Source organism: Leuresthes tenuis, unplaced genomic scaffold (assembly GCF_036924035.1).
Source record: "Leuresthes tenuis unplaced genomic scaffold, fLeuTen1.0.hap1 SCAF_22, whole genome shotgun sequence".
NCBI classification, from domain to species: Eukaryota; Metazoa; Chordata; class Actinopteri; order Atheriniformes; family Atherinopsidae; genus Leuresthes; species Leuresthes tenuis.
In genome coordinates this window covers 24,435,628-24,890,707 of record NW_027325376.1, presented here as the reverse complement: position 1 = coordinate 24,890,707, position 455,080 = coordinate 24,435,628, and the positions used below count along the sequence as shown (strand labels likewise).

The window sequence follows — 455,080 nt, the reverse complement described above, 5'->3', positions numbered from 1 at the left end:
GTCCTCCAAAAGGTGAAGGAGGCTGGACTGATGCTAAATGAAAACATGTGTCACTTCAGCAAGACCTCACTACGCTTCCTAGGACATACCATTACTGCAGATGGCATCCTTCCTGACCAAGAGCATACTAATGCCGTCCTGAAAGCCCCTTCCCCATCAGATGCTGTTTCCCTGAGATAATTTCTGGGCTTAGTATCCTGGTACTCAAAGTTTCTCCCTAACTTTGCAACGGTTATGGCTCCTATGCTTGTCTGCGCCAGTGACAAAGACAAATTCACATGGACTCCTGCAGCACAAAGCAGCTTTGAGGAAGTCAAGCAACTTCTTGTGAACAGTCCTGCACTTGTTATTTTTGACCCTTCGCTGCGACCTGTGATTTCCACAGATGCAAGTGACTACGGACTTGGAGCTGTCTTTGCACAGGTACAGCCTGATGGCACAGAAAAGCCAGTGGCTTTTGCTTCACAAACACTGACTGAAAGAGAGAGAAAATATTCGATTGTTGAAAAGGATGCACTTGCTTGTGTGTGGGCTACGGAAAAATGGAAAACATACCTGTTGGGACGCCGTTTTATTCTCAACACCGACCACCAGGCATTAACGACACTGCTCAGCACAAAAGGAATCGGTCGGGCTGGAATGGGAGTTGCCTGCTGGTCTGCGCGACTGCTCTTTTTTTTGTCTATGACATTATCTATCGACCAGGCTCCCACAACTACACGGCTGATCTCATCTCACGTCTCTCATGCCTTCCCTAGCCTGGGCTTTCTGACACTCTTCCAGATGTAGAACCTGAGATGGTGGCACAGATTTCTGCTACCCTGAGCTCCCTTCCAGTTGCCGACTTTGACTCTGCTTGTACCGAAATGTCAGCCCTGCGCTCACAAATTGTAAGTGGTTGGCCTCCTTCCATTAACTCAGTAAGTGATGTACTGGCCTCATACTACAGGATCAGAGATGAGCTCTCGGTCAAGGATAACTACATCCTTAGAGGCTCAAGACTCATGCACCACTCTCCTTACAACACACACTAATCACGCTTGGACATGAGAGTCAACAAGGGATCGGCCGCACAAAGCAACGCCTACGCGACCTCTACTGGTGGCCTAAGATGGACTCACAAATACAGTCTTGCATCGCTTCATGTGTACTCTGCCAGGCTAATGATAAAACAGCCTCTACTTGCCCTGCTTCTTTGAGCCTGATGAGCCATGGAAGAAACTTGGCCTTGACGTTATTGGACCCTTTGACACAGAAGTTTCTTCCTGCAGGTATGCTATCATGCTGACAGACTATTATTCCAAGTGGCCTGATCTGTCCTTTTCACATACTGCCACTACTGCGGATATTATTCACTTCCTGACATCTGTTTTCTCTTGTCATGGTAACCCAGAGAACATTGTTCCTCAGTTCATCACTTCTGCAGCATTTGCCTCATTTCTGCACACCGAGACATCTCCCATAGTAGAACATCAGTCTTCTATCCAGCTGCTAACGGAGCTATCGAGAGAGTCCATCGTGCCCTGAGAAGCTGCATTCAGACCGCCATTCAACAGGCACAACCATGGACTGAGACTGTTATGAACTGTATCGTGCAACGCCACATACTGCCACCTCGCCATATGAACTCCTTTACGGCAGGAAAATGCGCACCAAGTTGGATATTCTTTCCCTGCTGTCTGCCATGTCTCCACTGGATGTTTCTGCTCGTCATGCAGTTCAGAGACATCAGAATATAATGGAGCGTTACACTGATGCCAAACGTGGTGTGCGCATGCATTCTTTCTGGCCAGGAGAGACAGTGAGGATAAGGGATAAGGAAGCCTCATCACGTCCCTAAAGCTCACCCGAGATTCACTTCCCCTGTAACTGTGAGGAAGAGAATAGGTACTCTTTCTTACTGAGTGATGGGAAGACTTGGAATGCCTCCCATCTTGCTCCTCCTGTGGCTGGACAAGACTGTGACACATCTGGACTGTTATACACAGATGTTAGTCATTCCCCCGCTCCCAGATAGCCACGTGCTAGACAGAAACCCAAGTGGCATAAAGACTATGTCACGTCATAGGTTGACCTGAGATGATTGCAGTAACCGGATTATTAATAGACACTTAACAAGGTTCAGAGTATTACTGTTTATGCCCTAGAGACATTAGTGAAGTTAAGGGTAATTCTTTATTTACAATGATGTGCACTGTTATATGTTATATGCGCCTTACGTAAAGTTACCTTATTGCAGAAGGATTTACTTATTACAGTTTGTTTTCAATTCAATTCAGTTCAATTTTATTTATATAGCGCCAGATTACAACAACTGTCATCTCAAGGCACTTAAGTGATATAGTCCAATTCAAGCCAATTGGAATTCAATTAATTGAAATCATAATCCAATTAATTCATATAGAGCCAATTCAAAAATTAATATCCTAGCTAAGGAAACCAACAGATTGCACCGAAACTTGTCTTCAGTCCAATCTCCCGTCCTGAGCCTGAGGGACTGTGGAAAGGAACGACTCCTTTTAACAGGAAGAAACCTCTGGCAGAACCAGAACCAGGAAGAAACCTCTGGCAGAACCAGACTCAGGAAGGGTGGCCATCCGCCTCGACCAGCTGGGGTTTGAGAAGACAGAAAAGAGGGAAAAGAGGGGGGAAAAAACCATAACGCCATTCAAAGGATATCTGTTGGAATAGGGAAACACAAGTTAATAACCACAATAATGTCACATGTACATAAAATCAATTGAGAAATTAAACAAGGGGAAAAAGGAGAGCAAAGTGAGGAAAGGTGTGACAGATGAGGTCCCCCAGCAGTCTAAGCCTATAGCAGCTTAACTATGGGATGTTTCAGGATTACCTGAGCCATCCCTAACTATAAGCTTTATCAGAAAGGAAAGTTTTAAGCCTAATCTTAAAAGTGGAAAGGGTGTCTGCTTCCTGGACATTTACTGGCAGCTTATTCCACAAGAGAGGGGCCTGATAACTGAAGGCTCTGCCTCCCATTCTACTTTTAGAAACTCTGGGAACAACAAGTAAACCTGCAGTTTGGGAGCGAAGTGCTCTGTTAGGAAAATATCTTACAATGAGATATTTAAGATATGTTGGAGCTCGGTCATTAAGAGCTTTATATGTGAGGAGAAGAATCTTAAATTCTATTCTGAATTTAACAGGGAGCCAATGAAGAGAAGCTAAAACTGGAGAAACATGATCTCTCCTGTTAGTTCTCATCAGAACTCTGGCTGATGCATTTTGGATCAGCTGGAGGCTTTTCAGAGAATATGTGGGACAGCCCAATAATAAGGAATTACAGTAGTCCAGTCTTGAAGTAACAAATGCATGAACTAGTTTCTCTGCATCACCCTGAGACAGGATGTTCCTGATTTTAGCAATATTCCGAAGGTGAAAGAAGGCAGTCCTAGAAACCAGTTTTATATGTGCGTCAAATGATAAATTCTGGTCAAAAATAACTCCAAGGTTCATCACTGTAGAACTAGAAGCCAAGGAAATACCATCTAGAGTAACTATATAACTAGACAATTTATCCCTGAAGCGCTCAGGTCCAAAGAGAACAACTTCAGTTTTGTCTGAATTTAAAAGCAGACAGTTCTGAGTCATCCAGGTCTTTATGTCTTTAAGACAGGCTTGTAGTCTGACCAACCTATTGGTTTCATCTGGTTTCATAGATAAGTACAGCTGAGTATCATCAACATAACAATGGAAATTTATGCCATGCTGTCTGATAATGTTTCCTAATGGAAGCATGTATGAAGTAAAAAGAATAGGTCCATGCACAGAACCCTGAGGAACTCCATGACTTACTCTGGTGTGTGAGCAAGATTCTTCATTTACAAGAACAAAATGGAATCTATCCGATAAATATGACTTAAACCAGCCTAATGCAGTTCCTTTAATCCCAATAACATGTTCAAGTCTCTGTAACAGAATGCTGTGATCGATCGTATCAAATGCAGCACTGAGATCCAACAGGACAAGCACAGAAACAAGTCCGCTATCAGAAGCTAACAGGAGATCATTGGTAACTTTCACCAGTGCTGTTTATGTGCTATGATGCACTCTGAATCCTGACTGAAACTCTTCAAACAGATTATTTCTATGTAAATGATCACAAAGTTGAGCTGCAACTATTTTTTCAAGAAATTTAGACAAAAAAGGGAGATTGGATATAGGTCGATAATTAGCCAACACTTCTGAATCAAGAGTAGGTTTTTTAAGTAAAGGTTTAATTACAGCAACCTTAAAAGTCTGAGGTACATATCCTGTCAACAAAGACAGATTGATCAAATCCAATATGGAAGAGTCAATTAAGGGGAAAACCTCCTTGAACAGTCTGGTTGGGATTGGGTCTAACATACAAGTTGATGGTTTAGAAGAGACTATTGCTGTTGTTAGCTCAGAGAGTATAGTCAACCCACTACTAAATTACTAATTAGACAGACAAAAACTGTAGGTGCCTGGACAAACTGGTGAAAAAGGCCAGTTCTGTAATAGACAGAAGGTGGAGCAACTGTGGTGGAGCAACGGATGAGGAGGAATTTATATTCTGTTTTGGATAATAATAGACATCTGCTCCACAGCATCCTGGCAGGTCAGAGGAGCAGCTGCAGTGAGAGGCTCATCTCACTGCGCTGCAGGACTGAGAGGTTCAGGAGGTCCTTTGTCCCCATAGCCATAAGGCTTTTTAATAGTGTCTGCTGACATGTTCTTCAAAAATGTATTTTATTTATTTCGTCCTTGTTTATTATTATCATTGTTATTATTATTGTTGTTGTTGTTTAGTATGAAATCATTATTTCATTAACTATTTATAATTGTTTGAGCTACTCGACTAATTTGAATTTCCTCCACTAGGGGATGAATAAAGTACTTTTCTATTCTATTCTATTCTTATTGTCATCAAAAGTATGCAGAATGTTCTGTGGCCCCAGTTTTGACTGACAGTGACTGAATCACTTCCATAGTGCAGCAACTTAAAAGCTGATGATTTTCAAGCAAGAAGTCTTTGTTTTTGAGTTCATAACAGATTTATGAACATTAACTTGAAATTGTAAATAACTGCCCTATATGTTAAGTAAAAGCTGTATTTTACAGTTGTAATTGATTGAAATAAAGACCCATTACTAGAATTACTATCAAGCTATATCATCCATCCATTCTTTTTCTATGCCTGCTCTTTCTTGTTCATTGTTGCAGGGGTCAGGGAAAACTATACAGTAAAACTAGTTTGAATAATAATTATATTAAAAAAAAAGAAAATATGTTTGATTATGCTGTTGTGCTGACATTTGTTTTCACTACAATTCCACGTAGATTCGATAGTGTGGCTGTAGCTGAGGAGGAAGAGCACTCCTTTCCACTCCTGGCTTCCCTGGGCCACATGTCAAAGTGTTCTTGGGAAGGACACTGAACCACAAGTTGCCTACCGATGTGTCCATCGGTGTATGAATGTGCAGAAGAAAGAAAACATTGTGTAACCTTTGTTTGAACTTAGATGTGTTTTGTGAATGAATGGGTAAATGTGGCATGTAGTGTATAAAGTGCTTTGAATGGTCAGCTTGACTAAAAGAGCGCTATAAGAGTCCATTTACCATCTATAATTTAATTATTTCTCTCTTTTTGAAGGGGAGCATATCATAAAATGATTGATGCTACTGATCAAAATAAGCAGACTAATTTGGTTGGAGCTGTTACAGAGGCCTATTATGTGTTTTCTATTATATTAGTGTTAGTACAAAACTCAAGAATGCAGCACTACCAGTTTGTAGCTCTCCCTGGCAACACACACACCCACAAACTAAGCTTTGCATATGTATGAAGTCGACAGTCTTGTTCGGTCACTTCCTTGACATATTGAGAGCACATTGAAAATGTAGATCTAGAGTTTGATAGTAACTACACTGTAGTCTACACTAAATTAGCTCTTGGAGCAAATTTATTATTCGTACAGTCTATGTGATTATGTTACATAAACTCTCAATAAGACCAGGAAGTTAAAATATCAATAACAATAACTTCAACAACAAATAATAATAATAATAATGTCACAGTTAGCTCAAGCATGATTTAATTGTCAAGCAGTGGAGAAATTAGGTTTCCTTTGCTGAATTTAGAGATATCTGTTTTAATGGTCTGAATAAAAGAAAACTTTTTCAGATGAGTAATTACTGAATGCCCTCTTTGACCTTCAGTCAGAGGTTTATAGTACAGACAAGTTCATATTGTTGCTTTGAGACATTTAGGTCACTGATGTACATGACAACCATGTGTTGGCTGGTCATTAGACACATAAGCCTCCTCAGAGTTCATTCTAACACTGGGTCAAATATCACAACCAACTGCACTTCCCTATAAGGTCGCAGGATCAACACAAAGCTTGGCTCAAAGTACCAGAGAAAGTTTTAATTTGCAATATTTACTTTTATTAAATATTTATAAGCTTTTGTTAAATTTTTATAGTTGTAGTACTTGCAAACACCAAAAAGTACATTATACTTGTTGGTTTCAAAAAACAACAAAAACAGCTTTATCATTCAAAAACATCAAGTTGTATGCATTCTGCTCAGAGCTCATACATGTGACTGAATCCCAGACAGATGCACCATGACTGTTCTGTGACCGTAATCATATAGTGGTGTTTGTGCTTGGTTCCTGTCACCCTCTCTATGCTTTTGACAGACAGTTCACAGGTGTTTGTGTAAGCCAAGCTATATTTACAAAGGTCATAGATGGAAATGTGGAGTATGACACTGTCGGGATCTGATTACTCTAATCTGAAGTGCATGTTGCTCCATGGAAAGGCCCTGAGCAAAAAAGTTATGTGGTTGGATTACTTTGTTATACTTTCAGTATATTCTTAAACAAACAATCGACAGAAAAAAGAAGTTGTTTTTCAGCCACTCAAAACATGGACAGCTTTGTATAGAGCTTTCCTTTAGAAGTGGGCCATGGCCCAGCTTAGAACAAAGGACCTTTGATATTGATTAATATTTCATTATTGAGCATTGGTAGAGATTTGTATCTGTTTGTCTGAATTTATCTTAATCACTAAATTGTTATGGAATATGATAAAGAGTCCACCATCGACAGGATAGAGGCATGGAGACTGGATATTCAGGAAGACATGCAAAAGGCTGGTTGGGAAAAGGCATGTTTTAAAGCCCAAAAACAATCGATCAGTTCAAGAATGAAATTACTTCAAAATTACGACAAATTACCACAAATGGTTGATGAGAACATACATTACCCCGGTTAAGTTAACTCCCTGATGTGTCAGACACATGCATTAAGTGCTTGGAAGGAAAGGGTACTCTGTACCACTGTGTATGGGACTGCCCAAAAATAAAAACTATTGGAAAGAAATTGTTCTAACTTTAACTGAGATTGTTGGAGTAAAGGTACCTCATCAGGCAAAACTTTGTATACTTGGTATATATCCAGAAAACCTTATGGTCAATCCTAAAGAATCAATTTTAATTGATTTTGGACTCCTACAAACCAGGAGGAGGATTGCTCTGTTTTGGAAAAAAATGGATGTGTCCTTGATAAAAATGTGTATAAAGGAGATGGCATCTTGTATGGTGTTGGAAAGAATGACTTTTTATCAGGGGAAGAACTACAGAGTTTGAGAATGTGTGGAAACCTTAAATGGAATTTCTTAAACGTTAAAATGCACAATCAAACTTGAAACTGCTGTATTGACGTGCGTAGTTGAGTGTTTGTGTGTGCTGTTTGTTTTGAATGTGTGAAATATGTGAAATGTCTTGTGAAATTGTGACTGTTTATTTTATGGATGTCATTGTTTATCTGTATAAATGGAATATATATAAAAGTTCAATAAAAATGTTGTTAAAAAAAGAATTGTTATGGAGAGCTCATCTAGAGCAAGAATTTGTAAAAGTCTTTCCTTATAAGAGTCATTCCCTTAAAGTTAAATTAGTTGGAAATATAATGCAACTGAACTTAAAAAGTATGATACGTCAATGAATAAATAAATAAAACAACTTTACTGCAGACTGGTCTTGCCAAAAGAAACATCAAATACGGTAGTCATGAAACAGATAGCATTACATCTGTACTGCTTATTGTTTTTTTTTTTGTTTGATTATGGGTTTTTTTGTTAAAGAAACAAATTGCAACATAAAGATGATAAATTGGACTGATTATCTGTGTTCTGAGGCCAGTTGAATATGCAAGACTGAAATATTCTTTGAGCCTTTCCTGAGAACTGTTTTCAGAGCCCACTGCTTGTGGATTCAGGTTTTACCAGCATAATATCGTTGTTTAGATAGGCAATGTTACTCACTATACCTGTCAGTGTTCATTATGGCTTTTATGTGTATATCTTATCACTAAAACAATCTCTGTAGAATTTTTATTGGCAGAGATTGAGCAGATCTTCAACTCTAATATCTAGCAGACCGTCTCCAAAATTTCAAAGGAGGCTGGTGACTGAATTGACTGTATTTGAGGCCTCAATTGCTGAGGCAGCTGTACGGATCTGCTATCATAAGGCAGATTGTGAAAATCATAGTGGCAACCACTGAACCCGGTGGTGGACACCTGAGATAAATGAAGCTGTAAGGTTGAAGAGGGAGTACTGCAGAAATTGGTTAGCTTTGTGGGATGTCAGAGGCAGCTGCCCGGTACTGACAGGCCAAGCAGAGTTTAAGATTATGGATCGTGACTTTTGGTCAGCCTTAAATAAATTCTGACAAACTGTCAGATACCTCAGGTGGGGGAAGCTGTGCTTTTGTGCTACTGACCTCAACTAGGGATACTGTCTGGTGGTGGAAGGAATACCTTGAGGATCTTTTCTATTCAACTGATGCACCTTCCATGGAAGCAGAGGCTAGTGAGTTTGTAGCTAGATGAATAACATTTGTACATGGAAGTTTGTTGTCTAGTTGTTAGCTGTCTTGGTTGGCACATCTTTGCAAAATAGTATGGAGGTTAGGGACAGTGCCTCTGAAGGGGGACAAAAGGGTGTGTTCCAGCTACAGGAGGATTATTCCTCTCAGCTTATCAGGGAAAGTCTACTCAGGGGTACATGAGAGAAAAGTTCAGAATATAGTTGAACCTCCAATTCAGAAGGAGCAATTTGGTTTTCATCCTGGTCATGAATACTGGAATCTGGGGTAATTTGGGAGAGTTTGCCAAGCCCAGTGTGTCCTGCGGGAGATGCTTCTGTAGTATGGGGTCTCAGGCCCTTTGTTATGGCCATTCGATTCCTGTACAACCAGAGTGAGAGCTCAGGTTTTAAGTCAGACACACTGTCACAGATTATTTTCACAACCTTTATTGTACGGTTTTACTCGACTATCTACAGTAGTTGAATAACTCCAACCGTATAGGGTGTTTTATTCTGGTGAAACAGTGTCACACTCAAGCTCGAACATCGAGTACTGTCTTTCAGTTGCTTTATTTTTCTTAAATCATTCCTGTTCCACACATGCTTAGCTAACTTGCTAACAGTAAACGTGCCGTTAGCCAGGTAATCAACTGAAACGACACAAATACACAAAACCACAACATTAATGACACGAACATATTAACCACCGTATAATCCGCGTACACAAACATATTTCAAGTATTCAACATAACATAACATTTTATAACTCTGAACTCACCAGCTCAGCTTCACCAGTCAAACAAATGTATACTGTCCAGCAGGTGGAAGAGTTTAACACATCCGCCCCAAATAACCTACAGGGGCGGGGGGTGTGGTAGCAGAGGATGGTTGACTATGACACTACACAAAATGTGGGATAACTTCACATTTATGAACAGAATTTTTAGAGGCCAGAGGGTGGAGGGTTTCTAGTTTGGTCAGCCCCAGGACTCACTCGCTCAGGATCTGCAGGAAGTCGCTGGGTAGAGGGAAGTACGGGAATCTCTGCTCCCCTGTGAACCATTCCTTGATACACAGAAGATGGATGGATGGAGGGACATTGTTTGTGATTGTGATTCGTTTTATTCAAGGTAAAACGACAGAAACATGTGCTAAAAAAAATGGACCGGACTCAGTGAATAATTCCCTATAATCCCTGTATAGACCAGTGAACAGTGCTGACCAACATGTCATTGGGGTCATCAGACGGGAACTTCCTTTCATCAGTGTTTTGTCTACTTGGGCCCACAACACCTTCAGGAGGCTAGACAGTGACCACAGAGTCACTGTCTAGCCATCACTGCTCCTCACACCACAACAACCATCTTTTTTTTCAACCACAAGCGACACCAGCCTCTCACCAACTGCACACCAGTCATAGCGAATAGGGATACAAACCCTGGTTCGGGTAGGGGGTAATGAAAGTATAGAGGATGCCAGAGGTGGAGGCAGGACAAAACACACTCACAGATTTAGCAGACAAACTCACCTAAACAGTCCAACAATCACTAAAAATGCCAGCAAAAACAAGGCCATACAGGCTAAATCACCTAAAATGGCCGCCTGGTTTCAAAAGGTTCACTTGGGCCACACCCTCCACTTAAATATATCATGGATTTCTTCCTTGCTTCTTCCAAGAGTGTGTCCCCCCTGCTGAACCCACAGCCCACAGCTACTAGTGCTTCTTCTGATCCAAATCCACTGACTGGACTTTACAGCCTCATCTGACATTTCCTTCACTATTTTCCTCACACTCTGTCCAGTTACACTCAACTCCCTCAACAATGAGACAACAGACTTTGCAACAAATCCTCTACATCCTACTTCCACTGGACATATCCTAACTTTCCATCCTTGCTGCTCAGCTTCTGCCCACAACTCCACATACCTAAGTTTTTTCCTTATATTGAAGCTTTTTGCTTCTGCTCCTAATTCCTCCCAAGGGACAGTCAGCTCTATACAATAGACTGTAAAGATAATACAAAACCATGCGGTTGTTTATTATCCAAATTCTGACTTCTATTAACTGTCATTTTTCCCATATCTAAAATGGATACTTTCCATCACACAAGCCATACTTCTAATCCTGGATTTTGTCTATGTCTCAGGATTGGGAAAGACAAAAACAAACAGCAATGGCAATGGCAATTTAATGAAGTTCATGTTCATCAGATGGACATGAACTTCATTCAAAAATAATGTTAACGTTGTACTGTTTCTGTTAGATTTGAAAACTGGTGACTATTACAAACACACTTGCCATTTCACATCATCAATAAGACAAGTGTTGTGTTCACAATTTACTGTACTCCAGAGTGGTCAAAATATTAGCACTAGGGCGACTGTAGCTCAGGAGAAAGAACAGTCACCGATGCATCCATCGGTGTATGAATGTGTGTGAATGGGTGAATGTGGAATGTAGTGTTAGAAGTACTTTGACTGGTCAACTAAACTAGAAAAGCAGGATTCAAGTACAGTCAATTTACAAGCAGCTTTAATGATCCTCAAGCCAGCACTGAAACTATGGCAAGACTTATATGATTTACAAACATTATGATCTACTGTGAATTTCTTTATGCCTTTTTTATAGTAGATAGAAGCAGGACACACTTAGTGAACTTGCTACTTTTTGGATTTAATGAAGTAAGAAAACATAAAATGAAAAAAATGTTATTCAAATCAGGAAAGTTCAAGAACATTATGAACCCTGTATGAACATTTAAATACTAGCACTTTAGATGAGATTTTGTGAACAGGTTCTGTCTCTCTGTGTTCTCAGAAGCTACATTATATTCATAACTGCTTTGTGTGACAAGGAGAGATTATAAATAGACTCAGTGCTAAACTGGAAAAGTCCCTGATGGTCAGTCATACGGTATTTATGACAGGGGAAATGTTCCTTGACAGGCTCAGGAGTAATTTGTGTTTTTGCAGTCAGTCCTTGATAATACCCGTCAACACATCTTGAAGTAATCAACTGTTGTTTGGCTCTACTAAAGACTATTTGAGTGTAGCTCTACATCCTTCATATTACAGTCCTCCCTTTCTTTGACAATTCATAATAACAATCTGATTATAACAAAGGAAAATGGTTAATATTAATTATTCACAAATATGTAAATAATAATTATGTATGTGTACACAGTACAGATATCATTAAATGACTGTAATAATAATCTGAAGACAAACCAAACAGCCTACTAACCTGTGGTATCTACCTGTTTATATCTACCTGTTTAATGATCAATCATCATAAATTTAATATTTTCTTGAGTTTAACTTGAGCATCACCCTTTAAGAACAACCTATATTTTTTAAATTATCCTACAAATGGAAGGTGTGATTTGTAAAGCTTATCAAAACAAAATCAAGTCAGTCATAAAAAATTGTGATGACACAGGAAGTGTCCAAGTGAATTGCTGTGTTATTAATACATTGCTATTAATAGTAATAAATAATTAATATCAGACTATCTTCAATACAACAGACTATCATTCAGAGAAAATGTATTTTGGTCCAGGAAATCTAATATTTGGCTCTTTGTGCCTGTTTCTGGTTTTGATTAGAACTGGCAGTAGTGATGCTGTGAATTCATGGAGTAAGGTTGAAAAACAATACTTTCTTTGATGTAGCCATAATTAATGTGTTTCCCTAATTTAAAGCTGTAAATCTGTTGAAATTACTGTTGAAATTTCCTTTTTGAAACCTTTTGAAAGGTAATATTCACAGTGATGTGCTGTGCAAAAAAAAACCCTAAGTAACAGACCTTAATAGCTCAATATATGAACCCTGGTGTTTGCCCTGACATCTGCCTCTTTGGCAAACTGTATTCAAGTAGGACCTTATTTTGAAATTCATAGTCATACGTGTTCCAGTTCGTCCAAGTTAGCTTGTTGTTAGCTCTTACTTGTTTGAAGCGTGTGTTTGTTTTGTAGCTTGGAGTGGACACCGGTGAGGAGTTATCATCATTTCAACCTGATGAAGTGAAACAGTTGGACGTAGGAGCGAGGACCCACGTCGTCTTAGTTTTATGTCGTTTTTTGCAAAAACTATCAGATGAGCCATGACTTCGGTGTGGAAGCGGCTCCAGCGGATCGGCAAGAAAGCGTCTAAATTCCAATTTTCTGCTTCATTTCAAGAACTGACAATAGAATGCAGAAATAAATGGTAAGTGCATTTTATAACACATATCTATCGATACATTATTTATGGCGACATTGACACTCGCTAAGACTGGTTAAAGGTACTGACGGACGTATCTAGAAAAGGAATTCTATTTGGCAAATGTGCGTCAGAACACCGTGGCAACTGAGGGCTCAAATGTACCCTGTTCATTTTACAGCAATAAAGTTTATAAGAATATTTCAGTTTATACCAATCATATGTGAGTTTTAGAGCTTATAAATTCAGCGGTCATTCCATCATTCATCACGTTTTGTTCTAGATTTGAGTTAACGCTCCCAAATGTTAAAATGTTAAAAATGTGGACGATTTCGAAACCGTAACAGTTCTTATAGGTACTTAATTAGGGTTTGATACCTTTAGGCTACTTTCATGACTACTTGCGTGATTGCTTCTAACGCAGAATTATGCAGATCCTTACGATTTGTGGTTAGAAAGACGCATTTATTTTTAGTTGGCCCAGAGGTAATCGAAATATGTTGACGCTCCTTGACAAATACCATGATTCCTACAGAGAGAGCCCACCTATTACTGCCGCAAATGTTTTCTTAATATTGAGTCAATGTTGAGTGTAGCGTCAGCAGTTGCCATCTTCTTAACAAGATTACCCAGAAATACTCAAAAGCTGCTTGTGGGAACGACTGATTATTTTTGGGAGAACAATTGGTGTCTGATTTACATATTTACCTTTTAGTTTGGGTCTATGTTTTCTCCGAGTGCTGTTGTGACAAAGTCACAATTATTTGAAGTTTTTATGCATTTATTTATGTGCTTTAATTTTGATAGAAGTGCAGTTTCATTCTAATATCTTCATTCTAACTAACTCATAGCTAGGTCAAGGGAGCCCTTTGTTGATAAGAACCTATGTCAGTGGTAATGTAGATGTAGAAGAGTCAGGCTCTATTAATTTATTTAGCTTATTTAGGTTTTAAAAAACAACTACATATTAGTCAATCATTGTCATTCATTAGTTATAAAAGTAAATCCAATGTACAAGTAATGTACACTGCACCTACGTTGTGCTTTTCAGCCTTATCTAGATTCTATAAAGTGCTTTACAATGCAGTATACACACACACACACACACACACACACATTTCTATATATGTGTATATAGAAAAAAATACTCACTTGCCCTTGTTATGGGCAGAACCCTTCCTTCAAGCTCGGGTCCTGTACCAGAGGCCTGGGAGCTTGAGGGATCTTAGCTGATCCCAGAAATAAGCTCTTCTGGACAGAAATCTCTGATGTTGTTCCCAGGATCTGCTGGAGCCGACTGCCATTGGTACCACTACTGTCTTTAATTCCCACATCTTTTCAACTTCCTCCTTCAGCCCTTGGTATTTTTTCGAGCTTCTTGTGTTTCTCCTTCTTGATGTTGCGGTCACTTGGAATTGCTACATCTATCCCTACAGCCTTTGTCTGTAGTGTGTCGACCAGGTTGGTTTGTCATCACCTGCTTACCAGTCTGGATTTTGAAGTCCCACAGGATCTTAGCTCTGTCATTCTCCACTACCTTTGGAGGTGTCTCACATTTTGACTTTCGACTTCCAATCCATACTTGGCACAGATGTTCCAGTACACTGTTCCTGCCACTTGGTTATGGTGTTCCATGTGTGCCGTACTGGCCTGCATCTTACACCCCACTATGTGCGGGACTGTGTCAAAAGCCTCTTTGCACAGCCTATACCTGGAGTCCTGTCTGATGTGGTAGACTCTGGCCTCCAATGCTCTTGTGCGTAAGGGCTTGTTCTTGAGCTGCCATTATTAGTGCCTCTGTGCTGTCTGTGTGCAAGGCCTTATCTTTCCATGATAGTTTGTCCTCTTCCTCCTCGTCTCCCCTGGATTTCAGTAGCTTGAAACACTCACTCAGCAGTTCATCACTGCGGTTCACCATCTTCCTGATGTATTCCTGAATCTTTGTTTTTTCATCCTGGGTAGTGGCTCTGACTCTTACTAGTCCCCGGCCTCCTTCCTTTCTCTTAGTGTACAGTCTCAGGGTGCTGGACTTGGGGTGAAACTCTCCATGCATTATAAGGAATGTTCTTCTTGATATCAGTGCTTTCTATCTCCTTCTTTGGACAGGTTATTCTGCTAGCAGGGTGTCTGATGACTGGTAGGGTGTTGGTGTTGTTATAATATGGCCGCATTATAACAACACCCAATCCAGAAACGTTTCATTCAGGAAAGAAAACACGCCATCATAACTGTGGACAAACTCTATGTAGATGGGAAACTGTACTGTGATCAAAACATGACTACTTGACTTAACAAGGACCGCCTCCACTAAACATGACCCCCCCCCCCCGTGTATCTGTGTATTGTCAGTATGTATCTGTCTGTGTATACATCCAATATATTTTTGCCTATCTTTTGTATCACTTAGAATTGTGCTGGATATGTGTCGGCATAAGGCCTCACTGGAAGTACTTTTCAAAGTCAAGGAAAAATCCTTAACAGTTACATTTCTAGGATGTTATGTCATTAAATCTCGCCATATGACTGTTTAAAAAAATCAAGGATTCTTTCTTTGGGGAAATTTCAAGGGTCCTTCTGGCAAAATCTGGTTTGAGGCTAGCAAAAGGTGCATTTAAATGGTTTGTTTTCACCTCAATTGTTGTCATTGTAAAGTTGTTGGCATCATAATATGTTCCATTAAAAGACAATAGAGTATAATTGCCAGTATAAATTGCTGTTAGGACTATAAACTATTAGCACAGTTAATATAGCAATTTAACACTAATGTCAGTTTTTCAGCTGTTATGAGTGTAGGCTGTAAATGCTGGTGAGACATATGCCTTAATATATTTGAGGACTGTTTTTTCCAAATACAAGGTAGGAGTCTAACTTAACTAAAAATGGTGTGATTTGGAAGCACCTTGCATTATTGCCATTCAGTCATTGCGTTTCTATGTGAATTTCAAAAAAGGATTCTGGTTTATTGCAACTTGGAGTCTATATTTGTAGTTTTAACAGGTGCAAGTTATGATGTGATCCATTTAACTGCTGTGCATTTTTTTTTTGGTTTGTCAATGCAAAAAGGTGGACGATGCTGGAGGATACAGTAGATGGAGGAATTTGGCAATTTCTACAATAGAGAGCGCAGTCTCAGTCAATGTGGCATGGTTGAAGATTAGCACAAAGCTTGTTAGTGCATGTTTAGCAAAGTCTTTTTTTTTCTTACTATTGGTCAAAGTTCAAGCGTGCCCATGGTCATCTGTGATGAATAGACCCAGAAGCACAATATATAAATGGAAATAATTATTACCCAATCAGTTTTTCATGAATTATTTTTGCACATGGATCACATATATTCATGGACAATACATGCTTGAACTTCAGATTGATGCAGAGCCTGTGTTGTAGCTGCTTTGCATTCAGGAGATAACATAAAAAATGTTGCCTCTGTCAGCTCATGGGGAAGTCACATAGCGAGTCAAAAGCAATAGACATTCTCCTCCATTTCGCTTCTGCAGAAAATTTTTATCATTATGTTCTTTTGAACATACCAAACTTGTGTGGGGCAGGGGGGATGTTACCTTGACCAGATCTTCTGCTAAAATCTTTTGTGATAAATTACATGAATGCAAAATGTTTGATTAGAACAGCCAAATACCATACCTAAATCCACATTTAGGTATGGCATATGGCTAAATTGACTCAATTTAGAATCACCAATTAGAATGCACTTTTTTTGGACGGCACAGAGAGAACATGTCAACTCCTCACAGAAAGGCCTCATCCTTTCCAGCAGGAACCTTCTTGCTGTGTGGCAACAGTGCTAACAACCACACCATCATGCTGCCTGTTGCAGATCTAAAGAATGTTAAACAATGCTAAAAAAAACAACACCACTAGATTGGTATAAGAATATGATTTTACTCAAATTCTTAATACTCTTAATACACAATACAGGGAACAATCTAAGAGAAAAGTGAAATTTGACAAGATAAATAACTTTTCTCAAATAACTAATATATCAAAGCAAAATAAAGATACAATGTTTATTAAAAGAGACAAAAAGGAATAGGAGAAACTTGTCACCTTATAGTGAGAGGGTTCCTGGTTCTAAATCCGTTTGGGGCTTTTTTTGTGTGGAGTTTGCATGTTCTTCACGTGTATGCTTGGGTTCTCTCCAGGTACTCTGGACTGCATGCATGTTAGGTTGATTGGTTACTCTAAATTGACCCCAGGAGTGTGAACGTGCATGGTTGTTTATGTCGTTTGTCTCTATATGGCCCTGCGACTGGCTCCAGCTCCCCCTGCGGCCTATGTAGGTTAGAAAACAAAACAGATACGGTGCCCAGCACACAGTATCCACCAAGCATCCACAGTTACTGAAATACAACTACTTGGACATGGTTGACCACCATAGATGTGTCTTCAACCTGGACTTAAATATACAGTGATTCAGCTGATTTGAGGCTTTCTGGGAGTTTGTTCCAGTACATTACATTACAATAATTAAGCCTACTAAAGATGAGTGTCAGGACTGATGAAACAGTGATGTGCACAATCTGAAGAATAAATAAACAGCAGAGAACAATGAAGACCGGAGCGCTGCTGTTAGCATCCAGATTGCGTCTCATTTATTGATTACAACAGAACTGTTTCAGTGTACAACATTGATGCTTTACATGACCTTTCTTTTCCTCAAACGTAATAATTACGTTTACCACCTCCTTTTACTTTGCCATCCTTCACTTCAATAAAGGCAACTAAGTGTATTAAACAGGATTAATTAACTGTTCTGAGCTTTACTGCATTTAACTGCATATTGACTGGTCTAAACATCAACATGTACTCCATTTTTAACTTACTACCTATCAAAACTAGTATTACCAGACTTATAACTAATGTAGAATTTAGCATGGCATTCTTTCAACATTAACCTCAGAATTCCCACACTTAATGAACAGAGAATGGTTTCTCTCTTTACTTTCAGTGTCACTAAATAACATTCATTGACGATGATTTAAACAAAATCATTAGAAAACTCCCAAAACCGGAGTTGGTAAAATATCACGGTCTTTTAATCACCTAGCCCCGCGAGACTTCCCCGGCGCGGGCTAGCATCCTGCCAAGCTAACCCTCTGCTGATAAAACTTAAATATATTAGCAGAACGGCGCACATAAACCGTGTCAAAGTACCATCTACTACTAAAAGAATCTGTAACCATTTTACAAGATAGTTCTGGTGTGTTTTCACCGTGTACTGACCTGAAGAATAAATAAACAGCAGAGAACAATGAAGACCGGAGCGCTGCTGTTAGCATCCAGATTGCGTCCGACGTAAACAGGAAGTCCGCCCCGGAAACCAACCTGGAATCCACGCCCCCCGAACCCAGGTTCCACTGTACCACTACTGCTATTACATTAAGCTCAGGAAATCACTAAATACAGGCAGGTTACTATGCCGATATACAAACAGAATATTATTTATTATTATTTATTATTTATTATTCGTGTTTTTTTAAAACACGAACAAATTTTAAAACATTTCAAAATTACCATATAACCAAAAATATGTGGTGACCCCTTTTTTAGGTGCACCACAAATGCATGGATTAGTTTTTCCAGGTCCTGCTGAGACATCAGATCTTTTAACCTTGATATATTCTTAAGGTGGTAGTAGGCTGACTTTGTTATTGCTTTAATGTGTTTTTCCAAATTTAGGTCTGAGTCCATCACTACACCCAGATTTCTAGCCTGGTTGGTAGTTTTTAGGTGTATAGATTGAAGCTCTGTGGTGACCTGTAATCATTTTTCTTTGGCTCCAAAGACAGTTACCTCAGTTTTGGTTTTGTTTAGCTGGAGAAAATTGTGGCACATCCAGTCATTAATCTCCTCAATGCATTTACCAAAGGCCTGTACAGGGCCTGGTCTCTTGGTGACATTGTAATATATATCTGGGTATCATCTGCATTGCTATGGTGGTTTTTTAAATTTTTTTTTATAATCTGTGCCAGTGGGAGCATGTCGATGTTAAACAGTAGAGGTCCCAGGATGGAACCTTGGGGAACTCCACATGTGATTCTTGTCTACTCAGATGTAAAGTTACCTATTGACACAAAGTACTTCCTGTTCTCTAAGTATGTTTTGAACCAGTTTAGTACAGTTCCGGACAGATCCGGCCCAGTACTCCTGTCACTTGAGTAATATATTGTGGTCAACTGTATCAAAGGCAGCACTGAGATCCAGTAAAACTAAGACTGACATTTTTCCACTGTCTGTATTCAGACATATGTCATTAAACACTTTGGTTAGAGCAGTCTCAGTGCTGTGGAGCTGTCTAAAACCTGACTGGAAGCTATCATAGCAGTTATTTTGTGTTAAAAAGTAATTAAGCTGTTGAAAAAACGCTTTTTCAATGATCTTACTTAAAAATGGGAGATTTGAGATGAGCCTGTAGTTGTTAATTTGTGTTTTGTCAAGATTGTCCTTTTTCAGCAGAGGTTTAATTACAGCTGTTTTTAGTGGCTCTGGAAACACACCTGACATTAAGGACAAGTTCACGATCAGTAACAGGTCTGACTCCAAAGTCTTTGAGACCCCTTTGAAAAAACCTGTTGGTAGGATGTCTAAACAGCAAGAGGAGGACTTCAGGTGACGTAAGATGCCCTCCAGGTCTTTACTGTTAATGGGTTGAAACAGTGTCATGGTGTTTAAACCGGTTTTCGGTGGACACAGTACATATGCTGAACCTGCTGCTGATGTACCAACTGCTTGTCTAATATTTTGGACTTTGTCTATGAAGAATTTGGCAAAGTGATTGCAGGCCATGGTGGAATGGAGTTCATTTGCCACTGACACAGGAGGGTTTGTTAGCCTGTCAACTGTAGCAAATAAGACCGAGCATTATGACTGTTTTTGGTGATGATGTCAGAGAAGTAGGATTTCCTTGCATTCCTCAGGTGTAAATTATGATAGTGAAGTTTCTTTTTATAGATGTCATAATGAACCTGGAGATTTGTTTTTCTCCATCTGTGCTCAGCTTTCCAACACTCTTTTCCTATTTTCCACTGTGTGAAATTTCGGAGCAATAGTAACCATAACATTTAACATTTTAGTATTAAAGCTACTAATGAGCTCACTGACTGAACCCCCGGACAGGGCAGGTGTTAAAGAGAAGACCTGGTTAAAGATCTGACTACTGTTTTCAGTTATACACCGTTTTGAGATCACTGCTGTTGAGACATTTGTGTGCACTGAACTCGTTCTCTCAAAGAAAACACAGGAATGATCAGACAGGCCCACATCAGACACAGTAATCTTTGAAATGCTCAGACCCTTGGAGATCACTAAGTCTAGAGTGTGCCCCCTATTGTGCGTGGGCTCTGTTACATGCTGAGTCAGCCCAAAGTTGTCCAGAGTGTTAATTAGGTCTTTAGTCCCTTTGTGCTGAGGATTGTCCATATGGATGTTAAAATCATCAACAATAATTACATTTCTTTTTTTTTCTTTTGATTTTTTTTTTTTAGCACAAATTTTTTGTTTACCTTAAACACAGTCAAAATCAACACTGATCATAGACAGCAATATTTGGGGGGCCTGTAAACATTCAGAAACAGGACTCTGCATGATGCCTTCAGCTGTATAGCCATATATTCAAAGGACTGAAAACTTCCAGGAGATAACTGCTTACATTGAAATAATTCTTTAAAGGAGACATATTTTTCAAAAATCACTTTTCCAGCTCTTCTACACTAATATATTTGAATTCGGGGTGCGTACAAACCCACCCCAGTGTTAAAAACAACAACTGCGTCCATTTCGCGTGCACTGTTGCAGCCGTCTTGGCGACACATTCAGAATCTGAACTCCAGCAGTGGCCAACACCCAGTCTCCACCCACCATGTCCTACAGGTTATAAAACAGCAAAGCACAGGTGAGGCGCCAATATTTCATTCATCGCAGCGAAGAAAAACGGTAGGCAATATGGCGAATTTGAGTGCAGTGGCTGCAGCACAGCTCCATCTTACTCAGAGTAGTCATTCACGTTGTCAAAATCTGATAAATATCCTGCCATGTTGCACAAAACTAGCAGTAGCAAACTCTGTATGAAGTTAGCCGACTGTCACAGAGAAATGAGTGAATAAACTGTGCTCCAGGGGGGCGTGTGGATGAAGTGGTCCCAGCAGAGTGCCTGTGTAGAAATCCCTCCGTTAGCTCTCTTATAGCCGCAAGTAGCCACATAACAGCACCTATGAGCTAACAGAGCTATAGTATGCATTTGTTCATTCATTCGGCTGAAAGTATTGGTGAAATAAAGACACAATACCTTATTTAGAGGCTGTATTGTCTCTGCCCCGTTCTCTCCTGTCATATGGATACACACGGATCGCAAGTTATCTAAATAGCTTCCGAAGGATGCCGACTTTCGTCAAATTGTTCTCGGTGAGTAGCTAAACGTATTTCATGCCAGAAATAAGGTCTAGGTTTAAAAATACCGGAGTTCCCCTTTAAAAGAACTTGGATGTTGATGTAGGCTGAAGACACAACAAAATCAAAGCAGAGCCACAGATTGATTCATGCCTAAACTACATGAATTAAATAGATGGATGGATGAAATGTAAATGAACCGTACTTATATACAGCTTTTCTCGTCGAGCTGACCACTCAAAGCGCTTCTACCACTACATGCCACATTCACCCATTCAAACACATTCATACACTGATGGATGCATCAGTAGGCAACGTGGGGTTCAGTGTCTTGCCCAAGGACGCTTTGACATGTATCCTGGGGAAGCCGGAGTCAAACCACCAACCTTCCGATCGGTGGGCGATTGCTCTTCCTCCTGAGCTACAGCCACCCTTTCACAATATTTTTATTCTAAAAATAAAGACAAACAAATAGCTTCTACACTTCTTTCTTTCTATAAAGTACTGTCTGTGCACTGTGTCTTTGACCAATATCTTTTTTTCGAATGCAGACTAAAAGTAACTCTCCTTGTTCTCTGTGTCAATCCCTATGACAAGAGGAGTGTACCCATAATTATTGGACTCACTGTTCTTTTTCACTGATGTTAATACCAGCCAGTGAACAAACTGAGCTCTGTCTCTTTTCAGAGAGAGAAACTCAAGTGGCAAAACTCAAGATCATGCTAGCAATTTAACTTAACAGGGCTAGCAAGAGTTTTATTTGCCAAAACAGGGAGCGCCTTGTTGATCAATAATTAGGGACTCTGCTATTAATTAGCTGGAGTTAGCTAATTACTACTACCACCAAAAATCTCTTCAATCAAGGACTCATGGTGTTACTTGCAGGTGCAGCTCCAGTCAGAGTGAAAGATGAGAATGAAAACGTTTTTGAACGGAATGGATGTGGCTGCAGGGACTTGCAATGTGGAAGTTTGGATGCTAACACTGCGATCATTAAGTCCAATCGTGACATCAATAAATATATGATTTTTGTTTAAGGATATTTTATGGTAGGTCCAGTCCCCTTAAATTAGGCCTAACAACATCCATGCCTGCCAGCTACTACTTTAAATTAGCTTTACATCTGTAGTGCTGAGTTTGAAAACCTTGGGCAAGTTCAAAACATGACTTGTGTCAATATGATTGAACAGGTGCACATAAGAGAAATGTAAATATTTGAGAATAACACTTACAGTAATATATTTTTCTGTCATTAAGGCGGGTGGAAGTGTGAGCTTGGTTTACTGTTTGCACTTGTATTTGCTATATGTCTATGACATGCTTCAAGAGTTATTGACTGAAATTTGTATCCAGTTTGTATTCACATTGTAGCTAGAAGATGTTACACTGATCTAATTTAGGTAATTACTCTGCAGAAGAGAGAGTATAAGTGGAGCTTTCACTTCAGGCCCTAAAATTAATTGCAAGGGAAATAGCTGTAGTTAGTTTTAAAAGCAAGAGTTGTAATGAATCAGACGTCCATCCATGAGTCAGACTTATTTTGACCAAAACCTGTTACAGATGTTTTATTAAGACCTTAGGAAAGAATGTCAACTTGTTAAAAAAAAGGGCACATTATGCCTCCCTTAAGCTTACTTCAAGACAACACTTTTTTTGTCCTCCATTTTGACTGAATTTCTAAAGGTGCTTGTTATGAGGTGCGAATGGCGATCGCCCTCTTCATCACGGGCCCAGGTGTTTGCTGTCCGCCACTCCACCTCCCGGTGACCGGGTTCAGCGTCACCTGAATAACTCAGACTTTTCCTTGCTGGTTTCTTGGTGGAGCTATTTATTGTGCCCCCTTTGCTCCCCACATGTGTGTTCAGTCCCCAAATTACTACAGTCTGTACATATCTTTTTTACCAGTCAAGCCCACATGAGCTCCAGCTTTTACATCATTCCCAGCCATCTTTCGCTCCCTTCTCCACCCGTCTTTTCTCCATTTAAAGGGCTCCCTCTCTTAATTAAACTCCTCCCCCATAATCATCAACCTCCGGGTAACAGGTGCTCCTTATCACCTACAGCCGACATAGATTCCCCCAATACACAAAAATACTCATACACAACCACCAACATAACAGATTTTAGATTAGCACCCATCAGTGCCAGTGATGCCCCAGTCTCCATACTGATCCAACCCCAAACCCCCAGACTAGTAGGTGTGCACCCCTAATAGCCTGCAGACTACAGATCAGGTCCTGGGAAATGAGGGACGGGGTCACTCCATCACAGTGCTTCAGTAATAAAAAGACAATTAAAATATTCTTAATCTATACTTTGAATTAAAAATCTCAGAGATTAGTACAGCCTTAGGAAAAAATCCTTCAGCTAAACAGGACTTTATCTAATATAGAAAAACAAAAGAGTCCAGATATATTAACCCCTGCAATAAAATAAAACAACAGTTTGGTGTTTTTTCAATTGTCAACTCATTGCAAAACATTTATATAAGTATTTACATAAGTATAAATCACAATGAACCACACATGTTGTGTTCTTGCTGTTAATCAAATTCATTTAAACTCTGCTTCTGTGAGCAACTCTAATGTTGTCCATGAAACTGAGGAATGGCAAATGTTCCTTTACATTGTGGTATTGGATACCTCCTACTACACAAATGATTAATTTGGGCTTCTATTAACTTTATCAACAGAAGGTGGACAGAGAAAGGGACATAATATGCATCCAAGGGTAACTGGTTGAGATTCTAACCCAGACCAGCTACTACAACAACTTTCAGTCTCTGTACACAAGGTACCCATTTAACCAGTTGCGCTATCCAGTGCCCAGGGGAAGTATTGAATTCCATTGTCATTTGCTTTCTGTGCCTTCTGATTAGTAGATTCCTTATTTACAAATGCATATACAGATGCGCTGCTGTCCCTGGATAATTTGCCTCTCATGTTGATAGTTTTTAGAGTCAAGAAAACTTTTTACCCTGCAGGTGTCTCATTCAAGAGAGGTGACATTCACCACAGAACTATTTTCTTTTAGCGTTGCCATTGTGGCTTGTCATATTTCTTTGGTGCAAACTGATGTATTCCTTTGGTGCAAAATGTATGATCATCAGAGGATAAAGCATGCTAAAATTGGCACTCCCATGACTATAGCATTGTCTAATAGAGCAGCTTGTATCTCTGTTGGAAATCTGGAAACATTTTGAGTGTATGTTACATTTGTGCTTGGGCACCATTTGTAGTTGATGAAAATTGCTCCATTTAAATGAAATATTGGTTTAATTAAACAATAAAATGCTCTTGTTCTGTGTGCTCTTTTACTCAGGCAACCAGAGAAACTGAGAGTTGTATGGATCAGAAGAAACAGACATCACAGCACAAAGGTAATAATAGAAAAAACAAATGAAATTGCACTTGCTCAAATGTCAGTCACGAATATGCGATAATATATCACTCTCTTTTGTCATAGTCATAGTTTCAAGTCAGGTTTTAGTTTCAAGTTTTGTTTTGGTAGTTTAGATTTTTGTGTTCTGGCTCTTTTGTTAATTTGGATTGTGAAATAAATCTTGTTTTTTTTTGTTTTTTTGTTAATATCTGCATTCGGGTCCTTCTTCACCACCACGCCACACACCTCGTTGTAACACTGTTACAAAAATATTTAATTGGGGAATCATGGTTAAGCTGATAGAAAGTTCTGCAGAAAACTATTTTAGTTTTACATGTTAAATGTGCGCCCTGTGATGGACTGGCAACCTGTCCAGGGTGTTCCCTGCCTCTCGCCCAATGACAGCTGGGATTGGCACCAGCACCCCCCACCCCCGTGACCCTGTGTTGGATTAAGTGGGCATAAAAAACGGATGGATGTAAATTGTGCTTTGTATGAACTAAATACCGTCCATGGTAAGGCCATTTAGTAATGTTGAACCTGAGTCCCTTGCTTCTGTTCTCATTTCCCTCAGCTCCACAGCTGGCAGCCAGGGATTAAGAACCCCGACAGAGGGACGGTGCTTTGGCAGGTTCCAGAGAGCTTAAGCATCACTGTCACACTCTTCAAGGTATGAAGTTAAGTCTGTATGTGGCTGTGACTAGCGATTAAATTGGGCCAGGGCTTTCCAAGTATCAGTCATAGTCATGCAACACTCAAACTTGGTCACTTCTCCCAGATTGCAAGTGGACATGTTTAAGCTCTTCTAGTCTACAGGATTCACAGCACAAGTTGCAGAATAAAGTTGTAAAATTGAGAAATAAGATCTTATTTCCCTATCGATTCACAACAGTTACATTTTAAAGCACATAAAAACAAATCTACATCTCTGTATATCTCCACACACTCCCCTTTCTCCAGTAACTTGATTGATTGTAACTTGAATGATTCCAAAAACTTGTCATTTATAATACGAGAAAGACAGCTTGATAGCTGAGTGATAGCTTTTAGGAATAGGCAAACTGCTGATTATTATCTTTAGCAAATGTGTAGATGTTGTTATCATCTGTGCACACTGCCAGTTATATCTGGTTGATTATTTGAATTGCTTTAGGGAAATATATTTAATCTGGATGGACAAGATAGTATTGCTAAGGCATAATGCAGTTATTTGTTCACTAACAGGAACCCACTGTGGAAGAGTTTGAAGACAAGGACTGGACTTTTGTCATTGAAAATGTGAGTATGTTTTATTTTTGTTCTCCTTTGTTGTAGTTTAATTTGTTCAATTCACCATTGAGTGGAAACCTTAGATGGACAATATACTACTTTCAAATCATGGCGACCAAATGCCTGATATGCTACATGTCATTTGTCTGCTGGTAAAGCAACATCAACATACCAAGGCAAGGCCTGAACTCTGAAGGTACATTGTGCTAAAATGCTCTTTGAAGATTGTGTACTATCAAAGCCTTTTAATGGTTCCTTGTTGGTGTCCAATTCAACCCAAGTTAAGATTATTGAGATAAACTTTGGTTCAGTCCTAAAACAAGCCAACAGCATGTTACCTAGCGGTAATGATGATATGAGTAAATCTATCCCTAAGTTGAAAGAGAACCTAATTGGAAATGGAACTCCCACAGCAAGGATTATCAACAGTGTATATTATCTTATACATTTTGAAATGCATCGAGGAAATTATCCCATATGTTTTTAAATTTCACAGCAGAATGTTGAAGTGAGTGTCTTTATTTTTTTTCTAGTTTTAAACATGACATGAGGTCATATAACCACTATTTGTGAGTGGGAGGGGCAGCGTCCCTCTACTTGATTAGAATTGCCCGTCTCACCAGCAGGGAACAAAACTATAACGCCCATCTTTTAAAGGCTGGCAAAATCACTTCATCTCCATTGATGCCAAAGAGTAGGGGGTTAGATGCTAGGGTGACATTGAGAATATTGGACAGGGTGTAAAAAAAAATGTCCAGAATTGACCAAGAATCAGTGAGGCCTCAGCAGTTTTGCATTTGTCACAATATGGAATGATTTCAGAATAAATACGAGATAATTTGGATTTTAAGAAGTGGGCTCTATACACCACTTTAAACTGAATTAGACAGTGATGGGCATATAATGATGATGTGTTGACAAGTTTAAGTATAGAAGCATATGTTTCTTCTAAAATGGAGAAGTCTAAGTCCTACCATAAAGGTTTGAGTTTGGATGAAGAGATCTGTGTCAAGTTTAACATTTTATTGTAAAGCAGAGAAATCCGCCTTTTTATGGGTCAGATTCAGGAGTAGGATGTTTTCTAAAAGTGTAGACTCTGGTAAAAGAACTGAGCCTTGAAAATGGGATTGAATAAAATGTATGGCTTGTAAATATCTGAAAAAGTGTGATGGTGGTAGACTGTATTTATTATTAAGTTGTTCAAATGAGGCTTGTCTATTGCCTATGAAAAGGTCCTTAAAGCGAGTAAGTCCACTTCTGTGCCACTCCAGAAACACGCCACCCTGGATAGATGGATTAAAGACGTGATTCGATGCAATGGGGCTTGGGGGCGGAGTCATGGAGATAAAAGTATTTCCTAAACTGGGCTCATATTTTCAATGAGTGTTTCACTACAGGGTTTAAAATGGAGATAAATTAGGAGAATGAAAGTGGAGCACAAAGCACAGCTGGTATAGATATTATTGTATTATGGTATGGTAAAAATATGGTATGGTAATATGGTATGGTATGGTAAAAATATCAGAACACCAGACATCTTAGGTTAGCAGCCAAATAATAAAAAATTAAAATTGGGAAGTGCAAGGCCCCCCTCCATTTTTTTAAAATTTTTATCAAGCCTCGGGCGTTTACCTTGCCATATGTAAGATGAGAAAACAGAATCAAAAAATAAGTTGGGAATTAAAATGGGTAATGACTTGAAAAGGTATAAAATTTGCGTAATATAGTCATTTTAATTGAGTTAATTCATCCTACCAGAGACATAGAAAGTGGTGTCCACTGGGTGAGGGACTGCTTCACTTGGTTTAGCAACGTAATCAGATAGTCTTTGAATAAGTTTTTATGCTTTTTTGTCACTGTAATACCTAAATATGTGATTCTTTCAACTCTATAAAGGCAAATTAGTGAAATCTAACATACGAGCTTTACTACTCAAGGGGAAAAACTTACTTTTACCCGGAAAGCTGACCAAATTGACAAGGCAGACTCAGTACAAAAGGTAGCAAGGTTGATGGCTTGGAAATAAAAAGTAGGAAATCATCTGCATAAAGCATGTTGTTTCTCCAAATACTTATTTGATGTTAACATAATGGCAAGGGGCTCTATGGTTGGATCAAAAATCAAGGGGCTCAGAGTGCATCCTTGGCAAGTGCCTCTGTGTAGTTTAAATGGCACTGACATTTGAGAGTTAGTACGAATTGTAGCAGACGGCTGAGAGCACAATAATTTATTCCACGCAGTAAATTTTGCTCCAAAACCAAATCTGTCAAGGACTGCAAAAATGTATTCAAATTCAACTCGATCAAAGGCTTTTTCTGCATCAAGAAAGACAACACATCCAGTAGAGTCCACGGAACGGGAATAAACTATGTTAAGTAGCCTTGGAACATTTGAATTATGAATGTCAACCTTTAATGAAGCCTGTTTGAGCTTTTGAAAACTGTTGGGAGAACCATTTCTAGCATACTGGCAAGAATCTTGGCTAATGTTTAGGTATCTGTCTTCAAGACAGAAATAGGTCTATAAATGTTACATCAGATCCTTTCCCTTTTTTTGCAAGTGTGATACAAGGTTCGTAAAATGACTGAGGTTGAGATCCTTGTTTAGAGCAGTCAGTGAGGGTCATACTAAGTCGCCCAGAGAGTAAGGTAGAGAATTGTTTAAAAAAATCTGAAGGGAAACTGTCCGGACCTTGGCACTTACCAGATTGCATTGAAGCTACAGCTAAGGAGGCTTGCATGTGGAATTTGGATTTGTCATGCAGAAGCAAACATTCAGTTGAGTTGGTTGTCAGAAAGTCAAGCCTTCAGGACTCTGGTTAACAGTATGCTTTTCGTCAGTCTCCTTCATTTGTTGCATTATGTTATTTTGTTCACGAGAGGACAAAAAGTGGGGCGTGGTCTGAAATAACTATGCTAACCAACAAGTGAAATCACCTCCTTTCGGTTTAGTTCTTATTTCAGTGGCAGAACGTTTAGTGTCTTGGCAAATAACTATCAGTCGGAGTCTAAAACGCTTTCTTGTGGTGTTCCTCAGGGCTCAGTGCTGGGACCAATTTTGTTTTTATTATATTTGTTCCCCTTTGGAAGGCTTATATGCCACTTTGGAAATGTATCTTACCACTTTTATGCTGATGATATCCAGCTATACTGTTCCTTTCATGAGTCGGAGATTGGGGTGCTAGCTGATTTATTAAATTGTTTAGATTCCATCGAAAAATGGTTAACTAACAATTATCTTCAGCTAAATGCTTCCAAAACGGAATCCCTTGATCTTTGCCCCTGACAATAAGATTCCACTGATCAAGGAACACCTTGCGGCCCTGGGCTCCTCTGTCCAGTCGAGCATCAGGAACCCGGGGGTGTTGCTTGATTCATCTCTCTCTTTGGATAAACACTCAAGGGCTGTATCAAAAAATTGCTTTTATCATCTGAGGAACATTTCTAAACTTAAAAGAATTATTTCACGTGCCAATTTGGAGATGGTTTTACATGGTTTTATTTATTTTAGACTGGACTTTTCAAACTCTCCTTTTACCTGTTTTAACAATCGTTCTTGAAAGAGACTGCAGATTGTCCAGAATGTTCAATTCAATTCAATTCAATTCAATTTTATTTATATAGCGCCAGATTACAACAATTGTCATCTCAAGGCACTTAAGTAATATAGTCCAATTCAAGCCAATTGGAATTCAATTCATTGTAATCATGATCCAATTCATTCTTATAGAGCCAATTCAAAAAATTTATATCCTAGCTAAGGAAACCAACAGATTGCACCGAAACGTGTCTTCAGTCCAATCTCCCGTCCTGAGCGTGCCTGTGGCAACTGTGGAAAGGAACGACTCCCTTTTAACAGGAAGAAACCTCTGGCAGAACCAGACTCAGGAAGGGTGGCCATCCGCCTTGACCAGCTGGGGTTTGAGAAGACAGAAAAGAGGGAAAAGAGGGGGGAAAAACACCATAACGCCATTCAAAGGATATCTGTTGGAACAGGGAAACATAGGTTAATAATCACAATAATGTCACATGTACATAAAATCAATTGTGAAATTAATCAGGGGGAAAAAGAGAGCAAAGTGAGGAAAGGTGTGACAGATGAGGTCCCCCAGCAGTCTAAGCCTATAGCAGCTTAACTATGGGATGTTTCAGGATTACCTGAGCCATCCCTAACTATAAGCTTTATCGAAAAGAAAAGTTTTAAGCCTAATCTTAAAAGTGGAAAGGGTGTCTGCTTCCCGGACATTTACTGGCAGCTTATTCCACAAGAGAGGGGCCTGATAACTGAAGGCTCTACCTCCCATTCTACTTTTAGAAACTCTGGGAACAACAAGTAAACCTGCAGTTTGGGAGCGAAGTGCTCTGTTAGGAAAATACCTTACAATGAGATCTTTAAGATATGATGGAGCTCGGTCATTAAGAACTTTATAAGTGAGAAGAAGAATCTTAAATTCTATTCTGAATTTAACAGGGAGCCAATGAAGAGAAGCTAAAACTGGAGAAACATGATCTCTCCTGTTAGTTCTCATCAGAACTCTGGCTGCAGCATTTTGGATCAGCTGGAGGCTTTTCAGAGAATATGTGGGACAGCCCAATAATAAGGAATTACAGTAGTCCAATCTTGAAGTAACAAATGCATGGACTAGTTTCTCTGCATCACCCTGAGACAGGATGTTCCTGATTTTAGCAATATTACGAAGGTGAAAGAAGGCAGTCCTAGAAACCTGTTTTATATGTGCGTCAAATGATAAATTCTGGTCAAAAATAACTCCAAGGTTCCTCACTGTAGAACTAGAAGCCAAGGAAATACCATCTAGAGTAACTATATAACTAGACAATTTCTCCCTGAAGCGCTCAGGTCCAAAGAGAACAACTTCAGTTTTGTCTGAATTTAAAAGCAGACAGTTCTGAGTCATCCAGGTCTTTATGTCTTTAAGACAGGCTTGTAGTCTGACCAACCTGTAGGTTTCATCTGGTTTCATAGATAAGTACAGCTGAGTATCATCAGCATAACAATGGAAATTTATGCCATGCTGTCTGATAATGTTACCTAATGGAAGCATGTATAAAGTAAAAAGAATCGGTCCAAGCACAGAACCCTGAGGAACTCCATGACTTACTCCAACGTGTGAGGAAGATTCTTCATTTACAAGAACAAACTGGAATCTATCAGATAAATATGACTTAAACCAGCCTAATGCAGTTCCTTTAATCCCAATAACATGTTCAAGTCTCTGTAACAGAATGCTGTGATCGATCGTATCAAATGCAGCACTGAGATCCAACAGGACAAGCACAGAAACAAGTCCGCTATCAGAAGCTAACAGGAGATCATTGGTAACTTTCACCAGTGCCGTTTCTGTGCTATGATGCACTCTGAATCCTGACTGAAACTCTTCAAACAGATTATTTCTATGTAAATGATCACAAAGTTGAACTGCAACTATTTTTTCAAGAACTTTGGACAAAAAAGGGAGATTGGATATAGGTCGATAATTAGCCAACACTTCTGAATCAAGAGTAGGTTTTTTAAGTAAAGGTTTAATTACAGCAACCTTAAAAGTCTGAGGTACATATCCTGTCAACAAAGACCGATTGATCAAATCCAAAATGGAAGTGCCAATTAAGGGGAAAACCTCCTTGAACAGTCTGGTTGGGATTGGGTCTAACATACAAGTTGATGGTTTAGAAGAGACTATTGCTGTTGTTAGCTCAGAAAGATCAACTGGACAGAAGCTGTCTAAATACAATTCAGGTTCGAAAGATACTTCTAAAGCTGCTCTACTTGATGATACATCAGTGATAATAATGGGAAGGATTCCATTAATCTTCTCTCTGATAGAAACAATTTTATTGATGAAGAATCTCATGAAATCATCACTGCTGAGAGTTAAAGGAATACATGGCTCAACAGAGCTCGGACTCTTTGTCAGCCTGGCAACAGTGCTGAAAAGAAACCTGGGATTATTCTTATTCTCTTCTATCAATAATGAGTAATAAGCAGTTCTAGCTTTACGAAGTGCTTTCTTATACGTTATTAAACTATCTTTCCAGACTAATTGAGACTCTTCTAAATTAGAGGAACGCCACTGTCTTTCTAGCTTTCTTGTCGTCTGCTTTAACGCACGCAGCTGTGAATTATACCAAGGAGCCAACCTCTTCTGACTGATTACCTTCCTTTTCAGAGGGGCAACATTGTCCAGTGTTGTACGCATTGAAGCTATAGTGCTGTCAACAAGAGAGTCAAGTTCTACAGGAGTAAAATTTAGGTAGCCGTCCTCTGTCATATCTGCACATGGCAGTGAAGAAAAGGATGATGAAATCAACTCTTTAAATCTGGTTACAGCATTCTCTGACAGACACCTTCTATATGTAGAATTCTTCTCAGAAACCGTGTAGTCAAGTAATGTAAATTCAAAAGTTATTAAAAAATGGTCAGACAAGACAGGGTTATGAGGGAACACTGTTAACTGTTCACTCTCAATGCCATAAGTCAGCACAAGGTCAAGGGTATGATTAAGGCAGTGAGTAGGTCTGTGAACACTTTGAGAAAATCCAATAGAGTCTAATATAGAATTAAAGTTAATATTTAGGCTGTCATTTTCAACATCTACATGAATATTAAAGTCACCCACTACAATGACTTTATCTGTACTCAGCACTAACTGGGATAAAAACTCTGAGAATTCAGAGAGAAACTCAGAATAAGGGCCAGGTGGACGATACACAACAACAAACACAAGAGGTTTTTGTGATTTCCACTTTGGGTGGGAAAAACTGAGAATCAGAGATTCAAAAGAGCTAAAACTAATCTTGGGTCTAGGACTGATTAGTAACCCTGATCTGAAGATAGCTGCCACTCCTCCTCCTCTGCCTGTGGTTCTAGGAACATGAACATTTAAATAGTCAGAGGGAGTTGATTCATTAATGCTAACATGATCCTCCTGCTGCAGCCAGGTTTCTGTAAAACAAAATATATCAATATGATGATCACAAATCAAATCATTCACTAACAGAGACTTCAAAGGGAGAGATCTAATGTTGGTGCTCATAGATGGAATCACATCACCCCTATTTTATCTTCTTTACATTGGCTGCCAATAAAGCAACAAATTGATCTTAAAATTGTTGTGCTGACTTTTAGAGCTTTTTATGGCCAAGCCCCATAATATATCTGTGATCTTTTAACTATTTATGCCCCAGCTCGCTCACTCTTCTGATCTTCTGAATAAAACCTATTATCTGTCCCAAGAACCCGTTTTAAGACAAGAGGAGATCATGCTTTTCAGTCCATCGCCCCTCTCTCTATGCGCCTGATGCTGACTCTTTTAAAAGCCTACCGAAGACCCTTTTATTTGGACAAGCTTTTAGTTAACTGAATATTCCTTGACTTCGCCATTTTTAAACCCTGTTTTATTTGGTTCTTTTATTTCTTTTTTATGTTCTTAATCCCTGTTTGTTTTATACTTCCTCTTTTATCCTGCTCCGCTTTTTACTGTAATGCACTTTGTGATTTCTATCTGTGATAAGTGCTCTATGAATAAAGATGATTGATTGATCGAGTGACTTAAACCAAGTAGCGGATCGTTTCATGGGGATCATTGAGAACAAGTAGTTAACTTTTGGTAGTATCATCATTTTAATGATTGCAACTCTCCCCATTAGCAATATGGGTAAGGACTTCCAACGAGTGAGATCGTCCTTCACTGTCTTTAATAATTGCACATAATTTAGCTTTATTAGCTCTGAGTGCCTGGCGGAAATGTTTATGCCTAAATATCTAATATTTCTTGACTTTAAAGTGATATATTGTGGAACCTACAGTTAATGGGCAGAACTGTGGTCTTAGACCAGTTGATAGAGTAGTCAGAAAGTACTGAGAAGTTATTTTATGAGTGAGATCGTGTGAGTGAGAGACGTCTGTGAGTTCTTAAGGAAAAGTAATATATCATCAGCATAAAGACTTATTTTATGCTTAATATTTTGGAGTTGGATGCTTTAAATATTTCTATCTTGTCTGATAGAAGCTGCTAAAGATTCGATGAAAATATCACTCATCAAGGAACTGCTAACCAAGAAATAATCTATTCTTGAATATGAGTGGTGTACTGGTGAGAAGAAGGTGTATTCTCTAAGAATGGGGTGGTGGGAGCGCCAAGCATCACAAAGACCAAAATCATTCATATACTGTAAGAGCAGATTTATGTTAATTGTTATGTGTCATGGTCTGGTTGTACGCTGAACGCTGTTCAGCATCATGTTATGCTCTGTGCAGATGTGTGTTAATTGAATGATTTAAAGTATAGGATGTAAAATAAATGGACTTGTTTGCATCTTAACTGAAAAGCTGACTTCCTGAAGTACTAATTCTGTCTACTCCTGAGTCAGGTACCATGTTAAAGTCCCCTCCTATGATGAGTGTGTTATCTGAGTGATCAGAGAGTGAAGTGAAAAAGGAGTGAAAAAATGAGGGGTCATCCACATTTGGACCATATATATTTGCAATGCATAAATTCATATTTTGGATAGATAAATTAACTATTAGAAATCTACCTTCTGGTTCTATAACTGTGTTGTTTACGGTTAAATTTACTCTTCTACTTATCAGAATGACTACGCCTCTTTGTCTGGAGTTGTAACAGGTTGCGTACACATGAGGAAACTATGCTGTGGTGAGAACATCAGCTACAGTCTATGATAAATTAATCTCTTGTAGTAAAACAATGTCTGCCTGTAGGTCCTTCAATTTATTGGAGATTTTTAATGTCTTCTCCCTGGACCCAGCTCCATGCACATTCCATGAAATAAACCTTAGCGTGGACATGCTCAGACTAACGCAGTGAGTGCTGGATGCTTGCTAAAAGCATCCCGTGCGTGTGTGTGCATATATGCTTGCATGAACATTGTGTTTCTGTTCGTGTGTGGGCATCGCTTGCTACAATGTGTACACGTGCTGTCAATGTTGTGTAAGTGTGGTATTTGATTGCGTGTGCTGCTCAAATCTCTATGTGCATTACGTATTAAAGTGGAAACGCAGCGGGTTAGGGAAGAAAGACAGAATAGAAAAACTGTGCAAAAGAGTGGAAATGTGAGATAGAAAAAAGCCCAAAACAAACCCAAATAAACAAATGTGACCTGAATAACATTCTATGCTAGTGAGACTGGCAGTGAGCTATCTATTTTGCCTTGACAGATAACTGTGAATTGGGTAGACTATTTCAGAGTTACTTATATACCATCTACAGTGATATGATTTATATAAGTTAACGAATTCAGATCACCTGGGGTTTAGAAGAGCCAAGGTGTGGTGTCCTGGTCGCGGTACAGCTGCCCGTTGATGAATAACTTATCCACCTCGATGACAGCTCGGGAGCCTCCTTCCATGAACTTTCTCCGGATGGGGAAAAGGACCCTGCGTCTTTCCAGGATTTCTTTGGGAAACTGGTCATTGACACTGAAGTCCTTTCCTCTCAGCTCCCTGCCGTGGCCCGTCACCTGAACTTTCTGTTGGTTGTGTTCAAACTTGGCCACAGTCTCGGTCGGCGGGCATCAGGTCTCTTCCCTCCCAGGCGGTGCACTCTGTGAAAAGTGATGTTCTTCACTGCATCTCCCGGATGTTTCAAATGTGTTTGAAGAAAGTTTTTCACTGCGAGTTCAGGATCCTTGTCTGCCTGCTCCGGGATTCCAGAAAACACCAGGTTGTCCCTCATACTGCGAGCCTGGAGATCAATAATTGATTCTTTCATTCTCTTGTTTTTGTCAGAGATCCGGCTCTTTCCTTCGGTGAGTGATTTCACCGATCCTCTGAGGGCTGCGTTTTCTGCAGCCAGCGTCTGCACCTGTTGCTGGCTGAACTCCAACTACTCCCATAATGCCTGAAACTCTCTTTGTAGAATCTCTAACAGAGACATACGGGCGTTGAAACTGGATAATTTATTTTCAATCAATGTTAAAATGTCAGTCGAATCATTACCAGCTGGAGACTTCACACCGGGTGACTCTTCATTGCGACTTCTTTTGGATGTAGAAGCTGTTTCGCTGGCAGATAGGGTTTGGTTTGTTTTCCCCATGACGATCCTGTCAAAACACTTGATGTAATCCGTAAGGCTTTCCAGACTTTCTTCACTGTACTCCAGTGTTTTGTTTTTGTTTTACTCGTTAATATATTTATTCAAACAATAGTTATTATTAGTTATTGGTGTAATTATAATCTTACTACATTGTTTGCTCGATTCGATGTTTGAATCTGCCGATAGTCTCACAGAATCTCGCGACACTACAGCATCACACTTCTCTCACGAAGGCCACGGGTTCTATCCATTTGTACTATGTCCTTTTCAGTGTCTTTAACTGTTGTGAAACTGGTTGAGATTGAGCTGTTGGCATCACCACTGAGCTCTCCTACTGCTGCTGCATTTTCTTCATCGTTTCTTTTTTTCCCCTGATAAATCACTCACAGGGTGTCAGGAGAAATTAGGAACATGTCCGTGGCTCTTAGTTAATTCCTTCTCTGTGCCATGTGTTGACTGTACTCTGTGAAGAACAGTACAGAACAAGAACAGGGTCTTTCCATTATCTTGAATGTTTGTGTTATTATTAGTAGCATCTCTGGTTACTTGCAGTGTATATGGTCAGTCTTTGTACTGTAGAACACCGAAAATCAAAGTCTTTGGCCTATTACTGTTCTGATCTTACAGACCATAAATTCTATGTGCTTACTCAATAAGAGAGAGATAAATAGACAGAGAGCAAGATAATCCACTTAAGCATTCTATGAAGAAAGCAAACCGATGAATCTTTCTTCGCCCAGTGCTTTATGTAGCAGATGGACGTTTCTCCTGTTCTTCGAGAGATGCCACAGCTACATTTAACCACATGGTCTATTCTCTGCAACACTCTGAAGCAGGGGTGTCAAACTCATTTTTACCAAGGGCCACATCAGCATAATGGTTGCCCTCAAAGGGCCAGATGTAACTGTGAGACAGTATAAATGTAACCAAATGTCATGTAAAATAAATGTAACTACTCCTTAATGTTAAATAACTCTGAATTTATTACTTATTCAAGTTTCAAATATTACATATATTTGCATAGATAAAAATATGTTTGCTTGTTGCTCTGTTATTTTAACATAAATCCTTTTAATTTGCCAGGTTAAGAAACCCACATTACTCCATCACTTAACAATCAAACTATCCAAGTAAATAAAGAAAAATCTCAAACACAAGTGATGACATTAACTTTGTTCAAATCTTTATTTGTCACAGTTGCGAGTGAGAGGGACAGAATAACAGTACAACCAACAATTATGAGCTGCTAAGAACAGTAAGCGCATTCCCACTGGAGGACCCTTTTGCAGTTCCTATAACCTTTTCAGTAATAGGGCCGTTTCCGTTTTTTTGCGCATTCGGACATACAGGAACTAGGGACCGGCCCTCAGTTCCTATAACTATTTTAGCTCCTTCTCTGAGGCAGGGTCTTTTCTGGGTTCCATAGGAACACATATGACGTAGGTGTTTGGTAGCTACGCTCCTTGTCCGAAATGTTTACTCATACGACACGGACACAACTGGCGCATCTTTATAATAAGTTAAACTTAGACGTCGTCTCCTGTTGTCTGCGGCGCTCTGCTCTCCTTCTTTCCTTCATGAAAGGAAGAAGTATTGCCTGCCGCTCGATTCTTCATCTTCTGACTCTCGCTGTGTGCTCTTCCAGCCTGGATATAATCGTCCATGATTAATATTATGGTCATGCCGACCATGAACATGGTGGCCTCCTCACTTTCCATATTAGCTTCTTGGTGGTGTTGTTTTCTTCTCTCCTTACTTTTCGCGGGTTTTGGTTTTTTTGTCGAGTGTGGCGCTAAAGTAACACGTCCATTGCAGACGGTTGCGTCACATCAGTCCCTGTCAAGGTCCCTGACTCATGTGCGAAAGCAAAATGAAGTTCCCCTGGGGAAGCAAATTCGGGGTGGACAGTTCTTAGAACTGCGTTCTTAGAACGTCTCTGTTCGAATGCAGCTAGTGTGACAGATGTAGCATTTTACAAAAACAATCAGCTCCACACAGCCTTGCATGCATCCAACTAATGAGAGATGGTTAATTACAGTAAACGTTTGTCTGCATAAACACATCAACCTGTAAAACACTAAATACATTGATACACATATAAAGTAGTATATGTGTAACAAACTCAAAATAATAAAAAAGGGGTTGTCTCAGTTAACAACTATATTGGTCAACTTTAACAAACACAAACCAAAATGCAAGCACAATCATTAAATTGCACACCATTCAACTATTTGATAAACTGATCAAGAAGGCCAGCTCTGTCTTGGGTTGCCCCCTTGACTCAGTGCAGGTAGTGGGACAGAGGAGGATGATAACAAAACTATCATCAATGATGCCACCCCATGCAAGGCACCATCAGTGACAGACTCAGCAACAGACTCCTTCACCCTAAGTGTATGACGGAGAGATATCGTAGGTTCTTCCTTCCTGCTGCTGTCAGACTGTTTAACAATCACTCAAACACTGTGGAATACGATTAAATGTGCAATAACCACTATTCCACTGTGCAATTCACTAGCCCATGTACAACTGCTACTATCTGCTGTTGTGTGTTTCTATTGTTTTTCTTTATCTTTATCTTTCTCCTGGACTAAGGATCTTTCTTGCTGCTGTAACAATGTGAATTTCACATGAAATGCATTTTATTATATTTTAATTAGGTTTTTAAAAATGCTATGCAATAAAATCTATGTGTTTTCTAGTCAGATGTCTGATACTGTTTTTCCGTGGCCAGTCTGTCAGTGTTTGGTTTTAGGTTTTGCTATGAGGCAATTCGTAGAACACTGTGTAAGTTGTCATCAGTGATGTGTGACCTGTGCTAGTTGTAGTTTTAGTTTAGATTCATTATTGAAAACACCTGTTCGCACAGATAGATGCCCCCAAACATAGACAGAACATGGGCAGTATGAATTTGAAGCTGTGGCATCAAACCAGGGGGCAGTAAACGGTAAAAGTCCTGGATTGCAGCAACCTGGAACTTTGCTCACTGGCTACTATCGCTTTGAAACTCTATTAACTCCATCTGAAGGTGTCGGGGTGCAGAGCAGACATTGTTGGGGGAGGGATTGGTGAAGATGGCAAAGCCTGAGTGCTGTGCTCTAAAGTCAGAGAAGCCCCGATCAAAGTCATTCATTAACCGGCTCAGTTTGGTAGCCAACTGAGCACATGAAAACCTAAAGAGAAATGAGGCTGAGATGATCTGACAAACAGGAAAGTGGGCAAGATTGTCCTGTTTCACTTGGCACATCCATAGGTCATATCGAGGACTTTGCTCCGACTAAGCCACCTTACTTCTGTATGGTACGGCATGTCTCTGTACTCCAAGCCCATCTCCTGCAGGAACAGCTGGAATTGACAGTGATTGAGACCATGCACCCTAATGAAGTTCACTGTTTTCATGACCGTGGTCACGATATCCATCCCCAGCACCTTCTTCACACAGCTTCTTGATGGATAATGCAATGATACGTGATCAGAGGCATGTGACAGTTACTTTTTTGCTTTTTCTCCTTCATTAGTCCAACGAAGCCCGCTTTTTCTCCACACATTACTGGTGCATCGTCTGTTGTTAATCCAACCAATTTTTCCCAGGGTAAGGCATTTTTACTTATGGACTTCTCTACATTATCAAAAATGTCCCACCCCGTTGTGGTCCCATGCATGGCAGCTAAATGCAACAGCTCCTCAGTGACAGAGAGGTCTGTCTTCACGCCTCTAATAAAAATGGATAGCTGCGCTGTATCCATGTTTGTACTTTCATCAAGAGCTAATGAAAAAGCTATGTAGCTGCGTGTCTCTTCGGCCAGCTGTGTTGCTAGGTCTCCTGCCAGTTTCTTCACTCGGTCCGCAATGGTGTTAAACTGACATTTTTAAAAGTCTGAGACAAAAAGTCGGGACACACCTGCTCACAGACCTTCAACATGCACTGCTTCAAAAACGTGCCTTTTGAAAAAGACTTTGAAGCGCGTGCGATTTCTTCAGCCACAACAAAGCTTGCTTTCACTGCCGCTTTGATTTTGGTTGTGGCTTTCAAGAACACATTCTGCTGCGATCGCAGTTTGCCTTTTAATTCTTGGACACGTTTTTGTTTGTCTTGAAGGCTAAATTTGGCATACCTAGCTCTGTGAATGCCAACGTAGATTATACTCTTTGACAACCGACACCGCCTTATAGCACAAAAGACATACCGGTTCTTCTCCTTGAGGCACAAACATTTATTCGCCTTCCCCATCTTTCTTGAAACCGTCTTCCATCTGCATCAGTTTATCTCTTGCTGAACATTTTGGGATAATTGTTTCTCAATTCCACTTGTTGGGAAAATCGCTCTGTTGTGGAAATACTGCAAGCTAGTGGCGGGATGCCGTCACTTTACGGGTAAAATAATTGGCTTGCATTGTGGGAAATGTAGTTTATGGTCAATGCACGCTTTTGGTCAATTTTTTATTTATTTTAAGATAATCAGACCTGTAAGCTCTCGCAGGCCACATAAAATGATGTGGCGGGCCACATTTGGTTTTGAGTTTGACACGTGGACGTTGACACAATCATCCCACATATTTTTCCCAAAGTAACTTCTGCCACTACTTCTTGCTGTTTAACTAAGGCCCTTGTAATGGTATGTGTGTTGTCCTTTTTTTCTACACTACCTAGATGGTGTTGTAGGTGTTGTAGTTTTAAGCACTATTATCCATGTTTCTTACTTGTAAGCCTACATCTTTTTTTTTGTGGTTATGTTGTCATTGTTTTCACATATAAACTTTATTTAATATTAGAGTGGCAATTGTGTGTTAGCTCATCAGAGCTTCTCAAAGAAAGTTGGAAATTGTGTGTGCAAGTCTTATTTCTTTTTTCTTTTCTTTTTTTATACAGGAGACAAAAGGCCATAGGAAAGTGTTAGCATCAGCTGAAGTCAATATGAAAAAGTATGCCAGTGCCACGCCAGCCCAGTGTGAAGTAACACTGAAGCTCAAACCCCTGTCTGTGAAAGTGGTTGAAGCCACACTGAAACTGAACCTGTCTTGTGTCTTTCTTAAGGAAGGCAAAGCCACGTAAGTTTACTCTGCAGTGTCATAATTCCTCTAAACCGTAAAGTTGCATTATAGACCTAAAGCATGGCACTGATGGTGGTCCAGTGTGGAATTTTGATAAAATTGATATTCTTGAACAAGCAGTGATCTCTGAGGATTCTGTATCTTTTCTCACAGGGATGAGGACATGCAAAGTTTGGCCAGTTTAATGAGCATAAAACAGAGCGACGTCGGTAATCTGGATGATTTTAATGACAGTGAAGATGAAGTTGGCGAGGAGAGAAGGGCCAGCTTTGGAACTGGACAAGCTACTAATTTTACTGGTAACAATGGGCACACATTTGAGAATTGTTGTGGTTTAAACGGTGGTTTAACGTAGATTGAAGATCTGTACAATATTTCTGTTTGGTAGCCTGAGCGTTATATAAACTACAGTTATATCAAGTGAATCTATGAAGTTATATGACCAAAAATAAATAAATAAATAAGACAAATAAATGTTACAGATTTTTATTGAAATACCTCAGAAAATAAGGATAACCAAGATTTTTTACTTTTTGAATTTTTTTATCACAAAATATTCAATCCAACCCAGATAAAAAATTACAATTATTCCACAAATATTATTTTGTAATAACATCAGTTTATATTAGAAATTTTATGCAGGAAGTGCATCATTGCTGCAATACTGTAAAACTCTGGTTCTCTGAATTCTCTATCATCCTTGTTGCTATATTGTTTGGTCAAAAACTTCTTCAGCTAGACACCGCTTTGCCATTATCAGCTGGCTGGAAAACTTTACAGGGCAGATCCTTCTGTGACTCTGACTGTCCATTGGCTGGTTTCTGAGTTACATAAAAACCTAATGTGACTTTATTGTCCTCTGGTTAGTTTAAAAAAATGTAGACAGACACACACTTTAATAGAATAAATAAAATAAAAAAAATAAAAAATCCAGGGGCTCTAAATTAATGCTCAGCTATTAACAATCAATCTATTTGTGGCTTAATTTTACAGCGCAACATTTGTAAGCACTGTTACATTTGACCAGATTCTTGTTGAAAAGAATCAGAAATAAAATCTGTACAGATTTTGGAAAAGTAAGATCAACTTGACTGATAAATTAAAGCTAATGTGATTACTAAAAAAAGCAAATACAACCATTATTACAGTGAATACCATCAAGCAGGCAGACCTGCTCAGGGTGGCCAAAGCAAACACCATTCATTCCAAAAGTGCAAAAAGAAAAAGGAAACTTGTGAGCACAGCCAAGAAAGTGAAAAGGCACCAGCAAGAGATGTCAGAGGGAACTACATATGGTGCTGGAATGGAGAATTAGAAAGATGTGACATCTACTGTGTTTATACTGTTTATCAACTTTTGTTGGCAACTTCTTGCATGATACGCCAATGTTAGTTATTTGAGTTACAGCAGTTGTAGGCCTTACATGCCTGCTGTGTTATTAAATAATCAATTTATATGAGCTTGTATTCTATATTAATATTGTTCTATTGTTCTATATCATTATTACTAATGGCCTGAGCATTTATTCTGTTTTTGATAAATTGTTTCCAATACAAATGTTATAAATTCCCCTATTTAAATCTTTGCCGTTTTCTCAAAATCAGTTTTTTGTATTTTTCCAGAATCAATATCTAAGCCTATGTAGCACCAAACTTTCCAGTTATACACTTAGCAGTATTCTGAAGATATTTACAGAAGGAATTCTTAATAAATATTCCTGGCCTGATTTATGTGACATTATAATGAAAAAATATGGCGAAAATCAATTTTTTTAAGAGTATATTTTGATTTTCTAGGTAATGAAAGGAGATATCCTAAAATCCTTCAGTAATTTTCTTTTCATCTGGTGTGTAAACAAAATGAAAAAAGAATTTTGCACCTAGCTTTATCATATGTTTAGATCTATCTACTGGAAATATATGCAAATATGCGCATATTTAATGAGATAATTCCTAATTTGCATAATCAAACATACAAATTTCCAAAACTTGTAATAAATTTTTTTCCATACTTGTGTAAGTAATCAACTGAGGAAGTTTCATGGTGATATCTATTGTTTTAAAATGTTACCCTATTCACCTGTATGTGTCTCGCCTTAACGTGCTCCCTCCCTGTATAACCTGCAGAAATGGCTTTTCTGGATACTATGACCTCCTGTGAGGAGGTACTTTCATATAGTTTAACTCAGACAAACAAACCATACCTTAAAATGTAGGAACACTTGTCCTCTTTCAGCTGATGTAACTACTAAATAGCTCACATTTACAGAATTTCAGCATATTTAATTTCAGCGACACAAACCTTTCAATTTCTCTCACTAACTCCAATGAAAATTTGGTCTGACACCAGAGACAGGTTCTATTGTGTTCAACTCGCTGCGGTTTAAATATTTTTCACTCCATGGAAATGAAAAACTACATTGCCACGTTCCTCCAAGCCTTCTGGTTCTTACGGTCTTACGATTTTCCTCGCTCTTCCAGTTTTCTCACAGGAGGTCATAGTATCCAAAAAAGACATTTCTGCAGGTTATACAGGGAGAGAGCTCGTTAAGCCGCAGCTGCTTACAAACATTCCTGTCACTGTGATGACATCACTACTCCCCTGTTGCATATTACACTGAAGCCATTTTAACTATTCCTTGATTTCTGCTAAATTTTCACTAGATTCAGCCTTTTGAGCATGGTCAACTAATCCCATTCAGCTCATGAGCATTCACACTGCTGTTTCGCATGAACAGCTTTTTTCTAGTTTGGTTTACTGTTGCATATTTCTGTATTTTTTCCTCTTTCTTATTTATCTCCCTTTCTTCTTTTCTTTTTTCCCACACTCTGGACATACTCTGCGATTTTCTTGAGCCTGTTTCAGCTACACAAAGGGCTCATAGCTTCCCCAGTAACAGCTTTCCAGCTGAGGACTCGGAAGCCCAGGCTTTTTCTACTCTCATCCCTCCCAAAGCCCTTTCCATCTCTTCTCTCTCTTTGTCAACCTCTGAACCATCTCTCCATCCCCCTGTTTTCTCTGGTACCTTACAAACAGGTTTGTTCAGTTCAAAATTGGGATTGGTTTCTCACTGCCATTGTAATTCTTGGTGATGGAAAATGCACCACATAAGCGGCTGGCATTTTGCATTTAATTTTCAGCTAATACTGACAATCAGTTGTAAAGAGACATAAGCTCCCCCTATGAATCAATTAAAATATTACCAGGGAATTTAGTCATTTAATTTTCTTTTTTTTTTTTAAATCAGCATGGATGGAATAATGAAGACATTTCCTGCCAGGTGCTGTTGTCGCGTCCTCATTATTGAATTAAATTAAATTAAATTACATTACCTTGGGCACCATTTTCCTTAAAAGGAAAAAAAAATCTTCAAATTATCTTAAATCAGTCTCACTATGCTCCTTTATGAGCTCTTGTTTGAATGGACCGAAATTACATCAAGAAACATTCAACTACTGGTTAATTAGATATTGGTTATTGATTGAACATTAACCAGGTATGGTAAATATTATAATAGGAGATGATTCATGACTTTGGTAATGGCATAGAGAAATATCGGAAAACAGGGGTCCTAATTCTTGTCACCGTCTATGGCTAAGTATGGGTAGAGGTTAATTACTGTTAATAAATTAATTGTTATTTTAACTCGACATCTGTCTGGACACCAACCACACACACATTACCTCCAAGCCTGGCAGAGATGGGATCTTACTTTGAGTTGTGGGACTTCTCAGACACGGTCCACTCGCTCGTCGAGCAGCCTTTCTTTTCTCTTTCACCATTTGTCTTTAAGAACAATGTCCCCAAGCAGCCACTCTCAGGCCTCACTACTTTGGAGGGTTAGGTATCTGTTTGTTGGCTCAGCAGTAGGGACCCTCAGTGCGTCTAGTAAGATGGTTGAGTTCTTTCTCTCGCATCTCGTGGACAAGGATACAATGATAAGGTGATGTCAGAAAAATCCATCCGTCCATTCATCCATCCATTTTCTATACCTGCTTTATCCGTCGTTTGGGTTGCTGGGGGGCTGGAGCCTATTCCAGCAGTCATTGGGCGAGAGGTGGGGTGCACCCTGGACAGGACACCAGTCCATCACAGATGACAGAAAAAATGTTGCGTCAAAATAACAAAAATAAAACCGTAATTGCATTCAACTGGGGGGTTTGAGTTGGAGTTGGTTGATTCAGCCAAATATTAGAAACTCCAACAAGGTTAACTCCTCTTCAAATAAAAACTTAAAACTGATTAAAAAAAAACTATAAAACTATAAAAAAAACTGTAAAAAAAACTGTTTAAAAAACACTTAAAGGGTATTTTTAAACCTAGACCTTATTTCTGGCATGAAATTAGTTTTTTTACTCACCGAGATCCATATAACGGTGTGAACGGGGGCTTAGACGGTGCAGCCTCTAAATAAGGCATTATCTGTCTTTAGTTCACCAATACTTAAAGACAAATGAATTAATGAACACGTACTATTGCACTGTTATCTCATAGCTGCTGTGTTGTTGTTATTGGTAGCTATCGGGGGGCTTATAGAGGGCTTTCTACACGCTCGTCTACTGCGATGACGTCATCAACGCACACTGCTGCAGCACAGCTTATTTACTCCGTGCTCTGTGACAGTCGGCTAACTTCACACATAGTTTGCTACTGATAGATTTGTGCAACATGGCAGGATATTTATCAGATTTTGACGACGTGGACGACAACTTTGAGTACGATGTATGTCCTTACCCGAGTTAATCCTTTCTTCTTCTGAATCCTTTTTGTTTTTGGAAACTTTGCTGACTTTGTTATTGCGTGTTGCCTGTTTCATGCTCTTCCTTGCTGCGGTCTTGTTGCCTAATTAGCATACTTAATTGGTCGGGGCTGTGTTTTGACTCTTGGCTGTTGTGTGGTAGATGATATATGGATTTAGGACAACTTAACTATTAACTATACCATTTCTCTCTCTCTGTCTTTGTCTGTGTATTTCTATCTGTGGGGGAGTGTTGTTTTATTGAATATATATTCACACTGAAATTATGGCAATGATTTGAGCCCCACTGCTGTGTGGGTTATCCCCACCATATTTGAACCACAAAAAATACTCTTCATACAACAGCAAACCACAGTGACAAATATTTAAACATGAACCAAGAAGCTGATGAGACCGCTTTGGTTGGCTTAAATACCTATACATAAATTGGATGTGGATGGGACATTTAAAAAAAAAAAACAACAGACGAATGGGATGGTCAGTATAGAGGCTACAGTCGTCGCTGCAGTCGGCCCCAGTTCGAATCCCACATCGGACGGCCTTTTACTGCGTGTCATTCCCCCTCTCTCTGCTTTCTGACACCAGAAAAAAAAAATTATTAAAAAAAAAAAATGGATAGATGGATGGAATGGATGGATAAGAGCACGGTTGGTTAAGTTAAGTTGGTTAAGGACTCACAGATGTATGTTGACCCGAACATTGAGAGTAGCTTGAGTACAGCCTGTTTGACATTTGGGTATTTTTCCATAGGCACAGTTTTCCAAAACTCAGGGAGCCCTTTCCTCAGTACAGCTTTCAGTCTATCATTCTCAGATGATCATCTCCATCTCTGTCACAGCTTCATCACTGATAAGCGGGGCTTTTAAGCAGTCCGCATTAATTCAGTCAATGAGGAACATGATCTGTGGCCTTTTCTGATGTAGGTCCTCGAATCGGGCCGTAAAACTCACCTGAAGTTTTTCAAGCAGCGCTGCGTATCCAGCTGTTGCCATTTTCAGGGTGGCGACGGTGTCTGTGCTGCTTGATTTGCGCAGAGTGGGAAAATGCGCTAATTCTCTCTTTCAAAGATGCGTGTTGAAGAGCTTCGGTTTGTTGCTGAACACAAACACACTTTGCACCAGGTCAGGCAGCATTTTGAATTTCCCCTGCAGATCCAGGTTAAATTTGTCCAGATGTGACAGCATATCAACCAAAAGCCACTTGGGGTCTGATAGAGGTCTGAGGATAGTCCTTTTTTTTCTCCTCCATAAACATTTTCACAGCATCCAAAAGCTTGAAGAAGCAAGAAAGCACTTTACCTTTGGTTGGCACCGTGGATGGGACATTTAAAAACGGATGGGATGGTCAGTAGTGTAGTAGTGGGTTTTGCAAAAAAATTATAAAAAAAAAAAAAGTGGATAGATGGATGGAAGCGCCGATAAGAGCACGGTTGGTTAAGTACCAACTTGAAAAAAAAACAACGTTTTGTTGCTTACACTTTACGCATTCAGTCATTATTCAATGGTATACTAAAATCCATGTGAAAAAAATTGCTTCTCACTGTTTTCAGGTCAAATATTTGTATGCGATTACAAATGTGATTAATTTCGATTCATGAATTACAAAGACTCTAATTAATTAGATTGATTTTTTTAATCGAGTCCCGGCCCTGGTTTAAATACTTGAGAAATGGAAATAAGAAGAGTACGAGGTCTGGCCCTTATTCCTGAATCTAGTTTATTGCACTCCATCCAATGCCACACTGAAATATGAACATTTTTGAAGATCAGAGTGTAACTCTGATTCAGTTGCCGTATTTATGTCAGATATTCTGCGTTCAATGGTGTGGCGTGACAGTTGAAGGTCTTTGATTGAATATTTCAGTTTTTTATTTTCTGGAGCCAGAAGTGAATGAATCACAACGCTGGGTAAACGTTGGAAAACTTGTGCAGGTTGTCCCCCCACTTCCCCGCTCCTAAGCCGCGGGTTGGCCACCCCTGTAATATATGGTAAGATATCCGTACTACCTGTGACTTGGATTCGACCTCAAAAGACTTCAGACTTGACTTCGACTCGCAAACAACCTTTATTTCATGTTATTATTATTATTAATCTCATTATTTGTCTGTCATTCATCTTATTGTATAATCTCTCGCTCTGAGCTAGATTTAAACGCCAATGTCACGTCAACTGCATGCGCCATGTGTGAAGTGCACATCTTCAGTATCATACATTTGATGCATTACTTCAGTATCAGACAATGGCGAGTGCAAAAGGTTCACCAGGAGATACAATGCCTTCAGACAGACAGCCAACAAGCGGACAGCAGTGTGGAAAGGGTGCGGCAAAACAAAATCCAAGATTGTGGTTCAACTACTCAAAAACTTCATCCGGCATCTGAAAACCCACGCAAACCGGGGCTAATGTGAAAGATGTTAAAATTAGCATTTAGCTATCAAACTAGCCACAACTAACTGTGTGTGCTTATGCTGTGAACAGGCAGATTGCATATTTGCTTTTGGCATATGATGTGACAGACTTTGGGTTAACATTTCACTAGGTCTAGGATGTGTCAGAACATTAGTCTATGTCATACCAGCCAACAATTGAGTAGTAAAATCCGGGAGATTTTATGCTAATGAAATAGCTGCCAGCACTCCCGTTTTTCCCTGGTTCTCTCATATTTCGAACCCATCTCCCGCTGCCCTCTAAGTTTAGTCATTTCTCCTGTGATTGACAAGACCCAAATTTGTTTGTTAATAATAATAAGAAGAAGACGCACATAATAGCAAAGGTTTTATTTTGAAAGCTCAGACAGGACTCCGTTAGTTAATGCCACTAACTTAGTGGCTCAGCTATTGACACAAAGTTGAGCCAACTATGGTCATTTTACATATATATATATATTAGAATATCCCCACACATTTCCTGCTGTGCCTTGTGTTAATCAGCAGATAAAAGGCATCTTGGAGAAAAAAATAATGAACGTGTTTGTATCACATTGTTAAACTGCAGTGCAGTGTTTCTGTGATGTTCATGATTTGTAATAAAAAAGAAACACAAATAATATATATGAAATTCATATATATTATTCGTGTTTCTTTTTATGATAATAAAATTTATTCATACTCTGAATGAACAATGAATAAATGTTATTGTGAATTTATGTATAGGTATTTAAGTCTAATAATATGTAATAAATGTTTGTATACTTATTTGCATTACCAACCCCCCAGAATTTGAATTTGACTTGAGACTTGACTTGGACTCTTGACCAGAGACTTGAGACTTGACTTGAGCTTGCCCCTCAAAGACTTGAGACTTGACTTGTAAAAAATGACTTGTGAACACCTCTGCCACTCACACACGCACATAACAATAGCTTGCATATAAGGTGCTGAGTGCCATTTGTACAAATATGGGCTTCACTGTTTTGCCAAATGTTGCATAGGCATATGGGGGTTAAGGGATGAATGCATCAACAAAACATCCATCCATCCATCGATTTTATTTATTTATTTTTTTCCCGCTTAATCCTTTGATCGGGTCGCGGGCGGGCTGGAGCCTATCCCAGCAGTCATTGGCCAAGAGGTACCACAAACGAGACAAACAACCTGACATGTATGTTTTTGGAAGGTGGGAAGAAGCCGGAGTACCTGTATACACGGAGAGTACATGCAAACTCCACACAGAAAGGCCCCAGCCGGGAGTTGAACCTGGAACTCTCTCGCTAACCACCACACTGCACCATTATGCAACCCCATCAACAAAACAATTAACTGAAAGTTAACTAAAATATCTAAGGAATAGCTCCCTAACCATTATTTCCACTGTTGCTAATGTTAAACTGATGGGTAAAAATATTGCTTGGGGTTCTTGCTAATTTCATCCATTGATCTGTAAGTGTTGAAATTATGGGATTTGATTTGTAGCAGACAGAGCATTCAACAGGATAAAACAAAAGAGAAAACAAAACAAAATTAAGAAACTATCTTTTAATTCATATATGATAAATACTTTAGAACTTGCCTGTGAATTCTCACATTTTCTTTGTATGGTAGTACAGTTGTAGCTGTTTCTGAATATCTGGGTACATTGCAAATTAGTGACAGTGTTTGATATGCTTTGAATGTTGATAAGATGCAATAAAAGTCACTGTCCAATACAGATCATTTTAAAATCCCCACACATTCACTCCAAAATGTACAAGTAATCACATCTGTATGTAGCTTTGGAATGTTTTCTTCTGAATATTTATCAACCATCCAGCTTTTCATTTGTTTTAATTTTTCTACTTCAATCTGTTCAACTCCCTAAAAAAAAGCACATCCTTATCCTCTGTCTGCTCCTTATCCTCAGCTCTTCTCAGATCCTTCCCTCCTATATATCCCAAAAAGCCCAAAGCTCACCCCACATCTGTGGAGGGGTTTAGCCCTGATCTCACCAAACCAACCAGTCTCCCCTCTGCCACAGCGAGAGGTAAAGTTATGCACTTTAGACCAGGGACAAGTTTTTCATCCCATGTGATCTTTCATAAACCATTTCTACTGCTATGCCATAACTGGTGTTTCTTTTTACACTATCCTCCCACATTTTTCCTGCTCCTTTGTTTCCCAGCTTCCTGGCAGACTGAATGGAGGCCTCCCAAATCTCAGGCCCCCTTAGCACAGCCTACCCTCTCTCCTAAGTTTCTCCATCCCTCTGCCGATTATCCTGGACAACCTGCACTGCTATGGAAAAAAGAGAGAATCAAGATGACATGTAATGCTGCTCTACTTGCAACCAAACTCAGACTTAAAACCCTCTCCTGTTGATCAGAGTTGAGTCCCTGCTTGATTCTTTTTCCTGCAGCGCCCACATTTGTTCAGACAGATTATAGATAGTTCAGTGGTTCCTGGTGCTGGTGCCACAAGGCCATTAGGGTAAAAAAAACCTTTAAAAAAAAGGTGCATGGACATATTTAATTGAATTGAATACCTTTATTGTCACTATACACAAGAACAATGAGATTAAAAGCAACTCCTCATTCAGTGCAAACATGCAGGCAAAAAATATATGACAACATATACAAGTGGTGCAAAAATACAAAACTGCTAGTGCATAGAAATATGCAGTATATGCAATATGTTTTAATATGCAGTGTGAGGTATTACACGGTATACAGATATTGCACAGTAAATGGATTCACAGTATTTTATGTTATTAAATAATTAAATATTGTGCAGTAGGGTAGAAGAAGTCTGGGGGTTGAGGGGGTTAGGCTGAGAAATTAGTGCATGTGTGAGTCCAGAGTGGTTATGGCTTTTGGGAAGAAGCTGTTCTTGAGTTTGTTTGTCTTTGTTCTGATGCACCTATAGCGCCTCCCTGAGGGCAACAGCTCAAACAGGTCAAAGCCAGGGCGGGAGCTGTCTTTGCTCTGCTGAGGCAGTGGGAGGTGTAAATGTCCATCAGGGAGGGGAGAGGGCAGCCAATGATCCTGTCTTCACTACTCTCTGAAGCCTCTCCCTGTCTGCCTTGATGCAGCTGCCATACCATACTGTGATAAAGTATGTCAGCAAGCTCTCGATGGATGAGCGGTAGAAGGTCAGCAGCACGTCTGAGTCCAGATTGTGCTTTCTGAGGACTCTCACGAAGTGTAGCCGCTGCTGAGCCTTGTCGATGACCGCTGTGATGTTGTCTGTCCAGGAGATGTCAGCGGAGATGAGGAGAAACCGGAAGGTGTGGACCCTCTTCACACACTCGGCATTGATGTAGAGGAGGGCTAGGTCGGTGCTGTGCTTCCTGAAGTCTACGATGTAGGCTGCCTCGTCTGCCTTTGAGATGAGTCCGACCACTGTGGTGTCGTCAGCAAACTTGACCATTCGGTTGTTTTTGTAGGCCGGACTGCAGTCGTAGGTGTAGAGACAGCACAAGAGGGGGCTCAGCACACAGCCCTGAGGGGAGCGCAGCGTGCTAGTGGAGAAGAGATGGGGTCCAAGTCTGGGGCCGGTTGGTGAGAAAGTCCTTTATCCAGGCACACGTGAGAGGAGGGAGGCCGAGTGTGATGAGAATGTCCGGAATGATTGTATAGAAAGCTGAACTGTAATCCACAAAGAGCATCTGGACATAGCTCTGTTACTGCTCCAGGTGGCTTAGTGCAGAGTGGAGAGCTATGGCGATGGCATCCTCAGTGCCTCTGTTGGTGCGGTATGCAAACTGGTGGGGGGGGGGGGGGGGGGGGGGGGGGGGGGGTGGGAGATAGTCCTTGATGATATGAAGAACCAGTCTCTCGAAGCACTTCATGATTCGAGTGAGGGCCACGGGACGATAATCATTTAGGCTGGTGGTGGGAGTCTTCTTCAGCACTGGGATGACTGTGGCTGATTTTAGGCAGGGCGGGAGGAGTGCCTGGGCCAGGGAGAGGCTGAATATTCTGGTGAAGATGAGGGCGAGATGCTGGGTACAGTCTGTTTGATTGAAGCAGTCCTGTATTTTGGAGAGTGCATCAACCGGCCAGGTTATAACAGTCTTTGTGATGGGCCTGGCACTGCGTCTGGGGTGTAGGCTGGGGAGAGCAGAAGGGAGAGATGGTTTGACTGGCCGAGGTGGGGGACAGACATGGCTCTGTATGCGTGTTTAATGTTGGAGTACACATCATCCAGAGTCTTCTCTCCTCTACTAGAACACTTTACATGCTGATAAAACTTCGGGAGTACAGTCTTCAAGTTGGCCTTATTAAAGTCACCTGCAATTATGTGAACACCGTCGGGGTGGACCTGCTGCTGTTCGTTTATGGTGTTCAGCAGGAGAGAGAGCGCCGTGTTTTCATTGGCGTCAGGTGGAATATACACAGAGGTGATGATTACTACTGTTAGCTCTCTTGGTAGCAAAAATGGCCAGCATCTTATAGACGTGTACTCCAGCTTTGGGGAACAGTGTTTATCTATAATTATCCCGTTGTTACACCAGTTCTCGTGCACATAAATACATATACCCCCTCCTCTGCTCTTAGAGGGGGGGGTGACTAGTCCTCAGTCCTATCCCAAGGGAGCAGAGTTTGACCTACTAGCTGCATACTAGCATCGGGGATCCCCGAGTGAAGCCAGGTTTCAGTGATAATCAGAACACAGCGATTTCCAGTGAGTTGTAATTCCAAGTTGTCCGTTTTATCACAAGAGATCTGATGTTGGAGAGATACAGGCTTGGTAGAGGTGGTTTGTGTGGTTGTTTTCTTAGCCTTATCGTAACACCGGACCTGTTGCCCCGCTTCTACTTCCTCTCCCTCCTCCATCTGCGCCGCTTTCTAGACCTGACAACAATCCACAGAGAACCCGACGGTTTCGCTATGTCGTCTGTTATGCGTGTAATGAAAGTCACTCGAAACAGATATCTGGTGCTGTTTCCCGATGTCTAAAAGGTTCTGGTGGGTGTAATTGGATGTTCGCAAAACTGATGGTGCAAAAAGATAAGCAAAAACAACAAAAAAGAGTACTGAAAAGGAGAGCCGTGAGCCGCTTCAAACAAGCACGCCATCATATTGGATAATATAGTTGGACAGTGACACAATTTTTTCAAACAGTCACTTTTCAAAATTGGCTTAATATTTGAAAAAGCTGACCCATTGATAATAGCTGAATGTCTTGTGAGCCGTTTAAACTTTGAATGGTGTCTCTAGCTGAAAGTATGTAGTTGGGTTGATAAGAGGAGAAAGAAATTTGCCTAAAATTTGAATAAAATGTTTAATATTTTAAAAAGTGTAAAAGTTAGAAACACCAAAAGTGAAAGCCATAATCTCCTAAAAGATTTGAACGTTTTGATACCAAAATTGTAGTAATCGGTGAAAGTATGAAGGATTAGTTAGCAGACAAAAAATGTACGGAAGAACTAAGATGATGGAATAATAAAGAGAAACAGGAAAACAATAGTGAGAATGCTGGATCAGCATCACAGTTATGCAGATCATACACAACTTTATGTGTCTCTGTCACCAGATGACTGCAGCCCAGCAGACAAACTGTGTCAGTGTCTGGAGGAAATAAACACCTGAATGAGAGAGAATTTTCTTCAATTAAATGAAGACAAAACTGAGATCATTCTGTTTGGTAGCAAAGAGAAGAGGGTCAGCATTGGTAAATATCTTGAGACTCGGGCTCTTACAATCACTGACCAAGTTCATAACCTTGGAGTGTTGATAGACTCAGATCTGACTTTCAGCAGCCACATCAAAGCTGTCACCAAGGCAGCTTTTTACCAACTCAGAAACGTCAGCAGAATTAAAGGTTTTCTCTCCCAAAAAGACCAGGAGAAACTCATCCATGCATTCATCTCCAGTAGACTCCATTACTGTAATGGTATTTTAACTGGACTTCCCAAAAAGAGCATTAAACATCTGCATCTCATCCAGAACGCTGCTGCTGGAGTTTTAACCAGGACTAAGAGATCTGAACACATCACACCAGTTTTAAAATCTTTACACTGGCTTTCAGTCAGTCACAGAATAGAATTTAAAAGCCTACTGATGGTTTATAAATCCCAGAACGGTTTAGGCCCAAAATACATCTGTGATATGTTCAGAGAATATAAACCCAGCAGAGCTCTTAGATCCAAGGACTCAGGTCAGCTGGTCCAGTCCAGAGTCCAGACTAAACATGGAGAAGCAGCATTTAGCTGTTATGCTGCAAACAAGTGGAACAAACTGCTAGAGGAGATTAAACTGTCACCAAATGTAGACATTTTTAAATCCAGGTTAAAAAATTAATTTTCTCATGTCTCTATGCATGAAATCTGCACAGTATCTTTTAACTTATCTAGACTGTTGCTTGTTTTGATTAAATTTACTTATTTTATTTCTTTGTATTTATATTATTTTATATATGTTTAATGCTTTTTATTTTATGTAAAGCACTTTGAATTGTTTTGTAAATCAAGTGTGCTATACAAATAAATTTGACTTTGACAAGCAGAGAGCCCACTCATGCAAGGGAAGAACATGTAAACTCCACACAGTAAGGTCCAAGCTGAGATATAACATTTCTGTGGGGACAGCAGTACAGAGATAAATACAAAAAACATTCAATTTATAGTTATATAGGGAATATTAGCTTAAAGTTCAGTGTCTTAGTTTTACTTTTGTTGACATTCACATCCAAACTGGAGGAAGGTTATAACAGCTCTTTCATATTTTTGTTTCAAGTTAGGTTTATCACAGCCATGCGATACTGCTGACAACACTACTTAGCATATGCTCTCAAGTCATTCACATAATTCACTTCATACCAGATAGCAGAAATAAGTGTATTTTCTATGATGCAGCATGGAAAAAAACACACTACAGTACACACTGCTGAAAAGCTAAATTCAATTCAGTTTCCTTTTTTGTCATTGTACAGGATACAACAAGATTGCAATAGCTCACCACACATTATATACAACAATAAAAACAATAAGAATAAAAAACAGTGGAAAACAGTAAAACATGACTCGAAGACATACTTTTCATATAAATAAATGAATAACCTCATTTCGAGATATTGTAAACTGTATATTGCATAGAGGGGCTGTATTTTGCAGTACATTACATTTGTCACTGGTGTCTGTTTAAGATTTGGATGGCTTTTGGGAAGAAGCTATTAAACAGTTTCTGTTTGTCCTTGTTTTTACTGTCCTGTATCGCCTTCCTGAGGGCAGGAGGTCAAACAGATGATGCCCTGGATGGTGAGAGTCTTACAATGTTCCAGGCTCTGGACAGGTATCGTGAGTCTGCTATGTCCTCGAGGGAAGGGAGAGGGCTGCCAATGATTTTCTGAGCAGCCCGTATGACCCTCTGCAGGGCCTTCTTGTTGGCCACTGAACAGGCAGCGTACCACGCTGTGAGTCTGTATGTCAGGATACTTGCAATCACAGAGTGGTAAAAAGCAGCCATGACCTTGGTGCTGAGCTTATAGGGTCGAAGCAAACGGAGGGAGTGAAGGCGTTGGTGCACTTTTTTTAATTTAGCCGAGATGCGTTGTGTCCAAGTGGGTGTGCCAGTTATTTGAATGCCCAGGAATGTGAAAGTGCTGACTACTTCAACACATTTGCCATTTATGTAAAGTGGGAGATGTTGGTCAGTTCTGTTCTTCTGAAAGTCCAGAATGAGTCCTTTTGTTTTGCTTGTGTTCAGTGTCAGGTTGTTTGCAGAGCACCACAGTGTCAGCCTGTGGATCTCGTTTCAGTAGTTGGTCTCGTCCCCTCCTAGGATGAGGTCAAATCTATTTGTTGAGGCCAATTAGTAGATTTGGTCTTTCTACAAGATTTCCTTACTAAAACACAAGTTGATACAGTATGATGGTAAAAGTGGTTAAAAATGATACAGTAACATGGAGAGCCCAATACCAACATTTTTAATTTTTCTTTCATTCTTGTTTAGTTGCATAGCAGAAATTACAAACATTTAGCCTGTGAGCAAAAACTAGCTCGATTTAACATCTTGTCTGGCAGTTCTGAATTAGGCAACTACATTAGCTGTCCAGTTAAATATGATACAGTATGTCTGCCTATAGTTATTCCACACACTGCATTATCTGTTTCTCTATACACCTCTTACAGTCCTCCACAGCACTTACTACTTCAGACACTGACATATGATATAATGTTTTAGGTCACTGATATTAAATGTTCCATTTCCTCATCTCCTTCCTCTGTCTTCTCCTTATTTTTCTTCTCTGTCAGCTTCATCATCTCTGCCCACTGTTCAGTATCAGAAACCGCAGAGAGAGACTCAAGTCACCCTCACAGACGAAAACCCCTCAACTCGTCCTCATAGTCCCCATTCTGCCCCTCTTTATACTGGAGCTTCCCCTCAGTCGCACCCATCCCAAACTGTCATTGTCTGCCCTAGTAGACAGGATGCAGGTAAAGAAAACCAAACAACAAACAAAACTCCAACTGAAATTGCTTTCATCAAAGAAGTTGCTTCAACCAAAACAACTTTGTGCATAGTTTCACATGATAACAATAATACACAGTGGGTGCACTGTGGCAGTGTGGTAGCGAATGATCATTTTATAATTTTATTCAGTGTGTAAAAACCTTGTCTGGGCTTTTCTTCCCTATTAGAATTCAAGAGACAGCTGAGCACTCTTAGTGAAGAGGATGTTCAATGTAAAATACCTACAAGTAAGCAAGAATATAGTATTCAACACATTCATGCCCATATTTATAATTTTATGCCTGACTTTTGCACATTGTTCAGTGTTTGACCCCAGAGGCCCTGTCAGTCTAAGGCCAGAGATGTCCAGAACACCAGAGTCGACAAAGGATGCAACATTTAGAATTGAGGGGGTCAGTGTGTTAACAAGGTGAGTAATCCTTTTTCTTTTTCTTCTTCTTTTCCTTTTAATCTAATCAGATCTGACATTTCTAAATATTAGTTGTGTTTTGCATAATGATTAATCTTTACACTCTGACATTCCTACCGGTGATGCAATCAGTTTTCGATTTATATCTCATGATTGTACCTTTGTGTTTTTGGAATTAGCTTTCTTTTAGCAACTTAGGTCTTACCTAGGCTACTTAAGGGGATGGAGATTTATTTTCTTATTAGGAGCATCTTTGTGGTTGAAATGGCACAAAAAGCTTGTGAATAAGTAAAATGCATTTATAAAGAACATTTATATACAGTACACACTGACCAAAATGCTGTACAAAGGGCTGTGAAAAAATAAAATGTAAATAAAAAAGAAAAGGAAAAACATTAACACCACACATCAAAGCTAATATGCACTTGGGACAGACACAGGTATACAAAGATAGCAATAAGACATTAAGAGGCAGAGAAGACCAAGGAATAAAGTTTTTGTGTTTTGTTTTTTTCCATCTTAACTTTATTTTCCATGTCAAGAGCATTTACATCAATAGATGAGCTTTTTCTAAAAACTCAACCCTATCCCACTCCTCTCCCCACCAAGATGGGATCTGTATGAAACACTCAACCACTAAACCAGAACAAATATACAAATGGAAACCAAATGTACACAATGTAGTGGCACACGTAGCGTAATGTGATAAGATATAAGGATTTATCCGAAAGTTCTCACTATCTGAAAAAGCCTTCTTTTAACCTCGTTTTGGGCACCACCTTCAATCGAAGGAAAAAGACAGAATCTTACGATTCTGGTATGTTAAATTAAGCTTTGAATATGGATGATTATATAAGAAACACTTAGTGAATTGAAAAGAACTAAGGGGAGGGGATGGATGGATACCGGAATTATTCAAATAGTTGGGTTTGTTGCTATTTGAAGTTAGAGGCTAACAGCTTGGATTAATTTATCATTTTAACAGTGAATTCTCTCGACACCCACCTCATACCGTCTGAAATGTAAGAACAGGGCAGATCTTACTGTTAAGTCAGCTCCGAACCACAGGTAAACGCCAGCGGATCCAACTGGGTCTCTCCCGGTTACGCGTCTCGTGGCCTTCGTTGTGGGTGACTTTTGGGGACTTTAATTAAAGTGGCCTGGACCGGTCGCTCTCCGCAAATTCACCGCAAATAATGACAAAATTGTCCAAGGGTCAAGTTGGTTTTTGGTTGCTGATCAACTTTGATGAAGTGAACTTAAATTCACAAAAGATAGACGCTGGCTCTCTTGGTGAACCAACTAGGTGATGACGCATGCAGCAGCGGAGGTTAAAAACATGCAACCGTAACCAGGAGACAGGATAATGACGGACGAACAAAAACACAAAACATATCTTTCTACTACATTCTTCTTATCTTTCTGTCTTTATTCGGACGATTTTCTTCCATCTCATCTTCCTCTCCTGCCATCTTTCTGGTTACTTAATTTCTTAACTCTGCAAAATTCTTTTCTCCATTCCATTTTCAAAGACTTTCCGCAAGACTCTCGTCCATTATCTTTAACACTCTCTGTTCTTCATCTTCTGTTCTTCTTGAACCTTATTTAGAGGCTGCATCCTCTAAGCCCTGTTCACTCCGTTATACGGATCGCGAGTTATCTAAATATCTTCCGAAGGACGCCGACTTTCACCAAACTGTTCTCGGTGAGTAGATGAACGTATTTCATGTCAGAAATAAGGTCTAGGTTGAAAAATACCGGAGTTCCCCTTTAAGATATAAAGTTTAAAGACATAGCATAAACTTAAGATATAAGGACATCAAAAACAATGTAACATGATGATTATGAGTCTCAAAAGTCAGATGGATATATGTAAAGTTGTGAACGTATGAATAACGAACCAAACAATGTTATCTTCCTGTGTTAAACATGGAATACAAGAAGAAACAACAGGAAACATAGATTAACAGTTGCATTACTTCATCCATCCATCCATTATCTATACCTGCTTAATCTGTTGGTTGGGTCGCGGGGGGGCTGGGGCCTGTCCCAGTGGTCATTGGGCGAGAAGCGGGGTACACCGTGGATAGGTCACCAGTCCATCACACGGCCACACAGAGACAAACGAGAAACAACCATGCGCACTCACACTCACAATTTTAGAGTCACCAATTAACTCAACGTGCTTGTTTTTGGATGGTGGGAGGAAGCCGGAGTACCTGGAGAAAACCCACACATGCATGGAGAGAACGTGCAAACTCCACAGAGAAGGGTCCCAGGAGGGGATTGAACCTGGACCACCACACCACCATGCATTACTTAATATAAATGTCAAACGTTGTCAAAATAAACGTTGTTGGCTTCATTTTGGGTTAAACTATCCAATACTATCGACCACTAGGGGGCAATGTGGCTCCATAAGCCGATTAGTCAGCTCGTGATTTCACTGAGAACCTGAAAGAACTTGCACAAAGATATAAAGCACTTTTGATACAGTTTCAAGATTCTGCTGATCCATGCAGCGACTGTCTCTGGCTTGGATCAGAGTCAGGGCAAACTGTCACCATTGTTTACACTGACCCAGATAAGGTCGGAAGTGTCCTTCTCTGGTTTTCTCCAATATTCTCCTAAAGAGGGTTGTTTGTTGGTTCAGCTTAGTTAGCATTAAGCCATTAAAAGGCAGGCTCCTAATGTGACTTATGAACTGTGATCAGGTTTTGTCATATTTATCCTCTCTAACCCTCATATTGTATACCTAATTTTTCCTAATTCCAAACCCAGCGTTACACCTCTAATCCAATGAACATAGACGGGAGGGTTCTTTCCCTTCCAGTTCTGCAATATCAGAGACGTGCATGCAATGATGCATAAGCGATTGCATTTCTGGATGCAGGGCAACTGCAGCTCATCCCCAACTATACCGAAGATAGCTGTCAAAGGGTTGGGTTGTAGTGTTTTTCAAGGTATTGCTGAGAGTGAGTGAAAAATCAAAGACAGACTTGACCAAAACATGTGTCCCAAGGACACAGGAGAATATTGACATCTGGGACAGTCTGGTGTTGGAATATATTTTAGATAGCCTATCATTGGAATAATGCAACCTATGGACAACCTTAAATTGAATCAGCCCATGCCTGATACAAAGAGAGGATGTGTGTATACACTGTATTGCAACTTTCCAGGTGTCTTCTGATATAGTTACTCCGATTTCTCCTTCCCATACTGCTCTGGTTTTATCCCATGTATGAGAGCAGTTATACAAGATTAATACATATATTTTTAATATTGCTCCTTTATTATATGGATTTACACTAAGGACTGAATATAATAAGTCTTTATATGGTAGAGATGGATACCCTGGGAATTATTTAGAGGTAATCTTCCAAACCTGGAGGTAGCTGAAATAATGAGAATTTGGTAAATGATGATCTTTACACAGAAGTTCAAATGCGTAAAGCTATCATCGGTAAAGTGATCTTGAAAGTAAACCAGGCTGCTTCTATGCCAAAGTGCGAATGTCTTATCTATTTGAGATGGTGCACAAAGATGATTAAACACTATTAGTGAGTAGCTGCATATGTTTTACAAACTAAAATGTTTCCGGAATTGTCCCTAAATCTTAATGGAATTTAGACAGTAGTTTCTTTGACACTTTACATCGAGGCTACCATAATTTCCAGACTAAAATTCGTTCCGGAGTATAAGTAGCAGAAGTAAAAAAATGCGTCATGAAGAGGAAAAAAACATATAAGTCGATCAGGACTATAAGTCGCTCTTATTCAGAAATTTATTTCACATAATCCAATACCAATAATAGACGTCATCCATATTGATAAGGTGATGCGTTGTGTTCAGTTACCTGTTTTTCAATGAACTCACGGAAACTGTCGACCTTGGCTTGGAAGTCCGCAAAGTCATTTATTTTCATCTCCTTGGCAAGTAGTAGGGTGTGAAGACGTAACTGCACTGACTCGAACAGGGGCCAACTGCATCGAGGACTAGCCTCTGTATATGGGACGTCTGCTTAACCCACTAAGCCACCGACCACCCTTGTTAGCATATAGTTGTCACAAGCCTAGAGTGTCCTCCTGTGGCTGTCGATAGCAATGTTTACTCCTTGGTTCATGACAGTCAGTATGAATTTTACATTTAAAAAACTACATGTAAAATTATATATATTTCGATATAGAAGTCGCACCGGACTATAAGTTGCAGGACCAGCCAAGCTATGGAAAAAAGTGTGACTTATACTCTGCAAAATACGGTATGTTTTTTTTAAGCAGCGGCTGGACAACACATGCAGGGACAATACCAGAGGCAACACAAGACTTAACAATGACCTGAATGCTTGGGCTGATGGTATCAAAGGCATATTTTCTGATTTGAGAGGGGACAGCATCATTGGGATATGTTGAGGGTTTCATGTGCTTGACAATGTTCCTCACCTCATTAAAGAAAACGGGTAAAAAAGTGATCAAAGGTAGACCTAACAGCTGGGAAATACAGTTAAGTTTCAGATACAGCCTATTAATGCAAGAAGGTCTCACCACTCACAATGTAATATTAATACATGGCCCAACTATGGTGAGATTTTTTTTTTTTTGCTCAAAGGAGAGTTTCGGGATTGCTATTTAGAGACATGACTGAATAATTAGAGTCATCCATGAAAATAAAGTCACTGTTATTACCTGGAAAAAGTCTGTGGTTATCGCACATTTAGAAGATGCTAGTATGTTGTTTCTTGACTGATATGGTCAATATAGATCAATATTTCCCAAACAAAAAAGAATGTGTGGTAAAATAAACTGACTACTAAAGTAAATATAGAGAGTTTGCTATGTAGAATTCTAAAAGATGTAACTTTTTAGTTGTACATCCGTTCATCCATTGTCATCCACTTATCGAAGATTGACCAGTAAATTGAAAGCTTCCCCCTCCGGCTCAGCTCCCTTTCTTCCACAACGCACTAGAGCAGCACCCTCATTTCAGCTGATGAAGCACCAATCCATCTGTCCATCTCTCGCTCCAACCTACCATCACTCATGAACAAGATACCCGCCTGAGGCAAGGACTCATGTCCAGCCTGGAGAGAATATTCTACTTTTTTTCTGGTTGAGAACCATAGCCTCAGATTTGGAAAAGCTGACCATTATCTTAGCCACTTCACACTCAGCTACGAACCACTCCAGTGCATGTTGAAGGTTTGGCCTGAAGCAGCAACAGAACCACATCATCTGCAAAAAGCAGAGAGGCAACCCTGTGGTTCCCACACCCTCCTCTCCACAGCTGTGCCTTGATATCCTATCTATGAACATCACAGACAGGATTGATTACAAGGGGCAACCCTGGCAGAGTTCAACACACACTGTGTATGAGTTCGACTTAGTGCCAAGAATGCGGACTTAGCTCATTAAAGTGTCTCCGGTACCCCATACTCCCTCAGCACCCCCACAGAATCCCTTGGGGAACACGGTTGTAAGCCTTTTCCAAGTCCACTAAACACATGTAGACTGGATGGTCAAACTTCCGTGATCCCCTCAGTAACTCTGCAAGGGTAAAGATCTGGTCCATTGTTCCTTGACCTGGGCGAAAACCACACTACTCCTCCTGAATCTGAGGTTCGACAATCAGTCAGAGCCTCCTCTCCAACACCCTGGAGTAAACTTTCCTGGGCTGGTAGTGTCAATCCCTTTTTTTTTAGTTGGAACAGACTCTCCAATCTGCTTATGGGGTGGCTGTAGCTCAGGAGGAAGAGCAATCGCCCATCAATCGGCAGGTTGATGGTTTGACTCCGGCTACATGTCAAAGCGTCCTTGGGCAAGACACTGAACCCCACGTTGCCTACTGACGTATCCATCGGTCTATGAATGTGTGTATGAATGGTTAGAAAGCATGTAGTTATGTATAGATGTATAGACTTAAGACATGCTGTATGAGTGTGTGTGAATAGGTGAATGTGGCATGTAGTGTTAGAAGCGCTTTGACTGGTCAGCTAGACTAGAAAAGCGCTATACAAATACAGTCCATTTACCATTTCCTAAAAATGGGAACCATAAACCTGCTACTCCACAGGCGTTCATGCAACATTGAAGAGGCATGTCAACGAAGACAGCCCCACCATCTCCTTTAGCATTTCATAGCGAACATTTTCCACCCCTGGTTCTTTGCCGGCGTCAAGCTTTTTCACAACCTCAGCAACTTCCGCCAAGGTGATGGATTGGTCTTCCCCCAAGTCCCCAGACTCCGCCTCTTCAATGGAGGACATGTGAGCCTGATTGAAGAGATTCTCTTCTTTCAGTGGTCATCTAGACTAGAAACACACTATATAAGTACAGTCCATTTATCACTTACCAATTAACAGCAAATGTTACAGTCACAGATACTTTTTTTTTGCTCCAATACTAAGGAGAGAAATTAGTCTCACAAAGGTCACAAACATGTAGTACATACAAATGTGTACTTTCTGTGTGTTACCAGGGATACTTGTAAATGTAGTTTGTAATCCAATAACAAATTACCAAATAATTTGATCATTCATTAAATAGGTTTAAAAATTTGTATTGTAAACAAACCATATATTAATATTTGACAGATTTTTACAGATTGTAAACCTCAACCTTAGAGCAGAAGAACAAACCCAACAACTTTGTATTTGTGTATATATATCAACAATTGCACTTACATCTGTATTTAGATTTTTTAAACTAATAAAAGCAAATGTAGGGCTATAGTGTTGTAATCAAAGGGCAATGATGTTTGTCTACTCAGACAAATGTCTTTCCCACCTTGAAAAAAAACAAAGTGAGAAATACAAGTTAACCCAGTTTTACTCCAGTGTCTAATGCCGTATGCATTTGTGGATTGGTGGGGAACTGAGAGAGTGAGGAGCTTCTAAACTCCACATACACACACAAACTAATCAGTGCTCAAATGTAACCTGGTCTGTGTTCATCAAGCCTGCCAGCACATTAACAATTTGTATGCAGAGGAAGCTTTCCAAGTAAGAAAATGATCACTTTGTGAATTTGAGGTTTAAAATTATTCATTGATAAATATTGATATTTGTTTAGTTTACAGTGTTTACATGTTCATACTGCTTTGTATATGTCTGTGGACTGGAACATTTGAAAGTACCTAAAGTTCCAGATAAAATCCAATCTGATCTATTTATAAAGCACATTCAAAAACAACACAGTGGATCAAAATGCTATACAAAATAAAAATGAATACAGAATAGAAATATACGTAGAATACAATAGAGGTGTGCATCTGTACCTGCCTCACGATTCGATCCAATTATCTGCTTAACGATTCGATTTGATTCTGCAATGCATCACGATTCTTCTCCCGCAATTTTTCTTTGTCAATTATCACTTACTACAAGAAGTCAGATACATATTGTTTTGAACTTTAGATATCCCTGAATAAACTAAACATCAATCTTTCTACTGTAGTGAATTACAATGTTTAAAGTGTGCTGCCTATAATTGCTTAAATAATATAAAAAATAAAGTTTTCATTAGAAAACCATACTGTGTTAGGCGATTCTTTCACATGTAGTATACCAAAACAAATAGCATAGGCCGAGCCTACCTTTTTAATAGTGCAAATATTCAATTTTCAAAAGAAAACAATTCCTTGTTCTACTTTGCAAGTGTGCTGTATTAAACATTTTTAGCTGCTTGAAGACAAGGACACTTGAGAACCTGAGAATCATGGGTGGCAATCACATCATACAGCCACAACATACATGTAAACATAAATCTTAATAAACAAAGTCGTAAACCCAAAATAAATTGCATAGGCCTAGCCTACACCTGCAATCAGTTTCAGAGGAAATGTATCTTTTGACTAAACCGTACAATAACTGCTCACTCTTCAGCATTTTTGAATTTCAAGGTTCTTGTGTAAGAACACTAGGTGATCGACATGTTCTGGTTTGAGAGTGCTTCTTTTTGCAGTGACAACATCTCCTGCTGTGGAGAAGACTCTCTCTGCTGACACACTTGTCCCTGGGATACACAAGTATCTTATTGACAGCTTGGACAGAGATAGAAAAGGTGAACTCGTGGCCTCACCACCAGTTCAAGGGATTTGCAGTAGTTGTCCACTTCCTCCTCAGCCCTGGCATGGGTGGTTTTGTTTTGCACTGCAGCCTCATTGTCAGTGAATGTATGTCCAAGCAAACTCACAAACAGTGATGAGGAGGCCCTAATTGTTTGGCAGCAGATGGGCAGGAGGGAACATTGTCCTTACTGTGCGTGTTGTCCTCCACACACAGTGTCTCTTCTTCCTGGATTCCTGAACTTCTTGTTCCAGCAGGCACTTCATCTGCTTCTGTCCAGAGTGTTCCCTCGTTCTGTGAATAAAAACAGCAGGTAGCACAGTTCTTAAAACATTAGGCTTATGCCCAGCTCCACTACATCTTGAACTTAAACCAGCTCCTTTATTTCCTGTCTTGTCATTCAAACTGAGTAATCCATGTGTATCTGACCATTGTTGGGACTACTGAGGTCAGACACACCTGGATTAATCAGTTTGTCCAATAATGTAGTAAGACAGGAAATAAAGAAGCTTGTTTAAGTTCAGGAAGACTGTGGAGGGAAGTTAAAATCGGCTAAATGTGTTCATATCAGTGATATGCGTTTTACACGGTCCTGTCCAGCATCATGGCAAGCAGAATGATGGTCTGAATGCCGTGTTATGCCAAACACATTTGCTTTTCCAAGGGAGGCTTTATGGATTTCTTTTTATTTCTCTTTCTATTTCTATTTCTTTTTTTCATTTTTGTTGAAATTATATATTAATGCCAAACCTGATAGGGGGAACAAAGAAATGGGGGAGAGAAAAGAGAAAGGTGACAGATATACAAAAGATAGAAAACACTAACAAGAACAAAAATAAATCGATAAGAAAAGCAAGACAAAACTGGACAATCAGCTGCTTCATCTGTAGAGACTTAATAGAAAACATCCAAAACCTCTGTGTGGACACCAGACAGAGAACTATCAGGAGCACTGACAGGAAGACAAACAACAGCAAGAATATGAAAACATAATTCAGTTTCCTTTTTTTATTGTTATTGTACACAGGATACAACGACATTGCAATAGCTTCCCACACATTACACATAACAATAAAAACAATAATAATAAATGTTTGGATGGCTTTTGGGAAGAAGCTGTTCCATAGTCTGTTTTCTTCAACCTGTCTGTTACACCCAAGCCAGCAGTTGGGTCTGCAGTTGTTCGGGGAAGACTCATAAATGACAGAACAGGGACACAGTTTATGAAAATGATTAGGTTTGAGAACACCCTGTGTTCTAATGTTGATGATCTGTTGAATTCTTACACATCAAGTCTCTTAAATGTTTTGGATACCATTGCTCCTGTCAAGGTTAGAATGGTTAAAAGTAGGCAAAGGGCGTCATGGAGAAGAAAAGAGTCGGTCATGGCATAGAAAAGGGAGTGCCAAAGAGCCGAACGGAAATGGTGCAAGTCAAAGTGTGTTCAACCAGACTTTGTGTAGAATGAGGGAGAGTTATTTTTTTTCTGAAATCATCAAAAACTGCAGTAATAACTCTTGTGTCCTGTTTGCTAAAGTAAAACAATTAACACACCCTCCAGATTCATTAGAACTCATTTCTACATCTAAATGTAATGAGTTTGCAATGTTCTTTAATGACAAAGTTCAAGACATTAAAAATGCAATAATTTCCACAACACAAATAACTACTCTGCAGCCAGCTAGACACCTAGAGCTGACACATTTCACACCTGTCACTGACAAAACAGTGGAAGAGATCATCTGCAGTCTGAGTTCATTGACATGCTGCCTTGATGAGTTGCCCACTAGATTTCTAAAGTCTGTGTTGAACAGTTTGTTACCACACCTCACTCATCTAGTTAACATCTCACTCCAGACTGGAACTTCTCCAAAGGCCTTAAAAACTGCTGTCCTTAAGCCTCTTCTAAAGAAGAGCAATCTTGATGCCACACTACTGAACAACTACCAGCCCATATCAAACCTGTCGTTCTTAGGCAAAGTCCTACAAAAAGCTGTATACCAACAGCTTTCTGACTTTCTCCTAACAATGCTTTTGATACTTTCCAATCAGGCTTTAGGCCCCACCACAGCATTGAGACAGCTCTGATCAAGGTGACAAACGATTTCTGCCTGAACACAGACGCAGGCAAAATCTCAGTCTTAGTTCTGCTGGACCCGAGTTTTGCTTTTGACACAGTTGACCATGCAATCTTATTACAGAGGTTAGAAGACTGGGTGGGAATCTCTGGTAGTGCTTTAAACTGGTTCAAGTCCTATCTCGAGGACAGGAAATATTTTGTTGACATTGGTAACTGTGTCTCAGACCAAATGGCTATGACGTGTGGGGTTCCCCAGGGGTCCATCCTGGGACCCCTACTGTTCAATCTGTACATGCTCCCATTAGGCCAGCTAATACGCAGCTATAATGTGTCCTACCACGACTATGCAGATGATCTATGTGTCATTGACAGCAGGAGAACACGGGCCTGTAGATGCATTGTGTCACTGCATCGAACAGATCAGTGTGTGGATGCAAAACAATTTTCTCCAGCTAAACTCAGACAAAACTGAAATCATTGTGAGTGGCCAACAGAAACAAAGAGACAGTGTTATCAGTCACCTTGAGACTCTCTCTCTCTAAAATCTAATAATCAAGTTAGAAATCTAGATGTAATATTGGACTCAGACCTGAACTTTAACAGCCACATTAAATCAATAACATCAGCAGCTTTTTACCATCTAAAAACATTGCCAGAATCAAGGGAATAGTGTCTAAACTAGACTTAGAAAGACTAATTCATGCATTTGTCTCCAGCAGGTTAGACTACTTTAACAGCCTGCTCACTGAGCTCTCTAAGACAGCTGCAGTACATCCAGAATGCTACTCGAGTCCTGACTAAAACCAGGAAATATGACCATATTAGTCCCTGCACTGGCTTCCTGTCACTCAGAGAATAGACTTTAAAACAGCTCTGCTCGTGTACAAGTCTCTTCATGGTCTTGCGCCAAAGTACATCTCTGAGACGTTAGAGCCATATGAACCAACTCGGACTCTGCGAACCTCAGGGAGGGGTCTCCTGCTGGAGCCCAGAGTCAGGACTAAATAAGGTGAGGCTATGTTTCAGTTTTATGCTAAAATCTGGAGCAGTCTTCCAGAAAATGTGAGACAGGCCTCAACTCTGACAATGTTTAAATCCAGTTCTATTTTGCTGTGCATATGACAGCTGAAAGTATTTTATCTGCACTCTTCGCTTTTATTTTAATTTATTAATTAAACACATTAATTAATTTTTTTTATGTTTTTGGAATGATTTTATTTGTCTTCTTGTGATTTTTTTGAAGCTGTAAAGTACTTTGAATTGCCTTGTGTACGAATTGTGCTCTACAAATAAAACTGTCCTGTATCACCTGAGGGCAGGAGGTCAAACAGATGATGGCCTGGATGGTGAGAGTCTTACAATGTTCCAGGCTCTGGACAGGTATCGTGAGTCTGCTATGTCCTCGAGGGAAGGGAGAGGGCTGCCAATGATTTTCTGAGCAGCCCGTATGACCCTCTACAGGGCCTTCTTGTTGGCCACTGAACAGGCAACGTACCACGCTGTGAGTCTGTATGTCAGGATACTTTCAATCACAGAGTGGTAAAAAGCAGCTATGACCTTGGTGCTGAGCTTATTGGGTTGAAGCACACGGAGGAAGTGAAGGCGTTGGTGTGCCTTTTTTAATACCACAAAGATGTGTTGTGTCCAGATGAGTGTGTCATCCATCCATCCATCCATCCATCATCTGCCGCTTATCTGGGGGTCGGGTCGCGGGGGCAGCAGCTTTAACAGAGAAACCCAGACATCCCTGTCCCCGGCCACTTCCTCCAGCTCTTCCGGGGGGACCCCGAGGCGTTCCCAGGCCAGCCGAGAGACATAGTCTCTCCAACGTGTCCTGGGTCTTCCCCGGGGTCTCCTCCCAGTGGGACGTGCCCGGAACACCTCTCCAGGGGGCATCCTAACCAGATGCCCGAGCCACCTCATCTGACTCCTCTCAATGCGGAGGAGCAGCGGTTCTACTCCGAGCCCCTCCCGGATGACTGAGCTTCTCACCCTATCCCAGACACCCTGCGGAGGAAACCCATTTCGGCCGCTTGTATTCGCGATCTTGTTCTTTCAGTCTCTACCCACAACTCGTGACCATAGTTGAGGATGGGAACGTAGATTGACCAGTAAATAGAGAGCTTCGCCTTCTGGCTCAGCTCCTTCTTCATAACAACGGGTCGGTGCAGAGCCCGCAACACTGCAGACGCTGCACTGATCCGCCCGTCAATCTCACGCTCCATTCGTCCCTCACTCGTGAACAAGACCCCAAGATACTTGAACTCCTCCACTTGGGGAAGGATCTCATTCCCGACCCGGAGAGAGCATTCCACCCTTTTCCGGCTGAGAACCATAGTCTCGGATTTGGAGGCGCTGATTCTCATCCCAGTCGCTTCACACTCGGCTGCGAATCGCTCCAGTGAGAGCTGAAGGTCACGGCCTGAGGACGCTAACAGAACCACATCATCTGCAAAAAGCAGAGACCCGATTCTGAGGTCGCCAAATCGGACACCCTCAACGCCCTGGCTCCACCTAGAAATTCTGTCCATAAAAGTTAGGAACAGAATCGGTGACAAAGGGCAACCCTGATGTAGTCCAACTCTCACCGGAAACGTATCCGAATTACTGCCGGCAATGCAGACCAAACTCTGGAACCGGTCATACAGAGACTTAACGGCCCCTATCAAGGGGTCCGGCACTCCATATTCCCGGAGCACCCCCCACAGGACTCCACGAGGGACCCAGTACCCCCGAATAGACCTTACCAGGGAGGCTGAGGAGTGTGATACCCCTATAGTTGGAACACACCCTCCGGTCCCCCTTTTTAAAGAGGGGGACCACCACCCCGATCTGCCAGTCCAGAGGCACTGTCCCCGATGTCCACGTGATGCTGCAGAGGCGTGTCAGCCAAGACAGCCCTACAACATCCAGAGCCTTGAGAAACTCAGGACGGACCTCATCCAACCCCGGGGCCTTGCCACCAAGGAGCTTTTTGACCACCTCGGCAACCTCAGCCCCAGAAATGGGAGGCCCTGTCTTCGAGCTCTCCGACTCGAAGTATCCCCCCCCACCGACTCACAACATCCCGAGACGCCGGATGGTGGACCAGAATCTCTTCGAGGCTGTCCAGAAATCGTTCTACATGGTCTCACCGAACTCCTCCCAGGCCCGAGTTTTTGCCTCAGCAACCGCCGAAGCCACAGCCCGTCTGGCCTGCCGGTACCTATCAGCTGCTTCAAGGGTCCCACTGGCCAAAAAGGCCCAATAGGACTCCTTCTTCAGCTTGACGGCTTCCCTCACCACTGGTGTCCACCAGCAGGTTCGAGGGTTGCCGCCACGACAGGCACCGACCACCTTATGGCCACAACTTCAATCAGCCGCCTCGGCAATGGAGTCACAGAACATGGCCCATTCGGCCTCAATGTCCCCCACCTCCCCCGGGATATGGTTGAAGCTCGGCCGGAGGTGGGAGTTAAAACTCCTCCTGACGGGGGATTCTGACAAACGCTCCCAGCAGACCCTCACAATACGTTTGGGCCTGCCAGGTCTGATCGGCATCCTCCCCCACCAGCGGAGCCAACTCACCACCAGGTGGTGATCAGATGACAGCTCCGCCCCTCTCTTCACCTGAGTGTCCAGGACATACGGCCGCAAGTCCGATGATACAACCACAAAGTCGATCATCGAACTGCGGCCAAGGGTGTCCTGGTGCCAAGTGCACATATGGACACCCTTATGCTTGAACATGGTGTTCGTTATGGACAATCCATGACTGACACAGAAGTCCAACAACATAACACCACTCTGATTCAGATCGGGGGGGCCGTTCCTCCCAATCACACCCCTCCAGGTCTCACTGTCATTGCCCACGTGAGCATTGAAGCAGAACGAGGGAGTCTCCGGTAGGAGCATTCTCCAGTGCCTCCCCCAGAGACTCCAAAAAGGGTGGGTACTCTGAACTGCTGTTTGGCGCATAGGCACAAACAACAGTCAGGACCCGTCCCCCCACCCGAAGGCGGAGGGAGGCTACCGTTCACTGGGGTAAACCCCAATGTACTGGCACACAGCCGGGGGGCAATAAGTATGCTCACACCTGCTCTGCGCCTCTCACCACGGGCAACTCCAGAGTGGAAGAGAGTCCAACCCCTCTCAAGAGGACTGGTTCCAGAGCCAAAGCCGTGCGTCGAGGTGAGTCCGACTATATCTAGCCGGAACCGCTCAGCCTCGCGCACCAGCTCCGGCTCCTTCCCCAACAGAGAGTTGACATTCCACGTCCCAAGAGCTAGCTTCAGTAGCCAAGGATCAGACCGCCAAGGCCTCCGCCTTCGGCCACCAGGCGCTCGCTGCCGGGCCCCACCCCCGGGCCTGGCTCAGTGTCTTGCCCAAGGACGCTTCGACATGTATCCTGGGGAAGCCAGAGTCGAACCACCGACCTTCCGATTGGTGGGCGACTGCTCTTCCTCCTGAGCTACAGCCGCCCACTCCTCAGAGTGTGTGTGCGCATGTGCGTGGCATAAATCTTAAATTAATTGTGCTCGATAGTGAATGCAGTTGGCTGCCACCGTGCCCCACCTCCTTAGCAATGAGCCATAGGGAGGATATAAATCTACCCCAACAGCCCCGTCCACCAGATACCACTCAACACACCCGCCCCCAAAGCCTAGTGTGCTTGCGTGTGGTTTTAGTGTGTGATATGTAGCAATGTCTATGTTGTAATGAAAAGCGGATTGCCGCAGAGATCAGCAAAGTGGGCCACTTCTACGGCCCCAACTTCCACACCCCACAGAACGTGTACATCCCTCAAAACCCTGCCTGTATGGGTGTGTGTTGTGTAAAAGAGCTGGAGGAGAGAGGAGTATGGGAATGTATAGGACCCCCGGAAAGCCAGCTACTCAACTAGCTATAGTAGGCACCCCTGTTCCCCAGGACCTGCCGCAGGGCAGTAGGGCTCGAGTTCAGGGTTCAATAAGTCCGGGGCCCGCAGTGGCAGCATCTGAAGAGCCACTGCATCCTCAGGCAATCAGCTACCCCCCACCCTGAAAGGAAAAAATTGTTGATGGGCCTGCAAACCCACCATTTAATCACAGAATTAAATTCACATCCACAATATACTGTATCACACAATGGGACGTCCCTCGGCACAAACCCACAGTGTGGGGCATTGAGGAATATTACACTTGAGCCATGTTGAAAAGTTCTCACTTATCTCAAGCCAGAACTTCTGGATAGGTGCACAAATCATGCACATTATCATTGGTTGTATTATTATCTGTGCAATGTGAGCAGATGTTCGAGTAAGACAAACCTCAACATCCTTTGTCCTGAATAATGTGTTATGGGAAGAATTTTGCATTGTATAATTTGCAGAATTGGATTTCAAGTAATTCTGAAAGTGTTTAAACATATTTGCAACCAGAAGTTTTGATTTGAACTGATGGATAAGTCTTACTCACATTTCAAGGTCGGTTCAAGGAAATTGATTAATCTATCTTGGTCAGTAAGCTATGCATTTTTATAGTATTTTTGGGGTACAAAGATTTAGAATTCTTTTAATATGAAGTTGTAGGTCTAGTTGGCTGAGGATAACATTTTTACTTATTATGGACTTGAGTTGTTGATATTCTAAAAAAAATTATATAACGGTTCTACTTTGGATTATAAGTTCAAAATGCTTTATTCTTTGTTGTTCCATATAGTGAATTTTAGCAGTTTTTGGTATTGCAGGATATCAGGATTGTTCGAGATGGGTTTAAGCTGGGGTATATCTTATATATTTGTAAATCATGTAATACATGCTTGTTACCTTTATGAGAAAAATTCCTCCCCATAGAAAATACAGTCCAGACATAATTCATTATTAGGGGAGCAGAACACAAGCAGAACCCATCCAGCTTGAAGAAGTTGGAGCAGTTTTGCCTTGTGGAATGAGCAAAAATACTCGTGGCTAGATGACCTATATGACATCTCAAGAAACGTGCAGCTACACTTTCTGCAGAAAGGGGCCTCTGCCAAGTAATGCCTTTGGGAGGTTATTTCTTTCCTTGTTTGTTTTACAACTAAATCATTTTTAGCCACCCACACACACTTCCAGGATGTAAGGCAATAACATAGGAAAAACGTCTTTTTCTAGGAAGTGTGTGTAAAGTCATAATGGTTACACTGTACCACATAATTATGTGATTGAAAATATGTAGAGTTACAATGTTCATTGTGGTAATGCTTGAATATTGTATTTACAGAGTTTTATTTTACATTGTCCTGCAGTACATGGTGACTGTAATGTTGTATTTATCTTCTTTTTAGAGATAAGAACATGGTTTTACAACTGCCACCATGCCAGTATGTTACTGATGCAGCTGAGCTCCCATCTAAAACGCAAAGAAATATTGCAGAGCTACAGTTACAAAAGTATACAACAAAGAGAGCCATACAATGGGAGAAGCCAAAGAAAAGAAAAAAGAAAAAAGAAAACAGTCCTTCAAAGACAGTCATCTTATGGGAGGATATGTCAAGAGTTACAACAGAGGAAACCCAAATGTCACCAGAGAAGGATATTCAGTTATTTAAAGAAGTAATTGATACGGACCCATCATTTGGTGCTACAGTGATGTCAAACACTGATGATGACGGCAAAGACCTGTTGCCCATATACCAAGTGATCAGTGACACATCTGAGTTACCTATTACAGCTAAACAATCAATTGTATCCTCTCTGAACAGTGATTGTACTTTGAAAAAACAATCAGAGGTTAATGAAATTACAACCACTGAGTGGGGTCTTCTCCGAGAAGGATATGTAGAAGAAATGGAAGATAAAAATGTATCCTGTGCTTGTGTACAGTATATGTCTCACTATGTGAAGCCTGAATTTGACAACAGACAATTCACTTTCTTGGAAACCTGTTCTGACCTGACAAACATTGCTGGGATGTCATCCAAATTACCTTTGAATGAAGAAAAACACTGGCCAATACATCAACAGATAATCTGGAAGAAACATTTAAAGGTGAAGGAGATAGTACTACAGTGTGCATCACAGGAGGATGGAAAACTAAAAAAGGAAATGGTTTTACTGGAACCATCTTGTCCAAGGGAAGCTAGAAATCAATGGTTCCCATCTGTGCTGCCGAACAGTTTAATTTTTCATGGATTAAGAACAGACCACATTGGTCCATTTTTCTCAAATGTAGCCAAGATACCTGTTTCAGTATCTATAAATGATAACCGACCATGTTTATGTCATCAGGAATTACTTTTGGAAAATAAAATAAAAAATGAGCTTGGTACCATGGCTATGTCACCAAACCCTTACAAACCCTTCACGGTAACTAAGCCAAAAATGAAGGCAGTCATGACTGAAGATAGACCCCACAATGATGAAATGAAGACCATGACAGCTATAGCCCCAATTTATCAAAAACATGATTTTATCTCTGATTTCCCATCTGCTTTGGAACCTACAGTAAATTATAATGGCTGTAATATGATAAATCTCCTTCCATGTTGCCCAGCTGTCTCTAGAATTACGGGTTTTTCATCAGTCCAGAAAGCTGAGAGCGAAGACTGGAAAACGATTCATCAGCCATTATGGGAGATATTAATTAAATGGGAGACTGTATTACTACTGGAGAATAACATAGTATACAAAGACGTGAAAGGAAGTGTTTCTCTTACGCAAACTTGTCCAGAAGAATCACTCATCTCTGGCTTTCCCTCTTTAAAGGAATCCAGAGTGATTAATGTTGACCTGACAAGTATGGTGAGTCTTTCAAGTTCATGTTCAAAAGTGTCACAGATACCAGGATCTCCATCATTACATAGTACAAAAGAGTGGACAATAAGTAAAAAGCAATTTGAGTATTATAGGCCAAATGTTGTCACCCTCCTTCCTTTATGCCCTCTAATTTCTACTGTACCAGGATTTTCATCTGTAAAAGGGCACAAGAATGACGGATGGGCTTCTGACCTGTGCTCATTGATCTACAGGCCACATAAGACTATTGAGCCTAGCATTGACTTCTCACCAGATTACATAGACCAACAAAGGTACATGTTTCTTTTGGCACCCACTTGTCCTACAGCATCAATAATTCCAGGCTGCCCATCTGTTTCCCAATACAATATGCTAAGTCTTGTGCCTCTTTGCCCTAGAATATGTAGTTTTCCAGGATTTTCATCTTTTGAGAGGGTGTCAAAATTCCAATGGCTTTTTGACCATCTCCCTTTGTATGATATTCAGTCAAAGAAGACTGTTTTCGTGATACAAAGTCAAATTAAAAAAAGAAAAAAGTTGAAGAAAATTTTAGCTTTGGCGTCTTGCCCAAAGGCTTCCAGAATCAGTGGAGTCTCCACCTCACCTCAACCCAAATCCATGATGGAGCCCAATATAATGCATTTTGTACCTTGCTGCTCCAGTACTTCATGTATCAAAGGATTTGCATCCTTGACTGCAGTCCCATGCACTGAATGGCTACGTGAAACTAAACCCTTCCTTAAGAAACCACAGACGAGTCAAGAATTGATTATGTCACCTACTGGACAAGAGCAGCGATATTACTCCAACGGTAGAGATACGCTGAAGTTAGTGACATCCTGCCTAAAAGAGACCAGTGTATATTGGTTTCCTTCTGCACAAACTGCAACCAAACCACTAGACATAGTCAACTTATACACACCCACTTCCCAAGCCAAGTCCAAGATTGAACCCATTATGATACATTTTGTACCTTGTTGCTCCAATGCCTCACATATAGAAGGATTTGCATCGTTGACTCCAGTCCCAAGTACTGAATGGCTAAAAGAAACAAAACCCATTCTGATGAAACCTCAACAGAGGCAAGAATTGATTGTGGCACCCACTGGACAGGAGCAGCTACATCACTCCAACTGGAGAGATATGCTGAAGTTAGTGACATCCTGCCCAAAAGAGACAAAAAAAATTGGCTTTCCTTCTATGAACATAGTAAACAGACCACAAGACATGGTAGACTTACACACACCTGCTTCCCTACCAAAGTACAAGATGGAAGCCAATATGATACATTTTGTACCTTGCTGCTCCAATGCCTCATATATCAAAGGATTTGTATCGTTGACTGTGGTCCCAAGTACTGAATGGGTAAGTGAAACAAAACCCATTCTGATGAAACCTCAACAGAGGCAAGAATTGATTGTGGCACCCACTGGACAGGAGCAGCTACATCACTCCAACTGGAGAGATATGCTAAAGTTAGTGACATCCTGCCCAAAAGAGACAAAAAAAATTGGCTTTCCTTCTATGAACATAGTAAACAGACCACAAGACATGGTAGACTTACACACACCTGCTTCCCTACCAAAGTACAAGATGGAAGCCAATATGATACATTTTGTACCTTGCTGCTCCAATGCCTCATATATCAAAGGATTTGCATCGTTGACTGTGGTCCCAAGTACTGAATGGGTAAGTGAAACAAAACCCATTCTGATGAAACCTCAACAGAGGGAAGAACTAATTATGGCACCCACTGGACAGGAGCAGCTGCACCACTCCAACTCGAGAGATATGCTGAAGTTAGTGACATCCTGCCCAAAAGAGACAAAAAAAATTGGCTTTCCTTCTATGAACATAGTAAACAGACCACAAGACATGGTAGACTTACACACACCTACTTCCCAAGCCAAGTCCAAGATTGAACCCATTATGATACATTTTGTACCCTGTTGCTCCAATGCCTCACATATAGAAGGATTTGCATCGTTGACTCCAGTCCCAAGTACTGAATGGCTAAAAGAAACAAAACCCATTCTGATGAAACCTCAACAGAGGCAAGAATTGATTGTGGCACCCACTGGACAGGAGCAGCTACATCACTCCAACTGGAGAGATATGCTGAAGTTAGTGACATCCTGCCCAAAAGAGACAAAAAAAATTGGCTTTCCTTCTATGAACATAGTAAACAGACCACAAGACATGGTAGACTTATACACACCTGCTTCCCTACCAAAGTACAAGATGGAAGCCAATATGATACATTTTGTACCTTGCTGCTCCAATGCCTCATATATCAAAGGATTTGCATCGTTGACTGTGGTCCCAAGTACTGAATGGGTAAGTGAAACAAAACCCATTCTGATGAAACCTCAACAGAGGCAAGAATTGATTGTGGCACCCACTGGACAGGAGCAGCTACATCACTCCAACTGGAGAGATATGCTAAAGTTAGTGACATCCTGCCCAAAAGAGACAAAAAAAATTGGCTTTCCTTCTATGAACATAGTAAACAGACCACAAGACATGGTAGACTTACACACACCTGCTTCCCTACCAAAGTACAAGATGGAAGCCAATATGATACATTTTGTACCTTGCTGCCCCAATGCCTCATATATCAAAGGATTTGCATCGTTGACTGTGGTCCCAAGTACTGAATGGGTAAGTGAAACAAAACCCATTCTGATGAAACCTCAACAGAGGGAAGAACTGATTATGGCACCCACTGGACAGGAGCAGCTGCACCACTCCAACTCGAGAGATATGCTGAAGTTAGTGACATCCTGCCCAAAAGAGACAAAAAAAATTGGCTTTCCTTCTATGAACATAGTAAACAGACCACAAGACATGGTAGACTTACACACACCTGCTTCCCTACCAAAGTACAAGATGGAAGCCAATATGATACATTTTGTACCTTGCTGCTCCAATGCCTCATATATCAAAGGATTTGCATCGTTGACTGTGGTCCCAAGTACTGAATGGGTAAGTGAAACAAAACCCATTCTGATGAAACCTCAACAGAGGCAAGAATTGATTGTGGCACCCACTGGACAGGAGCAGCTACATCACTCCAACTGGAGAGATATGCTAAAGTTAGTGACATCCTGCCCAAAAGAGACAAAAAAAATTGGCTTTCCTTCTATGAACATAGTAAACAGACCACAAGACATGGTAGACTTACACACACCTGCTTCCCTACCAAAGTACAAGATGGAAGCCAATATGATACATTTTGTACCTTGCTGCTCCAATGCCTCATATATCAAAGGATTTGCATCGTTGACTGTGGTCCCAAGTACTGAATGGGTAAGTGAAACAAAACCCATTCTGATGAAACCTCAACAGAGGGAAGAACTGATTATGGCACCCACTGGACAGGAGCAGCTGCACCACTCCAACTCGAGAGATATGCTGAAGTTAGTGACATCCTGCCCAAAAGAGACAAAAAAAATTGGCTTTCCTTCTATGAACATAGTAAACAGACCACAAGACATGGTAGACTTACACACACCTGCTTCCCTACCAAAGTACAAGATGGAAGCCAATATGATACATTTTGTACCTTGCTGCTCCAATGCCTCATATATCAAAGGATTTGCATCGTTCACTGTGGTCCCAAGTACTGAATGGGTAAGTGAAACAAAACCCATTCTGATGAAACCTCAACAGAGGGAAGAACTGATTATGGCACCCACTGGACAGGAGCAGCTGCACCACTTCAACTCGAGGGATATGCTGAAGTTAGTGACATCCTGCCCAAAAGAGACAAAAAAAATTGGCTTTCCTTCTATGAACATAGTAAACAGACCACAAGACATGGTAGACTTACACACACCTGCTTCCCTACCAAAGTACAAGATGGAAGCCAATATGATACATTTTGTACCTTGCTGCTCCAATGCCTCATATATCAAAGGATTTGTATCGTTGACTGTGGTCCCAAGTACTGAATGGGTAAGTGAAACAAAACCCATTCTGATGAAACCTCAACAGAGGGAAGAACTGATTATGGCACCCACTGGACAGGAGCAGCTGCACCACTTCAACTCGAGGGATATGCTGAAGTTAGTGACATCCTGCCCAAAAGAGACAAAAAAAATTGGCTTTCCTTCTATGAACATAGTAAACAGACCACAAGACATGGTAGACTTACACACACCTGCTTCCCTACCAAAGTACAAGATGGAAGCCAATATGATACATTTTGTACCTTGCTGCTCCAATGCCTCATATATCAAAGGATTTGTATCGTTGACTGTGGTCCCAAGTACTGAATGGGTAAGTGAAACAAAACCCATTCTGATGAAACCTCAACAGAGGGAAGAACTGATTATGGCACCCACTGGACAGGAGCAGCTCCACCACTCCAACTCGAGAGATATGCTGAAGTTAGTGACATCCTGCCCAAAAGAGACCAAAGTATATGGTTTTCCATCTGCACAAATTGCAACCAAACCACTAGACATAGTCAACTTATACACACCTGCGCTCCTACCCAAGTCCAAGATGGAAGCCAATATGATACATTTTGTACCTTGCTGCTCCAATGCCTCATATATCAAAGGATTTGCATCGTTGACTGTGGTCCCAAGTACTGAATGGGTAAGTGAAACAAAACCCATTCTGATGAAACCTCAACAGAGGGAAGAACTAATTATGGCACCTACTGGACAAGAGCAGTTACATGTTTCCAACAGGAGAGATATGCTAAAGTTAGTGACATCCTGCCCAAATGGGACCACAGTATATGGTTTTCCTTCTGCACAAATTGAGACCAAACCACTAGATATGGTCAACGTATATTCACCTGCTCCTAAAGCCAAGTTGAACACAACAGAAGAGGTTACAATACTTATTCAAATGCCTTCCTCGACTGAAAAGTATGCATTACAAGAACTACCCCACACACAGCTGAATATCAAAGACACAAGAAATTGTGGAGTTCCCTCATCATACATTTGCAGTCCAAGCAAAGAAAATGCATATGGTGAGACATTTACTATGTCATGATTGAAACCTTTCACAAACCTTTCTTTGTCTTTCTTAATTTAATATATTTGCTTATGTTCACTTTTATGACAGAAGACAAAGATGCTGCAAATCTAAGTATAGATGTTTATCTGAATAATGGGTAAGTGGAAAAGCCCAGTGTTCTTTGCTGTGAAAGTGGTTTAGTGCTTGACTTACATAGCCTGTGTGGACAAATGAATAATAGCTTTACAGTGCATGGTAAATTCAAGCATGTTACTGAAGGAAGTCTTTCGTTCAATTTTTTGAATGCCACATGAGCTTTGTGGATCCCTGTTTTCAAAACCTTTATATTTGGTTTCTCAGCAAATCACAAATAGAGAGGATAGTACCAGAAGAAGCCCAGACAGTGAAGAGACCGTTGGACACATCAGAGACAGTGGGAGTCTTTGGTTGGGAAGTTTTGGAGGTAGAGGGAACAGTAACGGAAAAAGAAACAGAATACTCTTTATCAGCAAAGGAGGAAGAGACCTCTGGATTAGTAAAGACTATTGTTGAGGTTTTTCACAAAGGGTAAGTTTAAGACCAGTTTGAAACTACAACTTGTATCATATAACATACAATGGATTAATAATTGCTCTTACTAAATGGAGTTTGTGATATGTCACATTCCAATTTATCATATTTTAAACCCATTATATTTTTGAATGCAGAGTTTATTTTGAAGTGAAGTAAAACAAACTGGACGATATTTGCATTAAGATTTTATTTTATGATCTTTAAATGTATCACTTTCTGTTACTATATACATGTTCATGACTCAGTATCTATTCATTTCTCACAGTTATGAAACAGTAGCATCCATTCTTGGACCGTCTAGCTCTGCTTTAGCTGAAGTTGATCACTCTTCTGTCGACGTAAAAGACAGTACAATGACTCTTTCAGATGAGCATTTCCCACGTTTTACTGGTAGAACCACTCCTATACAGAAGGTGGAAGGGAAATTTAAGGACATTCATATCAAACCTAAGATTGATTATCCAACAAGTGTTGAGTCTTACATGTGGGACTTGATGGATGATCCGTCAGTGCAAATGAGGGAACAAGAGTCCTCTCTTGATCAACAGCTTACAAAGGAGAGATTGCTCAAAGGGCAAGATTTGGTTGAAACATCATTGCACTTCAAAACATTGCCAGCAAGACAGGTACAACAGAATGACGTTAGAATGGTGTTGTCTTCTCCCCAGCAAGGCAAAGGGTGAGTGTTGGTAGACTGTTTGTTTGCATGATGTGTACTTCATGTGTTTGGCATTTTGACAACATCCTTTTGATTGTGCTTTTTATAAATATGTATTACTCAGGATATTGTAATGGTCAAAGATATTAGAAAATAAGGTTATGTTTGTCTTTGTGCTTTAATGATGGTGTGCATGAAAGGCAGAATATTGAAAGCAGATTTTGACATCGCATTTTTTTCTTATCAATCAGAATATTAATTGCAAATAGGATGTATGGTACAAATGTATGATAGAACAGCCAATTCTGAAGTTTGTCCTCTCTTTTCCCTAAGCCGTGAACAAACAAGCTTGGAAGAAACATCTGCTACTTCCCTTCAGCCTGTATCAAATGAATCACTTACAGATGCCAGTAAATATAGAAAAGAACTACTGAATATACCCTTGGACAAATTCCCAGATGATCAAAAGAGTAGCCCAGAGGGACCACAAGCTGACTTTGCTGGCTCTCAGCAAGGCAAAAAGCCAAAGAAAAAAGTTAAAGCTTATCAGAAAGAGTGTGGTCAGGAAAAATACTTTGTTCCAATATCACCACACAGAAGAAACGATAGCTTAACACCAGAAAATGAACAAAAATTTGATGTTTTGTCTGTTAAGCCACTCCCCAAAATTATTTCAGTTCAGTACATAAAGCAGGAGGCTACATGTGAGATGATTTGTACACAACCGACCACTGACTTTGTCCAATCCTGCAGCATAAAGGGAGGAGACAGTCCAGTTACTCTTTGTCTACCGCAGAATTGTCATGATAAAGAAAAGGTTTGCAGTCAAGTAAAACCTGACACAGGAGACCATAAAAACAAAGGGGAAAGTGAATTGTTGCAAATATCTAAGACTGTCCATCCTCCATCACCTGTGAAAAGAAGAGATAAAGATTTACCACATGAAACTCAACAAAAAATACCCCCTTATAAGCAACTGATTTGCAACATTGCAGAAAAATCTGTTCCAATGACTAATGTCCACGAACATTTAAAAGCCCAAATAAATTCCACTTTGAAAACTGATGCTGTTTTTCCCAAACCTTTTGAAAGGAGTTCTGACTTCTCAGTTGAAAGAAATAAACAAACAGTTAATCCTGTCCCAAGGCCTCGTGTGAGGAAACATCTCAGTGACTCTCTCCCGTATGACTGTTCATTAACAGAGAGAGAATCTCAGGCTTGCCATGGGGAAGAGTCACGATTGACAGGGCACGGTGGTCTATTGTTCTTTCCCTCCACAGCAGAAGAATTGTTTTCAGTGGAACAGAATGAAGACCTTCCTCTTCCCCCAGCTGATCAATCTTCTACAAGTACAGAAGAAAGAAGTGGTGTAGAGTTGAGGAGAAATAGATTTATCACTGAAAAAAGTGCAGAGTATGGTGAGACTTCAGAAAAGACAGGGAGACCCTCCGTCCTGGCTGTACCTAAAGAAAGAATAAAGAAACATTTTCATGATTTTTTCCAAAATGACTTTGGCAGAAAAGCAGAGGCCCAGAAACTGAAGTCAGACACCATAGCTAATCCTGAAACAGTCCTAGAAAATATGCTGTCAAGCTATCCTGTTCCTTTGCCTCGTGCCAAAAAACATGTGAAAGCAAATGATCAAAACAGAACACTTCCTGTAGACAGTTTATTCCCTGAAGTAATGGAATTGTCTCTGACAAATGCAGATGATACAGCTGTCACATGCAAGAAAGCAAAAGAAGGGTCTGTATCACGAGATTCAAGAATGACCTCCAAAGGAAGTTTTGTTGCAATTCAAGATCTAGATGATGGACTGTTACAGTTGGAAAGAGAAGTGAGAACTGTTATGCAAGAAGTGTCTACTCAGTCACACAATGTTAAAGATACTGAATGGTCTCAGGATGAAATCACTCAAGGCTGGAACTTTACAGATGAACCCCTTCTTAAAAGTGACTCAGAGAAGGTTGGAAGGGCAGTGTCTGAGCAGGAAGATATGATAAAGGTCCTGGACACAATAGTTACTAGGTCATTGGCTATCACTGTTGGATCAACTCAAGATGACTGGCTGCATTTAGAGCATACAAAGAACAGTAACCTCATTGAAATAAATGCAAGGAGGGAAGTTGGGGATGAAGAGGTCGACTTTGGCTCTGTGTCTGTCATTGTACCTACTGGGTCAGAGTATCAGAGGTATCAAAGGTAAGATAAGAAGTATAAATATTGAAAGAGGGAGGGGGGGGGGGGTGCAGACATAGTTTAGACTTGAATGTCAGTGTATCTGGTTTAATTAGCATCATAGTGTTAAAAATCATAAACAATAGGTGCTTTGAGGAAATTGCTTTCAATTTGTGTGAATGTGTGTATGTGTTTATAGGCAATTAGAGGAAGGAGAAAAATGCTCCTGTCAGCCAGTACTTGTTCCACGTGGCAAGAAGCATTTGAGCAGTTCTTCATTTAGTGGCACAAAATCACAAGTTGAAGCCGTCCACCAAACCAATGAACCATCAACACCTCAGAAAAGACCAACAGATGGGGCTGCCTCTCCAGACGTGAGTAAAACCCCCACTTATCAGTATTTGTATATTACAGCTAATGAAACTGTCTTGTATAACACATACAAGACAGTTTTATTAGCTTGAAATGGAGAAACCCACCAATAGTAATTTGCAACTCAGTTGTTTTATTCATGACCTACAAATTGTTCTCATCTGCCTTATCCATACATGACAAAATCATAGCTGATTTAATCTATTTTTTAAAGTGACAACATTCTGTCATTAAAGCATAAGTCACTTTTACATTTATGTCATTGTTTCTTTATCCAGACATAACTGTAACAGTAGAGGCACAGAGCCATGGAATGAGGGTAATTTGCCATTCATGCAAGATTGGATATAACATTTTCTGACTACAACGTCACATCTGCCTTGTCAAGTCAATTAATATCAGACTAAAAGGAATGCTCATGTTGTGTAAAATGCTGACAAAAGAGCATATGTATGTAACACAACGTCAAAAAACACAATTCACCTAAAACTCGGTCATTTTTTTTTTTTATTTGATGATAGGACTTATTGAATTTTACTGAGAAGCAGAAAATGCATTATCCATAATAGAACATATTATGGATGATATACATGCATTCTAATAGGTCCAAATTAGATTGCTGTTGTGACCTTTGTGGAAACAGGTGCTCACTTTCGGTAATGAAGCTGAAACTCAGATGCTCTCAGATTAATAGAAAGCACATGTCTGAAAAGAGCTGCATGTATTATCCCTTCATTACTCTTCTGTCTCAATTATGACAAACAACAAAAACATCCAATGAAACTTTTATAACGGTCTGTCCTAACTTACAACCTCTGTATCTCTTGATAGTTTGAATTGATATCGTACATGTTCTAGAGCTTTTTGGCCAGCCCCATCTTAGTGACATCTTGTCAGTCTCTACTGGAGTGGTGTCAGGACATAACACAGGATTATAAGGGCGTGAAGATCATCAACTTCAGCACTTCCTGGCGGAATGGCCTGGCATTCTGTGCTATCTTACATCACTTCTATCCTGAAAAAATGTAAGATATAGTTGACATGCAGTATGACTTTAACAGCATTCAGTGTTTATGTGATTATTCACTTGTGTTTTTCAAATTTTTTTCCCCTAGAAATTATGAAATGCTGGACCCATTTGACATCAAGCACAACAACAAAACGGTTGTAAACAATTATTAGTAGAAGTATTATTGTTATATTATGTTATTAGATAAATAGATTTTAAATTAGACGTTTTTATGTGAGGACACTGTTGTTTCAATGATGCAGTGGCAGGGTCTGGTGTGTGTATAAAGAAGACAAAATTTAACATCTATCTCATCTTCACACCAATCAGTCATTCAGTGCATACATACATTACATACAGTACATACTGTTGGCAGTGCTAAAAGCTAATTGAAATAAAATCTTTCCATAGGTGCACTTTCTTGTGTATAAACTGCAACATTGGTGTTGTTACTAAAGGAGATAATAATGATATGAAGAAATATAACAGTTTTTAGTATAGTTACACTAAACTTGAGCTCACTGTTATTTGTTAGACTTTAATAAACTGCAGTCCCCATTTTTAATAAGTAAACGAATTACAAAATACACAAATGGCTTACACTTTTTTTGTAGCACAAGTTTCTTGTGTTTACTTTGAATTCAAATCAAGCCCAGTTAGTGACTGCTGTGAATAGGGCAGCTGACAACAAGGGATAGACCATGTGACTGATTGGAAAGACAGCTGACAGGAGGCAAAGACCCCAAAGGTGCTGCCATGGGCTAGCAATCCATGGTAGCGGTAGTGAGGCCTAGCAGCTTGGTTACAACCAACCTAAACTACAAGTAAACTAAGGAGAATACCCCTAGGGTTAGCAAGAGCAGGGACAGAAGGTGACTCACAGGCAGACTACATGGCAAATGACACTGGAACGAACATGACTATGACTTGGAGATGTGAAGGATAGGGGGCACAAACCTATTCTCTAGGGCTAGAGCTGAGCAGAATAATTCTCAGGGCAAAGAGATCATAGCTGGAGAAAATAAAAGTGGTAGAGTAAAGGGAAATAATCTCCAGGGTTGTCCTTGTGGTTGGCATCAAGTAACATCAGTTAGAGGCCTTAAAATGCATCAAGGAAGAAAGGTGTGTGGCAAAAGAAGGGCAGTGTGGCCGCATCGATCAGTCCTTTTACAATGTCAATCACGTAAGTCGGTTGAAGTCCAGCGGCACGTAGAAACCACAGTCCAAAGGATATCAATAACACAGCTACGGAGGTGGAGGAGGAGGTGCTAAGAAGGGATGCATACTGAGGTGAATGGGCCAGTTAGAGAGAGAAATATGGAGCAGAAAGCTAGAGTTAAGAGGCCTAGGGCAAATAGCAACAAAGAATGGGAGGCAGTCAATAAAGATTTGTCGATAATATTAAGTAGGTTAGGAGGAAATGCAAGTGATAAGCTAGAGAAGATGGGAGATATAATATATATATATGTATAATATATATATAATTTGATATAATTAAATTGGTTAAGGAAAGAAGAAATTTAAGAAAGCAGTGGAAAAGAGCTACAGAGGAAGAGGTGGAGGGAATTAATGTTTTGCAGGAAGAATTGAGAAGCAGGCTAGCAATACTCTAAAGGGCTGAATATCTTAGAAAAAAAGAGAAAGAAGAAAGAATATATAATGACTGCGTTTTACAGGGACCCGTTGTTTGTTAAAGGGTTGTTTAACCAGGAAAAGGGAGGGCAGCTTAAGGCAACAAAGTCAGAGGTGGAAGAGTATCTAAGAAATGCATATTCAGATCTTGAGCAGTGTAGAGTAGTAGGCCTTCCACCTGTCATGCCACCATTAGGAGAGATAGCTCATAAGATTCCACCTAGGTGGAAGGAGGTTGAGGAGGTAGTCAGGTGTGCAAAGGCTTTGTCGCCCCCAGGGCCAAATGGAGTCCCCTACCAGTTTTATAAAAGTGCACCTGATATCCTTACGTTTTTGTGGAGGCAATTAAGAGTAAGTTTGGGAGAAACAGTTTATTCTTGGAGCATAACGTAGGGCAGGAGGCATCCTTATTCCAAAGGAGAAAGAATCCTTCTACATGAGTCAGTTCCGGATGATCTCTCTCCTAAATGTAGAGGGGAAGATTTTCTTTAGTGTATAGAGATTAGCTAGTTATTTGGAAAGGAATAGCTTCATAGATGCTACTGTGCACAAGGCAGGAATATCAGGTTTTGCAGGGTGTTTAGAGCACACTAGCATGATTTGGCATCAGATTCAGACAGCCAAGATTAAGAAAAAATATTCTGAATTTAATGCATTTGGTTCAGTGCCACATAGCCTTATATGGAAAATATTTGATTATTTTAGAGTGCCTGTAGTTGTTGTTAACTTAGTGAGAGCATAATTACAGGATATTATACTGTGCCTAAGTACAGCAGGTTTCACAACAGGTTGGCAGAGGCTAGAAATAGGCATTATGGCAGGGTGTATGATTGCTCCATTAGCATTTACAACGGTGATGGAGATAATTATTAGAGCTTCCAAGTGGGTTGTAGGTGGAGAGATACGTCAGGATGGCATGCGCCTTACACCAATTAGGGCCTACATGGATGATATAACATTGGTGACTACAACAGTGCTATGTATAAAGAGAATACTTGAGAGACTTAATAAAATCTAAAGTGGGCTGGATGAAAATCAAACCTAGTAAGTCTAGAAGTATCTCAATAAGTAGAGGGAAATAAAGTGATAGAAAGTTTGTAATAGATGAAAAAAAAATCCAAAAATTAGAGAAAAGGCAGTAAAGAGTTTAGGTAGGTGGTACCAGGCAGACATGAATGATGGAGAGCAGGTAGTGCAGTTTCGGAAAGATGTTGCTGAGGGACTGGATAGAATAGATAGATCAGGGCTTCCAGGAAAGTTGAAGCTGTGGTGTCTGCAGTTTGGATTGTTTCCTCAGTTGATGTGGCCACTGTCAGTGTATGAAATTCCATTACCTGTTACAGAAAAAATGGAAATATTAGTTAGCTTTTACATTTGGAAGTGGCTAGGTGTTCCTAGATGTTTAAGTACTGTGGAACTATATGGGAAAGGCATACTCCAGCTCCCAGTATCTCGTCTAGTAGAGGAGTTTAAATGTAATAAAGTTAGGACAGAGCTCATGTTAGCTGGGAGTAAAGATGTGGTAGTTAGTAAGGTGGTTCCAAACCCAACCATGGGGAGGAAATGGAATCCAAGAATGTCAGCACAGGAGGCAGAAACAACTCTTAGACATACAGAGACTTTGGGTAATGTTCAGATAGGGAGGCTTGGCCCAGGCAAACGGTGTAATGTAGAGCAGGTACTAAGGAGAAGAGAAAGCTAGTTCTTGAGCATGATCATAGACAGGAGGAAATGTTAAGGGGTACAAAGGCAGTGGCTCAGGCTAAACAGGGACAGTGGCTGAATTGGGAAGGTGTAGAGAAGAAAAAGGTTAGTTGGAAAGAGCTGTGGATTATGGAGGAAAGGAGTATTAGATTTTTACGGGCAACACATAATGTATTGCCAACTCCCCAGAACCTAAAACTCTGGGTAAATGGAGACCCACTATGTTTGTTATGTTCAGGTATGCAACTCTAAGGCATACTTTGTCAGGCTGTAAGGTTAGTCTGTCGTAAGGCTGGTGTACGTGGCAACATAACCAAGTATTAAGAAGCTTAGCTGCAGGTATTGAAGATAAACAAAGGCAGGTAAATTTAGGAGGGTCGAAGGTGAAGAGAGTGGTAATTCAGGTTGTTTCGGAGGGAAATTGGACAATAAGGAAGCAAGGCAGTTTAGAGGATGCTTGTGATTGGGAAATGCAGACAGATTTAGAAAGAAAGCTTCTTGTTCCCCAGGAAATAGTCTCTACAAATCTAAGGCCTGATATAGTCTTGTGTAATAGTAGTAGAATGAGAGTCTATTTCATAGAGCTGACTGTTCCTTGGGAGGACTTAGTAGTAGAAGCATATGAAAGAAAAAAGCTTAGGTATGTGGAGTTGGGGGCAGAAGCAGAACAGGGAGGGGGTTGGGTGTAAGTGGACAGAGTGTGAGGTAAGTAGTGAAGGATATGTCAGATGAGGCAGTAAGGGCCAGTCAGTGGATTTGGATTAGAATAAGCAATAGTAGCTGGGGGCTCAGCAGGGGGTAAGGTAAATAGACTCTTGGGAGAAGCAAGGAAGAAATCCAGAATGTATTTAAGTGGAGGATGTGGCCCATGTGAGCCTTTTGAAACCAGGCAGCCATTTCAGGTGAGTTGGCGTGTATGGCATTGTATTTACTGGCATTTTTAGTGACTGTAGGACTATTTAGATGAGTTTTTGAGCTGAATCTGTGAGTGTCTCTTGTCCTGTCTCCACCTCTGGCACCCTCTATACTTTCATTACCCCCTACCTGAACCAGGGTTTGAATCCCATTCCTACTTATCTTTACCTCTTCTATTTCTACCCCCTACCCAAACCAGGGTTTGTATCCCAAACCCACTATGACTGGTGTGCAGTTGGTGAGAGGCTGGTGTAGCTTGCGGTTGTGGAAGAAAAGATGGTTGTTGTGGTATAAGGAGTGACTACGACGCCAGTGATCTAGCCTTCTGGAGGTGTCGTGGGCCCAACTAGATGAAACACTGATGAAAGGAAGTTCCCACCTGATGACCCCAATGACATGTTGGTCTGCACTGCTCACTGGTCTATATAGGGATTATAGGGATCAGGAAGTTCTTTATTAGGTACTGAACCAATATTAGAAGATTAAATGTTGAATTTAGGGAATTATTCACTGGGTCAATTTTCTTTTGTAGCACAAGTTTCTGGTGTTTACTTTGAACACACGTCTGACAAATATAATGTTTAATGTTTATGTATTTAGCAGACGCTTTTATCCAAAGGGACTTACAGGTAGGCAGATAGGGTAAGGGGGTCTTGCCTAAGGAAATATTTTAACAAATATACTTCATACAAAGTTTGCTTCACTCATTTCTACATGTAGTTCTGAGCCTTAAAATCAAAAGAAAATACATTTCTGAAACATACATTGTGGGAAAATGAGACTGCATAAAAAAAAGCTTAATTGTGATCAAGTTGCAAAGGTATGGAACTGGGGCCTCATGTACAAAGATTTGCGTGGATTTCCTACTGAAACATGGGGCATGCTCAAACCCAAATGCCCTCCCGCGCACAAAAATATCCGGATGTATGAATCTGTGTGTACGCATGAATCCAAGCACATCTCCTTTTTACCTCCCAATCAACGTGGAATTGAGCGCACATGTTGGAGTACCCGACTCCTCCCTGTCCACGCCCCTACTTAAATATGTAGCGGATGTGAAGCAGAGACTGACTGCCCACCGCTGAAGTGCGGCCAAAACAGGTGGGGAGGGGGGGTTGAACAGTGAGTCGGCACAGTTATGGGTGACACTGCTCTCCAAGGTGCTCTGATTATCTCAAAGGTAAATACCTATGTTTTTGTGTAACTCCCAACAAACGTGTTCATACAGCAATCTATAGTGCAGAAGTGCGCCGGGGAAAAGGTGAGGCTGATTAACTTTACGCACTGGGTTATTAACATTTGCACACAGAGACAATCAAGGGCTTGTTAGAAAGATCTTAAGGGGGAACGCCGGTATTTTTAAACCTAGACCTTATTTCTGGCATCGATCGCGAGTTATCTAAATAGCTCCCGAAGGATGTCGACTTTCGCCAAACTGTTCTCGGTGAGTAGATAAACGTATTTCATACCAGAAATAAGGTCTAGGTTTAAAAATACAGGAGTTCCCCTTTAAGCTGTAGTTTAACCAGCAAAAAAACAGCAATTTACTAACTTTAACCACCAACTAGTAATGATGTTGTGAAAACGGGATAGAAAATGGGGACAATAATATTAGGACATATACACGAATAAAGTTACTCACCAAGAAGCCACCTTGTAGTCTGTTCCCAACAATGCTGTTACTCAGAATGTATGAATCGTGCGTTGAACCAGGCCACCTCACCACAATGTTGGTTAATTGCATTTGCGCTTCACCTATGATCTGTGCATTGATCAAATGAAAATGTTACCTGTTGACATATACAAATGTATCATGTGATGGCGCTTTTATAGCAATGTGTGTGCAGTCGTTAGCTCCGACTACATTAGGAAAACCGGCTCTCGCTTCAAATTGCGGTTTAATGTTGGGCTATTCAACTGCATTGTATGGGAATTTGATTTACATGGCTGAGATAATTCGGATAATTCTGTCCCACTCCGCTGTCATGGCTTGGCTCAGGCTTGACTGACACAGTCTCAATCAGTTGGCCAGCTCCCTCTGGAATGCCCCAGTTGCTAGGAACCCCAGTGTGCACATCACCTGAGGGCACAAGCGGAGCATGGCTCCTCGCTGTGTTGCGCACCGGCCGCAGCTCTGCACACAGTTCCAGGAGGATTGCCCTCAAAACGGCTGATGAACCAGTTGTCATCATGTGCCAGCACATCCTCTCTGTCTCTGAGTACACGCTCTCTTCGAATTGCACCATTTGCAATGTCTTCTAATACCGCTAAAGCAGCCATTGTTTTTAATAGTATGCATTGCACCACTTTGCGCATGCTTTTATATCCATTCGTGTAATTGCACACATGGGTGTGTTAATTGTTCATTTGTCTTAAATGTGCACATCACTGTCTGAGGAGAAATTGTGTTCACATTTATTTATTATAGTTTCCCAACATCACCTCTAAATGTCGCCAAAGAATCATTAGCTGTAGAAAAGTACGCACACCAGCCCTGAACTTGGCGTGAGGCACCGCACATTTCCACGGTCATTTCGCTCTTGATACATCTGATCGTTGACGTAAAAAAAGTGCGTTCGCCACTTTTTTGTGAGTACACACGCTTTGTACATAAGGCCCCTGTTCTTTTGTGTTTTAGAATGTCATTGCTTACAATCATTAGGGAAATAAGGTCATTGCACATTGCTTGACAGTTCAATCATAACTGCACATTGCTCCCTTCTGCCCTTTGCCAATTTGGAGTGGTTGTGTTTACAAGTCACCATAAAAGATTGTGGCTTTGAATGCCTATAAGCCTGAGAAAATTGTTAACATATATATTGCAGAAAAATATGTAAAGTTAAACATCCCATTTATAAAAAACAAAAATAAAAAACATGTTAGGGCTTATCTCCGGAGAGCCCCAGCTCAATTGAACCCTTGATTATAATATAGTTTTGCTTGGTGGGTCCAAATAATAATGTATCTATTTTTGCACATATTACAGGCCTTTGATGGCTTTGCCGAACTTGGCATTTCCCGACTGATGGAGCCTTCAGACATGGTCACGATTGCAGTTCCTGACCGTCTCATTATTATGACTTACCTCAACCAGATCCGTACCTATTTCACAGGCCAGGAGCTCAATATTCTTAACATAGAGAAGGACAGCAGTGAGTCTAACTATGCCGTAACAGGGGGCAAAAAGGACCAAGAGGACCCAGAGGCAACCATTCGCTATTGCACCCAAAGACTCCAGGAGGAAGGTCTAAGTCTTGAGATAATTGGTAATGTAAGCAATGCAGAGAATGAAAGCAAAAGCAGTAAGGATGTGGTTCCACCGCCCAGAACCAAACGTTTGAAAGTTCCTGGGGCGGGAGCAACAAGTGCGGCTCAATATCCAGTTGCACCGCCAAGAACTAATTTCCTGTCCAAGTCGAGTTTCTCTCATATCAAAGATGCTGATCTTGTCAAGAAGCATAGGTCACAGCATAGAAGTGGATCAGTAGATGAAGGAGACATATCAATGGTATGATGCTTACAACCTTATTAATTCTGTATATTTGTCTTTCTTTTCTTTTACTCACCTGAGATATGTAAGAATTCTTGTCCATCTCCATAGGCCGTTGCAGGGCAAGACCGGAGGGAGCCAGAAGTTGGTTAGATTTGTTTTAGTTTTTCTGTTTTTTGTTGTCAACTGTAATTTTTAACACAAGTCTTTTTTTTGTTTTTTATTTATTACACATTTTTGTTTGGGTTTGTAGTTGTTGAAATGTTGTTTGTCCTTGTGTTTGCAGAGAGAGCAGAGGCTGTAGTTGAGGAGGAGATACCAAAAAGCCAGGTCAGTTTACTGGCACGTGTTTAATTGTCCTAAAATGCTACTGTTTGAAGCCAACTCCAAATTTGGGATGTCTGACGATTCCTGAAGAAACTTGTTTTTTTCTTATATTCTCATGGGTTTCATGCTCATCATCATGTACCTTTTTTTAATTTTCCCCACTGGAGGATGAATAAAGTATTTTTCTATTCTATTCTATTCTATTCTAATCCAAAATGGTGTGTGTGTGTGTGTGTGTGTGTGTGTGTGTGTGTGTGTGTGTGTGTGTATGTGTGTGCAATTGTGTGTACATCAATATATCTAGGACCCAAACCAATATGTGCTGAATCAGATGGAAGCCCTGGAAGCAGAACAAAATCACATTGATAACAGGGCATGTGTGGTGGAGAGGCAACTCAGAAAGTTACTGGAAACAGGTAGAGTACCTCATGGCTGCCAATGGATGAACAATAATTAAAATGTGGGTTTACAAATTAATATTATGTCAGGAAAAACTGTCAACGGTCAACCTCTGTACTTGCCATATCTGAGCCACCTGCGGCACCAATCCATGTTCCCGAGGGGGTCCCGGAGTAGATCGCTCCTTCATCAATTCTCAAGGGTGTCCTGGAGAGGGACGCTCCAATGTATGTTCCTGAGTGGGTCCCGGTGAGGGACGCTCCTCCATCTGTTTCTAAGAGGGTTCTGGAGAGGGACGCGCCAACCTCTACCCGAGTGAGCCCATGACTCTACGCCATCGGTTCCTGCTTCTGTGTCCGAGGGGGGCCAGAGTGGGGTCTTCTCAATCACTCTGAATACCTGGCTCCTTAAGGCTTCTGCTCTACTTGACGTCTGACCACCCGCCTGAGAAGCTCCTGCTCCACCTGATGTCCGTCTGGCTGCCTGGTCATTCTCTGTCCAACCTATCCTTCTGACCCTCTCCCTGATTCCCAAAAGGATCTAAGCCCACAAAATGACAATTTGGCTCAGCAGAAAAATTGCAAATTTTCTAAATTAATTTTTTCCCCTTATAATCTTGTATGTGGTATCAAAATTAAGATATGGATCACAATAAAAACCTAAAATTAAGTGTACAATGATATTTTGTACAATGATATATATAGTTTTAAGTAACACACCTGAAAGTGGTACATATCATAAAATCCTTCTTGGTATACATTTGGTGTGTGTGTTTGGGCGTGTGTGTGCGCATCCGTACATATGATCTGGCAGTTATCAGTTACCCTCTTGGTATACACACGTGGACAAAATTGTTGGTACCCCTGTAAATGGAAGAAAAACCCACAATGGTCACTAAAATAACTTTAAACAGACTGAAGTAATAATAAACATTTACTGAAAATTAAAGGGGAACTCCGGTATTTTTAAACCCAGACCTTATTTCTGGCATGAAATACGTTTATCTACTCACCGAGAACAGTTTGGGGAAAGTCGGCGTCCTTCAGAAGCTATTTAGATAACTTGCAATCCATATAACGATTGAACGGGGTATTTCACTAATACTTTAAGACGAATGAATGAAGGAACGCGTACTAGTGCTCTGTAAGCACAAACCTACTGTTATATGGCTACTTACAGCTATCGGAGAGCTAACGAAGGAAATTCTACACACTCCTCTACTGGGACGACCAAACAGCAGAGTAACTACTTTTGTCAGCTGCTGATATTAAGAAATCCTGTCAGTGGCTAGAAAGGATGGTCTGAAGACATCGCAGAGTACTAATTATGGCAGCATAAGGACAGGTGCTGTGTACAAAAATGATAGAGGCCAGGGTCTACCACACTAGACAGGACCCCTAGTGCAGGCTGTGAAAAGAGGTCTCCAATGTACTCCTGTACATATTAGGGTATAAGATGCACGCAGTCTTGCATACATGGATGGCCATAATCAAGTGGCTGAAGTGTACAAGAATGTCTACACCCATATTGGGTTGGAAGTTCCAAAGTCAAAGTGGGAGATACCTCCAAAGGTTGTTTAGAATGTCAAAGCTAAGACTGTTTGATACAACAAGATCCAGACTGATAAACTGGTTATGGCTAACATTGTGATGATTGGCAAACTATAGAAGAAGATAGTAGGGATAGATGTAGCAATACCAAGCGACAGCAACATCAGAAACAAGGAACATGTAAAAGAGGAAGTTGAAAAGAAATTGAATTGAAGACAAAAGTGGAACAGTGGAAATGGGAGCACTCAGGGATGTGATAGACCGGGAGAATGGTTCCAGTATGTCCCAGGAATATCAGAGATGTCTATCTAGATGAGCACAGTCCTGGGAACAGCTAACATACTGCATAGAAGCCCCAAGCTCCCAGATCTCTGGTGGAGGACTTGAGCTTGAAAGGACTACTGTCAACATGGGGGAAATGTACGGGGTAATGTAATACATGCAGGGATTTTTTTTACAATTGCATACCAATGGTGAGCATATCAGGGTCAGTATGGGGTTTGGTATCTTACCCAAAGACACTTTGAAAGGTGTCCACTTACCTTAGGATGATCACTCTGCCAAAGCTCTATAATAAAAAGAACAGACGGAGATCATACATGTTTTTTTTTTCCTGCAGGCAGTGACAAAGTGGAGGAGGAGAGGTTGATTCAGGAATGGTTTACACTCGTCAACAAGAAGAATGCTTTGATTCGGAGGCAGGACCATCTGCAGCTCCTGTAAGACACTGCTGGTTAATCAGAAAAAAATGCCCTATAAAGAATAGAATTTCTTCTTTTTTTATTGTGATAAAGTGTACTCTTACAAAAGACAGCCAACAAACAAACAGGTATATGTATGATTTTAAAAAAAAAGTATTTACACAGGGTGCACTGTCTCTCACCCAATGACAGCTGAGATAGGCTCCAGACCCTGTGGGTATTGAAAATGGATGGATGGATGTTTTAGACCACTCTTTTATAAACACTGTCTTGTATCATGTAATGTATTTTTGTTATTAATACCATTAACATTAACAGGCTGGAAGAACAAGATTTGGAAAGAAGATTTGAGCTGTTAAACAAAGAGCTGAGAGACATGATGGCAATTGAAGGTACACCTTTCTAGCTACACTTCCATAGAAACTATGCAGAAAACAGATATTCAAATTGTCCAGATTTATACTCGGACTATAGCCTTGCACATGTGTTGAATACAAAAATCTGCTTAATTTCTGGGAGTTATTTAAATTATGTTTGACTGCAGCTTTTAATGAGGGATAAGCACCTTAAAAATTGGAGATTCTCTAAAAACCTCTCTGCTTGAAAATTAAATAGATTTTAATTTGGCACTTAAAAATCCAGTAATGATAGTTATGTTGAAATGTTTGATTTTGCTCAATTACAATAATATGTGAGTTAAGCTCACAAGTCAGCTTCTGTTTTATAGCACTGACATATACCTGAATACTTAGATATCTTGCAGCATCCTGCATGTGGTAATACTTGTTTATTAATATCTGATGGTGGTCTAGGACCCCTGCTCTTGACAGCTCAGTTGTCAGGATCATTTAACTTCCACTATACTAAAATTTAAAATTTTCTGTCTTTCAATATAAAAATTCTCTTCTGCCTCAATTCTGTTTAAATGTTTTATCCTGTTGCTTTGTGCTGCAGAATGGCAGAAGACTCAGGCCCATAAACACAGAGAGCAGCTGTTGCTCCAGGAGCTAGTATCCCTGGTCAACCAGAGGGATGAACTGGTCCAAGATATGGATACTAAGGAGAGAGGGTACGACACACATGCAATGTGCGAAAACATGATAAACAGTTAAAAATATCTTGCAATTATCTTTAAGTGGAATGCTTTCAAATAGTGCTTTTAGTGCATTAGAATGTGTTGAGATATGTCTGACAAATATCCAATAGATAATCATCTATATAAATGTTTTGCCTTCATTTCAATAACAAGGTACATGTTCAAGTGAAAACAGCATGAGCATGATATACCTGGTGTTAATGTTGCGTCAGCTGAAGCCTTTTGAAGGTCTCAAGCCTAGTTTTTTCTTTGCTTTTTCTGGTCTTAATGGCTGTATACGCTGAAGAAGCTCGTCAAATTGTCCTGTTGACAATCGAAAGTATCGAAAGTGCATTTGTTCACCCACGTCCCTCAGGGGGTGTACCAGTGTTGTAAATTCACCTGTTCAGCCTCGACCGGTTTAGTGGTTGTACAGACCACCTCAGCAAACATTTGCAATATAAGCATTTGTTCTTCAATATTCATGAGCTCTAACTGCAAATACAGCTGCTCCACCTCAGTTGCCATTATTTACTGTTGTTAACTGTGACCGAAAGAAAAAGCAAGGATTCGGCTATAACCCCTGAAACCACACAAACACATAGCCACACCCCCTTAGTGGTATGGTGAATTGCAGAGCAATATGTTCCCTCGATGCAGAACTTTGAATGCTCAATGACCACGTCACGTCCTACGCCATCGACGTGACGCAGAAGCATAAACTCGGCTTTACTAATGTATGAGGCAGGCTTTGGTGGAAGAAAAGAGGTTGCTGCATATACACAGTCTTTCGCTAACACTTACTTTGATAGTTTATAGTCTATTGACTCTGCACTTCTGAGTCTGGGGGTAGATGTAAGATACATTTCCATGAGAAGCTGGCTTCATCAGTCAATAAGGATGGATGCAAGTGGGCAGCACCCAGTTTGAGACTTTGCATAGGAGGTGGAGTCATCTTAAGGAATGACGTACTTTTGAAATGAATTAAATGAGGACCTTTCAAACAAACCCTTATCCTCAGGACGGAGGACATAGCTGGGCCCTCCTGTAACTGTGCCACCCCACGAATGGTTCTGGGGTCCATTGTAAGGTCAGTTTTCCTCTGTTGCGAATGAAGACACTTTCACCTGGGAGCAGGGGTGCCATCTTGGCCTGCCGATTGTGACTGTCCTGATCCTGTTCTTGTAGTAGCTAAGCGTGTTTCTTGGCACTCTGATATGCATGGTTCTATGCATGGATAGGCTTTATACTGTCTCATCAAGCCTTTCAAGGTATAAGACTCCACTGCGGGGCTCAGACCTGTGGCCCAATTGATTAGGTTTCGGGCATGCCTTCCAAGCACAACGTAGTCCAAAGTCATCTTTGTGGGGCTTTGAATGGTAGGCCTGGAGGAGTGCTGGCAGTCTATCGGGCCATTGTGTCTGACAGCAGTGCAGCTGCTGTAGAAGCTCCTCAGAACTGAGCTTCCAAGTCCAGCTTTCCGCAGCTTTCTGAAGAAGTAGAGATGCTGGTGGACCTTCCTGACCAGGCGAGAAGTGTTAGCACTCCATGTGAGGTCATTGGATATATGCTAAGGAGGGGATGCTTGTCCCTTCTAAAATCCACCACCATCTCCTTGGTCATCTTCACATCGATGCAGAGGTTGTTTTCTCTGCACCACTGCACCAGGTGTTCCACCTCCTCTCTATATTTGGACTCATCATTGTTTGTGATGCGTCCGACTACTGCTGTCGTCTGTGAACTTCACTATATGACAGCTAGGGTGTCTCGCCAAGTCATACGTCAGCAGAGTGACGCAGAGTAGGAGCCCTGGGGCAAGCCAGTGCTGAGGGTGATGGAGGAGGAGACAGTGTTATGGATCCTGACAGTCTGGGGTCTGTTGGTCAGGAAGTCCAGGACCCAGTTCCACAGTGTGGGACAGTCCAAGAGAGGAGAGCTTCTGCACCAGGCTGCATTTCATGCCCTTCCACATGTCACCACACTTGGAGATGAAGCCAAGGACAGAAGAGGTGTATTCCTCCAGGTACAACTTTTCCCAGCTGTTTCTCTGAAGACCTGGCTGGGGTGTGTGGCCCTTGGGGCTGGGGAGGTTTCTCCAGTGAGCTGTGTCCTCACTTCCTCCAAGAGGTTGGCTGAGATGGCCTTCATCTGCTCCATGATCTCCTTCCCCACTTCTCCAATTACCTCTGTCTGAAGTTCAGCCTGTATCTGACTTTTCAGTTTCTCCACAGCTGGTGTGGCTATGCTCCTTGGAGTTGGGACTGTGACCCTCTGGGAGAAAATGGCTGCCTGGCCATCTTGTAGTTCCTGTTCCAGAGCCCGTGCATGTTTGCAGGTGTCTGAGAAGGTAATGCCTTTTTTGCGCAGCAACTGTCAGCTCAGTTCTTGTTTCACCGGTCCTGGTGGTAACCCGACCATTAGCTGGTCCACCAGGAGATCTTAGCTGTTCCCAGAACCACCTTCGTCCAACTCTCGCCATTTGGAAAAGAGTTCTTGCAGTCTTAAATGTACCAACACTTTCTTCAGGCGTCTGTTTGCAACTAAAAAACTATCTCGAAGCTGCGCTCTAGTGGCTAGCTTGGCATACAGTGTCTGTAAAGCCTCCATTACCTTCTGTCCAGTGTTGTTCCTCTTATTACTTTGACCAACAAGCTGCAGCTCACGCTTAGCCTCCCCTTCTAAGGCACTTAGGACAAAATCAGCGTGCTGCTGCTGGCTCAATCCTTGTGCCTTAACACGTGACAAAAATATACCTTCCTCAGGCGTTAAAATAATTTTTAAAACATTTTAAAAAGATTGCTTTCCAACGAGCTAAAATGGCAATAAATAGGATCAAGTGTAACTGAGAATAAGATTAAGAGTGACTGTAGGCATAGAGCTAAAAACACAGGCACTAACTGTGCCCTCTGTAAAAGAATAAAGTCCAAAGCTTGTCAAGCATTTAAAGAGTTACAGTCCTTCTGCACTTTTCGAAGGAGGTGGTCCGAACCGGTCATGGAGCTAGGTAAGTCGTTTTTCATGCGCCTTGCCACACCTTATACTGCCATACCTGGTGCACCGCTGGACAGACCTTAAGTGGTACAATTGTTTCACTAGAGGTAATTATCTGACACGCCCGCCACCGGAACAAGCTTTTCGACTTTCCTTCACTTAGCTTCTTGCAGGCGTTGTATCATGTTCCTCTCTTGTTTCCCGTCTGGTTCACACTGGCACTGTCTACCGTCCCCATTCGTGAGGTAATCTCTGCGGTACACTCCGACACTGTGCATGTAGCAGGGTTTTTGCTTCTCCCAGCACATCCGCTGCACTCCTCCTTCCTGTTCTCTTGTCAGTCCATAAAATGTAAAAAAGGACAAGAATTTTTTGCTTAAAAATGTCCCACCCTGACATAAAGGTGGAAAAAAGTTTTACACTTGCTAGTTACTTTAGGCACCCTAGTATATCTTCCCAAGAACAGAAAAGGGTGATTTTTCTATAATATGTTCCCTTTACAGATCCCAATTTGTTATTAAAAAGGTGTGGACATCCTCCCAGCCAATTTGACTTACATAGTGAGGTGAATACCAATATTGCAATATTGATGAGATATAGAGGAATCCTGTTTCATTTTAGTAAACTATTTAAAATGATTAACTCTGTTAAAAGCTTTAGATGCATCTAGAAAAAAACATGTATTTTGTAATAGTATTTTTTTACTCTTGCTTTCAGTGTATATACACAAATTCCAGCTGTGCTTATTTTTTAAACCAAACTGATTATCAGTGGTTATTATATACTTTTGAAGCCTATCCAGAGGAATCCTGTCAAACACTTTAAAAAATATAGTAGAAAAAGCTATTTCCCTGTAATTTTCCAACCTTTTGGGTAATTAGGTAATATGCAATGTTCCAGGAATGAAAAATGTGAAAAGTAACACACATAGTGCACTTCAGTAGAAATCAATTCAAAGTGGTTCACAGCCAACAAAATGTAGTCCTGGCAAGTTTTAATTTAAACTAGAAAATTTCTGAAGAAATTTTGATGGGTGCCAAGCTACTGCCCGTCCAGACAAAGAGGCTGTGCTCAGAGAGTGCATTTGTCTCGTGAGCGGCTGGCATGGACCTGTTATCACACATATGGCCCCGTTTGATGTGTTGAGAATAATGGGAATAGGGGAGTGAGTGCGCGCTATTGCGCGCATTTGTCTCATGAGTGGCTGCCATGGAGCTATTATAACAGTTTAACCATGTTAACTGAAGACAGTTATGTAATTTATATCAAGGTCCTGTGTAAAAAACAGGTTTTATGGCAGTTTGAACACAGCCCTCGCTATCAGTATAATAGAGAAAAGGAGGGCCTCTTTATAATGGTAATGTGTGATGTGATGTCTCAGAGACCGAGGCTGTCATGTTATTTTGTATTAGGAACAGAGATAACACAGGCTGGCATAAAGCTGTTACAATAGGCCAGCCATATTGGCTCTGCCCTCATCAGCTGTATTAGAACAGGGCAGCCATCTTGGGCCTGGACTCATCATTAGTTGCTGTGGGCAACAGCTGCATGCCAACTGACAAATCTGCACCTTACTTTGTCACCTTAAAATCGTGGGGTTTTAATTATGAAGCACAAGTCTGAAACAAACGGTCGCTGTTCGAAAAGTAGAAGTCTTATCCGAATAATTCTTGAACTGTGAGTGCCAGAAGGGACAAGGGAAGTTAGCGGTGCAATTTTTATTCTGCTCCGGTGTAAGGTTTGTTTTTTACGGCAGTTTTAAAATTAGTTTTTCACATTGATTTCATGGCTCGACCTGTTTATAATGGATAGGTATGGGAGCTGGAGTGCGCTTCTCTGTGCTCAGAGGTGATTTGTGAGAAATCTGTGAGGCCAAGCTCAATGAGAGTGACTTTAGGTGAAAGAGGACTAAAATACCTAAGTTTTAATGTAAAACTTGTCTAGATCAGGCAGATATTTTGGATATGAGAGGCATTTGTTTGAGAAATATTTTTTTTAATAATTTTACAGTAGGAGTTAGAGGGTGAGAGGCATGAGATGAGGTCCTCTGGCTACCTAAAACGTAAACTGCCATTGTGTCAAAGCTTTATAATCTATAAACAAGCCCTTTACCATAGTTAAAATTGAGTCTTTCCTGTCACATATAAACTTTGAATGATGTGTCTGTGATGTCGTATGGCTGAGTTAGGAGGCCTCCAAAAGGAGGCAGTTTTCCCATTGGAAATTTTCCCAGTTTTTCCCAATTTTCCGGAATTCCTTTCGAGTAGTGAGAGTGAAAAGTAATAGCACACCATTCCCGATCGACGCGCATGCAGCGATGTGTTTTTTATTCCGGTCAGACCATCGCTGCGGGAGGAGTCACAAACCGAAATTTGGGGTGGAAACGGGAGAATAAGAGTCCAACACAATAGTAATATGTGTGCCTTGCCTTTGGCATTGGCACCCATAACGACAAGGATGTTTTAAAGATTAATCTTTCACAAAAAAATATTACCACCTGTTGTTGTGTAAATTACATTTGCTCTATATTCATTCAGAACAGAATCTCTCCTATCCACCTCCACCATGGTATGTTTGATTTCTCTCTATTTCATAGATGTCTACCTCTCATACACCGAGAACTATTGTCTTTGGCTACTCTACTATACATTTTAGTAGAGCATTAGACTGAGGGACAATACTTAAACAACAATACTAATGCATTCACCAACATTCACCAACAGTACTTAGGAATAACTTCAGAAAGAATTTAATTCTCAAGAAGATATTGATAAGTGATGCCCATTATTATTAGAGTATCCTTAGTCATATTTGTAATTGCCCCATGCCTCTGGTGCTGTTTCTGAGTGAAATTTTCTCTGATAAAATAAACATTTTTTAAATTACATCGCTTTTTTTCCCCATGTGTCTAGATTTTTAACCTGAGTAGAGTAATTTTAATTCATAACCCTATTCAAGTCATGTTCTTTTCTTAAGCCAACCAGAAAGGGACATTTCATTATAAAGTGTTGCGCTTACCAAGACAAACAGCAAAATGGTCAAAATGATTGTGTCATGAAAAGTATTTGTTTTAGTGCGAGCCATGATGCTTTTTTAACTCTCAACATGTATTATTGTCAAATCCCAACCAGAAGGCAACAAAAGTATTTTAGTTAATTGTTGTTATGTTATTGAAGCGTACATTGGTCTTGATCTCACGTGACACAAGTTTCCCTGTTTGAAAGAACAGAGTCCACTCCAAGATTCCTAATAATGGCTGAGCGCCTCACCTGATTTTTCACTTTTTATGTACTTTCACCTTTGAGTAACATCAGAGGATCTTCTTCTTGGGACAGTCTGGTTGTATGAAGTTTGCCCAGGTTTTGCCAGTCTTTTCCTGGTTATTCAGTGTTTTCTTCAAAACTAAAGTCTATCCATCTCTTTGCACTGAAATGAAAGTTATATTGTCAAGGTTTCTTTTTTATATAATGGCTGACTGGGGTTCCATTTGGATGTGCACAGAAAATATGCTTAGATTCAAATGGAGTACCGTATTTTCCATTTCTGTACTTAACTCATACATAAGGCGCACCTGATTATAAGGCGTACGTATTACGTAATGTTCTCTGATTGGTTTATCGCTGCCAGCACATGTAGTGTATGTATTACACTGTCAGCGGGAAATGGTCCGATGATCAGGGACAACATCGTCGGTCATTTTTACACTTAAAACTTAAACTTATAAACTGAACATCGGGCTGCATCACCCATCTCAGACTGAAGCTCTTACCCTAATAACAAGCCACAGGTAACGCGGGAAGTCAAAGCTGTCCTCAACATGAAGAAGGCTGCCTTCAGGAGCAGAGACAGGGAGGCCATGAAGGCAGCACAGCAGGAGGTGAAACTGTGTGAGGGAAGCTAAGGGCAGCTACAGGAGAAAGGTGGAGCAGAAGTTGAAGGAGAATAACATGAGGGAGGTCTGGGAAGGTGTGAGAACCATCACAGGCCACAAAACAAAGACAAGTGCTGTCGGGGGGTGGGGGGTGGGGGGGGGGGGGGGGGCAGCAGTGGAAAGGGCAAATGAACTGAACAACTTCTTTAACAGGTTTTACAGGTTCAACCAGCCCATGCAACCACCTCACCTTCACTGCAGCCATCTCTCCTTCTTCCCACAACACACCTCCCCCCAGACACCACAGCACCCACCTCCACCCCCACCTCAACCCCCACCTCAACCCACTCTCCGCCCCACATCACCACAGACCAGGGGCCTCATGTACAAATGGTACGTACGCGTAAAAAAGTGGCATACACACTTTTCCACGTCAACGATCAGATGTATCAAGAGCGAAATGACCGTGGAAATGTGCGGTGCCTCACGCAAACTTCAGGCCTGTCGTACGTACTTTTCTACAGCTGTTGATTCTTTGGCGACACTTAGAGGTGATGTTGGGAAACTGTTATAATGAATAAATGTCAACACAATTTGTACTCAGAATGAGTGATGTACACATTTGAGACACATGAACAATTAACACTGATGAACAATTAACACACCCATGTGATTGTTTGGGAATGTGATCTCATTCCCGACCCGGAGAGAGCACTCCGCAAGGTGTCTGGGCTCTCTCTTAGAGATAGGGTGAGAAGCTCAGTCATCCGGGAGGGGCTCGGAGTAGAACCGCTGCTCCTCCGCATTGACAGGAGTCAGATGAGGTGGCTCGGGCATCTGGTTAGGATGCCCCCTGGACGCCTCCCTGGTGAGGTGTTCCGGGCACGTCCCACTGGGAGGAGACCCCGGGGAAGACCCAGGACATGTTGGAGAGACTATGTCTCTCGGCTGGCCTGGGAACGCCTCGGGGTCCCCCCGGAAGAGCTGGAGGAAGTGGTCGGGGACAGGGACGTCTGGGTTTCTCTGTTAAAGCTGCTGCCCCCGCGACCCGACCCCCGGATAAGCGGTAGATGATGGATGGATGGATGTGTTTTGCAATTACACGAGTAGATATAAAAGCATGCAAGTGGTGCAGTGCATACTATTAAAAAACAATGGCTGCTTTAGTGGTATTGGAAGACATTGTAAATGGTGCAATTGGAAGAAAGCATGTTTTAAGAGACAGAGAGGATTTTGCTGGCACATGATTACAACTGGCTCATCAGCCGTTTTGAGGGCAATCCTCCTAGAACTGTGCACAGAGCTGTGGCCGGCGCTGGAGCGCAACACAGCAAGGGGCCATGCACTGCTCGTGCCACAGGTGACGTGCACACTGGGGTTTACGCAATCGGGGCATTCCAGAGGGAGCTGGCCAACCGATTGGGACTGTGCCAGTGGGCCCTGAGCCGAGCCATGCCAGCCAAGTGGGACGGAATTATCTGCATCTCAGCAGGTATATCAAATTCCCACAATGCAGTTGAACAGGCCAACATTGAAGCTCAATTTGAAGCGAGAGCTGGTTTTCCTAATGTAATCGGAGCCATCGATATAAAAGCACCATCACATGCTGAATTTGTATATCAACAGGAAACATTTTCATTCCATCAATGTACAGATCGTATGTGATGCGCAAATGCTTTGTGGGGGTGGCCTGGTTTAACGCACGATTCATACATTTAGTAAAATAATTTCTATCCCGTCTTCACAGCATCATGGTTGGTGTTAGTTAGTAACTTGCTGTTTTTTGCTGGTTAAACAACAGCTTAAGATCAACAAGCCCCTGGTCGTCTCTGTGTGCAAATGTTAATAGCCCTGTGCGTAAAGTGTGAAATGTCTTAATCAGCCTCACCTTTTCCTCCGCACACTTCTGCACTAGCTTACTGTATGAACACGTTTGTTGTGAGTTACACAAATATAGGTATTTACCTTGGGGGTAATCAGAGTCACCCACACTCCCACACCCACCACCCCTGAGAGAGCAGTGTCACCCATAGTTGTACCGACTCTCTGTTCAAACAGCCTCCCCCACCTGTTTTTGCAACACTTCTGCGGTGGGCAGCCAGTCTCTGCATCACATCCACCTTAAAATCGGACCACTTCTTTTTCACCTCTGCTTGTGAGTGCTTCTCAGACCCCACAGGATTAAAGGCCTCGCTCATGCTCTCTCACACACTCCTGTTACGTTTGCTGCTTATATCGTAGGACAGCGTGCCAAAGAGGACATTTTTGCAGGCTTCCACTTTAGAAAGTATCATCTCCATCTCGCTTTCCATTAAGTTTATTCTTTTTCCGTCTTACTCATTCTTTTTTCTTTATTTTCTGATCTTACAGAGAGAGGAATCGCAGGTGCAGGGCTAATGTAAATAGGATTTACATATTTAAGTAAGGGGCGTGGACAGGAAGGAGTCTGGGATGTACAAAAGAAATGTGCTTGGATTCATGTGTGCGCACACATTGATACATCCGGATATTTTTGTACGTTGGACGGCATTTTGGTTTGAGCGTACGCCATGTTTCAGTAGGAAATGCATGAAAGTCTTTGTACATGAGGCCCCAGGTCAGAGGTCAGCTGAGGAAACTCCGACCCAGGAAAGCAGCAGGCCCAGACAAGGTGTGTCCAAGACTCCTGAAGACCTGCGCTGCAGAACTGGGGGAACCACTACAGCGGATCTTCAACCTTAGCCTGCAGCTAGGGAGAGTGCCTACCCTCTTGAAGACATCCTGCATCGTACCGGTTCCTAAAAAGAACCGACCCAGCGAGCTGAATGATTTCCGGCCAGTGGCACTCACTTCACATCTGATGAAGACGTTGGAGCGTCTCTTCCTCAGCCTCCTCAGACCCCAGGTGCAACACGCCCAGGACCTCCTGCAGTTCACCTACCAGCCAGGTGTCCACTCCCATCTGGATAAGGGAAGAGGCACAGCGAGGATTCTCTTCTTGGACTTCTCCAGTGCCTTTAATACCACTCAGCCCCCTATGCTTCAAGATAAATTGAACAGGATGGGAGTGGACCCCCACCTGGTGGCCTGGATCTCCAGCTACCTCACCGACAGGCCACAGTACGTCAGACTGAAGGACACCACGTCTGACGTACTGTGGTCAGCAGCACTGGAGCCCCCCAGGGCACTCTTCTCTTCACCCCGTACACCTCGGACTTCTGCTACAACTCAGAGCTGTGTCACATACAGAAGTACGCTGATGACACAGCCATAGTTGGATGCATCAGGGATGCCAGAGAGGAGGAATATAGCAGTCTGGTGGGGGACCTTGCTGTTTGGTGCCACGCAAACCACCTAGAGCTCAACACCTCTAAGACAAAGGAGCTGGTCATAGACTTTGGGAGACCCAGACCGAAGCCAAGACCAGTCCTAGTAGAGGGAGCTGAGGTGGAGAGTGTGGACTCCTACAAATACCTTGGGCTGTGGGTGGACAATAAACTGGACTGGTCAACACACACCAGCCACCTCTATGGGAAGACACAAGGCAGGATGTACTTACTAAGGAGACTGCGGTCTTTCAACATCTGCAGTAAACTGCTGTGCATTTTTTTGTATAAGCCGCTGGAGACTTGAATTTTCTTGAAGGAGTCATCCCAAGGGATAAATAACGTTGAGTCTAAGTCTAAGTCTAAGTCTGAAGAACAGGCACTCATTGGGACATGGGCAAAAGCATTAATGATGACACGATTCAATCGCTAAGTACGAGCTCGATACAATCTTCGCCCTATTCAGAGTGAATGCCTGGGATCCGCCTAACCCTGGATTTACACCGAACGCAAAGCATGCGACAGAAGTGGCCATTCATTTCCAATGTACAAGAGTGAAGAGGCGTGGCAAAAGTGAACGTGGCAAAAGTGAACGTGGCGGTGAGCGGCGCAAAGGGAGAGCGGTGAGTGATGCGAAGGGGGCTTAATGTCCCGATGAATGCTCAGCGCTCCCCGCGGTAAGTTCAAAATGGCAGTATCCGTGACAGATTTTGGAATCCAATGCACACATAAGGCACACTGGATTATATGGCGCATGGCCGAATTTTGTGAAAATTTAAGGCTTTTAGGTGCGCCTTATTTTTTTTTTATTTTTAGTGTAGCTATAATAGTCAGTTTTATACTGTTGAGAGATCATTGTAGTTACACTAGTTATACGAGAGACAGAAGACCCATTCTTACATAGACATTGATCCAAAGGCATATCCTTAAGGGGATCCAAGGGGATGCTTGGTGTGTTTAGATTGCTGGACTAACTAAAGTCTTAGTTGCATCCATTCCATCAGAAATGCAAGATGCACATCAGAAGCATTTGGTTGGCAACAATCTGTGATTTTTCTTGCCTGATTTTCAGAGCTTTGGAAGAGGATGACCGCCTGAAGCGCAGCCTTGAGCAGCGGAGGAGGAAGTATACTAAACAGCAGAGAGAGAAGTGTCTTATGCAGTGACTCCCACAACTTACAGCCATGAAATTCTGCACCGTTTCTTGGAAAGAAATTGGGTCAAGACCGAAACAAGAATAATACAGCCGCATCCAATCCTCTTGCATTTTATGCAAATTCCGTGACTTAAAGATGAGGGCATTTAGGAAAAAACAGTCAGCACAACTGAACCAAGCTTTGTAGCTGTGCAAAAGCTGCTGAAACATACTAAAATTGGATTAATTCACTTAATATCTGTCTGTATGTCCAGAACAAGAAATAAAAATATCAGCTACAACATGCTTAGACAGTGTTAGCTTTGATTCATATCCTTTTTGATCTCAACAAACTAAAGCATAGAATATCCAATATATTCAAAATATGGCAAATCTACATAGTCTATATGGTCAAGAATAAAGCACAAAAACTATACATTTTAGGGGAAACAAGACTATTTTAATCACTTGGTGATTTAATTTCATTGTGCAAATTAATTAGGGTAAGAAAGAAGCCACAGTCACGTAATAATTGCACATAGATTTCTCATTTAATTGTCAGAATACCCATAACTTAAAGACATAAACTGGAAGAAGCAGCAGCAGACTTGTTAAATCTTCAAAAACAAGCTTATCATCCTAATTATGCCACTATTTTCTTACATCTGTCTGAAAAGTAACATTCAAAAAATATTATGGTATATCTGAGAGCTGAGATATAAAACATGCCTCTGAGTGGGGAAATGTTCAAATGAGTTTTAACTATCGGTCCACCTCTCTTCTATTTTCCTATTGAAGTAACTGAAATATAACATCTTTCCTGAAATTAAATTAACATGTGAAAGTTTATGCATAAAAAGAGCTTAGTATTCATGAGCAAAAATGACCACTTTCATTGTTTCAGTCTGCAATTGTTCATTGTCTTTGCTCAGAAAAGTCTTCTTGAAGCGTTTCCTTTGGAAGGCAATGCTTTAACATGTTTGAAACTGAGAGTTTTGTTTCTTTGTGTGTGTTAAAGTATGTGATTCTCATATTGTTGGTTGACTACCATTTTGGTGGAATAAATTAAAAGATCTGAATTTTGAGTAGTGTTTTTACAAAGCAAAATCAAGTGTTAGATTTCAAATTTTTAAACTGAGACTCATATTTCAACTAATGCTTAGTCTAATTGAACAAGACAGTTATTCATCAAAAGGATTTTTTGCTGATGAGATTCTAGAAGGTTTATTTCACAAGATATTTAGCATTACTCAGCATGAGCCCCATCTATTGATGATTGCTGAGAAGACCCAACTACACTAATGTGCCACATTGCAAAATATGATGATTGTTATTGAAGACTGCTTTTAAGCATAATGGGATTTTTCATAATACTGTAGCTTGTTGGTGGTTAGATGAGGCTTCAAATACCATACTCATTAAATTACCCATTGCATAGATAACTTTTAAGAAAATGTTTTTTTGAATTCAGCATAGTTAAAACTTATAAATGATATGTGTAGAAGTATGTTTGTTGGCTTATCTTTTCAGACTCTCTTGGGTAAGTTATCCAACGTCTTTTTCTTCCAAAATGTTTTATTAAGTTTTTATGTTGGAATAAACAAACATAACATATATAAATCAATCCCTATAACCCCCAACCCAAACCATTAAAGCATTAAATTAAAGCAGTGTAGTTTTACAGGAGTAATATATGTTGGGTCAATGACAAAAAAGGCTTTTCGAAATGTATTTTATGTTGTTTTGAAGTTGGTTGAATACATTTTTAAGTTAGGAGTATGTGTTTAAACAAGTCACGAGTTACACAACATTCAAAAGGGTTTAAATAATTTTTTTTTTTACTGTATTTGCAACTTCACCACCCAAAAAAATGTCAGATGGTGCAACCAAAAATATATTTTAAAAAATGTACTTCCCTTGTTTTTATTCTATGTGAACTGTCTACAATCCTTCACACATTATTGTTTTGTAGATGAGCTGACTATTAACAATTACTTATGAATATTGGATTCTTGTTGCCTGTTATTTTGTTTTACCAACGTCCAACTTTGCATTTAAAGAGAGACAAAATACTATACAAATATGAAAATTAATACTGGCAAATGCAGTAGTTATGTACATTACAGTTTCAAACCATTTTTCCACTTTAATGTTTTTATTATTCGTTTGAATTAGAAATTTATCTGGTCGCACCACCTAATTTTATAGTTGCGCCAACCGGACAAGACTCAAAATGACTGGAAATTTGTTGAAAACTGTATTTGTTTCATATGTAACATACAGGATTATAACAACAATAAAGTTTGTAAGTTTGATTGGTAACATGTCAATTTAGTTTGATTAAAAACATGCTTATGCCAACTGAAATACAATGGCTAAAAAAGGGCTGATAGCTTATTTTTTCAGATGTGCCTACTAAAGCTGTCCCAGTCTGCACTGAGAAATAAGAGGCTCCAGCTCTGATATTACTTGGAGAACATTGGTCAATAAAATATCTCATCAGCTGGATGGAGCCATGTAAACACATTTTTGTTGACCAACTGCTGCATTGCGCTGACTTGAATTTTGTCACCAATCACCTGAAAAACATGCCCCATAAAGATGAATTTTCCAGTGAGGTCTTGGTCATGCTAGACACTGGCCTGGGTACTGCTTGTGTTCACGCTGACTGTACTGCTGTTACGGCACTTGCAGATATGTGGCCTGCTACCGAAACGAGAGTTCTCAATGCATATTTTTCCTGGTTCTGATGAGATTACCTGGTGTATTGACAGAGTTCCCTTTACAGAAGGCACAACATCTGGGACAGCTTCTTCAAACCTTCTGATATCCTCCTCACTCACCCAGAATAACTTTATTTCACTGGTCTCTCTGTTAAAAACCTCTAAAAATCCTCAGGGGTTTGGATGTCTGCCCCCCTGTTGACAATAGAGTCAGCAATTCATTTGAGAGCACCCCCATCCCCATCTGGGGCGCCTTTCCCATGGGACCTTTAAGAGAAGTTCCAGGTGACCTGAAAGTCAGAGGATGGTAATAAGTAAGTAAAAGTTTTTTTGTTTTCCGGTATCGAGTGACTGGTCTATCACTCAACATATGGAGAGTAGTAGGACATGAGGTCTGACTGTCCAACGTATCTCGGGTCACTGGTTCAAGGTGGGACCACACAGCTCTGTCATCATGCCGGCGGGATGCAAAGGTATTGGCATAAGACTGTACTCCAGCTGCTGTGCAGGCCACACATGCGTCAACACTTACCTGCTTTCTACTCCCTCCAAACTACAAAGCCTGTTTGCAGGCAAAGTTTTCTGAAAAATCAACATGGAGGACAACTTCATCTTCTTACAGAGAAGATGCCCTGCACTCTTTCGTCTGGTGAAGCCAATTGTAATGGTGTTTGGCAAGGCCATCAAGCTTTTGATTGAAAGTGTTCAGCAGGTCAGAGTATGTACCTGTTTGTGTGTCTTTTACAAAGTTCATGTATGCTTTCTGTGGTAATCAGGCCAATTTAATCTTGCTCCTAAAGATGAACCTTTTCTGTCCACTTACCTTTATTCTCTCATTCCAGCGACGTCCCCTCCGAGATCCTGTCAGCTTACCTGGTCGCCTCTATCAGCTCACCTCCATGTCCACTTACCACCTGCCTGCTTACCCGTCGTCTCTCCTGGTACACACCTTCAGCCAGTCAGACTCTGCCTCCCCCTTCAGCCTATTTCCACCGGCTCACATTATGCCTGCCATTTAGTCTCCAGCGCCTTCCAATTCTCTCCTTTCCTCCTACCCCGGACTCCACGTTGCCTCTGGCTGACAAGACAATAAAATCATTTTACGTAACTTTGAATCTTGCTGTTGTGTCCTTTACTTGTTTTGGCTCATTCTCCGTGACAATGTTGAGTTACTGAATTCATTTAGATATAACTATTCAATACTACAGACCTCTAGAGGGCAATGTAGCTCCATAGAAAAGTTATTAATTTTCCTAAATAATGATTTTTTTTCTTTATTATACCAAGTACGATTGTGAAAAGGGTATCTAAATGCAGCTTGTGATATCACTGAAAACTTTAGAGAACCTGTACAAAGGTATAAAACGCATCACAGTTTTAAGATTCAGCTGAAAGTGAATCTGAAGAAAGTAGTTGGTAGAAGTGAGAGAGGTCTGTTTCTCATCTTGCTGAGTCATAGAAGATAGGTGTCACCTTTGATTTACATTGCCTAGATAAGAAGGAAGCAACAGTTGGTCTGGCCTGTCCAATCGGGAGAGAGTCTTCCAAATCATCTCCAAAGGAGGTTGTGGTAAATAAGATGTCTGTCTTTTCTGTGGAAATCTCCATCTGTGTCTTTGCACAAACATTACCACACAGGAATGTTGCTGGGGCCTCCCAAAGGTTAAGTTTCATATTAAATCCACACTGGAGTTCGCTACATTAGACAAGCTTCTACTTGGACACCTATACAAACTTTTGACTTTGTTGGCAGGTTCATACATTTAATATAATCAAGAGTTTTATATTAAAATGAACTTTTTCTAGTTTTACATTGGTTGTATCACCTGAAATCTAAAATGTACAGGTCTGACTATGAACTATGACTATGAACGTGGGTAATGACAGTGAGACCTGGAAGGTTTGGGATTGGGAGGAACGGCCCCCCGATCTGAATCAGAGTGGTGTTGTTGGACTTCTGTGCTCGTCATGGACTCTCCATAAGGAACACCATGTTCATGTAACGGGTGGTGTATGGACCCAATTGCAGTACAGAGGAGTCAGAAGACAGTGGTAAAAGGTTCAAGGCTTTACTGAGACTCTGGCAGACAGACAAACGGTTTAGAAACCGGCAAACAGGAATCAGGAGAGGAGAGGCAAAGTTCTTGGTCAGGGACAGAAGGCTGGGTCGAATTACCAGGAGGCAGACGAAGCAGGGAATCAGGGACAGGTGAGGTCGGTACCGGTAAAGCTGGCAGGAGAACGCTGGAAAGACATGCATGGCAAAGAACAATCTGGCAAAGGATAGAGTGTGGAGCTGGTGACTATATGCTGGGCTGATTGCATGTGATGAGAGGCAGCTGTGTGCACAGGTGAGTGGAGTTAACTGATGAGGTGTGTGTGACTGACAGGCTGAGTGGGGCAGAAGCAGGATCAATGAAAAACCACTGATGGTTGGATGACCAAACTGTGACAGAACGCCCCCTTCAAGGGACGGCCCCTGACGTCCCCAAAACAAGTCCAAGGAACCAGGGTGAGAGGAGGGGAAACAGGAAGGCGGGCTAAAACTCGGGAGAACCCGAGAACTCCCAGGTTGTGAGTAAGGCGAGTTCGCCGGTGGGTCCACTGCCTTCCTCCGACAGGGAGTCCTCCCACTGGTCCGGGGCAGTGGAAGGGCTAGCAGCAGGCGTCCTATGGCGAGGGCCCCTGCCGATGTTGCTGGGGGAGGGCTGGTCCGGATGTTGCTGGTGGAAGACTTGGATGAGACCCCGGTCCAAAATGTGTTGAGCAGGAACCCCAGGATCTTTCCTCCGGACCGTAGCCCTCCCAGTCGACGAGGTACTGGCAGCCCCTTCCACGTCGGCGAGAGCGAATGATGCGGCGCACTTCATATTTGAGTCCCCCTTCAATGAGACGGGGGGGGGGGGGGGGGGGGGGTGGAGCAGCAGGCACCAGCGGGCTCTCGTTGACCGGCTTGACCTTGGACACATGGAATGTGTAGACCGAAGGAGTTTGAGCCGGACTGCCACAGGATTGATGACCTTCTCGATAGTGAAGGGCCCAACAAACTTGGGAGCCAGCTTGTTGGATTCCACACACAGAGGAAGGTCACGGGTGGAGAGCCAAACCTTCTGGCCCACCTGGTATTGTGGAGTTTGAGAGCGATGACGGTTGGCTGCTGAGGAGTACCGGTCTGCCGCTTTCAGGAGGGAGGCCCTAGCATGGCTCCAGGTCCGACGACAGCAACGGATGAAGGCTTGAACTGAAGGGCAAGAGGCCTCCCCTTCCAGGGCTGGGAAGAGAGGAGGCTGGTAACCGTAGGCACACTGGAAAGGAGACAAACCGGTGGCGGAGCTGGTAAGGGTGTTGTGGGCATATTCCACCCACAACAAATGCTGGGACCAAGAGGATGGGTTCTGTGACACCATACACCGGAGGGCCGTCTCCATTTCTTGGTTCTTCCTCTCCGTCTGGCCATTAGATTGCGGGTGGTACCCGGATGACAACCTGGCCGTGGCTCCCAAGAGGCTGCAGAACTCCCGCCAGAACACTGATGAAAACTGGGGCCCTCTGTCCGAGACCACATCAACAGGAATCCCATGAAGGCGGAAGACGTGGTTGAGGAGCAGCTGGGCTGTCTCTTTAGCTGACGGGATCTTAGGCAAGGACACAAAGTGTGCCATCTTAGAGAAGCGGTCCACAATGGTAAGAATAGCCGTCTTCTCATTCGATGGTGGCAGGCCTGTCACGAAGTCCACTGAAATGTGGGACCAGGGGCGATGTGGCACTGGGAGAGGCTGCAGGAGGCCGGATGGTGCTTGACGCGATGTTTTATTCCGATTGCAGATCTGGCAGGCTTTGACATACTCCCGGGTGTCCTCCTGTAACGTGGCCCACCAGAAACGTTGTAGAAGGACCTCCCGGGTTCTCTGGATCCCAGGATGGCAGGTCAACTTAGAACCATGGGCCCACTGGAGTACATCCGACCTCAGAGCTGCAGGCACGAATAAGCATCCAGTAGGGCAGGCACTAGGACCAGGCTGACCCTCTGTGGCAGCTCTTACTTTCTCCTCAATTTCCCAAGTCAGGGATGCCACAACACACGGGGACGGAAGGATGGTGTCAGGGGCACTGGTGCCATCATCCTCCCTCTGGAACTGACGTGACAGAGCGTCAGGTTTGACGTTGCGGGAGCCGGGTCTGTAGGAGAGGGTGAAATTGAACCTAGTGAAGAAGAGGGCCCATCGTGCCTGTCGAGAATTGAGTCTCTTTGTGGTTCGAATGTACTCCAGGTTCTTGTGGTCCGTCCACACTAGGAAGGGCTGCTTGGTTCCCTCCAGCCAGTGCCGCCACTCCTCCAGGGCCAGTTTAACAGCAAGGAGTTCCCGGTTACCAATGTCATAATTTCTCTCGGCTGGGGAAAGACGCCGAGAGAAAAAGGCACATGGGTGGATCTTCTGGTCACTGGCTGCTCGCTGGGACAGCACAGCCCCTACACCCATGTCAGATGCATCCACCTTTACGATGAACTGCCGTTCGGCATCAGGAACTTGGAGGATGGGTACAGAACTGAAGCGGTCCCTCAGGGTCTGAAAGGCTGTATCTGCAGAATGGGACCATCGGAAGGAAGTCTTGGAGGATGTCAGGGCTGTGAGAGGGGCAGCGATGGAGCTATAGTTCCGGATGAAGCGCCTGTAAAAATTGGCAAAGCCCAGGAACTGCTGCAGCTTCTTACGGGTTTCAGGGACTGGCCAGCACCTAACTGCGTCCACTTTGGCAGGATCCATCTCCAGGTGACCTTGAGTCACAATGTAACCCAGGAATGACACAGTCTGTGAGTGAAACTCACACTTTTCGGCCTTCACGAAAAGGGAGTTCTCCAGCAATCGTTGGAGGACCGTCTGGACATGGTGGATATGTTCTTCGCGGGACTTAGAAAAAATGAGGATGTCGTCCAAATAGACGAAAACATATTTGTCGATCATGTCTCTGAGGAGGTCGTTGACCAAGGCCTGGAATGATGAACAGGCGGAAGTCCGAAGCAGGGAATCAGGGACAGGCGAGGTCGGTACCGGTAAAGCTGGCAGGAGAACGCTGGAAAGACATGCATGGCAAAGAACAATCTGGCAAAGGATAGAGTGTGGAGCTGGTGACTATGTGCTGGGCTGATTGCATGTAATGAGAGGCAGCTGTGTGCACAGGTGAGTGGAGTTAGCTGATGAGGTGTGTGTGACTGACAGGCTGAGTGGGGCAGAAGCAGGATCAATGGAAAACCACTGATGGTTGGATGACCAAACTGTGACAGTTCAGGCATAAGAGTGTCCATATGTGCACTTGGCACCAGGGCACCCTAGGCCGCAGTTCGATGATCGACTTTGTGGTTGTATCGTCAGACATGTGGCTGTATGTCCTGGACACTCAAGTGAAGAGAGGGGCGGAGTTGTCAACTGATCACCACCTGGTGGTGAGTTGGCTTTGCTGGTGGGGGAGGATGCTGATCAGAACTGCCAGGCCCAAACGTATTGTGACGGTCTGCTGGGAACATTTGGCGGAATCCCCTGTTAGAAGGAGCTTTAACTCCCACCTCCGGCAGAGCTTCAACCATGTCCCAGGGGAGGTGGGGGACATTGAGTTCGAATGGGCCGTGTTCCGTGCTTTCATTGTTGAGGCGGCTGACCGGAGCTGTGGCCATAAGGTGGTCGGTGCCTGTCATGGCGGCAACCCCTGAACCCGCTGGTGGACACGGTGAGGCTGAGGAAGGAGTCCTATTGGGCCTTTTTGGCCAGTGGGACTCTGGAAGCAGCTGACCGACAGGCCAAGCGGAGCGCAGCTGATGCGGTTGCTGAGGCGAAAACTTGGGCCTGGGAGGAGTTGTCGGTAAGGCCATGGAGAACGACTTCCGGACGGCCTCGAAGAGATCTGGTCCACCATCCGGCATCTCGGGGGAAGAAGAGGCGCACCGTCAACACCGTGTATGGTGGGGACGGGGCTCTGCTGACCTCAACTAGGGACGATGTGAGTCGGTGGGGGGAATACTTCGAGGACCTCCTCAAGCCTACTGACACACCTTCAGAGGAAGCAGAGTCTGAGAGCTTGGAGATGGGGCCTCCCATTTCTAGGGCTGAGGTTGCAGAGGTGCTCAAAAAGCTCCTCGGTGGCAAGGCCCCAGGGGTGGATAAGGTCCGTCCTGGGTTTCTCAAGGCTCTGGATGTTGTAGGGCTGTCTTGGTTGACATGCCACTGTAGCATCGCATGGACATTGGTGACAGTGCCTCTGGACTGGCAGATCGGGGTGGTGGTCCCCCTCTTTAAGGGGGGACTGGAGCGTCTGTTCCAACTACAGGGGGATCACACTCCTCAGCCTCCCTGGTAAGGTCTTTTAGGGGGTACTGGAGAGGAGGATCCGTTGGATTGTTGAATATCGGATTCAGGAGGTGCAGTGTGGTTTTCATCTGTGGTTTATGTGTTTATGTCAACCCGTCATGTACTGCTAACAGCAAACTCTAGACTCGCTCTTTCCCCCCCTTATATCTGCTGAAACCTTTACAGAGCTGGTACACCGAGGTGTCCGGCAACACCACTGCAATAATAGGTCATTTAGTAAAACAGCGAAAAAGTCAGGAAATGTATTCAAAAAAAGGTAATTCAAATCAAACAAAAATAACAAACAAAACAGGTCTATCTTGTATGCAAGCAACTTTCCTGACCAAAAGAATGCCAACAAAAATACAATCATCTTACCTCCCTGTAGCAACATAAACAGGAGAAAACAGGGTTAACAAAAAATGGCAGTACACTCCTACTGCACAATTCCAAAATTCCAACAAAAGTTGCAACTTCAAAATTTATACACAAAGTCATCCGCCAGCCAGTGGCTGGTTTGGATCATGATCATAACCAAAACAATATACCAGTGGATACATGTCAATGTTATCATCCTCTGCTCACTACTCCTCTGTCTTTATCACTTATTTTATTCCTGAACATTATCAGCTGCTTTGTCTTTTTGCTGCTCAAGATCAGGTGATTCTCTGCCTGTTTCCTCACCAATGGTACCTGATGGCACCACATCCTTCTCCTCCAAGCCTGGTGGTTGGATAGGTTGTATCGTGGTCCACCCAAAAACATTAGTACTGTTTGAGGTAATGGTTGTTGTTGTCACAGTTCCCAGAGATGTTTTAATCGTAGAGGATTCTATGTGCACCCCCTCATTTGAAGTGATAACCTGTGTAGTACCTGCTGTTGGTGTATTAATTCCCTCAGTTGTTCCCCATCTGGATGCAGGGGTTTGTGGCGGAGATGATGTTGAGATGTTTAATGGTGGTATTTCTTCTTTGTATCAAAGCTGCCATTAATTACTACTAAAACCATCATTTCAACTTTGGTTTCAAGTCTGTTGCTTAACTCTAACCACCCAGGTTGGGGGTCATAATATATACACTTATAGAGACTATAAAGACTGCAGTCCCCTTTTCTTTTTTCACCTTGCTAACATCACTGAGTAGTATGTACTTGACTGGAGAGGAGATGTTTGAGAAATCTATCAGTCTTCCGTAGTTGTCTTTCCACTGCACTTGAAGAAGTCTGTCAAGATTCCATGCTGTGCACTGGCATGGGAGCTGAACTGACTTACCCAGGGTTGCTTCAACTCTGGTTCTCGTAACGCTTGGGCTTGGTCTTTTTATGGACTGACCTTGGCTCTCTTGTCTTTCTCGAAGTGTCGTTGTCGAGTCTTTGTTGGATCGCCTTCCGGAGGGGAGGCCACCGTTGTTCCTGGCACGTGTTGCAGATTGATGAACACTGAATCTTCTTCTCTGTTCATTGCTGGCATCATTCCCAGCATCGTAAGTGTTCGCGGCATTGTTAGCCTCTTCTTCTGGATCTTGATATCGAGCATCCTTTTGTATTTCTGGTTTGTCAGTCCTCTCTCTAAGTCCGCCGGAGTCTTCGTCTCTTTGTCCTTGAGTTTGGTATTTTTTTCTTCTTTTGATGCCTTGACAAAGTGTGACAGGTGATACCACGTGGGAGATTCTCTAACTTGGACTGCTGTCCTTGTGCTGCGAAATGGTTGTGCTGCTCAAACGGTCTCTCATTCATCATATACACAGTTATTTATACATCACCTTCCACCATAAAGCTTTGTCCCTTTTTGTTTCTCTCTTTGTTCTTAAAATGCTGTTATGCATGTCTAAACCAATCCATTAAATTAGATCATTTTGGCAGTTAAGCGATCTACACTTCTTTTCCCCTCTGTCTGATTATTTAATATTGTCTGGGTCCCGTTAAAACAATTATTTTCCCCATCTAATTCCTTGTTTGCTTTAAAACAAGTATTCCCCATTTTCTATCCCTTCAGTAGCCAACCAGTTTGTATGGAGTACACTGGAGCAACTTGTCTGATCAGTAAAACACTGAGACACTACTGAGTAACTACAACTCAACACAGTTTATACACATAACATTCATATACGCACAAACAAACAATTATTTATCGCAATTTTCTCATCTCTGTTTTAACGTACACCCAGGTAAATATTCCTGTAGTCTTCTCATACCGATTAATTTCACTGTTTTGCAAATCCTAATTGAATATTACACATTGACATTGAACTTTACTGGATAAGCAGGTCTTCATTGCATTCAGCAGCCTATATGTGAGCATCTATGTGTAAAATGTTCTTCTTTGCATTTATCAGCAGCAAGCAATTCTTTATTACACATGCATATGAAAATAGTAAAACAATTCTAATGCATTCTAATGCATATATCAGGAGTGTATATCATAATGCTGGGAACAGAACCTCTTTCCCAGAATAGTTCAACTTTCATTACTCAACTGATCATAACTCCGCAATGAGCACATTTCAAAGTATCATTCCTCTACATGTATTCAAAAATCTGTGTATGAATGTTTAATATTTCTTATATTTCTTGAGATCATTCTGTGTGCATGTGGCCTAAACCCAATCTCTGTGTGGCAATATTACTTTAAACTAGATGAACTCTGCCTCTAATCATTTAAACGAGGTGTGGTACAAATATCAACCTTTCTCAGGTAATTACTGATCCTACAAAACCAAACTTAAAAGATCCTTCAAGGTTGTCCCTGATTGGCTCAATCTTAACAAATCAAAGGTAGAAAATCTCTGAACTTGGTGTTAGTTATCACTGCTCAATAGCTTGTATCAGAACTGCAAAAATGAAAACATTAGGTCCACGCTTGGTATCCAGATGGAACCTGAAACATCTCCATGAGCAGGCTTTTTTTTTTTAACTGATCTGTTGAATAGTTATACTCATGACACCGTTAAAATCCCAGATGAAGATCTAGCTCTTGACCATTTTTGTAAATCTTCTAATTCCATAGTTGACAAACACGCCCCTTTTAAAAAGTATAGAACTTAGGACAGGTCTCGTCCCTGGCTTTCGGCAGAACTGTCTTCTTTACTTAAAAAATAAATAAACCTTGGATGCTAGCTGGGCATATGAGGGACCCGGGTCATTGTCTTGCTTTTAGGAAGCTTAGAAATGAATATACAGCAGAAATAAGAAAGGACAAGTCTGATCATTATCTAAATTTGATTCCCAGAGCTTACCCAAATTCCACAAAAGTCTGTCCCACTGCTCCTGTTTTTAATTAGACTTCTATGCCTTCGCAGTCGCAGATTTGTCACTCCTTTTAAGCTTATTGTATGTTCTAAATGTTGTTTTAATCGTGTCTTCAAAAAATGTTGTTTTTTCTGTCTCAGCTATATTGTAAATGAGGTTGTTTTCTCAATATATTTCCAAGTTTAAATAAATGTCATTACTTTTGTGGCACTTTCCATGTCAAGGGGACAGTGGTGGTACTCTGTCCTGCATCATCTTTATTTCTGCTAATCCATGCTTCATACCATAAAATTGGGAATACTATAATAAGAGTAATGATTAATAATACACAGCTGGTTCTTCTTAACCCACAAAATCCTGGTAATCTGAATGGATGCCACGGCCTTTGTCCATCCATTTTCCCTGTCTTATTTTAGTCACACCCTATGTTCTCATGTTAGCCGTTATTTTCTTCACTGAGGTTGAGACGAACCCCCTCCTGTTGAGAGAATTCCCCTTTGTAGTCAGACTTTTGCCTCAGAAAACAGTGGTGGGTAACTAATCTTTCCCTACTTCTGAAGGTCGTGGTACAATGTGATAAGTGAATCCAAGAAGTCCTTCAGCTGCTGTGGGTGATGTAAGTAGTACCTGAAATGGACCTTCCCCCTTTGGGCTGGACCAGTTCTTTTTCTTTATCACTTTGATGATGATCCAGTCCCCGGGCTTTACTGTCTTCAGAGATTCCTTCACCGGTTCACCTGGAACAGACTAAACAGAAGAGATCTCTCTACTTGTTAATATTTGTATTCTGCTAAGGTTTCTTCTCTTTTTCTTTTCTTCTCCATCATGTCAGTTGAATGGTTTTAACTGTGAGAGTACAAATTGTCTTCCATACCTTTTCTCAAATGGAGTTCATCTTGTGCTAGTTGGAGTAATATTCAGTTTCAGAATGGTAAACAGTAAACCCAATATTTCCCATTTCTTCCATAATTTTTTTTCAGTCTTGACTTAATTATTCCATTGTGTCTCTCCACGAAATCTGCTGATTGTGGATGATATGCACAGTGGTTTCTAAGGTCTATTTTAAGTTCTTTGCCATCAGTGAGAGGACAATTTCAAATCTAGAAATGATTTATTTTACCCGTGCTTTTGCTACTGAGAGTGCATCTGCTTGTGCACATGGAAATAGTTCAGTCCTTTTGGTAAAAACCTCTGTTGTCACTGAACAGAATTGTTTCCCTTAACATTAATTTAGTTCAATGAAATCTACACAATAATGAAATAATGAAATCCAAACAAATATGTTGAAAAAGGTACAATATATATATATGAATAAGTGGGTAGCTACTGACAAACAAGCATTAAGCATGTCTCCCTGCCTATTTTCCTACAGCTCACTATACACATAGCGCACACCTTTATTCACAAACTCTTCGACTTATACTCTTTTACCGAAGCTGCGACAGCTCCATTGGCCAAATACCCTTAGATCCTATTTCGGTGAATTTGACATCTGCCTTACATGTAACAGATTAGCGCCTTTTTCTTTACAACGCAGCACTATGACACTTCCCATAGAATCCAGGTCTCTGTCTCTTTAACTCACATTAGCGTCCGTCCACGCTCATAAACTTCAACAAGTCTTTGTTTCCTTAAAACTCTGCGTGCCACACTGCTACGCTTCAAAACTTCCAACTCTTTATTTCTGTACTTCATTAGAACTCAGCGAGCCACACTGCTACGCTTCAAAACGTCCAACTCTTTATTTCTGTACTTCATTAGAACTCAGCGAGCCACACTGCTACGCTTCAAAACTTCAACTCTTTATTTCTTTACTGCAGCGTGCACGTCTGCCATGCCCAGAAACTTAAACGCTGTATTGTACTAACACCCCGTAAACTCTATAACAGCAACTCACAGTTCTGTTAACTTATCTTTCCATGAACTTCAACTTAAACAGCACAAGATCTCTAGTAACGCAACACAAATTTAGACAGAGTTCCCCACTCATATCACACGGCAGGCAACCGTTCGAACAGGCCATTTTAGCATGCTCAGGTGCAAAACACAAAACACCAAAACCCTCCAGTACGGCCCCTGCTCTCATGAGAAGGTGGAAAAACTCACCGTTTTGTTTTGACCCCACTGGATTGTCATGTGAACGCCGAAATGCAGAGCAAAAAACCTCTCAGTTCATGACGCCAAGTTTGTGGTGTATAGGAGATGGTCGCCTTCAAACAGCCTGTGTGTGTGTAGATGATGCAGGAAGAACTCTGCTGACACAGACTTGGTCGACCACAGAAACCTTTGTCAACCAGGTCCGTATCAGAATTACAGAATGATGCATCAAGTCTGGAGAGATGTCTCAAGGCCGCATTCCCCAAAATCTCTACCTTACTGAGGGTTCGGTCTTCCTTAAGTATAATCTGCCTGTTCCTAGTGACCTTGAAGCTGTTGCATGTTCTCATCACTAAGCACAAAGCCCGGACATGGTGTGTGCGTAATTTTGACCCTATTCTTGGACAAATTTACTGGGCATTATGTTATTCTCAAAATGTTCTGGTTTATACCCATAACTTCCTTACACAGATGGCAATTAACAGGCTTATCAATTTGCACAGGTGGTAAACATCAGACACTACACCATGCTGTCTAATAATGTTACCTAATGGTAGCATGTATAAAGTAAAAAGAAGAAAAAAGAAGACATTAGCCATTCAGAGCTAAAGCAGTGTTGTCCAAACATCCAAACTATTTTTCATCTTGTTTGCTTTAGACTACTGAATGCACTAGTATTTGAAATAGCATCAAATATTGTTTCCAAAGTCATTTCTTAAGAAATACTCAAAACAACTTTCAAAAGGGAAATATGATTTTATTTCATTGTAACAATGTTTTTCATCTATACAATAAAAATGTTTAAGATGTGCTGCTACAGCACATACAATTAGTAGTTGTGAAAAATATGAACTATTACAGCATTGCGAAAAAAGTCCTGGAACCAGTGTTGCGCAATGGTATCGGAAATAAAAAATAATTCCCTCCTAGGGAATAGGATTATCGAAACGGTGCTTATACATATCAATCTTTAACTCGAGTTGTGAAACATGAGCTGTATCTGAAATTCTCTACAAATTAAACGAATCTATAACGTCATTAATAAACTCTTACATTTTTTACTTAATGAACGACTTTCTCTCAAGGCCTCAGACTCAGGGCACAGACGTAGAATCAGTTCAAAAGCAAAGATGTTTATTAAATCAAACACAGCAGATAAGGCAGGTTGAGGATCTCCAGGCAGAGCAAACAGAAAAGGCTGTGAAACACCTAAGCACTCTCCTCAGTAAATATGGCTGAGGACGAGTGCAGCTATGAAAGTTATAAAACAAATCTCTCCAACTATGAAACGATAACCAAATAAACTCACGCTCTCCTATTGAGGTGGATTCAAACAAAAGACGCTCTCTCGTAAGCCGAGGCACCTTGAAACTTTAACTGTAAACTTAAAACTCGCCTTTAACAGCGGCACAAAATCTTTCAAGAACAAAACATAAAACACTCCAAAACGGAGGAACAAAACTGGCTATGAAACTTAAACAATGAACCCCAATCTCCATTGACGGAGGTATCTATGAAAGGTACAAATCAAAATCACTCCAAACGGGAGGAACAAAGCAAGGCTATGAAACTTACCGTTGTTAAATAAATCAACTATGGCTTGGAATAAATTACAAAGCAAGATAGCTCTGCAGGAGGATCTCTTACTGCAGGCTCGTGGAAACTATGGCAGTGATCGCTGTGAAATCTATGGACAAGAGGCGAGTCATGAAGCTCAGAAACGGAGACAACATACTGGCACAAGATAAGGGAGACAGACTATCTGAGCACATGAGGGACCAAGGGGTACAGGTGCAAACACTTTGGGAATCAGGGGAGACAATCCGACACTTGACACGGGAGGATACCCGAAACGAGAGGGGAAAGTTAGTGCTTTTCAAAATAAAACCGGAAATGACGAGACAAGACATGAAGAAAACCTAAATCGTGACACTTTCTAAATTTTCTGTGAATGTCTTGTAAGACTTAGGCAAAGAGCAGTTCACTGAGTAGACTGAGTAGACATCATTAAACTCGGTGTATGTGTTCGTGTGTGCAATAAGAAAAGTTCTTGTACTTGTGCAGGCACTCACTGCAATGGTTTTCAAATCTAAAAATTTATTTAAAAATCTGCTCTCTCTGATGGAAGGCGGGGGTTGGGTCCTTGTCCAGTCAACCACTGCATGACTGTTGGAACAGAGTGTTTTGGTTTGATACTCCAACGTCCTTCTTGATCCTGATTTTGTAGTACTTCTTGGGTCCCTGGCCCACACCCATCTTGTCTGTCACAGAGCCTGTCCATGGATGCCAAGGTCTTTCAGCAGCCTGATGGTGGAAGAAACCACAAAACCTCTGCATTCCACTTCAACTGGATAGACTTTCGCTTTCCATCCTCGTTGTTGAGCATCTACTGCCAGTTCTGTGTAGCGCAGTTTATTTCGCTCATAGGCCTCTACTGTTGAATTCTCCCATGGGACTGTGAGCTCTGTGATGTAAACAGCCTTCAGCGAAGGGGACCAGAGTACCAAGTCTGACCTAAGGGTAGTGGCTGCAATCTCAGGTGGAAATATTAGTTGCTGGCCAATATCAACTAGCATCTTCCAGGCCCGGGCCATGGCTAATTGTCCAGCTTCAGTTTGTTGGGGGATGGTTGAGCTTTTCCTGTCCCTTTTGAATGAAGGTTGGGGCCGTGATGGAACTGGCTTCTCTCAGGGGCAAGGAGTTGGTGATATTCCTCTTGTTCTCAGGAGCTGCTGCCAGACTCTTGAGGACCTGGTTATGCTTCCAGGTGTAGCGGCCTTGTGTGAGGCTGGTCTTACAACCAGTCAAGATGTGTTTGAGAGTCGCTGGAGTTGGGCAGAGGGTACAGGTTGAATCCTCATCATACCACTGATGGAGGTTTTTGGAGATGGGAGCACATAATAGGTGGCTCTGATGATGAAGCTGATGTTGCTTGCTTCCATTTCTCAGAACTCCCTCCAGCAAAGCTTTCTCCTCTCCAGTCCTTCCCACCTCATCCATTGTCCCTGCTTGGCAAGAGAGACGGACTTTGCACTTCTTTTCGCCTCCTCCTGACGGTGCACCTCCTCCACCACTTACTTGCCGTAAGGCCAAATCCTCCTCTTCCCAACAGGAGGTGCCCTACGATATCACTGTGCCTCAGGCCCGACGTAGCATGCGGTACCGCGTCAGCTGGTGTCCATTTCCGTCCAGTTATTAGGGGTGGAGCAGTATTATCAGAGTCATCTGGAGTCTTACTTTAGAACACTCTTCGGTGAGGTTCATGATATGCAGTTCAAGGACCCCTTTGCCATAGAGGCTAATGTTAGTCAGATATCATGGAAGTCCAAGCCATTTCTTCATGTATGATATCATGGTTCGTTCCATCTTCTCCACAGCTGTTATTGAGAGTTCATAGATAGTGAGTGGCCACATTACCCGAGGGAGGAGTACAAATTGCAGGTACCAGAGCTTGAGCTTCCCTGGCAGTAGAGTCTTGTTGATATTTTCCAGACTGTTGGTGATGTACAAAGACTTGCTGCACTTGGTCTTTGTCCCTGAGGCTTGTGTTGTACCATCTGCCCAGGCTTTTGACAGGTTGCTCAGACGCCGTTGGTATTGAGTCATCTCCAATGCAGAACTTCATGTTTTTTTAGCTGTCCCTTGACTATTGAGATGCTTCGTGACTTGTTCGGCTTGATTTTCATCTGGGCCCACTTGATGTTCTCCTGCAGTTTTCCAAGTAGCCGCCTGGTACATGCTACAGTAGTGGTCATGTCATCCATGTACGCTCGGATTGGTGGAAGGTGGATCCCGTTCTTAGTTCGCTCACCCCCCACCATCCATCTTGAGGCCCTGATGATGACCTCCATGGCCATTGTGAAGGCCAGGGGTGAGATTGTACACCTACTTCTACACGCTGCCATGATGTTGTAAAGTCTGTTGTTGTGAAGCACACCTGCAGAAGTAAGCTTTTACTAGGCTATTGATGGATGATGGAACGTGGAAGAAGTTGAAGATTTCCCAGAGGAGGTTATGGGGAACTGATCCAAAGGCATTGGCTAGGTCAAGGAAGATGACATGGATGTCTCATTTGTCTTTCTTCGCCGCTTGGATCTGGTTCCAGGTCATACTAGTAGGCTCAAAGCAACCAGAAAATCCATGAATGCTGCCCTTCTGTATGGATGTATCAACGTACTTGTTCTTCTCCAGGTAGCTGGACAACCTCTATGCTATCACGCTGAAAAAGATTTTTCTCTGAACGTTGAGAAGACAGATTGGCCAAAACTGACTTATATTTGTTGCATCCTTCTCCTTGGGAATTAGCACCCCTCCAGCTCTTTGCCATGACTTGGGTATTATTCCCTTCTGCCACACTATTTTCATGAGCCTCCAAAGAAAGTGCAGAACATCTGGTGCGTTCTTGTAGAGCTTATACGGTACTCCATTCGGCCCAGGGGCTGATGCTGATCTTGCGCGTTGTACTGTACTCTCTACTTCCTTCCACTTTGGAGGGCCAGCCTCCAGGTTGAATTCAGGAGGTTAAATAGATGGGATGTCATGTGGGATAACTATCTGTTCGTGCCTTTTCGTGTCATGGTGGACCATTTCCAGATGTTCTTCCAGTTCCTGTTTTGGAATTTTCAGGGTTCCGCTTTTTTCCTTAGCGAAGAGGTCTTTGACGAACTCGAAGGGGTTTTTATAAAACCGAGTTCTTGTGTTTTCCTTCTTCTTGCAACATTTCCTCAAGTTCTCTGCTCTTTGCGAGGTTTCCAACTGACACTTGATGTCTCCCTGGAGTAGCATGAGACCCTCTCTCTCTGTATCAGAGGCCTTCTTCTACTGCTTTCTCAGCTGCCTTCTCGCTCTGACCAGCCTTTTGATCTCTTGCTGCCTCCTGGATTTGACTGGTGCTGGTATTACTTTGTCACTTCTCCTTGTGTTCACTCCAAAGTGCTCTTCTCCGTAGTGGTAGATGATGTCGCTCATCCTTTCCAGCTTTTTCTCTGCTGTGCCCGTTAGTTGCTCCAGGATCTTTGTCAGGTCGTTATTGACCCTCTTCAACAGCTTTATGCCACTTCACACTTGATCTGTGCCCTTTGATCTTTTTCTTCTTGGGAGGTCTCTTTGGTTGGATGGGTTCCTCCACCGGCAATTCTGTGCTTGTATTCTCCTCAGTGAAAGGGGTGCTGATGTTTTGCAAACTTTGTTTTTTGTCCTGTCGCTGTGCTTCAAATCGACTGATTGCTTTATAAGAAGTACTGATCAATGCGAGGCCCTTGTCTCTGCTCTCTCAAGCACCCTCTCTTTCCTTGGTGGGTCCTCAACCCCCTGAATGACACCAAGCCACAAGTGCACACCTGAAGTGAGTGTCCTGCTGCTGTGGTTGTCTCATGTGCTGTGTTCTTGCTCGTAGTCGCAGCTGTCCCTGGATCTGTAGCCATGTTGTCAGTGGTCGAGCCATCTTGCGCCCCCGCTCTCACAGGCTGTTGGGGTATGTTCCTTTGTTTACTTTCTGTAGCACTTGGTGGGTGTCTCCAACAAACTGAACCAGTGTTGGAGACTGCCGCCATGGGTAGCTAGCCCATGACAGCCTCAGTGGGGACTATTCCTTCCAGTCAGCTGTCTCTCCAAGCTGTCACACAGACTTTCCTATTGTAAAGGGTTTGGTTTGGACCCAATAGCAAAACAAAGACAGGCAAGTATAGTTGGTAACAAATTTTATTAGCACACGTCCAGGAAACAATAGCAGCAGGCAAAACAGTTTGTCTTCTGGCCGCTGGCCTTTAACAGTCTTTAGTGAGGATTGGAGTTTAGGCCCAGCCGACCCGGACCATGACACTGGTGAGTAAAGTCTGTGAAACTCAGTCTTGTACTCACTCAGTGAAGTAATAAGAGTCACAGGAACTGCAGGAAGCCACAGAGGAGACAGGACTAACACTCACTACTCTGTAGAGCTGAATCAGGTAATCACCAGATAGCCAAGGGAGCAGACAGGCCGAATCCAGAAAGGGACAGACGAGGATCGTGGTCGGGGACGGCAGGCTGAGGTTATTTTCAGGAGATTCGTGTGGCAGGGTAATCGGAGGCAAGCAAGGTCGAAACCAGGAGATCAGTGCAAGCATCAAGAACAATCTGGCAATGAGTAAGTGTGGAGCTGGGGCTTAAATACAGCCAGAGCAGCGCAGAGACCACAGGTGAATGGAGTTGGCTTGATGAGAAGGGTGTGTCTGATTGGCTGATTGAAGGAGGCAGGTGCAGAGTGGTGAGGCAGAGATGAACTGTGACACATATGTTGTCAGCTGTACTTTCACAGTGGTCACTGGATGAGTCCAGATACTCAGAATCATGAAACACTTTGCTATATTAATTCTAAATGCCTGTTACAACGTGACCCTTTCATTTCATCGGCTTTGCTTTGCTGTAAGACGTATTGCATCACTTCTTGTTGCTTTGCGTGTGCACTGTGACAGTTCTCGCTCCTCTTGAACTACTAATAATCACCTTATTTCTCCCCATAATTTACACATCTTGAATAGTTAACTCTATCCCATACTTGTTATACTCTAACGCTCACTCTTACAGATCTTAAGTCTTTATTTTTCACTTTTTAACGGTGTGTCTGGTTCTCTAGCGTAGCATGGCTACCAGTTCTCTTCCTCTATCTCCTGCTTTCACCTGCCCCGTGTGTCAGATGTTTAGTTACTCCTCTGCCTCCTTTAGTGGTAATGGTACATGTAACAAATGTAGTCTTTTTGTAGTTTTGGAGGCAAGGTTATCTGAATTGGAAGCTCGGCTCTGCACTGTTGAAAACCACCCGATAGCGAGCCAGGCCCCTTTAGTCAGTGCGGAGCCACCTAGCGTAGCTAACTCTGTTAGTCGTCCCCGAGCAGATCCCGAGCAGCCGGGACTTAAGAGTGGCTGGGTGACTGTCAGGAAGAGGAGTCATAGTCCTAAAGTCAAGCCCGTGGTTCACCATCAACCTGTCCACGTTTCAAATAGATTTTCCCCACTCAGCGACACACCCGCTGAGGACAAAACCCTGGTAATTGGCAGCTCTATAGTCAGAAACGTGGCATTAGCGACACCAGCGACCATAGTCAAATGCATTCCAGGGGCCAGAGCGGGCGACATAGAATCCTATTTAAAACTGCTGGCTAAGGATAAGCGTAAATACGGTAAAATAGTTATTCACATTGGCGGTAATGACACCCGGTTACGCCAATCGAAGGTCACTAAAATTAATGTTGCATCGGTGTGTAATTTTGCCAAAACAATGTCGGACTCTGTAGTTTTCTCTGGACCCCTGCCAAATCTGACCAGTGATGACATGTTTAGCCGCATGTCCTCATTCAATCGCTGGTTGTCTAGATGGTGTCCAGCAAACAACGTGGGCTACATAGATAATTGGCAATCTTTCTGGAGAAAACCTGGTCTGATGAGGAGAGATGGCATCCATCCCACTTTGGAAGGAGCTGTTCTCATTTCTAGAAATATGGACGAATTTATTAGTCATCCAAAAACATGACAACCCAGAGTTGAGACCAGGATGCAGAGTTGTAGTCTTACACACTTCTCTGCGGCTTCCCACCTGATGCTGCCCCCCCCTCAATCAAAAAACACAAAAGGAGCAAATCCTCTTGTGCAAAAAAAAATTAAAACAAAAACATCAAACTATTAAATGTGGTTTGCTGAATATTAGATCTCTCCCTTCGAAGTCTCTGTTAGTGAATGATTTGATCTGTGATCATCATATTGATATATTTTGTTTTACAGAAACCTGGCTGCAGCAGGAGGATCATGTTAGCATTAATGAATCAACTCCCTCTGACTATTTAAATGTTCATGTTCCTAGAACCACAGGCAGAGGAGGAGGAGTGGCAGCTATCTTCAGATCAGGGTTACTAATCAGTCCTAGACCCAAGATTAGTTTTAGCTCTTTTGAATCTCTGATTCTCAGTTTTTCCCAAAGTGGAAATCACAAAAACCTCTTGTGTTTGTTGTTGTGTATCGTCCACCTGGCCCTTATTCTGAGTTTCTGTCTGAATTCTCAGAGTTTTTATCCCAGTTAGTGCTGAGTACAGATAAAGTCATTGTAGTGGGTGACTTTAATATTCATGTAGATGTTGAAAATGACAGCCTAAATATTAACTTTAATTCTATATTAGACTCCATTGGATTTTCTCAAAGTGTTCACAGACCTACTCACTGCCTTAATCATACCCTTGACCTTGTGCTGACTTATGGCATTGAGAGTGAACAGTTAACAGTGTTCCCTCATAACCCTGTCTTGTCTGACCATTTTTTAATAACTTTTGAATTTACATTACTTGACTACACGGTTTCTGAGAAGAATTCCACATATAGAAGGTGTCTGTCAGAGAATGCTGTAACCAGATTTAAAGAGTTGATTTCATCATCCTTTTCTTCACTGCCATGTGCAGATATGACAGAGGACGGCTACCTAAATTTTACTCCTGTAGAACTTGACTCTCTTGTTGACAGCACTATAGCTTCAATGCATACAACACTGGACAATGTTGCCCCTCTGAAAAGGAAGGTAATCAGTCAGAAGAGGTTGGCTCCTTGGTATAATTCACAGCTGCGTGCGTTAAAGCAGACTGAAGAAAGCTGGAGAGACAGTGGCGTTCCTCTAATTTAGAAGAGTCTCAATTAGTCTGGAAAGATAGTTTAATAACGTATAAGAAAGCACTTCGTAAAGCTAGAAGTGCTTATTATTCATTATTGATAGAAGAGAATAAGAATAATCCCATGTTTCTTTTCAGCACTGTTGCCAGGCTGACAAAGAGTCCGAGCTCTGTTGAGCCATGTATTCCTTTAACTCTCAGCAGTGATGATTTCATGAGATTCTTCATCAATAAAATAGTTTCTATCAGAGAGAAGATTGATGGAATCCTTCCCACTATTATCACTGATGTATCATCAAGTGCAGCAGCTTTAGGAGTATCTTTAGAACCTGATTTGTATTTAGACAGCTTCTGCCCAGTTGATCTTTCTGAGCTAACAACAGCAATAGTCTCTTCTAAACCATCAACTTGTATGTTAGACCCAATCCCAACCAGACTGTTCAAGGAGGTTTTCCCCTTAATTGACACTTCCATTTTGGATTTGATCAATCTGTCTTTGTTGACAGGATATGTACCTCAGACTTTTAAGGTTGCTGTAATTAAACCTTTACTTAAAAAAACCTACTCTTGATTCAGAAGTGTTGGCTAATTATCGACCTATATCCAATCTCCCTTTTTTGTCTAAAGTTCTTGAAAAAATAGTTGCAGTTCAACTTTGTGATCATTTACATAGAAATAATCTGTTTGAAGAGTTTCAGTCAGGATTCAGAGTGCATCATAGCACAGAAACAGCACTGGTGAAGGTTACCAATGATCTCCTCTTAGCCTCTGATAGCGGACTTGTTTCTGTGCTTGTCCTGTTGGATCTCAGTGCTGCATTTGATACGATCGATCACAGCATTCTGTTACAGAGACTTGAACATGTTATTGGAATTAAAGGAACTGCATTAGGCTGGTTTAAGTCATATTTATCGGATAGATTCCAGTTTGTTCTTGTAAATGAAGAATCTTCCTCACACGTTGGAGTAAGTCATGGAGTTCCTCAGGGTTCTGTGCTTGGACCGATTCTTTTTACTTTATACATGCTTCCACTAGGTAACATTATCAGACAGCATGGCATAAAGTTCCATTGTTATGCTGATGATACTCAGCTGTACTTATCTATGAAACCAATAGGTTGGTCAGACTACAAGCCTGTCTTAATGACATAAAGACCTGGATGACTCAGAACTCTCTGCTTTTAAATTCAGACAAAACTGAAGTTGTTCTCTTTGGACCTGAGCGCTTCAGGGAGAAATTATCTAGTTATATAGTTACTCTAGATGGTATTTCCTTGGCTTCTAGTTCTACAGTGAGGAACCTTGGAGTTATTTTTGACCAGAATTTATCATTTGACGCACATATAAAACTGGTTTCTAGGACTGCCTTCTTTCATCTTCATAATATTGCTAAAATCAGGAACATCCTGTCTCAGGGTGATGCAGAGAAACTAGTCCATGCATTTGTTACTTCAAGATTGGACTACTGTAATTCCTTATTATTGGGCTGTCCCACATATTCTCTGAAAAGCCTCCAGCTGATCCAAAATGCTGCAGCCAGAGTTCTGATGAGAACTAACAGGAGAGATCATGTTTCTCCAGTTTTAGCTTCTCTTCATTGGCTCCCTGTTAAATTCAGAATAGAATTTAAGATTCTTCTTCTCACATATAAAGCTCTTAATGACGAACTCCATCATATCTTAAAGATCTAATTGTAAGGTATTTTCCTTACAAAGCACTTTGCTCCCAAACTCCAGGTTTAGTTGTTGTTCCCAGAGTTTCTAAAAGTAGAATGGGAGGTAGAGCCTTCAGTTATCAGGCCCCTCTCTTGTGGAATAAGCTGCCAGTAAATGTCCAGGAAGCAGACACCCTTTCCACTTTTAAGATTAGGCTTAAAACTTTCCTTTTTGATAAAGCTTATAGTTAGGGATGGCTCAGGTAATCCTGAAACATCCCATAGTTAAGCTGCTATAGGCTTAGACTGCTGGGGGACCTCATCTGTCACACCTTTCCTCACTTTGCTCTCTTTTTCCCCCTGTTTAATTTCACAATTGATTTTATGTCCATGTGACATTATTGTGGTTATTAACTTGTGTTTCCCTGTTCCAACAGATATCCTTTGAATGGTGTTATGGTGTTTTTCCCCCCTCTTTTCTCTCTTTTCTGGCTTCTCAAACCCCAGCTGGTTGAGGCGGATGGCCACCCTTCCAGGTTCTGGTTCTGCCAGAGGTTTCTTCCTGGTTCTGGTTCTGCCAGAGGTTTCTTCCTGGTTCTGGTTCTGCCAGAGGTTTCTTCCTGTTAAAAGGGAGTCATTCCTTTCCACAGTCCCTCAGGCTCAGGACGGGAGATTGGACTGAAGACAAGTTTCGGTGCAATCTGTTGGTTTCCTTAGCAAGGATATTAATTTTTGAATTGGCTCTATATGTATATGAATTAATTGGATTATGATTACAATGAATTTAATTCCAATTGGCTTGAATTGGACTATATTACTTAAGTGCCTTGAGATGACAATTGTTGTAATCTGGCGCTATATAAATAAATTGAATTGAATTTAATTGAATTTAGAGAGGAGCATTGTATGAAACATTTTAGAGCCCAAAAGCAAATATTCAGACAGCTTTCATTCCATCTGTGTTACTTATTTCAGAGTTCAATCACTAGTTTCACTTCAGTTGTGATCTAGATACAATACAAAAAAAACCCAGCAAACATTATACCTACACATGTAAGCATGTCAATAGATAAATGTACAATATGAGTTAAGAGTTTGTGTGGTGATTATGATTTTGTATTTATTTATTTATATATTTCTATTGTTTCCTGAGAGCTGGTTGGTTTTCTTTGTTTGTTTCAGGCTGGGCAGGGCGGCTTGGAGGAGCACTCTCTTACTATCCTAACCTGTGGCTGATCATCAATCTAGCACCGGTTGAAGCTTGCTTGCTTGAAGCCTGTGTTTCTGTGCCAGATGATTGTCTCTCTTCAGTGTGATATGTATGCCTGTTCTGGCGCCCAGCTGGATATCAGTGTTCTGCCCGGCCTTCCATTGAACCAGCCAGCAGCTGACCTCCGAGCCTCTCCTCATGAACCCTGCAACCTTTCCAAGCTTCCCATTTTTTACATCTACCTTACAATCTCCTGTTCACTTCTGGATCCAGTCTTCTCCTGCCCTAACTGTTTGGACACATCTTTCCATTAATTTTGAATGATTAGATGTGTCACATGTCATGTTTGACTGATAAGTTTCTCTATCCCAGATAGCCTTTGCAACTTCTAAAACAAACAAAAAAATTCCTTCATTGTAAACTTGTCTGTTGTCATTTATTGAGGCTAAATCTGTAATATAATGCAAAACTTGACTTTGTTACAGTCAAGCCTCTACAAGCTTCCTATAACTTTAAATATAATTTGTCACGTCTGTTAGTTTTATTATGTGTTATGCTCTTGGTTTAGTCATTAATTTTGCCATGTTTTCCTTTGGTTTCTCGTACCCTGCCATTAAGGTCACTCACTTTACCTGTGCTTTCCCCCTCAGCTGCACTCCATCATTAATCACCTCCCTATTTAAACTAATGGGGCAATCAAGGAAAGATCGAACACAGGTGTGTCAGAGACCAGGTGTCACAGCCACTGCTGTGACAGCTTGATTATTTTAATGCCCATGAGACGCAGAGACTGTGTCTGAGTATAAGCTTCTTGCTGCTTAACCGTTCTCCTTGATGCTGAGAGGTAGACAGAAACTGTTTGGCAGACCAAAGATACATTTCTACAAAGTTATCTTCTTCAATTGTGCCAAGTTTGGTCTTGTCCTTTTACTATTCTGTAATTGCAGTAAGGTTACATGTTAGACATATAGCTTATAAAATCCTGAACTAGTTCAGCAATGTGACAGCTAAGTGTAAAATGTGAAATATTTTTTAAACAAAGACAAGAAAGAAACATTGGATTTGTGGATAGGGACAAAAAAAATTTCAGCGGGTTTGTTTCAAAAACAAATTTGTGGTTTGCAGACAGAGCACAAGTCATCACCTGTCAATGCAGGAACAGGATATCTTGATGTAGGATGTTTTTATAGTGTTGTTTTTAACATAAAACATGTTTTCCTAATGTTAACTCCCAACTGAAAGCACAAGGAAATAGCAACTGAAACCAAAAGTCACACTCAAAGTAAAGTTACTTTAAAACATTGCCTTTTGAATGTGACAAATACTCCATTTGAATCTTTAAAAAGAGGTCTTCAAGATCAGATGGAGCTTGGAGAACTCTTCAAATATTTTGAAACAGTTTGGAATCTTCATATTTTTGGCAAAGTTCTTGAGACCTGCTACTAGTAAGGAATTACAAGTCCAGCTTTGAAGAAACGAATGCATCAACTAGTTTTCCTTACTGGCTGTGGGACATGATGCTCCAGATTTGGTTTTAGATTTCAGGAGGTTAAAGAAAGAGACTTCATTTATGTGAGTTAAAGGACAAAGCTCAGTGGAAAGAGAGGCTGTCTTCCATTTGGAAGGTTGCTTCGCTGGACCACATGTCGATATTTCTTTAGGTAAGACATTGAGTCCCACGTTGCCTTCGATACATTCAGTGTGTGAATAAGTGAACAGTATAGAGAAAAAAAGCATGGTGTTGGGGATGTGAAAGCAAATAACAAAATCTATACCAAAATAGAAGCGTGCAGAGCTGGATGTTCAAGTCCCAGTCTGGATGTCCAGTTCACATTAATGACGTACTTCCAATCCGAGTTTGTGACATATGTTAAGGTGCCAGGTTAAACAAAAGTAGGATAGTTAGTTCGCATTCAAGGTCACGGCTAACCTTAACTTGACTCAAATTAACCTTATTTCCTGAACAATATCACAACAAACCCTTAGAAAAAACAATACGATGCACTTTTAGAATAAACAATGTCCTATGCTTAGCCGTGTCGTACTGACGGTAATGCTAATGCCCAGTGTGTTCTGTTGTTAACACAGTCCTAATGTTCAGTTCTTAAAGAAAAGAGCTGGAAACGGACCTGTGTCAGTCAAGATCCAGTCTTTTGTATAAATCCCTTGTGCTGGAATCATTGTTGGGGAGGTCCCCAACAATGGGGGAGCCTCTAACACTATATAGATTAAGAAATGCTGTCTGAGTGTTTGCGGATGGGTGAATGTGGCCTTTGATGGTCTTTGAGTGGTCAACAAGATAGAAAAGTGTTATGTAAACTACCATTTATATATCTTAGTCAAAGTAACTCAAGTGTTCCCTGCAGAGGTCCTGGAGGCCAGGGTGATGCTATCCAGAGTTAATGTGCTGTGATTTAATGCACATTCTGTGTTTTGGAATAATTTAGGCCAAAAGCAAAAATGTCAGCTTTGTGTGAATTTACAATTATAAATTATCTAGGCCTTCGCATCTCTGACAAATGCTTAGAAAAGCAGCTTCAGTAGTTTATTTAATCTGATTCATTCACCATTGCTGTTTAAATGCACTATAAATCCTAAAATAAACTCTCTAAATCACTTTTGTGCTAATGTTAACATAGCTGGTTTAACAGCTCCTTCAAGGATTTTCGAATGGACAGGTTATGTGTCTATAACTGGCTAAATTCTATGATCAAGAATAGCAGAACATACTAGATTAACTATTGAGTATACACTTGAGTATGCAATGTGTAATGAACTCAAGTGTGGATTTAATGTGGAACCTAACCTTTGGTTATTCCCCCCAATATTCTTGGGGGGGGGGGGGGGGGGGGTGTTGATTCAAAGACACAGATGTGGGACTTCCACACCAAGAGACAGAAACCACCTCCATTTACAATAACCTTTGTCCTTTGGAGATGATTTGTGGGACTCACTCCCACCAGGCCTGTGTCATAACATATTTAGAGGGCATTTAAAAAACAGCTAGCAAAAGCTCTTAATGAATAAACAAAATAATTATTTCATGTGAAGATAGAGTCAGGAGCCTCAGACAGACCAAATCTTCCTTTGTCTACCTTGACATGTAAATCAAAAGAATGCCTCAATACATCTCCCCCTTTTATCGAACAAGACAAGAAATGGATCTCTCACACCTCTACCAACTATTTTCTTTAGATTCATTCTCAACCGGATTATTGGAACTGTGTTGAACAGGTTTTATACCTTTGTACAGATTCTTTAATTTTTTCATTGACATCTCAAGGTGCATTTTGATACCTTTTTCATGATCGTACTTGGTATAATAAGGAAGGAGTAATTATTTAGGTAAATTACAAACTTTTCTATGGAGCCACATTGCCATTGAGTGGTCTGTAGCGCAGCGAAGTTAAACCTAAATTAATGAAGTAATCAGACATTTATATGAAGTAACTCAACTGTTAATTGATGTTCGTCATTGTTTCTTTTTATACTTATACACTGGAAGATAACATTGTTAGGATCTTTATTCATATGTTGTAACTTTACAGATATCCATCTGAATTTGAGAGGTATGCAAGATCCACACCTTTAATCCATTTTTTTTAGTTCAGAGTATGTTATTTCATGTCTTTTTATTTCATAAGATTATAAAATACATATCTTAATAAGGTGTGGTGTTTTCAGAACCCTCTGAACAACTGTTTGTTAAGACAAAAAAATGGATACATTGAGTTTTCTTTGTTTCTTTGAGTTTTCAAAGTCTGAATTAAACAGCCAGGCAAACACCCTAACATTTTCAGGCATATTACTGGCCTGCGTCATGCCTCGCCTCCACTAATCAAACTCGGAAAACTGCCAGAAGAAATCGGAGGAAAGAGAGAAGATTAAGAGAAAAGAAAAAAGAATGAAATAATAGAAAGATGTGTTTTTTGTTTTCTGTTTGCCCGTTTATTTGGTGACCATGTCTTCTGTTTTTCGTTGCAGGTTTTAACCTCCGCTGCTGCATGAGTTAGTACACAGAGTAATATTTTTCTCTCTTTTCTCTCTCTCAAAAAGACAGCGCTATCTTATTAACATTTTGCTCATTTTAAATCATTTTTGTGAATTGAAGTTCAGCTTATTAGAGTTGGTTATTTGACCAAACAAGTGTTCTAACACTCAGGTGAACGCACCAACAATTGTGTTATTTTTGCTGAAGTCTTGACATCGAACCTCCATCTCTTTGGCAACGAGAAGCCCCCAGTGGAGAAGAGAGACTCACAGCTTGCAAGTCACCTTGAAAGTCCTTCGAAATTCATCCACAAACAGCTGAGTACTGAGAAAGGCCCAGAGACAGCCAACGGAGAGATTCCCACTTGGATACCGTTGGCCATCGACCTTGTGTGTATTCCTCTTTTTCGGCCGGTACAGTAGTGTCAAGAGAATTCACTGTTAAAAATGATAAATGACTTAAAAGTACCTTTAAAACTGTAAATGGTGTCTAAAATGAAGACGCAATTTTAGCAATTCCAGAACATTTCTCTTGCCCCCTTCTCAAACCAAGGTGTTCCCTATACTGCCATACATAATCCACTAACTTTTCATGTTTGTACTTTAAGGTTCATGTTTTTGGTTTATTTTTATCTTTCAATAAATAGTCTTTATATATTTAACAAGTCATTGTTGAATGCTTCTTTACGTAATTTCAGTGAATTCAAATGAGAACTCATGAAGTTGCACTGTGAGACTGATGAAGACAATGAAAGTTTTGTTATTGAGGTTTATTGAAAATTCTATTATCAAGGTTTATTTAATTCAATAGTGAGAATGCTAAAAATGTCGAGGCTGTACCTTGTCTTACAATGTCAGCTGGGAAAGGCTGCAAGTGACCAAGTACAGGGTAAAATGGATATACAAAATAAACAAGTCAACACCAACAAGTCATGAACAAATCCTGGCATTGCCATATTGGAATATGCCTGTGCCATTAGGAAAGAAAACAAATCTATTGACAAAACAACATGGTCATTCAGTATATTCAGGTAATCAGCAGACCAAATTTTTGGGCACACAACATTGCTCAACCTAGACCTGACCAACTGAAGCAACTCAAGATCATTTGCTTACTTAAATCTTTTTTCTTGGCCAGTCAGGAAGAGGTACTCATTCCTATCAACTGTGCTAGTACATTTCAAGGTCATGACTAATTTTCTATAATCTGAATGCTCAATTTAGGAGTATATAAAAGTCACAGATTGTACTAAATTGAGTTTTATTATGGGTGTTGAAAGAAAATATTTTACTGACTTACCAGGAAGGTCAATACAAACCCATATAAACCAAAGATGCTGTATTAGAGATATTAGAGTTTCAACAGAAAGCTAGCTATATGCCCCACTGAGAAAAATGGACTAAATTACAAATAATCCAGACACTTCTAGTATTTCAAAAAGTAATTTATGCTTCATGAAAGCCCTCTTTTTTATTTGAGTTTTTACATAACTATATGATGTTTCACTTTTTACAACAGAAGGGTCTTTAAAAAGATTTGAACACTGTTTGTGATTTGAAAAAATGTGAGCACATACAATCATCACGTAGAGAAGTCAAGTACTGCAAACCGAGTTATCTCCATGTTAACAGCTAGCCAGCTTCCCTCTCTGCTCTTATGACTGCTGCTGCTGCTCCAGCATAGCTTCACATGTCCGCCCCAGTTCTCCCAGTTTGACCTTTGCATACTCTGCTCTGTTCAGTGACATCTGACAGTCCTTCCTGGCTGAATAAGTGGAACCTTCGTGAGGTTGTCCAGTAGCTACCTGATGAAAAGACAAGACAGTTAGTTTCAATGCAAGTCCCAATACACTGCTCAGCCATAACATTGTGACTGCTTAACACTGAATTGGTCAAAGTAGCTCTGATCAGGGCTGTGTCTGGTACTGAGATGTCTGGGCTCTGTGGGTTCTGGGGTGTGAGGCTTTGTGGATCTGAGGGATGCATCTGTAGAGTTTGGGGGTCAGGTGAACACTTAACAATCTTTGTTGCATGTGGTCTTTGAGCATTTCCTTAGAAATAATTATTTATTTATTTATTAAATTTTGATTTAGCCAAAAATATTTTTTAATGCTAATTCTGTAATTTATTTAATCTATAGATGTACTTACATCTCTGTTATTTCCCATTTTTTTCCAACCATTTTTCTACTCCAGGCCACATGTTGAAGTTGAACATTTATCTGAAAGATTTCAGTTTGTTCTTGTAAATGAAGAATCTTCCTCACACACCAGAGTAAGTCATGGAGTTCCTCAGGGTTCTGTGCTTGGACTGATTCTTTTTACTCTAAACATGCTTCCATTCGGTAACATTATTAGACAGCATGACATAAATCTCCATTCCTTTGCTGATGATACTAAGCTGTACTTATATATAAAACCAGATTAACCCAATAGGTTGGTCAGACTACAAGCCTGTCTTAAAGACATAAAGACCCGGATGACTCAGAACTTTCTGCTTCTAAATTCAGACAAAACTGAAGTCGATATCTTTGAACCTGAACGCTTCAGGGAGAAATTGTCTAGCTACATAGTTACTCTAGATGGTATTTCCTTGGCTTCTAGTTCTACAGTGAGGAACCTTGGAGTTATTTTTTACCAGAATTTATCAATTGACGCACATATAAAACTGGTTTCTAGGACTGCCTTCTTTTACCTTCGTAATATTGCTAAAATCAGGAACATCCTGTCTCAGGGTGATGCAGAGAAACTAGTTCATGTATTTGTTACTTCAAGATTGGACTACTGTAATTCCTTATTATTGGGCTGTCCCACATATTCTCTGAAAAGCCTCCAGCTGATCCAAAATGCTGCAGCCAGAGTTCTGATGAGAACTAACAGGAGAGATCATGTTTCTCCAGTTTTAGCTTCTCTTCATTGGCTCCCTGTTAAATTCAGAATAGAATTTAAGATTCTTTCTCCACATATTAAGCTCTTAATGACCGAGCTCCATCATATCTTAAAGATCTCATTGTAAGATATTTTCCTAACAGAGCACTTTGCTCCCAAACTGCAGGTTTACTTGTTGTTCCCAGAGTTTCTAAAAGTAGAATGATGGCCACCCTTGCTGAGTCTGGTTCTGCCCGAGGTTTCTTCCTGTGAAAAGGGAATTGTTTCTCTCCACAGTCACCTCAAGAATGCTCAGGACAGGAGATTGGACTGAAGAGAAGTTTCGATGATTTGATTTCCGATTTCTGTTGATTTCCGTAGCTAGGAAATTGTTTTTGAATAGGCTCTCCATGAATGAGAAATTAATTAATTGGATTTCATTGCATTATGATTACAATGAATTGAACTCCAATTGGACTATATTATTTAAATGGACTTATATAGCGCTTTTCTAGTCTAACTGACCACTCACACACTCTTAAGATACATAACTACATGCTTTCTAATAATTCACACACATTCATACGACCAATGATACACTGGGGGGGGCAACATGGGGTTCAGTGTCTTGCTCAAGGACTCTTTGACATGTATCCTGGGGAAGCCAGAGTCGAACCACTGACCTTCCAATTGGTGGGCGACTGCTCTTCCTCCTGAGCTACAGCCGCCCCTAGAATCTGCCTTAAGATGACATTTGTTGTAATTTGGCGCAATAGAAATCAAACTGAATTGAATTGAAGTGTCCTTGGTCAAGACACTGACGTGTCTATTGGTGTGTGAATGATAAGAACAAAAAGCACTATGGAGTGTGCTGTGTGGTTGAATGCGATATGCACTTTCAGTGCCTTGAGTTGATTTAGAGACTTCAGTTTTTCAAATTACATATACAGTTGTTGCTGTGATATACAAATTAAATAATAATGTTGGCTGATCTTGGTTGTGTTCGTGCTGTTGTTGTTCCTTTAGTTTTGCTCTGCTGTGGAAAATATAGAGTGGACAAAGGTGTGTTTTGTAAAGTAAAATTAAATGTTAATATTATGAAGATTGTCCAATGCAACTCTTGTCCGAACTTTTCACCTGTACATCTTTACTATTTATGATTTTTTTGGATTTTGTCCTCTTTGTTGTGAAAATAGTTGTTGTTGGCCTCTTCCAGGTTTAGGTTATTGAATGACTGAACATCCATCTGTCTCTGCTGCAAAAATGGCAATCTGTAGAGGCTGAGAGGAATGCAGACGGATACCTCCATGAAGGTATGATACAGCCTGTAGCGTAAGTGTCAAAAGGCCTTTTCACATTTGTCTTTAAAGCCAGGACTTATGTGCCTTTCTTGGACACTGGTGTCTTCTGTGAATGTACAGAGGTGGCATGGGAGGTTGTAACACATCTGAGATGGTAAGTGGGGATAGTAAAAGAAGCAAAATGAGCTGTGTTAATAAGTGTAAGCCTGCGTCTCAAAACATGCCGCTCTAACCAATAACACTGTTGTCACATAGCTGATTCCACGACATCGACCTGTTGTGTAAGTACACCCTGATTCCTCTTTCTAGCATGTGTGAATTACCATGGAGGAACAACGGTGGGTTAATGGGATGTCCCCCACCTCCCATGTTATCTTTTAATTACCTGGCATAATCAACCCTAACAGAGAACAAGAGGTACAACAATGCTGGTTATCAACTCAGTGAGCAACCTAGGTTTTCGGACGTTTGATATGTGTGTGTTTATGTACAACGGGTGGAGTTGGCATGTCATAATTAATCATATTTCTAGCAGACTGTAAAGCACAGCGGCTGCAGCCAAAGCAGGAAGAAAAGAGAGCTTTTAGTAAAAGTTAATTTTCAATTAGTCTTTTAAAACTAATTCTATAGCTGTCGTATGCATAAACTAGAACTACAGTTTCTTTTTGACCTGTGTGAGGTAGCAGATCTGGGCATTCAGTTCACACTCCACTCGGTTGATTGAGTTCTGGAACTGGAGCAGCTGTCTGTCCAGGAAACTGGCATTGTGTTTGTCTTTGGAGAGTTCGAGAACAGTATTACCTGCCACAACAAGCAAATGTCAATGTCAGTATTCATCATGTCAGAAAAAAGATAAAAAAGAGTTTACAGTTAATCATAGATTGCACACAAACACAAGATTATCTTAAGAAAGATTATTATTAAGAATATTTCTGTTTGTTTGGCTACTACAGAGCAGTAAAAAAAAGTTCCAATTAAGTCTGGTATTTCATCCTCGTATGTCACTGGTGAATTTGCCAGTAACCTGTTGCCTTCTTCCTCATCCTCCTGTGATGGTGTTTCCTGACCTGGCTCCTTTATATTCAGCCACACGTTTCTCTTTATTTTATTTGTGTGCATATGTCTGTCCGTGTGTCTATGTGCGTGCCACAAAAGTGATAATTGTTGTAAAACATTAATGTTACTTCCGTTTTGAATGTGGCCGCAAGCAGCAATGGAATTGAACGATCTCATTTAATTTCATATAGAAGGTCCAATGTTTCCTTTGCTAAAGGGAAACGACTAATAATTAAATAATTTGAGCTCTTTCTATAAACGTTTAGAGAATTTGACTAACTGCTTTTTCTCATGTAAGACTCATGTTAAAGTCTTATAGCAATGCTGATAAAAGCTACTAAAAAACTGAGCAATCATCGACTAGATAGAACGCTGACATTTTGGGCTCGACTCTGGCAGATAATGAATCATAGATTACAGAAATACAGCAATACCAAAAATCACCAAGAATATAAACTATACAATGTCTCTTATTCCCTTACCGGCGCACTGCAGTACCATTGCTATTTCCTTCTCTACGTCCTCCAGAACTCGGAGCCGCTCATTAGCCATCTATAAGCAAGAAAACGCTACAACTCTCCGGGAACAAGATGGACTTCACAGTCCAGTGTGATCCAAAGCCACTTAGGTCCGTCTAAAAAGAAGAAAATCTGAAAAGCAAGTAGGCCAGAAAACAAAGTACCGGCCTTGACATCAAGCTATCGCCAGTTAAAAACTTAGTGCGCATCTACACTCCTTTGTACGGCCAAGCATGTAGGCGGTGAAAATGATTTCACGGTGCATTCAGGCACACATTATAGACGGAAATTTGCATACTCAATGGATAATGGACATTATAAACTTAGAATAATGTCCCAATATGTTTCACATAGACACATTTTGAAAATTATGATTAAAATAGGAAGTAACGTTCTTATCTGCAAACTTGACCATAGTCTTGTGCAGGTCCCAAAGAACACATGTAATCGTTTAAAAATTGTTTACACCTGTATTTTGGAATAACTGACTTGAAGCCATAATATTTTCTCATTCAGTTCTACATAAGTCAATTTTGAATATACCATGAAATAATGAAATCAGATTGATTTTCAGCAAACCATAGTATAACACAACAGTTCCCAAAATAGGCAACCTAGCTCATATCTAGACCATTTCAGTGATGTTGATGGATTTCCCATGATGGAGAGAAGTTGTTTGGTTCAGTGACTTCCTGTGTCTTGCTGTTTTTCCAAAAAGCTGCAAAAAATCATGTACAGAGTGCCTAAACTCATTTTATTTTGGTCATGCATTTACATGTAAGAGTGATTAGATCCCCTACCTGTGTGTGTTAGCCCAGTTCCGAGAAGCTTGATTTTGTACAGTTTCAGTTGGCCAAACATATGTATATTGTAGACATAAACCCATGCAGAAAAAGTCCACTTTTGGTCGTACAAACACAATTAGTTTTTTCTAGTTCTCAAGTAATTGTGACTCCAATGTTTCAAAGTTCTTTCCAGTGATTTAGCCAGTTTTATGATAGTGTTTATTAAACCAGTTAACATCTCTGGTACTGATGCGCTTCACCTTGCGGATCTTGACGGTACTGTTCATGACACAACAACAGACTGAACACATTCAGCATCCTACTGAAAACTATTAAGATTCTTAGCTTCCTCAGAAAATTGAGACTGCTCTTCCACTTCCTGTACACAGAATAGTTGGTCCTCCAGTCCAGGATGGAATTTAGCTGTACACCAAAGTACTGTGGTTTCTCCTAAAGGCTGTAAAGTCTGCAAAGCTCATTGGGCCAACAGAAAACACCGCCGCCACCTCTAACAGAGGCAGAGGAGCTGGCCCTAAACTAGAATATTGGAAGGCCAGGGGCTGAGGGAATCCCTGGAGGGAGCTCATCCTCTGAGTTCACCCCCTAAGACACAAGTGCCTTGTAATAAGCCCATAGATATCTTTTTAAAACCTATTCATACAAATATTTATTTGTCTTTTATGTCTTTTTTTCTTTTGTCCCAACAGATTCTGATGGTGCCGCTCAAAAAAATAATTGTCTGGAAATGCTAAAACATCTATGCGTGGTCTGATAACCTTCTCTCGACGAATATTTAATTCTCTCCCTCCATCCACGGGATTGTTGTCAAAGGGACATGCCATGTTCGTGAAAAAGTCACCTCCTATTGTGCCTAATGGACTTATAGAACTATAAGAACTAGGCAACACCAAAACTCGCCTGCTGACTGAAGAACTTAATGAGGAAATCAAATGGAGTCTGTGGCTGAAAGAGGGCGGAGACAGAGAGAAACTCGAGGTTTGTTGAGAAAAACCTAGTCCCGACCAGGTTAGGTTAATAGAGTCTGGTACTACGGTAACTGACCGTGAGCTTAAGTTACCTCTCTTTCTGAAACAGGCTAGAGTTACCCCTCTTTCTCTGGTTTCAGTTACCTCCCTTTGTGAAATGGAAAACTCCCTCAGAGTTCCCTCATTTCAGGGTTAATAAACTCAGAGTTTTCACTAAACCTGCTTTGTGAAACAGACCTCTGATATTCAACCTTCTCAGCCTATATTGTCATTTCCTGCTAAGGAATCCTACATACCCAACCCGGAGTACTTCAATTCAGTTTATTCAATACAGTTTTATTCATATAGTGCCAAATTACAACAAATGTCATCTCAAGACACTTCAATGATACAATTCAATTCAAACCAACTGGAGTTCAGTTCACTGTAATCATAATCCAATTAATTCAATTCTAAATTAGTTCAATTCACAGGTGGCCATCTGCCTCGACCTGCTGAGGTGTAAGAGGACAGAAAAGAGGGGACAACAAACACCATAAAATCATTCAAAGAATACCTGTTGGAACAGGGAAACGTTAATGACAACAATAATGCCAAATGTACATGATATCATTTGAGAAAATAATCGGGGGGGGGGGGGAGAGTAAAGTGAGGAAAGGTGTGACATAAGAGGCCCACCAGCAGGCTAGGCCTACAGCAGCTTAACTATGGGATGTTTCAGGATCACCTGAGCCACAATGGAAGGCTCTGCTTCCCATTCTGCTTTTAGAAACTCTGGGAACAACAAGTAAACCTGCAGTTTGGGAGCAAAGTGCTCTGTTAGGAAAATATCTTACAATGAGATCTTTAAGATATGATGGAGCTCGGTCATTAAGAGCTTAATATGTGAGGAGAAGAATTTTAAATTCTATTCTGAATTTAACAGGGAGCCAATGAAGAGAAGCTAAAACTGGAGAAACATGATCTCTCCTGTTAGTTCTCATCAGAACTCTGGCTGCAGCATTTTGGATCAGCTGAAGGTTTTTTCAGAGAATTTGTGGGACAGCCCAATAATAAGGAATTACAGTAGTCCAATCTTGAAGTAAGAAATGCATGGACTAGTTTCTCTGCATCACCCTGAGACAGGATGTTCCTGATTTTAGCAATATTACGAAGGTGAAAGAAGGCAGTCCTAGAAACCTGTTTTATATTTGTGTCAAATGATAAATTCTGGTCAAAAATAACTCCAAGGTTCCTCACTGTAGAACTAGAAGCCAGGGAAATACCATCTAGAGTAACTATATAACTAGACAATTTCTCCCTGAAGCGCTCAGGTCCAAAGAGAACAACTTCAGTTTTGTCTGAATTTAAAAGTAGACAGTTCTGAGTCATCCAGGTCTTTATGTCTTTAAGACAGGCTTGTAGTCTGACCAACCTGTTGGTTTCATCTGGTTTCATAGATAAGTACAGCTGAGTATCATCAGTATAGCAAGGGAAAATAACATGTTCAAGTCTCTGTAATAGACTGTGATCGACTGCAGTACTGAGATCCAACAGGACAAGCACAGTCACAAGTCCGTTGTCAGAGGCTAAGAGTAGATCATTGGTAACTTTCACCAGTGCTGTTTCTAGAATACTTGGCTCAACAGAGCTCAGACTCTTTGTCAGCCTGACTACAGTGCTGAAAAGAAACCTGGGATTATTCTTATTCTCTTCTATCAATGACGAATAATAAGCAGTTCTAGCTTTATTCTTAAACGTTATTAAACTATCTTTCCAGACTAATTGAGACTCTTCTAAATTAGAGGAACGCCACTGTCTCTCCAGCTTTCTTGCAGTCTGTTTTAACGCACACAGCTGTGAATTATACCAAGGAGCCAACCTCTTCTGACTGATTACCTTCCTTTTCAGAGGGGCAACATTGTCCAGTGTTGTACGCATTGAAGCTATAGTGCTGTCAACAAGAGAGTCAAGTTCTACTGGAGTAAAATTTAGGTAGCCGTCCTCTGTCATATCTGCACATCGCAGTGAAGAAAAGGATGATGAAATTAACTCTTTAAATCTGGTTACAGCATTCTCTGGTAGACACCTTCTATATGTAAATTTCTTCTCAGAAGCTGTGTAGTCAAGTAATGTAAATTAAAAAGTAATCAAAAAATGGTCAGACAAGACAGGGTTATGAGGGAACACTGTTAACTGTTCACTCTCAATGCCATAAGTCAGCACAAGGTCAAGGGTATGATTAAGGCAGTGAGTAGGTCTGTGAACACTTTGAGAAAATCCAATGGAGTGTAATATAGAATTAAACTAAATTCTTAGGCTGCCATTTTCAATATCTACCAATACTTTAAGACGAATAAATGAACAAACGTGTACTATAGCTCTGTTAGCTCATAGGTGCTGTTATATGGCTACTTGCGGCTATAGGAGAGGTAACGGAGGGATTTCTACACAGGCACTCTACTAGGACCAGTTCATCCACACGCACCCCTGGAACACAGTTTATTTACTCCTTGCTCTGTGACAGCAACGTGAACAACGACTTTAAGTAAGATGGACGTTCTTACCGAAGTGAATGAGCTGTGCTGCAGCCATGCGTGTCATTCCAGTAGAGGTGTGTGTAGAATTTCCTCCGTTAGCTCTCCTATAGATGTAAGTAGCCACATAACAGTAGCTATGAGCTAACAGAGCTATAGTACGCGTTCATTCATTCATTCTTCTTAAAGTATTGATGAAATAAAGACAGATAATGCCTTATTTAGAGGCTGCATCGTCTTTGCCCTGTTCACTCCATTATATAGCTTTATTATATTAAATAGCTTCTGAAGGACACCGACTTTCGCCAAACTGTTCTTGGTGAGTAGATAAATGTATTTCATGCCAAAAATAAGGTCTAGGTTTAAAAATACCGGAGTTCCCCTTTAATGCTAACATGATCCTCCTGCTGCAGCCAGGTTTCTGTAAGATAAAATACAGTGTATCAATATGATGATCTCAAAACAAGTCATTCACTAACAAAGACTTGGAAAAGAGAGATCTAATATTCAACAACCCACATTTAGCTGTTTGATGTTTTTGTTCGGTTAAACATTTTGTTTTGAATTATAATTTTTTTAGGTTTTCTGAATTTGCTTCTCTTGTGTTTATTGATTGGAGAGGCAGCAGCAGGGGGGAAGCCGCAGAGAAGGGTAGAATATTACAGCTCTGCTTCCTGGTCTCAACCCTGGGTTGTCATGTTTTTGGATGACTAACATATTTGTTCATATTTCTAGAAATGAGAGCCGCTCCTTCCAAAGTGGGATGGATGCCGTCTCTCCTAATCAGACGAGGTTTTATCCAGAAAGATTGCCAGTTATCTATGTAGCCCACGTTGTTTGCTGGACACCATCTAGACAACCAGCGATTGAATGAGGACATGCGGCTAAACATGTCATCACTGCCAGATTTGGCAGGGGTCCAGAGAAAACTACAGTGTCCGACATTGTTTTGGCGAAATTACACACCGATGCAACATTAATTTTAGTGACCTCCGATTGGCGTAACCGGGTGTCATTACCGCCAACGTGAATAATTATTTTACTGTATCCATCCATCCATTTTCTATACCCGCTTAATCCGTTGGTCGGGTCGCAGGGGGGCTGGAGCCTATCTCAGCAGTCATTGGGCGAGAGGCAGGGTACACCCTGGACAGGTCGCCAGTCCATCACAGGCCCACACAGAGACAAACGAGACAAACAAACATGCATGCTCACACTCACTCCTATGGACAATTTTAGAGTCACCAATTAACATGCATGTTTTTGGATGGTGGGAGGAAGCCAGAGTACCTGGAGAGAACCCACGCATACACGGGGAGAACATGCAAACTCACACAGAAAGGCCCCAGGTGGGGATCGAACCTGGAACTCTCTCGCTGTGATTAGTGTAATAGTTCTAAATAAAGATTTATTGTGTTGTTTGTGCTTACAGAATGTGTTCTTGTAAATGTTTCATGTTAGGTGTTGGGTGTTTCTTGGAAAAGTGATTTCTAATTTTCTAATAAAATACAATAGTCCGTTTCTGACCATGACATACTTTGATACTTTTTGGATCCTGTGTGGAAACATTACTCAGTCATCACAGACAGCCTCCATGCTTCCGCATGTCAACTTTTCAATGAAGAAATATGAATTAGCCATCTATACAGTGACACTTTCCTTTTACTATGAGCATCCAAATTTATGCTGCTGCTGTTATCAAATGTCTCTGATTCACTGTCTGAAAATGTTCAAAGCTGACTGAAGGAAACAATCTTGCAAAATATAACCTTGTTAAGATGGCTAGCTTTATTAAGACCAGATGTCTATTAAGTGTTTCTAACTTTAACAACTCCAGTAATCAAAGAAAAAGTTTTGTATGCCAACACATGCAAACAACTGCAAATCATTTAGGTAAATACTTGCCTACAGGCTCTGGCTGTGGTGACTACAAAAGTGTTTGCTTATGTTAGATAGAAACAGACAATTGTAACTACCGGTAACTTGTTTATTTTTCAAATAATACTAAAAATGGCCGCATAAATTGTCATATGACTTAATTCATAAGAGAGAGGTCAGCTAATCTCTTATACTCTAATTTTGTTAACTTACCCGTAACACTGGAACTGCTTTGGTATCATCAGCTTGACCAACATGACTTCCACATTATTTGGTTTCTATAGTATTTTGAAAGAGTGTGCTAATTCTCTCTTTAAATTACACTGATCATAACAGGGGAAGAGTTGTTTACAAATGGGAGCAGTTAATGAGTTTAACAAAAGACAAATAATGTCCAGATAAAGACCCCAAATCCCCAAAGTTGAAGAGAAATGTATCACGTCACATTTTGAGTTTTGTTTTGTCTTGTCTTGTTTTCAGGTTTTAGGTTAATTTCCGGTCATGTTTTTTCCCCTGTCACATTAGATTCACCCAAGTCACCTGTTTTTTGTTCACAGCTGCACTCCATCACCAATCACCTCCCTTGGTATTTAGTTTCCAGGTTTCCCCAGTCACATGTAGAATCCTTACCTCACCTTTTCCCATAGTTCACGGTCACGGTTTGTCAGGTCAGGTTTTGCCTCTTTTGTTTCCAAGTCATAGTCTAGTCTTGTTTATTTATTTCACAATCATAGGCTTGTCTTGTTTTGTTTGTTCACAATTTAGTATCTTTTTTTATATCCGGCTCTGTCCCGCCTTTTGTTCTCGTTTTTTAAAATAGAAATCAAGTTTTTGTTTAAGTCTGCATCTGGGTCCTCCCTTCCACACCACGTTCCTGACAAAACGGTTGTTGATATTGGGCAGGAGCAAGATGGTTAAAGAGCATGTTTAAACCATCTCTTCCCCTAAATTATAATGGGGAATGTGAAGTTTCTAGCAAACAAAATAGAAGAATTTGGATTGTTCATGAGGACACAGCAATATCATGAATTTATTATTATGCGTTTCACTGAGACATGAATGCAGGAGCAAATATTGAACTCTAAAGCCTGTCTGCCTGGGTTTCAGACTGTACAGTTAAAACACATTAAAAAGTATGTCAAAATTAAAAAATGAGCTCTTGCAGTGCTTATTAACAACGGATGGTATAATATCGGTTATGTCACTGAAGGAGAGGATGTGTGCTCAGAACACTGTGTCACAAGATGTTTAGGACCCAAGAAGCAGACCGTAAACGAAGGATAAATGGATTGTTGACAGTCGTTGAGGATTTCAACAACATAATGCTCTCTGCTACAGTTTTAATTTTCGAAAAAGTTTGTCAATTGTGCCACTAGACGAAATGAAAGATTGGAATTATTCTGTACAAATGTAAGAGATGCATACAACTCCTCTGTCCATTGACCGTTAAGAATTCTTTTTACACCAAATGAAGGATACATCACTGTGGCCTAACAAATACATTTTTGGCATTGTTCAATAGCATCTGTTTCTAACTTACACTGCTAAACAATACCCCTTTTGGATTCATAGAGTAACTACCTTCATGGTGTTTTGGTATGGCTGTGAGAATAGTTTTATTATGTTTGTGTTTACAGGATTAAATAGCACACCAGATGCCCAGGTTTTGATGACAGGTTGTGTACTTGACTCAACTGTGTAATGCAGACTATCTGCCATGACAAAGAATGTTGACACAAATAGGTAGTCTGTAGAGGGCTACTTTGTGGCAACAGCAACTAATACAGATGACAACTTAGACTCAAGTCACCTTAAACTTGAGCAAAAGCTTAAGACATAAGTGATGCCTAAATTAACTATTGTGATGCTTTTTTCCAAACAATTTGATGACAAATGATGACCTCTCTAAAAGGCGCCTTTTGCAGCCCATGTGCTTGGCCGTACAAAAAATGTAGACGCGCAACATGTATTTTATTTTAAATGGGGATAACGCGACGGTGTTAATCAGGACGGGGAACGTTGTGAGCGTGACATCACGTCGCGCAATAGTGACGTTTTCTTGGCTGAGAGGGACAATGGCTACATCGGCTTGGCTGCATGGCACATCTGCAATGAGACTTACAGAAGGTTTGGTGTTGGTTCTAAAAGAACAGCGTCCAGAGTATTTGCCTGATGTGTTGGCCAAATACAGAGAACATGGCGTATACCCGATACAGGTAGAATATTGCCCTGAGAAACACGTTGGCTTAAATGCTTCTATGTTAGCGCAAGCTACAGTCATTCTGCTGCATCCGTTCCAGTATTCGATGATTACCGACCTGATATTTTGACTTTCAGTAGTATTGTCTGTACCTGAGTCTGAGGTGCTGCCATATGCTGTTAATTGCAGTCTCCATATGCAGTTAATAGTTAATTAACGGAAGTATTTGTCTTCTCAGGGCGCTAGCGATGTCGCGGGTCTCGTGGGTTTCACCAATGCTAAATTAAGTTCGAGCAAAAGCAGGTAAGAAATTACTGTTCGTGTTTGCTGATATAGTTTTTCAGACGTAAAAAGTTTTTTACGTCTCGACTGTTTTTATGTAATTATTTCCTTATTTGTGGTTTTAAAAAAATCTTACAGTTGACGACGGAGGGTGTTTTTACACACAGTTACAGCACTGCTCACTGAACAACTTTCTATGGTTTTTTAAGTATAATTCTTTTTTTTGGGCCGTCACATACATGCGTGATTGGCAGATTGCAGATAGGACACATTTCGTTGTTGGTCGGATATGCTCATCATATGATAATGACATCTCATAGTAAAGAGATAACTGTTTTGTTAGATAATCAAAGTTTAGGTAATCTTCACATCGTAAATTTGGTGCTATTATGTAGAAATCTAAAATCTTTAAGTACAGCTTCTTTATATCTCACTTTGCTCAGATAAAACAGTTAAAAATCACAAAACTCTGACAACAGATGAGACCAAGAAGACACACCCGCTCTTTTCTTATTCCAGCTTGTTTGAATAATATTGAAAAAGAAATCAGATGGATCAATACATATAGACACAGGAATGGCATGTCATTGTCTTGGTGATTCAAACTATGTTTAAACTATGTTTAACATGCGACTTGGGCGTTCACAAGTGGACAGATATTAATGTGTCTATACTTTGAGTTTAATTATGTAATTTTTTATTTCTATTTAAATCCCAATTTTTTTGTCAAAATTTAAATATCTTCACATCTGATGCGATTGCTTGTTATTGATTTTAAATTACCTGCTCTCTATGGAAATAAATTTGTAGCTTACAGTACAAGTAACAAGTTTCCATACACTTAACCATAATTTTAGATAAATACTTTTAACCAATAAATTGGTTTGTTCAAACGCTGCTGCACATAACACCGTCTTATCATATTCTGTGGTGGGCAAGAAAAAGGACATTAGTAGTTAAGCCTTCTGATCTTTTTGTAAAAGTCAGAATTAAAAGTGACCTCAATGATATTATTGTAGACAGGATTTATATTTTGGATCTTTCTGAGTCACAGTGATTGTAGTATTTTGATAAAACTTCATTTTACTAGCTCCCTTCTTCTGACATTATTTATGAATTATTGTTTTAAGATTAAACTTTTATTCAGTGAAAATCCTTGAAGCATATATGTGTACTGGATTATTCACCAAGTGAACGTTTTTTAATTTAATTTATTTTTTTTACTCACATTGGGCTATAGATCAACTTAAACACTGTTATAATTTAAATATAAAGACACATTTTCACTTGTAGTAGGGTTGTTAGTATTACTACCATTTCTGACTTGATACCAATACCAACAAAACATTTTGATACACAGTAACATTTTCTATACCACAAAAGGAAAAATGACAACTTAAGGGGGAACTCCGGTATTTTTAAACCACGACCTTATTTCTGGCATGAAATACGTTTATCTACTCACCGAGAACAGTTTGGCAGGTCTAGAACAGGTCTAGGTTTAAAGATACCGGAGTTCTCCTTTAATGGTTTTGATAAACATCTCCAGATTAACTTTTTTCACTCCCAGCCCTGGTGCTCCCAACTGAAAATAGTTTAGCACAGCTAAAATCAACTTAATTGAAACATTTTCATATTTCCTTCTTTACTGCAATATTTATCAATAAATAAGTTGTTCAATACAGACAAATCATAAAAACTACCTGACTTCTGTTTAATTAGAAAATTAATAATAAAAAAAAGTGATTTTTAAAAAAATAAAAAACAATTTATTCAACTATTGAAAATGTAATAGTTTTTTTTTTTTTAAACGCAGAAGCCAATAAGATAAACTCCTTATTGGTAATCCCATCCTTTAAGATAGAGCACTTTTTATCTGTTGATTTAACAGACTATACATAAGCTGAAGTTATTTGGTTGAGACATTATTACCACTTCCAGGGAGTTGCACGCACATGGTGTAGTTTCTTAGAGCTCAGTTATTTTAATAATTATAATTAACTATATTGAATAGCAGCTCTTCCTTTGCACTCTTTGGATATACTGACTTTTATTATCATTTCAGTTTCCACATGTTATTGTCATTTATAACTGTCATGACTGTCATATCCCAGGAGGGTATGAATGCCAATAGTTCAAGGTGTTGAGTGAAGGAGAGGGCTGCAAGCCACTGCAAGGCTATGTGCTGAAAGCATGTGCCAACCAGCTTGCTTCAATCTTCACAAAACTTCACAGAACTTTAATCATTCATTATAACAAGCTGTAAAAAAAAAAAAAAAAACTGCCACCACCATTCCAGTGCCCAGAACGTCTGCTGTCACAACTCTGAATAATTATCAGCTTGTTGCTTTCATGCTGGTAATCAGGAAATGCATGGAGAGACTAATGATGACCCACATCATCATTCCTCCTGGTTTTGACCAATTCCACTTCGCATGGATGCCTCTCAGTCAACTTGAAAATCCTAGTATTTTAGGATGCTGCATATAAAGAAATCCTGACATTCTCCACATTGTACAGGAACAACGACCTGGACCTCAACGCAAAGAAATCCAAAGAAATAATCATTTGTTTAAAGGAAAACAAAGCAAACATCACAGTAGCCTGAGTATCAGTGGAGAAGTGGTGGAGTACTCAAGCCACCTCCTCAAACTGCCATCAGAAAGGACTCCTTATACCTCGGTCACACCTTATTCAAAACTCTTCCGTCTGGCAGGTTTAGGGTCCCGAAAGCAAGGGCAATTGACATACTGCTGAACCCCACTTTGAACAACCCCCGAGAGAGACATACACACACACACATTTACACAGGCCGAGGACTTTTGAGATGTCCAGTACTAAGAAATTGTGTAATATTGTGAACACTAATGCTGCACTTTAGTGTATGTATTATTATTATTACATATTTATCTTATCTGCTATGCTGCTCGTAATGGGAATGCCAAACAAAGTTTCGTTATACATAATTTTTATGTGCAATGACAAAGTATCTATTCATTAATCAATAGGGCAATAGTGTAGTTTATTACATAGTATATACATACAAATATATTAATATATTTTCCAAAATCTAAACAACACACAGTAAGTGATTTTTGAACAGATGCAGACACAAAACTATTAAAATTCTATAAAATAAAGTTGTCATTTAGTTTTACAAAATGTAAAAAAAACTAAAATGTATAAACCGTCTCCTTGTCGTTTTCTTCATGGCATAGGCGTATGGAAGTTTACAGCTGATCATTTTCACCAAATCTCATCATATACAGGTCTTTTTCAGCACAAGCTTGAAACTTTTTGATATGCTTTAATATGCAGCACATTATATTAATGTTTTTCTTTACCAACCTTCCTGGCTGCATTGAATGAAACAGCTACATTGCTTTCAGTCAGCTATAAATATGCAGTTGACCCTTTTTGTTATAAATTTTAAATATCAGATCCATCATTGTGGTTGGTCATCTGATGCAAACTCCCTGTTTTATGTCAGCATGCATATATGTGTAAAAACTGGGTTGATGTACTGTGTAGATAAATAGTTTCATAACACCACATAATTATTTGGTTTAGATTATTTTAAGATGTAGAATAAATATAATAGAACTTGCTTTGTGGTGCAGGCTCCCATGAATACAGTTAAATGTATTTATGTGTGAAGATAGGGTTATGGCCAAAGTGAGTATCAAGGAATGTCTTTCTCTGATGTGATGGATGCATATTTCTGTATTTGTAATTGTTTGTGTGCACATATCTTTGAGCAGGTTTGAAGGGCTCTGTATACTCTCTCTGCTGGTTAAGGACAGCTCAAGTGATCTGTTCCAGCAACACTGCCTTTCCTGGCTGCGTTCCCTTCAGCAGGTCATACAGGTATGATGCAAACACATATTGGTTGGCACATCAACATCCTAACTGATAGATTAAAAAAAATTAAAAAGACAAAAGAAAAAATTGTCTTGAAATGACAAAATTCAAAACTTTTTCAGGTAAAGGCCAGGGCTGGTTTGAGATTCTGACAGTATGATAATCTTAAGAAGAAATAGTTAGTTTATTAATGTTTCATGGTATGATGGTATTGGAATAAAAGGTTCATCATCAGAAAAAAGTTTTTCCACTTTGTGTCCAGTCACGTTCTAGACCTGTGGTTACAGCAGATGCCTTATCCTTTAGTATTGTCTTAATGTGTTCCATGTTGAGTCCTACAGCTGTACAATGGCTGCATTCGGACAGAGACGTTCTGAGAACGCAGTTCTAAGGACTATCCACCTCGAATTTCCTGATAAGAAATGCCCTTCCCCAGGGGAACTATTTCATTTTGTATTCGCACGAGTCAGGGACCTTGACAGCGACTGGTGTCATGCAAGAAAACAACACCACCAAGAAGCCTGATACTTACCTAAGAGCGAGGAGGCCACCGTGTTCATGGTCTGCATGACGGTAATATTAATCATGGACGATCACATCAGGCATCTAAGATCGAGGCTGGAAGAGCACACAAGCGAGAGAAGATCGAGAAGGAGAGCGGAGCGCCGCAGACAATGGAGACGATGTGTAATTTCAGACAAGGGGCGTAGCTACCAACCACCAAACACCTATGTCATATGTGTTTCTATGGAACCCAGAAAAGACCCTGCTTCGAAGAAGGCGCTGAAATGGTTATAGGAACTTGAGGGCCGTGGTCCCTAGTTCCTGTATGTCCGAAAGCGCGAAAAAATGACCCTATTCCTGAAAAGGTTATAGGAAAAGGTTCCTACAGTGGGAATGCGCCTAATGTTGGATGAGATAGTAGTGGAATTTTTCCATGATAAGTTCTTAAAACATTTCTCCTGAAATAATGCCAATGGGTAGCATATCTTTTCATACAAATCTTGATATCTTGTTGGTGATGGCATTTTTATGAGCCTCTGTCAAAGTGCTTACCATTATTCACTCAGTGCGGTTACATGTGGGCAATCGGATCAGATCGGATTAATGGCTAAACTACAATAAGATTGAGTTATTCAGCTCATGTAACAAGCTTAATCCGACAAGAAATCGGATCGGGTTACTTGCTATCAAATTAAGACCCCAGGATAACTCGATCCGATTGCCCACTTAACGTGGCTGGAGACGAAAGTGGTTAGGATCGAGCGATCGTCACCCAGAAGTCGAAGGAGGTGATATTACTGTTGTTGTCGCCGCCGTCAGAAAGAAACAAACAACGCGATGGAGAATGCGCCGTTGTGTATCACGTTTGTGCCATAACCAGATCATCACAAATGTAGAGGGACGCAGCTTCATCTTGCTCTGCGTTCGCCATCTTTCTCGAATGCCTTAGTTTTGTTGTTGGTGGTGGTGAAGACCCCAACAGGAAGTGGCTCTATTAGCGATAGTTGAAATGGGTACAGCGCCACTTATCTACTGTGGTATTGCATGCTTTGTGCCAGTGATTCGATTCATTCACCGCCATGTAACAAAGGATAATTACCCTCAGATGAGGAGCAGAACCCAACTATAGCTATAATCAAGTTAATCTCATCATGTAGACCCACTGACTGTGCAAACTGCTTTATGAAGGCAGTCGGTCGACACCTGATGTTAACTTGTTTAAATGTGTTGCCTCAACTGCCTCATTTGAGTGGCAAGCTATCAGGTGAGTCCTCCAACTTGTGGTATTGTATTGTAGAGTAAGATACCGTAATTTTGCAAAGTTCAATTCAAATGAAATTAAATCAAATTTTATTTATATGGCACCTTTCATACTTTAAAAGCAACACAAAGTGCCTCACATAGGCTAAAAACAATATAAAATATAACAATATATAACGATAGAACATACCAACCCACCCACCCCCATAAGTACCCAGAGAAACATGTAGACAAACACACGCACGCACACACATGCATGCACACACAAGCTCCAACCCACTGCACCTATCAGACAGAGACATGGCCGGGCACCCAGACCTAGGGTAAGGAAAAAGCCACCTTGGGGGGCCGACCACACTGAGAGGGCTCCTGGGCCATGACCACAAGGAGTGCCACCACAGAGAGAGTCCCAACCCGAGCAGACAAGAGGACCTACACCAAGGTGCAGAGTCCTCCAGCCACCCGGGCCAGAGCAGTCCACAGAACAGCACCCCCCTCAGTGGACCAAAAGCAGCTCCCAGTGTAGTAGGCCCCCATGAGGAAACACTGGAGCTAAAAACTGAAAAACTAAAACAGTAAAATAAGATAAAAAGGTGTAAAATTAACAAAATAGATAAAAAGCTTTTCAGCTCATATAGTTAAAATGTCTAACTAAAACATGGAGTTTAAAATGTATGATTAAAATAATATAGAAAAAAAATGAAATATGATAAAAAGTTTGATTTTAAAAATGAAATATAAAATCAAATCCAATAAAAGACTGATTTTAAAAGGTGAGTCTTGAGCCTCTTTTTAAAAACATCAACAGTCTGTGACCCTGAGCAGGCTGTTCCACAATCGGGGGCCATAATAACTAAAAGCCGTCTCCCCGTGTGTTTTCAATCAAACACGTGGTGTGGTTAAAAGGCCAGTTTACAAACTGCCTCATCTTTGTGTTCTTGCTATTTTGCAGCAACATAGCAAACATGACATTACCATATTTTTATTTAAACACTTTATTTGTAGTTTTTTCAATAATCATACCCAAAAAAAAAAATCATATTCTGTATTACAAATATGTACAGATACAGAAAAACAATTCCGACAGAGACGGAACAAATCCAAAATCAACGTGACAAAATTTGTCACAGGAGGAAAAAAAAAGATTCTGCATGACGTCCCTAATCCAGGGGTGACGTGATGGAGGAATAGCAGCCTTCCACTTGAATAAGATTAAGCGTCTAGCTAGTAAGGAGGAGAAGGCAATGACCGTCTGTAGAAGAACAGTAGGAACAGATACCATTGGATCAGAAAACCAACCAAAAACAGCAACCAAAGGAGACTGTGAGACGTTATAAGCATAAGTTTTAGAGATGACTTCAAAAAAGGATGACCAAAAAGGAAAAAGTTTCGGACAAGACCAGAACATATGATGGAAAGTTGCCGGGGTCTGTTTACATCGGTCACATTAATGGGTCTACATTTGGAAATATTCTTGCTAACTTAGCTTTTGAGAAATGTAATCTGTGCAACACTTTAAACTGTATTAAAGCATGTCTGGAACATATGGAAGAAGAGTGGATCCTAGTAAGAGCCTTATCCCATTTGTCATCAGACAGCTGGTCTCGAATTTGTGAAATGGTTGCAGCTATCCATAATATGGAAATGATTAAATAAATGATATTCTACTTTTATTCATCCTATTGACCTTTTAATAGGGCGTCTCTCCATGTCGCTTATGGTCTGAATCCCTTACAGTCTGTAAATACACACCCATGTTTAATGCTCATGTAAATGGTTAAATTATTATTGTAAATAAAAAAATTATTATAATCAGAATGATTTCAGTTTGATTGAAGAAATATTTCTACATGTAAACATAGCAACTGTTACTTGTGCAAGAATTCAGACTGGGCCTCTATTTCAGTCAGAATTTCTGTGCTGTTATACTATCTCATTATCTTTCATGTTTTTTGTAGTTCACAGATATTTATTGATCAGCTTCATCACAGGACTCTTATTCTTTTGTTTTTCCAAACTTGAAATGTTTTACTTAACTCAATTGAAATACATTGTAGTAAGACTTGGAAATTGGTCATCTTTTGTCTTTGGCTGATGTTTATAGAAGGTTTTTCCTGTGATTACACCTGGTTATGCATAACTGGGCACATCTGGGGGAAATTCAGGTCTTATAGTTTTATCTATTTATTTTTATCCTACTGTATAATCAGATGTGTGCATACCTCTGAGTTTTTTTATTTATCATAGGGGTGGGCGATATGGCAAAAGTATCGCATCACAATTTTTTAAAAATAAAATCCCGATTTCGATTTTTATCACAATCTTAAATTGAAAAATGCGCCATGAGCTCCTCCGTGTGATCTTCTGGGGAAGTAGGTTGTTTGCTGAGTCGGAGCTTCCAGTCATCAATATAATGAATGGTTCAAATAAGGCTCCAGTGCGGCTGGACCACAGATCGCTTATTGCAAAAAACTCAACTTTTGCATTCAATCTTTTCTCGGCATTCAGAGTAGAGACGTGGCATGGAGAAGTATTTTCGTCTTGGCAGCTCGTACTGCGAGTCAGCTACTTTAAGCAGGCGTTTGAACCTCGCGTTTTCTACCGTCTTGAACGGTACCATATATCTTTTGCAAGATAAGGTAAATGGTAACTGCTTCTGTTACCTCTTTCCATCGCTTGCTTGACTTGTCATATGGAGTGCCTTTGTCAAATGCCTGTGTTAATGTTGTCTGTTTTGGTCTTACGCTAGGTGCCGCCGGGCCCCTCGCAAATTTTCAGCATACTGTTTGGGATGCTTCCTCTTCAAGTGATTGAACAGGTTCATCGTGTTGCCGTGTGAACCGTTTCTGTGCAAACTTTGCAAATTACATTTGCTTGCGCTTGATCAGTTGCGGAAAATCCAAACCAATTCCATATAATGCAGGTGGAATTTTTTTTTAACCGACCAACTCCTCTGTTTGGCTTTCAGCCACGGCTCTCCATGCTGCTACACACACAAACAAGGAGGCGGGTAAGAAAGCGCGTCACTGCCCGTTATTTGCTATGATTGGTCGTCAGGTTGACGGATGTAATAGGTCTGGTGCGCATCAGCATAGAACTGCAATTTATAGAATGTGCCTTAGACGATCCCACGATCTCTGCAGTTTGATGGATTGTCTTCACGTTGTAATCCTTCACGATCTAATATCATATCGCCCAACCCTAATTTATTAGTTTTATTTGTTTCTGTTTTAAAGATTTACTTTGTTTGATTAGATTTTTTTCAATTGACCAACTCCATGACCAATTCATCAGCAATTTGTGTGTTCTTATTTTATTCCCATAATTTTTCAATTTTGTCTGCACCAAGTGAATGAACTTGACTTCATGCTGTCCCTCATTCTTTGTTGTTGTAGTCTCAGGCTCCAGTTCAGACCATCCAGCTAGCTGTAAACATTCTGAAAGACTTGTTGCAGTACTCACGCCAGCTAGCAGAGCTGTCCAGGGAGGTTGGCCTGAACTCCATCCTGGGCATCTTGACATCTTTGCTTGGCCTAAAAACTGAGGTAAGATAACAGGGGAATGGAAGGTTGTAAAAATTGGTAGTCTGGCTCCCATATATCTCAGGATTAACATTGTTCATGAAGAAATGCAATTCTTTCAGCCCGTCCAAAATGTTATTGAACTTTATTTTTTTGATTATTTGTTTACATTTAGCCCAAAAAAGATAATCCTTTGTGAGTTCAGCCTATGCCATTGGTTCTCCTCCATCTTCATGGTATTGAAAAAGCATCGGCTCAAAGGTTTGTCCTTTGTCCATTGATAATCCAGCAATCACTCCACAATTAATCCCTCTTGGTCATTTATACCTTTTGTCTTTCAACCTTTACTTTGGTCATGTCTCTTAGCACTTTCACAGCTTGTACATCTGGAATTTTGATAGTTGACTATTCGCAGTGAGGCATGGTTTTCACTTGGTTGTAGCTCAATAGCTTAGTTTATTTCAAGAGTGTTACATCTGTGTTTTATTTAATCTTTTTTTTGTTTTGCCCATTTTATCGGATGTATTGAATGTGCCCAATGAATATCTTCAATATCTTGATTATAGCTTGTCAATCCCTTTAGTCTATGACCCCGTCATGACACCACATCACTGGAAAATGATTAAACTAAACTAATGAAGTAACCAGCCTGATTGATTTATTGGTCAGGCCTTTGACAGATATGTCAATTATATGTGAAAACTTCTAAAGTTACAGGGATAGTTACAGAATAGGTTCGTAACCATTTGTTGAACAGATTGTACCCCATCTCCATGTCTCCAGCCTGTTTTCTGAGACTCTATGGTTCACTGTTGACCTGTGCTGAGAACAAATTATGTATCACTGCTCTGCAGACTTTGATGTGATTTCTAGCTATGATTTAATTGCAAGTTGTCCATTAATTTGTGTAATTAATTTCTTAAAATTATATTATTTTACAGTATTTTAGTAGGGCTGAACGATTTTGGGAAAATAATGTGCAATTTTTATTTATTTATTTAGATTTTTCACCCCCCCCCCCACAAATATTGCAATTGCGATTTAATATTTTTTAAATCTTTTTTAAATTTTTTGGGCCTATTTGTTAGAATTAAATTAAAAGACTTTAAGTAAATTACCTTTTAACTGCTCATTACAGAAACATCTGTGGCTTTGCCACTGTGCATTTAAGTAATTTAAACAAAGGCATGCACTTTGTAAACACTGGAAACATTTAAAATGATATGCTCCCAAGTCAGTAACGTTTCACACAACTGAAACATACAAGTACAAGTCCATTTACCATTACCAAAATATTTTGTAAAAAGTAAACAAAAAAAAGAGAAATGCACTTTTGAATTGGACAATAAAAAAAACTATTTGAATATAATAATATAGATCAACACTTATCTCAAGTACACAACAATAACACACCACACAGACCAAAGTTCACTGAGTATGGCACTGCCAGCCAAAATTATCCAACAGTTTTGTTCTCAGTGGCTCACAGATTTCTTTGCTAAGAAAACCAGGATATTGCCTTTGCTCCTGTGCTAAAAAGACGCTCTGAGGGAGCGCTTGTGCACTACTGTGGGTCGCTGATCTTGTGCACCCTCCACCAAGCCAAGGGATCATCTTCTCCATCAGTGGCAGGACTCACCAGGTAACGGTTCTCTGCCTCTGCGACATCTTCAAGTTTTACAAGCAAAGAAGGAGAGGCTGCACTGGTTTTGAAAAAACTGCCAAGAGACCTCTTTGCCTTTTTCCTCCCGAGGGCTGTGCACTTTGAGGAATTTGAACAGTTTCAGTACTAGACCTCTTCTCCTATTAGATGAAAAAAACAGCCATTAGTTTTCCAGTTGGATTTTACAGAAAATTTGTGTTTTTGTGAAATACATACATATTATTTACTTGATGATGTGTACGTTGTGCTAAGTCTACCATCTCTGTCTTCAGTCGGGTCTTGATAGCAGGGATGTTGTCAGTAGTGATCCAACATCCAAAAGCTCCTTGATGTTTGGGTCTTCATATGTTATTGAGGTATGCTAGCACTTCGGTTTTTATTGATTTAGTCAGGTCCGTGTCCTCAGTATCTTCAACCAGGACTGATGTGGCAAAAAGGTGAAGAACTGGCTTGAGGTAGGAGTTGCTCACATACTCCTCTCCAGAAAGAGCATCATTATTTTCCAGAAGTGGATGCAGTGCCTTGTGCCTGTGTACCACTACACTATCCAGTCCCAACTACCTCAGCAACCCTGTTTCCAGGGATAGGCAAGTACAGATTGGACAGGCCATTCCTCCAAATCACACCACTCTAGGTTTAACTGCCCACATGAGCACTGAAGTCTCCCAGCAGGACAATGGATCCTCAGGCAAGGCATTTTACAGGACTTCACCTGGACATTGCAAGAAGGATGTGCACCCAGAACTATTGTTAGGCACATAGGCACAAACAACATCAGAGCTCACTCCCCGACCTGAAGGTGCAGAGCACCCACCCTTTCGTCCACTGGGGAAACTCCATTTGTTCATCACAAAATTAGGCCACAAGTAAATTGTTACATGCAAGTCTGTCTAAGAAAAATATTAAACTGAGGGGTGGCTTGCATAGTACAGTATGTGTCATTTGTCTGTTTGCTATTCAAGTCAACAATGATTTGTCAGTACAATCATTAACAACTTAAAAGATAAGCATAACATGAGTTTTTGCTGCTTATCAGGTGTGTTATGTCAGAATGTTGATTCAGGTGTGTTACCTGCATGATAAAATACAGCAATAGTTATAAAGTCAATAACTATTAAAATGTATGTATTTCTGTCTAAATGTATTGATTTAAATTAATTGTTTACTCATTAGGTATAAAAATGAGCAAAGGAATTTGGAATGCTTGTTTGCCCAATAACTAGTCTTAATTTATTCATGACATAACAGTAGTTACACAAACATTTTTAATTTTGTTACACTGTAATATTTAAATTTTGAAATATTCACCTTAGAAAACAAGCAATCAAAAGCTGTTATCTTTGGTTCTAATAAATGTTATTAGATATTTACCCCTGTATTTGATAACTGAATTGTGATTAATGTGTTAATGTTTAAAACAATCCAATTAATTTAATCAGGAAAAACATTTTTAGTTCCAACTTGAATTTCAACCTTAATAAAAACTAAATATGATTTGTTGTTTCTGTTTTTGAAGTGTGAACTTGCGGCCATGGAGGGGATGACAGCCTGTATGGTCTACTACCCCAGAGCCTGTGGATCACTCAGGGTGAGATGCTTTCATGTAGAAATTAGAAGAGGCAAAATGAATTTCACTTCTTTTATTTAGTTCAATTTGAAGAGCTTTTAAAGTCTTTAGCAAATACATTAATTCACCTTTTTCCCTTATTAAGGACAAATTAGGAGCCTATTTTCTCTCCAAAATGGACAGCACAAACAAGAAAATACAAGAGGTCTGTCATTCTTGGTAATCAAAGGTGTAGTGGCACTAAACTCTGAATTTAAATTTCATGCTTTTCAGCTTATTTTCTTTTCTTTGGGATATTATTTTCTCAGATGGCCTGCCAGTGTTATAGTCATCTGCCCTGTCTGGGGGGTATGTTGGACAGACCCATGGGTGTTGGCAGAGCTACTGGCTGGACTAATCAGATTCACTGTCTACTTGCCTCAGCCAATGGTCTACTGGCTCAGATCTATCAAGGTTCAGAAACAGGTACACCTATCTCCAGTGTATATAGATATATGTATCTAGATCTATATAGATAGTTATTCATAGAGAGAGAGGATTTTTTTGCTTACTTATTGCAGAACCCCATTTGATAGCAGGATGTACTGCTCTTACATGATTTATTTGTATTGTCACAGGTGGAGCTGTGCAATATCAAGGTCCGGGTGTGGAGCTTGCTTTTGCTCGTCTCGATCAAACAGATCCACTACTGCTTCTTCAGCTCCAGCACAGATATACTGCTGTCTGTCAGACAATTAAACACACACTCAGGTAATATATATGTACATACTAAACTTTGAAAAAGAATCCACTGTGCAGAAAGTCACTAAACTAATATTTGAAAATAGTGTATTCAGTTGGAAATGTTGTTTATATTATTAGTTTCTATTCATGTTCAAATTTATATACGAATATGTAATGCGACGTTGAGCTAATACTGGTCTATATGTATATGTTGTTTGGATTGTTCTTTTTGTAACTACTGTTTACCAATCACTTTTTGTGGTAATTGTCTGAAATAAATTCATAAATTCAAACAACCAAACAATAAAATAAATAAATAAAATAAAAACTGTATGCACCATTATGTGGGCCACTGGGAGCACTAATTGATGCTCTCTAAGGTGCATGGGGACATAACACTTAACATACCTTCAAGTGTTTTATCTGTGATTGCATACATACTTCATTGTTCCTATTTGGAGGTGCTTGTTTATTTTGGTGCAGAACATGCTGGAAATGAACAGGATTTTTGAAGAGTTTTTATTCTTTTGATGAAACCAACATGATAGTTGTTTTGAAGATACAAAATATTTGTGATTGTAAACCAATGAAAAAAAAGATTTAAAAAAAAAAAAAGATGTGTAAACTCTAGTCTGCCCATTCTTTTTTTTTAAAATAATAGCTTTATAACTATATTCAGAGCTTTCAATTTTTTTTTTTAATTCTCAAAGTTTAATTTTTATTTGTTAACACGATGCCAGCTTGTCTAACATGTGTTGCAGTACCTTGTGCTGTGCATATTTACTGTATGAGTGACAATAAACCTCAATGAACTGAACCAAATGCATCCAAAATGGTATTTATATAAATAAAATTAAAATTACATTTTAAAATACTTTTTTTTCGTGTGACTACATCTTTTACAGCAACACTGGTAAAAATGATAAATTAGAGTAACGATGTACAAAAGCACTCCCTTGATTTAAATGATTAATTGTGTTTCTCTGTTTCTGTCCATCAGAGTTGATCCCACCTCAGCTGTTCATCTGCCAGTCAAACCAATTCTTAACCTGGTGTGCCGAGCTCTGGCTGTCAGCTCCAAAAGCATGGTGAGCGTGTATATGCACACACACTAAAGTTAATTATTGGACAAGCTGGTTTACTATATTGCTTACAGAGTTCTCCATTCAGTATGTATTTGGATATTAAAGTCCCCCTTTGGTATGATTTCTGTATGTATGTGTGGGGAGGTTGGGGTCCTGCCAGTGATAGTTTCAGAAAATTCTTTTCTATGATAAGTATGGTTGTTGGTCTGAAATCGGCGTCAACCGTACAGCATTAATTATTGCATGGACCGAATCTCTAGGTAGACGATCCTTAAATGTTTTACAGTGAGAAAAACAGCTTTCCGTCACAATCTGCTGATCGATACACTATGAAACAAAAATCTTGGTGGTTTAACAGAGAGAATGAATAAATGAATTTTCTTTTGCCATTATCCAAAACTTGCATGACTCTATTTCCTAATGTCTTGAAAGTTGTTGCTGTTGGGGAGGACTGACTCAATGGTATATAATGAATTGTTATTGAGTTTCCATTCATTTGTACAACCCCTACATGTGGTTTGCACCAGCATACCACTGACAACAATAACATCAGCTGAGCTTATTTGGCTAAAGCTTTAGCTAACCCATGTAACAATCTTGATGGAACTGGCTTTGGCCAACTTCCAGTCCATAATCTTCACACCGACAAATCCTCTGTAGTACTTCATGCATTACAGTGTAACATCTGTGTCATCATGTACCATCTCGAATGATAAAAAATGCATGCCAAACAAAAAGTATTGATCATAATCCTTTCATATTTTGCTCTCTTTATCAGAATTTATCAGCAGATGGAAGTTTGAAGTTGTTGGTCCTCCCCAGTATACACACCAACACTTTGGAGGTTCTGTCAGATCTCATCACAGTGTGAGTACTGACTGACACACACCACACAAAGGATTTGTGCAGCTTTTTGAAGTCTGAGATTGTTTTCAGGTGCTGGTGGGAATTATTGGCTCCCCAGAATAAAAAACAAGACAAAAAAACAACAACATTTGGCATATCTTTTGAAATAAGTTCCCATTTATGTAAACCTGCTGAATGACCTGGGACCTTTGATGCCAAATTAGTTTTCTGAAACAAACTCTTTTTAAGGAGGGAATCAATTTTCTGTGCTTCAGAGCATATATTTTCCGATGTGATAACCAACTCAAAAACCACCTTAGTACTGTCAATAAACATATTCATTAGTCATGCACACAATATGGGACCATGGGCACAAATGAGATTTGTGTGATTTAGTGTAACGTGTGTGCTGGACTTATAATCGACAAGGAAAAGTGTCTGTGCATGCCCTGTTGCAGAGGTGTTGTTTATGTACACAGGCAATTCTCTCTGACCAGTCAGCAGTCTATACAGTGATCTGTAAAAACTGTAGTTTCAGCCGATGCCAGTTTTAAGCATGTACAGAACACCCAGGCTTGTTTGAGTCTAGTTAGGAATATACTTGTTGGGCACAACAAACAAACTGCCGTTGTTTTTTAAAATTTGTATATTTATTTGTTTACTTTAAAAATGTAATGTAATGTAACTGATGATATAAACTACTTTAAAATAGTATGATTTATCAACATTAGCACAATGATTAGAAATCGGTTATACTTAATAAACGCCACCATCTCCGATTATATGTTGGAAGCTAAGAAGGTCGTCCTGATCGAATTAACGGTTCCTTGGGAAGATGGATGTACTGAGGCCTCAGAATGTAATATCACCAAATACCAGGACCTGGTCCAGGACTGCGGAGACAATGGGTGGCAAGCCTGGCTATTCTCGGTCGAGGTCAGCTGTAGGGGCTTTCCTGCACAGTCGGTCTGGAGGGCCCTTACAGTGCTGGGGATGGCAGGGAGGGAGAGGAAGATGGCTGCTCGCAGGTTGGGCAAGGCAGTGGAGAGAGCCTCTGGCTGGTTATGGTGTAGGAGGGAGGAGTTAAGCTGGAAGCCAGGAGAAGATGGGCAGTGACTGGCCATCAGTGCTGACCCGCCAACTGGAGGGAGTTGTAATTCAGGGTCGAAACGCCTGAGGAAAGTTGGACGCCACCTGACGACATCTTTGCCTGGCCGAGAGCTTCAGTCACTTCTCAAGTGACTGTAAGAGGTTGCAGTTGGTATAATTCATCGTGTTCTGACACACTTTGTACAAATATGCGTACTACATATAGTACAATGCACATAAAAACAGACAACTTGTAGTGTTACTTTTTGCATATATGAATGGGAGAAGAGGGAGGAAGAAAAACATAATAAAATAGTGGCTCTTCCTCTGTGCATGCATGTTGTAACAAAGATCCTACTTTCCCTTTATTTTTTATATTTCTGTCCTCACCTCTATCATTTCCTTTACCTCACTTCCTTTTGTTTTTTCTCCTTCTCACCAATTGACGCTTGTTTTCACTTTCTATCAGTCCCTTATTTACCTTATTTCCTTATTTAAAGAATGCACTCGCCTTCACTTCTCGTTTCCTCACCTTCGCATGGGGCAGCAGTGCTGTGCCGAATTTATTATTGAAATGTTTATTGCTAAATAAACCCCTGTTTGAGCACACAATTCTTTGACTCCTGTCTGCGAGCATTCTCACCGATGTCCCTATGATGATAGTGAACATTTAATTCTGAACCTCCTATTCAACACATGTTAAAGTTGTCTAGACCTCTGTGAACATGGTTACCACCTACTGTGTGCCTAGCTCTGGTTGAACGGCCAATTCAAATATTTTTAAAAATAATTTGATTTAAGGTGTCAGTTTAAACTAAAGAGGATAGTTAGTTTGCGTTCAAGATCACATAAACATGAACTAACATAAACTAGACTCAAGTTGACCTTAGGCCTGGAATATGCTTGTTTTAAATACAAATGCACTGCCTTGCACATCCTGCATTTATTTTCAGTATTATTTATGCATGTTCACAGAAATTAATGTTATGTGTTCGCAAGCTGCAGAATGTAGAAGCATTGTAGAGCCAAATTTAACCGCATAGAGTCAAAGTCAGAAGAGATAAAAAATGTTGGGAATCGTTGAAGACAAGCTTATTGTGAAAGTCCGCAATTACCTGCATCTTTACAATGTAACTTTGCCGCTGGACGGTGATAAATATACTTATCAAATTACCAGGCAAGAAATCATTCTTTTAAACATCTGCACAGAGGAAAATGTTTGAGAAACAGATTTGGTTTAAATGTCAATAAATATTGTCATAACATTTCCGCTTGTACAAGCATATAATTTATTCAAATGTTGCAGCTACAAATAAAGATTTAAATAAGATAAATTGATGATTTGAAGTAAGAAATAAAAAAATTTAACAGTTTGGAAAGATGGGTAATTATAGATGTGTGAAAATATGCAGCAACATTCCCACCGCTGACAGCAAAACAGAAACTGGAAAATACATGTGCATAGGTTTGTGATGAATGGCAAGATTGGTCTTAAAGTGATGATGAAACAAAGACTGATAATGCCTTATTTCGAGGCTGTATTGTCTATGCCCCATTCACTCCCGTTATTTGTATATACGTGGATCTCGAGTGATCTGATTAGCATCTGAAGGATGCCGGCTTTTGGATATATACCAAAATGTTATTGATGAGTAGATGAACATATTTTATGCCAAAAATAAGGTCCAGGTTAAAAAAAATAACTTCCCCTTTTAATGGCGTCATAGAAAAAGGGGGTGAGTACCACATTGCATGTGCCACATTTTATTTGTCAAATTTTTTATTTTTTTTGGTTCCATTTCACCAATATGGACTACTTTGTGTTGGTCCATTAGGTGAAATCCTCCAGAAACTACAGGTTGTAAAGCAACAAAATAGGGAAAATGCCAAGTGGGTGAATGCTTTTGCAAGCCATTGTATGTCACGTACAGTTGGTGGCTAATTCTGAGGATATTCAAAGTTCTGAGCTGTCAATTCAGTGGTGCCAATAATTCTGACCAGTTCTGTTTATCCTCAGTAAATAACCTTCCATATAGCCTTACTCTTGTTTTTAAAATCACAAACCTAAACACTCATTATCAGGAGGTGAACAGTTCTGATGATATGAGCATGTACAGTGTAATACTATTATCTGTGTGAGCTTAATTTTTTTGTGTTTCTTACTCTGTGCATTACAGAGTACGTAGCGGCATGGTTCAGTATGCTGCTGTAATACAGAAGCTGTTTTCTCAAACTCTGTCTGCCTGGACCCCTCTACCTGAAACCAGTGTGGGAAAACAGAAAGCTTACAGGTAACTGACAGGATTCTACATGTGAACCATTGACTGTGGATATTGTCTTTTCACCATCTTTTGAGAGAGAGAGTAAAGGGATGACAAAAAGTAATTTAATCAAGTATCAACATCACTCAAGAATTCTTAATACCTTGTCAATAAAACTAATTTATTTGACTAATTTCATCATGAAAACGACTTGAGCAATGGATGATCTAAATACTGACTTATTCATTGATCAGACTCAAATGATTTAAAATGTGAAATGACTTTAACCAATTTTTCACCATCTCTGTGACCCACTGAATGTTTTTTTTTTTTTTTTTTTTAAAGAGTCTATTAAATGATAAATTGCAACGAAAAAATCAGATAGTTAATTAATCTACCAATAACACTCCCACAGTCCTTTTTCAGCACTGTTGGAGGAATCATAGACTTTCAGCAGAACTTCAGTTATACACACTCAAATGCTTTTATGATATTATAATGCAACCAACAACAAGCTTGTATAAAAAAGAATCAACTATGTAAGGCAAACTGTATCAGGAGCTTTATAAAATAGCGCTCCAGCAGGTGACATAGAATCCTATTTAAGCTGGAGGCTAAGGATAAACGTAGATACAGTAAGTTTGCGGCTGTAGCTCAGGAGGAAGAGCAGTCGCCCACCAATCGGAAGGTCGGTGGTTCGACTCTGGCTTCCCCAGGATACATGTCGAAGCGTCCTTGGGCAAGACACTGAACCCCACGTTGCCCCCCCAGTGTATCATTGGGGGTATGAATGTGTGTGAATGCTTAGAAAGCACGTAGTTAAGAATCTTAAGACGTGCTGTATGAATGTGTGTGAGTGGGGTGAATGCAGCATGTAGTGAAGCGCTTTGAGTGGTCAGCTAGACTAGAAAAGCGCTGTACAAGTACAAGTCCATTTACCATTTACCATTTAATGTTAGCGGTATTGACACCCGGTTATGCCAATTGGAGGTCACTCCTACAAAATCAGACCAATGATGACATTTTTAATCGCATGTCATTATTCAACTACTGGCTGTCTAAGTGTGGTATCCATCCTTCTGGGCAAAACCTGGTCTGATTTGGACAGACATCATCCATACTAATTTGGACGGACAGTTCTTATTTCTGGAAATATGGCTGAATTTATTAGTCATCCAAAACCATGACAACTCAGAGTTGAGACCAGGATGAAGTGTTGTAGTCTGTACAGTTCTGTGCAGCTTCTCACCTGCTGCTACATCCCCACAAACCCTATAATAACTGTCTGCTCCCAGACCACCTATATTTATGCTGATGATACTCAGCTGTACTTATCTATGAAACCAGATGAAACCAACAGGTTGGTCAGACTACAAGCCTGTCTTAAAGACATAAAGACCTGGATGACTCAGAACTGTCTGCTTTTAAATTCAGACAAAACTGAAGTTGTTCTCTTTGGACCTGAGCGCTTCAGGGAGAAATTGTCTAGTTATATAGTTACTCTAGATGTTATTTCCTTGGCTTCTAGTTCTACAGTGAGGAACCTTGGAGTTATTTTTGACCAGAATTTATCATTTGACGCACATATAAAACTGGTTTCTAGGACTGCCTTCTTTCACCTTCGTAATATTGCTAAAATCAGGAACATCCTGTCTCAGGGTGATGCAGAGAAACTAGTTCATGCATTTGTTACTTCAAGATTGGACTACTGTAATTCCTTATTATTGGGCTGTCCCACATATTCTCTGAAAAGCCTCCAGCTGATCCAAAATGCTGCAGCCAGAGTTCTGATGACAACTAACAGGAGAGATCATGTTTCTCCAGTTTTAGCTTCTCTTCATTGGCTCCCTGTTAAATTCAGAATAGAATTTAAGATTCTTCTCCTCACATATAAAGCTCTTAATGACCGAGCTCCATCATATCTTAAAGATTTAATTGTAAGATATTTTCCTAACAGAGCACTTCGCTCCCAAACTGCAGGTTTACTTGTTGTTCCCAGAGTTTCTAAAAGTAGAATGGGAGGTAGAGCCTTCAGTTATCAGGCCCCTCTCTTGTGGAATAAGCTGCCAGTAAATATCCGGGAAGCAGACACCCTTTCCACTTTTAAGATTAGGCTTAAAACTTTCCTTTTTGATAAAGCTTATAGTTAGGGAAGGCTCAGGTAATCCTGAAACATCCCATAGTTAAGCTGCTATAGGCTTAGACTGCTGGGGGACCTCATCTGTCTCACCTTTCCTCACTTTGCTCTTTTTTCCCCCTGTTTAATTTCTCAACTGATTTTATGTACATGTGACATTATTGTGGTTATTAATGTATGTTTCCCTGTTCCAACAGATATCCTTTGAATGGCGTTATGGTGTTTTTCCCCCCTCTTTTCCCTCTTTTCTGTCTTCTCAAACCCCAGCTGGTCGAGGTGGATGGCCACCCTTCCTGAGTCTGGTTCTGCCAGAGGTTTCTTCCTGGTTCTGGTTCTGCCAGAGGTTTCTTCCTGGTTCTGGTTCTGCCAGAGGTTTCTTCCTGGTTCTGGTTCTGCCAGAGGTTTCTACCTGGTTCTGGTTCTGCCAGAGGTTTCTTCCTGAGTCTGGTTCTGCCAGAGGTTTCTTCCTGGTTCTTCCAGAGGTTTCTCCCTGGTTCTGGTTCTGCCAGAGGTTTCTCCCTGGTTCTGGTTCTGCCAGAGGTTTCTTCTTGGTTCTGGTTCTGCCAGAGGTTTCTTCCTGGTTCTGGTTCTTCCAGAGGTTTCTTCCTGGTTCTGGTTCTGCCAGAGGTTTCTCCCTGGTTCTGGTTCTGCCAGAGGTTTCTTCTTGGTTCTGGTTCTGCCAGAGGTTTCTTCCTGGTTCTGGTTCTTCCAGAGGTTTCTTCCTGGTTCTGGTTCTGCCAGAGGTTTCTCCCTGGTTCTGGTTCTGCCAGAGGTTTCTCCCTGGTTCTGGTTCTGCCAGAGGTTTCTTCTTGGTTCTGGTTCTGCCAGAGGTTTCTTCTTGGTTCTGGTTCTGCCAGAGGTTTCTTCCTGGTTCTTCCAGAGGTTTCTTCCTGGTTCTGGTTCTGCCAGAGGTTTCTTCCTGGTTCTGGTTCTGCCAGAGGTTTCTTCTTGGTTCTGGTTCTGCCAGAGGTTTCTTCTTGGTTCTGGTTCTGCCAGAGGTTCCTTCCTGGTTCTGGTTCTGCCAGAGGTTTCTTCCTGTTAAAGGGAGTCGTTCCTTTCCACAGTCCCTCAGGCTCAGGACGGGAGATTGGACTGAAGACACGTTTCGGTGCAATCTGTTTGTTTCCTTAGCTAGGATATTAATTTTTGAATTGGCTCTATATGTATATGAATTAATTGGATTATGATTACAATGAATTGAATTCCAATTGGCTTGAATTGGACTATATTACTTAAGTGCCTTGAGATGATATTTGTTGTAATCTGGCGCTATATAAATAAATTGAATTGAATTTAATAAAGCAATAAACACAAGAGGAGCAAATCCTGAATCCTAAAAAAATTAAGACAAAAAATTTAACTGAACAAAGACCTAAAACGGTCAAATGCGGTTTGCTGATCTCTGCTTTCCAAGTCTCTGTAGGTAAATGACTTGGTGATCATCATATTGACATATTCTGTCTAACAGAAACCTGGCTGCAGCAGGAGGATCATGTTATCATTTATTAATAAACTCCATCTAGCTATTTAAATTTTCACATTCTTTAGACCACAGGCCAAGGAAGAGTGGCACCTTCAAATCAGGCTTACTTGGCAGTCCTCGGGCCAAGATTAGTTTTAGCTCTTTTGAATGTCTGACACTGTTTTTCACACCCAAAGTGAAAATCACAAAAGCCTGTTGTTGTGTATCGTCCACCTAGCCTTTATTCTGAGTTTGTCTGAATTCTCAGATTTTTATGTCAGTTAGTACTGAGTACAGTTTGTGTTTTGTGAAATTACTCCCACAATTATTATAAATATAGCAATAAGAGTATCTTTTGAATCTGATTTGTATATAGACTGTTCACTCAAGTAGCTTAATCTATTCTGTCAATTTGTATTTTGGACCTAGTCCCAACCAGACTTTTTAAGGAGGTTTCCCCCTTAATCAACGCTTCTATATTGGATTTGACAGGCTATATACAACAGTCTCTTAGGGTTACTGTAACTAGATCTTTACATAAAAAAAACCTACTCTTGATCCAAGACTGTTAGTTATTTATAGTTGTTTCCAATCTCCCTTGTATTGTCAAAAGTTCCTGAAAAAATTGTTTCAGTTCAGCTTTGTAATAATAATAGTTGAAAAAGAAGATGAGAGAGAGGAGCAACATAGAAAAAAGCTGTGAAACAAAATTCAACATAAGTAGTGCAGTAGAATCTCACATAGCTGTTCCGCACAGACCTTCAGGACCCTGGGGTTGACAACATCTGGACCTGCAGCCTTGTTCAGATTCCATCTCTCCAGCTGTCTCTTTACCTGACTGCTGGAGACTGGCAGGCTGGAGGAGGTAGCAGAGGAAGTGTCATTCAGTGGGTCTACATGAGATTAATTCAATTATAGCTATAGATTATGCTCCTTATTTGGGCAAGGGCAATTATCCAAGTATATATGGCTGTGAGTAAATGGAATCACTGGCACAAAGCGTGTCATACCCCGATACGATAGGTGGTGCTGTACCCATTTCAGCTATAAACTCAGGCATTAGAGGAAGATGGTGAACGAAGAGCAAGATGAAGCTATGTCCATCTACATTTTGTTTGTGATGAGCGTGGTTATTGCACAAACGCGTTGTTTGTTTCTTTCTGACAGCAGCGACAACAACAGTAAAATCATTTCCTTTGACTTTCGGGTCATGATTAGAGCAACTATCAACCGAGTTATCTCGGGGTCTTAATCCGACTGCGAGGAACCCAATGCGGTCCAATTTTTTGTCAGACTAAGGTGTATACATGAACTTATTGTGATTTAGTCATTAATCCGATTCTTTACAGTGCCATGTAACCCCACTGAGTGTGTACTGATGTGGGGGAAGATGCTAATGAGGCTGTGTTTAGATCTATGACTTATGTGGTGGGTGACATTATGGAGGTGTAGATGGGGTGTGAGGTCTTTGTTGCTGGAGGCAGAGGAGGAGCATGCAGAGTGGTGACCTGAGTAGAACTTCTTGAAAAACATGTTCAGCACAATTGTTCTACTATATGAAAAATGCAAACATTGAGTTGCTCCAAGAAATGTAGGTCACTGAGCTGTAAATCGTGCATAGTTTGGTAATGAAGACGTGTTTTGGGAGACAGAGGACATTATGTAAGGATTCTTATTTTGTCACATGTTTTCCTCACTTTACTCTGCAGCTCAGTGAGGGTGTCTGTGTACAGAGCCTTAGAATGGTTAGTCCAGGTAGTTGGAGCCTCTACCAACATCCTTCAGGGAACCCACAGCCACACAGAACTCCTCTTCAGCCACCTGCTTGCTGACATCACACCAGGAGCTGAATCTGTAAAGGTAAAATTTTACTTATAGACTGAATGGTTCAAATATTTTTTTTTTTTTTTTTGGGGGGGGGGTCTATGGAACTGCCAGAATTTTTATTCACATTCTCCAGCTCCGGGCTGGTCTGTCACTTGATGTGGTTCCCGGAGGGAAGCCAGGCCCTCGGCGAACAAAGCAATTGGTCATAGCTGATGCAGTGGAGCAGTCATACCAAAGGAAAGGAGAACCTTTGTCCAATCATGATACATGCCTTTCAGCCCTCAGAGGTGAGGTGCTACGTCAATTTGAATATATGCCATCCTCATGTTATTTTGCTTTTTATTTATGTGCTAGCCTTCTATAAAACTGGACTGATATGAGATTTTTCTTTTTCTCAGCACTGAGACAGATCATACAGACCAGTGGTACACTGCTCAAGGATGATATACACAAGGTAAATGTCAAATGGAAATAAAAAATGTTTGATTAATTAAAAAAAAAAAAAGCAAATATTCACGCTTAAAATTTCAGTGTGTAACATGTTCTCATATCTTGAAAATAATTGTATTTGCATAATCTTGGAGCAAGCTAATTGTATTTAAACCCTGTAAGGCAGGGGTGGGCAATTAATTTATACAAGGGGCCTCATGAGAAACCTGAATTGTGTCAGAGGGCCACACTGACGATAACTTGAACTTAATTCTGCTCAACTTTACTCCATTGTAAAATGCACTAAAATACAGTATCTCAACAAGTTTATAGAAATACAGCAATACAACAAACAATAACTTGTAATGTTTTCCACCTCATTTAACTCTTCAGTGAGAATAATCCAGTCTGTTCTGGGCTTGAACAAGGGCATTGAAATCCGGCTGAATGTCTGAGGTGGCTATGCGAAGGACAGCTGAGAGGTGGTCATCTGTGATAGAGGATCTGTGTTTGGATTTGTTGAACTTCATCACTGAGAATGTCTGTTCACATACATAAGTAGATCCAAAGAGGACTAGAATCCTCTGAGCATGCCTCCTCAGGTGTGGAAAGTTCTCCTCTTTAAGGGAGGAGTAAAAGTCCAGCAGTGAGACTGACCTGAAGTGCTCTGCCAGAAGTGTGTCAGCCTGCAGGTCAATGAGTTCCATCTGAACATCACTTGGTGCATTATCCACACTGCAGTTGAAGGGAGAAGAAAGCATGTGCATTTCACTTTCAAGAGTTTTGAAATCGCCTCAAACTCTCCATGCAGTGCTTCTAACATGGATGAGTACTTGTGGAGGTGATCGGCTGATCTTGTGGCTTCCTTCAGTGTTGGCAGGTGGGTCAGAATGTTGTCCTTCACTTGGCTTGAGAGAAGCTGCAACTTTCTCATGAAAGCCTTCACTGCACTGTACATCTCATGTACAAAAAGGCCTTTGCACTGCAGTTTGACGTTGAGTTCATTCATGAGTGCAGTCACATCCACAGTGAATCCAAGGTCTGCCACCCAGTCTTCATCTGAAAGCTCTGGGATGTCGTGTCCTTTCTTCACACAGAACTCCTGAATCTGGTCTCTCAGGTCCCACACACTTTTCAGCACTTTTCCCAGGCTGAGCCACCTGACGGCGCAGTGATAGCTTATGTCACCACGTCCAATCTCATTTTCCTCCAAAAGTGCCTGTGATTTAATGCTCTGGCTCTGATGAAGTTAACTGTTTTAGTTACAGCATCAACAACATGTTTCATTTTTAACACTGTCTTGCACAACACTTCCTGATGTATAATACAATGCAAAAATGTCAATTTCTGCACAGGGTTCATTTCTGTCACGTTATCCTGCATTCTCTTTAAAAGTCCAACATTTTTCCCTGTCAGATTTGGACAACCGTCTGTTGTCACACTTGCCAGCTTGTCCCATTTCAGTCCTAACATGTCCAAACATGCATTTACCTCTGTGAATAAGTCATTAACAGTGGTTGTCCCTTTCATTGACTGCATGGCTGCCAGCTCCTCCGTGACTTGAAAGTCTGCAGTTATCCCACGTAAGAAGATGAGGAGCTGGGCTGTCGCGTACATCGCAGCTCTCATCCAAAGCCAGAGAAAAATAGTCAAAGTCGGCCGCTCTGTTCTTCATCTGAAGCTCCAAGTTCTCAGCGATGTCCTCAGCCCGCCTCGTTACCGTGCGTCGGGACAGTGACACGTTCTCAAACGCAGCCTTTTTCTCCGGCATGTCAGTGCAACAGAGTCCAATAAACACTCCTTAATGAACTCTCCGTCACAAAGCGCCTTACTTTTTCTGCCGATTTAGTGAGAAATTACACAGCTTGTCCTGACGGCTGCATCTCTGGGGGTGTGAAGTTTGGTAAAAAGCCCTTGCTGCGTTTGCAGTTTTGCTAGCAACGCATCAGACTCCCTTTCGCGCTCTTTGTCAGTCAGATTTCTGTATTTATCCTCATGCTTGGTGGTGTAGATTCTAATCTTTAAACACAGCGACCTGTGTTCCACAAATTAAGCACACAGCGTTACCTTTAATTTCTGTAAAGAAATACTTGGCAGTCCATGTCTTGTTGAAAACACGCCATTCGTTATCAACTTTTCTTTTCTTAGCGTGAGCTGACATCTTGGGCTAATCTGGCTAGCATCACTTGGCTGTTCACCTTCACTCACAGCTCACGCACGCGCATGCACATATGTCCACATGGAAGTAACACATATGTAGCGTTTTCAAAATAAAAGCAGCACAGTTGTATTGCATGCACGACACAGATATTTGTTTAATTTATGTTGTAATTTGTTGGCAGGCGGGCCGGACAGGGCGCACAAAGGGCCGGGTTGCCCACACTGCCCCTTCGCCATGTTGCACTGCCATTTTTTTTAAACGGTGGCTGAGCTGGGACAAACCCAACACTGGCAGTTTTATGGTCAGTGGGATATTTGCAATTTGAGCTGCATAAAAGCAATCACCTGCTATGGGGACTGATTAGATGACAAGCTTGCGCATATTATTTGCAGAACAATAATCTGCTTATTCAATTAATTTCTGATAAGTAATATTGTAGCTCAAGAGGAAAAGCAGTCGCCTGCCAATCAGAAGGTTGGTGGTTCGACTCCAAACTTCTCCGTGGAAGTGTGGACCGTGGACACTTCTGTGTCGAAGTGTCCTTGGGACCAAGACACTGAACCCAGCCTTGCCTACCGATGCGTCCATCGGTTTATGAATGTGTGTGAATGATTAGAACAAAAAGCACTGTGTAGCGTGCTGTGTGAGTGAATGCGACATATAATGTCAACATGCTTTGAGTGGTCAGATTGACTAGAAAAGCGATTGACTGAATTGATTCAGACTGACTAGAAAAAACAAATATTGTCCACTTACAAATCAAGGAGACAATCTTACCCCTACATGTTCCGCCGCAGCTTAGTTTTTTCAGATTCCTATAAAAACAAATTTAAGACATACTCAACCAATCCAGTTGTACTAAATTGATCACAACCAAAAAAAAAAAAAAACTCAGCTGCGGCTGGTCCTCTGTATGACCAGATATCAGGATAGACGAACCAATATAGTCATGGGTACAGCCTTCCTTGTGTATGGATCACAAAAAGGTACAAATTATGGCTGAACGATATATCGTATCTATATCCAGATATGAAAATTTGAGAGATTAATATTGAAAAAGCAATGATATAAATTAAATAGATTTCCCCCGTGCTCGCCCTGCATGTATAGCTCTGGCAGTCATAACAAACATAATTTTTACGATTGCGCTCGAATGCACCGATAAGGCCAGCCAACCACAAACCTTATTTCATGCTTACTGTGGATTGACAGCTGAAGCCAACCAATGACAAACATATGAGGGTGGGAGTGAGGGAGACAGAGACCGATGAACATAAACAGCGGGGAAATTAAAAAGAAAGAAAGAAAAGTGACATGAGTGCGGAAGATAATGCGGCCGGTAGCGGTGCAGAATCTGATTTGGTGGCAAAACATAAATCATCCTCCATTATTTGGAAGTACTTTGGATATAAAAATTCTTATAAATAAAACTGCAATTTCCACATTCTTTTGTATTATGTTATTATTTTTTCTGAAAAATGCTTGGTTTTATAAGTGGACATCTACTAGGTAAACCCTTCCTCTCAGTAAATCAAACAAATCATAAGTTCTCTTTTTTTTGTTGTTGCTTTTATTGTTTTATGAGGTAAGTTGGCATGTACCTAATAATCTTATAACATTTATATCCAACAGTCTCTTAACAGTAGAACAAATATTAGTTCACAAATAGAGAAGCTTCTGGTGTTTTTAGTTAGGTTAAGCATTTTGTATTCCAATGTGAAAGAGGTGTGGAAAAAAAATCCTATACTTTGCAAGTAATTCCGGGCCTCCGAGTTTCCTTCATGCCTTTTGTACTTTTGCCAGTATGGTTGTGAAATGGGTCCGAAATTGTATTCATTATGGTCTTTAAAAAGTCTTGAATTTGACTTGTTGAAACCTGCAGAGACCCTGTGCGTGCCTGTCCAGGCAGGTGAAAAGCCCTCAATGCGAGTTAATGTCCAATCACTGTTGTGCCTCCACCCATGTCCCCCTGTCAGTCACACTGTTGTAACTGGAGGCAGCTCGCACATGGAATCAAAAGAAAACAAAGAGGCATGGCCGGCACTAGCAGAGGAGTTGAGAGCAGTGGTGGACTAGCCATTTGGAACACCAGGACATTTCCCAGTGGCCTAGCTGCCGAACTGGCCCGCTCGGCGATTGCTGATGGTCAGTGGGCCGTCTAGTGGGGGCCGTCTGGTGCGTTCAAGTTGTACACAAATGTCGGAATTCCTGAGCTCTGAGTCAGAATTTTAATTTTACCATTTGAAAGTTGGGTTTAGTAACTGTTAACTTGAAAGAAAAGTGTTATATTATTCAGTACACCAGTGATACTGGTATGTTTACAGTTTTTGCTGACAAGCAAAATAAGGAGAGAATTTTAGGAGAAAAAAACGCACAAAATGGGTACCGAAACTGAATGGAAACCGTGGCCCAAAAACCGAGGTACGGACCATACCGTGGGTTACCTGTACCGTTGCACCCCTAGTGTTGAGTTCTATTACTCTTCAAAGTAATTACTGCTTGCGATTACTTTTTTTTTTTTTTTCTTAAAAAAACCCTTTGCCATTTCTTGTGTACTTTGGTAGTGAAGACTTTCACGATCGGACTGTCCAACCTTGGGTTAACCAGTCTGGGTAGGTCCCATCCATTAGCAGCTGTTTCATTTGTGCTGGTAGGCGTTCATGGAGTGCTGTTAGTTTTTTTTTTTTTTTTAGCCAACTCTTCATACTTGACTCTTTCCTGGATGTCTACCACCATAATGGTCACTGGTTCCTGTCCTGGGAGATTGCTATCAGTCAGCTCTCAGATCTCTAAGCCATGGAGCATATCTATGTTTCTCTCTCCCATATGCTCTTCCAGTGTTGTTCAGTCTTCTTAAGCCTGGATGGGTCTATTCTTATGACCCTGCCTTTGAGTGTGGATGGTTCAGTGGAAAACATCCTATTTATTCTCCTGGCTTTAGCTTCTTTAGTGTACCTTCTGAGGCGGGGAGCCAGAGCTGTCAGTTGTCGTTTGGAAGTCTCCAGTGTCTCAAGTATAGAATTTGCACCTCCATACATACATAAATACATACGTATGTATGTATGTATGTATATCTGTCTATATGTGTGTGTATGCGTGTATAAGTATGTGTACATATGTATATATCATCAAATTTATATTAATTATTTTATGGAGGAAGTCAAACTCTTTGACACTATTTTGGTTTTCTTTAAACATGCATGATGGCAGGATGTTTCAGTTCAGTTCAGAGATTTATTGTCCCTCCAGTGGAAATTTGATTTGCAGTGACAGTGCAACTAACAAAACAACAATGAATAGACAAACAGTGACATAGAACAATGTTGCAGAGTACAGCACAACCAAACTTGATTTGAACAATCCTAAAGGAAGTAAGAGTATAAGTATCAGAGAGTATAAAGTGTATAAAAGATGCCACAAGAGAGGTGCGATTAAGGATTTTGCAAATCGATTGCATGTGGAACAAAGAAAAAATTATACCTATTTGTTAGTACCCTAGGTAGCTTATGTCTACGTTCAGACGGTGGGGAAATGAATTCCTCCAACAATGGGTGATCAAGGCTAGACAGGATAGACTAAGCCTTCTGTAAGAATCGTCTAAGACTTTAGTCTGCACAGAAAGTATAATCTCTGCAGGCCCTTTTTGCAGATTTTGGAGGTATTTGGGTCATGTGTCAAGTTTTTATCAATTATTGCCCCCAAATATTTGTATGAATCCACCATCTCCACTGCTGTACCCTTAATAATGATTGGGTAAGCAGTATGTGGTGTTTTCCTAAAGTCAATGACCATGCCCTTAGTTGAACATTTACCTTGAGGAAACACCACTCCACAAAGTCAGTCGTAACTGGCCCATGGTCAACCTCAACCTTAATGAATAAATGAATGCACACACCTTAATGTTGAAGCACAGATCGTATTACTCCACAAGGCTCGTGACTACAGTGGCTGTAATGCTCAAACCATCAAGCAGTGCAGCTTCGTAGCTTACCAAGGCCGCGCTAAAACATTTTGACAGATTTTTGAGCGCCATGTACCTCATAAAATCGGTTCTAGGTCAGAAAGCACAACCAGAATTAATTCTTACATTAGGCGCACTGTCTATTTTTCAGAAAATTTAATGATTTTAAGTGTGCCTTATGGTCCAAAAAATACGATAGTTGATCTGCGCAGGCTTTCAAGAGTTGTCCAGTGATCATATCTGGCCCTGGACTCTTCTGGTATTGCATTTAAGGAGCACAGATCTTACATCAGACGCAATGATAGTAGGTGAAAAGGTTAGACTACATTCACCCCACCTATCACACAAGTTGCTATATGCAATTGAGAAGTCATATTCATCATCAAAACATGAATAAAAGTCATTTAATGCATTTGCAAGCTCTGAGTTCTCACTAAAACCGACAATATTAATTGGCCTATTTTGCCTCTTATTCTGGCCTGTCATGGCTTTCATTTTAGCTTCATGTTTACGTAGTGGGATGAATTGGATGCATTCATCATGTATAAAAGTCTAAAATCATAATTTTCCGCTTGCTAATTTGCAAAATTGTTCCCCATTATCTGTTAAAAAAAAAAATGTAAAAATTGATATGATAGTTTGTTTTTTTTGCTGCGTGTCTTGCAGCGACTCCATGAAGTGGTGTTGCCACTGTGTGTACGTCTGCAGCAACAGCAGTCCAGTAGCAACATTGCATATGAATCTGCAGGGGGCATCAGTGGGCAGTACAGCAGTGCCATCACCCGGAGAGAATTATACAGGTAAGACTTTAAATGACGCCATAGTTATGTAAAACATGACACAACTGTGGGGTGAACCTGCGCTTTGTCACACTTAATTGGTATTTATCAAATTCACACTATCAAAATTCTTACCTGGTTTTCTGTTAAGCTTTGAATTAAGAGTTTTTATGTCCATATCAGGTGAAACAGAAAGGAGTAGTTGTCTTAAGATTTAATGGCCACTCTAAGCCATCAATGATGATATCTTGTGTTAAAAGGGCTTTAAACTGTATTGTAACTCAATGGCATTCAGTCATTCACATTATAACTTTTCTCCTACTGTTCCTTTGCAAAGTGAAGAAAGGTGTGAAAGATGAAGCAGATGAGGCCCCCCAGCAGTCTAGGCCTATAGCAGCTTAACGATGGGATGTTTCAGGATTACCTGAGCCATCCCTAACTAGAAACTTTATCAAAAAGTTTTAAGCCTAATCGTAAAGGTGGAAAGGGTGTCTGCTTCCCGGACATTTACTGGCAGCTTATTCCACAAGAGAGGGGCCTGATAACTGAAGGCTCTGCCTCCCATTCTACTTTTAGAAACTCTGGGAACAACAAGTAAACCTGCAGTTTGGGAGCAAAGTGCTCTGTTAGGAAAATATCTCACAATGAGATCTTTAAGATATGATGGAGCTCGGTCATTAAGAGCTTTATATGTGAGGAGAAGAATCTTAAATTCTATTCTGAATTTAACAGGGAGCCAATGAAGAGAAGCTAAAACTGGAGAAACATGATTTCTCCTGTTAGTTCTCATCAGAACTCTGGCTGCAGCATTTTGGATCAGCTGGAGGCTTTTCAGAGAATATGTGGGACAGCCCAATAATAAGGAATTACAGTAGTCCAGTCTTGAAGTAACAAATGCATGAACTAGTTTCTCTGCATCACCCTGAGACAGGATGTTCCTGATTTTAGCAATATTACGAAGTTGAAAGAAGGCAGTCCTAGAAACCAGTTTTATATGTGCGTCAAATGATAAATTCTGGTCAAAAATAACTCCAAGGTTCCTCACTGTAGAAGTAGAAGCCAAGGAAATACCATCTAGAGTAACTATATAACTAGACAATTTCTCCCTGAAGCGCTCAGGTCCAAAGAGAACAACTTCAGTTTTGTCTGAATTTAGAAGCAGACAGTTCTGAGTCATCCAGGTCTTTATGTCTTTAAGACAGGCTTGTAGTCTGACCAACCTATTGGTTTCATCTGGTTTCATAGATAAGTACAGCTGAGTATCATCAGCATAACAATGGAAATTTATGCCATGCTGTCTGATAATGTTACCTAATGGAAGCATGTATAAAGTAAAAAGAATCGGTCCAAGCACAGAATCCTGAGGAACTCCATGACTTACTCCAATGTGTGAGGAAGATTCTTCATTTACAAGAACAAACTGGAATCTATCAGATAAATATGACTTAAACCAGCCTAATGCAGTTCATTTAATCCCAATAACATGTTCAAGTCTCTGTAACAGAATGCTGTGATCGATCGTATCAAATGCAGCACTGAGATCCAACAGGACAAGCACAGAAACAAGTCCGCTATCAGAGGCTAAGAGATCATTGGTAACTTTCACCAGTGCTGTTTCTGTGCTATGATGCACTCTGAATCCTGACTGAAACTCTTCAAACAGATTATTTCTATGTAAATGATCACAAAGTTGAACTGCAACTATTTTTTCAAGAAATTTAGACAAAAAAGGGAGATTGGATATAGGTCGATAATTAGCCAACACTTCTGAATCAAGAGTAGGTTTTTTTTTTTTAAGTAAAGGTTTAATTACAGAAACCTTAAAAGTCTGAGGTACATATCCTGTCAACAAAGACCGATTGATCAAATCCAATATGGAAGTGTCAATTAAGGGGAAAACCTCCTTGAACAATATGGTTGGGAATGGGTCTAAAATACAAGTTGATGGTTTAGAAGAGACTATTGCTGTTGTTAGATCAGAGAGATCAACTGGGCAGAAGCTGTCTAAATACAAATCAGGTTCTAAAGATACTTCTAAAGCTGCTCTACTTGATGATACATCAGTGATAATAGTGGGAAGGATTCCATCAATCTTCTCTCTGATAGAAACAATTTTATTGATTGAATCTCATGAAATCGTCACTGCTGAGAGTTAAAAGATCACATGGTTTAACAGAGCTCGGACTCTTTGTCAGCCTGGCAACAGTGCTGAAAAGAAACCTGGGATTATTCTTATTCTCTTCTATCAATGATGAATAATAAGCAGTTCTAGCTTTACGAAGGGCTTTTATGCCATGAGTTAGCACAAGATCAAGGGTATGATTAAGACGGTGAGTAGGTCTATGAACACTTTGAGAAAATTCAAAGAGTCTAATATAGTATATAATAATTAAACTTAATACTTGGGCTGTCATTTTCCACATCTACATGAATATTAAAGTCACCCACTACAATGACTTTGTCTGCACTAACTGGGATAAAAACTGAGAATTCAGACAGAAACTCAGAATAAGGGCAAGGTGGACAATGCACAACAACAAACACAAGAGGTTTTTGTGATTTCCACTTTGGGTGGGAAATTTTACAGAAACGACATTAAAATATGGAGAGAAAGTAGACTCAATATATCTGTGTGCGCGTATTACTTGATTTGTGCGTGCATACTAATTGATTTGTGCGTGTGTAAACCTATTTGTGCAGCTTTGTGTACTTGTATGTGTAAAATATGATTTGTAAACTGTGAAGAACATTTTTATGACTTGAAGAAGCAGCTTACACACACAAATCGTTGAATACACATGCACGAATCGCCTGATACACAAAGCTACATTTACCTATAGATCAGCATGGGGGGCGTTTGAGACTCTTTTCATGCCTCCGGAAGCCTCACAGATTCGTCCATACATAGTGCATTTAAGTCCTGTTGGAAAGCTGGGTCATCTGAATTTTCTTCCAAGTCAAATATTATTTCTGTCAATACTTAGTTCCCTAAACTTGTAACGAATTGTGAAAAATTGTGGATCTGTGTAAAAAAGAATATATCAGCACCCTATGGTTATAACACATTTACTTTGTGATATTCTAAGATTCCTTATATGGACAGATATGCATTTATGAGCCATACAAATGCAATTAGATGTTTTAAAGCATCGACCACTAGGTGAAGGACTTGTTCTTTGGCTGGGAAAAATTGACAGTCAAATCGGGAGGCAAGAAGACGGTAATGGAAGGACATCAACTCAGTCCACTGTTCACTCAAACTGGCTGCTGTCACCGCCATCCTAAAAAAACCTGGACTCAACCCTGAAATCACGTCGAACTTTCGGCCCATCTCCAATCGCCCCTTTCTTCCTTTCTGCCAATACTTGATCATTTTGTGCCCATCTCCCCGTTACAGTTAACTGAGCTGGTGAGTGGTATGAAGACCTCCTCCAGCCCATTAGATGTATTACCCACCTTATTACTGAAAAAAGTCTTAGAATCCACTGGTCCTGCTCTGCTCAATATTGTTAACTGCTCACTTTCTCTGGTTCTTTCCCCTCTTATTGTAAACAGGCCATTGTTAACCTGGATCCGTCTTCTCCACAAAACTTTAGGACCATTTCTAAATTGCTTTTTGTGCCAAAGATCCTGGAGAAAGCTGTGGCTAATCAGCTCATCTCTGCTCTGAATGAGAACAGGATCTTTGACAAATTCCAGTCCGGTTATTGTCAGAGGCATTCAATTGAAGCAGCTCTTCTTAGAGTATCTAACGACATCATGATGGTGTCTGACACCGGTAAATGTACTGTTCTTATGCTGCTCGACTTCAGTGCAGCATTTGACTCTGTGGATCATGGCATCCTTACTGACAGGCTTAGGGACCATGATGGTATCTCAGGCAGGGCCCTTGACTGGTTTGCCTCATACCTTTCTGGCAGAACCTTCTCAGTAGATGTTGGCCCGTTTATTTCTTCGTCCACTCCCCTATCACGTGGAGTGCCCCAGGGCTCGGTTTTAGGTCCTATTTTATTTGTTTTGTACATGTTGCCTCTTGGTGAAATCATAAGTCAGTTCCAGGGCATCTCTTATCACATGTACGCTGATGACATTCAGCTACAGTTTTCTTTTAACCCCAACAGAATCGATGAACGTCTGAATGTGCTGCATGATTGTTTGTCAGCTATTAAGGTCTGGCTGTCCAACAATTTCCTTCAGTTAAATACCAGAAAAACTGAGGCTCTCATTATTGGACCAGACAGTTGTATTTCTGCTGTGAAGGACTACGTTGGGTCTATATGCACCAATGTATGTTTCTCCCTGAGAAATTTGGGCATTATCTTTGACCAGCACATGACCTTTGACAAACACATTCATTCTTTGTCTCGCATTTGTTTCTTCCAACTCAGAAACATTGCCAAACTGAGAACCACGGTGTCGCAGGCCGAGCTAGAATTGATAATTCATGTGTTTGTGTCATCTCGGCTGGACTACTGCAACGCCACACTCACATATCTCAGCAAGGCAGCTATTAACCGTTTGCAGTTAGTGCAAAACGCTGCGGCCAGGCTGCTGACTAAATCTAGGCGGAGTTGGCATATAACGCCTGTCCTGGCCTCGCTGCACTGGCTTGTGGTTAGTTTTAGGATTCATTTTAAGTCTTGATTTTAACTTTTATAGCGCTTCGTGGTCAGGCACCAGATTACGTGTCTGAACTTCTTCGCCCTCATGTCCCCAGCAGGTCTCTCAGGTCTGCCAATCTGGGCCTTCTGGTTGTGCCTCAAACCAGGTGCATAACCAGAGGAGACAGAGCCCTCCAGTCTGTCGCACCCAGACTGTGGAATAGTCTGAGACTTAGCTACCGTGGACATTTTTAAAAAAACATCTTAAAACATACCTGTTCAGGCTGGCTTTTAAGGAGTCGTAGTGTTATTTTGACTGTTTCTGTCAGTTGGTTTTGTATTTTTATTTTATTTGTGTGTGTGTGCCTGTTTCATGATTTTAACTTGATACCTTGATACCGTGCTATGTGAAGCACTTTGAGTTTTTTTCCTCTGCGAAAAGTGCTATATAAATAAATTTTACTTACTTCTGTCCAAAATACTAGAGCGTACTGTCGCCACACAACTCAAAGCCCACCTCTGCTCAAATGACCTTTGAACCATTTAAATCCGGCTTCCGTTCTCAACACAGCACTGAAACAGCCCTCCAATGACACCCTCCTTTTCGCAGACTGGCCACCTCACCATCCTCGTCCTCCTGGACCTCACTGCAGCTTTCAACACCATCAAACACACCATCAAACACACCATTCTTCTCTCCCGCCTCAAGTCCTCCCTCAGCATCACTGGCTCAAATCATACCTGACAGACCAACAACAATTCATCCACATCAACAACTGCACCTCCTTCACTGTTCCTCTGTCCCAAGGTGTCCCCCAGGGTTTTGTACTTGGTAGTCTCCTCTTCATACTTGACCTGCTACCCCCTTGGCAACATCATTCACGACCATGGTCTCCATTTCCACTGTTATGCCCATGACGTCCAGCTTTACATCTCCACCAACTCCATCACTCCCGCCACACACTCCACTCTCTCCAACTGCCACATCAAATCCTGGGTGCAGACCAACTTCCTCAAACTCAAACTATGACTATGACAAATCCGACCTGATCATTATCGGCCCCAAATTCCTCACCAAAATCACAGACGGCTTCCGTCTCAACATCGACAACTCCACCCTGTTTCCATACCCCACAGTCGCAACCTTAGAGTTATCTTTGACAATAACCTCTCCTTTGACCATCATATAAGCCAAATCACCAGAACTGCCTTTTTTCATCTCAAGAATATTGCCCGACTCCGCCCATCAATCTCCTCTGCTGCTGAAACCCTCATTCATGCCTTCATCACTTCCAGAATTGACTACTGCAACAGCATCCTCTACGGAACACCATCCAAAACTTTAAATAAACTACAGTACATTCAAAAGTCTGCTGCACGTCTGCTCACCCACACCCGCACCCCGTGATCACATCACTCCTGTCCTCCACTGGCTCCCAGTTCCACAGCATATTAAGTTCAAAATCCTCCTCACACACAAACCCCTACATAACCAGGCCCCGTCATACCTCACTGACTTGCTCCATCGCCACAATCCATCCCACAGCCTCTGTTTGTCTGATGCCAACCTCCTGACTCCACCATTCAGAACCAAGCACCGAACCTAGCGACAGAGCCTTCTCTGCAGCTGCCCCCTCCCTCTGGAACTCTCTCCCCAAACAAATCTGTCTGTACTGACTTGCCCACCTTCAAATCTCACACACCTTTTTAAAATTGCTTTTAATGTTTAGCTCAGTCCAATGTGTTTTTAGTGTACTATTTTATATTGTTTTGCTGATTTGATGTTCTTTTTATGTAAAGTGTCTTTGAGTATCTAGAAAAGTGCTTTCAAATAAAATTTATTATTATTATTATGTTAACATGATACTCCTGTTGAAGCCAGGTTTCTGTAAGACAAAATATATCAATATGATGATCACAAATCAAGTTATTCACTTACAGAGACTTGGAAAGGAGTGATCGAATATTCAGCCAACCAGATTTAATAGTTTGATGTTTTTGTTCAGTTAAAGTTTTTGTTTTCAATTAAAAAAAAAATAAATAAATAAAAATTTTTAGACAATTGGCTGCAATTCCCTGCCAGTGGCAGTACCTTGCTGGCAGCTTTGTTCAGCCATCAATCTCATTAGAGAAATGGATAATAAATCATTTTGCCACTAGAGCCGTTGTTACCACTGGTGGTAGAGGTTAGGTCACAGTACGCTTGATATTTTCAAAACATTATGGTTGCTTTCATGGTGGATTCCATGGAAAATTATAATAATAAACCATAATTAATCCTATATTTCCTGCTGTCTGAGAATGGGAAAACACACAATTTCAGTAAACTTGTGCGCTGGGGAATATTCAAAGCATGGTAGTGTGCTGAAAGTGATGTTTTGGTTTTTTTTTTTTTGCAGAGGGGGTCTACTTCAAAGGAGATAGTGGTCAAGCCTAAATGGAGTCCAGTCTTTGCTTTTTATAACAGCAGTCCAATAGCAGTAATGTATATGTTAGTGATGTCACTGTTTTGCCTGTAATGGACTGAACAATTGTGTGTGTATGTGTCTGTGTTTTCAGATTACTGTTGGCTCTGGTCCTGGTCCCATCACCTTGTTGCCCTCCCCCTCTGACCTGTGCAGTGTCCATCTTCAGTAATGGACGCATTGACCATAGCATAAAGGTGACTGCTCTGTGGGAGAAGCTCAATGTATAATTGAAAATGTGACAGCTGCTTCAAATTCCTCATGTTTAGAATTTTTATCAGACATCAAAACAACGCAAAAGATTTAACACGACAATATTTTATCTAACTTGGCTAGCCTTTTTGCTGTTATTTTATTAAGATAGAAAGACATGAGGAACATGAACAGAGAGTTACAACCCCTGGCAAAAAATATGGAATCACCTGACTTGGATGGGATTTTGTTTTTGTTTTTTTTAGCTTTTTTATTCAATAAATTAGATTCCATGATTTTTTGCATGGGTTTGTAGATAAGATGACATGCATAAAGATCACTTGAAGTTGTTGTTTTCCTAACAATACCTCTAAAGTACTACATATACCAACCCTATGGTAAGTGACTGGCCTTTTTTAAGTCTTTCTTAAACAATAGTATTTTTTGCACTGTTGTCTGAGTGGACTCATTCAAATAAATGGTAACACGACTGTTACCCTACATCACCATGTTGTAACCTTCTGATCATGGCTGAAATTTTAAAGACCTTTATATTATATTGCAGCTGACAACTTGTAAAACCAATTTAAGTGTTACTGTAACAACAATTGTCTTTACATTTGCAGCAGCTATTTTGTCATCTTTATTTCACTTTTTAACAGTTCTTTTTGGATGCCCACACTCTTTTTTTTTTTTTCCCCTCTCCCAGGTCTCTTCATTCTGTGCCAAGGCATTGACCATCTGTAACTCAGTGCTCCATCCTCGTATTCCCTCCATTGGCCTTCCCTTGCCACCCCTAACCCTGAGGTCAAATGCCACTGCTTCAGTCCTTTCATCTCAGGGTCCTGCCCCCCGACTAACTTTGTCAACTCTCCTAGAAGGCCCTGTCCCTGGTCCTCCTTTCACCACACGCCATTCTCTGAGTCTGGGCCCCACTTCTTTGTTGGACTCTCTAGAGAACCACCTCTCCCTGGTTCCAGGACTGCCAGGCCAGGCCCCTCCTCCAGGAGACTTGATCTTGTCCCCACACTCACACCATCAGCCTGAAGTTGCTGGGCTGGGCCCTCCAGAGGGGCAGAGGCCTGTGTTTGTCCGCTATGACAAAGAAGAAGCAGAAGATGTTGAGATATCTCTGGCAAGTGACTCAGATGACAGTGTGGTCATTGTTCCCCCAGGGATGCTCAACATGGAGAACCAACAAGACGACCCATCAACAAATCCACAGAACATACTCCCTACTGCAACAGATGGTACTGGTGTCACATTACCAGGAGAATCTGTCACCATGGCCCCCACCACAACAGCAACAACCACAATAGATGTATCCTCACTTCCCAATAACCTGGCCTCTTCCTCCCCTCTCCTCACCACTTCAACCACCCCCATCAACACTTTACCTCCCTCTAGTGGGTCAGTGGTCTCTCTGGTTCCACCTTTGAATTCCAGCACCATCTCAAATCCATCTGGTGGTTTGGGGGACCCATTGCCTTGCAAATCCCAGCTCCCGCAGATGCTAATGCAGCCTCCCACAGCAGGCCAGCCCAACCCCCTGGGCCTACCACTCCAGATGCATCAGCTGCAGAATCAGCTGACTCAGCAGGGACGACACCTCAACCAGCACCCACCTGCACCCACCACCAATGAAGAAACCGCTGTCATTAACATCAACAGTACTGACGAGGAAGAAGATGAGGAGGAGGACATGGAAGATGATGAAGAATTGGAGGAGGAAGGGATTGATGAGGATGAAGAGGAAGAAGGGAGTGATGAGTTTTATGAAGGAGAAGAGTATGAAGACTTTGATGAAGAAGAGGCTGAGGAGCTAGAGGAAGAAGAGGATGACGGGGACCTGCTGCCACTGGAGGGGGCAGAGGACAAGTCAGGGGAAGAGGGTAAAGTGCTTCGAGCTGCAGTGGATGAAGGCGGGATGACTGGATACATTGTTGAGGGAGATGCAGAAGGAGGGATAGAAGAACTCCAGACCAGCAGAGCAATATTGGGAGAAGACAGGAAGAAAGTTCAGGAGGTAGAGAGCATTGGTGTCTTGGAGGATGAACAGGAGGGGGAAGGAGAGGAGGATGAAAGTGAAAAGATGGATGATCCCACCATGCCACAGATTCTGTGTGTAACTGGAGGAGCACTGGAGGAAAGGTTGGAGATCAATGAGGAGGGGGTAGGAGAAGCAGGAGGGCTTCAGGAGGAGATGAGTTTGTGGAACCAAGATTCCAAGGAGAATGAGCTGACAGTTGCCTCAGGAGAACGTACATGCAGTCAGAGTCAGCAGGTAGGCATTGCAGCTTCACAGTCTCACCTATAAACTACAGAGTTCACTAATGTGTAACTGGGCTGTATGGAGTGCGTAGCTAATTGAAGGACAGCACACCTTCAGGGGCTTTTTTACACTACAAAGTTTAATCACGAGTACAGTACTGGATATTGTAAACACTGGATGAAAACAACAACAAGAAGCTTGAAATCCCCTTAACATTGTCAGAAACGCACCGTGCCCTGGGGGAAGATAGGCACATATTCTGCTATATCTGCGACTGAACACTGTTCTTCTAGACCTCTTCTTGGTGCATTTTCAGTGGTGATTGGGGATTTCACATGTCTGAAAGCTGAAGTTTTTTTCTTGTGAAAGTAATTTTTTTTTAATGTAGCAATCTTTGGGTAAATAATACAACACAGAAATCATTACAGACATTTTGTGGCTGTAGCCCTGTAACCAAAAAGTAAAGTGATACAAAGCTGTATAGGTAAAGAGAATACAGAGAACAGAACAAACTGCGTTTCTCTGAGCTTACAGTGTTAACTTCCAGGTTGACTCTCTACCATTCCATTATTTTTACATTTGTTATTGATGTTAGAGAATCTCCCTCCTCTGGGATCAGCACTGCCAGTAAAGGAACCTTTACTGGCAGTGCTTTTTTGCAGCATAATTTGCTGTTATTAATTGGACAAGAGGGGCATATTATAGCACCTTACATAGTCATTAATGGGAGGAACAAAGGCAGGGTTACTGGCTCTTGCAGTGAATTTCACATTGGAAAAAGAGAAAGGTGTGCATGATCATCTGGATATGTCTTGGCATACACGTCTTGCAGACTTTGAGTGCTTTTGTACATAAGGTCTCCCTGTATCAACCCACAGGTAAAAAGTAAAAGTTAAGTTCAATGACCAGTAGCCCGTGGTCAAATCCAGTGTCATAAAAAAAACTAGCAGTGCCCAGGCTATCGAGGAGCTCGTTGACCCCTGGGCATAGGATAGGCATCAAATCGTGAAACATCGTTCACCTTGCAATAGTCGACACAGAACCGGATAGACCCATCTTTCTTAACTACAAGAACCATGGGGGCTACCCCAGGTGCTGTGGGACTCTTCTATTACACCCATCTCCAACATAGCTTTCAATTCTGCCTGAACCACTTTTCTCTTGTGCTCAGGTAACCAATAGGGTCATGAACACACCGTCACGTCCGGGTGAGTCTCAACATGGTGTTGAATAAGGCTTATACGTCCTGGCAGGGGGAGAACACATCAGCGTAAAGCTGCTGCAACTGGGTTATGTCTGCTCTCTGGGACGGTGAGAGGTGGCTTTCACAAAGGAGCAAGGCGGAATTGGTCGATTTTTGTTACCTCAGGCACTAACTCGTCTCTCTGCAATTCCCGTCACCAAGGAAACAGACTCCTCTCTCCACGCTTTAAGGAGGTTGAGGTGATAAATTTGTGTCGCACCTCCCCTGTCAGATCGCACAAGTTCATAATCAACGTCACCCGCTCGTCATGTGACCACAAAGGGACCTTGCCACTTGGCAAGTAATTTTGAGCTGGAAGATGGGAGCAATAAAGCACTTTATCTCCCAGTGAAAATTGTCTTAACCTAGACCCTCTGTTGTACAGCCGCTGCTGATGTTCATGGGCCCGGAGCAAATTCTCATGTGACAACTGCCCTAGTGTGTGGAGTTTTGCTCTCAGGTCCAGGATATACTTCATATTTTACTGGGGCCTGGACCTTCCTCCCAGCTTTCTTTAACCAGGTCCAAAACACCACGTGGTTTTCTGCCAAAAAGCAGTTCAAAGGGAGAAAATCGCACAGTGCAAACAACAGAGGATCAAGCCACCTATCCCACTTACTACTATCATCGTGCACAAACTTACGGATCATGAACTTCAAAGTCTTATTCAGCTGCTCAACGAGGTCATCAGTTTGAGGGTTGTAAACACTGGTTCGAATAGACTTGATGCCCAATAATCCGTACAGTTCTCAGTGTTAGTGACAAATTGGGTGCCTTGATCAGTCAGGATCTCTCTCTGGATCCTGTATTTTCTATCCATTCAGTAGCCACCCAGTTTGTGTGGAGTACACTCGAGCAACTGGTCCGATCAGCAGAACACTGCTTTTGTTGTCACCGCAAGGTTTCCCCCATCTGTTGTTTCACTGAGACACTACTGAGTAACTACAACTCAACACAGTTTATACACATAACATTCATATACATACTAACATACAAACAATTATTTATCGCATTTTTCTCATCTCTGTTTGAACGTACACCCAGGTAAATATTCCTGTAGTCTTCTCATACCGACTATGGACCCATTCATTGTTTAATTTCACTGTTTTGCAAATCCTAATTGAATATTACACATTGACATTGAACTTTACTGGATAAGCAGGTCTTCATTGCATTCAGCAGCCTATATGTGAGCATCTATGTGTAAAATGTTCTTCTTTGCATTTATCAGCAGCAAGCAATTCTTCATTGCACATGCATATGAAAATAGTAAAACAATTCCAATGCGTTAGCGAAACCTTCTATATCAGGAGTGTCCATCATGATGCTGGGAATAGAACCTCTTTCCCAGAATAGTTCAACCTTCATTACTCAACTGATCATAACTCCGCAATGAGCATTTACAAATTTCACTCCTTTACATGTATTCAAAAATCTGTGTATGAATGTTTAATATTTCTTATATTTCTTGAGATCGTTCTGTGTGCATGTGGCCTAAACCCAATCTCTGTGTGGCAATATTACTTTAAACTAGATGAACTCTGCCTCTAATCATTTAAACGAGGTGTGGTACAAATATCAACCTTTCTCAGGTAATTACTGATCCTACAAAACCAAACTTAAAAGATCCTTCAAGGTTGTCCCTGATTGGCTCAATCTTAACAAATCAAAGGTAGAAAATCTCTGAACTTGGTGTTAGTTATCACTGCTCAATAGCTTGTATCAGAACTGCAAAAATGAAAACATTAGGTCCACGCTTGGTATCCAGATGGAACCTGAAACATCTCCATGAGCAGGCTTTTTTTTTTTAACTGATCTGTTGAATAGTTATACTCATGACACCGTTAAAATCCCAGATGAAGATCTAGCTCTTTGACCATTTTTGTAAATCTTCTAATTCCATAGTTGACAAACACGCCCCTTTTAAAAAGTATAGAACTTAGGACAGGTCTAGTCCCTGGCTTTCGACAGAACTAACTTCTTTACTTAAAAAATAAATAAATCTTGGATGCTAGCTGGGCATATGAGGGACCCGGGTCATTGGCTTGCTTTTAGGCAGCTTAGAAATAAATTTAAAGCAGCAATAAGAAAGGCCAAGTCTGATCATTATCTAAATTTGATTCTCAAAGCTTACTCAAATTCAAATTCAAAAAGTCTGTCCTACTGCTCCTGTTTTTAATTAGACTTCTATGCTTTCTTTGTCACAATCTTTGTCACTCCTGTTAAGCTTATTGTATGTTCTAAATGTTGTTTTAATCGTGTCTTCAAAAATTTTAGTTTTTTCTGTCTCAGCTATATTGTAAATGAGGTTGTTTCCTCAACATATATGGTAAACATCACACTACAAGATAACTTGAAACAGTGTCTGTGCCACACTCTTTGCAGAGAGGGTGCGCAGCAGCACTGCCTCTGGATATCGCATTGCGTAATCCATCAGAACTAACACAAAGCGATATCCACGTGCGCTCCGGTGAAGTGGCCCGATGAGGTCCATCCTAATGCGCTCAAATGGGACCTCAATCAGCGGTAATGGGTGTAAAGGCGCTCTCGGGATGGCCGGTTGGTTAACCAGCTGGCATTCGGAGCAAGGACGCACACCAGCGGCGCACGTGTGCCCGAATGCCTGGCCAATAGAACCGAGCCATTACATGGTTCAGTGTTTTTTCATACCCCTTATGCCCCCCCATCAGGTTATGAGTCACCTGGAAAACACTTTCCCGACGGCTTTTCGGGACCAACAGCTGTGTTATTATTTCCTCTGTCTGAGTGTCACAACTCATTCTGTACAATCCGTCTCTGCACAATGAAAAGAGCGGATATGCTCAAGTTGAAAATCTTCCATGTAGTCAAACACAGGAACCTGCGGAGCCTCCTGTGAAGGCACTGCCAGCTCCCCCTCCCCGTCTGCAGTGTCAGACAACCTCGCGTCACCGCTGAGCACAGCGCACATATCCCAGATATACCATATAGAAAGGTATAAGAGGATGTCACAAACTGAGGTCATTGGGAACTTCCGTGCATGCTGAAATGTACATGTCTCTATGATGGTCTGTTCAATAAATTCCCCATAAGAGGCAGACCACGACAAGTCCGATGAGTCTTTTCTCCACAACATCGGGAGGACACCCCCACACACTGCCCCACTAATCTATCAAACCCGGGCCAATCGGTATCCAAAATCAGGGGGTGCGCCAGGCACAAATTTCAACTGAAACCACGGGGTATCTGTGAATATCCCCTAATATCCACCCATCCTGCCTCTATCAAAGCCCCAGGCTTAATCAGGTTCTGGTGTGAACTATGGACTGCGTGCAGCCCGAATCTACCATTGCCTGAAGTGTACCCCCCTGAATCCTTACTGGAACATTGTACGTCCCTCCTGGACCGGGGGAGGGTGCCGTAGGGCCAACAACCCAAATCACCTGTCCGACCTCAATAAGCGGGCACTCGTGGCGAAAATGACTGGGCTGCCTGCCCTGAAACCTCCTCTTATGCAACAAACGAGTATCTAAGGTCTTCATGATATGAGATGTCAAAGCCACCTGTGTCATTAGTCATTCAGCACCACTGGTTGCCCTAATTTGGGCAGTCACAATGATTGCAATATACATATATGGGAACTCTATATATGTATAAGATTAAAAAGATTATGCATTTTTTTCAGATGATTTTGTAGTTTTTTTTTTCTGTGCTTGTGTAAAGATATGTCCTTACTTTTTACCATGGTTGCATATTAAAGTCACCCCAAAAATAATGGAGATAATTATTGATATGTGACATAGATAATCATTTGGGGACAGAAAACTATTAACATGTCAGGTGAACATTTGTCATATCTTTTTAGAATTTTATTTTTTTTTTTTTTAATTTAATTTTTTTTTTTTTCCATTTGCTGTCATTTAATTTTTTTTCCCCACATGAACAGTCACACTGGGTTATAGGCATGGTAAGAATCAGAGCTGGCAGACAAATGCTATCTGCCTGTTTTGTTAATCTCTAAAAATTTGGCCAACGAGACAAAGGAATGTGTAGTTAGCTCATCCACAATACAAATTGGTAGCAATACAAATCAAGAGAAAGAAAACACATAGTTTTTACCAAACTACATATTGCCAAAAACATTACTAGCAAGTCGAGCAAAAACTTCTTCCAAGGCTTTGGCCACAAACAGTGGCTGTAAGCAACGCTGTGATCGTTTATGTTTATGCATTTAGCTTTTATCCAAAGCGACTTACAGGTAGGCATGTAGGGTAAGGGGGTCTTGCTTAAGGACCCCTACTGGAGGGAATACCTTTCATGCAGGGGATTTGAACCCAGGTCTCCCACATGGAAGGTGGCAATCATACCACTACGCTATCCAGTTGGTGCCAGTGCTACCTTCCATTGTCTCTGGTAATGTGTGACAGACTACAATCAGCATTACAGTTATAATAATATGAATTATAATATAAATACATATTGTTGAAGCTGAAACGGGAAAAAAATTCTCACTTTTGTCAGTACCAGTCAGTACTCAAGTTGCAGCATGTTGGATCAACTGAAAAATGTTGGTGTTTGGACAAACGGCTAAAATGGCAGTAGTCGAGGCTAAATGTGATTTTAAAAATGAGTAGAAGTTTTTCTGTGTTGCTTTCGGACAGGACCCTCTTGATTTTGGAAATATTCCGCAGATGGAGTCTGTTCAGAAAGTCCAGTTGCCTGCTATTTAAGCATTTAGGATTACCATAACCTGGATAATTGAAATCCAAAAATACAAACTCTCGAGGCCTGTTTTAAAGTGAATAAAACGACAAGTGCTGGTAAAAATTGTCTCCAAGGTTTCTCATAGTAGTACTGGAAGCCAAGGTAATAATACTATACTTCAATATATGACTGGATAGTGAATATTTCTTAGGGCCAAAAACAATAGCTTTGGTTTTTATTTCATTGAAATGTTGGCAATTTAAGTAAGACAATCCTGTGACTGATTTGTTTCCACGGGTTAAACAAAGCTGGGCGTCATTAAGATAAGCAGGGTTTCAGATCTTTTTTTTTCCCACAATAGGTCCCAGTGCTCTTCACAGAAAAGCGTATGTATTATTAGGTGTTGCATTCTAAATGTATTATTTTGAATGCAACACCTCGCTGCATATCTAAAGAAGCTTTGGTAAATTGACAATTTAATAAATGACAAAACGTTTTTTTTTTTTGTTTTTTTTTTTTTAAAAAAAAGGAAAATCCTTACAGTGTAGAGTACAACAGTGGTGTGATGATTAGCACTGTCGCCTCACAGCAAGAGGGTTTCAGGTTCAATTCCCAGCTTGTGGCCATTTTCTCCGTGTATGCGAGGGTTCTCTCTGGGTACTCCCACCGTCCAAAAATATGCATGTTAGGTTAATTGGTGATTCTAAATTGTCCCTAGGAGTGAGTGTGAGCACCTGGCCACTGGGGAACACAAGCCAATGTATTTCTAGTGCTGGTCCCAAGCGTGGATAAACGGTGAGGGTTGCGTCTGGGAAGGGCATCGGGTGTAAAAAATCAATGATGCAAGATCAACTTGCTGTGGCAACCCCTGAGAGAGGGAGAGGGAGAGGCTGATTGAAGAAGAAGATAGTAATGCACTGCTAAACCTACAGGGCTGGAGGTTTTATTATTATTATTTTAACTGGGAGCTTGAAAAAAATAAATTCTCTTAATGCTCTACTTAACTCTTGAGTTTATTACAAAAGCTTCCTCAGAAATCTAGTTGATATGGAAAAATATTAAACTATTTGTTTTGAAGTTGATTTAAGAGGTGGTCTTAAAATTTTCAGCTTGGGGCACCAGTGCTATTGGTGGAAAAAGATGAGGAGCAATGCCCCATGGCTTTTTTTTCAGTTTGTACAGTTCTTACAAAATGAGTTTCCTTACATGTTTCCTAGTTGTAGTTCATTATTAGCCCAACAAGCTTGCCATGGTTGTCCAGAATATACGAGTGGTGGATGGAATCAGTTGAAATTATAAATGATTAAGTGCTGCACGTAATATTCGTTGGGAAATCTATAAGGCACTATAATTATGATAGATCTCCTGTATGAGATTTCTGCAGAAAAAAACCCAGTATCTACCTAGTTAAAGCAACATTAGAGAAGTTTGTGAACCTTGAAACTATGTACCTTTGACTCGTTTTAAAGAACACCAATCTTTATTGTGCAAATTCTTAGGTCGGAATCTAAACACCAGGGCACTGAGATGCCATACTTCAGAACTTTGGTTTCCAGCAGCCCGAAACCACACCATTTGTTCAATGGTTGCTTCACATTTTTGTGGGAATCTGATTGTTGTTTAAGTGGCCTCTTAAATATGACAACAATTTAATGTACATGGCTGTACATGTGCTGGGCTGAGAGAGGTTTGTTTTCACGTTGGGTATAAATCCCATAACTATAGGAGAAGCCAAAGTGCAAAAAAAGCCAAATTCTCTCATGTTACTATAAGGCCCGCTGCTAATTTCTACGACTGTGTTGACATCACTGCAGGCAGTGCAGATCAGTCACATTGAAAGTTGTGAAAATCTGTTTCTTGGTGTGACCGACTCAAATTGTCACAGTGATTTTTATAGAAAAGTTCCAGCTTGTTCATTTAGACATGACACTGAAAGGATCGACTTCAGATAAAAATTTGTTGCAGTACATTTGAATAGATTCAAAGTGTTCTTCACTTGATCTACTATCCTAAATAAAACCCTCACAGTTGTGAGGCTTGCTGATGTGGTGTAAATGGTAAATGGACTTGTACTTGTATAGCGCTTTTCTAGTCTAGCTGACCACTCAAAGCGCTTCACTACATGCCGCATTCACCCCACTCACACACATTCATACAGCACGTCTTAAGATATAACTACGTGCTTTTTCTAATCATTCACACACATTCATACCCCCAATGATACACTGGGGGGGGCAACGTGGGGTTCAGTGTCTTACCCAAGGACACTTCGACATGTATCCTGGGGAAGCCAGAGTCAAACCACCGACCTTCCGATTGGTGGGCGACTGCTCTTCCTCCTGAGCTACAGCCGCCCCGTGGTGTGCTCATGGTCTCATTCAAATTGATACTCGGATGGATCAAATGTAGTATTCATTCCAAAAAATATTTGTCTAGATGAGTAATCTGGATGTACACTACCTAAATATGTTTTCTTTTTTAACACTGGTCTATTGGCATCAAACATCACAAGTACAGTCCTTGCATCTGACAAAATATTATTTCAAATTTAAGTATAAAATGAATTGCATTCTTTAAAGCTTTTTTTTTTTTTAACTCGACAGGAGCCTGTAGCTGAAAATGCACAGGAAGATGCTGTGAGAGACGGCAAACCATCCAGTCATCAGGAGGAACAGCTAGTACTTGGTCAAGAGGGCGACTCAGGAGTAGCTGATCATGAAAAGTCGACAGGGCGGAACATTAAAGAGCAAGAGAAGACTGATGCTGATCAAGGAGAGCTAAAGGAAGCAGAAAAGTCAAAGAAAGATGAACGGGAAGAACAACTGGATCAAGAAGGGAAGAGTGATGTAATAGATGGGAAAGTAATGAAGAGGAAAAGAGAGGATGGACACATAGAAGATGATGGGCCAAGCACTGAGAAGAAAAAGGTAAAAAGAAAAAAACTAATGGTGAAATAAAGAAATACATTACTTTACATTATTTGTGGCATGAGAGACAAATAAGACCCACTCACACTCCTTCCCAGGGTTAATTTAGAGACCCCAATTATAACCCATCATAGATGTTTTTGGATTATGCGAGTAAGCCAGAGTACCCACAGAGAACCCACCCATACACGTGGAGAACATGTTATACATTTTTAACTAACTAAACAACTTCTAACTCAGTGTTCTAACGTTTGGAAACAGAATCTGCAATCCCAACTAGAAATTGATACAACAAAGATGCTATGGGAAAGGAGGAGCAAGGACAACAGGTCGGGGGGATATATTGGGCTTTGAGAAGGAACTTGGCCATTTTTGCACTGGAAATATCTTTGAAATGTCAAGATCAAATTTATTTCTGGCCTTGGCTCGTTTGGGCTTAGTATCAACAATCAGGAAAACAATGCCATGTGGGGCGGAATTTCGAGGTCAGGTGCATTGTGAGTTGGGCGGCAGGGACCTAGGCATGCTGATCCCCAGAGTTGACTGCTGGACAGACCTGGTAAGCCCAAACAAGTACGGGGGGGGAACTGGGAGCATCTGGTGGAGGCCCCTGTCCGCAAATACTTACTTGGGGAAGAACAGGAATTTTTCCCCCCAAAAAACATGGAATTCCATGTTGGGGACATGGAATCTGAATGGACCATGTTTATCCATTATGGATGCTGCCTCCAAGAGCTGTGGCCTGAAGGTTTTCTGTGCCTGTCATTGCAGTAACCGGAGGACCTGCTGGTGGATGCCAGCCAGGGCCGCTGAAAGTCAGTTTGAGCAGGAGGTGCTGAAAAAAATTGAGCCGGTTGTTATGGAAAATTATGCTTCGCTAAGCCCCGCCCCCTTAGTTATTGTTGCTACGCCAGTCAAGCTTTCTCCCCTAGAGCGAGAAACATGGGGTTTTTACCGGTACCGTTAAGTCATATTCCTCAGGGATTATCTGAAATTTTCTGGCAAAATTTTTCAAAGGTGTCCAATATATGTTTGAAAGATACAATCACCAGATTAAATGTTGGTGAAGTTCAAATGAAGAGGAAATCAAAATAGAAGGAAAAGTACACCATTCTCAATATAAGTGCCAAGCGCCACATTTGTTGACACATTGAATAAAAAAAAACAGCACATACAAGAACAACAACATTCTTGTATAGCAGGGTAACTCGATATATTTTTTTAAATTAAATGTTATGTTGGCTTTCACTATCGTCCTGTTTGCCAGTTTCTTGCTAAAATAAACTATCTTGCATTTGTTTACAGTGCGCCAGAATATTGCTCACATATAGTGGGGCTGATATAGATATCAGTATGTCAGAACTTGTCTATCTGTTAGTATTTATTTTGTTTAACAGGTTAACAAGGTTTAACAGAGACGTCTTTCTTAACGTTATCGCACAAAGCTATGGTTAGCTAACGTCAGCTAGCAATTTACCTTAGAACCAAACGTAGGTGCTCTTATTGAGTTTGGAGGGATTCAGCTGTTCGTGTCGTCTTCCACTCTGCTTTATACACACCCGGCATCTTTCTTGTTGCGTTTTGGGCTTGGGGAAGGCAAAGAATTCAACACCACCCTCCAAACTTCTTGGATATCGACCGTCGGACTTTCAAGTCCTGTATTCAATTCAATTCAATTCAGTTTTATTTATATTGTGCCGAATTACAACAATTGTCATCTCAAGGCACTTAGATAATACAGTCCAATTCAAGCCAATTGGAATTCAATTAATTGTAATCATAATCCAATTAAATCGAATTAATTAATTTCAAAATAATCCAATTCATTCATATAGAGCCAATTCAGAAAACAATATCCTAGCTAAGGAAACAAACAGATTGCACCGAAACTTGTCTTCAGTCCAATCTCCCGTCCTGAGCCTGAGGGACTGTGGAAAGGAACGACTCCCTTTTAACAGGAAGAAACCTCTGGCAGAACCAGACTCAGGAAGGGTGGCCATCCGCCTCGACCAGCTGGGGTTTAAGACTGAAAAGAGGGAAAAGAGGGGGGAAAAACACCATAACAAGTTAATAACCACAATAATGTCACATGTACATAAAATCAATTGAGAAACTAAACAGGGGGAAAAAAGAGAGCAAAGTGAGGAAAGGTGTGACAGATGAGGTCCCCCAGCAGTCTAAGGCTATAGCAGCTTAACTATGGGATGTTTCAGGATTACCTGAGCCATCCCTAACTATAAGCTTTATCAAAAAGGAAAGTTTTAAGCCTAATCTTAAAAGTGGAAAGGGTGTCTGCTTCCCGGACATTTACTGGCAGCTTATTCCACAAGAGAGGGGCCTGATAACTGAAGGCTCTACCTCCCATTCTACTTTTAGAAACTCTGGGAACAACAAGTAAACCTGCAGTTTGGGAGCGAAGTGCTCTGTTAGGAAAATATCTTACAATTAAATCTTTAAGATATGATGGAGCTCGGTCATTAAGAACTTTATATGTCAGAAGAAGAATCTTAAATTCTATTCTGAATTTAACAGGGAGCCAATGAAGAGAAGCTAAAACTGGAGAAACATGATCTCTCCTGTTAGTTCTCATCAGAACTCTGGCTGCAGAATTTTGCCCGTTGTGAAGGGATAAGTCATTAGAATACCCTTAGAATACCCTTCCAGTACTCCCTCACATGCTTGTCTATAAAATACACCACAATATAAGTTGCTGGTCATGGATTTAAAAAAATCTACCTACCTTTTTATGAGATGAGCCGATTGAGACAGTTAAATGTTTGTGCACTGGAGAGCCTCCGACAGGACTTAAAGCTCCTCAAGCACATCCATCATTAGTCCTAGGTTTTTGACAAAAACACCTGAATTTAATTTCACTGCTAGTCCCTCATGCATTTCAGTCTAGTTTCTCTTGATAGCTGTACTTCCTGCTGTGAAATGCTGGTAGAGGGCAGCATACAGTGACCAAACAGCTTTTACTATTCAAACAGATTAAGCCACCCACTTTATCTCCCCTAAGACTCGACCAATCCTTCTCAAACACACTGCTACTTCAGAGCCTGTAGCATCAAACTGCTGCAAAGGTTCTCTGGTGACTGATTATACAGGCAGTATAACTTGTCAAGGAAAACTGTGAAGTGTTTGGTCTCTGTGCAGTGCTTGACTGCATCTGATACAGACAACTCTAACCTATGGTTTAGACAATGCCACCCTATGAGACCTGGGAACTTATTCTTCAGTTTTGAATACACTCAATTTTGTCCCCACCATTACAGCAGCTCCATCTGAGCAGAAACCCACCTAACACCCTTTCAGATAGGCTTCATTAAGGCCATGTTTTAGAAGGCAGCTTAATAGTCTTTTAGTAATTCCATCTGCAGTTGTGCTTTCTAATTCAATCAGATCCAAGAAGGTGGTCAGTAGCTCAGTCACAAACGGATGTTTTGAGGTATGCAATAAGACTGGCCTTCTTGCTTAATGAGATGCTTTCACCCAAAATAACTTGCGAGTTTTGGTTGGGTCTGTTGAATACTGGCTAGCAATGTCTGTCTTATCTCTCTAGATATAAGATTGCAAAATAGGTGCACATGTAACATTTATATGACGAACACTGCCGACGTCAACACCATTTAACATTTGTTGTTCAATTACTTCAGGATATAATCAGTGTAAGGTCGATTATGTTTTTGCGATGCGATAGGCTGTTCTAAAGACACTGAGTTGAAGCTAAAATTTCAACTTGTTTTTTGAGAAAACTTGACTCAAGAGCTGAATTACTTTCTTTTTTCAGGATTCTTTCTGCTATTTTGTGACTTTGTGAGACACTATGCTAATTTATTTTCTTTTTCAAAGATTTAATTTTCTTCTTGTTACTGCTACCACATGAACTTACTATGCAATTCTGCCATTCAGTAGAGAATGTGTAACTCAGTTTCCCCATTCTCACTGCTCCAAGTGACAATGCTGCCCTGCATGTTTAGCAGCCCAATTTCTTATTTTTACCACATGATTTCCTGAACTATTGAGTGGACCAAAGAGTCACATTCACAGAACATATATATATACACAGGACTATATATATATTACCAAAAGTATTCACTCACCCATCCAAATAATTAAATTCAGGTGTTCCAGTCATTTTCATGGCCACAGGTGTATAAATTCAAGCACCTAGGCATGCAGACTGCTTCTACAAACATCTGTGAAAGAATGGGTCGCTCTCTCAGGAGCTCAGTGAATTCCAGTGTGGTACCGTGACAGGATGCCACCTGTGCAACTGGTCCAGTCGTGAAATTTTCTTGCTTCTAAATATTCCAGTCAACTGTCAGTGGTAATATAACAAAGTGGAAGCGATTGGGAACGACAGCAACTCAGTCACGAAAAATGACAGAGCTGGGTCAGCGGATGTGGAGGCGCACAGTGCGCAGAGGTCGCCAACCTTCTGCTGATTGCTACAGACGTCCAAACTTCATGTAGTCTTCAGATTAGCTCAAGTGTGTAGAAAGCTTCATTGAATGGGTTTCCATGACCAAGCAACTGCATTCAAGCCATACATCAATGCAAAACGTTGGATGCAGTGGTGTAAAGCACGCAGGCACTGGACTCTAGAGCAGTTGAGGAGACGTGTTCTCTGGAGTGACGAATCACGCTTCTACATCTGGCAATGTGATTGATGAGTCTGGGTTTGGCGGTTGCCAGGAGAACAGTACTTGTGCCAACTGTAAAGTTTGGTGGAGGGGGGATTATGTTGTGGGGTTGTTTTTCAGGAGCTGGGCTTGGCCCCTTAGTTCCAGTGAAAGGAACTCTGAATGCTTCAGCATAGCAAGAGATTTTGGACAATTTCATGCTCCCAACTTTATGGAAACTGTTTGGGGATGGCCCCTTCCTGTTCCAACATAGCTGCGCACCAGTGCACAAAGCAAGGTCCATAAAGACATGGATGAGTGACTTTGTCGTGAAAGAACTTGACTGGCCTGCACAGAGTCCTGACTTAAACCCAATGGAACGCCTTTGGGATTTCTATCAGGCCTTCTCGTAGAACATCAGTGTCTGACCTGAGAAATGTGCTTCTGGTAGAATGGTCAAAAATTCCCACAAACACACTCCTAAACCTTGTGGAAAGCTTGCCCAGAAGACTTATAGCTGTTCTAGCTGGCCGACGTCTTATTAGACCCTATGCATTAAGAATGGGATGTCACTTAAGTTTTTATGCATGTAAAGGCAGATGAGCGAATACTTTTGGCAGTATAGTGTATAATAATATGATATATTTATAATATACATTTATATTATAAATATATTAATATTTATTAATTTGTATATTATTAATTATTATTAATACTTCATTAGATGCTGATGAAAGTTTTTTTTCATGATAAACATCTGTTGTTTTTTTCTGTTGTACAGCTGGATGATGAAGTCATGGCTTCCATGTTGGCAGATTTTGTCGCCTGTCCACCCGATGATGAAGATGTTGCCTCAGGATCGAACTGTTCATAACCAATTGTCTTCTTGAACTGATGAGATTGACGCTACCATGACAGATACTGTCTCTGTATTATTGTAACATGAGGTAACTTGGAAATGTTACTTGACAGTTTTAAGTTACCTCATAAAATGTTATTCTTTACATGACATGTAATCTTTACCCTAACGGTTAATTCTTTACATTGCTCAGAATGGTGCCTTTATTTCTTAATTGATTTTGATGTAATAGTAATATTTGTCATTACAGTTCCAACTGTCTGCACCACTATATCAAACATGGTAATATTAGAGGGGTGTCAGAGTTGTTTCTTGTATATGGCTTGTAACTGACAAGTAGTTTCGCAAAAAGTAAATGACGCTGCATTTTTTTTCCCAAGCTAAGCCCCCTGATCTCTGTTACTCAGAATGCTACATCATTGATATATACAGTACTCATTCAGTTTCAGTCTTTTATGCTTTTTGTTTTGTCATTACGGTGATATGTTCTTCCATAAAAAAGTAAATATTCAGTCATGAGTTACGTACACTACATTTCTTACTCTGAGAATCACTTTAAATAATTGCAGTTGTAAATATGATCAGTTTAGTCTACTTGGCAAAGCACGAGTCTACCTGCCTTTGACTGCTGTCTCAGACTTCTGAATTTTTCGATACACCAGGACGCCTAATCCAATCAGCAGATAGCCCGTTATCATGGTTCCGAATATGTAAAGATCCTTGATGTCCTCAACGGAAAGAATCGCCAGACACACGACCCTCCACTGTTCCCAAGAGTCCCTCATGTAACCAGCGGCGAAAGTTCCATCAGGACAGGTGGGTTCCCCTGGACCCGAATTTTTCGTCAAGAAAATTCTGTCAATTCTGTTGAGAGACCAGTTGACCATTTCCATGATTTTAATTTTGAGAGCAATACAGAGAGAGGCACCAAAGTTTGAGACAGGACAGGAAAAGACGTGAAGAAAAGCAGGGAAGATTGAGGAGAGAAGAGAAATGCGACCGCCTTCGTTGAGAGCCAGAAGAGAATGAGAAAGGTTCAGCTTGGCTCAACTTTGGATTGTCGTACACATCTCTGGATCTGAAATTAGGTAAAGGATAACTTAAGATGGTACATTATGTAACTTATTAAGACATTATTTGATAAAAACTAACCCAAAAGGTAGAAGCTACTCAGAGCTACAGCATATTGTTGATACCTGACATTGTAAGCCTTGGTTAACAAAGAAAGATAATTGTCATTGTACCTGTTTCTTACAGGAATTTTGGGTTTTGTTAAGCAGTAAGTAAGTAATTTATTTATATAGCACAGATAAGCACAGATATATATCACAGATAAAAGCACAAAGTGCTTTACAATAAATAAGAAAAGATAAACAACCCCATAAAAATGGAGCATAAAATAGCAAGATAAAACAAAATATCTATAAAAGAATAAGATCACAAGTAGTACACCCTTCAAGGATATATATTTTATGAGAAAGATGGGAGAAACACTATGGCAACGATAATGGTGTAAACCTATATGGAGAGTGAAGTAAACATAGTGAAGAGAGATGCACAGTGCAACATGGAGGTACCCCAGTAGCCAAGGCCTGTAGTGATATAATTTAAAGCATGGCTAAGGGTTACCCTAGATCAATCTCAAAGCTAGAGAGAGTCTTCCTCCTAAACCCATGTTCACAGCTGGTTTCACAAGAAATGGGCTTTATGATTGAATGAAGAAGACTGCCTTACTTTCTACTTCTGGAAACTCTATGAACAAGTATGCATGCAGTCTCAGAGTCAAGTGCGCTGTAGAGATAAGGAACTATGAAGTTTTTTAAGATACAATGGAGAGTGGTCGTTGGGAGCTTCATGTGAGGTTTCAAACTGTATTATGGATTTTACAGGTAACCAGTGAAGAGAAGCTATATTTGGAGTGAGTAACAGTGCTCATCATGTTTCAAATGCATTGATGTGGATGTTACTTTGACAGTTACCTTTTTCAGACTTATTACATACAAGTAGTAGTAGCGGGCTCCTCCCAGCAGGACAACACAATCTGAGGTATTCTCCTGGCCTTCAAACTACCCAGTTACCAATTTGATGGTATCTGATGGCACTGTGGCAAGCAAGCTCAATCTATAAAGACCCCACATCTCAAGGCCGCAAAGATCTATTGCTAACGTCTCAGTACCAGAAATCCAGGACACCCTCAGATGTTCTTTTTCCTTGGCTTGACTGAAAAGCAATCTTTTGGCAGCATTTGGGGTTCTTACTCAATATTAGGCCGTTGGTCATAATGTTATGGCTCATTGATATATACACTGCTCAAAAAAATAAGGGAACACTAAAATAACACTTCCTTGATCTCAATTAATTAAATATTCCAGTTGAAAATCATTATTCATTACATAGTGGAATGCGTTGAGAATAAAATAACATAAAAATGATCAATGTAAATCAACTATCCCATGGAGGTCTGGATTTGGAATCGTACTCAAAATAAGATGTTCTCCTGAGTGATCTCCTCCCACACCTGGATTAAAGCATCAGTCAACTCCTGGCCAGTCTGTGGTGCAACATGGCGTTGGTGGATGGAATGAGACCTGATGTTCCAGATGTGCTCAATTGGATTCAGGTCTGAGGAACGGGCCAGGCCATAGCATCAATGCCTTGATCAATCTGTGATCTCCTTTAAGCACCGCATCACTCGCACACAAAAACAATTAATTCACACACTTGTACCTCATCCAATCACACGCGTGCCTCAGCCTTGTACGCATTCAATATATCTCACACAGTCAGAAACAACAAAACATTTTTAACAATAGTGTAAAATAATAATGAATTGCTACAGCTGCAGAGTTACACCTACTATTAGTCCACCCAGCACTGTTTTTATGCAGACTGCTCGGAGCTGTAAAAGGTAATCTCAGCCCAGTTAATATCTCACAATGTCAATCTTTTGCTAAAACTGTATTCTATGACCTCAAAATTATCTCTGTCTCGTCAAATTGATGTTACATTAAACTAAACAACGATAAATTAGTAGGAAGCTTTACATTTATCACTTTTAAGTTTCAGGAGTATAGATTGCATGTATTTATTTTTTTTTTAATAATTGTATTAATTGGGTGATCAGGTTTTTTGAAGTGCTTCCTCTCCAGACACAATGTCTGTAAATGACAGAAGAAGGCACATTTTTGGAGAATCTGAGCTCTACAGCAGGAAGAATTTGTTTTGTTTAGTCTTTGAATTGTTCTCTGTGGAAAGTTATATATATTTTCATTTTGAAACGTGTCCCCATGGTTTGTAATTTTTTTGCGTTCTTCCTTGTGTATGTTATGAATATTCTTATTTCTAAACATGTAGCAGTTGTGTGTCACCATTGCGTGACATAAAGGCATGTTGTGTTTCCAATTAGTTAAGTTGGAAAAGAATAAAATAGTTAAAGTAAAATACACCTCAAAAGGCATTGTTGGTGTTGACTGACCCACCGCCAAACTGGTCATGCTGGAGGATGTTGCAGGCAGCAGAACATTCTCTATGGCATTTCTCAGTGTGAACCTGCTCTCATCCATGAAGAACACAGGATGCCAATGTTGAATCTGCCAATCTTGGGTTTCTCTGGCAAATGCCAATCGCCATGCACAGTGTTAGGCTGTCAGCACAAGCCCCACTTGTGGACGTCGGGCCCTCATACCACCCTGATGGAGTCTGTTTCTGACAGTTTGTGCAGAGAGATGCATATTAGTGACCTGCTGTGGAGGTAATTTTGCAGGGCTCTGGAAGGAGAAAGGAGGAACAAGAGGAGCACTGCCAGAGCCCTGCAAAATTGTACAAAGGAGGAACAGGAGCAGCACGTCTCCTGGTGTACTGGCCTGTCTCCTGGTATCTCCTCCATGTCCTGGACACTGTGCTGAGAGATACAGTAAACCTTGCCACAGCTCGCATTGATGTGCCATCCTGGATGAGCTGCACTACCTGAGCAACTTCTGTGGGTTGTAGACATCGCCTCATGCTACCTGTTGGGGTGAAACCACTGACAAAATGCAACACTGAACAAAACATCAGCCAGAAAGGATGAGAATTTGCACAACAGCAGGTGAAACTGATTCACAATCAGTGCTGCTTTCTAACTGGACAGGTTGATTTCACAGAAGTGTGATTGGTTTGGAGTTACATTATGTTGTTTAGGCATTCCTGTTATTATTTTTTTGAGCAGTGGATAAAGTAAAAGGTAGCACAGAAAACTGCTGACTTCAATGACTAACCCGGCTCTGTGAGGATTCATGCAAATGTCAAATCCAGCACAGAAAAGCAAGTGAAAACCAAACTCTTTTACGTACATATAAATAAAACTTATTTCTCTCTCTCTCTCTCTTTTATTTATATATATATATATATAAAAATAAATAAAAGAGATATACACGCACACCTTTCAGCGCGAAAGAAATGTGAGCGTGTCATTGAGCTGATATCCGGTAGAAATGGACGTGTCTCCAGTGTAACATAAAAGGAGGGGAGGCGGTGATGACACTCCTGATGCTCTCATCATCCTCTATCGCTCCAAATATTTTTATACATATTTATTCCAAAACAGTTGGGACTGATAGAGCCCGCGGTCACTTTTTCTTCCACCAAGGAATTTTGCAGATCCGAACCGGTACCGCAACTCCATTGGCAAGCATCAACGGGTACTGGTCTGTTTATCTTATTCCTCCGTTCACCTGTGTATTTTGTTTTGTTTTGTGTGTGTGTGTGTGTGTGTGTGTGTGTCCCCCCCACACACACACAAATTTAAAAAAAAATAATTATAATCTTACCTCACGATTTTTATTTGCACCGCATAAGAGCAGATAGCAGGGGACGTCGGATGGCTTTTAATCTGTTTACTACAATTCTGCCGGGGTGATGCAGACTGGCACCTCTTTATTTGTGAGCTGCGATGTGATGTGGTATATAAAAGGGATCGAGGAGGAGCAAATATTGTTTACAATGTATTTACGTCTGCATCATATTGCTGTTTCTATATGGCAGGTGTGTTTGTGGTGCACTCACTGGTTTACAACCCAAGCCTTCGTGCTTTAGAAAGCCTTAGTGTTTTAGAAATGGCTTAAAATATGCCCATCATATGGTTAATTGTATTTGTGTCGAAGACAGAGAAAAGGCAAGATTTTGTAAAAAGGAAAACAAAAAGCCTGGTTTACGCAATCGAAGCCTTTTTATAATCCCGTTCCGATACTACAACAACATGTATTTGCCAAGATATATAAATGTCTATCTATATAACATGGTCGTAGGAAAATACAAACCGCCACAATTCATATCGATGATCAAGAAAAAAATCAAGGAGTTGTTCGATTCAAGAGGCAGCACAAACCAAGCCTCACAAACCAAGGTATATCAGCGGCTAACGTAACAGTTCCCAGCTTCTAGATGGTTCCAGTGTATTGGGATGAAGACATGATTTGGTATGATAGTGCTGCAAAATGGCAGTATTAAAGATAACGGTGGCTTAATTTTATTCGGGAACAAACACTATACATTTCCCTTAATGATTCATTACGTCATTATGAGACCTAAATACCTGACAAAACCACCTTCTTGAATGCGAAAAAAAGGCCAGCGTGTCGCTTTTATCTGTCTCCTTTTTGTACCTTTGTAGAAGAGTTTTGGTTGGATAAAAAGTAACCACATCTTCTTCCAGACCAGGTCAAAATAAAGATTATTTGAGCAAAAAATAACATTTGTGCCAGAAATATCCTAACTTCTATTTTTTTTTAACAAACCTAGTTAGTATGGTAATTCTTGTTCTTTTAGAGGAGAAACTATTCTAACAGAAACAGCAGGATCTAGTGAAAGTGGAATGACTTTTTTTTGGTTTTTGACACCAGAAGGAACTGTTTTTGAAGCCATACATTTAGGTTATTATGGTTTTTATGATGGAATTAAATCATCAGGAGCATCCAATATTGCAGACTCTGTCTTGATAATATTAACAAAAGAGGATATTTTATAATATTTTATATTTATTTTGCTGTTTTTATTGAGTCATGATGCATTGCAAAAATATTTAATTGTTTAAATTACAACTAAAACCTGTGAAGCATTATTTAAAGACTATGTCGGGAGCCAATTGACTTTGACAAACAGATGTGCAGTCCTCTAAGAATCTAACAGGCCTTACCCTTTGGCGATTAATGTTCTGCACAGGTAAAATGCAGATTGACAGAGTTAGCCCAAGCCAAGAGGGGGCGGACAACAACAAAATTCCTAACAAAGAGGACAAAGCACTAAAGATTATAAATGACAAAGAAGGACAGATGAATTCCACAGACAAATTTGCACTGGACATTCTTTATTATCTGCACGCATAGTTTTACTCCATCACGAAACAGATTTATCTACTTTGACATCTGCTCAGTGATTCCCAGTTAGGAAAAACTATCACAAACTCATTTAAAAGGAACAAACTGTAAAAAGGAAGCTCAGCCTTCCATAAATATTGATAATTTCACTTTTCCCCCCAATTCATGGTGAACCCAGAGAATTCACCAAAAGTGGTAAGTAAAGCCAGTAGATGCGGAATGGATATTTGTGAATTTGATATATATATAAAACAATGTCATCATTGTATTGCGAGAGGTTGTTTTTTTTTTACATTCATCACAATTGAAGGGTTTTTGTTTAACTCTAACTGCCAATCGTTCAACAATAACTGATAACAAGATTGGAGAAAGGAGACAGCCTTGACGAGTTCCACTGTGTTTTACAAAAGGACGAGAAACATTTGTTAGAATAAGTTAGAATTGAAGAGGATTGACATAGATAGATAATTTTGATCCATTTTATGAAGAAGCCATAACAAAACATTTTTTGGGCCACTTCACTTAAGCAAATTCACTCTGTGCATCTAGAGAGTGAACCACAATTTTTTTCCTGTATATTGAGCATACATGCTCAAAGGTAGGCCGAATATCATGGCCTGTAACCTTAATATTAGAAAAGTAGGCAATCACCTTTTCCACTTCATCTTGTGCAATATCGATATCTAGGATTTTGCTCAAGGTCTCATTCAGCTTAGTTTGTTTGAGGTTTTCAAAAAAAAATAAAAATGATACATAGCATCATGATCTGTCACCCAATCTGTTACCCAATGACTGAAACTGTAGCACAAAAGTCTGCAAAACATTTGTTATTCTGTTCAGGGTTAGTCAATAATGTCACATCAGGTGCTTTGATAAAATGCTGTAGTTCCTGAGGCTTGGGTATGTCTTAGCTGATGGGCCAAAAAGCATTGAGGCCTCTCACCAAATTCAAAGTGTCTCTGCCTACCTTTTAAAAGTAACTATGAAATATTCTTCAAAACTATCAAGTGATATTCATAGATATTCATTCACACCTGCCCTCCCCTCAAACACATCTATTCCATGTCATTTAGTCACACTTCATCTTTCTATCTGCATGTGTGAGATACAGTGAATCAAATACTGGCTTAAAACTTCTAGTTATTGGCAACTTAGAATGTTTTTTTTAATAAACACATTCATACAAAGTACACTGTTTCTGATTGTAGGTAGAAACGATATCTTGTTCCAAAAAAATATTAATGATTTTGTACAATGCCTGTGATTGCTGTTTCTTAAGCACTTATCCAGGCACCGAATCTGGTTCAGCAGCTTCGTAGCTGTCAATGGCTTGCAGATTAGATTTGAAGTAGAATTCTTGTAGTTTTATAATTTGTCATCATGGTCAAAAAGGGTGATTGTTGAGATCTGTTGTTTGATTGTTTTGGTGATCAAAGCAAGTGGATAACTGTTTTAGGACATTAGTGCAGTTTTTTAAAGATTTAAATCTCTTTAAAGAAATATTTATGTCAAACGGAAAAATAAAGTATTTGGAGTAAAAACATTTTTTTAAAAAGGCAGTCAAAAATTCACTGGAGATGGTCAGAATTCCATACAGTTTATTTAGTTTATTCCATACACAGAAATAAACCTGAGTCCAATTAAAGAAAAAACTCAAAATTATGGTCTTTTTTTTAAACAACCCCACTAAACAAATCTAGTCTCGTGTACCCATTTTTTTTCAAAAGACAACGTAGGTCCTCTCTTTTTGATCCTCTGAATCACAAAGGCAGATGGCTGTCCTTCCTAAGTATGGCTCTACTAGAGGTTTCTTCCTCTTAAAAGAGTTTTCATCTCCACTGGGAGCTCATGTGCACCCGGGAGGGGATGATTTAGTCGAAGAGAAGTTTCAATGTGATTGGGATTATATGAATTGGGCTAATTTGGCTAATTTTGAACACGTTTGTTTTAATTGGATTAGAATTGAATTAGAATTGGTTTAAATCAGATTGCTTATTTAAAGTGCCTGTGAATAGTTGTGTATGTAACTTGTAGTTTAAAAGTACTTCATCAGTAATCAACTAGACTAGAAAAGCGCTAAATTAGTACAGCTCATTTACCATTTATTAATCCCCTTTACTATTTTTTAATGATGCACTACTTGTGTGTTTATCTGTCAACTTTCAAAAAGTTTGCAAACTGATTTTTATTTAACCCCTTAAAATTCCTGCAATTTTTGTCTGAAATGCCTAAAAAAAATAAATAAATACCCAAAGCTGTTCTTGAACCATTTGGAGAGGCATGGTTGTCTTTTTTTGAAAGAGAACGCTCTGAATTTTCACCCAATTTTCTCCTCTAAAGTTTTGTTTTGTTTCACTCTGCTTTTAGAGGAACGAGTACGTGGCGTAAATGATTCAGTTCTTTCACTCTACTTTTTTTCTTTTTTTTTTTTGAAGAGCACCACTCTTCTTCTGCTACTTCTTGTTAATGCGGACGCTAGACTTTCTGCTATCGTATTATCATAGTGACATGTGCACGTTGCTCCAGAGTTAGTAAAAACATGAGAACAAATTGATTACTTTAAAAAAATTACATATTTTGTGTTGAAACTTATGAAAGGTATTTTATTGTGGTTCGTTCCGTGTTTGTGTCATTTGTATGTGACATGCAAAGGCTGTCACTGAGGTGTGTGGAAGATATGTTGCTAGCAGACAGAGCTCAAACTTAGTGCCCTTGGAAGCAGGAGGTAGGAGGAGACAAATGGTGTATTCGTCAAAAACGAGTGATTCGTTTAATTCATTTTCAATAAGAGCCATAACTCATAGCAGCTTAAAAGGTTCATTTCATGTAAAACCATTACTTAAGTTACTAAAATTATTCATATTAAACTTAAAATGTAAACATGGGTTTATGCATTGTCTGTGAAATATCGTATTATGGTCTTTGTATTTTTGTGTCCATTTAATCGTTTTCACGATTTCAAAATGTCGGTGGAGAAAAGAGAGAATTAAAGTTGCACCAGTCGAAGTTTGGGACCCAGTCCTCAGAATTATCTTCAGACGTTCTATTGTGTAAAACAATGAATTGTATTTATAACACAAGAAAGGCTGAGCTGTGTATATAATTCAATTCAATTTTATTTATATAGCGCCAGATTACAACAATTGTCATCTCAAGGCACTTAAGTAATATAGTCCAATTCAAGCCAATTGGAATTCAATTCATTGTAATCATAATCCAATTAATTCATATAGAGCCAATTCAAAAATTAATATCCTAGCTAAGGAAACCAACAGATTGCACCGAAACTTGTCTTCAGTCCAATCTCCCGTCCTGAGCCTGAGGGACTGTGGAAAGGAACGACTCCCTTTAACAGGAAGAAACCTCTGGCAGAACCAGAACCAGGAAGAAACCTCTGGCAGAACCAGAACCAGGAAGGGTGGCCATCCGCCTCGACCAGCTGGGGTTTGAGAAGACAGAAAAGAGGGGAGAAAAACACCATAACACCATTCAAAGGATACCTGTTGGAACAGGGAAACACAAGTTAATAATCACAATAATGTCACATGTACATAAAATCAGTTGAGAAATTAAACAGGGGGAAAAAAGAGCAAAGTGAGGAAAGGTGTGACAGATGAGGTCCCCCAGCAGTCTAAGCCTATAGCAGCTTAACTATGGGATGTTTCAGGATTACCTGAGCCATCCCTAACTATAAGCTTTATCAAAAAGGAAAGTTTTAAGCCTAATCTTAAAAGTGCTTCCCGGACATTTACTGGCAGCTTATTCCACAAGAGAGGGGCCTGATAACTGAAGGCTCTGCCTCCCATTCTACTTTTAGAAACTCTGGGAACAACAAGTAAACCTGCAGCTTGGGAGCGAAGTGCTCTGTTAGGAAAATATCTTACAATGAGATCTTTAAGATATGATGGAGTTCGTCATTAAGAGCTTTATATGTGAGAAGAAGAATCTTAAATTCTATTCTGAATTTAACAGGAACCAATGAAGAGAAGCTAAAACTGGAGAAACATGATCTCTCCTGTTAGTTCTCATCAGAACTCTGGCTGCAGCATTTTGGATCAGCTGGAGGCTTTTCAGAGAATATGTGGGACAGCCCAATAATAAGGAATTACAGTAGTCCAATCTCGAAGTAACAAATGCATGGACTAGTTTCTCTGCATCACCCTGAGACAGGATGTTCCTGATTTTAGCAATATTACGAAGGTGAAAGAAGGCAGTCCTAGAAACCAGTTTTATATGTGCGTCAAATGATAAATTCTGGTCAAAAATAACTCCAAGGTTCCTCACTGTAGAACTAGAAGCCAAGGAAATACCATCTAGAGTAACTATATAACTAGACAATTTCTCCCTGAAGCGCTCGGGTCCAAAGAGAACAACTTCAGTTTTGCCTGAATTTAAAAGCAGACAGTTCTGAGTCATCCAGGTCTTTATGTCTTGAAGACAGGCTTGTAGTCTGACCAACCTATTGGTTTCATCTGGTTTCATAGATAAGTACAGCTGAGTATCATCAGCATAACAATGGAACTTTATGCCATGCTGTCTGATAATGTTTCCTAATGGAAGCATGTATAAAGTAAAAGGAATCGGTCCAAGCACAGAACCCTGAGGAACTCCATGACTTACTCCAATGTGTGAGGAAGATTCTTCATTTACAAGAACAAACTGGAATCTATCAGATAAATATGACTTAAACCAGCCTAATGCAGTTCCTTTAATCCCAATAACATGTTCAAGTCTCTGTAACAGAATGTTGTGATCGATCGATCGTATCAAATGCAGCACTGAGATCCAACAGGACAAGCACAGAAACAAGTCTGCTATGAGAAGCTAACAGGAGATCATTGGTAACCTTCACCAGTGCTGTTTCTGTGCTATGATGCACTCTGAATCCTGACTGAAACTCTTCAAACAGATTATTTCTATGTAAATGATCACAAAGTTGAACTGCAACTATTTTTTCAAGAACTTTAGACAAAAAAGGGAGATTGGATATAGGTCGATAATTAGCCAACACTTCTGAATCAAGAGTAGGTTTTTTAAGTAAAGGTTTAATTACAGCAACCTTAAAAGTCTGAGGTACATATCCTGTCAACAAACACCGATTGATCAAATCCAATATGGAAGTGTCAATTAAGGGGAAAACCTCCTTGGACAGTCTGGTTGGGATTGGGTCTAACATACAAGTTGATGGTTTAGAAGAGACTATTGCTGTTGCTAGCTCAGAAAGATCAACTGGGCAGAAGCCGTCTAAATACAAATCATGTTCTAAAGATACTTCTAAAGCTGCTCTACTTGATGATACATCAGTAATAATAATGGGAAGGATTCCATTAATCTTCTCTCTGATAGAAACAATTTTATTGATGAAGAATCTCATGAAATCATCACTGCTGAGAGTTAAAGGAATACATGGCTCAACAGAGCTCGGACTCTTTGTCAGCCTGGCAACAGTGCTGAAAAGAAACCTGGGATTATTCTTATTCTCTTCTATCAATGATGAATAATAAGCAGTTCTAGCTTTATGACGGGCTTTCTTATACGTTATTAAACTATCTTTCCAGACTAATTGAAACTCTTCTAAATTAGAGGAACGCCACTGTCTCTCCAGCTTTCTTGCAGTCTGCTTTAACGCACGCAGCTGTGAATTATACCAAGGAGCCAACCTCTTCTGACTGATTACCTTCCTTTTCAGAGGGGCAACATTGTCCAGTGTTGTACAATAATATAATATCTATAATAATTAACACTACTTTTTGTTCCTCTTGGATTTTTGCTTTATTGATGAGAATGCTCCTGAGTGATATCGCTGAGTCCACAATTTCCTTCAGAGACAAAAGTATCTTATCTACAAGTATAATAATATTAAGTAACATAATGAAATATCAATACTTCCTTGTCAAGAGCATTGTCTGAAGAGGGAAACCTCTTCAGACAATGCTTCTTCTCCAGAGTCTATTAAAGAAAAATCACTGTCCTCCTCTGACAAGAAAATCATCAGAAACATCACTGTCCTGTTGTAAACAAACCTCAAAGGCTTCCTCCATACTGTATTTTGTTTTTGAAGTCCATTTAGCCATATTGTAGACAAACTCATGAAGCGAGCGACTGCTTCTATGTGCCGCTCTTTATGCTCTGCTTTGGCTATATATGGAAGAAAACCGAACCACCAAGCAGCATATTGTTGTTTTCAGAATTTCATTAGCTATTCAATGCATCACTCAAAAGTAAAATCCGCTGCAACTGGTTCGAGCTTCATACATGGAATAAGTGCAGATACTTTTGACCTATCAGTGAATAATTGACTATTATTCCACAGCAGACAGAGTAAACAGTCATCTATTAGAGTAAGTCAGATGTCAAAGTTTAAAGCCCAGAGCTATTTTGGTATCACAATGTGGTGAATACAGGCATGCTAACTGAAGTAATGATCAAGAATATGTGAAAAATATATGCATCTGGCATCTGTCGACAAAATTTTGACAGTTTGTCGACAGACTATGTGTCTTTGTGGACGTAAGACTTGTAGACTTAACTGTTTTACAGGAGTGCATTATCTGGACCCTTGCCAATGTAACAGGACCATTTGTATGAGTTGTTTCTGTTCTTTGAATACTGTGATGCTTCAAGAGACTTGGACAATTTTTTGTATTTGCAACTGGTTTGCACATTAACACAAAACATTTATTTCTTGCAAGAAAAAGACATGTCCACACAACCTGTCAGGAAGCTGGCTCAGAGTTGTCTGACTCACAAAATGATACTATTGCTATTATGTTTGCTGGCCACACAATGTTATGGGAAAATGACATTCCTAGCCATTTAATGTTATGGGAAGATGAGTTCAGACAGTCAAAACAATTTTGCTTGCTACATAGTGTTATGAGAACCAAAAGACAGGAGGAGGCCTCCTCCCATCACAGAAACTCTTATTCTTGCAGCTTTTCTCATAGTATAACTATATAATTTTTCTAACATATGTAAACAAAATGATGTCAAGAAATAAACATAACCTAACTGAAAGTGTTGGTGCATGGGGTTACCGACTATATAGCTGTGCAGCTGTAGGTGCAGCCGTCACACACCTCCCTTCTTCAAAACTTAAGCTGGAACAACGAGAGAGGTAGTCAGCAGTTACATTCACTTTCCCAGGGATGTGTTGAACCATGAACTGGGATGGCTGCATGGCATCGAGTAATCCTTCCATTCGTGTCTTTCATCCGGTCTAGCCATTGCAATGCTTTGTAGTCAGTCTGCAAGATGAACTCCCTCCCCAGCAGGTAGTACTTGAACAAGTCCAGAGCCCACTTGATAACCAGAGCTTCCTTCTCCACAGTGGCATAATGCTCCTCTCTGGGAAATAGCTTGCAACTGATGTTGGCAACAGGATGCAGATCCCCCGATGACCCCTGCAGAAGCACAGCACCAACACCCCTCTCAGAAGCATCAGTTTGCAAGATAAAATCCTTGTTAAAATCTGGACTGTGCAAAACTGGATCCTTACTGGATATCTCGAAAAGCTGCCACTGCCACTACTGTTCACTCAACAAGGTGTGGGTGCCGTATGCCAGTCATATCCGTCAGGGTTGCAGCTCTTGCTGAGAAGTTTGGAATGAATCGATAGGTAAAAGCCAGCCATTCCAAGGAAAGATCTTAACTGTTTCTTTGTCTGTGGAAAATGACAGGATTAAATTGTTTTGACTTTGTCAACTTGTGGCTTAATAACCCCACCTCCAATGGTGAAACCAAGGTACTGTGTCTCTACTCTGGTCAGGGCACACTTTGCAGGATTGATTGTGAGGCAAGCACTCCAAATGGCCCAGGACCTCCATCAGATGTTCCACATGTGTCTCCCAGGAGTCACTGTAAATGACAATGTCATCAAGATATGCACATGCATAACCAGCAAGTCCATCCAGTACCTTCCATCAGTCCATCTGATGCATCAGTCTTTGGAAGGTGGCAGGGGCCCCATGCAAACCAAATGGCATTGGATTGTGCTCACTTTTGCCCCCCAGCTCTCACATGGCTCCCCTCAGCACCGATAGAAGAAAAGAAAATGGGTTTAACATATAAAACAAATTTAACAAAGTTGAAAATACAATTAGATTTAAATGTGCACGCTTACAAACAGAAATAATGCATTTCAACTTAGTTTAAACAAATATGTAAACAAAATGATGTCAAGAAATAAACATAACCAACAACATCTGAAAGTGTTGGTGCATGGGGTTACCGACTAGTTAGCTGTGCGGCTGAAGGTGCAGCCGTCACAGTGTCAGACCCATCCTCAACATCCTTTGTCTTGTATAACGTGCTCTGTGAAGAATTTTGTACTGTATGAGCTGCAAATTAGGATTTCGAGAGGATTCTGAAGGTGTTCAAACATTTGTGGCCGGAAGTTATGATTAGAACTGATGGATAGATCTGCCTCCCATTTTGAGGATGGTAGAGACATTGTGTCATCTATTTTAGACAATAATTTATATATTTTTGACAGCAGTCTTGGGGTGCAGATGCTTAGAAATTCTGCTACCCTAATGGGGAGTTGTAAGTCTGGTTGGTGGAGGATATATTCATGGTTATTATAGACTTAAGTTGTTGATATTCTAGGAATTTATTGTTGCCTATCCAATGTTGTGATAGGAATTCATTAAATTAAATAAAATTTCCAATTTGGATTATATGATCCAGGTGTTTGATTCCTTTGCTCTTCCATAGAGTTTAACATTTTTGTTTTGTAGGATGTCAGGATTGTTCGAGATGGATGTAAGCTTACACGGGAGAAGTGAAGACTGTAATTTTAAGAAATTCCCACCAGGCTGTCAGAGAGGTGCTGATTGTCAAGTACATCGGGACTCTGGGCACAGATGCAGGGTCTTTTCAGATGCAAAGAGTGTTTACTAATATAACACAGCACAGCACAGGCAAGGCAGGGCAACAGGCAACAATTTAACATAAGACACGCTCTCCTAACGAGGCGGATTTAAACAAAGGACGCACTCGAAAAACAGAGGCAATATGAAACATTAACTATAAACTTAAAGCTCTCCTTTAACGGAGGCCACTATGAAAGGTTGCAACGAAAAATTTCTCCTTGAAAACGGAGGAACAAACAAGGCTATGAAACTTACCGTATTAAATAAATAAACTAAGACTATGAACAAGAATAAATTACAAAACAAGATAGCGCTACAGGAGGATCACTACACTGAAGGCTCGTGGAAACTATGGATCAAGGAAAGGCTGGTAATGTAGCTCATGGGGAGATACAACATACTGGCACAAGACAAGGGAAACACAGACTATTTGAACACATGAGGGACCATGGGGAACAGGTGGAAACACTTGGGAATCAGGGAAGACAATCAGAGTGCTGAAAATTAGGTAAATCTAATCCACCACTGTCCTTGGTCTTCTGTAGAGTTTTTAAACTAATACGTGGTGGTTTGTTTTTTCCACAGAAATTTGGAGATACATGAATCTAGTGACTTAAACTAAGTAGCAGATGGTTTTATGGGGATCATTGAGAACAAATAATTAACTTTTGGTAGTATCATCATTTTAATGGTTGCAACTCTCCCCATAAGTGATTATGGGTAATGACTTCCAGAGAGTGAGATTGTCCTCTATTGTCTTTAGTAATTGCACGTAATTTAGCTTTGTTAGCTCTGAGAGCCTGGAGGAAATGTTTATGCCTAAATATCTAATATTTCCTGACTGTAAAGTGATCGCAGGTATATTCTGAAACCAACAGTTAATGGGCAGAACTGTGGTCTTAGACCAGTTGATAGAGTAGTCAGAAAGTGCTGAGAATTTATTTATGAGTGTGATCGTGTGAGTGAGAGACGTCTGTGAGTTCTGAAGGAAAAGTAATACATCGTCAGCATAAAGACTTATTTTATGCTCAAAATTTTGGGGTTGGATGCCTTTATTATTTATATCTTGTCTGATAGCAGCTGCTAAAGGTTTGAAGAAAATAGCAAAAAGTGAGGGGTAAAGTGAGCAACCCTGTCTTGTACCTCTCTGCAGGCTGAAGTTTGGAGAAGTTTGTCCTGACACTTTCATTTGGGGAGCTATATAATATCCTTATCCAGTTGATGAAGTATAACCCAAACCTGAATTTCTTTAATGCTGCGAATAAAAAATTCCAATTAACTCTAAGCTTTTTCTGCATCTAGAGAGACGATTGCGGTTTCGAAGTTGTTGATGGTAGAATAGTCTATGAGATTAATTAGCCTGCATGTGTTAGTGGATGAGTGTCTATCCTTTGTAAAACCTGTCTGGTCAGGATGTATTATAAGGGGAGTAATTTTCTTATTCTTTTGGCGAGGGCTTTACAAATAATTTTGAGGTCAACATTTATTAGTGATATTGGGTGGTAACTGGATGGAAGGATGGCGTCTTTTCCTGGTTTCTATAGCAGGATAATGTTATCAGAGTTTATGTTTGGGGATAATCTGCCATTCTCCTTAACTTGTAATGCCATTTTGTGAAATGTAGGTGCCAAAATGGTCCAAAATTCTTTGTAGAACTCTGCTGGAAAACCATCTGGTCCTGGGGCTTTGTTACTAGGCATATGTTGAAGGACTTCATGGAGTTCTCCTATTGAACTATAGAACTTGACTCTCTTGTTGACAGCACTACAGCTTCAATGCGTACAACACTGGACAATGTTGCCCCTCTGAAAAGGAAGGTAATCAGTCAGAAGAGGTTGGCTCCTTGGTATAATTCACAGCTGCGTGCGTTAAAGCAGACTGCAAGAAAGCTGGAGAGACAGTGGCGTTCCTCTAATTTAGAAGAGTCTCAATTAGTCTGGAAAGATAGTTTAATAACGTATAAGAAAGCACTTCGTAAAGCTAGAACTGCGTATTATTCATTATTGATAGAAGAGAATAAGAATAATCCCAGGTTTCTTTTCAGCACTGTTGCCAGGCTGACAAAGAGTCCGAGCTCTGTTGAGCCATGTATTCCTTTAACTCTCAGCAGTGATGATTTCATGAGATTCTTCATCAATAAAATTGTTTCTATCAGAGAGAAGATTAATGGAATCCTTCCCATTATTATCACTGATGTTTCATCAAGTAGAGCAGCTTTAGAAGTATCTTTCGAACCTGAATTGTATTTAGACAGTTTCTGTCCAGTTGATCTTTCTGAGCTAACAACAGCAATAGTCTCTTCTAAACCATCAACTTGTATGTTAGACCCAATCCCAACCAGACTGTTCAAGGAGGTTTTCCCCTTAATTGACACTTCCATATTGGATTTGATCAATCGGTCTTTGTTGATAGGATATGTACCTCAGACTTTTAAGGTTGCTGTAATTAAACCTTTACTTAAAAAACCTACTCTTGATTCAGAAGTGTTGGCTAATTATCGACCTATATCCAATCTCCCTTTTTTGTCCAAAGTTCTTGAAAAAATAGTTGCAGCTCAACTTTGTGATCATTTACATAGAAATAATCTGTTTGAAGAGTTTCAGTCAGGATTCAGAGTGCATCATAGCACAGAAACGGCACTGGTGAAAGTTACCAATGATCTCCTGTTAGCCTCTGATAGCGGACTTGTTTCTGTGCTTGTCCTGTTGGATCTCAGTGCTGCATTTGATACGATCGATCACAGCATTCTGTTACAGAGACTTGAACATGTTATTGGGATTAAAGGAACTGCATTAGGCTGGTTTAAGTCATATTTATCTGATAGATTCCAGTTTGTTCTTGTAAATGAGGAATCTTCCTCACACGTTGGAGTAAGTCATGGAGTTCCTCAGGGTTCTGTGCTTGGACCGATTCTTTTTACTTTATACATGCTTCCATTAGGTAACATTATCAGACAGCATGGCATAAATTTCCATTGTTATGCTGATGATACTCAGCTGTACTTATCTATGAAACCAGATGAAACCTACAGGTTGGTCAGGCTACAAGCCTGTCTTAAAGACATAAAGACCTGGATGACTCAGAACTGTCTGCTTTTAAATTCAGACAAAACTGAAGTTGTTCTCTTTGGACCTGAGCGCTTCAGGGAGAAATTGTCTAGTTATATAGTTACTCTAGATGGTATTTCCTTGGCTTCTAGTTCTACAGTGAGGAACCTTGGAGTTATTTTTGACCAGAATTTATCATTTGACGCACATATAAAACTGGTTTCTAGGACTGCCTTCTTTCACCTTCGTAATATTGCCAAAATCAGGAACATCCTGTCTCAAGGTGATGCAGAGAAACTAGTTCATGCATTTGTTACTTCAAGATTGGACTACTGTAATTCCTTATTATTGGGCTGTCCCACATATTCTCTGAAAAGCCTCCAGCTGATCCAAAATGCTGCAGCCAGAGTTCTGATGAGAACTAACAGGAGAGATCATGTTTCTCCAGTTTTAGCTTCTCTTCATTGGCTCCCTGTTAAATTCAGAATAGAATTTAAGATTCTTCTTCTCACATATAAAGTTCTTAATGACCGAGCTCCATCATATCTTAAAGATTTAATTGTAAGATATTTTCCTAACAGAGCACTTCGCTCCCAAACTGCAGGTTTACTTGTTGTTCCCAGAGTTTCTAAAAGTAGAATGGGAGGTAGAGCCTTCAGTTATCAGGCCCCTCTCTTGTGGAATAAGCTGCCAGTAAATGTCCGGGAAGCAGACACCCTTTCCACTTTTAAGATTAGGCTTAAAACTTTTCTTTTCGATAAAGCTTATAGTTAGGGATGGCTCAGGTAATCCTGAAACATCCCATAGTTAAGCTGCTATAGGCTTAGACTGCTGGGGGACCTCATCTGTCACACCTTTCCTCACTTTGCTCTCTTTTTCCCCCTGTTTAATTTCAAAATTGATTTTATGTACATGTGACATTATTGTGGTTATTAACCTATGTTTCCCTGTTCCAACAGATATCCTTTGAATGGCGTTATGGTGTTTTTCCCCCCTCTTTTCCCTCTTTTCTGTCTTCTCAAACCCCAGCTGGTCGAGGCGGATGGCCACCCTTCCTGAGTCTGGTTCTGCCAGAGGTTTCTTCCTGTTAAAAGGGAGTCGTTCCTTTCCACAGTTGCCACAGGCACGCTCAGGACGGGAGATTGGACTGAAAACACATTTCGGTGCAATCTGTTGGTTTCCTTAGCTAGGATATTAAATTTTTTTAATTAGCTCTATATGAATTAATTGGATTATGATTACAATGAATTGAATTCCAATTGGCTTGAATTGGACTATATTACTTAAGTGCCTTGAGATGACAATTGTTGTAATCTGGCGCTATATAAATAAAATTGAATTGAATTGAATTGAATTGAGAGAGGTGAATCCAGAGCCATTGCCTGTTCGGTTTGTAATTTTGGAAGGTTGATGTTATTAAGAAACTGATCTATGTTACTGACTGATGGATCATTTTGTGATGAATATAAGGCTTTATAGAAGTCCCTAAAAGCATTGTTGATTACATCAGGGTCATGGGTGACGTTTCCTTTTGAGTCTTTAACAGAAGTGATTGTTGTTTTCTCTTTGTTTATCTTTAGTTGATTGGCAAGGAACCTTCCAGATTTATTGCCATGCTCAAAGTTCTCCAAGCGAAGTCTTTGTATCAGAAACTGTGTTTGTTTATCAATAATTTTGTTTAATTCAAGTTTAGCTTTTCTTAATTCATTCAGTATGTGTTCCTCTTTAGAGGCACTGTAGGCAACTTCTAATGTTGGTGAATGGTGTTATGGTGTTTTTCCCCCCTCTTTTCCGTCTTCTCAAACCCCAGCTGGTCGAGGCAGATGGCCACCCTTCCTGAGTCTGGTTCTGCCAGAGGTTTCTTCCTGTTAAAAGGGAGTCGTTCCTTTCCACAGTCGCCACAGGCACGCTCAGGACGGGAGATTGGACTGGAAATTTCGGTGCAATCTGTTGGTTTCCTTAGCTAGGATATATTTTTTTAATTGGCTCTATATGAATGAATTGGATTATTTTGAAACTAATAAATTGGTTTTCATTGGATTATGATTACAATGAATTGAATTCCAATAGGCTTGAATTGGACTATATTATTTAAGTGCCTTGAGATGACAATTGTTGTAATTTCCCTCTTTTTCTTAATTGATGAAAAAGAGATTATTTTGCCTCTCATAACTGCTTTTCCAGCTTCCCAGAGAATACAAGCTGACATTCCTGGAAGGTGTGATGGTAAATTTTATGTCTCAGGACTGACAGACTCTCCAATCCACATCAACCATTTGTATCACCCAGACACGCTAAACTATCTACCTCTTAATTAACACTCAGACAAGATAATTGTTTTAACCTCCTGTTTCTTAATCATCAAAACTTAGCCGGCCGGCAGAAAAAGTAAGTTTCTCTATTTCATTGCTCATCAGAGGTATTAGGAAGGAAGCGATTGAAAACTTCCATAACAAAGGTCATTATTTTCTAAATATACAGACCATTCCTTTTTTAAATAATTAATAAAATCAGGGTCTTTTAGTAATGATGTATTCAATCTCCAATTCCTAGCTGGTGGTGTAACTCTGTTATTCTCCAGTGTGATAGAAACTGGAGCGTGATCACTGATAGTGATGGGGTGGATTCTGGTGTCGGAAATATCACTCATCAAGGAACTGCTAACTAAGAAATAATCTATTCTTGAATATGAGTGGTGTATCGGTGAGAAGAAGGTGTATTCTCTAAGAATGGGGTGGTGGGAGCGCCAAGCATCACAAAGACCAAAATAATTCATACACTGTTCAACAATATTTGTGGACAGCTAGTTCTGCTGACTTCCTGAAGTACTGACTCCTGAGTCAGAAACCATTTTAAAGTCCCCTCCTATGATGAGTGTGTTATCTGAGTGATCAGAGAGTGAAGTGAAAAAGGAGTGAAAAAACGATGGGTCATCAATGTTTGGATTACATATATTTGCAATGCACAAATTAATTTTTTTGGATAAATAAATTAACTATTAGAAATCTACCTTCTGGTTCTATAACTGTGTTGTTTACGGTGTAATTTACAGGCTGAGTACACATGAGGAAACTGTGCTGTGGTGAGAACATCAGCTGCAGTCTATGATAAATTAATCTCTTGTAGTAAAACAATGTCTGCCTGTAGGTCCTTCAATTTATTGGAGATTTTTAATGTCTTCTCCCTGGACCGAGCTCCATGCACATTCCATGAAATAAACCTTAGCGTGGACATGCTCAGACTAACGCAGTGAGTGCTGGATGCTTGCTAAAAGCATCCCGTGCGTGTGTGTGTTTCTGTTCGTGAGTGTGGGCGCCGCTTGCTATAATGTGTACGTGCGCTGTCAATGCTGTGTAAGTGTGGTATCTGATTGCGTGTGCTGTTCAAATCTCTATGTGCACCGTGCATGTTAGCATTAAGTATTAAGGTGGAAACACAGCAGGTTAGGGAAGAAAGAAAGAATAGAAACACAGTGCGAAAGAGTGGAGTGCAAAAAAGTGTGAGATATAAAAAAGCCCAAAACAAACCCAAATAAACAAATGTGACCTGCAAATGTGACTAACATTCTATGCTGATGAGACTGGCAGTAGGCTATCTATTTTGCCTTGACAGATAACTGTGAATTGGGGAGTCTATTTCAGAGTTACTTATATACCATCTACAGTGATATGATTTATACAAGTTAACAAATTCAGATCACCTGGAGTTCAGCAGAGCCAAGGTGTGGTGTCCTGGTCCCCTCACCTGAACTTTCTGTTGGTTGTGTTCAAACTTGGCCACAATCGGTCTTGGTAGGCGGGCATCAGGTCTCTTCCTTCCCAGGCGGTGGACTTGGTGAAAAGTGATGTTCATCCAGTAAACACCATCATACTGCGAACCTGGAGATCAATATTTGATTCTTTCATTCTTTTGGTTTCATCAGAGATCTGGCTCTGATTTTACCGATCCTCTGAGGGCCACGTTTTCTGCAGCCAACGTCTGCACCTGTTGCTCCAACGACGCCAGTAATGCCTGAAACTCTCTATGTAAAATCTCTAACAGAGTCATACAGGCGTCGAAACAAGATGTTTCTTAAAATAATTTCTTATCAATCGATGTTAAAATGTCAGTCAGCTCTCCAGACTTTCTTCACTGTACTCCAGTGTTTTGTTTTAGTTTTACCCGAAAATATATATATTCAAACAATAGTTATTGGCATAATAATAATCTTACTATATTGTTTTCTCGATCAGAGGGTGCCATGTTTGAATCTACCGATAGTCTCACATAATCTTGCGACACTACAGCATCACACTCCTCTCTCCTTACTCTGCTTCGTGGATGACACCCAGCTCTATCTGTCCAGTCCACCTGACTCCACTCTCACTCCTCCCTCACCCACTGCCTCTCTGAGATTAAATCCACCCTATCTGTTATAATTGGCTTTGTTCTTAGACATTATGTATTCATATTCTGTATTTTACTAAATAACCTATACTCCTAGTTTGTACTTTTCCACTCTGCTCATACTACACAATAGATGACCTGAAATGGTCCAAGACATAACTAGACTAAATAACTGGGTCAGATGAAGCTTCTCTGTCTTGTCAGACTGACTAATACACGCCTAAAACAGCACTCACACACACACATTGTTTATCACATCCAAAGAACACGACAAGGACAGTGATTGGCCTGCTCATGCTACTAAAAACTGGCCAATTATACTCTGTTGAGTGTGAGTACAACCTCTGTGAGATAAAGCTGAATAGAAATATGAAATTTTTCCGGATATGGGGGCTCGGCCTGATGGATTTCCTGCGAGAGCTCTGTCACTCCGAGTCCAGCGCAGCCATATACTTTACACGTGACCATTAATAAATACTTTGTTTAACTTAAGATTTCTCTAGCTTGTTCTTGGGCTTCCATTGAAAAAAATGGTCTAACAATTTGGTGCTGTGAACCGGATTAGCTAACTCTGAGACTGTGTCCGATCTAGGACTGCAAGAGCTGATTGAAGGGGACCCTTTTTCAGACAATTCAAGGTGGCTAAAGCACAAGGTGAGCAGAAAACCTCTTGTATAACCATATGTGAAATTGCAGCAAATTGGTCATGCTAAATTCAATTGTCTGAATAAAGATGTCCTCTGATCACTAAATCAAAGGACAAAATTACTGTCTGCTGTTTCTTCAAAAATTGGATAGGATCTAGGACATGACTGTAAGTAATCCGCAATCGGTGGTTAGTCTGTAATTTGTCTGCAAATGGCGGTTAGAATGTAATATTAGTCCGCAATCGGCGATGGCTCTGTAAAATGTCCGCAAGAGGCAGTTAGACTGTAATGAATCCCCCACTCGGGCATTGCACCATTCACCCACTCTGACTAACACGTATAAATCATCTGAACGTGTCACAAAAAAATTGTTGATGAGTGGAAAACATGTAAACCTGGCTCAATGGGGTCGGTATTATTTTACACCTTTACTAGATGGCAGAAAAAAGCAGAAATACGTCTGGCAAATTGTCAGTGTTTTTTAGAAGTTAAATTCTCTAATTAGACACAGGCCTTTGCACAACTACCACATCAAATGCCAGTCAAGACGTTGTCTTCTCCAGGGACACATCCTACTACACTAGAAGATAAGACACATCTTCCCACCATCACACATGCTCAATAACAGAGGCATGCCATTAAGCAAAAGTAAAAAGTGACCATTTATACAGATTCAGCATACACAGTTTATGCTGTACATGTGGACATGTGTAATTGGAAAAGAAAAGGTTAGATATCCTTAGCTTTGTCATAAATGCTCTTACCCTAAGATTATCTCAGTGAGGACAGTCCAAACAAAACGTTTATTTACAGATTCTGTGTGAGCATTGGCCTGTACTTAAAGAGTACCAGAGTTACAGAGTTATTTGGTAAATGAGGTTACAATGTTAATAGAAGTTAAGTTTTTACAAGAGCAATTGTTATTAATTTGTTTATTCATTCTAAAATGCATTTGATTGGGAGAAATTTTATTTCAGTATTACAGTGAAGTGATAAGAAGCAATAAAATGTCCAAAATAAATCCAGGAAGAAAAGAATGTTTAAAACTAGACATTAGTAGAAGTTTGTTGTTGAATTAAGATTTAAGAGCTCTCTTGAAGAGTTAAAGTCAGATAAACAAACTAAAACAAAACAAACAAAATTTTTGATCCTTGAATTGAAAAACTGTCTGAATAAAATATTTTCTACAAATTGAGACTTCATGATTTCCACCTGAAGCAGATCTGAGATCAGACAGTCAGACCATATGACATGTGGAAAAAACATGATTTAACAGCAAGGCCAGACAGTCAGATGTCAGACAGTTTCTTATCATCTTAAAGCAATTAGTCTTTATTGTTTTAGAGATCATATTAACATGACTTTTAAAATTTAGCTGATCTAAATACTTCTCCTCTGCTTCTTTTCACCAATTCTGAATTTATCGTCAGTATTTATATTTGATCTCATTAAACCGTTAAACTACTTAACTGCAGCAGGTTAACTCTTCTGGCTCTCAACAAAGGCGGTCGCATTTCTCCTCTCTCCTATATCTGCCCTCTCCCTTATCTTTCCTGCTTCTCTCTTGTCTTGTCTTGTCCTGTCTCAAACTTCGGTGCCTCTCTCTGCATTGCTCTCCAAACTAAAATCACTGAATTGATCAACTGGTCTCTCAACGCAATTGACAAAATCTTTGCCACGAAAAGCTCGGGCCCAGGGGAACCCGCCTGTCCTGATGAAACATTCGCCACTGGGTACATGAGAGACTCCTGGGAGCAGTGGAGAGTCGTGTGCCTGGCGATCCTTTCCATTGAGGACATTGAAGATCTTTACATATTCGGAACCATGATAACGGGCTCTCTGCTGATTGGATTAGGCATTTCCCTGCTGTATCACAAAATCCGGAAGTCAGAGACACCGGTCAAAGGCCCCAAGCTGCCCGACATGATTGAAGCAATGGGCAGAGCTATTGGCCCTCAGACTGTGGTCATTAACCGCAATATAGATAACATCGTGGAGAAGCTGGTGGCTTTGCAAAGGCGTATGCGTCGTTTTTGTGACCAGAATGGGCAAACGGAGTAAGTCATGTCCATTGAAATACGACTACTCGCCCTAACCAACTATCATAATCTAATCTGCATTCCTGCTCTCCTGGCAACGGCCTTGGCTGCTGTTGAAACAACGCTCCGTGAGATTGCTGCTGCAAGACACTCTGAACTACTTTTCACCCTCCCCTTCTTTGGACACCTGGGGCCTCATGTACAAAGGGTATATACGCACAAAAAAAGTGGCATACACACTTTCTCACATTAACGATCAGATGTATCAAGAGCGAAATGACCGTGGAAATGTGCGGTGCCTCACGCCAACTTCAGGGCTGTCGTCACACTTTTCTACAGCTGTTGATTCTTTGGTGACACTTAGAGGTGATGTTGGGAAACTGTTATAATAAATAAATGTGAACACAATTTGTCCTCAGAATGAGTGATGTGCACATTTGAGACATATGGACAATTAACGCTGATGAACAATTAACACACCCATGTGTCTGCAATTACATGAGTGGATATAAAAGCATGTGCAAAGTGTTGCAATGCATACTATTAAAAAATGGCTGCTTTAGCGATGTTGGAAGGCATTGTAAATGGTGCAATTGGAAGAAAACACGAATGAGGGCAATCCTCCTGTAACTGTGCGCAGAGCTGCGGCCGGCATTGGAGCGCAACACAGCGAGGAGCCATGCGCTGCTTGTGCCACAGGTGATGAGCACACAGGGGTTTTAAGCAACCAGGGCATTCTAGAGGGAGCTGGCCAACCGATTGGGACTGTGCCAGTCGACCCTGAGCCGAGCTATGCCAGCTGACTGGGACGGAATTATCTGCATCTCAGCAGGTATATCAAATTCCCACAATGCAGTTGAACAGACCAACATTGAAGCGCAATTTGAAGCGAGAGCTGGTTTTCCTAATGTAATCGGAGCCATCGATATAAAAGCACCATCACATGATGAATTTGTATATCAACAGGAAACATTTTCATTCCATCAATGTACAGATCGTATGTGATGCGCAAATGCTTTGTGGGGGTGGCCTGGTTCAACGCACGATTCATACATTCAGTAACAGAATTATTGGGAACAGACTACAAGCTGGCACTGTGGGTGGCTTCTTGGTGAGTAACTTTATTCATTGTAATTGTCCTAATATTATTCCCCGTGACATGCATTGAGCATGTGTGCCCCCAATTTCTATCCCGTCTTTACAGCATCATAGATGGTGGTTAAAGTTAGTAACTTGCTGTTTTTGCTGGTTAAAACACAGCTTAAGATCTTTCTGACAAGCCCCTGATCATCTCTGTGTGCAAATGTTAACCCCGTGCTTGTGAAATGTCTTAATCAGCCTCACCTTTTCCCCGGCACACTTCTGCTCTAGGTTACTGTATGAACACGTTTGTTGTGAGTTACACAAATATAGGTATTTCCATTTACCATTACCATCTGACTTTCCATTAAGTTATTCTTTTTTCCGTCTTATGCATTCTTTATTCTTTATTTTCTGATGTGCAGAGTGGGGAATCGCAGGTGCAGGGTTCATTTAAATATGATTTGCATATTTAAGTAGGGGAGTGGACAGGGAGGAGTCGGGTACTCTGACATGTGCACTCAATTCCACGTTGATTGGGATGTACAAGCGAAATGTGCTTGGATTCATGTGTGCGCACACATTGATACATCGGATATTTTTGTACGTTGGAGGGCATTTTGGTTTGAGCGTACGCCATGTTTCAGTAGGAAATCCACGCAAATCTTTGTACATGAGGCCCCTTGTGATTGTTGACTCCGACTGGGACCCAATCAAGGACTTCTCCATGGCAACCTGCTGTGGTATCACGATGACATCCAGTGAACTGAAATATTGGTTGAGAGCCAGACATAGAAACTCTCTGGGCTCTCTGGGACAACTCTCCCACGGCTTCGAGTTGTCTTGCGTTTTTATGTGTGAAGCAAGCAAATGTTTGTTTATATTTTGAGTTCTATGTTGGATGGTTAGCTTATGTTTACTATTGTGATGTTGCTGAGGTTTTTTTTTCCCGGCCTCCGCATTGTACTCCCCATGGAGTATAGTCTGGTATAGTCCCTGGTATAGTCCCCCCCCCCCATTGCAACTTTTTAAAAAGGGCGCATGTGTGTGAAGCCGAATCTTTAATTCTCTTAACAAAGCAGCAAAGTGCTTTATAGAAAGGTTTAAAGTGAGTTAGATTATTAGGATATAAACAAAAACACAACAATAAAAGGCGCAACGGGGGTCATATATCACCAATGGCTTAACGACAGCTGCAGTGAGTCGGAATCATAACAAGTCAAGCCAAGGTTAGTTTTCATGGCACATTTAAAAACAGCCACAGTTACCAGAGAACTGCACAGCTGAACAATATATCAATACTATTAGTAGATTCTAACCCTGCAGATAAATATTAATTCATTAATTAGATGACACGCAACCAGATTAACAAAATTTTGAAAATTTTAAAGGTTTGAGCTCCTCTGATTAAGGTAAATTAATCCATTTATAAGAAACGTTTTGGTGACCTCAGCCAGCCCCCCCATTAAACACCTAAATCATCTCAAGAAGAAGCTGCTCCATCTGAAAAACAAGCAGCGTAAAAGAAAGGAGCCACAAGAGAAGATTAGATCAGTGAAATTGGAAAATAAGTCATTGTATGGCTTACAAGAGAAATTATTCTAAGATTTGGGGTATCACAAGTGATAAGATCAGACAATAGTACTCACTTCTCTAATGAAGAACTAAGAGAAGTGGAAAAGATGTTTAGAATTAGACATAGGATTGGTGCAGTCTATCACCCAGCTTCACAAGGACTGGTGGAAAGAGCAAATGGAACCATCAAAAAGGCCGAACAGAAGTCTGTACAGACACACAGTTAACCTGGGCTGAAGCTCTCCGTATTGTGTTAACCTAAGATTTACTCCAAAAGCCACCATGAATGTTGTCATGTTGACCCACATGAGGTCATGACAGGGAGAAAAATGCCCTGTCCATTTACAACTGCACCAACAGACTCACCCCTGTTGTAATACAGTATGCAAAACTTGTGTGAATATGTGAAATAACTGAATAACACGGTGATGAGTATATCTCAACAGCTTACAGAAATACTCACCAAGGAACAGGACCACGATACTTAACTTGTTGAAGTAGGAAAATGGGTCTTAATTAAAGTCAACAAACTTAACTGGTCCTCTCCTCTGTGGACGGGACCATACAAGGTCGCAGAAGCTACTTCACATTGTGTAAAGGTATGGTTGACAGAGGACAGACTGAGTAACTGGATCCACAAGACTCACTGTACTCATGCTCAAGACCCTACCTAAAGAACACTGACTGAGGTCCAGACTGACTTAGGAACCTCACCTACTGACAAAGACTAGATCACGAGGACTAAAACTCTATCAGAGATTGAACAGACCACTGAAGATGAAACCAGTAAGAAAAACGCCACTGTGGACACTAGACTGTAACATCGCAATAGCAGTAACAAGAATGTTTACAATAATTCTGCTCATTTTCACACCTCTCCTGTGTTGTGGGAGTTAGACATTAAAAGCTCAAGTGACAAAGAACTACAACAGTAATCTGGACACTGTTATGGAAGTTTTCAATCAATTGACAGGAGGTTAAAACAATTATCTTGTCTGACTGTTAACTAAGAGGTAAATAGCTTAAAATAATTAGTGTATCCTGAAGAATAGAGAACCAAGCATGACTGGAACGAGGTGGCAATACAAGTGTGGAGCAAACAGAAATGCAGATGTTGATTGTTTGATTATTGCTGGTGTTCCAGAGGTTTCTGGCTGTGTACAAATTAAGTTCTGCTTCAGGCATACTCAGATCTTTGTTGGTTTGGTGTTGAGAAGTTAGAAAAAAATATTTAGGAAAAATACTTTTAAGAAAGGTGGAAACAGACTAAGATAAGTAGCACCACAAGCACAAAGCCATACCTACCATACTACAGGTCTACCATCTTGCCTTCTAGGCCTATAAGGATCTAGGACAATTTGGACAATTTTCGTTCCTAAAGAAATAGAAATGGGTCAATTTAGTTTGTACATGAATTAAGCCAGTTTGTCATCCTATCAGAATTTTTCCAGAACTGTGTCACTAGGAAGACAATGGAATGTGTTAAGCTTGATGGAATTGGGATCCCTCAGTAGAATTACAGAGAATAACAAGGGATCTATTTGAAATGGATGGTGGTGGGCAGCAGTGCAGTGGATTCCCAACTACGAACGTAAAACACATTTTCATTCCCTAAATCTAGTAAAGTGAGGTACAGTCCTTCGACTTGCTGTTTCCATAACCAGAGCTAAAAGCTTTGTTGGGAAAGTCTATGGATTCTAAGAACAATGGTCTGGAAGAACAAGACACATTGACTGAGAGGACTCGGATGCGTCAGGAATGTTTGTAAGCAGAAGAGAGACATGCCGGCTGGTTTGCTAAGGTAAAGGCCTACAACAGACCAGATCTTTGGCTGGACCCCCTCCAGAGCAGGAACAGGTAGAGGTGGGCCCGGCCGGACTACCTCTGGAGCAGATGCAGGAAGAGGCGAGCATGCCTGGGCTGGAGACTGAGGAGGCTGTGGCACTGAAGACTGTGATGACTGTGACGACTGTGGCGATCTGGCGGCTGGCCAGACCATGAGGGTGCAGGTGTCGGAGACGGTCTGGTGGAAGCCCAGAACTCCAGCGACGTGGGGCCTGGAGCGGGGAACGTTCTGGCACACGGCCAGAACTCCGGCGATGAGGGACTTGGAAGTTGCGATGGCCTAGCGGATGGCTGGACTACGTGGGGCCTGGAGCTGCTGAGAGTCTGGCGGGCAGCCAGACATCCGGAGACGTGGGAGCTGGAGTCGGTTTGACAGAGCAGCTTGCATTGTTTTACAGATTAATCTTGAAAAACAAATATCTGATTTCAATGCATTTTTGGCATGATTTCCTTTTGTATAAATTTAATGTAATTTGTCCTAGAAAATGTAATTTCATCTGCTTTTATATGTTTTTGAGGACTGAGGCTTTGCCCGTTTTGGAGAAAGTGATTCTGTTTTTAAACAGCGAGATTTTATTTTGAAGATCACTACTTCATACTTCCTTCCTGTGTTGTATTGCAGGTAAAAACAAAGCCGCTGTAGAATGAAAGAGCCAAAAGTAAAGGTAAGTTTAAGGTAAAACAAAGGAAAATAAACCAGAAACGGCAACTTAATGATAAAACATCGAAGGTTTAGTGTATTTTGGCAACCCCCAGAAGAGGGACAAAGTTAATGTGCGTTGTGCTTATGCAGGAACAGGGCTCAGCCCTCCCTACATTATTCAATAAAAATGAGAATATAATATATAAATAATTCAATAAAAACTTTAAACAAATTCTTTTTTAATTTTTGATCAGAGGCGGAGCTAAATCTGAACTGAAACCCATGAAATCAGTGAAAACGGGCTAATTATCTACAGCCCAAGCAAAGCAACTGAGTTACACTTGACTTTTCTTCAACATTTGAGTGACAGGTTGCAAGTACCGCCCCCTCCATTTGCGACTTTTTTGGGCTAAATCTGTATGGCCCAAAACCAGCAGATTTGGGCCAATCACAGACGACTCTACTTGATTGCGTGTGTAGGGCAAAACTTTGACAATGGCAGGCATCGGCGTTAACGAAGTGGATTATTTACTTTCGAATCTGTTTTCGTCAATGTCCTTAGGTGGACAAAGGATATCCAAATTACACAGAAAGAAAAGCGCCGAAATCGTAGCTATTGTGTAACTTGGTTTGAGAGAAAGGACTGGCTAACGGCTAGCCACAGATGGCCCATTTTGTGGCGTATTTCTTTTAAGGCTCTCTTAACATCTTTCTGGAGTGTTTTTCTGGAGTTACTATTTTAGTTTTGTGCTGATGTTTGGATTATTGTGTTCCAAAGCAAATTGCAATAGGCTATAAGTCTGGGTTGACCTTTTTTAAAACCTTTTATGGTGTGAAAGTATTTGTATTTACAGAGAGATAGTTAGATGGTATATTTTCCATCAGTGCATTCTTCTAAATAGTGTTTTGGTGGTTTGTTGAAAAGGCCCATGCTGTTGTGATAGTTTAAACTTACATTCTAACAGGACACCTTTTATGTTGAAATACAACTACTTGGCTACATGCCGTCACTGTGCTTATGGTCAATTGTGTCAGAAAACTATGCTAACTCTTTTACGCGCCAGTTTCGTAAATTGGCGGCACATTGCTTGGTATAATGCTGAGTTGTCTGAGAAAGATCTGTGATTATTTACCAGTTATTATAGAAAGAAGTGGAAACAGAAATGTGATTGCTTTGTATTCTTTGTTTTGTCAGTTCTCACATTGGTTTATGGAGCTGATTTTGTGGAACAGCAATAAACATTAAAACCATCAGTCGAGTCTCTTTCGGAGGGTATGCTACAAGCTGACTTTGAATTGATACATATGCATTTATATACTGTTTTTTTTTTGTCAGTAGTCATTCAAATTCCCATTGACTTGACCAATCAAAATATTTTAATCAACAAAATATCCCCATGTAATAAGTTAAGAAATAAAATGAATTCATTTCTTTATATTATATAGTTTTTCCCCAGAGCCATGGTCTGGAAGTTATGGTTAGCTACTGCTGGTTGTCAACAACAAAGCCTATAAAGAGGACATGCTATCTTGTTTTAGATACTACCCATCTCTGGGCTGTTACAGTTTGCCAGTGTCATAAAGGGTTATTCATGGCAAGTAATATAAGGGGGCAATGCATGTATCATAAAGCATTAGCAGGGTTTACGGATACAATAAGAATCACCCACATTCATAGACCAATGTAGGCCGAATATCTAGTTTTGTATTGCACATATGTGTCGTCTCACGATGGTGGAATGACCTACCGAGCGCTACCAGAACAGGGGCGTCCATGTCTATCTTCAAGAAGCTCCTGAAACCCAGCTCTTCAGAGAGCATCTCCTATCCTAGCACTTACCTTGTACTTACCTACCCCCTCTATCTCTGCACTTTATCTTTCTGTACTTTCCTCTATGCCTGCACCCTATCTCTACTCTGTCACCTCTAACAGAGTCGGACCTTCTATGTAGTTTATTGTTAGCTTTTTATATAGCTTGTTATATCTTCATTTGTAAGTCGCTTTGGATAAAAGCGTCTGCTAAATACATAAACATAAACATATTTGATGATCATCAAATATGTCCAATACAAAATCATCAAATATGTTCATTACTAAACTAAATATTCAGTCTACATTGCTGTTTTGGGGCACTCCTGAGAGGTTGAAGGCATGCTGAGGTTGGCCTGATAAACAGCTGCCTGGCCTGTTGTAGTAGGTCTGCCACGATTAAAAAGGCAGCGAACTTCTTCATCACAAGAACGGTATTGGGCAGGGGTATCGGGAGGATTTTGACCTGTACACGCATTAGCCAGTGTGCTAATGATGCCCTCATTCTTTAATATTCCTCCTACAAGATTCCGAGTCAGTCCTCATTTTTTGGTTTTGGCAAAAATCAAGTCCAGGAACAGTGGTTGTGTCAACCACTGCATCCACAAGGGCAAGGCTAAAAGGCAAAGATAAGAACAGAAAAAACACAAGAAAATAGCTAACACCATGGACATAAACAGTTTGGCAAGGGGATACTAATACCAAGAGAATATAAATACACAATGTGGAAATTACTGCATAGAAAGTTCTGATTATAAACAAATGTGTATTTGTGGAAGGTAACAAAAATCAGAAGTACTTTGCTTTGTGTATTTTGTAGATGACATTAACTACAATACATAATAGGATTCAAAGAGTCCTACAATTTGGACAATGGATACAGCTAAGAATCAGTGTGGGATGCAAATGATCTTTTGGCTCTCAGGTGGCACTGCATTAAGAATGGCAATGATTCATAGAAATCACTACAATAGGCTCAGGGACACCTCCAGAAATCATTATCTATGAAGAGAGCTCGTTGTCTAATGGACGGAAGGACAAACAGGCAACACAATAGCAACACCTATACAAGGTGGTCTGAGCATGATCTCTGTCTCGTGTCGAAGGTATAGTCAGCAAAGTGTTACACTGACAATTGTAAGAGGAGACATACCTTGCTAACTAACTGCCATCATTTGGGTGCCTGCCCTGCTTCTTCTGATTAAAATATATGCATGAGTAGCTTTGTTGTAGGTGCTATTACCAGCCACACTAGTTAACAACAACTCTCATCTGACTGATGTGTGCTTTTGTTAGTTGCTAGGAATGACTTCAATACAGGCCCCGAGATCTAATCTGGCTTTAAAATAAGAGAAACACCTAAGTGACTCATCCATCAAGTTTTTCATCACTATCTTTCTCACACTGAACCTCTTACACCAGCATTTTGACAATTTAGGTATTTGTTACTGTGATTAACACAATATTTTAACATGACTTAAAATCATGTCAGTTACACAGCAGTATTGTTACAATCATTATCGTAACATTATTGATAATATGGTGGCAGCCGTGGCTCTGTGGTTAGAGTGTGTCGTCCAATAAGATTGCTGGTTCGATTCCCACTCAAAAAGATTGGTGAAACTGACAGGGGTGTCAGCCGAGGTGCCCTTGAGCAAGGCACTGTACCCCCATGCTCCCTGGGCGCTGTGAATGGCTGCCCAATGCTCCAGTGTATGGCATCTGTCTCTATGAGTGCATGACCCTCTGCATGTGCCTGTCAACAGGTGCCAACCTGGATGGGTTAAAAGTGGATGACAAATTTCGTGTGTATGCATGACAATAAATCTGATCTTAGTCTTAATCATGTATGAGTGACTATACTTATCATAACAGCTCTGTGCCTGCACTGGGTTTGATGTCAAGTCCTATGATTCATGAATAGAGAGCTCAGTAGTGGTGTGCACTAGGTATCTGTCCTGGGGACCCAGCAGATGACACCCAACTCTACCTCTCCTCCAAGCCCACCCCCACACTTCCTCCCTGTTCTCTCCTTGACAGCTTAGAAGATATTCAAACTTGGTTTCCATCAGTTTTCTTAAGCACAGTGGAATTATAACAGATTAGCTTCTCATTGGTACCACATCTGCACTCTCCAAATTTGACAGTTTTTCATTACCTATTGATATCTTTATTGCCCATCCCTCTCCTAAGGTCAAGAGTTTGGGTGTTAACCTTGACAGCACCCATTTTTTTCCACACACATAAAAAATAACATAATCCGTTCTGCTTATTTCCACCTCCATAACATCCACCGCTTCTGGTCATGACACCCCCTCAACAGCACTCTTGTCACATCTTGTCTTGATTACTGTAATGTTCTTTTATATGATTTACCTGACAAATTCCTCCATAAACTCCAATTGGTACAGAAGTCTGCTGCCCACATCATCTCCAGAACCCCCTGCACACTACCTCTGTCCTTAAACAACTTCATTGGCTCCCAGTCCACTTCCATATTGATTTTAAAATCCTGCTCCTAACACTTAAATCATTACCATGGGTGCCAATGCCAAAGGCTTCAAAGCACACATATTACTCTTGTATCGGATTATTGTGAGAATGCTGTTAAACAATCAAAATAATGAAATAATTTTGCCTTCAACTTCAAATTCCCTCAACCAAAACAGTAGCCTTATTTCTTCTCCTAAAATTGATTTTATTTTCGCTTTTTTAGCATGGTCAGCTATTCCCATTCAGCTCATCAGCATTCTCACTGCTGTTTTGTAAGAACAGTGTTTTCTAGTTGTGAGAATACTGTCAAGCATACTTTCAGCGATTTCAACAATTTTTGTCTCAAAACGTTCAGCTTGTTCAGGAGATGGGTGCTATGACTTTTGATATTTCTAACTTTTACACTTTTTAAGATATTAACCTTTTATTCAAAATTTCCCATCATTGAAATGAATGGAAAGTGCTTTCAACTCTTCCTCCTCTTTTCAACCTTAACTGCTTCAAACTTGTGCAAACTTTCAGCTAGAGACACCATTCAAAATTCCCGTGTTTTTGCTCCCGTTGCCACGTCTTTCACTCCACTGAAATCAAAACTACATTAGTGCGTTTTTCTGACCCTTCTGGCACTCACGGCGTTAAAATGATTTTCATTGCTCTTATAGTTTTCTCTCAGGAGGGCATAGTATCAAGGGTGCTTACAGCACTCTTCATCTTCTCTTCAGCCATCTTCTCCTCCTTGTCCCTCTTTTGTCTGTGTGTGAGCTGGTTAAGCTGCAGCTGTTTACAAACATTCCTATCATTGTTAAGACATCTTCCTTCCACTTCCGCCATTTTAACAATTACTCACTTGACCTTTGACCTTCTTCATAGAATACTCTGCTACTTAAGAATTCAGCAACTTTTTTTTTAACTTAAATTGAACTTTTCTCTTTTGCTACTTTGGCATCTTCAGGTGTCTTCATTACTTCAACCTTCAAGTAAAATGTGAGCTCATTTCATTCCAGCCCATTGTTCAAATCAGCTGCTTTGAATTTAACCATTTTATTCTTACTTCTCTGTGTTTCCCTGTTTCTCATTTAAGATCAATGGGCCTCATGTAAGAACCGTTTGTATGAATAGATTTGTGCTTACAAGTTATTTAAGAGAATTTGCGCATTCACCAATGTTTTCATATTTTAAGTTTTCTTTCAGGTACGGAATTTATGAGTGATCCAGACCTGTCGTAGGAGTTTTGCAAAATGTTATTTGAATCAAATTTGCTTGACTAATGGATTGTATATATAATTACTTTAAATATATCATAAGTAAGTATAAACATTATACCCCATAACTATGCTGACATTATTCTGTTTTACTTAAATTATGCACTAATCGAAGGTTCATTTATAGTACATCCTTGTGGGTCCCCTCCACGGGGATGTTTTTTTCTGCGAAAGACTCCTACTGAACTCTGTGGATATGAGTATTAAATTAACCAGGGCCAGTGAAGCCTTCTGTCTCATGGGAGCCAGAGACTCAACTTTTAGATTGATGATATTGGGTGCCTCTCTTTTTATCAAAAAAGTTTCCGTCTCCCCTGCTGTTCGTTTAGGTCATACATCGGCCTTAATGAAAGGAAATGCTCTCTACCCACTGGAATATAAAAACATACTCCATTCCTGAAAAGTCCAGGATATGTAATCAGGACAATCTTTTTTTGGATGCCTACATATATTGTTTTAGGCATGGTGCATCATGAGGCATTCGCAGGAAGAAGGGACCTGTCGCCCTTCAACTTTAAGCATATGACTATAGAATATATAGCCCTCTGTCAAGATGGTAAACAAGTTCCTGCCAAAGCATTCCAACCCCACTTGAACCAAAGCATTTCAGTCAGAGAATTTTACAGCATGTTCACCGCTATGAGTAAAGTATCACTCAATTTAACAATGGTTACTCACTGTTTGTCTTTAATCTTAATCCGGGTGAGGATACTGATGCCCTGTCACCTGTTTCCAATGACAATTTAAGATTGGAGATAAGGTTTAGAGTGTCATGTTACGCTTTGAGTTTTGTTTTTGTCTTGTTTTCAAGTTTTAGGTTTATTTCTTGTCATGTTTTTCCCCTGTCACGTTAGGTTCACTCAAGTCACCTGCTTTTGTTTCACAGCTGCACCCCATCACCAGTCACCTCCCCACAGTATTTAGTTCCAGGTTTCCCTCAGCTCAAGGCATAATCCTCACCTTTCTCCATGATTCAAGCTCACATTTGTTCAAGTTTTGTCAGGTCAGGTTTTTGCCTTTTTGTTCCACAGTCAGTCTTGTCTTGTTTTGTTTTGTTCACAGTTTAGTGTTTTGATATCCTGCCGGATCAGCCGCACTTTTTGTTCTCATTTTAAAAATAAATCTAGTTTTTCTTTGAACTCTGCATCTGGGTCCTCCCTCCATACCACGTTCCCTGACATAGAGTACCGCTACTTCATACCACTACTCTCATCGTCTATGCGTGTTACGACTCCATTCTGGAGATCAACACAAAAAGACAAGTGTTGGTGGACTACTATTAAAAGAGTTGGCATGAATAACCATAAACTGGAGAGCCTGCTGCATCATCTGCTGGGAAACCTGTTTTGTGGCGTGTGGGCTTGTGACCAGCTCCCCTTACTCACACAAACGTTTACTAAACCAGCCTACTTTATTGTGAACACGCATCCTTCTCACATGTTTGGGGAACACTGGTTAGCTCTGACTTTGGAAGAGAATGGCCAAGCCACCTTAATCGACTCTTGTGGATTACCGCCAGATTTTTCTCACTACCCCTCAGACATTGTGTTATTTCTGAAAGACCGATCCCTGGAAATATTTTACCATAATCGCCAACTTCAGAACACCCTGTCCGTCGTGTGCGGTCAACAGTGCGTTTATTACCTCTGCCAGCAAGCCTGTGGTCTATCTCTGCAGCAAGTATTATCTTGCCATGATGACGATGTTTATAAAAATGATGTGATGGTATGTAACTTTGTGAAAAAATTTCAGAGATGCATCAAAAAGCATAGTGGTACCTCTTTCCACCACGGAGCTTGCTCTTTACAGATGTTCAAATACTGTTACAAATTGTGTATGCATGAAAGTGATCATTCTCTATCTTTTGTATTTTTTTTTAAGACAGAAAGAAAAAGACTGTACACTGAAAAATTGGGATCAATAAATGATTTATTGAGAACAGAAAATGGTGTCTTTTGATTAATTTCTTACAAAGATTTATGAGGAAAAGGTGAACCATCGTGGAGGTTTTGTCCTTCTACGTTAACTTTGTTCCTCTACAGCCTCATCTCGCTCACCCTGCTCCGGTCTTAAAAAATGCGGGGAGAGAGTTATTTTCTTCTTTAGATTAACAGAAGGCGTTTTCTCCAGACCAGTCGGTACCGTTTAGCTTTAGGAAGTTCCTGCTCATCCAGCTCCGGATGTCATCAAGGCAGGTGATGAGGCAGGAAGGAGGCATGGTAGTGGTCGGTTTAGAGGAGATGTAGACCTGTGTGTCGTCGGCGTAGCAATGAATCTTTTGCACTGTCTTGACAGACATTGTTCCTATCTTCTGATTATTCCACCCACTAGATCATCGATTACAGGTGCAAGAGCTGTTAGGATGGGAAGAATAAATCTGCCTCTTTAACTTTTGAGAGCCAGCTGTTTACGTTTTAAACCGCTTCTTTTATCAGCCAGCAGCCTGATAACTTTCTTTTGCTTTTTCAATTTCCGATATTGAGAAGGGGTCAGTTTAATGTTACCCTTTAAAATATTCAGAGCAATCTCACACAAAGCTTGAAGAAAGTCTGGCGAGCAGTGATTGAGGATGTCTTCACGTTTTTGAGGTGTGGCACAGAGCTCTGAGTAAGGGAGCCTTTTTATAGACGCAGACATGATGACTAACTTACTTTGGAGACGTAGACAACTGGTCAGTGATTAGGAAGTAGACCTAATTATTCTGAGTCTGTACTGTTCTGGGCAAGAGTGAGTGAGATCAATGCTTAAGTACCTATGCGGGTCTCTGGTGGCAACTTCAAAACTCTCCAGGAAGAGAGCCTTATCTGAGGGGAAGATTTGATGGGCTAGTATATTCACCTGCAATCTGTCTCTGGGATTCTTAAACAGCACCAGATAATTACTGTTCATACTAATGGTGCGATCCAAAATAACCAAGTGATTTCGATCAGGACGAAACAGATTTTCATCTTCAAAAGAATGAGGCAGTCTTTCCACAAACTTAATATTTGTATTAATTTTCTGCAGTTCAGCATACAAGGGTTGGAAGGAAGTGTAAATCCATACAATATTATCAGGTACGACATTCATCACATGGTTACAATTCTGTAAAACGCTCTTAACAAAAAAAGATTTCCCACATCCACTGGGCCCCACAATCAGACATGAAAAAGGAGTCTTTAGTCTGGAGTCAAAATCAATCTCTTTCACATCAGTGAAGCACGACATTTTATTTTTTACTTCTTCCTCTTAATCACCCTAATGCCTTAATAACCAAAAGGCAGAGTTGGTCCGTCAGGAAAAAGGCGTCTCTTGTCATACACCACCTGGAACTTTTTCATGAATGTTGCATTTTTTAACAGAAACTTCTTTTTATCTCTTCTGATGGTACGCTGAGGGGTCTCGATCACAGCTTCTCTGGAGTCACCCAAGTCCGCTAACTCTCTGATGTTGTCAAAGTTGACCTTCTCATTACATTCATGCATCTGAGTGTTGCCTTCGCATCGATGCTTTTTTCTAGTTTTTGGTCTGTTAGGCATGACTCTTGGGTCCTGCTGCAACAAATTCCTGAATTGTGTCACCCACCAGCTTATCGGTGAAATCCCCAAGATAGTTTCCCAGTTTCAGGGGAGTCTCACCCTTTTTCACCACATAGCTCAGACTGTCTGTGTTTATGTAGAGAATTTTGTTTTGCATTACTTCCAGACAGCTGTACAGCTTTAAACGTGGATAAGCGGTGGTAAATGATGCAATGAATACGTTGTTTACCTTGTTGGGTGGAGAAATACATTTGTTGTAACTCCTGCACCATGCATGCGTCAAGATTGAGGAAGTGGAAGTAGTTGATCATGTATTTACCCGAGAACATGAGATTAAAAAATTCATTCGGGTCAGTAACAATGGTGGTCTGAGCCAGATCATTCCAAATCCCCCCCCAAAAACTGTTCAGACACAGTTTAGCCACCTGTCTTTTGGCAGGGTTCACCTCTATTTTGTTGACATCCAGCAGCCTTGACAGAGTTTGTAGTCTCTGACATACCTTAACTTGCTCTCCTCATCACCAGTCTCAGTGGGGTAACCTGACACCTCCTGTTTACCCTTAAGAAAAGTGTGTATGTATCCTACAAAGATGGAGCTACTGCTTCTGCCAAAGTGCTACACCTCTGTGATTTTAGCAATGCGATAACCAAGTTTTAACGCCTTGCTAAACTCCACACTCACCCACACACCCATTAGTGCTCTCTCCTCATCACTGTGGCTGCAGGGACCTGCCTGATTATTAATTTCTGCACAGGTGCGACAGAGAGGGAACACTAGTTTACCTCGAGATGACTTGTAAGGTAGAACAGCAAAAGAGAGACCTCATGGTGGATAAATGACAGCCTTAAAAAAGCCAAAGTATTTGTCAGGGTCATCAAAATCTTTGCAGATAATCTCAGGGTAACCAAGTTGGAGTTCACACAGGGGTACAGAGATGTAAAGTCTGCATAGTGCACAGTTTCATCTACCCCTGCAGTGTACCCTACCTGTACTCTCAGCCTGAGTGCAGCCTGAGTGCACAGGTCCGACCGTACAGAGCCTGCAAGGGCGAGAGAGGCTCAGGGGCATTAAATTTCTCAAGAAATTTGATCACCCCCGGATGAGATTTTTTCATCGCCCAGTCGTACTCCCACATGACCTGCACACGCAGACTGTACACAGACTGCAGCACCCGCTCTCTCTCACTCAAGAGTCACTGCATAGATCCGCTCAAATGATACCTTCCTCAACGGACATGTGTCCTGAGGCAGATAGCAGGTGGGACACCCGTGAAAGAGGCAGCCGTAAAACTCATAAGCCTGCCTCATGCCATCAGTTTCTGTGTAACCATCAACGTGATACGGTCCGATTTTCTTTTCCCCCATGTTTAGTGCATGGCAGATGTTTCTGCTACACGCTAACCACTTCAGCCACTGTATGGATGCATTTGAGAATGTTTTAGACTGATGCCTGTAGTTGATGGGTGAATGTATAGCCAGGGTTTTAGGCTGTAGAAAGTTGGTTACAAAAACCTTCATACAGGCTGATGCAATTGTCATGCATGTGAGGGGGTCCACGTGCGTCTCATTAAAGAACTGGTCCCTGAATTTAAGGCACCCTCTGGAAAGTATGTCAACATAATTTTTATAGTAAAGAAGACTCCATTCCTGTACCATCTGTAGAACTATTCCTTCATGAGTTCTACAGAGTAGTAGCTCGGTGAAGGAAAGGGTCCCACGTATTTCAAATTCTGTTCTGATGAGAATCTATGAGGGAAGAAACCCTTGGCGTGATCAGTGAAACCCAATGCTTTTGGCATCATACTTAGTTTCATAGCCAGGAATGACAAACTATCGATGAATTTCAAACCGTAATCGCAGTCTCTAAAACATAGAATTTTGCTTCCTTGCATGATGAGCCAGGGTTTAATACCTAGTGTAATAGGTAAGAAAATGCTATATTTAGTTTTTATGTAAACTGGCACACCCTTTATTTTTTTTGTAAATAATTGAATTATTCATACATGTATTTGCAATTGACATTTAATACACTTCACATACATTGAAGTAGTATATAGTTACACCATAGGTGGTGCTCTAGTGCTGCTGTGGATTTCACAAGGGAGAATAGCTACCTAGCTCCGCTCATGCGCAGCTCAGAAATAAACTAGCATGAGCAACGCTAACTCTTGTCCTCTCCTTGTTAATTCACAGGTACGGTAAAATTGAATGTTTCGGTATTCAGCATAATTCCATAACTAAGGTGAATGTTTCCTCAATTACTCTGTAAGGTTACAAGATCATTTTGAGTCGAATTGTGTTTTAAGTTTAGTTTTGAGTTAATTGTCCCGACGTATGTTGGTGAGGTGAGTTGTTTTCATCTACTTAGTTTCACTGAGTGTTGGTGGTAAGAGTTTAAGCAACAGTAGCGATCTGTAACATGAGAAATGTGTGAAACTATCGTTAAAAGTGATCTGTCAGCGCCGTCGAAGCTGTAATCCGAAACGCCAGGTTCAAACGACACTCGCGGGTTATGGCGCCATATCGCCATTTTGTTAAGTGTCGTCCATACATGTGTGTGAAAGAGAGAGATGGTAATTGTATTGTACAAATGTTTATATGATGTTAGTGTAGGATAAGTGTAAGTAGGATTGTATGTGTATGATGTGAGTTGATTAATTCAGAAGGAAAAGAGAATATGTATTGTGTTGAGGCATATTACAAGTTAAACCAATTTCTTTTATGAAATATGTTGAGTTTATATTTTGCATTGTATCAGAAATAAACAAGCATGAGCAACGCTAACTCTCGTCCTCTCCTTGTTAATTCACAGAGTTAGTACACGTATACCTTGGCTACGCAGTGCTCTCTAGCCTGTGTAACCCTTGCTGCTGGTCCAGATTTCCCCTAGGTCTGGTACCGGTAACACTAGCTGGACTTTAACGTTGAGGATCAGGTAGCTATCGTATCCTCGTCTGTTGTGTGCAATAAATGTGTACCCTCTGTAACGCGGCCTCCTGAAATGGAGGAGAAATTGTTGGACACAGTCCAAACCATAGGCAAACCACTCCGCACCTTTCAGCATTTTTGCACAGACCAGAAAGGTGATGTGTACGTCGTTCACATTGACAAAGCATTAAAAATCATAGAAGATGAGTTTTTCATAGAGTTGATCATCAGCAACGCAAGGTTGAATGTAGCACAGATGTTCACCGAGAGCATCAGCATCGGGAGGTAATTTCTCACCAGAGATTGTACATTTTAGCCCTTCACACACAAGTTTTTTCTTTAGTCATTGCAACATGATGAAATCTCTTACACGTTGGACACCTTCGATCGATCTCTGAAATCAGTCTAAAATTTACACAGAGCTCGGTCATCTGAGGCTCTGTGAAACACCACAATTTTTCTCTTTAGGATGTTTTCAAATTTTCCAACATCACTGAATGATACAGGTGTCTGCTCAGTAAGGTCAGCAAGACGCTGCCACTCTCTCCCTTGTACTAAGGCCTGGTTATCAGTGAGGTAAGGGTCAGAGACATGAGCGAGACTGATGGCAAAGCAGAGCTGATTGTTACAGTTGTATCGTATCTGTAACAATCTGTAACGTACAAGTGACGCTTTTTCCTCTGAAGCCTCTCACAGTCTAAGGTTTTTGCAGCCTTGCATTTTGAACCCCCTGTGGGTTTTTTTTTACTACCTGAAGGATTAACTCCATGTTAGTATCTGAAGGCATCTCAGCGTTAAATTGAAATAACTGATCTGAAAAGTCTAGAAATGCACTCAGAATTACATTTTCCTCGTCAGTGAAGGGAACTGTGATGTGTCGAGAGATATCTTCACTCACAAATTCTAGCTGCATGATATCATTAATTCTAGCCAGTGATCCCGCTGATTCTGCCAGTTCAGTAAGATTTCTCGTGACTGCATCGTAGAATTCATAAAAATTCAGGCACAGTACCGGGGCATGGACACGGAACTGTGAAAGAACGCCTTATTTCAAAATTGTTGAAGCGTTCACGTTCATCGGTGGAGGTGAATCTCTCTGATTATGAGCAGGGTTGTCTACAATCTTCTGATTCAAATTCCCCCCATGCTGTTGAGTTTGTTCTGATACTGCTGATGAGGGTATAGTAGCATGATTTATTGAGACAGTTTCTGAAGATTCGTTTTGTAGGCTGTGGGTGGGAGACAGGTTAATTTAAGTTCAGGATTGCTTGATCTTGCTTGCTTGATTCGTGTAAGAAATCGACTCAGTCATTTTCAGCTATTTCATCCTCTTCACTATTAGACGTAGGTATTGGATCATTTATACGTCGGAGGGCATTCTCAAGCCCACCAAAGAAGTCTGAATCACGGCCTGCTATAGGTAGGCTCTCGGCTATCGCAGGTTCTCTACAGCGGATTCTAATTAATCTGGAACAACCCCAGCTGCCTGATTATCCATGTTTACACAGGATTAAGAATGATTAAGAGGGGGAAAAACAAACAAAAAAACCTGACACATTCAGTTTACTTAAGAATTACCTACAAGTCATGGGACATTTTCTGTAACAAAATGTAGCTTGTTTGCATGAGGGCTCTTGACTTTTCACTTTGGATGGTAAAAGTTCTGTTTATCCTCTGCTGTGGGTCTGCTAGGAATCTGGGACGTATCCGATCTACTGACAGAGCAGCTTCTGTGGTGAAAGGAAAATAAAAATAAAAAACTATTTTAAATATTCAGGTACGAGGTTGTGAACATTAGAAAGTAAAAGTAAAGAAAAGCAAGCACACCTCTGATTAATCCTTGTGCGAATTTCTGGAGCGCACTCTGCTGCTCCGTTGATTTGATACCACAGACCTGATAAACCTCACAGGAGTTAAATTCTAAAATTCTGTGAAATAGAGCAACATACTAATAACAGACTACAAACAAACAAACAAACAAAAAAACAACATGCTAAAGTGCACACTGTGAAATATGCATATAGGTTATGAACTCATTGAAAGCCACACTGGATATTGGATTATTACTATAGCGCAGTGTTTCTCAATTCCGGTCCTCATGACCCACTGCCCTGCATGTTTTCAACGTTTCCCTCCTCCACCACACCTGATTCAAATGAATGTCTCCTTATCAGAACACTGTAGAGCTTGATGACGAGCTGATCATTTGAATCAGGTGTGGTGGAGGAGGGAAACATCGAAAACATGCAGGGCAGTGGGTCATGAGGACCGGAATTGAGAAACACTGCTATAGCGGCAGACTTATTTTACAGACTGTCACACAGCGCAGAGTTCAATTGAGTTCACATGAAAGGTGGCAATCTTACCACTACACTATCCAGTCTCAACACTACACTACACTATATATGACGTCACATGACACACATAACTCCTTCCCCTGGTAACGGAACCCTCAAGCGGTATGGTAGCTGTTGGAGGAACCGCTGGAAATGGATTATTCTGACTGGAGGTTATGCGTCTTCTGATCCTGGTTTTCTTCAATGGAAAAAGTTTACCATCCGGCACGGTTGAAGGAAGATCTCCTTCAAGCACTGTCGGATCCCTCCTGGAAACCCCTTGCTCCGAGTTGTTTCTTAAATCTGTAAATAGTTAGTTGTTGTTATTTTATTGAATTATTTGATTTGTCAAAAGCTTTCGATATTTACATAAACAGTACCATAGTCTGACTGGATTAAGACAAAGTCTTCCAGGTCATCTGCATCAGGTTCTGAAAAATAACAGTTAGAAATGTGTCATGATGGTATATAAGTATACATACATACATGTATATTCATTATTAAGATATTTTAGTTACTGCTGAACACTTCTGAGAAACCGTCCAGTTCGCTAAATCTATGGATTTCAACTCTGATACTCTTTCCTTAAAAAATAAAAAAAATGTATTGAAACTTTTCTTTCCTTTCTTAAATTAATTGTATTATTTTCACTGTAAGAAGTTTAAAGGAAACTTTTGTGTCCCAGAAGCCATGGTCACGATCTTCTCTTGAGGAATACTGAGAGTAAATGGTTGAAGCATAATTTTTATACAATCATATAACCCTCCTACAGAAATACAGGATTGATTCAGCTTTCGCGACAAAGTAATTCCTTATCATCTGATCGATTGTCTCTTCCTCTTTACCCTGTCCTAAAATAGTTAAAGACCATTCATACAAGGTGTTCCTGGAGTAAGACAATGGGGGGATTCTCAAGTTTTGAGACCCTCAGTCCTCCCCCCTCACAACATGAATTGGTCACTTTGTCTTTCCATAAGCCAGTCTCATCAGAGATCAGACTTTTTTACCAGATGAGTAACACCCATGTCACCTTATGTTGTCAGATTATTTCCTAAAACAACCTATTCTGAAATTAAGCATTCTTTAATTTATTCCTAAATTAACCATTCTTTCATTTATACAGTCAACAGATATGATTTACCCGACTAACCTAGCTGTAATCCTCTAACCACCCCCCAAAAAAACCTGGAGACTTTTACAACCATTACTCACGTCGCCCTAACAATATATGAATGGAATGCCTTGTTTACCCACATGGCTATGTCTTCAGAGGAGCACTACACTTATCACTGAAGCTACTAAAATAAGGATTTTTCTCCAACCCTAACCCGATTCATACATTACTGAAATGTTGGCAGCTTCTTTCCTAAAAACAACCTATTCTGTATTTAAGAAGTCTTTCATTTATTCTGAAATCAACCATTATTTCATTTATACACTTAGCAAATACATTTTTTTCCAACTAACCTAGCTGTAACCACTCCCCCAACCCCCTCCCGAGGCTTTTATAACCATTATCGACTTCCCCCTAACAATATATGAATGGGATGCTTTGTTTACCCATGTGGCTATCTCTTAAGAGGAGCATCACACTTATCACTGAAGCAGCCAGAATAAGGATTTTTCTCCAACCCTAACCCAGATTCATACAAGACTGAAATGTTCGTAGCTTCTCTCCTAAAATCAACCTATTCTGCGTTTTGCACAATGTTGCTATGAATGAGGATCTCCCACTACCTGAATCACCCCAGGTAGACAAAAGACCCCCTTCATGGACCACTCCATCTAAGTGCCATCATGATGAGGCAACAACTGATTGCACGGCTTTAGTTGCAGTCATCGAGTGCCTACCCGTGGCGAGAATTTTTTTTAAGCCATTTTTATATCAAACCATTTCAACTTTATTTCGGTGATATTACGAACTACAGGTGACACGGAATTAACAGCACTCGTAATTGGTTCCCATTTCTTTGCTTTAGCAGGTAATTCCACTGTTGACACTGCTAAAAATGACAGATTTTCCTTTTTGGATCTCTGAAAGCAGAACTTCAATCTCAAAACCCATAAAGTTGTTATTTTTGGGCCTTGATGCCATTCTCATGATTCTCATGAGAGGAAGCATAGCCTTATATGGTATTATTTTGGGCGTGGAGTATGCAAATTTACTATCCTCATGCATGTGCACTTAAATCCACACAGGTGGCGTTCATCATTTACGCAGATTGTTTACACACTTTTTCCGAAGTAAAGAACATTTGTTGAATCTAACTTGGAGTGTTCGTATGAGACGTTCTTACGAAAAATGTGAGAGAAATTTTTAATAAAAATACGGAAATGTTCTTGCATGCAGCCCATTGTTCTGGTGATCCATTTAATCTTTGACCTTTTTCATGAGAACTGTTCATCTCTGTGTTGAAATGATCTTTAGCTTTCAGTTTTGCACATCTACAATTTAATTCAAGGTTCAAATTAAGCTGGCATATACATTCCATTTAACTCTTTTAGAATGACTTGGCAAAAATTTCAAGACTTTTCACTTATTTTCATTCTCCTTTAAATCCTACTATTATTCAACTAAGTCGTAGTTTATGCTTCAATGTGATGTCGACGATGTCGGTCAACGTTGACCCCTCCGCCGTAGCCTGACGTGCACCTCCCAAAAATTCTAACTACATGTCGCCTCGACGATGTAAAGGCTGTAAAAGACTGTAAAGGCTGTAAAAGCTGGGATTGGTCCACTCAGAACGTAATTTCCGGCAGTTGCCTTTTCTGGTCTTTCTTAGATTTTTTTCTTTATACACCGCACAGACCACCTCCGCAAACGTCTTCTCTGTCGCCTGCGCCTCAACATTTGCAATATAAGCATTTGTTGTTCAATATTGATGAGCTCCAACTGCAAATACAGCTGCTCCATCTCGGTTGCCATTGTTTACTGCCGTTAACTGTGACCGCAAGACAAAGCAAGGATTTGGCTATAACCCCTACAACCACACAAACTATAAATCTAGTTTTAGACGTCTGCAATTTTTTCCAACAGGTTTAAATTATTCCACTATTTTAGGTTCACCTTCAATCTGCTTCATCCAGGTCTTCAGCAACAGGCTTTCTGCTAAACTTTCACTAATCTTAGCTTTAGAGATGTGTACATAAATGTGTTCTTTCCCTTTCACACTGATGGACACTGCTTTGAACGGTTTCCTACCACTTAAGCCATGTCACACCGAGGGACACAGTGTCAAAGTAGCTGCTTTGAATTAAACCATTTCTTTCTTTCTTCTCTATGCGTTTCTCTTTTTTCCCCATTTAAGATCAGTGTTCTGGTGATCCATTTAATTTTTTACCTTTTTTCATGTGAACTGTTCATCTCTGTGATGAAATGATCTTTAGTTTTAAGTTTTGCACGTTTACAATTCAATTTAAGATCCCAATTAAGCTGGCATATCCATTCCATTTCACCCTGTTAGAATGATTTAGCAAGATTTCAAGACTTTTCACTTTTTTCATTCTGCTTGAAATCCTTTTGTTGTTTTTAACCCTTCAGCTTTTCTTTGCTGACATTTTTACATCATTTTTCACTATTTTCAGCTTTTATAACATGGTCAGCTATCCCATTCAACTTAATCAGCATTCTCAATGCGGTTTTGCAGGAAGAACCTTTTTTCTAGTTGTGAGAATGCTGATTAAGTTCTCTCACTAACTCCAATGGAAAGTTTGGTATGACACCAGAGACAGGTTCAACTCACTGCCGTTTAAAAATCTCTCACTCCATTGAAATAAACACTACATTACCGCGTTCCTCTAACCCTTCTGGTTCTTACGCTCTTATAGTTTTCTCACAGGAGGTCATAGTATCCATTCAACCATTTCTGTTGGTTCGACTGGGAGGGAGATCGTTAAGCTGTTTACAAACATTCCTTTCACTGTGGTGGCGTCTGTCTTCCACTCCCCTGCTACATATTACACTGCAACAATTCTAACTGTTACTCACTTGACTTTTCACCTTCTTCATAGAATATTGTGCTAATTAAGAATCCAGAAAATGCTTTTCTAGTAAAATTTAACTGCTACATTTTCACATATTTCTGCATTGTTTCTCTTCTTTCTGCTAAATTTTCACTGTTGGTTTTGCATTTTCCTCATTTTCTTCTTTTTCTCGTTTTTAAGCCTTCACCTTTTACTGCTGAGACTTCTGCATATTTTAAAACCTTTTTAAAATACCAGTCCTTTTTTGCATTTTCTTTTCTTTTCTGTTCGTTTCTGCCTTTCATCCAGCTCCTTTCAAAAATACCTTTCACAGCCGTACCTTCCAACTGTCAGTCCTTTTTGCATTTTTCTTCTCACTCCAGGACCTTTAAAAAAAACAAAAAACATTTCAGGCCTCTTGAAAGTTCAGCAAATGACTTTCTTCTAAATTTTCAATTGTTTTTCATCTTTCTGAATTATTTCACTTTTAGTTTTGCATTTTCTTGGGTTTTTTTTTCTGTAATTTTCATCCAGTTCCAGTTCCTTTCAAAAATACACGGTCAAGATCAAGCTTTCTTTATGTGTCTCCATTGGGGAAATTTGTCTTGGATAAAAGAGCAGTGTTGCAGTGCAATACAAAAAAGAAAGCCCTAAAAAAACACGTATAGACAAACACTCAAGAACTCATAATAAATACACTTAAAACAATCTGACACGATGTGCAAATTACATTCAGAAAAATACACCCATTACCTCAGCCTCATTTGCCTCTTGCTTTCCTTTTCTTCCTCCCCTAGCTGCACGTTAATGAGCTTAATTGATAGGGGGATAAATGAGTATTGTGTATGTGTATGCGTACACCAAGATATTTAAATGATGTGACCTGGTTGATGGCGTTGCCATGTATTCTCACAGGACTCCGATCACCAACTGATTTGGGGTCCAGCAATATCTTCTTCTTCTCCTTCTGTTTTTAACCAAGTCTTCAACCAAGACTTCTGCAACTATTTATTCTGCTAAAATTTAACTATGTTCAGCTTTTTTAGCATGGTCAGCTATCCCCATTCAGCTCATTAGCATTTTCACTGCTGTTTCGCAGGAACAGCTTTTTCTAGTTGTGAGAATGCTGTAAAGCAGCATATTGTTTACCTGTTTTTCTTTATTGTTGTGAGAATGCTGTAAAGCATAAAAATATTGTTTTCCTGTTTCTCTTTATTATTCTCCGAACATCTTAGTTGGTACATGTTTTACGTACATGTTTTGTCCTTTAACTACTCCTGCATACTTTCACCAATTTGAAAAATTTTGATATTAAAACGTTCAGCTCCTTCAGGAAATTTATGTTACGACTTTTGGTGTTTATAACTTTTATACTTTTTAAAAATATTCAACTTTTCCCGTCATTCAATTCTTCCTCCTGCATAACTTCAGATAGAGACACCATTCAAACTTTAAATGCGTCACAAGACATTCAGCTATTACCAACTTCTTCAAATATTAAAACAATTTTGAAATATGACAGTTTCAAAAACATGAACATTTTTGCTCCTTCTTGATTTTTATGAATGAGCAGCCAGCAGAGTATTCAAACAAATTCCTCTAACTTTCATACAGTTTAACTTAAAGAAACAAATTATTCCGTAACTAGTCCTGTACGGTTGGTCCAACCGAGATAAAAAGTATATCCCTGCATGTCCCTTAATCGGGAATAGTGTGCTTGTGTTTGTCTTTCTCATTACTTGAATGGTTTTCCAGAAAATTGGGAAAAAACAGGAATTAAGGCCCATAGAAAATGCATTGAAATTCATATATAATGGGACAAAAATAGCCCAATTTGGAGCCCTAATAACTCGGCCATACTTCATCATAGAGACCTCATTTAAAGTCAAAACCGATCAGGAAATACTCAATACCAACTAAATTAAAGGGTTTGTTGATATCTTTTATAGTTTTAACACAATGGCAGTTTACGTTTTAGGAAAATTTATGCTCTGACAGGACTCTTCTCACTCTGCTGTCCTAAGGGTCTCCTGTTATGTTTTCACAGCCTCCAGATTAATCTGAAAATAACTCAAAGAAACTTCTCTGACGTTCACAATGTCTGCTGCATCTAGACAAATTAAACTTCAAAACATAGGTATTTTTGTCCTCTTTCACCCAATTTGACCGTCATTGTGCTGGGCCAGAGAGCGACCACTCGGGCTCCTATTAACGGCCATTATACCCAGGTCTCCTGAACTCCTTCTAAAATCAAAGTGAAGGCTGTTTCTAAACTGCCATTCAAAATATACTGTACATAGGAGTAGCATAAAACCTGCTGTCCCTTGTGGCACTCATGGTTCAAGAATTTTTCCGATATGACTTACAGTTTTTGAACAGTGACTGTTCAAGGCCATGTTTTTCATAACACACTTGCACATGGAGCCTACCTACATACAAACACAAGAAGGAAATGCATAGAAATAGATACATTTGATAAAGCAAACATATCCACACAGACGAACATTGTGAGGACATCCTCACTCTGACTTAAAGTAAAAACTGCCAGGATTTAGGTTTTGTTTCATGTATTGTCTTGTCACTTCTGAAATATTGACTTCTCCTCTCGTTTCAGATAACTTGCCCTTCCTCCCGTGTCCAGTGTCTGGTTGTCTTCCCTCATTCCCTAAGTGTTTCCACCTGTTCCCCTGGGATCCTCATGTGTTAAATAGTCTTCGTCTCCCTTTGTCCCGTGCGAGTGTGTTGTGTCTCTGTCTTGAGCCTCTCATTAGCCTCTGAAACCTGTGTTCCATGTTCCCAGTTGTCCCGAGTTTTTCCCTCGAGCTTGCATTCGAGTGTTTCTCCTGCAGAGCCGTTTTTGTTGTAATTTACTGCCAGTCTAGATTATTTATTATAACGGTAAGTTTTGTAGCTTTGTTTTTGGTCCTCCTGTTTGGAGAGTTTTGAGTTTTTAAACGTTCATAGCCACCTCCGATTAGCGGAGCGTTTTTGTGTTTTGATTTATTGGATATATTTCGTGCCACCGTTAAAGGCGAGCCTTAAGTTTACAGTTGACTTTCATAGTACTTGGTTTAAATCCGCCTCATTGTGCATGACCTTATTTTGTAATTGTTCATAGCCTTTTGTTTTCCTCCCTGTGTGGAGTGAATTTATGTTTGTTAAATTCTACAGCCGCGCTCGCCTTTGGCCATAGTTACTGAGGAGAGCGCTTAGGTTTTCACAGCCACTTATTTTGCTCTGCTTGGGGATCCTACCCTGCCTTGCTGTGCTCTGTGTTTATTTAAATAAACATCATTGAATTCACATTGACCCTGCATTTGTGTCCTGAGTCCCCGAGGTTTCTGATAAAAGCCTACATTACTGATAGGAACATACCAACAAGGAGACCACTTTAGACAGATAGATGCACATATTACTTTCAGGAATGTAAAGAGAAGAAGACCTATTTAGTCAGATTTTCACTGTAAAACTCTCTGTTATCTCCAGTAACATGCTAACAATAAGGCTTACTCAATCTAATTTTAAAATAAAGAGCCCAGTTAAACAAACAGGACATAAAAACTACATCAGTGGCTTATACCATCCCATCTGGCGCTCACGGTTCAAGAATCAGATTTGTTTATCACATATAACTTATAGTTTTCGAACAGCGACTTTTTGTTTGAGGCAAAATTTTCAGGATTGAACAGCAAGTCCTCTCTGTCTGTTGAAGCAATAGTGTGTGGGGACAGCCGAGATGGCTGACCTCTTGGAGATGGCCACTGTGTTATGTCTGCTCCCGATACAATATGACAATGACATGACAGCCTCTGAGGATTTAACCTCTGATAGTATAATAACGTATACTATACTATCTGCTTTTCTCCCACTACTTATTTATGCCATTGAGTCAAGCAGCTGCTGTGTTGTTGTGATGATCATAATTGGCTATGATTGTTCTCTGTGTAATAATGGTAAACACACTCACGCATGAAGCCTACATGCAGACACATGGAGGAAATGCCTACATTTAAATAAGCCAACACGTATCCTCACAGACAAACATTGTGAGGACATCCTCAGTCTGACTTAAAGTAAAAACCTACATTACTGACAGGAACATGCCAACTGAAGACAACTTTAGATATGTTTTATAAATAGGTGCACATATTACTTTCAGGAATATACAAAGACCAAGGCCTATTTAGTCTGATTTCCACAGTAAAATCCTCTGTTACCTATAGTAACATACCAACAGGAAGGCTTATTCACTCATCTTAAAATAAAGAGCCCAGTTGAACAAACCAGGAGTTTTCCCAGCTATGTTGTACATGTCACACTGTCACAAATAAATGATTTCACAGGTTTACCTCAAGGGGGAATTTTTGTTCTGAGTCTGTCTGCCTCTTTCTGACTAAAACAAACTGCATCACCATAGCAGCCTGTGATTCCACTGGACCTCATTTTTTCCCGATGAAGAAACCTAATACACAAACACACACCCAACATCACAACCTGTCTCTCTATCTCCCTATGTCTACTTGAGAGGTACCTTGCCAACCCATAGCATCAGGTCTCTTGGCGGGCAGTAGCTGCATTGGCACCCATCAAAATGTCTTTAGAAATGTTCTAGTTAACAATGTTACTCATCATGTAAGGTGACCTTGAGAGCTTTGAAAGACACCTATAGATAAAAAGTATGATCAGTGTTATAAAAGTAATTTTGATGCCAAACAGCCAGCCATCACAGGTATTTTGGAAGTTGTCTTCATTAGTAATACTGCATTCTACTCCTTGTTTCTGTTATCCCCTGTTTTCCCCTCTCAAGCAGTGAGCCCCAGTTGTGGCCAGTGGGCATGGTTTTGGAGGGTAGCTCAGAGGCACTGTGTCCCCCCCCATCTCTGGAGCTGCGTGCATCCTGCAACAAGAGCCAGCCCTTGCCTCCCCTGGGCTCAAGCTCACAAACCCAGGAAGGAGTCTTTCCTGAGGACAAGGAGCCCATCAAATATGGCGAGCTCATTGTCTTAGGGTGAGATATTGTAGTGCCATTTCTTATTAATACTGTCTTCGTATAGCTTGTGTGCTTTTTTTTTTTAACTGGTGAGTATGATCCTCATGTACTGTAAGTTTGTGTGTCATAAGATGTCTTCTCTCTTGATTTATACTTATTCAGATAAATAAATGCTTTAAGCTAATCCAAGTAATTGACCAATCTCATTAACTGTACAAGCAGTATGATAATGTAAAATGTCTCAGGGTTAAACAAATATCAAACAAATTAACTCTTGATATCTTCTTGAATTAAATATTTTACATTATACAAAATAACATTTTACAGTGCAGAAATTTCTACAAATACAACCAGAATTCCAAAAACATTCAGTCACTGAGTAAAATAGAAACAAAGGAAATGCAAATGTATGCAAATATCATAAACCAATATTTTATTCACAACAGAGCATTAGAAAAATATATCAAATGTTGACAAATACAATTTCACAAAAATCTAAGTTGATCTTGAGTTTGATTTCAGTGACTTGTCTCAAAAAAGGCCACGCTGTGAAACCTGTATATACATATCAGCACTGATTGCACCTTGCCAGATGTGCAAGTTGCTAGTTCCATGGGCAATAATGCACCACAATACCATCAGAGATGTAGGGTTTGAACTGTGCACTAATCACAAGCTGGATGGTCTCTTCTTTAGTCTGGAGGACTTCCAATAAAGGATTTAAAATTAATTTTGTCTGATCACAGAATCGTTTTCCTCATTGCCTCAGTCCATCTAAATGAAACTTCAACATGTCTGGATCTTGTTAGCTAGAGATCCACAGATATATCAGGTTAACATCGTTGTTGACTGATATTCAGCTTGATGACCGCAATCGGCCTATCATCAAAAATTTTAACAAAAACCATTGACAGTAGCTGATGTTTCGGAAATTAAATAAAAAAATACTTTATTTATCCCAAAAGTAAATTATATAATATATTTATATTTACATCTATCTGATGTGGCATGGACTTTGCTCATAAACGGACAGGATTAGCCAACAGCTGCAGATTCAGAAAATAGACAGCAGCTTAATTCCATAAGCAAGCAATTTTTTTTACTTAAGAACATTTTGTTTGGCCAAACAAAATGAAATGTTGAGTAGGTGATAGTTTAACAGGCTAAAAGGGCTTATGAAACTGTTATTTTTCACAAAAAGGGTTTTTATCATTTTATCAAAGTTGGTTAATACATTTGTATGTAAGAATCTCAAAGATAATGTGATGAAGGGCTGAAATACTGTTCTGTTTTTTAAAAGAAAATGCATATTCTTTTGTTTCACTGATATTACAAGAAGAAAACAATGCCTAAAACAAATGGTATTGGCTATTGGTTATCGGCTAAATTATTATTTCTATCAGTATCAACCCACAATTTCACAATTAGTGCAACCCTAATGATGAAATATGTCTTCTTCTTTGTGCTAGGGTTTTAAACTGTATTTCATGGCTGTTACAGCCCGGCTCAAGGACTGTAACCAAGAACGGGAGAGGAGACGAGGTTGCAACAAAAGTAATACATTTATTAATAAATAGAAGACAAAAGATCAGTATCAGTAGTCAGTAGTCAGGCCCAGGTGTAACACATTCATTTCCGATGGTCCCGCCTCCTACCGCCTAGAAGACACACAGAGACCAGCCAACAACCAGCCGGAAACACCCGGACATAGAGGGCGGGGCCGTCACAATGGCAAACTGAGTTCACAGACAATACGTACTGCGTTGTCGCTATGTCCTTTGCATGCAGAGATACATCTGGATTCTCAAAAATCTTTAGATATGTTATGTACTGTAGTTGATGTAATATTAAAAGTGATTGCAATTTTACATTGAAGCACATTATTCTGAAAGTGCTCCACAATTTGTAAACACAGTTGTTTGTAGATTGCTGAACCTCTGGTCAGCTTTACTTCTGAGGGACTCTGCCTCTCTATAGTGCACTTTTTATATCCATAGATGTCCTGTTGTCAACTGTTGTCCTAAATAATTGAAACATATTGCTTCAGCTGTTTCTTTTTAGCACCACACACTTTTCCAGGCTTTTACTGACCTCTGAACTTTTTAGATATGTGCTGCTGCCATCAAATATTTTTCATGAAACTGGTAAATGTCTCCCTTTCACATTTTCTATATTCTTTTATATTGGCTTTTGAAATTTGCATTCTGATTTTATTTAAATTTTACACAGTATCCCAGTTTCTTTGGAATTAGGTTTGTACATATCCCTAAACAAATTCTCTAATTGATTTAGTAGCCCATGCTCAGAGTGATAATGAAAATGTCTTGTTTTGCCTGCACAATGGCGTGGTTAGCATTGTTGCTTCACAGCAAGATGGTTCCTGATTGGAGTCTTAGCTGGGGTTTTTTATATTGAGTTTGAATGTTTTCTCTGTGCATGTGTGGGCTCTAACTGGGTACTCCCAAAACTTGCATGTTAGGGTAATAGTTGATTGGTGCTGCAATCACTGTGAGATTACAGCAGAGGAGCTGCAATAACCATTTGGCTTGCAAACCATTTTTTATTTTTTTAATTCTGCATTGTTTATATAGGGGAGGCAATGAATTAGAGGCTACTGTGATAACATTGGCTTAAATATGATATTCATTGTATTTAGTGGACCAAATTTTAAAGCCCTTGCTAGATTGAGACCATGTCACATCTGATGGAACCCTTATAGTTTATCATTTCTCGTATGAATTGATCTGTAATTATTCATGATATTCTTCCATGTGAATATGATTCTTTATTGTTGAGTGTAAGTTTGAAATTACAATGGTTTTAAATTCAATGCTTCTCTTTTTTACAACAGAGAGATTGTTGTCTCTTCTGTCAACAGAATCAAAATAAAAAAAAAGTAGGGATATTCACAAAAAAAGTTGAAAATTAGCATTAGTTGCACCCTTAGGTTCTCCTCAAAAGAATTAAAGATCATATATTGTAGGTTGTAGAAAAATAATGTTATTATGTTTGATGACCTATTTGAATATCATTTCAGACTTGATTAACAGACAATGAAATATCCTCTTTATTATTTACAGTTTTTAGAAACAAAGTAAAACCTTTTGTTTTACCTTCCAGGAGTTCAACTTTAAGCATTTTTATTCCACCACCGTTCAGTGTTATGTGAAATGCCACATCCACATTAATACATTTGCATTTTATTGATGATGTATGAGTGCATTTTGTTCTTATGCTTTCTTATACAGGCACAATGGGTCTCTGGCCAATGGGGACAAAGGTCGCAGAAGAAGTAGGCTGGCCCTTTACAAGAGACCTAAAGCCAATGGGGTCAGACCGGATGTCATCCACAATGTCTCAACACCACTGGTGTCAAAGGTAAGAAGTTTCCAACCTTGTTGCAACTGAGATTTTACTTCTGCTGGAGTGAATGTTTAATGGAAGGGGACATTATATTAATTACATGTTCACTAATGGGGAACAACTATGAAATTATCAGAACCAAACCTTCAGAGGGTTTCCTAATAGAATGTAAACTTTCTTTTGTTTTTAAGTACACTTGTAAAAATTACATTTAATACCATATTCAAAATATCAAAATCAGACTGAAACTTTAATATTGAACAAGATTCCATAGTTAATGGAATTATCTATATAAATCTATGCATCATCTCCAATTATGAAAAACTTGCATGCTGAAAAATAGGTATACAATAATACTGTCACTGGGGGCACGGGATAGGTAGTGGTGCGACACGTTCGAATAAAGCAAGTGCATTCGTGTGTGTATATATATATATATGGTTAAAAGAGAAGCAAAGTGTTCTATGACAGTGGTCCAGTGTGAATGTGTGTCTGTATTTGTGCTATGGAGGTGTAAATGCAACTATGATGTATGGAGAGCTTTATGGTGATTTAATTTTATGGAGATTTAACTTAATGGAGATTTAGATGTAAATTTGAGGGAAGGGGAAGGTGGAAAAGCAGTGTGTTGTCCTGATTTCATGATTTATAGAGGAGAAAAAGAAAAAAACTGGCTCTAATTTCTAAATGAAATAGTGAAAAAAAAAAGAAAGGAAAAAAAAATAAGAGGCATGACACATGGTGCCAAAATGTAACTACTGTTATACACTGTATAACTGTATACATAATATAAGAACAGGGTGTAATAAAAAGCTATTCACAGATGTAAGATAAAGTGATGTCTCATTATTGGAGATGTACTGAGAAGTGATAGACCAAAAGGTTTGGGAAAACTCAAAAATGCATCCTTTGTGCATGGATTGCATCTGAGATATCTAAAAAAAAATGTTCACCGATCAGCCACAACATTAAGACCGTAATGACTGACAGGTAATGTAAGCAATACTTCTCAAGATGTCCAAGATGGTGGCGCGTGCGGAAGTAGTGGCCCCTCTCTGTCCCGACAATGTGGTGTATACATGTTTGTCTTTGTCGGTGTGTTCGAGTGATTTTATGTTTTCGTCGCGTTTGTCTGTCCCAAGGCGCACATACGGCAGGGGCTCTTTTTGAGTCAAACTCGGCACACACTGAGGAGCTACACAATCTCGGTCTACTGCGGCGGCCCACTTCGACATCGAACCCCACCACTGGAGCACACCCAAAGAGGAAGCACCACAGGCGGTGTGCGAGGAGGCAGAAGCGGGGCAAGTACGGGGGTATCCGGATCAGGCCAGCGGCTAATCCACACAAGCACACAATACCGCCCATCATACTCGCTAATGTACGCTCCCTGGACAACAAACTGGATTACACCTTCTGAGATCGACCCAGCAGACTGTGAGAGAGTGCTGTGTTTTTGTGTTTACCGAAACATGGCTCAACAACAACATCCAGCTCAACCGACTAATATGCTACTAAGCAGACAGATCCCTCATTGAAGGAGGTAAGACTCGCGATGGCGGCCTTTCTATCTACCGAGGGAGTTTTCTGCCATCCTATATTCTACATTGTTGCAGTCTACATCCCTCTCTTAATGTGGAGAAGACGGAGGAGATTGTTTTTGACTTCCGGAGAGCCTCCACCCATCACCCTCCACTGACCATAAACAGTGATGCTGTGGAGAGAGTGAGCAGTACCAAATTCCTGGGTGTGCACCTCACTGAGGACCTCTCTTGGAGCAGTAACATCGCATCGCTGGTCAGGAAACCTCAGCACCAGTCCCCATCATGTACACCTTCTACCGTGGAACCACTGAGAGCATCCTGACTAGGTGCATCACTGTGTGGTACAGCGGCTGCACTACATCCTGCAGGAAGACCCTGCAGTGCATAGGTAGAGCAGCTGAGAGGATCATCGGCACCCCTCTCCCCTCCCTCCAAGACGGGTGAAATTTGTGCTTCCCCTCAAAACTCATTGTCCACACACCTACTAGTGGGCCAAAGATTTTTATCATTTGAGGGTAGTGTTCAATGAAATTATGTTTTGGACGAAGTTTATAGTTTGAAAAAGATTCCTGCAGCAATTCTCTGTGTTCTGAGATTTTGCACTCCAGGAAGTGGAATTAACTCATCTGTGTAGTGTATTGACATAACCAACTCCAGGATATCTTTAAGAAGCATCAGAATCTCCCATGCTTGGTCACTTTTAGCGATATTGTGGCCTATCATGAATGGAAGCAGCCTCAGGAGAGACCAATTTTCATGGCCATTTCTCCCAGTAGTTCCCTAAGAGATGAAGGTCTTTGGAATGATCTGTGGTTGGTCAGCTTCATCTGAAAATGTATAAGGAAACTGCTTAATAGCCTTATTCAAAGAGTCTAAAGAAACATACTTCTTGGTAATCAAATCCTTTAGACATAGTGACAGTTCTGCTGGTATTATACCCTCCAAAAAGTGGTGCAGAATGTCATTCTTTTAACACCATAATGTATGGTCGTAGTAGGGTCACGTATAACCTCTTGCACATGTGAATCATGGTTCTCTCATGTTCTTGGCTGGTGTAGACCTGATCGGACCTCCGTATCCTGTATGTCATCTCACTTACACAGACAAAACCGACGAAACTAATGTGCTGCAAAACTCTTGTGGAATCCTGCCAGAGAGTGAGCCCCCAAGTTGTCTGCTACTACATACAATACAGTGCCTCTTGACACTTTTGGCTTGTTGTTCAATATAGAGAGTGCAGACGTGTCTCCGCTTCCTCCTGCTGCTTACTGCTTAATTTGCTTTTAAATCATTCTATTTCTTTCCACAAGTCTTGGATATAATTCTTTTCTTTTTCTTTTAAGTGAACCAAGACTTTTAAAATAATTTTTAATAATTTTTTATTCTTTTTACAACTTATCTGACGAGCCAGCAACTCCGTGTGCGTGGCCTACACACAGCTGAAGCCTGATTTACAGTGTCCGGGCACCTAGCACTCAGCTAAAGCTAAATAGCCTGGAAAGGTGCTAACCGTTAGGCTAACTAGCAACAAGATGCCTCCCTTCTCCACAGATGACTACTACAGCCTCCTGCAGAAGATTGCAGTACTGGAGACGAAAATTCATCGCTTAGAAGTAAATGTGGAGGTAAATGGATTATGTGGAAATGAAACAACCTTGCCATTGATTCAAAACAGCGGAGATGAGCAAGCTAACGCACAGCTAAGGAGCACAGATAATACAACCAAGAAAGTAGACTCTGTGCATTATAATAAATCAGCTAATAATAATCCTCCCTGGAACTGTCTCGGTGCAAAACCAAAGAGTAAATCATGTCTCCTGAAAGTGGGAGGACGAGAAACCGACTGGCCTTCACTCCCTACGAGGCAGAGGAGCTCTTCTACCCCTGTACATGGGAGGAAACAGGACTGGACATCTGTGAATGGGAAGGTTAACAACAAACCTCCTAAACAACCGAGTGTGAAACTGCAGAACAGATTTGCTCCACTATCGAAGGACTCTGGATCTCTATTGGATGACCATCCATCCCAAAGCAGCAAGGCAAGGACTGAAAACCAGTTGGAAAGTAAAAGGCCACAGGGAAAGCTAAAGGCTGGGCCTTAAACTCTGATTGTGGGTGACTCTGCCGTAAATGATGTTCAAAGGATGTGCGGTAAGAACACTAAAGTCCTCTGCTTTCCTCGGGATATGGTTAACGATCTAAAGGAGAGAATTCTTGGAATTGCACATGAATATCCAACTGTGACAAACATCGTTCTGCATACAGGGTCAAACGATGTGTCCAAGCAACAATCCGAGGTTCTGAAACGGGACTTCATTGGATTATTAAACACAGTGAGCTCGCTGAATGCAGCTGTATTCATCAGTGGACCTGTACCACCAGTCCGAGGAGGAGAGGAAAGATTCAGCAGGTTGCTGGCACTGAATAAATGGCTTTTATTGGCATGTGCTGACCACTCAGTGCATTTTATTAATAATTTTAACATTTTTTGGGAACGCAGGCATCTTTTTAAGGCAAATGGATTTAATTTTAACAAGTCAGGGGTGAAACTGTTCACCTCCAACATATTTTATTTCCTACGTCATCCATCTGTGCTCGGGGCCAAGGCTGAGATAAACAAGGAGTTATCTCATAGAGAGGAACAAACAAATCCCAGCAGAAACCTTGAGGAGGAACTCCATCTGCCCCCACCCAAGAGGAACTTTGGAATGGAGAGACATCAGAGGCAAGAAGAGAGGTCTTTATTTGCCCCAAACCCTCTCAACAGCACTAATGACCAGGACCAGGGAGCAGGACCAGGGACCAGGGACCAGGACCAGGGACCAGGACCTTCCCCAGCCCCCCAAACCCCTGACAGGTCATTGTGCTCCTCACCCTCCCTTTCTCCCTCCTCCTCCCCTCACCTGAAATTCACTGAGGAGATGATGGAGCGGGTCAATGCTGGGCTTAGATCTACCCCCCAGCCCAATCCCTTTTCATCCCCCATAAACCCCCCACCAAAGCGGCCAAAGGTTCCCCGCCGAGCCCCGCCCCTACTAGAGCAGCCGAAGCGACGGAGCCCAGCCCCACCCCCTCCTGTCCCTTCACGCTGCCACCATGTTCTGTCTCCGCAGTCTGATGTGTGATGTGTGAGGGGTCCAGGCTGTGTGGATTCTGACAGTCGTGACTTTTCCCAGGACAAGCTGGGACCCTGTTTATTAGAAGATTTTAAAATTTCTGTACTTTTAGGTGACAGAAGGAGAAATGTGACCCAGTCAAAACACAGAGAGTTGCACTCAAAAAGATCTTTAAATAAAGTAAACATACCTTGTGTGCCACAGACTGCTCCCAAACACAAGGGGGCAAATAATACCTCTAAAACACTTTATTAAATGTTAGGTCTTTAGCTGGGAAAACATTCTTAATTAATGATTTTATCACTGAGCACACACTGGATTTTATGTTTTTAACTGAAACTTGGTTGGAACAAAATAACAGTGCTGCTGTTCTTATTGAGTCAACCCCTCCTGGTTACAGTTTTATCAGCGAGGCCAGAGTGAGCAGGAGAGGAGGAGGGGTCGCAGTCTTATTCAATGAATCATTTCAATGTAAGCAGTTATCTCCTGGAAGTTTTCAGTCCTTTGAATATATGGCTATACAGCTGAAGGCCCCACCCAGAGTCCTATTTCTGAATATTTACAGGCCTCCGAAATACTGTGCAGATTTTTCTGAAGACCTCAGTGAACTGCTGTCTCTGATCTGTGTTGATTTTGACTGTATAATTATTGTTGGTGATTTTAACATCCATATGGACAATCCTCAGGACAGAGGGACTAAAGACCTGAGTAACACTCTGGACAACTTTAGGCTGACTCAGCATATAACAGAGCCCACGCACAATAGGGGGCACACTCTAGACTTAGTGATCTCCAAGGGTCTGAGCATTTCAAATATTACTGTGTCTGATGTGGGCCTGTCTGATCATTCCTGTGTTTTCTTTGAGAGTACGATTTCAGTGCACACAAATGTCTCAACAGCAGTGATCTCAAAACGGTGTATAACTGAAAACAGTAGTCAGATCTTTAACCAGGTCTTCTCTTTAACACCTGCCCTGTCCGGGCGTTCAGTCAGTGAGCTCGTCAGTAGCTTTAATACTAAAATCTTAAATGTTATGGATACTATTGCTCCCATTAAGGTGAAGGTTATCTCTGGAAGGAAGAAGTCTCCATGGCGAAATTCCACACTGGTGAAAAATGGGAAAAGAGAATGTCAGAAAGCTGAGCGAAGATGGAGAAAAACAAATCTCCAGGTTCATTATGACATCTATAAAGAGAAACTTCACTCTTATAATTTACAACTGAGGAATGCAAGGAAATCCTACTTCTCTGACATCTTCACCAAAAACAGTCATAATGCTCGGTCTTATTTGCTACAGTTGACAGGCTAACAAACCCTCCTGTGTCAGTGGCAAATGAACTCCATTCCACCATGGCCTGCAATGACTTTGCCAAATTCTTCATAGACAAAGTCCAAAATATTAGACAAGCAGTTGGTACATCAGCAGCAGGTTCAGCATATGTACCGTGTCCACCGAAAACTGGTTTAAACACCATGACACTATTTCAACCCATTAACAGTAAAGACCTGGAGGGCATCTTATGTCACCTGAAGTCCTCCTCTTGCTGTTTAGACATCCTACCAACAGGTTTTTTCAAAGGGGTCTCAAAGACTTTGGAGTCAGACCTGTTACTGATCGTGAACTTGTCCTTAACGTCAGGTGTGTTTCCAGAGCCACTAAAAACAGCTGTAATTAAACCTCTGCTGAAAAAGGACAATCTTGACAAGACGCAAATGAACAACTACAGGCCCATCTCAAATCTCCCATTTATAAGTAAGATCATTGAAGAAGCAGTTTTTCAACAGCTTAATTACTTTTTAACACAAAATAACTGCTATGATACCTTCCAGTCAGGCTTTAGACAGCACCACAGCACTGAGACTGCTCTGACCAAAGTGTTTAATGACATATGTCTGAATACAGACAGTGGAAAAATGTCAGTCTTAGTTTTACTGGATCTCAGTGCTGCCTTTGATACAGTTGACCACAATATATTACTCAAACGACTGGAGAACTGGGCTGGTCTTTCCGGAACTGTACTAAACTGGTTCAAAACATACTTAGAGAACAGGAAGTACTTTGTGTCAATAGGTAACTTTACATCTGAGCAGACAAGAATCACATGTGGAGTTCCCCAAGGTTCCATCCTGGGACCTCTTCTGTTTAACATCTACATGCTCCCACTGGCACAGATTATAAAAAACAACCAAATAAACTACCATAGCTATGCAGATGACACACAGATATATATTATAATGTCACCAGGAGACCGAGGGCCTGTACAGGCATTGAGGAGATTAATGACTGGATGTGCCACAACTTCCTCCAGCTAAACAAAAACAAAACTGAGGTAATTGTCTTTGGAGCCAAAGATAAACGATTGAAAGTCACCACAGAGCTTCAATCTATAAATCTAAAAACGACCAACCAGGCCAGAAATCTGGGTGTAGTGATGGACTCAGACCTAAATTTGGACAAACACATTAAGGCAATAACAAAGTCAGCCCACTATCACCTTAAGAATATATCAAGGCTAAAAGATCTGATGTCTCAGCAGGACCTGGAAAAACTAGTCCATGCATTCATCTTTAGTAGGCTTGATTATTGTAACAGCATCTTTACAGATCTGCCTAAAAAGTCAGTTAGACAACTGCAGCTCATCCAGAACTCAGCTGCTCGAGTCCTCACTAAGACCAAAAAAGTGGAGCACATCAGTCCAGCTCTGAAGTCTTTACACTGGCTGCCTGTCCATCAGAGGATAGACTTTAAAGTTCTGATGCTGGTCTATAAAGCTCTGAATGGTCAAGGACCAAAAATACATCAGTGACCTCCTGACCCACTATGAACCTTCCAGACCCCTCAGGTCATCTGGATCCGTTTTTTTATCAGTTCCCAGAGTCAAAACCAGACATGGAGAAGCTACATTCAGCTTCTATGCTCCACATGTCTGGAACAAACTCCCAGAAAGCCTCAGATCAGCTGAAACACTCAGTGTATTTAAGTCCAGGTTGAAGAAACATCTATTTTCAGCTGCATTTGAATAAGCTTGAGTTTCAAAACGGAATCATGTTTTAACTATTGATTTTATCTTTCATATATATATTTTTTTCTGATTTTATCTATTGTTCTTATTTCCTTCTTTTGTTTAAATTTTAAATCATGCTTTTTATTTCTTCTGTTTTAATGTCTCTGTGAAGCACTTTGAATCACCTTGTTGTTGAATTGTGCTATACAAATAAACTTGCCTTGCCTATAAACACCATGTAGCAAGATCCTGAAGGAGTGGACGAAGAACCTTTGCACAGACGGATTTAGCCTGTAAACATATATGAAATACCACCTTTTGTACATACATTTAGATGCCACTGGCTCTGGACATGTGGATAATGGCTCAGGAGAAGTTTGAAGGATTTTGAAGCTTTTTTGGGGGTACTTTTATTTGTTTTTTCCCATGGTTAACATCCATTGTTTGTAAAAATACAGGAAGCTGTTTCCCCGTGGAGCTCCTATACTGCTTAGAGGACTAAAAAACTACACCTGACATTTTATCAATAAGGAAGGAGTCAACGATGACTGTATTTTAATTCTTAGGTGAACTATTCCTTTAAATGTCCTCCAGAATAAATACTACTGGCATCTCACCTCCAGTGCTCTGGGCCCGCGTTGACGAAGCAGCTCTTCAGTAGCTCTGAGCACTTGTTCTGAAAAAGACAAAGAATTTTGTAGTTAAAAATAAGTTCTACTGATATCGTGATTTGTAGATTACTGACACATTCCTAAATATGTGCATGCTTCACATAGGTATTACAGGAATGTTTTGAATAACAAAGTACAATTTCAGGCAAATTCAACAGGGGTTATAGTTCTCATAATATTTTTGGTCAAAAGAATTCATTGTTTTTTTTTAATTGCTCCTATTATGCAGTAGTTGTCATATTGGCACAGCAGCTTAGAATGTGAGCAGATGTAAAAATATGAAAATCTAACTGTAAATGTCATTCAGGCTAAAAATAGAATAGAATAGAAAGAACAGGAAAATACTTTATTCATCCCCCAGTGGGGGAAATTCAAATACATATGTCTCAAGATATATTATATTTTTTAGAATATCAGAGGTTTAGTTCATGATTTAAAATACTTATGACAGTAAAATTGCACCTTGAAAAACAACTTAGACCCCAAAAAGTGACCAAATTCTGACTGTTTCAAGTACTTGAGGATACTGCAAAAAACTGATATTAACAATTAACTGTCATGGCACATGAGACTCTGAACATTAACACAGTTTCCTAAACTCCATGTGTGTCAAATGTTAGGATAAATGTTTGTATTTGAGTCACCTTCAAATCATGTCATCTTCAAATTAAGAGAAGTTACAACATGAACAAGGGAACCCATAGGATTCAAGATTTGGATAGCAAGCCTTTCCCAGCTTGTTGGCTCTTGTCATGCTTCCTGAGCAATTAACACAAGTCAAACAAGTTACCAACATCTGACACTGAAACAAATGTTTGATCATACAGTAAACCTCCTGGAGATTAAAAGGGGATTTCCCCTTTTTTCTTCCTTGCAAAATAAAGATAAAGAATAAAACAGATTTCTCACTCACTGTTGGTCACAGGCTGCTAAACGTGACCTACAGTTTATCATAGCGGGAGAGGGACAAGGAGAGGACTCATCCCCGCACTCTGTGGGGCTACAAACCGTTGCGCAACTCCAGCTTCTCTGCAGACTCCCGACTGGGTCAAATGAAGACAGAGCAAACGACTCTCCTAGTTCATTTAAAATTAACTATGGCTGTGTGTTGGATTACGTCAGCCTTAACATTTAATGTACATGCCACAACCCTTGCTTTCACTCACATGACAAATTTTACCTTTATTTATGTTTATGTATTTAGCAGACGCTTTTATCCAAAGCGACTTACTTATCCTGTATTAAAAGTAAAATAGCTATAGCCTCTTGCCAGCGTTCACAATTTCTCCAAGGAAAGACAGAACCAATGCATTATAAACCTCATTTATCCTCGTCTCTGCATCAAACATATTCATGCTGCGTTCACTGAAAACCTTAATTTCCACATTGCAAATTTGAAAGTCTGGCCAAAATGCCTTCACTGTCAGCTTGGGGAAAACGGAAAACTGATGCTCCAACATTTCAAATGTGGGACTTTCAAAGTAAGGCTTTGGAACTGTTAAAAGGTTTTAAGCTAATCACAGGACTATGGAGGTAAACCACCCAAACTCGCCTTTACCATGGCCTAAACAGAGTAACGTTATGTTTGTTAGCTTGCTAACTAATGCTAACATTAGCTCACAAATGCTAACAGTTTTAGCAGTAATTAAAACTGTAATCAAAGTAATTAAAGTAAGTATTTAAAAGACATAAACAGACAACTTACCTCATTCTTCTTCAGACGAAGAATAAAAAAGAAAGCAAAAGTACACTACCGTCAGTTCCAAGCCTGTGTGCCGGAATGCGTTGCTGAGCGGGAGAGACTGAGGCCGTTTCTCAATACCAAGTACGCTTAGAATGTACTTGTGTACTTACTGGTATAGACTTGTCGGAAGTACAAACTTCTGAGGACGCAAGTACTCTCATTATGCATTTGGAATAGAAGCGTACTTGATTACATCAAAGACATTGGTGTTGCTGCCAAATATAAAAACATTTGTATAAAAAAAGATTAAAAATGGACAAGCTGTGCTTGCAGTTGCAGTTGGTATGCTTTATGTAACATTTCCAAAAATAATTTACAGCTATGTGCTTTCTCTTTCGCTATCTTTGTTTGTGCTGCACTGCTTTCTGGGATAGCAAGCTGTCTGAAGTCCACACAAGTCACCTCAAAAGCATCCTTGATAAAATGGGCGGAGTAAGTACACATCCGGGAATGTGGAGCATACTTGTCTGGATGTGTTCTTTAAACTGGAGCTGTACTTCGTCCTTAAGTGATGACGTTTCAGAAGTACACAAGAAGACAAGTACTTACATTGAGAAACAGCCTGAATGTTGCTCCTGCGCATGCACACGTCTATCTTCTTTGAATGTGCAGTGGGAGTCGGACTGTGTTGACTACGTATTGCAAGTGAGCTTAATACTAAATAAAGTAATCTTCACTCTAAACACTAAGTATTTTGTGTTTTTCACCATGCAAGTAACTGTTACTTCATAGATACCAGTCATAAGTCATAAGTCCTTCTTCTTCTGGCTCTCAACGAAGGCGGTCGCATTTCTCTTCTCTCCTCTATCTTCCCTCTCCCTTATCTTCCCTGCTTTTCTTCACATTGCTCTCAAAATTAAAATCATGGAATTGGTCAACTGGTCTCTCAACGCAATTGACAGAATTTTCTTGACGAGAAATTTGGGTCCCCCCCCCTCCGAGATTGCTGCTGTGAGACACTCTGACCTCCTTTCCACCCTCCCTTTCTTCTTCACAGACACCTGGGACCTCATGTGCAAAGGGTACTGTTAGAAAGTTTCTCTTAAAATTAGGCTCAGAGTCGCTGGATACGATTAACACAAAACATTTATTTCTTGCAAGAAAGAGACAAGTCCGCACAAATCCACACAACCTGTCGGGAAGTTCGCTCAGAGTTGTCTCCCTGACCAAATGGTGCTCCAGCTATTTATGTTGTTTATGCTTGCTGATCACACAATGTTATGAGAAAAGGCGCTTTTCTCACCATTCATTATTATGGGAAGGAACATTCAATGTTATGGGAAAAGGTGCTTCTCTCCCCATTCCTTGTTATGGGAAGGAACATTCAATGTTATGGGAAAAAGGCATTTCTCACCAGTTAATATTATGGGAAAGACTAGTACCAGAGTCAAAACACTTTTGCTTGAATCATAGAAGAGGAAAAGATGGAGGGACTCTTCTGTCATAGTATAACTATATAATTTTTCCAACAGGTACGTACGCACAAAAAAAGTGCCGTATACACTTTTTCACGTCAACGATCAGATGTATCAAGAGCAAAATGACCGTGGAAATGTGCGGTGCCTCACGCCAACTTCAGGGCTGTCGTACGCACTTTTCTACAGCTGTTGATTCTTTGGCGACACTTAGAGGTGATGTTGGGAAACTGTTATAATAAATAAATTTGAACACAATTTGACTGAGTGATGTGCACATTTGAGACAAATTAACAACTAACACACCCATGTGTCTGCAATTACACGAGTGGATATAAAAGCATGTGCAAAGTGTTGCAATGCATACCATTAAAAACAATGGCTGCTTTAGCGGTGTTGGAAGACACTATAAATGGTGCAATTGGAAGAAAACGTGTGTTTAGGGACTGAGAGGATTTGCTGGCACATGATGACAACTGGCTCATCAGCCGTTTTGAGGGCAATCCTCCTGTAACTGTGCGCAGAGCTGGAGCGCAACACAGCGAGGAGCCATGCGCCGCTTGTGCCACAGGTGATGTGCACACTGGGGTTCCTAGCAACATTCCAGAGAGAGCTGGCCAACCGATTGGGACTGTGCCAGTCGACCCTGAGCCGAGCTATGCCAGCTGACTGGGACGGAATTATCTGCATCTCAGCAGGTATATCAAATTCCCACAATGCAGTTGAACAGACCAACATTGAAGCACAATTTGAAGCGAGAGCCGGTTTTCCTAATGTAATCAGAGCTATCGACTGCACACACAGTGCTATAAAAGCGCCATCACATGATGAATTTGTATATCAACAGGAAACATTTTCATTCCATCAATGTACAGATCGTATGTGATGCGCAAATGCTTTGTGGGGGTGGCCTGGTTCAACGCACATTTGTACATTCAGTGACAAAATTGTTGGGAACAGTCTACAAGCTGGCACTGTGCGAGATGGGTGGCTTCTTGGTGAGTAACTTTATTCGTGTAATTGTCCTAATATTTTTCCCCATGAAGTGCATTGAGCATGTGCGCCCCCAATTTCTATCCCGTCTTCACAGCATCATAGTTGGTGGTTAAAGTTAGTAACTTGCTGGTTTTTTTTGCTGGTTAAACAACAGGTTAAGATCTTTCTGACAAGCCTCTGATCGTCTCTGTGTGCAAATGTTAACCCCGTGCTTGTGAAATGTCTTAATCAGCCTCACCTTTTCCCCGGCGCACTTCTGCTCTAGGTTACTGTATTAACATGTTTGTTGTGAGTTACACAAATATAGGTATTTACCTAGAGTCACCCACACTCAAACACCCCTGAGAGAGCAGTGTCACCCATAGTTGTGCCAACTCTCTGTTCAACCCCACAGCATTAAAGGCCTCGCGCACGCTCTCCCACCCACTCCTCTTACGTTTGCTGCTTATATCTTAGGACAGCGTGCCAAAGAGCACATTTTTGCATGCCTCCACTTCAGAAAGTAGCACCTCCATCTCACTTTCCGTTAAGTTATTATTTTTCTGTCTTACGCACTCTTTATTCTTTATTTTCTGATCGTGCAGAGAGTGGAATCGCAGGACGCAGGTCTCATTTAAATATGATTTGCATATTTAAGTAGGGGTGCGAACGGGGAGGATTCGGGTACTCCGACATGAGCGCTCAATTCGTTGATTGGGATGTACAAAGGAAATGTGCTTGGATTCATGCGTGCGCACACATTGATACATCCGAATATTTTTGTACGTTGGAGGGCATTTTGGTTTGAGCATATGCCATGTTTCAGTAAGAAATCCATGCAAGTCTTTGTACATGAGGTGATTGTTGACTCTGTCTGGGACCCAATCAAGGACTTCTCCATGGCAACCTGCTGTGGTATTACGATGACATCCTGTGAAATGAGACACTGGCTGAGAGCCAGATGTAGCAAATCTCTGGGCTTACCCCCATCCCACGCCTTCAAGTTGTTTTTACGTTTTTATGTGTGAAGTGAGCAAATGTTTTCTTATGTTTTGAGTTATATGTTGGATGGTGAGCTTATATATTTTTTCCCGGCCCCACATTGTACTCCCCAAGGAACATGGTCTCTCCTCTCCTCTTGACCCCCCCCCCTCTTTCCCTCTAATTGTGTACAATTAGCTGCAAGCTGTCTGTTGCAAAATGAATTTCTCCCTCAGGGGATTAATAAAGTATTCTGATTCTGATAAGTGCATATTGTTGATAACCTAGTACAGTTAACAGTACAGTTAAGTTATGTAAGTCAGGGCAGCTATTAGATTTTAAAGTGCAGTTTTTTTTACGACACTTGCCGTGTTTTTACTGGAAGTAATATGAAGAAATTGTTGAAAGAGAATAGTTTATTTTCATTGTTGTATTTTTGCTAGAAACCAATACAGATCACTCAGTCTATGAATAACTCCTCTCTCCCCTCTCACACACAAACCCCAAACTCACAAGACAGCCTATAAAAAGCACTAACTCTTGACCTTCACTCACTTACATCAGCTTGCTTTACTAATAGCTCTCTTTTCATTTCGTTCCAAACTATATATATCAAGGTCATACATAATAGTGATTTTTATCTGAGTGTGTATGTATTTGCATGGGTGTGTGTCCTGCAAATCAAAATCACAAGGCAACACAGAGGAACAGCAAAGTTTTACAAATTGTCACATAGATAAATTGACCCAAATACAATCCAAAAGGAATGTCACCTCGCTGGAAAGATCCTAAGTTGGCGTATGAGGTGAAGTGGTACCAATAAGATATAGTTGCACACAGCGGCTTTGGAACTAAACTCCTGGACAGTGGCTGGATTCACTCATACTCTGAAGTTTCCAATGGGGAGAGGCTTTGGGCAGGTGTGGGGATAATCACAAGATTGCAGCTGAGTGCCTCCGTGTTTGAGTTCTCCCCAGTGATCGAGAGGGTGGCCTCTCTGCGGCTGCGAGTCAAAGAGATGTTCTGACTGTTGTTTGTGAGTGTTCACCAAACAGCAGTTCATATTACTCAGTGATCTTGGAGTCTCTGTGTGGTGTCCTGGATTGGGTTTTCTGTTGTTCTTCTGGGGGACTGCCGGACAGACCTGGTAAGCCCAAAAGAGTAGTGAGGAAGTAGTGAACTGGGAATGTCTGGTGGAGGCCCCTGTCTGCGAGGGCTTTGACTTGCACTCGGAAGAATTTTTCTTGCTGAATGGACAGTGTTCAAGGCCTTCATTGTGGATGCTGCCTCCAAGAGTTGAGGCCTGAAGGTTGTCAGTGCCTGTTGCAGCCGTAACCGGAGGACCACCTGGTGGTTGTCAGTGGTAAGGGAAGCCGTCAAGCTGATGAAGGAGGGCTTAATTTTCACCTGAAACAATTGACAGGTAACGAGCGGTACCAACTGGTGGTTGCTGAAGCTACACCTCGGCTGTGGGAGGAATTTGAGAGACTATGGAGGAGGACTTTCAATTGGCCTCAAGGGTTTCTGGCAAACCATTTGACAACTCAGAAAGGGAAAGCAGGGACCTTCCCTAGTGCTTGACCTGGGTGGAGAACTGCTGACCCGAACTGAGGATATTGTTGATCGATGGAAGGAGCACTTTGAGGATCTCCTCAATCCAGCTGAGGAGGCAGAGTCTGAGGACTTGGGGGAATACTCGTCCATCACCTTGGTGGAAGTCATTGAGGTCATTCAAAAAGGCACCCCCAGTGGCCAAGCACCGGGGGTGGTCAAGATTTGCTCTAAGATGCTAAAGGTTCTGGACATGGTGGGTCTGTCTTGGCTGATACGCCTCCTAAATGTTGCATGGAGGTCTGAGTCAACGCCTATGGAGTGGCAGACCGGTTCCCATTGTTAAGAAAGGGGACTGGAGTATGAGTTCCAACTACAGGGGGCTTACACTATTCAGCTTCCCTGGGAAAGTTTACTCCACGGTATTGGAGAAGAGGCTCCGACTGATTCTCAAACTTCGATTCAGGAAAAGCAGTGTGGCTTTTGCTCAGGTCATGGAACAGGACTAGATCTTTATCCTTGCAGAGTTACTGAGGGGATCGTGGGAGTTTGACCATACAGTCTACATCAATTTTGGGGACTTGGAAAAGGTTTACAGACGGGGTATTCAGGGTTGCTGAGGGAGTATGGGGTACCGGAGAGGCTTTTACGAGCTAGCCAGTCCCTGTATAGCCAAAGCAAGAGCTGTGTCCACATTCTTGGCACAAAGTCGAACTTGTTTAAAATGTGTGTTGGACTCCACCAATACTGCCCCCGATCATGTTTGTTAGTTTCATGGACATTATATCAAGCTGTAGTCATGGAGAGGAGGGCGTTTGGTTTGGGATCACAATCTCTGCTTTTTGCAAATTATGTGGTTCTATTGAGCGTGCACTGGAGTGGTTCACTGCTCAGTGTGAAGGGGCTGGGATGAAGGCCAGCTCTTCCAAATCCGAGGCCATGGTTCCAAACCCGAAAAAGATGGAATGCTCTGTCTGTGTTTGGGATGAGCCCTCGCCTCAGCTGGAGTAGTTTAAGTATCTGGGTATCTTATTTACCAGTGATGGCAGGTTGGAGCGAGAGATGGACGGACAGATTAGGGTTTTGTCAGCGGTAATGAGGACACTGCTCCAATCTGTTACGGTGAAGAAGGAGCTGAGTCAGAAGGTGAAGTTTTCAATTCACTGGTCCATCTTTGTTGCAACCCTCACCTATGGTCACGAAGCCTGGCTAGTGACCGAAAGTACAAGATCGCAGATACAAGCGGCTAAAATGGGTATAAAGGTAAAGGTGTAATGTAAAGGTTATAATGCATTTTAGGTTCGTCCTGAAATTTCACCTGAAAAACCGAATATCCCTGTTAATATCCCTCTGAATATAACTTTTTGTGAGTAGTGTATATTAATACACGTCCCTATAGAACTGGAATACATTTTCAGAGTTAGGGTTATCATCCTCCTGTGCATGAAAGGTTGGCTTTTGGCACCAGGACATCACCATGAGTGGATGATTTACATCCTATGACTACTCGCTAAAAAACCGTATTCATGATTCCAGTTCCCAAGCTATTCATCTTAATTCACATAATACGACCTGCCAAGGCCAAGCGAATAGTCCTTCATTCACAATATAGAGTGCACTCACATCATCCCACATAACAGCATGGCTGGCTTCCTTCACAGCAACCTGCTTCACAATCACATCTAATAGGCTACTGTTAGCCCAATTATTTTCCAAATTCAAACTCTTGGGTAGAAGAAAACATACCTGCCAGTCTGCTTTCATGACTGATCTCAGCTGCCGGGGCACAGAGGACTCTCTCAGTGGGGTTCCAGAAGACAAATTCATGTCGCCGGGACTACCATTATGTTGTGGACAAAAGACCAGAGGTGAGTTGGACTCACATTTGCAGCATCTTATGGGGAATTTATTAACCGTAATACAAGGAATTCCCAAGGAAATTAGATTGTTGTATTCTCTTATACTTTCTGATAATTATCTGTGTGTACAGTGGCCAAAACACAATGTCTGTCTGATGCCACTGTGTCTTAGATTTCCACAGACATCTTCTGCTGTTGACTTTACTAGAAAACACCCTGACCCTAAATAATATGCGGCATGAGCAGTAGTCCGGCACTGCTCCCACATAACAAATACATGGACCAGTTCTCCATTCTGAGACAGAATGTTCCACCCGAAGCAATTATAGTACTTTACATGTCAGAACCTTGAATCAACCCTGCAAATTGATGAGGTGCCCATTTCTGGTTCATTTGATGGTAATACCACAGCAAGATTAAGATTACTTTGTCATTGTATGTTGTATATAACAAAATTCAGGAGCACTACCTGAAACCAGTGTTCAAGATAATAACAATAATAATAATAATAATAGGAAATTTAAAATAAAATTAAAGCTGCAAGCAGCGATGATCGGGCCTGAGCATGTGCGCATGTCCTGGCCAAGTTTGAAGGCGTTACTGTGACATCTGTTGGAGGTGTTTGATCATATGTGAGGTGTGGAAACCAAGTGAAGTTTCCAACCACCAGGAGATGGCGCTATAGGTGACTGTGAGTATGAGTATTAGTATGAGTATATGTACTCATACTCACAGGGCAGAGTCACGGGCAAACCAAAGAATTTTGGTGAAGATTGGACAATGTATGCACAAGTTGTAAGAAATGTTCCCTCTATGCTGTGCGCCTGCGCAATTGCACACTGCTCGCACATTCTCAGCGCACAAGAAAATCTATGCAGTGCATAAAATAAAATTCACCATAAATGTATTAATTAATATCTAATATTAGTCCAAATCTAATCTATTTAATTAGACCAATAATGTGTTTTTCTGTACCATTTTTCAATGTAAAGCAGTGAGTGTTCAGCCAGTGATATGGTTTAATTACGCTATGCAGCCAATCATAGCATTGATAGTTCTACGTGCAGGTTAGCTTGCTAACAACAGTGCGGCGGAGTTAAGAAACGCAACCCATTATGGCAAAACGAACGGGCAGCGCCAGCGACACATCCACTCACCAAGCCAAAGTAAAAAAGAAATGCGGTTCTTTTAAGATGGAATGGCTGTCTGAGTATGTGCAAATAGAAGAACAAGCGGTGAAGCTGGGTGAGATTTTTTCTTTTTCGAGTGAGAAAGGTCTACTCTGCAAAACATGCAGCAAAGCTAAAGTACCAAGTGAGCTTTCAGCGGGAAAAATGTGGACTGAATGGAAGTTGGACTACCTCAAGCGTCACATTCAGCAGAAAAGTCATTTGAAAGCTGTTGGAATTGTACGAAGACTCAAGGTGGGACCGGGGATTGGTACATTATTGCGGGAGAGCGCAAAAGACCAAGAGCAAAGAAACGAACTGTCACACAAAACAAAATCTGACCCCAAGCAAGTTAAAATTCTCATTGACAATATTTTACTTGCCATCAAAATGAATACATCAATGCTGTCAGTTCAACAAATCCACAATCACATGGCAAAGTATGTGAGTATACCAGAAAGCTGGCGAAGCAAAAACTATGCCTTTGAATTTGTGAACTCAATCAATGAGATAGTGCAGAATGAGACTACATGCAGTGTTAAAAATGCACCCTGGCATACCCTGATAGTAGATGAGAGCACAGTCATATCAGTACACAAAATGCTAGTCATGTATATCAAATACAGGGAGGAAAATTATGTTAACTATAAAACTGTGTTTGGTGGGATCATCCAGCTGACAGCATGCACTGCTCAGGATATTGTGCAGGCAATAACTAATTTTTACTCCAAACATGGACTGGACATGCAGAGAATGGTGATGCTGACCTCTGATGGTGCCTCAGTTATGCTTGGAAAACACAACGGAGTTGCGGCTTTGTTAAAGCGCCAAATACCACACCTAACTGAACAACATTGTGTGGCCCATAGAGAGGACTTGGGCATTGATGATGCCTGAAAAAATGCACCTTTGATGCGAGATGTGGAAACTCTTCTTAGAACTGTGTATTCCACTTTCTCTCGGTCCACTGTGAAGCGAGGCAAAATGGAGGACCTAGCAAAGATTCTTGATGAAGATACACTATCATTCAGGCCCCTGAACGAAGTGCGATGGCTGTCGCGGCACCAAGCTGTCAATGCTGTTCTGAGGAACTACACTGTGCTTAAAGAATTCTGCAAAAGAGAATTCACCGATCACAGAGATCCAGTGGCAAAGTACTGCTACAAAAAGCTGAGTGATTCAAAGTTCAAGGTTACTGTCACTGCTTTGGGAGATGTTTTGGGTGAGCTAGTACAACTCTGCCTCACTTTACAAAGATGCAACCTGACTGTGATGGAAGGACTCTGCTTTGCTAGAGCAAGGATTGAGAAGTTGCGTTCCCAATACTTGAAGGAGAAAGATGTACAGTGAAGTGACCGTGTCAAAGAGGCAATAGGGACCTCATCGGCTGATGGCAGAAATACTGGTGAGATTACTCTTTTCATTAGTAAGCTCTGTGATCACATGGATGCTCGTTTTCCAGAGGATGAATTAAAGGAGTGGTCTGCATTTGACATTGAAGCATTGAGTTCAGACATCAGTTTTGACTATGGATCAGCAGACATTGCCACACTGGCAAAGAAGTATGAGGCCATTCTCCACAACCCACAGTCTATGGAGGCCATTAACACTCAATATGCTGAATTCAAGTACATAATGAAGCAAAAACTTAAACAGAGGTCAATCAGCACATTCACCGATATGGTTGCTGCAGCACTTAGATGTGAGGAGCTAAAGGAGATCTCACAGCTTGTGGATATTTGTGCTACATTTCAAGCTTCCAGTGCAGATTGTGAAAGAGGATTTAGTTTAATGAATCATATCAAAACAGCATCCAGAAATCGTCTTGAAGTGGCACATTTAGACCAGCTGATGCGCATAAAGTCGAAGCAAGAAGCAGACGAAGCCATCAACCTGGACAAAGTGTACAGCCATTGGAAAAGTGAGAAGGACAGACGTGAAAAATAAGGTGAAATTAAAGTCAAATTTGTGTATATTCTAGTGACATTTATTAAGATTTTTTATTAAAAAAAAAAAAGTAATTAGATATTTTGCAGATAAAGTTACAGGAATTTACATTGTATTACAAGCTATATCACATGTCATTGAGCAAAATGTGAATGTTTTAATGTGAACAAAATGTTTTGTCTGAAAGGTGTATCTGCCTAATTTCTTCCAGAACAGGACCCTCAGCTAGGCCACAACTGGACCACACCCAGGCCAAAGCATGACTCTTCCCATGGCCAAAGCATGACTCTCACATAACATATAACATACTACACATCTCATGAACACCAACAATTTTATTTTAAGTGAGCCAAATCGCTTATATTAAAAGTAAACTAATGAAAATTGCTGCTGTGATTTGATTCTTTTAATAAGCCCTGTAACTTGCTATGATCCAAGGTTTTGAACAGGTTTGATGTGTGTGTGGTCACAGCGTGCACATCTGATGTTGCTCACAGTGGTCCTCAGTGTGCTCAGGGAGCTTTTGTGTATGCCCAGACACATGAAAAATTAGAGGGAACATTGGTTGTAAGTGAATTTGTCTTTTGTGGCGAGCAATAGCGAGTCATCAAAGTTTGAGGGTCTGCCATAGCCACACCCTTCAGACTTTAGAAAAGATTCTCCTAACATTTAATCCCCCATGGCTCAAGAGCAACCTGAGCAAGTTTGAAACCGTTACCATTAAATCTGTAGAAGAAGTTTTGGTGCACGGAAAAGTACTGAAAAGTGCGAAAAGAATATTAATAAAAATAACACTAATAACGCCAAGGAATACAATAGGGCCTTTGCTGCTTGCACCTCGGGCCCTAATAAAAACACGCACTGAACATTCACTATGCATACACGTCACACACAAATTTCACACTCTGTGCATGATATAATGAGATAAAAAGGCTACAGAAATGCAATGTGAAGTGTCATAGTGCTGAAGCTGACGGCTTTGCTTTGCGGTAAGACGTATTGCATCATTTCCTGTTGCTTTGTGTGTGCACTGTGACAGTTCTCGCTCCTCTTGAACTACTAATAATCACCTTATTTCTCCCTATAATTTCCACATCTTGCATAGTTAACTCTATCCCATACTTGTTATATTCTAACGCTCACTCTTACAGATCTTTATTTTTTATTTTTCACTTTTTAGCGGTTTGTCTGGTTCTCTAGCTTAGCATGGCTACCAGTTCTCTTCCTCCATCTCCTGCTTTCACCTGCTCCGTGTGTCAGATGTTTAGTTACTCCTCTGCCTCCTTTAGTGGTAATGGTACATGTAACAAATGTAGTCTTTTTGTAGTTTTGGAGGCAAGGTTATCTGAATTGGAAGCTCGGCTCTGCACTGTTGAAAACCACCCGATAGCGAGCCAGGCCCCTTTAGTCAGTGCGGCGCCACCTAGCCTAGTTAGCTCTGTTAGTCGTCCCCGAGCACCCGGGACTTAAGAGTGGCTGGGTGACTGTCAGGAAGAGGAGTCATAGTCCTAAAGTCAAGCCCGTGGTTCACCATCAACCTGTTCCACATTTCAAATAGATTTTCCCCACTCAGCGACACACCGGCTGAGGACAAAACCCTGGTAATTGGCAGCTCTATAGTCAGAAACGTGGCATTAGCGACACCAGCGACCATAGTCAAATGTATTCCAGGGGCCAGAGCGGGCGACATAGAATCCTATTTAAAACTGCTGGCTAAGGATAAACGTAAATACGGTAAAATAGTTATTCACATCGGAGGTAATGACACCCGGTTACGCCAATCGGAGGTCACTAAAATTAATGTTGCATCAGTGTGTAATTTTGCCAAAACAATGTCGGACTCCGTAGTTTTCTCTGGACCCCTGCCAAATCTGACCAGTGATGACATGTTTAGCCGCATGTCCTCATTCAATCGCTGGTTGTCTAGATGGTGTCCAGCAAACAACGTGGGCTACATAGATAATTGGCAATCTTTCTGGAGAAAACCTGGTCTGATGAGAAGAGACGGCATCCATCCCACTTTGGAAGGAGCTCTTCTCATTTCTAGAAATATGGACGGATTTATTAGTCATCCAAAAACATGACAACCCAGGGTTGAGACCAGGATGCAGAGTTGTAGTCTTACACACTTCTCTGCGGCTTCCCACCTGATGCTGCCCCCCCCTCAATCAAAAAACACAAAAGGAGCAAATCCTCTTGTGCAAAAAAAATTTTAAGCAAAAACTTTAACTGAACAAAAACATCAAACTATTAAATGTGGTTTGCTGAATATTAGATATCTCCCTTCAAAGTCTCTGTTAGTGAATGATTTGATTTGTGATCATCATATTGATATATTTTGTCTCACAGAAACCTGGCTGCAGCAGGAGGATCATGTTAGCATTAATGAATCAACTCCCTCTGACTATTTAAATGTTCACGTTCCTCGAACCACAGGCAGAGGAGGAGGAGTGGCAGCTATCTTCAGATCAGGGTTACTAATCAGTCCTAGACCCAAGATTAGTTTTAGCTCTTTTGAATCTCTAATTCTCAGTTTTTCCCACCCAAAGTGGAAATCACAAAAACCTCTTGTGTTTGTTGTTGTGTATCGTCCACCTGGCCCTTATTCTGAGTTTCTCTCTGAATTCTCAGAGTTTTTATCCCAGTTAGTGCTGAGTACAGATAAAGTCATTGTAGTGGGTGACTTTAATATTCATGTAGATGTTGAAAATGACAGCCTAAATATTAACTTTAATTCTATATTAGACTCTATTGGATTTTCTCAAAGTGTTCACAGACCTACTCGCAGCCTTAATCACACCCTTGACCTTGTGCTGACTTATGGCATTGAGAGTGAACAGTTAACAGTGTTCCCTCATAACCCTGTCTTGTCTGACCATTTTTTAATAACTTTTGAATTTACATTACTTGACTACACAGTTTCTGAGAAGAATTCCACATATAGAAGGTGTCTATCAGGGAATGCAGTAACCAGATTTAAAGAGTTGATTTCATCATCCTTTTCTTCACTGCCATGTGCAGTTATGACAGAGGACGGCTACCTAAATTTTACTCCAGTAGAACTTGACTCTCTTGTTGACAGCACTATAGCTTCAGTGCATACAACACTGGACAATGTTGCCCCTCTGAAAAGGAAGGTAATCAGTCAGAAGAGCTGCGTGCGTTAAAGCAGACTGCAAGAAAGCTGGAGAGACAGTGGCGTTCCTCTAATTTAGAAGAGTCTCAATTAGTCTGGAAAGATAGTTTAATAACGTATAAGAAAGCACTTCGTAAAGCTAGAACTACTTATTATTCATCATTGATAGAAGAGAATAAGAATAATCCCATGTTTCTTTTCAGCACTGTTGCCAGGCTGACAAAGAGTCCGAGCTCTGTTGAGCCATGTATTCCTTTAACTCTCAGCAGTGATGATTTCATGAGATTCTTCATCAATAAAATTGTTTCTATCAGAGAGAAGATTAATGGAATCCTTCCCACTATTATCACTGATGTATCATCAAGTAGAGCAGCTTTAGAAGTATCTTTCTAACCTGATTTGTATTTAGACGGCTTCTGCCCAGTTGATCTATCTGAGCTAACAACAGCAATGGTCTCTTCTAAACCATCAACTTGTATTTTAGACCCAATCCCAACCAGACTGTTCAAGGAGGTTTTCCCCTTAATTGACACTTCCATATTGGATTTGATCAATCAGTCTTTGTTGACAGGATATGTACCTCAGACTTTTAAGGTTGCTGTAATTAAACCTTTACTTAAAAAACCTACTCTTGATTCAGAAGTGTTGGCTAATTATCGACCTATATCCAATCTCCCTTTTTTGTCCAAAGTTCTTGAAAAAATAGTTGCAGTTCAACTTTGTGATCATTTACATAGAAATAATCTGTTTGAAGAGTTTCAGTCAGGATTCAGAGTGCATCATAGCACAGAAACAGCACTGGTGAAGATTACCAATGATCTCCTGTTAGCTTCTGATAGCGGACTTGTTTCTGTACTTGTCCTGTTGGATCTCAGTGCTGCATTTGATACGATCGATCACAGCATTCTGTTACAGAGACTTGAACATGTTATTGGGATTAAAGGAACTGCATTAGGCTGGTTTAAGTCATATTTATCTGATAGATTCCAGTTTGTTCTTGTAAATGAAGACTCTTCCTCATACATTGGAGTATGTCATGGAGTTCCTCAGGGTTCTGTGCTTGGACCGATTCCTTTTACTTTATACATGCTTCCATTAGGTAACATTATCAGACAGCATGGCATAAATTTCCATTGTTATGCTGATGATACTCAGCTGTACTTATCTATGAAACCAGATGAAACCAATAGGTTGGTCAGACTACAAGCCTGTCTTAAAGACATAAAGACCTGGATGACTCAGAACTGTCTGCTTTTAAATTCAGACAAAACTGAAGTTGTTCTCTTTGGACCTGAGCGCTTCAGGGAGAAATTGTCTAGTTATATAGTTACTCTAGATGGTATTTCCTTGGCTTCTAGTTCTACAGTGAGGAACCTAGGAGTTATTTTTGACCAGAATTTATCATTTGACGCACATATAAAACTGGTTTCTAGGACTGCCTTCTTTCAACTTCGTAATATTGCTAAAATCAGGAACATCCTGTCTCAGGGTGATGCAGAGAAACTAGTTCATGCATTTGTTACTTCAAGATTGGACTACTGTAATTCCTTATTATTGGGCTGTCCCACATATTCTCTGAAAAGCCTCCAGCTGATCCAAAATGCTGCAGCCAGAGTTCTGATGAGAACTAACAGGAGAGATCATGTTTCTCCAGTTTTAGCTTCTCTTCATTGGCTCCCTGTTAAATTCAGAATAGAATTTAAGATTCTTCTTCTCACATATAAAGCTCTTAATGACCGAGCTCCATCATATCTTAAAGATCTCATTGTAAGATATTTTCCTAACAGAGCACTTCGCTCCCAAACTGCAGGTTTACTTGTTGTTCCCAGAGTTTCTAAAAGTAGAATGGGAGGCAGAGCCTTCAGTTATCAGGCCCCTCTCTTGTGGAATAAGCTGCCAGTAAATGTCCGGGAAGCAGACACCCTTTCCACTTTTAAGATTAGGCTTAAAACTTTCCTTTTTGATAAAGCTTATAGTTAGGGATGGCTCAGGTAATCCTGAAACATCCCATAGTTAAGCTGCTATAGGCTTAGACTGCTGGGAGACCTCATCTGTCACACCTTTCCTCACTTTGCTCTTTGCTCTCTTTTTCCACCTGTTTAATTTCTCAATTGATTTTATGTACATGTGACATTATTGTGATTATTAACTTGTGTTTCCCTGTTCCAACAGATATCCTTTGAATGGCGTTATGGTGTTTTTCCCCCCTCTTTTCCCTCTTTTCTGTCTTCTCAAACCCCAGCTGGTCGAGGCGGATGGCCACCCTTCCTGAGTCTGGTTCTGCCAGAGGTTTCTTCCTGTTAAAAGGGAGTCGTTCCTTTCCACAGTCGCCACAGGCACGCTCAGGACGGGAGATTGGACTGAAGACAAGTTTCGGTGCAATCTGTTGGTTTCCTTAGCTAGGATATTAATTTTTGAATTCGCTCTATATGAATTAATTGGATTATAATTACAATGAATTGAATTCCAATTGGCTTGAATTGGACTCTATTACTTAAGTGCCTTGATATGACAATTGTTGTAATCTGGCGCTATATAAATAAAATTTAATTGAATTTAATTGAATTGACGCAACATTTTGTAGTGCACATTGTGCATGAGCAGCATGAATTGCACTAATTAGTAATAATTTGTAAAAAAACAAAGTTGCACAGTTATGTCTGTAAGATGCATATTTTCAGTGCAGAGTTCAATGTAATAATGGCTTGGGGATAGAAACTGTTAATCAGTCTTGTGTTGCGCGCTCTGATGGATCTCTAGCTCTTCCCTGGGGGTAAAAGTTCAAAAATTTGTTTGCTCGATGATGCTAGTCCTTTAGGATGTTTGCTGTTTTCCACAGGCATTGGGAGGTATGGATGTGCTTTTTCTCTTGCTTTAGTCATCGCCATATCACACCACACCACACCACAGCAGAATTTCATGTGTCAGGACATGAGAGTTCTGTTCTGTGATATAGCTTGTTATATCTTCATTTGTAAGTCGCTTTGGATAAAAGTGTCTGCTAAATACATAAACATAAACATAAAGGGACACTAGGAGCTTTTAGGATAGATTGTGCCTCCTGAGGAAATAAAATTGCAGTTGTGTTTTTTTTTTTACCAGTGAGTTTGTCCTGGTTGTCCATGTTTGGTCCTCTGAAATGTACCTTTCAGACAAAACAGACCCTTGTTGTGTATGTAAAGTGGTCCTTCCTCCTCCTCCTCCTCCTCCTGTAAACACCTGTTGTTGGTGTTTTGTTGGTGTTTTAAACTGGGGTTCAGTCATATGTGCACAGAGAGTAGAGGAAGAGGCTGAGCACACAGCCTTAAGGGGCTCTTGCGCACAAGGACACAGTGGAGGAGCAGTAAAGGCCCATCCTGTCTGACTGTAGCTGGTTGGTTAAGAAGTCCTGTATCCAAAAGCAGATGTTGTTTTGTATCTCCAGGTCAAACATCTTGGTGAGCAGTCTGCTGGGTGTGATGTTATTAAATGCTGATCTATAATCAAACACACAATAGTCTTGCGTATGTTCTTTGCTGTTCTTGGTGAAGAAAAACAGTATGGAGGGTGATGGTAACATCTGTAGACCTGTTGGATCTGTATGTGCATTGATGGGGATCAAGCGTGAGTGGGAGAGTAGCCATGATATGCTTGAGGACCAGTCTCTCCAGAACTTCATGATAGTATTAAAAGTCAGACCTGCCACTTTTCTGGCGTTGATCCTGTAGAAGGTTTGAATGACTCAATTAATAGTGTGCATGGCTGTTGCTAACTCGGGCTGGGAAAGTGGTTTTGAGTGTCGCTGGTGAATCTGGGCTGCAAAGTGATGACGTACCAGTAAAATAACATTAAAGCAAAGCTGCTGAGGGTCAATCATCTGCATGCAGCAGGTCTTCTCATTAATTATACACACAGTATGTGATATGCGAGCACAAATGAGATATTGAAGTGTGTCGTCTGTACACTGCTTCAGAAGTGTAGTGGTTTATGCACACGAGTGATTATTCTCTTTGACAACCACAATCAATAACAACCCAATAGAATATGTGTGACTAGTTCAGGCCAGTTCATTAGAAATCATATGGAAGGGGACTCTCTGAGATGAAATGAGTGCACTTATATGGAGGCATTGAGATCAGTGTTATATCTAGCACTCTACTGGCTTTGATTTTTGATAGCGTGGCTTCACGACAATATAAAAAAAAAAGCTCTCTTAATTACAGTAATATATCCCCATAAACACTTTCCTATCCTCTTTTAAGAAAATTAGACCACACTCTGATACTCTTCACCTCCACAAATACATAAATTGCTCAGTGACAATCTTGTCACCAGAAGGACTTACAGAAGATTGACTATGTAGGTCCCCAAAAGTTAAAACTACAATTGTGATGTGTGATCTTCTGTTGGCACCAGTTAAAGGTCTTGCCACAGCATTCTGCACAGTCTGAAAGTGATCCAAAGCTGATTTGTTAAAGTAAATAAAAAGACCATTACAATAATCCAAACAAGAAGAGATTAAATCATGAATAATAATTTGAAGTTCAGCCTTTTGAAATATTCCTTAAATTATAAAAACAGCTCAGAACCAGATGTTTGGAGTGATGCTCAAGGGAAGCTGAACTGTCAAAAATTATACCCAAATTTCTGAGACTCAAATGAACAGAAGAGCCTAAAAAGCTGATATGCCGCCTAATTTCGGTAATCACATTGTAAGGAGCAATAATCAAAGTTTCTGTTGTATTAGTATTTAACTGAGGGAAGTTGTTATTTTGCCATTGCTTGATTTCTGTGAATTACTGAAACAAGACAATAAATAAAACTCAGGGACTCTGAATAAACAATATAACTGAATGTCATCAGCATAGATATGTTAAGAGATATTATTGTAATGTCTAATAATTTGGCCTAGAAGGAATATGTAAAGCAAAAAGACAATCGGACTTGAGGTACCCCACAAGGGAGAACTGCTGTTTTAGACATCACTTGATTTATACAAACCCTAAAAAATCTCTGAGAGACAGACATGACATGACATGAACCATTTTAGAACAATAAGATTAATCCCAAACAAGTCCTTAAAACTGTTTATTTCCAGGCCTTCTATTTTCTCAAAGTTTACATGGACCTACTCACTCTCTTAATTAAGTGTGCACAATTAACAACATTTTCTCATAACCCTGTCTTATTAGACAATTATTTTAACCTTTGAGTTTACATTACTTGATTGTACAACATCTCAGAGGAAAATTATTATAGTAGGTGTCTATCAGAGTGGCTGTAAACAAATTGAATGGATCAGTTCCATTATCATTTTCTTTACTGCCATGTGCTAGTACAACAGAGGACAGCTACCTAAACTTTACATCCACACAGCTTGATTGTCTTGTTGACAGCTCCACAGCTTCAATGTGTACAGCACTGGATAACACTGCCCCTCTGAAAAAGAAGACAATCGGTCAGAAGAGGCTGGCTCCTTGATTTAATTCACAGCTAATTTCACCATGCTTTAAAGCAGACTACAGAAATTAGAATACCACTAATTTAGAGGAGCCTTACATAGTCTGTAAATATAGTCTCATAACATATAACAAAGACCCTTATAAAGCCAGGATTGCTTATTATTTGTCACTGAAAAGAAGAGAATATGTTACGTCTCCTCAAGAGGCTGAAGCCATAAGGAGGAGACGAAAAAAAAAAAGGTTTATTCCAATGGAGAAAAGTAAATTCAAGCTCTGCTTGGGAAAAATGTAAACTGAAAACACCCAGCCAACGGCTGGGGAGATCCAACACTCTGCGGACTGCAAAAAAAGGAAGGCAAAGTATTATAATTTTAGCAACAAGAAAGATCGTACACAAGAATCTTTGCAAGACTCAATGGCTCAGACCGAACATGCAGAATTATCTGGCAGCGTAGTCGAGTCCCCCGCAGCCTTTTATAGAGACGTCTCATTGTCCGCAGGTGTGTCAGCATGGAGCCCCTCAACCACCTCCAGGTCAAAATAAAATACTGAGAGAGAGACAGAGACAAAAGAAAATGCACAGACACAACAAAAACACAACACAACAGACACAACAAAAAACCTCAAGCACAACAGAATAAGAACAATCCCAGGTTTCTTTTCAGCACTGTAGCCAGTTTGACCCATAGTTCCAGCAATGTTGAACATTGTATTCCTTTGACTGTCAGTAGTGATGACTTCATGAGCTTCACCAATAAAATTGTTTCTATTAGGCAGAAGATTCATAGAATTGTCACAGATGTATCATCAAGTACAGCAGCAAGAGAGGTATCTTTAGAATCTGATTTGTGTTTAGGCTGTTTCTGCCCAGTTAAGTTCTCTGAGTTAACAACAACAGCTTAATTAACTGTTTTAGTTCCAATCACAACCAGATTGTTCAAGGAGGTTTTTCCCTTAATCCACATTTCCAACTTGGATTTGATTAATCTATCTTTGTTGACAAGCTATGTGCCACATACCTTTTAAGGTTGGTGTAATTAAAAAAAATTAAAAAACTATTCTAGATTAAAAAATGTTAGCTAATTATCAACCTATATCTTATCTCCCTTCTTTGCCTAAAGTTCTTGAAAAAAATCAATTTTGTGATCATTTACACAGAAATAAGAGAATGAAGAGTTTCAGTCAGGATTCAGAGTGCATCATAGCACAGAAACAGCACTGGTGAAAGTTACCAATGATCTCCTCTTAGCCTCTGATAGCGGACTTGTGTCTGTGCTTTTCCTGTTGCTGCATTTAATTCGTTCGATCACAGCATTCTATTACAGAGACTTGAACATATTGGGATTAAAGGAATTGCATCAGGCTGGGTTAAGTCATATTAATCTGATACATTTCAGTTTGTTCTTGTAAATGAAGACTCTTTTTTGCGCACCACGGATTCTTTTCACTTTATACATGCTTCCATTAGGTAACATTATTAGACAGCATGGCATAAATTTATATTGCGATGCTTATGTTGCACACTTGGACACCAAAAAGGGACCTCCAGTTATACATAAGTTCAAAATAAAACGTTTACTTGGGTTCTTTTCTCTGCATGTACACACAAGCAGATTAGCAGGATGCTGCACACTGTTTTAATTTTCACCCAACATGCATGGTCTTTTTGTGTTATCTCTTGGACCCATGTGTTGTCCACAGTGCCTTTGACAACTCCATTCATAGACACCACAAATTTGCCTGATCAAAAACTAGCTGCTAATGTGAAAGGACATAATTCCCAATAACATGTTCAAGTCTCTGTAATAAAATACTGTGATCAACTATCAAATGCAGCACTGAGATCCAACAGGACAAGCACAGAAACAAGTCCGCTATCAGAGGCGAAGAGGAGATTATTGGAAACTTTCACCAGTGCTGTTTCTGTGCTATGATGTACTCTGAATCCTGACTGAAACTCTTCAAACAGATTATTTCTATGTAAATGATCACAAAGTTGAACTGCAACTATTTTTTCTGGAACTTTAGACAAAAAAGGGAGATTTGAGCTCTTGAAAACCCAGCTCTTCAGAGAGCATCTCCTATCCTAGCACTTACCTTGTACTTACCTACCTCCTCTATCTTTGGCACTTTATCTTTCTGCACTTCCTTCTATGTCTGCACCCTATCTCTACTCTGTCACCTCTGACAGAGTCGGACTAGTGGGTTTTTCTATGTAGTTTATTGTTAGCTTTCTATATAGCTTGTTATATCTTGATTTGTAAGTCGCTTTGGATAAAAGCGTCTGCTAAATACATAAACATAAACATATCAGTCGATAATAAGTTAACACTTCTGAATTGAGAGTAGGTTTTTTAAGTAAACGTTTAATTACAGCAACCTTAAAAAACTGAGGTCCATATCCTGTCAACAAAGACCGATTGATCAAATCCAATATGGAAGTATCAGTTAAGGGGAAAACCTCCTTGAACAGTCTGGTTGGGATTGGGTCTAACATACAAGTTGATGGTTTAGAAGAGACTGTTGCTGTTGTTAGCTCAGAGAGATCAACTGGGCAGAAGCCATCTAAATACAAATCAGGTTCTAAAGACACTTCTAAAGCTGCTGTACTTGATGATACATCAGTGATAATAGTGGAATAAAGATTCCATTAATCTTCTCTCTGATAGAAACAATTTTATTGATAAAGAATCTCATGAAATCTCATCACTGCTGAGAGTTAAAGGAATACCTGGCTCAACAGAGCTCGGACTCTTTTTCAGCCTGGCCACAGTGCTAAAAAGAAACCTGGGATTTTTCTTATTCTCTTCTAGTTTATTCTCTTCTAGCAGTTCTAGTTTTAGCTTTAAAGTAGGCAGCTGTGAAGTATACCAAGGATCCTGTAGTGGTTATGATTTTGAATTTATTGATTTATACATTTCTATTGGTCCTGGGTGCTGGTTGGTTTTCTTTGTTTGTTTTCAGACTGGGCTGGATGGCTTGGAGGAGCACTCTCTCACCATTCTCACCTGTGGCTGATTATCAATCTAGCACCGGTTAAAGCCTGTTCTCTCCTGTTCCAGATTCCACACTTCTCTTCAGTGTGATACGTATGCCTGCTCTAGCACCCAGCCTGATATCAGTGTTCCGCCCAGCTTTCCACCGAACCAGCCAGCAGCCCACAAGCCCCTGCACAGAATCCCCTGGACACGAAACCCACTCCCCTCGGATCACGCACCCGGACACGGATACTCGTACACCTTCCCCGCTGACCCGGACCCTGGATCCTTTCCACACTTACTGGTATCCTACCCCCACCCCCCCCACCCCCCCTCCCTCCCTAAAATTCACTCACAGACAACGACATGAAACCAAGAAATCCCTCAGAGGCCTCAGTATTTTACTTGCAAGGGGAGAACAACACACAAACCTTCTCTCTGCACCTTCGCAAGAGTTCTCCAACGAGTGGTTGCCTCCCTTGCAGTTTTATTTGGTGACACACACACATACATACAATCCTCTATGTGCTTTCATGTGCCCAGGTCTGGTATATCTCCTGAGTTTGGGGGCATCTCCTTATTTGGGGAGCTATAAAGATAACAATCATTGGGGAGACATCATTCCTTCACTCTCCTTGAGAAGGTTTGAAATGAAATGGCCTCTCTGTCCGTGACATTATTTAGGTACTGTGTTATTAGGTATCAGAAAACAACAAGACATTAGAACACTCTCCTCCTTTTTCAGCCAGGAAAGAAGTACACAGACAGTTGAAAAGTCATAGATTCTCCTGATGACACACATTTAATTTAGTTCCGAAGGTTTACACCTTCCCTGCTTCACAACTTCCTTTGCTGCTTAACAGGGCCCTGATGGACCTGTTTTGTTTTTTTTCAATCTCTCGTAGGTCTCCCAACCTAAAATAGGCAGAACCACAAAGAGACTTATGACCAGTCCTGCTGCCAACAACCACTTTTAACCTTTGAAATAATTTTTAATTGCCCTGCTAAGTGCCAGAGAGATGTCCCGACTTCATCAGCGTTGAGTTTACCAGGATCTATACACCTGGTCCACTTTCTAGCTGGACTTCCCTCTCTAGCAGCCAGGGGAAGGCAAAGAGTACCTCTTACAATGGCTATTGTGTATCCAAGTATCACGTCTCTTGACCTTGACAGCGGTTGAGGTGGTTATCAGGATCTGGAAAGGGCCTTCCCAGCTCGGTTTGTTGAACATGAAAAATCCAACCTGTAATGGCAAAGTCTCATTCGGAACATTATTATATTGACTTATTTCTTTTGTTTCAAACATCCTTTTCATAGAACTTGCTAGAGTGTTGTTGGGGAAATTTAGTAATGCACAGAGTCAGTTATTTTCTTCTGAGGAGATAAGAGGCTTTAATAATAATATCTTGCAAGAGAGAACAACACAGCACAGAATACAGAGTTGCTCTGACCACTGAGGCAAAAACACACAGTTATATTGTCCTCTTATCACGCTATCTCTCTTTGGGTATAGTTGATTGTTCTTCTATCTTTCCTCCCCAACCATCAGTTGAGGTTACCAAGACACAGTTGTAATACCAGCCTAACCCTGTCCCCCTTAAAGTGCAGCTATCTCATTATAACAAGCCCACCATTGTAAAGAGGAATTTAAGAAAAACAGGGCAGGGTGGTACCTTGCAGCTTGGTTATTTGCAGGTCATGCACAGTAACACTCAATACAATGCATATAAGAATTAATTTTCCATTACAGTGTCGTCATCCTCATACTGGTGGCATGCAGTTTTAGCTAGGTCTGGAATAGAATATGGTCTTCCATACATTATTTCGAGTATAAGATTGACCTTGTGTGGGAGTTATCCTCATGCTTTGCTGAACTAAGTCTATGCAATCAGTCTATTTCTCCCTGTTTCTTCCATTGTTTTCCTCAGTTTCAGCTTAATTGTTCCATTAGTTCTTCCCACTAGTCCTGCGCTCTGGGGGTGATAACCACAATGTTTTTTCAAGTTTCAAGCAGAAGTGGTCTCCTATCTTTTGGATCACTTCATTCACAAAATGACTTCCATTATCACTCTTGATAATCTGTGGAATCCCAAAAGTAGGTATTATTCTTTTGCATAAGGCTTTTGCTACTGTCAGGGCATCTGCTGAATGATATGGAAATATCTCTACCCATTTAGAAAATGTATCAGTTATTACGAAACAGTACTTCTGGTTGTTACTTTTGTTTAGTTCGATAAAATCCACGTGTATTTCTTCTAAAGGATACTCTGGTTTAGGAAACTGACCTCTGGATTATGTTTTATGCAAATCTGACATTATGCACAATTTTTTTTTATTAAGTAGTAAAATATGTATAAAATATATATATATAATGTTCTATTTTACTGTTAATCCCTCCTGTTGACACATGGCAAGGCCCATGTGCCACAATTGCTGCCCATTTATACATGGATTTTAGCAAGAATGGTTTTTCAAGCGGTCAGGTGAAGATGTCATCTTTCAAAATTGCTCCTTTATTGCACCACAGAGTTCTTTCGCTATATATAGTTATAGATATAGTTCTTGCATATCTTTTAAAACATAGTTTTCCATAGTCATAGTTAAAACATTGCAGCTTCTTTTGCAGATTTATCTACAAAATCATTTCCTTTGCGTACAAAGTCTGTTCCTTTTGTGTGTGTTGCACATTTGCAGACCGCAGTAGCTTTTGGTAATAATATTGCGTCCAGCAAATCTTGCAGTAGTTCTTTGTGAGTTACCGGCTTTCCAGTGGATATTTGGTAGCCTCTATTTTTCCTTTGCTAATAATATCGGTGTACTGTAGCAAAAGCATATTAACTATCTGTATATATTGTGACATCTGTTCCTTTATACAGCTTACATGCCTCAGTTAGTGTTATCAGTTCAGCTGCTTGTGCTGAAAGGTGTTCAGGGAGTGGCCCAGCTTTTACTACTTTTGAGTCTGTGGTTACTGCATAACCCACACAATTCTTTTTCCTTTTTTTTATCAATTTTAGCTGACCCATCTACAAACAAAACTTATCCTCCTTTTAAAGCCACATCTGGTCAGGTCTAGGTTTGTAAACCTTTTCTGCCTCTGCTACTGCTTGTACACAGTGGGGTGTGGCCGCTGCCACAGAATCCAGTCTTTTGGAGAAATAAGCTTCCGGCTTACTTTTAGTACCATATTTTTGTTTCCTGTGTCTGCTACACAATGTAGCAGCGCTATGGTGTCTTGCTTGCATTTCTGTTGTGACTTTCCTGCCACTAGGTTGTCATCTACATATGACAGTATCTGGCTACCTTAGGACGTGACGAATTCGGCTAAGCAATTTGCTACAGCTTTTGCAAAAATAGTTGGACTGTCTGCATACCCCTGGGGCAGCCTGGTAAAAGTGTATCTTTTTCCTTCAAAAGTGAATGCAAACCAATACTGAGAGTCTTGATGAACTGGGATGAAAAAGAAAGCATTACTCAACTCTATAACAGAGAAATGAGTTGACTCTGGTCACAACTTGTTTAACAGTGTGTGTAGGTCTGGAACATTTAGGGATCTGACTAGCACAGACTGATTTTGTTCTGCAGTGAGGGTCATAGTTCATGCAGACCCGTTCCTCCAAATGTGTTTGTGGGGAACATGTTACTACCCAGTTTAACAGTTTCCTATAATACTGTGTTGAGGGGCTGAATGCCAGCCTTTCTGCTCATCAGGTCTCCAGTCAGTGACGTCTTTGACATATAATGCCGATTGGTTCAAATGTTTCCAGTCTGTCCAGCCATTTATGGCCATGGACACATGTGATGTCTTCTCATATTGCATCAATTTGTTAATTTCTGGGGTAAGAGTACATAAACAAAAACAGTTTCTTGCCAATAACATGTGGTAAGAACAACTCTTTGTGGGCCTAATCGACAAAAGGCCTTGTCAAATACATAGTCTGGCCCAGTGGTTTTCTTAAACCTCACTGTAACATGATAACCACCTGGGGGAGAGGTGCTTTTTGGGCAACGAGTGACTTCAGCTGTCAGATCAGCCAGCTGCTTTGCAGTGCCTGCTACATCGTCAGTTGGTAAGTCTAAGGACCAGTGATAGTGTGGTTTCCCAGAGCCTTGTATAACATAGGCCTCTGCATATTTACGTGCCACCATGCCCCCATTTTCTGCTGGGTATATGGCAATTTTAATTTTTTCCATACAGTCTCATCCTAGAAGATTAAAAGGGGCAAGCTGGGGAGAGAACCACTTGTCCCCAGGAACTTCCACCTTGTTCTGGAAATTCTATCTTTATTTTGGTGGACATCCAACATTTCATCTACCACTTGTGGTTCTTCCTCTCCATTTTCTGTACTTGGCTGCTCTCTGTCTAGTCATTGCTGTTTCCCTTTTTCAGGACAGTTTCTGCTAAAATGTCCTAACTTGCCACACAACCAACATTCTATATCTGAAAGTTTTCCCCTTCCTCTGGGGAAGCCTCTACCTCTACCTCTGGAGAAACTTCGACCTCTTCCTCTTCCTCGTCCTCTGTCCCAGCTCGGACCTTCCATATAAAACACATCTGCATCTCCTCCCCCATAATCATCCCAGCTGTCTGCCACAAACACATCAGCTTTCTTTTCTCTATTCTTCTTTTTTTCTGTGTCACTTTTTCTGCATGTATGACCTGATCCATAAATTGAGGAAGAGTGGATGTGGGGAGGTATCACAGGAGTCAGTGACTCCCCTCCCCCTGCTCCCTCCACAGAGAGTATGGCAGGGCCTTTTTTCCCCCCTTTCTCCCTTTCTCCTGATTTCCTCTTGTGAGCTTCAGCCAACCACACTTTTGCAGTAGTGGTAATAATAATAAATCAAAACCGTTTGGCATGGCGATATCTGGCTGCATAAATGGGTTCTTCCGCAGAATCATCTGGCTCAAATTTGGACCCACGAACAACAACCCTGAAGTTATAAAAAACAAATTAATTGACTGCATTAGACTAGGATTTGCGACCTACCCACTCATATTACTCACTGATTCAAATGCATGTTTGTCTAATGGACATACCGGCATGTTATTTCATGGTGTGGACAAAGACAAGCTGAATTATTCTTCATGGACCACCTCCTCCCAGAACTTATCTGCCGCTGCAAAGACCCTGACCTGGCTGAAGAGATCAAATGTCTGTACTGCAAAAAGCCAAGCTTTGGCAAAATTATGTAGTTCAGAAACTGCTGCCAACACTTTTATTATGTATGCGTGAGCATTAGCAGATACTCAAAAAAATGAATGAATGAAAATGTAGATGCAAACAGATACTGGAATACTAGATGAATACTGGATGCTAGACAACAGCACGTAAGGAAAAACTGATATGATGAGCAAAGAATAATGGGTACACCTGACAAAATCTAACTGACTTCATTCATGTTAAAACAACAACAAACAACACATCTGACTCTTCAACTGTTCATTTATTTTTTTCTTAATGTACATTTACGTAAAATCACAAACAGCACTGATATATTGTTCATCCCCAGAAAGAAGTGCAGTTTGCAGACAATGGTAACACTCAGAATTCATGAGCAAGAAAAAAAATTATTTCCAAGTGGAAATGTTTGATGAGTTCATATAGTATTAATTATTTACACTTGTCATTGTTGAAAACATGAGTTAGATATGCAAATTTCATTTTGATTCTATTATGTTGCCTTCAATATATTGCATTTAAAACATTGGCAGTGCATGTTAATAATTAGCGTGTCAGCTTTTCAAACAGTTTTTCCTAAATGGTCACTTAACTTTGGTCCTAAAATGGCCAATATTATAAATAGAATAGCTGTGTTTTGGTTCTCAACCTTTTTGCACTCTCAAAGATCCTGTCTGATTAAAAATTAATGATCCATATCCTGTTATTGATTTTACAGCAGGCTATACAGAGAGAGTGGTGAGTAAGTGAGAGAGAGACAGAGAGAAACTAATGAGTGATCAATGCCCTCATTGGCCCTCATCCTGACAATAATGCAATAACAAAATAAAAAAGCCAATACAAATAGATCAGATAGTTAACAAACTATCCTGGAAGTAGAAAATTATAAATACATGACATGACACTGACCTTGCCATCTTTCCTGATGTATCTCTGGTGCTGCTGTGTGAGGCAGTGCTCTGATAAGAGAAGGAAATAAGATTAGCTCTACTTTGTTTATTTTAACATTTTGCTTAACCTATTTGCTACTTTACGAGCTAAGCCATAATGAGCAACAATAGCACAAGCATTAACGTTACTTCAGAGTTAAAGAAAATTGTACACTACATGTAACATTAGCTGTTTGAAGACAATTTCCCGTATGATTTTCAGCCTGAACCATGAAACCTAAACCAGCTATTAGTACTTAACAACAAAAGCTAAACTTACCGTTACAACAGAGACCCAACGTTAAACTTTACAATGTTAAGTAGAAGACAGACAAATTTGTTGGCCAGTTAGTTTGGCTATGACCAATCACACGCAGTCCTAACTTACTGACTCTTGCCGCCTTTAGGGCCTTCGTTCTACCCTTTCAATGGCCTGAAGCCATTATCTTTTTCTATTTTGGTAAATGGATGAGATCCCCTTGGGATATTATACAATTTCCATCCATTCTTTTGCCGGTTTATGCAGTTCAAAGCACAACAACTCCTTGTCATTTTCTTTTGCTGCTTGACTCCACTTGTAAACAGTGAGAAATGTAACGCTTTCTGACCCCTGGCTAAGCGTGCATATCTGCAATGACATTGCACAGAAACCCGACACAGGAAATGACATGTCGCCAGACTTGGGTTCGTCTAATCACAAACAAGAAGTGTTGTCCCCATGGTCCCTACCATTCCGTAATCTGAAATGTTGTGTTTTCTGAAATGTGTTCATGTTTTCTGAAATGTGTTCATGTTTTCTGAAATGTTTTTGTGTTTTCTGAAATGTTGTTGTGTTTTGACCCTAAGGGCCACCGTAAAGTAATGTAAATTCGAAAGTTATCAAAAAATGGTCAGACAGGACAGGGTTATGAGGGAATACTGTTTACTGTTCACTCTCAATGCCATAAGTCAGCACAAGATCAAGGGTATGATTAAGTAGGTCTGTGAACACTGAGAAAATCCAATGGAGTGTAAATTAGAATTAAACTTAATACATAGGCTGTCATTTTCAACATCTACATAAAAATTAAAGTCCCCCACTACAATGACTTTATCTGTACACAGCACTAACTGGGATAAAAACTCTGAGAACTCTGAGAACAGAAACTCCGAATACAAACTCTGTGACATATACTCCCACATTAAGACATTCCAGGTAAAACTACAACTGCTTCTACGGCAGGTGCCAGAGGGAAATTTCACTCATCTTGTTACAACTTAAACTCTAGCCACTCAGGGCCCACCAGTACCATTCCCAGTCTCAAGGTTTTTGGAAGCACTTGAAACGCTCAACACTGAGTTTGAGATTCCATATGTTGCATGCCAACGCGAAAGATATTAGTCTCTTTCAAAAACCATTTGCAGCAGACAGCTATGAGGCCCACCGCACCTCACACTAGGTTGCTGCCAGCATTTGTGCTAGCTGTAAGTCTGTATCTCTGTAACAATATCTATCACAAAGTACTGCACAGTACTGCAAATCTCAAGGGAAATAATATTTTTGTCTTGAGATGGCTTCTTTTTATTTTGCAAATATTTCATTAAAAACATACATTGCAAAATGTTTGGATGCATTGTGTTGTTAAATAAGCTGAGTAATAGTAAATTAGACTCATTATTTGCTATATAAGTTTTGCAATATGTAGGCCTGTTGATTTACTGATTAACAATGTGAAAGAAGTTCTGTAATAGGCGATTTATGGATAAACAATTCTAAGCTATGGTTTTATATGGCATTAAAATGTTCTTAATTGTTGTTCACTCTTGAAATATTTTATGCCAAATAGAATTGTGAGTTCACAAATGCTGGAATAAAATATAATTTTAAAAAATGCTTAAACAGGCTTTTATCTAACATTATTAATGTTATTATTCTCATTTTGTGATTTAAGCTATTTCCAGACTACACTATACACTTTTAACATGATAGTAGCCTAACATAAATAATAACAATAGCCTACATTGAATTCATTCAGCTGATGGTTCTTAATGGTTCTGCTGGCAGTGTGATGATGAATCTCCAGTTACTCCCATTCTACTGTCAGGATTTCTTTTTTTCTGCTTCTGTCGCCTTCTGCTCCTCTTCTCTGTGTTTGGCTTGTTCCTTTTCTTTTCCTTTTTCGCCTGCTCATCCACTTCCTCCATGGGCAGGAAGTCACAGGGCAGAAACAGGTTCCTGTGCAGGACTCTGGTCTTTCCTGGGCCCTTCTCTGGTCGTACTGCATCGACAGGATGTTTCCTCTAAGTTACGACATATACTTGCTCCTCCCAGTAAGATCTGAGCTTCCCAGGTCCCCCTCTATCTCTGAAGCTCCGCACTAATACATGACATCCTGGGTGTATTTCCACACCATAAGTTTTGTGTTCATAATGCTTTTTTGCTCTGATTTGCTTCTTCTGAGCTGTCTTTGATGCCAGCCTGTAATTCAATTCAATTCAATTCAATTCAATTTTATTTATATAGCGCCAGATTACAACAATTGTCATCTCAAGGCACTTAAGTAATATAGTCCAATTCAAGCCAATTGGAATTCAATTAATTGTAATCATAATCCAATTAATTCATATAGAGCCAATTCAAAAATTAATATCCTAGCTAAGGAAACCAACAGATTGCACTAAAACCTGTCTTCAGTCCAATCTCCCGTCCTGAGCGTGCCTGGGGCGACTGTGGAAAGGAACGACTCCCTTTTAACAGGAAGAAACCTCTGGCAGAACCAGACTCAGGAAGGGTGGCCATCCGCCTCGACCAGCTGGGGTTTGAGAAGACAGAAAAGAGGGAAAAGAGGGGGGAAAAACACCATAACGCCATTCAAAGGATATCTGTTGGAACAGGGAAACATACGTTAATAACCACAATAATGTCACATGTACATAAAATCAATTGTGAAATTAAACAGGGGGAAAAAGAGAGCAAAGTGAGGAAAGGTGTGACAGATGAGGACCCCCAGCAGTCTAAGCCTATAGCAGCTTAACTATGGGATGTTTCAGGATTACCTGAGCCATCCCTAACTATAAGCTTTATCGAAAAGGAAAGTTTTAAGCCTAATCTTAAAAGTGGAAAGGGTGTCTGCTTCCCGGACATTTACTGGCAGCTTATTCCACAAGAGAGGGGCCTGATAACTGAAGGCTCTACCTCCCATTCTACTTTTAGAAACTCTGGGAACAACAAGTAAACCTGCAGTTTGGGAGCGAAGTGCTCTGTTAGGAAAATACCTTACAATTAAATCTTTAAGATATGATGGAGCTCGGTCATTAAGAACTTTATATGTGAGAAGAAGAATCTTAAATTCTATTCTGAATTTAACAGGGAGCCAATGAAGAGAAGCTAAAACTGGAGAAACATGATCTCTCCTGTTAGTTCTCATCAGAACTCTGGCTGCAGCATTTTGGATCAGCTGGAGGCTTTTCAGAGAATATGTGGGACAGCCCAATAATAAGGAATTACAGTAGTCCAATCTTGAAGTAACAAATGCATGAACTAGTTTCTCTGCATCACCCTGAGACAGGATGTTCCTGATTTTAGCAATATTACGAAGGTGAAAGAAGGCAGTCCTAGAAACCAGTTTTATATGTGCGTCAAATGATAAATTCTGGTCAAAAATAACTCCTAGGTTCCTCACTGTAGAACTAGAAGCCAAGGAAATACCATCTAGAGTAACTATATAACTAGACAATTTCTCCCTGAAGCGCTCAGGTCCAAAGAGAACAACTTCAGTTTTGTCTGAATTTAAAAGCAGACAGTTCTGAGTCATCCAGGTCTTTATGTCTTGAAGACAGGCTTGTAGTCTGACCAACCTGTTGGTTTCATCTGGTTTCATAGATAAGTACAGCTGAGTATCATCAGCATAACAATGGAAATTTATGCCATGCTGTCTGATAATGTTACCTAATGGAAGCATGTATAAAGTAAAAAGAAATCGGTCCAAGCACAGAACCCTGAGGAACTCCATGACTTACTTAAACGTGTGAGGAAGATTCTTCATTTACAAGAACAAACTGGAATCTATCAGATAAATATGACTTAAACCAGCCGAATGCAGTTCCTTTAATCCCAATAACATGTTCAAGTCTCTGTAACAGAATGCTGTGATCGATCGTATCAAATGCAGCACTGAGATCCAACAGGACAAGCACAGAAACAAGTCCGCTATCAGAAGCTAACAGGAGATCATTGGTAACTTTCACCAGTGCTGTTTCTGTGCTATGATGCACTCTGAATCCTGACTGAAACTCTTCAAACAGATTATTTCTATGTAAATGATCACAAAGTTGAACTGCAACTATTTTTTCAAGAACTTTAGACAAAAAAGGGAGATTGGATATAGGTCGATAATTAGCCAACACTTCTGAATCAAGAGTAGGTTTTTTAAGTAAAGGTTTAATTACAGAAACCTTAAAAGTCTGAGGTACATATCCTATCAACAAAGACCGATATTCCAATATGGAAGTGTCAATTAAGGGGGAAAACCTCCTTGAAGAGTCTGGTTGGGATTGGGTCTAACATACAAGTTGATGGTTTAGAAGAGACTATTGCTGTTGCTAGCTCAGAAAGATCAACTGGACAGAAGCTGTCTAAATACAATTCAGGTTCTAAAGATACTTCTAAAGCTGCTCTACTTGATGATACATCAGTCATAATAATGGGAAGGATTCCATTAATCTTCTCTCTGATAGAAACAATTTTATTGATGAAGAATCTCATGAAATCATCACTGCTGAGAGTTAAAGGAATACATGGCTCAACAGAGCTTGGACTCTTTGTCAGCCTGGCAACAGTGCTGAAAAGAAACCTGGGATTATTCTTATTCTCTTCTATCAATAATGAATAATAAGCAGTTCTAGCTTTACGAAGTGCTTTCTTATACGTTATTAAACTATCTTTCCAGACTAATTGAGACTCTTCTAAATTAGAGGAACACCACTGTCTCTCCATCTTTCTTGCAGTCTGCTTTAACGCACGCAGCTGTGAATTATACCAAGGAGCCAACCTCTTCTGACTGATTACCTTCCTTTTCAGAGGGGCAACATTGTCCAGTGTTGTACGCATTGAAGCTATAGTGCTGTCAACAAGAGAGTCAAGTTCTACTGGAGTAAAATTTAGGTAGCCGTCCTCTGTCATATCTGCACATGGCAGTGAAGAAAAGGATGATGAAATCAACTCTTTAAATCTGGTTACAGCATTCTCTGACAGACACCTTCTATATGTAGAATTCTTCTCAGAAACCGTGTAGTCAAGTAATGTAAATTCAAAAGTAATCAAAAAATGGTCAGACAAGACAGGGTTATGAGGGAACACTGTTAACTGTTCACTCTCAATGCCATAAGTCAGCACAAGGTCAAGGGTATGATTAAGGCAGTGAGTAGGTCTGTGAACACTTAGACTCCAATAGAGTCTAATATAGAATTAAAGTTAATATTTAGGCTGTCATTTTCAACATCTACATGAATATTAAAGTCACCCACTACAATGACTTTATCTGTACTCAGCACTAACTGGGATAAAAACTCTGAGAATTCAGACAGAAACTCAGAATAAGGGCCAGGTGGACGATACACAACAACAAACACAAGAGGTTTTTGTGATTTCCACTTTGGGAAAAACTGAGAATCAGAGATTCAAAAGAGCTAAAACTAATCTTGGGTCTAGGACTGATTAGTAACCCTGATCTGAAGATAGCTGCCACTCCTCCTCCTCTACCTGTGGTTCGAGGAACGTGAACATTTAAATAGTCAGAGGGAGTTGATTCATTAATGCTAACATGATCCTCCTGCTGCAGCCAGGTTTCTGTAAGACAAAATATATCAATATGATGATCACAAATCAAATCATTCACTAACAGAGACTTCAAAGGGAGACATCTAATATTCAGCAAACCACATTTAATAGTTTGATGTTTTTGTTCAGTTAAAGTTTTTGTTTTAAATTTTTTTTGCACAAGAGGATTTGCTCCTTTTGTGTTTTTTGATTGAGGGGGGGGGCAGCATCAGGTGGGAAGCCGCAGAGAAGTGTGTAAGACTACAACTCTGCATCCTGGTCTAGATGCACTAGATGGAGCAGAACGTTCTCCATGATAAGAGGTTTATTGGGACAGAAGACAGCCCTTGCAGCATTCTTTTCTGAACCCATACCAGTGGAGTTTAATTGAAAACATGCTCACTAATCTTGACCCCTGAGAACGGCTGACAAAAGACATTAGCTCAGCTACAGCCACAGCAGCTGATGTCATCCCCTCCATTGAAGCCTTGAAACGTCTATTAAAAAAGACTGTTGCAACAGATCATGAAGTTAAAACTTCAAAGAGCACCCTACTGCAAGCCATAGAGCAGTGTTTCAATCACAACTACACAGAGTCCCTGTTTTTTCTTGCTACAATCTTGGATCCTTGATATAAGGACTGCTATTTTGACCAAGCAACAAAAAGGGAAGCAACAGAATTGTTACAGGCCCAGGTGAGATGTGCAACATCAGTAGAAAATGTTGAAGAGCCAAAGGAGAAGAAACCAAGGCAGATGACAACGTTTCCCTGCTGGTAATGTATGAAGAAATCTTTCAAGAAAACCACACAAAAGGGCTGACCCAAAGTCAAACAGATCAGTCGGTAATTAATTTATAGTTTAAATAAAGCTCTAATAAAATAGACCAAAACATAGTAATGTTGAATATATAATTATTTTTTTGTTTTTTGCTATTGTTCTACTACTTTGGATTTAAGACTATCTCTCAGAGCCCACAAGGACACCAACATAGACAGTGAACTTTTGTTTTCTGCTGCTGCAAATGTTATTGATGAAAAAAGAAACTGAATTGGATGTGAGAAGGCAGAGATGCTTATTTTTGTTAGGAAAAATCGTCCACTGATGTCTGAAGCTAGCAAATAGAAAAGACAATGTAGACATTAGACAGTGACAACTGAAAAGATAGTTTGGGGGGAGGTTAAGAAATATTGAGTAGAAAGTGGAAATCATTTGAAGTTTTTTTATTTTGAACTAATCCAGTTAAAGTATTCATAATTCTGTAAACTTTTTGGTTGATGATTCACTTTATTTCTGAGGATGCACTTTGTTTTATTTATTTGATTAGATTTTTTGTAGTTGAGATTGAGACATGCCAATGCATATAATTTTGTATTTGAAAAACATTTGACTTAACTCCACCAATACCTACCTCATCCTCATGCACTTCAGGCTGAATAGATGCATTTCTTATGCAAAAATAATTTAATATGAATTTTGTTATTTGCAGATAAACCAGTCATAGTTCTTTTAAACAATGTTTGACTGGTGCACTTTTTTGTATAATGATTTGATTTATCAGTGCATTTGATTTATTCATTTCATATGGTAAATGTTTGGCCTATGAGTGTCATTTGCTGTCGTTATTGTTATTTACAGCAAATGACCACAAATATTTGTGACATTTGAAGAGTCAAAACTTTTGTTTGCTGTTATAGATAGGCCAGAGCTACTAAAATATCAGTTACTGCAAACTTTAGATTATATGAAGATTATATTAAATTAAATTATTTAAAATATTAATTTATCGGTTATCGGTATCAGACACGAGAAGCAGGAAATTATTGGTTATCGTTTGAAATTTTTCATATTGTGCATCACTAATAATGTCCACTGGTTGGTGGGGCTTTCTCCTGTAGAGGAGATAGTACGGGGCATATCCTGTTGCTTCGCTGCGTGTACAATTATATGCGTGTACAAACAGCTCTTCCAATCTGACTTGGCTTCCTCTGTCAAGTTTCTGAGCATGGAAAGGAGTGTTCGATTGAATCTCTCAGCTTGACCATTTCCAGCTGCGTGGAAAAGTGTCATGCGTGAGCCTTGCATGCCACAGCATTCCTTCAGCTTAGAAAACAGCTTGTTCTCAAACTCCTTTCTCTGCTCATGATGCAACTTTGCAGGAAATCCAAATTTGAGTACAAACTTCACCAGCGAGGCTCTAGTTGGCTTGTTTGGACTTTAGTTGGCTTGTTTGGTCACTTCTGTTTCAGGCAGCTGCACACCTTGGTCACATAATGGTTGACATCTCTCTGCATGTGAGGCCAATAGAATTAGTCACGGATTAAGCTAAGTGTCTACTCCACTCCGAGGTGTCCCATTTCCTCATGTAGTTCTGTGTGGATCAGTTGATGGAATGTTGTAGGCAGGACCAGTTGAGCTCGACCATCTGACTTTCAATATAGGATGGCATCTTCATTGATATACAACTTGTTTCTCTGTCTCATCCGAATACCGATGTCATGACGCTGGTCTCTCTCTCTCAGATGAAGACTCTGTCCTGTGATGACATATTCTTGCTCTTTGCCAAAGACTGGGTCATCCTTTTTTGCTTTCTTTTTTTGCTTTCTTCTCTGTACAGAGTTCTGCCACTGTGGATGTTATACTTTCCTGTTCAACATCAGTACACTGTATTGATGGTGGCTGGGCACATCCAGGGCTGACGTTCATGGGATTCAAGTTGAAGTGCCTGTGTGACAGTTGTGATTACCTCTGGCTCATTCATCCATATCCAGTGGCACACGTGACGAGCCATCAGCATCACCAATTGCTTTTCCAGGCCAATATAGGATGGCATCTTCATTGGCTTCATTGAGAAGTCTGCTAGCTAAGCAATCCAGTGGTGTGTTGCAGCATTTAGTTTCACTGTGGTCAAAACATAGGTTAAAGGATTGTTGTCGGTGTAGATGGTGAATAAGGGTGCATAATACAAATATTCCCTAAATCTTTCACAGATGGCTTACTTCATCTTCAACTCTAGCTTTCCAGAATGGAGGTGGTAGTTTCTGGAGCAGTTAGTGTTCTGGACCCATAACCGATGACAACCAGCTTGCCTTGCTATCTCTGGTACTGTACTGCACTGAGCCCTTCCTGAGAGGCATCACAATGCAGCACAAATGACTTCTCAAAGTCTGGATAATCTAGAAGTGGTGGACTCTGCAGGTACTCTATAAGCTGGCAGTGTACTTTATGGTCTTCTTCTGTTGAGGTGATTGGCTGGCTCGAGTGTAGCTGGTCTTGCATTTCCCTTCACTCTTATTTGCACTTGTTCATTTAACTTTATTACCTGGAGTCTTCTCAGTAGACAGTAGATTGTACAGTGACTTGGCAATGCATGAGAAGTTTGCAATGCACTGGCAGTAGTAGCATAGGAACCCGAGCATCTTTCTCAGGTCTCCCACAGTCTCAAGTTTGTGGTCTATGAGTGCTTGGACTGGCGCTAACTCAGCAGGATCGATACAGTAAGCATCCTTGGACACAATCTTTCCCAGGAACTTCACTTTGTCTTTGAACACTTCACACTTTTTAGCTGTCAGCTTTACTCCATGTGCTTGATAACTATGTAGCACGTCTCTCATATCACACAGATGGTCCTCAAAAGACTTGCTGTGGATAAGATTGTCATCCAGATATGGCTGTGATGATTCATCTTTTAAACCTGTAAGACATTCCCCCATACTGCGCTGCAACTCTCCTAGAGGAAACCCTGATGGTATGCCTTGCCCTTGTCCAGCACTAAGGCTGTTCAGCATGTCTTGCACTCTAGGAATGGGATGGCGGTCAGGAATGGATTTCTGGTTCAACTCTCGATAATTGACGCACAGACGTAAGCTCCCATCCTTCTTTCTGACGCAGACTATTGGTGAGGAATACGGGGACCTTGATTTTTGAATCCATCCTCTGTTCAGTAGGTCCTCCAAATACTCCTTCACCTCCTTGTGAGCGGTTTGGGTACTGAATTGTAGGTGTGCCTTACTGGAGTTGTGTCATGCAGTCTGATTTTTAACTGCAGAGATGGAATACAACCCACATCATTCTTGTCTTTTGTAATTGCAGCACATTCTTGCCATGTCTCGCCTTTTTCTGCTGTTCTGAAGTCAGGTGGTCTACTGACACTGGAGGGTCCCGTGATTCATGTTTGCATGTTTCCAGCTGTTTATGTTCTTCTTTTTGATTTTCAAATGTGTTGTCTGTACTGACATTGTTTCCACTAGCACTGGATGTGCTCTCACTGGAACTGGCTACTGGTCTTAATTCACTGGGTAAATAGCCTTGACCTGCTGTAGCTGTCCCAGCACTATTCGAGGGGTCAGAGTAATGTTGTGGTTGCTGTCATTGGTGATAGGCAGGGGTTAATTTGAGCCGGATCCTGCCAGAACAAGATCCGGCACCTCCTAATTTTAGCCTCCCTGTGTTCCGGTACTTATTTGGGCATACCTGGCACCTCTCACTAAAACATAAATAAAATAAAAACATTTTTTAAATGTTTAAAATAAAATAGTAATATGCATATATTAATTTAAAGAACAAATCCCAAGAAATTAATGTTGTTGATTAAGATTTATCGTCATTTAAAAGAGTTGGAGATCTGTTGACGCACAAAGCCGGGCCAACAAACCACGCCCTGACACAGAGAAAAAAACTTTTTAAATTTGTCAAGGAGCAACCAGAGAGGAAAAACAGTTACAATTTCAATTAAAAAATGTAAAAAAGACAGTTAAATGTACTGTCTTTTTTTCCCAAAAGAAGGAGTTGCATGATACTCAGCATGATAAAAAAAGTCAGAAAGGCCTCCACAAGCGGCAATGAGGGAGCCAGCTATAGCTATAGTCACTTTAATCATTAAAACCGGCTGTAGCAGGAGGCTAGAGCCGCAACATCCAGGCGGGTTCACCGACAGCTAGCCCAGCCTGGGCAGGAGGCTGGCGCCGTGGCAGCAGCTAGCCAGGTTCATCACCAGCCATAGCAGGAGCCAGCTATAGCGCTGGAGCAAGAGGCGGGAACCTCGACATCAGCTGACTGCCGCTTCCAGCAGGAAGACTCAGAAGGGGAAGATGGCGCATTGAGCAGAGAGAAGTTTGGGACGTCCAGCGACAGGTCAGGGATGGGATGCACAGCTGTTTGGACAGCAGATCAATTCAAACTGAAGCAGACTTCCCCTGGCGTCTTATGAAAAATTCAGGTTTTGGCTGCATAACGTGTAAGGCGGTGGGGACTTTGGGGGCAGAGAAGACAGGGGGAATAAACTCGCAAAAGAGTGGGTTTCATGCACAGTCATCTGCTCCAGATATTAAAAAATGGCAACGCGCACTCAGAAAAAAAGTATTTAAACACGCCCATACAAAGGGTCACCTAGCATCAGTAAGCATTCTTGAGAAGGCAAAAGTGGACACTCTAGGACAGTCTATAATTAATAGTCAGTCTGAACAGATGGCCACTACAGCTTGCATATTTCACACGGCGTACAAGGAGGCTAAACGCCACCGTCCCGCACATGGTTTCAAACATGAGATTGATTGCCAAGATTTAAATGGACTCGATATGGGTAGGATTTTACATTCTAATGTAGCGTGTGTGGCGCGCCTGTTGCCACTGCGGGTTCTCTCAGCGAAACTCAGAGACAGAGGATGGTTCAACATGTGGTTTATTTGACACTTTACACGAATCGGTGGAGTCGTTCGCAGGCCTTCCCTCCCGGTTCGTGCTGCCGACTCCACTTCGATCTCATCTCAGCTCCAGCCCCCCGTCCAGCACGCTACTGAGTTTTTAAAAGAGGAGAGTGATTAGACAAGTGACTGCCGGTGTACTAATCACTCACCTAGTAGTGCTCCCCAGAGCTCTCTCCACACCTCTCTCCTAACCCCCCCCCCCCCCCCCCCCCCCCGTCTCCCTCTCGGATAGTTTCCGGCTGATGTAAAGCACTGGGCGGTCAACGCCCCGCACCTGCTGGGACAGAAAAGCCCCCAACCCCCTTAGGTTAGAAGTTAGGTGTGTAGAGAAGAGGCTCCCCACAGAGGGTCTGCTTTACCCTCTTAAGTGACACCTGGCACTGCTCCGTCCACCGGACTGGATCAGAGGCACCTTTTCGGGTAAGGTTGGTCAAGGGGCTGGTCAGCTCCGTGAAGTTGGGAATAAATCGCGGGTAATGTCTGGCCATCCCTAAAACCCGCCTCACCTCTTTGTTTGGTCTTAGGTTTTGGGCAGGTTGCAATCGCTGTTGTTTTGTCTACCTGTGGACGCACCTGCCCGCCGCCCAAGTGGTACCCCAGATACCGTACCTCCCTCCGTCCAACTGCACACTTCTTCGGGTTGGCCGTGAGCCCCGCTTGCCTCAGTGACTCCAGCACTGCCGCCACCTGCTGCACATGCTCCGCCCAGCTGTTGCTATGGATGATAACGTCATCCAGGTAAGCGGCAGCATATGCAGCATGCGGCCGCAGCACCCGATCCATAAGGCGTTGAAATGTGGCTGGGGCCCCGAACAACCCAAACGGAAGTGTGACAAATTGGTACAACCCGTATGGAGTGGAGAAGGCCGTTTTTTTCCTTAGACTCTGGAGCCAAGGGAATCTGCCAGTAGCCCTTGGTCAAATTCAGTGTTGTAAAAATACGAGCAGTGCCCAGGCGATCCAGGAGCTCGTCGACCCGGGGCATAGGATAGGCATCAAATCGTGACACATCATTCACCTTGCGATAGTCCACACAGAACCGGATAGACCCATCCTTCTTGACTACAAGAAGGATGGGACTACCCCAGGCGCTGTTAGACTCCTCAATTACACCCATCTCCAGCATAGCTTCCAATTCTGCCTGAACCACTTTTCTCTTGTGCTCAGGTAACCGATAGGGTCGTGAACGCACCGTCACGACCCCTGTGTCTCAACATGGTGTTGAATCAGGCTTGTGTATCCTGGCAGTGGGGAGAACACATCAGCGTAATGCTGCTGCAACTGGGCTATGTCTGCTCTCTGTGACGATGAGAGGTGGTTTTCACAAAGGAGCGAGGCGGGATTGGTCGATTTTGGGACCTCAGGCCCTAACTCATCCCTCTCTGCAATTGCCTTCACCAAGGAAATCGACTCCGCCTCTCTCCACGCTTTAAGGAGGTTGAGGTGATAAATCTGTGTCGACCCTCCCCTGTCAGATCGTACAAGCTCATAGTCGACGTCACCCACCCGTCGTGTGACCACAAAGGGACCTTTCCAATTGGCGAGTAATTTTGAGCTAGAAGATGGGAGCAATAAAAGCACTTTATCTCCTTGTGAAAACTGTCTTAACCTAGATCCTCCGTTGTACAGCCGCTGCTGATGTTCCTGGGCCTGGAGCAAATTCTCCCGTGACAACTGCCCTAGTGTGTGGAGCTTTGATCTCAGGTCCAGGACATACTGAACTTCATTTTTACTGGGGCTTGGACCTTCCTCTCAGCTTTCCTTAACCAGATCCAAAACCCCACGTGGTTTTCTGCCAAAAAGCAGTTCAAAGGGAGAATATCCCGTGGAGGCCTGGGGTACCTCGTGCACAAACTTATGGATCATGGACTTCAAGCAAAAAGAGCTGCTTGATAATATACCTTAGGGCTCAGTTGCCTGATATGGACAAGCCTACAAGCCTACTGAACTCATAGAGCTGGATGATCTAACTGCTCAAGGTATTGTCCACAAACTGCTGTCTGCTCTGGAGCACCTGCATTTGACTCAGGACTTTCTTTCTAAAACCCTCATTGGAGTAACTTGTGATGGTGCTTCTGTTATGTTAGGGCGTAAAAACGGAGTGGTGAGTCTGCTTCAGGCCATTTTTCCCAACATTACTGTGTGGCACTGCTCAGCCCACAGACTTGAGCTTGCAGTCGCAGATGTAGTGAAAGAGATGGATGCCATAAATCACTTTAAGATATTGATGAACAAGTTATATGCACTGTATAGCACATCTAACAAAAACCGAATGAAGCTGAGAGAGTCTACTGAGAGCCTGGATGTCCAGCTATGCAAAATAGGTCGTATTTTAGACACTAGATGGGTGGCATCAAATTTTAGAACCGTTGAGGCAGTGTGGAAGAACTATCCAGCACTTTACAAGCATTTCAAAACTGCATCAGAAGATCTCTCCTGTGATAGTGTCACAAAGCAAACCTACAGTGGGCCTATGCGCATATCTTCGCATGCGTTTGTGAACAACTTAGGCATAATGTGAGATACATTGCAAGAATTATCCGAGCTATCAGTCAAGCTTCAAAAAACAAGACATTACCATCATTTCAGCACACAAGACAATTTGTCTGGAAATCAGGGTACTTGAGGCCATGTCGGATCGGCCAGGGTGAAAACTCTTTCGATGGAATCACACTGAATGGAGGAAAATCAAGCGACAAAAAACTCGTCCCCAAGCAGTTTTTTTAACTGTGGCCAAGAACTTGGAGGACCCTATGTTATCTCAAGGAGACCGGATGCCAGATAAAACTGGATATAAGAAGTTAGTATGTGTGGTGATTATTACCTTTGTTGCCTGCTTTTAGTTATGTTTGTACCTGGGTGCTGGCTGGTTGTCTTCTGTTGTTTTTCAGGCTGGGAGGAGCGCTCTCCCCTTTCCCACCTGTGTTACCAATTACCAATCTGGCACCAGTTAAAGCCTGCTCTCTCCTGGCCTGCGGTGTCGGATTATTGCTTCACAACGCATGACAGTTGGATACACCAGTCGGAGATCGATACTCAGCCCAGCCTGCCACCGAGCCAGCCCGCAGCCCGTATCCGAGCTTGACTTCACGAATACACACACAAGATCTTCGGAACACGGGAACCATTCATCTCCCGAGCCTTGCGCGGAGTCACCAGGACACGGAGCCTCCTTCCACCTCACTGAATAAATCCCTTTTGACCTCTACCTTCTGTCTCCTGTTCGCTTTTGGATCCAGTCCTCTCCAGCACCTCACAGTTTGCGCTGTATGGAGAGACTGCGGTTGAGTCACTGTGTCAGTGCTTCAACATTGCCAAACCGCGCGCAGTCATACGGGCCTTCAGAAAGTACAGAGATTCAGATAGAAAAGACACCCCCGATGAGCTGATCCAGTTACTTGTTGCCGTCAACAGCCTTCCTATTGCAAGTGCTGAATGTGAATGCGGATTTTCTCAAATGAACTTAATTTGCTCTCCCAACCGTGCCTCTTTGCTCACATCCACCATATCATCTTTACACTTCCTAAATCTTGTTGGACCACCCCGGCTAAATTCAATCCAGTTCTGTACGTGAGGCCGTGGATGGCCAAAGGATACAGAACTGCCACAGACACGCAGTAAAACTCGAAAAAAAGAGAAGGAGAATCCGGATAATCCGGACATGCTCGTGATGTGGGGTGTTTTGGACAACTAAATATGGTTAGTATACCGTCTATTAATAGTTCAAATCTTTGCGTATTAATAATGGTAGATTTGAGTGATTTATTAAAAGCTCTTTTTTAAAATTTTTCATTCATTGATTTTTTTAAAAACACGTTAGACCTGTTGAGACTTAATTCCTGACTGTATACTGTAAGTCCCACTTGTGGAGATGTGGGCCTGTGCTGAGTATAGCCTAAAATAATTGTAAATTATCGTCATCACATTTATACCATGGATACTATTTGAAATTGAGGCTTGTAAGTCCCAGAGGGTCTTCTTGTGTCATCTCTAGGACACCTGTGTTGTCCACAGTGCCTGTGTCAACTTCATTCATATACACCACAAATTTACCTGATCCAAAACTAGCTGCTAATGTGAAAGGATATATTACTGAATATTACTGTATTAATGAAAAAAAATAATAAAATAAAATCAGAAAACAAGTGAACTGAATTCAGTGAATACAATTGTATATTAAATGCATTATATTGGGGGTGTACTCTGTTCAATGTCCATTAACATGACCAACATAACTATGGGTCCCACACTGATGATACTCGACTGTACTTATCTATAAAACCAGATGAAACCAATAGGTTTATAAGACAACAAGCAAGTCTTAAATACATAAAGACTTGTGGCCGTATTCACAAAGGATCTTAGGGCTCGAAGTAGCTCCTAACTATTTAGGAGAAACTCCTGGAAATAATGGGCATGTCAGTCTCAAATTTAGGACTCCTAATTTTATCACTAAGAGCAATTCACAAAGGACTTTAGACCTAAAAGTAGCACCTAACTCTAGGAGAGCTTAAAAGTCCTCGAGAGGACTCTTAACTCAGTAAGACCTATTCACAATAAGAAAATGGTAGCAGCGAGACAGAATTACGTCCCTCACTAACATAAATAGTGAGATCAGTCCGAAGACAAAATGTTTGGCAACACTATGATTTTTAGCAGCAGGAAAAATGGAAAAGGAAAAACTTTTCTATGCTGACAATTTAGGAATATCGCAACCGTCAGTCAGCTGATCCATAAACCAAACCATCGCTGCGCTCTCTAGACCACATATCATACAACAGTTTATCCGGTTTCCTTTGGACAGTCAGCAACTAGGCAGGATCAAAGCCAACTTTATGGCAATTGCAGGCATGCCTGGTGTGGTCGTTGTCATTGACGGGACACATGTCAAAATAATTGCGCCATCAATAGACGAGGACGTGTTTGTCAATCCAAAGAAAGTCCACTCCATCAAGGCACAGGCTGTTTTTGATGCAGCTTTTTGAGAGGCGCCATGTACCAGTTGGATGTCACTTGCTTGGGTATCCCTGCAAGACGTGGCTCTTGACACCAGAGAAAATAAAGACATCCTTCGATCAAACTAATTTGACAGGTGATCTTTGACCTCATATCTATCGATCAAACTATTTTTGACAGGTGACCTTTGACCTACATCCGGTTGTTGACATCTGGTCATGTGACCTTTGCCATAGATCTTGTTGGTCACATCTGGTCATGTGGCCTTTGACATCTAAGGAAGGGGGAGTTTATGGGTAGGGTTAAGATTGATTACAGCTAAGGTCAGGAGGTTGTGAGAAATATATTTGTTGAATGTTTAAATAAGAGAAAGGGTTAGGGTTAATAGGAAAGGTTAAGTTGTAAAAGCTGTCAACATTTTAAGTCTCGTATGAGTATGGCTCAGGGTGCCGGAAAGTCCTTTTTTTGACAGCTTCAAAGAACGGTCCCTGTAAGGTAAAGATGAGAAAATAATTAGATGTGAGGGGGGTATTGTGCGACCTGAGGTTTGAGGGCCAATGGGTGGACAGGGGAGGGGTTTCGAGTAAAGGATAAAACCCTGAGACAGTCCGTGTGTGGAGAACGACTTTGGCGTGAAAGATAGTTGATTCAAGATGGCCAGGACAAGAAGCAGAGTGAGAGTAGAGGAGAAATTTACGCAGGCACCGGAGAGGATGTGTACTCTGCGGTCTCTCATTTGTGAGACTCCAGTATTGATATATCAAGATCAGCCCTTGATACCAAATGCTCCCAAGAAAAGGATGGTGTTTCTGTGCAGAACACAGCAACCGCCGCCCGAGTCTCTACAGGAAGAATGGTCATTGGAGCCTTATGGACTGCGGGGAAGATGGGGCTATGTGTTCAAGTATGAAACAGGTGACCTCTGTCTGTATCAGCTTGAAGAGGATGGTGAGAAGCTGGGACCTCTGACCACTGTGGGTATGCTAACTTCCAACGACTGGGGAGTGTTGAAACTAGCGATACCGCGTCATATAGGAGGAGGTAAGGGCTCAGCTGAGGAGGTGTTAACAGTGAAAGAAGAACCCGAAGAAATCCCAGCAGCGTCTGCAGCCAAACGTCCGAGACTGGAGAGTCCTCTGGATGATGCTGAGCTGGCCAAAACAAGGATGGTTTTCACTGCTGTGTGGCAATCGAAAACAGGCGTTACAGGCCGTTGGTTCTTCCGTGCAAGCCACCGGAAATCTAATGAGAATGAAGAGGGGGATCTTTTTGTTCTTGAGTGCTATAACTCTGACTGTGGTGTGTTTAGGACGCTGTTAGCAATACCTCATGCAGCCTGGGTGGAGAAGATGAATGATATGGCGGATCGAGTTTCCATGCTCTTCCGCAGCTGCCAGAACTGGGGTGAGATTCTAGCAGTCAAGAAAACCCTGGCCGTGTGGACCTCCCTCCACTGAGCACCCTCCTCCTCAACCTCCACCCCCCAGGCGATAACCACACCCCCTACAGGTTTATAAGGACACACTCCAGCACAGGTCCTACACTGATCAACACGAGGAGCAAGATGGGAACTAGCGTCCAGAAGATGTCGTGCGAGGAGATCACTGACTGCGATCTGGAGAATGCTTCTCCGTCGCTATTGATGCATACACGGAACCCTTCTGCGTCATCCACGTCGCCGCAGTTTGGATCACAAGACAGCGACAGATACTACCGGAAGCTGTATCACCCTCCTTCACCAACGACTTCGCCTGAGTGTTTCTTCTCCTCCTCCTCTTCTTCTCTCGAGATTGAGTTCTTACCTTCAGCGCCTGATGACTGCTGCTTAACACTCTACCGGATAGGATCCGACGTGGCTGTAACAAAGGAGGAAGCTGAGTCAAACGAAATGGAGGACTCACAGCTTCCACCAGGCCAGGGGCCCCCTGCAGACACTCAGGATGGCGGAGGAGAGGAGGACGAGGATGCCGGAGGAGAGGGTGAGGACGAATTTGATGGATGGGTCCCCTCAGGTTTTATCAAAGTTGTGAAAACTGCAGTGATACACCTCTTGAATGAGACCATCAAAAAATTTATGATTGAATGTTGCTACGGGTGTAGTGTTGACCACCCCAGTTTAAGGCAACATCAGTGCAAGGATGTGCTCGAGGATGACTTTTTTCATGACCATTACTACACTCTGATGCGGAAACTTTATAATCAATGATTCATTGCTTCTATTCAACATCTTCTAACTGCGCGTAACATTTGTGAGGATGATGCCAGAGTCAGGGCTGTGGCAGAAGCTTACTTGTACGAACTAACTCTGGTGAAACAAATCAACACTTATGTATATATGTACGAGCAGTTGATTGGAGAAGATGTAAAGAAATTGCAGCAGCTTCAAACCATGACAAAGTTTTGGGAGGGTTAAAAGAAGGGTGTAACATTCCTTCTTTCCATCAGCTGGATGTGTTTAGACTAATATTGTAATCATGTGATGTTGTTTTAACATTTAACTTTTCTTAAATCCTATATTACTAGCATTCCTGCTTTTCGTGATCATGTGTATGTGTATGTATAATAATACATTAGAGAAAAAATAAAAGGTTGAAATATACTTGCGTTTTGTGTTTTCTGTCATTACAAGCCAGAGTTTGTATAAGGTAAGATGGCTGAAACGAGGTTAATGAAAAAGGTATTCTATGATCCTATCCACCCTGGTAGTTTTGGGGAAGTAGAGAGGTTGCGTAAAGCTGTACAGGACGAAACAGGTAAGAAAGTCACGTGCGAAAAAGTGCAAGACTTCTTATCAGAGCAAGATGCATATACTCTACATAAACCTGCAAGAATACATTTTCCGAGAAACAGAGTTTTTGTCACCAGCCCCTTAAAACAATTCCAAGCAGATCTCTGTGACATGCAAGCCCTGGCTGAGTACAATGACGGGTATAATTATCTATTAACCGTCATTGACGTGTTTTCAAAAAAGGCTTACGTTCGCACTATGAAGACGAAAAACAGAGGTGGTAAAGGCTTTTGAATCTGTTTTTAGAGAAAGCGAGACCCCTAAAAAACTTCAAACTGATGCAGGGAAAGAATTTTTTAACAAAAAAATTTAAGGCATTATTCGAGAACCACGGAGTTGTGCATTTTGCTACGCCGAGCGAGGTAAAGGCATCTGTGATTGAGAGGTTTAACCACACGTTAAAAACCAGGATGTGGAGATATTTTACTGCTAATAACACACGTCGATACCTCGACGTCCTGCAGGATCTCGTGGAAAGTTACAACCACAGTTACCACACGAGCGTCAAAATGAAGCCTGTAGAGGTGACTCTAGAAAACACCTTTAAAGTTTTTCAGAACCTGTACGGCTGTGCACGCAGTCGACGCTGCAAGGACTCAAGGATAAAGTTTAAAAAAGGAGATCTTATAAGAATATCTAAACTGCGTGGCGTGTTTGACAAGAAATATGAACAAAGTTTTACAGATGAAGTGTTTACAGTGACCGAGCAGCTCGCACGATCTCCCCCTGTGTACAAACTCAAAGATTTTGATGGAGAAGCTATTGAAGGTTCCTTTTACGCGGAGGAACTTCAAAAAGTTAAACTGAATAAAGACAAGATGTATCAAGTGGAGAAGATATTAAAACGACGCAGCATCAGGGGTGTAAAACAGGTTATTGTCCGTTGGAAAAACTGGCCTGAGAAATTCAAGAGCTGGGTCAGACCCAGTGACCTTCACGGGGTATAAAAGAACCTTCACTACTCCTAGCCCGCTACATTACACCATGAACCGAACGGTAGAGGATGAGGGGTTTTATATCACCCTGCCCTCCAACGCTAGTCTCAACGTCTTTAAGAATAATACCAGTTCCAGTTTCCGTGTGGATTTAGCCCAGCATATCGATTTGGAAGGTTAATGGCAGGTTGCCTTGACTGAGATTTCTTATCCGTACACATGGCATAATGCCCCTAGGGACCAGGCTTTTTTTGAATGGAGGAAAGCGGGGCTGGAAAAGTTCTACCGCCAGAATATAGGATGCAGACATTTCAAGGATTTGAATCAGCTCAAAGCCGAGATTGATGGTCACCTTAGAAAAATAGGTTCTGATATTTATTTAGTCGTGGACACGGTGGAAAATAGACTTGTGTATCAGTCAGGGGCCCAGTACCACCTGTGTTTTTATCCACCACTGAGTTACATGCTAAGGTGTGGAGCCTGGCAAATGGATCGTATTTGATAAAAGGAGTGCCCCTTACCCGATGGATTTAAAAGCAGGTTTCTACCAGCTTTACTGTTACAGCGATGTGGTTGCTCCTCAGATAGTCGGTGATGCTTATGCTCCGCTCTTGCGAACAGTTAGAGTAGAGGGTAAGTTTGGCGATATAATTACGCATACTTTTAACCCGGTCAACTATCTACCTGTAGCAAAGAGGCATATTGAAAACATCCACATAGAGATTAAAACGGAAAACACTCCGGTAAATTTTACTTATGGGAAAACCGTTGTGAGACTACACTTCCGACCCATGATATCACATAATGATATCATGGGTCGCGTAATGAAATGATGGTCATTCACTCTGATATCACGGAGAGAGTAAGAGGGAATTGAGGGAATCTCCTGATAAGCTTTGATCAGAAGTAAATATATATATATATATATATATATATATATATATAAACGGGTTGATCACAGGCTCATTAGTCACTATCAAGCAAACGTTCAGTCAGAGGTCACCTCAGTGTCTTTGTCTGTGTCAGGAGGAGGATAACAAAACAAAGCAACATGGTTCAGATAAACATGAGGGATGACCCTCATCGCTTCGTAAACTATTACCAAAACCAGGTCGGAGGTACCCTGCCTGGTTTTTATGGAGTACCTGTAATGTACGGTCGCGGAATAAGCTCTATATTTTCAAAATTATTTTGCTTTGTAGCCCCCCTAGTTAAAAAAGGTTTTGCTATAGCTAAGCCTCATCTGAAAACAGCAGGTACAAACATTGCCTCAGATGTCATAGGCAAAACCATGAGAAGGATCTCTGGTCCTGCAGAGACGGGAGGACAAGAAGGATCGGGTATTATGGTTCTGTCACGAAGACCAAGAAAGCGGCCGCCTGGTGAACATGTGAGGGGGTCACAAATAGTGAGGTCGCTCAAAAGAAAAAAGTCAGTTGGAAGGATCAAGCCTAAAGGGAGGAAGTCTGCACGGAGCAGGGATATATTTCACTGAATCATAAATAGAGAGAGAAAGAGAGTAAAACATGGCTCCTTTGCATCACAAATCCCCTGAGTGCACCCTGGCAGAACTGGACTTATTTTCAGTCCCTATGACCCAGCTTTCTATCGAGGATAAGATCTACACGGAAATTATGCCTCTATCCGCTATTACTGAGAATGGTCCGATTGAGTTTTTTATACCGGGAGATGGTGAAAAGTATCTGGATCTCAACGATACCTTGTTACAGCTACACGTCAAGATCACCAATGCAGACGGCACAAACTTGGCGAACGACGCACCTGTGGGTCTCATCAATTATCCTCTCAATACACTATTCAGTCAATGCGATGTTACTCTGGGTGATAGATTAATTTCACAGTCTAGTGCCACCCACCCATATAGAGCTATGATCGAGACTCACTAAACTTTTCTGAAGACACGTTAAAGAGTCACTTCAGCGCTGGTCTTTATTATAAAGATACAGCCGGTGCCATAAACTCTATAGTAACCAATAATGGGCCAAACAGAGGGCTAAACCAGAGGGCTCTCTGTACAGCTAATTCCAGAGAAGTACACCTAATGGGCCCCCTCCATGGGGATATTTTTTCTGCGAAAGGCTCCTGCTGAACTATGTGAGGCCAGTGAGGCTTTCTATCTCATGGGAACCAGAGACTCGACTTTCCGATTAATGATATTAGGCGCCTCTCTTTTTATCAAAAAAGTTTCCGTCTCCCCCGCTGTTCGTTTAGGCCACACATCGGCCTTAATGAGAGGAAACGCTCTCTACCCACTGTCACGTGTGAATGTAAAAACATACTCCATCCCTGAAAATTCGAGGATATGTAATCAGGAGAATCTCTTTTTGGGAGCGATGCCTAAATATATTGTTTTAGGTATGGTGCACCACGAGGCATTCACAGGAAGAAGGGACTTGTCACCCTTCAACTTTAAACATATGGATATGGAGTATCTAGCTCTTTGTCAGGATGGTAAACAAGTTCCCGCCAAGGCATTCCAGCCTCAGTTCAACCAAGGCATTTCAGTCCGGGAATTTTACAATTTGTTTACAACTACCGGTCGTCATTTAAAAGATCTCCCTCTGAGTATCACACGTGAAGAATTTAACAACGGTTACTCGCTGTTTGTCTTTAATCTCAATCCTGGTGAGGATACAGACACCTTGTCACCTGTTTCTAATGGGAATTTAAGATTGGAGATGAGGTTTAGAGTACCGCTACCTCATACCACTACCCTCATTGTCTACGCATGTTATGATTCCATTTTGGAGATCAACTCGAGAAGACAGGTGCTGGTGGACTATTATTAAAAGAGTAAGCATGAATAACCACCAACTGGAGAGCCTGTTGCACCATCTACTGGGAGACCTATTTTGTGGCGTGTGGGCTAGTGACCAACTCCCCTTACTCACACAAACGTTTACAAAGCCGGCTTACTTTATTGTGAACACACATCCTTCTCACATGCCTGGGGAGCACTGGCTAGCTCTGACTCTGGAGGAGAATGGTCAAGCCACCTTTTTCGACTCTTACGGGCTACCGCCAGATTTTTCTCACTACCCCTCAAACATTGTGTCATTTCTGAAAGACCGATCCCTGAAGATAACGTACTCATAATCGCCAACTTCAAAACACCTTGTCCACCGTGTGCGGTCAGCAGTGCGTTTATTACCTCTGCCACCAGGTGTGCGGAATGTCTCTGCAACAAGTGTTATCCTCCTACAGTGACGGTGTTCTTAAAAATGATGTGATGGTATCTAACTTTGTGAAAAAATATCAGAGATGCATCAGAAAGCACAGCGCTACCTCATTTCAACACGGAGCCTGTTCTTTACAGATGTTCAAAGAGTGCTACAAATTGTGAATGCATGAAAGTGATGACTCTGTAGACTCTGAAAATTGGGATCAATAAAATTTTTTATTGAGAACAAATGACGGTATCATTTTATTAATTTCTTACAGAAATTTATGGTGAAAAGGTGACCCATCGTGGAGGTTTTATCTTTTTATGCAAACTTTGTTCATCTGCAGCCTCGTCTCGCTCACCATGTCCAGATCTTAAAAAATTCTTATTGGGTTTTACAGATGGTATTTTCTCCATTCCGCTCGGTTCTGTTTTGAGACGACGGTATTGTTCATGGGCTTGCGGGTTATTCACAGAGGATAAAGGTATGTTCAGTTCACTCAGGACATTGAGAAAACTTGTCCAGCCTGTTGGTTGCATGGTTTGGGCTTTTCTTTTAAAAGGGAGCAGAAGGCTTTTAAGTAAATCAACCAAATGTGATCCTCTCACAACCTGCCCCTGGTAAACAAATTCTCCTCTGGTGGTCCAGCCATTTCTCTCAGATAATTTCCTCAAGATGTATTCACCATTTCTGCGATCGTGCTTTGGAAGGATTTTTAATACCTCACTCGCCGTTGCATCCAATTCTAACTGATTGGGTTCGTGAACACGATCCATCTCATGGGAATCTGATTCAGGTCTTGGATCGTTAAGACTGTTTTGCTGAAGAGTCACAGTCATCCGTGGCTCCTCCATCTGACCTTGCTTGATTAGGGTGAGGTATCTTTGCAGCAGGGCGTCGTATTTCTTAATTTTTTCATAAGAGGTCATTCCTGACTCGTCGAGTATCGCTCTCATTTTATTATCCAAATCATCCTCCGCCGTCTGTCTGATAGAAGTCTCTGGCTGACTCAAGTGTTTGAACTGATGAGGTGAGATGAGAAATATCTTTTGTGCTGTCCTGAGCGACATGGTTCTTATCTTCTAACGATTCCGGCCACTAGATTCCCAATTATGGGTGCAAGAGCCGTTAGGATGGGGAGAATAAACCCACCTCCTTGACTTTTGAGAGCCAACTGCTTACGTTTTAAACCGGTTCTCTTATCAGCCAGCAGTCTGATAACTTTCTTTTGCTTTTTCAAACTCCGATACTGGAGAGGGGATAGCTTAATGTTACCCTTTAAAATATTCAGAGCAATCTCACACAAAGCTTTAAGAAAGTCGGGTGAACAAGTCAACATCATGACACTCATATTTCTGTGACGTCTGTACTGTGTGAAAATTTTTACCACTTCAGGATGGTCTGAAGCCTGAAAAATAACATTGTCCAGAATAACCAAGTGCTTACAATCAGGAGGGAACAGATTGCCTCATTCATCTTCAAAAGAATGAGGCAATCCTTCCACAAATTTGATGTTTTTATTCAGCCGCTGTAGTTCAGTGTACAATGGTTGGAAAGAGGTATAAATCCAAACAATATTATCAGGTACATCATCCATCACATGGTTACACTTTTTTAAAACACTTTTAACAAAAAATGATTTCCCACATCCGCTGGGCCCCACAATCAGACATGAAAAAGGAGTCTTTAGTCTGGGGTCAAAATGAATCTCCTTCACATCAGAAAATTGTGACATTTTTTTTTTTTTCCCCCTCTTAATCACCTTAATACCTTAATAACCGAAAGGCAGAGTTGTACCGTCAGGAAAAATGCGTCTCTTGTCATACACCACCTGGAACTTTTTCAGGAATGCCGCATTTTTTAACAGAAACCCCTTTTTATCTCTTCTGATGGTACGCTGAGGGGTCTCGATCACCATTTCTCTGGAGTCAGCCAAGTATCCCTCCAACTCTTTGACGCTGTCAAAGTTGACCTTCTCGCTGCATTCATGCGTCTGAGTGATGCCTTTAACGCGCATCAATACTTTTTTCTGATTTCTGGTCTGGTAGGCGTAACTCTTGGGTCCTGCTGCAACAAATTCCTGAATTGTGTCACCCCCCAGCTCATCGGTCAAATCCCCCAGATAGTTTTCCAGTTTCAGAGGAGTCTCACCCTTTTTCATCACATAGATCAGACTGTCTGTGTCTATGTAGAGAATTTTGTCCTGCATTACTTCCAGACAGCTATACAGTTTTAAACGTGCATATGCGGTGGTAAATGCTGCAATGAATACATTGTTTACCTTGTTGGGAGGACAGATGCATCGTTTGTTGTAAGTCCACTGCAACATGCACATGTCGGGGTTTAGAAAGTGGAGCTAGATGATCTTGTATTTACCCGAGAACATGAAATTAAAAAATTAATTCGGGTCTGTGATGATGGTGGTCTGATGGAGGTCGTTCCTCTGCGCGAATTTCCCCCAGAAACTGTTCAGACACAGTTTAGCCACCTGTCTTTTAACGGGGTTCACCTCTATTTTGCTGGTATCCAACTGAATACCTTGATGGAGCTTGTAATCTCTGACGTACCTCAACTTACTCTCCTCATCAAGTGCATCTGCGGGATATCCTGAAGCCTCTTGTTTACCCTTAAGAAATGTGTGTATGTAGTCTACAAAGATTGAGCTACTGCTTTTGTCGAAGTGCCACACCTCTGTGATTTTAGCAAGATGATAACCAAGCTTTAACGCCTTGCTAAACTCCACACTCACCCACACACCTGTTAGTGCTCTCTCCTCATCGCTGTGGTTGCATGCACCTGCCTGGTTATTCATTTCAGCACAGGTGCGACAGAGAGTGAATACAAGTTTTCCGTGAGATGACTTGTAAGGTAAAACTGGGAAAAACAGCCCGGTCATCAAAATCACCTCCGGGTGGGACTTTTTCATCTCAGTCCACTCGTGCTCCCACATGACCTGCAGGCGAAAACCATACACAGACTGAAGCACTCTCTCTCTCTCACGGGTCTCTGCATAGAACTGTTCAAATGGCTCCTTCCTCAGCGGACATGTGTCCTGAGGCAGATAGCAGATGGGGCAACCGTGAAAGAAACAGCCGTAAAACTCAAAAGCTACCCTCACACCATCAATTTCCGCATACCCATCTACGTGATAAGGGCCGATTCCCTTTTCCCCTGTGTTTAACGCGTGGCTAATCTCAATCCCTCTGCTAAATGCTAACCACTAACCATCTGCTAACCATGCTAACCAGTGGATGGATGCGTTTGAGAAGGTCTTACTGTAATCAACGGGTGAAGGTATAGCCAGGGTTTTAGGCTGCAGAAAGTTGGCGGTAAAAACCTTCATACAGACCGATGCGATCGTGATGCATTTCAGGGGGTCCACGCGCGTCTCGTTAAAGAATTGCTTGCGGAATTTCACACACCCCCTGAAGAGTATGTCAACATCATTTTTACAGTAAAGCATGCTCTGTTCACGAAAGTTAAAGGTACCTTTACACACTCCTCCGTACCATCTGTAGAACTCTCCCTGCTCACTGGGGCTCATGAGTTCTACAGAGTAGTAACTCGGTGAAGGAAAAGGCCCCACATATTTCAAATTCTGTTCTGAAGAGAATCTGTGGCGAAAGAAACCTTTGGTATGATCACTGAAACCTAATGCTTTCGGCATCATATTCAGTTTCATAGCCAGGAATGACAGACTATCGATGAATCTCAAACCATAATCACAGTCTGTAAAACAGAGAATTTTACTCCCCTGTGTGATGAGAGAGGGCTTCATACCTAGTTGCACCATAATGTTAAGGATAAGATAACTATCATATCCTCGTCCGTTGTGAGCAATAAACGTGTATCCTCGGTAGCATGGTCTCCTGAAATGGAGGAGGAATTTCCTGACACAATCCAATCCATAGGCAGACCACTCGACACCTTTCAGCGTTTTTGCACAGACCAGAAAGGGGACATGCACATCATTCTGACCGACTAAGGATTCAAAATCATAAAAGATCAGTTTTTCATCAAGCCGTTCGTCAACAATGCTAGGTTGAATGTAGCACTGGTGTCCACTGAGAGTTGCTGTAGAACCGGGGGTCAGTTTCTCACCACAGATTGTACATTTTAAACCTTCACACACTTGGGGGGTTTTTACCTTAGTCATCGCAATGCGATAAAATCTCTTACACGTTGGACACCTTTTAATCAGATCACAATCACTCACTTGCATTCTGGCTTGGGGTCTCTCACAACGTTCTTTGTGTCTGTTGAAGCACAACGAGTTACGACAGCTTCTGTTGCAATCACCACAAAATACAGGGCTGAACTCTTGAGTTGTACAGGAAGAGTTGTAGCACACAGAGCAGTAACCGGGACAGTAGTGTGAGTGGGGCTCATTGTAACTGGTGTAGCAGTGTTCACAAATGTATCTCGACCCTATAAAACCTTTGAGGTTTTTTATTCCATAGTAATGGTTTTGGAGTAATAACAAAAAGAGAGGGCTTGATCGATCTCTGAAATCAGTCTCAAATTTACATAGAGCTCGGTCATCCTTGGTTCTGTGAAACACCACAATTTTTCTGTTTAGGATTTTTTCAAATTTTCCAACATCACTGAAAGATACAGGCGTCTGATCAGTCAGGCCTGCCAGACGCTGCCACTCTCTCCCCTGTACCAAGGCCTGACTATCGGTAAATTTAGAGTCGGAGACGTGCGCGAGACTGATGGCGAAGCAGAGCTAATTGTCACAATTATCTGTAATGTACAAGTAACGTTTTCTCTTAAGGATTAATTCGCATTCGAAGGTTTTTGAAGCCTTCTGTTTGGCGCCCCCTGTGGGGTTTCTTACTACCTGGAGGATTAACTCCAGGTTAGTATCAGAGGCAATCTCTACGTTCGATTGAGTTAACTCGTCTAAAAAGTCCAGAAAGGCTTTCAGGATTACATCAGACTCGTCTGTGACAGAAACGGTAATGTGTTGAGAAATACTCTCACCTACTAATTCTAGCTGGACGACATCATTACATCTGGCGAGTGATCGCGCTGTTTCTGCCACTTCAATAAGATTGCTCATAACAGCTGAAGTGAACTCAGCAACGTTGGGCATTATATCACGGCACGGACACGGTATTGTGACGGAATGTCTTATTTCAAGACAGTTGAAACGTTTGCGCTCAATCGGTGGAGGTGTATCTCTCTGATTCTGTTCAGCTACATTCTCCTGATTCAAGCCCCTACCATGCTGCCGAGTTTGTTCTGCTGCAGCTGGAGAAGGTATAGAAATAAGATTTCGTGAGACAGTATCTGATGCTAAAGCTTGAGAAGCACTATTTGCTGAGGCTGTATTTAGTGATATGGCACGAGGAGCTGGATTTGGTGAGACAGTATCTGATGCTAAAGCTTGACAAGCACTATTTGCTGAGGCTGTATCAAATGATACGGTACGAGGAGCTGGATTTGGTGAGACAATATTCGGTGACTCATTTTGCCCGTTTAAATTCTGGATTGGTGGTTCTAATTCGTGTAACACGCCAATTTCATCATTTTCATCTTCTTCAATATCCGTAGGAGATGACTGATAATCTACATTAAGGAGCGCATACTCCAGCGGTGTAAAGTAATTCCACACATGAACCGGTATGGGAATATGCAAGTTTTCCACAGCCTCAGATAATTCACAACTAATTACAACTCCACCTGCTTGATTATCCATCTTTACACAGAATTGAGAATGGTTAAGAGGGGAAAATATATTTTTGTATATATATATATATGTACACATTTACTTTACTTGGAAGTCACCTTCAAGTCACGGTTAATTTTCTGTATAAGAATCTCACTACTTCTCATGAATGCCCGAGCTCTTGATTTTTCACGTTGGATGGTGGCATTTCTTTTCCTCCATAGGCGAGGATCTGGCCGGATTGTAGGACTTATCTGTTCTATTGACAGGTCAGCCTCTGTGGATGAAGGAGAAATAACCATAAAAGTATTTTAAATATACCTGGTTCCGTGATTGTGAATGTTTAAAAAAAAAAATAATAATAATAAATTTTTTTTTAAAAAGTAGAGAAAGAAATTGCACCTCTGATTAATCCTCGGACGAGTGACAGCCTTGAGCACACTCTAATGCTTCGTTGATTCTTTACCACGGACCTTTACCACGGACCTCACAGAAACACAGTTTAATAGCATACAAATAGATAAATAAATTAAAAAATTTAAAAAATTAAAAACCTTGCTTAAGTATACACTATGTGAAATATGCATAGATGTTACCACATAATGCTCCCGTTGAAAGCAGCACGGAAAAGTGAACAGAGCAGTAATAATATATCAACTGTCTTATTTTACAGAGGATTGCACATTGCACTTCACATGAGTTCTACTGAAAACGCTGCACTCTTTTAACCACTACCCCTCCCACCCTCAATCTCCCTATGCGTCACATCCATGTTGATGATGTATGACGCTTACGTGCACACGTCGGAAGTCCACACGTTTTTTACATTAAAATGTTTATCACCGTGGTTGGTGGCTTATGCAGTGAGAAAAGAGACGTGAGAAAACAACAACAAAGAATGATGAGTTTTTTAACTTACGCGGGGTAAGTCCAGGCTGTTTATCGAGGGGTTCGGGGCTGTCCAAGTTTATTTCAAATACTTTATCCTCCTCTTCTCCATGAACAGAGCCCGGCGCCCCGAATAGTTACGCCGATATGCAGCCTAGTACACCGACAGCCTGTGTCCCTTCAGCCGCTGCCGCCTCAGGGTCGAAGCCAGTCGGGCCGCGGTATTCGAGGGGAGAAACGTATGCTCGGTGGTGTGTGTAACACCGATGATTCCAACTGCCCGTCCTCTGTAGTAGCAGCCGGAGAACCCGCTGAAAACTGATTGTTCCGAACAGGGAGCAGTCTTCGTCGTAGCCGAGATTTATTCAGGGAAAGTCCGTTTTCCCCACTTGACACGATGGAAGTCCAGTCTCCCTCAAACACAGCTGGGTTCTTCTTTCTGTGAAACCCTTGCTCCGCGCTGTTTAATAAATCTGTAAACAGTTACATATGATGTTATTTCATTGAAACATTTCACTTGTTTGTGAAAATGTTTGTGAACATTTCACAGTTTGAACAAACAGTACCATAATCGGCTTGTGTCAATATGAAATCGCCCAGGTCGTCGGCATCCGGCTCTGGAAAATAACACTCTGTCATGATGGGTGATATAAGTATAAGTATACAGTTTATCATCAGATCTTTTTACTCACTGTTGAATAGTCCAAAGAGACCCAACGAACCGCCGGGTGGTTGTGAATGGATGTCAACTCTTGTTTTCCGTCCTAAAAAAAGTTGTTTTTAGAGATTTAAAGATTTAAAGGAGACTTTTGCGTACCAGAGTCCATGATTCCAGTCCTGTCGTGGTTGAGTCCTCGAAGTAAATGCCTGAACCATTCTATATAGTCTTACATCCCCCTCCATAGAAATAAGGGAGTGTTTTAAAAATTTCTGTGGTAATTTCAATTCATTAGTTCTCCACACTTACCTTAGCTCCATCCTACAATTAGTTACAGATTATTGGATCAGATCAAGATACACACCTTCTCCTGAGCATGAAAAGAGACTGCCATTGTATGGTGTATTCCTGTGACCCTTGAGGCAGTGTGATACAACCATATGAAAACCATATGGGCAGTCTGATCTGTCTGTGAACAGGTAACACTACAATACAAATCCAAGATTGCCAAGACAGTATCACCCTATACTAATCTGTTTCTGACACTATACTGCATTCACAGGGCCCGAGGCTTCTCATCACAGCATGCTCTTACTTATCTGTTTCACCCCCGCCATTACTCTCAATATGCATTCATAGGGCCTCGGGCTTCTCATTCACTCCTCATTCAGTCTGATATAGCCAGATGTAAACTTTATGGGCAACCTGGTCTATTAGTGAATTCTCTGTAGATCAACCCTTGATACCAAATCCATCATGAGTGCAAACTAAGTGGGAAACTTTTTTGTGTAATTTAAACCTACCCCTATTTGCTATAAATACCCCATCCTCCGTTCAGTGTCACAGTATGGTGCATTCTGGCATGAACCCTGGCAGTTCACCCACACGGTATGAGTTGGTCAGTCAGAGAGAGCCAGATGTAAACTCTAACAGAATACCCTGTCTCTTACTGAAACAGTAACAAAGCAGGATTGGTGACGCTCTTATATTGGTAAATGGACTTGGTAAATGGACTTGTACTTGTTTAGCGCTTTTCTAGTCTAACTGACCACTCAAAGCGCTTCACTACATGCCACATTCACCCCACTTCACACACATTCATACGGCACGTCTTAACTACTTAACTACGTGCTTTTTTCTAATCATTCATACACATTCATACCCCAGTGATACACTGGGAGGCAACGTGGGGTTTAGTGTCTTGCCCAAGGACTCTTCGAACCACTGACCTTCCGATTGGTGGGCGACTGCTCTTCCTCCTGAGCTACAGCCGCCCATATTCATTATTAACTGTCTGCTCTCCCCCATCCCTCACAGTTTACCACATTCATGCGGCCCCTGGCCGTTTACCTTCACAGTATAAGTTGGCCAGTCAGAGAGAGCCAGATGTAAACTCCTACAGATTGCCCTGTCTCTTACTGAAAGAGACCCCCCCACACATCTAATTACTTTCACATCTTTACCTTACAGGGACCGGTCAAAAAAAGGAGGACTTTCCGGCACCCTGAGCCATACTCAGACGAGACTTAGAATGTTGACAGCTTCTACAACTTAACCTTTCCTATTAACCCTAACCCTTTCTCTTATTTAAACATTCAACAAATATATTTTATATATATAACTTCCTGGACTTAGCTGTAATCAATCTTAACCCTACCCATAAACTCCCCCTTCCTTAGATGTCAAAGGCCACATGACCAGATGTGACCAACCAGATCTATGGCAAAGGTGACATGACCAGATGTCAACAACCGGATGTAGGTCAAAGGTCACCTGTCAAAAATAGTTTGATCGATCATATGAGGTCATAGGTCACCTGTCAAATTAGTTTGATCGATCATATGAGGTCATAGGTCACCTGTCAAATTAGTTAGATCGAAGGATGTCTTTATTTTCTCTGACACCCTATCTCAATCGACAACCTGGAGCGCAGTTAAAGTATAACATGTAAGTGATTACGCAGATTACGCAAAACATCGGATTGACTTGTTGTCGGCTTTTATTTTATTTGAATCCATATTTATCATTGTTTACTATTTATCCAGAGCCAAATTTCCCCTTAATAATCCCTCTCCTCTACAGCACAAACTGGGCCAGCAGTAATAATTGGTGGTGGAACCAATTGGGCTTTCGCTTGCATTTGACAGTGTCTTGTTTCACTCATCATGAAGGAGGACTTGAATGGCTGATATTTAAAGGGTTTAAATGCTGGAAATACGCTCATTGGATAATTGATCATTTGCAGGGTCCAAATTAATTACCTCGTTGATTTAATGTATTTGTATTGTTTACTTTCTATCTCGCTCTTTAATGTGCACAATGTCATTATCGTAGTCTGCACAAACTCATCATGCATGTATTCTGCTAACTGCACTGTCCATAACTATTTGATAGGAGTTCATTTGTAGCCTAGGCTATTTCCTCATTTTTCGTTGATTTAGTGGACTTGTTTGTGGGATGTTGCGGAACAGTTTCGCCGAGACCGAATGCACTGCCAATCACCATATCCAACCAATCACCATACTGAGCGCTTCTAAAGTCGTGCATGAGAATCGACATAATCCATAGCAACGGTGCATAACTCTTAGTGAACTTTTAGTGATTTATCCTTAGTATGAATAAGTCTCAGTGGCCTCGTGAATTACTTTTCAGGAAAAACCTCCTTTAAAATGTTTTAGCACGAGTTAGGAGCACTCCTAGCGGTTAGATGAAAAGCTTTGTGAATACAGCCACTGGATAACTCAGAACTGTCCGCTTCTAAATTCATACAAAACTGAAGTCTTTGGGCCTCATGCAAGAACCACTCGTATGAACAGATTTGTTTTTAAATTGTGTTTTTAACTTGTTTTTAACTTTTGCATTCACCAATTTTTCACCAATTTTTTCGTATTTTGAGTTTTCTTTCAGGTACAAACAGAATTATGAATGACACAGACCTGTCATAGGAGTCACGTAAAATAGTCTGCTGTTATTCAAATCAAGTTTGCTTGACTAATGGCTTGTATATTTAATTACTTTGAAGATATAAATAAATGCATACATTATAGCCCGTAATTATGCTGACATCATTCTGTTTGACTTAAATTATGCACTAATTGAAAGTTAATTTAACTCTGGATATAACAAAGTCAAAGTGTAACCAGAGGCTGACTTCCTACTTTTGGATGCCTTAGCACGTCAGGCTCTTGGAAGAGAGTGTGTGTTCCAAGACTGTGTAGATATCCTTGCGGAGACAGATGAATGGCTGACATCGCGATTCAGATTGCCAAGGACTGTGCTGCTGCAAATACGCAGCTTGCTAGAGCCACAACTCCAGAGAGAAACTGGCCGATCACACCAAATTCCACCACATGTCCAGGTCCTCCCCACCCTTGGATCTTTGGCCACGGGAACCTTTCAGAGGAAGATTGGAGAGAGATCGGGTGTGTTCCAGTCCTCTGTGAGTCATGCGCTCCCCTTGGTCATCAAAACTCTGTTTATCACCCATAAATTCCCATACACCGCTGTCGAACAAGTACAAATTAAGATGGACTTTCATGCCATGGCGGGACTGCCAAACGTAATCGGAGCAATAGACTGGACACATATACGCATCAAAGCATCCGTGCCATTGTGGAGCACACCATTGGTGTGTATCGATACAGCGGGGGGCAAAATGGTCTGTAGCTCAGAGAAGGCTGCGTTTTGCACAATATTGCCATGAATGAGGGTTTCCCACTACTTGAACCAGCCCAGGAAGACAGCATGCCAGAAGACCCCCTCATGGACCGCCCCAAGTTGACCGCCCCAAGACCGCCCTCAAAGTGCCATCATGACGAGGCAACAACTGATTGCACGGCTTTAGTCGCAGTCATCGAGCGCCTGGCCATGCCGTTTTAAAAAAAAATCCATTTTCATATCAAACTATTTCTTCTTTATTTCGGTGACATTACAAAATACAGGTGACACAGAATTAACAGCACTCATGATTGCTTCCCATTTCTTTTCTTTAGCAGGTCCCGTAATTCCACTGCTGACACTGCTAAAAATGACAGATTTTACTTTTTGGATCTCTGAAAGCAGAACTTCAATCTCAGAACCCATAAAGTTGTTCTTTTTACGCCTTAATCTCATGATTCAACATTTCCTGACACAGGAGATAGGAAGCATAGCCTTATATGGTATTATTTTGGGCGTGGAGTATGCAAATTTACTATCCTCATGCACGTGCACTTAACACAGGTCGTTTACACACATTTTCGAAGTTAAGAGTATTTGCACAATCTGACGTGACATGTTCATACGAGACCTACATACGAAAAAGTGAGAGAAATTTAGAATAAGAATATGAAAATGTTGCATGAGATCCACTATCTTTGGACCTGAGTGCTTCAGGGAGAAATTGTCTAGCTATATATTTACTCTACATGGTATTTCCTTGGCTTATAGTACTACAGTGAGGAACCTTGGAGTTCTTTTTGACTAGAATTTATCATTTGATGCACATATAAAACTGGTTTCTAGGACTGCCTTCTTTCACCTTCGTAATATTGCCAAAATCAGAAACATCCTGTCTCAGAGTGATGCAGAAAAACTAGTCCATGCATTTTTTACTTCAAGACTGGACTACTGTAATTCTTTATTATTGTTATCATTATTATTTTGACTACAAATTCTCTGAAATTTCTCCAAAATGCTGCAGCCAGAGTTCTGAGGAAATCTAACAGGAGAGATCATATTTCTCGAGTTTTAGCTTCTCTTCATTGGCTCCCTGTTAAATTCAGAATAGAATTTAAGATTCTTGACCTCACATATAAAGCTCTTAATGACCAAGCTAAATCATATCTTAAATATCCCATTTTTAGAATGCTGATTAAGCATTCTCACTATTGCTTAATAGTGAGAATGCTATTGTTTAAAAGTTATACTGTATGAACTAACTGTAACTATTGTTTTCCTGTTTACCTTTATTATTATTCCAGCATCTTAATTCTTCCGTACGTTTTTGGGACTTTAACTACTCCTGCATAATTTCACCTATTTCAACAATTTTGGTATCAAAACGTCCAGCTCGTTCAGGGGATTTATGCAATATATTTTGGTCTTTCTAACCTTTATACTTTTTAAAATATTAAATTTTTATTCAAATTTTTCCATCCATCAAATGAAAGGAAAGTACTCTTTTTAACCTAACTACTTCTGCTTACTTTTAGCTAGATACACCATTCAAACTAAACGGGCCACAAAACATTAAGCTAATACCAATTTGAAATATGACAGTTTCAAAAACATGAATATTTTTGCTCCTTCTTGATTTTTATGAATGAAGAGCCAGCAGAGTAACACACTGATCATTTTCATCTTTTTCTGATATTCAAAGAAATTCTCTAACTTTTATACAGTTTAACTTACAGAAACAAATTATTCTTTAAAATGTAGGAAAGGTTATCCTCTTTCATCCAATGTAACTATTAAAGAGCTCACATCTATAAAATTTCAGCTATGAGCTTTGCAGCGAGAGAAACCTTTCAAATTTTCTCACTAACTCCAATGGAAAGTTTGGTATGACAGGTTCAACTGTGTTCAACTCACTGCCGTTTAAAAATCTTTCACTCCCTTGAAATAAAAACTACAATACCGCATTCCTCTAACCCTTCTGGTTCTTACGGTCTTCAAATTATTTTCCTCGCTCTTACAGTTTTTTCACAGGAGGTCATCGTATCCATTCAGCTCCCAGAGTTTATAAAAGTAGAGTGGGAGGCAGCACCTTCAGTTATTAGGCCCCTCTCTCGTGGAAGAAGCTGCCAGTATATGTCCGGGAAGCAGATACTCTCTCGACCTTTAAGACTAGGCTTAAAACTTTCCTTTTTGATAAAGCTTAAAGGGATGGCTCAAGCGATCCTGAAACATCCCATAGTTATGCTGCCATAGGCTTAGACTGCTCGGGGGCCTCTTATGTTACACTTTTCCTCACTTTTTTCTTTTTCCCCTGTTTCATGTCTGAAATGATATTTTTTACATTTGCCATTATTGTTGTCATTAACTTATGTTTCCCTGTTCCAACAGCATCCTTTGAATTGTGTTATGGTATTTGTTGTCCCCTCTTTTCTGTCTTGTCAAACCCCAGCTGGTCGAGGCGGATGGCCACCCTTCCTGAGTCTGGTTCTGCCAGAGGTTTCTTCCTGTTAAAAGGGAGTCTCCCCTCTCCACAGGCATGCTCAAGACGCGAGATTGGGCCGAAAAGAAGTTTCAGTGCAATCTGTTGTTTTCCTTAGCTAAGAAATTCTTTTTGAATTGTCTCTGTATGAATGAATTGGATTAATTTTTTATTTAATTCACTGGATTTTATTGTATTATATTTACAATGAATTGAACTCCAATTGACTTGAATTGGACAATATTATTGGCTTGCCGTGACATTTGTTGTAATTTGGCGCTATATAAATAAAACTGAATTGAATTACTTTTTGTAATTCATTTTATTTATAGATTACTTCCCTTTTGTATTCCTCCTTTCCATTTTCTCCTCTGTTTATTTCACAAAGCCCATTTATTTCCATGTTTTATTTTTAAATTTCCCTGTCTCCTTTTTTACATTCCTGCATTCATATCTCCTTGAATATGCAAATGAAAGGGGTGGTCTTTCAGATTATGTAACGGGAGACATGTTTCACAACACAGATCCAAATACCGGAAGTGGGGAAGGGTATCAACGTTAGTGACTAGTTTAACTTGCAGTCAGAACAACGTCGTACAGCCTACATTTTTGTTTACACTTTATAAACAACTATTATATTTGATGCAGACCAATCAGTGACCAAGAGAGCTCAAACTATCTCACTTTGTTGAATTAACAAGGCATCTGTATGGTAGCTTCAGCACCAGAAGGAACATTTTTTCCACTCTCGGTTTCAGGTTCTTCTGAAACACGATCTATGTAGCCCGATTATCAATCAACAGGTGAAAAGCACAACCAATGACGTCCCCCCATTTCAGTTGATCTGAATTTAAGCAATAGAAATACATGTTAAGCTTTAAGCTAAGCTTTGTCCAAGCTTCCATCAGTCTGATCTTCTTTCATCTTAAAGCCTATGATCTCATGTTGTTTTGCTGGAGCTCTCTTTCTAGACTTTTTTTTGTTGTCCTGTATAAGTCTTTGCTCCCTTACTTTCTGTTTCAATTTGTTTTTGGGCAGTCCTCAATATTTCCTTGTCTCCTAGCCTAAAAACCTTTTTCACGTGCAGCAGTTCTTTTTCAGGTCCATAGTGTTCTGGGGTTTGTTATTTGGGCAGGATTTCACTCTCTTTGTTGGAATAATACTCACCACATAGAAGTTAATATAGTCTGTTACACAAAGGAGCTGTAAGCATCTTTTCCATTTGTACAGAATAAATCCATCTTTTTTTTTTTTCTCAAGTGGAGCAGTTGATAAAGCGGGGAATGTAGCAGATGGAGACTTGGTTGGAATCTCTATAGATAGCCATGGATGCATCTGGATGTTATGTTTGAAGCCTGGCAGCAACTCCATCTTTCTCCAAGTTTACTATTTTTATTTCTATACCTACTTAATCCAATTCATGGGTCAGGAGCCCATCTCAGCTGTTCTTTGGCGGGAGGACAGGTTGCCACTCCATCACAGGGCCACACAAAGACAAACGAGAAACACAACCACGCATGCTCACACTCACACTCACTCCTCAGGACAATTTAGAGACACCAGTTAACCCAGTGGTTCCCAAACTGGGGGGCGCAGAGCAATTCCAGGTGGGGCACACAGGTGGAATGCATGAATGAATCAATTAATAAATGACACTGCTAGTACAACATGAACAAGTTTTGATGGGGCTCCCACGTAAACGCAAAGCAGAGGATGAAGCATTGCCAAATGTGCTTCCAAAGCAATTTCCTTACATGGTAAAGAAAAGATATGATAACACATATCTTGCTTCTGGCTTCACCTGTACAACAGTGGGTAACGAGGAGAAACCACAGTGTGTTGTCTGTCTTAAAGTGCTAGCTTGTGACAGCTTGAAGCCGAACAAGCTAAGACGCCACTTGTAGACAACACATCCAGAGCACAAAGACAAGCCAGTTGAGATTTTCAGACAAAAACTGAAGCTGCATCTGTGCAGAAAATTTTCTTATGTATCAAAGGGGGTCCTAGCAGAGAAAGTTTGGGAACCACTAAGTTAACCCAACAGTGGGAGTACCCAGGGAGAACCTAGGCATACACAGCCAGGATTCAAACCAGGAACCTTCATGCTGTGAGGCAACGGTGCTAACTAATTTCTAAATTGTATGCGTAAATTTACCTGAAATGGGTTTATTGTAAATGTATTAGTGTATTAATCACTAGCATTTTAGTTAACAATAAATGTTCTCTCTCCACTTTAACAATGAGTGAGGTAAAATTTTAGCAGCTTGAGTTCCAGTTCAGTTATCCATCTAAATCCCTTCATGTACTCTGTGTAGATTTTCCTGGCTAGCTTCAGCTCTTCTTGACATGTGACCTTAATAATACAATTGTCATTGGCAGACACTCGGCAACAAAAGTCAGCACAGCATCTCTTATACATTGTCACGGAGCCACTCTGTCATTGTGGAGTACACTAATGACATCAACACAGACATGTTTCAGGTAAGTGTCCACCCACACACATATCCACACATGTAACTCAATATTTTTTTGTGTGACCTAATTTAGAAATGCAGGACAGTGTGAGGCAAAAACAAACAGAACAGGAAATAATGAAAAAAAGTTAGCGAAACACATATTTAAACATCTCTCTTATCAATTTTTACAATAATTCTGAAGATTTATCATCTTCAAATTAGCACAAGCTGTGTTATGTTTCATGTTTTGTAATCGTATTCAAACTTGACCTTCTTTGCTAAGATGTTTTTATGATGAATTGTTATTAAGCTGATTCAGAGTTAAACACATTAGACATTGTAGAAAATACACCTGGGAGTGTTTACACTGCCTTATATCTCTGGTCTGTATGCTATACACTGTGTGCACAATTATTAGGCAAGTGAGTATGTTGACCATATCATATTTTTTATGCATATTTCTAACTCCAAGCTGTATAAATTTTTTGTTGTTGTTGCTATGCTCCGGCTTTATCAGCAGCATGTATGTATTCTATGTAATAGAATATAAAATATATATAATGTATGTAATGTAGTTTTAATCTATATCACGTATCTCTATAGAAATAGAATAGAAAACTAATTTATTCATCCCCTAGTGGGGGAAATTCAAATTAGTAGAGTAGCTCAAAAAATTATAAATATTTACAATGATTGCATACTAGACAACAACAATAATAATAAAAACAAACAATGACGACAAAATAAATAAATAAATTTGAGAACAACATGTCAGCAGTCACTATTAAAAAGCCTTATTGCTGTGGGGACAAAGGACCTTCTGAGCCTCTCAGTCCTACAGCGCAGTAAGATGAGCCTCTCTCTGCAGCTGCTCCTCTGTCCTGCCAGGATGCTGTGGAGAGGATGTTTATCATTCTCCAAAACAGAATACAGTTTCCTCCTCATCCGTTGCTCCACCACAGCACTGAGAGGGTCTAGTCTTCTACCTACAACAGAATTGGCCTTTTTTGCCAGTTTGTCCAGGCGCTTACAGTTTTTTCCTGTAGTGCAACTCCCCCGGCAGATAACAGCATAGAACAGTGCACTCTCAATGATATTGTGACAAGACATGCATATCATATCACTACAAACATTGAAGGACCTGAGCGTCTCAGGAAGAAGAGACGGCTCTGGCCCCTCCTGTACACTGTTTGTTGGCAGACCACTCCAGTTTATTATCCAGCACCACCCCCAGGTATTTGCAGGTCTGAACAGTCTCTATCTCCCCTCCCTCAATGCAGACTAACTGGTATGGAGTTTTAGATCTCCTGAAGTCCACCACCAGCTCTTTAGTTTTGGTAGTATTCAGGAGCAAAAAGTTATTTTTGGTCCAGTCATAGAAGGACTCCACAAGGACTTGTACTCCTTCTCCTGTCCACTGCGGACACATGCCACAACAGTTGTATCATCAGAATATTTCTGTATGTGGTGGGACTCTGAGTTGTACCTGAAGTCTGATGTGTACAGGTTGAAAAGAAAAGGAGCCAAAACGGTACCCTGCAGAACCCCCGTACTGCATTCCAGTGTTCCAGAAACACATCTCCCCATCCTGATGTAGTGGGCCTAAGGGTTGTATAATGCAACCCAGGTGGCCACCTCTTTGGCACCTCCCTTAGCTCCTCCCCATGTTGTGTGGGGTGACTATATAAAGGCTCAAAATGGCTCCATTCAGCCTCTGGCTGAGCTGGTGTGGTTACCTGATTAAGGTGGTTTACTTGCTGCTGTGCTGTTTTGTTAGTTTGTTTTGTACAGTTCTGTTATACAGTTTTTGGCTTGTTTCCCTTTGTTCTGTTTTGTGTATTTCTTTGTTTATCCAGTTTGGTTAGTTCAAGTGTTTTTGTCCCATTTACATTTGTAATATTGTTTTATGGATTAAGTTGCTGGTTTTGTTAACCCTCTTTGTTTGTTCTTTTGAGTTTCAGTGTGGCCTGATTGTCATCAGGTGGGAGGCTATGCACCGTAGTGAGGGCCTCACTTCCTATTTTGCATGCAAGTAGACACAGGGGCACTTCTAGTGTGGTTGTAGTGGTTTCTTTTTGTAGTGTTGCATCCCAGGTTAAGAAGGAGGGACACACTCACCCAGTAGTATGCCTCCCACTGAGGCTCCAGCCCACTGATTTTAGTTTTTTGTTGTTTGGATTTTAGCATTGTTATAGTCTGCCTTTTAGCTTCCTTTTTGTTAATAAAAATCATTTTACAAAGGTATCTTGTGTTTCACCCTTTTCTTTTTCTACAGGAGCAGTTTTGCTTTATTCATCAGCATTTTCAATAAATAGATTTGTTTTAATTACGTTCCTGTCTCTGCCTCCTCAGTCACGACCCTGTGTCCGTATACGTATTTGTATTCCAGTTGTTATATCTTGGGGTGCAAGTCCCCAGGTGGCGTTGTTGACCCATACAATTCCTTATTTTACCCCGCTCCTTGCCACACTGACATACTGTGGTCTGGCAGTCAAATAGTTTATAATCCACGATGTCAGGGAGGGGGGCCACACCCATACCTAGAAGCCCACCCAGTACAAGAAAAAGGTAGAGAGACACCTGGAGAACTATAACACAAAGGAGGTGTGGAGGGGGCATGAGGACCATCACTGGATACAGACTAAAAAACTCTCAGTCTGTGGAAGGGTGATATAGACAGAGCCAAAGCTTTCAACCAATATTACAACAGGTTTGATAGTGTGACTTTTTACACCTCTGCTGCTGCTCCCTCCACCCCCACCACTTCAGCTGCCTCCATACTGCTTCCACTACCCAGCTGTGCTTCCACCTCAATGGCAACTTGCATTATTAAGCCTCCTCCTCCACCTAGCTGTGCCTCCACCTCTGCAGCAGTTCTCACCAACAGGCTTCCTCCATCCAGCTGTACCTCCACCTCCAAGTCAGCTTCCACCGACAGGCCTCCTGAGCATAAAAAAAACATGAGTGGAAAACACCATTCTGTACATGCTGCATCGGGCATATGCTTATCTGTATGTGCCTGCTTCATATGTGAAAAAGGCCAGTTCTGTAGTCGGCAGAAGGCTAGATCCTCTCAGCGAAGCAACGGATGAGGAGGAAATTATATTCTGTTTTGGATAATAAACATAAACATCCCCTCACAGCATCCTGGCAGGACAGAGGAGATGTTCACAGCCATAAGGCTTTTTAACAGTCACTGCTGACATGTTTTTCTCTATTATTATTATTATTATTATTGCTGTTATTGTCCTAATATACAATCATTGTAAATATTTTTTTTAAAAGTGAGCTACTTGACTAATTTGAGTTTATTCTATTCTATTCTATTCAATAACCTGGAATGCTTAATGAATTTAACCATACCAGGTGATGTGGATCTGTATAATGAGGGAGGGTGTGGCCTACGCAGGTCAGCAAGGTGTGCATGTTAAGGTGTGGATGAATATTAGGCAGCTTCTTTTCCTCAGGCAAAATGGGCCAAAAAAGTGATCTTTCTGACTGTCAATTACAAAAAGTCTCTCAGAGGAATGCGCACTCTTGAAATGGCCAAGATATTGGGGCGTGATCACAGAACCATCACATGTTTTGTTGCCAATAGTCAACAGAAATGTATTGAGAAAAAAAGACCTAACTTAACTGCCAAATATTTGAGAAGAATCAAGCATGAAGCTATAACTGCAGTCTACCTGGAGAACCCAGAAGTACAAGATGTTCAGTGCTCAGGGACATGGCTAAGGTAAGGAAGGCTGAAATCCGACCACCACTGAACAAGACACATAAGCTGAAGCATCAAGACTGGGTCAAGAAACATCTGAAGACAGATTTTTCAAAGTTTTATGGATTGATAGAATGAGAGTGACTCTTGACGGACCAGATGGATGGGCCCATGGCTGGATCAGTAATGGGCACAGAGCTCCACTTCACGTCAAATGCCAGCAAGGTGGAGGTGGGGTACTGGTATGGGCTGGTCTTATTAAAGATGAGCTGGTTGGACCTTTTTCGGTTGAAGGTGGACTCAAAATCAACTACTAAACCTATTGCCAGTTTTTAGAAGACACTTTCTTCAAGCAGTGGTAGAGGAAGAAGTCTGCATATTTAAAAAAGACAATGATTTTTATGCAGGACAATGCTCCATCACATGCATCCAAGTACTCCACTGCGTGGCTAGCCAGTAAAGGCCTTAAAGATGAAAAAAATATGACATGGCCGCCTTTTTCTTCACCTGACCTGAACCCAATTTAGAACCCAATTTAGTGGGCAGTTCTTAAATGGGAGATTTACAATGAAGGAAAACAGTACACCTCTCTGAACAGTATCTGGGAGACTGTAGTTGCTGCTGCACAAAAAGGTGATCGTCAACAGATCAAGAAACTGATTCCATGAATGGATGGCTTATCACTGTTATTGAAAAGAAGGGTGGCTATATTGTTCACAATTTTTTTTAAATGTCAGAAATGTCTATTTAAACATTTTAAATGGTTTGTTTAGAATTTTCACTTAAACGGATGAAAAAAAGAAAGTGAGATGGGAAAATGTGTTTTTAATTTAGTTTCGCAATAATTATGCACATAGGGATATTCTCTTAAGAAAGCCAAAACCTCACTTTTACTTTCTTGAATATTCTACAAACAGCAACTAGTTACCTTAACATTAACACCAAAACAATCTGTAAAGTACAAGTAGGATCTAATTTCCTCAGTCCCAAGTTTTCTTCTGACAATAATGTGGTAAATAAACTGCACACAGTTCCTTTCCAAACTAGTGTAGTTTGATGCTACCCAACATAGACTCCTAGTGTTGTTGCTCTTTTTTATAAAAATCGTAAAGAATATCTTCTAAATGTGTCAGCTTGAGATTTTCTCAATAGTGTTGAGTGTTTTTCAAGCTATGGTCCCACATGTGAAATATTTATGAGAAGTGTTCTAAGAAGTTAGGAACGTTAACATTAACCTTAAATGGAAACTACACTGGCACACTGGATTGTACACCTTTGTCTTCAACATAAGTGATGTCACAAAGATAGTATCAGAACTTTAACAGTCAGGGGCTCTATTAAAGCAATGGTATTGGATGACAATTTTGTTTTCTATTGTTACATGAGCTCAAGGTATAAATGCAGCACTATACATTACATCTTGGTAAGAAGGCGGTTATACAAAGGTAAGGTAATAAAATTGGAATAAATTGTTATATAATAAATAACCAGGTAATAGCCTATCAGTGTGGGTAATAACTGTCCAAAATTGAAGTTACAGGACAATCGTGCCCAAAAACCAAAAGTAATAGTGGTGAAACACATTTAAAGGTAAAATAGACGCAAGAATAATTGGTAATAGTACACTAAGAATTTAGTAATAACATGAAAACTTGCTAATGATAAAATAGTATTATCAGTTCAACATCTTAATTTAAAAAGAACATGAATATTGTAATAACCTGATAATAGTTATGTAATAGAGGATGTTTTCAAAACATTTTGGATAATCAGCTAACCTGCTGTCGAAGAAGTTAAAAATGTTATTACCACATTATAGTACTGAAAGTAAGCCCAAACGGCAAAACATTTTCTTTTAAATTAATTCTAGAGAAATCTGATGTTTTTGGTTGCAACTTGTTACCTGGAAACACCTATGGTGATTTATCTGGAAAACTATCAATCAGGCATGGTAACCGACCAATTACCTGTTTCCATTTAATATCTTAGTAATGTTAGATTACATAGAGGCATAATGCTTACCTGAAAACATGTGTGGTAGTTTCTATGTAATACCCATAAATCAGGCTTGCGAACAGACCTACTTTCATTTTATTTCTTGGTAAACATTACATTAAACTAAACATCCAGGGGCATAATCTGTATCTGAAAACATACTTTTGTGAAATAACCATGAAGAAAAGTCGCAAACTAACCAATTATCTGTTTCTAATTCAATTTAATTTAAATTATACATTAACTCAAACAATGAGGCATGGAATAACACATTTGTAGTGTATTACTTGAATACAGCTTGAATTTAAAAGATAAATTAAATAAATCACTTCCTGTTAGTCCAACCATGACTTTCAGTTAGGAAGACCAGGAAATGTAGCAATGTGCTGGATTGGATCCAGCACATGGATCCAATCGCATCAACACCAAGATTGTTGATTTCAAGTTAAGATAGTGGCACACATAAACGCAGCAGTTCAGAGCTCTCCCTTTTGGTGCTTTGTTTGTATTTTTATTTATTTATTTTATTTTGTGTAGCTACGCCTTTTCTTAAACATTCTGACAACTTTTTGCTGGGCAAATAGCATTTATATCTGTCATGAAAACCGATAAATAGGATTACTTAGCAAGTGGGCTGCTGCAGCTGAGTTTCTCGACTCCTACAACTTCTCAGTGGATATTGCTAGGCGACCAAGATTTCCATTGCAGGCTATGAAGGATGCACAGGGCAAGGAGATGAAAAGCAGGGTGCAGGGCTGGTTCTCTGGTGAGATTATGGAAGCAGCCACACAAACCTCGTATTTTCCCAGTATTTTTCTCGGGTGGCAACACCCATTCTGAAATCCCGCCATTCCGACATCCCACCATTCCGACAAGGCTTTCCGTATAAGGAAATGTGCGTTACTCAACTGGTGAGTCCCTTCTTTCTGTTCATGCAATTTATATGTTTAACACATGTTTACAGATAAGCGTTATTAAAAACACAAAGTCTCGGCAACTGGAGGAGGAGAAGCAAACCGCGGTGGTTTTCAATACACACACTCCAATGCCACTTGTTTCAACTTCCGAAAATTTAATCCAGGAAAAAAAGGCTTACAAACATGGACGGCTCCATGACGCACAAGAATCCAAAAGAAACGAAAGTTAACTAAAAGAAAGCAAATAAACAGCATGAAGTGGTCAAAATTGGTTTTACGCATGCCTATGTGCGTCTGGCACATGCGTCTTCGGGCTCTCCCACGTTGGTTTGTGGATGAAAGCTATATGTTCAGCTGTAATGTCATGTAAAAACAATCTCTACATGACATTTACTCCCAGGTGTCAACAGGCTGTATAAAGCCTTGCGCAACGGCTGTGTGTTTGTGCCAAATGCGCAAAGCCCATCCGCGCTTCCCATAATTGGAGCGAGTACTCATAAATCACATGAATAACATGAATAAACGTTTTTACTGCATTTTGTAGTGTTTTATACGTTCTATGCTGTCATTTCTCTCTTCTCCTATTGGCAAAGCAAGGCAGAGTGCTCACAACTGTGTCCTGTGCAGTAGCCGTGATATCTGTAATTGCAATTATTACTTTTGCATATGATGACAGCGTCCAAAAGACGCATGGGCTCTGTGGAGAGCTCCGCTCCAGCTGGCTGCTGTGACAGCTCACTGACACTCTATTTCTGCTTAATCAGTTTCAGTCTCGCCAGAGTTAAATTAATATCTGTATTTTTATATTTGAAATTTTAGGGGATTTTGATAATAGATTATTAAAGTTTGTTTGCGAGGCCTCTGTGGCCTCTGCATGTGCAGAGTTTGTGCACCAAACTTTAGGGTGTATTTGCGCCGGCATATCATTAGTGCAAAATGTTTTGGGTAAAACATAGGCTATTAAGAGGAACTGTCGGAATGGCGGTATGTTAAAAAAAAAAAACATACCGCCATTCCAACCATAGGAGGAAAAAAGTGTCGGAATGACGGGACGTTTGATAAAAAATTAAGTGTCGCCATTCCGACAAGTGGAGACCCATGTCGGAATGGCGAGATGTCGGAATGGCAGCATTTAACCATTTTTCTCACCAACGCAAGATTGCTCGCTAGCAAGATGGATAAATTGAAGCTATACATTGCAACAAAAATATTGTGAAGAACAGTTGTATTATTGTCATCACGGAGACTTGGCTTAATTCAGTATTTCAGGACTCAGCTATAGAGCTAGCAGGCTGCACTGCACACTGTCATGGCAGAACCAGAGACACTAGTTTCTTGCTAACGGTATGTTTTCGACAGGATACTGTTCTATTCTATAAATCAGTGCTGTAACTATTTTTGTAAGATTCTTTATCAACACTTATTTGCCCAAAAAGTGGAAAAGAAAGTTAGGGTTAAAATTTTTTTTAAAGAGCTAGTTATAAGTGCTATTTTGCCGTTCTGATGCAAATATCAATGTAATTCCACTGCATTTGTTTTCTGTATTTTATTTCTTTTCCTCAGTTTTCACTCTATGAAATGTGAAGGGGTTGAGAGGAGTTTAGCTTGATGTATGTTTTATGGTTATTACACCCATACACAAACTACAAATACATTGTAAAGTAAAATATGTACGAAATATGTAGTAATAACTAGGTATTAAGCAAAAGTGTTAATATGGCTTTCAGTCCTGATGATAACTCGCTTGTAAAATTGCATCTGTAATTATTGTGCCTCAATGCTTATTACAATGATGGTCTTGTGTTATCAATCTGTATGCCCTGCCGGGCATTGTTAATTTTCTTTTTATATTTATGTTAATTTTTTTTTTTTTTATCAATTTCTCTGGTGTAATTTTTAGTTTAACTTATGTCTAAGGATGATCAAATAAACTTAGAAAGTTCAATAAATGTATTGTGTTTTCAATTTAATTTTCATGCATCAATATTTGATTTGATGTAATACTATCATCAGAGTAAAAAGAAACAGACTTAATCACTCAGCATTCTTGATTCATGGTTGCTATATAGAATGCACCAAGAGTGTTTCCAGTTAATTAAATAGTGTTTGAATGTTTGTTAAAAAGTAATATTGCCATGAAATAATATGGGAACATTTATTTTCTCAGTCTCCAGCCCTAATTCATAGTGATTTCATAGATACTACAACACATTTTTTTCAGGTAACCATTATAACAGTGACAGTTTAGCTATATGCTTATGTAAATAATATTGCCACAAAATTAAATGGAATCAGATAATTAGTCAATTTTACAGCTCTGGTTCATGATTATTAAATGGAAACCACCATATCTGTTTCTCTGTAAGCATTACGTTTGGTTTTGATCTAATAATATAAATAAGTTGAGTTAAAAAAACAGGTTACTCATTAGTTTTCAGTCATCAGTTTTCCATGTTAAAGCTATATTACATAATAATTATTATGTTTTTACTGCATTCATCTGACCATGTTATATCTAAATATTGAACTGGTGTTACCATTTAATCATTACAAGTTTTCCTCCATTCATCCTTTACCCACTTAATCTAATTTTTGGGTTCCGGGGGTCTATCTCAGCTGTCATTGGGTGAGAGGCAGGATACACCCTGGACAGTCCTGAGAGAGACAAACGAGACACACGGCCATGCATGCTCATTCTCACACCTAGGAACAATTTAGAGTCACCAATCAACCTAAAATGCATGTTTTTGGAAGGTGGGAGGAAGCTAGAGAACCCGGAGACAATGCATGTATACACAGGGAGAACATGCAAACTCCACACAGAAAGGCTCCAGCTGGAAATCGAACCTGGATCCCTCTTGCTGTGAGGCAACGGTGCTAAGCACCACACCACCATGCAATCCAAAAATTTTTTTTGTTCTTTTTAAAATCTTTAAACTTGTTTCCATGGTTTTTGGCATCTGATTACAGATAACTTGAGTTTTTCATTGTCACTGCCCTCGTATTCCCAGTTTTATATGACAGTCTATAATCTCACAATTACTTTGGTAATGACATGATAATTACCTAATAATTACATCTTTATTGTCTGGCTATTACTCCATTATTACCATGCTTTCTCTCTTCTGATTTCTTTCTGTTTTTCTTCTAAATGCCCATTTCTGTTAAAATGGATATAGTTCCAATTGTGACCAAATGCTAGCTCTGAGTCTACTATCTGTATATGAAGTGTCCTAAAATGATTTTTCTTTTGTTATAATTTTTTTTTTAAATGATAGAAACGGAATGTTATGATTAGAAAGTAATTTGTTTAAAATATAACAGAATATGGCTCAAAGACATATTGAATGTTGAAACTGATCAGATATTCAATTTCTTTTAAAGAATCTAATATTACTAGATTTTAAAGATAGAACTCTTTTGAGAACAGTAATGTACAGATGGGGGGATAACCAATTTTAAACAGAGCTCACCCCAGCACTTGCAATGCAGCCTGGACTGTCCTTTCAAGGGGATTTCACAGCTATTCACACCTTGTATTTTGCGACCAATGTGTTGGAAAACATCTCAAAAGTGACAGTTACCTGAATGACACCCAAAATGGGGAGGTGGGTCAGTGATTTACATATGACCCCAACGGCTCTTGTAAGATCTTACAGTTTTCTCGTAATGTCCCAGTAACAGCTTATAAATCTAAATCTCTCCACTAGCTGTTTAGATCGAAATAAGCCTTTCAGGAGATTAAATGTTTTCAAGAACCAAGAAGCAAAGTCAAGTTCTATATGGTGAATTTTAATAACCATGTGTTGCTTTTTCTACAGGAATGTGAAATAATATGTCAAGTTCTCATGACAAATACTGTACTACTGGATAGGGTATACACTGGTGTGCTGTAATAAGACAAGCAGATGGGGCTACCACTATAATAAGCACCACAGTCAGAAAGTGACTGAGGGAGGAGTTTTTTCAAATGTGAATATTTGCAGCCTCTAAAAATAGTTAAAATGTTCTTCAATAAAAAACAAAACTACCAGCATGACGCAATCACGTCACGCAATCCTTCCTGCACAGTAGGATTCTAGAATGCATGGTTAATTTTGTACATAGCTGACTGGTGACAGTAATCTCTTTCTCTTGGTTCTCTCAGATTGGGAGATCCACAGAGAGCATGATTGACTTTGTGGTCTCAGATACAGTGGGAAGCGGCAGTGGTCAGAAGGTGAATGCAGCTGGGGACAGTGGATGTCAGTCAGCTCAAAGCACCATCTCACGATACGCTTGCCGCATCATGTGTGAGCGCAGTGCTCCCTACAGAGCTCGCATTTATGCTGCTGGCTTTGACTCCTCCAAAAACATCTTCCTTGGGGTAAGTAATATTTCCCCCTTGAATTGATCATTTCTCTATATTACAGTATAGAGACTGGCGGACTGGCGGAAACATGTAGACTTAAATTATTCGGTTGAATATGTTCACTGAGTTAGCGGTCTCACACTGTACTTCACTCCAGTCAGTGAATCTAAGTTGAATATTGCAATAAATAAGTGGTAAAACACACTGGTGTTCGATATGTGGCTGATATTATATGCACATGCTATGATGATCATCATCATATCATTATCTTTATTACTATTAGTAGTAGTGGTCAACCACACTGACTCAAGTGAACCAGATCACTTTGAGTGACTCAGGGCAACCCGTGTTCATAAAATAAACCAAGTTATCCACCACTACACGGAATATTTAGCATGACTGATATTTGCAGCTGGCGGTGGGGAGTTGGGAGTGAGCTGTCAGCAAGGAGCCTCAGCCAATGAGAGTGCAAGAGATGGGGTCAGGTGACAAAAGGTCAGACTAAACACGGAAATGGAAAACAAACAAACAATTTTTCAGAATTTGGTTAAATGTTAGTGAGAGCTTCAATGCAACAGACTGAAGAGAGAAGCCATGGAAAGAAACTGACACTGTCTTCTTCACAACAAGATGAGAGAAACAGACTAAGTCACAAGAAGCCGATTGTATTGTGTTTTTGTAATGTGAGACACTTGTACGGTGTACATTTTAGGACATCCTCAGGATCAGGCTTCAGCGTCAAACCTCAGATGAAAAGGTATAAGGTCTCAGGAAAACCTCTGTCACACTCGCACCAAAAGGCTTCATAAAAAAACTTTTCACAATGAACGGCCTCAGAAAAGAATTCTCAACGGCGGGGTGAAACCGTTGAAACCGTTTTAAATGACAACTTTTGAGCTGAAGCCGTTTAGTGTGAACGTTTGAGCTGAAGCCGTTTTAAATGACAACTTTTGAGCTGATACCGTTTTAAATGACAACTTTTGAGCTGATACCGTTTTAAATGACAACTTTTGAGCTGATACCGTTTTAAATGACAACTTTTGAGCTGAAGCCGTTTTATGTGACAGCTTTTGAGCTGAAGCCGTTTTATATGACAACTTTTTAGCTGAAGCCGTTTAGTGTGACAACTTTTGAGCTGATGCGGTTGAGTCTGACATTTTTTTTCTGAGGCCGTTCATTGTGAAAAGTTTTTTTATGAAGCCTTTTGGTGCGAGTGTGACAGAGGTTTTCCTGAGACCTTATACCTTTTCATCTGAGGTCTGACGCTGAAGCCTGATCCTGAGGATGTCCTAAAATGTATACCATAGAGTAGTCTTGTCTTCATGACAGCTGTTTGATAGAGATCAGTCGACAAATTGAAGGTTCAGTCTAGCAAACAACCAATGTTTCAGATACATACATATGTATAGTCAAATCTGAAATTATTCATACCCCTGGCAAATTTTCACTTAGTTACTTTTATTCAACCAGCAAGTTTTTTTTGGGGTTTTTTTTTATTGGAAAGACACAGGCGTCTCCCAGAAGATAATAAGACAGTGTACAAGAGGCATCATTGTGGAAAATAATATTTCTTCGCTCTTATTTACATTTTAACAAAAAGTATCATGTCCAAAATTATTCATACGATTCTCAATAATCAATAGAAAAGCCTTTATTGGCTATTACAGTAATCAAACACTTCCTGTAATTGCTGACCAGCTTTTTGCATGTCTCCACTGGTATTTTTGCCCATTCATCTTTAGCGATGAGCTCCAACTCTTTCAGGTTGGAGGCACTCCTTGCCATCAACCTGATCTTTAGCTCCCTCCACAGATTCTCAGTTGGAGTCAAATCAGGAGTCTGGATGGGCCAGTCCAAAACGTTAATGTTTTTGTACGCTAACCACCACTTCACCTCTTTTGCTGTGTATTTTGGGTCGTTTTATTCCAAATGAGCATTTACAAAGACCAAGCAGCTTTTTTGTGCTTTATCTTGGGAAGCAGTGTCCTCCTTGGTCTGCATCCGTGGAAACCAGCAGTGTACAGTGTCCATTGGACTGTCTGTGTAGCGTGGTACAAAGTGAAGTTGTCCTCCACTACACATTTAATTTGAAAGTCTTTTATTTTTGTTCTGCAAAAAGCCAAAAATATATATTATTTATCGCGTTACGCCACACACATCTTCACACTCAGGTGTGTGTTCCCGTTCTCACAGCGTATTCACATAACACAGAAAAATGATGAACATCTACACAAAACATCCAAACAATAATCATGACCGTTACATTGCTATTCCAGACCAGTTGTCTTATCTTGTACATTCAATATCAATTTGTTTCTCCAATACACAATCAGCCATTCATATCTACCAAAATGATCACATTAACGAAATCAATTATGTATCTATTGTAGCATACTCGTGATGACCAGTAAAAGGGGGGAGACCCAAAGGAACCCTTTTGCTTTGATCTGTTAGGAGTGGTTTCAAAATAACAAACCCCTTCATTTACAATCATGAGAAACGGAGTGAAAACAACATTCTAAACAAGGACCTTCCACCTTTGAAAGATTCTGGAGTTAGATTAACATCTGCTCGGCCGGCCAGAGCTGAGTTGGATAAACACAGCCTCACCTTTTGGTACCAGATGGGTCAGTAGGGTGCATACCAACAGAGAACATTATCATCCTTATCTAAAGAGTTGTAAATTAAGATGTGACAACCACCATCTGGACAACAGACAGACTCTTGTTGGAAATAAAGGAAAAACTTCAGAGCCAGTTTCAGATGGATTAATGAATCTGTTACCACTATGCCTCATAATTACCTACTGACTGTGGAATACGAAAAAGGAAAAGCTCAAGCATCATTTTAAGACTTTCCACGACGCTGTACGCTGCATTTAAAACACCAGGAAAGTTAATATTACGCCGTAGGACCCGACCGTCGTGCTGTGGAACCACAGCGCCATCTACAGATCGTGACAGCGAATCTTGGGATTAAAATCATTCTGTATTTTATTCTCCTGTTTATAATATGGTGATTACTGCATTAGTGCCAATTAAATGTGTGTGTGTTACAATGAACTGGAGGTCCAACCGACGGAATAACTGTCAGTCAATGAACCATGTGAATAATACATTTTCAGTTTTATTGGTCACTCACTATAACCCATCGTCATCTCTTGTTTGAACATGTCTACTGATTCATGTTTACATTGCTTATATTTAATGCCTGTGTGATAAGTATGGTATTAATGTATTCTTTGAATGTGCTTTGAGATGCCGAGATAAGAGAGATTAACTTTTCTTTTATAAAAGTTAATTTAAGAATCAAAGCCCCTCTGTGACGCCCAAAGGCAAACCCGCCATTTCATTGGATGTAAACCAGTGACGAAACTCTGCCCGCGCAAGTGAAATCGAGGCGCACTGCCGTTTGAGTTAGCTTTTAGTTTTCTTTTCACTAGTCTTTGGTTTCTTTTTTTGAGTCTTTAGTTTTCTTTTCAAGAGTTTTAGTTTTCTTTTCAGTCTAGTAGTTTATTTTACACTTTCAGACTCTAGACTCCTTTTCCCTTTTTGTCACTTATTTACCCTCTACTTAGACTATTTCACTTCGCTCATTTTTGTTACTTTTTTTAGACGCTCATTTCCTAAGCAATATCCACAGGGCAGACTCAACCAATAATCCCCCTTTCTGACCAAGTTTACTTGAAACCCCAATTTTTGTTGGAGTTATTTTGACTCGACCCCGCTCAAAAGCCACTCAGCCACCTGGCCGCACCCGTCGGCAAGAAGGGGAGACAAGAGACCGCATCAGGTGCCTTCAAGCCAGAACCAGAGACTGGACCGCACGCTCCAAGGATCCTGAGCTGCACCAACGGCCACCACTCCATCGGAAAAAGAAAATCTACCAGCTTCCGCTCGTGGACTCGCTTATCCGATGATCCAAACTCCTGGGAAGGCGGTGGCCAAATTCTCTGGATTCTGCTCAAAGTAAGGTCCACCCTTGTCTACCTCTCAAGGAGCATCGGCTGTGGTTTGGTAATAAATAGGGCCAAATAAATAAATATAAATAACAAATAAATAAAAAATAAATACAAATAAAATAAATAGAGTTAAAATAACCAAGTTTTCATTCACGCAGTAAACTCATCCCTATAATTAGCCAGAGACCGCTATAGAAATATTAAGTCCCATGTCTCTCTTATCCTTGGGCTCTTGAATTGAATCTTTGGTGTTATGTCCTCATTACCATACGTACTGCCTTACCCCCATGTTAAATAAATGACCATATATATGTAATCGATCCGTGTTTCATGTTTCTTAAGTAATTCCGGTCAATTCGGAGAGAATTCTAACCTTCAGTAACGACTCTTAATATAAATATTTTCATACGTTCCTGCCAGCGTAAATGGTAGGTGGTGCCCTATTTCTAAACGAGGTCTTAAGAATTAATGTCTTAGCTAGAACGCTACACTATCTTAACTTATTTATTTATCTGTTAACAATACGCGAACAGTCCGGGCTCTTTACACCGACTCATAGCTTTCTCCAGCCTTACCTTGCTCGCGGTTGCTAGGCAACGAGTACTATCAACTGATAGCCTATTTCTGGACCGTTAGGTTTTATAAACCAGTAAAGTTTATGAACAATATCATATAAAATCCAACAGAGACCATAAACTCACACTTAACACATTCACCCATCAAGCACACAATTACCACTCTCCTCTCTTACCTGCAAAAAGCCAAAAATATATATTATTTATCGCGTTACACCACACACATCTTCACACTCAGGTGTGTTCCCGTTCTCACAGCGTATTCTCGCGAGATTCCCCACGTCCCTATTCATAGTGTAGCGAACCTCTGCTGGTGAGACTTAGACACTGCATCACCACATTTGTCAAACAATAAACAAACCTTTCCTGATCAGACAACACACAGACAATTTTCAACACACTCATGACCTTATCTTAATGCAAGTAATATTAAACATATAAATAATAACAATGTTGGTATATCACTGATGGCTCTGTATACCACATCTGCCTTGAGCCGTTGCCACCAGTAGAGCCCAGATTCACCAGGATTGCCTTGGTGGTGATCCTTGGATTCTTTTCACCACTCTCACTATCCTCCTGGCCAGCACAGGTGTCACTTTTGGCTTCCGACCACATCCTCTGAGATTTTCTACTGTGCGGAACGTCTTGTATTTTTTAGTAATACTTTGCCTCTGGAACTTGAAAACATTTAGCCTTCTAGCCCTTTCCTGACTTGTGAGCAGCCATAATGTGCAGCTGCAGGTTCTCGGTGAGCTCCTTTGTCTTAGACATGACTGTACACAAACCAACTGCAGAGAGCTGTGGTTTTCCACCTGTTGAGTTGATTAAAACAGCTGTTCCCAATGAACTAGATTTTCCCATAGACTGTGACAGTTTGCAAAGGGAATCAATAATTTTGGACATGCCACTTTTTGTTAAAATGTAAATTAAAGCTGAAAAATATTTTTGCCCACATTGATGCCTATTGAACATTGTCTCATTATTTTTTGGGAGACGCCTGTGTCATTTCTAATCAATAAAATACTTGCTGGTTGAATAAAAGTAACTTTAAGTGAAAATTTGCCAGGGTTAGGAATAATTTCTGACTTGACTGTGTATACTGTATATACAGCCATCTGAAGAAAAATTATTGAAAAATAAATGCTCAGGGCTTACTGCACTGGCTCATCCTTTAAGAAGGAAAAGGGGATTATCTTGTCCTGCATTCACCTTGCAAGTAAAATTATCAAAGAAACGCTCCAACAATTTGATTTGTGTAAATAAATATGAGGACAGAAGGTGAGTCTGAGCATACTGTGACAACTATGTACTGTATTTCATCTAAATTCAACAATATACCATATTTTATCTTGTGGCTTTATCTTTCCTTTTTTTAATTATCAACCTTGGTAATGGAATAGCATATTGTATTATTTTTTGCATGCTATTATGATATACATAATTTAGTATCTGTGAAACAACACCGGCAAAGTACTGATTTTTGATCAACTGTAGAGAAAAGAGTAGTCAGACTCAAATTTGCAGCCTCTTATTGGGGATTTATTAACAGGACGTGGCCAAAATCAAATCTCAGACTGGCACCACTGTGTCTGAGATTGCCGCAACATCTGCCGTTACCACCTTGACAAAGAACATTCTGACCCTGAATAATATGTGTTATGAGCTGTGGCAAGGCCCTGCTCCCTCCCACATATCCTCTCTGAAATCCCTTTTTGTGATTTAAAAACCTAGACTACATCTTTTTTTTTTTTAAATAAAGAACTTAAAGCTAACTGAAAACATGACAATGCTAAACAAGTAAAACTCAACTAACAAAAAGAAAACAAAATAAAACACTACCTATCCAGCTCGTACTGTTTGCAACTCATAACTTTATTGACGGGAAAATTCTTCTATGGGCCCATCCCCCAGATGGCGACGTTACTCTGAACTGAAGATCCTGCTACAAACTGTTGACTTTTCCCAATGGCAAAGAATAGCCTAGTTGAAAAACTGCAAGTAGTACTAACACAAATAGAAAAAACATCAAATGAAAGATGAACCAAATATTGAAACAAAAAGCATTTTGGAAAATAAAAACGTAAATAATAGACAATAACAATAAACAATACTCAAAACATTGACCGAACAACAAAAGTGCAAGTATTGAGGTTACTGACTGATGCTGACAGATTGGTCAGATTTGAGATTGGTGGTCAGATTGTTAGTGGGTTTGTTTTCAGATCGAATTCAGTATGGTGATGACTTTGGGGTAATCGATGATCAACTCTTTTTTTTTTTTGTTCTCTGTGCACCACTCTGTCGGCATTTGTACCTCCTCTCTGTAGGCAGACTAATCACCTTTGGTGATCAGTCCCACTACAGTTGTGTCATCTGTAAACTTCACTATGTTGTTGGTATTTTGAAATGGAGGGCAGTTGAAAAAAAAGGGGTCAGCACGCTGTCCTGTGGGACAACTGTGCTGAGTGTCAGAATGGGGGAGAGATGCGGGTCCATTCTGTGGCCTTAATCCAAAGGCTGATGTTGAGCTGTATTTCCAGTTGGGACATCTTGGAGAACAGTCTGCTGGTGAGGCTGGTATTAAATGCAGAGATGTAGTCTACAAACAGTAGCCATGCACAGGTCCCCTGCAGCTCCCGGTGGGGCAGGACGGTGGAGTCTACAAACAGTAATTCAATTCAATTCAATTCAATTTTATTTATATAGCGCCAGATTACAACAATTGTCATCTCAAGGCACTTAAGTAATATAGTCCAATTCAAGCCAATTGGAATTCAATTCATTGTAATCATAATCCAATTAATTCATATGTCTTCAGTCCAATCTCCCGTCCTGAGCGTGCCTGTGGCGACTGTGGAAAGGAACGACTCCCTTTTAACAGGAAGAAACCTCTGGCAGAACCAGACTCAGGAAGGGTGGCCATTCGCCTCGACCAGCTGGGGTTTGAGAAGACAGAAAAGAGGGAAAAGAGGGGGGAAAAACACCATAACGCCATTCAAAGGATATCTGTTGGAACAGGGAAACATACATTAATAACCACAATAATGTCACATGTACATAAAATCAATTGTGAAATTAAAAGAGAGGGAAAGTGAGGAAAGGTGTGATAGATGAGGACCCCCAGCAGTCTAAGCCTATAGCAGCTTAACTATGAGATGTTTCAGGATTACCTGAGCCATCCCTAACTATAAGCTTTATCGAAAAGGAAAGTTTTAAGCCTAATCTTAAAAGTGGAAAGGGTGTCTGCTTCCCGGACATTTACTGGCAGCTTATTCCACAAGAGAGGGGCCTGATAACTGAAGGCTCTACCTCTCATTCTACTTTTAGAAACTGTGGGAACAACAAGTAAACCTGCAGTTTGGGAGCGAAGTGCTCTGTTAGGAAAATACCTTAAAATTAAATCTTTAAGATATGATGGAGCTCGGTCATTAAGAACTTTATATGTGAGAAGAAGAATCTTAAATTCTATTCTGAATTTAACAGGGAGCCAATGAAGAGAAGCTAAAACTGGAGAAACATGATCTCTCCTGTTAGTTCTCATCAGAACTCTGGATGCAGCATTTTGGATCAGCTGGAGGCTTTTCAGAGAATATGTGGGACAGCCCAATAATAAGGAATTACAGTAGTCCAATCTTGAAGTAACAAATGCATGAACTAGTTTCTCTGCATCACCCTGAGACAGGATGTTCCTGATTTTAGCAATATTCCGAAGGTGAAAGAAGGCAGTCCTAGAAACCAGTTTTATATGTGCGTCAAATGATAAATTCTGGTAAAAAATAACTCCAAGGTTCCTCACTGTAGAACTAGAAGCCAAGGAAATACCATCTAGAGTAACTATATAACTAGATTTCTCCCTGAAGCGCTCAGGTCCAAAGAGAAACAACTTCAGTTTTGTCTGAATTTAAAAGCAGACAGTTCTGAGTCATCCAGGTCTTTATGTCTTTAAGACAGGCTTGTAGTCTGACCAACCTATTGGTTTCATCTGGTTTTATAGATCAGTACAGCTTAGTATCATCAGCATAGCAGTGGAAATTTATACCATGCTGTCTAATAATGTTACCTAATGGAAGCATGTATAAAGTAAAAAGAATCGGTCCAAGCACAGAACCCTGAGGAACTCCATGACATACTCCAACGTGTGAAGAAGATTCTTCATTTACAAGAACAAACTGGAATCTATCAGATAAATATGACTTAAACCAGCCTAATGCAGTTCCTTTAATAACATGTTCAAGTCTCTGTAACAGAATGCTGTGATCGATCGTATCAAATGCAGCACTGAGATCCAACAGGACAAGCACAGAAACAAGTCCACTATCAGAGGCTAAGAGGAGATCATTGGTAACTTTCACCAGTGCTGCTTCTGTGCTTTGATGCACTCTGAATCCTGACTGAAACTCTTCAAACAGATTATTTCTATGTAAATGATCACAAAGTTGAACTGCAACTATTTTTTCAAGAACTTTAGACAAAAAAGGGAGATTGGATATAGGTCGATAATTAGCCAACACTTCTGAATCAAGAGTAGGTTTTTTAAGTAAAGGTTTAATTACAGCAACCTTAAAAGTCTGAGGTACATATCCTATCAACAAAGACCGATTGATCAAATCCAATATGGAAGTGTCAATTAAGGGGAAAACCTCCTTGAACAGTCTGGTTGGGATTGGGTCTAAAATACAAGTTGATGGTTTAGAAGAGACTGTTGCTGTTGTTAGCTCAGAAAGATCAACTGGACAGAAGCTGTCTAAATACAATTCAGGTTAGAAAGATACTCCTAAAGCTGCTGCACTTGATGATACATCAGTGATAATAGTGGGAAGGATTCCATTAATCTTCTCTCTGATAGAAACAATTTTATTGATGAAGAATCTCATGAAATCATCACTGCTGAGAGTTAAAGGAATACATGGCTCAACAGAGCTCGGACTCTTTGTCAGCCTGGCAACAGTGCTGAAAAGAAACCTGGGATTATTCTTATTCTCTTCTATCAATAATGAATAATAAGCAGTTCTAGCTTTACGAAGTGCTTTCTTATACGTTATTAAAGTATCTTTCCAGACTAATTGAGACTCTTCTAAATTAGAGGAACGCCACTGTCTCTCCAGTTTTCTTGCAGTCTGCTTTAACGCAACGCAGCTGTGAATTATACCAAGGAGCCAACCTCTTCTGACTGATTACCTTCCTTTTCAGAGTAGCCAAACAGTAGCCATGCACAGGTCCCCTGCAGCTCCCGGTGGGGCAGGGTGGTGTGTAGGGTCATGGAGATGGCGTTGTCAGACACCTGATACCTTTTGGCCTGGTATGCAAACTGGTGGGGGTCGAGGGTAGGTGGCAGGTGTAGTGTAATGTGATAAAATATAAAGATTTACCTAAAGGATCTATCTAAATAAACCTCGAATGTATGGGCACCATCTTCAAAGAAGGATAAAACACAGAATCTTACAATTCTGGTATGTTAAAATAAATGTTTTCAGTCTCATAGCGCTACTTTGTGAATTTGCGTTTGGTTGAACCGACAAATGCGTAAAGAAAACAATATATATATTGTATATATATATAAATATATATATATGAACTGTTTATCAACACGATATAACCAAAAACATGAACCTTAAGACAAAGAGGGGAAATGCTTTGAATATGGTTGATTATATAGGAAACATTTAGTGAATTGAAAAGAAACTAAGGGAGAAATGGAGGGATACCGGAAGGATTCAAATAGTCTAGGTTTGTTACTATTTGAATTTAAAGGCTAACAGGTTAGATTAATTTATCATTTTAACAGCAGGTCGCTGCTTCTATACCAGAACTTTTCGATGCAAGGAGACGGAACTGGCTGGTAGAGAGGAATTCAACGCAAAGAATGACACAATGTCCAGTCAGAAACTGGCAGGACACAGATGTAGGGTTTTCACAACAAGTCAGTTTATTTATATATAAACCACTTATGAATCTCCAGGACAGAGAAATCAAGAGGCTGGGAAATACTAACACACTAACCTCAATAACTAGAATGAGACTAGTGTGACTATAAAACTTTATCAAAACAAAACTCACTCCACTCCAGGAGGAAAACTGAAAGAGCTATAAAAGATTATAAAATATCTAAACGCACTCTTCTAAAGAGGCGGTACAAAATCAAAGACGCTCTCTCTGTAACGGAGGCACGAAGAATAATACAAAACTCAAAATCACTCCACTAATGGAGGCACTGTGAAAACACTACAAGATACTATAATCTCTCCTATAACGGAGGCACTATGAAACTTTACAAGAACTTAAACGCAATTGTTCCTTTACCGGAGGTGCTATGAAACTTTAACAAACAAAAGATCACTCCTAATGGAGGAAACCAAACAGGCTGTGAAAACTTAACGAGGCTAAACTATGGCTATGGTTCAAAAGCGTACAAACAAAAACCACTCTGTTGGAGGGAACGCTTTCTCGCTTGGTCATGAAATTCAAGGCTGTTTAATACAAGGTAGGGCTAGGATGAAGAACTCTCACATGGATTGTTACAACACACTGGCACGGGACAGTGGGAGACATAGACTATATGTACGCACATGAAGGGAAATGGGGAACAGGTGTAAACACTCTGGGGTCAGGGAAGACAATCAGACAGGTGACACATGAGGAAGGGCAAGTGACCTGAAACGAAAGGGAATAATGAATAACAAACCAAACAATGTTATTTTCCTGTGCTAAACATGGAATACAAACAGAAATATCAGGAAACATTAGTTAACAGTTGCATTACTTCATATAAATGTCCAGTTATTGACTAAATTTGGGTTAAACTATTAAATACTACAGACCACAAGCGAGCAATGTGGCTCCATAGGCAGGTTAATCATTTTCCAAAATATTGATTTCTTCGTTATTCTTCTAAGTATGATTGTGAAAAATGTCTTAAAATGGAAGCTCGTGATTTCACTGAGAATCTGAAAGAACTTGTAAAAAGATAAAACATTTAATACAGTTTCAAGATTCGACTGAAAATGAAGCTGAGTAAAATAATCCAGTTCCATGAAACATGAGTCAGGGTAGACGTCACCTTTGGTTTACTTTGTCCAGATAAGGTAGGGAGTGTCATAGTCTGTTTTTCTCCAATATTCTCCTAAAAAGGGTTCATTGTTTGTTCAGCTTAGTTATCACTAAGTCGTTAATGTATCCACCTAAGTTCATGGGGCAGGTCTACGGAAGGTCTACGGAGGGACTGAGAAAACTTCCCCAAAATGCTTTCATAGGGCAAAGGAATGTTGGAGTCTTCCAAAGGTTTAAGTTTGTATTAAATTCCACTCTTGAGTTTACTACATAGGGCAGTTTTGATGTGTTGTAGAACCAGTCTTTCAAGACACTTCCTGATTAGGGGAGAGTGGGCTAAGCAGTGCCCATTTTTACTTAAAGTACCCTTAAAGCAAGGGAATAACAGTAATGGCTCCAACTAAGATATCTACATAGAGTTTTGGATGTTGTGCATCCCTGGGAATAATTACTTTGGATCTTAAACAAACTGTTTGAGAAATATAGCTTTTGGAAAAAAGTGGCCTTGTGGCACAACTTGCCCCCAGTACGGAGTAAGTTGTGCCATTAGAGTCTTGAGCCTTTGCCACCAGTAGACTGTAAGTAATAAAAAATTTATTTATATAGCACTTTTCACAGAGGAAAAAACTCAAAGTGGTTCACATAGCACCTTCAAGGTATCAAGTTAAACAACAAGGCTATGGAAAACAGGACTATGAGGCAAAACCAGACTTATCTCTGTGGCAAGGCATGAAGGGTTAGTGAGGATTCTGCCATGACTGAAAGGAAACCAGGAGGCTAAATACTGTGGAGGGAGTGATCAGTGAATGAGGTGCAGCTGTGAACAATGAGCCAGGTGACGTGAGTGAACCGAGGTGGCAGGGGAAAAACATCACTGGAACATAACTTGACATGATTAAACATAAACTGTGAAAGGGCATAAACTGTGACAGAGCCCCCCCCTCAAGGATGGCTCCCAGACATCCAACGAGGGTGGATGTCTGGGATGTATGGTGGGAGGGAGGGGCTCTGAAGGACCTAAAGCCAGGTCCCGTCTGGCGGACGGCCCGATCTCCGGCGACCCAGCCGCCCCTTCAGGGCAACGAGCCGAGGTGGAGTCTGCCGCGGGGCAACCAGGGTCCCCACTGGCAACAAGCGGCGGTGAGGCCGCCCGGGCTCCGGCGTGAGGTTACCCGAGCCTCCATGGGCCCAGACGGCGATGAGTCCATCCGGGCTTCCATAGGCAGAAAGGTCAAGGCTTTGCCCACCCTGCCCACCCCCAGCAACGCCCATAGCGGGGCGAGGGCGAGGCAACAGGCTCGGTCGTGGGCGAGGCACCCGGCAGGACGGCTGGCGTAGACGTGGAGGAGCCCAGCAGGACGGCCGGCTCAGGTGTGGCGAAGATCGGCTCGATGTCAGCGGGCTGTGCCGAGAAGGCGATGTCAGCGGGCTGTGCCAAGAAGGCGATGTCAGCGGGCTGTGCCAAGAAGGCGATGTCAGGAGACGGAGCTGGGGAGGCAAAGGGAGACATGAGAGTCCCGCGGAGAGCGTGCGACACTTGAGCCAAATCCGCGCCGAACACATCCACGAGTGCCTCGTGGTGGATGGCTCTCACGCCCTCCCAGGCAGCCTGGATTGCGGGTGTCCCCGGACTGAGTCCCCACCGGAACACCTCCAGGACCTGATCCGACAGCCACCACCGGTTGAACATGTCGCCGCCCTCTGTGAAGCATTTCTGCAGGGCGGCGAGTCGGCTCTGAAGCTCCTCCAGAACTGCTGGGTCCATACTGGCAGAATCCTTCTGTCACGGTTCGGTGGAGAGGTAGAACCCAAATGCAGCTCTTTAACTTCAAAAACAGGTTTATTTCCAAAAAAAGACAAGGAGCAAGAACTAAAAGCGTGGCTGAGCAGGATTATAAAAAAAAAAAACTTAACAATGAAGAAACAAGACAAGACTATGGATAGACAAGACTATGGATAAACAAGGCTATGGATAAACAAGACTATGAGGCAAAACCATACTTATCTCTGTGGCAAGGCATGAAGGGTTAGTGAGGATTCTGCCATGACTGAAAGGAAACCAGGAGGCTAAATACTGTGGAGGGAGTGATCAGTGAATGAGGTGCAGCTGTGAACAATGAGCCAGGTGACGTGAGGGAACCGAGGTGGCAGGGGAAAAACATGACTATAACATAACTTGAAAACATGATTAAACATAAACTGTGACACACACAAATAAAATAAAAATGCAAAGACAAAACCAACAGACAGAAACAGTCAAAATAACACTACGACTCCTTAAAAGCCAGCCTGAACAGGTATGTTTTAAGATGTTTTTAAAAATGTCCACGGTAGCTAAGTCTCTCAGGTCCTGAGGAAGACTATTCCACAGCCTGGGTGCGACAGACTGGAAGGCTCTGTCTCCTCTGGTTATGCACCTGGTTCGAGGCACATCCAGAAGACCCAGGTTGGCAGACCTGAGAGACCTGCTGGGGACATGAGGGCGAAGAAGTTCAGACACGTAATCTGGTGCCTGACCACGAAGCGCTCTAAAAGTTAAAATCAAGACTTTAAAATGAATCCTAAAACTAACCACAAGCCAGTGCAGCGAGGCCAGGACAGGCGTTATATGGCAACTCCGCCTAGATTTAGTCAGCAGCCTGGCCACAGCGTTCTGCACTAACTGCAAACGGTTAATAGCTGCCATGCTGAGATATGTGAATATGGAGTTACAGTAGTCCAGCCGAGATGACACAAACACATGAATTATCAATTCTAGCTCGGCCTGCGACACCGTGGTTCTCAGTTTGGCAATGTTTCTGAGTTGGAAGAAACAAATGCGAGACAAAGAATGAATGTGTTTGTCAAAGGTCATGTGCTGGTCAAAGATAATGCCCAAATTTCTCAGGGAGGAACATACATTGGTGCATATAAACCCAACGTAGTCTTTCACAGCAGAAATACAACTGTCTGGCCCAATAATGAGAGCCTCAGTTTTTCTGGTATTTAACAGAAGGAAATTGTTGGACAGCCAGACCTTTATAGCTGACAAACAATCATTCAGCACATTCAGACCATCGATTCTGTTGGGGTTGTAGCTGAATGTCATCAGCGTACAAGTGAGAAGAGATGCCCTGGAACTGACTTATGATTTCACCAAGAGGCAACATGTACAAAACAAATAAAATAGGACCTAAAACCGAACCCTGGGGCACTCCACATGATAGGGGAGCGGACGAAGAGATAAACGGGCCAACAGCTACTGAAAAGGTTCTGCCAGAGAGGTATGAGGCAAACCAGTCAAGGGCCCTGCCTGAGATACCATCATGGTCCCTAAGCCTGTCAGTAAGGATGCCATGATCCACAGTGTCAAATGCTGCACTGAGGTCGAGCAGCATAAGAACAGTACATTTACCGGTGTCAGACGCCATCATGATGTCGTTAGATACTCTAAGAAGTGCTGTTTCAGTTGAATGCTTCTGACGATAACTGGACTGGAATTTGTCAAAGATCCTGTTCTCATTCAGAGCAGAGATGAGCTGATTAGCCACAGCTTTCTCCAGGATGTTTGGCACAAAAGGCAACTTAGAAATGTTTGGCCTGTTTACAATAAGAGGGGAAACAACCAGAGACCAGTGAGCAGTTAACAATATTGAACAGAGCAGGACCAATGGATTCTAAGACTTTTTTCAGTAATGATGTGGGTAATACATCTATCTTCATACCACTCACCAGCTCAGTTAACTGTAACGGGGAGATGGGCACAAAATTATCAAGTATTGGCTGCCGCTTATATGGGGTGGGGAGAAGGGCAGTAGAAGGGCTGATGCGTGCCCTGATGCTGGCGACTTTGTGAACAAAAAAATTACAAAAAGTTATTACAGTCGTCATCAGAGAACACAGGAGCAACAGGCAACTGGGAGGAGACAAGGTTGTGGATAGTGTCAAAGACAACTTTAGGATTTCTCTTATTGGAGGAAGGTCTCTAAAATAAGAAGCCCTGGCAGCCTTAATCCTTGAGTTAAATTCAGTTAAAAATTCTTTAAAATAAATTCAGTGGACTAGGAGACCCTTGGATTTCCACAGGTGCTCTGCACGCCGACAACTACGTTTCAAACAACGGATGTCCTCGTTCATCCAAGGATTCGGGTTTACGGTGGCGACAGAGCGAGATTTTACAGGAGCAATATAATCTAAAATAGATGAACAGTGCAGGTTGAAAGTGTCAACTAATGAATTGACATCAGAATCATCAAGAGACGGCTGCACTGCCCAGTTGATAAAATAAGAAAATTTGTCAGCAGAGGTAATTTAACATTCGTGAATGCTTGACACGCTTGTTGGCTGGGCAGTCATTAAAACAAATACAATTATGATCAGTGACAGGCAGCTCCTCAGAAATCACAATGTCAATCATGAGACCGAGTGTAAAAACATATTACAGTATTTCCCCTTACATGTGTGGGTCCACTAACACGCTGACTAAAGTTAAAAGATTCAGTTACCTCCAGACAATTAGCAGCAATGCGGCTAGTAAAGTCATTTATAGCCATGTTAAAAATCTCCAAGGAGGAGGATTTTCTCAAATTGAATAATGGAGGCTAGAAAGTCACTGAATTCTGACAACTGCCCATTGGAGGAGGGCGGTAGATTAAAACACAATAAAATGGATTTGATCGTCCAATTTTCATCACCAACAGTCCAAAAGAAATAAAAGATCCGCAACACACCCTTCGGCAGGAGAAACTGTCCTTGTGAAACACAGCGAGTCCCCCTCCACGGCCAGTAGTCCTAGGAGCGCAGGTGAAAGAGCACCCAGGTGGACACATTCATTAAAACATACTCATCACTCTTTTGCTATGAAATCCAGATTTCTGGTTGTAATTAGATCCTTTAAAATTAACGATTTGTTGGCGACAGAGTGGGCGTTCAATAATGCCATTTTAACGCGCCACTGAGGTGGCGAGGAGTTCCCGTGCAAGCGTTCGTAAGTTGCGGCCGTCAACTCCGAACCGCCCTTGCAGAGCGTTTTGCGGGAGCGAAGGCGGTCAGCTGATGTGCCGATCCAGGGAAGACGGGCCTGAGACATGACAGCCTCACATCAGGAGCTGCAGACAGCCAAGGAAACGGAGACATCGGGCCCTCCGAAGAAGCAGGAAATGCAGAGGAACAGCGGTTCCAAAGACGAAGAAGCCTTCTCCGCCTTGCCGCGACTCCAGCGCGTCTCCCTCGTCTCCTGGTTCGCTACCTCCGTGAGCCGCGGAGGGAGGCTTTCATTTCAAATAACTTCAGGCGATCATAGATGATAATTGACTGTACACTATCCAAACAAAGTAGTAACAAAAACCACAGGAAAGATGACGCGTGAAGATGACAAAAAGCTGGAAACAGACATCAGCATCTGATCACTGTCAGTCACAGCAGCAGTTCTAAGTTTGATATTTCAGTGCCACTGGTAATTAAAATAAAACAGATCATTTTAATCTCAAACGATAATGATATATAAAAGCAAGACAAATTCAATACAAATGACTTATTTAACGTTTATTTAAAGTTTTAACAACATCAAAGGCCTATACCATCACTTGAACACCTAATTAACTCTTCAGCATACTATTGAAATGGAATCATCAGGAGTACATACACAGATGTGGCAGTGATTGCTGTTAGTGTACAGGACAATTTACCCTGCAGCCTATTTTTTTTTTTTTCCCACACCGGTGTATCAAACAAGACCTGCATCACTGACAATAGAAAAGTGTCAGTTGCTCTTGGACCAAGAGTTTGTGAAGCTCTGATTGGCATTCATACCTTCTCAGGATGTGATTCCACAAGTGCATTCCACAAGTGGAAAACGCAAGAGAAAGACATTTTTTCTAGCATGTGAGAATCAGGAGTACCTTAAGGCTTTTCAAGAGCTAGGTTCCACGTTTGACTTTGACACCAAAACGTTTAAATGTCTCTGCCAATTTGTTTGTGATCTGTATGATCAGCCATCTGCAGCATATGTGTCATGGCCTCAGGACACAGATGCACGGTCTTTTCACAGTCAAGAATGTTTATTTATAATAAACAGGAGGAACAGAGCAAATAAAGAGGTTGTGAAACTCCTGAAGCACTCTCCTCAATAACTATGGAGAAGGAGAGTGCCGCTATGAAAATTATCCAACAAAACCTCTCCACTCTGGGAGGAAAACAAAGGGCTATGAAACGATAACAAATAAAACTCAAGCTCTCTCACTGAGGCGGACTTAAACAAAAGAAGCTCTCTCAAAAACAGGCACTATGAAAAGGTTACAAATAAAAAAAAACTGAAGAACAAAACCAGGCTGTGAAACTTACCGTGGTCCAAACTAAAGCTATGGCTTTTTAAGAATGCATTTCTGCAAATGCATTTTAATTTGAATTATGGTTAAGATTCGCTTCCACAGTTTATCGCTGCCAGCACACGTAGTGTATGTATTTTGTCCCTGTGTCAGCGGGAAATGGTCCGGCGGTCAAGGACAACAGCTTCAGATTTTGGAATCCGGTGCGATCTTAATCCGGTGCACAGTTGTTTTTTTTGAAAATTTAAGGCTTTTAGGTGTGCCTTATGGTGCGGAAAATAGAGTAAATTAATTCTATGTATATTAGGCTGCATCATTACATTGCAATGCTTTTTATTCACCCGTCCTTAGACATGTTTTTTTTTGTAACTTCTCCCTGACTCTGCTTATTTTATTTTTGCTACCTTTTGGGATTTCCGAAGCAAAATCCACGGGGCAGACTCAACCAACCCAAACAAATAAACAAATACATAAAGTTTATTTTAAACCCTATTTTGGTTATGCAACCAAAAGGGAAGACGGGACTGGCCGCATCAAGTGCCTTCTAATTGAGCCAGAACCAGAGACACACCGCGGGTGGCCTCAGACTGATCCATCCTCAACCACTGTGAAGGGACTCCACAAGTGCCAGCTCGGGGATTCGTTTACCAGGCGACCGGAGAACTCCTGGAAGACAGGGGCGAATACCTCTGTGATTTGGCTCAAAGTAAGATCAACCCATGTCTAACTTCCTAAGAACCTCGGGCTGTGGTTTGGTAATAAATAGGGCCGAGTTAAAATAACCAAGTTTTCATTCATGCAACAAGCTATCCCTATATTTAGACAGAGACCTCTATAGGAATATTAATCCCTGGGCTATTTAACGGAAACTGTGGTATTAAGTCATTATTACCATATGTCCTGAGCGAACCTTAGGATTGCTGTTTTTGTCAATGTTAAATAAATAACCATATATAATCACTAGCCGTGTTTCATGTTTTAAGTAATTCCTGTCAATTCAGAGAAAACTCTATCCTTCAGTAACGACTCTTAGTTGAGAAATTTTGATACGTACCTCCCAATGTGAATGGGGGCTGGTGGCCTGAAGTTAAAATGCTCTTGAATGCTACAACCGGCTTTCTCTGGCTGGTGATGACAGTGTGCAGAGGGTGGCTGACATTGTCCAGTATAGCCAGGAGTTTGTGCATTGTTCTCCTCTCTGCCATTGTCGCCAGAGGGTCCAGCTTCATGCCAACCACAGAGCCGGCCCGCCTGATCAGCAGGGTGAAGAAGTCTCCGTTTGAGGTCCTCCCTCCCCAGCACACCACAGTGTAGAACAGGACGCTGGCGACCACAGACTGGTCGAAAATCCCTAAGAGCTTCTTGCAGATGTGGAAAAGATCTCAACCTCTTCAGGAAGTACATCCATCTCTGGGCCTTCTCATACAGCTGCTTCGTGTTGCTCATCCTGTCCAGCTTGTTGTCTAGCCACAGCCCAAGATATTTATAGGTTTTCACAACCTCCACCTCCTCCTCCTCCGTTCCTAACAGAACTGGTCTGGGACTGGGTCTGTCCTTCCCAAAATCGATGACCAGTTCCTTTGTCTTTGAGGGGTTGAGCTGCAGATTGTTCATGTGGCACCAAACAACAAAGTTCCTCACCAAACTCCTGTACTCCTCCTCTTTGTCATCTCTGATACACCCCATGATGGCTGTGTCATCTGCAAACTTCTGGATGTGACATGATCCAGAGTTGTAGCAGAAGTCTGCGGTGTACAGAGTGAAGAGGAGGGGGGACAGTGCAGTGCCCTGTGGAGCTCCAGTGCTTCTGACCACGTAACAGTCTTTTGCCTACTTCAGGCAGCGTTTCACCTCCCTCTGTGCTGCTTTAATCTTCTCCTTTTTCTTGGTCCCTAAGGCCTTCTTCTTCTGGTTGAGGACAGCCTTGACTCCCTGTGTTACCCATGGTTTGTTATTTGGGTAGCACCGAACAGTCTTGGTGGGGGCAACCACATCTGCACAGAAGTTGAGATAGTCTGTGAGACAGTGTGTCATCTCCTCTATGTTCTCACCATGTGCGCCAAGCAGTACATCCCAATCTGTGGTGTCATAGCAGTCTCTCAGGGCCTCGTCTGCTTGTGGGGTCCATCTTTCAATGGAGCGTGTGGAGACAGCCTGTCTTTGGACCAGGGGAGTGTACTGGGGCTGTATGTACACCAGGAAGTGGTCTGACTTGTCCAGTGGGGTCAGGGCTGTGACTCCGTATGCCTCCTTAACATTGGCATACAGTAAGTCAATTGTCCTGTTCTTCCTGGTGGGGCAGATGGTGGAAAAGCAGCCAGGGTGGAGTCCAAGGTGACATGACTGAAGTCTCCAGATATTATCATGAAGGCTTCAGGATGTTGCATTTGCAGCCGTGCTGTGACACTGTGTATCCTGTCACAGGCAGCGGCTGCTTCCGCCCTCAGAGGGATGTAAACACAGAGGAACATCACGTGACTAAACTCCCTGAGAAGATAATATGGCCGCAGGCTAACAGCTAGCAGCTCCAGATTAGGACAACACAACACAACCTTGACTGTGACATGGCTGGGTTACACCCGCAGTTGTTGACGTAGATGATGTCCCTCATCTTTGCTTTTCCCACATGCCTTTGTGTCTCTGTCGGCTCTTACCGTTGTAAATTCCCGCAGGTCCACGTTAGCGTCTGGTATATTATCGGTTAGCCATGTCTCGGTCAGGATGAACAAGATGCACTTGCGGTAAATCCGTTGGTTTTCCAGAGCGGACAGCTCTACTTAGCATCCCAGAGTCCATGGAACATGATCAGCTGACTGGAGGTCTTTCAGTCAGCAGAGTCTGGAGACCTTTCCCATTGATAAGAGCACCTAAAGGAGCTTCGAGAGAACAGTAGTTAGGAATGAAGTTCCTGTAGTAAAATGTTATGCCAGAAAATGACATGAGCTGTTTTTTAGTAACTGCTTAAGGAATGTTCTGAACTGCAGCAATGCGTTTAGGAGAAAGTGAGCGCCATCCTTGGAAATCCCATGGCTTTGTTGCCTCAAGAATGAAAATGTTTCAGCAGAGTCACTGTCTTTTTCACACTGTTGTTTAGATGGACTGCATAAAAGTATGTCATCCACGTACTGTACATCCACGTAGTGGGACTGGATAGTGTATGGTATGATTGCCACCTTCCGTGTGGGAGACCTGGAGACCCCCTGCATGAAAGGTACTACCTCCAGTAGGGGTCCTTAGGCAAGACTCCCTTACCCTATCTGCCTACCTGTAAGTCATAAATGTAACCTATAAACCTGTAAATGCATAGACATTAAAACGTTAAACGTACTGCAAAAGCAGAGTCTGGGGTTAGTTGCCAAAAGTTACCTGAGATACTTGCAGGGTCTTGGCTATCACTCTCAGAACATCATTGGGGTCTTTGATGGCTATAGCAGATCGCCAAAAGATCATGACCACATCAGACGTACCAAGAAGTCACGCTGTGATCCAGATCTGATACACTGGACAAAGTTCTTGGACAACACTCAAAACAAGAGTGAGCTCATCCACCTCATCTCTTCAACATTTCGAACTTCACATCACTGTCAAGCAGTGTGACAATGATGCTGACAGTTCGAATGTGAGAGAGGCATTGGCTGCTGCTAGAGATGGCTCTGTTGAGGTCAGTAACATTTGTGTATATATTTTACTTTCATCACCTATGATTACTTTGAAAAGAAGAGTATTCACATTGTATAATAACTTGACAATGGTTATCTGTTTTTGCATAGTTCAACACACTTGCAAATCTATGTTCAGGTGCAGGCAGAAGACGCAGATGTGCATCTCAGGTATAAATGTTTCAGCTTTCCTTTGTCCTGGGTCTTTCCATACCATAACCGCTGAATGGTGTGGACTGATCTTTTCCTTGCAACGAAATATAAAAATTAGCCGGCCGGCAGAAAAAGAAAAGTTCTCTATTTCATTTCTCATCAGAGATATTAGGAAGGAAGCGTGAAAACTTCCATAACACCACATCTAAGGGCTCCTATGATGTCAGGAGGATCCGAGAAGCTCTCTTTGAAAGACGCTACCTGTTCTTTTGTCATCCCTTCACTGGTTGTGATACGGTTTCTGCAATCGCTGGCCATGGGAGAAAAGCTCTATTTGACAGGTTATAATAATAATGATAATAATAATAATACTTAAAACATAAATAAAATTTGAAACAAATCTCAAAGTGCATTTTTTGCAGGTTTTGTGCAGGGGATATTGATGAACACATGGACATCTTCCTTGACACACAGGCTTCTAAGGCTGCAGTGATTCAAGCCAGCATGTTCTCACAGAAAGTGGCAGTTGGGGTGATCAAAGCAGAGACTGTCTCCAACAGAGGGTGCAGCTGCACAGCACTCTCTCCGGGCATATATACAACCCGGGACTGGATCCTCCTTAATAGCATGTCTTTGGATCCTAGTGAATATGGGTCCAACCTTCGTCACCTTTTCACTGGCAAGGTTCTGAGCAGCAGTTCATCTTCCAGATACTGCAGCATCATCATTGTTGAAAGTGCTACTCTTCCTGCTCTTGACAGGGGCATTGTTTTCTTCTCCACTTTCATTGTTGTAGAGTAGTTAGCGGTAACCTTCACGTAGCAGCAACACCTCTGTTCAGGAGAAGACTGTGGGGGTCAGCCATGTCTCAGTGAAGCACAAGTAATTCTGGTTCTTAGGTCATCCAGCTTGTTTTCCAGACTTGGCAGTGGTGTTTGATGAGCTTGCTGTCTCAACCTGGTGCGGGCGCCACCAAGTTTCCAAATATGCTTCTTTGTTCTTCTCTGCCGGCCAGCTTTCTGTCCATGTTGTCATCTGAGCCCATAATATCTCAGCCATATAGGCCTGATTCAAACTACAAAAATATTTAGTTTGCCTTCTTTGTGGACCACACTCACACTAACACTTTTGTTAATTTAGTAATCCGAAACTGCAGCAAAGAATAACAAAGTCTTAAAGCACAAGAAAACAGAAAACAAAAGACAGCTGGAAAAAACAAATAGGCGGCAACACAGTGAAGATCAGAAAAATGGAAATATATACAATTATACCTTTTTCTAACTGTGTTCCTGTCACGATTTACGTTCTGTTTCATGTCTTGTCTCATTACATCCTGTTTTATTTTGAAAAAGCACTAACTTTCCCCTCTCGTTTCAGGTATCTTGACCTTCCTCCCGTGTCAAGCGTATCATTGTCTTCCCTGATTCCCAAGTGTTTCCACCTGTTCCCCTTGGTCCCTCATGTGTTCAAATAGTCTGTGTTTCCCTTGTCTTCTTGCCAGTATGTTGTCTCCTTTCATGAGCTACATTACCAGCCTTACCTTGAGCCATAGTTTGTCACAGTCATAGTTCCACGAGCCTGCAGTGAGCGATCCTCATGCAGAGCTACCTTGTTTGGTAATTTATTCTTGTTCATAGTCTTAGTTTATTTATTCAGTAAGGTAAGTTTCATAGCCTTGTTTGTTCCTCCGTTTTCAAGGAGAGATTTTTCGTTGCAACTGTTCATAGTCGCCTCTGTTAAAAGAGAGCTTGAAGTTTATAGTTCAAGTTTCATAGTGCCTCGGTTTTTCGAGTGCGTCTTTTGTTTAATTCCGCCTCGATAGGAGAGCGTGTCTTTGTTTTGTTAAATTGTTCATAGTGTTTCTGTTTCCCTCCTGAGTTGGAGCGGTTTATGTTTTGTAAATTTCATAGCTGCGCTCATCCTCCACCATAGTTACTGAGGAGAGCGCTTAGGTTTTCACAGCCTGTTATTTTTGCTCTGCTTGGAGATCCTATCCTGCCTCGCTGTGCTCTGTTTGTAATATTAATAAACACTCTTTGAACCCAAAAAGACCCTTTTCGTTTTCCTTTTCGTGTGTCGTTTTCACAGTGTGGATGAAAATTAATTCAATTCAAATTACAACAAATGTCATCTCAAGACACTTAAATAATATAGCCCAATTCAATCTAATTGGAGTTAAGTTCATTGTATTCATAGTCCATTCAAATCCAATTAATTCATAATTATTTAATAATTAATTCATATGGAGCCAATTTAATAAAAAAAACAAATTCCCAGCTAAGGAAACCAAAACTTCTCTTCAGTCCAATTTCCAATCCATAGCACGCTTGAGGCGACTGTGGAGAGAAACAATTCTCTTTTAACAGGAAAAAAACTCTGGCAGAACCAGACTCAGGAAGGGTGGCCATCAGCCTCGACCAGCTGGGGTTTGAGAGGACAGAAAAGAGGGGACAACTAACACCATTCAAAGGACACCTGTTGGAACAGGGAAACACAAGTTAATGACACAATAATGTCACATGTAAATATCATTAGAAAAAAAAAGGGGGGGGGTGCTCTTTTAGGAAAATATCTTACAATGATATCTTTAACATATGACAGAGCTTGATCATTAAGAGCTTTATATGTGATATTCTATTCTGAATTTAACAGGGAGCCAATGAAGAGAAGCTAAAACTGGAAAAATATGATCTCTCCTGTTAGATCTCATCAGAACTCTGGCTGCAGCATTTTGGATCAGCTGGAGGCAGCCCAATAACAAAAAATAGTAGTCCAATCTTGAAGTAACAAATGCATGGACTAGTTTTTCTGTATCACTCTGAGACAGGATAGACAATTTCTCCCTGAAGCGCTCAGGTCCAAAGATAATGACTTCAGTTTTGTCTGAATTTAGAAGCAGACAGTTCTGACTTATCCAGGTCTTTGTCTTTAAGACATGCTTGTAGTCTGCCCAACTGACTGGTTTCATAGATAAGTACAGCTGAGTATCATCAGCATAGCAATGGAAATGTATGCCATGCTGTTTAATACTGTTACCTAATGGAAGCATGTATTCGATGACTTACTCTGGTGTGTGAGGAAGATTCTTCATTTACAAGAACAAACTTTTGACTGACAAGAAATCTTTCAGATAAATATGACTTAAACCAGCCAAATTCAGTTCCTTTTATCCCAATTACAAGTTTCTGTAATAGAATACTGTGATTGACCGTATGAAATGCAGCACTGAGATCCAACAGGACAAGCACAGACACAAGTCTGCTATCAGAGGCTAAGAGGAGATCATTTGTAACTTTCACCAGTGCTATTTCTGTGCTATGATGCACTCTGAATCATTACTGAAACACTTCAAAAAGATTATTACTGTGTAACAAAGTTACACAAAGTTGAGCTGCAACTATTTTTTTCAAAAACTTTAGACAAAAAAGGAAGATTGTATATAGATTGATAATTAGCTAACATTCTAAATAGAGTAGATTTAAAAAAAAATAAAGTTTAATTACAGCAACCTTACAAGTCTGAGGCCAACAAAAACAGATTGATCCAAAATGGAAGTGTCAATTAAAGGAAAAACGTAATTGAACAGTCTGGTGGGATTGGGTCTAAAATACAAATTGATGTTCTAGAAGAGACTATTGCTGTTGTTAGCTCAGAAAGATCAACTGGACAGAAGCTGTCTAAATACAAATTAGGTTTTAAAGCTGCTGTACTTGATACATCAGTGATAACAGTGGGAAGGATTCCATTAATCTTCTCTCTGATAGAAACATTTTTATTGATAAAGAATCTCATGAAATCATCCCTACTGAGAGTTGAAGGAATACATGTCTCAGAGCTCTGACTCTTTGTCAGCCTGGCTACAGTGCTGAAAAGAAACCTGAGATTATTCTTATTCTCTTCTATCAATGATGAACAATAAGCAGTTCTAGCTTCACAAAGAGCTTTCTTACATGTTATTAAACTATCTTTCCAAACTAATTGAGACTCTTCTTAATTAGAGGAACACCACTGTCTCTCTAGTTTTCTTGCAGCCTGCTTTAAAGCATGCAGCTATGAAATATACCAAGGAACCAACCTATTTGACTGATTACCTTCCTTTTCAGAGGGGCAACATTGTCCAGTGTTGTACGCATTGAGACCATAGTGCTGTCAGCAAGTGAGTCAAGTATTGCTGGAGTCAAATTTAGGTAGCTGTCCTCTGTCATATTTGCATATGGCAGTAAGGGAAATAATGATGGAAATAAATCTGGTTACAGCATTCTCTCATAGACACCTTCCACATGTAAATTTCTTCTCAGCAGCTGTATAGTCAAGTAATGTAAACTCGAAAGTAATCAAAAAATAGTCATATAAATGTCAGAACGGGGTGGTTAGCTGTGGTGTGGCTTGGCGTGGAAGTAGGACCCGGATGCAGATATCTCAGAAAAACAAAAACTTGATTTATTTCCAAGAACACAAGTATAACACAAAGCACAACTGAGCCGGAAAACCAAAAACACTTAACAAAACCTGACGTGCACTACGACTATGGCTAAAATTGTAATTATAACTATGACTGTGACTGTGACTGTGACAAACCTGATTTGACCAAACCTGACGTGACATGACATGCGCAACGGACGCATTCATGACGGTGAGGATCTGGCAGAGTGCATGGGGAATTTGGAAACTAAATACTGAAGGAAGTGATCAGTGATGGAGTGCAGCTGAGGGGGAAAGCACAGGTGAAGTGAGTGAAGCTAAATGGCAGGGCAAGAGAAATTAAAGAAACTATGGCAAAACTAATTACTTAAACAAGGAACTAAACAGATAACAAAACTAACAGACGTGACAAAAGGAAACTATGTCAAAACTAGTGACATGACAGAAACCTTAAACATGAAAACAAAAACTATAAGCACTTAGTGAAAAATTATTTTCTTCAGAGCATTAAATGCCTTCAAGAAATGTTATCGAATGTCAAGAAACATCAACTCTCAGGGTTTTTTTTGTGTGTGCTTTGGCCTGTTAAGTTTTTTCAGTGACCTTCACAAGAAATATGCAGTTTCTGTCAATGAGAGCTTATTTGTGTGCCACCTCATCAACATCCTAACTTTTGTATCTGTATGCTCTCTGTGTGTTTCCAACGTGTTTTTGGGTGTGGGGCGGGACTGTCTCAGGAACGAGCTGCCAAATGGAGGACTTCAGACGGCTTGATGGACGGCCTTACCACCAATGGGGTACTGGTGATGCACCCGACTGGAGAGTTTGTGTCTGACCCAGGTCCTGGTGTCTGGAGGGAAATCTCAGTCTGTGGCAATGTCTTTGCTCTGAGGGAGACCCGGTCAGCCCAACAGAGGGGTAAACTGGTAGGTACCTACCTACAAGTGATTCTTGAAATACTCACCAACTTTTCAAATGGAGAAAAATACTTTCAGATCAGAGACCATTTTATAGTAAGTGAAGCATTTTTAAGCATGCCACCTTCAAACCTTTGAACGTGAGACCATTATTTACATTTTATTTCTCTTAGTGAGCCATATGCTCATTTAGTTAGCTCATTAACTAAACAAACACTTCTGTGCAGCACAATATTTAGTCACCTCCAAAAAAGCGTGTCCTCTAAAACATGTCTTTAACCAGCAAGCCAATGTTTCAACAAAATAAAGTGAGGCAAGTCTGAGACAGCTAAAGATGTAAGGTTTCCTCAGTCTGGCCAAAAAAAATGTTTCTATGATCTATACGCACCACATGCCATAATCCCATGCAGACATAGAATAAGATATTTCTATATTTCTCTCTCTCAGTCTATATATATATTATGGTGTGCCGTTCAGGAAATTAATATTTGAATATATGGAGTGAAACTTTGAATATATGGAGTGAAACTTGAATATATGGTGTGCATCTTGAATATATGGAATGAAACTTTGAATATATGGAATGAAGCTTTGAATATACTGAATGAAACTTGACTGACGTCGAACTTCTTGGCAGTGCCTGCGGCCATCTTGTGTAACGTGCGGATACTACAGTAAAAAGTGAATGACTGATGAGTCAGTCTGCATGGAATCTCATAGCAGAAGTATTAAACAATGAGGACATCATTAACACACTACGAATGTGTGTATGGGCTAAAATCCACCCAATACCTGTTCCCAATACCGTTCTTCTTTCTTTCTTTCTTTTTTTTTAAACTTTGTTTATTGGGTTTTGCAGATGTATACAATTGTATTAAAACATTTACAAAGAGTTAAGTATACATTATTTATTTTTAGACAACAAAGTGGTCATTGAAATATTATGTCATACCCAAACAACTTATAATAACAATAATAAAATAAATACATTTTTAGAAACAATAAATTACTTTTTAGGACTAGGACAGAACCAGACAATTGAAAAAGAATATAGACAAAAAAAAGGACAAGCACATCATCAGTTAGGTAACAATAAACAGCAATAGACATTGCAACAGACATTCCAAGTCAGAGTAATGGCATCTCTCTTAGTTGCCTCAGTCGTGCCAGTCAGTCAGGAGTGAGTGAACCTCAAACAGTGCACTCAGAGAATTTGCTTTTATTTTTTTCCCAACTACCTCTGAAAGGGTAATAAAAATCTTAAACCTATAATTATGCAGAGATGGACAATGCCAGAACATGTGTATAAGGTTTTCAGGAGATTGCTGATTGTCACACCATCGTAAATTTTAGCCAGTAGAGCCTTAGTGTAATAGGTACGGCGAACAACTTTACACTGAATAACACTGTGTCTCGCGCAAATAGAAGATTTATGTACCCGTCTCAAAATCTCTGTCCAGACTTCCTCTGATATCGCCACTCCCAGGTCCCCCTCTCAGAGTGACTGTATTAAGCCTAGGGGCCCTGAACATAAAAGATTAATTTGATTATAGATATGCAATTCAATTAAATTTTATTTATATAGCGCCAGATTACAACAATTGTCATCTCAAGGCACTTAAGTAATATAGTCGAATTCAAACCAATTGGAAATCAATTCATTGTAATCATAATCCAATTAATTCATATAGAGCCAATTCAAAAAATTAATATCCTAGCTAAGGAAACCAACAGATTGCACCGAAGCGTGTCTTCAGTCCAATCTCCCGTCCTGAGCGTGCCTGTGGCGACTGTGGAAAGGAACGACTCCCTTTTAACAGGAAGAAACCTCTGGCAGAACCAGACTCAGGAAGGGTGGCCATCCGCCTCGACCAGCTGGGGTTCGAGAAGACAGAAAAGAGGGAAAAGAGGGGGGAAAAACACCATAACGTCATTCAAAGGATATCTGTTGGAACAGGGAAACATACGTTAATAATCACAATAATGTCACATGTACATAAAATCAATTTTGAAATTAAACAGGGGGAAAAAGAGAGCAAAGTGAGGAAAGGTGTGATAGATGAGGTCCCCCAGCAGTCTAAGCCTATAGCAGCTTAACTATGGGATGTTTCAGGATTACCTGAGCCTTCCCTAACTATAAGCTTTATCGAAAAGGAAAGTTTTAAGCCTAATCTTAAAAGTGGAAAGGGTGTCTGCTTCCCGGACATTTACTGGCAGCTTATTCCACAAGAGAGGGGCCTGATAACTGAAGGCTCTACCTCCCATTCTACTTTTAGAAACTCTGGGAACAACAAGTAAACCTGCAGTTTGGGAGCGAAGTGCTCTGTTAGGAAAATATCTTACAATTAAATCTTTAAGATATGATGGAGCTCGGTCATTAAGAACTTTATATGTGAGAAGAAGAATCTTAAATTCTATTCTGAATTTAACAGGGAGCCAATGAAGAGAAGCTAAAACTGGAGAAACATGATCTCTCCTGTTAGTTCTCATCAGAACTCTGGCTGCAGCATTTTGGATCAGCTGGAGGCTTTTCAGAGAATATGTGGGACAGCCCAATAATAAGGAATTACAGTAGTCCAATCTTGAAGTAACAAATGCATGGACTAGTTTCTCTGCATCACCCTGAGACAGGATGTTCCTGATTTTAGCAATATTACGAAGGTGAAAGAAGGCAGTCCTAGAAACCAGTTTTATATGTGCGTCAAATGATAAATTCTGGTCAAAAATAACTCCAAGGTTCCTCACTGTAGAACTAGAAGCCAAGAAAATACCATCTAGAGTAACTATATAACTAGACAATTTCTCCCTGAAGCGCTCAGGTCCAAAGAGAACAACTTCAGTTTTGTCTGAATTTAAAAGCAGACAGTTCTGAGTCATCCAGGTCTTTATGTCTTTAAGACAGGCTTGTCGTCTGACCAACCTATTGGTTTCATCTGGTTTCATAGATCAGTACAGCTGAGTATCATCAGCATAACAATGGAAATTTATGCCATGCTGTCTGATAATGTTACCTAATGGAAGCATGTATAAAGTAAAAAGAATCGGTCCAAGCACAGAACCCTGAGGAACTCCATGACTTACTCCAACGTGTGAGGAAGATTCTTCATTTACAAGAACAAACTGGAATCTATCAGATAAATATGACTTAAACCAGCCTAATGCAGTTCCTTTAATCCCAATAACATGTTCAAGTCTCTGTAACAGAATGCTGTGATCGATCGTATCAAATGCAGCACTGAGATCCAACAGGACAAGCACAGAAACAAGTCCGCTATCAGAAGCTAACAGGAGATCATTGGTAACTTTCACCAGTGCTGTTTCTGTGCTATGATGCACTCTGAATCCTGACTGAAACTCTTCAAACAGATTATTTCTATGTAAATGATCACAAAGTTGAACTGCAACTATTTTTTCAAGAACTTTGGACAAAAAAGGGAGATTGGATATAGGTCGATAATTAGCCAACACTTCTGAATCAAGAGTAGGTTTTTTAAGTAAATGTTTAATTACAGCAACCTTAAAAGTCTGAGGTACATATCCTATCAACAAAGACGGATTGATCAAATCCAATATGGAAGTGTCAATTAAGGGGAAAACCTCCTTGAACAGTCTGGTTGGGATTGGGTCTAACATGCAAGTTGATGGTTTAGAAGAGACTATTGCTGTTGTTAGCTCAGAAAGATCAACTGGACAGAAGCTATCTAAATACAATTCAGGTTCGAAAGATACTTCTAAAGCTGCTCTACTTGATGATACATCAGTGATAATAATGGGAAGGATTCCATTAATCTTCTCTCTGATAGAAACAATTTTATTGATGAAGAATCTCATGAAATCATCACTGCTGAGAGTTAAAGGAATACATGGCTCAACAGAGCTCGGACTCTTTGTCAGCCTGGCAACAGTGCTGAAAAGATATATGAGATAGAGCCTTTAAGAGTAGGAATTGACACCAGGGAGCCATCCAAAGCAGAGGGTAAATTAGGAAAGCTAGGGAATGTGACCTGAACAAAACTGCGGAAATATCTAAAGAAGTTTTGCCTAGGAAGTGAGAATTTAACTAAAAGTTGCTGAAAAGAAGCAAAAACATTATCAATATACAGGTCTTTGAAGTTATGAATACCACAATTCTTCCACCTTAAGAAAACACTGTATGAGGGAAGGAGGAAAAGCATGGTTAGACGCTAGTAGTGCATAAATAGAGTATGTCTGTAGGCCAAAGTGGTGCTTAAACTGGACCCAAATCCTTGGTGAGGTCTTGACAATCACATTCTTGGTATAGGGAAAAGTGGAGAAGTGGATAGGGGAGTGCATTAGGGCTTTCAAGGTCACTGGTTTTGCTGAACCCACCTCCATAACCAGCCATGCTGGGTGAGGATCAAAAGCCTCATATTGAGGCCAGTACTTAAGAATCCTGATATTGATGACCCAACAATAGAACCTAAAATTTGGCAGGGCCAGCTTTCCCAGTGGCCTCAGTCTTTGCAAATATTGTTTGCGCAGCCTAGGAAAAGATCAGGCCATCTGAAAAAAGAGGGAGGAAGAGTGGTATGCACTGAAACAGGTAGGAGAGTCTTGGGAGAATTTTCATTTTAACAGAATTGACACATGCAATCAAAAACAGAGACCATCGTTCAAAGTCATTCTGGATTTGGGTGAATAGGGGGGCAAAGTTAGCTTTGAAGAGGTCTTCAAATTTGTGCGTAACATGAATACCAAGATATAAAAAACTATACTGAGCAACTTTAAAGGAAAAGTTTAAAGGAAATATCTCACTTTTGTTTACATTTAATTTATATCCAGATATTTGACCAAATGAATGAAGAGTGGCAAGAGCAGGTTGGAAACATATAAAAGTAGGTCATCTGCATAAAGGGAAACTCTCAGCTGAATATAATTTCTAAATCTGCCAGTAATGAGGTGGTTGGACCAAAGGGCTATCGAAAGAGGTTCAATAGCGATTGCGAATAATAAAGGACTCAAAGGGCAACCCTGTCTAGTGGAGCGATAGAGGCGAAAATATTCTGATGGGATATTATTCGTCCTGATTGAGGCTGAATAAAGCAACTTAATTCATGAAATTAAACAATTCTTAAAACCAAATTTCTCCAAGACATAGAAGATGTAATCCCACTCAACTCTACCAAATGCCAACTCTGTCTAATCATATCACAGCTTCGTGGGTGTCAGAAGCGGAGACATTGTAAAGTACATTTACAAACGTCTAAGGTTAGAGAAAGAGTGCCTATTGCGAATGAACCCCGTTTTGTCCAAATAAACGATGGAAGGGAGGATGGATTCCAGATGTAGTGCTAATAGTTTGGATAACAATCTGAAATCAACATTCAATAAACCTACGAGACGATAAGAGTTGCAGGCTAACGGGTCCTTGTGCCAAAACTATTTGAAAAATTCGGAGGGAAAACCATCCGGCTCAGAGCCTTTCCCATTTTGCAGAGATGATGCAGCTGTATTAAGTTCAGCGATAGTAATTGGCCTCTCTAACGCAGCTGGCTGATCGAGGGATCAGTGAGGGAATGTAAAAAATTTTCAAAGAAACTGTCAAAATCTGGAGTGGTATCTTGATCAGATGAATAGAGAGACATAAAATTCCTTAAAAACATTTATTCATTTCCATGGGTTCAGTGGTGATACACGAATTAGTGGGATATTAGTGGGAATTTGTGGGATATGCTGAGATGTAGATGCCTGGTGTAATTGGTGTGCTAACAATTTACTGGCCTTATCTCCATGCTCATAGAACTGGGACCTAATTTGTAGAAGTTCAGTGGTACAGTGTTTCGTCAGGGCATCGTATTCTGACTGTAGACAGGTGCTCTTTATATAGCTCTGGAGTTTTGTAAGTAGCGTACAACCTGTCAGGTTCAGATATGCATTGTGCCAGTTTAGTTAATTTCTCCCTCCTGAGTTCCTTCTCATATCCTACGTAGGAGATTATCACCCCCTGATGTATGCTTTTAAGGCCTCCCAAAGTACTGAGGCAGACAGGTGTGGGTGTTTTGTTCAAGCTCACAAAGAAGTCAATTTGTTGTGAGACAAAGTTAACAAAATCGTCATTTGAAAGAAGACGTGTATTAAGACGCCATGGTGCACGCGTAGAATTACAGCTCTTAAGCCAAATATCCATAGAAATAGGGGCATGATTGGAAATAACAATAGCATCATATTTACAATTAGATACCGATGAGAGAAATCTATTATCAACCAAAAAATAGTCAGTGCAGGTGAAAGTGTGACGGACATGAGAGAAAAATGAATATTCCCCCTTAGAAGGGTTATAAGAGCGCCAGACGTCGGTGACAGCAAATTCCTCAATAAAGGACTGGATTACCTTAGCCGATTTCGATGGATCTCAAGCTCTGGGGGAAGAACGGTCAAGCTGAGAGTCAAGCAAGCAATTAAAGTCTCCACCTAGTATTAAGTGGTATGATGACAAATCAAGGAGAGTCAGAAAAAGGCATTTAAAGGAAGCATCATCATCAAAATTGGGAGCATAAATATTAGCCAAGACCAATATTGTTATGAATCTGGCCAGCAACTAAACCAAATCTACCGTTAGGGTCAGAGATAGTACTTGAATGCACAAAGGGAACATATTTATGTAACAAGATAGCTGCACCCCTAGATTTGCCTTGAAATGAGGAATGATAATTTAGGGTCTGTCCGCTGGGCAGAGTCATGCGTAGCATTGCCGGGTATAGAAGACCAAACCTTGACATTCGGGCTGAAGTGGAGCTCCTTCTTTACTGCAGCAAAGGTGGCCCGCTGATAGCCAGGACAGGTGATAGATGGATCTGCTTTAGTAGCCTCGCCTCTCCCATGGTTTGCCATCATAGAGTGCCCACAAGCGAAAAAAGTTTACATAAAGTGATAGGCTGCAATGATAAAGCTTAATGCCGGCAAAACAAATAAAAAATGTACTATAAAAGTGTAAAAAAAACACTCAACACGTTCCTTCTATCCCCAATACCGTTGTTCTGACAAAGAAGTTCGCTCCCTTTTTAATCATGACAGACCTACTACAACATGTTGTATATGTACATATATGAAGAGCTTCTCTTTCAGTTCACAAAATCCCTGTAGCCCCAGCAGCTTCTCCAGTGCCAGAGAAGTGCCACTCATCATAGCTGCACTAAGAAATAGAATATAATCTATATTTTTATATGCACTATAAGAGCCCTCATCTAGTTTAAATAAAGCCTAGCTATTCATACAGCTTGTGTCTTGGACCCTTACTTGTTTACACACAGGGGCTGTTTGGGGGCACTCCTGAGAGGTTGAAGGCATGCTGAGGTTGGCCTGAAAAACAGCTGCTTGGCCTGTTGTAGGTCTGCCACGATTAAAAAGGGAACGAAATTCTTCGTCAGAAGAACAGTATTGGGCAGGGGTATTGGGAGGATTTTGGCCCGTACACGCATTCACCATTGTGTTAATGATGTCCTCATTCTTTAATATTCCTCCTACGAAATTCCGAGCGGACTGACTCATTGCCATTCGCTGCAGTATCCACACGTTAGACAAGATGGCCACAGGCACTTCTGTGAAGTCTGACGTCTGTCAAGTTTCATTCAACATATTCAATGTTCAATTCAGTATATTCAAAGTGTCATTCAATATATTCAAAGTTTCATTCAATATGTTCAAAGTTTCATTCAATATATTCAAAGTTTCATTCAATATATTCAAATTTCATTCAATATATTCAGGATTCGGTTAGCACCGTCACCTCACAGCAAGAGGGTTCCAGGTTCGATTCCCAGCTGGGGCCTTTCTGTGTGGAGTTTGCATGTTCTCCCCGTATATGCGTGGGTTCTCTCCTGGTACTCCGGCTTCCTCCCACCATCCAAAAACATGAATGTCAGGTTAATTGGTGACTCTAGATTGTCCGTAGGAGTGAGTGTGAGCGTGCATGGTTGTTTGTCTCGTTTGTCTCTATGTGGCCCTGTGATGGACCTGTCCAGGGTGTACCCCGCCTTTCGCCCGATGACTGCTGGGATAGGCTCCAGCCCACCCGCTACCCGATTAACGGACTGTCGGTATAGAAAATGGATGGATATTCAGGATTCATTCCATATATTCAGTCCACATACACAAACTACTTCTGATGTTTGTCAACTGTCGAAACAAATACTACATTGTATGAAATTTGCTTTACAAATAAACTTACTTTAAAAATTTAAATACATTGAAGTGCAATACAGAGCATACCAGTTTCTTGCAGTTTAACAAAATCCACCTGTATGTCCCATAACCAGTTGATACTCGCACAGATACTGCCTGGATGGGTTATAGAGGAGGAAAGCAGAGATCAGCATGTTCCCATGTAATAATGATCTTTTTTTCCCTCATTGTCTTTTCTGCTACTTTTTCTCTATTACTCTCTTTTTAAGGTTGAAAATGAGTCAAACACCCTTCAGGATGGTTCTCTCATTGATCTGTGTGGAGCTACCCTGCTGTGGAGGACACCAGCTGGATTGCACCATATTCCCACCCTCAAACAACTGGAGTCCCTTCGGCAGGAACTCAATGCTGCTCGGCCTCAGTGCCCTGTGGGCTTCAACACCCTAGCTTTCCCCAGCTTGGCCCAACGAGAGATTGTTGACAAGAAGCAACCCTGGGTCTATGTAAATTGTGGCCACGTACATGGTTACCACAACTGGGGCTACCGCAAGGAGAAAGGGCTCACTAGCCCAGGTGGCACAGCACCAGCTAGTACTGGTGAGAGAGAGTGTCCTATGTGCAGGAGAGTGGGCCCCTATGTGCCGCTTTGGTTAGGTTGTGAGGGTGGATTGTACTTAGATGCTGGGCCACCTACTCATGCGTTCTGCCCCTGTGGCCATGTATGCTCAGAAAAGACAGTGGTGGGGTGGAGCCAGATCCCTTTGCCTCATGGCACCCATGCCTTTCATGCTGCCTGCCCCTTCTGTGGTACCTGGCTGGCAGGTGAGCAGGGATACATAAAACTCATCTTTCAAGGGCCTGTCGACTAAAACACAAACATGGCTCGAGGAAGTTCAATGTAAGTGCTGGTTAACTGAACTTAACAAGTAAAGACTGTGTTCTAGAACAGAAATATGAATGTACAAGAAAGTGACTGTTAACATGATAAAACCAACCGCTATAGTAGATGCCAGGACTTCAAATGGAAGACGCGTCTAGAGACTATATTAATAAATAGTGTTGAAATTAAACATGTCTTTAGGTATCATTTGTTCTGCTTGAAGTACCTGATATGATGGACTGCTTTACATGTTTTTATTTATTCAATTCAATTCAATTCAATTTTATTTATATAGTGCCAGATTACAACAATTGTCATCTCAAGGCACTTAAGTAATATAGTCCAATTCAAGCCAATTGGAATTCAATTCATTGTAATCATAATCCAATTAATTCATATAGAGCCAATTCAAAAAATAATATCCTAGCTAAGGAAACCAACAGATTGCACCGAAACTTGTCTTCAGTCCAATCTCCCGTCCTGAGCGTGCCTGTGGCGACTGTGGAAAGGAACGACTCCCTTTTAACAGGAAGAAACCTCTGGCAGAACCAGACTCAGGAAGGGTTCATCTCCATGAACAAAAGACCTCAAAAATAATATGACTGACTATCTTGTGTTGACTGAATGTTATTATTGGCCCAGAGTCACAGCTACTGTTCAGGCTAAATTAAATGTCTGATTTGTATTTTCATTTTTCCCTATAAAAGGAAATCCTGACTTTCATACACTGTGATCCACAAGTAAAAAGATTGTAGAAAAAACTACTTTATATACATAATTCAAACACGGCAGATTAGCCAAAAACACATGGGGAAGTATGCTGTGGATCCTTTAAAGCATAATGCAGTTAGTTGTACTTCCTCATGTAGAGCCTGGCAATGACTGAAAATAGCTCAATCTAAATGTCTCACAGTGAAGTGAGCTATTTCTTTCTTCTCATGATATTGTTGGGTTGCCCTGTCATTTCACTCTCCAGCACGCACTTACTTGGACTCAATAATACACTCATTAGATTTTTGTATTGTGGAAGATGAAGGATGGTGGGACTTCATGTCCTTGTAATATATCATCATCACCTGCCAATAATTTGTTACATCTGGAACAAATAAACCCAAGAATTAACTGATTAATGGTTGATCGTCAGGTCAATCAGGGTTTTAAATTGTAGTATGCTACTTTGGACTAAAATTTTACACAAATGTCAAACAGGCCAAAATGATGAAGAGACTAAGTCCCAACATTTAAACGTGAAATCTCAAAACACCTGGATGTATGCTGCACAAGAGTAGAGGGCCTTAAAGAAGACTTTTCACAAGCTGACATATTTTCTTTTTGATTAAATAGTAGAAACTGTACAGCAGCTTCCTTTTTTTCATTAATTGCTCTACTCAAGCGGATGATTTAGGGCAGTGTTTCTCAATTCCGGTCCTCATGACCCACTGCCCTGCATGTTTTCAACGTTTCCCTCCTCCACCACACCTGATTCAAATGAATGTCTCCTTATCAGAACACTGTAGAGCTTGATGACGAGCTGATCATTTGAATCAGGTGTGGTGGAGGAGGGAAACATCGAAAACATGCAGGGCAGTGGGTCATGAGGACCGGAATTGAGAAACACTGATTTAGGGTAATGTCTCTTCCTCAGGGTCTGCCTCTATTTAGATCTGTATTACTTGACTGAGAGCATGTTATTACTTGTCTGAGATCTCAGGCTGCCCAGTGAGCGAATAGAATAATACTGTTCAAATAGTTAAAAACAAGGTGGATGTAAAGTGCTCCGTTTCCCCGGCATGTCTCACTTTAATGTCACATTTACATATATGGAGTTTTTGACTTGGTAGCAACTTCAAAAACCCAAACATGAGCACCCAAGCACAGAAAACGAGAGATTTTTCCATTAAAAAATTATGTTAACTAATTTCTGTTCACCAGTGCTGTACTAAAGGAGGAGGTAAAAACCTCAAAACACAAACTGATTTATTGAAATGACCGTTTTAAGTTTTGTAAAATGTTAGATCATCTCAGGAACTTCCTACTATGAGCACAGATAAGCTTTAAAATTGACATAGCTCAAGATAATGTTCCTAATATTCCAGACTCAAGCGCAGTGAGGAGAAAAACACACCAGCTCCTGTATTGATAGCTCTCATAATTTTATTACATTTTATATTTTTATTTAATAAAAGAATGACGGGCCTGAAACAAACATACATTATTTCCACATTTCTACTCCTACTTTTGGTAAGGACTCATTTGTGATCTAAATTTAAGAGAATAATGCTTTAAATAAAACATGTTAGAATTTTACTAGAAGTAGAAATATTTTTTATTTTGAAGTCGAAATGTTTTAGCATGCTAGCCAACAGCCCACATGCTGCATCAATACTGCATGACATTTTTCATTGTAATGACATAAAGCATGATAAGCATGTGAAGTTTACATTTTTGTAGGCAGAATATCCTATTATGCTGTTAAATAGATAATACATGTGTATATTTATCTTTATTTATTTTTTAATTAACATTTTTACCAAGTGGTCTTAAAGGGGACAGTAGCAAAAAAAATACACCATTTAGGGAGGATGTAAATGAGTATAGCTAATGACGTAAATGCATGATCAACTGATACTTTTCATGTTAGTACAGCATATATCAATTCATGTCATGTAGTTGTTTTTTAATGTGTGTAGAATAAAATATCCTGACTTTTAACGAGAAATTCACTGATGTTCCCTTTAAGCCCACCTGCTCCCATTAGGCCCACTTGGCTGTGTTTCAATGGAAATTGTCTCCCTTTTGACTTTTGAACCATTTCCCTGCCTAACTTTGACCTCACCTAATCAATCAGCTTCATAATTCAGATAATTAAATACCCAAATTTAAATATCAGTGAGGTTGCATAGGTAAATTCATTCTGGATTGACCTACATTATATCCTACCATAATTTTCAACCCTTTACTTTTCAGATGAGATGACTAAAACAGGGGAAAAAAGTACAGCTCATGTCTACGCATGGCAGAAGCATGCTGCCTTTACAGGGAGGGAACAATGACAAATCTTTCAGTTCTGGCTAGAAGGTTATAGTGACTTAAAGACAACATGAAAGAGTGAAAAATGAAAAAGTGATTATTTCTAATCTAGTGGTGTGTGTGTGTCCAGGCACTAATGATGCCCCAGCCATCAACAACTGCAACCTCAAGCCCTCCACCCTCATCAAGCATCAAAGATTATTTCCTGCAACACATCATGACAACAAAGAAGAGCAATGTAGCCAAAAGACAGCAACTCAACACTTTAAAATATGGAGAGTCTCTAACATATGAAGAAGCCTTGTTGCGTCTTGAGGAAAGTGAAATGAAGAAAGCAGCAAAAAAGAAACAATCAAAGGTTGGAAAGACCAAGAGCAAGAAGGCTTCTCTGGAGAAGACAAACGCATCAGAGGCAGTGAGAAAAGAGGCAAATTAAATCTGTGCCACAAGCTTCACAGTGGAGAAAGATGTGTACAATACTGTCATGTTCACAAAACCAGCAGCTTATTACATCGAACGATCACCCAACGAGTCAGTACCACCAGAGGGTGAACGATATGGGATAAAGTTCTTAGACAGAGGGCCAAACAATACATACTCCTTCCCACCCAAGGACAAGATTGAAGATGAAGAGATCAAGTTCATCTTCTGCAAAGCAGACATGGACGGACCTGGATCATTCTATTTGTGTAATCATGAGGACATTGAAAATCTGTACAAAAAAAGGATGAAAGTCATCAAAGACTTAGACACAGTTAGAGTAAGGCTGGCAAGCAAAGACAACCACAATGCGAGGTGTGGAAACAGAGTGACGTTTCCAACTACCATTAGGTGGCGTTGTAGGTGAGTGTCAGTATGCGCATATGTACGCAGTCAGGTCAGAGTCCTGGGTAAGCCTATGAAGTTTGGTGAAGATCGGACAATGTATGGAAAAGTTATGAGTGATTTTGTTTTTTTGTGGCGAGCAGTGGCAAGTCGTCAAATTTGAGGCATTGCCACAGCCACATTCTTTAAGGTTCGAGAAAGTTTTGCAAGATTTTTTATCCCCGATGGCTTAAGAGTAACCTGGGCAAGTTTGAAGCCTTTAGCATTTAGTGTGTAGGAGGAGTTCGATCATATGCGAGTTGTGGAAACGGCAAGCCCCCAAAACTGCCCTCCAAGCCCAACACACAGTCCCCCCCAGCAATGATCAACCCAGTCCCCACGACCCAAGAGACCACTAGACGGCCGAAGCCACACAGCCCCCCCAGCACACACCCAACCGACCAGAGCGACGGGACAGCAACCCACCACCACCACTATGTGATAAAGCTAATCAGAGGGGACCAGAGAGAATGAAATTCAGTCAGTTGATGTTTTGAGGAGGCAGACATTGTTTCCATGCTAATATAATCTAAAAGAAAATGTCTAAACTGGTTAATACACAGATTGTTCTTCGCTTTCCAGTTCATGAGAATACATAACACTGTGAGAACCATGTGTGCTGAGTTAATTTCCATGTTGATGTTGTCAAAGTCACCCAGTATGCACAGTGTGGGGCATGCAGGGATGCTACACTTTAGCCATGTTGATAGGTCCTCACAGACTTCAAGCCAGAACTTCTGGACAGGCGCACAGAACCACAAAGCGTGTGCATAATCATCAGGTGTGTTATCTGTGCAATTTGAGCAGATGTTTGAGTGTGTCAGACCCATCCTGAACTTTGTCCTGTATAATTTGTTCAGTGAAGAATTTTGTATGAGCTGTAAATTAGGATTTCGAGTCATTCTGAAGGTATTCAAACATATTTATGGCCAGATGTTATGACTAGAACTGATGGATAGATTTGCCTCCCATTTTGAGGATGGTAGAGACATTGTGTCATCTATCTTAGACAATAATTTATGTATTTTTGACAGCGGTTTTGGGGTGCAGATGCTTAAAAATTCTGCTACCCTTATGAAGAGTTGTAAGTCTGGTTGGTGGAGGATATATTTCTTGGTTATTATAGACTTAAGTTGTTGATATTCTAGGAATTTATTGCTGCCTATCCCATGTTGAGATATGAGCTCATCAAATTAAATACAATTTCCATTTTGGATAATATGTTCCAGATGTTTGATTCCTTTGTTCTTCCATAGAGTAAAGTTTAGCATTTTTTTTTTTTGTAGGATGTCAGGATTGTTCCAGATGGGTGTAAGCTAACACCGGACAAGTGAAGGCTTTGTAATTTTGAGAAATTCCCACCAGGCTGTCAGAGAGGTGCTGATGTTAATGCTTTTGAAACATTTGTGATGTTTTACGTTTTTACTAATAAGTGGCAAGTCGGCGATTTCCAGATTATCACACAGTGTTTGTTCTATATTTATCCATGGTTCATCTAGTGGGCTAGGTTTAAACCATTTTGATATATATTGTAACCTATTGGCTAAGAAATAGTGCTGAAAATTAGGTAAATCTAATCCACCACAGTCCTTGGTCTTCTGTAGAGTTTTTAAACTAATACGTGGTGGTTTGGTTTTCCACAGAAATTTGGAGATACGTGAATCTAGTGACTTAAACCAAGTAGCGCTTGGTTTTATGGGGATCATTAAGAACAAGTAGTTAACTTTTGGTAGTATCATCATTTTAATGGTTGCAACTCTCCCCATAAGGATTTTGGTGTCTGAAATATGGGTAATGACTTCCAACAAGTGAGATCGTCCTCTACTGTCTTTAATAATTGCACATAATTTTGCTTTGTTATCCATGATAGCCTGGCGGAAATGTTTATGCCTAAATATCTAATATATCTTGACTGTAAAGTGATCACAGGTATATTCTGGAACCTACAGTTAATGGGCAGAACTGTGGTCTTAGACCAGTTGATAGGGTAGTCAGAAAGTGCTGAGAATTTATTTGAGTGTGATCGCTTGAGTGAGTCGTCTGTGAGTTCTGAAGGAAAAGTAATACATCGTCAGCATAAAGACTTATTTTATGCTCAAAATTGTGGGGTTGGGTGCCTTTAGTATTTCTATCTTGTCTGATAGCAGCTGCTAAAGGTTTAGATGAAAATAGCAAAAAGTGAGGGGGAAAGTGGGCAACCCTGTCAACCCTACCTCTCTGCAGACTGAAACTTGAAGAAGTTTGATTTGTCCTGACATATGCCTTTGGGGAACTATATAATATCCTCATCCAGTTGATGAAGTATGACCCAAACCCGAATTTGTTTAATGCGGCGAATAAAAAATTCCAGTTAACTCGATCAAATACTTTTTCTACATTGAGAGAGACGATTGTGGTTTCCAAGTTGTTGATGGTAGAATAGTCTATGAGATTAATTAGCCTGCGTGTGTTAGTGGATGAGTGTGGGGTTGGGCTACTCTTTATAAAACCTCAGGATGTCTGGTCAGGATGTATTATAATTGGAGTTATTTTTTCTATTATTTTGGCAAGGGTTTTAAAAATTATTTTGATGTCTACATTTATTAGAGATATTGGGTGGTAGCTGGATGGACGTACAGGGTATTTTCCTGGTTTCTGTAACAGGATAATGTTATCAGAGTTCATGTTTGGGGATAATCTGCCATTCTCCTTAACTTGTAATACCATTTTGTGAAATGTAGGTGCCAAAACAGTCCAAAATTCTTTGTAGAACTCTGCTGGAAAACCATCTGGTCCTGGGGCTTTGTTACTAGGCATATGTTGAAGAGCTTCATGAAGTTTGAATCCAGAGCCATTGCCTGTTCGGTTTGTAATTTTGGAAGGTTGATGTTACTAAGAAACTGATCTATGTTACTGTCTTATGGATCATTTTGTGATGAATATAAAGTTTTATAGAAGTCCCTAAAAGCGTTGTTGATTACACCAGGGTCATGGTTGATATTTCCTTCTCAATCCTTAACAGAAGTAATTGTTGTTTTCTCTTCGTTTCTCTTTAGTTGGTTAGCTAGGAACCTTCCTGACATATTGCCATGCACAAAATTCTCCAAGCAAAGTCTTTGTATCAGAAACTGTGTTTGTTATCAATAATTTTGTTTAGTTCAAGTTTAGCTTTTCTTAGTTCATTCAGTGTGTGTTCCTCTTTAGAGGCACTGTAGACAACTTCTAATGATTTCATAATGAGTTCTAATTCTGATATTCTTGAACTTTCCCCTGTTTTTCTTATTTAATGAAAAAGAGATTATTTTGCCTCTCATAACTGCTTTTCCCGCTTCCTAGAGAACACAAGATGACATTACTGGCAAGTCATTATTTTCTAAATACAAAGACCATTTCCTTTGTCAGAAAAATTCTCTCAGAATTAGGCTCAGAGTCGCTGGATACAATTATCACAAAACATTTATGTCTTGCAAGAAAGAGACAAGTCCGCACAACCTCTCAGGAAGCTGGCTTAGAGTTGTCCGACTCACAAAATGGTGCTATTGCTATTTATATTATTTATATTTACTAGCCATTCAATGTTATGGGAAAACGAGTTCAGTCAAAAACAATTTTGTTTGCTACACAGTGTTACGAGAACCAAAAGGTGGGAGGAAGCCTCCCCCCTTCACAAAAACCTTTATTCTTGCAGCTTTTCTCATAGTATAACTCCATAATTTTTAACACCCTTTCGAAATAATTAATAAAATCAGGGTCTTTTAGTAATAATGTATTAAATCTCCAATTTCTAGCTCCAATCTCCAATTTCCTTTACTTATTTTAAAATGCATTTGATTGGGAGAGATAAAAGTACATGGATAATATGAAAAAAAGCTTTTCAATGCAAGTATCAAAGTGAAGAGATAAGAAGCAATAAAATGTCCAAAATAAATCTAGTTAAGAACACAATTGTTAGAAAAACCATGAAGTTATACTATGAGAACAAGCTTCCTCCTGTCTTTTAGTTCTCATAACATTGTGTGGCTCGTAAACATAAACAATAGAATAGCAATGGTATCATTTTTTGAACACAGACAACTCTGGGCCAGCTTCCTGATAGGTTGTGCGGACTTGGCTCCTTGCTGCAAGAATAAATTTGTTAATTGTCTCCAGTGACTCTGAGCCTAATTTTGAGATTTTTTTCTGACATTAAAACAAACATTAGTACAAGTTTGTTGTTTAATTAAGACCCAACAGCTCTCTTAAAGAGTTAAAGTTCAGAAGATTTCAGATAAACAGGCAGAGCTCTTCAAATCACAGAAAAACTGTCTGAACAAAAGATGTTTTACAAACTGAGACTTTATAATTTCCACCTTAAGCAGGTCTGAGACCAGACAGTCAAAGCATGTGATATATGTGAAAATATAAGAATTTAACAGCAAGGTCAGACGGTCAGATGTCAAACAGTTTCTTATCATCTTAAAGCAGTAAAGGATAGCGTTTATTGTTTTAGAGATAATGTTAATGAATTTTAAAGTTTATTTGATGTAAATACTTCTCCTCTGCTTCTTGCTCAGTGAGATCACCTTTCATTCTAACATTCAGGTGCAGATGTTTTTTTTGTTAGTTTTTATTTTAAACTAAGCTGATATTTATTTTTATTTTTTTGTTAGCTCTTCTGCAACATCACACGCTTTACCAGAAACATGAGCAGAAAATGTAGAATCCAATTTGTTGATGGCTTTCATTACTTCTGAATGATTAATTGCCCTAATCTTAAAGAAACTGATATCATATTCATCAGAGATTATATCATTTATATTAGTTATATAATAAGCCAGATCTTTAACAGCTTAAATAAAGAAGTCATTAAATCTGTTGACAACCTGTAAAAAGACAGAGAGGATGTTTTCACCAATTCTGAGTTAATATTTCTCATCAGTATTTATATTTGATCTCATTAAACCAAAGAACTATTTAACTGCTGCAGATTATTTTAACAGAGCCTCAAAGTGCTTTACAGAAAAGTTTAAAGTGAGTTAGATTATTAGGATATTAACAAAAACACAGCAATAAAAGGTGCTATGGGAGTGAAATAACACTAATGGGTTTCTTAATGAGGAAAACTCTTTTTTAAAAAATTAAAAGGCAGCTGCAGTGAATCTGAGTCATAACAAGTCAAGTCAAGGTTTATTTTTATGGTGCATTTAAAACAGCCACAGTGACCAGAGAGCTGTACAAGATGAACAATATATTAATTCTATTAGCAATTTCTAAGCCTGCAGATAAATATTAATTGAATTAAACAGTGAAACATTTGATTAAATGAGTGAAATAGAAATAAAAACAGTGTTTACAGTTAAAGCGATGCCACTCAACCAGATTAACAAATTAAAAAATAGTGAATTTTAGAACATTTAAAATAATTTGAGGTCTGAGCTGTTCTGATTGGAAAAGGTAGATTAATCCATCAGTAACAGGTTCAACATTTAACTTAAACTGGTGAATCAAATTTTACAAGTTTATTTCAACTACAACAACAAGTAGTAAAGTAAAATACTGATTTTATACTGAGAAATATACTCTCTGCCAGATATAACATTTCAGGCCTACATTTTAATTTTAACTTTATGTGACTTTATGTGCTGTAGCAGACGCTCAACCTTACAGAGCTGCTAATTATCAATGAGAGAGCAGAACAAGCTTCTTAAGAGGAAAGTGGACAAATTGTTGATTCTGAGTGACACTGAAGCATTGTGTACAGTGTTGGAGATTCACACCACAAAGGACATTTTGAACATTGATCCAGCAGTGATTGGATGTTGAACCACAGAACATTTGGATCTGAATTTAATACTTTTTAATACATTGCAAGCAGAACAAAGGCCTCAGAGGGAGAGCCAGAGACTGTGAATCCAACCATAAGCATCACACAAAGAATGAAGGAAGTGAAAACAAGTGACCTCAGAGGGGTGACATCTATATCAGCCTTGACGGGCCTAAGAGAACCACACCAGGTGTGCAAAGACCCACAGGAGCATGCTGGACCTGTGATGAGCTTGGTCATGATACAAACACCTGCCAAAGAGTACAAGGAAACTCTGATCCTCGGCGTGACCAAGGCCAGCCTCTGCAGGGTGGAGCGAGAGGCCCGGTGGATACCTGGGCAGGGCCAGACCTCCAATTTATCAGGGAGAGACGTTTATCATAAAATAAAATTAGAAATAAAGATCTGGTGTCCTGCCCAGGATGTATATTATGATAAACTATTAAAACAGAGCTTCCAATATTCAAAAGTTTCCCGTTGAAAGACATAATCCATACAAACTGCTTCAGAAGTTAAATTGTTTATCCAGTGTTTTTAATTAGAAGATGCAACAATGATTAGAATCCTGTGTGATGCATCAATGGTAACAAAACCACAGATAGAGGCTTTATAGCACAGCAAAGAGCTCACCATAGATCAGATAAAATCAGGTTAAAAAAAAGTAAATCAATGTGTTGAAGGAGAAGCTAACACACCAAATAATTTATGTTCAAAATCAAACTGCTTATCAAGAGAGAAAAGAGTTCCAAATTACTCACAAATTTGAGATGACATTTGTTGTGAGTTGGAGCTCTATAAATAAAATACAAGAAAAGTTATTGTTTATGACACACAGTAATCCAAATATAGATCAGAGCTTAATTTGAGAATATTAAATGTTGCAGGTACAGACTGTGGGGATGGCAAACCCTCACGCTCTCCTGACCAAGGTGCCACCAGATGTTCATGTTTTACAGTGTGTTCCATCTGCCTTTCGAATGTTCTACTTATTCAGTGTTTTTCAGAGATTCCCTGGTGGAGGACTCTCAGTGTTTGTTAGCATTCATACAGAGGTAAGCAGATGTTCATTTAGCACAAAGTCAAGTCATGGCTGAGAGAATTAATGGAACCTGTCGAGCCAACATTGATATGATCTATGAACTGTTCCAAGCATTGTTTCTTACATTAAAGTGTTAATGCTGACATTCTCATGTTAGCACCATAGTTGAGGGGAATCCTTTAAACTACCCCTACTCTGGTGTTTGCCGATTATTTTGTTTTTAGATGTACACAGTATATACACAGTGTGTCAAGGGGTAAGGAATAGAAAGGACAAAACAGCTGATTACTTCATGATGACTGATTTTTAAAACATATATATTTTTAACTCTTACATCAGTTTTCAAACCCATGCACAAAACACAACACCAACTAGACATACTGATCCATACATATTCTTATTGGCGGAAAGAAGAATGAGTGAGATGTGTTGAATGTGGAAGGATGTTAATGGGATGAATGAGATGTTCTGAGAACAGTTTTAATCATGTGTTTGGTTTCATTAGATAAGGTACCCAAAAAATAAATAGATAAATGATGAATTGAGATAAACAAACATTAAACCTTTGTTTTTAATTCTAATCTGTATGAAAAGCTGTTGTTGCATCACGTGATGCTTTAAGCAGCTCTGATTTCACACTGTTGGTACCACATGAAGTGTTTCTGGTTCAACTGGAGCAGAAAAACTTAATGCTAATTCTGAACTATCTGTGGATGGTTCAGCATCACCAAACACAGCCACTGGTAAGAATGAAGGAGAATTTAGTATTACGAAACAAGTGAGAATTAAGCAGATTATGCTGGAATTTGATCTAAACTCTCTGAGCTGAATTAGGAGAGGAGAGGACAGACGATATTCATCCTAAACAGGTTAATCAGTTACTCACTGAGAAGACATTGCTGCTTTCTTGATGCTGTGCTGCTCCCAAAATAAAATCTAACCACAAACATTTCTATCCTACAGCAGAGAGCAACACAGGAGGAGAAACAGCAGTGGAATAGTTTGGCAGAATTAATTTACAGACAAGACTAAGTCTCATCAGAGAGGTGGATGATACTACTATTAACCATGGTTTAGTAAAACTTCTTCCCAAAAATGCTCTGTGAAAGCATTTTCTCTTCTTTTGTCTTATCTCAAAATAAGTTGATGTTACTGCATTTCTAATTAATGCTTTACAGCAGGTTGGTGAGTATTTTAGTCCTAAAACATGGTGTATATCAACTGGCCAGTTGTTTTAGTTTTGGGTTCATATGAAATCTTGATTGTTCGACCAATGAAGAGGGATTAGACCTGTTAAAAGGTCATTCCTGAATGTAGAACACTATGAAGATAACATGTTGAATTGTTGTGCTGATTGTTTCTTTTGTGCTAACATTCATCCACAGGTTAAATTACCTGCATCAGCAGCAGAACCACTACAGGACTCAGCCAGGTGACTGACCAGGTGTCCATCATGCTAAGATGACGGTGGAACAATCACATATCGTCATCCAAATGTGCACAATGAGGGTCCAAAAGGGTGGATGTTGAAGCTAAGCTCTCCACCCCAACAGATTGAAAAGCTGATTGGAAGAATTAATTCCACCAACTGGCCATCAAACTTTAGACAATCTACAGCCTTCAACCACTGTCAAGAAATATGTCTGAATTCTCTCCTGAACGGTCCTAAGAGAAGATTAGTTAGGGACAGGGGGTAAAGACCCCTTCCTAGAAGTGAATAGCTCGTAACTTCTCCTTCAGCGTTAGCTCCGGATCAGACTGCTGAACTGATGTTCAGCCAGAAGGAGAAGAGCGCACCAAGCAGTGACAGGATTGGTCCAGAAGAGACTGAGCTGCCGGCCCTAGAAGTCAATATTTTAGACAACAAAACTTGATCCACAACTCTGACACAAACAGGGATTTGAAATCACGGGCTGCTGTTTTCATCAAATTGTGTGCATGTCATTTTTTTGCAAACAATGTGGGAAGAAATATGTGGGAGAGATTGGGAGAACCATACACCTCCGCTTTCAGGGTAACAAATGGAACATTTTAAAACAATTATCACTCACCTACACATGGTCCGCCATTTGATCTCCCACAGCTGAGATGCAGTGCAAGTTCTGGAGTGGAACCCACACTGCATGCCGGCCCAAATAAAGAGCCGAGAGGGACTGGATAAATAAATAAGGAACAACTTACCTGCAAGGCATGAATTAATGGTCCTTCGCTTCTCATCCTGACCTCATACAGAACCCAACTATAATCTGGTCCTAAATTATAACCTTATAATTTAGCCCTAATCCCAATTATATTCATACCTGGCAATAAGAATATTATAATTTGGTTTTATTGTAACCGTTTACCATATCCTGGTCTTAAACTCAACCTCAGTGAAATGTGGAGGTAGTCCTATTCCGGACATCGAGCTGGCCTCGGTGGGACCTGGCCCAGGTCACAAGCACATCCTCGGCAGGAATGGAGGGATGTTCCTTTTTTTCTTTTGTGTGTACAGCGTGGCAGGGCTCCATTCTGGATTGCAGGGTCCAAAACCTTGATCTTCTAATCCCCAAACTCTTTTAAATCCAGCTGATTTTAAATACTAATATTTTGGATTATGGATATGGAGTTGTGTGCGTGTGTGTTAGGTGGGCTGGATGGAGTGTGCACAGGAGACTCCTCTGAGAGAGGAGTCTCCTGTGCACACTTGGGATTTTCCTAACCTTTACCAATTTAACCTTCCTCCAACCACTGCCTTAACTACTCTCTAATCGAAAGAAATACTGTAATAAAACTCTTTAGACTTCCTGCTGAATTAGGAAAAAAAAAAGTCTTTACTTGCCAGAAAGAATTCACCATAAACCTGTAAAATGACGACTAGTTAATTGAATACATACTTTTTCATATCTTGAGGCCACACACCAACACGTGCAGGTCCATGCAATGCTGTTGGCTCCCCATTCAACTGTGTCAGTCATTGGACTGATTCAGGAGGTGTCATCGTGTTTCACTCCAATTCCTGACCGTACAGCAGTAAACCATTGCATAATTACAAAAGGTGCCCATGCATTTACAATAAGGGAAGATGAAGATCAAACAGGTATATACAGTAACTATACCTGCAAACCGAAGGCTAACCAAAGGGCTCAGACTTCTGTACAAATGGAATAAATGTAGCCGTCACAGTCTAGGACCTGGAAGTGATGAACCGTGGATTTTTAGGAACCAACAGACTGCAATTCATCTTTCAAACACCAACAACGTTTGAGTAGAACTATTAATCCTCGGTGTACCACTGTAAGCCTAAAAATTTGACTAACATTCACACAAACGTCTAAATGCCATCGCTTCAGACTGAGGAAACACACCTTGCGTCTGAAATGGAAAAGGAGATTTTTACTTTTACAGTTGTGCACTTAAACTCCAGAGATAACCGAATTTGGATGAAAGAGCTTCCATGCTAGTCAATGTGGAGGCCAGTTTACTGTTAAAAGGAGAAAACTTCTTTATTTTCAAGACCATTAAAATAAATACTTTACAGAATCCAATGTAGAAAACTTGATACACCGTCTCAAAAAGTTTAACAATTCAAAAATTTGGAGAGGCAGGGCAGGGTGGAGGAAAAACAAAACACCACCACATACACCCCATGATGACCAGCATTTTAATGAGAACTGAAGCATTTTGCGACATTTAAAGTTTTCATTTCTGTATACTCAACTAGTTGTTTGGTCCTTAAATCTAATGAGTTACCACACCCCACCTCCCAAAAGACAAAACAAAGTAGCATGAAAGGCTTTTAGATTTAACTTACGTCTGGGCAAGACTCAACTGAAGACGGTAAACCAGACATTCATGATGGATTTAATTATACAAGTCTTTATTGAATATGCCCTGTGAACTCTCAGAACTGCAGTTTTTAAAATTGATCATGAATGAGGGCTGAAAGCTGTGGAATTACACCAAGGTTTTTGAAATACTGGTCTGGTCAAATAAAACGCCTCCATTTCATTTACAACATTGTTCTGTTGGGTACAAAGTAAACTGCAGTCCAGAGCACTCAGTTTATAAGCACCACATGACGATCTCTGCATTAGCATCACCACCTCAGAATTATGAAGTTACAGATTTAATAGCAATCTTTTGCTAATAGAGCTAGAATCAGCTTACTTTTAAAATGTGCTTTTACAAAGGTAGTTATGGTTTGGAGAACCAAATTTAGCTGCTGGTATTAAAACAGATCTATAGCAGAGAGATGATGCAGTTCAGAAAGTTATCCATCCAAGACAAGGAAAAAAAAAAGAAAAAAGAAGCAATTTACAAATGTTTGGATACAGAGGGGAAAGTTGTGGTGGTATTTAGAAAAAAAAAAAAAAAAAAGGTTTTTAGAATTCAGATTATACAGTCAACAAGATTTAGCTTCTAAAATAACTGGCTTGGGGTGGATGATGGGCAAGTCAATGTTCTATATGAGATCAGCCACATTCATGGGCATCTCCTCAACAGTGGTGTTGTAGAATGTCTCAATGTCTCTCAGGGTTCGTTTGTCATCCTCAGTCACCATGTTAATGGCTACTCCCTTTCTGCCAAAACGACCACCGCGGCCAATCCTGAATGTATATATATAAAAAACAAAATTATTAAAGACACAAAACAGCAAACTAAGTGTGACAAGCTGGAAAACAGAGCTGTTCCATGTTATAAATACACAATATGCAGCTTTAAATTAACAAAGAACATGGTCATGTCAGCAACTCTGCCAACAGAGCCAAGAAAAGATAATGAGGCTGCAGGAGAAAGCTCAAACCTTATAGGCATGAACACAGTCTTTGCAATGATTAAGCAAACAGTGTATTGGTTATTATTGGCCAGTATCGGCCTTATGCAGTGCATTACCTGTGGATATAGTTTTCTCTGTTGGTTGGCAGGTCATAGTTGATGACAAGTGAAACCTGCTGAACATCAATACCTCTGGCCTGAAGGAAAACAGAAAGATGGTTACAACACACCAAGCCACTGATCCAGACGTCACCGAGGTCTATTGTCAGGTTCACATGTACATTTTCAGAATTGGATTTCAGCACTTCAATAACAGTTTACCTACATTTAACTATGAATGAACCAACGTTACTGTGTAAAAGAATGGAAGACCCTGTTAGTGCAAGCTGTGCTGAGAAAATGTGAGAATTTATTTTGGATTCTGTACTGTCCAAACAGGCACCAGTGGAAAATGGCACAGTGAAATGACAAAATGTTATCCGCCAACTGGTCATTACAAATGTTTTTAAAAAAACCAAACCAGGCTTCAAAAGGTAATTCTGCCTCCAGGCATTTAGAATTCCACAACGTGACATGGACTTTAGGCTTCTCCACATCCTGCAGTTGTATTTTTAAAAGATATGAAAGTGTTGGGGCAGAGCCTCTACTTTTTAGGCTCCCTTCTGGTGTCTTTTAAAATGAAGCCAAACCTATCTCTTTGAAAGAGGCTTCATTCAATTCATCGGTCTCCCTGTGAGCCACTCGTTTTAATGCACCTTGTTTGTCATTTGCATACTTGAACACTGCAATAACAGCAAGCAGTCTAAATTAAAATCAGGATGTGGAAGCCGAATCAATTTCAATACAGGAGAATCACCAACAATACACCATCTAAAAATGCACTCCACCACCTCTACTCAGGATAAATGAGCAAAGAGGGGGGCACTTTGCTTAAGTTGCACACAGTGTGGCTATTGAATCTTTAAATATAACCAATTACAAAAGAATTGTGGGGTGAGAGAAAAAAAAAAAGCTGATCTTGCCTCACCCTACAGTAAACTACAACCATTTACTGTAAAAGTGTACTATCCTACAAAAAGCATTTAGTATCAAGTTGGATCATAGGAGTACTGATTTGTAACCTGCTGTTTAGTTGTGGGTCATGGACTAAAACCAAGCCACAGTGGAGGGCAGGTAGGTTTGTCTTCCAAGGAACTTTCAATCCTTTACCAACACTGCAGATGGAAGGAGAGGGATCCTTGGACTGCTCACAGTAAGCTTTCTAACAAACCTGCATGGTGCTCTGCCACAGGTTATCTGGATAGCATCAAAGTCTGATCTCAAATGACCATTATACTCCTGGATATGGTCCCAGTGTCATGTGTTAAAGTAATACACTTTAGCTGAACATACCAACAGGTCAGTGGTAATAAGGACTCGACTGGAACCAGAGCGGAACTCCCTCATGATCAAGTCTCTCTCTTTCTGGTCCATGTCACCATGCTGAAAGACAAGAGTGATATAACAATTAGAAGTATGGCCAAAGTAAAATGACAAAGCTGCCACCAACATGTTTAATGTTGAACTGTGTTCACAAGTTAACTGCAAATCAAGCATGAGCTTTTTTTCTTTTAGTTTCAATGTTTCCATTAGCAGTTTTGTTTAAAAAAAAAAAACATGTACTTCATGTTATGAAGTACCCTAACTGGTCAGTACCCTGACTGGTCAAACTGTCCTTTGATGTTCAGTTTGAATTAATCAACTTTAGATTATAAACACTGATCAAACTTTGTCAGCTTCTGCTGGCGCAATGATCAGAGTATTTACGGCATAGCTCCAACTTCAATGAATGTCTTACAGTGTGAAATTCAAATCATTTAAGTCTAACTATAGCAGTTTCAGTGCCACCTCACTCCTGCATTCAGATTTTATGAAGACGACCACAGTGCAGATACAGACCAGTGTTTGTCTCATTCTCACAGCAAATGGATGCGTTTATAGCAACAGTCCTTATATTCCAACTGTACTTATTAAGGGCACATTCAACTGGTGTTTCCAAAAGCTTGTCAGTAATTATGACAGTAGGACAAACATGATTTACAGGTTTATGTAGCTGCAATCAGTTCACTGACTGAATGCTGCGTTGTGGATGGATGTCTGTCAAACAAACTGGGTTGAGCACGCTTCTGTGTGATGTTGCACAGATTGAACATTTTTCTAAACTTGTAGAGGATCACAGCCCTTTTCCCCCCAAACAGAAGATTGTGGATCCAGGCCAGTAAAAGAAGAGCGAGGTCACAGCAAGGTCTGCCGTGCCCACTGTGAAAATGCTGAAATTAATTCTGACCCTGTACCATTAAACTGCTACAACTGCTACAAAAAAGGATTCACCTGTATGCCGACTTTTTTTTTTTTGTAAAAAGAAAAAAAAGTCATCCCTCTCAGTGATGGATATCAGATTATAAAATTACTCAAAATGGAAATGTGACAACAGCCCTGTCTGGAACTGATTACTTTGTTAGCTTGGACTCAGTTCTCATGACTAAAGCAGTCATGGACTCCCGTCACGTCACACAGTACAGACAAACTTAAAAGATAATCCAGAACCAAATGTGTTGCAAATGTGTGATCCTGACAATGATGCTTTGAGGAGTCATCTGTTAAATAAGGTAGAAGACAAGTTGAACTAGTCATGGACATCATTACATGGCGAGCCCAGTGAAACATTCCTGCCATGCTGCCAAATGAGGTGTAGAAAAACACAAAACAGTGACATCATCTTTGCATGGAAACTTAAGGAATGCAATCTGTTGTATTTATTAGCCAAGCATGATAATACCCTTTAGTTTTGCAAGTTATATAATTTACTTGGATTTAAATTGTATTTTTTTTTTTTTTTTTTTTTTTTTTTAAGTGATTTGCAGTGATATGGAACTACATAACAGTGAAATGAACAGATGTTAAGACAGACTCTTACCAGAGCGGAGACAGTGAAGTCTCTGGCATGCATCTTCTCAGTGAGCCAGTCTACTTTCCTCCTAGTGTTGATGAAGATGACGGCTTGTGTGATTGTCAGGGTTTCATACAAATCACACAACGTGTCCAGCTTCCACTCCTATAAACACCACCAGGTCACAGTTAGCTCAGTTTCTTTATACCTTCAAAAATGACACATTACACACTGTTGCAGGTATGAATTGAAGTGCTTGTATGGTGTAACTAATTCTTCAGTCTCATGTTTGTTCATCGTCGCAGTTAATGCAGAGGGGATCACCGAGTCCTAACCCGTTTCCCCATTTTTTGTCCATAAAAATAGCCTCGACAGCAATCACACGCAGACGTGTGCAGTCACACTTTAATTGAAAACCCAGCAGCCACCTTGAACTTTCACCCATGTGGAGGTGGGACGATAGTTACAGACTTGCAAACATCTGTTTTCATAGAAGTACTGAAGGCCATCTCTGACAAGTACATCATGTCAAATATGAGAATTAAACTGAAGCACTATGTTTGTTTAGGTTCAGCAGCAGGTTCTTTGACAACTGAAAACATTTTGTATACATTTTGCTTGAAATATTAGAATCTGAATAAGGCCCAGGGTAGGCTAAAGTGGTCCTCATCCTCTCAGCTGGAAATGTGGAGGCCAAAATCTCACTAAATATGCATGTACAACGCCACCATAACATTTCATCACCCTTTGATATTAGACCTTTGTTCAACAGCATCATTGATGTTTGACTCAAGACTCTGCATCCATTTGTTGGCCTGACTGTAGTGTGTAATGCATCCGAGTTATGAAGTTCAATTGTCTTTGGGTTTTTATTTATTTATTCATATCTATAAATGAATCAGCTATAGTTTGTACCTAGTAGAAGTTTGTCATATATATATATATTCAAATGAGACATCTATGAAACACCTACTCCACCTTCTGTGGCTCTCTATGAGATGGGGGAGAAGGAAAAAAAAAATTCACCTCTTTTTCCACATCGATGTAGAACTGACGAATGCCCTCAAGGGTCAGCTCCTCCTTCTTTACAAGGATTCGAACAGGTTCTCGCATAAACTTCTTTGTGACCTCCAACACATCAGCTGGCATGGTGGCAGACAGTAGGACAACCTTAAAGGGGAAAAATGTGAATTTGGTTTTGAAGCTCAAATTAAAAGTACCCGTTACCTTTGGCAGACAATATCTCTGTGACAGTTGGAAACAGCATGTTAAGAGACCTCTGCAACGCTGTGATTTTTGGGTTCATTTTTAAAGTCAAATTAAAGTTGCTACATCCTGTGATGCACCGTACCCACAATCATAGGTGCCTGAGAATCAGTTGTGAGGTTGGAACATTGATCTTCAGACCTCAACCCTTCCCAGACGCTGTGCAAAAAAAAGTTGAATCACATTTGTCATGCAAATGTGCCAACTGCTAACAGGCTCCATTTGTCTGCTCACTGCATCTAAAACGCCGCTTTATTTTAGTCAGGCTCCTCAGCCTGTTAACTGTGTAAAATTAACTGTGTCTAAAATGCTGCCCTCAGGTGTGACGGTACAGTGCTGCTACAGCCATCACACAGACAGTACAGGTTCTGGCATACTTTATGCATTGATTTCATTGCAAAATGTTGACTAATTTCATGTGAGATAGTTTTATTAGCATATTGTCCAGCTTAAGTGATTAAGAGCTGTTATTTTGTCCCATTCTTCCTGCAAACACATCTTAAGATGTGCAACAGTACAGGGTGGTGGTTGTTTCAAAGTTGTCCAACATTCTCCATTGGGCACAGGTCAGGGCTGCAGGCAGACAAGTCCAGAACCCGTACCCTCTTCTTCCTCAGCCAGGCCTTTGGAACGTGTGCAGAATGTGGCATTTCATCATAAAATCTACCGTTACTGTAAAATCTCTGAACGTTTGGGCAGAGTTTGAAGGCTTAGCCTCAGAAGGGCCCAGCTGTGGCAGTATTACCAGTAGCTTCAAGTTTAATTTCATAAAGAGTCTTCTCCTGAAAACAGCTTAAGAGTGGGTGGATGCAGCTCACCGTTGTTCTTTACGTGTTCCTTCTTAAAATAAATCCCACCTTACTGTAGGACCTCCTGACCCAACACTGTAGAGGAGGAATCTTACAATCTTTCTTTCAGGAACACTTTCAAATAGAGCAATGATTTTTGTCCCATGTTGAGCAAATTGAGAACCTTTGCTCCTGGAAGACAATCACGGAGCCATAGTGGCCCCCCTGTTACTTCAAATGTACATGCACATAACATGGCTATATCAGACTTGCCAGAGTTCAGCAACCTCCTTTTTCAGATATTTTTAGCCTGGAGGCAAAATGTTCAGGCATGTCTATACACCCTCTGATGGTTTTAGACCAGTACTGCAGACGTGTTTGTTCCACGCATACAAAACTGAAATATGAACCAAACACTAGGCCCTGCGTGCTAAAGGGACTGAGAATTGTGCCTATGCCATTCCTTTCTCCAGTTTCTGTGTTCCATGACTTCCTAATTTACACATGAACAAAAATACACACAAAAGAATAAAGCCAATTAATCCTTATGTCCCTGAAAATTTGCTCACTGATCTTCTGAGAAGCATTCTACTTTACCTGTGTGCTGCTTGCCAGTTTCTGGAAGATCTCATAGATCTGGTCCTTGAAGCCCCGACTCAGCATCTCATCAGCCTCATCAAGCACAAACATTTTGATGTACTTGGAAGCTGCAAAATAATCAACACATTAGGTTGTCTTGTAGTTTATGCATCTTTTGAGGGGGTGGGGCAGACCCTAAACTAGGATTTTAAGTTTAGTTCCAACCACAAACACCTGTTTTAGTAATTATTGCACACAAGTATATAAACAGAAAACTAAAACAGAACTTCATACCTCTTCATGAATTGTTCCAAACCCATCTCAAAATCTTAAGTCTTACTGTGCTCGAGCTTGAGACCACCACACACACAAAAAAAAAACTACTATTGAGTCGGAGGTTTTTTTTTTTTTTTAAATTCCCAGTCTTACCTTTGGAGGGGATGGATTTTCATTTTTCTCCCTTTAGGCCTTTTCAGTTAGCTAATCAAATGCATTTAAAGGTACAGCTGTAATGATCGACAGTGACCCTTCTTTTCCCTCAACTGCCACCTACGGTCTCGTGCACACTTCAGGCAGGAGATTACAAACAGCTGAAGAATCTGTGTCATCAGTTGCTTTTAATTTTACATTTGGCAGCTACAATGTTACATTGAAATTAATTAACTTCGCTTTTCCTGCAATGTGGCTTTAATATTCTCTGTAATGATGTCTCAGTGCATGAAGATTAGGTGCTGTACTCAGAACCATGGATGTATGATCATGTCTCTGGATCCCTGTTGTTCTGAAAACTCAGGCCAGTAGTACACTTACCAGAGTAACAGTACACCAGGGGTTCACAGAGTCAGCTGACACGCATGGGTTTCATCATTATACAACCGTCACTTCTACCTGCAGCCAAGAACTGCAAGTGACTGCAGTACGAAAGACTGATCGTGTCCTCTACACTGGCCACTATCAAAACTGAAGAAGAGCTGCTGGGCAACCTTGATTCTTGCATTACTGTAGCTCTTTAGTTTATCACATTTTAAGGGCGGCTGGTGTTCAAATAACAAGTGCTCAACCCTGCAACCAAAAGGATTAATGTCCAAGATTCATTTCATTGGACATGGATAGAAATCTCTTGACAACTCAGCATTAGACACCAGTGGAGAACTTACAGAGGTTTTTACGAGTCAACATGTCAAAGACTCGACCTGGGGTTCCCACCACTATGTGAGGGGCTTCAGCCTGCAGCTTCTGGACCTCACTGCGGATGTTGGTACCTCCAATACAGGCATAGCAACTTGCTCCCATGTAGTCACCAAGGGCCAGTACCACTTTCTGGATCTGAAGTGATGACAGAAATTCAGCAGTCTTACTTGCTTTGTGTATGAATTCAATAACCCTCCGAGGTCTATGATCAGGCTGGCGTGATCAGATCGCATTCTGTCAACTTTACTCAAAAGTGCCATTTTGAAACTCTAGTTTTATTCGACTTTGATACACCACATAAAACTAGAGATGATAGTTTCAATTTAGTTTTAAAATATATTTATCCGATCGTAAAAGGGGGTGGGATGGGAGAGGCTGCATTTTCTCTCTCTCTCCATATCTTCTTAATTTTTTTGTGATTTTACAAAATCGGAAAAAAGCGGTCGAATCTGCTAATACTACTCTACGTGATCAATGTATCAGAGACGTCGATCACGGGAGATGTGAAAAAAAAATAAATAAAAGATGCAGTGGTTTACAAGGAAGAAAGAAGACAGAAACAAGAACCATAAACCAAAAACACCTTTTATGGTAAATATTTCTATAAAGTATGACTTCATCTCAATTTTACATTTATATTTGCAACTTCTGTTTACCTTTAAGTTCCAAAACAGTTTATTATGCATGCGCAAATTGGCTCATTTTACCAAATGAAAACTGACATACAAAATGCATGTTAAACCAATTTAAAAAAAAAAAAAAACAAACCACATGACCCAGTGCTTAAATTGTGTGTCATTGCCTTAGAGTTACTCACACAAGCAGGTACTGAGCATAGTTATCAAACTGAGAAGTCCTGCTGTAGTCTTCAATGTGGGGGTTCATTGTACTACCCACTTTGACTTTTAGGGTCCAATTCTGGCGCCAACACATAGCATTTTGTCTATATGCAACTTCCTAGCCAAGTAACTGGAGTAGTGCACATTCACCATTATCACCGTCACTTTAGCAAACCTCAAGGATATCCACCAATCAGAAGACACTAACAATCCCCTCGTCAGAGGATTTCAACCCAACCCATTCATGTCTTGTTGCAGTGAGGATCCTACCTGCTGCGCCAACTCCCTGGTGGGAGCCAGGACCAGTGCCTGAGTGCCTTTCAGCTCCACATCAATCTGCTGAAGAATAGAAATGGCAAAGGTGGCGGTCTTCCCAGTGCCAGACTGGGCCTGGGCAATCACATCATAACCTTAAAATGGGACAAGAAGAGAAAATTAACAATCAGAACACAAATATGATCTAAACTTAGTGGAAACTGCCTGAGTAGATGTGAGGTCTTACCCAGACAACCTCTGCTGTAATGTATCAAAGTGTAATATTCTGATATTAACATTACTCCAAATAAGAAACTGCAATCCAAAGAGCAGTTTCAGATCACCTTAAGCCGAGTATGGTCATATTTGGAGGAAGCAATAAGGCCATCATGGGTGACCACTATGTAGATGTAGACAAGAATGTACTTTCAAGTTTATGTGTCAGAAGTGCACACCATTAACACAACCCCCCCCCCCCCCCCCCCCCCCCATAAAATATGGAGGTGGCCAGTTGATGCAGTATAGTGGAGATTTCCAGTGTGCCCCTAGTGGACTCTTTCAGTAACAGGATATTATACAAGCATGGGTGTTGAGCAATAATGCTGACAGGCAGTTGCCTACGTGAATACAAGGCTAAAAAGATACCACTGCAGCTCAGGGTACAGGTGATCACAAATCTCATTCTTATAGGCATAACCTGTCAGATACAATGTTTTTGGCCACCAGCAGGTGGCGCTATAAGCATGTGTACATTTGGGCATATTTATGCGTTCTGGGTGGAGCCCAAGTGCAGCCTATTAAGTTTTAAGGCTTCGCCGCAGCCACACCCTTTAAGGTTTGAGAAAGATTTGTGTAACTTTTAGTCGCCCATGACTGAAGCGTGACAGTCAAATTTAAAACCTGTAGCATGAAATCTGTATGAGTTTGATCATATGCAAGGTTTGGAAACGGTGAAACGCATCTTCCACTCAAACTGGCAAACTTCCTGTGGACCTGGCACCATGGCGTCTAGAGGCTTTTTTGTGTGTCTGGGCATGACGAAGGCATGTACTGAGTTTCGTCAGGGTACGCCAAAATAACCCCAATGTGGAGGCTTTTTTGCAATGTTCTAGGGGGCGCCGTTTCATCCCACAACTGGCTTCCCTGGCGAGTTTGAGCAACTTGTGCAATGGATAATAACTCCTTGGCCGTTTCACAGCTCAGGCCCTAATAAGAACTCCTTCAGATACAATAGGGCCTTCGCTGTTTCACATGGATGAGAAAAATGCTGCTGTTATCCTCACACCCTCATGTTCTTCCTGACCTTCTGCACTTCAGTTCCAGCAGTTTGTGTAGAACAAGGCTGCAGTAATAAACCCTCCTGAGGGCTGAGGGAGAAGCCTGAAATGTGGTTGTGGATATAATGAAGACGCAACTACTAACAAGTACATATGTCATTCCTTTTTTGGCCACTGGTAGGCTTTGACACCATTTCACAGCCTTTTTCAGAGACGGATTCTGGCCTGTGACTTCAGCCATTTCCATTTTAGACTATGCTATATCATTTTAATATGATAGTAGCCTACCATAAACAACAATAGCCTACATTGAATGTGCTAAAATTCAGGCAAGATAGATCTGTTGTATACAGTAGGCATATTTACTGTAATATGCAAAATTACAAAAAATCTCCGGGCCTCTTAAAGAGCCACGCAGAGTAAGCCGCCCCTCTCTAGAAAAAGCTTGGAGACTACTGCTTTAGATGAATGCATTACTGCACAATGCTGTGGTGGCTAGCTCCGTCTCCACACTGCAGGAAGGTTCTGGTTCCGACCTTAGCTGGGTTCTGTATGGAATTTGCTTGTTCTTACCGGGTATGTAAGGGTTCTGTCTGGATACGCCTACTTTCTACCAGTGTCTTTGATCACGTTTCTGATTTTAGCGATTTCACTTACCCTTGATACAAGGCATAATGGCCCTTTGCTGGATAGCAGATGGCTTCTCAAATCCATAGGCATAAATTCCCCTGAGCAGAGTCTCACGCAAGTTCATCTCATCAAAACTGTCCACGATCTGTTCCCAGTTGCTCTAAAGGGGTAAGAGACAACAGGCCAACAGTAATTCAGATGCCACAATATAGTGATCATACAGTACAACTGACATGCTAATGACACTAGCCTTTTCGCTCTTTAGACAATATGACCAATACTTATGAACAGTCAACATTCCAGTTGACTGTTCATAAAAACAAAGTTCCATAAGAACTCAATTTCTTAACTTTGATATGACAAAGGGTGGATTAGAATCTTTCTGTTTCCATAAGCACCTCCCTTTGATAACAGCCTGCTGCTGATGTTATACAGCTAAACAAACCTGATGTGCAGTTCCATGAAGCTGGGCTGGCACAATGTTAGAACTCCATACACATACCAAGTCTACCATTTATTGATACCAAAGACAAACTGACAAGTTTTAAAAGGTATAAAATGTTTTAAATGAATAGCTTCAAACTATCAGATCTGTACTACAATCAGCACATCTGTTTCATGGCAGAAGGAGATCTGTCTGCTGTTGGTTTAAGACCAGCTCACAGCAGTAATGCATGAATAACACAAGGTGGCAGTAATGTCCCAAGCATTGTTCAAAAGTATGCTGATTATTTATTTATTTATCTTTATAAACCAGAAATTAAAGTCGTCATAGTTTATTAATTGGAAAAAGTAATAAACAGAGACTTTCACCAAGCATCATAATAATGACAAAATGTACAGTTTACAATGTTTACACCCCCCCCCCCCCCCCCCCCAAAATAATCCTGGTATTCTTGCATGTGACAAGTGATCTCCCTTCAAGTTTTCTAAAATTCAGACATTCAAACCTTATACAGGAGACAAAAGCTTAAATGACAAAGGGTACTCACCTCAATGATGCCATCTGGCTCCATGCCCTCTGGGCCATTGTCTCTGACAAAGACAATGCAGTCATTATTATTCTGTTAGCCACAGTGGTCTATGCCACATCAGCAAACCAGCGGGCATTCCAGGACCAGGCAATTCAAAAACCAATTTACCAAGTCAAACAGATTTCAGTGCAATGCGACGTTCGCTGCCCATAGCGAAATGCCAAGAAGGCACGTTAAATGCTATTCATAGCTATACTGTTTAGCCATTTATGTTAGTGAAGTTTACTAGTCCGCCATTTCTCTTGCGTATTGTACATTTGGAGGTGGCCGTTTCTACAGGGCTGGAAAACAACGGAACATGGACGAAGTATGATTTAACAGATTGCAAATGAAGACTTTTCTTGGACTCTACACAGACAAGCCGATGGTGGATTATGACGTCGTCTGATGCATCACTGGGGTGGCGAGAATAAAGAGAAAATTTGCTGCTGGTAGCCGCGGCCTGCTACTGCGTAGCTTGTACGGAACAGGCCTAGTTGGCCTTTACGGTGCCTTTCCTAAGAAAAGGCAAGTCAGAAACCGTTCAACTACGGTTCAAACATATGAAGCAGACAGTATCAAATTCACCCATTTCCACCAGCGGTAAAGGAAGCGGAGAGAGAGCGAGAAAAAAAAAAAGAAAGACTTGAAATAGCTTTGAGCGGCCGCCGCTAGCACTGGAGACTACGACCATGTGCCCAAGAGAACGAGAGGAAAAACAGACAGTTTCAGGTTTTCACCACCAATTACGACATGTCTAACGCGTGAGACGAGACCTTCAATCTCGAACCCTCAATATACTTTTCTTTTCCTACAAGACGGACACCGACAGATAACTGAAATTGGAGATCCGTTGAAGGCCGTGCTCCTTCACGTGCTATTCAAGGAGCCGGCTGCTAGTTAATTTCATTCAGTAATGCCAAGCAGTCGCCATCATTCATGCCACCTGAAATAAACAGAGCCTCATTTAAGAAGCGCATATAAATTTTTAACTGAGAAGATCAAATCTGAAATTAAAGTTCACAAGTGATTCATGAAGGGCGAGAAGCAGACGGGCCTAAACGTTAAGCGAAGCCAGAACCAACAAGACGAACTGCTAAATGTCCACTTCCTCAAAATGGTAGTCAGTAAAAAAAAAAAAAAATCAAATTCTACCTTAAATATATTACATTAGCTCCGAATTCGCGTTATTAAACCAATCCTTAAGATTTCACCTACCTGTTAACATATTCAGCCGACATTATTCCAAAGAAAGAAACTGCGGCAGAAATGTGTTATATATATGTTGAAAGTACATAGAGGCATTCTCATTGCAACAAATCGCTGTCATTCAACTGTTGTCCCGCCTCCAAACGCTTGCAATTGGGTAATTTCTACATTGGGTTGTTTTGTTTTTTTTAAAGTAGGCGGACTTAACTATTTTTTTGGTGACAATGATTTGCTATTTGAAAGACAGAAGGGCGGAGTTTTATTTCTGAAAAAAAGAGATTGAGAATGGATGAAAGCCATCGTAGGTTTGCAGAAAAGTCAAAGGTTTGAATAAATTATGAAAAAGAAAGAATAAACTAAATGATAATACATGCTAAATCTTTTGTTAATTTTAAGGTAACTCCTCCAGTGGATGGATTTTTACTTAAACGGATGCAGAACCTCACCTCACTTTACATTTACTAGCATTTCGATTTTCTGTATGTAACAGATGACTCCAGGCATTCAAAATTTTATTCTAGAAATCAACATTTTCAATTCAGTTTGTTTTATTGTACTACTAAATCCCAATAAATGTCATCTCAAGGCACTTTAAAGATAAAGTCCAATTCAAGCCAATTAGATTGTAATGCACACAATTCAATCCAATCGAATGAATTAGTTAAATAATTAAGCCAATTCAAATCATCTTCAATCCAGCCTCCTGTCCTGAGCGTGCACGAGGCGATGGAGAAAAGAGAAAAACTTGATTTTAACAGGAAGGTGGCCATCTGCCTCGATCAGGAACTGAAGAAAATAAATAATTGGTGGTAACTGAAGTAGGAGTGAAACAAACAGCAAACACAGCAGAGCATCACTGAGTATTTTCAGCCTGACTGATCTCAGTAATCATGGCATTACAGTGGACAGAAAAGGTCAAACCATTAAGTGTCAGTGGATTCAATGTCAGTTTTACAAACTGTCCAAACACAATTAATGGAAAAGAGATCTTATATAAGAAAAAATGTTGTAAAGAATTCAAAATCTGGTACCAGGTTATGTGGGGATTCCTGGAAATTAACACCTCTCACATGAGTAAGGTCAGTAAGGTCGGCGCACTGCAGGATGGGCCTGGGCACTATCTTTATTCACTGCTAACCATGCTAATCTGTGTAGCGGGATAAAGTTAGTTATTAACTTTTTAAACTCTATTTTTATTTAGATGGTGAGGTCTCTACTTAGCAGGAAAACGTCCATCCATCCATTTTCTATACCCTTAATCCAACTCATGCTCACCAGGGGTGGGGTGAGGGTGGGGGTGGAACCCATCACAGCTGTCAGTGAGCCAGAGGCAGGGTACACCCTGGACAGGTTGCCAGTCCATCACAGGGCCACACAGAGACAAACAAGACACACAACCATCCACGTTCACATGCACTCCTAGAGTCAATTTAGAGTCACCAGTTAACCTACCTTAACCTACCATACATGTTTTAGGCAGTGGGAGGAAGCCACAAAAACATAAGAACATGCAAACTCCACACAGAAAGAACCAGCTGGGATAAGATCCCTGGAACCTTCTTACTGTAAGGCAATGGTGCTACCCACCAGCAACAAAATATGAAACATGACATTTAAACACTATTGATAATCTTACATTTGCTGATTATTCCTTCTTTTTTTTTTTTTTTTTTTTTTACTCAAAATCTATTTTATTGGAACGTAAAATACATTTTGATAAATGCAAATATAACCCAAAGGTAGTAATTTAAGTAAGACAAATGTTGGGAAAGTATACAAATTGCTTCAATGCAGGCACTAAGTATCAGTTATCCGTGATCTTCCATCTCAGGTCTTCTGCCCTATTCACAGCAATGGCCATTTCATTGGCTTAGTCCCCCACAGCCGCTCTATTGTCAGGGATGCAGCATTATAAAGCAAAGACACACAAGTCCACGTTTCAAGCAGTCATGTGGAAGACATTCAGGCACTCAAACTCACTATGAAATTGAAGTGATCATCAGAAAATTTTACATTTTGCAAAGAAAGTGGTTAATGATCTTTGTAGAAAATACAACTGGACAGGGTAAGTGGTCAAATTTCTACTTTGTCTAATGATTCTAAAAATGGCTGTTCAAGCTTTAATGAAATACACAATCACCTGCTTGCTATGTTTTTATTTTGAGCAACCATAATGCATTGTTGAAGATATAGAAAACAACCTCTGTCGTATCCATTCAAAAATGCAAAAACTGAAACACAAATATCCAGATTTTTTTTAATTATAAAAAAGAAGAGAGCACAGTAACTCCATTGTAGACATTACTGTGCCTGTTGTGTAGCTGTTGTGGTCCTTACCAAAATGGCTTTTCAAAGAAATACTAAACAAAACATCTTCTGTACTTATTCCAAAATAACACAAAATCATTGTCCTTTTAACACCATTTGTTTAAAGCAATAAGCATATTACCACATTTACTGACAGCAATTAAACACATTAAAACGATAAATGCAATGTAAAGATAACCCTTTGTGAGACATCACTCTTCATTGCTTGGGCTGCTATCAACAGATGCAAATCCAATTTCTCAAAAGTATCCGCTGCATTTATTTTACTAGAATAGGCAGGACAATTCTAACACATGGGCCAATATATGGTGCACTCCATGAATGTAGAAATTCTGATGTCCATCTGGAAAATCCGCTAGAAAACTGTTCACTCCCAACTTCAATGTCCTCCATCAGTTAAAATCCAGTTAAACCGACTGAAGGAAAGGTCTGAAAATGAACTCTTGAAGTGTCATATTGTACTACACTGAAAAATGACTATAGAGTTTTATTTTGGAAGGCAACATTGTTGGTTTTGTTAAAATGTCACCTGAAGAAGGTGGACTAGATGTAAAACTCACAGGTACTGTTAATCCACAAGCTTACATATCAAATCATTTTATCATCTACATGTGCTGTTACATGGAAACAGGAAATGTAATGGTGGTACAACCATTCATTTTCACTTGGATTCTTTCCAAATCTTAACATTGCTCTTATGCCCATTCAGAGTGAAAAATAAGTGGACTACAATAGGATAAACAATTAGCACATTCCTAAAATGGAAGCTAGTCTTGACCTCTGTCAACCACAGTAAATAACTGACAAAAAAAAAGTTTTCAAAAGGTGGATGGGGAAAGCAAAGACTAGCTAATCAAAAGGGAAACGTTGACATCAAATATGGTAGAAGTAGTTTCTCTGGGTGTTTGCGGAAAAAGTTTTTTGAAAAAGATTTTCTTTTTCCATCCAATTGTTTGCTCCCCTTGTCATCCTTTTATCATTGTCCCTCCATATGGTTAGAGTCAGGGTGGGGTATCGGTACTAGGTCACAGGACGAGCTTGCAGTGACACAGTTCTTTGTACATTTGCCTCCTGAGTCGGGGCATATCCTGTTGCCCAAAACAGAATGGCTGCTCAAGTGCCAAACACTTGCAGTACTGCAGGATGATGAAAGGAAAAAATAGAATTAGAAAGGAAGGCTATTTATTAAACTGCAGGAACAAAAGACACAATAACATATTTATGGTAGTACATCGACACCTGGAAAAGCTAACTAAACTGCACCAAGTCTGTGCATTCCTGCGGTGCTGTATGACAGTTGAAAGGGACTGTGAGGCTGTAGTTTCTAGTCATTCACTGGAGCAGTCTTACCAAGAAAAACAAAACATAACCATGGCAGCCATTTGGACATGGACAGTCTACTTTCACTGAAAGGTTAAACAGGATTGGCAGTAATGTAAGTGGTCATAATCTGAAAGCTAAAGCTTCTGACGGAAAGAGAAAAACCTAAAATAAATAGTAAGCTTTTTCTTTTTTTTTTTAAGACAATGGGGTGTTATGTAGCCTTTTCAGTTGGAAAAAGTTCTGCAGTGTTACAAGAGGCAAAACAGCTCTTTCTGCTGCAAAACTAGTTTAAACAAAACTTGTACACCCAAGTAATGTCTTGTAGTCAAGACATTATTTAGAGACTCCCCTCCCACTTTGCCTTTGACAAATAAACTGACTAATCAGAGCTGTCTGGGTCTTTCAGAGGATTGTTTCAGACAGGAGCTGCAGCAGCAGTGCACAGTAGGAGGAAACAAAACCTCTAAAATAATTTGGAAACGAGCATAAAAGGGCAGCAGTTCTACAATGTTTGGACATGTTTGTACAGTTGGTCAATGACACATGGGATCATATAGACATCCAAATTAAGACCAATATGAACAGTGCATAACTAATACAACACTGAACAGTTCACTTTTGCTGACATGAGGGTATTGATGACGATTTCAAAAACTCACCTGGAGTACAAAAGCCCCACAGTCACTGTCATTGTTCTGGCGACCCACATTCTGAAACGCATAAACATCTACATTAGACATGTACATTACAACTGTATGGAATGTAATTATGAATCCTTCATCTAATTCTTTACAAGGTTTTGTGATTTGTATTACGAACAGCAAGTATTTACCATTTTAAAAAAGCCTTTCCACCCCATCAAGAACTCTTGTTGGTCTTTTTTGATGGCTTCGGCTTGCAGATACTTGAAAATATGCTGGAATAAAAAACAAATAAATTAATAACAATGTAAGTAAGTGAAGACACTTTCAGTGGAGCCACTGTAGAGGTTGGAAAGGGGTTCGATGGAAAGGCATGTCCTCTTTAGTTGAGGACATGGAGTCATTGTTGATCCTTTTTAGCTATGCCTTTGGTGTTAACGGAGGTCAGGTCATCGACGAGGTACATATCCACATAACTCTTCCAAACTGGACACTGATGACCCAGGATCACCCAGGATGCATGTTAGCATTAAATGTGAGCAGATAAAAGTCGCGTCACACTCGCTATGAAGATGCAATGTAATCAGATCTTAGCTGCTCTGTATGCAATGAAAGATGTGTGCGACATGGCAGCTTCTGCTGGAATCTGACAAGTCATAAAATTCATGAATGCTTTCTGAAACTGAACTAAATCATTATTTACATGTTAACATGTTTCAGATTAAATTTATTCGCACTTGGGTTATTGTAATAAACATTTAAACTCTATTATTGCAAACAAAACCAACTATAAAATTAAAGCTGCATGAAGAGATACTGGGCCCTCGCACCTCCAGTCACATCTTCAGGCTGGCTACTTATTATATCTGCAAGGTTTTGTTGACTATTGGATTTTATATGCGAGTTATAACATGGTCAGAAATCTGCATTCACCAGGGTGAGTTTTTCTTTGTTGTTGTTCTAAAACATGAATTACTCCTGAGACCAAGGTTTGATTCCGTACCATACTGTTAACAGGTATGCACAATGCTGTCAACACCGTCTCTTTGTCATTGTCTCATGGTCTCACGGACCTCCCATGATGCACCTCTCCTCCCTCTGCTGTCTTTATTCTCCATGTACATATGACATTATTGTTGTCTTTAACTTGTGTTTCCCCGTTCCAACAGGTATCCTTTGAATGGTGTTATGGTGTTTGTTGTCTCCTCTTTTCTGTCTTCTCAAACCCCAGCTGGTCGAGACGGATGGCCACCCTTCCCGAGTCTGGTTCTGTTTATGTTTATGCATTTAGCAGACGCTTTTATCCAAAGCGACTTACACTGCCAGAGGTTTCTTCCTGTTAAAAGGGAGTCGTTCCTTTCCACAGTCGCCTCAGACACGCTCAGGACGGGAGATTGGACTGAAGACAAGTTTCGGTGCAATCTGTTGGTTTCCTCAGCTCGGCTACTTTTTTGAATTGGCTCTGTATTTATGATTTGGACTAATTTGAAATTGAATTAATTGAATTTGATTGGATTATGATTACAATGAATTGGATTCTAATTGGCTTGAATTGGACTGTATTATTGAAGTGCCTTGAGATGACGTTTGCTGTGATTTGGTGCTGTGTAAAAAAAAATTAATTGAATTGTCATGGAAAATGAAGCAGTGAATAACTGTGCTAGAATGGCTTTTTTTTTATATCTTCCTGCCTATATCATACTACAACAGCAACTTGATAGAACATCTGGAAATTGGTTTACATCTACAATTATGTGCCAGTAGGCCTGAGTGGTGCAGCTGTCTGTCATACCTTTGGGCAGCGCCTGTTGAGGGTCCGCTGCGAGTCAAAATAAGTGATAGCTCGACGTGGGATATCAACACTGATGAGTGACCAGTGAACCTCCAGATGGATGGGAATCAACAATAGATCCTTCTGAAAGATGTCAACCTGAAAGAAGAAAAATTAAATATAGAACACACGTGTTATAGTTTCATATCCATCTATATAGATGGATATAGATTATAGAGATAGAGATGAAGAGATATACAAACGCAAACACAAGTTTCTGATATTCACTTACATTTTTTGTCCACCGTTTAACTCCCTCATATCCTTTTGTTCTTAGCTTATCATAAAAGAAGCTGTTGAAAAAGTGGACCTGGAGATGAGAACAAGCAACAACAGGAGAGGAAGTTCAGGCATGGGCTTAGTTTCTCACAAAGCTTCCATATTCCCCGTGAATTCAACTTTTTTGCATTTTCCACAACAGAACAAAAACAACATGACCTTAAAATCACGGGCTGATGAATTAGGCCATGCAAATTTTATACTACATCCATGTGCTCAGTTTGGTCTTCACTCACTCTGGGTGCTGCCTTATTTTAAATAAAAATAAACTTTCACATAGAATTACAGTTATCTTTCAGTCATCAAAGTGAATTTGAACTTTTAGTCGGTATTTGTACACACAACCAATATTTTGTTTGTTACATGCCTTGCTCACTGGACTATAAACTTTATTTAATCGCATATTATCAAGATGTTTTGTCATTTCACACAAGAGCATTCAAACAAATCACATCCCGAGCTCTTTTATACATTATTATCCCAAAAAAAAAAAAAAAAAACAAGTCACACACAAATGACCACCTTTAAGCAAAACCATGATGTTGAGCTACATCTAGGTTCTTTTAGGTAGGTCATTTTTGACCATTCTTCCAGAAGCACATTTGTGATGTTGGACAGATGGCCTGGCTCACTGTCTACGCTCTAATTCATCCCAAAGGTGTTCTATCAGGTTGAGGTCAGGACTCTGTACAGGCCAGTCAGGTTCTTCCACATCAAACTGGCCCATCCATGTCTTTATGGACCTTGCTTTGTGCACTGGTGCACAGTCATGTTGGAACAGGAAGGAGCCATCCCCAAACAGTTTACACAGAGTTGGAAACATGAAATGGTCCAAAATCTCTTGCTATGCTGAAGCATTCAGAGTTCCTTTCACTGGAACTAAGGGGCCAAGCCCAGCTCCTGAAGAACAACCCCACACCATAATCCCCCCTCCATGAAACATTACACTTGGCACAATGCAGTCAGACAAGCACCATACTCCTGGCAACCGCCAAACCCAGACTCTTCCATCAGATTGCCAGATGGAGAAGCGTGATTGGTTACTCCAGAGAACGTGTCTCCACTGCTCTAGAGTGTAGTGCCGGCATGCTTTACACCACTGCATCCAACGCTTTGCATTGCACTTGGTGATACTTGGCTTGGATGCAGTTACCATGGAAACCCATTCCATGACACTCTCTACGCACTGTTCTTGAGCTAGTCTGAAGGCCACATGAAGTTTGGAGGACTGTAGTGACTGAACCTGCAGAAAGTTGGTGACTTCTGCGCACTATGCGCCTCAGCATCTGCTGACCCCGCGCTGTCATTTTATGTGGCCTATCACTTTGTGGCTGAGTTGCTAAACTGGTCGAGGCGGATGGCCACCCTTCCCGAGTCTGGTTCTGCCAGAGGTTTCTTCCTGTTAAAAGGGAGTTGTTCCTTTCCACAGTCGCCACAGGCACGCTCAGGACGGGAGATTGGACTGAAGACAAGTTTCCGTGCAATCTGTTGGTTTCCTTAGCTAGGATATTAATTTTTGAATTGGCTCCATATGAATTAATTGGATTATGATTACAATGAAGTGAAATCCAATTGGCTTGAATTAGACTATATTATTTAAGTGCCTTGAGATGATATTTGTTGTAATTTGGCACTATATAAATAAAACTGAATTGAATGAATAAATATTAATATGATGAGAGGAATGTTGACTTAAGTGATTACACATCCGTTACTTCCAATGAGACACACATACTGTGTTATTTCTGAGAGTCAGATATTTAAATGAAATGAGTGGCCGCTCTTCTTTTACATGGGCAGATGTAATGAATTTGATTGGCATCATAGTCTCACATGCAGACTGATTAGTTGATTCCTGCCTTCTTCTGCAGACAGACCAGCTGCTGATCATCTGGCTCTGCAGAATTTGTGTGTCACGCTGTTTTTGGCTTTACTGGGTGTCTCAAGTTTAAAGTTTAAAATCACTAGCAAACTAGCGCAAACACAGATAGGGGTGGGATTGGCTTTTGTTCACCTAAAATCAGGGATTCACTATGTTGTGGATCCCTCATTTTAAACTTAATACGCAGATATATTCTTTTAAAATGCAAAAGACCCCCCCCCATAAACATTGTTTTTTATTTTCTTACCTTCTCAGGAACAGAGTCCATGACCAGGTCACCGTACATGTTCATTACCTGTTTAAAGCAAACATGTAATGTGTAAGGTTAGGAAAAAGGATATAATAACCTGATCTGAACTTGAACTGATAAGTAATATATGCTGTTATAGGATTTGCCCTCTTTTTCCAAATTAATTTCACAGGGTAATTTCAGGACATTTTCAACAAAAACATACACTGCCTGGTCAAAATAAATAAAATAATTCCCCATCTAGTTTTAAATAGGTAAAGAGCTATAAACTATAATTGGGAAAGCACTGCAAATATTAATGTTTCAACAACACAGTTATTTAAAGAATTTTTTTCATTCCTCAAATGACCATGTTGAAAACACATTCTGAGGAAAAATGTTATTCTGTTTCAGAAGCTTCAAATCACTTGTCTGACTCAAGCAAACTAAACAACTAAAGAGGTTGCTCAAACAACTGAAGCATAGTTAAGAATTGTCCCACATAATATTAAAACCTGGGGGGACTGTGGTGAACTATCCTCTTTGAGGAAGAAATGTTGTTTGAAGAAACTAGGAAGATCAAGATCAGATATAATTTAGATCAGTGGTTCCCAACTGGTGGGTCGTGACCCAAAAGTGGGCCGTGGACCTGTTTTCAATGGGTTGCAAGACTGACTGGAAAAAAAAAGTTGAAAAATGACCATGCTTTAATTTTGAAGGGCTCAGAATGCATGCTATTCACACTCCTAAACAGTAGGTGGCGACGATACCCTGTAATGCTAATCGACTCCCACCATTTAACAGATACAAGAAAAGCTATGGTTTGTTTTCATATAAGAGTGACCATGGCTAAACGTAGGTACGACATTGCCTACATAAAATATGTTTTTTCTTATATTGATGACAAAAGGGGGGAACAACCTCAGTGTGTTTTGTGCAGCATGAAGCCTTTAAAACTTGTGAGACATTTGGAAACAAAACACCCTTCTCACAAAGACAAACTTGTTGAGTACTTTCAAAGAAGCCTTAAAGACCTGAGGGCTTCTTACCAGGCAGCACATCGTATTGCTAAGTTAAAGAAGCCCCACACCATTGCAGAGGAGCTTATCTTACCTGCAACTATGGATATGGTGAGAGAAGTTTTTGATCAATCCACAGCGGATAGAACTATACCTCTGTCAAATAACACTATAAGTCGGCAAATTGAAGATACGTCAGATGACATCAAACATCAAACAAAAGACCACAGCCCGCATTAAAGCAAGTGGTCATTTTGCATTACAGATGGATGAATCTACAGACATAACAAACAACGCTGTTTTGCTCGTGTACGTACAACGTGTGGGATGGGGACTTACGGGAACAATTTCTCTGCACACAAGATCTCCGTACTACAACAACTGCAGGAGACATCTTCAGCTCTGTGGATCTGTATTTGAGTTCCGTGGGCCTAAGCTGGGACATGTGCGTTGGTATCACAATCGATGGTGCTGCCTCCATGACGGGAAAAATCTTGGGGGTCATGAGGAGAATACTCGAGAAAGCTCCAAATGCAACTTGGAACCTTTTTTTTTTTTTGGCGCATCAGGAGGCTCTGGCAGCAAAGGATATGGTACCAGTGCTTCATGGAACATTGCAAGATGTCATCCAAGTCGTAAACTTCATTATACAAAGCGCAAAGAGCACTCAATGTTTTCAAAAACTGTGCCAAGATCTTGGTAGTGAGCATGTACAGGTGTTGTATCATGCTATCATGCAGGTACGCTGGCTTTTGAGGGGAAAAGTACTGTCCCGCTTTTACGAACTACGAGCTGAAATCGCTGTCTTCCTTGCTCAGAACAATTTGCCTCTTGCACAGCCGTTTAGCAGCGGTGTGTGGCTCGCACACGTTGCTTACCTTGCTGATGTGTTTGAACAATTAAACACATTACATGTGTCTATGCAGGGGAAGGGGCACAACATTTTTGAGCACTATGACAAAATTAATGCTTTCAAAAAAAGGATCTCCAAGTGGGCAAGTCATGTTTCTAAAAACGGACTCGACATGTTCCCAAACACCTGTCCTGAGGGACAGCAGCTGGACACGGCAGGAAAAAGTGAACTCAAGAAAACAATCATGGCACATCTGAATAAACTTCTGGAACGGTTTAATGACTACTTTCCTGAGAAATAGAGGGATAATGACTGGAAAGTGTCATTAACGTGGAAAGCGTCACGTTGCCCAGGAATGAGGAGAGTCAGCTGGTGGAGCTGTCATGTGACCACACGCTGCAGACAAAATTTATGGAGGTGAGCCTCTCCCTATTCTGGTGCAGCGCTGTGATGAGTGAATATCCTTCTCTTGCCACTTGAGCAGTAAAGAGCCTCCAACCCTTCACCACTACACATTTATGCGAGTGTGGCCTCTCAGCTCTTGTTCAGCTGAAGACCAAAAACAGAAACAGGCTGGACATCGAGCATGAGTTGCCTTGTCAACTATTATGCCAGATTTTGAGACTCTTATCAGGAGCAGAAAACATCCCCAGCTCTCACATTAATTCTGCTAAACTGGTAGAGGTTCGGTGTTGTTTAGTATTGATCTACCGATAAGGGAATTAAATTAATATAGTTATTTTTCTATACTTGCATTTTGCATAATTGAATGACACCTTGATTAATATACTTCGAGTTGGTGTATCAAAAATTGCTGCACTTTAATTTCTTATTTGTGCATGAAGCGCTTTTGATTTTTAAAATGTTACTAAGTAACATTGTGTTAAGTTTCTATGTTATGTACATTGCTGTGTCCCCAAGATGCACTTTTTGATTTTGAATTAAAATGCAGCCACTTGAGTGTTATAGGGAATTTTTCCTCTCTACCGTCACTTTTTTGTTTATTGTTAAAGTTGAATTTTGTATCTATTGACACACTGTGATATTTCATTGTATGTCAGGTTCAAACCTCAACATGTTTTCAGTAAAGAAATTTGAGATGTTAAAAATTTTCCTGGGTCGCAGCTCGTCTATAACAAATGATGGTGGGTCCAGAAGCCAGACCAGTTGGGAACCAGTTATTTCGACATTTGTTAAAGAAAATCAAGTTAAGAGCAGCAGTGGATTAAGTGCTGCAGCCATTATGCCTGGTTTCTACAGTACAAGCCCGTGGGGTCAGCATTATCATCTGGGGTTATTTCAGTTGGTCAGGTCTAGGTTCAACAGCATTGTGTCCAAAAAAATGTCTGTTTCAGGGTATCTGGGAAGCAGACACCCTTTCTACCTTTGAGATTAGTTTTAAAACCTTCCTTTTTGATAAAGCTTATAGTTAGTGATGACTCAAGTGACCCCAAAACATCCAATAGTTAAGCTGCTAGAGGCCCAGACTGCTGGGGGACCTCCCATGATGCATCTCTCCTCCCTCTGCTCTCTGTACTCTCCTTGTACATATGACATTATTGTCATTAACTTGTGTTTTCCTTTGAAAGGTGTTATGGTGTTTGTTGTCCCCTCTTTTCTGTCCTCTGTTCGAGGCAGATGGCCACCCTTCCTGAGTCTGGTTCTGATGGAGGTTCCTGTCAAAAGGGAGTAATTTCTCTCCATAGTCTCCTCATGCATGCTCAGGACGGGGGATTGGATCAAAGAGATGTTTCGGTAAAATCTGTATGTTTCTTTAACTCAGCAGGGTTTTTTTTTTTTTTTTATAAATGGTTTTGTATTAATTGGATTCATTTTTGGATTAATTGGTGTCATTAAATGGATTATGATTATTTAAAATGACTTGGAATGTAATTGGCTTTAATAGGACTGCATCTTTGAAGTGCCTTGATATGACTTGTTGTGATTTGGCGCTTTATAAATAAAACTGAATTGAACTGAATTCCACTCTATTAAACGAAAACTTAATGGTGGTGGTGGGTGTAATCAATCAGCTGGGACAACTTGCCAATAGGGATGGAGTGATTTTCGATCAGATCGTCTATCGGCGATCGAAGGGAGGATTGTGATATTTTTTCTCAAATGGTGATCTTTAAGGCGATCTTGAATTAATTTAATGCCATAAGATGTTAAAGAAAAATCTCTAGAACCTGCGCGTTACTGTGTACTTAAAAATGTTTCTCATTGAGCAACATGTCTGCATACAGAGCCCGTTGATCTGTGCAACTGAGGAGTGAATATTAAATATTACTTACATATTATATATTACTCTTTATAACTCTCCTTCGCCAGACATCTTGCCACAGCTGTTGTACATTGGGACCATCTTTTGCTGCCTTGCTTGTATTTGGTTGATTTTGCAAAAGCTGCCGATATTGTGGGCTGCCGAGACTCATTTGTGCTTAATCCAGCCGCAACACCTGATCTTGCTTTTGGGGGTATTTTTGCGGCCTCGGAGGGGTAATGAACTCGTATGTGTCCAAATTAATTTGTCGTCTGCTTATCGTTAACAGGCAAACATTTTTTGCATATTGTGCAAATAGGTTGCGTTAAGTCTTCAGGCTCCCCGTTGAAATCTGGGAAAAACCTGAAATATGCCCAAATAGCCAATTTAGCATTCCTTTTTGGCACTAAATTGCTGTCGGTCATGTCAGCGCCAGGAAAGTTTTTTTTTTAGTTTGTTTGTTTTAGCTAATGTAACTGCGCCCTCAGGTGATTGGATAGCCTATTGGCGATTGACAGCGGCTACGATCGAATGATCTGAAGAAAGGGCCGATTTCACATCCCTACTTGCCAACATATTTGAACGTGCAAAATATCTATTATTGAGAAGTAACAGAAAAATAAACAAATAATAGATAGATAGATATATAACCCTAACCCATCAATATGTCTATCTAGACATATCTATATCTCTATAGATTTATACAGTATATCTATATAAATATAGATATGGGATATAGGCATAATTTAAAGGTTGTTGTACAATATAAGAACCCATCCAACTTGAAGGAGCTGGAGCAGCTTTGCTTAGAAGAATTATGCCTATAGATCTATAGATATATAGATCTATATATGTAAGGAAACTTCATCTACCCACTGAAATTTTTTGTATTCTTCTAAGCAAAGCTGCTCCGGCTCCATCAAGTTGGATGTGTTCTGCTGTTGTACAACAATCTTTAAATTATGCCCCAGATTCTCAATTGAGCTGAGGTCTTATGGTCTGGGCTTTGACTTGGTCATTCAAACACATTCAAATGTCTCCCTTAAGCAATTTAGTGTGTCTTTAGATGTTTTTTTCTTCTGCTTAGGGTCACTGTCCTGCTGGAAAGTCAACCTCCGTATCACGTTTTAAGTCTGCAATACTGTACCTGGTCATTGAGCCAGTTCTGTCCATAGAGCGTGCCCAGGTCATCCATGGTCAATACATGCCGCTTGTAGTTGACTCTGAATGTTTTTGCCACGGCTGATCCTGATGAACGCTGGAAGGATTGAATGAGATGTTGGACCATTGCTTTCCTAAGAGAAAATGCCCCAAAAAAAACATATCAGTAACTATTTAAAATCAGTGTTTACTGATGTTGTTCACTGATCCCCATCATTTAAAGAAGAACTCTGGTATTGTTAAACCTAGACCTTATTTCTGGCATGAAATACGTTTATCTACTCACCGAGAACAGTTTGGCGAAAGTGGGGGTCCTTCGGAAGCTATTTAGATAACTCGCGATCGGCGTATATCCATATAACGGAGTGAATGGGGTTAGACGATGCAGCCACTAAATAAGGCATTATCTGTCTTTATTTCACCAATACTTTAAGAAGAATGAATGAACGAACACGTACTATTGCTCTGTTAGCACATAGCTACTGTTATGTGGCTACTTGCACCTATAGGAGAGCTTCATCAACACACATGGCTACAGCACAGCTCATTTACTCCGGTAAATTAGCTCATTTACTTACTCAAAGTCGTCGTTCACATTGTCAAAATTTGATAAATATCCTGCCATGTTGCACAAAACTAGCAGTAAGAAACTCTGTGTGAAGTTAGTCGACTGTCACAGAGAAAGGAGTAAATAAACTGTGCTCCAGGGGGGCGTGTGGATGAAGTGGTCCCAGTAGAGGTGTGTGTAGAATCCCCCCGTCAGCTCTCCTATAGCTGCAAGTAGCCACATAACAGCACCTATGAGCTAACAGAGCTATAGTACATGTTCGTTCAGTCACTCGTCTTAAAGTATTGGTGAAATAAAGACTTATTTAGATAATGCCTTATTTAGAGGCTGCATCGTTTTTGCCCTGTTCACTCCATTATATGGATCGCGAGTTATCTAAATAGCTTCCGAAGGACGCCCACTTTCGCTAAACTGTTCTCTGTGAGTAGATGAACGTATTTCATGCCAGAAATAAGGTCTAGGTTTAAAAATACCGGAGTTCCCCTTTAATATGGAGTGCCTGCTGGCACAGAGATTCAGTCCTATACTTGCATTTTCCAACAGCACACAGTGACAAAGAACACACCACAAGAACATGAATGAATATGCTGGAAATCCCAACATAACTGAGTATGTAGTTACAAAACAGCTGATGTATGGAAAACGGATAGATTTCCGTGCACAACCATTTAAGATCACGTTATTGTCATGTATACATGAAGAACATGAATGAATATGCTGGACATCCCAATATAACTGTTGAACACACATACCAGCTGTGGCGAGGAGGAAATCTAATTTGAGTGGCGAGAGTGAGAATTGAACTGCCAACCTTCTGGTTAATGGACGATCCACTAACCATTGAGCCACAGCTGCCCCTGTGCTAGCCCCTATATCATCCATTGTTTTTTCATATTTCTTGTATTATCACACACGCTGATTATCTTTTGAAAGCAATGCCAATGAAAAAGCATCAGAATGTCAGATAATACATTGTAAGAGGGGTGTTGGGGGTCTTTTTTGTGATGGACACATAGTCACAAGTACTAGTTTTGTATGAATTGTGCTAACTTGGAATTTAAGGAATTGGAATTGGTTGGATTATGATTGGATTGAGATGACATTTGTTGGGATGTTTTGCTTTATAAATTAACTGTACTTTAATTGAAGTGACTCCAAAACCAGTGTGGGCTGGCCATCCACAACAATTAATGTAATCACCTTTTCTGTAATTCTTTATGTTGATGGGGGAGGGGGGCATTGCAATTTCTAGTGAGTAGCTATTACTTACAAGCACATGCTTGAATGGGATTATCTGTGCAGTGTATCTCCTATCATGTGTGCATGGGGCGACTGTGGAAAGAAACGACTCCCTTTTAACAGGAAGAAACCTCTGGAAAATGTGTCTCCGTTATTTAACCAGGGAGTCCCATTGAGATTAGAAATCTCTTTTACAAGGGAGACCTGGCCAAGGTAGCAGCCATACAAAATCAAAACTACATAAAACACGTACATGAAAGACAGCTATTCATACATAGTGACCTTAAAAAAAAAAAAATGACATTCCTCCTTAGCTGCATGCTTTGACACTCTAAAAGTCATTAATGGATATGGGTGCTTTTAGTTTAGGACATTTTTGGAGAATATTCCATGAGCATGGTAGGAAAATGTATTCTGGGAATTTCCCCAGCAGAGCTTTATAGATGAACCAGTGTTGTGGGCTACAAATGGTTAATGATGTCTAGCCAACTGAATCAGAGAATGTAGTGTTGAGTGAGAGATTTTGCATTTGAAATTAAATGTACATGCGTCTTACATTGAATTGAGGCTCTTTTAAGTAGAAGAGGCTGTGTGCTTGTACAGTATATTGTCATAATCATTCAGATACAAAGGTGGCTTACAGAATTTTTTTTGACAGACATGATTAATTTCTAAAATAAAAGTTATCCTCAATTCCATAGCTAGATTAAAAAATATATGTACATTAAATGAAATTAAATTAAATCAAATGTACTTATAGAATGACACCCTTTTCAATCAACGCACCATAAGATGTAAAAAATCTTAGATTGTCATAGTTTTGCAAGCAAGCTTTTGATAAAATCATAAACTTTGTTTTCTGGGCATTTAAAACCAATTTTAGATCCGTCAAAGTTCTTTGTAATAACTGAAAGTTAGACAGTCTGAAGTTCTTCTAACGCCTGTGCTGCAGAGGGACCAGATGTATAAACGATGGTTTCATCCACATACAAATGCAATAGCTTGAATGTCTTTACCCTTATAAAAATAGTATACAAAAATAAACTAGAAGCCAAAATTAAACTTTGGGGCACACCTTTAGTTATCTCAAGCAAATCTGATTTGTAGACCTCTGCTCATACCAACACATGGATCAGTCATTTTTAAATCATGCAATAGCCTTAAGGCCAAAGCCAACATTCCTGAGGTTGTCTAGAAGTAGTTCATGATCCACTGAATCAAACCCTTTTGAAAGATCTACATATAAGGTGGTGCAGTATTGTTTTCTGTCCAACATAATATGTCAATTCTGGGACCACTTCTAAAACCAGATTGAAACTCACATAAACTGTTACCAGATAAAAACTGTTTCCACTGTAAATTGACCTGAGATTCTAAGGTCTTAGCCAGGACAGAGAGTTTGGAAATGGGACGATTTATTTTAAAACAATAAGAAGTGAAGACCATATGCAGCTTTCTAAATTGTAGGTATTGTGTTTAACTAAAGACTTCCACTGAAAATGTGCGCAATAGGCTCAGCAATAATATCTGCAGTCATTTTTAAGAAGTAAGGATCCAGGTTGTCTGAACCTGCAGATTTCTGGTGCTCAGTGTCTTCTAGGGCTTTGTGTACTTCTACTTGATGAGTGGGGTGGGTTTAAAATCAAATACATCAGTTACTGGGGTAGAAGAGCATGGGTGAGGGGTGTTTCCATATGAGATGTTAAATATAGACCCTGCACTTATAAAGTGTTTATTAAACTGATTCACAATATCAGATTTGTCCTTTTATTCAGTTAAGTCAAGCTCCCCTTCCCATTTGGCTTTAACATATAATGTTGAATCTGTCCTAGAAGCCCTCAAACAGCCATACAAAACTGCCACAACCTTCAGAATAGCTTGGCTATAAGCTTGTACAGGTAATTTTATGACGGGATGTATTTTGTCCTCAGATATCTACAAATGAGGGACTATTCTATCAAAAGTATTAAAATAACTGAATAAATCTGGATTCATTAGATCACGTGTATTCTTTAGTTCCTGAAAGCTTTTCATTTCATCTCTTTTAATAGTGATACATATGGGTGTGATTCCCTTTTCTGCCCAATATTTAAATCTAGCATCATGTTTACCCGGTACAAATTTATCATCAAATGCAATCCATTTTAATAGTCCAATTTCCTATCCTATTTCCAATTGTTTCACTGTGGAATACCATGTATCTAAAGTAAAGGATATCACTGGGTTAAAATTATGCTCATCTTTGATATAAGTGGAGATCCCCGTTTCACCAATACTTGTTTGAATTGGGTATTTTAATGAGAACATTTCAATATCTTTCCATCTAGATTAGGGCTGCCACGATTAGTCGACTAGTCACGATTATGTCGACTATTAAAATAGTTGACGACTAATCTAATAGTCGATGCGTCGGTTTTTTTCTTTTCTTTTTTCAAACTTCGTTTTTCTCTCAAAGCTGCTGCGGCACCTTCCACTGCTGCGTCTGCGTTTCTGTCTTTGACACACAGGCGCAGTAGTGGTAACCGGGGTGAGCCGTGATGTCACAGGAAGTTAAACCAGACGGGCTCTGGTATCTGGCAACAAAAGTGTGGGAGCATTTTAAGAAAACTAAAGACAAATGTGCGCAATACAATATCTGCAAGGCAGAACTTGCCTTCCACAGCAGCACAACGACGATGCAGAGCACCTGAAAAGGAAGCATGTTGTTGTGGCTGATTGTGAAAGAGGGACCGTCATCTTGGTAAGCTAACTGGCTAGTTAGCTGCTAAAATGAACATAAGCAGAGAGTTAACTTGCTACTTACTCATATTGATAGCTGTAAACGTTAACATTAGCGATGACGATTTGATTAATTAGCCTTAGCGCACATATTTCATGTGTTTTCTGTAACGTTACAACAGTGATGTGTTTAAATAGGAACGCTAATGTTTTCTAACGTTACGTTTCAGTGCTAAAAAAGTATGTTCATCTTCAATGGACGGCTTTGTTACAAAGCTAGCTACATGCACACCTCAGCAAGAAAATGTCCTGACTGAGTCCAAACTGAACATGTTGGTGTTATATTTCAGTCAGTGAGACCAAAACTTTTTGTGAATAATTCCTTAGTTTCAGGTGCCTACCTCATTTGATTTAAATGCACCTATGTTTGATGCCAGAGACAAATGAAGGAAAGAAAAACCTAAAAAAAAAAAAATAATTGTTTATTGCAACAAGCTGCATATTTCATTAAAGGGTTAATGAACTATGATATTGTCTTTTTTTTTTTACTTATATACATTAAACACTCCAAGCTGAAAGATAATGATGGTTATATAAGAGCAGCTGCATCCTGGTGCGATAAGCTGTATGTTTTACTTTCAGTGTACGTATGATCCAATTAGTACACTAATCGAAAAAAAATAATCAGTGATTAGTCGACTATTAAAATAATTGTTTGTGGCAGCCCTAATCTAGATACATATCCCTCATCACACCAGTAGATTAGCTGACGCAGTTGTGCAGCAAGAAAATGTTCTTTTAGATTTGGGAGTGCCATTCCACTCTGTCTTAGTAGTTTCAGTGTGGCATAGCGTATTCTGGGCCATTTACCTCCCCATACAAATCTTGATATGCACTTATCCCATTTAAGAAATTGGTCTTTTGATACATCTACAGGCAAAGATAGGAACAAATATAGTAGACGTGCCACGGTGTTCATTTATACCACATTTATTCTGTCATTTAATCCCAGTGGGCAAGTACACCATCTACTTTGATGGATTATTTAAGTTATCTGTGACTGACTTTAAAAAAAACGCAAATTTTTTGGTTGTTGGCACATTTGGTGGCGAAATATCATAATTTACTTTATGTTTACATGGCAGTCATTTCATGAATTTGTCCACAGTACTGAGACGGCGCTAATTAAAGGTGGTAAATGACATTCGCATAAACTCTGACACTGGTAATATGTCAGTTTTGGTTGCTTGGTGGACTTGCATCACTACTATGCCCAGAGAAAAAAAGAAGCATCTTAACAGGTCCCGCTGTCCAGGCGAACCGTGATGAGAAGGCTCAAGGACATCGAGGGGAACCTAGAGCTTCAGCTGCAAAGTGAAGTGGCAAGTGTTGACTTTTTCTACTTGGCTTTGGATGAGAGCTGTGATGTCAGTGACACAGCCCAGTTACTCGTATTTGTCCGTGGGATAGCGAAGGACTTCAAGATTACAGAGGAACTGGCAGCAATGCGATCAATTAAAGGGACGACTAGAGGGAGTGATCTCTTTACAGAGGTAAATGCATGCATGGACACATTATGACTGAAATGGGACAGACTGCCAGGTGTCACAAGGGATGGTTGTCCAAATTTGACGTTGAAACATATGCAAGATAAAGTGACTGGAATCGACGCCAAGCAGAAAATTGGTATTTTTGCTTTGTATTGGACATCAGCATGAGTTGTGTAAGTGCTGAAAATGAACCATACTATTGACGTTGTAACTGAGATAGTTAACTTTATCAGGACAAGAGCACTGAATCACAGACAGTTTGTTGCACTTGTGGAGGAGCATGAGACTGAACATGGTGACATCGGCGACAACACAGCTGTCAGTTGGCTCAGCCTGGGCAAAGTGCTTAAAAGGGTTTGGGACCTGACAGCAGAGATCCCCTGCATGAAAGGTACTGCCTCCAGTAGGGGTCCTTAGGCATGACCCCCTTACCCTATCTGTAAGTCGCTTTGGATAAAAGCGTCTGCTAAATGCATGCTAAACTGGAGTCGTGGATACGTCAAAGATGAGCAACAAATTTATTTTGATATCTTTAGTATATTTTTAGGTACTACATACTGAACAAGTTTCACTGCCACTTTGAAAGACAAAGACCCACTAGTCCCACCAAACTAGTAACTCACCCTCCCCCAGCACAACAGGGGAAGGACCCTTTGAAGCTGCTCACCTCTAACAATTCCCCCACCACACAAACACCTCTGTCTCTTTTCTCTTTCTCTCTTTTATTGCGTTTGCTCACCCTAAGACAAATTCCTTGTATGTGCAAACTTGGCAATAAAGAAAAAAGGAAGGTAATCAGTCAGAAGAGGTTGGCTCCTTGGTATAATTCACAGCTGCTTTAAAGCAGACTGCAAGAAAGCTGGAGAGACTGTGTCGTTCCTCTAATTTAGAAGAGTCTCAATTAGTCTGGAAAGATAGTTTAATAACGTATAAGAAAGCCCTTCGTAAAGCTAGAACTGCTTATTATTCATCATTGATAGAAGAGAATAAGAATAATCCCAGGTTTATTTTCAGCACTGTTGCCAGCACTGTAGAAGCATCTTTAGAACCTGATTTATATTTAGACAGCTTCTGTCCAGTTGATCTCTCTGATCTAACAACAGTAATAGTCTCTTCTAAACCATCAACTTGTATTTTAGACCCAATCCCAACCAGACTGTTCAAGGAGGTTTTCCCCTTAATTGACACTTCCATATTGGATTTGATCAATCGGTCTTTGTTGACAGGATATGTACCTCAGACTTTTAAGGTTGCTGTAATTAAACCTTTACTTAAAAAACCTACTCTTGATTCAGAAGTGTTGGCTAATTATCGACCTATATCCAATCTCCCTTTTTTGTCTAAAGTTCTTGAAAAAATAGTTGCAGTTCAACTTTGTGATCATTTACATAGAAATAATCTGTTTGAAGAGTTTCAGTCAGGATTCAGAGTGCATCATAGCACAGAAACAGCACTGGTGAAAGTTACCAATGATCTCCTGTTAGCCTCTGATAGCGGACTTGTTTCTGTGCTTGTCCTGTTGGATCTCAGTGCTGCATTTGATACGATCGATCACAGCATTCTGTTACAGAGACTTGAACATGTTATTGGGATTAAAGGAACTGTATTAGGCTGGTTTAAGTCATATTTATCTGATAGATTCCAGTTTGTTCTTGTAAATGAAGAATCTTCCTCACACATTGGAGTAAGTCATGGAGTTCCCCAAGCTTCTGTGCTTGGACCAATTCTTTTTACGTTATACATGCTTCCATTAGGTAACATTATTAGACAGCATGGCATAAATTTCCATTGTTATGCTGATGATACTCAGCTGTACTCATCTATGAAACCAGATGAAACCAACAGGTTGGTCAGACTACAAGCCTGTCTTAAAGACATAAAGACCTGGATGACTCAGAACTGTCTGCTTTTAAATTCAGACAAAACTGAAGTTGTTCTCTTTGGACCTGAGCGCTTCAGGGAGAAATTGTCTAGTTATATAGTTACTCTAGATGGTATTTCCTTGGCTTCTAGTTCTACAGTGAGGAACCTTGGAGTTATTTTTTACCAGAATTTATCATTTGACGCACATATAAAACTGGTTTCTAGGACTGCCTTCTTTCATCTTCGTAATATTGCTAACCCTAACCCTCCCAAACTGCAGGTTTACTTGTTGTTCCCAGAGTTTCTAAAAGTAGAATGGGAGGTAGAGCCTTCAGTTATCAGGCCCCTCTCTTGTGGAATAAGCTGCCAGTAAATGTCTGGGAAGCAGACACCTTCTCTAACTTTATGATTAGGCTTAAAACTTTCCTTTTTGATAAAGCTTATAGTTAGGGATGGCTCAGGTAATCCTGAAACATCCCATAGTTAAGCTGCTATAGGCTTAGACCAGTGGTTCTCAACCTTTTTGAGTCGCGACCCCCAATTTAACATGCATTGCCGTCCACGGCCACCCCACACATAATCAGACAAGCCCTGAATTTTATTTTGAAACGCGTTGGGATTTTTGGAAAAACGTGAAGTAGCATCAAGAGGCTAACTTTCCGAGTAACAGACCGACAGTGGTCGCAACATCCCATCACTTTGGGGTTAAAATGTACCTAAACAAATAACGAAAACTTTATTTTCTTTTTAATGAAATAAAACGATAACCGCACGTGCTAAACTTTAACAAAACACAGTAGAAAAACAGCCCATGCTTCATTTTAAACACCTATGTTTCTGAGAGCTTAAACATGAAAAATAACAACGTGTTGGTCAAAGCAGAAATGTTTTTCTGCAACTATTTAATGTGATGGCTGGGCCTGCTTGTTTGAACAGAGCAGCTGCATTCTTGGCTTTATGTTAGACACGGCCACGCGAAGATCACTCTCAACTCTGAGGAGTCGTGATCGCTACAGCTGTGGGACGGATGAGACTCTCCGCGATCGTGTGAGCCTTTTTCGATTGGGCCACTAGATATGCCACCTCATATAAAGCTGCCAGGGCTTTTGCAGGGACAGTAGTACATTCACTCACCAGTAGTTTTTTGCCTTTTTGGTTGTTGCTCTCTGCGCTGAAAAAAAAAAATCAATTGGTTTATGAATTAAGCTGCTGTGTTTTGACTCTAAATGTCTCTTAAGTTTTACCGGCTTCAAGCTCTCGTGTGCCAGCACCTCAGAGCAAATGACACATTGTGGGTAGTCAACGCTGTTTTTTGTTGTGCAGGGAAAGCCATATTTCAAAAAGTCGGGCCGATATTTACGGAGCCTCGAACCTTTATTAGCCGCCGGTGTCGACCCGGGCAGTGCCCTTCTTTTCTCTGGTGGTGGTTCTGGTGGCTGATCTTGGGACCCCTGCTGCTGCTGACTGTCTGGAACACTTTTTCCTTTTAAGCCATCGCTCCATTTTTCCAGCTAGCAAAGTTGCTGCAGATGTGGCTAAAAAAACAACGCGCCTGTTTTAAAAAAAAAAAAAATATATATATATATATATATATATCTTTTTCTTCGTTCTCCCCCAACCCCCTCCCCCCACCACTTCACCAGAGAGTGCTTCACTGACCAGAATCTGACCCGCACAGATTAGAATCGCATACAAACGCTGCGTTGACATAATGAATTTTGGACAATGAAGCAGAAAACAACTCTCTGTTTGAAATTATGTAAATTAATATAAATGTAACAACACTTACTTTTATAATGTTTAAGTAGCCTAATGTTTAAGTTTCCGTTCTGCGATTTCAGACCATCTATGAACGCTTTCTGCAGCCGCCGCTCCTGCTGACAGCAGACCGAGGAGAAAAAACATTTCTTTGCTCTGATGTGTGAATGATAGGGCAGACATGAGACTAGTGGACAGGTTCTTAGTTGTGGTTTTGGTGTAGCCTAGTTACGACCGACAGTAACTGGTTTTGAGTAATAAAATGCCCGTTTTAAGACCAACCGCTTGTCGTCCTTCTAACGTCCAGTCGGAAGCTACATTAATTTTGTGCTTTTATATTTTTCCAAAATGATTTGGCGACCCCCAGAAATCATCTCGCGACCCCAATTGGGGTCAGGACCCCAAGGTTGAGAATGGCTGGCTTAGACTACAGGGGGACCTCATCTGTCACACCTTTCCTCACTTTGCTCTCAACAATGCTTACACTTTCCTCCCTACTTCTTGAAAACGTAACCTTAGTCTTGGTATAGGCACAACAGCCAATGATTCTTTTCAGTGTATGCTTTTCAGTATGTTGCATAGGAAAATGGTTCAAAACCTACTTCCCAAACAGAACATGAATTTGACTGTAATAATATCCATCACTGTGTTTTCTTTAACTATTTAACCTCAACCACAGTATGCTCAGCTTTAACAGTCTCACCATCTTTTTTCAAAAAGACTGACCTTAAGCATTCTGGAAATCAACGCTGTTTAAGCTTCAGCTTTCACAGGATCTCCAGTTTTCTCGTAATTTCTAAGCAACCTTGCAAATACACAACTTTTGCTCTGTAGTCTCCTGTTAATAATTCCCCTCCAAGTGTGGATCTGTAGAACCTGATTGTGTTGAAAGACACTGTGTACAGTCATTTTTGTATAAAGTCTTAAACATCAAGAGGAGCGCATCACTGCTCTGTATTGTTGCTTTCCTAAAGCAGAAGAGTCTAACCAGTAAACCCCCTTCCACATGCCATAAAGGTCACTGACAAGAGATCCCAAGTAGGGATTAATATGCCCTTTAGGCTCACGTGAGCCAAGAATGATTCTAGCAATGATAATATTCTCCTGCTTAAATCTCTCCTCACAAGGCAGATTCATTACAACTAGGTACATAACATCTACAGAATCTTTAACCTTATCATAGGGCTGAAACCAGACAACATTAAGCATGAGACCCAGATTACATGCTTCAGAGGAATGGCTTGCCATCATAAGATTGAAAGTCTTTCCAAATCTTTCCATCATACATGTCCGCATATACATTGTCAAACATTTCTCGTTCTCTCCACTTCTCACAGACTTCATAAACACCTGGTCTATGTACTAAGTCCTGCAAAGTCTTTGAAACATTTCTGTAGCTAAAGGTACGTTTAGAATATAGATATGTTAACCCTTTTTTTCCCCAATGACTGTTTTCAAAAGCAAAGTTTCACATTCCTTACAATGACGCTTTTGTGTATGTTTTGGACAAGTTTGTTATTTTCCAACATGACTACATCTTGCAGATTTTTTTTTACTTATGCCTCATCCATCGTTTACAATTATTATTCCCTCCTCAAGTGTATAGACTTTGTTACAAACTGGGCATGCCACATAGTAAATGAAGTCATCACTTTTGAGTGAAAGTATTTTTCTGACCATATATTCCACATGGTTGAAGGAATTCTTTCAGCCAAAAGTTTCAATATATCAAGTCTGAAAATGCTACCAACCACAAAAAGAAATGACCTAACCAGATCTAACAGTGCTATATTACTGTATTGCAGTTTATTTGATTGGTTATTCAGTCAATTATTCAGGACTCTACTCAGCTGGGGGGGTTAAACATTATTCCACAATCACTAAATATTATTTTCCCTTCACCACCAGAGGCGGTCCGGCATCAAGCCGAAACAACCAACAACAACAAAAAAAACTTTGATATTCCTGTTGATCATATTTCTATCAGAACTTTTACCGAGTTCTGATAGCGGACAAACTTTTATGTCCGATATATTTTCATTCACATGTGCAGTTATGTAGATGTGAAACACCTGATTAGACTACTGTATAAACTGTTTATTTAATAATACTGATATTTCATAAATGCTTATTGAAATGGTAATGTGTTTATTGGTCCAGCTAGTGATTTTGTAAAACATGATGATGGTACAGAAACCAGAATTAAAGACTGTCACACTTTAATTATGATAGTGATGTAGAAAACTTACTGTGATCTTAAAATGTCTGATAAGGTAAGATCTTAGAAGATAAAATAATTTAAGATGGTTTATAGTTTTACATGAAGGCCTACATGCCATATTTCACACAATTAATGAAGAGAACTAATGTCTCAACCACCGAGTTCCCACATTTGCATAAATGAAAAATCCGTAAATATCCCGCGGGCATCCATCATGTATGGGTCTGAATCTGTGAACATGATACACCAAAGATGCGTCGAGTATGCGGAGAGATCTAAAGTAGGAACTGTGGGGGATCAAATACACACGTATTTTCTGGATATGTCGCAGATGGGTATCCGGTTTTGGGGATTTTTCCGGGATTTTTTGCCGTCCGTATACGGGGATATCTGAAAACAGAATCCATCAGGAATGCGATGTGGATTTTCCCGTATATATTGTCCGTATATGTGACGTATACGGGAATATCACTGCATCGGATAGTACTGTATCTTTATGCTTTTAGTGCAGTGAAAGGCAAAGACATTCCAGAGCTCTCAGATGAGGATTGGGTGGCAGATTTTGCATTTGCTGTTGATGTGACTGCATTGATGAACGAACTGAACACCAAACTGCAAGACGAGAGCCTTTTTGTTCACGAAATGCATAGCCTGGTGAAGGCTTTCATGAGAAAGTTAGTTCCTTTCAAGCCAACTGGAGAGCAAAACTCTTAATCACATGTAAATCTAACTCAATTCCAGGCACTACTGTCCACACTACTGTCCACACCCGAACCTTGTACCACAAAATCTGCATGCAGAAGTCCTACTTCATCATTTTCTTCATTCACCCCTCTTGCTCAGAGCAGTATGTCTAAACTTCTCACATGTAGCCATCCTACTACATGCCCGCTGGACCCTGTTCCCACCAATCTTTTCCAATCCATTGCTCCTGCTGTAACTGCAGCAGTCATGCATGTGATTAATGCTTCACTGACATCGGGCACATTTCCTACCACATTCAAGCAAGCTCGGGTTACACCACTGCTCCAGAAACCAGGGGTCCCCCAAGGTTCAGTACTGGGACCTCTTCTCTTTGCCATATACACCACTACTATGGCTTCTCATACCACTGCAATGCTGACAATACCCGGCTCCATCTGTCATTCCCACCTGACGACCACACGGTCTCAGCACGAATCTCAGACTGTCTCTCTGACATATCAACATGGATGAAAGCCCATCACCTCCAACTTAACCTCTCAAAAACTGAACTGCTTCCCAGCCAAACCAACCATACACCACAGCATCTGCATCCAAACTGAATCCCTATCTCTTGCTACATTAAAGGTAGCTAGAAACTTGGGTGTCATTCAGCCGGCTGCTTCAGTTGAACACATGCCTGTCCAAAGTCTGTGAGTCCAGGGGACTGCATTTCATTGAGAACTTTAATTTTTTCTGGCAAAAAGATGATCTGTTAAAAGGAAAAGGCCCACATTTGAACAGAGGTGGAGTGAGACGACTGACAGATAATCTCCTCCACGCTCTGAGGCATCAGAATGGGCCAGGACCGGGGCCTGTGCTGCCGCAGAGAGAGAAGAGGAGCGACAGAAGAGCTCCTGCCTCGCCACCCAAGGACCCAAAAAAGGATTCAACCACTGCAGCACCTCCAGCATCCTGAACACAGGATTCAGCAGCTCCTCCATCACTTTCACCACAGGCCTGGGACCCACCTGCTGCATCTACACCCTTCAGAGACGTTTCTCTATTGTTTTCTTCTCCACCGTAACCCATGAGACTTCCTGATCAACTTGAAAGCTTGGTGAAATCAGGGATTAAAATGGTTCCTCTCACACCAAACATGGCAAGACTACTACTGTTTTATGGAATGATTTTATTTGCCTTCTTGTGATTTTATGTAGCTGTAAAGCACTTTGAATTGCCTCGTGTACGACTTTTGCTCTACAAATAAATTTGCTTGGACTGGATTTACTTTCTGACTTAAGATTTGGCCTTGATGTTAAATTAATGAGTTGCGAAAGATTTTAAGAGGTCGGAGGTCCAGAGAGCCAGTCCCAGTTTAAAAAAAAAAATCCCCTCTGAGGATGAATTCAGAATCATGTAAATCATGCAGAATATCTGATATGGATTTGAAGGCATATTTTGAGGCAAGTGGGGTCTGTAGCAGCCAACCATAGTGATGAGGGTCCTTGTCCCTGTTTCAAATGACAAAGAAACTGGGGTTGTGAACTCTGATCTGACACACTTTTGCTAACCCTCCTCCTTTATCTACCTCAATGATTACATCAATAAAAATTTAATCATTGGTTATAGATTTCTTCAGGGTTATGATGGAACCATTATGTTGGCAAATTCTTATATACATTTTAGGGACAAGACTTCTAACATTTATATGTATAAAACCAAGGCCTGTACTACTTTTAAAATCTGATGGAGTTGAGAAACAATGCATTAAGGTGGTAGGCCCTGCATTAAGATGAACATTTCCAGACAGCATCAATAAAAGTACAATCATACAGTTTTAGTTTACATGGGAAGGATTTGTCAGAACCTCTGTCACACACAAGCTGCAGAATCAAAAAAATCTGGTATGGTAAAGCAGCCCTTTAAAAACAGTTTTTGATCCTATTGGAGCTCTTTCACTTGCACTTGTGGGTGGTACATCTTTAACTGATGTGGGTTGATTGACTGATAAGCGAGCTTGAGAAATAATATCAAACAGGTTGACACTTGTCTGCATTGTAATAAAATAAATCCATCCATACTGTTGTTCCCCTTCAGTTCCTTTTCGTTTCTGGGTGCATATAATAAGCTTCATGTATATAAAAAACACATGTTACTGATGTTTAGCCTCTATTTATGTTTGATCAGGTGGTGGTGTAGAGATCTTAAGCGGTCGAAAATCCAGCAGATCAGCAGACCGGGAGAGAGTCCATCGACCTCAGTCAAGCAAAGGTGCAGGGTCTCACCACAGAGCAGTCCAGGTGGACAAACAGCAGAAGAACTGAGTCCACTGACAGACACTCTTTCCCTCTGTCACCAGGCCAGGAATCCAAAAATCAAGCAAGAGAGGCCGATTCCAAATTTAGGCTGGAGTAATAGCAGGAGGATATAGCAGGTGGCTCACCAAGTGTAGGTGAAGCAGAAGACAAAATGAATCAGGCATCTACTGCACCTCTGGGAAGATATGACGAGACCCAATCCCCCCCCTGATCTCTGCAATCCAACACGGGTAAGCCTCAGCCTCCGCAGTCCAAGTTTAGAGTGCTCTGGTAATCTAGAAACAACTGGTCAAAATGCATCACCCAGGAATCATAGACTGACTGGAGGATGTTCTTCTTGAGAAGTATCACTCATTCATGTCAAAATAATGTATAATATCACCAATAGAAACACCAAAACTCAGAAATCAGGCACTGACACACACTACTAGACCAATCTAGCTTCCACCTTGGAAGTGGATCTCTTAAAATGGGGTGTAATCTGAAAAGTTTCACTCAGGATTCAGAGTGCATCATAGCACAGAAACAGCACTGGATCGTTGGCTCCCTGTTAAATTCAGAATAGAATTTAAGATTCTTCTCTTCACTATAAAGCTCTTAATGACCAAGCTGCATCATATCTTAAAGGTCTCATTGTTGGATATTTTCCCAACAGAGCACTTTGCTCTCAGACTGCAGGTTTCCTTGTGGTTCCCAGAGTTTCTAAAAGTAGAATGGGAGGCAGAGCCTTCAGTTATCAGGCCCCTCTCTGTAGAACCAGCTGCCAGTTTGGCTTCAGGAAGCAGACAACCTCTCTACCTTTAAGATTAGGTTTAAAACTGTCCTTTGTGATTAAGCTTATAGTTAGGGATGGCTCAGGTGACCCTAAAACATCCCATAGTTAAGCTGCTATAGGCCTAGACTGCTGGGGGACCTCCCATAATGCACCTCTCCTCCCTCTGCTCTCTTTACTCTCCATGTACATATGACATCATTGCTGTCATTAACTTGTGTTTCTCTCTCACAGCAAGTATCTCTGGCCTGGTGTTCTGGTGCTTGTTGTCCCCTCTTTCCTGTCCTCTCAACCCCCAGCTGGTGGAGGCAGCTGGCCACCCTTCCTGGTTTTGATGGAGGTTTCTTCCTGTTAAAAGTAAGTTTTTTTCTTTCCAGTCGCCTTGTGCACGCTCAGGATGGAAGGTTGGATCCAAGAGAGGTTTCAGTGCAATCTGTTGGTTTCCTTAGTTAGGCTACTTTTTTTTTTCTTTTAAATTGGCTCTGTGTGAATTGGACTAATTTGGAATAAATTAATTGGATTCCCATTGGCTTGAACTGGACTGTATCTTTGAAGTGCCGTGAGATGACGTTTGTTGTGATGTGGTGCTATGTACATAAAACTTGACTGAAATATCCTTTTCCACATTTAACTGATGTCTATATACACGCACGCACCAAGTGACCAAACCATCTCTTACCTGTGTGGCTGTGAAAAGTTCTCTTTGAAGATGTCCTGAAGTTTCTCTCCAATGTCATCGACATGGACAGGGATCAAACTGCCATACTGCTGTAGAGACTCTTCGAGAATACCTACAAACAGAAGATAGCCAAACAATTGCCATCTTAACTGCATGCACACTACAGTTTTCAGTCAAGATTAACTATTTAGTTTCTCTTTTTTTTCTGTGATGCATGCAACCAGGTAAAAAAAGAATAAAGGCCAAGAATTTTCTTGGCATCCAAATTAAGCATCGATTGTCTAAAGCTTCAAGCCAATTACTTCAAATGGAAAATATGTCAAAATGTAATTTTGATATTTCAAAGTAAGTAAAAAAACACACTGTACATTGAAAGAAACATTTAACTATATCTGAAAGTCAGGAAATATGAGAATCCAATCTGTGATCCATACCAGTTACACAACTCATGTGCTCCTCACTAAGAGACACTTCCACTGGCTTGAACTCCGTTTCCCGTCTCAGCTTCTCCTCCTGCTTGTCTGAAGAAGGGCCATTTTTCTGATTAGCTACCAGTGACAATAAAATAAATCACACACAACATGAACGATATTTTGTATTGAACTCCAAGAAACCATTTGCTGAAAGTTAAATGTTACTTCTTCAGCTCAACTTCAAAACAATGAGGTGCAACTTGCAAGCTGATATTCCTAAAGTATACAAACAATTTTTTGTGGAAATGTGTTTGAAAAGTTACTGATTGTTAAACTTATTAGAAAAAGAATGTCATTATGTTGTCTTTTGTTCTCTCTTAACATTGATGTGGTCTTCTCCAGTAGTCTGTCAGGTTTCCAACAAATTTCAAAATTCCAGAATTTAAATTTTCATAATTCTCTTGATATTTTGGGGCCATTTTTTTTTATATACGACTACAAATACCTGCGCGCACACACACACATATATATATAAATAAATACAACCCTGGATGACTGAGAATATTAATCAACATGTATTTGTGAACTGCCTCGAGTCAGAACAAAAACTGGAACTGGCAAACAAAAGACAAGGTAGGAAAGTTAAGAGTACATATCTGTACCTCTGTAAGACACTGTGAACTGCTCCTCATTGCAGTCATCCTCTTCATCATGGTATGATGTTAGTTGACATCTTTTAATCCTTCTTTGCTTTCCATACAGTTTGTACTTTAGCCCTCTTCGACGCCACTGGTACCCCAGAGAGCATATCCACCGGGCCCTTTGGCGCCAGCTCTTCCAGTTCTGGGCAAGTTGAACTCCATGGGATCGCAGACGGCTCAGCCTCCTCAGGGCCCTGTACCTGCTAAGATGGGACCTGAACAAGTCTCTTGCTTCAGCCTGGGAGAAAATATTCTCCACAGTTGCTTCACCAACTTTATCAGCCTTCTGTTGTTGTCCGTGATGTTGGTGCTGTTGTGAATAATGGTGCTGGGTGGACTGGGAAGGAACATCTATGACCTCCCACTCCACCTTCTGCTGGTCTCTGTCCTCTTCCGCCTCATCTTCCTCTTCACCATTGTTTTCCCAAGCCTTGCCCTCAAATCCCCCCAGATTCTCTGAATACAGATTGTTTACTTCTTCCTCATCACCTATAGTCTCAATCTCACCTGTCCCATCCTCTTCATCTACATACTCGTGTGTCCACAATTTTTCCTTTTGCCCAAGCCTGAGGTGCATAGGGCTGGACACACTGTGGCCCGACACTGGATCTATTAGGTGGTCTCCAGGAATCCCACCTAAACACAAACATGGACAGCAATTACAACTGCTGTATTCAATGATGGATAATGATGACCCAATAGCGTTCAAATTTTAAGGTCCCAAACAAAATCTCCTTGAGCCAATTTCATTTGACAAATCATGAGTTTATATCGAAAATCAAGTGTTTTGAGATAAGACAACAGAGATTCAAAGATAATGTGAGAATAGCAAGTCATACAAAATTAAAAATTCAGTTTCATTCAAATAATAACATGAAATATATTCCCTTTACATTTTACTTGGAAATATGTTTTGCTTTTCCCAGAATACCTGTGGCTTCAAAAATCAACTGCTGTTGTAGTGTGTAAAAATAGACTGGTGCCAATTGTTTGCTGGGAAAACAAGACAACACCCATCTGCTATTTTTATGAAGATAAACTGTCTACCTGCACTGTGGTCCTCTACAGAAACTCAAAGACCTGCATAATCATTTAAATTTAAACGGGTCCCAGTACATGTCTGAGTCGCCTTCTAACGTATTCTGTCAGGGGAAAACCAAACCTGTTCTTAGCTAGAATCAACTTAGCACTAGCCCCAAACCAGTACTGGAACCACTTTGGTCAGAAAGGGTTAAAACAGCCATTCAAGACATCATTCCAATCGAAGTGAATGAAAAGCAAGATAGTAGACAGATCTGTATGGGGACATTTACAACCCTCCAATTGTTGTTTTTGGCCTTGTTTTTCAAAGCATCATCACTTTGCTTTGCTGTACTGTTCTGAATGCCAACACCTCTACTACGCAAAAGTTCACTTGGCATGTCATGATTTATTGAACAAAAGCTGAGGTGTGCTTTTTTTTTCCATGTCTGTACTTGGTTCTGAAAACTAGGCTGAGCAAGCAAATAGTTGTAAAGAATTGCTAAAATAAATCAAGAGAAGGTCATTCATGACCTGACTCATCTCCTTCAACATAAATCCGACTCCTTATCCAAAGTCCAAATTTGTACAGGTTAAACTCCTCTCCTTGTGTCTTAGTTAAAATTCTGCCACCTTGGCTCCACTCTGGTGGGAGAACTGACTGAAAGATCCTCAGTTTGAATAATTTAAAACAAACATCAAATACATGAGACGAGTGACAAAAAAAGCATAATCCAACCATTATGTTTTCCTAGCCTCCTACTGCTGTATTTGATCACTTCTGTCAGGTGAGCATTAAAGGTGTTGGTGGCAATGCATATATTCACTTTGAATTTAATTGACCATGGTATAACACTGTCTCATCCTCAGATATCACAGACACGAAGAGGACTTCCACAAAGGATTCACTGGCATATCCTTACTTAAAGGCCCTACAACAGCCTGCTCACTCCTCACTTTTCACTTAAGAAGGTGCATTTTAGGAATTGAGACATCTTTTTAAATGTTTAGCAGAGACTGATTTTTTGGCTCAAAGAAGAGAGGATGGAGGGTAGATTTGATAAGAGGCATAAAAAGATGTGCTCTAACTAAGTGCCCACCTCCTCCGGTGTTGTCCTGCCCTACAGCAGTTAGGCCCAGGTCTCCCTGCCAGCGATTCTGGGCCAAGCTACCGCCACTGTCTCGCATGGTCCACGGACAACCCACAATCTGCGCCAGTTCGTCACCTACAAAAAGCAAACGATGCATTAGTGGTTAAACTAAACAGCCAGTTAACAAGTTTAGGAATCTTAATTTTTTTCCAAGTTTGTGGACTCAGTAACATCAGCCATAGCTTAGTTCTAAAGAAAAATAAGTTTGTGAACCTCAAAACTATGTGCTTCTAACTCATTTTAAAGTATGATTTAGTTTCCAGTGCTGCAACACACCGATTTGCTTTACAGTCGCTTGACAGTTTTGTCGGCTTTGTTGAGTCATATTTCATACACATTGTGTGGTACAAGCCATTTGACATTTTTAATCATTTTTATGTAAATTTAAATAAATAAACAAAATATTGTTTTTCTTTCACAAACTACCCTTAATATAAGGCTGGAGTCTTTATAAGAGGGATGGGCATTTTATGGGATGTTGGAGGTCAACTAATCAAGTCTATTAAAACAGACTACGTCATGATGATGTCACAACTAAACATTAAACTAACATCACCAAAGCAGTTATTTCTTCCTGTCATTTGCTGTCAAATGAGTGTTTAGCAACAACAGAACCATTCTGGTAGAACTGTGGTAAACTAGCTTCATCCCGCATAATGTGCTGTCAACTTTGTAAACATTAGTCCGACGACTCTGCTGAGTGAAACTTAAGTCTCCTGTCCCAAACAAAAATGTATTGGTTCTTCAAAAAGTAGTTAACTATATGCGCCCTTCCTACAAACTGATTAGTTATGCACATCCCTACTTTATATGTTATAGGAATTAGAGGTCGAGGCAGATGCTACCCTTCCTGGTTGTAATGGAGCTGTAATGGAGCACCACTGTCCACCCGTTCTCTGGAGGATTCATTGAAGCTTTTTAAATGCTTAAACTGGTGTAGCCTTTGTTATATATCAATGAAAAAGAAATAATCTAATTCTTTATTAAAAGAGTCAAAGAACTTTTTTTCTTTGTTTTTAATTTCTTTTTTACTGTATCTTTTTTTATAATTCTTCTTTTATATCTTTAATGAAAATTAAATGAAATAATTAAATGAAAATGTCTGCCAGACATTTCGTCAGGTCATGGTAAACAAAATGAAAGAGGCTTAAATGTGCTGCTGCTTGAGATATAGGGGTTATTTAATCTTTGAAGTACCTTGAGATGACATTTGTTGAGATTTGGCACTACATAAATAAACTGAATTGAATGAAGAAATGTCGATCTTTAGACCAGAAACTGCAACCAATAGCAAAAGTTTCAAAAGGAAAACATTTCTTGAGAACACTTATTTTAATACCACTGTTCAAAGAGCCTTTGTGAGTTCCTAACACAATTATTCCAACGTTGTAATTAATGAGTTAATTTTTTTAGGGTACAACAACTTTGTGCATACAAATGCTTTCCTTAAGCCTCTGGGCTGTTACTATGGAGAGAAAATCGACTCAAAACATCTGTGCGTGCATAGCACTTGACTTGTGCGTGCGTACTACTTGATTTGTGCGTGCGTAACTTGCTCGAAGTTACAGACAAAACGATAACTAGGAATTCAAAAAGTCTCCTATACACACAGATCATTAAATACGACACACGAATCCCTGATACACACGCACAAAGCTATAGAACAGCACGAAGGGGTGCACAGGTACTTTAGTTCTGTTTTGTTGTTATGTTATAGCGTCCTCAAAAATCTAAATAATTAAAAGCAAGACTGAAGCTTATGCATTTGTTTTAAATAAAAGTAACGTTAATACATTTGTAAGACCTTTCAAAGTCGTATTTAAGACACTTTATTAATTTTTAAGATAGTTTTAGACATTTTAAGGCCTTAAATTCAAATTACTGGATTTTAGACATTTTAAGACTTTTTAATACCCCGCGGATACCCTGTGATGGTCCCAACCCCATTAAGAAGGCAAGAAAATCCACAAATGAACCCTTACAAGGCACACCTGTGAAGTGAAAACCATTCCAAGTGACTACCTGTTGAAGCTCATTGAAAGAAGGCCAACAGTTTGCAGCGCTGTCAACACAGCAAAGGGTGGCTACTTTGAGGAATCTAACATATAAAACCACTTATTTCACACTTTTTGTTTACTACATAATTCCATATGTGTTCATTCATAGTTATTATGCCTTCAGGGACAATCTCCAATGTAAATAGTCATGAAAAGCCATTAAATGAGAAGGTGTGTCCTAACTTTTGACTGGTAGTGTAGGTCAATTATATATTATAAGTACCAGAGCCATACTAAAATGACTAAGACACCAGCATCACACTTGGACCCATATTTATAGGTATATAATGATGTTAAGCAAAGCAAGAGGGATTATCTGATTTGACCGACAAAATATAGACAGACTGAAAATTAAAAGGTTCCTCACTGCATGAAATAAGCCACAAGGGTCTTGAGTTGCAGCCACTATCATAGCTGCTGGAATCCCCTTTACACTTAGAAAAAGTGTTTCTTTTGTCATTTCCTTTAGTTTAGGAAACACTGGTACATCTTTCAAGAAAAGGCAATAATGCCATCCCACAAATATTTGTAGCCACAGCATTCAAAGCTGATATATAGATGTCAATGGACAGGTCAAGGGTGAGATCAAAGTTAAGTCAACAAGAAGCACACAATTTAATATAGCATAAATACATGACACATTGAACGAGGAGGCAAAAAATAGGAAAGTTCTGATCCTTGAACATAAAACGATTGAATCTCTGGCAAGCAAAGGATTTGCAGGTTCTTGTCAAGAAGGAGGCCAGTTAAAAAAAAAATAAAAATAAAAAAAAAAAAAAAAAAAAAAACTGGCTTAAGTTAACACATCAGCATCAAACTGTATTTTAAATTTAATACGGAGCAGAGGAAAATAAATGGCTTAACATTAAAACATAACTCAGAACTTTTAGAGTATTAGAACATGTACGGTTAGAGTATTTGCACTTAACAAAGAAAAGAATAAGGTGTTTCAGGCCTAAGTGGTGATCCATGTCAATTCCATCACACTGATGAGGATTTATAGCTGAAACATGGTTGTCTTGTCTGCAATGAATGAGAAGACTACATCAGTGCATATCAGAGAAGACTACAACAAAGAATATCAGTGCTTTAAGTTTAGCTCTATAGTAGAGAAGACTGAGCTAATGCCACTTTTGGAGACATCCATTACTTGAGGGTAAGAAAAATATGTTATTGGTCTTCTATCTTGTGGAAAAAAATGTTATTACGTTTGTTAATATCTGTTTGCCATCTTCAAGTCTGAGGGCATCTGATCCTGAGGTCTCTAATAAAAGAGTTACATATCCCTACAGAGATGCACGTGTCCATTTTCAAACGACTTTTCTTTGAGTATTGTAGAGTTTGACTTTCAAGAAAAATGGGAAATGTCTGACGACCTATCGCAATTGCTTGCTGAGTGCATCCACTCCAGTCACTTTTGGCCTCTGCAGATTGCAAACTGCTGTAAAATACTTCAGTAATATGCACATCAGCAGAAGATAATAAGCTATCAACTTACTGGTAAGGTTTGGTTTAGTTTCAGTTCCAATCAACTGAGACACAGATGAACTCATCAATTTTGTTTGTCTAGTTATTCAGTTCTGTTCCAAACAACAAACCACATGATTTTCTCATCAAGATTTGTTTCCGAAACATAGACTGGCAGGTTCATATTTCCATTGCCTTTACCCAATGGTCAGTTATCATATTTCTCAATCAAATGAATTCATCTGTAGACAAAAGGCACATTCATTATATAAATAAGTAGATCTTTAAATATGGTGCGGCAACATATTCATTGCTGTTTAAATAGGGAAAGTGTTTTTTTGCAAATACCCTAAATGCAAACTGGCTCAACTTTCCGTAAAACCGTCCTCCTCGAGGCACGTTCGTACCTTTCGTAAAAACTGTATGACTTTGATGAGAGTTCAACATTTCTGAGTAAACTGTCCATTAAATATAGTGTCAAGACATCAAAAACCACAAGGCATGATGTACAACAAGGTTGTTCCCTTTCAAATTGCAATCTAATCACCATGTGCACCTCAGTAAGCCAGATGCGATTTACGTGGCTATTCAATGTAATTTCTGTCTGCAGCAACGTGAATAACGGAATAAAGGCGGTAATTAGTGCTTAAAAAACCCAATAATTGATTAGCCTGGAAAATTACTTTATATGGCATTTTGGTAAAATGCCCCATACTAAGAACTCATTCAGGAACTAGATCATTATAGTACTATATTGTGCGCGCGGAGCTAGCAGAATGGCCGTCAGTTTCACCACTTCAGCTTTAATACAACACACAATAAACTCAAATATCCTTTCATCCAACTACAGTTAGCTAAAGTTGTTGCACCACCCCGGGAAACAATATGCAATAAGTGAAATTACCGGAATTCTTCGATAACTTGTCATCTGTCCGTGCTAACATGTTAGCCGTTAGCCATGTTGTCCCCAGCTACCAAGGCACTATGTATGCAGATAGCATGCTAGCAACAACTCATTTAAAAACCCAGCGCCTGCATGCCTAACATCGTTACATGTAATGACTGTTTACTTACCTTTCAGCTGCAAATTTTCTAACTGAATTATGAACGTTTATTTTTCAAAAAAAAGAACCAAGACCAATTCTGAGTGCTATGAACCCTCATTCAATTAAATCAGGTGTGGAACAGCCAGATGTCGCCCTTCTTGTTTGTGGTTTATTGATAGTTAGCAAATGGTTTTGCAAAACTGCCACCTACTGGACTGGAGTGTGGAGCAGAATAGTAACGGTCATGTATGGATTCACCACGGACCTGTGCAGGGTGTACCCCGCCTCTCGCTCAATTATGCCATTACTTTGACTTAGCCTTTAAACTTGTTAATATATTCATATTAATTACACCCTCAGACAGACATCACTTTCCGTTGGTTCAGTCCAGCACGTTCCACAGGTCAAAGGCTGGTTTGACAGTAAATTTCTCAGTTGCAGAGTGGGCCCAGTTTACTGTTCACAGGTAAGTGTCATGAAAATCAACTGTAATCCCTGACTAAAAACAGAGCATATAAAAATGTACTAGTTTATGTGAAATGAAAATTTTTTGGCTCATACATTAGCTGAAAGTAGAAACAGCGTTTTTTTGTAAAATCTTTTGATGCGTTTTTATTTGAAATTAAATCGCGATATCCGCAGATACTGTACGTTGCCCCATTGTTAATTCATGCCAACTTTGTTGTTAAACAGTTGCCATTGACGGCGGCGCCACCAAACAAGAAGTTTGCTCATATGTCGGCGAAACTTTGACTTCTGAAGACCAAATTTGGTCGCACGCTTCAAGACTCCTTCCGAAGCATGCGAGAGAAAAAAATTCAATTAAATTTTATTTATATAGCGTTAAATTACAACAATTGTCATCGTGCCAAAATTGTGCTATTCGGCCACTGGGGGGACGCTGTAATTTTCTCTAAGTGAGATGGCTGCACCTGCAGACAAAAACTATAAAGTCTGTAACCTCATGCACCAACAATTTTACAAAATGAGTTATATTAGTTTCATATATAATGCACACAAATAGTGACACATTACTCTTGTTTACATATATATTTTTTGACATTGTTGAAATTCATAAATTCTATTTGAAGCACGCATATTTTTTGTATTTTCAACTTTGTTCATTTCTTTTTTTTTGTTTTAAGGTGCTGGGGAAGTCTGTTCTGCTGCTGAGGGCTGCTGACACATTGGACAGAAAAGGAGGTTTTCTGGAATGGAGCAGTGTTGCATACAGCAGTGGTTCTCAACCTTTTTGAGTCGCGACCCCCAATT

The 455,080-nt window shown here is 40.5% G+C and overlaps 6 protein-coding genes, 1 long non-coding RNA gene, 1 other non-coding gene and 2 pseudogenes across 13 annotated transcripts; 3 read left to right on the top strand and 7 right to left on the bottom strand.

Annotated features, from left to right (window-relative positions):
- Window positions 1-12,755: 12,755 nt before the first annotated feature.
- Window positions 12,756-111,833, top strand: ehbp1l1a (EH domain binding protein 1-like 1a). Of its 3 annotated transcripts, XM_072375857.1 has the most exons (23): window positions 12,756-13,069; window positions 24,788-24,845; window positions 25,422-25,517; window positions 26,072-26,125; window positions 41,055-41,233; window positions 41,390-41,535; window positions 44,102-44,272; window positions 50,334-50,453; window positions 50,592-50,735; window positions 56,664-56,846; window positions 57,051-57,110; window positions 57,187-57,292; window positions 83,758-83,932; window positions 84,789-84,955; window positions 85,046-85,094; window positions 92,177-92,698; window positions 92,792-92,828; window positions 92,967-93,010; window positions 93,312-93,423; window positions 95,576-95,675; window positions 95,976-96,049; window positions 96,612-96,726; window positions 107,972-111,833. In XM_072375857.1, the coding sequence occupies exons 1-23, from the start codon at window positions 12,966-12,968 to the stop codon at window positions 108,063-108,065; spliced, it is 2,910 nt and encodes a 969-aa protein (XP_072231958.1). In that variant the 5' UTR covers window positions 12,756-12,965; the 3' UTR covers window positions 108,066-111,833. The 3 variants fall into 3 exon arrangements, with proteins under 3 accessions (XP_072231958.1, XP_072231957.1, XP_072231956.1); XM_072375856.1 differs by lacking the exons at window positions 12,756-13,069; window positions 24,788-24,845; window positions 25,422-25,517; ... (7 more) ...; window positions 57,051-57,110; window positions 57,187-57,292 and adding exons at window positions 79,213-80,162; window positions 80,258-80,306; window positions 80,510-80,716; window positions 80,988-83,582 and having other exon boundaries at window positions 107,972-111,831; XM_072375855.1 differs by lacking the exons at window positions 12,756-13,069; window positions 24,788-24,845; window positions 25,422-25,517; ... (7 more) ...; window positions 57,051-57,110; window positions 57,187-57,292 and adding exons at window positions 79,213-80,162; window positions 80,258-80,306; window positions 80,510-81,401; window positions 81,714-83,582 and having other exon boundaries at window positions 107,972-111,831.
- LOC140281434 (uncharacterized) lies at window positions 108,953-212,053 on the bottom strand. Its single transcript, XR_011909745.1, has 2 exons — window positions 212,023-212,053; window positions 108,953-109,020 (listed from the first exon to the last, which is right to left on the bottom strand). It is a non-coding gene; the product is annotated as an uncharacterized lncRNA (long non-coding RNA).
- med11 (mediator complex subunit 11) lies at window positions 138,717-143,872 on the bottom strand. Its single transcript, XM_072376738.1, has 3 exons — window positions 143,628-143,872; window positions 142,760-142,890; window positions 138,717-139,726 (listed from the first exon to the last, which is right to left on the bottom strand). The coding sequence occupies exons 1-3, from the start codon at window positions 143,695-143,697 to the stop codon at window positions 139,577-139,579; spliced, it is 351 nt and encodes a 116-aa protein (XP_072232839.1). The 5' UTR covers window positions 143,698-143,872; the 3' UTR covers window positions 138,717-139,576.
- pelp1 (proline, glutamate and leucine rich protein 1) lies at window positions 151,882-207,758 on the top strand. The gene is made up of 19 exons (XM_072376862.1): window positions 151,882-152,044; window positions 152,267-152,331; window positions 156,072-156,177; window positions 161,331-161,480; window positions 164,636-164,707; window positions 164,832-164,891; window positions 164,995-165,151; window positions 165,304-165,436; window positions 166,410-166,497; window positions 167,273-167,361; window positions 170,607-170,720; window positions 175,999-176,149; window positions 176,250-176,403; window positions 176,515-176,570; window positions 183,334-183,467; window positions 190,607-190,709; window positions 191,414-192,988; window positions 201,506-201,829; window positions 207,233-207,758. Exons 1-19 carry the CDS (start codon window positions 151,904-151,906, stop codon window positions 207,323-207,325), a joined length of 3,765 nt encoding a protein of 1,254 aa, XP_072232963.1. The 5' UTR covers window positions 151,882-151,903; the 3' UTR covers window positions 207,326-207,758.
- LOC140282272 (general transcription factor II-I repeat domain-containing protein 2A-like) lies at window positions 176,693-178,795 on the bottom strand (annotated as a pseudogene).
- Window positions 204,728-205,800, bottom strand: LOC140282312 (E3 SUMO-protein ligase KIAA1586-like; annotated as a pseudogene).
- On the top strand, window positions 211,766-393,413 carry peli3 (pellino E3 ubiquitin protein ligase family member 3). Of its 3 annotated transcripts, XM_072375859.1 has the most exons (8): window positions 211,766-211,989; window positions 260,916-261,116; window positions 264,347-264,476; window positions 341,207-341,308; window positions 352,058-352,276; window positions 379,124-379,312; window positions 387,715-388,343; window positions 391,486-393,413. In XM_072375859.1, exons 1-7 carry the CDS (start codon window positions 211,826-211,828, stop codon window positions 388,312-388,314), a joined length of 1,605 nt encoding a protein of 534 aa, XP_072231960.1. In that variant the 5' UTR covers window positions 211,766-211,825; the 3' UTR covers window positions 388,315-388,343; window positions 391,486-393,413. The 3 variants fall into 3 exon arrangements, with proteins under 3 accessions (XP_072231960.1, XP_072231961.1, XP_072231959.1); XM_072375860.1 differs by lacking the exon at window positions 391,486-393,413 and having other exon boundaries at window positions 260,919-261,116; window positions 387,715-388,498; XM_072375858.1 differs by lacking the exon at window positions 391,486-393,413 and having other exon boundaries at window positions 387,715-388,498.
- Window positions 393,414-402,878: 9,465 nt separating this feature from the next.
- On the bottom strand, window positions 402,879-415,851 carry LOC140281432 (eukaryotic initiation factor 4A-I). The gene is made up of 11 exons (XM_072375861.1): window positions 415,784-415,851; window positions 414,545-414,587; window positions 413,580-413,712; window positions 411,661-411,800; window positions 410,518-410,686; window positions 409,379-409,488; window positions 407,754-407,897; window positions 406,755-406,892; window positions 405,191-405,280; window positions 403,916-403,995; window positions 402,879-403,629 (listed from the first exon to the last, which is right to left on the bottom strand). Exons 1-11 carry the CDS (start codon window positions 415,804-415,806, stop codon window positions 403,485-403,487), a joined length of 1,215 nt encoding a protein of 404 aa, XP_072231962.1. The 5' UTR covers window positions 415,807-415,851; the 3' UTR covers window positions 402,879-403,484.
- LOC140282456 (small nucleolar RNA SNORD10) lies at window positions 410,094-410,233 on the bottom strand. The gene has a single exon (XR_011909889.1). It is a non-coding gene; the product is annotated as a small nucleolar RNA SNORD10 (small nucleolar RNA).
- Window positions 415,852-417,915: 2,064 nt separating the features above from the next.
- LOC140281776 (uncharacterized) lies at window positions 417,916-453,967 on the bottom strand. Of its 2 annotated transcripts, none has more exons than XM_072376273.1 (12): window positions 453,837-453,967; window positions 449,188-449,313; window positions 447,029-447,703; window positions 446,388-446,501; window positions 445,954-446,065; window positions 429,570-429,717; window positions 424,306-424,353; window positions 422,130-422,207; window positions 421,859-421,996; window positions 420,258-420,341; window positions 420,085-420,135; window positions 417,916-419,238 (listed from the first exon to the last, which is right to left on the bottom strand). In XM_072376273.1, the coding sequence occupies exons 2-12, from the start codon at window positions 449,273-449,275 to the stop codon at window positions 419,128-419,130; spliced, it is 1,647 nt and encodes a 548-aa protein (XP_072232374.1). In that variant the 5' UTR covers window positions 449,276-449,313; window positions 453,837-453,967; the 3' UTR covers window positions 417,916-419,127. The 2 variants fall into 2 exon arrangements, with proteins under 2 accessions (XP_072232374.1, XP_072232375.1); XM_072376274.1 differs by having other exon boundaries at window positions 446,388-446,474.
- Between the last annotated feature and the right edge of the window lie 1,113 nt (window positions 453,968-455,080).

What these genes read in the sequence shown, in the direction of transcription:
- ehbp1l1a (XM_072375855.1), top strand. Translation starts at nt 80,953, where the DNA reads ATGTTCATGACTCAGTATCTATTCATTTCTCACAGTTATGAAACAGTA. An exon ending in ATGGGGCTGCCTCTCCAGAC is followed by an intron (nt 83,933 to 84,788) that starts GTGAGTAAAACC and finishes TACATGTTCTAG; the next exon opens with AGCTTTTTGGCCAGCCCCAT. An exon ending in AGACATGATGGCAATTGAAG is followed by an intron (nt 96,050 to 96,611) that starts GTACACCTTTCT and finishes TTTGTGCTGCAG; the next exon opens with AATGGCAGAAGACTCAGGCC.
- peli3 (XM_072375859.1), top strand. Translation starts at nt 211,826, where the DNA reads ATGACACTCCTGATGCTCTCATCATCCTCTATCGCTCCAAATATTTTT. An exon ending in CCATTGGCAAGCATCAACGG is followed by an intron (nt 211,990 to 260,915) that starts GTACTGGTCTGT and finishes TCCCCTCTCAAG; the next exon opens with CAGTGAGCCCCAGTTGTGGC. An exon ending in CCCAACAGAGGGGTAAACTG is followed by an intron (nt 379,313 to 387,714) that starts GTAGGTACCTAC and finishes TCTCTTTTTAAG; the next exon opens with GTTGAAAATGAGTCAAACAC.
- med11 (XM_072376738.1), bottom strand. Translation starts at nt 143,697, where the DNA reads ATGGCTAATGAGCGGCTCCGAGTTCTGGAGGACGTAGAGAAGGAAATA. An exon ending in AATGGTACTGCAGTGCGCCG is followed by an intron (nt 142,891 to 143,627) that starts GTAAGGGAATAA and finishes TTGTTGTGGCAG; the next exon opens with GTAATACTGTTCTCGAACTC. An exon ending in AGATCTGCTACCTCACACAG is followed by an intron (nt 139,727 to 142,759) that starts GTCAAAAAGAAA and finishes TCTTTTCATCAG; the next exon opens with GTAGCTACTGGACAACCTCA.
- pelp1 (XM_072376862.1), top strand. Translation starts at nt 151,904, where the DNA reads ATGGCTACATCGGCTTGGCTGCATGGCACATCTGCAATGAGACTTACA. An exon ending in CTATCAAGGTTCAGAAACAG is followed by an intron (nt 165,152 to 165,303) that starts GTACACCTATCT and finishes GTATTGTCACAG; the next exon opens with GTGGAGCTGTGCAATATCAA. An exon ending in ATGCCTTTCAGCCCTCAGAG is followed by an intron (nt 176,404 to 176,514) that starts GTGAGGTGCTAC and finishes TCTTTTTCTCAG; the next exon opens with CACTGAGACAGATCATACAG.
- LOC140281776 (XM_072376273.1), bottom strand. Translation starts at nt 449,275, where the DNA reads ATGCGAGACAGTGGCGGTAGCTTGGCCCAGAATCGCTGGCAGGGAGAC. An exon ending in GTTCACAGTGTCTTACAGAG is followed by an intron (nt 446,502 to 447,028) that starts GTACAGATATGT and finishes TGTCACTGGTAG; the next exon opens with CTAATCAGAAAAATGGCCCT. An exon ending in GTGGGGCTTTTGTACTCCAG is followed by an intron (nt 419,239 to 420,084) that starts GTGAGTTTTTGA and finishes ATCATCCTGCAG; the next exon opens with TACTGCAAGTGTTTGGCACT.
- LOC140281432 (XM_072375861.1), bottom strand. Translation starts at nt 415,806, where the DNA reads ATGTCGGCTGAATATGTTAACAG. An exon ending in GTTGACTCGTAAAAACCTCT is followed by an intron (nt 409,489 to 410,517) that starts GTAAGTTCTCCA and finishes ATTATTTTGCAG; the next exon opens with CTTCCAAGTACATCAAAATG. An exon ending in TTATTACCACTGACCTGTTG is followed by an intron (nt 403,996 to 405,190) that starts GTATGTTCAGCT and finishes GTTTTCCTTCAG; the next exon opens with GCCAGAGGTATTGATGTTCA.